This window comes from Microcaecilia unicolor, chromosome 3, assembly GCF_901765095.1.
Source record: "Microcaecilia unicolor chromosome 3, aMicUni1.1, whole genome shotgun sequence".
Taxonomy (NCBI): Eukaryota; Metazoa; Chordata; class Amphibia; order Gymnophiona; family Siphonopidae; genus Microcaecilia; species Microcaecilia unicolor.
In genome coordinates, this window is record NC_044033.1 from 302,157,611 (window position 1) to 302,734,326 (window position 576,716).

The window sequence follows — 576,716 nt, forward strand, 5'->3', positions numbered from 1 at the left end:
CTTCTGTTCCAGTGCAAAATTATGTATATCGGCGATTGGTTCTCTATCCAGTTATCATCTGTGACCTAGGTCTGCTGATCATTGCAACGTACATAGCACATTTCTCCATTTCAACAATACTAGGTTATCTCCTTAACTCCATGTTTGTATTAATGTTATTCTTTACATAAAATGCTATTCTTCCACCTTTTCTTTCTATCTTTTCTGAATATATTATAGCCTGGTATGGCTGTATCCAATTTATGGAACTCACTGAACGTCAGCTCTGTAACCTGCCTACTCCATTAAGAAGACTTGTATGTCTGAAATTTTATATCCTTGGCTATGAGCATTTGTGCTTAGGAGCTAAATATCGCATTCCTTGTCTTTTGCCCTCGTCAATCTTTGTTACTTATAGACAGTCTCGTGTGAGTATCTTGTGCAAATCTCACCAAATATCATTTGAAGTTTTTTTCCCCCTGAGAGTTTCTCTTCAGCTATATCATATCCTGGAAATTAGTGAAAAAAAAGATTTGAAATAACAAGCTATAAGCAGTTTACAGATTTAAATGATCTTTATTTAAATTGCAATTTACTAGCTTAAACCAGACTCCCAGTAAATAAAATGAGCCATCAACTGCAATATAGCCAAACCATCTTAGATTAGACAAACTCACTAAAATCTCCAACAAAACATTACAAAAGGTATCAGTATAAACCACATGTAGAGAACACAATCAAGACAGACAAATTTCTGTATAAATGCTAGTTTACAGCTCCAAGGGAAACGTATAAAATCTTTGAAAATCTTTATAAAATATAAAATGACAATTTCTAATTTTACTCTCTCATGTAAAGAATACAAATTCAAGAAAAACAGTTTTTAATTTGAGTACTGCACTTACTTATGTTCCTGTGAAAAGGAGCAATATCTAGAATCACATACCTTCTTGTTTTTAGGTCCACAGGAGTGGACAACTAGAGTCAGAGTTCCAACCTAGTCAGGTTTTCAAGATTTCCACAACAAATATGCATGAGATTGATTTGAATGTACTGCTTCCACAGTATACAATAGATCTCATGCATATCTATTCTGGAAATTTGGATTGTGGTCCTCGAGGATCATGATTGTCCACCCCTGTTTTAGGAGGTAATTTCATAACAGGGCACCCATGTGAAACATCCAAAGAAGGCACCTATTTTATAAAGGCACCTATAGATCACAAGCTCTCCAAAAAAGGTCCTGTAATACAATAAAAATGAAAACAGAAAGGACCATCAAATGAGGGCAAAAGCCATCCTACAATATATGTAGAAGAAAACAGCTCCTTAAGCCCTAAAATCCTCATTGGTCCAATTGCTGTGCTTATAGTGCCCAAACCCTATTTTGACAAAGTATCCAAATTCAATATAATTTAAGTTTTAAGTCAATTATCTTGTATGTAGAACTCCAACATACTAACCATGATTCAATTATTCTATTTTAATCGAGCGGTGTACAGCAGCATTGTGAATAAGCAGTCATCAAAACTTTGCAGCCAAGTATTTTGAGGTGGATTCCCTGAAGAGCTGTAGCTCGAAACATGGTACTGTGTTAACAGCAGTAGAACTCTTGAGCATTTTGGAATGTGTCATACAAGATAAGTGACTTATTTGGACACTAATAAAATCGAGTTTGGTTCAATTATTGTGCACATAATTGTGTCCAATGAGGATTTTGGGGGGTTGTATTGTAGGGTGGCTCCTGCCCTCATCTGTTGGTCCTCTCTATTTTCAGTTTTATTCTATTAAAGGAATATGAGGGCATGTCATCTGTAGTTTTGTTATATTCCTTACATGCATTTTTGGGACTATTTATTTGCCATATTTTATAAAGGCAACATAGCAGTCTATGTGCTTTCAGGCTTGTACAACGACCCTATACTAGCATACAAATGCTTTCACACAAATTTACACTTGCTCCAAAGGTGTAAATGTGACACAAATTTACACCTGTTCCAAAGGTGTAAATGTGAGTGTGTGCTTTATACATCTACATATGTAAAGTATGAATGCATATATCATAACTCTGTCCCATTTCCACCCAAAAGACACTCTTTGAAACACATTCAGATCACACAAAAGAGTAATCTTGCAGTGTTCTTCTTTTTCTTGTATATGTATACCTGAGCACAATTTTAGAACAATCTTTCCACCAACAGCATAGCTAGAGGTGAATTTCTGGGTGGTCCCTGGGGTGGGCTCAAACATTTCCTTTCTACCCCATGCCCAGCGTTAAAAATATCTCAGTTGGCAGGGATCCCCAAGCCCGCCACCTGAGGATTCCCTCCATAGGATTGAAATGACAGGAGACCCCCCTCCACTGGCCATGTGAATACTGGGGAAGTCGGTGGCATGCTTCCATTCGCTGACACCTGTATCTCCCATGCATAGTCAATTCTTGCACAGTAACTAAGCATGCATGGGAGTTGCAGGCATTGGAGGATGTAGATGTGCTGCTGACTTCTCTAGTTTTGACAAGACCTGGAGCTTCCAGCGGAGGATGTCTTCAACTAGTGAGGCTTGAGGGTCTCTGCCAGCCACACTGAGGATATGTGCCGCCACTAGGTGAGGCTGAACCTAAATTAAGTGGGCTCCTGTCCACCTGGCCCCATCCTGGGCCTACACCACAGTTTTCCACATATAAATATACTTGACACATATAAAATATATGGCAAAAGGAAGCAAGTGCCTATTTTTTTTTTTACTGAAGTACTTGCTTCCTTTTGCCATTACAGGGCAGAACAAATTACAAAATATATTGACTGGGAAAAATACCCCCAAACAAAAACAGAACACTGCTTATCTAATCCTTTTTCACAACTACTTTAAAAAAAACCAGTACAAGAGGATTTATAGTTTGACTATCAAACTGAACTCTAGCACATTAAAAAAAAAAAAAAAAATTCAAAGAGTGGACTGGCTAGAAACATTAGGAAAACTGCAAAGCTGCCCATTTTTTTTTTTAAAGGTATTGCTTTCCTGGCTATGAGTTTACTACCACCAGTGCTTTATAAACCAATTTTGCGTTGATATAAAAAATATAAATGAGTTTTTAATAACATGACTAGAAGCTGGAAATGTATATCCCTTGGTTTCAGATTATATCCATATATGCTTTTGGGTGGGGATTTCAGTGATTGTGCTTTTGTATGGCCCACCATCGATGAGTGCTGAAGTAGTAGTTGTGTTGACTATGCTATTTCAGAAGTACAGAAAATTTTTTTTCCCTCACCCCTCCAGTGTTTGTAAAACAGACGACTCTAGATACGGTTACCATTTAAGTGCTGAATTACTAATTTTATTATTTTATTTAGGCAGGGTAAGACAGATACTGGTACAAATTGCTAACAATTTCCATTCATGACCCACATGATCCCCATTTTATTTTTATCATGCTGCACTGGACATGGCAATTTCCCATGTAGCCACCTCATTTGCTATTAGCAGATTCCCCTATTCTTGTATTGGATTAAAAAAATTCCTACATAAATGTCACCTGTCTGCACAGTTCATAAAAAGGAATAGCCTTGTCATTTCTAAGTCCTGTAACAAGAACCAATTTATTGGTTGATAAATGGATCAAAATTAATTTAAACATGGGGAAAGAAAAAGGGATTAAATTAAATCTGCTATGAGATTGAAGATAGAGCCATATATACAACAAATGCTGGCTGGCATCTGTGCTGGTCCATTTTCTAACAAGAATATCAACACAGGAAACGTCTTTTCATTCAGTGCTTGTGTGCAAGTACTTCTTGATTGCACCGTTAGTATGACCAGCCTCTCAATGCCTAGAGTCTGGACTTTGGCACTGTGAAATCAGAACAGCTTTTGGTGAAGAATCTCCCACACCATCTTCCTCCGAAAGTACGGCATGTGTTGCTAGAAAGAAAATTAAGAAGTGTTAAAATACATGTTCAAAACTGTGGTTATAATGAAATCAGTATACATAATTATACAAAGGTACTTATTTTGTACTCGATCTGCAGCCCCTCCTTACCTCTCTACCCTCATCTCCCTTTACGTTCCTACCCGTAACCTCCGCTCTCAAGACAAATCCCTCCTATCAGTTCATAGGTCACTTTTAGGTTACGTTAATCTAAGAACTAACATGTCAAGTCAAATTAGGAAAATGGTTTCTGGGGGATCCAGTGGATATTCATGCAGGCGTGAGTTTTTCTCAACCACAGATTCTTCGACAGGGTCTTTTTCACTTTCACTTTTGTCTTTTGCCCAGGTTGGTGGCCTCGGCGGTGCTCGTTGCACAGGATGTATATATGGCAATGTATTTAGCACCAACTATTCAGCTTGGAGAAGAGACAGCTGAGGGGAGACATGATAGAGGTATATAAAATAACGAGAAGAGTGGAACAGGTGGATGTGAAGCGTCTGTTCACGCTTTCCAAAAATACTAGGACTAGGGGGCATGCGATGAAACTACAGTGTAGTAAATTTAAAACAAATTGGAGAAAATGTTTCTTCACCCAACGCATAATTAAACTGTGGAATTCGTTGCCGGAGAACGTGGTGAAGGCGGTTAGCTTAGCAGAGTTTAAAAAGGGGTTGGACAGTTTCCTAAAGGACAAGTCCATAAACCGCTACTAAATGGACTTGGGAAAAATCCACAATTCCAGGAATAACATGTATAGAATGTTTGTACGTTTGGGAAGCTTGCCAGGTGCCCTTGGCCTGGATTGGCTGTTGTCATGGACAGGATGCTAGGCTCGATGGACCCTTGGTCTTTTCCCAGTATGGCATTACTTATGTACTTATGTACCCTTCTCCACCACCGCCAACTCCAGGCTCCGCCCTTTCTGCCTCACCTCACCCCATGCTTGGAACAAACTCCCTGAGCCCATACGCCAGGCCCCCTCCCTGCCCATCTTCAAATCATTGCTCAAAGCCCACCTCTTCAATGTCGCCTTCGGCACCTAACCACTACACCTCTACTCAGGAAATCTAGACTGCCCCAACTTGACATTTCGTCCATTAGATTGTAAGCTCCTTTGAGCAGGGACCGTCCTTCTTTGTTAATTTGTACAGCGCTGCGTAACCCTAGTATTTATTTATTTATTGCATTGTATCCCACATTTTCCCACCTATTTGCGGGCTCAGTGTGGCTTACAATACCTTGTGAAGGATGGAAATACATTGTTACAATACGATTATGGGTTACATTGTGAGGAGTTATGGGAAGACAAAGTCAAGTCAAAAATCGTGAGGGCGTGGAAACCATGTGAAGTTACAGTGGGGAAACGATAGGCGATAGAACAATTTAGTAGCGCTCTAGAAATGTTAAGTAGTAGTAGTAGTACCTGGGGCAACGGAGGGTTAAGTGACTTGCCCAGAGTCACAAGGAGCTCCAGTGGGAATCAAACCTGATCCCCCATTGCACTAAACATTAGGCAGCTACTCCACTTTTTGGATGTTCTGGCTTCACATCAGCTGTCCCTCATTCATCATAATACTATTTTTCCAGAACTACTATTTCCTTTATTTATTTTCTCCCCCTCCCCCGCTTCCTCCAATTCCCTCAATTATTACTTCACCTCCATACTGTGGTTTCACTTATTGCCTTTAAGGATGTCTTGCCTTCCCCCACAAGCATGTCGTAGGTCTTGATCTTCCTTCTTTTTGTATCTGGTTCCTCCCACCCCCTTGATCTGCTGCATCTCCCTAGTCCCACTTCAAACTGTGAGCTTAATCTCTCTTTACCTGGGTAAACGTGACAGGTTTATCTTTGGTAATGTAATCAGCATACTTGCAGGCAAACATCCCACAGTCACTTCCATTCATCTGCTGAGGGATTTCCTTTGTAAAAAAACAAAACAAAACCAAAAACAAATGATGCTTTAAAATGCAGTATTAGACATTCAGAAGTCAACTGAAAATGCAGGCTGTTACAATAATAAAACATTAAATGTTAGTCTGCACAAATACAGAATTTTCAAAACTGTTTTTTTTCTATTAATTCTGTACAAATGGGACTTATAGTTCAGCTGCTCTTGTAAGTGTCTGATACAGGACATAATGGATACTCATTACCAAAACCAATACTGTGCCTTTATATTAGCATTTGATGTATTTATACATTATATTTAGGATCCTCTCAGATTTGCACATTATCTCCAGACAGGCATCAACACATTTTAGATCCTTTGACACTACTCACTATGTGCACAGTTGATGCTGCAAGTTGTTAATCCTATATAATTATCACCTCCAACATTCTGTCTTGCTGTGTTCGTGACTTCTTCGGAGTTGGTCTGCTAGGCTCCGTAGCACAGGCTGACGTCAGCAAATGCATTGTGACGTCAACAACAGAACTCAGGGTAAAAAAACAAAACAAAACATGCCTCACAGCTGATCCAACCCCCCCCTCCCCAAACTGCCATACAGCTTGACAGCAACAAAAAAAAAAAAAAAAAAAAAAAAAAAGAAAAAAGGCTTGAGCCTGCCTGACGCCACTGACGTCAGGAAATAACCTGTTCTGGGCAGCGGGAGCAGGGAACCAGCGGAGCCGACACCCCCTCAAGCAGGGTGCACCCGGGTCGGACCGCCCCACCCTTACTATGCCACTGGTCAAGGGGAAGATGCTGGATAGAGGAGTAGAGAGGATAGGGAAGACAGGAGATACTGGATCAAGGAAGGATGGAAAGAAAGGAAATATGCTTGCTCAGGGAGAGAAGGGTTGATAGACATGGTGGGAGTAGGGTGACAGAAGGGAGATGCTGAATTGGGATGGGGAAGAGAGAGTGAGGGAGGAAACGACCCTGAAACTCGGAGGGAGGGAGGAAACGACCCTGAAACTCGGAGGGAGGAAGGGAGGGAGGAAACGACCCTGAAACTCGGAGGGAGGGAGGGAGGGAGGGAGGAAACGACCCTGAAACTCGGAGGGAGGGAGGGAGGGAGGAAACGACCCTGAAACTCGGAGGGAGGGGGGAAATGACCCTGAAACTAGGAGGGAGGGGACGGACCCTGGCACTGGGATGGAGGGGGCGGAACCCTGGAACACCCTCTCATTCTCACACACACACTCGCACCCAGTCTCACTCTCCCTCTATCACACACACACACTCGCACATTCACTCTCTCTCTCACAGAGTCACTCACATACACTCTCTCAAACATACACACTCCGAGGAAAACCTTGCTAGCGCCTGTTTCATTTGTGTCAGAAACGGGCCTTTTTTTACTAGTATAATACAACCTATCCAAAATCTGAACTGCTCAATTGTGATAAACTATTAGAAACCCCATGCAGTACCTGACAATCAGGTGCATGACAAAGGCTTTTCAAAAATATACCTACCGCACTGGGCTGAATAGCAAAATTCAGTCATAGCAGGTATTTTAACAAATAGATTCATGCACTAGCATACACAGAAGAACTCAACTTTTACAGCTTTTCACAGTTTGCAAACCCACTGACAGTTCTCACAAAGTCTTTTACATGTGTTCTTTGAAGACTATGCAAGAGTAGGGAACAGCTTTAACAAACTGCTAGCATCATATGTGAGAACCTACCTGGCTTCTTTTACAGGTCAACAGCCAACCATTAGTGTTGAATTCCTTCCCTTTCTTGTCCAAACTTTCTTGTTTTAAGTATTGCCTGCAACAATGAAGAGTACACAAAATCCATGTTACTCAAAGATCTGCTTTCACCTTTCTCCATATGAAAACTATATTTAAGTTTTATTCTCACTTAAAATGTTTAAAATAGTAATAAAAAAGGTTGATCCCAAAATCATACATATACTTTTGAATTTAAACCACTAAACATGCTGTCTGTGGCTTAAATTCAAAAGTTTATGTACGATTTTGGGATTATTATTTTGGATTCTGAGTGACTTTTCCCTTTGAGGTTAATTATTTATTTAAACAAAACAAAAAAAAAAGGTTAAACAAAAATTCTGTTTATTAAAATTTCCATGGTGCACTACACCTTAAGTACTGTGTGCAGTTCTTAGACACCATCTACTCCCTTGATATGCTGTCCTCACTTGGATTTCAAGGCTCTGTTCTTTCTTGGTTTCCTCTTATCTCTCCCATCACACTTTTAGTGTATGCTCTGGTGGATCCTCCTCCACTTCTATTCCACTGTCAGTTGGTGTGCCTCAAAGGTTGGTGTCCCGCCCTCGTGGAAAGGAAATTACATCAGAGGAAGGCGGGACGCTGAGAGGGCAGGGAAGCGATGAAGGCAGGACGCTGTGCTGAGAGGGCAGGGAAACGACGAGGAGGCGAGCCAGCCAGCCAGCCTGCTTGCTTGCTTGCTTGCTTGCTTGCTTGCTTGTTTGCTTGTTTGCTTGTTACTACCGCCGGTTCGCGCGGTGACTTCGGTAAATATTAGATTTGCAGGGGGCAGAACGGAAAGTTGGTGAGCTGAGGGCGGGCAGGTGGAGGCTGGGGCGAGTCACTGGACATGGCCGGGGGAGGATACGGGGGAAAAGGAGAATTGGAGGGGAGAGAAGAGAGAGGAAGGGAGACAAACATGGATGGAGGGGAGGGAAGAGAGAGGAAAGTGAGACAGACATGGATGGAGGGGAGAGAAGAGAGAGGAAGGGAGACAAACATGGATGGAGGGGAGGGAAGAGAAGAGAGAGGAAGGGAGACGAACATGGATGGAGGGGAGGGAAGAGAGAAGAAGGGAGACGAACATGGATGGAGGGGAGGGAAGAGAGAGGAAGTGAGATGAACATGGATGGATGAGAGGGAAGAGACAGGAAGGACAGGAGGTGCATATGGATCGAGGGGAGGGAAGAATAGGAAGGAGATGCATACTGACGGAGATGAGGGAAAGAGAAAAGAGGAGAAAAACTGCACATGGATGGAGAAAATAGGCAAAAACTGGATCCACTCTATACCTCCTCCAGTCAAGTCTGCGGAGGACCCAGCTTTTACCTATGGATGTAGAGCAAGAAATGAAGAAGAAAGGAGGAAAGTAAAGAAATAAATGGAAAGGAATCCCTGGAAACAGAGTTAAGGGAACAGAAAGAAAGCAGCAGAATCAGAGACTGGGACAGACATGATTAGAAAAACAAAGTCACTAGACAACAAAGGTAGAAAATATAATTTTATTTTCATTTTAGTGTTTGGAATGTCTAATTTGAGAATTTAAATCTGTAATCTTATTTTGCACTGGGTATACTGGAGCTGTAACATCTTACAGAAATTATTTATAATGAAAAAATTCAAGTTATTTTTTTCTCCTATACTGGTATAATATTTTCAATGATATGCGCCATGGTTGGTATAAGGGTGTGGCTACCATAGGGGCAGAGCCATAAGTGGTGGCCCTGCCCGTACACATACAGTACCTTTTTTTCCTACCAAAAAAAGCACTGGAGCTACTTATCTTTCCCGCTAAAACCACCTCTCCTCTTCCCCCATTCTCTATCTCTGTGGATAACTCTCAACCTCCCTGTCTCATCAGCTCGTAACCTTGAGGTCATCTTTGACTCCTCTCTCTTTTTCTGCACATATCCAACAGACTGCTAAAACCTGTCGTGTCGTTTCTTTCTCTATAACTTCACCAAAATTTCATCCCTTACTTTCTTAGCACACTACTAAAACCCTTATCCACACTCTTATCAACTCTCACTTAAGACTACTGTGACTTGCTTTGCACAGGTCTCCCACTAAGCCATCTCTCTCCAATCTGTTCAAAACTTTGCTGCACAACTTATATCCCACTTATATCACTATGCTCATATTAGCCCTCTCAAGTCACTTAATTTGCTCCCTATCCGTTTCCACATACAATTCAAACTTCTCTTATGGACTTAAAAGTGTATTCATTCTGCAGCTCTTAAGTACCTCTCTCCCTTCCACTCTTACCTCTCCTTACACGTCTCCCCCTGAACATTTATTGGTTGAATCTCTCTTATCTGTACCCTTCTCCTCCACTGCTAACTCCAGACTCCTTTCTTTTTATCTTGCTGAATCATATGTCTGGAGCAGACTTCCTGAATAAGCATGTCAAACTCCAGCTCTGGCCATTTTCAGATCTAGGGTAAAAGCTCACCTTTTTTAAGGCTGCTTTTAACTCCTAACTTGTATTCACTTGTATAGTACCCATGTCTGTTTTATAATTCTCATCTTTAGTAATTCCCTTATTTGTCCTGTTTCTGTCTTGATCAGATTGTAAGCTCTGTTGAGCAGGGAATGTCTCTTACACGTTCAGCATACAGTGCTACGTACATCTAGTAGCACTACATAAATAAGTAGTGGCAGTACAGAGTCAGCATGGGTTCACAGCCAAGGGAAGTCTTGCCTCACCAATTTGATTAATTTCTTTGAAGGCATGAATAAACATGTGGATAAAGGTGAGCTGGTTGATGTAGTGTATCTAGATTTTCAGAAAGCTTTTGATAAAGTTCCTCATGAGAGACTCCTGAGAAAATTAAAGAGCTATGGGATAGGAGGCAAGGTTATTGTGTGGATTAGGAATTGGTTATTGGGACAGAAAACAGAGGGTAGGGTTAAATGGTCATTTCTCTCAATGGAGGAGAGTGGACAGTGGCGTGTCGCAGGGATCTGTATTGGGACTGGTGCTATTTAACATTTATAAATTATATGGAAATCAGAACAGCGAGTGAGGTGATTAAAATTGCAGATGATACAAAACTATTCAAGGTTGTTAAAACACGTGCGGACTATGAAATACTGCAGGAAGACCTTAGGAAATTGAAAGACTGGGCATCCAAATGGCAGATGAAATTGAATGTGGATAAATGCGAGATGATGCACATTTGAAAGAATAATCCGATTCACAGCTACTTGATGCTAGGGTCCACCATGGAGATCAGCACTCAAGAAAAACTCAGTGTTTCATGGCAGCCAAAAAAAGCAAACAGGGTGCTAGGAATTATTAGGAAAGGGCAGTGGCGTACCAAGGGGGGGGGGGGGGGGGGGTGCGGGGGTGCACGCCTCTGGAGGGGTGCTGCGCGTCTGTCACCAACGCTCGTTCCCTGCTCCTTCTGCCCCGAACAGGTTACTTCCGGGGCAGAGGGAGCAGGGAACGAGCGATGCCGACAGGCGCGCGACCCCCCCCCCCCCCCCAAAGCAGGTGTGTCCGTCCGCCCTTTCGCCGGGGGGGGGGGGGGGTGGGGGTCACGCTGCACCCAGGGGGGGGGGGCGCACATTGGCGATCCACCCCGGGTGTCAGCCACCCTAGGAACGCCACTGGGAAAGGGATGGTGAATAAGACCGAAAATGCTATAATGCCTCTGTATCGCTCCATGGTGTGACTGCACCTTGAGTATTGCATACAGTTCTGGTCGTTGTATCTCAAAAATGATATAGCAGAATTAGAAAAGGTTCAAAGGAGAGCGACCAAAATGATAAAGGGGATGTAACTCCTCTCATATGAGGAAAGGGTGGGGCTCTTCAGCTTTGGAAAAGAGACGGATGAGGGGAGATATGACTGAGGTCTACAAATCCAGAGTGGTGTAGAATGAGTAGAAGTAAATTGATCTTTTTTTACTCATTCCAAAAGTACAAAGACTAGGGGACACTCAAGTTAGATGGAAATACTTCCTATATAATAATTTGCACCTCCGTCTGGCTGCCTGGGTTCGTAACATCTTTAAGAGGCTGACATCAGCCAGCCTCCAGGGTTAAAGGAAAGGGGAGGGGAAGTAGGTTTCGGTCTCTGAAGTTGAACAAGCAAAGGGGAGGAGGGGAAGATAACAGGTTTAACAGAGCTGTTTTAATAATAGAGATACTGAGAGCAAAGCTTTGATGGTGTCAGAATGGTCCCGTTCCTGCTGTCAGCTACTGTATGAGGCACACACACACTCTCTCTCTCTCTCACTATCACACACACACAGTCTCTCTGTCTCACATACTCTCTCTCCTAACAGTTCCCTTAAAAACATAATTGCCATTACATGATAACCTTGCTAGCACCCGTTTCATTTGTTTGAGAAACGGGTCTTTTTTACTAGTTTAAAATAAATAGGAGGAAATATTTTTTCACTAAACGAATAGTAAAGCTCTGGAACTCTTTGCCAGAGCATGTAGTAACAGCGGTTAGCGTACCTTGGTTTAAAAAAAGGTTTGGACAAATTCTTGGAGAAAAAGTCTACAGTTTGCTATTGAGACAGACATGGGAAAGCAACTGATTGCCCTGGGATTAGTAGCATGGAATGCTGCTGCTGATTGGGTTTCTGCCAGGTACTTGTGACCTGGCTTGGCCACTGTTTGGAAAACAGGATACTGAGCTAGACGGACCATTGGCCTGACTCAGTATGGCTACTCTTATGTTCATCTCAAAGGAAACAGAACTAAAAAGGGATGTAAGAAGAAAACCAACATGATAAAAAGGGAAAAGAACAGATCCTTTAAGGAAAAAGGGTAAACATTTTTAGGGATGATCATCTTGGAAAAATATGATACTGGTTATGAAATTATGAGTGGGGTGAAATAGTAAAATAGGGAACTGTTTCATTTTTCAAGCACTGAAACAAAACACTAACAACCAGCAGACTGAAAACAAATTACAGAAAGTATTTTGTTCATGTAGCCATAATTAAACTGTGGAATCTGTTGCCAAAGGATATAGACAAGGGAACTAAATATTACAGGGTTCAAGAGTTCTGGAGGAAAGGTCTATAAAAAGTTATTAGCCACGTAGACTTGGGAAAGTCATCTCTTAACCCTTAAACTAAGCTATACGTAATTTAATTTTTGGAATCTTCTAAGTACTTGTGACTCAGACTGGCCACAGTTAAAGACAGACTGGGCTTGGACTATTTGTTTAAATATTTATAACCCACCTAACTCCCATAAAGTCCTTGGTCTGACTCGGCACAAAACTTTCTATATTCTTTTCCAAAGTAAATTTCAGGTGAACTATTCTAGGCAGGCCTAGCTGAATTAGACAAACTAGGCAATCACATAAGGTGGCAGCAAATTGCAGCTGCAATCAAAGAAAATAGATCTTCACAGCAACACAAAATCAGGGAATAATTCTGGATCCATAAAACCATTTAGTTAAAAATTATGGGGTGTAGAGAATCAGCATGTACTCTTCACTGATCCTTCTTGCAGAAATAGTGTTGAAGAAACAGGTTTTCTAAGTAAGAAATTTCACTAATCCTTTGCCCATTGGCTCAAAGGAAAGAACATGAGTGTGTGAGGACTATGTAGACATCCCAGGTGGGAGCTGTAGGGCACAGAAAGCAAAGAGTTCATTAACCCCTTCATGAACTCTGCAACCAAATGGATAGCCTGAAATCAACTACCTATGATTATGTTAGGTGGAGCCCAACAGTAGTGGACTAAAATCCAAGAAGTGGAAGAGGTACTGGAAAAGTGTTAGCACAAGAGAAAGGATCATATACTGATGAACATTGCACCAGTGGATAAAATGCCTCCATTTAAAATTATCAGACTTCCTTGTAACAACCTAGCATGCAGCAACTAGGAGGTCCTGAATCTTCTGAGATACCTGAGAAGCTAACATTCACCTTTAAAAAAAAAAAGTATGTTTTTATTTTACAATACAGTCACTACAACATGGAATAGACAATACTCATAAGGAATCCCAGTGAAATTCTGTAGTCATACCGCAGAGATGTATCAAAGTACATGAAAATTACATAAAAATGAAGTGGTTCCATAACAGTATGAAAAATTTGCATTCCAAACTCATAACAATGTTGAACAAAAGAGGAAAAAAAAAAAGAGGGTAAAATAAAAACAAAACAACATCTAGCCGACCGATTGAAACATCTGAAACAGCTATAAATGAATGATAATGGAAAAAAGAACAGGACTAGGCCAATTTGGACTTTAATTATTTTGATTTTCCTCTTCTTTAATCTCCTCATGTTTACTAAACCACTCCCCCAGACTGTCTTTTTGTGGTCTAAGGAAGAGTTAAATTGTTACAACTTGTAATTTTTTTTTCTTATATACTAATTCCTCTACATTGCTTAAACTTTTGTTTGTAAAAATTAAAATTCAATACATAAATTAAAAAAAAAATAAAGGGTAAAATGTACATAAAACACACATGAAATCTTTGAATAAAAACTAGCCTTGACATAGGGAATAGTGGGTAATTGTGAGGGGGAGGGGGGCAAGGGGATGGGATTTGATATACCAACTTAAGCCCCAAGAGACTATAGTGGCCTACCCTGAAATCAGACGAAAAGGATGTGCAGCACACCCCTCTACAACATTATCAAGTACCTGAGCCTTCGCCCAAGAAGTTTAGCAATGGCTGCCAAAGTCTCTTCTATATCTCCAGTTTATTCATTAACATGGTTCTAAACTGCTCACCCTCCACAACTGTTTTCAATATTTTTATCCAGTCTGTAGCAGCAGGGGCAAGCTAGTCTTTCCATCTGGCCAGAATTGTTTTCTGTATTCTAGACTGAAGTAATTTATTCAGCTATCTGGTGCTGAGGTCACATGTAGTATTGCAATAAAGATTTTGTTATTTTGTTTCCTGTGATTTGATTAAGTTCCAAACCTTGTTCCAAAAGTCTTATATAAATTAACAGTCCTAACGGAAGGCAAAAACTATCCACTTTTCTACACTGCCTCCAACATTGATCAGATTGTTTTTTATACATCTTGCAAAGTTTCAATGGAGTGAGATTGACATATTGCAAAGCTTTTAACTGTGAAACTTGATGAAAGTGTAGATGTTGCGAGCTTAGTATAGTTTTGAGTTATTACCTCCTACTGATCTGAGAAAAAAAGCTGTTGCACCTCTTCCTATAAATGTTATAATACTATTATAATGGAGTATGTTTTTCTTTGCTTACAGTAGACTTGACCCTGACGCAATTGCAAAACATGCTGCATGTTGGTTTTTGTCACCATTAACAGTAAACTGCTGTCAAGCTACCATTGAAAGCTAAGTTAAATTAAAAAGATATGTTTTGGGAAAGGTTAATGGTGGGACCAATGAGGAGCCAATGGCGCACTAAGAATTTAGAGCTCATGTCTCTTGACAAATGAACTGCTGCCATTCTACACATTGAGCTACTGAGGTCCGTTAGTGAGTGAAGATTATTGAAGTTATTATACTTGTGGAGAATCTAAAGAATTTCAGAAATATAAAATGTAAGAGGTATAAGGGAAGACATCATATTCTTAATTGATGGCGCTGGGCAAATGCTGTATTGAGTAGATGAGTCTATAAAGCCCCCATCTTTGGATATGAGATTGAAAGCATTTTGAGTCCATACATTTGATGCACCTCTTCCCATTGCAACCTGTAACTATCTCTACATGACCCACTGATGTAAAGAATTCTATAAAAAGTGGCTATAAAGCTCTTTAAGGATTTAACTTTCTGATTGAATGTTTCTACAGGATTCAATTCTCTTAGAAACTCTTTTGTGCGTCTGTACAAAACGAACAGGAGGGTATCAAAAGGGTTTGACAGAAGCTTACACTTCTCCATAATTTGTGCCGTCAAGAACTAAACAAACAAAAAGCACCAAGAGCCTTCAAAAAAAGGGAACAGACCTTTAGTTCATGAACCTGACACGGACCTTTGTTCAGCACACAGGACCGCATCAGGGGTCATTAAAGCAAATGGATGTCAAATTTGCTAAACCTGATTCAGGGTAAATGGCGTCATTTCTTTCGGAGAATGCCGACTTGGTGTTTCAAGGCAGAACATCATTGGGTGCTACAATAGTCATTTACCCTGAATTGGGTTTAGCAAATTTGGCATCTGTTTGCTTTAACAACCCCGATGCAGGCGATGTGTGCAAAACATAGCATGTGTCGGGTTCATGAATTACAGATCTGTTCCTATTTTTGAAGGCTCTTGGTGCTTTTTGTTTGTTGTGCTTTGATACACACTGTTGCTATGCTAGTCAAGAACTAGCCATTTTTTATGAAATCAATAACACTAGGGATATTGTTCCACTGTAGACAGTCAGATCAACTTGGCTCTCAAACCTAGAAGGGAATAATAAGTTACCCAGTATATTTGTTAGGGGAGATAACATTTTATTTAAGGATACAATCATGTTCCATACAAAACATGTTGACTGTGGCACAGGATAACCAGTGGGACAATGTCATACTGGGGAACAAATTATATCGTAGTGATAGGGTGGATCAAACTGGTGGAGGGGTAGCATATATTAACGAGAGCCTTGAATCAAATAGATTGAAAATTCTGCAGGAAACAAAACACATCTTGGAATCACTATGGATTGAAATTCCATGTGTAAAGGGGAAAAGGAAAGTGATAGGAGTGTACTCTACCATCTGCCTGGCCAGGATGAACAGATGGATGCAGAAATGTTAAAGGAAATTAGGGACGCAAACAAACTGGGCAACACAATAATAATGGGTGATTTAAATTACCCTGATACTGACTGGGTAAACGTAACATCGGGGAATGCTAGAGAAGTAAAATTCCTTGACAAAATCAAGGACTGCTTTTATGGAGCAGCTGGTACAGGAGTTACATAAGTACATAAGTAATGCCTTACTGGGAAAAGACCAAGGGTCCATCGAGCCCAGCATCTTGTCCACAACAGCGGCCAATCCAGGCCAAGGGCACCTGGCAAGCTTCCCAAACGTACAAACATTCTATACATGTTATTCCTGGGATTTTGGATTTTTCCAAGTCCGTTTAGTAGCGGTTTATGGACTTGTCCTTTAGGAAACCGTCCAACCCCTTTTTAAACTCTGCTAAGCTAACCGCCTTCACCACATTTTCCGGCAATGAATTCCAGAGTTTAATTACACGTTGGGTGAAGAAAAATTTTCTCTGATTTATTTTAAATTTACTACACTGTAGTTTAATCGCATGCCCCCTAGTCCTAGTATTTTTGGAAAGCGTGAACAGACGCTTCACATCCACCTGTTCCACTCTACTCATTATTTTATATACCTCTATCATGTCTCCCCTCAGCCGTCTCTTCTCCAAGCTGAATAGCCCTAGCCTCCTTAGTCTTTCTTCATAGGGAAGTCGTCCCATCCCCGCTATCATTTTAGTCGCCCTTCGCTGCACCTTTTCCAATTCTACTATATCTTTCTTGAGATGCAGCGACCAGAATTGAACACAATACTCAAGGTGCGGTCACTCCATGGAGCGATACAACGGCATTATAACATCCTCACACCTGTTTTCCATACTTTTCCTAATAATACCCAACATTCTATTCCCAGAGTATTAATAGAACTAAAAAATGAACTTGCGGAGCTACTGTTAGAAATATGCAATCTGTCCCTAAAATCGAGTGTAATACCGGAAGACTGGAGGGTAGCCAATGTTACTCCAATTTTTAAGAAAGGTTCCAGAGGAGATCCGGGAAATTATAGACCGGTGAGTCTGACGTCGGTGCCGGGCAAGATGGTGGAGGCTATTATTAAGAATAAAATTGCAGAGCATATACAAAAACATGGACTGATGAGACAAAGTCAGCACGGATTTAGTGAAGGGAAGTCTTGCCTCACCAATCTAATGCATTTTTTTGAGGGGGTAAGCAAACATGTGGACAATGGGGAGCCGGTTGATATTGTATATCTGGATTTTCAGAAGGCGTTTGACAAAGTGCCGCACGAAAGACTCCTGAAGAAATTGCAGAGTCATGGAATCGGAGGTAGGGTATTATTATGGATTAAGAACTGGTTGAAAGATAGGAAGCAGAGAGTAGGATTGCGTGGCCAGTATTCTCAGTGGAGGAGGGTAGTTAGTGGGGTCCCACAGGGGTCTGTGCTGGGTCCGTTGCTTTTTAATGTATTTATAAATGACCTAGAGATGGGAATAACTAGTGAGGTAATTAAATTCGCCGATGACACAAAATTATTCAGGGTCGTCAAGTCGCAGGAGGAATGTGAACGATTACAGGAGGACCTTGCGAGACTGGGAGAATGGGCGTGCAAGTGGCAGATGAAGTTCAATGTTGACAAGTGCAAAGTGATGCATGTGGGTAAGAGGAACCCGAATTATAGCTACGTCTTGCAAGGTTCCGCGTTAGGAGTTACGGATCAAGAAAGGGATCTGGGTGTCGTCGTCGATGATACGCTGAAACCTTCTGCTCAGTGTGCTGCTGCGGCTAGGAAAGCGAATAGAATGTTGGGTGTTATTAAGAAGGGTATGGAGTCCAGGTGTGCGGATGTTATAATGCCGTTGTATCGCTCCATGGTGCGACCGCACCTGGAGTATTGTGTTCAGTACTGGTCTCCGTATCTCAAAAAAGATATAGTAGAATTGGAAAAGGTACAGCGAAGGGCGACGAAAATGATAGTGGGGATGGGACGACTTTCCTATGAAGAGAGGCTGAGAAGGCTAGGGCTTTTCAGCTTGGAGAAGAGACGGCTGAGGGGAGATATGATAGAAGTGTATAAATAATGAGTGGAATGGATCGGGTGGATGTGAAGCGACTGTTCACGCTATCCAAAAATACTAGGACTAGAGGGCATGAGTTGAAGCTACAGTGTGGTAAATTTAAAACGAATCGGAGAAAATTTTTCTTCACCCAACGTGTAATTAGACTCTGGAATTCATTGCCGGAGAACGTGGTACGGGCGGTTAGCTTGACGGAGTTTAAAAAGGGGTTAGATAGATTCCTAAAGGACAAGTCCATAGACCGCTATTAAATGGACTGGAAAAATTCCTCATTTTTAGGTATAACTTGTCTGGAATGTTTTTACGTTTGGGGAGCGTGCCAGGTGCCCTTGACCTGGATTGGCCACTGTCGGTGACAGGATGCTGGGCTAGATGGACCTTTGGTCTTTCCCAGTATGGCACTACTTATGTACTTATGTACTTTCCTAGCCGCAGCAGCACACTGAGCAGAAGGTTTCAGTGTGTTATCGACGACGACACCCAGATCCCTTTCTTGGTCCGTAACTCCTAACGTGGAACCTTGCATGACGTAGCTATAATTCGGGTTCTTTTTTCCCACATGCATCACCTTGCACTTGCTCACATTAAGCGTCATCTGCCATTTAGCCGCCCAGTCTCCCAGTCTCGTAAGGTCCTCTTGTAATTTTTCATAATCCTGTCGCGAGTTAACGACTTTGAATAACTTTGTCTCATCAGCAAATTTAATTACCTCGCTAGTTACTCCCATCTCTAAATCATTTATAAATATATTAAAAAGCAGCGGTCCTAGCACAGACCCCTGAGGAACCCCACTAACTACCCGTCTCCATTGTGAATACTGCCCATTTAACCCCACTCTCTGTTTCCTATCCTTCAACCAGTTTTTAATCCACAATAGGACATTTCCTCCTATCCCATGACCCTCCAATTTCCTCTATAGCCTTTCATGAGGTACCTTGTCAAACGCCTTTTGAAAATCCAGATACACAATATCAACCGGCTCCCCTTTGTCCACATGTTTGTTTACTCCTTCAAAGAATTGAAGTAAATTGGTCAGGCAAGATTTCCCCACACAACGGTCAGTTGATGAGAGAAGGAAAAATTCTAGACCAAGTCCTTAGTGGAGCGCATGATCTGGTGTGGGAGGTAATGGTGCTGGGGCTGCTTGATAACAGTGATCATAATTTGATCGGATTTGATATTAGCTTTTAAGTAAGTACACATAACATTAGCGTTTTAACTTTAAAAAAAGGAGACTGATAAAATGAGAACAGTGGAAAAAAAAAATCTTAGAGGAGAATCTGCGAGGGTCAAAAATTTACATCAGGCGTGGATGCTGTTCAAAAACACCATCCTGGAAGCCCAAGCCAAATATATTCCGCATATTAAAAAAACAAAGAGGACGGAAGACCAAATGACAGCCGGCATGGTTAAAAAGCGTGAAGGAAGCTATCGGAGCTAAAAGAAAATCCTTCAGAAAATAGGAGGAACAGACTGAAAATACTAAGAAACAGCATAAGGAATGTCAAGTCAAATGCAAAGCGCTGATAAGGAAGGCTAAGGAGGACTTCAAAAGAAATATTGTGTTGCAGGCAAAAACACATAGTAAAAATTTTTTTTAGGTATATTAAAAACAGGAAGCCGGCAAAAGAATCGGTTGGACCGCTAAATGACCAAGGGGTAAAAGGGGCGATCGGGGAAGACAAAGCTATAGCGGTGAGATTAAATCCATTCTTTGCTTTGGTCTTCACCGAGGAAGATTTGGGAGAGATACCGGTGCCGGAAATGGTATTCGAAGCTGATGAGTCGGAAAAACTGAATGAATTCTCTATAAACCTTGTAGAATGTAATGAATTCTCTATAAACCTTGTAGAATGTAATGGGGAGGTTCTACCAATTGAAGAGTAGCAAGTCTCCTGGACCGGATGGTATTCATCCCAGAGTACTGATAGAACTGAAAAATGAGCTTGCGGAGCTATTGTTAGTAATATATAATTTATCCTTAAAAATCCAGCGTGGTACCGGAAGATTGGAGGTTGGCCAATGTAACGCCGATTTTTAAAAAAGGTTCCAGAGGAGATCCGGGAAATTATAGACTGGTGAGTCTGATGTCGGTGCCGGGCAAAATGGTAGAGACAATTATAAAGAATAAAATTACACAGCATATTCAAAAGCATGGATTATGAGACAAAGCCAACATGAATTTAGTGAAGGGAAATCTTGCCTCACCAATCTATTACATTTCTTTGAAGGGGTGAACAAACATGTGGAAAAAGGTGAGCAGATCGATATGTATCTGGATTTTCAGAAGGCGTTTGACAAAGTACCTCATGAAAGACTCCAGAGGAAATTGGAGAGTCATGGAATAGGAGGTAGTGTCCTATTGTGGATTAAAAACTGGTTAAAAGATAGAAAACAGAGTAGGGTTAAATGGTCAGTATTCTCAATGGAGAAGGGTAGTTAGTGGGGTTCCCCAGGGGTCTGTGCTCGGACCGCTGCTTTTTAACATATTTATAAATTACCTAGACATGGGAGTAACTAGAGAGGTGATTAAATTTGCTGACGACACCAATTTATTCAAAGTTGTTAAATCATGGGAGGATTGTGAAAAATTACAAGAGGACCTTACGAGACTGGGTGTCTAAACGGCAGATGATGTTTAAAGTGAGCAAGTGCAAAGTGATGCATGTGGGAAAGAGGAACTCGAATTACAGCTGTGTCATGCAAGGTTCCATGTTAGGAGTCATTGACCAAGAAAGGGATCTAGGTGTCATCGTTGATAGATTGAAACCTTCTGCTCAGTGTGCTGCTGCGGCTAAGAAAGCAAATAGAATGTTAGGTATTATTAGGAAAGGCATGGGAAAACAAAAACGAGGACGTTATAATGCCCTTGTATCACTCCATGGTAAGACTGCACCTCGAATATTGTGTTCAATTCTGATCGCCGCATCTTAAAAAAGATATAGTGGAATTAGAAAAGGTGCAGAGAAGGGCGACGAAAATGATAAAGGGGATGGGACGACTTCCCTATGAGGAAAGGCTAAAGCGGCTAGGGCTCTTTAGCTTAGAGAAAAGGTGGCTGAGGGGAGATATGATAGAGGTCTATAAAATAATGAGTGGAGTTGAATGGGTAGATGTGAAGCGTCTGTTTATGCTTTCCAAAAGTACTAGGACTAGGGGGGGAATGCGATGAAGCTATCAAGTAGTAAATTTAAAACGAATCAGAAAAAAATTTTCTTCACTCAACATGTAATTAAACTCTGGAATTCGTTGCCAGAGAATGTGGTAAAGGTGGTTAGCTTAGCGGAGTTTAAAAAAGGTTTGGATGTCTTCCTAAAGGCATTTAGACCGTTATTAAATTGGACTTGGGGAAAATCCACTATTTCTGGGATAAGCAGTATAAAATGTTTTGTACTTTTTTGGGATCTCGCCAGGTATTTGTGACCTGGATTGGCCACTGTTAGAAACAGGACGCTGGGCTTGATGGACATTTGGACTGTCCCAGTATGGCAATACTTATGTACTTCTGTCAAATCACAATCTGATCAATTATAAATGGGGGCCAAGGTCAACCATTCTAATTCTAGCCAGTGTTAGGATTATTTGTTCTTCAAAAAATAAATGTTGCGAAGGTTAGCTACCCAATAGTATACATATTTTAAGATAGTGATGGCAACCCCACCCCAACTGTATAGCCAGCATTAAGGTCTTCAGCAATATTCGTAGTCTTTTCCCTGCTCAAAGGTATAATGAAAGGGATCTATTAAGCCTTCAAAAACAGCTATCATGGATGACACAGGGGACCTACAAACAAAAATGAGTATAGCCCCAAGATTATTTTAACATTAAATCTAGTGTTAAGGACCTCATTACAAAGCCCAACGTGTACAAAAAATTGAATTCTAGCTAACATTGTGTGGTAAAGTGAAGTTACTCACCTTTAGCAGGTGTTCTGAGGACAGGTATTCTCACAGGCGACATCATCTGATGGAGCCCAGTGCAGATGCTGACGGGCTATGAGTAGAATTTTCTAGCAGCGTCCCACTACGCATGCGTGGGTACCCTTCCTTCTGATACGCGAGCGTAGGCCATTCATTCATGTATATAAGCTATAAAATACAACTCCAAGGGGAGGTGGGAGGGTATGTGAGAATACTTGGCCTGCTGTCCTCAGAGAACACATGCTATAGGTGAGTAATTTCGCTTTCTCCAAGGACAAGTAGGCCTTCGTGTTCTTACAGATGGGAATTCCTAGCTACCAGGCTCACCAAAAACAATGCTAGGACAATAGGGACTCGAAATGTCGAGATCTGGAATTCAATCAACCTGAAACTATTTACATACTAGTTGTGGAGGTGTAGCCTGGAACAGAAAAGAACTAGGCCTAAGAAGTAGAGTTGGATTCTAGACACCAAACAAATTCTGCAGAACGGTCTGACCGAAACGGCTGTCATGTCAGGTATCTTGCTCAAGGCAGTAATGTCATGTGAATGTATGGATAGATGACCACATCACAGCTTTGCAAATTTCCTCTATGAAGGCTGATCTCAAGTGGGCTACCGATGTAGCCATATGAGACCTGACATGACCCTCTAGAGTCAGCCCAGTCTGGACACAATTAAAGGAGATGCAATCTGCTAGCCAACTGGAAATTGTGCGTTTGCCAATGACAACCCCCATCCTGTTTGGATCAAAAAAACAAAAAGCTGGGTGGACTGTCTGGGCTTTCATTCACTCCAAACAGAAGGCTAAGGCTTGTTTGCAGTCCAAGGTATGCACTACTCTCATGCTGGCATGGGCATGCGGTTTTGAAACAAAATGTTGGCAAAACGATTGACTGATTAAGATGGAAATCCAGCACTACCTTAGGAAGAAATTTAGGGTGCATGTGGAGAATTGTGGCGAAAGATGGATCAGCTTCTAGAGCCTGAAGCTCACAAACCCCCATGAGCGCTGAAATCACTGCCGCCAGAAACACAACTTTCCAGGTCAAATACTTCAGAAGACACGAATCAAGTGGCTCAAAAGAAGTTTTTATCAGATGGGTGAGGACAACATTGAGATCCCATAACATGTTTTTTTTTTTTTTTTGGGGGGGGGGGGGGGGGGGGGCGGGGAGGGGAATGGAACTTCACCTTTCTGTGCTTTTTGCAACTACACTGAAAGCAGTTTACATAGTATATACAGGTACTTATTTGTACCTGGGGCAATGGAGGGTTAAATGACTTACCCATAGTCACAAGAAGCTGCAGTAGAAATCTAACCCAGTTCCCCAGGATCAAAGTCCGCTGCACTAACCACCGAGCTACTTGAGGATTGATAGAGGATTTTGTTAATAACAAACTTCACATGAAGCGAAAAACTGGAGACTGTACAGAGGTGGGCTTACCTCCTACACGGTGATAAGCACTAATTGCACTGAACCCTTAAAGAGTTGGTTTTCAACCAGATTCAATGGTGTAAAAGGTATTCAAGCAGTTTTGTGTACGGCAGGTGAAGGGGGGCTAAGGCATTGCCCTCACATCAAACAGCAAACCTCCTCCACTTACGTTTAAACCTGTTTATAAAAGTTTCAAGCCAGTAATCAGATCAAATGAGAAAACACAGAAAAACACAGTATATGAGGCAACTAAACAGAGAGCAAAGGGCCTTGACTTTTATAGCACTTCAAACCTCCTCCACTTAAGAGTAAAACCAGAGGCAAGGAATGTAACACAATCCAAGAGACATCTCCAAAATAATGACAGATCGGTGCAAAGCAGTAAATTATTACTACTAGGAGAATTCATTATCACAGGCATTTAGGAACACAGTTCAAAGGACCCAACCTAGTGAAGTGCCTTCCAGGATCCTCAGCTACCAGAAAAACCAACCAAATACTGAACGTGATCCAAGAGAAGAGTAGGAATTCTAATACTGATGTTTTAATCCACTTGGAGACAAATGACCTAGCCAATAGAAGTTAAGAGCAAGAGGTTTGAAAAGCTTGGGGAAGGACTGAAGTCTTTGGTTCGGAGTGCAGCTTTTTCTGAAATTATTCCTACATGTGGGAAAGAAGAGAAACTACATAAAACAAAGAAATTCAATGAGTGGCTCAAAGCTTGCTGTACAGAATAAGGTTTTAGATAGATAGGAGGATGAGGCAGTAAACGGCAAAAATCACAGGTTATACTGTAATGATAGGCTACACCTTTCTGTGATGGGAAAAAGTATCCTTGGGGAGAAATTCAGTCAGTATATTTCTAGACATTTAAACTAGAGTATGGGGGTGACAAAAGGAAATAAGGGAATTCAGAAAGTCATCCCCAGAAAAAAACATGATGGCGAAGGAAAAGGTCATGTAAATATGGAAAATTATCCTAACTCACTTAGCACATGGAAAGAAATGAGAACAAATACTCAAAGTCTAAGTAAAAATATTCAAGATCTGCAAGCCCTAATGTTTGAGAAAAACTTGGATATTGTTGCTATTACAGAGACATGGTTCAATGATTCCCATGAATGGGATGCAACCATACTGGGCTACAAAAGATAAGGAGGGCTGAAAAGGTGGAGGAGTGGCATATGTGAAAAAACAGTATCAGAGCGGCTGAAATACAGAGTAGCTGAGGAAAGAAAGAAGCTATATGGATTGTCCTGGAAAGAAAGGATGGAATCTGTATCCACAGAGATGTTATCTACAGACCTCGGGCACAAATGGAGAAGCTAGACAAAAATCTAATAGAAGATATTCATAAGCTTGGTATGAAAGGGGAAGCACTATTGTTAGGAAATTTCAACTTGCCTGATGTGGATTGGAACATCCCGTTGGCAGAATCGGAAAGAAGAAGAGAGATTGTGGATGCTTATCAAAGTACCTTGCTCAGACAACTGCTGACAGAACCCACAAGGGAAGGGTCAACATTGGATCTAGTGCTCACAAATGGAGGAAGTGTTTCCCAATGTATGTGTAGGTGCCCACCAAGGTAATAGTGATATCACACAATACGGTTTGATTTAAAAACAAAGACGCACAAAACTCAAAATACTGGACTTCAAACATACTGATTTTGGTAAAATGGGGAAATACCTGAAGCTGATGGCATGGTAGGAACTGGAAGCACAGTGGTACAAGCTGAAAACTGCTATAAATTTGGCAACCAATCTTTACACAAGGAAATTAGACAAAAACCAAGAGAAACAGGAAGCCTATATGACTCTCTAAACAAGTGGCTGAAAACAAAGGCAAAAGTGGCTTTGCCCAGGAAATACAGAAGAACGCAACAACAAGATCATAGAAAAAAAAAAAAAAAGATTGCCGGATTAAACTCAAACAAGTGACAGGGAAATATAGCTAGTGGAAGAAAAAATGGTTGTAGATGTAAAGAGAGGTGGCAAGATCTTTTTTTTTAGATATATTGGGGAAAGGAGAAAAAACAGGAATAGAATTGCAAGACTGAAAGATACCGAGAAAAGCTATGTCAAGAGTGAGGAGGATAAAGCAAATGTGCTTAAATACTTCTCTTCGGTGTTCACGGAAGAAAATCCTGGAGAAGGACCGTGATCTGTTGACGAGGGAATATCTGGAAATGGAGTGGATATTGCGCCACTTATGGATGAAAGCTTTTATAAACAGCCTGAAAATTTAAAAGTAGACAAAAGTTATGGGGCTGGATGGGATACATCCCAGGAAAACTGAGGGACCTCAGAAAGTCCCAATGGGACCTCTTAAGGATTTAATAGATCTTTAGAGATGGGAGAGGTTCCGCAGGATTGGAGATGAATTCATGTGGTCCCTTTCTAAAGCGCTACTAGGATCTGAGGCAATATGGCTTTACCAAAGAAAAATCTTGCCAAATGAATCAGATTGACTTCTTTGACTGGGTGACCAAAGAACTGGATGAAGGACATGCACTAGATGTTATCTACTTGGATTTCAGCAAAGTCTTTCATACTGTCCTCAACAGAAGACTCGTGAATAAGCTGAGAGGGCTAAACTTAAGACCCAAAGTGGTGAGCTGGATTGGAAACTGGTTGACCGACAGACATTGCTGAAGTGTTAGAAGAAAAAATTTGCTGTTTTGTGGTTGACACAAAGAAAGCCAAATGAGTGGATACCCTGGAGGGATTAGAAACCATGAGAAGGAATTTCCAAATGTTGGAAGAATGGTGAAGAGCCTGGCAGTTAAAAACATTAGAACTTGATGCAACTGGTTGGTAGGGATGGAGTAAGGTGCTATGATGTGGGAAATGTGTTACTATATCTACTCAAGACTTCAGTCTTTGTAAAGCACTATAAATAGTGAGAACCCATCACTTTTATATAATTTTTATATATTTTTTAAATTATTTTCTTGTATAGTTTTGTTTGAGGTTTTTCGTTTTTGGCATTTTTGTATTATATAATTATTTTGAGGTTTCTGGAGTAATTTAAAATTTAATGCCATGCAGAGTGATGCACTTGGGGTGCAGAAACCCAAAACAGAGAGATTGATAAGCTCGGCTCAGGAGAGGAACCTTGGGGTGATGGTGTCCCAGGATCTCAAGGTGATGAAAAAATGCAACAAGGTGTTGGCCATGGCCAGAAGGATGCTAAGCTGCATAAAGAGAGGTATAACCTGCAGAAGAAAGGTGTTGATGCCCCTGTACAAGTCATTGGTGAGGCCCCAGTTGGAGTATTGTGTTCAGTTTTTGAGGCCTTATCTTGCTAAGGATGTAAAAAGACTTGAAGTGGTTCAAAGAAAAACGACGAAAATGGTATAAGGTTTATGTAGCAAGACGTATATGGAGAGACTTGCTGACTTAAACATGTATACCCTGGAGGAAAGGAGAAAGAGGTGATATGATACAGAAGTTCAAATATTTGAAAGGCATTAATCTGCAAACTAACATTTTCCAGAGACGGGAAGGCAAAACTAGAGGACATGAATTGAGGTTGAAAGGGGGCAGACTCAGAAATGTTGTCTAGAAGTATTTTTCACCAAGAGGGTGCTAGATATCTGGGAACACCCTTCAGATGCAAACAGTAACAGAATTAAAAAATGCATGGGACAAACACAAAGGATTCCTGTTTAGAAGGAATGGATCCAAAGAAGCTTAGAGGAGATTAGATAGGAAAGCTGGTGCTGGGAAGACTTCTACAATTTGCACCCTGATCGAGGCTGAATAGATTTGGATGGGCTGGAATGGAACTGTTCATGGGCTCTGACTACAACTTCAGAAATTTTAGAACAAGGGCCAGTCAAGATCAGGTATACATATGAGATGATATCGCCCCCGGTTTCTTGAGCACAAGGAAGTACATGGAATAGTATCCCTTCCCTTCTTCCTCCGGTGGCACTGGTTCGACAGCGTTGGCCTATAGAAGGGTGGAGATTTCCTCTACAAGTTAACTGCTTGTGCTGAGAGCTGATAATGCTCTTGGTGGTGGTTGATGCCAATGTTGGGCATAACTGAGATGAAGTACCCATCGATCGGAGGTTACAAGGGGCCACCTTAGATGGAAAAATTTTAGCCTCGCCCCTATCAGTAGGTTGTCTGGAACGGTTACTTGTAAGTCTGTAACCAGTCAAAAGCTCATCCCTTGCTTTGACTGGGGTGCTGGCTAGATCTTTTGGAGACAAGGTTGATGGGCCCAGGGACACTGGCCTTGGGACTATGGGTTATCACCAGGCACCAAGAGGGAAGTGCCAGCGGCATTCCTCGCTGCAGCATGCTGTCAGAGAGCCACCACTCCATACTGAGCAGGGCTGCAGGAAGCCACGCGAGTCTGCGTTGATAATCCTGGGACATTGGAGACCATCGTTGAAGCAGGGCAATCTGCAGAGGTCTCAAGTGCGCTCTCACCCATGGCACTACCTCCAAAGTGGCCGTCATTGACCCCAGCAGCTGGACAAAGTCCCAAGCTCGCGGGCGAGGCATCCGCAGGAGCAGACGGACCTGATTCTGAAGCTTGCACCGCCTTTGGTCGGATAGAAAGACAAACCCCGAGGCCATGTCGAACCAGACCCCCAAATATTCAAGAGACTGAGAGGGCGTCAGGTGACTTTTGGGTATATTGATGACCCAGCCCAGAGATTGCAGTACTGAGACCACTCTGGCTGTGGCCAGATGACTTTCGTCTGCCGAATCCGCTCTGATGAGCTAGCCGTCGAGGTACGGGTGAACCCAGATTGATACCCTGTTGCCTGAGAAAAGCAGCTACTACCACCATAACCTTGGAAAAGGTGCGGGGAGCTGTGGCAAGGCCAAAAGGCAAGGCCCAAAACTTGAAATGTTTTCCCAACACCGCAAACCGGAGAAACCATTGATGCGGGGGCAAATAGGAATGTGCAAGTAAGCTTCTTTTAGATCAAGAAACGTGAGAAATTCTCTTGGCTGTACCACCGCAATGCCGGAGCGCAGGGTTTCCATGCGAAAATGTCGCACTCTTAGAGCCTCGTTGACTGACCTTAAGTCAAGGATCGGTCGGAAAGACCCGCCTTTTCGAGGCACCACAAAGTAAATGGAGTAGCGACCGCAGTCGCGTTCGGCGGGAGGCACAGGGATCACCGCTCCAAGGTGCAACAAGACTTGTAAGGTCTCCTCTACCGCCACCCATTTGACGGCAATACCGCATTGGGACTCCATAAACACGTCTCTCACCGGGGCGCTCAATTCCAATCGGTAACCTTCTCTGATCAGGTCCAGGACCCACTGATCGGAGGTAATCTTGGTCCATTCTTCAAGAAAGAGGGAAAGACGTCCTCCTACTGCAGGAATCGAGGAATGGACCGGCGCCCCGTCATTGAAGGGGCCGTCCCTGAACTCCAGGCCTTGAACCGGGCGCTGCGGAACACTTGTCCGAGCGAAAGCAGTTCCTCTGCTGAAAACGGGCACATTGAGAAACCCCAGCAGAGCGCCCCGGGCGATACCTGCGAGCTTCACGGAAGCGAGGTCTGGAAGAGGAGGGCCACACAGAACCCTTAGAAGAAGGCCTCGGCCTATCCACGGGTAAGCGCTGGAGTTTAGGGTCCCTCAGGTCTTTCACAATCTTCTCCAGCTCCTCTCCAAATAACAGGTGGCCCCGAAAGGGAAGCTTCACCAGCCTGTGCTTAGAGGCCATGTCAGCCGCCCAATGCCATAGCCATAGAAGGTGGCGGGCCGCAATCGCCACAGACATCTGTTTAGCCGAAGCTCTGACCAGATCAAAGAGGGCGTCAGCCAAAAATGACAGGGCCGACTCCATCTGCGGTGCAACCTCAGCGAGGGACTCTGCACCATCGGTGGGCTGTTCCACTGCCTGTTTCAACCAAGAAAGGCAGACCCGGGCAGCATAGGAACTGCATATAGACGCCCTTAAAGCGAGGCCCGAGATTTCAAATGACCGTTTCAACACGGGTTCAAGTCGTCTGTTCTGTATGTCTTTCAGGGCAACCCCTCCCTCTACGGTGAGGGTGGTCCTCTTAGTCACCGCCGTGACCAAGGCGTCCACTTTAGGCATCCCCAAAGGGGCCAAGTGCTCCTCACTTAGAGGGTAAAGCTGACCCATAGCCCTGGCCACTTTCAAAGGCCCTTCGGGTTCAGACCATTGAGCTGAAATAAGCTCTTGGATGGAGTCATGCACAGGAAAGGCTCGAGCAGGCTTCTTAGTACTCGCCATCCTCGGATTACCAGAGGAGGCCTCGCCCTTGGCAGGGTCATCAATTGAGAGGGCCTGCAAGGCGTCCGAAATGAGCGCTGGCAGCTCATTGCGGTGTAAAATCCTCACCGCATTGGGATCATCCAGATCCAGTGGTAACCGGCAGTTTCCTCTGGCTCTTCAGACCAAGAGGCCATGCCAGAACCCTCAGAATCCACACTGCCCGACCACCGGGGGGGGGGGGGGGTGGGGGGTGGATTCAAGTGCGCCACTCTCCGACGGGGAATTTACCAGTCTGTGTTTTGCGTCCTTCCAACGCTCGGGGGAATCAGCCAGCCCCAGGCCATCAACACCCGGGGGGAAACCAGGTAGCAGCACAGTGTCAGACATGTGCAGCAGAGCTCTTTTCAGCATGAAAGCTTTATGCATTAAAAGCACAAACTCCGGGGAGAAACACTCACCCTGACCCTCCGTCTCCGAAGAAACGGGAACGGGAGCTCCTCTGGTAGCCTCTAACCGAGGCGTTCCCCCCCTGCACTCAGACTCCTTTGCAACAGCGAGCGTCGAGGCGTGCGGCGCTTCCAAAATGGCGCCCGCTGCCAGCTCCATTGAGCGGGAAAAATCATCGCTTGCCATGCTCGTACCAGCTCTAGCGTCTAAAGAGCACGTCTTACAGAGCCCCGCTGCTGATCTACGTTTACCACAATGGGAGCAGTGTTTAATTGCTTCAGCAGCCATCGTCCCACCAGACGGAATTATATAAGTAAAATGGCGGCTTTGCACCAAAACTTACCCCGATCGGAACGGCATCCGCAGGACCTCCCTGGAGGAGCTGGGCACCACTCTCACCTCAAAAGACCGAGTCAAACGAGCTCCGGTCAAGCTGGACGTGGAAAATAGTATGCCCTATCAGACTGACTCTACACTTGTCTTTTAGATTGTACACTTGTCTCTAGATTGTACACCTGGCTTTTAGATTGCAAGCTCCTTGAGCAGGGACTGTCCTTCCATGTTAAATTGTACAGCGCTGCGTAACCCTAGTAGCGCTTTAGAAATGTTAAGTAGTAGTAAAATAGCGTCAGAATAGCCACGCAGAACCAATGCGTATTCCTTTTTTTTTTTTTTTTTTTTTTTTTTTAACGCTGTGAGGAAAGTTGGAGGCAGGCAGCAACAGAGGTACTCCGGTAGGCAGGGGGACGGGTAAGGCAGGGAAAGGGCAAACCTATATGCCTTCAAAGTGGGCACCACCAGCCACAACACCCCTGCTTCAACTGGCAAAAGCACAGGAGCCACCCCAGGCAGAATTTTTCCAGGAGCTGATCAAGCTACGTCCACACCTGCTGGGAGATAGAGCAATACTGAAGGCAGATGGAGCTAGCTGTCCATAGAGCACTATGGTTTTTCAGTGTTCTCTATCTCCACCTGCTGGTAGGCGGACATAACCCATCAGTTAATGGATTCATCTGCTGCTGATAAGGAATATACATTTTTAAATTAACAAATAAAATAAACAAAATAAACAAAGTTGTCCCCTCAGCATAGAACATCCACTAGCCTCACCTGAACTGCTGGTTCCAGGTCAGAGACATGAAGCCATAAGAGTCTGCGCATCCCCACACCCATGGCACAGAGTCTGGATGCTATATCAAAGAATCATATGTAGCACTGGCCAGATACTTTCGGCACTCCAGCTGCTTCCTGGACAACTGGCAAAGCTCTGCAGCCTATTCCTGTGGGAGAGAATCCACACGACAGTGTACTGTGGACCAGTGACTAAGTACAGGCTCATGTGCAGCAGGTAGGACTGGATGCAGGCAGTGAGAAGCATCAAGGCCTGATAAGTTTTCCTCCCAAACCAATCTACCTTAGGGAGCCGAGGCATGAGGCCTGGAGCTTCTAGTTCATTTGAGGGTGGATTCAACCACTGTATAATCTGGAAGCCTTCTGCATATGGTATTGCATATCAACCTTCTTTGGTGCCACGTGTACTGAGGGGAGATTCCCAGTTCCTCGTGAGTGCATCTCTAAGGATAGGGTGCAATGGTACCATGACCCCTTCTCCTTAGATAGAGACTCGTAGTCCAGGCAAATCAACATTTCTGCCCTTGGCTCTTCCTCTGTTTTCAACAAAAAGGATGGCCGAAGCCATCTCCCTCACGAAACTGGTGAAAGAAAACCTCAATTGGAGATTTTCATCTCTTTTGAGGTGGGAATGGATCAGAGGGAATTCCACACGACTACTCTTCCGAGAAGTAATATGTATCTTCCAAATCCCGCAAGTGGTCCCATTCAGACTCTTCCCATAATCATAATGTGCTTGATTGTGTCTGGCTCAGCTTAGTGGAAACCTGTCCACACCCCGAACAGTGCCAAGGTACAGCTCTACTCTCTGACTCAGGTGAAGCTTCCTCCCCCAGCTTCAACAGCAATATTGTATGCTTCGACGCTGACACTTTTCAAGGTGCCAGTGTTGAGGATGTCTGGATAGAGATGGGAGGAGTCTCAGGAGGATACTGGGGCTGATCGGCAGCTGGCACCAGCAGCCTCCATGCCTGAGCGGGTTGAAGCTGCAGCATCTGCACCAGCGAGCATGGCTAGGAACTGTGAAAGGGACCACATCAGCTCATCCTCAATCCTGTAGAACCTCTCCCATGGAATCAGGAAAGGTGGGGGAGCCAGTTGAGAGGCAGCCTGAGAAGGTGTCTGTGTTGAACTGGTAGTGGGGACCTGACTGCTTCGAGGCTCGCGCACCTGTACCTCTTCCAAAGGGGGAGAACAGTCCTCTCGGTATGTCCCAGTACTCTCAATACCTTTCGTCAAGGAGCACAGATGCCTGTGCTTCTTGGGCTTCCCCCGATGAACTGCATTGCAATCCTTCAGTGCCTATGAGGATGATGTTGAAGCCAAGCGCACCCTCTGTGTCGGGCCTGATGCGGAAATGTCCTGGGGCCTGCTATCAGCGCCCAATGTTGAGAGAGGTGGAGACCTTCTCGATGCTGCTGCACTCCCAGTGGATGTCGATGCTTCCAGTGCCGATGGACTGGACTTTGGGGAGCCAAAATGTTTCTCCTGCTGGGCCTGCCGCACGCTGTGACTAACTGCATTTTCAAACAAAGAGAGCAAGAATTAGTGTCATGGTTAGGCCCAAGGCACCCGATGCAACATGAGTGCAGGTTCATGACAGAAATCACCCGATTACAGCTGAAGCCACTGGAGGTCTTCTGAAACAGACATTAAAAAAAAAAAAAAGAATCAAGGCCAAATTAAACTCCTCAGTAAGGGGCAGTGGCTAAATCGAGGTCAGGTCTCCTGCCGAAAAAAACAGACCTAAACAGGTTGCAAATAAAATAATGAAAACTTAAGGCCAAAAAAGACTAAGAACTAAAGAGAAAAGCAAGAAACAAAATGAAGAAAATTTAAAAAAATATAAAAAATTATGGAGGGACTGCACGGGAAGGAACAGAAAAAAATAAAGGAATTTGTGCCACATTGAGAAGATAATTTTTTTCTCTGCAGAAAAATTGAGTGGTCTACTCTTGCACACTGGACGGGAAGGCACCCGCGCATGCAAAGTGGGATGCTGCTAGAAAATTCTACTCTTAGCTAGTCAGCGTCAGCACCAGGCTCCATTGGATTACATCACCCATCTATGAGACTATGAAGGCCTGCTTTTCCTCAGAGAATGTATCTAATATAATATGGAAACATGGGGAAAGCATATTTCACCCAAATAATGCACTCCCTGTGGTTGTCAAATAAATTGTAGTTTTAGCTTCAACTGCTATTAGATCAGAGATATTGATTGGCATCATAACTGATTTGGTTTCGATTTCATCTAGCTTATATCCAGAAACATAAATGTATGAATGCTGGGAGTGTTTCAGATCTGTAAGAATTAGAAGGATGTCATTCACAATTTGTGGCAACTGCTTATTGAGGATGCCCATTAACCTGATATCTTGCCTGATAGCACTAGAACCCTTCACTCAGACTATTGCAAATAGTAAATGAGAGAACAGCAACCCTGCCAGGTTCCGTGCTACAGAAGGAATAAATGGTAACCTGATAGTGGAATTCCATCTCTAGCTGTTTGCTTTCAGTAGAGAGACCTAATAACCCACAAAAAATTAAGACCACAATTTATTTGTTCTAGGGCAGACAGCAAAAAGCACCTTTCTACTCTGCCAAACACCTTCTCTATCAAAAGCACAAAAAAAAACTGCCCAAGGCCCCCATTCAGAAATGAAGTATTGTAGCACAATTAGGACATAGCGAATGCTACATACCTGTAGAGGGTATTCTCCGAGGACAGCAGGCTGATTGTTCTCACTGATGGGTGACGTCCACGGCAGCCCCTCCAATCGGAATCTTCACTAGCAAAAGTCTTTGCTAGCCCTCGCGCGCCGATGCGCACCGCGCATGCGCGGCCGTCTTCCCGCCCAAAACCGGCTCGTGCCGGCCAGTCTCATATGTAGCAAGACAAAGACTAGGGAAGACACAACTCCAAAGGGGAGGCGGGCGGGTTTGTGAGAACAATCAGCCTGCTGTCCTCGGAGAATACCCTCTACAGGTATGTAGCATTCGCTTTCTCCGAGGACAAGCAGGCTGCTTGTTCTCACTGATGGGGGTATCCCTAGCCCCCAGGCTCACTCAAAACAACAACCATGGTCAATTGGGCCTCGCAATGGCGAGGACATAACTGAGATTGACCTAAAAAATTTACCAACTAACTGAGAGTGCAGCCTGGAACAGAACAAACATGGGCCTAGGGGGGTGGAGTTGGATTCTAAACCCCGAACAGATTCTGAAGCACTGACTGCCCGAACCGACTGTCGCGTTGGGTATCCTGCTGCAGGCAGTAATGAGATGTGAATGTGAATGTGTGGACAGATGACCACGTCGCAGCTTTGCAAATCTCTTCAATAGTGGCTGACTTCAAGTGGGCTACCGACGCTGCCATGGCTCTAACATTATGAGCCGTGACATGACCCTCAAGAGCCAGCCCAGCCTGGGCGTACGTGAAGGAAATGCAATCTGCTAGCCAATTGGATATGGTGCGTTTTCCCACAGCTACTCCCCTCCTGTTGGGATCAAAAGAAACAAACAATTGGGCGGACTGTCTGTTGGGCTGTGTCCGCTCCAGATAGAAGGCCAATGCTCTCTTGCAGTCCAATGTGTGCAGCTGACGTTCAGCAGGGCAGGAATGAGGACGGGGAAAGAATGTTGGCAAGACAATTGACTGGTTCAGATGGAACTCTGACACAACCTTTGGCAGAAACTTAGGGTGAGTGCGGAGGACTACTCTGTTATGATGAAATTTGGTGTAAGGGGCCTGGGCTACCAGGGCCTGAAGCTCACTGACTCTACGAGCTGAAGTAACTGCCACCAAGAAAATGACCTTCCAGGTCAAGTACTTCAGATGGCAGGAATTCAGAGGCTCAAAAGGAGGTTTCATCAGCTGGGTGAGAACGACATTGAGATCCCATGACACTGTAGGAGGCTTGACAGGGGGCTTTGACAACAGCAAACCTCTCATGAAGCGAACAACTAAAGGCTGTCCTGAGATCGGCTTACCTTCCACACGGTAATGGTATGCACTGATTGCACTAAGGTGAACTCTTACAGAGTTGGTCTTGAGACCAGACTCAGACAAGTGCAGAAGGTATTCAAGCAGGGTCTGTGTAGGACAAGAGCGAGGATCTAGGGCCTTGCTGTCACACCAGACGGCAAACCTCCTCCATAGAAAGAAGTAACTCCTCTTAGTGGAATCTTTCCTGGAAGCAAGCAAGATGCGGGAGATACCCTCTGACAGACCCAAAGAGGCAAAGTCTACGCTCTCAACATCCAGGCCGTGAGAGCCAGGGACCGGAGGTTGGGATGCAGAAGCGCCCCTTCGTCCTGCGTGATGAGGGTCGGAAAACACTCCAATCTCCACGGTTCTTTGGAGGACAACTCCAGAAGAAGAGGGAACCAGATCTGACGCGGCCAAAAAGGAGCAATCAGAATCATGGTGCCTCGGTCTTGCTTGAGTTTCAACAAAGTCTTCCCCACCAGAGGTATGGGAGGATAAGCATACAGCAGACCCTCCCCCCAATCCAGGAGGAAGGCATCCGATGCCAGTCTGCCGTGGGCCTGAAGCCTGGAACAGAACTGAGGGACTTTGTGGTTGGCTCGAGATGCAAAGAGGTCTACCAAGGGGGTGCCCCACACCTGGAAGATCTGTCGCACTACACGGGAATTGAGCGACTACTCGTGAGGTTGCATAATCCTGCTCAACCTGTCGGCCAGACTGTTTACGCCTGCCAGATATGTGGCTTGGAGCACCATGCCGTGACGGCGAGCCCAGAGCCACATGCTGACGGCTTCCTGACACAGGGGGCGAGATCCGGTGCCCCCCTGCTTGTTGACGTAGTACATGGCAACCTGGTTGTCTGTCTGAATTTGGATAATTTGGTGGGACAGCCGATCTCTGAAAGCCTTCAGAGCGTTCCAGATCGCTCGCAACTCCAGAAGATTGATCTGTAGATCGCGTTCCTGGAGGGACCAGCTTCCTTGGGTGTGAAGCCCATCGACATGAGCTCCCCATCCCAGGAGAGACGCGTCCGTGGTCAGCACTTTTTGTGGCTGAGGAATTTGGAAAGGACGTCCTGGAGTCAAATTGAACCAAATCGTCCACCAATACAGGGATTTGAGAAAACTCGTGGACAGGTGGATCACGTCTTCTAGATCCCCCGCAGCCTGAAACCACAGGGAAGCTAGGGTCCATTGGGCAGATCTCATGTGAAGGTGGGCCATGGGAGTCACATGAACTGTGGAGGCCATGTGGCCCAGCAATCTCAACATCTGCCGAGCTGTGATCTGCTGTGACGCTCGCACCCGTGAGACGAGGGACAATAAGTTGTTGGCTCTCGCCTCTGGGAGATAGGCGCGAGCCGTCCGAGAATCCAGCAGAGCTCCTATGAATTCAAGTTTCTGCACTGGGAGAAGATGGGACTTTGGATAATTTATCACAAACCCCAGTAGCTCCAGGAGGCGAATAGTCATCTGCATGGACTGCAGGGCTCCTGCCTCGGATGTGTTCTTCACCAGTCAATCGTCGAGATATGGGAACACGTGCACCCCCAGCCTGCGAAGTGCCGCTGCTACTACAGCCAAGCACTTTGTGAACACCCTGGGCGCAGAGGCGAGCCCAAAGGGTAGCACACAGTACTGGAAGTGACGTGTGCCCAGCTGAAATCGCAGATACTGTCTGTGAGCTGGCAGTATCGGGATGTGTGTGTAGGCATCCTTCAAGTCCAGAGAGCATAGCCAATCGTTTTCCTGAATCATGGGAAGAAGGGTGCCCAGGGAAAGCATCCTGAACTTTTCTTTGACCAGATATTTGTTCAGGGCCCTTAGGTCTAGGATGGGACGCATCCCCCCTGTTTTCTTTTCCACAAGGAAGTACCTGGAATAGAATCCCAGCCCTTCCTGCCCGGATGGCACGGGCTCGACCGCATTGGCGCTGAGAAGGGCGGAGAGTTCCTCTGCAAGTACCTGCTTGTGTTGGAAGCTGTAAGACTGAGCTCCCGGTGGACAATTTGGAGGTTTTGAGGCCAAATTGAGGGTGTATCCTTGCCGGACTATTTGAAGAGCCAACTGGTCGGAGGTTATGAGAGGCCACCTTTGGTGAAAAGCTTTCAACCTCCCTCCGACTGGCAGGTCGCCCGGCACTGACACTTGGATGGCGGCTATGCTCTGCTGGAGCCAGTCAAAAGCTCGTCCCTTGCTTTTGCTGGGGAGCCGAGGGGCCTTGCTGAGGCGCACGCTGCTGACGAGAGCGAGCGCGCTGGGGCTTAGCCTGGGCCGCAGGCTGTCGAGAAGGAGGATTGTACCTACGCTTCCCAGAAGAGTAGGGAACAGTCTTCCTTCCCCCGAAAAATCTTCTACCTGTAGAGGTAGAGGCTGAAGGCTGCCGGCGGGAGAACTTGTCGAATGCGGTGTCCCGCTGGTGGAGCTGCTCTACCACCTGTTCGACTTTCTCTCCAAAAATATTATCCGCACGGCAAGGCGAGTCCGCAATCCGCTGCTGGATTCTATTCTCCAGGTCGGAGGCACGCAGCCATGAGAGTCTGTGCATCACCACACCTTGAGCAGCGGCCCTGGACGCAACATCAAAGGTGTCATACACCCCTCTGGCCAGGAATTTTCTGCACGCCTTCAGCTGCCTGACCACCTCCTGAAAAGGCTTGGCTTGCTCAGGGGGGAGCGCATCCACCAAGCCCGCCAACTGCCGCACATTGTTCCGCATGTGTATGCTCGTGTAGAGCTGGTAGGACTGAATTTTGGCCACGAGCATAGAAGAATGGTAGGCCTTCCTCCCAAAGGAGTCCAAGGTTCTAGAGTCCTTGCCCGGGGGCGCCGAAGCACCGACGCCGGAGACCTCACCCCGGGCGATGGACCAGCCGGCGCCACGCTCGACGGTACCGGAGGGGTAGGGCGCAACAGCTCTCCCAGGATCTCTGGGAGAACGGCCCGGAGGCTCTCGTTCAGAGCGGCTGCAGAAAAAGGCATGGAGGTCGATGCAGGCGTCGATGTCAGAGTCTGTTCCGGGCGTGGAGGCTGTTCCGGGCTGTCCAGAGTGGAGCGCATCGACACCTCTTGGACAGAGGGTGAGCGGTCCTCTCGGTGCCGATGCCTGCTGGGTGCCGACTCCCTCGGCGACCCAGAGCTCTCAGTGCCGACACGGGAAGGGGACCGGTGACGATGCTTCTTCGATTTTTTGGAGCGAAGCACGTCACCGGAGCTTCCCGGCACCGACGAGGAGGACGTAGAATCCAGCCGTCTTTTCCTCGGGGCCGAGGCCGAAGAAGGTCGGTCTCAGGGGGGCTGTACCGCAGGAACCCTCAGGGTAGGGGGAGACCCACCTGAAGGCTCACCGCCACCAGCAGGGGACTGGACAGCCCTCACCTGCACTCCAGACGAAGCACCACCGTCCGACGACATCAGCAGACGAGGTCCCGGTACCACCGACGTCGATACAGTCGTCCGATGTCTCAGCGCCGATGCAGAGGGTCGATGCCTCGATACACTCGATGCACTGGCGGCTGAGGATGAAGGTCTGGATGCTGAAGACGTCGATGCACTCGATACCCCCGGTGCCGATGCCGACGAAGAGCCCGAGAACAAAATGTTCCACTGGGCTAACCTCGCTACCTGAGTCCGCTTTTGCAAAAGGGAACACAGACTACAGGCCTGAGGGCGGTGCCCAGCCCCCAGACACTGAAGACACGACGCGTGCCTGTCAGTGAGTGAGATTACCCGGGCGCACTGGGTGCACTTCTTGAAGCCGCTGGAAGGCTTCGATGTCATGGGCGGAAAAATCACGCCGGCGAGATCAAAACTCGAAATGGCAAAAATTGGCACCTCAAAAATAGGGAGAAGAAAATTTCGACCGAGGCCTAACTAAGGCCTACCCCGACGACGAAAGAAAACTTACCGGGGCGAAAAGCTCGAAATACGGGAAGGGAAAAACCGAAAAGGGTCTTCCCGAAACACTTTCTCACTTCTCAGAAGAAACGAGTCGAAAACGACGCGCGAGGTCAACTTTCCGGGGCACGAACGGCGAAACACGACCGTACCGAGCGCGGACAAAAGAAGACTGGCCGGCACGAGCCGGTTTCGGGCGGGAAGACTGGCCGGCACGAGCCGGTTTCGGGCGGGAAGACGGCCGCGCATGCGCGGTGCGCATCGGCGCGCGAGGGCTAGCAAAGACTTTTGCTAGTGAAGATTCCGATTGGAGGGGCTGCAGTGGACTTCACCCATCAGTGAGAACAAGCAGCCTGCTTGTCCTCGGAGAATGCATATTATAATCAGAAGCTAGCCTGACTCCTGTAAAATCTGTCTGATCTCTAGGTATAACATCTGGCGATATAGGTCCGGTGGCATATTCTTTTGCCAAAATTTTTGCTTCTCTATTTGAGAGAGAAATTGGCCTATAAAACCCACAGAGTGCTTAGTCATTACCAGGATTTGGAAGGATGGTGATAACCAAGTTTGTGTAATAAGGTTCTCAACTCTTATTAACAAAAAAAAAAAAAAAAAAAAAGGAGTGATCAGTGAACTAAAAGTCTCACAATTCTGGTGGAATCCCATAAGGGCCTGCTGCATTGCCTGTAGTCAAAGATTTAATGACAGTTTACACCTCTGACTCAGTTATCTTAGCATCCAGGGCCTCCCTATGCTCCTTTGTAAATCCAGCTGTTAGCATGTGCTGGACATATTGCCATCTCAACACCATCTGCTGTGAGCTCAGAGGAACACAGAGACTGGGCTTCTGTTTCCTGGGAACTGGTAAGAACTGTTCCTGGATATTTTGAATTTGCGTAAAAGTGTCCTATAGATTGATGCAGTTCAGTGGCACATAGTTTGTCTATCGGATCACCCTTTGTGTAAATAACGGGCCGTTTTCCTATATAGAATTTCCAAATTCTCTTCCATGCACGCATTTGTCTTCCATACCTTAAGACCTCATAAGCAGACGCTTCTGTCTGCGCCCTTTATGCCCTTCTTCAGCTTTTAATAACTTAAAATTTTAAAAAAGCTGGGACAATCTGACTTAAGTATGAGCCATATTGAATACATTTATCTTGACTGCTTTCAGTGCCTCCCACATGGTAGAAATACCAAATCACTCATGTCATTAAACTGTAGATATTCCTCTATGACACTGTGCGCCTTACACAAATTTGGCATGCCCCAATACCTAATTGTTCTCTCTCTATAGTTTATGGCCCAAAGTGCCAGAAGCCTCTAATCTGTAGCTGAAGTTGCACTGACACATGGTCAGAACAAGTGATAGAATTTGGTAATGTTACTGAAAGACATTTTTTTTTTTTACTGCTGCGGGGATTGTTTTTATGTACTAGCTACCTTTCTTCTATTTGATCATTCACTGATGCAGGCAAACCCCCAGTGAAGTTAAAAGAAAATAAAAAACCCAAACATCCAGCTCTACGCAACACACAAACACCTCAGAGACCAAACACACATATTCACACGCAAACACCCCCAAAGCCAGAAGCAACTCCCAAAAATGGCCAATCTAAGGGCACGGATATTCTACTATACAATAATGTGGATAATGGGGATACCAGCAGCAATTCCAACCGAATGAAACAAAATACCAGTATGCATCATGAAGACGACCATTCCAACAACTGGAACAGCCCAATTGCCACCTAAACAACGCCGAGGCCAAACAACCAACCAGCAATATGAAACCAAACATGACCAACACCACCCAACAAAACAACAAGAGCAAAACAGGCAGACCACACAGACAACTAAAAACTGTTTAACTCCCCCCCCCCCCCAAAACCCCCCCCCCCAACATTAAACACAACATGTACGTCTAGATACAAATAGGTTACATAAACGTGAGATCAGATTTAAATAAGACAACATTACTAAGAGACTTGATAGAAATGGAACAACTCAGACTACTGCTCATAACTGAAACATGGCTGCACCTCGACCCTACACTAGTAGACCTATGCTTACCAGGTTGATAATACATTTCAACAAAACCAAAGGAGGGAAGGAGGCGTTGCAATAATATACAAATCTTCCTTCACATCAGAACCTGTTGCTAAACATACATCCTCTACATTCGAAATCCTGGCATGCAAAATCACCGACAATACACTAACTGACCAACTATGCATCACATTATTCTACTGCCCTCCAGGAAGCTGGACAAACGCCCAAGATGATTTCACAGACTTCACATCAAACATCTGCACCAATCACCCAAATGTCCTATCAACAGTGACAGAAACCTGCACCTAGAAAAACAAAACAACACAAACACCAGAACACTAATGAACTTCATAAACCATTGGTACTTCACAACAGAACAAGGAGTCTTATTGTACACAAAAGGACACCAGTTACACATACTAGCCCACAGATTCTCAACGAGAAACAACCACATATTAACAAACCACACATGGAAAGAGGTACCATGGTCAACCCACAGCAAGCTCACTTTCACACTACAATGGAAAGAAAGCGGCAAGAAGAGAGAGTCAAGAACCCAACACACATTCACAACCAAAGGAAAAGTAGACAACAGCAATAAATGGACTCAATGACATACCACCTGAGGATAAACACTTCATGAGAAACTAGGACGAAACAAGTGAAAACACATTAAACAAAATAGCACCACTCAAAACAAAAATCACAAAACAACCACGTTCCTGGTTTAATGACAAACTACTACACGTTGTAACCAGGTATCTTTCTGGTGCAGCCAAGGATAGAACAATCTCCCCCAGCCACAGGCTCCCGGTACAATGAAGAAATATATGTCCACCAGTAACTTCAATCTTAAGGACTTTTATTCCATGCAGGTTTCTAGTACACAGTTCCAACAGCAGCATTCACCTTCCATCTTAAGCACATATAAGCCACCTGAAAGTGTGCTGCCAATAGTCCCCTTTAAGCAGCAGGCTATCAGCACATACCAGGATTCAATACAGGCTTACAGTCAGCTCCAGTCTGGGATCTTTATCCAGTGCACAATAAACAGTAGTGCAATTCCCAAGACAAACAATTCTTTCAGTTCATCATCACAATTCAGTCACCAAGCAGCAGTTTCTACCTTCTATCCTCTTTACCTTCAGGAGAGTTCAATACTTTAGGGACTCCCTCTACCCAAGGAATTTCAGCCTGCTTCAGTACTTTAGGGACCTCCCTGCCCAAGGGTTTTCAGCCTGCAAATACTTTAGGGACCTCTCTGCCCAAGGGTTTTCAGCCTGCAACTGCTTCTCTCCTTCTGCTTCTCTCTCCTGAACTGAACTTCCTGAGACTCCTTCCCACCTGCCTAATCAATCCCTGGCTTCAGCTACCACAACCAATCATTCTTCTTCCATTAGCCTCCCCACACCCATACCAGCTGAGTTAAGCATTAGACTAATGAGACCAATGATGAGCTCCTGCACACAGGGTTTCCTAACTCTCTTTCCGCCTAGTGGCAGCCATTTTACACAACCTGCCAGCTTACACCCATGTCTTCCCTGATTGCAGATAGGAGTCCAGTCCGGGTTCTTCATCTCACCCTCTGGCTCCTTGCCTGCAATGCCTTCCAGGACGTGTATTTCAGACAAACTGCATTAACCCAACTATCCTGGAGGTGACTATCACAACGTGAAAAAAAGCCTATAGGAAACTCGAAAGAGCATGGGCCAAAAACAAAACAGACACAAACAAAACTATATGGAGAAACGCCATAAGAACACACACAGACAGCATAAAGAAAGTGAAAGCATCCTCCATATTCGGGACACATGAGCGCATAAAGTAGTCCAAAAGTCCAGAAACGGGGAACAAAGCCAAAACATATGGCCCAAATGAGCCCCCGTCCCCGCACACCTCGGACAATCATCATTAGGATGCAATGTAGCTTTAAAAGCTTTATATGGGGAGATATAAAGTCACATAATAAATTTATATTGTAATTCCCAAAAATCGGCACTCCCCAAAATTTTGTAAGAACTCAAACAGGTCTAGAACTGCATGTCCTGGATTGGGAGCCCCAACTCCAGAGACCACCTCTGTGCCAGTGGCCCATACACCACCGACGGTGTGGCTTCCCTCAGTTGGATGTGATAAACCTTAAGCGGGACCGACAATTGGGCTTCCAAGTCATAAATTTCCACTAATCATTCCCACACCGTCAAAGACAAAGAGTCCCGGGGCAAAGATGCAATGTAATGATTTCACTGATCAGATAGAAAATCTTGACCCGTTAACAACTGCTTGGCCCGAAGGTCTGAAAATGATTTGAGCGATCCATCCTCTTTTAATAACTGAAAAAGAAAAATAGTGCCCTCTCCTTTCCAGTGACAAAAGACCTCTGATGAGCTCCCCACTGGGAAATCTGTGTTCCACGAAACTGGTAGCAATGGAGATACATGGGGATTTAAATTTATAAAGCTTACAAATCCACTGCCATGTCTTCCGCAACTGTAAAAGAGGGGTAAAATGAGCATTTGCCCGCACCACACCTGGTGGAGGCATGTAACCAGTAACTAAAGCGATTAGTCAACACTGCACATTCAGCACGGGGAAAAGAGAAGAATGTCGTGCCCCTAAACCAATCTGTCAGATGGCACACACAGCTGGCTACCAAAACTCTTAATACTGAGAGCCCCAAGGCCACCTTTACACCGAGGTAGGTATATTTGTTCCACAAGAAACCTAGCACAATGGCCATTCCAGAAACATTTCGTCAGCATACAATGTAAACTCAACTCGTCACTATACAAGAGGAAAAGGGAGAGCACCTGAAGCACATATGTCCACTTAGGCACCAAAATCATATTGTAAAGTGCGACCTTACACCACAGTGAAAATGGAAGATTTTGCCACATCCCCAAAGATGTCCATGCTGCACTCCATAGGGGTGTAAGGTTAGCAGTATAGATCTGCATCAACTCCGCTGTGATTTAAATACCAAGGTATTTAATTTGATTACCCTCCCACCGAAGCAGGAATGTACCAACCCAACCCTCTGTAATAAAAGTGAATTTTAAAGATTGTTTTTCAACTCTACCTTGACTGACCAGTGCACTCGGGGTCTATATTTTTGATTAGAAATGGTTCTGTTTGGAAATAATTGTTTAACTTTGATTGTGGGAAAATAAGTTGGAATGTAGAAGACACAGCTCTAATTAATTTGTTATGTGAAGGAAAATATGGGGCCTGTTTTCAAGTTCAGACTGGCCACCTGGACTAGGAAACATGTGACCACATTCCCGCAGTATGGCTTGTTTACCTGAACAGAGAAGCATTCTGTAATTTTCCTTAGCTCGGAACATGAGTTCTAAACCTAATAAAAAAGGAAGGCCTCTGGTAGGGAAGTGGGAGCTCATCTGTGAGTAACGTACAAACTGCACACAGAACCATGTTTCCTGGTCAAAGAAACTCTGGCTTTCGTAGTTAACAGGGCCCCCCCAGCTGGACGATGTAAAGACCAGTGATGATTACTTATAGTGTATTATTGCTTCTTTTCCTGGTCTAGGAACTCTTAGCATTGCTTAGATGTAGAGACCAGCGATTGTTTAGAGATAGGTATTGTTTCTTTTTAGTTATATAGCTAATCATTGTGTGTATATAAGCTTAATCATTGCATATATCTTAATCGCTGTAGATTTTAGCACCACTAATAAAAGTCTCATTTACCTAATACGAATCCAAAAGAATCCATAGTAATTATTGAGTAGTCTGTGTCAGTGAAGCACATTACTTTATCTAAACCGTTAAATGATGGATAGAAAAGTAAGTCCTTATAATGCAGGGGGGATCCCGTCCCCGACCCCCAAACTCAACCGAACATTCCCTTCCAAAAATTCAAGAAAGGTGCGATAAAAGTAACACTTGTACCCCCCCCCCCTAAAAAAAACACCCCATATGTTAACCATGCCCAAGTCTTCAATCAGTTGCAGATGTCCTGACAGTAAACCATAGGCCCCCAATGAGCCGTAAGCCAAGGAGAGACCACACCAATGAATAATCCATTGAGAGATATGCTGTTACTAAGTTAGATATGTTCATTCTGTTCTCCCATACAGTCAACCATTGAAAATGAACTTGGACTTGAACCCACAAAGATCCGGCAAAACTATAACTGAATGATTATGTCACGTCTGTGGCCGTGACCACCCTCATTCTTACCCTGTTTCTGGGAGTCAGTGGCTGTGCTGGCTTCTGCTTGTCTCTGTGTCTGTCTTAGTTTCTCTCTGGCTCTGTGTGCTGATTGCCTTACTGGACCTCACCTGTGTGGGCTATGCCTCTTCCAAGATGGCTGCCGACTCCTCTATGCCAGTATCCAAGATGGCTCCCGCTGTTCCTCCCTGTGGGCTGACTTCTCTGTGTGTCAAGCCTCTGTTTGGAGGCAAGGAGATTGCTGCAGCTGTGCCTCTGGTGTTGAAGGGCTTTATTAATCACTTAGAGACTGCAGCCCTTGCCTTTGCATTTCTTCTAAGGGCCCTGGTATGTAGAGTGCTCTGTACACTGCTACATTGTTTGCTCTGTGTGAGTTTCTAATGTTTGACTAGCTAGCTTGGGCACAGCTTTGCTAGTTCTCCTGTGTTTGCTCTGTGTATGTTTCTAGTATATGACTGGTTAGCTTGGGCATTGCTTTCCTGTTAGCTTGTGTTCAGTTTCCTAGTCTTCTCGTGTTTTGCTTTCTGGTTTTCCCCGTGTGTGTTTTCTTTTGCTTCTGGAGCTTCAGCCCTTGTTTTGGCTGTTGCCAGTACTCTTTGATACTGGAGCAGCTGCCTTAGTCTTGCTCCTTGACCTGCCCAGAGACTTTGCTTAGAACCTGACTACTGCTTTGCTAGCCGCCTGCCCCAGAGACTGTGCTTTGAACCTGACTACTGCTTTGCTAGCCGCCTGCCCCAGAGACTGTGCTTTGAACCTGACTACTGCTTTGCTAGCCGCCTGCCCCAGAGACTGTGCTTTGAACCTGACTACTGCTTTGCTCGCCGCCTGCCCAGAGGCTTTGCTTTGACCCTGACTACTGCTTTGCTAGCTGCCCACCCTGAGACTTGCTTTGAACCTGCCTACTGCTGGGACCCGGACATTCCCTGCCTGTCTGCCTTGCTTTCGCCTAGGTGCCTGGGGGCACTTCTGTATCCTGATTCCTGCTGTTCCTGCTTGCAAGTTCCAGTTCCGGTTTTTCCTGTAAGCTCTGCCGGCTGCCCGAACCTGAGGGCCCAACCCTTGGGGAAAGGTGGCTAAGCGTAGGTGAAGCCTAGGTCCAGTGTGTTCCTGTCCAGCGGGTTCCGGTCCCGTGGGTTCCAGTCCAGTAGGTTCCGCTCCAGTGTGTTCCAGTCCAGCGGGCTTCACTCCTGTATGTTCCAGTCTAGTGGGTCAACTCCAGTGTGTTCCAGTCCAGCGGGCTCCACTCCAGTGCGCACCCGTCCGGTGCGTTCCAGTCCCGTGTATTCCTGTGTAGAACTCCAGTCCGGGGTTCCGGTCCAGTCTTGTCTCATCTCTACCTTGAAGGTGATCTTGCCTGCCACTGCCACTCCACGGTAGTGGCCCAAGGACTCACGAACCCAGTGCTCCCGGGGAAGAAGCCTGACAGTATGCCAAGGTCCTCGGGAACGCGACAGATTAATAGTCCAGGCTGAACCTCTGAAATTCTGACTGCAGCCAGTACCAGCCACTTGGAACAGAACTTTCACCATAGGTCTTATTCATGAAGTTGGATGATTAATCCAAATCCAGTACTGCTTCTGGCGAAGTAAAAGATTTCCAACCACTGCTCGTGAGCACTCTCAAAGTGGCTGGGTACTGCAGGATAAAACTCTGTTTCTCCACCAGACTAGCACAAGCTGGAGAAAACACTCGCTGCGCAGACTGTTAGTGCTGCCCAGTAATCCTGGAAGATTTTAATCAAACCGCCTTCAAATTTTGCATCCTCTCTGCAGCCCCTTGTGGAGACGCAGCACAGATACCTTTTGGGAATAACTATGAAACCTGGCGATTATCACCCGAGGCCTAAGATCTATTTCTGGCCCACGTGGTCTGCTCTATCCAGGCGGATCGCTCCTCCCTCTCCTGCCTCAGGGTATGTCGCCAGGAGTCATGTTTTCAGCATTTGCTTAATATGCCCTTCCGCTATGGACTCTGGAAAGCCCACAAAACTGGTCGCTTCTCCAAATCATCCAATTTCTGCTGATATTCCCTGGTCAGCTTTTCCAAATGCGCCATGCTCTCCGATTGTGCCTGCTGAGTGTCCTCTACCTCCGACACCCGTGCCTCTAACTCCCCAGTGTAGCTTGTCAGCTCTGAGTTTAATGCCTTTAGACCTGAAAGTTATTGAGAAAGTTGAGTAAACCTCAGATCCAAACCGCGCACAATTGACTCCGTCAAGCCCGTGATCGTGGGATAAACTGGAGTCTGAGGCGGGGAGGCCGCCATTTTGTTTTCCATCTTTTGCTGCCGCTTGTCTTTGCGCCTCAAAGCTTTTGGAGACATCGCCATTGCCGAGTACGTAAGATCACAGGAATGCTTTAAAAGTAAAATCCTCTCACTTGTAATCAATGGGAATGCTAAAAAGTGTAGATCAGCAATGGGATCTTGAGCAGCTGGTGCAACAAATCCACCACCACTCACTGCATCATGTGACCTCATCACATACATGTTTGAAAGAGGTCAATTTACAACAGATAAAGGTGACATAGTACTCACATGTATCACCAAAAACACTACAGCAAGATTAGTGATATCACAAATTATAGACCAGTAGCCTCAATACCACTACTGACCAAAACGATGGAAGGCCTTGTAACAGTGTCCGGAATGGAATCTCGTGAGCCTTTGGGTCCAGCTGGAGGGTTGGCAAGAAGGTAGGCACCGGCCCTCCAAAGGACAACCGAACAACCCCAAGTCTTCACCTGCGGCGGCCGCCGTTCCCTGGAAGTTGAGCCTGCAGGTGCAGGCAGCCAACAGGACTTCCGGAACCATGGGGTAGTGCCGGCTGTGGCCGCAGGAGTCGGGTTCAAGGCAAAGTCTCTGGGCAGGCGGCAAGCAAAGCAGTAGTCGGGTTCAAGGCAAAGTCTCTGGGCAGGTGGCAAGCAAAGCAGTAGTCGGGTTCAAGGCAAAGTCTCTGGGCAGGCGGCAAGCAAAGCAGTAGTCGGGTTCAAGGCAAAGTCTCTGGGCAGGCGGCAAGCAAACCAGTAGTCAGGTTCAAGCAAGGTCAGATCAGGTCAGGCGAAGCAGACGAAGGTAAGTCACAATGAAGCACCAGCCCCTTCTATCGAAGTAGAAGCCAAAGCACTGAGCACAGAGGGAGATGCTCCTAAATAGCCCCCACCTTCGGAAGCAACAGGAATCAGCTGGGGAGAGCAACCCATGATTGGCTGGCAGCAAGAGAGGGGGCGGAGCCCAGGTGCAGCGATCCAATCCCTGCTGCCGGAGACGGAGCAAGATCTCCCGCCCTCGAGGCCACCAAGATGGCGCCGCTTTTCTGCGCCGAACCCAGGACGCGCTCAGGAGCGGACTCAGTGGACGCGGGACGCGGTGCAGCGTCTGACGGCGGGAGCGGCGGCCCCGCCACACAGTCTGGTGCCTGATCTTCCCCTCCCGGGGTTTGGCAGCGGTGAAGGGAGTCTGCGAGGGGCGCGAGGCAGAGCGGAGCCTCAGAGGCACGTCGCTGGATAGGTGAGGGACATGACACAAAGCAACAGAATACTTGACAAGATTCTCAATTTTTCATAAATCCCAATCAGGTTTCAGACCACCACACTGAGACGGTCATAACCACCCTGATAACGAAATTCAGAAGCATAATATCCCAAGAACAAAACGTATTACTACTAGCCAAGTGTGTTCGACCTAGTAGACAACGCCACACTAATGACACTGCGTGACAACATACGAATCAGCAATACAGTGGCTTCCTAAAGACCAGATCCTACATTGTAAATAGGTCCAACCATCAGCCTCATGGCTCTCTCTCAGTGCGGGGTACAATCACCAATACTGTTCAATGTAAGGATGGCGCCACTCAGAAAAAAAACTGGAATGGGTTTCAACCCATTTATATATGCAGACGTCACCATCTTCACACCTTTCTAAAACAATATCAGAGGTATAGCAGAGAGGGAACGAAGCACAAACAAAAAGCCAAAGAACAAAACAAAAAGCACCAAGGGCCTTAAAAAAAAGAGAGATGGAACCTTTAATCATATACGTTGGTGAAAACTCTTGAACGGACCAGACACGGTCCGTGTTTCGGCGCTCAATGCCTGCGTCAGGGGTGTTCGTGCAAAATTAAGCAGAGAGATACTCTAGTGAACAAACGCACTCCTTCAATCGCGACTGAAGGAGTGCGTTTGTTCATATCTCCCTGCTTAATTTTGCATGAAGACCCTTGACGCAGGTGGTGAGCGCCGAAATACGGACCGTGTCGGGTCCATTCAAGAACTGTTTCACCAACATATATGATTAAAGGTTCTATCCCCCTTTTTTGAAGGCCCTTGGTGCTTTTTGTTTTCTTCTAACACAATATCAGAAACATAAAGGACAAAATATAAAAAGGATTGGACCTCATGGAAGAATAGGCAACAACTTTCAAACTCAAACTGAACAGAGACAAAACCAAATTCTTAGTACTATCCAGCCCACACAACCCCATATTCTACCAAAAAGTCACAATCAACCAACATACCACACTGAAACAAATTAAAATACTAGGAATCATTCTCGACAAATATCTAACACTAGACAATCAAATATCAGCAGTAACATCAAACTGGTTTAGAACACTATGGAAACTGACAAGAGTATTTCCTAGACAATCTTTCTGGATGCTGGTCCAATCAACGATACTATCACAACTAGACTACTGCAATGCAGCATACGTAGGGTGCAAGGAAAATGCACTAAAATTGCTGCAGTCCAAAACATTGCAGCAAGACTGATTTTCAAGAAATCGAAATACGAAGGAGCAACCCCACTGCTTGGGACACTACATTAGCTACCAGTCAAGACAAGAATATTTTTCAAAGTGAGCACCCTAATCTTCAAGATACTATATGGAATGGCATCTCAATATAGGCTTAACGTGATTGAACTATCCTCAACAAATGCCAGCTCAATAGACAGAAACTACCTACTCCTATATCTACCCAACTGCAAAAACACCATCTATAAAACTATCTACACAGCAGGATTTAGCTACCAGGGTTCCCAAATGATGGAACTCAATAACAAAAAAACTATAAGCAGCATCACAAATCTCCTCCAATTCAGAAAAGAAATGAAAACCTACCTCTTCAAAAAATTATACAGCTAATCATAAAGATATCATCGCCTTCCTTTCAAAAATACCTATCCAAGAATCAGTGGCGTACTTAGGGTAGTTGACACCCAGGGCCGGTCATTTTTTAACAGCCCCCCCCCCCCCCCCCCCCAAATCCAGTACTAGGCATACCGAGAATACAAAACACTTAAGACCTATAGAGCAATTCTACCATACCATAAGCAGTAATTTGTACGAGTCACACAAGGAAAAGGAAAGCATCTTAAACACTACAGTGAGCACTAGAACATCAATTCACCTATTGTAAAACGAAAACAGACAGATTAGTACAGATAGTCGATCCTGCACAATGCCAACCGAAAGCCATGTCTTTTTCACAAACACAGATACACCCTAATCCACTATAGAATAAGTAATCAAACTTTCTATTTAGACAAAAATTAAACTGAACCCCCGATGCCAGACTCTGCATACAATGCAACACCACAGAAACAGAAAATGTCCCCTAGTACTGTGCAAAATATAAAGACAACAGGTGTAAATTTGAAAAAACTAACAAATACCAATCACCACTTTACAAATTAACAAATAGAAATAAAACAAATACAGAAAATAAAATACCATTTTATTGGACTAATACATTTAGCTTCCAGAGGCCAAAAATCTTCTTCCTCAGGTCAATACAGTATAGTGCTGTTACAGTATCCTATCCTGACCTGAGGAAGGGGGTTTTGTTCTCTGAAAGTTAAGTCAAAATGTATTAAAATTAGTCCAATAAAAAGATTACCTTATTTACATGTTCTATTTATAAACATTTATTAACACAGCTACAATACTATATCCTAAAGCAAAAAAATATATATATATATTTTATTTACAATTTGTCGTCTCTGGTTTCTGCTTTCCTCATCTTCTTTTCACTGTCTTCCTTCCATCCAGCATCTGTCTTCGCTCTCTCTCTCTGCCATTCAGTGTCTGCCCTCTCTAATGTCCCTTCCATCCACTGTCTGTCCTCTCTCTCTGCCCCTTCCATCCACTGTCTGCCCTCTCTCTCCCTTCTATTCACATCTGCCCTCTATTTCTGCCCCTTCCATCCATCTGCCCCAGTCTGCCATCTCTCTCTCCCCCTTTCATCAACATCTGCCCTCTATCTCTGCCCCTTCCATCCACCATTTGCCCCAGTCTGCCCTCTTTCTCTCTCCCCCTTCCACCCACCCTTTCTCTCTGCCCCTTCAATCCGTCTGCCCTCCCTCGCCCATCCATCCAGGGTCTGCCCTCCCTCGCCCATCCATCCAGGGTCTGCCCTCCCTCACGCTCCCCCTTCCATCCAGGGTCTGCCCTCCCTCACGCTCCCCCTTCCATCCAGGGTCTGTCCCCTCTCTCTTTGCCCCCTCTTTTCAGCCCCCAGTTCCAGCCCCCTTATTCCACCTGCCCCTAGTTCCAGCCCCAGCCCACATCTCCCACATGCCCCCTTTTCAGCCCCACTATCCCACCAGTCCCGAGCCCCTAGTTTCAGCCCCAGCTCTTTTCTCTCACCAGTCCCGAGCTTCAGCCCCAGCCAGTTCTCCCTGTCCCCTTTAAAGCCCCCAGTTTCAGCTCCCAGTTTCAGCCCCTGCCTCTTTTCAGCCCCCAGTTCCAGTACTAGCCCCCTTATCCCAACTACCCTCCTTTTCAGCCCCCAGTTCCAGCCCCCTTCATCCACCACATGCCTTGCACCCCCCCATTTTCAGCCCCAGACCCATTCTCCCACCTGCCCCAGGCATAGACCCATTCTCCCACCTGCCCAGGCATGGACTCATTTTCCCTCCTGCTCCCTTGTCAGACCCTAGTTCCAGCTTCAGACCCCTTCTCCCATCTGAGCACTCCCCTCCCCAGTCCCCTTCTCCCCTCTGAGCACCCCCACTCCTCCCCAATTCCCTTCTCCCCTCTGAGCACCCCCACCCCTCCCCAATCCCCTTCTCCCCTCTGAGCTCCCCCTCTCCCATCTGAGCCTCCCCGACCTGGTCTCGTCCCCCCTCCATCGAGAGCCGACAGAGCCCTCTTCTCCTGCCACCACCCTGCCTTTTTTAAAAAAATCCATGCAGCGGCGCAGGCAGCGCCTCACGTCTGCCCTGTGTGTGCTGTGAAAGGAGAAAACCACCTCGCTGGCGTCGGGCCTTCCCTCGCTGTGTCCCGCTCTCGAGGAAATAGGAAGTTACCTCAGAAGAGGGCGGGACACAGGGTGGTGGCAGGAGACGAGAGCTGTCGGCTCTCGACGGAGCACCCCCCCAACCGCTGACACCCGGGGCGGACCGCCCCGCCCTTGCTACGTCACTGCCAAAAACTATATGAATAAACACCACCAAAACTCTATAACTGAACACAAAAGCTACCACTACCCTTTTCTCTTCAAAAGCTCTATGAATAACCACACGAACTATAGATGCCCTCTCACAATACTACTGCAACTCCAGCAAAATATAAATTGTAAGCCACTTTGAACCGAAATTTGTTTTTGGATAATAGTAGGATACAAGAATACATAAGTAAATAAATAAATAAAATGCCACAAAACCTAATTATAGATTTCAGGTATTACAAAATATAATAATTCTAGAACAATTCAACCCAGCTGGACATGTATAGTCTCTATAATCAAGGTGAAATACCCTCCAGACATCAGTCAATGAATATTGATCTAATAAATTCAATTTCACACTATGCTGCGTCTGTCTTCCCATTCCACCCATATTTCATGATCTATCTTGCTCTTCTGAGGCCACTAAATTAAGATCTCCCCCAATTAACAGAGGCATAGACATCCAGGTTAAAAGCTGTTTAAATGCCTTATCCAGAAAATCTAATTGTCCTTTATTGGGAGCATAAAATGATGTAAAGCACAGTTCTACTGCCTGTACTCTACCCTACCTTGTCCCTCCAACTGCACAGGAATCCCAGGAAAATTCTTTTGAACAAGATCATAATCCCAGTGATACTAAATAATCCCCCCATCCAAGGCATAAGTACATAAGTACATAAGTAGTGCCATACTGGGAAAGACCAAAGGTCCATCTAGCCCAGAATCCTGTCACCGACAGTGGCCAATCCAGGTCAAGGGCACCTGGCACGCTCCCCAAACGTAAAAACATTCCAGACAAGTTATACCTAAAAATGCGGAATTTTTCCAAGTCCATTTAATAGCGGTCTATGGACTTGTCCTTTAGGAATCTATCTAACCCCTTTTTAAACTCCGTCAAGCTAACCGCCCGTACCACGTTCTCCGGCAACGAATTCCAGAGTCTAATTACACGTTGGGTGAAGAAAAATTTTCTCCGATTCGTTTTAAATTTACCACACTGTAGCTTCAACTCACGCCCTCTAGTCCTAGTATTTTTGGATAGCGTGAACAGTCGCTTCACATCCACCCGATCCATTCCACTCATTATTTTATACACTTCTATCATATCTCCCCTCAGCCGTCTCTTCTCCAAGCTGAAAAGCCCTAGCCTTCTCAGCCTCTCTTCATAGGAAAGTCGTCCCATCCCCACTATCATTTTCGTCGCCCTTCGCTGTACCTTTTCCAATTCTACTATATCTTTTTTGAGATACGGAGACCAGTACTGAACACAATACTCCAGGTGCGGTCGCACCATGGAGCGATACAACGGCATTATAACATCCGCACACCTGGACTCCATACCCTTCCTAATAACACCCAACATTCTATTCGCTTTCCTAGCCGCAGCAGCACACTGAGCAGAAGGTTTCAGCGTATCATCGACGACGACACCCAGATCCCTTTCTTGATCCGTAACTCCTAACGCGGAACCTTGCAAGACGTAGCTATAATTCGGGTTCCTCTTACCCACATGCATCACTTTGCACTTGTCAACATTGAACTTCATCTGCCACTTGCACGCCCATTCTCCCAGTCTCGCAAGGTCCTCCTGTAATCGTTCACATTCCTCCTGCGACTTGACGACCCTGAATAATTTTGTGTCATCGGCGAATTTAATTACCTCACTAGTTATTCCCATCTCTAGGTCATTTATAAATACATTAAAAAGCAACGGACCCAGCACAGACCCCTGCGGGACCCCACTAACTACCCTCCTCCACTGAGAATACTGGCCACGCAATCCTACTCTCTGCTTCCTATCTTTCAACCAGTTCTTAATCCATAATAATACTTCCTTTATCTGAGGCCTTTAAGCGTGCTCCTTGGATAAAATATGGGCTATTCACCATTTGTCCCAATTCCCTCAACATTTTTCCACCTATGGATCCCTCTGCATACCCCTGCACACTAAGTATCAGACATCCTGAAGAATCCTAAGCCACAACATCAAGAAGGTACTATAATTCCTGTCCTTAGAACCCCATACCCATCACTTCAAGCACACACAATGGAAAAATTAAGCAACCACTGAAACAACTAATAAAACAAACTAATTTTATACTGCTTAATCAAGGGTACAGAACCAGTTGGCTCACAGACAGCTGCACTAGAAATTGTCAGTGCCTCTATTGCCTACAATGAGCCTTGACATGGTTTACTGGGTCAGCACAGATCTCAGACTCGGCGCCACCAATAGGAAAGGCAAAACTGAACTACCATTTCTAGGTGAGCAATAACAATGTGGTCACCAAATAAAAACAGCGTGCTGGCAACTAGGAGTCTCTTCCATATCTGATTTCAGATATTTATTTGGATTTTGCTCACATCTTTCTCAATAGAAGATCAAGGTGAGCTACATTCAGGTACACTGGTTATTTCCCTGTCCCTGGAGGGCTTACAATCAAGTTTATACCTGAGTCAATGGAAGGTTAAGTGATTTAACCAAGAACACAAAGAGCAGCAGTGGGATTTGAACTGGCCACCTCTGGATGTCAAGACCGGTGTCCTAACCACTAGGTCACTCCTCCACTTAAAACCAGTAGAACTGGTAACAAGTAAAAAGGGAAAAACGTGCAAGCCTCTTAATATATTCAGCTGCAGATTAGCAGGGCTCTTCTTCTGGGTCATGCTGTTCAAATTTGTCTATAATTTTCTTGACCTTTTCTGTGCAACGACTTATTTTTCACCATTGCCATTTCTTCAGTTGCATTAGACTTTCTGGAGGTGCAATGAAAAGGAGGGTTGACTACATACAAAGTGGAGTTGCAGAAATTTATCTACTTCAGTGACACTTGGGAAAATGGTTCACACCCTTCTATGCCACCCAGACTTTTGCTGGGTACAGTAAAACCATCTGCATGCATGTTAATAAAGATGCTGTTTCACTTCTGTCCACCTCTGAGCTAAATTCAGGGAAGAACATGATTTTTGGCCATGAAACTCCAACGTTTTGTATTTCCTTTCCCATGCCAGTAACAGTTCTTTATATCGAAAGTTAAGGATTTTCACCAAGATGGGTCTCAGTGTTTGGCAATTCCTCTGGCAAGAGAGAGCACATTAAGTTCTTATGCAGCGTCTATGATGAAGTCAGCAGGAAGTTTCTTGGAGAAAACTAAGGTTTTCCAAGAAGTCGTCGACCATGCCACACATCTCTCCACCTTCAGATACACCAATAACCCGAGTATTGGCTCTGTGGAATCTGTTCTCAAAGTCATCAAAGTTCATGGGCAAATCAGCAGTAGTAGTGTTGTACATGTCTCTCTCAACCTGCCAGATCATCCTCTGTTGCTGCAATCCTCTGTTCTGCCAAGTCTAAGGGGCCTGCAATAGCTTGCAGGTTCATGCAAATGTTAGTCAGCTCATTTGAATACGAGGCAACTGTACACTGAAATTTTCCTTGCCCTCCTTTTCAAACTATAAAGGAAGGGCAAGGAAAATTTGAGTGTACAGTTGTCTCATATTCAAAAGATCTGACTAACATCTACACAAACCTGCAAGCTATATAGTCTCTGGGATTGTTCATCTCTAGGCTCCAAGTTGGTGCCAACTGAAGAGTAGTAGTGGTGGTGGTGGGGGGGGGGGGGGGGTGAAGTGTGCACTGAAGTGGTGGTACCATCTTGTTGGGCTACATACTGGGGCACTGTGGTGTGCTGTTTACCTATTACAATCTTCGTAAATGTTTCTTTAGATCAATGAGAGGAGGCATACCTATGCATGTATTTAATGTAAGCAAAGAATTATAAATCAGGGGCCTGAATTATCTAAGAGCCCAATATTTCAGTAGAGCTCCTGCTGTACATCTTCACTCCTCTGCTGCCATCATGTGACCCTCAACATTTGCCCGTTAATCTCCATGCCATCAGAGCAATTGATGCAAGGTCAAGAACATAAGAATAGCCATACTGGGTCAGACCAATGGTCCATCTAGCCAAGTATCCTTTTCCCAACAACAGACAATCTAGGCAGACACCAAAATAGTAGCAACATTCCATACTACGAATCCAAGGGAAAGAAGTGGTTTCCCCATGTCTATTGTTCACTAAGGCTTTTTCTCTAGACTAACCTCTCAATGATTCATAGATACTGTTCTTTCTTACCAAATTAGCTCCTCTTCTGGCCCTCTCCATTTTGTGTGCGCGCTCCTTCCTCCATTCTCCTCTCTTTTCCAGTGCAAGAGTGTTGTTGTTTTCCTATCATATTTTGTAGTTCTTTTCCTTTTTGAAATACTGCTAGTCAGTCCTGGCTGTATAGCAAATCTTAAACTATAACACTATAATAGCAGACTATGGACTTTTCATCCAGGAACTTGTTCACACCTTTTTAAAACCCAGATACATTAACCGCTGTTACTATATCCTCTGGCAAAGAGTTCCAGAGCTTAACTATTTGTTGAGTGAAAAAAAGATTTCCTCCTATTTGTTTTAAAAGTATTTCCATTGAGTGTCCCCTAGTCTTAGTACTTTTTGAAAGTTAAAAAAATATTTAACTTCTATTCATTATACACCACTCAAGATTTTGTAGACCTAAATATCTCCTCTCAGTTGTCTTTTTCAAGGTAAAGATGCCTAATTTCTTTAGCCTTTCCTCATATGAGGAGTTCCATCCCCTTTATCATTTTGGTCGCTCTTCTTTGAGCCTTTTCTAATTCTGCTGTATTTTTGACATATGGCGACCAGAACTAAATGCAATATTCAATGTGAGGTCGCACCATAGGGCGATAGAGGCATTATAATATTCTTGGTCTTATTTATCATCTCTTTCCTAATAATTTCTAGCATCCCGTTTGCTTTTTTGGCCAACATACACTGGGCAGAAGATTTCAGTGTATTGTCTACAACACTACTTAGATCATTTTCTTGTGTGCTGACCCCCAAGATGGGCCCTAACATAAGTTCACCTGCCAATTGGATGCCCAGTCTTCCAATTTCATAAGGTCTTCCTGCAATTTTCACAGTCCGTAATTTTCTGTCATCTGCATATTTAATCACCTCACTCATCATTCCAGATCATTTATAAATATGTTAAATAGCACTGGTCCCAATATAGATCACTGCGGCACTCCACTATTCATCCTCCTCCATTGAAAGAAATGGCCATTTAACCCTACCCTCTGTTTTCTGTTCAATAACCAATTCCTAATCCACAATAGAACATTGCCTCCTATACCATGACTCTAATTTTCTCAGTCTCTCATGAGGAAATTTGTCAAAAGCTTCTGGGAATCTAGATACACTACATCAACCAGCTCAACTTTATCCACATTAGTCTTCAAAGAAATTAAGCAAACTGGTGAGACAAGACTTCCCTTAGCTGAAATCATGTTGACTGTCCCATTAAACCATTTTAAAAAAATGTGTTCCTTAATCTTATTTGTTACATTTGTATCCCACATTTTCTTACCTATTTGTAGGCTCAATGTGGCTTACATAGTACCGGAGAGGCGTTTGCACACTTCAGTGTAAACAATTACAAAGTGATATTGTGGTTAGATAAAGTTCATGTGGCACAGCAACATTATGGAATCGTACAACGGGAAAGTTGCGTTATTTATTTGTTACATTTGTATCCCACATTTTCTCACCTATTTGCAGGCACAATGTGGCTTACACAGTATGTCCATTACGTACTTTAGTTTTGTTGTGTTGCAGAGATCAGGCATTTATGTTGGATTGGTAGCGTATGCCTGTTTAAACAGGTTAGTTTTTAGTTTTTTCCGGAAGTTCAGGTGGTCGTACGTAGTTTTCACAGCTTTTGGTAATGCGTTCCACAGTTGTGTGTTTATTTAGGAGAAACTGGATGCATAAGTTGATTTGTATTTGAGTCCTTTGCCGCTTGGGTAGTGCAGATTTAGGTACATTCGTGTTGATTTGGATGTGTTTCTAGTTGGTAGGTCGATCAAGTCTGTCATGTATCCCAGGGCTTCACTGTAGATAGTTTTGTGAACCAGAGTGCAGATTTGGAAAGCTATGCGTTCTTTGATTGGGAGCCAGTGTAGTTTTTCGCGGAGGGGTTTTATGCTTTCAAATTGCGTTTTTCTGAAGATAAGCCTAGCTGCCGTGTTTTCAGTGGTCTGAAGTTTAAGGTTTGTTCTTTGCATCCCGCATAAATTCCATTGCAGTAGTCTACCTGGCTTAGTACCATTGATTGTATCAGGTTGCGAAATGTTTCTCTCGGGAAGAATAGTTTCTCGCGTTTGAGTTTCTACATTGATTGGAACATTTTCTTTGTTGTGGAGGTCACTTGGCTCTCTAGTGTTAGGTTGCGGTCCAATATAACACTGAGGATTTTCAGGCTGAGATAGGGAGGGTGTAATCTGGCGTGTTGATAATTGTGGGGTTGTCCACGCTGTGTTGGGATGATAAGATAAGACAATGAGTTTTTTCTTTGTTGAGTTTTAGTTGAAATGCATTTCCCCAAGAGTCCATGATGTTCAAGCTGATCTTGATTTCGTTGGTGATTTCTGTCAGTTTAGATTTGTACGGAATGTATATTGTGACATTGTCTGCATAGATGAAGGGGTTAAGGCCTTGGTTGGATAAGGACTTGGCTAGTGGGGTCATCATTAGGTTGAAGAGGATCGGTGATAGCGGTGGTACTCCGCAGTCTGCTTTCCACGGTGATGATATGTTTCAGTTTGATTTTACTTAGTATGTTCTTGTGGTTAGGAAACCCTTGAGCCAGCTTAGTATGTTTCCACCGATTCTGAACTTATTAATATATTGTGGTTTACCATGTTGAATGCACTAGACATGTCGAATTGGAGGAGGATGTTTTTGCCTATTGCTATTTCCTGCTTGAATTTGCCTAGGAGAGTGAGTAGTACTGTTTCTGTGCTGTGGAGGGGGTGAAAACCTGACTGTGATTCATGTAATATTGAGAATTTGTTTATATAATCTGTAAGTTCTTTGGCTACCATGCTTTCCATCAGTTTGACTGACAACGGGATGGATGCTACTGGATGGTAGTTAATGGTTTCATTTGTTTTTTTCTTGGTGTCTTTTGGTATCGGGGTGAGTAGGATATTGCCATTTTTCTTAGGGAAGAGACCTTGCTGTAGCATGTAATTTAGGTGGGATGTGAGGTCTACTATGCAGCGGTCAGGGGCGGCTTTCATTATGTAGTTGGGGCAGGTATCTAGTTTACAGTGAGTGTTGGAGAACCTGTTGATCTCCTGTGCAACTGTATTGACGGTGAGGAGGGCAAAATTTAGCCAAGATCGGTCAGTCGGGTATTCTCCTGTGGTTGGGTCCAACTCGTTAAGGAAGTTTTCAATGTCAGTGTTGTCCTGAGGTAGCGTGTTGCGTAGGTTTACAATTTTTTCATTGAAATATTTGGCAAGTTTATCTGCAGATGGGATGTCTGTATTCGATGTAGTGACCAGGTTGGTGTCTAGGAGTTTGTTCATGAGCATGTATAATTTCTTCGTGTCTTTGTAATCTGTCCCTATTTTAGTTTTATAGTATGATCTTTTGGTCTGTCTTATAGATTGTAAGCTCTTTGGGCAGGGACTGTCTTTCTTCTATGTTTGTGCAGCGCTGCGTAAGCCTTGTAGCGCTATAGAAATGCTAAGTAGTAGTAGTAGTACTTTGTGATTGTTTCCATGTATTGAGTGTGTGTTCATCTTTTGTTTTTTTCCATGCTTGTTCGAGTTTTCTGGATTGTGTTTTTAGCTTTTTCAGTTCATCGTTGAACCATGGTATCAAGTTATGCTTACGTGAAGATCTTGTTCTTAAGGGTGCTATTTCATCTAGTATGCATTTGCATCTTTTATCCCACTCCATGAGGTAGTATATGGAGTCTGTCTGTGCTGTCCATTCATTGTTATATATCTGTTGCCAGAATGTTTTTGTGTCTACTTGACCTCTTGTTCTGTAGGATGTGTGTTCTTGTGTTTGGTGTAATCCCTTCTTCCGCCAGTGTAGGGATAAGTTTAGTTTATAGTGATCAGTCCAGGGTGTTTGTCCATTTAATATCTGTTATTATTAAGTTTTGGTCTGTTGAAAGTTTGTGAGAGATGAGATCAAGTGTGTGCCCTTTGACGTGGGTTGCTTGCATTTGTGGCCATTTTAGATCCCATGATTGGAGGAATTGCTTACATTCTCATGCGTTGATTGAGTTTGGGTCTAAGTGAAAGTTGATGTCTCCTATGACTAGTACATTGGAGTTGGTTACACATGTGTTTGAAATGAAGTCTATGAAGTTAGCCTGGCCTTCGTTCCAATTACCTGGAGGTCTGTAGAACAGGACACAATTCAAATGATCGTGAAGGGCTTTGTTGTGGATTCTAACTGAGGCCATTTCAAGTTGAGGTGTCGTGGACTTGGCAGTGGTTTCGATGGTAAAATGGGATTGATCGATTAATGCTATGCCTCCGCCTCTTTTCCTTTCTGGTCCAGTGTGTGATTTTGTATCCTGGGGGACACAGGTCTAGGATTATGGGGTCCTTTTGGTCATGGATCCAGGTTTCATTGATGAAGAGTAGGTCAAGGTCTTCTGCCATGATCCAGTCTGTTAGTATTGTTGTTTTGTTTACTGCGGATCTGGCATTGATATAGACCACTTGAATTGTTTGGAATGGGTCTTCTACGTTTGGTGTTGTGTGGTCTTTTATTAGTTGTCGTTTCTTTGTTGAGGTGAGTTTGTTTGGATCCTTCTTTGCATTCTGTGGTGGTTGTCCACATGTTGGTGGTCTTCCTTTGTTTAAGTTGTTGTTAGTTTGTTGAGGTGTGGTGTATCTGATCAATCGTTGATGATTGTATAGTATGCGTAAAGTGTTGCTTTGTGCAAGAGGGGTGGTTAGTGTTAGGTGGATCAGTGTTAAGGAGTAGATTATTAGGAGTAGTTTGAAGGTATTCATTTTGGTTTCTATTCACTGTGGGCTACTAATAAGACCGTGTTCTGATGACTGGATGCGTGATGATACTTTGTTCTTTGGAGTGGGGTCTGGTGTTCTGGTCCTGTGTGTTATTTTAGCTTGCCTTTCAAGATGTGGAGGTCAATGCTGGATCAGGTTTCAGTGATAGGTTAATGAACAGAAGAGATGGGGGAGAAGAGTGTTTCTGAGTTCGGGTCCTCCTTTAATCGGTCTCTTAGCAACTAACTGCTTCCCTCCCTCCTTGCCAAAGAATCTTCACGGCTCCTATTTCTGGTTTTGGCTGGAGGCAGAGTGGAGGGGGGAGCTTCAGAGCAACATCAAGGTAATTAGCAAGGGGGTGTCACATATGCAACACAGAGAGCTCAAGTTGGAAGATTCCTACTTCAGAGCACCTTCAGGTAATTAGCAGGGGGGTGTCATACATGCAACACAAGGAACTTAGTTGGAAGATTTCTTCTCACTCTGATATCCTGCTTCAAAGTTTCTGATCAATTCTGCGACAGTCACTTTAAGCTAATTTCATTTCTTAATCTTTCTTATGCTTGCTTAAAATGTTAAAGTGTTCACAGATTTGCCAATACAAAGACAGTTTCTCCTTCTGACTTCTCTGGCTGTCTTTGGTTACTAACAAGTCGTCCCAGGGGGTGGGGTGGCTCTTGATCAGGGAAGTACATAAGTACATAAGTAATGCCATACTGGGAAAAGACCAAGGGTCCATCGAGCCCAGCATCTTGTCCACGACAGCGGCCAATCCAGGCCAAGGGCACCTGGCAAGCTTCCCAAACGTACAAACATTCTATACATGTTATTCCTGGGATTTGGATTTTTCCAAGTCCGTTTAGTAGCGGTTTATGGACTTGTCCTTTAAGAAACCGTCCAACCCTTTTTAAACTCTGCTAAGCTAACCGCCTTCACCACATTTTCCGGCAATGAATTCCAGAGTTTAATTACACGTTGGGTGAAGAAACTTTCTCCGATTTGTTTTAAATTTACTACACTGTAGTTTAATCGCATGCCCCCTAGTCCTAGTATTTTTGGAAAGCGTGAACAGACGCTTCACATCCACCTGTTCCACTCCACTCATTATTTTATATACCTCTATCATGTCTCCCCTCAGCCGTCTCTTCTCCAAGCTGAATAGCCATAGCCTCCTTAGTCTTTCTTCATAGGGAAGTCGTCCCATCCCCGCTATCATTTTAGTCGCCCTTTGCTGCACCTTTTCCAATTCTACTATATCTTTCTTGAGATGCGGCGACCAGAATTGAACACAATACTCAAGGTGCGGTCGCACCATGGAGCGATACAACAGCATTATAACATCCTCACACCTGTTTTCCATACCTTTCCTAATAATACCCAACATTCTATTCGCTTTCCTAGCCGCAGCAGCACACTGAGCAGAAGGCTTCAGTGTGTTATCGACGACGACACCCAGATCCCTTTCTTGGTCCGTAACTCCTAACGTGGAACCTTGCATGACGTAGCTATAATTCGGGTTCTTTTTTCCCACGTGCATCACCTTGCACTTGCTCACATTAAACGTCAGTGCAAGGTGATGCATGTGGGAAAAAAGAACCCGAATTATAGCTACGTCATGCAAGGTTCCACGTTAGGAGTTAGGAAAGGTATTTGAAAGACAATAGGAAGGTACTTGACTCAATTGCTCTTTGGAATGTGGTCTTCGAGGAATGCTAGTACTTGAACACTGGTTTTAAATCTCCACAAAATCCTCTGCATTTTCACAAACCGCTCTTCTAATAAATGTATTAATCAGTACCAAACATGGCTTTTCTTAGCTAAAAAGCTCGCCTGTGTGCAGACCAGTTAGCATCCCGACTGATACAAGCAGAGTTAGATTCACTTTTCCTTTCAGGTTTGATTAACCCAACACAAATCAGCCTCTTCACAGCTTAACTTTTCTGGTTTGATCAAATGTAGTGAGAAGGCTCTTTTAAAGGTACGCTTCTCCTGCTGAAAATGTCTTCAATATTTTAGTTTCCAATATTTTACCCGATATTGTATGAGTAGCATGGGGTTGTCTACCACTAGGGACAAAAGCCATGAGAAAGTGCCATTAGTGTCCTATGAGGATGGATGGCCACCAAATCCTGTACGATTGTTTGAATGAATTTTGCGATATGTATATACAAAGCCTCTAGCAATAGAATCAAAGGCATCTTCTGCTAGACTTATCAAGTTTGATTTTCTGTAGCAGAATTTCTAAGATTTATAATTGCACATGGAAGACTCCATTTACTGAATAGGTGTTGGGCTGCCTTAGGTGAAACCACTTGTGGCGGTCAAGCTTGTGACTGAGATAGTCCAATAGCTGACTCTGGTCTCCTGGGCTTGTAAGGAGACGTGGAGCTCCAGTGCCACGTTCGATACCTGCTCTGCCTTGTTTACACACAACATGGCTACTTAACTTGGTGTGGGATGAAGAGCACCTTGTCTCTGAGCCAGTTCTTGAAGGTTTGAAGAGTATAAAACCATACAAGGCCTGAAGCTCTAAAAGACTGATGTGCTGCTCACACTCAGTGGATGACAACTTGCAGACATGGAGGCGGCAAATGCATCCATGGCAAGGACCGAAGGCTTTCCTAATCTGCAGTGTAACGCAAATTTTCTTTCAACCCAAGGGGTTGATGTTGGTTCCATTGGAACTTTAGGTATAATTGGAGTGGCTGCATCTGAAGTTCTACCATGGGAACAACTATTACCATTACTGCTATGTGGCCTAACAGCTTGAGGATTGATCGTGCAGAGATGGAGCAAGTGAGCTGAGGTCACTTGATTACTCAACTGCTGAATTGTCTGCAGGTGCCCCACTGGCAGGAAGGCCTTAGTTAATGAGGTACAAGGTGTGCTTCCTCAAAGAGGAATCCTAATGCTTGCGGTGTTGTCACTGTGGTGGACAGGGAGAACATGACTTCTGGTTGTGATCTACACGGGCAAGACATCTGTTGAAAAGGAAAGATACCTGATCTTAAATGGGCTGCCACTACAGCCAAGCATTTTGTGAAGATCTTTAGTAGAGAGATGGGGTAGCCGTGTTAGTCCACTTTTAAAGGTAATCAATAGAAATAAAATTTAAAAACGTAGAAAAGAAAATGATACCTTTTTTATTGGACTAAATTAATACAATTTTTGATTAGCTTTCAAAGGTAGCCCTTCTTCATCAGATCAGAAATAAGCAAAAGTTGATAATGTAAGTGAAACATCAAACTATTTCAGAGACAGTCTCACAGGATGAAGGTGGGGTAGGTTAGGTGAGAACTGGGTGGATGAGGGGCAGGGAGATATGCATGGAGACAGGAGGGTGACAAAGCAGAACAATTTTATGGTTTATAATGGGCTAGAAAATCCAGATCTTTGTTAAGTCCTGTCTGGTGGGTGTCAAAATATTTAATCATTCTGACTTCAAAGGTTTTATGTTCCTGTATGGTCTTAAAGTTTTCTTTTAGTATTCTCACCATAAAATCATTGATACAGTGTTCTGAGTTTGTAAAGTGCTGGCCCACAGAGGTGACATCCTGGTTGGCACTAGCATTTTTCATATGTTGTCAATGTAAATTAAATCTCTTCTTTAGCATTGGCTTGTTTCTCCAATATAGCACCCTTCGTCACACTTTTTACATTGAATGATATATACCACATTGGAAGATGAGCATGTGAAAGATTCCTTTGTGTTGAGTATGTTTCCTTTGTGAATGACTGTGGGATCCTGTGAAATGTTTTGGCATATTTTGCAGCTGGATATATTGCAAGGATGTGTGCCTCTCTCTTCTTTTAGTGGTGCATGGTGACATTTGTACACATCTTACAATTCACGAAAGACAACCAGTAAGACTCTCAGGTGAAGAAATCCTTACTTCAATAGGCGGAGTAGGATCAGAGGGAAGCCCACAGGACTCTTCCTCCAAAAAATACCTGGGGTCTTCCTTTTCTCCCCATGAGTGCTCCTCTTCGGTATTGGACAGAAGCTCCATAAGAGCAGCCCGAACCCGAGCCTGCCTCGACTTTGAGGATCGACGACCTCGTGGGGGATGTCGAGAAGTTGACCCCTGCCTGGACTCCGGTGAAGTTTCCTCCACCGACGTCGAGGGAGAGTCAACCCGGGTGGCAAGCGGCACCGAGGGCGGGGACCTCCTCACAGGCAATGGCCCAGATGCCTCCTCTACAGTCGGCGCAAGCACCCCCGACACCGAGGCAGACTGACGAAGCAACCCTTCCAGAAGCCCTGGAAGAAGGGCCTGGAGACGGTCATTGAGAGCTTCCATCGGAAAAGGCAGTGGGGCCAGTACAGGTGTCTGTGCCAGAGCCGGTACCAGGTTGCCAGACAACCGAAGCATCGGCACCTCTTGAATGGAGGGTGAGCGGTCCTCCAGGCGCCGACGCTTCTCGGGTGCCAACTCCCTCGGCTGCCCGGAGCTCTCGGTACCATGAGGAGATCGATGACAGTGCTTGTTCGTCTTCGCTCGACGCCCGTCATCGACACTCCTTGGTACCAATGAGGAGGACGTGGAATCCTTACGCCTCCTTGGGGCCGGGACCGACGAAGATTGGTCCGGGGGGGGGGGGGGGGGGGCTGCGTAGCAGTAGGCCTCAAGACGGGTGGAGACCCACTCGATGCCTTGTTGCTCCCAGCTCCATGCGGTTCTTCGGCAGCCATGACCTGGTCTCTCGGTGTCGCTGCTTCCCTTGAAGTCGATGCCGCTGACCTCAGTACCGATATCGATGCGGACGTCGAAGGACCGGACCGATCAGAAAAATGAAGATACATACCTGTAAGCAGGTATTCTCCGAGGACAGCAGGCTGATTATTCTCACGACTGGGTGACGTCCACAGCAGCCCCCCCCCAAACGGAAATCTTCCTAGCAACAAAGCTTGCTAGAGCCTTCGAGCGCGCGCTGCCATCTTCCCGCCCGTCACGCGAGAGTCCCGACAGTTCGATATCAAAGCAAACAAGGACAGGCACAACTTCAAAGGGGAGGCGGACGGGTATGTGAGAACAATCAGCCTGCTGTCCTCGGAGAATACCTGCTACAGGTATGTATCTTCATTTTCTCTGAGGACAAGCAGGCTGTTTGTTCTCACGACTGGGTATCCCTAGCCCGCAGGCTCACTCAAAACAACAAAGAAAGGTCAACTGGGCCTCGCAACGGTGAGGACATAACAAGGATTGACCTACGAAGAAACATCTGAGAGTGCAGCCTGGAACCGAACAAACATGGGCCTAGGGGGGTGGAGTTGGATTCTAAACCCCCGAACAGATTCTGCAGCACCGATTGTCGCGTCAGCTATCCTGCTAGAGGCAGTAATGATATGTGAGTGTGTGGACTGATGACCACGTTGCAGCCTTGCAAATCTCTTCTATAGTGGCTGACTTCAGGTGGGCCACTGACTCTGTCATGGCTCGAACACTATGAGCCGTGACATGACCCTCAAGAGTCATGTCAGCTTGGGCGTAAGTGAAGGAAATGCAATCTGCTAGCCAATTGGAAATGGTGCGTTTCACGACAGCAACTCCCCTTCTGTTGGGATCAAAACAAATAAACATTTGGGTGGACTGTCTGAAGGGGCTTGTCCGCTCCACATAGAAGGCCAATGCTCTCTTGTAGTCCAATCTATGCAACTGACGTTCAGGAGGGCGGGTATGAGGATGGGGAAAAAATGTTTGCAAGACAATTGACTGGTTCAGATGGAACTCCGACACCATCTTCGGCAAGAACTTAGGGTGCGTACGGAGGACTACCCTGTTATGATGAAATTTAGTATAGGGAGCATGGGCTACCAAGGCTTGAAGCTCACTGACTCTACGAGCTGAAGTAACAGCCACCAAGAAAATGACCTTCCAGGTCAAATACTTCAGATGGCAGGAATCCAGTGACTCAAAAGGAGGCTTCATCAGCTGGGTGAGAACGACGTTCTGATCCCATGACACTGGTGGAGGTTTGACAGGGGGCTATGACAAAAGCAAACCTCTCATGAAAAGAACAACTAAAGGCTGTCCAGAGATAGGCTTACCCTCTACACGATAATGAAAAGCACTAATTGCACTAAGATGAACTCTTACGGAGTTGGTCTTGAGACCAGACTCTAATAAGTGTAGAAGGTATTCAAGCGGGATCTGTGAAGGACAAGAGCGAGGATCTAGGGCCTTGCTGTCACACCAGACGGCAAACCTCCTCCATTTGAAAGAATAACACCTCTTCGTAGAATATTTTCTGGAAGAAAGCAAGACTCAGGAGACACCCTCAGAAAGACCCAAGGAGGCGAAATCTACGCCCTCAACATCCAGGCCGTGAGAGCCAGAGACTGGAGGTTGGGATGCAGAAGTGCCCCCTCGTCCTGAGGGTTGGAAAACAGTCCAATCTCCACAGTTCTTCAGAGGACAACTCCAGAAGAAGAGGGAACCAAATCTAACGTGGCCAAAAGGGCGCAATCAGAATCATAGTTCCGCAGTCTTGCTTGAGTTTCAGTAGTCTTCCCCACCAGAGGTATGGAAGGATATGTATACAGAAGGCCCTACCCCCAATGCAGGAGAAAAGCATCTGACGCTAGTCTGTTGTGGGCCTTAAGTCTGGAACAGAATTGAGGGAGCTTGTGATTGAGCTGAGTGGCAAAAAGATCCACCGAGGGAGTGCCCCACGCTCGGAAGATCTTGCGGACTACGCCCGAGTTGAGCGACCACTCGTGAGGTTGCATTATTCTGCTCAATCTGTCGGCCAGACTGTTGTTTATGCCTGCCAGATACGTGGCTTGGAGAAGCATACTGTACTGGCGCGCCCAAAGCCTCATCTGGATGGCTTCTCGACACAGGAGGCGAGATCCAGTGCCCCCCTACTTGTTGATGTAGTACATGGCAACCTGATTGTCTGTCCGAATTTGAATAATTTGATTGGACAGCCTCTCTCTAAAAGCCTTTAGAGCGTTCCAGACCGCTCGCAACTCCAGGAGATTGATCTAGACCCGATTCCTGGAGGGACCAAGCTCCCTGGGTGTGAAGCCCATCTACATGTGCTTCCCACCCCAGGAGGGATGCATCCGTTGCCAGCACTTTTTGTGGCTGAGGAATTTGAAAAGGACGTCCCAAGGTCAAATTGGATCGAATCGTCCACCACCGAAGGGAATTGTGAAAGTCGGTGGACAGCTGGATCACATCCTCTAGATTCCCTGCAGCTTGATACAACTGAGAAGCTAGGGTCCATTGAGCCAATCTCATATTGAAGGGGGAGACAAACCACTTGTGTTTGTAATTTTTCCAGGTATTGGACCCCTGAATCCAAACCCCTGCACAGTAAATTAAATTCTGACCTTAAAATTCCAAACTTCTCAACTTTCAGGCTAGAGGTGAGATACCTGATTATTCTCTTTAATTTAATGCTTAATTAATTAATTAGCCCTGTGAAACCTTTTCTTTCTTTCTATCTTGTCCTGCCAAGCTCTGATTGATAGAGAGAGAGAGAGAGAGAGAGAGAGGCTGTTAAAACAGCATTAAATTCAAGTGAGATTCAAAAGTAACATTTAAAAACTGCTGTAACTGCTATAATTATTGGGAATATTTAGATTTATATCACCAAGAGGAAAGTTATATTCTTAGACAATTTTAAAGGTTAAATCAATTGAAAATTCTTTGGTCCCACCCAGCTAGAGAATTCCCTTGATAACAGCACTTAGCTGACACTTTGGGACTTATAATCCCACCCACCCTCCCCACAACCCACCCACTCCAGGATTTTCCACTCATTTATAGCCAAACCAAACCTCATTAACTTTACTCCTCAATCGTACTCTTGCAGGCTGTTAACTCCAACATAGTACACCTGTTCATACCCATTTCAACCAATCAGGATGACTTTTATTCTCTGCAATAATTGTGCTGCTTTAGTTTCAAGGCCAATCATCTGGAGACTTAAAGCTTGTCCTATCTGTCTTCAGCTATATACTTTAAAACAAGAGCTCTGTAAAGTAATGCAAGAATTGGATGCAATTAAAGCAACTTCTAGGACTGTACAGAATAACAACTTCTCACCACTGCCTCAAAGAATAAAACCACATAAGAACAGATGGTTCACAGTAGGCTCAGGCAGACTTCGTCATGTGACACAAAAGCATCCGCCCGCACAAGTGTTGCCACTACAAAATTCTTTTGCTCCACTACAGCATTGTGATGTTCCTGAAAATAAAACTGAGGCAGAAGAAAAAGAAAAAGCACGGAAGGTGAAACAAAAAGATGAGAAACTACCCAAAGAGAAAAGACACCCCCAAATCACTAAAACCGAAACACATACTAGGAAATGTAGATGGAAAGCGATGACCACAAATGCTCGCAGTCTAAGCAATAAAATTCATGACCTTCAAGCCCTGATGTTGGAGGCAGACTTGGACATAGTTGCAGTCACAGAGACATGGCTCAATGGTTCCCATGAATGGGATGTAAACATACCAGGCTATAATCTTTTTAGGAAGGATAGAGAGGGGCGTAAAGGTGGAGGAGTAGCTCTGTATGTGAGAAATGATATTGCAGCAACTGAAATGTCAGGGAACTGGGGAAAGGAAGAAGCGATATGGATCACCTTAAAAAGAGAGGATAGAACCTTGGTCCACGTGGGTGTTGTCTACAGACCCCCCGACACAATTGGAGGAACTAGATAAAGATCTGATCGCTGATATTCAAAAGTTGGGGAAGAAAAGAGAGGTGCTGTTGTTGGGAGATTTTAATCTGCCGGATGTAGATTGGAAGGTTCCGTCTGCCAAATCGGAAAGAAGTAGAGAGATTGTGGATGCTTTCCAAAGTGCTCTGCTCAGACAAATTGTGACAGAACCCACGAGGGAGGGAGTGACGTTGGATCTGGTGCTCACAAATGGGAATAGTGTGTCAAATGTCAGAGTGGGTGCACACCTGGAAAGCAGTGACCATCAAACGGTTTGGTTTGATATGACAGCTGAAATGGAGGGCGGCCACTCTAAACTCAAAGTCCTGGATTTCAAGCGTGCTGACTTTAGTAAAATGGGGGAATACCTGAGGAAGGAGCTGATGGGCTGGGAGGACGTACAAAAAGTGGAAGGACAGTGGTCCAGGCTGAAAGAAGTAATAAATAGGGCCACAGACCTTTATGTAAGGAGAGTAAATAAAAGCAAGAGAAAAAGGAAACCGATATGGTTCTCCAAGCAAGTGGCTGAGAAAATAAAGGCTAAAGAGTTGGCGTTCCAGAAATAGAGAAAATCTCAAGAGGAGGAACACGGGCAGGAATACCGGATGAAACTGAAAGAAACCAAGAGAGAGGTAAGTCTGGCGAAGGAGCAAGTGGAAGAACAAATGGCTAGAAATGTAAGGAGGGGAGACAAAAACTTCTTCAGGTATATTAGTGAAAGGAGAAAGACTAAAAACTGAATTGTGAGACTAAAAGATACAGTGAAACACTATGTAGAAAATGATGAAGAAAAAGCCAATTTGCTAAATAGATACTTTTGTTCTGTTTTCACTGAAGAAAATCCTGGAGAAGGACTGCGAGGGACTGGCAAAAGTACACCTGAGAATGGAGTGGATAGAGCACCGTTCACAGCAGAGAGTGTGTATCAACAATTTGGAAAGCTAAAGGTGGACAAAGCCATGGGACCGGACGGGATCCACCCCAGGATATTGAGGGAGCTCAGAGAGGTTCTGGCGGGTCCTCTTAAAGATTTGTTTAATAAATCCTTGGAGACGGGAGAGGTTCCGAGGGACTGGAGAACGACGGAGGTGGTCCCTCTTCACAAAAGTGGGGATAGGGAAGAAGCTGGAAACTACAGGCTGGTAAGCCTCACTTCGGTTATTGGAAAAGTAATGGAAGCGATGCTGAAGGAAAGGATAGTGAATTTCCTGGAAGCAAATAAGTTACAAGATCCGAGACAACATGGTTTCACCAAAGGAAAATCGTGCCAAACAAATCTCATTGAATTCTTTGACTGGGTGACGGGAGAATTAAATCAAGGACGTGCTATGGACGTAATCTATTTAGATTTCAGCAAAGCTTTTGACACGGTTCTCCACAGGAGGCTCTTAAATAAACTGGACAGGCTGAAGATAGGACCCGAAGTGGTGAACTGCATTAGGAACTGGTTGACTGGCAGACGCCAGAGGGTGGTGGTGAATGGAGTTCGCTCGGAGGAGGGAAAGGTGAGTAGTGGAGTGCCTCAGGGATCGGTGCTGGGGCTGATTCTGTTCAATATATTTTTGAGTGACATTGCCGAAGGGTTACAAGGTAAAGTTTGCCTTTTTGCGGATGACACCAAGATTTGCAACAGAGTGGACACCCCGGGGGGAGTGGAAAACATGAAAAAAGATCTGAAGAAGCTAGAAGAATGGTCTAACGTTTGGTAATTAAAATTCAATGCAAAGTGATGCACTTAGGGAGTAGAAATCCAAGGGAGACGTATGTGTTAGGCGGGCAGAGTCTGATTGGCACAGACGGGGAGAGGGATCTTGGGGTGATAGTATCTGAGGACCTGAAGGCGACAAAACAGTGCGACAAGGCGGTGGCCGTAGCTAGAAGACTGCTAGGCTGTATAGGGAGAGGTGTGACCAGCAGAAGAAAGGAGGTTTAATGCCCCTGTATAAGACATTGGTGAGGCCCCACCTGGAGTATTGTGTTCAGTTTTGGAGGCCGTACCTTGCGAAGAATGTCAAAAAAATGGAAGCGGTGCAAAGAAAAGCTACGAGAATAGTATGGGATTTGCGTTCCAAGACGTATGAAGAGAGACTTGCTGACCTGAACTTGTATACCCTGGAGGAAAGGAGGAACAGGGGCGATATGATACAGACATTCAAATATTTGAAAGGTATTAATCCGCAAACGAATCTTTTCCGGAGATGGGAAGGTGGTAGAACGAGGGGACATGAAATGAGATTGAAGGGGGGCAGACTCAGGAAAGACGTCAGGAAGTATTTTTTCACGGAGAGGGTGGTGGATGCTTGGAATGCCCTCCCGCAGGAGGTGGTGGAGATGAAAACGGTAACGGAATTCAAACATGCGTGGGATATGCATAAAGGAATCCTGTGCAGAAGGAATGGATCCTCAGAAGCTTAGCTAAAATTGGGTAGCGGAGCAGGTGGGGGGAAGAGGGGTTGGTGGTTCGGAGGCGAGAATAGGGGAGGGCAGACTTATATGGTCTGTGCCAGAGCCGGTGATGGGAGGCGGGAAAAACTGCTGGGCAGACTTATACGGTCTGTGCCCTGAGAAAGACAGGTACAAATCAAGGTAAGGTATACACATGAGTTTATCTTGGGCAGACTGGATGGACCATGCAGGTCTTTTTCTGCCGTCATCTACTATGTTACATATGAAGACGAGCCATGGGAGCTACATGAACTGTGGAGGCCATGTGACCTAGAAGCCTCAACATCTGCCGAGCTGTGATCTGCTGAGACGCTCTGGCCATGGAAACAAGAGACAGAAGGTTGTGTGCCCTCGCTCCTATGAATTCTAGTTTTTGAACTGGAAGAAGATGGGACTTTGGATAATTTTATAACAAACCCTAGTAGCTCCAGGAGTTGAATAGTCATCTGCATGGACTGTAGAGCTCCTGTCTGAGGTGTTCTTTACCAGCCAATTGTCGAGGTAAGGGAACATATGCACTCCCAGTCTGCGTAGCGACGCTGCCACCACCGCAAGGCATTTTGTAAACACCCTGGGCGCAGATGCGAGTCCAAAGGGCAGCACACAATACTGGAAGTGCTGCGTTCCCAGATGGAATCGAAGATACTGCCTGTCAGCTGGAAGTATCGGGATGCGAGTATAAGTCCAGAGAGCACAGCCAATCGTTTTCCTGAACCATGGGAAGAAGGGTGACCAGGGAAAGCATCCTGAACTTTTCTCTGACCAGATATTTGTTCAGGGCCGTTAGGTCTAAGATGGGACGCATCCTGCCTGTTTTCTTTTGCACAAGGAAGTACCTGGAATAGAATCCCATCCCTTCTTGCCCGGGGGGAACGGGCTCGACCGCATTGGCGCTGAGAAGGGCGGAGAGTTCCTCTGCAAGTACCTGCCTGTGCTGGAAGCTGAAGGACTGAGATCCCGGTGGGCAATTTGGAGGTCTAGAGATCAAATTGAGGGAGTACCCTGATCGGACTATTTGAAGAACCCACCGGTCAGAGGTTAGGAGAGGGCACCTTTGGTGAAAAAATGTTAACCCCCCTCCCCCCGACTGGAAGATCGTCCGGCAAAGGTACTTTTATGGCGGCTATGCTAAGCTGGAGCCAGTCAAAAGCCCGTCCCTTGCTTTTGCTGGGGAGCTGCAGGGACCTGTCTGGGTGCACGCTGTTGACACGAACTTGCGCGCTTGGAGCGTGCTTGGGCTGAGCCTGAGGAGGCTGTCGAGAAGGTGGATTGTACCTACGCTTATTGTAAGCATAGGGAGCAGTCCTCCTTCCCCTAACAAACCTTCTACCTGTTGAGGTAGATGCTGAAGGCGTCCGGTGGGAGAGTTTGTCGAGGGCGGTTTCACGCTAGTGGAGCTGCTCTACCACCTGCTCGACTTTCTCGCCAAAAATATTATCCCCCTGGCAAGGAAGATCCGCAAGCCGCTGCTGGGTTCGACTGTCCAGGTCAGAGGCACGCAGCCATGAGAGTCTGCGCATCACTATACCTTGAGCAGCGGATCTGGATGCAACATCAAAAGTATCGTAAATACCCCTGGACAGGAATTTGCGACATGCCTTTAGCTGCCTGACCACCTCCTGAAAAGGCCTGGTGTGCTCCACAGGGAGCTTATCCACCAAGTCAGCCAGTTGCTTCACATTGTTCCGCATGTGAATGCTAGTGTAGAGCTGGTAAGACTGAATTTTGGACACGAGCATGGAGGACTGATAGGCCTTCCTCCCAAATGAGTCCAGAGTTCTAGATTTTCATCCCGGGGGCGCTGAGGCGAAATCTCTAGAACTCTTAGCTCTCTTGAGAGCGGAATCCACAACCACAGAGTCGTGAGGTAACTGCGTCCTCATCAACTCAGGTTCTCTATGAATCCGATATTGGGACTCAGCTTTTTTGGGAATGGTGGGATTAGATAGTGGTTTCATCCAGTTCCTAAGCAATGCCTCTTTGCATTATGCAAAGGAACAGTGGACGACTCCTTAGGTGGCGAAGGATAGTCAAAGACCTCGAGCATCTCAGTCCTAGGCTCATCCACAGACACCGCAGGGAAGGGAATGCCCACAGACAATTCCAGGACAAATGAATAGAAAGAAAGGCTCTCCAGGGGAGAAAGCTTTCTTTCTGGGGAAGGAGCAGAATCAGAGGGAAGACCACAAGACTCCTCAGAAGAGAAATATCTGGGATCCTCCTCTTCTTCCCACGAGGCATCCTCCTCGGTATCAGACAAGAGTTCTCTGACTGCAGTCTGAAACCAGGTCCGTCTCAACGCCGAGGAACCACGTTCTCGATGACGATGTCGAGAAGTCGACTCCCGTGCTGGCAGCAATGAAGCTCCCTTCAGTGATGTCGACGGGGAGTCAACCTGGGTGGCAGCCGACTCCTATACCGCAAGCGGTACCGGCGTTGGAGACTGCACCACAGGCACAGAGCCAGCCGCTGCTTCCATCAACGGTACCGAGGGTGCAAGCACCCCCGGTACCGGAACAGACTGACACAGCAGCCCTTCCAGGAGATCTGGGAGAATGGCTCGGATGCGCATGTCCAGAGTCTCTGCCGGAAAAGGCTGTGGGGCTGGTGCAGGAGTCGGAGGCAGAATCTGCAAAGGATGAGGAGGCGGTACCGGGTTGTCCCAAGACTGACACCTCTTGAATGGAGGGTGAGCGGTCCTCTTGGCGTTGATGCTTTCTGGGTGCCGAATCCTTCGACGCCCCGGAGCTCCCGGTACCGTGTCGAGATGGAGACCGATGGCGATGCTTTTTAGCCTTCACTTGATGCACGTCATTGGTACTCCTCGGTACCGAGGAGGACGTGGAATCCACACGCCTCCTCGGGATCGGGTCCGAAAGAGGTCGGTCCCGGTGGGCCTGCACAGCAGGAGTCTTTGAGGCAGGTGGAGACCCACTCGATAGCTCACTGCTCCCAGCGTGTGGTGGTGTCCGGACAGGCATTACCTGCGCTCCCGATGTCGATGCCATCTCCGGTGCCGACATCCACGCCGCCGCTGTCGATGTCGACGAACCGGGCAAAGCTCCAAACAGACGGTCCTGTTGAGCTAATCTCGACGCCTGTGTCCGCTTTTTAAGGCTAAGACACAACTTACACGCGTCTGGGCGATGGTCGGGCCCAAGGCACTGGATACACCACGAGTGGGGATCGGTACCTGAGATTGCCCAGTTGCATCGACCACACTTCTTGAAGCTGCTGGGAAACCTCGATGTCATGGACAGAAAAATAGTGGCGGCAAAGTCAAAGTTCTCGATGGTGCCAAAAGAAGGGCACAAAAAGGAGAAACGCATACGTGCGGCCTAAGAGGGCCGCGACAGGAACAAAAGGAAACTTAAGAGGGAAGAACTCTAAGAAATAAGGAATTTTTTTTGTACTTTAAAAGAAACAGCTCCACAGAGCAAAAACGAAATAAAGAAGTGGAAAAAGACTGCGAAACGAAGGCTCTTTTCAGGGGCACATGGAGAAAGACCGCAGGCAGTCTCTCCCTTACCGTGGAAAGAACTGTCAGGACTCTCTCGCGACGGGCGGGAAGATGGCTGCGCTTTCTCGAAGGCTCTAGCAAGCTTTGTTACTAGGAAGATTTCCGTTGGTGGTGGTGGGGGGGGGGGGGGGGGGGGGGCTGCCGCGGACATCACCCAGTCATGAGAACAAGCAGCCTGCTTATCCTCGGAGAAAAAGTCGTTCGCCCTGAGCCTCTGGAGCAACCTGGGTCCTTTTCTTCAATAACTTACACAGTTTACAAGCAGCTAGAAGATGATTGGGCCCAAGACACTGAAGACACCACGTGTGGGGGTCAGTACCCAAGATGGTCCGGTTACAGCGAGTACAGCGTTTGAAGCCGCTGGGAGTCTGATGACATGGGCGGGAAAATAGCGTCTACGAAATCAAACAGCTCAATTGTGCCAAATAAAAAGGCACAAAAAAAAGCGCAAAAAACGTGATCGAGCAGCCTAAGGGCGGGCGCAACGGAAAAAGAAAGGAAACTTTGAACAGGGAAGAAAAACTAAAGAAATAAAGGAAAAAAAAAACTTTTTTAAAAAAATGTTTGAAGTAAAAAGAAAAAAGAAGAAAATGGAGCACGTAAACCGCAGAAAAAAAAACACGGTCTCCTGAGGCAAACAAAGGAGAGCAGCGCTAAGACAACTCTCCTCAAGTGCGGAAGAAAAAGAACTAGTTAGGTCACGCTTGCGTCGCGGGAAGTCACTCGCGCATGCGCGGTGCGCTTGGGCCCGCGCATCGGAGCATTCTACTAACCTAGTTTTTTCTAAAAAAAGTTCTGGTCTCCTGAGGCCGTCGCGGAGGACAACCCCACAAGTAAGAATTTGAGCCTGCTTGTCCTCAGAGAAAAAGGTGCTACAGATATAATTTCCTAATCCATCTCTAATTAGCCAGACATGACAAATGTTCTTTAATATGTAAACAAACTACCTCAAACATAAAAAAAACAGAACAAAACTGTTTACCCCTTTAAACAATAAACCTGTAAGGTAAAATTATGTATAATCATACCTGATAATTTTCTTTCCATTAATCATAGCTGATCAATCCATAGACTGGTGGGTTGTGTCCATCTACCAGCAGGTGGAGATAGAGAGCAAACTTTTGCCTCCCTATATGTGGTCATGTGCTGCCGGAAACTCCTCAGTATGTCGATATCAAAGCTCCATCCGCAGGACTCAGCACTTAGAGAATTACACCCACGAAGGGACACTCTGCCCAGCTCACCACCGCCGAAACGGGGGAGGGGAATTAACCCAGCTCATCCCCACACAAGTGGGGGAGGGGAATCCGTCCAGCTCATCCCCGCGGAGCGGGGGAGGGACACCACACCCGCCGATGCGGGGGATCTGGCTTATCCTGCAACCGCAACCGCGGGAGGAGCTGACTGACCCTAACACCGCCGAAGCGGGAGGGGTACAAAACTGCCCTACAGCCGCACGAAGCGGGAGGGAGTGCCGGCAGAATTTTAAGTCTCAATCCAGCCCCGTAAAACGGAGGGGAGAGGAATGCAGCAGCTCACTGTAACACAAACTCGTCTTAACTCTTGAAGAATCCAAGTGAAAAAACTTGAACACGAAGTCTTTCTGAAGTAACTGAAGACTGAACTTGAACCTGAAATGCAACCAGAATAAAAACAGTACAGATATCTGGGAGGGGCTATGGATTGATCAGCTATGATTAATGGAAAGAAAATTATCAGGTATGATTATACATAATTTTACCTTCCATATCATCAAGCTGATCAATCCATAGACTGGTGGGATGTACCGAAGCAGTACTCACCCAGGGCGGGACATAGAAATCCCTGACCGCAACACTGAAGCTCCAAACCGGGCCTCCGCCCGAGCAGCCACAGTCAAGCGGTAATGCTTGGAGAATGTATGGGCCGAAGCCCAAGTTGCCGCCTTGCATATCTCTTCCAAGGAGACGGAACCGGCCTCTGCCATCGAGGCCGCCTGAGCTCTTGTGGAGTGAGCCTTCAGCTGGATAGGCGGCACCTTCCCCGCGGCCACATAAGCCGCTGCAATGGCTTCCTTGACCCATCTTGCCACTGTAGGCTTAGCAGCCTGCAGACCCCTACGAGGACCTGCATACAGGACAAACAGATGATCCGATTTCCGGAAATCATTGGTCACTTCCAAGTATCTGATGATGACTCGTCTCACATCCAGATATTTAAGAGCAGAGTACTCCTCTGGGTAGTCCTCCCTACGAAAGGAAGGGAGACAGAGCTGCTGATTCACATGGAAGCGAGAAACAATCTTGGGCAGAAAGGAAGGCACTGTGCGAATAGTCACTCCTGCCTCAGTGAACTGTAGAAAAGGCTCTCGACATGAGAGCGCCTGGAGCTCGGAAACTCTTCTGGCTGAAGTGATAGCCACCAAAAAGACTGCTTTCAACGTCAGGTCTTTCAGAGATGCCCTTGACAAGGGTTCAAACGGCGGCTTCTGCAATGCTCTTAGCACCAGGTTGAGATTCCACGCAGGCACCACTGAGTGCAGAGGAGGGCGCAGGTGATTAACTCCCTTGAGAAAGCGCACCACATCTGGCTGCGAAGCCAGGGAAGCACCCTTCAGGCGGCCCCTGAAGCAAGCCAGAGCCGCTACCTGGACTTTAAGGGAACTGAGCGACAGGCCTTTCTCCAGACCTTCTTGCAGGAACGCCAACACTGAAAAAATTGGAGCAGTGAAGGGAGAAAGTGAGCCTGCTTCACACCATGCTGCAAAGATACGCCAAACCCTGGCGTAAGCAGTAGAAGTAGAGCGTTTCCTCGCTCTCAGCATAGTGGCGATGACCTTGTCTGAGAAGCCCTTCTTCCTCAGACGCTGCCGCTCAATAGCCAGGCCGTAAGACCAAAGGGAGAGGGATCCTCCATCACCACGGGACCCTGATGTAACCGGCCCTGCTCCACTGACAGCCGCAGAGGATCGTCGACTGAGAGCCTGATCAAGTCCGCATACCAGGGACGTCTGGGCCAATCCGGACCCACCAGGATTACCCTGCCGGGATGCTTTGCCACCCGGTCTAGCACCCTGCCCAACATGGGCCAGGGCGGGAACACATAGAGGAGCTCTTGTGTCGGCCACTGTTGGAGAAGAGCATCTACTCCCAGGGATCGAGGGTCCCGTCCTCTGCTGAAAAAGCGCGGCACTTGGCAATTGGCCGATGACGCCATCAGATCTAGGCTCGGCTGGCCCCAGCGCTTCGTGATGTCCAAGAACGCCTGAGCAGATAGTTGCCACTCTCCGGGCTCCAAGGTATGGCGACTGAGAAAGTCCGCCTTGACATTCATGACTCCGGCAATGTGGGCCGCTGAAAGCTGCTCCAGGTTCGCTTCCGCCCACTGGCAAAGACTCATAGCCTCCTTGGCTAGAGGGGCGCTCTTGGTACCTCCCTGGCGGTTGATATAGGCCACAGCCGTGGCATTGTCCGACAGGACCCGTACAGGCTACAACACCAGTACCGGGATGAACTCCAATAACACCAACCGAATGGCTCTGAGTTCCAGGAGGTTGATAGACCACTTGCCTCTGCAGGAGACTAGAGCCCCTGCGCTGTCCTTCCCAAGCAGTGGGCTCCCCAGCCCATCAAAGAGGCGTCTGTCGTGACGACAATCCACTCCGGGGTCACCAGAGGCAATCCTGCAGACAACTTGTCTGTCTGCGTCCACCAGCTCAGCGCCTTGCGCACTGCTGGGTCCACGGGAAGGCGCACAGCATAATCCTCCGACATCGGAGTCCAGCGCAGCAGCAGAGATAGCTGTAGTGGTCTCATATGAGCCCTGGCCCAGGGCACTACTTCCATCGTGGCCGTCATAGAGCCCAACAGCTGCACGTAGTCCCAAGCCCGAATAGGAGAGGCTACTAGGAACTAGTCCACCTGAGCCTGAAGCTTGACAATCCGATTGTCTGGCAGGAACACTCTGCCCACTTGGGTGTCGAATCGAACTCCCAGATACTCCAGGGACTGAGTCGGGCGCAGCTGGCTCTTCTTCCAGTTGATGATCCATCCCAGGGAGCTCACAAGAGCAACTACCCGGTCCATAGCTTTGCCGCACTCTGCATAAGAGGGGGCTCGGATCAACCAGTCGTCCAGATAAGGATGGACTTGTACTCCTTCCTTTAGCAGGAAGGCCGCTAAGACCCCCATTACTTTGGAAAAGGTCCGCGGAGCAGTAGCCAACCCGAAAGGGAGGGCTCTGAACTGGAAGTGTCGTCTCAGGACTGAAAAACGCAGAAAGCGTTGGAGAGGAGGCCAGATGGGAATATGCAGGTACGCTTCCTTGATGTCCAAGGAAGCCAAGAACTCTCCTGCCTTCACTGCCGCTATAACAGAGCGGAGAGTCTCCATGCGAAAGTGCCTCACTTTCCAGGCCCGATTGACCCCTTTGAGGTCGAGGATAGGCCGGACAGAACCTCCTTTCTTTGGAACCACAAAGTAAATGGAGTAACGTCCCTTGCCAATCTGATTTTTTGGCACCGGAACGACCGCACCCAGGCGGATCAGGTTGTCCAAGGTCTGCTGCACTGCCACAGCTTGACCGGAGACTTGCAGGGAGAGAGTACAAACCCGTCTCTTAAGGGTTGGCAGAACTCTAGCTTGTAGCCGTCTCTGATGACTTCCAGCACCCACGCGTCTGAAGTTATAGTGGTCCACTCGCCCAGAAACGAGGACAGCCGTCCTCCAATCTGCACTGGGGCGTGGACCAAGGCCCCGTCATTGGGTACGAGACCCTGGGGGAGGACCGGAGGGAGCACCTCCGGGACGGCGGTCTCTGCGAAAGGAATGCTGCTTGGGGGAGAAATTCCTCTTGAAGGAAGAGGGGGCAGAGGAACCCGACTTGCCCGGGCGGTACCGACGGGCTTCCAGCAACCGTCCTCTGGAGGTACCGGGACGAGTACTAGCCCGAGCCCTGACCTCTGGTAATTTCTTGCCCTTAGACGTGCCGAGATCGGACACGATTTTGTCCAGCTCGACCCCAAAGAGCAGCTTGCCTTTAAAAGGCAATCTAGCCAGGCGGGATTTAGAGGCGTGGTCAGCAGACCAATGTTTCAGCCAAAGCCACCGCCGCGCAGAGACTGTCTGAGCCATGCCTTTAGCTGAGGCTCTCAAGACATCATACAGCAAGTCTGCCAAATAGGCTAAGCCCGATTCCAGGGCCGGCCAATCAGCCCACAAGGAAAGATCCGAGGGGGAAGCCCGCTGCACCATAGTCAGGCACGCCCTGGCCACATAGGAGCCGCAAACTGAGGCCTGCAAACTTAAAGCAGCTGCCTCAAAGGACGACCTTAAGGCCGCCTCCAATCTTCTGTCTTGGGCGTCCTTTAGGGCCGTGCCACCTTCCACCGGCAACGCCGTTTTCTTAGTCACCGCAGTGATTAAAGAATCCACGGTAGGCCACAGATAGGCCTCACGTTCACTCACAGCCAAAGGATAGCGGCGGGACATAGCCCTAGCCACTTTAAGGCTCGTTTCCGGGACATCCCATTGAGCCGCAATTAAGGTGTGCATGGCATCATGCACGTGGAAGGATCTAGGCGGGCGCTTCGTCCCCAGCATAATGGCAGAGCCAACAGGGGCTGAGGGAGAGACGTCCTCCGGAGAGGAAATCTTCAAAGTGTCCATGGCCTGTAAAAACAGGTTGGGCAAATCCTCTGGGCTAAAAAGCCGCGCTGCAGAGGGGTCATCCGCTCCATCCGAGCGGGGATCTATCTCCTCCAAGGAATCCGCAAAGGACCGTTGGGAGACCTCAGACACGCTGCCCTCATCTACATCGGAGGAGACAAAGTCCTCCAAGGCCTGGAAATCAACCCGAGGGCGTTTACCTCTGGGAACCTCAACCTCTTTATCAGAAGAGGGAGCAGGGGCAGCGTTTTGCATGAGGAAAGCCTGATGCAGCAGCAAAACAAACTCGGGGAAGAAACCCCCCAGACTGAGCACTTCCGCAGCCTGGGCAACAGCCCTAGACGCACTCTCAACCGGCGCTCGCAATAGCGGGGGAGAGACATGCTGCGCATCCAAAATGGCGTCCGGCGCGAAACTCCGCGAAGGAGCCGCGCGGGAAGAACGGCGCTTAACTTTAGCCGCTTGTGCCGTCGCCCAAATTAAGGGCGTTCATGGCATTAATGTCTCCAACCTCAAGGGCGGCCCACGAAGAAGCCGTCCGAGCCGCGTGGCCGGCCAAGATGGCGGAGGCGAGGAGTGGGGGATGGGCGTTTATGGCGGGAAAAAACCGCCACGCCGGAGGAACGACCGGGACATTCATCGGTCACTAAACTGTCACCCATCAAGGGCGAATCAGGTTGTCAAACCCCCGCATCCCCTCTAGAAGCGCTCCAGCGATCCGGGGAGCGACCCTTTGCGCCCTCGCCCTCCGACGCCATTGCCACGAGGAGAAGAATCGGGGAACCCCCTGCCCGCTATAAAAAGGTAAAATTACCTGCTTGCCGCTCCGAGCTGTAACGAACTGGTGTCCCAGTGAGTAGCTGCAATGAACGTTTAAAGAAACGTCGAATTAAACGCCTTTAAAGACGTTTAAAATTTTTTTTTTTTTTTTTTTTTTTTTAAACGGAGCCAGCGGGAGGGGGGAGAAAAGGAGGGACCTGGCACCAACCGGTTTGCACTTGCTCAAAAGAGCCCTCAACCCCAGGCACTCAACAAAACCTAAAAATTAGGCTTGGAGGCCTAGCCAGAGCTGCTGCTGTGTGTGACCACCACCTGCTGAGATAGAGAACATACTGGGGAGTTTCCGGCAGCACATGACCACATATAGGGAGGCAAAAGTTTGCTCTCTATCTCCACCTGCTGGTAGATGGACACAACCCACCAGTCTATGGATTGATCAGCTTGATGATATGGAATCTTTAATTAAAAAAACAAAAAAAACCACATCATAAAGATTGCAAAATCCAAATAATTATAAAGCTATAAAACGTATACGTTACAGTATAAAAGGTATATTTCCCGGACTATGCAAATTAGACACTGCATGGCTCACGTCCACAAACTACATGCACAAGATAAGGTGGCTCTTTCATATAACCCAATCTTATTTTATATTACAAGTAAACCTTAATCTTTCATGCTTCTGTGCAATTTTATTCTGCAGTTTATGGCAGCTGCTAAGCAAAGCATATTGTAAAAAAAAAAAAAAAAAAAAGGTAAGTCAAATATAAATGTGCTTACAGTAATATCCTGCATGCTTCATTATTTAGTCCACCCATGGAATCATAGTATACGATGGCCTTTTTTCTGAAGTCCACTACCTAGGTGGAAAAGGAAATCAAAGGAACATGTTATTTGGCTAATTCAAAAGATGTCAAACCCGTGCAACTTAAATCTACTTATCACTGTTAGTGTGTACAATTCAAAGGTAGATCAAACAATCTGGAGTCAAGCTGTTATATTTTTTTCAAGCTGTTATATTTTTTTTATTGCATTTGTATCCCACATTTTCCCACCTCTTTGCAGGCTCAATGTGGCTTACAATACATCATGGATAGTGGAAATATAATAGAAAAATAGGCATTTAGTGTTACAGAAAATTTTTGGCAACATGATAATGAAAAGACATGATAGTAGTATGGCAAGCAGATATTATAAGACATTTCTAACTATGTGTGGAGGATTTATGTATGCGTTCTTTGAGTGGGAGCCAGTGTAGTTTTTCTCGTAGGGGCTTGTCACTGTCATATTTTGTTTCACTCATTACTCTTATTTGAATTTTTTATTCTTGTTTTTATGAGGGGAAGTCTCATATACGGTCACAGGGTAATCTTTTACTCACTCACTGGTGAGACCCTTTGTGTGACTTGTTTGTAATCATTGACATAACCCCCTACCTCCATACGTCTGCACACAATCCATGTACTTATTGTATCTAAATTATTTTTTCTTTTTTTAGTAGTGCAGATCTGTTACTATGTTAGGCAATTTTCACCACTATCCTTGCAGATATCTCTCAAAATATAACAGTACTACGTGATGGCAGGCTTGTGGTGGTCACTTATCTGGACACATCATAGTGGAATCTTGACACCCCGACAGGTGCCTGTTTCGCTGTTCTAGCTTTCTCAAGGGGAATGCCTAAACATCGGGTTTCCACTCTGCAGTCGAAAGAAGGCGGCGGCAGAGTGGAGACCCGATGTTTAGGCATTCCCCTTGAGAAAGCTAGAACAGCGAAACAGGCACCTGTCGGGGTGTCAAGATTCCACTATGATGTGTCCAGATAAGTGACCACCACAAGCCTGCCATCACGTAGTAGTTATATTTTGAGAAATATCTGCAAGGATAGTGGCGAAAATTGCCTAACATAATAACAACAGATAGATCTGCACTACTAAAAAAGAAAAAATAATTTAGATACAATAAGTAAATGGATTGTGTGCAGACATATGGAGGTAGGGGGTTATGTCAATGATTACAAACAAGTCACACAAAGGGTCTCACCAGTGAGTGAGTAAAAGATTACCCTGTGACCGTATATGAGACTTCCCCTCATAAAAATAAGAATAAAAAAATTCAAATAAGAGTAATTGAGTGAATATAATAGCTTGACTCCAGATTGTTTGATCTACCTTTGAACTGTACACACTAACAGTAATTCAAAAGATGGCCATGTTAAAATTGCCCTTCTCATACTTAGTGTATAATCTTAAAATATGGCAATAAGTGACTGAAAAAGGAAAAGACCACGCTTTAAACAGTAATTTTACTGCAATTTGTGGTCTTCATTAAGGTGTATAATTTAGTTTCCCTCTAAACTTTTTCCATATTGAGCTGATCAAGCAGCAGCAGGAGTGTGCTGCTCTGTTAGGCTAAGGCAAGATAGTGGATCATGGAGTAGGAACCTAGACTTCCATATCACTTCAAGCAGTGGCGGCCTCGCGAGACTTCTGCAGTCTTGCGAGGCCACCGCTTGAAGTCTCAACAGCCATTTTAAAGAAGCGGTGGCAGCAGGCAGGAAAGAGCGATCTTTCCTGCCCTGAAGAGGCCACTAGACCACCAGGATGCAGTGACATACGTTCGGGGAGGGCACATACATGAGGGGGAAGGGAAAAGGAGAACAAGAGCACAAGGGATAGAAGGGGATGGAGAGGAGAGGGGGACATGCTGCTCATGGATGTTTGCTTTTTTGGAAATGTGTATCTTTTTTAATGCTATATTTAGCAGAGTATGGAACAAAGTGATTTGTTACTTTTACCAGTATTATTTACTGCTTATAGAACCTGGCTTTCTGAGGGAGGGGTCAAGGTGACTGCAGTGCAGCAGGGGCTGGATGGGCCGGGATGGAGATTACTTGCGGAGGGGACGGGTTATATTTCTGTCCCAGTGTAACTCTCTAGTACTGAATACCCAAATGGGAATATAAGCTCGCAACAGCAGTAAAAATGATTTAAGTGACCATCACAGTTCAGCTGCCATCTGAAAACCCTTTTGGTAAAAACTCAACTTAAATCCTAAAATCTTTGTTTGCTCATGTACTCTTCACTTTCTTCAATTACTGCTACACACACTCATTGATCTGTGGTTTTTCTCCTTGCTTCTTAAAAAAAAGATTTTAGGATTTAAGTTGAATTTTTACCAAAACGGTTTTCAGATGGCAGCTGAACTGTGATGGTCACTTAAATCATTTTTACTGCTGTTGCGAGCTTATATTCCCATTTGGGTATTCAGTACTAGAGAGTTACACTAGGACAGAAATATAACAGAGTTACACTGGGACAGAAATATAACCCGTCCCCGCTGCAAGTAATCTCCATCCTGGCCCATCCAGCCCCTGCTGCACTGCAGTCACCTTGAACCCTCCCCTCAGAAAGCCAGGTTCTATGTGTACTTGTGCCATACTTTTCAGAATGTACCACTATGTACCACTATGGTAGCCTTCTCCTGGATTTCTCCTATTTTGCTTACGTGCATCTGGAGATACAGCTTCCAGAACTAGATACAAGCCAAATGAAGCCTCACTAAAGATCTATACACATTTTTCTGTTACTTATCTCTCTGAATTGCCAACTGATGTCCTCCTGTTTAAGATTTATATTTCACCTCTGTAGGGGTGTCGCCAGTGTACCAACATTTGTACAACAGAGGCCTAAACCACACTTTGACTAGGTCAAGTACCAACTGTCATGGTTGCCTGAATGTTCTCCACATTCCTACACTAACTGCCAGCTCAAGGACACACTGGCATCCAAAGAGAATCTGCACTTCATATTTGGGTGTGAATTTGGTAACAAGAAATTTACACCAACACACGTATGAGTGCCGCAGGGATCTGTACTGGGACCGGTGCTATTTAACATATTTATAAATGATATGGATATCAGAACGACGAGTGAGGTGATTAAATTTGCAGATGATACAAAACTATTCAAGATTGTTAAAACATGCGTGGACTGTGAAATATTGCAGGAAGACCTTAGGAAATTGAAAGACTGAGCATCCAAATGCAAATGAGATTTAATATGGACAAATGCAAGGTGATGCACATTGGAAAGAATAATCCGAATCATAGTTACCTGATGCTAGGATTCACCTTGGGGGTCAGTGCTCAAAGAAAATGATCTGGTTGTCGTCGTAGATAATATGCTGAAATCTTCTGTTCAGTGTGCAGTGGCGGCCAAAAAAGCAAACAGGATGCTAGGAATTATTAGGAAAGGGATGGTAAGCCCAAAAATACTATAATGCCTTTGTATTGCTCCATGGTGCGTCCGCACCTCGAGTACTGCGTTCAGTTCTAGTCGCTGTATCTCAAAAAAGATATAGTGTAATTAGAAAAGGTTCAAAGAAGAGTGACCAAAATGATAAAGGGGATGAACTCCTCTTACATGAGGAAAGGCTAGAGAGGTTAGGGCTCTTCAGCTTGGAAAAGAGACGGATGAGGAGAGATATGATTAAGGTCTACAAAAACCTGAGTGGTGTAGAATGAGTAGAAGTAAACCAATTTTTTTTACTCATTCTAAAAGTACAAAGAGACTAGGGAACACTTGAGGAAGTTACATGGAAATACTTTTAAAACAAATAGGAGGAAATATTTTTTCACTCATTGAATAGTTATGCTCTGGAACTCTTTGCCGGAGGATGTGGTAACAGCGGTTAGCATATCTGGGTTTAAAAAAGGTTTGGACAAATTCCTGGAGGAAAAGTCCATAGTCTGGTATTGAGACAGACATGGGAAGCAACTGCTTGCCCTGGGATTTGTAGTATGGAGTGTTGCCATGGTTTGGGTTTCTGCCAGTTACTTGTGACTTGGCTTGGACACTGTTTGGAAAACAGGATACTGTGCTAGACGGACCACTGGTCTGACCCAGTATGCCTACTCTTATATTCTTATGAGAAGACGAGAGCCTTCTTGGTTAGCGCCAATACTCACAGGTAGAGCTGTCTGGAACAACTTGGGCCTCATTGTTCTCTAGGCCTGCATTCTGTCTGCTGGACAGGAAGAATGTGTGATCTGACTGGGCCAAAACAGTCACCTAAAGACAGTGGACATAAGTCTGGTATCAGACTTTGAGAGAAGAGTTTTGGTGAGAGACCAGAGCGGACACAAAGCTGATCGCTCTGGAGAGACTCTCTCTCTATGCCTTCTAAGCACTAAGCCTCTCTGTACAACAGCATTACAGAGACGTGCAAGCTGATAATTATGCTTCCTAATGTTGTACGAGAGACCAGCTACTGATGCTGGCTGGGCTGGTAACTTCCCTCTCCACTAACAAGATGCTTACTGGTCGGCTTGCTTATGGACACAGATGGAGCATAAGGGAAGAATCCGCTTTCATCCAGAGACCCTGATGCTGAGCACATGGCTTGTGATGGTGAGAAATCGGGCTTCATTCTTGTAGTCTGGGGACAGTTAGCTACTATTGCTAGTCTGCCAAAGGCTGTATTAGCTCTCATGGGCATGGTTTATCGGGTGAATATATTTGGCTTCTAGTACTCTCTTCACAGGAATAATTCTTAGTACTCTACAGTATATCTATATATATATATCTATATATATATCTATATGCATTTATCTATTTTTGTGTAATAGAACTTTGGTGTAAACCTAGTAATATTTATTTTGCATGCTTGTTTGCTATTTTGCTTATTCTTCTTCTTCTATAGAGATATCTATTTCCACTGTGACATATTTCTTCATTGGGTACTACCAGAGTGAAACAAAACTTGCTTGGTGTTTTTGTAGTGCTATCCCTATACCTGGGGTTTTCAACCCAGTCCTCAGGGCACATCCACCAGCCAGTTGGGGTTTTCAGGATATACCCACTGAATTCAATGGGGATATCCTGAAAACCCCAACTGGCTTGGAACAAAAGCTAAGTGCTGTTGCTGGATATAGCGAGTTTCATATCAAAACAGAAGTTATGAATTATTGATGCACAGTGAAAGGGAGCACAGGAAAAAAAAAAAAAAAAAAGGGAGTTTTTCAGTCCAATGATAGAAACACAATACAAGCTACAAGACATAGCTGGTTTTATTCCAAGGTATTATCCTATGGGTTTCTGAGGACTCTTTCTCCTTAATACAAGTTCTTATTGTTGATGAACTTGATATTAACTGGTTTAATTGTTGCTGTCAGTATACACATCCTGAAAACCCCAACTGGCTTGGATGTGCCCAAGGATTGGGTTGAAAACCTCTGCGCCCTAGACGCACAAATTCAGAGGATTGCTATGCTGGGTGAATTTATCTTTGGTAGAGTATTAGCAAGTTCTGCAATTGTCTGTTCTTTCTTAAGCACATTACACTACACCCCGAATCACATTGCAAGTGTAAGATTCAACATCAGACTGGTTGCATTAAATCTTAGCTACCAAATTTGACTATTTCAGTGTTTTATTTTTAGATTCCATTTCATTTAGGCTTATTTATTATGGATTGATACAAAACTAATTCATATCTAAATAATACCAGGGATAAGAGCAACAACTCATTATCTCAAAATAACAATACTACAACCTACAGTTTTGGCTGGTACAGTGAAATGAATTTAACAAAATTTGAAATTGAGCTAGGAAATTCTCCATTATCAGTCCCATCTATATTTAGTAATAATATGCTATGAGCACTGCAGCTCTGACCATTTCCCAACCCTATCCTGGGGGAACCCATTGTCCCATTGGGTTTTCAAGATATCCAAAATGAATATGCATGAGATAGATTCGCATGAAACTGAGGCAGTGAATGCAAATGAAAACCATGAATATTCACTGCTGACACCCTAAAACTCCAATGGGACTAGGTGTGCCCCGAGTACTGGGATGGAAATGGCTGTGTCCTAACCAGCCATATTTTCAGGCTTACCACAATGGATATTCATGAGAAATCTGCATGCAAATCTCTCATTAATATTCATTGTAGATAGCCTGAAAATCTGACTGGTGGGGTTCCCCCAGGACAGGTTTGGGAACCACTGTTCCAACCCAATGTAAAGGACATTTTCACACACCATTTTAACCTCACCATGGATCAAGGTGTGCTTCTGCTGCTCTAAAAAGGCATTGCCACAGGGGAATTACAACCACTTAGTTACAAGTGATGGAAAAAGCTTCCTGCTCCTACTCTGCTCCAAGTTCTTCCTCCCTCTATGCTCTTGCTTCAGCTGACTGGAAAGAAGCATCAGAAACCTGGCATTTAACCCACTCCCCAATGCTACTGGTGTCTGTCTCCTGCACTGCTGAAATCATCAGAATCTTCAACTGATGGTTCAAAGAGCACCATATGATTCAAACAAACAATAGTGCTTCAGCAGGAGGTGGTGCAGCTTGGAAGCACCACGCTACTTGTGTCAATCCTGCCAGCTATGACTATGCTACAGGACAGAGATGAAAGGCAAAGGGATGCCCAAAGAGACCGGGGGTGGGGTGTAGAAGAGACTTGGGAAAAGTGAAGCTTCAGAGGTGGGCCAAGACAGCTGAGAAACTGGAGGGATGCAGAAGAAGGTGGGACAGATCAACAGTTAGAGATACCAGAGAACATCTCTAAGAATGGCTGAAATACATATGGAGGGAGGGGGAAATAGGTGTAAGACAAGAGACTGAAGGGTAAAAGGAGAGGGGATCGAATGGGAAAGGGATGAAAGGCAGTAGCAAGAGACTGGAGCCTAAGGAGAAAGTGGAAATGAGTGGAAAAGGAACAGAAAAGTGGATAGGGAAAAAAAAAAAAGAGATGAAGGCAGAGGTTGGTTTGGGACTGATAAGGGGTTGAGAGGCATAGAAACGTAGATGGAAGCTTAGGAAGAGATAAAATACAGGAACAGGAAATTAGGGACTAGGTAGTGGGTTTAAGACAGATGGGGAAACAGGAGGCAAAGAAAAGTAAATGATGGAAGGGCATGGTCAACTGGCAGTCAGATAGAAAATGGAGAGTGAAGACTGGGAAGAACAATGGAAGGTAAGAAGTGGGATGGAGAAATACCAAAGGAGGAAGAGGGCTGAAAGAAGCTGAAAGACATTAACAGAGGTGGAGGATGGCAAAGAAGAAGAGGTATAGCGTTAGAAATGGAGGATGAGAAAGACTGGAGGTGCTGAAGCAAAAGGGATGAGAAGTGAGAAGGGACAATACTAAAGCCCAAAAGGAGGCAGCGGAGGGGAGAATTCATAACTGCAATGTTGGGGATAGGAAGAACCGAAGGATTTTTCATTTCATTTACCTCCAGGGGAGGATAAAAGGATAAGGAACAGTTATTAATTCAGCCAGTCCTGTATAGTGTTTGTTGTTTATTTTTTAGCAACACAAACCACAGGTGCTTGACTCAAAAGTTTTAAATGTGCCATTCCAGATCATGACTGGTTTTGTAAAGCTGTTAATATGCATTAGTTGTACACCTCCCCTTACTGAGTTTGCTTTGTAATGATTTGTGTCATTTAATCAGTCCTTAAGTGTATATTAACTGTAGTTAAATAGAAAGTGTACATTACATATTTTATTGATGAAAAACCAAAAATGTGGGTATAATTATACTTCCTAAGATTATTAGTGAAATTTGGTACTTCTCAATCACAGCTATGTAAAAACTTTGTTCTAAATCACAAAAAATGACCCACAATGGAACATCTTCCATGTCATGACAATGCAACCACTAAACATAACAATTAGCTTTGCATTTCAGCTCCAGATTGTATCCCACATTGAAACTTGCAACTAGCAGTCTAACAGAAGGGTAATTGACTACTTAACTGAAAATGAGACTGGGACGCAAGTAAAGCGTGTGTGGAGGAATCTTTTTTGGTGGAAATAAACCTAATGAAATATTTCTTTCCTACCTGGACAGAGTGTTCCTCCACACACCAGTACCATCAAGCCAAAGTACTGTGAAGAGTGCAGAAAAGGGATGGAGGGCTTTTTATTTTTACTTTTTTGGTTCTGCAACAAAAAGCACAGCAAAACCAAAGATAAGGTACTAAAGCAAAGACTGTTTTAATAAACATTCTGTATTTTGATTTTATAGTTTCAAAACTCACACTAGCATATTCTTCTAGTTTTCTCTGGTACGAATTCTCAGCATATTTTAGCCAGTGTATTACTGACCATGCAGCCATACCATCACAGAATGAAAATTGAACCCAATTTGTGGGTGTGAGCTGTACAGTCAGACTGAATTTTAAATGAGTTTACCTTAACAAGTTAGCCCAAATTTGGTGAATTTTTCAAATGCAAAATAATTGCTCTCTGCAAACAAAAAAAACTGTACATGATGTAAATCTTGAAGTTGAAAAAAATGCAATACTGTTCTCCACTTAATTTTGGAGGTTTGTGCACATTTTTGATTTACTTAAGATTGAAGACCAGAATGAAAATTAATTTCTTGCTTTATCAAGTGCAGCTGGCTGAAGAAAAGAGCTTTAACCACTTTCCTATTTCACCCAAAAGGCAACTAAAATTTGCATGTGACTACTAAAATTGAATTCTCATATTCTAACATTATATGCATCATTGTTAGGGGCATGATTTTGGCACAGAACTTTGAAGTGACTTTCATAGGTCACCTAGAGATAAAATTATTCAATTCCATCCCTTTTATAGCTAATGAAAATCTCAGCTCTTTAGTGTCTCCTGCAAATGTCTTTGGAAACTCCTGCTTTACAAGTCAAATTCTAGCACAGTTGATGCAGTCTCATCATTCTGAGGCAGATCAAATGAGTACCTGCTGTAACTAGGTGACTATATTTGCCTACCATTTCAAAGAACTCTAAAGTACTTAATGGGTATGTTATTCCTTAAATGGGTTAAGATACGTGTTTTACTGAAATTGTCAAAGTTTCATTGCAACATCAATACAGAATCTTTCATAAGAAATCAGCATAATCAAGTCATATACCTCTCCAAAATATAAATACTATGACTATGTAGATCCATTACAAACTTACTTCCTGTCACTAAGTTTTATTTAGCTATATTATACAATCTATAATACTTCTTGCCACAGGGTGGCAATATCTTCTACTACAACATGCAACTTTTGTCTCTCTTAAACATCATATGAATGTAGGAGTCAGGCCAAGATAATTTTCAAATTTATGCTACAAGCTATGAAAACTAAGGAGTCTCTTGCTTTACCTATTGATCACGTTTTATTGGTCCTTCAGCTTCAGGTCTGGAAGTCACCTTTGCCTCTGCAAGCAGTATCTAAGCAATTCTAATCTAAATATAAAAGTTTTTTCTGCTTTTGGTCATAACCATACACAACTCCCTTATCAGTCTGTCTCCTCAGAAGCTGCCATTAAGTACAAAATGGCTATGGCTAGGCCGAATACCAGCATATTTCCTGATAAAAATCATAGGATTGTGGATACTGTTGGTCACAAAGGTTATCATAGTTCCATGCTGACTTAAATACTGGCTCATCAACTCTAGATGCTTTATCACCACTACAACTGGTCAAAATGATTTTTCTCTCTTCCAGAATCAGGTAAGGTGTTGTCCTCTATTACTTCCTTTCAAGAATGTGCCTTCTATCTGCCTGAGTGTTTTCCACATGTTTTAAAGATAAGGCATTCATTAATATCAAAAGCATGGGATAGGAAGTATCCTCTTGCTGATCTGAAGATCTGTTAGTAGGGATATGTGGAAGAATAGAGTATCCTCCCATGCATAAACATTGTGAAACTAAGTTATGATTCATCAGGATCCCTAAGTGTGGCAACCAAATCTGGAGAACAATAATTACCTTTGTAAGAGAAAGAACAGGGATGCTGGTGGTGAACAGGCATCTGAAGAGGAAAATTCTCAAGCAGATATACCAGAAAACCTGGGTTGCTGCTTTGAGGTGCTAGGAACCAAGTCAGCACTTGAAACTAAAAGCAACACTGAACTTACCTTTTAAAACTTTTGTAAGAACAGTAATATGCTATATCTGAATTATCACCAGTATTTGAAGCACTAATTCTCAGATGGAAAAACAGCATCAGGAAGCTGCACAGGCACTGAGTCAGATTAAGGAAGCAATATTGTATTAACTGCTGACAGCCTATTTTTAGAAACCATGGGCTTAAAAAAAAATTAGCTGTATAAAAAAAAAAGGATAAGAACAGAAATAGTATCATATACAATAAAGACTCTTAAAACTTCAAAATAACTATGTGAGAACAGTCTAACTACACATACATTCTCTGTTTCAAACAAATGGAAGAAAAAGTCTCAGCCTGTCCAACAGCATAGTACAAAATTAAGCCAGGAAAAAATACAGGCCAACCAAATCATTGGCACAAAAAAAACCTTCCAATCATTTTATGAAAACTTGTAACTTATAATTGATTACTTATAGCTTATCTGTTCCATAGTGGTCCCATCAACAATGGCCAGCATTTCACTTAGCCCTGCATCAGGATGTACAGGACCAAACTGTAAATTGCACAAACTAGTGCTTAAAAAAAAATCCCTAACCTAGGGGATAGCACAACACATGGAGCCATCAGGAGGATTTCACCATCAAGTTGGACCTGCATATCCTCTGTTGTTGACAGTGAAAGTGAAGTTCTGTTTATGTGCAAGTTCTAAAAGATACGTTAACATATAGCTGTTTATAAAGCAGGTAGCTGAAGTACATTTATTTGTTTCAGATTGTTAAGTAATTTCCATTGGTTCCCTTGTTTGGGATTTTCTGGAATATTGGGAGAACATAGGGATATAAGAATAGCCATACTGAGTCAGATCAATGGTCCATCTAGCCCAGTATCCTGCTTCCAACAGTAGCCAATCTAGGTCACAAGTACCTGGAAGAAACCCAATTAGAAGCAACATTCCATGTTACCAATCTCTGGACAAGCAGTGGCTTCCTCCATGTCCACCTCAACAACAGATTATATACTTTTGAACTTGTCCAAACCTTTTTTTAAACACAGATACGCTAACTGCTGTTACCACATCCTCTGGCAAGGAGTTCCAGAGCTTAAACAATTCTTTGAATAAAAAAATATTTTCTTCTGTTTAAAAAGCATTTCCATGTAATTTCACCAAGTGTCCCCTGGTCTTTGTATTTTTTGAAAAAGCGAAAAATCGATTCACTTTTACCAATTCTACACCATTCAGGATTTTGTAGTCCTCAATCGTATCTCCCCTCATCCTTCTCTTTTCCAAGCTGAAGAGCTCTAACTTCTTTAGCTTTTACTTATATGGGGGGAGTTCCATCCCCTTTATCATGTTGGTCGCTCTTCTTTCAACCGTTTCTAATTCTGATATACCTTTTTTGAGATACAGCGATCAGAACTGAATGCAATACTCAAGGTGAGGTTGCACCATGGAGCAACACAGAGGCATTATAATATTCTTGGTCTTATTTTGCATCCCTTTCCTAATAATTCCTAGCAACCTGTTTGCTTTTTTGGCTACTGCTGCACACTGGACAGAAGATTTCAGCATACTGATTACAATAAGTAGCCTAATGGTTACTGCAGTGGGCTTTGATTCTGGCAACTTGGGTTCAGTTCCCACTGCAGCTCCCTTGACCTTGGGCAATCACTTAGCCCTCCATTGGCCCAGGTACAAACACATTTTTTTTTTAAGAACAGCAATATGCTATATTAGATTGTGAGCCCTCTAGGGACAGAAAAAGTACCTGCATACAACATGTATAGTGCTGTGTATGTCTAGTAGTGTTATAGAAATGATTAGTAGTAATAGTAGTAAGGTAGACCCTAGCATCAGGTAACGGATTCAGATTATTCTTCCCAATGTGCATCACTTTGCCTTTGTCCACATTAAATTTCATCTGATGCCCAGTCTTCAAGTTTCCTAAGGTCTTCCTGCAATTTCTTTTTACAATTCACGTGTTTTTGACAGCTTTGAATAGTTTTGTGTCATCTACAAATGTAATCATCTCACCTGTTCCAATTTCCAGATCATTTATAAAGGTTAAATAGTACCTGCCAAGTACAGGTCCCTGCAGCACTCCACTATTCACCCTTCTCCACTGAGAAAAATGGTCATTTATCCCTACCCTGTTTTCTGTCCAATAAACAATTCCTAATCCACAGGATATTGCTTCCTATACCATGACTTTTTAATTGTCCTCAGGAGACTCTCATGACGAACTCTGTCAAAAGCTTTCTGAACATCTAGATACACTACATCAACTGGCTCACCTCGGCCTATGAGAAATGTGCTCCGTGTTTATATCTGTTCCTGCTAATTTCTATGAGGTAATTTCATTAGCTTCAGTTCCTTTGTTGGGAATCCACTGAAAAGTTGGAAGTCAGGGTCAGTACTATCTAAATTTGTAAGTAGTGTAGCCTTTGGGTTTATTTTTATTCTATGCATGGCTGACCATTGGCTTTATTGATTTTTAGGATAATGAGCCCTAATTCACTGTTATTCCTTTAACATGTTAATGTAATTTTGTATTAGTTAAAAAAAAAAACCGAGGGGCATATTTGAATTGTTAATTCTGGTTTATTGTGTTTATGTTTAAGTCTGTTTATTGACGTATTATATAAAACATGTATACATAATGTTCAAAGAACAGCCTTTCAAATACAACTGATACCTATCAATCAATCCACATACGTCAAAACATTTTCTTCTTTTAGCCCCGAACAACCTCCCTCCCTCCCTCCTCCCTCCCCTCCGTCAGGCAGATTTATGTTACCTCTGTTTCTTAATTCTACCAAGTAAACTGTGAAGTGAACATGGAATTAGACAGTTACAGTATATAAAGACTCCGCAGCAAACTCTTCCATCTGAATTAGAGCAATACTGTATAACGGCAAAGGGCCTTGTCTCTGATGGCCCCGTGCCTACATCTCCACCTTCTGTGGACCTGCTATGAGCATTCCATGATATTGATCGTTAGTGTTACACTCCAGTAACCAGGGCAACAGCTGAACACAAGTCTTTAAGACAAACCGTCATACAGGGTTAAATGTCCGTTCTCCGCCATAGTGCCCCGGAGTATATTGTTAAGATTTACATCAGGTCAAGTTTACAGCACTTTCTCAAGACAATGAAATTATTATTTACCAACCACCATATGCCATGGTTCTGCGCTTCATAGGTTACTAATTTGAACTTGGTGCTTCCCAATCTCCCTTCCCTCTCCCCCCCACCTCCCACCCTCTCCACCCATTCCCAGGCGGGCTTAACTGAAACGGGAGCGACCGCAGTGTTTTAGACTCTATATATGCTAACTGGAATTAACGAGCAGACTTCTCCCATGTGGGCTCAACAATTGTAAATAAGGGGACCAAGTTTGAAGGAAAAGTCGTCTACGTTTGACTGATGTTTTGGATTCTCGTGCTTCCCACGAGGCTAGGAGATGGACCTGATTTCTCCAGTGCCAGTAGGCAGGCGCCTCCGGAGAAATCCAATACTGCAGAATGCATTTGCGAGCCACCAAACACAGCTTCCTACCTAAAAGAGTCGCTGGCGCTCTATTGGGGGCGAAAGCTCTAGGTAGGTCTATCAAAAATTGCTTCTCTGTACCCTGGACTTTAACACCTAGTCGTATCAAAAATCCACGAACGCGGTGCCAAAATGTCCGTACCCTAGGGCATTGCCAAAGGGCATGATAAAACGTGCCTGGTCCCTCCGTGCACTTAGAACAGGTGGGACTCATCGACCTCTGCATATGGGCTAACTGTACTTTAGTCATGTATCCCCGTAGTATAACTCTGTACCCACATTCTCTCAATCTTTCATCTGTAACTAACTGTTTAATCCCTTTCAGCGAGGCCACTACATCCCAGGACGCCAGCGAAGTCCCAAGGTCTTGCTCCCATTTAAGTTTAATTTTGTCATATTGTTGCACCGACCGCTTCCGGGCCAAAGCCCCATCTGGTTTATTGTGTTTAATAGACTGTTTTTTATAAACAAACCTCAGTGGTGTACAATAAGTAAAACAGAGAAATTTGAAAGGAACTACAAGACAGGAAAGACGGTGTTTACGTGCGAGTTCCATCCTCTATCATTTTGGTCGCTTTTCTTTGAACCTTTTCTAATTCTATACGTTTTCTGAGATACAGCGATCAGAATTGAATGCAATATTCACGTTGAGGTTGCACCATGGAGCAATACAGAGGCATTATAATATTCTTGGTCTTATTTTGCATCCCTTTCTAATAATTCCTAGTAACCTGTTTGCTTTTTTGGCTGCTGCCACACACTGGGCAGAAGATTTCAGTGTACTGATTATAATGAGTAGCCTAATGGTTATTGCAGTGGGCTATGATTGTGGCAACCTGTGTTCAATTCCCACTGCAGCTCCCCTAACCAGCTTCTCCATTTGTGCTGGAGGCCTGTACACTCTGTAGATAAACACCCGTGTGGATGAAGGTTCCATCGGCTCTTTCCAGGACGATCCATAAAGCTTCTTCCTTCCCCAGGTTCGCCACATTTCAGCCATTCCGATATTATTTCTCACATACAGCACCACTCATAAGTACATAAGTACATAAGTAATGCCATACTGGGAAAAGACCAAGGGTCCATCGAGCCCAGCATCCTGTCCACGACAGCGGCCAATCCAGGCCAAGGGCACCTGGCAAGCTTCCCAAACGTACAAACATTCTATACATGTTATTCCTGGAATTTTGGAGTTTTCCAAGTCCGTTTAGTAGCGGTTTATGGACTTGTCCTTTAGGAAACCGTCCAACCCCTTTTTAAACTCTGCTAAGCTAACCGCCTTCACCACTTTCTCCGGCAACGAATGCCAGAGTTTAATTACACGTTGGGTGAAGAAAAATTTTCTCCGATTTGTTGTAAATTTACTACACTGTAGTTTCATCGCATGCCCCCTAGTCCTAGTGTTTTTGGAAAGCGTGAACAGACGCTTCACATCCACCTGTTCCACTCCACTCATTATTTTATATACCTCTATCATGTCTCCCCTCAGCCGTCTCTTCTCCAAGCTGTATAGCCCTAGCCTCCTTAGTCTTTCTTCATAGGGAAGTCGTCCCATCCCCGCTATCATTTTAGTCGCCCTTCGCTGCACCTTTTCCAATTCTACTATATCTTTCTTGAGATGCGGCGACCAGAATTGAACACAATACTCAAGGTGCGGTCGCACCATGGAGCGATACAACGGCATTATAACATCCTCACACCTGTTTTCCATACCTTTCCTGATAATACCCAACATTCTATTCGCTTTCTTAGCCGCAGCAGCACACTGAGCAGAAGGTTTCAGTGTGTTATCGACGACGACACCCAGATCCCTTTCTTGGTCCGTAACTCCTAACGTGGAACCTTGCATGACGTAGCTATAATTCGGGTTCTTTTTTCCCACATGCATCACCTTGCACTTGCTCACATTAAACATCATCTGCCATATAGCCGCCCAGTCTCCCAGTCTCGTAAGGTCCTCTTGTAATTTTTCACAATCCTGTCGCGATTTAACGACTTTGAATAACTTTGTGTCATCAGCAAATTTAATTACCTCGCTAGTTACTCCCATCTCTAAATCATCTCTCTATATAAAACGCACCTCCAACGTTCGAATGAAGCCTCTGTTAGCCAAAAGTGAAGGGAGTGAGATCGCATTGTGTCTGCCCCGCCCACGCGTCAAACATGATGACGTCGAGGGCGGAGCAATGACACTCAACCAATCGCAACGCTCGGCAGCGAAGCGTCAGGGAAGGAGGCAGCGCTCTCAACGTCTAGCCTTCCCTTCGCTGTGTTCCGCCTTCTTCTGACGTCAAGGATGACGTCAAAAGAAGGCGGAACACAGCGAAGGGAAACCTAGACGTCGGGAGCACCGCCTCCTTCCCTGACGCTTCGCTGCCGGAACCGCCACGGAGGTACATTTAAAAACAAGAAAAAAAAAAAAAAAACATGTTGGGGGGAGCGAAGAGGGTGGCCACAAAAGAAAAACAATGGGAGCGGGAGGGCAGGGGAGAAACGACACCATGGATGCGAAGGGGGGGGGGGGGTGGGAGAAGAGGGCGGCCCAGGCTGGGAGTGGGACATGGGAGAGAGAGGAGCATGGATGCAAGGGGGGGTCATGGAAGGGAGACAGGGGACTTGCTGGAAAAGGATGAATGGAGGCGGCAGGGGACACAGGAGCATGGATGGGCATGGATTGGGAGGGCAGGGCTCAGGGAGAGAGGGCAATTGCTGGAAAGGGATGAATGGAGGGGGCAGGGGACAGAGGAGCATGGATGGGCATGGATTGGGAGGGCAGGACTCAGGGAGAGAGGGAAATTGCTGGATAGGGATGAATAGAGGGGACAGATGGGCATGGATGGATATGGATTGCAGGGCAGGCCTCAGGGAGAGAGGGCAATTGCTGGATAGGGAAAAATGGAGGGGCCAGGTGACAGATGAGCATGGATGGGCATGGATTGGAAGGGCAGGACTCAGGGAGAGGGGAATTGCTGGATAGGGATGAATGGAGGGCACAGATGGGCATGGATGCATATGGATTGCAGGGCAGGCCTCAGGCAGAGAGGGGAATTGCTGGATAGGGATGAATGGAAAGGCCAGGTGAAAGAGGAGCATGGATTGGAAGGGCAGGACTCAGGGAGAGGGGAATTGCTGGATAGGGATGAATGGAGGGGACAGATGGACATGGATGGATATGGATTGCAGGGCAGGCCTCAGGCAGAGAGGGGAAATGCTGGATAGGGAAAAATGGAGGGGCCAGGTGACAAAGGAGCATGGATGGGCATGGATTGGAAGGGCAGGACTCAGGGAGAGGGGAATTGCTGGATAGGGATGAATGGAGGGGACAGATGGCCATGGATGCATATGCATTGCAGGGCAGGCCTCAGGGAGACAGCGGAATTGCTGGATAGGGATGAATGGAGGGGCCAGGTGACAGAGGAGCATGGATTGGACTCACACTTTCACTCTGACTCTCAAACACAAACTCTCACATACACTCTCCCAAACACACACACTCCGAGGAAAACCTTGCTAGCGCCCGTTTCATTTGTGTCAGAAACGGGCCTTTTTTACTAGTTTATAAATATATTAAAAAGCAGCGGTCCTAGCACGGACCCCTGAGGAACCCCACTAACTACCCTTCTCCATTGTGAATACTGCCCATTTAACCCCACTCTCTGTTTCCTATCCTTCAACCAGTTTTTAATCCACAATAGGACATTTCCTCCTATCCCATGACCCTCCAATTTCCTCTGTAGCCTTTCATGAGGTACCTTGTCCAACGCCTTTTGAAAATCCAGATACACAATATCAACCAACTCCCCTTTGTCCACGTTTGTTCACTCCTTCAAAGAATTGAAGTAAACTGGTCAGGCAAGATTTCCCCACACAAAAGCCATGCTGACTTGGTCTCAGTAATCCATGTCCTCGGATGTGCTCTGTAATTTTGTTTTTGATAATAGCCTCTACCATTTTCCCCGGCACCGACGTCAGACTCACCGGTCTATAAGTTCCCGGATCTCCCCTGGAGCCTTTTTAAAAAATGGGCGTTACATTGGCCACCCTCCAATCTTCCGGTACCACGCTCGATTTTAAGGATAAGTTGCATATCACTAGCAGTAGCTCCGCAAGCTCGTTTTTCAGTTCTACCAGTACTCTAGGATGAATACCATCCGGTCCAGGAGATTTGCTACTCTTCAGTTTGCCGAACTGCCCCATTACGTCCTCCAGGTTTACAGTGAAGTCAGTAAGTTTCTCCGACTCGTCCGCTTGAAATACCATTTCCGACACCGGTATCCCACCCAAATCTTCCTCGGTGAAGACCGAAGCAAAGAATTCATTCAGTCTCTCCGCTACGTCTTTGTCTTCCTTGATCGCCCCTTTTACCTCTTGGTCATCCAGCGGCCCAACCGATTCTTTTGCCGGCTTCCTGCTTTTAATATACCGAAAAAATTTTTTACTATGTTTTTTTGCCTCTAATGCTATCTTTTTTTCATACTCCCTCTTGGCCTTCTTAATCTGCGCCTTGCATTTGCTTTGACACTCCTTATGCTGTTTCTTGTTATTTTCAGACGGTTCCTTCTTCCATTTTCTGAAGGCATTTCTTTTAGCCCTAATAGCTTCCTTCACCTCACTTTTCAACCAGGCCGGGTGTCTTTTGGACTTCCATCTTTCTTTTCTAATTGGCGGAATATGTATGGCCTGGGCCTCCAGGATGGTATTTTTGAACAGCGTCCACGCCTGTTGTACAGTTTTTACTCTCTCAGTTGCCCCCCTAAGTTTTTTTTTTTACCGTTCTCCTCATTTTATCATAGTCTCCTTTTTTAAAGTTAAACACTAACGTATTTGACTTTCTGTGTACAGTTACTTCAAGGTTGATGTCAAAACTGATCATATTATGGTCACTGCTATCAAGCGGCCCCAGTACCATAACGTCCCTCACCAGATCATGCGCTCCACTAAGGACCAAGTCTAGAATTTTTCCTTCTCTCGTCGGCTCCTGCACCAGTTGCTCCATAAAGCTGTCCTTGATTTCATCAAGGAATTGTATCTCTGTAGCGTGTCCCGATGTTACATTTACCCAGTCTATATTTGGATAATTGAAGTCACCCATTATTATCACATTGCCCATTTTGTTTGCGTCTCTGATTTCTTTTATCATTTCTGTGTCTACCTGCTCATCCTGGCGAGGCGGACGGTAGTACACTCCTATCACCATTTATTTCCCTTTTATACATGGAATTTCAACCCACAGTGATTCAAAGGTGTGATTTGTGTCCTGCTGAAGTTGTAATCTATCTGAGTCAAGGCTCTCTTTAATATACAATGCTACCCCTCCACCAGTCCGGTCTACCCTATCATTACGATATACTTTGTACCCCGGTATGACAGTGTCCCACTCCTCCACCTCTTCGTCCCTTCCTAAAAAGATTATAGTCCAGTATGGTCACATCCTAATCATGGGAATCATCGAAGCAAGTCTTTGTTAGCAACAATATCCAAGTTTTCTTCAAACATCAGGGCTTGCAAATCTTGAACATTTTTACTTAAAACTACGAGCATTTGTGCTCATTGCTTTCCATGTGCTAATTGAGTTTGGGTGGTTTTCTATATTTATATTACCTTTCCCTCTGCAATCATGTTTATTCTATTAGCGACTTTCTGAATTACCTTGTTTCCTTTTGTCACCCCCACCCTCTAGTTTAAGTGTCTAGACAGATACCCTCTGAATTTGTCCCCAAGGATCCATTTTCCTGTCACAGAAAAATGTAGCCCATCATTACAGTATAGTCTTATTTTTCCATGTATTACCCCATCCTCCTATGTATGCAAAACCTTCTTTATACCAAGACTCAAGCCACTTATTGAATTCCACTGTTTTACAAAGTCTTTCCTCTCCCTTCCCACATGTAGGAATTACTTCAGAAAAAGCCGAAGTCTGAACCAAAGACTTCAGTCCTTCCCCAAGCTTCTGGAACACTCTTCTGTGTTGTAAACTTGCTATTGTTGGCCAGGTCATTTGTCCCCAGGTGGAATACAACATCAGTATTAGAATCCTTGCTGTCTTCTTGGATCATGTTCAGTATTTGGTCTGTACTTCTTGTAGCTGAGGATCTTGGAAGGCATTTACATAGTAACAAAGTACATGACGGCAGATAAAGACCTATACGGTCCATACAGTCTGCCCAACAAGATAAACCCATTTTACATGGTATGTGATACTTTATATGTATACCCGAGTTTGTTGGAACCCTTGAACTGTGTTCCTAAGTTTCCTAAGTTAATACCTCTGATAATGGAGTCTCCTAGCAGTAAGAAGTTTCTGCTTTGCACCAATCCCCCAATTGTTTGGGGAATGTTTCTTGGATTGTGCTACCATCCTTGCCTCTGGTTCCACCTCTGTACTTCTTTTCTCAGCATCAATACGATCCAATACAGCAAAGGAATTAGACAGGGGCAAAGGTTGGGAGGGTGAATGCTTGTGTCACAGGTCAATCTATTTGAGCATACTGTGAGCCATCTATTCCTCTGTTGTTCATTCTCTGTGGCAGTGGTGGTGGTAAATTGGCTGGGAATTGAGTAATCCTGGATGCTTCTTTAATTGTAGCCAATTCATTCTTGAGGTTGACAACCTCATTTTTCATAGTAGATGTTTGGAGACAGGGCAAATTCTAAATTTCCAGATGGTTCGCTTTAGGATTAAAGCAGAACATGTATTGCATTGAATTAAGGTCACAAATGTAAAAAGGTGAACTGTGTTAAGGAATATGAATGAATTAACAGCATTGACTGATTAGGGTGCACTGAAGATACTTGTTTCTTGATTTACCTTTATAGAGGGAGTTAACCTAGGGATAAGGTGGGAGAGGGGTGGGCATGGAGTTAACCTAGGAGTGGGTGGGAGAGGGATGGGCAGGAAGGGACAATAGAGTCAAACTCCACAAGTGAAAAAGAGAGGTTTCTTTCCACCCCCTCTTTTTTTAATAGGATAGGATAGAAGAAGGTAATGTCAGCAGTTTATCAAGTAGATATTAAGAGAATGATACAGATAAAATCCGAACAGAATCAAACCAAGTCTGGAAATGCACAGATTTGCTCTGAAAGCACTCGGAAGTGGGTTTTTTTTTTTTTTTTTTTTTTTTAACCAGACTGCTCTACACAATTGCCTGTCCTCCAAAGGCACAGTCTATTAATCACCAGATTCAATGCAACCAAACAGATTAGATAAAGCACCAGCACAGAAGGTAGACTATTCTCTATATCTGATTGAGGCCTCAAGATCATAATTCATTGCTATCTTGTTGCTTTAGCAGCTTATGACACGCCTCCTTCTCCATTCTTCAGTTTCCTGCTTCTTAAAAAGTGTCTTGCATCTCAAACATCTTCTGAACAAACATTTGGGATCTCAACATTGAGTTTGTAGCAGTTGAGTAAGCACTCTCTGAAACCAAACCAGGGAAGATAGGGTATCCCGATAGTAAGGTTGCAAAAGAGACAGTAGTAGATCAGATGTCCTTAAATAAAAATCAGACAAAAGATTGCAAATTAATACTGTCAAGTACTAAGCATCATGTAAATAGGAACAACAAACAGTTTGAAATGTCTATATGCGAATGCCAGAAGCCTAAGAAATAACATGGGAGAGTTAGAATATTTTGCACTAAATGAAAAATTTGATATAATAGGCATCTCTGAGACCTGATGGAAGGAGGATAACCAGTGGGACACTGTCATACTGGAGTACAAATAATATCATACTGATAGGGTGGATCGAATTGGTGGAGGGGTAGCATTGTATATTAAGGAGGGCCTTGAATCAAATAGATTGAAAATTCTGCAGGAAACAAAACATCTTGGAATCATTATTGGATTGAAATTCCATGTGTAAAGGGGAAAAGGATAGTGATAGGAGTGTACAACTGTCTGCCTGGCCAGGATGAACAGACAGATATAGAAATGTTATCGGAAATTAAGGAGGCTAACAAATTGTGCAACAGAATAATAATGGGTGATTTCAATTACCCCAATATTGACTGGGTAAATGTAACATCAGGGCATGCTAGGGAAGTAAAATTCCTTGACGAAATCAAGGACTGCTTTATGGAGCAGCTGGTACAGGAGCCCACAAGGTAAAGAAAAATCCTAGACCTAGTCCTTAGTGGAGTGCATGATCTGGTGCAGGAGGTAACAGTGATGGGGCTGCTCGATAATAGTAAGTATAAACAGATTGGGCAGTATGGGAACTTTTGGGGTTTCGTTTAAATCTTTCCAAGTCTCTGGCACTCCCAATAACATAAGGTCAGACGGGAATGGGAGGGTCTTTTTCCCTTTAAGTGGACAGAAGGAAAGCTGAAGTATTTGGGGGTGGAGATGCCGGCTAATTTATCCATGCTATATAAAGAAAATGTACGGCCATTATTAGCAGACACCAGGCTTTTGATAGGCATTTGGGGCTCCTGTCCTCTTTCTCTGGTGGGGCGTATAACCCTCTATAATATGATAATAGCCCCTAAGTGGCTGTATAAGTTTCAATTGCTGCCGTTGCACCTGCAAGGGCGAGAGGAAAGGGAGTTAAAGGCAATACTAAGGAAATTTTTATGGAACGATAAGCACCCTAGACTCCCCCTGGAAGTGCTATATAAACCTAAAACACATGGGGGTATGGGACTGCTCAATATTCGGTACCTTACCATTGCTTGCACCATGAGACACGTTAGGGACTGGCTGGCGGGCAGTCATCAATTCACGAACACTCAGTTGGAAGCCTCGTTCGCGCCCAGAGTGCATTTGAGCTATCTACTACACACCACAAAGAAAAGACCTGCGAGCATGCCCTCCATGAACTGGTTCATCCACTCGGCGAGGGCAATGTGGAGATGGCTGTGCCACAGGCATGGTTTCTCGGCAGCGGCTATCCCCTTTGTCTCATTGAGTTTGAATCCAGATTTTCCAGCTGGGACAACGGGGAAAACATTTGCGCTCTGGAAGCAGAAAGGTATATGCTATTTATATCAGCTGTTGAATGAAGAAGGACAACTCAAGTCCCTAGAGGAGATACAGAGAGAGTATGGCTTACCGATTACAGACTCATGCGTACACCCAGGTAAAACATAATGCACACTCCTTGGGAGCATTTAAGTGAAGATGTACAGGACACGCTCTCGATAGCACTTACACTGGGATCTCAAAATACAGTGCCACTGCGCTTCCATCACAGACACCTATTAGATACTACAGACGACATTGATTATTGTACAATGGCTTAGAGCTGGACGTGGGAGCTCGGGATTGAACTTACAGTAGAGATGCTCCAGAACTTTCTGCTGGCTATCTTGACCAGGGTCCCGTTTTTTAGACAGTGGGAATGGCAGTACAAGTTTGCCATGCGGGCCTATATAGTCCAGTCAGAGCACAGAAAGCGGGCTTTGGAACGGGAGACTGTCTTAAGTGTGGAGCAGACATGGCAACCCTGGGACACATGTATTGGTTATGCCCAGGCATCAGGCAGTTTTGGTCACAAATATTGACAGAAATTGGCCAATGTTGGAAGCAAAAAGTAGCGATCAATCCACTGATTTTGTTTGATGTCTTTACTATGGAGAAGCCTATACCATCAGGATATGTTGGATTTTTACAAAGGGCAACTTTGATTGGGAAGACAGTGATCTTACTCAAATGGAGGGAAGAGCAAGCACCCACAAGAGAACTGTGGAGGTTGAAAATGACAGAGCTACTGCACTTGGAGTTGTGTGGACTTACTGTCTCTGATGGCGGGGGGAAAGATCCGACTGCCTTCAGGAAAGTGTGGGAGAGACATTGGAACTCTCTCCACCCCATGTCTAAGCAACAAATCCTTCATAAGCTGGCTGGGAAAGATGGATGTAAAAATGCACCTTCCACTGAAAAGACAGTAGAAGTTGCCTTGACCACTCAGACATTTAAGAACAAAGGGGGGGAGGGGGGGAGAAAGGGAAGGTAGCAAGAGGGAATGGAGGGAGGAGGAGGGTATTGGGAGTTTGGGGGAGTTGAAGAGGGATTTGTTAATAATCACAGTTGTTGGGGGTGAAGATATTGCTGTTGTGCTGCGAAAAACACAACCAAGAAGATGTTCCACTCAATGTGAAAACTAAAAAGAATACGACCTTTCTTCCCAAGGAGTGTTTTCCGCAACCTGGTACAATCAATGGTGCTCAGTCATCTAGACTATCGCAACGCACTATGTGCCGGATGCAAAGAACAAATAATCAAGAAACTCCAAACAGCCCAAAACACTGCAGCTAGACTTATATTCGGCAAACCAAAATTTGAAAGTGCTAAGCCCTTACGAGAAAAACTACACTGGCTCCCACTTAAGGAACGTATCACTTTCAAGGTTTGCTCATTAGTTCATAAAATTATCCATGGAGACACACCAGCTTACATGTCAGACCTGATTGACTTACCACCTAGGAATACCAAAAGATCCCACACATTCCTTGATCTGCACTTCCCCAGCTGCAAAGGAATGAAATACAAACTAATGCATGTGTCAAACTTCCACCTACCTGAGCACGCAGCTATGGAATGCACTACTGCGCAGCTTGAAACCGGTCTACGAAAGAACGAACTTCCGCTCTTTACTGAAGACCCACCTCTTTAATAAAGCCTATCACAAAGATCAACCAATGTGAATATGTATAAATCGCCTATCTATATTTAGAATTGTCTCTTAATATCTGCTTGTACACTATTATTCTGTATTTAGAATTGTCTCTTAATATCTGCTTGTACACTATGATTCTGTCTTATCATCATACTGACCAAAACCCTGCAATACTAAATGTTTATTAACTAACATTCTTCCACTATTCATGATGTATTGTAAGCCACTTTGAGCCTGCAAAGAGGTGGGATAAGGTGGGATACAAATGCAACAAATAAATAAATAAACATATATGTGCTGACTGTATATAGACAAAGGGGATGTGTGTCAAGAAGGGAAGAAGCGTAAGAGTGGAAAAGGGAAAGAAGTTTATGGGGGAAAAGGCTTGATGACTAATCCCAATGGGGTAACATTTACAAACGGGTGACAATTTTGGAAGCTTTGTATATTTTTATTTGTTTTGCAGTATATTTGTTCTGTTGTCATCAATAAAAACTATTGAAACATAAAAGCAAGAAAACGGCAAAAGAATCAGTTGGACCGCTAGATGACCGAGTGTTAAAACGGGGCAATCAGGGAAGACAAAGCCATAGCGGAGAGATTAAATGAATTCTTTGCTTTGGTCTTCACCGAGGAAGATTTGAGAGAGATACTGGTGCCAGAAATGCATTCAAAGCTGACGAGCTGGAGAAACTGAATGAAATCTCTATAAACCTAGAGGATGTAATGGGGAAATTTGACAAATTGAAGAGTAGCAAATCTTATGGACCAGATGGCATTCGCCCCAGAGTACTGATAGAATTGAAAAATGAACTGGCAGAATTAATGACGCAATATGGGGAAAGGTCGGGCTTCAAAGTAAATATCACTAAAACAGAGCTTCTTAATCTAACGGTGCCCATGCAGGGACTACCACAGCTCCGTGAAGCCTTTCCCTTTACATGGGCAACTAAATCCGTCAAGTATTTAGGGGTACAGATAACGCAAAAAATCGGAGGACCTGTATGTGGCGAATTTTCCAACGAACAGAGTTATTTGCAGAGCTGGACCGATGGGAGGGACTGAATCTCTCATGGATGGGGCGTATTCACGCAGTTAAGATGACGATGCTCCCAAAGCTACTGTATCTCTTTACAGCACTTCCCATCCCGATTCCCAGGAGCTTTTTTTGAACAATTAAATTGAAAACTCTTTGCATATATCTGGAGGAAACGTCCGCCGCGTGTAAGGGGGGTATGAGAGTCCCAAATTTCTATCTATTTTACCAGGCGGCCCAATTGAGAATATTGGCAGACTGGAATCCCCCAGTTAACAAAAAATGGCTACGGGGGAGGAAGTGACGTCATCGAGCGGCATGGTCGCTTGAGAGCTGAGCTCCGCATGACTCGTAGTGACTAAACAATCGAAAGCCCGCTCTGAAAAGTGCACTGATCGCCATCAGAGAGCGGAGATCCGAGTGATAGCGGCTGAAGGCGACTTGGATGCAGGAGACAAGGAAGGTAGATTTTGCCCGCTTTGCATAATCCTCGGTGCTGCAAGGGGAAAAAAACAAAATGGCGGCCGCACAGCAAAACCACCAGGAGCGAGCACAGCCGGCGTCTCCCGTTGAGATAGCACCTCCGATGGAGGCAGATGCCAGCAAAGGACGAGGGCAGCCTGCGGAGGAGATGGGACCCGAATGGCAGCAATGGCTCCAAGAAATAAGAGCAGATCTGAAAGCAATGCGGAATGATCTGGTGACTATGGGAGCGGACTTAAAGAGCGAAATACGGGAGATCGGATCCAGACTTGAGGAGGTGGAAACTAGACTGGACGCCCAGTCAGAGACGATCTAAGTCCTAGATCAACGAACCACTGCAACCGAATTGGCACACCACCAGGTCTTAGACAAGCTGGAGGACTTGGAGAACCGGAGCCGCAGGTGCAATTTGCGCTTCAGAGGGCTACCAGAATCCCCTGCCTACTTAGATTGCGAAACCACGGTTCAAAAACTGGTGAGCGAGCTTCTGGCAGTGGGCGGCACCGTGATGGAACCAGCATCGATCCAACTAGAACGAGCCCATCGAGCAATCGGATCCCCGCGAGCTAACCTTCCAAAGGACATAATAGTCTGCTTTAGAGACTACAAGCTGAAGGAGCAAGTGGCAAAAGCGGCACGGCAGACTCCAAACTTACCTGGGACACATACGCAGTAGAAATATATCAAGATCTAGCGGCCACTACTCTAAAACGCAGAGCAAATCTTAGGCCGGTCACCGTCTGGAACCGCCTTCAGGAACTTGGGATCCGATACAAATGGAGACACCCCTTCGCCTTAGTATTTTATAAGGAGGGAAAGATGCAGCAAATAAGATCACTCTCAAAGGTGAAGGGGATCCTGCCAGAAGAAGGTACGGCTGAGTCATCTAACTTAGGAGCAGCAGCAAAGCAAGGCCCAACGCGGATGATACCACCAAAATGGCAGCGAGTAGGGAATGGCCAGAAACGTCTGAAGCGTCAACAGTCGGTAACCAAAGTCTCCTGAAAGAAGCCGGACTAGGAGAAAGGATATCCTTTCTGTCTGTGTCTTACACAGAGGCTTAAGATCACCAGTGTGCTTGTCGCACTGTTTAGGGGCACAGGTACAGCTCTGGATGACTTTGGGATGCGGGAGGGAGCGATACTTTAATGTGTTGGCACTGAGTTTATCCTGTTCAGTTGTTATAAAGTTAAACTGTTCAATAAGGATGTTATGTGACTTAGAACTTGTATGGGGCTTTGACTGTCTATATAATATGAGCACTAGCGGGGTCTTGACACAACGTACACTTACCTCACATTCCTTCCTTAGATGCCCTTGATGTTCCACAGGGGTAGCTTTAAAAGTCAGGGGGGTGGGCGGGAGGAGGAGTGGGGGCAAGGGGGGGAAAAATGGGAAAGACTACTTCAGAGAAGTTAGGAGACAGACCCAACAGGGATGGCAGAAAATGAGGAGACAGCTAAGATTCCAGAAGGCTATGGAAAGATATGTTAAGATGAAATATGACCGAACTTAATTTATTGCTGCTTAACGCGAGAGGGCTGAATACCCCAAGGAAGTGACAACTCCTGTTTAGAGAAATGCTTCGCCTTCGGGCGGATGTGGCCCTGGTGCAGGAAACCCATTTATTGCCTAAATTTGAACACCTATGTCACCATAAAAAGTTTCCAACTATATACTTTGCGTCTAATGGGGATAATACGAAGAACAAGGGAGTGCTCATAGCATTCGCAGAAGATAAACCATGGAATATTTCAAAGGTGGTCAGAGACAAAAGAGGAAGATACCTCTTAGTGATTTTTTCACTGATGGGGCAGGTCTACACTATAGTGAATGTCTACAGCCCCAATATGCAGTATCAATATATGTCCCATCTACATTGGGCCCTTCAAGATAGAGGCTTTGTCAGCTACAGCTGCCAAGCTTGAGGACCATACATCCTGGGTCCATCTGAAAGATATACGAGCCTATCCGAATATCGAATCAGGCCTCCTTGATGTTTCCAGCTCAGCAGCCATTGGAGAAACCTGTCCCACCACGGACCCCATCTCCACCGCCACTGAGCCCAAGACCACCGACCCCGCACCCAACACTGTTTAACCATCTTGACCAACTCGACCAAAGACTTAATCACTTAATTAACCTAGACCAACCATCTCCCGAATCGCACCTACTTGATCTGGCCGATATCACCATCCAAACGATCACTGAATCACCAGAGTCACCACCTGAACAACCACCAGTACTCGAACCTGCATTTGAGTGGCCATCCTCACCTCCACCTTCCAGTGTTCCAGAATTCCCACTTCCCTACGTTGACCTTCGTATCCGTCTCATCCGCATCCGCAACTTAGCAGGAGAATTGGATCTGGGTGAACCAGTCTGCTGAGTTTGCAACAGTGCAGAATTTGTACAGCAACATCAGTGAGCTGCTCGACATTCTACATTTGTATTTTCCGGATCACGCCAGATAAATGCCACGCCAAGTCCAGCCACAGTCCACTCCAGAAGAAAGTATTCCCTTACAGACAATTCCTTTACAGAAAGTTCCAATCCCCTTACCACCTTCTTCAGCCACTCCAGTTGGTATACTCCTCCGCAGGGAATCAACCCTTCGCAGGGAACCTTACTGCCCTTGTCGACATCAAGGAACCAGATCCACAAAAAACTGAACTTTATCCTGTTGACAAGTGTGATTCTGAGCAGTTATCTGAAACCAATACTCATTGGTCCAACGACTTCGACGGAACTTATCTGGAAGACGACACCATTCCAGAGGACACGGACGCCAACAGCACCGTTGCAAGTGTTGTTTCAGCAGTAGTTACGGTGTTACATCAGTGACACCCCTTCCCATGGGTAACGTCGCTGGGGAGGCATCAGAAGGCTCAGTTCAAATCTTATTCCCATGACCACAGCTTTCTGTCTCTTTGGATCTAAATGAATCTTTGGCCATTTATGTTCCCACATATATTCTATTAAAAGCCAACCCAAATTAGTTCAGAGACTGAGTGTTACTTGTGTGTGGATTACCTTGCAGAACAAATGACAGGCAAAGAATGAATTAGAAATAAAGACAGAGATAGTTTCCAGAAATAAAGTGTTTATGCTTACCAAAATCAAGTCTTCAATTTGGTACAATCATCAGACATATTCTAGGTTCAACTGCACAGAGCTTGTTGCCCTTGGAGAAGAGTTGGGGAATGATCTCAGGATCTGCCAAAATCTCATCTCCTTTATAGGCGCAGGTCTACATGCAAGACACTTTTTTTTCTTAATATTGCACAACCTCTGAATCATACTTTCCTTTCCGGCAGGTGCGCATTTGTACCCTCTTCTTTCCGTTTTAGCTATTGCAAGATTTCCGTTATTGTCAACAACTTGTTTTTCTTGTTACAAAAATATCTGCACATGATTGTGACATTTCCGCTTTTGTCAACACTTGTTTTTCTCTCTCTTGATACAAAAATATCTCTATACTAGCATATCAGTTTCATATCATCTTTCATATCATCTTATGATCTGAGTGCCATCTTATAGAAACACAGACTTCATTTTAAAAAACCTAACTTCATCCATTTTTGTCCATTATTTTTACATCTTAGGTGCTATGTTCAATTTGAGAGTTGTACCAGATTTTGTTAAGACTCATCATGTAGGCCTGCTTTTGCAGGTTCTCATCTATGAGACCATTAGTGGGTTACCAGGCCTAGTCAGGGCTTCTCAGCTGGTTCAAGCCGTGTAACTTGGCCCATCACCATTCCAGTGGACAGGCCTCAAGCTAGAACACATATTAACAGCAGCAAGAGGGATTTTTCTCTGAACTAGATCAGGTAATTCAACAACATATAGAGGGCTCCCTAATTATCGGGGGAGATTTCAATCTTACCTTACAGCCCCACCTCGACAACTCTTCGGGTAACACACGATATGGCCATAGAGATAGAGTACGACTGCATGAATTCATTGCCCATTGGCATTTAATAGACTTGTGGCGTCAGATATATCCACAAGAGCGAACTTATACATATTACTCCACAGTCCACCAGTCATTTTCCAGGATAGATTTTTGGCTAGGGGAGATATCAGTAGCAGGAATGATGGGGACCCACCAGATATTGCCCAGAACCTGGTCAGATCATTCCCCAGTACTGATGCAATAGGTGCTACCTAAGACCCGCAGGGGGAGGAGAGAGTGGCACTTAGATGATGCTCTTTTACAAGACCCGCTTAATGTAGCGAGCATAGAAAAAAATATTACTGAATATATTCAGTTCAATGATAACGGGGTGGTCTCACCCATCACAGTCTGGGAGGGATTTAAAGCAACTATGAGAGGCCACTTAATAGTGCTTAAGGCACACGTTAGGAAGCAGCGAATGTCCAAGGAGGCTACTCTCCAGAGTCAATTAGAGCAGAAAGAATACACACCCCATCGGGGCAGTTTGGGTGACTCGCAGACAATCATGGACGGCATCCGCCGGCTCCGGAATCAAATTTGCGATCTAGAGCTGGCGGATCTAGCTGAGGACCTACAGAGGGCCCAGCAGTCCCATTATGAATTTGGTAATAAGGCTAGCCGCCTCCTAGCTTATAAACTTAAACAGCAAGCAACTCATAATACGATTGCGAGTCAGAGATGAGGAGGGGGAGATCCACACAGACCCTGATTACATAGAAGAGGCATTTACAGATTATTATAGCATACTATATGCCAGAGGGGAAGAAATAGCGGACATAGATATGGAGACTTATTTAGAGGATGTGGAGCTCCCCAAATTGGCAAGTACTGACGCCCAGAGGCTGACACAACCCATTGAGTTGGAAGAAATTACCTGCACTATAAAAGGGCTACGAACAGGAAAAGCTCCGGGCCCCGATGGATTTACCAACAAGTTTTACAAGACATTTGGGAAGCTTTTGGCCCCCTTACTGTTACGGGTGTTTAATTCATTAGAGACCAGCTCAGGGCTTCCGCCAACGTGGAATTTAGCTAACATAACGGTTATTCATAAACCTGGGAAAGACCCCCAACTCTGCGGATCATACAGGCCCATTTCCCTCCTGGGGGTTGACTACAAAATTTTTACTAAAATTTTAGCAACACGGGTGCAGAAATACTTGCCCTCTCTCATTCATGAGGACCAGGCAGGATTTGTGCATGGGAGACAGACATTTGACAACATACGACGAGCCCTACACATGATTTACCATGCACAGGACACACGATCCCTTTTATGCATCTTGTCACTCGACGCCGAAAAGGCGTTTAACAGAGTGAGTTGGGCCTTTCTATTTGGAGTGTTAGCTAAAATGGGATTCTCGGGGCGATTTATTAACTGGCTCCACCTAATCTATAAGACTCCCACAGCTTCAATACGATTAAACAGTAGGCTTAAAGAACCCTTCCTTCTTTACAGAGGGACGAGGCAGGGGTGTGCATTGTCTCCTTTGCTTTTTGCCATTGTGATGGAACCACTTGCGATACGGCTTCGAGCACATCCTGACATTAGAGGCCCACGGCTGGGAGACTTAGAAACATGAACTCTTCTCTTTGCTGATGACATTCTGCTAATGCTGAGAGACCCTGAGACCTCCTTCCCGCGAGTGCTAGAAATATTATATGCTTATGGGAGAGTCTCGGGTTTCAAAATTAATTTAGACAAATCTGAGGCATTAGATATAAATATCTCTACTGAACAGAAATCCCGACTGCAACAAGTAGCCCCATTCCGATGGGCACCGCAATATATTAGTTATCTCGGGGTCAATATGCCGAGAAATATTGATGAGCTCTTTCGGGTTAACTTCCCTGAGACACTACGAAAACTCTTCCAAGATCTACAGAGGTGGGATGGCTTACAATTGTCGTGGGTGGGGAGAATTAGTGCAGTCAAAATGATGATACTCCCGAGGGTGCTCTACCTCTTTATGGCACTACCAATTTCAATCCCTGATAGTTTCCTACGAAACCTCCAGCGAAAGGTGTTTTCCTTCATTTGGAAAAAAAGACCCCCGCGTGTTCGAAGGGAAGTCATGTACCAACCTAAAGAGCGAGGGGGGATCGGGGTCCCTTCTTTTACCCTATATTTCCAAGCAGCACATTTGAGGGCCATAGCCACATGGTTCACGGAGGTGGGGAATATTGGGGTGCAGATAGAACAGGGCTGGATGGGACCCTTTCCGCTTAGGGCCATTCCCTGGCTGGCTAAACAGGAGTTAGAGGAATTAATAAAACGATGCCCACTATTGATGCAGTGGCCTTTGCTTACTTGGAGTAAGGTCCGAGAGCGCTTTTTCCCGGGGCACAGATACTTCCGCCACGTTTCTTAGATTTGCTCATTTTGGGCCAGGCAGGGAGGACACAGCCTATTGCAGTTGGGAGAACATGGGATTATGTACATTAGGACAAATGTGGGAGGAGGGTAGGACGCTGTCTTTTGAAGAGCTTCGTAGAGAGCACGGGCTGTCCCCCCTACAAGCTTTCCAGTATTACCAAGTGCGAGACTTCCTAACCTGACGGGCAAAGGGAGAACTTAGTCTATCAGAAACAAAGGTAGAAAATGGCTTAGTGAAGGGGGGGGCAGGGGTAGCATTTCACGACTTTATGCAGTGCTACTTCTATACTCCAACCCAATAGAACATTATCTAAATAAATGGGGTGATGCCCTGGGGGTGACATATACGTTTCCCCAATGGAAATTAGCATTTAGATCCCTGCTCAAAGTTTCAATCTCCAGTGCTATGGTCGAAAATGGCCATAAAATATTATACTGCTGGTATTATACTCCACACCGCATTGTAAAAATGTTTCGCACTGGCTCAGCTAAATGTTGGCAACAGTGCGACACAACAGGTGATATGTTTCACATCTGGTGGACCTGTAGACATGCCCAGGCCTATTAGGGAGAGATACTGCAATTCCTACATGTCACTGGGGTGAGCTACCCAATGAAAATGGACCACTGTTTATTGCATTTCAAACCTAAAGGAGTCCAAAATTCAATACATCAATTTGCTGGACAAGTGTTTGCGGCCAGCAAGCTGGTCCTGGCAGCAGCTTGGAAGCAGCCCGTGCTACCTGGTCTTCCGAGAGTCCTGCAGAAACTGGACTACATTGGCGTGATGGCTAAACTCACTGCACTGCGAACCGGCCGATTGATGCAGCACCAAAAAATTTGGAAATCTTATGAACAATGGCAATCCTCACAGCACATCCCTGGACAGTGAGTGGAGGAGTGGCCTAGTGGTTAGGGTGGTGGACTTTGGTCCTGGGGAACGGAGTTCAATTCCCAGCACAGGCAGCTCCTTGTGACCCTGGGCAAGTCTCTTTACCCTCCACTGCCTGCCGCATTGAGCCTGCCATGAGTGGGAAAGCGCGGGGTACAAATGTAACAAAAATAAAAATAAAAAAATATAACGCAATGTTGGAATAGATAGAAGTAAGAGAACACTGAAGTGGAGAGGGAGAGAAGGGGGGAGAGGGAGAGAAGGGGGGGGAGGGAGAGGGGAGGTTAAAAGAATAAGTTTGAACGTTACGGGAGGGAAACTGTCATGGAAATTTTTGGTTAGCGATCTTGTTGTATTAGAAACGTTTTCCTTACTGCCGTGTTTGTACATGAAAATAATAAAATAAATGGTTAAAAAAAATGGCTACATTGGGAGAGAGCTTGGTTGGGAACACGCTCATTGGGTGACATACTATGGCTGTCGGGGGGGGGGGGGGGGGGGATTGAGGAACATAGGGTGAAGGGTTCTGATGGGAATAAGTCACCTACTATCCACTTGGTACCAAATTAGGAAGCGTTGGTTTCCAGAGATAAAGTACTTTCTACAGACTGCTATATGCAAGGCCCCGGGGTTTCTACAGGGTGAAACAGAGCTGGTATATCGACAGTGGGCTCAAGCGGGGCTACGCACACTGGGTCAGCTATAGGACAGTGAGAAGGTGGTTAAATTTGAAAACCTCCAGGAGGAATATGGGTTGCCTCCTAGAGATTAGGTGTTCTATTGCTGTGTGCGCAACTATATTCACTCTAGGGCTGGTAGAGACTCTACTGGAAAAAGCATTGCGGGGTGGGAGTGGCAGGGGGAGTGTCTCTCACCTATACCAAGCCTTGCTACAAAAATCAGCCCCCCAAAGGTTCTATGTTGACTGCTGGGAGAAGGTCTTGCAATGCACATTTTCACAGGCCTATTGGAGGAGAGGGTATAGATATTTGTTTAAGCCGTCCATGGCACAATCTATGATCGAGAATAGCTATAAAGTGTATTATTGGTGGTACCATACGCCAGACTACAACGCAAATACCCGGAGTCATCCTCAGAATGCTGGCGGGCATGTGGGGCCAGGGGGACATTCATGTACATATGGTGGGACTGTCCAAAAATACAAGACTACTGGAGGGAAGTGACATCTTTGATAAATCAAATACTTCAACAACCATTCCCCTGTAAAGCGGAAAACTGTCTTCTACACTTTAAACCAGCGACAATGGTAGTGGAGCACCATAGATTGGCAATTCAATACTTGACTGCGGCAAAAATAGCAATAGCAAGAACTTGGAAACAGCACAAACCACCGGGGATGCAGATGATACTTCAAAAAGCTGACTTTCTTTATCAAATGTCAAAATTGATTGCAATAAGGAAAAGTCGTTTGGGACCCTTTAACAAAATTTGGCAGCCATATGAACAGTTACAAAGTCATAAACCAGCACCACCATGATACAGGTTCAGGAGGGAGGGGGGAAATAAGCTTAGCAGTGGAATGTATTAGGTTAGGTTTTGAATTTGTAATTTCTCAAGAAAAATCTTCTAAAAAAAAAAAAAGGAAAAAGGAAAAAATGAACTGGCGGAACTACTGTTAGACATATGTAGTTTATCTTTAAAATTAAGCCTCTCTGAATCACTGCAATGCCAAAGGCCACATCACCCCTGGCATTAATATCAATCTTGCAGTGCTTCACAAAGGAATGCAGCAAAGACCATGTCACCATACTGCAGATGCCTTCTGGTGAGATCTGCCCAGGAAGTTACTCGAGCCCAGATGGAATGAGCCCTCAGGCCCACAGGAACCATCCTATAGCAAATGTTGCCTTGATCCAACACATTATCAAAGATTTTGATGCTGCTTACCTTTTCCACAGCCCCTGAACCAGCATAAAGCCCATCTAACACATGGAAGTAGTTGGTCACCACCACACAATGTAGCAACACTCTTCGGACATCTAGTCTATGGAGCCTCTGACTTCCCATGCTCCAAAAAGGATGTGAGACAAACTACCTGTTTCACATGGAATGGGATGACCATCTTTGGGAGAAACAAAAGCACTGTGCAGAAAACAAACAAAACCAAATCACACACCCCCTTCCCAAAAGACTGCATCAGAGAAACGCAAGCATCCTGCAAGAAAAGGCCTGAAATGTGAATACCCACTTGGCTGAATACCAGACACACTGCCTTCATGGCGAGATCTTCACAGAGAATCTCCTCAGACGTTAAAAAGAGCAGGCCGTAGGACCGATCCCTGCGGTACTCCACTGACGACATCCTTTCCTTCAGAGCAAGCTTCATTTACCACTACCCTCTGTCTCCTACCAGTCAACCAATTTTTAACACAATCCGTTACTCTAGGTCCCACACCGAGGGCACTCAATTTTTTATTTTTGTTACATTTGTATCCCACATTTTCCCACCTATTTGCAGGCTCAATGTGGCTTACATTGTACCGTAGAGGCATTCGCCATCTCCGGTAGGGACAGATATCATCTATGGGAGATCAGTTGTTTTGATATTTTGAGATAGCTTCCTAAAAGAATTGTCACTGGAAGGTATTGCCTAAAACTAACATTTTCTATTTAAACAGGTAAAATTAACATGCATTTCCTATCTTTGACTAGGCTTCCATTTTTGTTTCAGTCCGAGGCTGACCATCTTCCCCCAGCGTCCCTCCCCCTCCTCAAGCTGACCATCTTGCCCTGGCATCCCTCCCCCTCCTCGGGCTGACCATCTTGCCCCGGCATCCCTCCCCCTCCTCATGTTGACCATCTTCCCTCAGCACCCGTTCTCCTCAGTACAATCAAGCAGGGACTTTACCTCATTCAATATATCCCAGCTGGCTATCCCCACAGTTCCCATTCATTCAACACACCCCATTCCCAAGCCACGGCCCCTTTCTCCCAGAGTCTGCCACTGGTTGGACTCTTATATGACCTGTCACTGTGCCTTGTTCTAGAGCTGCTTGGGGCATAGCTTGTCTTCTGGGGGCCTATGTCCAATTCCAAGCCAAGCTTTTTAGCACGCTACTCTGTGGCTGTGGCTTATCTCCTTCGCCTGTGCGGAACCGTGTCAAAGGCTTTGCTGAAATCCAAGTATACCACATCAAGCGCCCCTCCCACATCCAACTGTTTGGTCACCCAGTTGAAGATGTCAGTCAGATTCATCTGACATGACCTGCCACTAGTGAAGCCATGCTGCCTCGGGTCCCGCATTCCGTGTAGTTCAAGAAATGTCACAATCCTCCTTTTCAGAAGCATTTCCATTAGCTTACTCACCACCGAGGTCAGACTGACAGGTCTGTAATTCCCAACCTCCTCACTTCCACTCTTGTGCAGAGGAACCAGTCCGCCGGGACCACTCCAGTATCTAAGGAAGCATTGAAGAGGTCCATCAGCGGAGCCGACAGAACTTCTCCGAGTTCCTTAAGCACCCTCGGGTGTATCCCATCAGGCCCCATCACTCTGTCTACTTTTAGTCTGCCAAACTCCTCATGAACACAGTCCTCCGTAAACGGATCTTGGTCTACCATACATCCATCGCCTTTAGCCTTTGTTTTCTGCAGCCCTACCCCCCCCCCCCCCCCCCCCCCCGTCTTTCATTTGTGAACACAGAGCTGAAATCGTTAAGCAGTTCAGCCTTATCCTTATCTTCCACTTATTTATCTCCCTCAGCTTTGAGCCTCACAATGCTATTATGGTCCTTCCTCTTGTCACTTACATATCTGAAAAAGGTCTTGTCCCCCAATTTTACCGCATTAGCTATCTTTTCCTCCATCTGCCGCTTCGCTTTCCTGATAGCTTTTCCAGCTTCTCTTCGCTTATTTAGGCATTCTCTCCTGTCCTCATCTTTCTGAGACGTCTTGTTACGTGCAAAGGCTTGCCTCCTTCCCCTTATCGTTTAAGCTACTACATTCGAGTACCAGAGAGGCCTTCTTTTCCTCTTACTTTTATGTAAATTTCTAACATAAAGGTTAGTCGCCTTTAATATAGCTCCTTTCAGTCTTGTCCATTGCTGTTCTACATCCTTCAACTGTTCCCATCCCGCTAACTGTTCCTTGAGAAATTTCCCCATCTCGGCAAAGTTAGATCCTTTGAAATCTAGGACCTGCAATATCGAATGAGCCCTCTCTTCTGTTTTAATATTGAACCATACCATACGATGATCATTAGATGCCAAATGGTCCGCCACCTTGATGTGAGAAACGTACTCTCCATTCGTAAGCACCAGGTCCAGAACAGCTCCATCCCGCGTTGGTTCCGTCACCCACTGCCGGAACAATTCTTCCTGTAGGGAATCTAAGATTCTTTGCTTCTAGACGACCCTGCAGCCGGGACACCCCAATCAACATCCAGCATATTGAAGTCACCTATCAGTAGTACTTCCCCTTTCCTAGCTACCTTGCGGATGTCTTCAATTAAGTCCCTGTCCATTTCCTCTGACTGTGAGGGTGGTCTGTTTATCACTTCAATATAGATACACTAGTAAAAAAGGCCCGTTTCCGAAACCAATGAAACGGGCGCTAGCATGTGGTTTTTTTGTGTGTGTGTGTGTGTGTGTGTATGTGTCACAGAGTTATTTTTTGTGTGTGTGTGTGTTTGAGGGTGCGGTGTGTGTGCAGGTTGTTGATGATGGAGGTGGTGCGTCGGTGTGCGGTTGTTTCGTTAGTTTGGCAGCCAGTCTCCAGCGATTCCTAGGCAGGGAAGGAGTACTCCTCCCCCTTTCTTGGTCGCTGTTTGCTGCTGGCTGGGTCGCGGGTAATCCTTCCAGCTGGGCCGCAGCTTGTCCTGTTTGCCCACGTCCCAGATGGTGACGGGCATGTTGTTTTCCGGCTCCTCTGACTCCATGTCAAGCGATCCCAAATATAGTCTGTGCTATAGGCCCTCTGGCACTCTTCAGTACTGGCATTAGGCATTTAAAAATTTCCCCCCCCTCCCCCCCGGTCTATTTTTGCACATACCCACAGCAGGAATATTCTTCTCTCGTTCCAGCGGTGGTTCTGTGCTCTCCGTGCTGCACAGATAATGAGCCATTCTGCTGGAGAATGCTCCTCCCTTATTGTCAGGTAGTTTACTCTGATTGGTCCGTCTTACGTTGCCTAGTGTTGCCTGGGAACGGTGTTGTGATGGTCCTTTGTGTTTCAGAATGCTGAGGGTGTTTTTTCTGATTGGTCAGTCATGCGAGGGCGGGGCAGAGAGATATGGTCAGTGTTCTGGCTTCACCACCATGAATCCATGAACCCCTCAGTGAGTGACTGAGTGACTTCAGAACGTTGAGGGTGAGTTTTATTATAGTAGATTTTCCTTTCCCTCTTTCCAGTTTAACCCACAGCGCTTCTTCCCTACCCCACATGTCCCGCAGTTCCGTCACTTGGATATCATTCTTAGCATATAATGCCACACCTCCACCCTTTTTTTTCTACTCTGTCCTTCCTGAATAGATTATAGCCAGGTATAGCAACATCCCAGTCATGGTTCTCCGTGAACCACGTATCTGTGACTGCCACTAAATCGAAGTCCGCTTCCATCGTTGTACCCTCAAGATCTAGAAGTTTGTTTCCCATACTACGGGCATTGGTATACAAGGCTCTCCAGATTTTACTCTTTTTATTCACTTCTATAGAGATATTAGATGTCCTACCTTCCTTGGGGTTAATTATGGCTTCGTGGCCTTTTACACCCATCCCCATCAATTTTAGTTTAAAGCCCTCTTTAGTACTTTAGCCAGCCTGTTGCTGAAGACACTCCTTCCCTTCCTTGACAGATGGACACCATCATCAATCAGTACATCTTGGAAAATCATCCCATGGTCTACGAAACCAAAGCCCTCTCGTCGGCACCAACCACGGAGCCACAAATCTGTCTCCAAGATGCGAGCTTCTCTCATTCGACCTTTACCTTCGACAGGGAAGATTGATGAGAACACCGCCTGCGCACCTAGATGCTTCACCCTCTGACCCAAAACCACGAAGTCTTGTATGATACATTCAGTAGGATACTTAGCTGCATCATTTGTGCCAACATGGATGAGTAGCATAGGAGCGTGGTCCATAGGCTTGATGGGTCTAGGCAATCTTTCCACAATATCGTGAATCTTGGCAACAGGCAGACAGCACACCTCTCTGGACAACATATCTGGACAGCAGATGGGTGCTTCGGAACCCCTGAGAGGTGAATCTCCAACCACCACTACCTTTCGCTTTCTTTGGGCCAATTTTCTGGCTGTGATGGCAGTTTTGGTCATTGTTTCATCCAGTTTTTTTTATGTTTAAATCTTATTTATTGGTTGACATGTACAGTTAATATGCATTTGTCAATAAAATTACATTACAATGAATATCGTCCAGTGGTATACATTCAACATAATAACATTACATTATTGCTTTTATTTTTTCTCCCCCCAAGATCTCCCACCCTCCCTCCCTCCCTCCTTCTAGTATCCTGCAAGTTCTTCTCGGCCAGAATCATTGTGCATAGACATCAAAACAACATGTGCAAAATGTTTAGCCTATGCTACCTGTGCAGTACTTTCTCCTCTTCCCAATGACTAGCCAATCCTTCCCTCTACCCTTATCTTTGCATTCCCTTGAATTCAACAATAAGTAAGGTTTGGGTCTCTCACATATTTCAGGTAAAAGTGAAGCAGGCCACGACATCTTATCTGTCCAAGTTGTCTATATGTGTGACAAAGGCTGTGCCAGGGCTCTACTTATCAAGGAGTTCTCCTTTTCTAGTAATCGCGTCACCAGTTACCTTGCTTGACGCAAGACAGGAGATGGAGCCAGGCAGAAATCAGAAATTAAGTAGCGCACTTCTCGCTCTAGACGGAAGGGTGACCCACAGTGCTTCCCATTGTGCCTTAAACCTAATGCCCGCTACACTGTCCAAGTCTGTTACTCCACACCTATCAATTCTCATTTGTTTCACTAACTGTGAGCGCCAGATCTGCAATGGTGGCGCTTCTTTCGCTCTCCAAAATTGTAATATGGATGTTATCCCAAAATATATTGCTATCTTTGCGAATGTCCTGAAGCCTTCTGGGGGGTCTGAAGTATAACTAAAGATATTAAATAAAATTTTGGGTTCCCAAACAAGAGTACAGTGCCACATTTGTGCTATCCCCCCTATAACTTGTCTCCAGAACCGACCAATATAGGGGCATCTCCAAAACATATGGCCAAGAGAGGCCGCACTCTGATTACATTTAGGGCATGCCCCTGTTGTGTCGAACCCCGCTTTTTGCGCCCGGTGAGGAGAGATATGTGTTCTAAGTAACCACCGATATAGCCGCTCCCTTTGTGGAATAGAGAGCCGCTGCCTATAGATAGATTTCAAATATGATCTATATGTTTCCTCAGTTATTGTACACCCCAAGTCCTTTGACCATTCTTGCGCTAGTCGTCTAAAGTCTATCTCTTCTGTGGTATCTTTGAGTTGTTGGTGGTGGAATTTTAGTGGTACCTTGAGCTGTGCTCCCAGGGTAAACTCTTCTGAAAGGACTTCCACCACGTCTTCCGTGAGGTCTGTCCACTCTAGTGAAGTTACATAGTGATGCAACTGGTAATATGCAAATTGATGTGTGGAAGGAATTCCATATCGGGACTGGAGCTCCCGGTATGTGAGTATGTGCCCCTCTTCCGTAACAACATGCGCCAGATATATGATCCCCTGTCTTGCCCATTTGTTAAATATACTGGTCTCCTGACCTGGGGGAAACGCTGGGTTATCACATATTGACATCCAGGGGGTTGCTCGGGGGGAGAAACGGTGACGCCTACACACCCACCTCCAAGTTTCCCTAAGGGATTTCAGTAATGGGTGCCTCTGAAATGCTGCAGTAGGCAACGGAGTTCCAGAGTGGAGTAAATGACTAAAGTGAGTTCCTTTAAACATTGAGATCTCCACTGGGGTGACGGAGAAATCCGATGTACCCCGATACCAATCATTTATGTGTCTCATTGAACTCGCCACTGCCAAAAATTTTATATTTAAAAGTCCCATACCGCCCCCCTCTCTCGGGGTTGCTATTTGGTTATATGGTATTCTAGGTTTCTTCCCTTGCCACAAATATGTTTGTATTAAACGCTGCAATTGTTTTTCATCTCTATGTTTCAGGAAAAGAGGTAATTGCTGAAAAATATAAAGCCATCTGGGAGCTATCATCATATTGAACAATGCAATTCTACCCCAAACAGAGAGTGGCAGTTCTCTCCAAATCAACAACTTACTCTTAGTCATCTCCATCAATGGGGCAATGTTCTCTCTATACAATGAGGTTCCTGTATTGGTAATATATACCTCCAAATACTTCATTTTCTTTACCTCCCATCTAAGAGGAGTTTCCCCCTCCCATTGCAGATCGGCTTCAGTGCCCATAGACATCGCACAGGACTTAGAGAGATTGAGGCTAAACCCAGACAACATCCCATATTCCTTTATCAGTGTCAGGGCTGCTTGGAGGGACTCCAGTGGTTTAGTCAGCACAAGGAGGACGTCATCCGCATAAGCCAGAGCACGGATCTCCTGCTCTCCCAATTGCACTCCACTGATTCTGGGGTCATAATTTAAAAGACGTAACAATGGTTCTAGGGTGATATCGAACAGGAGTGGTGATAAGGGACAGCCCTGTCTTGTTCCCCTATCTGGAATCTTGACGAGAGCCCCCCGTTAGCTGTAATATGTGCTTCCATACCTGTGTATAAAGCCCCTATTGCCTGCGTTACTCCAGTAGGGATCCCAATCCACTCTAACATTTGAAATAGAAAGTCCCACCCTACCCTATCGAAAGCCTTGGTAGCATCTAGACTTATCAATACTCCGGGGGTCTTCTCTGTTCGACATTTTGCCATTGCAAGCAAGACTCTCCGGATATGTAACACAGAGTGTCTATTGGGAAGAAATCCCACCTGCGCTGGCCCAATCACATTGGGTATGCACTTATTGAGTCGTGTGGCCAATATCTTCGCTAGGAGCTTGATATCGACGTTAATTAATGATATAGGCCTGTAAGACTCTGGCTCTTCAGCAGCCTTTCCGGGTTTTAACAATAGTGATATGCAAGCAGTATTTTCATGCAATGGGAATCTCCCTTCTTGGATTACCGCTTGGTGATATTCAAAAAGTGGCCGTATCAATTGGGGTTGTAGTATTTTATAAAATTCCCCGGAATACCCATCCATCCCTGGTGCCGAATATGATTTTAACCCTTTTATGGCCACAGAGAGCTCTTTGGGCTGGATGGGGGCCTCTAAGCATGCTATATCGGAATCTCCAAGTTTTGGCATTTGGGCCTTTCTAAGAAAGTCTTTTATATGGGCTTCCCTTATTGACTGTTCAGCGGTGTATAGTTGTGCAAAATGCTTCTGAAATATTTGAAGGATCTTATCTGGGCTATTAGTGAGGTTACCTCTCTTGTCTTTCAGAACCGATATAGTTCTTCCTCCCCCCCTTTTCCGGACCACCCGAGCCAGCATGCTCCCCACTCTATTTCCAAATCTGTGGAACCTGTATTTTAGGAAAGTCCTATTTTTTTCCGCTCTTTCATGTAACAGTGAATTCACAGTTGCCTGAATGGACTGATATGCCTCCCTGTTTACTGTGTTTTGCCTCTCCACGTATCGACGTCTAGCCTTCTGTAGTTGCCTATTCAGGTGAAGGAGTCTTATTGCATTCTTTTTCCGTTTATTCGCTACATAAGCAATTAGATCCCCTCGGAGCACCGCCTTACCAGTACACCAGAACAATTGTGGGTTGGATCCAGTTTTTTTTAAAGATGTTTCTAGCTCTTCTACCTCCAGGGGTGTGAACTGATTCTTTAGCTGAATAGAAGGTGGAGTTGGAGGATTCATCTTCTGGGACTTGGTGACCTGCTTCCAGCTGTGCTGTCTGCCCAAGATCTTCTCTCCCTTTGCTGGAAGTCCTCAATGTTTTGACCTGCGTCTCTGGGTCAAATTTCTGGTTGTCCCAGATGTTTCTTAGTCTTACCACTTCTCTTAGTTCTTGTACTTCTTTCACAAGGGACTCAATGTAAGTACATTTATTACATGAAACCAGAATCTTGCTTTGGTCCAAGGGTTTGGTCTTGACAGTGGTAGAAGCTGTACTGAAAGCAGTAGCTTTAGGGGTTCTTTGTTTCTTTACCATAGTTCCAAATGTAGGGGCTGTTGTACTTCTAATATAATAAAACGCACCCTCAACGTTCTGAAGCCACGTTCTGTGAAGCCAGAAACTTGAAGCCGGAAGCCTCAGTTCTGTGAAGCCGGAAACTTGAAGCCGGAAGCCTGAAGCCTTGAAGCCTGAAGCCTTGAAGCCATCTGACGTCACTCCCAGGCTGAGGCTGAAGGGTTCAGCCTGCCGTCTCTGCCCCGCCCTCGCGAGAAAACAAACAAATCCGGAAGCGAAACGTCAGGGAAGGAGGCGGCGCTCCCGACGTCTAGCCTTCCCTCCTGTGTTCCGCCTTCAAAACAAGGCGGAACACAGCGAAGAGGGAAAGCTAGACGTCGGGAGCGCCGCCTCCTTCCCTGACGCTTCGCTGCACGAACCGCCACGGAGGTAAAGTTAAAAAGAATAACAAAAAAAAACAGGATGCATGGATGCGAAGGGGGGGGGCATGGATGCGAAGGGGGGGGGCATGGATGCGAAGGGGGGGGGGGGGGGGGAGAAGAGGGCGGGCCAGGCTGGGACATGGGAGAGAGCGTAGCATGGATGCGAAGGGGGGGGGGGGGGGAACATGGAAGGGCGAGAGGGGACTTGCTGGAAAAGGATGAATGGAGGCGGCAGGGGATAGAGGAGCATGGATGGGCATGGATTGGGAGGGCAGGACTCAGGGAGAGAGGGAAATTGCTGGATAGGGAAAAATGGAGGGACCAGGTGACAGAGGAGCATGGATGGGCATGGATTGGAAGGGCAGGACTCAGGGAGAGGGGAATTGCTGGATAGGGATGAATGGAGGGGACAGATGGGCATGGATGGATATGGATTGCAGAGCAGGCCTCAGGCAGAGAGGGGAAATGCTGGATAGGGAAAAATGGAGGGGCCAGGTGACAGATGAGCATGGATGGGCATGGATTGCAAGGGCAGGACTCAGGGAGAGGGGAATTGCTGGATAGGGATGAATGGAGGGGACAGATGGGCATGGATGGATATGGATTGCAGAGCAGGCCTCAGGCAGAGAGGGGAAATGCTGGATAGGGAAAAATGGAGGGGCCAGGTGACAGATGGGCATGGATTGCAAGGGCAGGACTCAGGGAGAGGGGAATTGCTGGATAGGGATGAATGGAGGGGACAGATGGGCATGGATGGATATGGATTGCAGAGCAGGCCTCAGGCAGAGAGGGGAAATGCTGGATAGGGAAAAATGGAGGGACCAGGTGACAGAGGAGCATGGATGGGCATGGATTGGAAGGGCAGGACTCAGGGAGAGGGGAATTGCTGGATAGGGATGAATGGAGGGGACAGATGGGCATGGATGGATATGGATTGCAGAGCAGGCCTCAGGCAGAGAGGGGAAATGCTGGATAGGGAAAAATGGAGGGGCCAGGTGACAGATGAGCATGGATGGGCATGGATTGGAAGGGCAGGACTCAGGGAGAGGGGAATTGCTGGATAGGGATGAATGGAGGGGACAGATGGGCATGGATGGATATGGATTGCAGAGCAGGCCTCAGGCAGAGAGGGGAAATGCAGGATAGGGATGAATGGAGTGGGCAGGTGACAGACAAACATGGATGGCCATGGATTGGGAGGGCAGGGCTCAGGGACAGAGGGGAATTGCTGGAAAAGGATGAATGGAGGGGGCAGGGGACAGATGGCCATGGATTGGGAGGGCACGGCTCACACTCTCTCTCTCATATACAATGTCTTTCTGACTCTCACTCTCACACACTCTGTCTCACACTGTATCACATTCACTCTCTATGTGCCACACAGTCACTCACACACTCGCTTGGTCTCATACACTCACTCAAACAGAGAATCTGTGTCTCACACACACTCTCTCTCTCGCCCACACACACACACTCTCACTCACACTGTGTCTCACATATACACTTGCACACACTCTCATTCTCACACACACACTCTCTCACAAACACACTCACACCCAGACTCACGCTCTCTCTCACACAATCACACTTTCACTCTGACTCTCAAACAGACACTCTCACATACACTCTCCCAAACATACACACTCCGAGGAAAACCTTGCTAGCGCCCGTTTCATTTGTGTCAGAAACGGGCCTTTTTTACTAGTGTGATAATAAATTATGTAGCAGCCTGTCACTTAACTACCTGTTATTTTTCCTACTCCTGTTCTATGGGATATAGGGGGTAGGTAGTTAACGTGTAATTTTAGAGTAAGAACTGAGTACCTGTTAAGATTTACTGTGTGGGTGGAATTCAATGTATGTATCTGACTATTTGAAATTCAGTGATTGAGTTTTTTTCCTTCAGGGTATTTATATTTATTTATTTTTCCTCTTCTTTCCCTGATGTACTGGTTGGTTGTAGACCTAATTGAATAGATTAATCTTGCAAAGTAAAGTCCCAGAATAAATCTGATCCTGATCTATGGGTATAGCTGATTAATAATGATTTTTGATTATCCTGCCAATACAGTACTGCCAACAGTGAGAGAAGCTTGATGAACAAGTTTAAGGAAGAGAAGGTAAAATGGTATCCTATGTGATATATAATGAGAATAGCAACCCCGGCTTCCAACTCCTCAGGCAGAGACGGACCTTGTGGTAATCTTCCGCTCTCACAAGCGTAGGCGGTCGGTGGCCCAACTGTTTGGGGAGGCTAAAGGGGGCGGGGTTAGGGGTGGGGCCTTGGGCCAGGCTTACATCCATAATTCTCACAACACAGAAAAAAAAGTAAAAAAAAATAAATAAATCACAATACCTTTTATTAAATTTAGATATTAGATGTGTATCATATGTCAAAGAATAAAATGGTTGCTCAAAGCAAATTCTAACCACAATCACTCAACTACAAAACACTATGCACAACTTCGTGCAAAAACACACTCAGAACCTTACTGTACCATAAATATTACACTGGGCAGACCCTAATACACCAATATACCACCCATATGGAAAATGCAGACCGTCAACAATATAAAACAAGGGATCATAATATCACAATTTTCATGTACAGCCACAAAACACCCTTTTAGGGTGGCTAGTGTTCACAATGAACTCCTTTTATTAACGACCATATGTAGATCCTTCAAGAGTAGTGTATCATGATTTAGGCTCTACACCCTTTCTGATGCTTTGGTGCCACCTCAGTAAGGCCAACACACAATCTCTCCACTGCAAAACACTATAAACTTGTGCAAAAACACACTCATAACCTTACCAAACCATAACAGCACTAATTCCAAGGACAGGACGAGCTACAACCTTATGCACGGAAAGGCAGCACTATAATTACACCGGGCTCTAAAACACCAGTACACAACCTAGTGAAACAAAAACAAAAAGGGCTGCAAATACTACACGCTAGCAGAATACTGCATCTTGACCACACATGAAAAACACATGACAACAGATATGAAGGCAAAATACTGAACTGGAAAGTTACCTCAAGAAGTCCTGGGTTTAAAATTTCCAAGTCATTCCCTCACCAACTTTTCAGTGTTTCTTCCTAGTAGCATCTATGATACTTTCTTATTTGTCCTGTTTGTCATGGATAGATTGTAAGCTCTGTCAAGCAGGGACTGTCTTATGTGAGTATACAGTGTTGTATATGTCTAGCAGCATTATAAAAATAAATTAGTAGTAGACACTGTGCCCCTCTTGTCTCTGCCATCAAGAGGAGGGCAACAACTTTCTTATTTCCTTCACATGTAACTAAGATGCAGACAGCAGTTCAGTCCAATATACTGCACCATTTCTCTACAGAATTTCCCATACAACACAACTCCTTCAAAACAGAAGCAGTACTTGACTCAGTGGAACCATGGCTTTTAATGTACAAGTGACTGTACATTATTATATACAGCCAGGAATAAATGAGGCAGATTTGGACAATGCAAGCAATACAACTTAGCAATTAGAACACAGAACTATGAAACTTTAGGATCCAGGTTCCCCTTGGTACCTCGACCAATACTACTGTATGAGCCTGAATAAAGTCACTGAGGGCCAGAATTAACAGGACATCTGTGAAGAGTCCAAAAAAGCTGCCTAAAAAAAAAAAGTTAACAGGTGCCAATCTGCCACAAATGACCTTTTTTTGGGGTGGGGGGGAGGAGAGAATACAGACACATTAACAACTGCTCCAAATTGTCAGTTTTGATGCAGAGAAGACATTTGATACTCTGTTCTAGTCTTTCCTCTTTGCGGTATTGCGGAAAAGCGAAGATACTTACCTGTAGCAGGTATTCTCCAAGGACAGCAGGCTGATTATTCTCACATGGGTCGTCGTCTGCGTTGGCCCGGGGAAGTAGCATTTCGCAATAGCAAACAAAAGTGTTTTGCCAGAGTCTTCTGGTGCGTGTGCATGCGCGGAGTAACCTCCCACCTGCCGCACGAGCGAGTACCTCAGTTAAATTAAAAAGCATACAATAGCAACTCCAAAAGGGAGGTGGGAGGGATTGTGAGAATTATCAGCCTGCTGTCCTCTGAGAATATGTGCTACAGGTAAGTATCTTCGCATTCTGCGAGGACAAGCAGGCTGCTTATTCTCACATGGGTGGTATCCCTAGCATCCAGGCTCACTCAAAACAAAGAACATTGGTCAATTTGGTCTCGCAATGGTGAGGACATAAAATAGGTTAACCTGAAACTATATACAACTAGCTGAGAATGCAGCCTGGAACAGAATAAAAAAGGGCCTAGGGGGGGGTGGAGTTGGATTCTAAACCCCAGATTCTGCAGCACTGACTGCCAAAACCAGCTGTTGCATAGGGTATCCTGCTGAAGGCAGTAGTGAGATGTGAATGTGTGGACTGATGGCCATGTTGCAGCTTTGCAAATCTCTTCAAAGGAGGTTGACTAAGTGAGCCACTGATGCAGCCATGGCTCTAACATTATGGGCCGTGACGTGGCCATCCAGAGTCAGCCCAGCATGAGCATAAGTGAAGGAAATGCAATCTGCTAGCCAATTGGAGATTGTGTGTTTTCCGATGGTGTCTCCCCTTCTGTTGGGATTGAAAGAAACAAACAACTGGGTAGACTGTCTGAAGGGCTTTGTCCGCTCCACGTAAAAGGCCAATGCTATCTTGCAGTCCAAGGTGTGCAAGCTGCTCTCGCCAGGGTGGGCATGAGATCGGGGAAAAAATGTTGGCAAGACAACTGACTGGTTCAGATGGAACTCCGACACCACCTACGGCAGGAACTTAGGGTGTGTGCGGAGGACTACTCTGTTGTGATGAAATTTAGTATAGGGTGCATACACCACTAAGGCCTAAAGCTCACTGACCCTACGAGCTGAAGTAACAGCCACCAAGAAAATGACCTTCCAGGTCAAGTACTTCAAATGGCAGGAATTCAGTAGCTCAAAAGGAGCTTTCATCAGCTGGGTGAGAATGATGTTGAGATCCCATGACACTGGTGGAGGTTTGACAAAAACAAACCTCTAATGAAGCTAACAACTAAAGGCTGTTCAGAGATAGGCTTACCCCTCTACACGCTGATGATAAGCACTAATTGCACTAAGGTGAACCCTTACTTAGTTGGTTTTGAGACCAGACTTTGACAAGCGTAGAAGGTATTCAAGAAGGGTTTGTGTAGGACAAGAAAGAGGATCTAGGGCTTTGCTGTCACACCAGATGGCAAACCTCCTCCATTTGAAAAAAAAAAGCAACACCTCTTTGTGGAATCTTTCCTGGAAGCAAGCAAGACTCGGGAGACACCCTCTGAAAGACCCAAGGAGGCTAATTCTAATCTCTCAACATCCAGGCTGTGGGAGTGAGAGAATGGAGATTGGGATGTAGAAGCGACCCATCGTTCTGAGTAATAAGAGTTGGAAAACACTCCAATCTCCACGGTCCCTCGGAGGACAACTCCAGAAGAGGAGGGAACCAAATCTGACGCGGCCAGAAGGGTGCGATCAGGATCATGGGTCCGCAGTCTTGTCTGAGTTTCAGCGAAGTCTTCCATATTCAGTGACCACTCGTGAGGTTGCATTATCTTGCTCAGCCTGACGGCCAGACTGTTGTTTACGCCTGCCCGATGGCTTGGAGAAACATGCCAGGACAGCGCGCCTCAGGCCACATCTGGACGGCTTCCTGACACAGAAGGCGAGATCCGGTAACCCTTGCTTGTTGGTGTAGTACATTGCAACCTGATTGTCCGTTTGAATCAAGATAATTTTGGTTGGACAGCCTTCAGAACGTTCCAGATCGCTCTTAGTTCCAGGAGATGGATCTGAAGACCTTTATCCTGAACCAGGCTCCCTGAGTGAATCCCATCTACATGAGCTCCCCACCCTAGCAGGGATGCATCCGTCGTCAGCATTTTTTGTGGCTGAGGAATTTGGAATAGTTGTCCCATGGTCAAATTGGATCAGATTTCCATCACTGAAGCAAATTTCGAAATTCGATGAACAGTTGCATCACATCCTCTAGATTCCTTGTAGCTTGATACCACTGGAAAGCTAGGGTCCATTGAGCTAATCTCATATAAAGACGTGCCATGGGTGTTACATGTACTGTGGAGGCCATGTGCCCCAAGAGTCTCAACATGTCGAGCTGTGATCCTCTGAGATGCTTGAACTGTGGACATCAGGGACAGGAGGTTGACTGCTCTTGTCTCGGGAAGATAAGCCCGAGCTGTCTTCGTGTCCAGCAGTGCTCCAAAGAACTCCAATTTCTGGACAGGAGTGAGAGGGGACTTGGGAGTAATTTATTACAAACCTCAGTAGCTCTAGCACCTGAATAGTCATTCAGGTGCTCTTCACCAGCCAATCATCGAAATAAGGAAACACATGTACTACCAGTCTGTGTAGCGACGCTGCGACTACTGCTAGATGTTACTTGGTAAACACTCTGGGTGCAGACACCAGGCCAAAAGGCAGCACACGGGTACTGAAAGTGCTGTGCTCCCAACAGAAACCGAAGATACCTCCTGTGAGCTGGAAGTATTGGGATGTGAGTGTAAGCATCCTTTAAGTCCAGAAAGCATAGCCAATCGTTCTCCTGAATCATGGGAAGAAGGGTGCCCAGGGAAACCATCCTGAACTTTTCTCGGACCAGCAATTTGTCCAGGGCCCTTAGGTCTTGGATGGGAAGAATCCCCCCTGTTTTCTTTTGCACAAGGAAGTACCTGGAATAGAATCTCAGCCCTTCTTCCCCTGGAGGAACGGATTCGACCGCATGAGTCTTTAGAAGGGCGTAGAGTTCCTCTGCAAGTACCTGCCTGTGCTGGGAGCTTTAAGAATGAGCTCCCGGAGGGCAATTTGGAGGTTTGGATTCCAGATTGAGGATGTATCCTAGCCGGACTATTTGAAGAACCCACTGGTCGAAGGTTACAAGAGGCCACCTTTTGTGAAAAAATATTAACCTCCCTCCAACCAGCAAGTCATCCGGCACGGACACTTTTACTGAGGCTATGCTTAACTGGAGCCAGTCAAAAGCCCGTCCCTTGCTTTAGCTGGGGAGGACAGAGGCCTTAGACGCACGCTGTTAATGAGAACAAGCGTGCTGGGACTGAGCCTGGGTAGGCTGCGAGAAGCAGGAGTGTACTTACGCCTAGCATAGGAATAGGGAGCACTCCCCCCCCCCCCCCTCAAAAAAAAAAATATCTCCTAGATGAAGAGGCTGTAGTAGAAGGCGCCCGGCGGGAGATAGAAGCCATAACATCATTATGCTTCTTGATCTGATCAACAAGATCCTCTACTTTCTCACCAAAAAGACTGTCCCCCTGGCAAGGAACATCCGCCACCCGCTGGACAGAATGATCCAGGTCAGACACGCAGCCACGAGAGTCTGCGCATCACTATACCTTGAGCAGCGATTCTGGACACCACATCAAAAGTCATAAGAGCCCCTGGCCAGGAATTTATGACACGCCTTCCGCTGCCTGACCACCTGGCGAAAAGGCTCGGCCTGCTCCGGAGGGAGGGCATCAACCAAGCTAGACAGCTGCCTCACTGAGTTCCGCAAGTGGACGCTCATGAAGAGCTGGTAGAACTGGATACGGGCAGCGAGCATAACGGCCTAATACGTCTTCCTCCCAAAAGAATCCAAGGTCCTAGCTTCTCTGCCTGGGAGCACTGAGGCACAGTCCCTAGTACTCTTGGCTCTTCTGAGGGCGGAGTCCACCACCACAGAATGTGGGGTAACAGACCTCAACAATCCAGGTTCACTGTGGACCTGATACTGGGAATCAGCTTTGTTTGGGATCACGGGGCCAGTGAACGGCCAAGTTCCACATAAGGACTTCCTTCAGTACCTTATGTAGAGGAGCCATCACAGCCTCCTCTAATGGCAGGAATTCAGTAGCTCAAAAGGAGCTTTCATCAGCTGGGTGAGAATGATGTTGAGATCCCATGACACTGGATGGTCCAGGACCTCAAGCATCTCAGCTGCTAGGAGACCGACGCATCAGCACCTCCTGTATAGAGGGGGAGCTGTCCTCTCAGCGCCAATGCTTCTCTGGTGCCGAATCCCTCGATGCATCAGAGCTCCCGGCACCGTGTGTAGAAGGAGATCGATGACTGTGCTTCTTCGCCTTCGCTCAATGCCCGTTATCGCGACTCCTTGGTACTTATGAGAATGACGTGGAATCCTCGCGTCTCCTCTGGGTTGGATCCCACATGGTCGGTCCCGGGGGGCTAGCAAAGCAGCCGGCCTCGAGACAGGTGGAGACCCACTCGATGCCTCACTGTTTCCAGCGCGACTTGGTCTCTCAGCAGCCATTACTGCTGCTCCTGATGTTGATGCCTCCCTCGATGTCGACGCCCTCGGTACCGATGTTGAAGGACCAGACCAAGTCCCAAAAAGTTTCTCTCATTGGCTTCTTGAGCCACTTGGGTCCGTTTCTTCATATGAAGACACAGACTACAAAGCAGCTGGGCTGTGCTCGGGCCCAAGGTATTGGATACATCAGGAATGGCTATCTGTACCTGAGATGGTCCAGTTGCACCGTTTGAAGCCGCTGGATGTCTTTGATAACATGTAAAGAAAAACGGCCTCAGCGAAATCAAAAGACGCGATTGTCCCAAAATGAAAGGGCACAAAAAGGGGAGAAACCCGACCACTTGGCCTAAAAGTTGGCCACGTCGAAAAGAAAGAAAACTTAAAATTAGGAAAAAATACTAAGAGGGAACTAAAAGGATAAAGTTCATCTTTTTTTTAAACAAACCAACGATGAACAGCAAAAAAAAGTCATGAAAAAATAAGACTCCTTTCCCGGGCCTCAACGAGCAGCACAGCAGGAACCTGCTGCGCCTCGTCGCGGAAAAAGAAAAACAGATGCTTGCGTGGCGGACAGGAAGTTACTGTGTGCACTGCACGCCAGAAGGCTCTGACAACTTTTTTTTTGCTATTGCAAAATGCCGATTCCCGGGCCAACGTGGACATTGACCCATGTGAGAATAAGCAGCCTGCTTGTCCTAGGAGAATATGGGGTTCTTGACTGACACTGTTCATGTCCTTTATTCTGACTCATGGGTGTTTAAGGGGGTCAATGGGGAATGTTCGAGGCTGTTTGGTATTTGTAGGGGTATGTGAAAGGGGTGTCCCCTGTCTCCGCTCCTCTTTGTTTTATCCCTGGATTCCCCTTATTAGGGAGACTAGCTTACATCCAGAAATCATTGGAATTCAACTGGTAAAGCTACCTTTACTATCTTGGCTTTTGCTGACGATTTGCCAGCACTGCTGGAATTATTGCAGGAATTTGGTGATTTTGCTGGGTTTATTTAGATTTATTTACCACCCTTTTGAAGGAATTCACTAAAGGCGGTGTACAGTAAGAATAGATTAAACATGAGCAATAGACAAATACAGCAGTAAAAAATATTCAAATAATACAAAGTATGGCATAGTATACTACTTACGTCAACACAATACGTAATAGAACATTTTAACTGATAGTGAAGGGTATAAGCAAAGATGGAACATTTAGGCAGGTAAGAGAATAAGAAGAGTTAGAAAGTAAGGTGACTAATTTAAAGAAAGTTGCACACGAGGTCAGAGAGATGGTCAATTATCTCAGAAACTACTTGAAATCCCTGGCATTGGCCTCTACGGAGGAGTTACAGAGAGACTGAGGAGCTGGTTTCCCGCTTCAGTGGGCACGGGAATCTTTTCCCTATTTAGGTATACAGCTTTCTATGCAGGTGTCCCATCATGTTGGGATTCCAGCGGCCTTGATATCTGTTCTCCATTGTAGAAATGTCTTTATGGAACCTCTCTCCATGTTCGTCACTTACATGTCCCAAATTGGGTGGGAAAAAGTCAAGATGGGAATGTAAGAAATGCATTTCCAATGACACTCGGCAGCCAAGTTGTTCATATGCTTTAAGCATGTTGTCTACTAGTTCAGCATAGTTTTCAGCTCGTCTGTTCCCAAGGAAGTTCTGCTCTACTAGCACAAATTTATTGATTGCATTTGTATCCCACATTTTTCCACCTATTTGCAGGCCCAATGTGGCTTACATAGTAACCGTGATGGCGATCGCCAGTTCCGGTATTAGCAGATACAGAGTGACAATGCAGAAGGTTCATGTAGGATAAACACATCAGGGAATAAGGAGGAAGGATTGAATTGTGATCAATTCGAGTCTTAGTTTTGTTGTGTTGTGGGATCGAGGCATTTAAGTTGGGTCATCAGGGTATGCCTTTTTGAATAAGTAAGTTTTTAGTGATTTCCGAAAGTTTGATAGGTCATGCGTTCCATAGTTGCGTGCTTATAAAGGAGAAGCTGGATGCATAGGTTGATTTGTATTTAATTCTTTTGCAGCTTGGGTGGTGTAAGTTTAGGTATGTGCGTGTTGATCTTGTGGGTGTCTCTGGCTGGAAGGTCAATGAGATCTGTCATGTATCCCGGGGTATCACCATAGATGACTTTATGCACTAGAGTACAGATTTTGAAGGCAATCCATTCTTTGATCGGGAGCCAATGTAGTTATTCTCGTAGGGGTTTGGCGCTTTCGTATTTCCAAAAATCAGTCTGGTTGCGGTGTTTTCAGCGGTTTGGAGTTTATGATTTTTTTCTTTACATCCCGCGTAGATTGCATTACAATAGTCTAGGTGACTTAGTACCATTGATTGTACCAAATTGCGGAATATTGCCCTTGGGAAGAAAGTTTTATTCGTTTGAGTTTCCACATTAATTGGAACATTTTCCTTGTATTTTTCGATTGGGTTTCTAGCATGAGGTTTCGATCGATGGTAACTCCAAGAATTTTTAGGTTGTCAAAAACAGGGAGGGTGTAGTCTGGGGTGTTAATATTGTTGGGTTTGTTGGTGTAACGGTAACGGAGTTCAAATATGCGTGGGATATGCATAAAGGAATCCTGTGCATAAGGAATGGATCCTCAGAAGCTTAGCTGAAATTGGGTGGCGGAGCAGGTGGGGGGGAAGAGGGGTTGGTGTTGGGAGGTTAGGATAGGGGAGGGCAGACTTATACGGTCTGTACCAGAGCCGATGATGGGAGGCGGGACTGGTGGTTGGGAGGCGGGAAATACTGCTGGACAGACTTATACAGTCTGTGCCCTGAAAAGGACAGGTACAAATTCAAGGTAAGGTATACACATGAGTTTGTCTTGGGCAGACTGGATGGACCATGCAGGTCTTTTTCTGCCGTCATCTACTATGTTACTATATGTTACTATGTTACTTGTAAGCAAGGAGCACTCGCTTTGTCAGATTCTTGTGCTGATCAGTGTATTTGCCACATATGTAGCAGAAATTGTCAGGATCGATAACACATTTGCGTTTATCCATCTTGCCTTACATACTTACTGCTGACATCAGCCAATAGACCTGCCTGAGCGCGTCCGGTCAGGTCCGGGCATGTCCGTTGGAATATTTCCAATATATAATGCATTATTATAACTGAATAGGCTTTGCACGTATAACTTAAAATCTAGATGTGTCAGGCAAATTCAGAGTTCATATTTGGAATCGGCGGGTTCAATTTAGTATAAATCACATGTTTTTCTCTCAGTAGCAAAATCATTGTAGCAAAATCAATGAATCATAACCTTAACAGGTATGAATAGCAAGATCAATAGCAAAATCAATGAATCATCACCCTAACAGGTATGATTCATTAATGAATCATACCTGTTAGGGTGTGGGAGGGTTGGGGAAGGGTGTAGGGGGGCGAACCAAACACAATTTTTCTTACCCTGCTTCCAACATACAAACCCTTAGAGGGTGGGCTCTGTTGCTTGTCTTAGTTCTTTTCAGTATATAGATATATTTGCTGCTCATTAGGCCTCTATTATACTTTGGGCTGGCCTTGGTTGGTTGTGTTTTAGCTGGGATATATGGGCATCTAATAAACTAATAGTCGAGAAGGCTATTTGAGTAGGGATGGGAGGGTGAATACTGTTAAAATATCTTGATGACGGACTATGTTCTTTTTTGGCTATCTGGTAAACATCTTTTTGGTCAATTGCATTTTGGTGTACTTATATTGGTTGCTGTATAGATTTTGATTGGTCATCAATAAGAATGTTGAAACATAACTCCTGCTCTGAAGTTGGCATACATCAGTGGTTCCTGAATTATGTGTCTGGATTTCAGATGGGGTCATCATCAGTAGATAAGGCAACATGAATAGGCCTGCTCCCTCTTTCTGGATCTCATTTGTGACTTATGCCATATAATACCAATCAGTATAGAGCCTGTGAGGCAGTAAACATCCACAGGCTCTGCCTACTCTCTCTCTCTGGGCTTCCTAATGGGCTGTACTGGTACCTGTAAGCACACACTAATGTACTGGTGTCCTGTATTAACTACTGATATTGTTGCCACCATAACTGCTAATACTACCACTGTCATGCTTTGGATAAAAACAGGGGGGGGGGGGGGGGGAGAGTGAATGGGAAGTGGGGTTTTCTTATTTGTTTTTGTCATCCAGGGTCAAGTGAATTTGTAAATGTTATAATGGGGTCATATATTGGATAAAAGTTTGGATGCACTGATGTCAAAATGTTTGCATGTGCTTGGAGGAAAACGTTTGTCACTTTCACACCTATTTGCCAATATATGCATACATAACATCTTTTATAAAGTTATCACCTCATGTAAAAGTATATCCAATGGCAAGATAGTGTGTACTTGTGCATGTATTTAGTACAAAAGTGTTCTGGAGCACAGTTTGGTTAGCGAGCAGACAGAATAGCAATCTATGGTTATACTTTATTATAAAAAACACATACATTTACACCTTCTTTAAGGAATAAATATTAATGGGTGCATTTAATATGCAACTTCTGAGGATTTGTGCTAGAACCTATGTGTCTATGAAATGGGCTACAAGTGTCTATGCCGTCAAATCTATGTACCTGAGCATTTTATACAAGTTGCAAGTGCATCACAACTTTACACATACTACAAGCCCCCAAGAATATCTATGCATAGATCACGTAAAACTAGGTTCATACTTTGTACACAACTTTTATGCAGATATGCAGTCATGCAATTTAGAAATCTCTTGTCTCTCTAAAACAGGCTTTACATGTGGGGAGAAAACCTTCATAAAATTAAATCTGTACTGTAAATTTTGCCCAGTTACCTGGTCATCATTTGATTTAACCGAGAGTGTGTAGTATATGATGCTCAGCAAACAAACTAAACTGAAAATTGGGACTAATTTTCTATGTGGACCACCACGTATTCGTAAATTTAACATAAAAGCAACTTTCGACACTACTGCGTATTAGAACAGTGGTGGCTCATACTGGGGCTAAAAAAATGGGAAAGATACTTGGTATGACCAAATTTAAAAATGAAATATATTACACTTTTTTCCTGTTTTATCTTTTTGGACAGTCCAAGTACTTCAGTGAAGAAAAAGGGGTGTGCAACCCAAAATATTTGAGAAACTATTAGAATTTAAAGTAGCTGAAAACATTTGGCTTATGTTATGGGATATACATATGATTGAAGAACATTTTGTTAGTTGTGGAAACGCAGAACTGAATGATGACCAAGAACTAGTCAAGACTAGTTGCATGCTTTTCTCCAACCCCAGACTACACCCTGCTGCAAACCTGTAAGATATTAAGGAGACAAAATATTGTTGGAAGGTGACCATTTCTGTAAAATAGTTGGTCCACCCAGCAACGGGACAACCTTGCTGTAGCTTGGGGGAGGGGGGGGGGGGAAGACACAATCTCCAAGCCCACCAGCTGAAGAGCACCTCTGAAGGCACCCAAAATTCCCTGCTGCTAGGCTCAGTAGTCAGTGGCAGCATCCCTGAGCAGGCAGTGCCAACAACCCACGCATGCACAAGAAGTGAGCATATGTGAGGTGCTGGCAGCAGCAGCTCAGGAATGCTGTCAACTGCTGAGTTTGGCAGCAGGGAGTTGGTGCCTTTAGAGGTTCTTTTCAACTGGAGGGGTTTAGGGATCCCTGCCAGCCCAGGTATCACTATTCTGAGTTGGGGGTGGGGGTGGAGGAAAGCAGAAAGGACATTTTGTACCCATAGACCTACCCAAAATTTGCTGTTGGAAAGCCTTGGTCAGATAAATCTGAAGAATTCCTGCTGCATTTCTACCTAGCCAGTTGCTACAACTCATGAGCAACACAAGCCTGATAACTTAAATTGAGAATAATTTGGTATTAACACTTTAATACATACTGCTCCTCGAAGACTCGGAGAAATTGCAAAGTGTTATGAATTTATAAAAAGATTTCATATAGCAAAATTCTCACACATTAAATGTTGCTGCAAGTTTATTTAATGTAATTGTGTGCAGATTCTGCAATAAGAAGGACTGGGAAACAAATTGAATTTTATAATGAATAAGGTGCTAAGTCAACAAAATATATTGCCCCTCCAACCACAAAAAAGGCAGTTTTTCACTGCCATTCATATCTGGCACAGGTAATACTCTGTCTTGGTGATACAGTTTGTAATGAATGCAAAGTAGGTGTACGCTAACAAGAAATAATAAACTACTTACTGCTAAGCACCAGTGAACTCCAAGATGAATAGGTACCAAGAGAATATCCACGGAGAAAATATCTATCTTTTTAGTCCATCGTTTTACAGCTTGATAGCCAGCAGTTTTTAATCTACTGAAAAAAAAGGTACTGAATGCGTTGACTTTTGGCAGTCCTTTCCGTTTACTTCTCTCCATCAGCAGGTTCATGTAGAAATTAATTATCTGTCAGAAATAATACAAAATGATTTTAAATTTATTTATTTTTGTTACATTTGTACCCCGCGCTTTCCCCACTCATGGCAGGCTCAATGCGGCTTACATGGGGCAATGGAGGGTTAAGTGACTTGCCCAGTCACAAGGAGCTGCCTGTGCCTGAAGTGGGAATCGAACTCAGTTCCTCAGTTCCCCAGGACCAAAGTCCACCACCCTAACCACTAGGCCACTCCTCCACTCTAAATACTTAGCAGCACTAGTAAAATTAGTCACTTTGGAGGTCTCTTAATAGCCTCTATACTCAAGCTGATAGCCAAAATGGGGGAAAACATTTATCAACCTTCTGTATACCAGGGACCAGCTCAATACCTTCCTTAAACTACATGGAAAGGCTAAGAGTGGAAGGCTGTCCACAACTGAAGACTGAGGTAGGGGGAGGAGCTCTGTAGAGGATAGAGAAAGAGGGAATCCTCCCTCTATTCTCTCCACCTGATTTTCAAGCTTATGGATCAGAAGAGAGCCCAAGAATTATACCATGTTGACACTTAGTGGCCATATTTAGGGCCTGTGCTTGCAGAGTACCAGAAAGATGACTGGGCTAGGTGACGTGAAGCTGGATGCAGTTTTAACATTTATTCTTATAGCCTGCAATATCTCGTGGTTTGATGTGGGTTGCAAAAGAAAAGACTGAACAATTCAAAAAATACATTATACAAATAGCAAAATATACCTGTTTTATATCCTCTAAGTAGTTGATAAAAGGTTCATGGCCCCAATTCCAAATAAGCTAGAAGGCAAAAGTGGCAGAAAGAAAATGGTCTTCCCTCTATCCCCGGCCAAAAGAAAAAAATAAATCTTGCTTTTTTTTTTGTTTACAATCTGACTGCAAACCCTGTCTGCCAAATACTTGATTTTGTGTAGCATTTTAGAACATCTTTATGACGACAATATTTATGACCATCTCTTGATTAGCTTTTTATTCTCTCTGTATGAAAGCTGTTGCTTGAAAAAGGAAGTGACCTTACAGCTTCCTTGCAACAGCAGAACCAACATACAAAATCTGAATCCAACTTAAAGCTAATAGTCACGTAGTAAAGAATCTAAATAATAGTTGCAGATCACCTCAAACTTTCCACCTCAAGGAATCATGATGGGTAGTCATTTTTTCTGTTTGTTTTTTTGAGATAGATCTCAAAGCTCCCATAACTAATTTTAGACTAACGATAACAGGGAGGGTAATTTTGTAATAGACCATCAAAACATGAGCAGCTAACATGCAAGCAAGATAGACCACTTCTTAGAAAATTACCCCAGAAAAACTACACATGCATTTAGACCTATTGAGTACCCCCAAATATTTCAGAAAATTTACTTAGATATTTTTGAAAATCCAGACCCCACTCCAGCTGGACCTCTCAGAATGCCTCCACTTATCATAGGTAAAGGTATATCTGAAATGGCATGAAGTATATTTTTACTTGCATATATTCTGGGAAATTAGGTAACAAACCATTTCTGTGCATAAGGTAAAATTATGTCTTACCTGATAATTTTCTTTCCATTAGTCGCAGCAGATGAATCCAGAAACGGGTGGGTTGCATCCGCCTACCAGCAGGTGGAGATAGAGAACACTGAAGAGTAAGCAGTGACTCTGGATGCCTAGCTCCTTGCTCCTTCAGTGTAGGTTGCATCACAAAGCAGAGAAAGGAAAAGATAACAGGAAAAAAAACACACTCTCCTCACGACAAAACCAAACATTAGAAACGGAAACTTGAGTGAAACGGCACTCAACATCCAAACGAACTGTAAAGTATAGAACACTGTGTTGTGACTGTCGAAGACTTCTTCTTCTGCTGTTCAAAGGTTTGTAAATCCCCAGAAATCAAGGCGAACAAAAGGCTATGGATCCTGGATTCATCTGCTGAGACTAAAGGAAAGAAAATTATCAGGTAAGACAATTTTACCTTCCTTAGCATCAGCAGCAGATGAATCCAGGACCTGGTGGGATGTACCAAAGCAATCCCTAAGTAGGGTGGGAAGCCACCACCCCCCCAAGAGAGCACCGCCACCCCAAAGCAAGCATCCTCCTTTGCCACTACATCAAACCTGTTGTGCTTAACAAAAGAATGGCGAGAAGCCCAGGTAGCCACTTGAAAAATCTCCTCCAAGGAAAGAACTCCCGTTTCTGCCCAAGAAGCCGCCTGCACCAGAGTCGAATGGGCCCACAAGGCCTCCAGAGGAATGGAGCCCTTCACCGGGTAAGCTGAAACAATTGCCTCCTTAAGCCAACGTGCAATCGTCACCTTGGCTGCTGCAAAACCTCATATGGGTCCAGAAAACAAAATAGATGATCTGAACGGAATTCATTTGTCACCTGCAGATAGTGGAGCAGTGCCTGGCGAACATCCAAAAGACACAGCAACGGAAAGCTGTCCGGAAAATCCGCTCTGCGAAAGGAAGGAAGAAAGAGGCTGATTTAAGTGAAAGGCTGACACAACTTTGGGCAAAAAGGAAGGCACCGTTTTCAAAGAAACACCAGATTCTGAGAACTGCAAGAAAGGCTCTCGACACGACAAAGCTTGCAATTCCGAAACCCTGCATGCAGAGGAAATAGCCACTAAAAACACTGTCTTCAAAGTAAGATCTTTAAGGGAAATGGAATACAATGGTTCAATAGGAGGGCCCTGTAATGCACTAAGGACTAAATTCAACTTCCAAGACAGACAAGGACGCCGAAGAGGAAAATGAAGGTGACGAGAACCCTTCATGTCAGGATGAGCAGCCAGAGGAGCACCAGCAATGCTCCCACAGAAATAGGCCAAAGCCGCAACCTGCACCCGGAGTTAAAGGTAATCCCCATTGAAGGCCGTCCTGCAGAAAGGCTAACATCTGTGACACAAATGCTTAGAAAGGAGACCAAGCACGCTCAGCACATCACGCCTCAAACGTACGCCACACCCTGGCATAAGCTGTAGTCATGGAGCATTTGTGAGCTTGAAGAAAAGTGGCAATCACTGAATCCTCATAGCCCTTCTTTCTCAATAGCGCCCTCTCGAGCCAAGCCGTAAGACCAAGGTGGGAGACTTCTTCCATCTGCACCGGACCTTGATGGAGCAGCCGAGAATGATCAAGAGCCTCAGAGGAGACTCCACAAGAAGCTATTCCAAATCTGAATAACACGAACGACGGGGCCAGTCTGGGGCTACAAGCATGACCAGGCCCCGAGGTAGTCTGATCTGATGCAGCAGACGACCTATCAGAGGCCAAGGCAGGAAGACAGAGAAGACCGGCCCCTGGCCAAGGCTGCAGCAAAGCGTCTAAGCCTGCAGAGTCGACCTCCCGTATTTTGCTGAAGAACCTTTGGAATTTTGCCTTTTGTTAGTTAGCCATGAGATCCATAACTGGAGAGCCCCACTTCTGATAAATTAGAAGGAAGGATTCCGTTGCTAGCTCCCACTCCATTGGATCAAGGAGATGGCGGCTGAGGAAGACTGCATGTACATTGCTCTGACCGGCAACGTGAGCCGCTGAGAGGTGGAGAAGATAGGCATCCGACCACGGCAACAGGCTGGTCGCTTCTGAGGCCAAGGCTGTGCTCTGAGTGCCTCCTTGGCGACTGAAGTAAGCCACCGCCAAGGTGTTGTCCAAGAGGACTCGAACCGCTTGACCTTCCAGCTCTCAATTCCAATCGGTTGATGGACCACTTCGCCTCCATCTGAGACCACTCGGTGGAGACAATGATCCCCCAAATCCGAGAGACTGGCATCCGTGACCACAATCACCCAGTGAGGTGACAAGGGCATTCCCTTCTGAAGGTTGGTTGGGCACAGCCACCAGGTCATGCTGTTCCTTGCGATTGGAAGCCATGGCAAAAGACAACGATAATCCTGAGAAAAAGGGGACTGACTGAGCAGCGCGCGTTGCAGGGGACGCATGTGAGCCCTGGCCCATGGAACCACTTCCTGAGTGGCTGTCATAGATCCCAGGTCCTGCACATAATCCCAGGTTTGAGGCTGGGGAGAAGGAAACATGTTGCAAACCTGGGCACAAAGCTTGACTCTTCTGCTTTCTGGTAAAAAGACTCAGCCCTGAGCCATATTGAAGAGAACCCCCAAATATTCCAACGACTGGGATGGAATTAAACGGCTGTTGGAAAAGTTGATCACCCAACCAAGGGACTGAAGGAACTCCAGGACTCGAGAGGTGGCAGCCAGACTGTCCTGTTCCGAATCCGCCCGAATCAACCAATCGTCGAGCTACAGGTGCACTCTGATTCCCTCATTTCAGAGGAAGGCTGCCACAATGACCATAACCTTGGAAAAGGTAAGAGGAGCAGTGGCTAGGTCAATGGGAAGTGTGCAGAACTGAAAGTGCTGACCCAAAACGGCAAAGTGAAGAAATCTCTGGTGAGGCGGCCAAATAGGAATGTGTAAATATGCCTCGTTCAGATCCAAAACTGTTAAGAAACTCTCCTGGCTGAACCGACACAATGACCGAACGGTCGGTCTCCATGCGAAAATAGCGAACTCAAAGGCACTCATTCACTTTCTGGAGGTCGAGAATGGGCCTGAAAGAACTTCCTTTTCGAGGAACCACAAAGTAGATGGAATAACTGCTGGTGCGCCATTTGGCCCAAGGAACAGGAACTATGGCTCCGAGATAAAGCAACGACTGCAATGTAGCTTGGACGGCCTGCCTTCTGGTTGCCATGTCACGAGATTCCAAAAATACGTCTGCGATGGGAAATGCAAATTCTAAAGTTGTAGCCGTCTCTTATAAGATGTAAGACCCACTGGTCTGACGTAATAGTGGTCCATGCCTCATAAAAGAGGGATAATCGACCCCCTACGGGAACCACCAAGGAGTGGACCTGTGCCCCATCATTGGCCAGCCCAACCTGAAGCTTCAGATCTGTTTGGAGCTCCTGACATACGTTTGTCATTTCAAAAAGAAGGCTTCTGCTGGAATCTGGAATGCTGGAAGGAGGAAGCATGGCCAGGCCTATAACGCCGGACATCCCGAAAGAGAGGTCTAGATGAGCTAGACTTAATGCTAGATCTGGGCTTGTCTTCTGGCAGACGCTGGGCTTTTGAATCTCCTAAATCATTGACAATCTTTTCAAGATCCTCACCGAAAAGCAATTTCCCCCGAAAGGGAAGCCTCGTAAGACAATGCTTGGAAGCCATATTGGCCGACCAGTGGCATAACCAAAGCAAACGGTGGGCTGACACTGCCAAAGCCATCTGCTTGTCCAAAGCTCTGACCAAGTCATAGAGGGCATCCGCCAGATAGGCGAGAGCTGACTCCATAGGAGCCCCAACAACTGACACCGAAGCCAAATCCTGCTGAAACCAGGAAAGTCAAACTCTGGCTGAACAGGAGCTACAAATGGAAGCCTGTAAGGCCAACGCCGCCACCTTAAAGGAATGCTTAAGACTTCACCTGTCCTGCATGCCCTTAAGTGCAAACTCTCCTTCCACAGGAAGTGTGGTCTTTTTAGTGACAGCCATAACTAAAGCGACTACCTTAGATAAAGAAAAGGTGTCTAAGGTAGCTGGAGCCACTGGATAAAGACAGCTCATAGCTCTAGCTACCTTGAAAGAACCTTCAGGGTCCGTCCACTGCGCCAAAATTAATTCCTGGATGGACTCATGCTTGGGAAAGGACTTAGATGGTTTCCGCATACTAGCCATCTTTACATTAACAGAAGCAGCAGCCTGATCCTCATGATCTGAGATATTCACCGCCACTAAAGCCTCAGAAATTAGATCAGATAGCTCTTCACGATGAAAAATTTTGTTCCCCAAGAAAAGGCTCCCCATCCTCCAAGTCTTCGATCTTAGCATTAACACTGAGGGTGGAAGAGAAACAGAGGCTACAGACCCTCCGTCAGGAAAGGAAGACAAGCGCCTGTGTTTGACAGCAATATCCTCAGGGACAGGAGAGAAACAATTTCAGCTGGTCCAGAAAAATTTTCCTTGAGTTCTGATGAGGGCTGAAGAGTAGGAGAGGACAAAGCAGGAAAAACCCTTAAGTAAATATGCCTGGAGGATAAAATCCGGAGAGAAACCCACGTCTACAGGAGGAACCACAGCCGCAGCAGGAACCCAAAGCTGTCCCAGCCCTTGTGCCTGCCCCGCCTGAAGAACCAGAAAGACGGGACTGCTCAGAGGAACCAAAAAGCGCAGGATCTAAAAGCGCTTCAGGCACCAGGACAGAAACGCAGGATGCATTCTCCAGAGCGCAGAAAGACTCACCTGCTGTCTCCACAGGCCCCTCGATCACCGGCAGTGCATTGGAAAAGTGTACCATGCAGGATCCTGCTGCGGAACGGCAAGAGCCACAGCGGGAGCATCGTTTAACCACCTCTGCCACCATTACTAAAAATATAGACTGCCGGCACCGCCGCAGCTAACAAGAAACAAAGATATTCACCAGCAGCCGAACAGAACAGAGAAGCAGCGGTAGCTCTCAGAGGGAGCCCAAACAGCGCTCCCGCCCTCCCCACAGTCTGGTAGACTCCCGTTAAAGGGAAAGACAGCCTCAGAAGAGCATAGAACACTAGAAAAACAGCTTTAGGCTATTTAATTTTTCTTTTTTTTCCTGTGAGCTGCAGTTGTGAGGAAGGGATTTTTATTTTTATTTTTTTTTAAAGCAGCCAGAAATGGAAGGCATCAGACAGCCAGGGGAGACCAGGGTAGGACTGGGACCTCCGGAACAAGTATGTCTTCAAGGAAGGTACCATCAGCCAACCGCCCCCCACGCTCAACTGGAGAGATCCGTCCACCATCTGCTGGAGATAGAGATATACTGAAGGAGTAAGAAGCTGGGTATCCAGGGTCACTGCTTACTCTTCAGTGTTCTGTATCTCCACCTGCTGGTAGGCGGATACAACCCACCAGTTCCTGGATTCATCTGCTGTGACACTAAGGAAAGTGCTGTTTTACACATGTAATTTAAGATAATTTATCTCCTTTATAGCTAATCTGAAAGTAAGATGAAAGAATTCAGCCTTCTTTTAACTCTCCACATTCAGACCATTACTTGTTTGTGAAGATCCAAATAAAAGAAAAAGTTTTACAAGAAAAATATACTCCGTAAAGTTCAAATTTCATTCTTGACATCACGACAAATTCATGGATAAGCATATCGTTAGAACTGAATGAAACCTGAATAGCTAATAGTAATACAGAACTCTAAGAGCTCATTTATCTTCATTTAATTTTTTATAACCCAGAAGGTTTTTACTATTCCTCTGTGATTTCAGTTCAATGTGACACAAATTAATTGGGCTACAGGAACATGAATCTTGATTCACAACTATCCTCTACCCAACCTAGCCCAGCCATTGCACACAATCCTTAGCCAGGGGCCACAAACTATGGCTCATTCCAAAACCAATTTAGTTTAGGACCCCCTCCCCCCAAGTCCAACCACTAAGAGGTTGTGTGTACTTGTGAATGCATCTAGTATAGAAGTATTTTGGAGTACAGTATGGTCAGAGAGCAGGCAGAATAGCAATCTGTGGGTATACTTTTTACAACAAAAAAGAACATACATTTACACCTTCTCTAAGGAGTAAATACTAATAGGTGAATTTTATATTTAGTTTAGACCCCCACCCCCCATGACCAACCACTAAGAGGGTAATATAGATATTTTCATACATAAATGACAATGTATGGTGCAAAAATGCCTCTTATAAAATTACCCCCCCCCCCCCCCACCCACGTAAAAAGCACACAAGACAACTCAGGGATAGGCATATTCTAGGATAGGTTTTACATACGTACTTTACAGAATATGTACATGCATTTTATGCACAAACATGTATACCTGCTTCCAAGCACATGTAAATATCTGCAGTTGCTCTTTAGGCTCAATTTCTGCAGGATTTAAACACTGGTGTATATTTACGAAATGAGCACATGTATCGTTATAAAACAGATTACGAACAAGAGGGCATGAAGGCATCTAATCTCAGCAACCTCTTATAAAATTACACTCACCACTGAATGACACTACTCCCTCCCCAATCTCCAAAATGGGCTGTAAATAGTGCCATCACCTACTACCCCACCAACTTGAACAAAAAACCGGGATTCAAACCCAAGTCTTCTGCATGGTAGCATATGTTTCTGGGCCACCTACCTCTTGTTTTGAAAAATGTTTCACTTATTTAAAATAAACTTAACATGAGCAGAATTTCCAGAAAGCTTTCAAGGAGGAGGAGGGGAGTTGGAGATGTTTTATTGTGTTTGCTACAAAATTTAACAAAAGCAGTCTACAGATATTAGAGCTGTCTTGCTTTTGTGCCTGATCACAAAAATACTTTTATTCATTCATCTGGAACAAATGGTAAAGTTTTATATGTTCTATCAATCACTTTCCGGAGGTCAAAGCAAATGACTTCTTTTGGGCTATCCCATGGTAAAACAAAAACTTATGCTTTAAGTCTGTGTGAAAGCTCTTTCCTTTTTCAGGGGACAAGACTCTGGAACACACACTGCCTGTTAAAATTGAACAGGTGCCATTGTATTTTCTCTTTCAGAAATACATTAGATGTATATCCCTCTTTAGTAGAGAGCTTCTTTGGAATGTAAACTGCTATTCACAAATAGAATAGAAATGCATACTGACCTCATCATTAAGCCAGTTCAAGTTGTTGAGAGTCTGAATGTCTTTGCGAGTAATTGTTAACCGAAAACATTCACTAAGAACCTCATCTTGGTTCCCACTGCAGAAAGCTCTTCTTATTTCTTTCTCCATTTCCTAGAGAAAGAAAAAAACTACTCAGTACTGAAACAATTTATATCATGGATCAATCTCATTACCCTCAACATTTAGGCACAAAGGAGTAACATACCAAATGGCTCAACAGCCTTGCAAAATTGATACCTATGACTATTGAAAATACAGTTCAAATTTTGGATTGGCAGGTACACATTTAGAATTCAGACCTACTATTTACACGTTAGCACTTCAACTGACAAATTCAGCTGCTGAATTTTGCCACTAAAGTGCTCAAACCACACTCCTTTTCCTTGGTGATAAATTAGGCTCTTCTACACATAAAAATAAGCATTAATCATTTTAAGGTAGGCACTGTTGCTAACCCCTATAAGTTCTTTGGGGTATTAGGCTTAATGTTTGCCCTGATTTAGGGGGGAATTCATCAAGCAACATTAGCGCCTTAAATTGTGTTTTTTGGGCATTAATGCAACTAACAGCCCTAATGCTGCTTGACCAAAAATACCACAGCAATATTTAAGTCATCGTGGGTTAGGTAGTCATGAAATACAAAATACACAAATGAATGTTTTGTATCTCATTACTATACAAATACCCTAGAACAACATGCAGTGATATTCCAGAAGTTGCGTTAGGGCCCAGAAATCATGGTAAAATAACCCCAGCTTTACGTCTGGAAGCACTGGGCCACAAAGCTGCGGCCCAATGCTCTCAGGCTACCATATTAGGATCCCCTGCTCCCCCACCACAGCCCCAACAAGAACAAATCCCCCATCTGATTGTATCATCGGTGGTCCAGGGGGATTTAGGATAGGAGCAATGCCCAGTTCTGCACTGGCTTCAAAATGGTATGACTACTGCTAGGGGTCATATTTCCATATAAGACTCCCCTCACCCCTCTGGACCACTAGTAATACCAAGAAGTGAGGGAGCGGTGGGAGGGGGAATGGGGGTAGGAAGGTTAAGTTTGGGGGAAACCTGATCTGGTGGCCCAGGAGCAATTAGGCTGCAGCTTACTGTATATGTTAGGAACAAAAATTAAATATAAGCAAGCACAAAGCCTGTGCAATAACTGTTGGTGCTACCATCTGACCTGTAGTTACCACACAGGGCAGACATTTATTATACAGTAAATATATCGGCAAATAGCACTGATGCACTTACCACACTATCTGCCAGTGCAGGTACCATGGCTCCATGTGTTAACAGAAGCATGAACCTCAAGCTTCACCACCCACCCACCGCTCCAGAACTGGCCTGACTCATCACCCCTCTCTTATCCTGACTGTCCGATAGAAAAGTTAGGAAAAGGACTAATTTCTGCTTCTTAAGCCCCTCCAGACAAGTCCAGATACAAGGGTATATACCCTGCTGATAGCAGACGGAGACTGAAAGCCACAAGTTCAAGGCATTTAACCTATGAAGGGTCCTGTGCTGCCCACAACCAGCCTTTATTTCTCAACAATGGAGTAACTAATTCCTCTTATGACTCCAGGACAAGATAACCCTCTATATAATTAAGTCAACCCATATCCTGAAGGAAAGGAAAGAAGACTAGTGATAGTAACGCAGTAAATGACAAAAGATAAAGACCTGAACAGTCCATCTAGTCTGCCCAACAGTCACACATTACCCATTCATGATTAAAACAACAATGAACGTGATATTATATACTTGATGTCAGTCTCTCTTTGATGTTTCTGGGACTTTGACTGTAGAAGTCCACCTCGCTCTGTTCTTATGTTCCAACTACTGAAGTTGCCGTCAAAGCCCACTCCAACCTATCTGAATCCGCCTTGTCATTTTCAGGACCCAGACTGTAAAAAAAAAAAAAGTCTACTCAGCACCGGCCTTGGTTCATCACAGCCGGAACCCAAGCAACACTCAGTCACATACACGCTGCCATTAAAGGGTTTTCTTTTAACACTATCCATTTTCTAAATAAAGATCCTCTGTGCCCATCCCACACCTTCTTGAATTCCATCATTGTTTTGGTCTCTCCACCTCTCTCGGGAGGGCATTCCAGGCGTCAACTACCAGGCAACCTCAGCTCATGTCCCTTAGTTTTACCATTTCCTCTTCTCTAGAAAAGATTTGTTTCTACATTAATACCTTTCAAGTATTTAAACATCTGTATCATATCTCCCTGTCCCTTCTTTCCTCTAGCCCATACATAAGGTATTCCAGTCTCTTCTCATACGTCTTATGGCCCAAACCCCACTCATTTTTGTCGCCTTCCACTGGACCGCTTCTATTCTTTTTACATCCTCAGCAAGATACGGCCTCCAAAACGGAACGGGTGGGGCCTTACCAGCAACTTTTTTCTGCTGGTTACACCTCTCTCAATGCAGCCTAGCATACTAGTGAGATGAAATCCCACTTAACTTCTACCTCTCAACACATTTTTCTCTCTCTGCAGTACTAAACCCTGGATGATTCTGGATTGGTCTGGAAGGACTCAAAAATAACAGATAAGACTCACTTCCTTCCTCATCATCCCGCCAAGCCAGTTTAGATGCATGAGACATATCAAAGCAGTATGTAGTTAGGGAGGGCCCCAGTTAAGCCTGCTGACAAAACACTAGTTCCAAGGGCCGCTTTCCGATGCACTTGTACATCTATTGTACAAATACAGAAATGACTAAATGGCCGATTTGCTAATGTCCTGTGTTCAAATCAGACTATGCTCCATCCAGGACAGCCTGTGCCCTAGCGGAATGTGTATTTAGGGCTGATGGCACCAGGCACCCTGCACAATGTATGACACTATGGTTTCTTTAATCCACTTTACCACTGTTGCTTTAGAGGCCATCTCCATTCCCAACGCCTGCAAACATGAAAATATGGTCTAAATGTCAGATCCTCAGTTCTCTTTGGAAGACATTGTATTGTTATTTGAAGATCCAATTGGTACAAGCATCTTGTCTAACCTCTTGCCTTCTTGAATACTGAAAGTGAAATTACATGGAAGACATCACCTTAGACAAAAAAGGAAGAACTAGACGCAGCACTACCTTTTCACATATGACGTAACCAGGTTGGGCTTCTGATAAGAAAGAGCTTGCAATTAGGGTCAAGATGGTTGCCATAGAATGACACTGGCCTGACAAGCTCCAGCTACTAATATTTAGAGCTTTGCTTTCCCTAATGCTTTTCTTCTTCAACAATGGGTAAAAGGAAAGAAAAAGTTGAGTCTTACCGCGTACCCCAACTGCTGTTCAGACCTTGATAACTCAGTTTACACGGCCCATACACGTCCTGGGAGCAACCAGAGGATTCCTTGCTGGTGTGGTTGGAGAAGGAGATCTCCCCAGCCTAGAGAACATCACACGTTCATCCTTCTGCCTGCCTGAACTCCTCTTAAGCCAGCAGTTTGCTGACATGAGATGAGACAGCATCCGTGTGTGGAAGTACTAGTGGCATCAATTGGTTCAGAGGTCCAAACATGGCCCCATACAGGTAGATAGTTCTGGGGTTACTCCTAGTTCTGGAATCTCCACTAATGCCAGCTTTAGCCTCAGCCCCAGGAAAACTCAGTAGGATGGCTCCTCTAAGTGCCAGAATATCAGAAAATTGAGGTGGAGGCCTCAAACCAATAGTAGCTCTTGAAGTCATAAGGAGATTGATAACTGACTTGAAAAGGATTGAGCACAACAAGTGATCACGTAAAGAAACAACAAGAGCGACTAAAAGTTTCTGAACTACAGATCGACTCAGTGAGGAAAATCGAGTAGCTTCCTCAGGGAAGAGGTTCAATTTCCAGCCACCTGGGAGGTATGCTTTTGCTGGAAATTGAACCTCTTCCCTGAAGAAGATACAAAACCTGGCCATGACAGTAAAGGTTCTCTCAGAATTGAAATCAGCTGCCAGTTAAGCGAAGATACTTACCTGTAGCAGATACTCTCTGAGGTCAGCAGGCTGACTATTCTCACAACTTGGTCGATGTCTGCGTCGGCCTGGGAACCGGCATTTGCCATAGCAAAATGAAAACCTTTTGCTAGAGTCTTCTGGCGCACGTACAGTGTGCACTGCGCGACTGACTTCCCACCCGCCTCGTGAGCACATACTCCAGTTAAGTGTATGCATAAACAAAACTCCAAGGGGAGGTGGGTGGGTTTTTGAGAATAATCAACCTGCTGTCCTCAGAGAACACCTACTACAGGTAAGTATCTTCACTTTCTCCGAGGAAAGCAGAATGTTTATACTCACAGCTGGGGTATCCCTAGCATCCAGGTTCACCCAAAACAAACACTGGTGAACTGAGCCTCGCAACAGCAAGGACATAATGTAGATCTAAAACTATATGTAGCTAGCTGAGAGTGCAGCCTGGAACAGAATAAAAACGAGACATAGGGGGGTGGAGTTGGTATCCTGCTCAAGGCAGTAATGTCATGTGAATGTGTGGACTGAAGACCACGTTGCAGCTATGCAAATCCCTTCAATGGAGGCTAAGTGAGCCACCAACGCAGCCATTGCTCTGACATTATGAGCCGTGACATGACCCTTCAGAGTCAGCCCAGCTTGGGCATAAGTGAAGGATATGCAATCTGTTAACCAATTGGAGATTGTGCGTTTTCCGATGGCGACTCCCCTCCTGTTGGGATCGAAAGCAACAAACAACTGGGCGGACTGTCTGAAGGGCTTTGTCCGCTCCACGTAAAAGGTCAATGCTCTCTTGCTGTCCAAGGTGTGTAAGCTGTTTTCGCCAGGGTGAACATGAGAATGGGGATAAAATGTTGGCAAGACAATTGACTGGTTCAAATGGAACTCTGACACCACCTTCGGCAGAGAACTTAGAGTCCGTGCAGAGGACTACTCTGTTGTGATGAAACTTAGTATAAGGTGCATCCACTACTAGGGCCTGAAGCTCACTGACCCTATGAGCTGAAGTAACAGCCACCAAGAAAATGACCTTCCAAGTCAAGTACTTCAGATGACAGGAATTCAGTGGCTCAAAAGTAGCTTTCATCAGCTGGATGAGAATGACGTTGAGATCCATGACACTGGTGGAGGTCTGACAGGGGCTTTGATAAAAGCAAATCTCTCATGAAGCTAACAACTAAAGGCTGTCCAGAGATAGGCTTACCCTCTACACGCTGATAAGCACTAATTGCACTGAGGTGAACCCTTACTGAGTTGCTCCTGAGACCAGACTCTGACAAGTGTAGAAGGTATTCAAGCAGGGTCTGTGTAGGACAAGAGAGGATCTAGGGCCTTGCTGTCACACCAGATGGCAAACATGCTCCATTTAAAAGAGTAACACCTCTTAGTGGAATCTTTTCTAGAAGCAAGCAAGACCTTGGAGACACTGTACGCTCTCAACCTCCATGCTGTGAGAGCCAGAGACTACAGGTTGGGATGCAGAAGCGACCCCTCGTTCTGAGTGATGAGAGTCAGAAAACACTCCAATCTCCACGGTTCTTCGGAGGACAACTCCAGAAGAAGAAGGAAATCAAATCTGACATGGCCAGAAGGAAGCAATCAGGATCATGGTTCCGCAGTCTTGCTTGAGTTTCAGCTAAGTCTTCTCTACTAGAGATATGGGAGGATACACATACACAAGGCATGTTCCCCAACGTAGGAGAAAAACATTTGATGTTACTCTATCGTGGGCCTGAAGCCTGGAACAGAACTGAGGGACTTTGTGATTGATTTGAGTGGCAAAGAGAGCCACCGAGGGGGTGCCCCACACTTGGAAGATCTTGTGGGTGACTCCCATATTCAGCTACCACTCGTGAGGTTGCATTAGTGTGCTCAGCCTGTTGGCCAGACTGTTTATGCCCGCCAGATAAGAGACTTGGAGAATCATGCCTTGACGGCGGGCCCAAAGCCACATCTGGACGGCTTCCTGACACAGAGGATGAGATCTGGCACCCTCCTGTTTGTTGGTGCAGTATATCATAACCTGTCTGTTTGAATCAAGGTAATTTGGTTGGACAGCCGATCTATGAAAGCCTTCAGAGCGTTCCAGATGGCTCATAGCTCCAGGAGGTTGATCTGAAGACCTGCTTCCTGGGAGGACCAGGCTCCCTGAGTGTGAAGCCCATCTACGTGAGCTCCCGACCCTAGGAGGGATGCATCCATTGTCAGCACTTTCTGCCGCTGAAGAATTTGGAATGGTCGTCCCATGGTCAAATTGGGCCGGATTGTCCACCACTGAAGAGAGTTGCTAAAGTCTGTGGACAGTTGGATAACATCCTCCAGATTCCCCGCAGCTTGATACCACTGGGAAACTAGGGTCCACTGAGCTGATCTCATATGTAGACGTGCCATGGGTGTTACATGAACTGTGGAGGCCATGTGCCCCAGAAGTCTCAACATCTGCCAATCTGTGACCTGCTGAGATGCTCACACTGCGGACACCAGGGACAGGAGGTTGTCTGCCCGCATCTCAGGGAGATAAACCTAAGCTGTCTTTGTGTCCAGCAGTGCTCCAATGAACTCCAATTTTTGAACAGGAGCGAGATGGGACTTCTTGTAATTTATTACAACCCCTAGTCGGCTCTAGCACCTGAATAGTCATTCGCATGGACTCCAGAGCACAGTCCTCCGAGGTGCTCTTCACCAGCCAGTCATCGAGATAAGGGAACACATGCAACCCCACCTGCGTAGCGATGCTGCGACTACTGCTAGAAGACACTTGGTAAACACGCTGGGTGCAGACGCCAGGCCAAAAGGCAGTACGCAGTACTGAAAGTGGTGTGTTCCCAACCAAAATCGAAGATACTTCCTGTGAGCTGGAAGTATAGAGATGTGTAAGCATCCTTTAAGTCCAGAGAGCATAGCCAATTGTTTTCCTGAATCTTGGGAAGAAGGGTGCCCAGGGAAACCATCCTGAACTTTTCTCGGACTAGGAACTTATTCAGGGCCCTTAGGTCTAGGATGGGACGCATCCCCTGTTTTCTTTTGCACAAGGAAGTACCTGGAATAGAATCCCAGCCCTTCTTCCCCTGGTGGAATGGGTTAGACTGCATGGGCCTTGGGCAGATAGTTCCTGCCTGTGCTGGGAGCTGTATGAATGAGCTCCCGGTGGGCAATTTGGAGGTCTGGATTCCAGATTGAGTGTGTATCCTAACCAGACTATCTGAAGAACCCACCAGTCGGAGGTTACGAAAGGCCACCTTTGGTGAAAAAAACAATAACCTCCCTCCAACCGGCCAGTTGTTTGGTACGGATACTTTTACTATGGCTATGCTTTGCTGGAGCCAGTCAAAAGCCCATCCCTTGCTTTTGCTGGGGAGCAGCAGGGGCCTTAAGCGCACACTGTTGACGAGAAAGAGTGCGCTTGGGCTGAGCCTGAACAGGCTGTCTGGACGCCAGAATGTACCTATGCCTAGCATACGAATAGAGAGCACTCTGCGTCCCCCCCCAAAAAATCTCCTGGTTGAGGAGGCTGTAGCAGAAGGCACCTGGCGGGAGACACAAGCCATAGCATTATTGTGCTTTTTGATCTGGTCAATCAGGTCTTCCACTTTCTCTCCCAAAAGATTATTCCCCCCCCTCCCCCCCGGGCAAGGTACATCTGACATGAGAGTCTGTGCATCGCTATACCTTGAGCAGATATTCTGGATGCCACATCAAAGTGTCATAAGCAGCCTTGGCCAGGAATTTACGACATGCCTTCTGCTGCCTGACCATCTGGCGAAAAGGCTCGACCTGCTCCGGAGGGAGGGAAACGACCAAGGTAGCTGCCTCACCGAGTTCTGCAAGTGAACGCTCGTGAAGAGCTGGTAAGATTGAATATGGGCAGCGAGCATAGTGGCCTGATACGTCTTCCTCCCAAAAGAATCCAAGGTCCTAGCTTCTCAGTCTGGGGGCATCGAGGCATAGTCTCTAGTACTCTTGGCTCTCGTAAGGTCGGAGTCCACCACTATGGAGTTGTGGGTTAACTGAGACCTCATCAACCCGAGTTCACCGTGGATTTGACACTGGGAATCGGTCTTCTTAGGGATCACAGGACCAGAGGGAACGATCAATTTCGCATAAGGATTTCCCTGAGTAACTTATGCAAAGGATCTCCAGCATCTCAGCCCTGGGCTAATTCTCCACATCCAAAGGAAAAGTACCTGGGATCTTCCTCTGACTCCCACAAGTGGTCCTCTTCAGTATCGGAAAGCACTTCCCTAAGGGAGCTCTGAGACTGAGCCTGCGTAAACACCGAGAACCGGCATCCTCGATGGCGATGTCGAAGGGCCAACGCCCGCATGGACTGTGGTGAACGTTCCTCCACCGACGTTGATGGGGAGTCAACCTGGGTGGCAGCCGACACCGGAGCCGCAAGTGGCACTGAGGACAGGGACCGCACAGCAGGTGAAGGGCCAGACACAGCTGCAGCACACGACACGGCAGGCGAAAGCACCCCCGATGCCAAAGCAGATTGGCGCAGAAGTTCTGGAAGTAGGGTCCGGATGTGCTCGAGAGCCGCCATCGGAGAAGGTTTGGGGGGGGGGGGCATTGGAGCAACCAATGGCAGAATCGGTTGAGGCTCAGGAGCAGGAACCGGACTGCTAAGAGGCCGACGCATCGGCACCTCCTGTATGGAGGGGGAGCGGTCCTCCCGGCACCAACGCTTCTTGGGTGCCGAATATTTCAACTCCCCGGAGCTCCCGGCACCGCGTGTCGAGGGAGAACAGTGACGATGCTTTTTAGCCTTCGCTCGATTCCCGTCACCGAAGCTCCTTGGTGCCGACGAGGACAACATTGAATCCTCACATCAACTTGGGGTCGGGTCCGACGATGGTCGGTCCCAGGTGACCTGCAAAGCAGGGGGCCTAGAGATAGGTGGAAACTCACTTGATGCCTCACTGCTCCCAGCTTGTCTTGGCCTCTCAGCAGCCATGTGTACTTCTGCTCCCGACGTCGATGTGTCCCTCGATGTCGCCGTCGCCAACCTCTGTACAGATGCTGAAGGTCCGGACTGAGCCCCAAAAAGTTTAACGAGTTGGGCCTCTTGAGAATGTTGGGTCTTTTTCTTCATACGAAGACACAGGGCACAACGAGCTGGGCAATGGTCGAGCCCAAGGCACTGAATACACCAAGAATGGGTATCTGTACCTGAGATGGTCCGGTTGCACCAAGTACAACGTTTGAAGCCGCTGGGTGTCTTTGATAACATGGAAGGAAAAATGGCACCGGCGAAAAAGACTCGATTGTGCCCAAGTAAAAAGGGCGCAAAAAATGGTAGAAACCCGACTGCACAGCCTAAAACCGGCCACTGTCGAAAAAGAAAGAAAACAAACAAGGGAAAAAGGGAATTTGAAAAAATAAAGGACCTTTAAAAAAAAAAAAAAACATGATCTGTAATCTGCTTTGGTCCCAAGGCCAAGGGATTCCCATCAATCCTTGTTGCAGGTGTGGCAAAGGCCACTTGCCAAGATCACCAAGAAGTGGCTGCCATAAGCTGAGCAGCACCAGCTACACTCACCATGAGCAAAAATGCACTCCACTGCTCTCTGCCAAAGCCTCAACCCGACCTTGCCAAGTGATACTATTTTTTTATTAGTCCGGTTTCTGGATCCTGGGTCTAGGCATTCACAGGTCCCTCCCAAAAGTAAGGGGCAGGGGACAAGGCTCCAAAAGTAGACTGGAAGAAAACCTTAAAAGGGGATTGTAATGGAATATAGTCCCATGGGGTGTAGCACCTGCTTGTTCAAGTGTACAGCGCTGCATAGGTCTAGTAGCGCTATAAAAACGATAAGTAGTAGTAGTACTTCTGAGCTATATCTTTTTGTATGTGGAGCCCAAGGCTCACCCAGGAACTACCCAAAAGGAAAGACAACTATAAGTTTTCTCATCACAATCTACCAGACCAGATCTGGAACACACAAGAGCTCACTTACCACCTGCTGCACACTGAGAAATATTGGTTGTTTGTGTGTTGCACAAGACCCTTTAAAGGGTGAAGGCAATAAACCATGGTTTATTTTATTTATTAAATTTATAACCCACCTATTACCTAAGCAGGTTACAAATCTACTATAATAAAGCTCACCTCCAACGTTCTGAGGCTGCCTGGTGGCTTCCGGTGGTGGTGTCCCTCATGGAGTAGATATCTGGTGGTGGTGTCAATCATGTAGATAATTGTGACGTCAGCAAAAGGGGAGGAGCCACGAGTGCCCAATGTGGAGGTGGAGTAGGGAAACGTCAGGGAGAGGGGAGGAGCCGCGATTGTCCAATTTGGAGGGGGAGGAGTAGGGAAACACGCGGTGTGTGTTTCCCTACTCCTCCCCCTGCTCAGGAATCCGAACAGAGCGCCAGGAGGCAGGCGAGGTCTACCGGGCCCAGTACGCCAAACGGCCGAGGTTCCTACGACAAAGTTGTTCTTTGCCCCGCATAAATTCCATTGCAGTAATCTACATGGCTTAGTACCATTGATTGTATCAGGTTGCGAAACGTTTCCCTCAGGAAGAATGGTTTCATGCATTTGAGTTTCCACATTGAGTGGAACATTTTCTTTATTGTAGATTTCACATGGCTCTCTAGTGTAAGGTTGTAGTCGATTGTAACGCAGAGGATTTTCAGGCTGTTTGAGATGGGGAGGATGTAATCTGGGGTGTTTATACAGTGGGGGAAATAAGTATTTGATCCCTTGCTGATTTTGTAAGTTTGCCCACTGACAAAGACATGAGCAGCCCATAATTGAAGGGTAGGTTATTGGTAACAGTGAGAGATAGCACATCACAAATTAAATCCGGAAAATCACATTGTGGAAAGTATATGAATTTATTTGCATTCTGCAGAGGGAAATAAGTATTTGATCCCCCACCAACCAGTAAGAGATCTGGCCCCTACAGACCAGGTAGATGCTCCAAATCAACTCGTTACCTGCATGACAGACAGCTGTCGGCAATGGTCACCTGTATGAAAGACACCTGTCCACAGACTCAGTGAATCAGTCAGACTCTAACCTCTACAAAATGGCCAAGAGCAAGGAGCTGTCTAAGGATGTCAGGGACAAGATCATACACCTGCACAAGGCTGGAATGGGCTACAAAACCATCAGTAAGACGCTGGGCGAGAAGGAGACAACTGTTGGTGCCATAGTAAGAAAATGGAAGAAGTACAAAATGACTGTCAATCGACAAAGATCTGGGGCTCCACGCAAAATCTCACCTCGTGGGGTATCCTTGATCATGAGGAAGGTTAGAAATCAGCCTACAACTACAAGGAGGGAACTTGTCAATGATCTCAAGGCAGCTGGGACCACTGTCACCACGAAAACCATTGGTAACACATTACGACATAACGGACTGCAATCCTGCAGTGCCCGCAAGGTCCCCCTGCTCCGGAAGGCACATGTGACGGCCCGTCTGAAGTTTGCCAGTGAACACCTGGATGATGCCGAGAGTGATTGGGAGAAGGTGCTGTGGTCAGATGAGACAAAAATTGAGCTCTTTGGCATGAACTCAACTCGCCGTGTTTGGAGGAAGAGAAATGCTGCCTATGACCCAAAGAACACCGTCCCCACTGTCAAGCATGGAGGTGGAAATGTTATGTTTTGGGGGTGTTTCTCTGCTAAGGGCACAGGACTACTTCACCGCATCAATGGGAGAATGGATGGGGCCATGTACCGTACAATTCTGAGTGACAACCTCCTTCCCTCCGCCAGGGCCTTAAAAATGGGTCGTGGCTGGGTCTTCCAGCACGACAATGACCCAAAACATACAGCCAAGGCAACAAAGGAGTGGCTCAGGAAGAAGCACATTAGGGTCATGGAGTGGCCTAGCCAGTCACCAGACCTTAATCCCATTGAAAACTTATGGAGGGAGCTGAAGCTGCGAGTTGCCAAGCGACAGCCCAGAACTCTTAATGATTTAGAGATGATCTGCAAAGAGGAGTGGACCAAAATTCCTCCTGACATGTGTGCAAACCTCATCATCAACTACAGAAGACGTCTGACCGCTGTGCTTGCCAACAAGGGTTTTGCCACCAAGTATTAGGTCTTGTTTGCCAGAGGGATTAAATACTTATTTCCCTCTGCAGAATGCAAATAAATTCATATACTTTCCACAATGTGATTTTCCGGATTTAATTTGTGATGTGCTATCTCTCACTGTTACCAATAACCTACCCTTCAATTATGGGCTGCTCATGTCTTTGTCAGTGGGCAAACTTACAAAATCAGCAAGGGATCAAATACTTATTTCCCCCACTGTATTTGTGGGGTTGTTCGCGTTGTATTGGGATGAGTGTGTTTTTTCTGTATTGAGTTTTAGTTGAAATGCATTTGCCCATGAGTCCATGATGTTCAAGCTGAGCTTAATTTCGTTGGCGATTTCTGTCAGATCGTGTTTGTAAGGAATGTATATATTGTGACATCGTCCTCATAGCTGAAAGGGTTAAGACCTTGGTCGGATAAGGACTTGGCTAGTGGGGTCATCATTAGGTTGAAAAGGATCGGTGATAGTGGTGATCCTTCAGGTACTCCGCAGTCTGTTTTCCACGGTGATATGTTTGAATTTGATTTCACTTGATATGTTCTAGTGGTTAGGAAACCCTTGATCCAACTAAGTATATTTCCTCCAATTCTGAAGTAGTCTAGGAGTCTTAGTAGTATATTATGGTTTACCATGTCGAATGCACTAGACATGTCGAACTGGAGAAGTATGCTTTTACCTGTTGTTATTTTTTGCTTGAATTTGGCTAGGAGAGTAATTAGTACTGTTTCAGTGCTATGGAGGGGGCGAAATCCTGTTTGTAATTCATGTAATATTGAGAATTTGTTTATATAATCAGTAAGTTGTTTGGTTACCATGCTTTCCATCAATTTTATTACCAGTGGGATAGATGCTACTGGGTGGTAGTTGGTGATTTCGTTTGTATTTTTCTTGGTATCTTTTGGTATTGGGGTGAGTAGGGTGTTGTCATTTTCCTTAGGGAAGAGATCTTGTTGAAGCATGTAGTTTAGGTGGGATGTGAGGTCTGCTAAGAAGCAGTCAGGGGCGGATTTTATTAGGTAGCTGGGGTAGGTATCCAATTTACAGTGGGTGTTGGAGAATCTTTTGATCATCTGGGTAACTGTTTCGGTGGTGAGGAGAACGAAGTTTGACCAAGTTCGGTCAGCTGGGTATTCTCCAGGGGTTGGATCCAAGCTATTGATGAAGTTTTCAATATCGCTATTGTCCAAAGGTAGCGTGTTGCTTGGGTTTGCAATTTTTTCATTGAAGTATTTAGCAAGTTTGTCTGCAGATGGGATGTCTGTATTGGTTGTAGTGACCGCTGTAATGTCTAATAGTTTGTTCATGATTTGGTATAGTTTCTTCGTGTTTTTGTAATCTGGCCCTATTTTAGTTTTATAGTATGTCCTTTTGATCTTACTGTGTATTTGCATTTTCTTTGTATTTGTTTCCATGCATTGAGTGTGTGTTCATCTTTTATTTTTTTCCATGCTCGAGTTTCCTGGATTGTATTTTTAATGTTTTCAGTTCATCGTTGAACCATGGTATAGAGTTATGCCTACATGAGGTTCTTCTTCATAAGGGTGCTATTTCGACTAGTATGCTTCTGCATCTTTTATCCTATTCTGTGAGGTAGTATGTGGAGTCTGTTTGTGCTGTCCCTTCATTACTGTATATCTGTTGCCAGAATGTTTTCGAGTCTATTTGGCCGCTGGTGCTGTAGGTTGTGTGTTATTGTGTGCGGTATGAACCCTTCTTCTGCCATTTTAGAGATAGGTTTAGTTTGTAGTGATCGGTCCATGGTGTTTCTGTCCATTTAATATCTGTTATTATTAGGTTCTGATCTGTTGACAGTTTGTGTGAGATGAGGTCGAGTGTGTGCCCTTTGACATGGGTTGCTTGCATTTGTGGCCATTTGAGATCCCATAAGTGGAGGAATTCCTTACGTTCTAGTGTGTTAGTAGAGTTTGGGTCTTATAGGTGAAGGTTAATGTCTCCTAATACTAGTATATTGGAGTTGGTTGCATAAGGGTTTGAAATGAAGTCAGAGAAGATTGTCTGGCCTTCGTTCCAATTACCTGGTGGTCTATAAAACAAGACACAGTTCAGGTGATCAAGCAGGATTTTGTTGTGGATTTTGATTGAGGCAATTTCAAGTTGGGTTTTTATGGACTCGGCAGTGGCTTCGGTGGTAAAGTGGTATCGATGGATTAGTGCTATGCCTCCACCTCTCTTTTCCTTTCTGGTCCAGTGAGCGATTTTATATCCTGGAGGGCAGAGGTCTAGGATTATAGGGTCCTTTTGATCATGGATCCAGGTTTCATTGATGAAAAGTAGATCAAGGTTTTTTGACGTGACCCAGTCTGTTACTATTGTTGTTTTGTTTACTACGGATCTGGCATTGATGTAACCCACTTGAATTTTTTGGTGTGAGTCTTCTGTTTGGTGTTGTGTGGATTTTTGTTAGTTGTCGTTTCTTTGTTAACGTGAGTTTGTTATGAGGTTTCTTTCCCTTCTGTTGGGGTTGTCCGCATGTTGGAGTTCTTCCTTTGTTTTGGTTGTTGTCAGTTTGATGAGGTGGGGTGTATCTGGTCAGTCTTTGATGATTATGTAGTCATTAGCCATTGAACAATCATAACCTTCCTTTTTTTCCATTTACTAAAAAGTGAACAGTATTGAACAGTTTCTTTGGTTTAAAGAGCCTTATTTATTTTAGGTTTAAAATAATTCCTCAGTCTCCATTTGCTAGCAGGAGAGCATATACTCACACAGCTGGATTGGTCTGGAACTATGAAAAGGAATGCATGTGTGTGCATTTATCTTTTTTTAAGAGCAAGAAGTATTGCCTGCTGGTAGAATGTCTGCACTTAATGCCACCTCCTCCTGAGGTGTTATGTGCACCTATGCTACTGCAGTGGTGACAAGCTAGTGCATTGTAACTTATGTACTAATGAAAGCAGTATTGACATCAATACCCCGCTCATTCTCCACACCCTTTCTTGCTCCGATAAGCAGTTAATGGGGGAACTGCAGCATGGGACATGCCATGGCTGCATGGTAACTGTTACTGTGTGTTAATTCCTGTGTTTACTAGTTAGTGCACTTTACAATACAAGTCCCTAAATGGCAAGTGCCATGAGAATACAGTAAAAAGCTGAACCAGAATCAACCAAAAAAAAAAGTATCTATTCTAAAAGGTTCCTCACATCTGAAGTGCTTAATCTTAACAGGCACCATCTGGTTTACAAATTGCTCATTTCTGCTATTTCTATTTTATAGTCTTCTATATTTGATCCCTCTATGCCCAGACAGCATATTAGCTCAAGGACTATAAGGATAACAAAGCGGGACACACTTAGGATTGCTCATTAGTTGGGCCCTCCTCTATGGTGTGTCTAGACTCAACCAGTCTTGATTAGTGCAAAGATTTGAACTGGATTTCTTGCACCACACTCAAGCAACAGAGCCAGCCCCCAAAACTGCATTTATTACTTTGTTCTCCAGGACAAGATGAAAACCAGTTAAATCTAGGCTACAATCAGGTTTCGAGGTGGGGTTGGGGAGGATTGAGATATCAACAGCCTACCAAGGTTGTATTTTTGCAATTACAAAATTTACCTCAGTCAGTTCTGGAAATTCTTTTCCTTCATCAGCTTGTGTGTCTTCTTTCTGTTCTTGGGTTATCGTAACAGGAATCTCTTTCTCAAGTGGCACACGGAGATGTAGATCTATAGAGTCTGGCACCGAATGTTCTTGCAACCTCTGAAATTCACACTTTTTTTTTTAATTTGTAGAAAAACATTACAGAACTAACAGTGAATTGTATTCAAAGAGTTTACATAAACAGCTAATTTACAAATAGGTTCACCCAGACCAAAAACACTACTCTAAAACAGTTAGGCATTGGGAGTGATAACTTCTTATGATATAAGATAGCCCATTCTGTTTGGGGAAAAGAGTAGGAAAATTAAGAAGCCCCAAATGTCTCAGAAGACTATGAATGAAAATTTAAGACCTATAGTTTTCCAGTCTAAGTACATATAGTGCTTCCCAAACTTGGCATATATTCATAGTAACATAGCAAATGATGGCCAATAGAAAAATGGCTGTTGTCCTTTCACGCTAGGTACGTGGCTCGCAGAACCATCCCGAGAAAGCGGGCCCACTGCCACATCCTTATTGCTTCCTGACACAAGAGGTAGGAGCCCATACCTCTTTACTTGTTCATATAGTACACTGCAACGTGATTGTCCACTTCGATGAGAATAATTTGGTTCTGTAGCTGATCTCAGAAAGCCTTTAGAGTGTTCCAAACGGTCCTCAGCTTGAGGAGGTTGATATGGAGATCTGATTGAGAAGAGCATGTCCCCTTAGGTGTGTAAGCCCATTGACACACGCTCCCCCATCCTAGGTTGCTGCATCTGTTGTCAACACCTTCTGAGGTGGCAGAATTTGGAATGGTAGTCCCACAGTCAAATCTGACTGAATTATCAACCAGAAAAAGGAGCGACCCAACTCTGGAGAGACAAATTAGGTTCCTACTACTACTTAACATTTGTAGAGCGCTACTAGGGTTACGCAGCACTGTACAAATTAAACGAATAAGGACGGTCCCTGCTCAGAAGAGCTTACAATCTAAAGGATGAAATGTCAAGTTGGGGTAGTTGAGATTTCCCGAGAAGAGGTGTAGTGATTAGGTGCCGAAGGCGACATTGAAGAGGTGGGCTTTGAGCAATGATTTGAAGATGGGTAGGGAGGGGGCCCGGCGTATGGGCTCAGGGAGTTTGTTCCAAGCATGGGGTGAGGCGAGGCAGAAAGGGCGAAGCCTAGAGTTGGCGGTGGTGGAGAAGGGTACTGAAAGGAGGGATTTGTCTTGAGAGCGGAGGTTACGGGTAGGGTCGTAAGAGGAGATGAGGATAGAGAGGTAAGGAGGGGCTGCAGATCGAGTGCATTTGTAGGTGAGTAGGAGAAGCTTGAACTGTATGCGGTATCTGATCGGAAGCCAGTGAAGTGACTTGAGGAGAGGGGTGATATGAGTATATCGGTTAAGGCGGAAGATAAGACGTGCGGCAGAGTTCTGAATGGACTGAAGGGGGGATAAATGGCTAAGTGGGAGGCCGGTGAGGAGTAGGTTGCAGTAGACAAGGCGAGAGGTAATGAGAGAGTGGATGAGAGTTCGGGTGGTGTGCTCAGAGAGGAAGGGGTGAATTTTGCTAATGTTATAGAGGAAGAAGCGACAGGTCTTGGCTATCTGCTGGATATGCGCAGAGAAGGAGAGGGAGGAGTCGAAGATGACACCGAGGTTGCAGGCAGATGAGACGGGGACGATGAGGGTGTTATCAACTGAGATAGAGAGTGAAGGGAGAGGAGAAGTGGGTTTGGGTGGAAAGATAATAAGCTCAGTCTTGGACATGTTCAGTTTCAGGTGGCGGTTGGACATCCAGGCTGCAATGTCGGATAAGCAGGCCGATACCTTGGCCTGGGTTTCCGCAGTGATTTCTGGTGTGGAGAGATAAAGCTGGGTGTCGTCAGCATAAAGATGATAGTGGAACCATGAAAAGAGATCAGGGAGCCTAAGGAAGAGGTGTAGATTGAAAAAAGAAGGAGCCCAAGGACAGATCCCTGAGGAACTCCAACAGAGAGCGGGATAGGGGAGGAGGACGAACCATGAGAGTGTACTCTGAAGGTACGATGGGAGAGATAAAAGGAGAACCAGGAGAGGACAGAGCCCTGGAACCCAAAGGAGGACAGTGTGTCAAGAAGTAGGTTGTGATTGACAGTGTCAAAAGAGGAGTATAGGTTGAGGAGGATGAGGATGGAGTAGTGACCTTTGGATTTGGCGAGGAACAGGTTATTGCAGACCTTAGATAGTGCCGTTTCTGTCGAGTGTAGTGGTCGAAAGCCGGATTGAAGCGGATCGAGGATGGCATGAGTGGAGAGAAAATCAATGCATCGGCTGTGAATGGTGCGTTCAAGTATTTTGGAGAGGAAGGGTAGGAGGGAAATGGGGCGGTAGTTGGAGGGACAGGTAGGGTGAAGTGATGTTTTTTTGAGGAGTGGTGTGACCACAGCATGCTTGAAGGTGGCCCGGACTGTTGCAGTGGAGAGAGAGAGGTTGAGGATATGACAGATGGTGGGGGTGATAGTAGGAGTGATGGTGTTAAGTAAGTTGGTGGGAATGGGGTCTGAGGAACAGGTGGTGGATTTCGAGGAGGAGAGGAGATGGGCGGTTTCCTCTTCGGTGATAGCAGGAAAAGAGGAGAAGGAGGCCTGGGTAGGTTGGTTGAGAAAGTGGGTTATAGGATGAAGAGGTTCCCAGCCACTTGAGACCACAGGGAAGCTAGGGTACACTGGGCCTTGCTCAAATGGAGGCAAGCCATGGGAGTGACATGTGGCCTAAATCTCAGCATCTGCCAAGCCATGATCTGCTTGCTGCTTTGGACTCGTGAGGTGACTGCTACCAAGGCATCTGCTCTCACTTGGGGCAGAAAAGCCTGAGCCTGCACTGTATCAAGGAGAGCTCCAATCTCTGTACTGGGAGAAGGTGGGCCAGGGTTGTTTATGATGAACCCTATTAGCTCCAGCACCCAAATACTTTTCTGCATTGACTTTTGTGCCCCCTCCTGTAAAGTCCTTTTGACCAGCCAACCATCCAGGTAGGGCAACGTATAAACTCCCAGTTTAGGTAGCGACACTGCAACTACTGATAGACATTTGGTGAATACCCTGGGTGCTGACGCAAGACCAAAAGACAGACTGTGATAATGGTAGTGGTGTTTCCCCTACATGGAATCTGAGATACTTCCTGTGACTGGGAAGAATCAATATCTGGGTACAGACATCCTTCAAGTCCAGAGAGCATATCGTTTTCCTGTATCATGGGAAGAAGGGTGCCCAGGGAAAAATCTTTGACTAGGAATCTGTTCACAGCCCTTAGGTCTAGGATAGGACAGAACGCCATATTTTCTTGGGTACAAGTGCCTGGAATAACATTCTCTCCCTTCTTCCCCTGATGGCATTGGCTTGACCGCATTGGCCTGCAGAAGGGTGGAGATTTCTTCTACAAGTACTATGTATGTGCCTGTTACAATATTTAACATTGATAGACATGAAATCATTATGCACTTTGTTTCATAACATAACTCCATATGGACTTTTTATCATTTCCAATTGATTTACACAAATCTATAATGTACTTTCTTTGTATTCACTCCACGGGCATTAGATTACTTTATATACACATGTTCTCTGCATATATAAATATATATATATATACATTTTCTCTTTTTACATAGCAAGTGCTCTTCTATTGTTATTTTATATGTTTCTTAGTATATTTGTTCATACATCATATGCTTTTTCTGTTCTTATATCATTTATCATTCAGCATTTTTTCATTTTTAATTTTTTTTGACTGTCCTTTTAGTATTTATGCCTTATATATATATTATCATTTTAGACTCCTGAAGCAGGCCTATGGCCAAAACGCAGTAGAGTCTCCAACTAATAAACTTATGTTAAGAAGCTTCACGTCACTGACCTTGTCTCTTGAATTCATGGTCAACGTCCCACTGTCTTATGCTCTTGGTGGGCATTTTGATGGTTTCTGACACCAATGAAGCGCGTAAGCAAGACGGACTACTTGAAGAACCCACTGGTCATAGGTTTCAAGGGGCCACCTTTGATGGAAAAAACTGAAGGTCATCTGGGATGGCTACTTAGACTGCAGTTTTGCTCTCTTGAAGCCAGTCAAAAACCCATCCCCTACTTTAACTGGGGAGCCCGCTGGGGCTTCTGAGGGTGGGACCAACAAGGGCAAAAGCACTGGGCCTTAGCTGCTGGGTACAGCAAGGCAGCAGCGGAAATCTATGCCTTTGAGAATAATAGGTCTATTGCCTAGGCCCACTGGAAAATATCCTGGTTGAGGAGGATGAAGCTGGAGAATGCCAAAAGGAGGACGGGTTGGTGTCAGTGTACTTCTTTACGAGGTCAGCGTAAAGAAGTACACCTTCACCTTATCCCCAAAAAGATTGTCTCCTCGGCAAGGTACATCCAACTAATCTCTCCTGAACTGCAGGTTCTAGGTCAGAAACATACAGCCATGAGAGTCTGTGCATCCCCACACCAATGATGGAGAATCTGGATGCAACATCAAACGTGTATAAGTGCCCCGGCCAAATACTTTCTGTACTCCAGCTGCTTAGTGGCCAACTGGTGAAGCTCAGTGGCCTGCTCCTAAGGGAGAGAAGCTAAACGCACTACATAGCAAAGACTTCAAGTAAATGCTCATGTAGAGCTAGTAGGACTGCATGTAAGCAATAAGCATCAAGGACTGATAAACGTTTCTCCCAAATGAGTCTTGTGTCCGAGCCTCTCTACCCGGGGGAGCTGAGGAATGAGTCCTGGAGCTCCTTGCTCGTTGACGGCGGATTCAGCAGCCTTCTGGGTAAGATAATGCATATCCACCTTAATTGCAACCTGTATTGACTGGTGAGATTCCCAGTTCGTCAGTGCATCTTTAGAAATAAGGTGCAATGGAATAATGACCCCCCTTTCTCTGCCTATGCCCTGGATTTTTCCTCCGTCTCCAACTTCAGTGGGATAGCCAGTCACCTCCGTCTCCAACTTCAATGGGATAGCCAAAGCCATTTCCTTCACAAAACCTGTGTAAATGACCCACAGGTAGAGATTTATGTCTCTTGAGGTGAGTAGGGATCAGAAGGGAACCCATAAAACTCCTCCCCCGAGAAGTAATGAGGGTCCTCTTCTGAGTACCAAGAGAAGTCCCAGACTCCTCACAGTACTCAGATTGAACAGAGTCTGTACCTGCTCCAGCTCAGTGGGACCATGCCCACACACCGAAGGGTACCAGGGTATAACCCTACCCACAGACTTCGGGGAAGCTTCCTCCCCCAATGTCAAGAGTAATACTACATGGGTCAATGTTGACACTCATTAGGGTGCTGGTGTCGAAGACCACTCCACAGGCAAGGCAGGAGTCTCAGGAAGAAGCTGGGGTTGAGATATAGCAGATGTAAGCACCCTCTGTGCCTGAGAAATGGTTGCAGCTATAGCGCTTGCACCAGCTCCTCCCTGATCACGGGCTCGATAACGCTCATCGAAGGTAGACATCAACAACGGCTGGGGAGCCAGGACATGGTGCAAAGGAGCAAGTACCAAATGGGAAGTGGGAACCCAGCTGACCGGAGACTGGCGCATCGATACCTGCACCACGGTGCCAGCACATCTCGGGTACCAGCGATGCCAATGCCCTGGTGCTCCCAACACCGTGTGAAGAGGACCAATGTTTGTGCTTCTTGGGCTGAGAATCGCGGTTCTCCAATGCCGATGAGAAGAATGAACTCGTACGTGTCCTCGGTATTGGGTCCAATACTGATAAGATCCCAGGGCCAACTATCAGTGTCTGATGTCGAGGGAGGTGGAGACCCCCTCAATGCTGGTGCTCTCCCAGTGGTAGCTGATGTCTAGACAGCCATCAACGTCGCTGCTTCTGGTGCTTATATCGATGGACCGGCCTTCAAGGAGCCAAAAGTCCCTCCTGATGGATCTGACGTGCCCTCTATGTCCTCAACTGAATTTTCAAACTGAGAAAACACGAGTTAGCGTCATGGTTATGCCCAAGGAACGCGATGCATCAAGAGTGCTGGTCCGTCAACTCAGTTACCCCATTACATTGGGTGCATGTCAAAGCCACTGGGGGGGGGGGGGGGGGGGGGGGTCCTTCTTGCACATTGAGAAAAGAATTGCAGCCAAATTAAATTCCTCAATTTTGGACTAAAAAGGGGCAGAGGCCAAATTGATGTTGGTGCTCATGCCAAGTGGGCCTATCAGGCCGCAAGAAAAAAAAAAAAAAACCAACCTTGAACTAAGAGGAAAAATAAAAACGAAGATCAAAGACAAATGGGAGAAAAATACCTGCATGGGAAGGCACTGCAAAAGCGGAGAAATAAAAGCACCGAGAAGAGACCATGAAGATGCGTCCTCTCTGCACCATGGAAAAACAAAGACTGAGGGACCCACACTCAAGCGTCGGGCAGGAAGGCACCTGTGCATGCATGGTGAGACACTGCTAGAAACATCTATATGTTAGTCAGCGTCCATACCAGGCTCTGTCTGATCACATCACCCACATGTGAGAACACAACTTTGGGCCTCCTTTTCCTCAGCGAACAGCAGTTCAGTCTAAAAATTCAACTTATATTACCCATTTAGTAGCTAAACCATGTCTTCTACATACTTAAAAAAAAAAACCTGCAGATAAATTAAGGATTTGTAAAGGACAAACATCTTAAAGATCCCACCTTTCCCCCACCAAAAATGCCCATGTTAAACTATCACCTGGTTCTGGAGCTTTAAAGTCAAAGCTTTCTGCTCCTCAATTTGACGCCTTTTCTCCCGTGCTCTTGAATCATATAAACTAGTCCTGCAAAAAAAAAAAAAAAATTAAATTCAGAATATAATTGTTTCCACAATTTTCATACTTTTCTTATATCATAACCCACCACTGCTCTTATCTTGCCCTTCAATGGCCAATATGTATGCACTTCTCTAAAATAGAAATTTATTAAATAATGGATAAATATTTTTCAAAGTTACTTGTTATCGGTTGTCATGTACCTTTGTGGCCATTTTACCTGAAACCAATTCCAAAAAGGACCAGGCTTTGATATATGCATATAGAAACGAAGTGCTCTTACGTAGGGCTCCGATGCTCAAAACTCCAGCATTATTCCAACTAGCACTGTAAAAATACCACTTGAACAGTGAAGAACAACGCCCTAATGCTCAACGCTAATGAGATGCAAATATAGGCGAATATTAGGGAGCTCGGTGGGAGGATCGTGCTTTGGCATGGGAGGATTGTTCTTGGAGCATATGCAGACGACTTCCATGGTAAGCTTGGCTCCAGTGCACATCAGCCTGGTAAAACCTGTATGTGAAGCACACATTGGCGTCTAGTTTTCTGCGGCCTAAACATAAGCAGTTTTAATTTTTTTTTTTTTTTTTTTTTTTAAAGCTTGGACACATATTTAGACATAGGAAACAGATGCCAATGTGTGTGTTCACTTTGGGCGTTTATTCTTTTCTTTTAGCATGGATGCTTTAAATTTAGATGCAGGAAACAAATGACAAATGCTTTCGCTTGGGTATGCTGTTTCTCATGACCAGCACTTAAGGGCTTACATGGGCTTCTTTCTGCTTCCAAGAGCAAATCAAAACCTGCAGATTTTGCAGAAAGAATCATGAGAGAAGCACGAGAATCATGGGAAATCCTCTCTTCCAACATCCTAATGCCTGCTCCAACCTAGCATTATTTTTTGCAGCAGTAAGGCAATTTTGTTTTGGGCACTCTTTTCTGAGCATTGGGGAGGAATACAAAATTACCTCGTTTACATGAGCTTGACAACACTTGCATGCTATCTGCACTAGTAGTACCTAACACACATTTCCTGCTCTAGACCCCTCTAAACATTCTGTGCAGGTAAAAGTGAGCGCTAGTACTGTACTAATGCCTTTAGTGCCCATGTTTACTTTTAAGCATCAGGGCCTAAAAGCTGACCTACTTTTTCAGAAAAAAAAGATTCTCTTTTGTGGAGTGGAGGCGTGGCCTAGTGGTTGGGATGGACTTTGGTCCTGGGGAACTGAGTTCGATTCCCACTTCAGGCACAGGCAGCTCCTTGTGACTCTGGGCAAGTCACTTAGCCCTCCATTGCCCCATGTAAGCCGCATTGACTACCATGAGTGGGAAAGTGCGGTGTACACATGTAACAAAAAAAAAAAAAAACCACATTTGCTTCCTGATATGACGAGCCATGCAGTTAAGATATTAAGGCCTTTCTTGAATTAAATGCATTAATATTTGCTTCAGGAGCCTCTTTTTATTTGAGGTTCCCATGTAAGTGGGTAAAAAAATATCAAGAAAATAGGCATATATTTGTTGAATCTTCTCAGCTCAATCAGTTTAGTAATCTCTACAGTACTTGGAGGTTTATAAGCCCAAATTAATACTGGCAGTAAGGTAAATGTCATGGCACCATTAATTTTACTTACTTTCTGGAAACAGTTTCTCTCCTCTCCAATGGGCCCTTTTACTAAGCTGTGGTAAGCATTAGCACATGCTCACTATGGATGCACTCACATATCTTGTGGTAAGTTCCAAATCAGTATGATCTAGAAATTTTTAAAATTTTTGTTGGAGGCTGGAGACTGGGCGTTCCTATGCTACTCAGTGCAGGTACATTACTGCACACTAACAGGCAGATGATCAAAAGCAAACGCCGGCGCTAGAGGCTGTTAGCGCCATACTAGCACAGGAGTTTGCTACCACCCCATGATCAGAGCCCTCAAAGCGCATGAAACAATGCGCTCGAGGGCTCTTAGCACAAGTAGCTTGCAAATGCATGCTAATCAGCGCTTAGCACATTCATCCCCAATGATCAGGGACCAGCACGCCAAAGACTGGGTCGCTGGCCACGACAAACCCTATGCCAGCTCTGAGCTGGCGTTAAGGTTTGCAAATCATTGGGGAGGAATGGTGAGCCCTGTCCAGCATGCATTTGCATGCTGGCAGGCCCCCATTCCTCCCAAATATGCAACCCCCCCCCCAGCAAATGGTCCTTGGTGGTCCAGTGGGCGCCGACCAAGCCCCCCCCTCCAAGCGACAGGGGGGCTGGAGGTCCGCTGGTCCAGCGGACCTCCACCCCCCCCTGTCACTGGGGGGGGGGGGGCTTGGTCAGCACCCACTGGACTACCAGGGACCATTTGCTGGGGGATGGGGGGGCTGGAGACCCACCGGATCTCCAGCCCTCCCTGAACCTGGGGGGGGGGGGGGATCGTCGGGGGGACCGGAAGTCCGCTGGACCTCCAGCCCCCATTGCTCGGAGCAGGGGTAGTCAGGGCCTGGTGGTACCATGGACCTCTCAGCCCCTGTGTTTGACAGCCCAGACCTGTCCAACAAGTGTGGGAGGATTGTGCTGAGCGCATGCTCAGGCACAATTCTCCTGCACTTCTACCCCATGATCTTAGATAATTGCGCTGCTTAAATTTGCATGCATTATCTCTGATCATAAGTCTAATAGCGCCCCGCGCTGTTCCAGCGCTATTTTAGAGCACTATTCGGAACAGCGCAGGGCTTTTGATCATCTGCCTGTAAATGGTTAGTGCAGGATTATTGCGTTAGTTCTTACTGCTTACAAAATAGGTGTTGGTAAGAGCTCACAAGGTAATCCTTTTTAATGGCAGCATGCTAATGTCAACATTAGCACATGGCCATTAATAGGAAAAATAGAAATTTGGCCATTTTCTGGATGTGGTAGAAATGGCCTTAGCACATGGGAAAACCTGTGCAATAGCGTACTAAGACTATTTTTTACTGCAGTTTACTAAAAGGACCCTTAAATGTGGATTTATATGTTTAAATTAAAGAATTTTCCTACTGTACTCTTTTTTTTATGTGACTATAAATCAAATATTGCTTGATGTTTCACTTGTAAAATATTTCTTATGAAGTAAAATTTTAAAAATGAGGTTCTGTGGAATAATTCAGAGTTATCAGTGGAAATCTGTCTTATCTTGCAATAAAGTTCAGATAATTCTAAGGAAATATGTTTTTCAAACATAAAATAACACTGATAAATGCAGGCGAAGTTATTACAGTGCTCATAGTTAAGTTCATCTATTATCAGCTTGACAGATTTACTTTGAAAAATAAGTCAAAAGATATAAAAATAACTAAAGAACTTACAATTCTTTGATCCAAAGCTCTGCCTGGAAGAAAGGGGCACTAGAAAAAAGAAATGTACATTAGCCCTTAATATTTGTTATTCTTAGACAAATGATGACCAGAGAGAGAAAGCATTCAGGAGGACAACTGACTTGGCTGACACTTCTTGTCTAAGATATACATTGAAGAGGCTTCCATTTCTACCACCTTCCCTTAATTCCTCTGCTGCAACTCAAAAATAACCTGGAGTGTCCACTACCAAGTTCACTCCAGGAGGGGGGAACGGAAAGCGAATGATACATACCTGTAGCAGGTGTTCTCTGAGGACAGCGGGCTGATTGTTCTCACGACTGGGTTGACGTCCACGGCAGCCCCCTCCGACCGGAAAAAACTTTGCGGGAGGTCCCGCACGCAGGGCACGCCCACCGTGCATGCGCGGCCGTCTTCCCGCCCGTGCGCGACCGTTCCCGCTCAGTTGAATGACAAGCAAAGGAATGAGGAAAACGCAACTCCAAAGGGGAGGAGGGAGGGTAGGTGAGAACAATCAGCCTGCTGTCCTCGGAGAACACCTGCTACAGGTATGTATCATTCGCTTTCTCCGAGGACAAGCAGGCTGCTTGTTCTCATGACTGGGGTATCCCTAGCTCACAGGCTCACTCAAAACAAGAACCCAGGTCAATAGAACCTTGCAACGGCGAGGGCATAACAGAAATTGATCTACGAAGAAAAACTAACAGAGTGCAGCCTGAACAGAATAAAATCGGGTCCTGGAGGGTGGAGTTGGATTCAAACCCCAAACAGATTCTGCAGCACCGACTGCCCGAACCGACTGTCGCGTCGGGTATCCTGCTGGAGGCAGTAATGTGATGTGAATGTGTGGACAGAAGACCACGTCGCAGCCTTGCAAATCTCTTCAATAGTGGCTGACTTCAAGTGGGCCACTGACGCTGCCATGGCTCTAACACTGAGCCGTGACATGACCCTCAAGAGTCAGCCCAGCCTGGGCGTAAGTGAAGGAAATGCAATCCGCTAGCCAATTGGAGATGGTGCGTTTCCCCGACAGCGACCCCCTTCTTATTGGGGTCGAAAGAAATAAACAATTGGGCGGACTGTCTGTGGGGCTGTGTCCGCTCCAGATAGAAGGCCAACGCTCGCTTGCAGTCCAATGTGTGCAACTGACGTTCAGCAGGGCGGGTATGCGGTCTGGGAAAGAATGTTGGCAAGATGATTGACTGGTTAAGATGGAACTCCGACATCACCTTTGGCAGGAACTTAGTGTGAGTGCGGAGGACTACTCTGTTATGACGAAATTTGATACAAGGAGCATGAGCTACCAGGGCTTGAAGCTCACTGACTCTACGAGCTGAAATAACTGCCACCAAGAAAATGACCTTCCAGGTCAAGTACTTCAGATGGCATGAATTCAGTGGCTCAAAAGGAGGTTTCATCAGCTGGGTGAGGACAACATTGAGATCCCATGACACTGCAGGAGGCTTGACAGGGGGCTTTGACAAAAGAAAACCTCTCATGAATCGAACGACTAACGGCTCTCCTGAGATGGCTTTACACTCTACACGATAATGGTAAGCACTAATTGCACTAAGGTGATTCCTTACTGAGTTGGTCTTGAGACCAGACTCCGATAAGTGCAGAAGGTATTCAAGCAGGTCCTGTGCAGGACAAGAACGAGGTTCTAGGGCCTTGCTCTCACACCAAACGACAATCCTCCACTTGAAAAAGTAACTCCTTTTAGTGGAATCCTTTCTAGAGGCAAGCAAGACACGGGAGACTCCCTCAGACAGAAGCAAAAATCTAAGCCCTCAACATCCAGGCCGTGAGAGCCAGAGACTGAAGGTTGGGGTGCAGAAGCGCTCCGTCGTTCTGCGAAATGAGAGTTCTTCGGAGGACAACTCCTGAAGAAGAGGGAACCAGATCTGACAGGGCCAAAAATGCGCGATCAGAATCATGGTGCCGCGGTCTTGCTTGAGCTTGAGTAAGGTCTTCCCCACCAAAGGTATGGGAGGATATGCATACAGAAGGCCGTTCCCCCAATGGAGGAGAAAGGCATCCAACGCCTGTCTGCCATCAGCCGGAAGTCTGGAACAAAACTGAGGCAGCTTGTGATTGGTCTGGGAGGCGAAAAGGTACACCGAGGGGGTGCCCCACTCTCAGAAGATCTTGCGTACCACTCTGGAATGGAGCGACCACTCGTGCGGTTGCATGACTCTGCTCAGCCTGTCGGCTAGACTGTTTACGCCTGCCAGGTATGTGGCTTGGAGAAGCATGCCAAACTGGTGTGCCCAACGCCACATCCTGACAGCTTCCTGACAGAGGGCGAGATCCGGTGCCCCCCTGCTTGTTGATGTAATACATTGCAACCTGATTGTCTGTCCAAATTTGGATAATTTGGTAGGACAGCCGATCCCTGAAGGCCTTCAGTGCGTTCCAGACCGCTCGGAGCTCCAGGAGGTTGATCTGAAGATCTTGTTCCTGGAGGGACCACACCCCCTGGGTGTGGAGCCCATCAACATGAGCTCCCAACCCTAGACGAGATGCATCCGTCGTGAGCACTTTTGTGGGCTGGGGAATTTGGAATGGGCGTCCCAAGGTCAAATTGGTCCGAATTGTCCACCAGCGCAGCGAATTGCAGCAACTGATGGGCAGGCGGATGACATCTAGATTCTCGGTCGCTTGACACCACCGGGAAGCTAGGGTCCATTGAGCAGATCTCATGTGAAGACGAGCCATGGGAGTCACATGGACCGTAGAAGCTATATGGCCCAGGAGTCTCAACATCTGCCGAGCTGTGATCCGCTGAGACGCTCTGGTCTGGGAAGCGAGGGACAGGAGATTCTGAGCTCTCGCCTCGGGAAGATAGGCCTGAGCCGTCTGTGAATTCAGCAGAGCTCCTATGAATTCCAGAGATTGAACTGGCTGGAGATGGGACTTTGGGTAATTTATCACAAACCCCAGCAGCTCCAGAAGTTGAATAGTGCACTGCACGGACCGAAGAGTTCCTGCCTCGGAGGTGCTCTTCACCAGCCAATCATCGAGATACGGGAACACATGCACCCCCAGCTTGCGCAGGTACGCCGCAAACACCACGAGACACTTCGTGAACACCCGTGGCGCAGAGGCAAGCCCAAAGGGCAGCACACAATACTGAAAGTGACGTGTCCCCAGACGGAATCTGAGATACTGTCTGTGAGCTGGCAGTATCGGGATGTGAGTATAAACATCCTTTAAATCCAGGGAACATAGCCAATCGTCTTTCTGAATCATGGGTAGAAGGGTGCCCAAGGAAAGCATCCTGAACTTTTCTCGCACCAGATACTTGTTCAGGCCTCTCAGGTCTAGGATGGGGCGCATCCCCCCTGTTTTCTTCTGCACAAGGAAGTACCTGGAATAGAATCCCTGCCCTTCCTGCCCGGGTGGCACGGGCTCGACCGCATTGGCGCTGAGAAGGGCGGAGAGTTCCTCTGCAAGTACCTGCTTGTGATAGGAGCTGAAGGATTGAGCTCACGGAGGACAATTTGGTGGGATGGAGACCAAATTCAGGGTGTATCCGCACCGCACTATTTGGAGAACCCACTGGTTGGAGGTTATAAGAGGCCACCTGTGGTGAAAAACTGTCAACCTCCCCCCGACCGGCAGGCCGTCCGGCACAGCTAAAAACAGATCTCCTCCTCAATTGTTCTGCCTCCTGATCTGTTACCGTTATTCCCATGAGCTCAGATTTATCAAAATTCACTCTAAATCCAGACGTTTTCCCAAAGGAATTCAATTCCTGAATAAGCACTGGTAAGGTTGTCAGGGGTGATCCTATGTAAAACAATAAATCATCATCAAATAAGGCAATTTTATGTTCCCTCCCTCCCATTTTAACTTCTTTCACCTCTCCTAGTTCCCTAATTCGCTGTGCTAGGGGTTCAATGGATATGGCAAACAGTAACGGGGACAGGGGACACCCCTGCCTCGTTCCCCGCTGAATATTGAGTGTACTTGACCATCCCCCATTAACCTTAATCCTTGCCACCGGTTTTTCATACAACCCTTTCACCCAACTTATAAAAGGCCGCCCCAGTCCCATTTCCATCATGACTTCCCATAGGTACTCCCATTCCACTCTATCAAACGCCTTTTCAGCGTCTATGGTCAAGAGCATCATAGAGTCCCCCCTTCTCTGGGCTCCCCACATCAGGTTTAAAGTCCGCCTAATATTGTCTGCTACCTGTCTGTTTTGGACAAAGCCCGATTGGTCTTCATGAATGAGTGATGGCAAAATCCCACCTAACTTACCAGCCATAACTTTGGCTAGTATTTTCACATCAACATTCAGCGAAGATATCGGGCGATAAGAGCCACATAAGGTAGGATCTCTCCCCGGTTTTAATAGTACTGAAATCCCTGCTTCCTGCATGCTAGTCGGGAGTCCCCTATCAGCAAAGCAGGCATTACCCAACCTGACCAATAGCGGGCCCAACTCCTGATGGAACATTTTATAATATTTGGCTGTGTAACTATCTAATCCTGGTGATTTCCCCCCTTTCAAGCCTTTGATGACTTCCACTACTTCCTTCAGCGTTATGGGGGCTTCCAATGTCTCCCTCTGGGAGGCAGTAACTCGTTGTAAGCCGAGACTCTGTAAATGTGCCCTAATCTCTTCTATAGGAGCTATTGATTCCCTTTTATACAAGGTCCTATAAAATCTCATAAATTGTTCCCTAATTTCCCCATCTTGATGGAATAACAAATCTATTGGGCCTTTTATTTTGGTAATCATGCTTGCTATCCTTCTTTCTCGAAGGCCCCTAGCCAGTAAATTACCTGCCTTGTTGCTGAACTCAAAAAATTTCTGCTGCATTAATTGCCTATGATACTCCATTGTTTTCATTTAGATCCCTTGTAATTTTGCCCTCCACTGTTTGAGCTCTATTAGTTGTTGCAACTTCCCTTCCCTTTGATGTAATGCTTCTAATCTAGTCAATTGTCTCCACACTTCCAACTCATGAGCTGCCCTCTTCTTTTTCTTATAGGCTCCTTTCCTAATAAGCACCCCCCTCACTACTGCCTTTAAGGCATCCCACAATGTCCCCTCAGCTACATCGCCTGTGTCATTAAAGCGAATGCTACATACCTGTAGAGGGTATTCTCCGAGGACAGCAGGCTGATTGTTCTCACTGATGGGTGACGTCCACGGCAGCCCCTCCAATCGGAAACTTCACTAGCAAAGGCCTTTGCTAGCCCTCGCGCGCCCATGCCCGACCGTCTTCCCGCCCGAACCGGCTCGTGTTCGTCAGTCCCATATACAGCAAGACAAAGACAAGGGAAGGCACAACTCCAAAGGGGAGGCGGGCAGGTATGTGAGAACAATCAGCCTGCTGTCCTCGGAGAATACCCTCTACAGGTATGTAGCATTCGCTTTCTCTGAGGACAAGCAGGCTGCTTGTTCTCACTGATGGGGTATCCCTAGCCCCCAGGCTCACTCAAAACAACAAACATGGTCAATTAGGCATCGCAACGGCGAGGACATAACTGAGATTGACCTAACAACTTATCCAACTAACAGAGTGTAGCCTGGAACAGAATAAACATGGGCCTAGGGGGGTGGAGTTGGATTCTAAACCCCGAACAGATTCTGAAGCACTGACTGCCCGAACCGACTGCCGCGTCGGGTATCCTGCTGCAGGCAGTAATGAGATGTGAATGTGTGGACAGATGACCACGTCGCAGCCTTGCAAATCTCTTCAATAGTGGCTGACTTCAAGTGGGCCACTGACGCTGCCATGGCTCTAACATTATGAGCCATGACATGACCCTCAAGAGCCAGCCCTGGGCGTAAGTGAAGGAAATGCAATCTGCTAGCCAATTGGAAATGGTGCGTTTCCCCACAGCCACTCCCCTCCTGTTGGGATCAAAAGAAACAAACAATTGGGCGGACTGTCTGTTGGGCTGTGTCCGCTCCAGATAGAAGGCCAATGCTCTTTTGCAGTCCAATGTGTGCAGCTGATGTTCAGCAGGGCAGGAATGCGGACGGGGAAAGAATGTTGGCAAGACAATTGACTGGTTCAGATGGAACTCCGACACTACCTCGGCAAGAACTTAGGGTGAGTGCGGAGGACTACTCTATTATGATGAAATCTGGTGTAAGGGGCCTAGGCTACCAGGGCCTGAAGCTCACTGACTCTACGAGCTGAAGTAACTGCCACCAAGAAAATGACCTTCCAGGTCAAGTACTTCAGATGGCAGGAGTTCAGTGGCTCAAAAGGAGGTTTCATCAGCTGGGTGAGAACGACATTGAGATCCCATGACACTGTAGGAGGTTTGACAGGGGGCTTTGACAAAAGCAAACCTCTCATGAAGCGAACAACTAAAGGCTGTCCCGAGATCGGCTTACCTTCCACACGGTAATGGTATGCACTGATTGCGCTAAGGTGAACCCTTACAGAGTTGGTCTTGAGACCAGACTCAGACAAGTGCAGAAGGTATTCAAGCAGGGTCTGTGTAGGACAGGAGCGAGGATGTAAGGCCTTGCTGTCACACCAGACGGCAAACCTCCTCCATAGAAAGAAGTAACTCCTCTTAGTGGAATCTTTTCTGGAAGCAAGCAAGACATGGGAGACACCCTCCGACACACCCAAAGAGGCAAAGTCTACGCTCTCAACATCCAGGCCGTGAGAGCCAGAGACTGGAGGTTGGTATGTAGAAGCGCCCCTTCGTCCTGTGTGATGAGGGTTGGAAAACACTCCAATCTCCACGGTTCTTAGGAGGACAACTCCAGAAGGAGAGGGAACCAGATCTGACGCGGCCAAAAAGGAGCAATCAGAATCATGGTGCCTCGGTCTTGCTTGAGTTTCAACAAAGTCTTCCCCACCAGGGCCGTGCGAACACGGTAAGCAACACAGGGGGGCACCGACCTCTAGAGGGCGCCACTCACTTGCAAAATCTTTTACCTCAAGTTGTGATTCTCCTCTCTCCCCTGCCCTTCCCACATCAGGAAGTGAAGGTAGCCCAGCAGTGCTGAGACAGACACGCTGCTCTGCTAAAGCTGCTTCAAAGAGTACAACCAGCAGCTATTTATGGATTTGGTGTGTGAACAACTTTCATTCAGGGTGAGCTGGAACAACATTCAAATTAAAGAGAACAGGTTTGGAGGCAGGTGTGCAAGTGAGACTGGGGAGAAATAAAAAATAAATAGTGTAATTATCTGTAAGTGGTTCAAAGTTTTTGTTTTTTGAGCATATACACTTAGAGGAGGGCATGACTGCAATGATGTGTACATAATTATCATAGCTACAGCTAAAATCCATTTAATTGGCTGAGGTTCAAAGAGGAAGTTTAGCTGACGTATAGTGTAGAATAGCTGGTAAGTAAAAATCTGATTGCTTTTTTTGTGCGTTTGTTTTTATATAAAACATTCTGCTTGGATAGGGAGAGTTTGTGATATCTGAAAATACATTTTGCTTTAATGAAATTGCTAAACTTTAGAGTCAGAGACTTATCAATGAGGGATACATACAGTGGAAAGGAAGCCCTGGAAACAGAGTTAAGAGGACAGATACCAGCAACAGAATCAGATACTGGGCCAGCATGATCAGAAAAATAAAGTCACCAGCCAACAAAGGTAGAAAAAAATCGTTTTATTTTCATTTTAGTGTTTGGAATATGTCCACTTTGAGAATTTACATCTGCTATCTTATTTTGCAATGTATAGCAGTCTCCAAGATCCCAGTGAGCCAGGGAGGTCAGACTGTGTAAATGAGATGAAGAGACCCCCCCCCCCCCCCCCACTGTAACAAAGACAGGAACATGCATAATCAAAGCTTAGGTCTCTGCAGTTACAAGGGCTGGCCATTCCTAATTATGCTAACAGTTTTTAATACGCTAAGTCCCACTGAAAAGCCTCTTTATAAAGGCAGTGCTTTCTCTGGAGAGCAGTGTTAAGAAACAGCAGGAATTGTGTTTATTTTTTTAAACTGCTTTCCTGTGTAAGCTAATTTACAGTTTTCTAGTATATGCTTGACATTGAAGGGTGTGGTAGACCCTTTTGTCAGGTCTGGCTGGGCCTGTAGTTTTCAGTCTAAAGGAAAGACAGGTAGCAATGGAGAAACATCTAATGAAGAAGCGAGACGGGGGGAGGGGGGGGGAAGGCACCAACTGATAGTCTGCAGGGGGGCACCAGAGACCCTTGGCACGGCCCTGTTCCTCACCAGCGGTATGGGAAGGTAAGCATACAGCAGGCCTTCCCCCCAATCCAGGAGGAAGGCATCCGATGCCAGTCGGCCGTGGGCCTGAAGTCTGGAACAGAACTGAGGGACCTTGTGGTTGGCTCGAGATGCAAAGATCTACCAAGGGGGTGCCCCACACTTGGAAGATTCAGCGCACTACTCTGGAGTTGAGCGACCACTCGTGAGGTTGCATAATCCTGCTCAACCTGTCGGCCAGACTGTTTACGCCTGCCAGATATGTGGCTTGGAGCAACATACCGTAACGGCGAGCCCACAGCCACATGCTGACGGCTTCCTGACACAGGGGGCGAGATCCGGTGCCCCCCTGCTTGTTGATGTAATACATGGCAACTTGGTTGTCTGTCTGAATTTGGATAATTTGGTGGGACAGCCGATCTCTGAAAGCCTTCAGGGCGTTCCAGACCGCTCGTAACTCCAGGAGATTGATTTGCAGATCGCGTTCCTGGAGGGACCAGCTTCACTGGGTGTGAAGCCCATCGACATGAGCTCCCCACCCCAGGAGAGACGCATCCGTAGTCAGCACCTTTTGTGGCTGAGGAATTTGGAAAGGGTGTCCCAGAGTCAAATTGGACCAAATCGTCCACCAGTACAGGGATTTGAGAAAACTCGTGGACAGGTGGATCACGTCCTCTAGATCCCCAGCAGCCTGAAACCACTGGGAAGCTAGGGTCCATTGAGAAGATCGCATGTGAAGACGAGCCATGGGAGTCAGTGGAGGCCATGTGGCCCAGCAATCTCAACATCTGCCGAGCTGTGATCTGCTGGGACGCTCGTACCCGGGAGACGAGGGACAGCAGATTGTTGGCCCTTGTCTCCGGAAGATAGGCACGAGCCGTCCGAGAATCCAGCAGAGCTCCTATGAATTCGAGTCTCTGTACTGGGAGAAGATGGGACTTTGGATAATTTATCACAAACCCCAGTAGCTCCAGGAGTCGAATAGTCATCTGCATGGACTGTACAGCTCCTGCCTCGGAATTGTTCTTCACCAGCCAATCGTCGAGATAAGGGAACACGTGCACTCCCAGCCTGCGAAGCGCTGCTGTTACTACAGCCAGGCACTTCGTGAACACCCTGGGCGCAGAGGCCAGAGGATACAGTACTGGAAGTGACGTGTGCCCAGACGAAATCGCAGATACTGCCTGTGAGCTGGCAATATCGGGATGTGCGTGTAGGCATCCTTCAAGTCCAGAGAGCATAGCCAATCGTTTTCCTGAATCATGGGAAGAAGGGTGCCCAGGGAAAGCATCCTGAACTTTTCCTTGACCAGATATTTGTTCAGGGCCCTTAGGTCTAGGATGGGACGCATCTCCCCTGTTTTCTTTTCCACAAGGAAGTACCTGGAATAGAATCCCAGCCCTTCTTGCCCGGATGGCACGGGCTCAACCGCATTGGCGCTGAAAAGGGCGGAGAGTTCCTCTGCAAGTACCTGCTTGTGCTGGAAGCTGTAGGACTGGGCTCCCGGTGGGCAATTTGGAGGCTTCAAGGCCAAATTGAGGGCGTACCCTTGCCGGACTATTTGAAGAACCCAACAGTCGGAGGTTATAAGAGGCCACCTTTGGTGAAAAACTTTCAACCTCCCCCCGACCGGCAGGTCGCCCGGCACGGATACGTTGATTTCGGCTATGCTCTGCTGAAGCCAGTCAAAAGCTCGTCCCCTGCTTTTGCTGGGGAGCCGTGGGGCCTTGCTGAGGTGCATGCTGCTGACGAGAGCGAGCACGCTGGGGCTTAGCCTGGGCCGCAGGCTGGCGAGAGGGAGGATTGTACCTACGCTTACCAGAAGAGTAGGGAACAGCCCTCCTTCCCCCATAAAAATGTCTACCTGAGGAGGTAGATGCTGAAGGCTGCCAGCGGGAGAATTTGTCGAAAGCGTTATCCCGCTGCTGGAGCTGTTCTACCACCTGTTCGACCTTTTCTCCAAAAATGTTGTCTGCTCGGCAAGGGGAGTCCGCAATCCGCTGCTGGATCCTATTCTCCAGGTCAGAGGCACGCAGCCATGAGAGTCTGCGCATCACCACACTTTGAGCAGCGGCCCTGGACGCAACATCAAAGGTATCATATACCCCTCTGGCCAGGAATTTTCTGCACGCCTTCAGCTGCCTGACCACCTCCTGAAACGGCTTGGCTTGCTCAGAAGGGAGCTTGTCCACCAAGCCCGCCAACTGTCGCACATTGTTCCGCATATGGATGCTCGTGTAGAGCTGGTAGGACTGAATCTTGGCCACGAGCAGAGGAATGATAGGCCTTCCTCCCAAAGGAGTCTAAGGTTCTGGTGTCTCTGCCCGGGGGCGCCGAAGCATGCTCTCTAGAACTCTTAGCCTTCTTTAGGGCCAGATCCACCACACCAGAGTCGTGAGGCAACTGAGTGCGCATCAGCTCTGGGTCCCCATGGATCCGATACTGGGATTCGATCTTCTTGGGAATGTGGGGATTAGTTAATGGCTTGGTCCAATTCGCCAGCAATGTCTTTTTTAGGACATGATGCATGGGTACTGTGGAAGCTTCCTTAGGTGGAGAAGGATAGTCAAAGAGCTCAAACATCTCAGCCCTGGGCTCATCCTCCACGACCACCGGGAAGGGGATGGCCGTAGACATCTCCCGGACAAAGGCCGCGAAAGACAGACTCTCGGGAGGAGAAAGCTGCCTTTCAGGGGAGGGAGTGGGGTCAGAAGGAAGGCCATCAGACTCCTCGTCAGAGAAATATCTGATGTCCTCCTCCTCCTCCCACGAGGCCTCACCATCGGTATCAGACACAAGTTCATGAACCTGCGTCTGAAGCCGTGCCCGACTCGACTCCGTGGAAACACGGCCACGGTAGGAGCGTCGAGAGGTGGACTCCCTCGCCAGCACCGGCGAAGCTCCCTCCGCCGACGTCGTCGGGGAGTCTGCCTGGGAGGCGGCCGTAGCCGGTACCACAAGCAGTACCGATACCGGAGACCTCACCTCGGGCAAGGGGCCAGCCGTCGCCTCACTCGACTGTACCGGAGGCGCAAGCACCCCCGGTACCAGAGGAGAAGGGCGCAACAGCTCTCCCAGAATCTCTGGAAGAACAGCCCGGAGACTCTCGTGTAGAGCGGCAGTGGAGAAAGACTGAGAAGCCGATGCAGGCGTCGAGGTCAGAGTCTGTTCCGGGCGTGGAGGCGGTTTCAGGCTGTCCAAGGGGGAGCGCATCGACACCTCCTGAATAGAGGGTGAGCGGTCCTCCCGATGCCGATGCCTACTGGGTGCCGACTCCCTCGGCGACCCAGAGCTCTCGGTACCGAGACGGAAAGGAGACCAGTGTCGATGCTTCTTCGATTTCTTCGAGCGAAGCATGTCACCGGAGCTTCCTGGTACCGACAGAGGAGGACGTAGAAGCCAACCGTTGCTTCCTCGGGGCCGAGGCCGAAGAAGGTCGATCTCAGGGGGCTGTACCGCAGGAGCCCTCAGGGCAGGAGGAGACCCACCCGAAGGCTCACCGCCACCAGCAGGGGAATGGACAGCCCTCACCTGCACTCCAGACGAAGAACCACCGTCCGACGACATCAGCAATAGCGGAGGTCCCAGTACCACCGACGTCGACGCAGCCTTCCGATGTCTCGGTACCGATGATGATGGAGGTAGAAGCCTCGATGCAGTCGATGCCTATGCAGAGGTCGAAGACTTCGATGCTGTCAACGTCGATGCACTCGAGTCCTGTGCTGTTGTCGTTGAAGAGCCCGAGAACAACACGTTCCACTGGGCCAATCTCGCTACCTGAGTCCTCTTTTTCAAAAGAGCACAAAGACTACAGGCCTGCGGGCGTTGCCCAGCCCCCAGACACTGAAGACACGAAGCGTGTCTATCAGTGAGCGAGATTACCCGGGCGCACTGGGTGCACTTCTTGAAGCCGCTGGAAGACTTCGATGACATGGGCGGAAAAATCACGCCGGCAAAATCAAAATTCGCGATGACGAAAGGCACCAAAAGGAAGGGAGAAAAAAACCCGTACCGAGGCCAAATAGGCCGTTCCCGAAAGCGAAAGGAAACTTACGCGGGGAAAAAACTGGAAACACGGGAAAGGGGTAAAGACCTGAACCGTCTCTTTTTTTTTTTTAAAGCGAAAACCGCGAAGATGCGCGAGGTCAACTTGAGGGGCACGAAACGGCGGCAAAACACGACTGTCCCGAGCGCGGACAAAAGAAGACTGACGAACACGAGCCGGATCGGGCGGGAAGACAGTCGCGCATGCGCGGTGCGCATGGGCGCGCGAGGGCTAGCAAAGGCCTTTGCTAGTGAAGATTCCGATTGGAGGGGGCTGCCATGGACGTCACCCATCAGTGAGAACAAGCAGCCTGCTTGTCCTCGGAGAAATAGGAGATATTGTTTGATAGTGTCCCGCACCTCCTCACAGTCTGCCGTCTCATCTAAAAGCGATTCATTAAGTCTCCACAGGTGCCCCCTCCCTTGTTTACCTAACCCGTCTAAAAGAACCCACACAGCTGCGTGGTCGGAAGCATGAATATTCTCAATTTCTGCCTCTCACATGTCCTCCTACACTCCCTGACTACACCAGATTGCATCAATTCTTGCATATGTTCCCTGTACATGCGCATAGTGTGTATATTGCCTCTGACCTGGATGCTGCATTCGCCATATGTCTATCAAGTCCAGCTCTTGCATCATTCTGAGAAATTATCGCCCACCATATCTATCCCCTCACCCCTGACTTGCTGAATGGTCAAGTGATCCCATCGGTTGGTTGAAGTCGCCCCCCATCATCACCACTCCTTCTACAAAGGGTATTAAACTCTTTCTAGTCGTATCAAAATATTTTTCCTGTCCAGTATTTGGGGCATACACATTTATAAGAGTAATGCTGCGATTATTCATTTGTCCCTTGATTGCAAGACACCTCCCATCTTTATCCTGATACACAGCCGTTTTATGAAACTGCAAGTGTTCTTTCACATATATTACCATCTTTATTCCTCCTGGAGTCGGCCAGTGCGGTCCATTCGCCCAAGCCTTTATTCATGATTAGAGACTCATCCTGTTTTCTAATATGAGTCTCTTGCAGCATAACAATATCACACTTCATTTTACGAATCTCCCGAAATATGATACTCCTTTTACCTGGGTTGTTTAATCCGTTAACATTCCATGACCCAATTCGTAAACCCCCTGCCCCCCTCTTCCCTGGATCCCCCTCCCTCCCACTCTCTTCCCCCCCACTGCTCCCCCCACCAACTGGCTAACTGATTTGCTTGCCAGTTTTGTCCAGAAGGAAGCCTGCCATCCACAGAGCTTCGACATCCCATCGCACAACTGAAAGAACAGAACTCCCCCCCCCATTATCAACTTGAACAACTACATTTACTCCCTTATGCTTGATTTCCCTTTGAGTCATCCCTCTTTTGCACACCAACATATTACCTGCTAAATGCAAAAGATACTCAGGTTAAGTCCATACTCAGTCCCTCACTGCTTCAAGTTCCATCATCCTCTCCCATATCTTCTCTCTGTTCGAGATGAAAGGCGATTTTTCCTCCCTTCTACCGTCTGCCAACCGCTCGTCTCCTTCCTCCGCGAACTGCGCTGGGATTGGTGTTCTACCTCTTCTGCTCTTGGGACATCTGTGCAGCCCATCTCTCTTAGTATTTTCCACAAACCCTGATGTGTTTGAAGGCATCGGGTACTGTTTCCCACTGTAATCTGTAATCCAAACGGGAACAGCCATCGGTAACGCAGTCCCGCTTTCTGAAGATATGCAGTGACTTCTTTAAAGTCTCTCTGTCTTTGCAGCGTTTTCCGTGCTAAATCCTGAAAAATCTTGCTTTTCATCGAATTCCAATTGATCTCTCCCATCTCTCGCGCTCTCTTCCAGACTTTCTCTTTGGTGGAGAATTTATGAAAACAGGCCACTATGTCGCGTGGAAGCCCCCCTTTTTGGCGATCCTAAGCTTCTATGGGCCCGCTCCAGTTCAACCGGGGCCTGCGCCTGGCCTTCTGCTCCATTGGGATCTTGCTGCAGTATAAAAGCACAAATCTCTTTCACTACCTGCCCAGAGTTCTGATATTGTTCTTCCTCTGGAATGCCGCGAAAGCGCAGATTGCACCTTCTCGTGCGGTTCTCCAGGTCCTCCAGCATTAGTTCTAAGTCCGCCTTTGATTGCTGCTCAGCTTTAAAGGAGCCTTGGAGTTCCCGCGGTTCTGATGAGAGCGTCTCTGTCTTCTCTTCGTTCTCCGCTAGCCGGGTGCCTCTCTCTTTGATTTCATCATGCAGTTCTGCTACCGCAGATTGAATACTATGGCGAGTGGACACCATCTCCGCCTTGAGGTCTTTAAACCATCTTACAAAGTCCCTTTTGCTGAGCTCAGTTTCATTTTCCAGTTGCTCCTTAGGTCTAGGTCCAACTCGCTCTCTTCAGCCGCCATCTTTGCTCTGCGTGTCCTGAGACCCGCTCCGGCATTAGCGGTCGTCTTTTCAGCCGCAAATTTAAATTTTGCCAGTTTTTTCTTTGCTGCCATTTTAAGCGCTAGTGTTCTGTTATGTTAGGGAGTGATTTTCGCTCAATTACATGGGGAAAAGCTCGTCTTTGCTCTCGAGATAGCGGAGCTCACCGATTAGGCTGCCATCTCTAAGGATGACGTCACTTCCTCCGCACCTTTTATTTTTAAGAAAAGTTCATCAAGTTATTTCTTAATATTAATGCCATATGCAATATTTTAAACTAGTGAAAAAGGCCCGTTTCTGACAGAAATGAAACGGGTGCTAGCAAGGTTTTCCTCGGAGTGTGTGTGTTTCACAGAGTGTGTGTGAGAGTGAGTGTGTGATAGAAAGAGTGAGACTGGGTGCGAGAGTGTTTGTGTGAGAGAGTGCCCCGCCCCCTCCCTCCCAGTTCCAGGGTTCCCCCCCCCCCTCCCAGTTGCACGGTCCGTCTGCACGCCCCCCCCTCCAAGTTCCAGGGTCAGCCCCCTCCCTCCCTCCCTCCCATTTTCAGGGTCGTTTTCCCCCTCTCTCAAAAAAATTAAAACCCAGCCCCAGATGTGAATGTATGCCGATCTCCTGCAGCTACAATGTGGCACATACACAAAAAGCAAATGTGTCAATCTGAAAAAAAGGTCCCTTTGCCTTTTTGCTTTTTACTTGTCCAAGTGTTGACGGTCTCAGAGTTTTCTTGTGTCTGTAAGCGGATTGCTGAGACTCTTTTCCTCTGCTGTGTGTTGGCAAACGAAGAGCTGAAACCTTCCCTTTGTAGTAGGCAAACAAAACTTTTTTTTTCTGTAGAAATTCTTGTGCTCCTCTTCTCTGCCTCTTGTTCGATTACGACTGCAGGCAAAATTGACAATGTGTTGCAAAGAAGAGGAAGTTTTGAGTGCGCTCTGTTCGAGAGGACGTCAGTCTGCTCAGCTGTGTTTTGTTTCTGTTTTTTTTGTAGTGCACTCTGTGTGGGAGCATCAGTCTCTGGGTTTTTTTTTTTTTGGAGGACGACAGGGTTGTTAGCGCGGCACTCTGGTCTTCTTGTTTTGTTTGTATGGGCAGTGGGGGGGTGCTGAGTTGCATGAATTTGAACTGTGGCACTGTAAAGGTAGTAGTTCTGACTGCTTGGCTGGGCACTGACAGCTGATTCCTAGGCAGGGGGAGGAGTAGTACTCTTCCCCCTTTCCTTGGTTTTTGTTTTTTTGTGGAGCGTCCATGCTGGCGACATCATCTGAGGCTTCACCCAACTCAGCCAATGAGACACGCGACACGGTCTGTCACTGCTCCGCCCGCGACATCATCACGTTTGACGTGTGGGCGGGGCAGTCATGGAGGAAAATTGATCTCTGGCACCTCACATTTAGAACGTTGGGAAAGTGAGGCTTCATTAGAACGTTGGAGGTGTGTTTTATATAGAGAGAGATGTTATGTACTAGAGATCAATTTTATTCAGCGACATTGAATAATAATCAGAAAGACTTTCAAAACTGAAATATAGCAGGATATAACAGACCTTAAAAAAAATAAAAATAAAAATAAAAAAAGACACAGAAAGCAGCAAGTACAAATCAGTGATGTAGCCAGTACATTTAAATTAAGTTTGATTATATGGGATACCTGTCAAAGTTGGAAGCTAGATTTCATATTTTTCATTCCTACCTGGGGAAGACTAAGTTTGATAACTGTAGCATGTGGATAACATTTGATGAACTGTATGATCAAGGAAAATACTGCTGTAACGCTAAGCAACTGCTTGTCCTTTGTAACCATCTGAGAATTCAGATTTTAAAATCCCAGTTACAGCCTAGATGATGTGGCAGAAACCAGTCTAAACTGACTAAAACTGATTGTTACTGGGAGCTAGACATACTATAATACATAAGAAAGTTTTACAGAAGGATGAACAGTGTGGAGTAAGTTAATTTATCCTTTTAGATATTAGGAGACACTCCATAATACTAACTGTTAAGGTAAGTACAAATACTTTTTTCCACTCTGTATATTATTGCTGGAGAATGTAAACAAGGCTAGGAGTGTAGCTAGGTTTAAAAAAGGGTTTTGACAACTTTCTGGAGAATAGGTCCATTAACAATTGCTGGTTTGGCAGACTTAGAAATTGCAACAGGGAATGTATCATGCCAATTTGGATATGGAGTACTTCAGGAGATTTAAATTGGTCCCTTTCAGACCAGCTGCTGTGCTCTAGGACCACTGGTCTAATTCAGCACACGTGTTTATACAGTGCCCCAGATTAACCAGAAAATAATGAACCTGTATTAACATAAAAACCAGACTATTTGAAGATAGTCCTTGCATTTACACCGATATATGCTTAAATTTTATGAAGTTTTCCTGTTCATTTTGATTAGCATAATACAACAGGTTAAAAAAAAGACATGAAAGCAAACAACAAAATCAAAGAGCTATGCAAGCAGATTTTGTTTTCTAAGAAATAGATTTATCATAGATTTCTGGGCAGAATTAAAATTGCCAAAGTAATGTCTAATCTTTCTGAGGGAGAAGGGAAAATTAGGTTCTTACCTTGGTAATTTTCTTTCCTTTAGTCATAGCAGATGAATCCATTACGAGGGGGTGGTGTTCATCAACCAGCAGGGGGAGATAGAGAGCACTGAAAAACCATAGGGCCTCATGGCCAGCTAGCTCCATCTGCCTCTTCAGTATTTGAAACTTCCAAAGCAGTGTTACACCGCAAAGCATAACAACATGGACTTTCCTCACAGCGGATGAACGCCCCAAAACTGCAGCTACAAGTCAAAGGAGGGAATGGACTCATCCTCCTGGAGGGAATGAACTTGTCCTCCTGTAACTGAACAGAAATCCTAAAGACTGTTTTCCAACTTCTTCCAATGAGGGAACATATCTACAGGAAAAACTGAACATAAAATTAACATGAATCACATAATGAACCACAGAGGGAGGGATCATGGATTCATCTGCAATAACTAAAGGAAAGAAAATTACCAAGGTAAGAACCTAATTTTCCCTTCCTTGTCATCAAGCAGATGAATCCGTTACGAGTGGGATGTATCAAAGCAATCCCTAGATAGGGTGGGAACAAGCCACACCACACACTTGTGCTCCAAAATGCGCATCTCTCCTGGCAGCCACATCCAGCCTGTAATGTCGGGCAAACGAGAGCTTAGAAGCCCAAGAAGCTGCACTACATATCTCTTGAAGAGAGAGTGCTCCAGTTTCAGCCCAAGAAGAAGAAATCGCTCTTGTGGAACGTGACTTAAAGGCTTCAGGCAGAGGCCGGCCAGATAGCAGATATGCTGAGAAGATAGCTTCTTTGAGCCAATGGGCTATAGTGGCCTTAGACGCTGGAGACCCTCTGTGCGGACCTGACAAAAGAACAAAAAGATGGTCAGAGGTCCTGAAGGCATTTGACATGCGCAAATATTGCAACAAAGCCCTTCGCACATCCAGAAGGTGCAACTGCCCATAAGCTTCTGGAAACTCCTCTTTAGAAAAGGAGGGCAGGAAAATAGGCTGGTTTAGGCGAAACGCTGAAACCACCTTAGGCATGAAGGAAGGCACCGTACGTACCATTACTCCGGGCTCTGAGAATTGCAGAACTGGGTCTTGACAGGACAGCGCCTGGAGCTCAGATACCCATCTCGTCGATGTCACGGCTACCAAAAAAAAAAAACGTCTTTAAGGTCACATCCTTCTCCAAAGCTCGCCTAAGCGGCGCGAAGGGAAAACACTGAAGGGCCTTTAAAACTAACCCCAGGTTCCAGGCCGGACACGGAGCCCGCACGGGAGGACGGAGACGAAGCACCCCTCTAAGAAACCGTGTCATATCCGGGCAAGCAGCCATAGAGAGGCCAGAGATCTTCCCTCAAAAACATGCTAAGGCTGCCACTTGAACACGCAGGGAATTAATAGGCCAAGCCTTTTTCTAAACCATCCTGCAAAAAGTCAAGTATTGGCGAGACAGAAGCCCCCATGGGTGTGATGGCTTTAGAAGCACACCAAGCCTCAAATTGGCGCCAAATCCTGGCATAAGCCACGGAAGTGGAACGCTTGCGGGCCTGTAGGAAAGTGGAAATGACTTTACTGGAATATCCCTAGTCTCTCAATTGCGCCCTCTCAATAGCCATGCCATAAGACCAAAGTGGCAGGCGTCCTCCATGGTCACCGGGCCCTGTGACAACAGGTTCGGTACCAGAGGTAACGGCAGGGGATCCTCTACCAGCATCCGCCGGAGGTCCGCACACCACGGCCTCCTGGGCCAATCCGGGGTAATGAGAACCACCTCTCCTTGGTGTAGCCGAAACCGCAGGAGTACTCGCCCTATCAAGGGCCATGGAGGGAACACATACAGGAGGCCCTGAGGCCAGGGTTGAGCCAACGCATCCAACCCTGCCGAACGAGGATTTCTCTGTCTGCTGTAGAAGCATGGGACTTTGGCATTTGTGCTTGACGCCATACGATCCATTACGGGCTTGCCCCATTTGGCACATATCTGCAGGAATACTTCATCTGCAAGTTCCCATTCCGCTGGGTCGATTTGATTCCTGCTCAGATAATTAGCTTGCACATTGCTCTGACCTGCAATATGAGCTGCCGACAGAAACTGCAGATGAAGCTCTGCCCAGTGGCAAATCTGTGCGGCCTGTGCGGCTATAGTGCTATGCACTGAGTGCCTCCTTGGCGATTTATGTAGGCCACTGCTGTCGTGTTTCCGACAGAACTCTGACAACCAATCCTTCCAGGGTCAATTGAAAGGCCAGAAGCGCCTCGAAAATCGCTTTCAACTCCAAGCAATTGATGGACCACTCAGACTCCTCGGGTGTCCAAAGACCCTGGGCATGCCTTCCCCGGCAATGTGCACCCCAGCCCTTCAGGCTGGCATCTGTTACCACCAGGCACCAATCGGGAAGCGCTAGCGGCATTCCTCGCCGCAGCATGCTGTCTGAGAGCCACCACTCCATACTAAGCCGGGCCGCAGGGAACCACATGAGTCTGCATTGATAATCCTGAGATATTGGAGACCACCGTTGAAGCAGGGAGCACTGCAGAGGTCTCAGGTGCACTCTCGCCCAAGGCAGCACTTCCAAAGTGGCCGTCATCGACCCCAACAGCTGGACAATGTCCCAAGCTCGCGGACGAGGCATCCTCAGGAGCAGAAGGACCTGGTTCTGAAGCTTGCACCGCCTTTGCTCGGGTTGGGCAGACTTGATGGACCGTGCAGGTCTTTTTCTGCCGTCATCTACTATGTTACTTTGTTACTAGGAAGACCATCCCCGAGGCTGTGTCGAACCGGACCCCCAAATATTCTAGAGATTGCGAGGGGGTCAGGTGACTTTTGGCTATACTGATGACCCAGTCCAGAGATTGCAGTACTGAGACCACTCTGGCTGTAACAGGATGACTCTCTTCTGCAGAGTCTGCTCTGATGAGCCAGTCGTCAAGGTATGGGTGAACCTGGATACCCTCTCGCATGAGAAAAGCAGCTACTACCACCATTACCTTTGAAAAGGTTCGGGGAGCTGTGGTGAGGCCAAAAGGCAAGGCACAAAACTGGAAATGTTTTCCCATCACCGCAAAATGCAGAAACCTCTCCTGGCTGTACCGCCGCTATGACGGAGCGCAGGGTTTCCATGTGAAAATGCCGCAGGTTCAGAGACTTGTTTTAAGTATAGAATAGGCCGAAAAGACCCTCTTTTTCGCGGCACCACAAAGTAAATGGAGTAACGGCCAGGCACGGGGGAAACCGCCCCAATGTAAATTAAACTTTGCAAGGTCTCCTCTACCGCCGCCCGTTTGGTGGCAGAACCGCATCAGGACTCCACAAACACGTCTCTTATCAGGGCATTGAATTCTATTCTGTAGCCTTCTCTGATCAGGTCCAAGACCCACTGATCTGAGGTAACCTTGGCCCACTCCTCAAGAGGGAAAGTCATCCTCCTATCACAGGAATCGAGGAGAGGGCCGGCACACCATCATTGAGAGGGTCACCCATGAACTCCAGGTCTTGAGCCTGCTGCTGCGGAACGTTTGTCCGAGCGAAAGGAGTTCCTCTGCTGAAAACGGCCACACGAAGTGAACCCAGCAGAACGCCCCGGGCAGTACCTTCTAGCTTCACGGAAGCGAGGTCTGTAAGAGGGAACCGCCTGACCCTTGGAAGAAAGCCGCGGCCTATCCTCGGGTAAGCGCCGGGGTTTGGCATCCCCCAGGCCTTTCACAATTTTCTCCAACTCCTCACCAAACAGGAGAAGGCCTTGAAAGGGCAACTTCACCAACCTTTGCTTAGAGGCCATGTAAGCTGCCCAATGCCATAGCCACAGAAGACGGTGAGCCGCCACCGCTACAGCCATCTGTTTAGCTGAAGCTCTGACCAGGTCATAAAGGGCGTCAGCCAAAAATGACAAGGCCGACTGCGTCCACCGTGCCACCTCCGTAAGGGGCTCCGCTCCATCTCCAGGCTGTTCCACTGCCTGCTGTAACCAAGCAAGGCAGGCTCGGGCAGCGTAGCAGCTGCATGCAGACGGCCGTAAGGCCTGAAATTTCAAAGGACCGTTTCATAGCTGCCTCCAGGCGACGGTCCTGCATGTCCTTCAGGGCAACTCCTCCTTCCACAGGGAAGGTAGTTTTCTTTGTCACAGCCGTGACTAGGGCATCCACTTTAGGCACTGCTAGGCGCGCCAAATGCTCCTCACTTAGAGGGTATAATTGCCCCATAGCCCTGGCGACTTTCAAAGGCCCCTCGGGGTAAGCACATTGAGCCGTGATAAGCTCTTGGATGGAGTCATGCAAAGGAAAGGCTTGAGCAGGCTTCTTAGTACTTGCCATCCTCGGATTACCGGAGGAGGTCTCAGTACTCCCAGGATCTTCTATAGAGAGGACCTGCAAGGCATCAGTAATAAGCGCTGGCAGCTCATCGCAGTGGAAAATCCTCAACGCGGAAGGATCATCTGGATCCGGTGGCAATCCTGCACCTTCTTCTGTCTCTCCAGACCACGAAGGCCTGCCAGACCCCTCAGAGTCCTCACATCCCGACCACGGGAGAGGGGGGGGGGGGGGGGGCGCCACTCTCTGAAGGGAACCCACCCTTCTGCGCTTGTCTTGCGGCCAATTGTCAGGGGAAAACACGCCTGACGGTAATCCAAGGCCAGACTCCACTGGAGGGGATACAGAAAGCAGGGCCGCAGAGGACCCCTGCGGAAGAGATCTTTTTAACATGTATGCATTATGCAGCAATAAAACAAATTCAGGGGAAAATGGCTCACCCTGGCCTCCCAGTTCCAGTCCGGGGGAAACAGCTCTTTTATTAGCCTCTACACGAGGCACCCCTCCAGGCTCAAACCCCTCTGCCTCAGCGGGGGTCGCGCCATGCTGTTCCAAAATGGCGCCCGCTGCCAGCTCCACGGAGCGGGAAGGAACATTGCTCGCCATGCTCGGGCCGGCTCTACCGTCTGAAAAGCACGCCTTACAGAGCCCCGCTGCAGATTTCTGCTTGCCACGAACAGAACAGCGCTTTACTTTCTCAGCAGCCATCGCCGAAAGCGGCAGAAATTCAAAATGGCGGATTTGCGCCAAAATCGTCAAGAACGCGGGCCCTCCCCGGAGGAGCTACAAAATGCTCTTACCTCACCAGACCGAGTCTCAGAGGTCTGATCACGCTGCACAAACAGAAGAAAACCTCTTTTCTGGGATCAAAACGCGGTCATGCTGCACAGTCAGGAAAAGCCTCAGGAATAGCAGCGCTGAAAAGCGCATTTTTTTTTTTTTTTAACGCTGTGAGGAAAGTTTGAGGCAACAGCGAAAGAGGCAAATTTCCAACTCCAGAGGATCAGTAGTGTGGGAAAGGCAGGGAAAGAGTGAACCTATGTGCCTGCATCCACAGCGTGGGCAAAGACAGGGACAGGGCTTGCCTATTTGTCTACTTCCACATCGGAGGCTGGGTAAGGCATGGAAAGGGCTAACCTATTTGCCTTTAAAATGGGCACCATCAGCCACAACACCCCTGCTACAACTGGCAAAAGCACAGGAGCCACCCCAGGCAGATTTTCTGAAGGAGCTTGAACAAGCTGCAACCACCCAGTAGAGAATACTGAAGAGACAGATGGAGCTAGCTGGCCATGAGGCACTATGGTTTTTCAGTGCTCTCTATCTCCCCCTGCTGGTTGATGGAGACAACCCACTCGTAATGGATTCATCTGCTTGATGACAAGGAAAAAGTATTTATAAGGGAGTGTTTTTGTGTGCCCATAGCAGTCAACCTTCTAATTTTTTTAAGTTAGCCAAATTTACTTTCTTGCAATCTTTCAAGTGAATTACTAGCCAAATGTATTCCACATTTTAAAAACTAGGGTATTACAGAACATACCAAGGTGCTCTATGAAGAACATGCATTTCAAGATTTGAGTAACATACCCCTTAGTAATCCACCTAGCAGCGAGTTTAACCTGGCACATTTAGACCCATATTTATGCAGATAGAGCTACAGGCATTGCAGCCATTAAGAGACACTGCCAATTAAGCTTACAGAAGAAAGCTAAAGCAATTCAAACTGGTATAGAAACAGGATACTAAAATTAATTTAAAAGCCTTACCTTGGAGTTTCTGGAGCTTTGGAATCTTTCACCCCAAGTAAAACAACAGATTCTATGTAGAACAAAAAAAAATTGAATTACAGAATTTTCTTTCAGAAAGAAACCCTAGCTATTTCCCTCAATATACAGCAAGACGCTTTATAAACAACCCCCCCCCCCCCCCCAAAAAAAAAAAAACCCACAGCCTTAAAAAAAAAAATACAGAAGCTCCCTCGGAATTTGATGTACATAATTCAAGTGCTAGACTCTCACCTTCTGATTGTGTGCATATAGCAGGTACATTATATTGCAGTGGCTGGTGGGCAAAGGAGCTTTCTGATTCACAGGTGATATCATCTCTGGACAAACTTGAAAGAGGATACAAAACCGGATCGCTGTGATTTGACTCCTGCTTGTGTGAAGTCAAACTATTAGATGATTGGGTTGATGGAGCATCTACATCAATACTATAACTTAACAATTTCTTGTGTGAATGTTCAAGTTGTTTTAATGTGTTATTACAGGAACCTGTGCGTCTGTTCCTGTAGGGAGAAAAAAATTGATGTGTTCAGTCACCAAAGAGTTAGCTTTATCAACTGTGTTAATTATGATTTGAAACTTACAGATGGGAGGGAAAGAAGGATGAAGTTTTCAATGTCAAAAATGTTTTGCCAGTGACCATCTGAAGAAGCTGCCTGTATATCTCTTTCTCCTCTTCTCGAACTGTCTACAGAAAACAAGCATTTGAATTTTATAATTTAATAAGCAGACTGAATTCTAGCCTTTAAAATGTGGTTTTAATATTTCACCAAAATGTCAGCTAAAAATACAGAAATATTAAGTTGGATTTAATTTATTTACACATAAATCCACATCTTGAGGAAAGCAGACCACCAAATTAACACATAAATAGTGGAAAACATATTAAGAATCAAGTATCTGAACCCAGGGGAAATATTAGAAGTTCAGTTTGGTTAATCTCAGACCTAATTACAAATGAAACAAAAATACTTGTCATGGTGGATGCAACAACATTTTAGCATTGCTATTGAAAAATCAGTAATTTTATGCAGCTAGGGATTAGAGCTACAATCAAATTACTTAACTGTTCTGTGCGTTATACTTCTGCACTCTAGACTTAGCATTAATCTATTATTTGACAGGATACACAGCCCTGAACAAAACAAGAGCTTACAATGTGTTTCTGACCAATCAATATTCAGCCAGCAGCAGTCAGCAGTTTTTTAAGCAAAGACCGTCTCTGGCTGAATTCGACCTGGATATTCAGAGCAAGACCATGTCTAGGCACTGCCACTGAAAATCTGGGTATGATCAGATATGTCATGGCCACCAGAACTTATACAGGTCCCAGTCAATATTCAGCCAGGACCCACATAAAGAGATCCATTAGATTGTCCAATCCCTCCATTTTGATCTACTGCCCCTCTAAATTAGCATCCTCCCTGATGCTTCTCCCTCCCACGAGACCCCATCCAACGCTCTACCTCCCCCCTCCACGATGGCTGCAAAGCCAACAGATCTCTCCTTCCTTTCCCCATGCACCTGCACCCCCAGGATTTACCTGGGAACCATCCTTGGTGGAATATGGAACACCGACTCATAGTGGTAGCATTGCGAGACTACCACCAGAGATCAGTGGGCATCATTTGGCAGTCACAGCCAGACAGGATTTGGAGCTGAGTGCGGGCTATTCCTGCCTCATCCCACAAGGGATTGCCCCCGGGTAAGTCCCAGGGGGTTCTTAGGAGATCAGGTGGGTGAGGACAGGACGGGCTCTTCGTTTTGAAGACCGGTGAGGGAGGAGGGAAGGGTCATCAGAAAAGTGACCCAGAAGTTATGCAAGTGGCAAGTGCCAGCATTTGCATAGCTATGTGGCTAAAGATAGAAATATAGGGGTCGATATTCAAAACAATTTAACTGGGCAGGAGAGACTCTTGCCCAGTTTAAATATGGTAAAATTATGTATCATACCTGATAATTTTCTTTCCATTAATCATAGCTGATCAATCCATAGACTGGTGGGTTGTGTCCATCTACCAGCAGGTGGAGATAGAGAGCAAACTTTTGCCTCCCTATATGTGGTCATGTGCTGCCGGAAACTCCTCAGTATGTCGATATCAAAGCTCCATCCGCAGGACTCAGCACTTAGAGAATTACACCCACGAAGGGACACTCTGCCCAGCTCACCACCACCGAAACGGGGGAGGGGAATTAACCCAGCTCATCCCCACACAAGTGGGGGAGGGGAATCCGTCCAGCTCATCCCCGCGGAGCGGGGGAGGGACACCACACCCGCCGATGCGGGGGGATCTGGCTTATCCTGCAACCGCAACCGCGGGAGGTGCTGACTGACCCTAACACCGCCGAAGCGGGAGGGGTACAAAGCTGCCCTACAGCCGCACGAAGCGGGAGGGAGTGCCGGCAGAATTTAAATCTCAATCCAGCCCCGTAAAACGGAGGGGAGAGGAATGCAGCAGCTCACTGTAACACAAACTCGTCTCAACTCCTGAAGAATCCAAGTGAAAAAACTTGAACACGAAGTCTTTCTGAAGTAACTGAAGACTAAACTTGAACCTGAAATGCAACCAGAATAAAAACAGTACAGATATCTGGGAGGGGCTATGGATTGATCAGCTATGATTAATGGAAAGAAAATTATCAGGTATGATACATAATTTTACCTTCCATATCATCAAGCTGATCAATCCATAGACTGGTGGGATGTACCGAAGCAGTACTCACCCAGGGCGGGACATAGAAATCCCTGACCTCAACACTGAAGCTCCAAACCGGGCCTCCGCCCGTGCAGCCACAGTCAAGCGGTAATGCTTGGAGAATGTATGAGCCGAAGCCCAAGTTGCCGCCTTGCATATCTCTTCCAAGGAGACGGACCCGGCCTCTGCCATCGAGGCCGCCTGAGCTCTAGTGGAGTGAGCCTTCAGCTGGATAGGCGGCACCTTCCCCGCGGCCACATAAGCCGCTGCAATGGCTTCCTTGACCCATCTTGCCACTGTAGGCTTAGCAGCCTGCAGACCCTTACGAGGACCTGCAAACAGGACAAACAGATGATCCGATTTCCGGAACTCATTGGTCACTTCCAAGTATCTGATGATGACTCGTCTCACATCCAGATATTTAAGAGCAGAGTACTCCTCTGGGTAGTCCTCCCTACGAAAGGAAGGGAGACAGAGCTGCTGATTCACATGGAAGCGAGAAACAATCTTGGGCAGGAAGGAAGGCACTGTGCGAATAGTCACTCCTGCCTCAGTGAACTGCAGAAAGGGCTCTCGACAAGAGAGCGCCTGGAGCTCGGAAACTTTTCTGGCTGAAGTGATAGCCACCAAAAAGACTGCTTTCAACGTCAGGTCTTTCAGAGATGCCCTCGACAAGGGTTCAAAAGGCGGCTTCTGCAATGCTCTTAGCACCAGGTTGAGATTCCACGCAGGCATCACTGAGTGCAGAGGAGGGCGCAGGTGATTAACTCCCTTGAGAAAGCGCACCACATCTGGCTGCGAAGCCAGGGAAGCACCTTTCAGGCGGCCCCTGAAGCAAGCCAGAGCCGCTACCTGGACTTTAAGGGAACTTAGCGACAGGCCTTTCTCCAGACCTTCTTGCAGGAACGCCAGCACTGAAGAAATTGGAGCAGTGAAGGGAGAAAGTGAGCCTGCTTCACACCACGCTGCAAAGGTACGCCAAACCCTGGCGTAAGCAGTAGAAGTAGAGCGCTTCCTCGCTCTCAGCATAGTGGCGATGACCTTGTCTGAGAAGCCCTTCTTTCTCAGACGCTGCCGCTCAATAGCCAGGCCGTAAGACCAAAGGGGGAGGGATCCTCCATCACCACGGGACCCTGATGTAACAGGCCCTGCTCCACTGGCAGCCGCAGAGGATCGTCGACTGAGAGCCTGATCAAGTCCGCATACCAGGGACGTCTGGGCCAATCCGGACCCACCAGGATTACCCTGCCGGGATGCTTTGCCACCCGGTCTAGCACCCTGCCCAACATGGGCCAGGGCGGGAACACATAGAGAAGCTCTTGAGTCGGCCACTGTTGGAGAAGAGCATCTACTCCCAGGGATCGAGGGTCCCGTTCTCTGCTGAAAAAGCACGGCACTTGGCAATTGGCCGATGACGCCATCAGATCTAGGCTCGGCTGGCCCCAGCGCTTCGTGATGTCCAAGAACGCCTGAGCAGATAGCTGCCACTCTCTGGGCTCCAAGGTATGGCGACTGAGAAAGACCGCCTTGACATTCATGACTCCGGCAATGTGGGCCGCTGACAGCTGCTCCAGGTTCGCTTCTGCCCACTGGCATAGATTCATAGCCTCCTTGGCTAGAGGGGCGCTCTTGGTACCTCCCTGGCGGTTGACATAGGCCACAGCCGTGGCATTGTCCGACAGGACCCGTACCGGCTTCAACACCAGTACCGGGATGAACTCCAAAAGCGCCAACCGAATGGCTCTGAGTTCCAGGAGGTTGATAGACCACTTTGCCTCTGCAGGAGACCAGAGCCCCTGCGCTGTCCTTCCCAAGCAGTGGGCTCCCCAGCTCGACAAAGAGGCGTCCGTCGTGACGACAATCCACTCCGGGGTCACCAGAGGCATTCCCGCAGACAACTTGTCTGTCTGCATCCACCAGCTCAGCGCCTTGCGCACTGCTGGGTCCAAGGGAAGGCGCACAGCATAATCCTCCGACATCAGAGTCCAGCGCTGCAGCAGAGATTGTTGTAGTGGTCTCATATGAGCCCTGGCCCAGGGCAGTACTTCCATCGTGGCCGTCATAGAGCCCAACAGCTGCACATAGTCCCAAGCCCGAAGAGGAGAGGCTACTAGGAACTGGTCCACCTGAGCCTGAAGCTTGACAATCCGATTGTCTGGCAGGAACACTCTGCCCACTTGGGTGTCGAATCGAACTCCCAGATACTCCAGGGACTGAGTCGGGCGCAGCTGGCTTTTCTCCCAGTTGATGATCCATCCCAGGGAGCTCAAAAGAGCAACTACCCGGTCCACAGCTTTGCCGCACTCTGCATAAGAGGGGGCTCGGATCAACCAGTCGTCCAGATAAGGATGGACTTGTACTCCTTCCTTTCGCAGGAAGGCCGCGATGACCACCATTACTTTGGAAAAGGTCCGCGGAGCAGTAGCCAACCCGAACGGGAGGGCTCTGAACTGGAAGTGTTGGCCCAGGACTGCAAAACGCAGAAAGCGTTGATGAGGAGGCCAGATGGGAATATGCAAGTACGCTTCCTTGATGTCCAAGGATGCCAGGTACTCCCCTGCCTTCACTGCCGCTATAACAGAGCGGAGAGTCTCCATGCGAAAGTGCCGCACTTTCAAGGCCCGATTGACCCCTTTGAGGTCGAGGATAGGCCGGACAGAACCTCCTTTCTTTGGCACCACAAAGTAAATGGAGTAACGCCCCTTGCCAAGCTGACTTTCTGGCACCGGAACGACCGCACCCAGGCGGATCAGATTGTCCAAAGTCTGCTGCACTGCCACAGCTTTGACCGGAGACTTGCAGGGAGAGAGTACAAACCCGTCTCTTAAGGGTCGGCAGAACTCTAGCTTGTAGCCGTCTCTGATGACTTCCAGCACCCAAGCGTCTGAAGTTATTGTGGTCCACTCGCCCAGAAACGAGGACAGCCGTCCTCCAATCTGCACTGGGGCGTGGACCAAGGCCCCGTCATTGGGTACGAGACCCTGGGGGAGGACCGGGGGGAGGACCTCCGGGACGGCGGTCTCTGCGAAAGGAATGCTGCTTGGGGGAGAAATTCCTCTTAAAGGAAGAGGGGGCAGAGGAACCCGACCTGCCCGGGCGGTACCGACGGGCTTCCTGAAACCGTCCTCTGGAGGTACCGGGACGAGTACTAGCCCGAGCCCTGACCTCTGGTAACTTCTTGCCCTTAGACGTGCCGAGATCGGTCACGATTTTGTCCAGCTCGACCCCAAAGAGCAGCTTGCCTTTGAAAGGCAATCTAGCCAGGCGGGATTTAGAGGCGTGGTCAGCAGACCAATGTTTCAGCCAAAGCCACCGCCGCGCAGAGATTGTCTGAGCCATGCCTTTAGCTGAGGCCCTCAAGACATCATACAGCAAGTCTGCCAAATAGGCTAAGCCCGATTCCAGGGCCGGCCAATCAGCCCTCAAGGAATGATCCGAGGGGGAAGCCCGCTGCACCATAGTCAGGCACGCCCTGGCCACATAGGAGCCGCAAACTGAGGCCTGCAAACTTAAGGCAGCCGCCTCAAAGGACGACCTTAAGGCCGCCTCCAATCTTCTGTCTTGGGCGTCCTTTAGGGCCGTGCCACCTTCCACCGGCAACGCCGTTTTCTTAGTCACCGCAGTGATTAAAGAATCCACGGTAGGCCACAGATAGGCCTCACGCTCACTTTCAGTCAAAGGATAGAGGCGGGACATAGCCCTAGCCACTTTAAGGCTCGCTTCAGGGACATCCCATTGAGCCGAAATTAAGGTGTGCATGGCATCATGCACGTGGAAGGTTCTAGGCGGGCACTTCGTCCCCAGCATAATGGCAGAGCCAACAGGGGCTGAGGGAGAGACGTCCTCCGGAGAGGAAATCTTCAAAGTGTCCATGGCCTGTATCAACAGGTTGGGCAAATCCTCTGAGCTAAAAAGCCGCGCTGCAGAGGGGTCATCCGCTCCATCCGAGCGGGGATCCGTCTCCTCCAAGGAATCCGCAAAGGACCGTTGGGAGAACTCAGATACGCTGCCCTCATCTACATCGGAGGAGACAAAGTCCTCCAAGGCCTGGGAATCAACCCGAGGGCGTTTACCTCTGGAAACCTCAACCTCTTTACCAGACGAGGGAGCAGGGGCAGCGTTTTGCATAAGGAAGGCCTGATGCAGCAGCAAAACAAACTCGGGGGAGAAACCCCCCAGACTGTGCACTTCCGCAGCCTGGGCTACAGCCCTAGACGCACCCTCAACCGGCGCTCGCAAGAGCGGGGGAGAGACATGCTGCGCATCCAAAATGGCGTCCGGCGCGACACTCCGCGAAGGAGCCGCGCGGGAAGAACGGCGCTTAACTTTAGCCGCTTTTGTGCCGTCGCCCAAATTAAGGGCGTTCATGGCATTAATGTCTCCAACCTCAAGGGCGGCCCAAGAAGAAGCCGTCCGAGCCGCGTGGCCGGCCAAGATGGCGGAGGCGAGGAGCGGGAGATGGGCGTTTATGGCGGGAAAAACCGCCACGCCGGAGGAAGGACCGGGACATTCATCGGTCACGAAACTGTCACCCAACAAGGGCGAATCAGGCTTTAAGACCCCCGCATCCCCTCTAGAAGCGCTCAAGCGATCCGGGGAGCGACTCTTTGCGCCCTCGCCCTCCGACGCCATATGCCACGAGGAGAAGAATCGGGGAACCCCCTGCCCGCTATAAAAAGGTAAAAATTACCTGCTTGCCGCTCCGAGCTGTAACGACCTGGTGTCCCAGTGAGTAGCTGCAATAAACGTTTAAATAAACGTCGAAATAAACGCCTTTAAGGACGTTCAAAATTTTTTTTTTTTTTTAACGGAGCCAGCGGGAGGGGGGAGAAAAGGAGGGACCTGGCACCACCAGGTTTGCACTTGCTCAAAAGAGCCCTCAACCCCAGGCACTCAACAAAACCTAAGAATTAGGCTTGGAGGCCTAGCCAGAGCTGCTGCTGTGTGTGACCACCACCTGCTGAGATAGAGAACATACTGAGGAGTTTCCGGCAGCACATGACCACATATAGGGAGGCAAAAGTTTGCTCTCTATCTCCACCTGCTGGTAGATGGACACAACCCACCAGTCTATGGATTGATCAGCTTGATGATATGGAAATATATATATATATATATATATATACACACACACACACACACACTCTGACCCCTATGTTTCCCTCATACAAATAGTAACCCTACGAAGGACCAACAGGCAAAACAGGAAAGTAGGGTAATACAAATAGCCTTCCAAATAGTCCAAAGGACAACTCCAAGGATAGGAACAGATGTCAATCTTTATTGAAGCATCAAGCTAGGTCAAGACTTGACACGGAGCCACGTTTCAGCATGAAATGCCTCCTTCAGGAGTCACAAGAACTACACAAAAGAAAAACCAGATCAAACAAATATAGAAGTGAATATTGTATCAAGTTACAAAATGTCAGGAATATACAAAAATATGTATAAAATAATATATAAAAAGGTAAGTAAAAAAACCGCATATACAATATGACCAGTAGTGAGCACAATTTTTTATTTTTCTTACATTTGTACCCTGCGCTTTCCCACTCATAGCAGGTTAAATGCGGCTTACATACCGTGTTTCCCTGAAAATAGGGCATCCCTATAAAATAAGACCTACCGAGGTTTTTGGTGGCCTTGGAAAATATAAGGCCTCCCCCGAAAGTAAGGCCTAGCAAAGTTTTTCTGTTACCGGTAAGTAGGGTTGCCCCCCCCCCCCCCCCCCCGAGATCGCCGGCCCCCCCTTCCGTCGCTCCGAAACTAACCCCCCACCCGAAGTCGCCGGACCCCACCCCCCTCCGTCGCTCCGAAACTAACCTGAACTTAAGCCTCCTTTCACTTTCCTTCCAGTTCGCAGCAAGCAGCAGCAGGGCAGGCCACTCCTTCCTTCCGTGTCCCGCCCTCGCCTGACGTAACTCGTCAGTCAGTTTTTAAACTTTTTTTCCTTGTACCAGCTAGACGGAGACCACAACTACATGTCTGATCAGCTTCACAATGTCAGGTTTTCAGGGCAGAAACTAGGTTCGTGAGCCCTTGGGCCACTGCCGAGGAGCGGCAGTGGCAGGCAAAACCACCCCACACCAGAGACTAGGCAGAACAGGACTGGAACCCCGGACTGGAGTTGCAGCAGAGGCAAACAAGCTGGGACAGGCAGAGACTTCACCTGCACTTGACCGCCCTTCCCCAGGAGTTGAGCCCCTGGGTGCAGGCGGCCGGCAGGACTTACAGGACTGGGCAGGAATTGGATACCAACTAAGCTGAACAGGGACTGAGGATCAGAGGGGAGAGGAATATACATGGGCAGCAAGGCAGGAAGCTGGGCTAGGACTCGCAGACAGACAATACTACACAAAGCAGGAAATGGAACAAACTAAAGGACAGCAACTGAAAGCTGCCAAGCAGCCACTGAAACAGGGTACAAATACTGACCGACAAGAGACAGGACTGAAAGCTGCAGAGCAGCCACTAAGCAAGAGACACAGACAAACAGAAACTTGACCAAGAATACTAACCAGAAACAAGACTAAGACATAAGCAATAAACCTAAGCTAAACTAGAGGTGATCATAGACAAGGAAACATTCACATACGTGACACACAACCTACTTCCCAACTGCCAACTGTAAAGCTTAGAACTCAGTGACATCTCTTTTCCAACTCGTGCACTAGGCACGAGCCTAAAACACAGTAAAGTCCTCAAAACAAACACAGTAATTTTAAATTAAAACAAACATTTGGCATACATATACCAATAGCCAGCATTTTAAATTTATAAAAATGTTAGTACCTTTTAGTGTTAAAAAGTCTAAAAATCTTCTTTACCCCTCCTGGCACGAGCCTCCTGCCCAGCTCCGTCACGAGCCAGCATCAGGCTCGTGCCTACTTCTGCACCCGGTCCAAACTCCATTTTGGCACATGCAGTGCCAACAGCGTTAACTGGCCCATCATTAAAATAAAACAAAAACGCTGGGAGAGTGCACCGGAACACTTTCTCAGCCTTTCCGGTCCCATGCCGGCTCGTTATTCTCTTCGGAACCGGCTCTGCACCTTTAAAAGAGCTGGTTCCCTTTAAGCCTAGAGAATCCCCGGCCCTGCGTCGAAAACGTGCATCTGACATCATCACATCAATGTCAAGCGCCGACGCAGGGCCAATCGGAGCCCAGAACACTCCCCGTTTTCCCTGGGCTTTCCCTCTCTCCCACGCATCAATACCGCCGCCTCTGCACCACCGAACAGCTGATGCACGCTGTTCCGGTGCCGACACCAACACAGGCCACTGCAGATAACGCGGCCGAAGATCCCCCCCCCCCAGCAGCTGATGTGGACCACTGGACCACCTCCCCTTGCTCCAAGCGGCTGTCACAATGCCGCCAATGTTGCTGATGCTCTCGCGGCGCCTCAGCCCCACACCAGCCTTGCTGAAGGGAACCCCGCCGCCGAAAACAGCCCAGGCTCCGACGCGAAAGCTGTTCCTTCTCCTCCATTCCGAAGCACTGCCCTGAACAGCTGATGCCGTCGATGCCCGCTCACCCTTAAAAAAACAAAACTTGCTGCTGCCGGAGTGCATCTCTCTCCCTCCAGACTGCCTCCTCTCTTCAAAGTAGCGGCCCCACATGAGCGCCTCAAAATGCCCCTCAAATCCCAGGTAAGTTTTTAAACTTTAACCCCCTTAATATAACATCTGAAAGTTAAACATAGCTTAGAGAACTAACCTTTTCACCCACTCCTCTGCATATTGTTCATAGTACAGCACTGCATGTGTCAAAGAAAGCTTGAAAACAAAATATCCAAGGAACTAATCTAATAGTTTGTTCACAAGTTTGAATATTTTTTTTTATAGTCTTCTCTACGGTTTCAACGTATAACCTAAAGTTCTTCCTAATGACTTATCCGTGGACCATTTTAGACTCTTTAACCTTTCCCTTTTTTCTTTTTTTACACCCTGTTCCATCTATCCTATTTAGATTGTATTTGTATAACAACTGATCTGGTGTTAGCCTCATCAGTACATTACATTGTAAGCCACTTTGTGCCTACAAAACTGTGGGAAAAAGTGGGATATAAATGTGCTAAAATAAATAAAATAATAGACCCTTAAAGAACACCAGAGTATAAGATACTACTACTACTTAACATTTCTAGAGCGCTACTAGGGTTACGCAGTGCTGTACAAATGAATAACTAAGGACAGTCCCTGCTCAGAAGAGATTACAATCTAAAGGACGAAATGTCAAGTTGGGGTAGTTGAGATTTCCTGAGTAGAGGTGTTGTGATTAGGTGCCGAAAGCGACATTGAAAAGGTGGGCTTTGAGCAATGATTTGAAGATGGGCAGGGAGGGGGCATGGCATATGGGCTCAGGGAGTTTGTTCCAAGCATGGGGTGAGGTGAGGCAGAAAGGGCGGAGCCTAGAGTTGGCGGAGGTGGAGAAGGGTACTGAAAGGAGGGATTTGTCTTGAGAGCGGAGGTTACAGGCAGGGATGTAAGGGGATGAGGGTAGAGAGATAAGGAGGGGCTGCAGATCGAGTGCATTTGTAGGTTAGTAGGAGAAGCTTGAACTGTAGGCGGTATCTGATCAGAAGCCAGTGAAGTGACTTGAGGAGAGGGGTGATATGAGTATATCGGTCAAGGCGGAAGATAAGCCGTGCGGCAGAGTTCTGGATGGACTGAAGGGGGGATAGGTGGCTAAGTGGAAGGCCGGTGAGGAGTAGGTTGCAGTAGTCAAGGCGAGAGGTAATTAGAGAGTGGATGAGAGTTTGGGTGGTGTGCTCAGAGAGGAAGGGGAGAATTTTGCTAATGTTGTAGAGGAAGAAGCGACAGGTCTTGGCTATCTGCTGGATATGCGCAGAGAAGGAGAGGGAGGAGTCGAAGATGACACCGAGGTTGCGGGCAGATGAGATGGGGATGATGAGGGTGTTATCAACTGAGATAGAGAGTGAAGGGAGAGGAGAAGTGGGTTTCGGTGGGAAAACAATAAGTTCAGTCTTGGCCATGTTCAGTTTCAGGTGGCGGTTGGACATCCAGGCAGCAATGTTGGATAAGCAGGCCGATACTTTGGCCTGGGTTTCTGCGGTGATGTCTGGTGTGGAGAGATACAGCTGGGTGTCGTCAGCATAAAGATGATAGTGGAAACCATGAGATGAGATCAGGGAGCCTAAGGAAGAGGTGTAGATTGAAAAAAGGAGGGGCCCAAGGACAGATCCCTGAGGAACTCCAACAGAGAGCGGGATAGGGGAGGAGGACGAACCATGAGAGTGTACTCTGAAGGTATGATGGGAGAGATAAGAGGAGAACCAGGAGAGGACAGAGCCCTGGAACCCAAAGGAGGACAGTGTGTCAAGAAGTAGGTTGTGATTGACACTGCCAAAAGCGGCGAATAGGTCGAGGAGGATGAGGATGGAGTAGTGACCTTTGGATTTGGCGAGGAACAGGTCATTGCAGACTTTAGATAGTGCCGTTTCTGTCAAGTGTAGGGGGCGAAAGCCGGATTGAAGCGGATCGAGGATGGCATGAGAGAAGAGAAGATCAATGCAGCGGCTGTAATGCTGGAACAATAAATTGTGATTCATATCAGAATTTTTAATTGTAACAAATGCAGAAAGAGGAAATTATAAAATATATAATTGAAGTCACACAGGAAGAGATCAAGAATGATAAAACAAAATTTATGCTAATATTTCTGCACCAAAAGCATCCCTTCATTTTACAAAGAACTTCCTCATGTCCTGTGATCTGAGCAGGATCTATATTTACATCTAACCCTCCTCCTGAACAACAAAGAAAAGCATACAGCAGCCTGCATCAATTGGACCATCCAAGGATATCAGAATCAGAGACTACGAAGTGCATACCTACAAACTGTGAGTTGAAGTTTTATTTTAACTACATAAGTATTTCTAAGATTCTGAATCTGTTACATTCTGTTAAAAAGCGAAGATACATATCTGTAGCAGGTATTCTCCGAGGACAGCAGGCTGATTGTTCTCATGTGAGGTGGACGTCCGCGTTGGCACGGGAACCAGCCATTTTCCAAGCAAAATATAAAAAAAAATCTCACCAGAGTCTTCTGGCGCACACTGCGCATGCACGGATTGGATTCCCACCCACCGCGTGAGCGTTCCCGCTCAGTTAAATCAAAAAGCAAATAATAAACAAACAACAACTCCAAAGGGGAGGTGGGCGGGTTTGTGAGAACAATCAGCCTGCTGTTCTCTTGAGAATACCTGCTACAGGTATGTATCTTTGCTTTCTCCGATAAGCAGGCTGCTTGTTCTCACATGTGGGGTACCCCTAGCAACCAGGCTCACTCGTCAATTGAGCCTCACAACAGCGAGGACATAAAGATTAACTTGAAATCATAAACAACTAACAGAGTGCAGCCTGGAACAGAACAAAAATTGGTCTAGGGGGGTGGAGTTGGATTCTAAATCTCGAACAGATTCTGCAGCACCGACTGCCCAAACTGACTGTCACGTCGGGTATCCTGCTGGAGGCAGTAGTGATATGTGAACGTGTGGACTGATGACCATGTTGCAGCCTTTCAAATCTTCTCAATAGAGGCTGATTTTAAGTGAGCCACTGATGCAGCCATGGCTCTAACATTATGAGCCGTGACATGGCCCTCCAGTCAGCCCAGCTTGGGCAAACGTGAAGGAAATGCAATCTGCTAGCCAATTTAAGATTAGTGCGTTTTCCGATGGCAACTCCCCTCTAGTTTGGATCGAAAGAAAAAACAACTGGGCGGACTGTCTAAAGGGCTTTGTCCGCTCCACGTAAAAGGCCAAAGCTCTCTTGCAGTCCAAGGTGTGCAAACTGCTTTCACCAGGGCGGGTATAAGGACGGGGAAAGAATGTTGGCAAGACAATTGACTGGTTCAGATGGAACTCCAACACCACCTTCGGCAGGAACTTAGGGTGCGTGCGAAGGACTACTCTGTTGTGATGGAACTTGATATAAGGTGCATGCACTACCAAGGCCTGAAGCTCACTGACTCTACAAGCGGAAGTAACAGCCACCAAGAAAACGACCATCCAGGTCAAGTACTTCAGATGGCAGGAATTCAGTGGCTCAAAAGGAGCTTTCATCAGCTGGGTGAGAACGATGTTGAGATCCCATGACACTGGTGGAGGTTCGACAAGAAAGCGGATCTAGGGCCTTGCTGTCACACCAGACGGCAAACCTCCTCCATTTGAAAGAGTAACACCTCTTCGTGGAATCTTTCCTGGAAGCAAGCAAGACTCGGGACAGAAAACACCCTCTGAAAGATCCAAGGAGGCAAATTCTAAGCTCTCAACATCCAGGCCGTGAGAACCAGAGACTGGAGGTTGGGATGCAGAAGTGACCCCTCGTTCTGAGTGATGAGAGTTGGAAAACAGTCCAATCTCCACGGTTCTTCGGAGGACAACTCTAGAAGAAGAGGGAACCAAACCTGACGCAGCAAAAAGGGTGCAATCAGGATCATGGTTCCGTAGTCTCGCTTGAGTTTCAGCAAAGTCTTCCCTACTAGAGGTATGGAAGGATATGCATACAGAAGGCCTGTCCCCCAATGAAGGAGAAAGGCATCTAACGCTAGTCTGTCATGGGCCTGAAGCCTGGAACAGAACTGAGGGACCTTGTGATTGATCTGAGTGGCAAAAAGACCCACCGAGTGCCCCACGCTCAGGAGATCTTGCGGACTAGGCCCATGTTCAGTGACCACTCGTGAGTTTGCATTATCATGCTCAGTCTGTCGGCCAGACTGTTGTTTACACCTGCCAGATAAGTGGCTTAGAAAAACATGCTATCACAGCAAGCCCAAAGCCACATCTGGACGGCTTCCTGACAGAAGGTGAGATCCGGTGCTCCCCTGCTTGTTAGTGTAGTACATGGCAACCTGATTGTCTGTCTGAATAAAGATTATTTGGTTGAACAGCCAATCTCTGAAAGCCTTTAGAGCGTTCCAGATCGCTCTTAATTCCAGGAGGTTGATCTGCAGACCTGTATCCTGAAAGGCCCAGGCTCCCTGAGTGTGGAGTCCATTTACATGAGCTCCCCACCCCAGGAGAGGTGCATCCGTCGTCAGCACTTTCTCTGGCTGAGGAACTTGGAATGGTCGCCCCATGGGCAAATTGGATTGAATCGTCCAGCACTGAAGAGAATTCCGAAAGCTGGTGGACAGTTGGACTACATCTTCTAGATCCCCCGCAGCTTGAAACCACTATGAAGCTAGGGTCCATTGAGCTGATCTCATATGTAGACATGTCATGGGCGTTACATGAACTGTGGAGGCCATGTGCCCCAGAAGTCTCAACATCTGCCGAGCCGTGACCTGCTGAGATGCTCGAAACATGGACACCAGGGACAGAAGGTTATCTGCCCTTGCCTCGGGATGATAAGCTCGAGCTGTCTACGTGTTCAACAGGGCTCCAATGAATTCCAATTTTTGGACTGGGGAGAAATGGGACTTGGAATAATTTATGATGAACCCCAGTAGCTCTAGCACCTGAATAGTCATTCGCATGGACTCCAGAGCACCCTCCTTCGAGGTGCTCTTCACCAGCCAATCGTCGAGATAAGGAAATACGTGCACTCCTAGTCTGCGTAGCGACGCTGCGACTACAGCTAGACATTTGGTAACCACTCTGGGCGCAAACACCAAGCCAAAAGGCAGTACATGGTACTGAAAGTGCTGTGTTCCCAGCAGAAATCGAAGATACTTCCTGTGAGCTGGACGTATCAAGATGTGGGTGTAAGCATCCTTTAAGTCCAGAAAGCATAGCCAATCATTTTTCTGAATCATGGGAAGAAGGGTGCCCAGGGAAACCATCCTGAACTTTTCTCGGACTAAAAATTTGTTCAGGGCCCTTAGGTCTAGGATGGGACGCATTCCCCCTGTTTTCTTTTGCACAAGGAAGTACCTGCAATAGAATTCCGGATTCGACCGCATGAGTCTTTAGAAGGGCGTAGAGTTCCTCTGCAAGTACCTGCTTGTGCTGGGAGCTGTAAGAATGAGCTCCTGGAGGGCAATTTGGAGGTTTGGATTCGAGATTGAGGGTGTATCCTAACCGGACTGTTTGAAGAACCCACCGGTCGGAGGTTACAAGAGGCCACCTTTGGTGAAACAACAACCTCCCCCTGACCGGCAAGTCATCCAGCACGGACACTTTTTCTGAGGTTATGATAAACTGGAGCCAGTCAAAAGCTCGTCCCTTGCTTTTGCTGGGGAGCCGCAGAGGCCTTAGGCGCACGCTGTTGACGAGAACGAGCACGCTGGGGTTGAACCTGGACAGGCTGCCGAGAAGCAGGAGTGTACCTACGCTTAGCATAGGAATAGGGAGCACTACTCTTCCCTCCAAAAAACCTCCTAGATGAGGAAGTAGTAGCAGAAGACGCCCGGCGGGAGAAAGAATCCATAGCATCATTATGCTTTTTCAGCTGGTCAGCCAGATCCTCTACTTTATCATCAAAAAGGTTATCGCCCCCCCCCCCCCCCCCCCCCCCCCCCCCCAGCAAAAAAACATTCACCATCCACTGCTGGACCGAATGATCCAGGTCAGAGAGACGCAACCAAGAGACATCACTATACCTTGGGCAGCGATCCTGGATGCTACATCAAAAGTGTCAAACGTACCCCTGGCCAGGAATTTTTGACACGCCTTCTGCTGCCTGACCACCTGGCGAAAATGCTCAGCCTGCTCCGGAGGGAGCGAATCAACCAAGCTAGACAGTTGTCTCACCGAGTTCCGCAAGTGGATGCTCATGAAGAGCTGGTATGTCTGGATTTTGGCAATGAGCATAGCGGCCTGATACGCCTTCCTCCCAAAAGAGTCCAAGGTTCTAGATTCTCTGCCTGGGGGCGCCAAGGCATAGTCCCTAGTACTCTTGGCTCTTTTGAGAGCGGAGTCCACCACTATGGAATTGTGAGGTAGCTGAGACTTCATCAATCCAGGTTCCCCGTGGATCCGATATTGGGATTCAGTTCTTTTTGGGATCATGGGGTTATACAGAGGAAATAACCAGTTTCGCATAAGGACTTCCTTTGGTGGTGAAGGATAATCCAGGACCTCGAGGATCTCAGCCCTGGGCTCATCCTCAACCTCCATAGGGAAGGGAATAGCCGCAGCCATTTCCCGGACAAAGAAGGTAAAGGATAAACTCTCCGTTGGAGACAGTCACCTTTCTGGTGGAGGGGAAGGTTCAGAAGGAATCCCATAGGACTCATCATATGAAAAGTAACTGGGATCCTCCTCTTCCTACAATCAAACTGAACAACTGCAGTGATCTAGAGCAGAAACAGTAACCTAATACCAAAGAAAAACGCTCTAGTAAAATTAACCAATAGGTGCTAATTTGTTGAAAAATGGAGAAAAGCCCTCAGAAACCGTAGGCTAAATTGCCACTGGGTTTAGAGCGTGGTTGGAGCTTATATTGACTTATAACACACGCTACAGTTTAATCATTGGGCAGAAAAACTCCATTTGAAAAACAAGGCTCATAAAATTTTTTTCGCCCCAAATTATTCTGTGTGAACACACAAGAAAATGTGTGAACACAAAAGAAATTTTCTTTCAATATATGTTTTTTACAAATGTTTTTTCAAAATGTTTTTATCAAAGTGTTAACGCATCAGCATATCAAAAAAAGAAGAACACTTAGCTTTGTAGTGTGTTAAGACCGGGCACTCATCACTATCTGTTCTACGGGAACCCGTTTCGCCTAGAAACGTGGCTTCTTCAGGAACAGAGTGCTATTGACAGGCGAAACGGGTTCCCGTAGAACAGATAGTGATGAGTGCCCGGTCTTAACACACTACAAAGCTAAGTGTTCTTCTTTTTTTGATATGCTGATGCGTTAACACTTTGATAAAAACATTTTGAAAAAACATTTGTAAAAAACATATATTGAAAGAAAATTTCTTTTGTGTTCACACATTTTCTTGTGTGTTCACACAGAATAATTTGGGGCGAAAAAAATTTTATGAGCCTTGTTTTTCAAATGGAGTTTTTCTGCCCAATGATTAAACTGTAGCGTGTGTTATAAGTCAATATAAGCTCCAACCACGCTCTAAACCCAGTGGCAATTTAGCCTACGGTTTCTGAGGGCTTTTCTCCATTTTTCAACAAATTAGCACCTATTGGTTAATTTTACTAGAGCATCCTCCTCTTCCTCCCATGAACGCTCATCTTCAGTATCGGACAAGACATCTCTCAGAGCAGTCCGAAACTGAGCCTGCCTCAACGCCGAGAAACGACGTTCTCGATGGCAGTGGCAAGAACTCAACGCCCGCCTAAACTTTGGTGAAGCATCCTCCACCGACGTCAAAGGGGAGACGACCTGGGAGGCAGCCGACACCGATGCTGCAGGCGGCACAGAAAGCACAAGCACCCCCAACACCAAAGCAGACTGGCGCAGTAACCCTTCCAGAAGCTCTGGAAGCAGGTCCCTGATGCGCTCGTCGAGAACCACCGTCAGACAAGACTGCGGGAGCAGGTATCGAGCTGCTAGACCGACACATCGGCACCTCCTGAATACAGGGAGAGTGAGCCTCTCAGCGCCGACACTTCTTGGGTGCCGAATCCCTCGACGCCCCGGAGCTCCCAGCACCATGTGTCGAAGGAGAATGATGACGGTGCTTCTTTGCCTTCGCTCAACGCCTGTCATCGAGACTCCTTGGTACCGATGAGGAAGACATGGAATCCTCACATTTCCTCGGGGGCGGGTCCGACGAAGGTCGGTCCCAGGGGGCCTGCATAACAGGAGGCCTCGAGACAGGTGGAGACCCACTCGATGCCTCACTGCTCCCAGCACAAGTTGGTCGTTCCGCAGCCATTACCTTCGCTCCCGACGTCGATGTGTCCCTCGACGCCACAGACCTCGGTACCGATGTCGAAGGACCGGACTGAGCCCCAAAAAGCTTCTCACGTTGGGCCTCTCGAGACGCTTGGGTCCGTTTCTTCATGCGAAGACACAGACTGCAAGCGGCTGGGCTATGGTCGGACTGGGTGTCTTCGGTGACATGAAATAAAAAATGGCTTCAGAGAAATCAAAAGACACGATCGTGCTATTAAAAGAAAAAAAGGCACGAAAAGAAAGGAACAACCCGGCCACGTCGAAAAACAAAGGAAACTTTAAAAGGGGCAAAAAAGTAAAGAAAACTACGGGAGTTTTTACAAAAAACTGTAAATCATAGTAACAAAAAAGAAAAAGAAAGAAGCAAAATGACAACGCAGAAAACTTTATCAAGCCTACGAGGAGCGGGTAAAAACTCAACCGCACCTCACCATGGAGAAAAAATAACTGAGCGGTAACGCTCACGCGACGGGCGGGAAGCCGATCAGCACACAAGCGCCAGAAGACTTTGGCAAGAGTTTTTTTTATATTTTGCTTGCAAAATGGCCGGTTCATGGGCCAATGCAGACGTCGACCCCACATGCGAGAACAAGCAGCCTGCTTGTCCTCGGAGAACTAAAAGTACACAACCAACCTCCTATGCCTTAAGTCCCCAAAGAAAGTCATGTAGAATAGCCATTACTTTCTCTATTATATCTAGATTGTAAGCTCTTTGAGCAGAGACTGTCTTTTTTGTGTATGGTGTACAGCTCTGCGTATGCCTTGCAGCACTATAGAAATGTTAAATAGTAGTAATAGTATTATTGGAAGCCTTTGATTTCCCAGGCCTGGTCTGAATTTACAACTTTAAAAAGCAGTTGATTACTTAAAGCCTTAATCCTACATTGCCAACTAGTAAGACTGCTGATCCACAGGGTGGTCTGCAATGCCACCCAGTGAAATTTGAATGTGCTAATCTTCTGACACAAAGAATATGCCTCGGTCCGGCAGACCCAGAGACATCAGAGATCCCACTGGTGTGTGGGAGAGGAAACTATAATCCCCACCAACCAAAGAGAAGGCAAAAAGTGCAAGAGGTCAAACACCTACATAACAGTACTTACAAGATCACCTCATTGCCTAACCAAAGCTACCATCAGCACACACAGACCAGAGGGCGACAAAAATGATAGCGGGGCTGGGACGACTTCCCTATGAAGAAAGACTAAGAAGGCTAGGGCTTTTCAGCTTGGAGAAGAGACGGCTGAGGGGAGACATGATAGAGATATATAAAATAATGAGTGGAGTAGAAAGGAAAATTAGGTTCTTACCTTGGTAATTTTCTTTCCTTTAGTCACAGCAGATGAATCCATTACGAATGGGTTGTGTCCACCTACCAGCAGGGGGAGATAGAGAACACTGAGAACCATAGTGCCTCTAGGACGGCTAGCTCCATCTGCCTCTCGTATTTTGAAGCTTCCAAAGCAGTGTTAAACCGCAAAGTAGCATAACATGAACTTTCCTCACAGCGAACGAACGCCCCAGAACAAGAGCAATAACACAAAGGAGGGACGAACTCAACCTCCTGTAGTAGAACAGAAATCCTGAAGACTGTTTTCCAACTTCTCCCAATGAGGAAACATGTCTGCAGAAAAAACTGAACACAAAACAGAGTCAATCAGGGAGGGATCATGGATTCATCTGCTGTGACTAAAGGAAAGAAAATTACCAAGGTAAGAATCTAATTTTCCCTTCCTTGTCATCAGCAGCAGATAAATCCATTACAAATGGGATGTATCAAAGCAATCCCTAGATAGGGCGGGAACAAGTCACACCGCGCGCAAGCACTTGTGCTCCAAAAAGCATGTCCCTCCTGGCAGCCACATCCAGCCTGTAATGACGGGCAAAAGAGAGCTTAGAAGCCCAAGTAGCTGCACTACATATCTCTTGGAGAGTGCTCCCGTCTCAGGCCAAAAGGAAGAAATCGCTCTTCTGGAATGTGCCTTAAAGGCGTCAGGCGGAGGCCGGCCAAATAGCAGATATGCAGAAAAAATGGCTTCCTTAAGCCAACGGGCTATAGTGGCTTTAGACGCTGGAGACCCTCTGCGAGGACCTGACAACAATACAAAAAGGTGATCAGAGGTCCTGAAAGCATTAGACATCTGCAGATACTGCAACAGAGCCCTGTGCACATCCAGAAGTTGCAACTGCCCAAAAGATTCCGGAAACTCCTCCCTAGTAAAGGAGGGCAGATAAATAGGCTGGTTTAGGTGAAACGCTGAAACCACCTTAGGCAGGAAGGCACAGTACGAACAGTTACTTCGGACTCTGAGAATTGCAGAAATGGGTCTCGACAGGACAGCGCGCCTGGAGCTCAGACACCCGCCTCGCCAATGGAATGGCCACCAAAAAGACAGTCTTTAGGATCACATCCTTCTGCGAAGCTCGCCTCAGCAGCTTGAAGGGCGAACACTGAAGAGCCTTTAATACTAGCTCCAGGTTCCAAGCCGGACAAGGGGCCCGCACGGGAGGCTGGAGCCGAAGCACCCCTCTAAGAAACCGTGCAATGTCCGGATGCGTAGCCAGGGAGAGGCCAGCAACCTTCCCCCAAAAACATGCCAAGGCTGCCACTTGAACACGCAGGGAATTATAGGCCAAGCCTTTTTGTATACCATCCTGCAAAAAGTCAAGTATCGGCGAGACAGAAGCCCGCATGGGTGTCATCGCTTTAGAAACACACCAAGCCTCAAACTGGTACCAGATCCAAGCATAGGCAACGGAAGTAGAACACCTGAGGGCCTGCAAGAGAGTGGAGATGACCTTGTTAGAATAGCCCTTGTCTCTCAATTGCGCCCTCTCAATAGCCATGCCATAAGACCAAAGCGGCATGGAGCGTCAAGAGGTTCGGTACCAGAGCCAAAGGAAGGGGAGCCTCCACCAGCATCCGCCGGAGGTCCGTATACCACGGCCGCCTGGACCAATCCGGGGCAATGAGGATCGCCACTCCTTGATGCAGCCAAATTCGCAGGAGTCGCCACCCTATTAAGGGCCAAGGAGGGAACACATACCGGAGGCCCGAGGGCCAGGGTTGCGCCAAGGCATCCAACACCGCTGGGCGAGGATCTCTCCGTCTGCTGAAAAAGGACGGGACTGGCATTTGTGCTTGAGGCCATAAGATCTGCTATGGGTGTACCCCAGCTTGAGGCCATAAGATCCGCTACGGGCATTCCCCATTTGGCACAGATCTGAAGGAACACAGTCTGCCAGGTCCCACTCCACAGGGTCGATTTGATACCTGCTTAGAAAGTCGGCTTGCACGTTGCTCTGACCTGCTATATGAGCAGCTGACAGAAGCTGCAGATGTAGCTCGGCCCCAGTGGCATATCTGAGCGGCCTCTGCGGCCAGTGTTTGACACCGAGTGCCGCCTTGTCGATTTATGTAGGCCACTGCTGTCGCGTTTTCCCGACAGAACTCTGACAGCCAGTTCCTCCAGGGTCGTGTGAAAGGCCAGAAGCGCCTGGAATATTGCTTTTAGCTCCAAGCAATTGATGGACCACTCCAACTTCTCGGATGTCCAGAGACCCTGGGCATGCCTTCCCTGGCAATTTGCTCCCCAGCCCTTCAGTCTGGCATCTGTTACCACCAGGCACCAATCGGGAAGCGCTAGCGGCATTCTTCGCCGCAGTATGCTGTCAGAGCCATAACTCCATACTGAGTCGTGCCGCAGGGGGCCACGTGAGTCTGCATTGATTATCCTGGGTCATAGGAGACCATCGTTGAAGCAGGACAATCTGCTCTTGCCCATGGGACACCGCAAAACGAAGGAACCGTTGGTGCGGGGGCCATATAGGAATGCGCAAGTAAGCTTCTTTTAGGTCCAGAGACGTGAGGAATTCTCCTGGCTGTACCGCCGCAATGATGGAGCGCAGGGTTTCCATGTGAAAATGCCGCACTCTTAGTGACTCGTTCACTTTCTTTAAGTCGAGAATGGGCCAAAAAGACCCGGCTTTTCACGGCATCACAAAAATGGAGTAACGACCGCAGCAGTGTTCGGTGGGAGGCACGGGGATCACCACTCCAAGGTGCAACAAGACTTGTAAGGTCTCCTCTACCGCTGCCCATTTGACGGCAGTACCGCATCGGGACTCCACAAACACGTCTCTCATCGGGGCACCGAATTCCAATTGGTAACCTTCTCTGATCAGGTCCAGGACCCACTGATCTGACGTAATCTTGGTCCACTCCTCGAGAAAAAGGGAAAGGCGTCCTCCTACAGCTGTAAAGGAGGAGTGGACTGGCGTCCCATCATTGTGGAGGACGGCCCTGAACTCCTGGGCTTGAGCCTGCCGCTGCGGAGCGTTTGTCCGAGCGAAAGGAGTTCCTCTGCTGAAGCGGGCACATTGAGTAAACCTAGCAGAGTGCCCCGGGCAATACCTTCTAGCTTCACGGAAGCGAGGTCTGGAGGAGGAGGGAACCACTTGGGTCGCAAGAATCCGAGGAAACGGTACAGTATAGGGGGTGAAGTGCTTCAGTGTGCGAAGGAAGAGCGAAACTTGGAGGTGATTGTGTCTGATGACCTAAAAGCTTTCAAACAGGTAGAAAAAGTGACGGTCAAAGCCAGAAGGATGCTTGGATGCATAAAGAGAGGCATGACCAGCAGGAAAAACGAGGTGATAGTGCCGTTGTATAAGTCTCTAGTGAGATCTCATTTGGAGTACTGCTTGCAGATCTGGAGACTGCACCTACGGAAAGATATAAACAGGATTGAGTCGGTCCAGAGGGCGGCTACAAATTTAGTAAGCGGTCTTGAACGGAAAAATTATAGGGACAGGCTTATGAACCTCAACATGTATACGCTGGAAGGGAGGAGGGAGAGAGGAGACATGATAGAGACGTTTAAGTATCTCAAGGGCATTTATGTACAGGAAGAGAGCCTTTTTCAAATGAAAGAGTGCTCTGGAATGAGGGGGCATATGACGAAGTTAAGAGGGAATAGATTTAGGAGTAATCTAAGGAAGTACTATTTCACAGAAAGGGTGGTGGAGGCATGGAATGGCCTCCCGGTGGAGGTTGTGGAGTCAAGGACTGTTCCAGAATTTAAAAAGGCATGGGATAAGAATGTGGGATCGTTAGGAACAGGAAGAATTAGGGGGTTACAGACGATGGCCAGACTGGATTGGTTCATATGGCCTTTATCTGCCGTCTTGTTTCTATGTTTCTAGATGATCTGCACAGAAACCTAGATAGGGGATTTGCCTCAGTGTTAGTACTGCTAGACTTCTCAGCAGCTTTTGACACTGTGGATCATGATATCATACACTAGCACAACTGGCAGAAACAGGTATCAATGGAACAGTACTTGCATGGCTGATACCCTATTTAACAGACCGGCAACAATCCATAATGTTTGGGAGTACCTCATCGCCACCATGGGCACTGACCTGTGGGGTACCACAAGGATCGATACTGTCATCTATTCTGTTCAATATCTACCTCAAGCCACTAGCTGAGCTGATTCGGTCAATGCACACTCAGTTCTACATCTATGCGGATAATGTGCAGCTACTCATACCCACTGAACCTGATTTACCTACAGCCCTAAATAAACTAACTACCTAACATCAATTTAAGAATAGGCTAAGCACAACAAACTTTGCCTGAACCCAAGTAAAACCGAGCTTCTCTGGGCCCTTAACATAAGTGGGCACGTACCCGACATCAAAATCTCTTCTGGGAAGTATGAACTTCCCCTCAAATCACAACTCAGGCACCTTGGAATACAGTTAGATTCAACACTTACTCTGATTCCCAAAATCCAAGTAACTTTCAAGAGCTGCATCCACTATTTACAACTACACCGCCTCTCTCCTTACGTCGAGAAGGAAATCTTATCCCAGTTGTGCATGCCATGATAACATCAAGACTGGATTACTGTAATGCACTCTACAATGGTCTGACTACAAAGGGTCTGCACCAGTTCCAATTGATTCAGAATGCTGCAGCAAAGACTCATAGAAGGTTGCATGCAACGTGACCACATCACATCATTTTTGCAAAAAATTCACTGACTACCAATACAACACAGGGCTAAATTTAAAACTATGTCTGATCTTCAAGGCTCTTAAAGGAAATGGCCCCGAGTACTTGAAGAACAGAATGACCCGCTACACATCTCCAAGGACACTAAGGCCCTCCAAAGGGGGATCCCTAACCACACCCTCGCCAAAAGACATTGCATGATGTGATGCCCGCAAGCAAGCCTTCTCCGGAGTAGACCCCACACTTTGGAATGCACTCCCTGAAAGGCTACGCTTAACACAAGACTATCTCTACTTCAGGAAGCAGGTGAAAGCTTGGCTCTTCAACCAGGCCTTTAATGGAAGTAGAAACTAATTTATTAGAATCACACAGACGGCGTGACACAGGCTGCATATACTGCAGCAGTGCATGTTTATCCACTCCTACCCTAGCTGAGTACATTTAATCATCTCTCCGACTTTCTTTACATTAGTCACCTTATTTTCTAACTTCTCTTACTCTCTTACCTATATGTTCCATCTTTGCTTATACCCTACACTATTAAAATGTTCTATTACATATTGTGTTGACATTGTAAGTACTATACTATGTCATACTTTATACCGCTATTTGAATATTTTTATGCAAGTCAGTTCGGTGTAATTGTCTATTGCTTATATTTGATTTATTCTTACTGTACACAACTTAGAATGAATTCTTTCAAAAAGGAGGTAAATACTAATATATAAATATAAAGGTAAACAAATACACAAACTTATATGGTGTCTTATAGAGTGCTATGTACAGCTGAATGTACTGTTCTGTATAATCACCAGAGAACGCTATGTATAGAAACCAACTGGAAGAAAATTTTGAAAAGCTGGTATCTTACCTTCTAATGTTATAAACAAAAAGTAGTGGTGTCTGATCGAGTCAGCACAGGAAAAAGTAATGCCCACGCCATGAATCGTCTTACAGTAACCAGGGCAGAGACTCGTTCTCAGAAAAAACATGATGTAAAGAAATTTAAAGGCCATTGAGGAGTAGTTTAGTGGTTAGTGCAGCAGACTTTGATCCTGGGGAACTGGGTTCAATTCCCACTGCAGCTCCTTGTGACTCTGGGCAAGTCAGTTAACCCTCCATTGCCCCAGGTACAAATAAGTACCTGTATATACTATGTAAACCACTTTGAATGTAGCTGCAAAACCACAGAAAAGCGATATATCAAGTCCCATTTCCCTTTCTCTAATACTAAAAAAAGTTTCTTCCAGTTGGTCTCTATGCATAGCATGCTCTGGTGATTGCATGACAGTCCATTCAGCTCTAACTTTGAATTATCTCAGTCCATCAGTTTTAGAATTGTTTTATTATTCTTGTGTCCAGCTAAATAACCCCTTTGTCTAAAAATCTGGTGCCTTCTGTATGTTTTGCATAATCTAAATTTGCACTCTACAGAAGCTTCACATATCTGTTAAGTATGAATTTTGTGTTTAATAGTCTGAGTTTGATGCTGTTTTGTTCCATTTATTATTATTTTTTTTTTTACTATACCATTTTGTGGTCTGATAATAAAATGCTTTAGTTATAAGTGCTTCTTTCTATAAAAACCTTCCTAAAAAAGAACATATTTGGAGAGTGTCATGCCATAAAGTTTATGTTCTACACAGCACTTTCTATAAGATACTATATAAGTTTGTGCACTTGTTTACCTTGGAATGTATTTAACCTTTATATTGATGCTGTTGGTACAGAAATATTAGCACAAATTTATGTGTTTTAATCATCATCCTTAAGAGACTCTTACTAAACCACACTAGCGATTCCTGCACAACAATGCTGACAAAGCCCATTCAAAATTAATGGGCTCTGTTAGCATTGCCGCACCAGGAATGGCTAACGTGGTTTGGTAAAAGAGGACCATTGCCTCTTCCCATATGATTTTAATTAAATACTGTATAAGTGTTCCTCTTTTTGCATTTGTTACAATTAAGTATTCCAATATTAATCACAATTTGTTGTTTCAGCATTACTTTCTAATGGTATGCTCCGGTATTCTTTAACAGTGTCTTAGATGTCTTTGGATGTCTTACAAGCATTCTTTGATATATGCATTGCTCTACTATGAGCAATATGCAGAGGAATGTGTGGAAAAGTTAGTTCTCTAATTAAGCCATGTTTAACTGTTTTAGATTTTATATTAATTTATAATTTATAACATATTTGGTATTACTTACCACACATGTAATTTTTATATTTTAATATATGAATTTATGTTATATGTCTATTTGTGCATTAGAATTTATTATAGCTGTGCTCAATACTGGTCATATTGTATATACATGTTTAACTTACATTTTTATATATTATTTTATGTTTTAAAAATATTCTTAATGTTTAAGATCATGATGTTCACTTCCGGACTACAAAAACACAAAGAAACTAAACCATTTTGTGAACTACTAGACACAACGCCGGTCACCACAACCAACACTGACATTCCATCTGCAGACAACCTTGCTAAATATGTCAATGAAAAAATCATAAACCTACAAAAACACTACCTCAGAGCAACATGGACATAGAAAACTTCATTAATGGTCTAGACCCAACCCCTGATGAATATCCTGCTGAACGAATACGGTCCAATTTTGCTCTCCTCAGCACTGAAAGTTACCCAGGCGATAAAACAATACTCCAACAGCCACTGTCAACTGGACACCTGTCCCAGCTACCTAATACGATCTGCCCCCCACCGCTTCATAATAGATCTTACATCTCAAACTTCATGCTTCAACAGGGTATCTACCCTAAAGAAAAAGGCAACATCCCGCTTACCCCAATACCAAAAGACACCAAGAAAAAAAACGAACGACATTACCAACTACCGCTCAGTAGCAACTATCCTATTAGTAGTCAAACTAATGGAAGGACTGGTGATCAAACAACTCAATGACTACATACACAAATTCACTATACTACATGAGTCACAATCAGTATTTCAACCCCTACACAGCACTGAAACAGTACTACTCATTCTCCTAAACAAATTCAAGCAGGAAATAGCAATAGGCAAGAGCATTCTCCTCCTCCAATTTGACATGTCAAATGCGTTCGACATGGTTAACCATAACATATTGCTAAGACTCCTAGATTACTTCGGAATCAGTGGTGGCACTCTCAACTGGATTAAGGGTTTTCTAACCACAAGAACATATCAACTGAAATCAAAAGCAAACATATCGTCACCATGGAAACCAGGCTGCGGAGTACCACAAGGATCACCACTATCACCGATCCTTTTCAACCTCAGGATGACTCCACTAGCCAAGACCTTATCCACCCAAGGCCTTAACCCATTTATCTATGCTGATGTCACATTATACATCCCCTTCAAACATGATCTGGTGGAAACCACCAACGAAATCAAGCTAAGCTTAAACATCATGAGCTCATGGGCAAATGCATTCCAACTAAAACGCAATACTGAAAAAACACAGTCTCATCATCTCATCCCAATACATACAAGCCCACAAATATTAAAACCCCAGGATACACCCTCCCTATCTCAGACAGTCTGAAAATTCTCGGAGTAACAATCGACTGTAACCTATCACTAGAGACCCATGCGAATTCCACCATAAAGAAAATGTTTTTCTCAATGTGTAAACTCAAACGCGTGAAACCATTCTTTCCAAGGGAAATATTTCGTAACATGGTACAGTCAATGGTACTAAGCCACGCAGATTACTGTAATGGAATCTATGCGGGATGCAAGGAACAAATCATAAAGAAACTTCAGACCGCCCAAAACACCGCAGCCAGGCCTGTATTTGGAAAAACACGTTTTGACAGCACCAAACCACTCCGAGAAAAACTGCATTGGCTACCAATCAAAGAATGTATCACTTTCAAAATCTGCACAACTGTCCATTAAATTATTTACGGCGAGGCACCGGGATACATCACAGACCTTAACGACCTGCCAACCAGAAACACCACAAAATCTGCATGACTAAACCTAAACCTCCACTACCCAAGCAGCAAAGGACTCAAATACAAATCCACCTATGCATCCAGCTTTTCCTACCTAAGCGCACAACTATGGAACGCATTACCAAAAGCAGTAAAAACCACGCTCAACCACCTAAATTTTTGGAAAGCACTAAAGACAGACCTGTTCAGAAGAGCATACCCCACTGACCCAAGATAAAAATACCTGGACACTTGCGACACAATGTAACCAAAGACCGTAACGAACATTACCTGACTCTTCTTCCCCCTTTCCCTCCCTAAGTTCCCCCCAATTGTTCCTACCATACATGTACCTCATTCTACCACAATATCACTTTGTATTCATTCATACTATGTATTTGTTCAGACTGGAATCGGCTAATGCCATTAACGGTTATATGCAAGTCACACTGAGCCTGCAAAAAGGTGGGAAAACGTAGGATACAAATGTAACAAATAATAATAATTCTATATACATTTGATATGTTTTTTTGTGTACTTCTTGTGACTCCTGAAGTAGGCATTTCACGCCGAAACATGGCTCCATGTTGAGTCTTGACTTAGTTTGATGCTTCAATAAAGCTTGACCTCTATTCCCATCCTTGGAGTCATCTTTTGGACTTTACTTGGAAGGCTATTTGTATTACCATACTTTGCTGTTTTGCCTGTGTCTCTCTGATACATACCTATACTCAAATGAGCTGTTTAGGGGGAGAGCTTAGAAAGAAAGGCAATCATCTGTGGGAACACCTATCAAGGAATAAATCTTGATCACAGAAGAAATCTCGTTGTAGGTAATGGGAAAAGCAAAAGCTAAGAGGACAGACTTAATACACTATAATATCTAATCAAGACTGTGATACCTGATTAGATAAAGCCAAAATAAAAAGTCACTGACCAAGACATAAGGAGGGAAAAAAGCAGTAAATAATTACTCCTATTGCTTTCTGATTTTACTATAAAATACCATCCTCTGGGGAGGGCCATTCATTAACATAATGACTGGAAAAAACAAATAGTCTACTCTCTCACTGGGACAGCTTTATCATCTCTATTACTCAAGAACAAAATAAGTTTAGGTAGCTTTTCATACCTCTTCTACTGTACTAGAAAATCTTCTCTGGGATTTTTTGGGGCTTAGCAAGCTTCGACGACATGAATTGCTTCTTGATGGACTTGTAACAGGTTTAGTAGGAAAGGATTTTTCATATACCGATACATGGGTATGATGATTTGGCTTCCCCACAACTGCATTCAATGTTCCACTGTGGAAACAAAAAGTTTACAGAATGGTTACTAAATCATATCCTTATTTGTGTATTCAGGATACCTACAATGAATTAGTATGCGAGACAGTTGGGTGATTTTACAGGAGGCACTTATGTATCTTTATAAAACAGGCCCCCCAGAACCAGCCATAGTAGCACACAAATTAAAACCTGCTCTGAAGAAGGTATAAATATGTGTATACACGCTGTACATCTATTCGTATTTTATAGCAAGTACATCAGAACGTCACCTCTGGGATAAAATACGCACGTACATCAGAACTTCATCTCTGGGAACATCTGTTAACTTGATCAAGAACCTCTCACAATAAACCCATCAAGGCTGTGTGCAACTAACACTAAAGCACATAAAATCCCAGAACACAAAATAAAAACAAATCAAAATTGAATCTATAAAATATCTAAAAATAAAAAAAGTGAGTGTGTAAATCTTTCTTTACAAGTGGCCACTTTGCAAAATGTCCTCCATTGGAAAGAAAGAACTAAGGAAAAACTGTCATGTATTCCACACCAGAGGAAGCTTATAGTAGAGTGGGCATGAAAGCCCTCTGGAACCCATAATTGCTTAAAGATATATGCCAATTTCATCTTTTCCCTGATCTAATAACTGAAGTTTACAAAGCTGCCTCATCCTTGCAGTAGCCACTGAAAAAGACAACCAGCCTACCCAACTTCCTAAACAGATTGGTCCAAATCACATCTAAAAAATGAATCTTCCTTTCCCCACCACTAAATTCAATATTCCAAAAGGCTGGTAAAGAAATTGGATAGATAAAAGGACTCAACCACTGCTGGCAGAAATTAAGGAGAGGATGGAGGAGTGGATTGGATTTATTAACTTGATATACCACTTAATACTGAAGTTTTAAAGCAGTATATAAAGAAAACATTTTAAACATAAAACCAAGATACAAACACAACTCCTCTAAACATACAAATTACAGTAGAACAATATCAGACAGAACAAAAATCTCAACAGAAATTAGAAACAAAAATCCAGGTTTTCAATGCTTTATGAAAGCCTAGATAACTTGTCATGCTAGTAACAAACATGAAATGAGTTCCATAAAGAAGATCCCATATAAGTTCTTTTCTTTGTAGAAATTGTTTCCTCAGTTTAAAAAACAAAAACAAAACAAAAAAACCAAGACAGATCACCTACAGAAAAAGGCATGCAACTCTGAAATGTGTCTAGCTGAACTATAGCTAGCAGGAGGGCTTCCCTAATGAAGAGACCCTTCAGGGGCATTATTATGTAGGCTTGAAAGGAAGAGCCACTAAGGCTTCAAGAATCAGACTGAAGTCCCATTACCACTCAGACAGGAAGACAAAATATATTTTACAACCAAGAAAAATGCAAAATATCTAAATGGGAAACTAAGCACCCTAGTCTGTGTTCCCTGTAGCATGAAAAGGCTGCCACCTGAACCTTCAAAGAATGAGCTCTTTTCCAACTCCCTTTGAAAGAAAACTATAATGGCAGAACTGCCCCTCAAGAAAATCCAAATTCGTCCTGGCTCCAAATCTTAAATAACTGCTAGATCTGAACATATGCTAAAAATGTAGTCTCTCTTATGTGTCTTTATAAAAGATAACCATCATTAAGAGTGGCCTTTCATGATGCTGTATAAAGCAGGAAAAGCCAAGGCTTAACACAAAAATTAAGTCAGATCTTCCATGAGAACCAGATCTTAGGAGTAACAATCCGTGGAAGTTAGGATCTCCCACCTGGATGCTCATAACACAACTTTCTAGGTCAACCCAGGGTAGCCACAACAACTACAATCAAATGGTCTTCTAGCCTCATCATGATCTGTTCTGTCTGCAATTGGGCAAGTTACTTAAACCTCTATTGCTCCAAGTACAAAAAAAAAAAAAAAAAAAACTTAGTGAGCCAACTAGGGATAGAGAAAGTAGCTGTATATAATATGTAAACTGCTTTGGTTCTACCACAGAAAGGTGGTATATTGAATCCATAATCCATTATTTTCCTATGTGTATAAAGTAGCTGCTCTGTCATCCAGAGTTATACCAGGACCAGTTAAGTTCTGTTCTCTCTTGCAGCTGAAGAACCTGGCCAATTTGGAGTCCCTTTAAGTCACATTGAGGTCATGCATGGCCCATTCCACCTATTTATCAACAACTGAAAAACTCTTATGCCTAGGTCTTACTCTATGGGGAATGAGAAAATCCACCTGCATATTTTCTGTGCCCAAAACATGTGCTGCAGAAATAGCCAAGATGTTCCTTTATGCTCAGTAGAACAGCATTTCTGGTTCCTGAACCACCATCAAGCTCCTGGTAGCTCAGTACCTGTCCATACATGCAACCACCACCACACTGTCCAAAAGAAACCAGACTGTTGCACCTACTCCTATTGCTTCAGATGCTTCAGTGCTAGATGGGAGGCCCTCTTGGCTAGCTGGATGACCACAACCCATTTGGGAGGCTCCAAATCTACCTCCAAAAGACTGTCTGTGGTAAATCACCATACCAGGCTCTCTAACCAATTTCAGGGCAAAGAAATCCAGCTTGAAATCTTGTGATCAGGGAAACCAACATAAGAGCAGTGATCTCTGGCCAGATATGGGCTCTCACCCAGAGAATCAGGTCTAACGTCACATACCTGGAGGTAATTTCACATCTGTGTTGCTCTTCTGGCAAGCAACCCCTAACAGCAGCTACCCAATACTCTTGGAGTCAGGAAAACCTGGCCCAGGGAGCAAGATGTAGCTATGCTAGTGCATTGAGCAACTTGTGCATTTGTCTTACACTGTTTCTGAAGCAATGGTGAAGAGAAACAGCAGGCCTTGGGCTTAGGAAAGGCAGACATCCACTCTCCCAACAAGCAGCATGATTGATCAATTTGTTTGCTAGGGCCTCAAAGTTGGTATAACTCCTGCTGGGCAGCCATTGGGGAGTACGTCACATGGACGAGTGTCAGCATCTCCCTAAGCAAAAGAAACATCCTGGAGTTCTGAAGAGTGCAGATGACCCTCCCTGAAAGTTACAAAGAGATTCTAGGCTCTGTGTGTAACTCATACTTCTATGGTCACACTCGCCTGTTATTTCCTGACAGATAGGGAGTACAGAGTCTTGCTGAGAGGGAAATTATTCTCCCCTCAGGTTTTCACATATAATATTTAATACATCTTTAAAGGTGTTTTTCCTTTTTTCCCCTGCTCTTTAGCTCACTATTCTCCCTAAATGTGGAATTTTAATGCTTCAGAGAGAATGTTAAAATAGTCTGCAAAAAAGGAAAAATATTTTTGTTTTTTCTTGGATTATTTCATGTATCCTTGTCAAGTTCCTACTTGTATATCATGCTGAAAGCTGCATTTTAAAAACCCACAAAAAACACCATGCTCACCATGGTGTCAAAACAGCAGCCCAAGTAGTCCAAGGACTAGGAGTCCAAAGACTCCAGAACCTGGATCAGATTGTAGATGGCCTTCAGACTTTGAGTCTGATCCAGCTGTGGTCCACATTCAAATGAACCAGGTTTGTTCCCTGCATAAGCAGGGAACCACTGGCATACATTCTGATCAAAATATGTGCGTAACATAAGCCATGTTGACTCAGACCAATGTTTATCAAACCCAGCATCTCGTCGCACACAGAGGCCACTGTCATTGATTCAATACTTATAGATTTCTTAGATCAACACTGTTTATGTTGTGTCAGTTATAAAAGACAGAACAGTGCTGATATTTTTTTTTGGCCAGATATTACAACACATTTAAGAGGTAATAGCTACCTTCACAGCTTTGTTTGCCTTAACCTCTCTTTATTAATCTATTTACATATTTCTATGCTCAAATGGTAGCGTGTGTACCATACCAATTCATATGTAGAAAAGATTATAAATGACTTTTTTAAATTAATGTTTATGTTGTGTTGTGTATTTTACAGGAATTTTATTGAATGCCTTGTGACAATTATACAAGGAAGTAGACACTATACAGTACCTGTGATTGATAAATATATACATTTTTAAAACATGTCCAAAAGCTTATATTTTTTTTAATTAAAGTTATGGGGGGTGGGGGTTAATGAACATACAGACCCCCAGACACATGCATTTAGCTGAAGCATGGGCTATGTCGGATTCATTAATAAATTGTGCTTCCTTCAGTATTGTTGCTTAGTTTGTGCTAATTCCCTATTGTTTGTCGTTCAAACAAAGACCAGACCAAGTCACAAGTACCCATCAGATCTGAAAAAGTAAGTCAGTTTTTCATGGCTCATTTCCAGTGACAAGTGATAGCTACCCCAAATCTACTTAGCTAATAATTTATAGACATTCAACCACATTCTCTGGCAAGAGATTCTACAGCTTGTGTGCTGCTTTAAAAAAAATTAATATACAATATAATATATCCCACACACACTTTCTACTGCTAGTTTTCAATATGCTGGCTGTTAGTTTCATGGCATGCCCTCATTTTGGTATTTAAAATGTTGAATGAAACAGTCCTATTTAACTAACCCACTCCATGATTTTATTAACTTCTAGCATATCTTCTCTGTTATTTCTCTTCTGTTGAAGAACCCTAACCTGCTTAGCCTTTCTTAATAAAAAGGTGTTCCATCCTTTATCACTATTGCTGCCCTTCCCTGAACATTATCTACTCTTATAATATCCTTTTTGATATAAGATCAGTGTGGCATACAACAAGGTGTGGTTATACCATGAAGTTACACAGAGGAATTAATAAAAAGTCAGGTATTTTTTACCTCCCCCCCCCCCCCCCAAATAATCCCTAAAACACTATTTGCTTGTTGGCAACTGCCTTACATTGGGTTGCACATTTCAACTTGTTAAGGACTCCAAGAACTTTCTTCAAGATAATTACATTTAACACTGAACCCAGCACTGTGCACTTGTAAACGGGGGATTATTTTCTCCAATTAGCACTTGTCCATATTAAACTGTATCTTCTAGTCTCAAGTTCCTTTTGCAGTTCCTCACAATCCAACAACAATTTAGCAACATTGAATAATTTCTCACTTTGAAAATGGATCCTTTTTTCTAAATTATTTTTGAATACGTTAAACAGCACAGATCCTTGGGGCATTATACCGACAGTATCAATCCACAACAGGACAAAGACTTCAATCCCACAACTTATTTCCTGAGACATCCCATGAAGCAGTTTCGTCAAATGCTTTCTAAAAACCTAAATACATTATGTCAACTGACTCACCTTTAGCCACATACTGGTTTACAACTAAAGAAAATTACTGAGGCAATTTTCCTTTGCTAAACCCATGAACTTATTCCTATTAAATATGTACTTGACTTCTGCAAGTCCAAATGTGGGAGTAACTCCCTTTTCCTTACTGCTTCAACCACCAATCACAAGGTATTCATGAGGAAACTGAGACCTAGAGGCAACTGCTGTCCCTTTGAGATAAACAATAAGTCAAAACACTATCTTTCCTTCAGCACCACAAAGCAAACAGAATACAAGCCCCGACACCTCACTGGGAACGAGACTACTGCCTCCAAATGCAGTAGTCTTGGTAATGTACCCTCTACAATTATTCTTTTAGCCGTCAATGCACAAGATGACCCCATAAAGGACAATGAAAAAGCAGTGGCCAATTTCAAGTAATACCTATTTTGTACTACAGTAGTATGCAAAAGTCTAGAATAGACAGCTCTTAATGCTGTTCTGAAGCATCACTATGGAGAAATTAGACCTTACCAGCTAATTTGCTTTCCTTGAGACTCTCCAGACCATTCCCAACAAATGGGTAATATGCCTTCCTACCAACAGAGAGAGAATTATTGAGTAGTGACACCTGTATAAGGGGCTGTGCAACTCTGACCTGCTCAATATTTCGAATAACCAAGCACCATTGAAAAATCACAAAAACCCAGAAACAGAAAACATAACTAAACTCCCTTCAGGAACCCCTGGAAGGAAGAGAGCACCAGACATCCAACCAAATGACACTGCGACATCACAGTAGCCGCTTGCAGACCCAGAAGCATCAGGCACCCCACCAAAGTGACACACTCCTCCCGAGCAAGGTTTGGGAATGGTCTTCAGAGCAAATTAGCAGGTAAGATATAATTTCTCCTTCCTTATCATTTGCTCCAGACCACTCCCGATGAGTGGGAAGTACCAAAGCAATACTCACTGAGGATGGGAAATTCCCCGAACAACACATAAGTCCCAAAAGAAGCGTCCTGCCGGGACTGAACATTCAACTGGTAATGCCCGACAAAGGAATGAAGATAGGACCAAGTTGTAACATGGCAAATGTCTGGCGGAGGAATAAGAGTATGTTCCGTCCAAGAGGAGGCCTGAGCCCGCATAGAATGTGTTTTAAAGAACAAGGCCAGTGCTGGGCAGACTTCTACAGCCTGTGTCCTGATCATGGCTTAATAGATTTGAATGGGCTGAAATGGAGCTTTTCAGAGCTTTGACATTAACTTCAGAAATTTTAGAACAAGGACAGTGCTGGACAGATTTCTACAATCTATGCCCTGAAAATGGCAAGGACAAGTCAAGACCTGGTATATATATATATATATCTAAATATATAGGAAGTATCACATACCATATGTAATGAGTTTATCTTGTTGGGCAGACTAGATGGACCATACAGGTCTTTGTCGACATCTACAATGTTACTATGAATAAATAAGTATGTGTTTTTGTTCCTAATCATGAATCGAAATGTTATATAATCCTTTCAAAAAAGCCAGTTAATCATTTAACTCATAAGTGGAACATAACCACAGAGGCATGGCATGGTCGCATTTTCAATTTGGTCCTACTACAGCCCAGCTAAGGAACAGGTTATTTTGAGTTAGCCTTCACTGGACCAAACTTGCTTTCCCTGTGTCATCACCATCCAGCTGGATGGCAGTGTCTGAAAAGGTGGAGGATGAAGGAATTTTTTTTTTTTTTATATACCACATTATCCGAAGCAAACTCGGGTTCCTTGTGCCTTACATTTGAAATACAGTGATACAGAATAATAGAATTCAGTTATATCATGGAAGCAAGTAGATGGATATGTCTGAAACATTTAACAAAGTTGAGATTAGCATATATAGCCAACTGCGCATTTAAAAGTCCTTTCATACACACACTGCAAAAGTAAATAATGTCTTCAGAACACATCCAAAACAATTATTTTCTCATTTCCATCTTACAAAACTCTAGATAGCAGATGTAAAGATCAGTAGGACCCACCCAAAGTAGTCCAAAATAAGTAAAGTCAGAAACAACACAGTTTATACTAAATTGTTCAACCACCCTTAGAATTCACCTTTGGGATTAAAAGCAAAACCATGTGCATGTAACGACTGGATAAATGAATTAAAACAAAGTTTAAAGTAAATGCCCTTGCTCACAAAGAGTCTGTGTATCGCACACATACTCACACTCACTCTCTCTCACACACACTGTATCTCTGTGAAACACACTCTCTCTCACACTCACTGTGTCTCACATACGCACTCGCACACACTGTCATTCTCACACGCTCTCTCTCACAGACACACTCGAACCCCGTCTCACTCTCTGTCACACACACACACTCACACAGTCACTCTCTCTCTCACACACAGTCACTCTCACACACACACTCTAAAACATACACACTCCGAGGAAAACCTTGCTAGGGCCTGTTTCATTTGTGTCAGAAACGGGCCTTTTTTTACTAGTAATATATAATACTTAGTAGCAATAATGAAACAGTGATGGAATATTCACATAGCAAGCATCCTAAGCCAACAGATCTATTTTCCATTGAAAATAATTAACTTTAAATGAACTTGGAGGCTAACAGAGTGCTGAACTACACAATGATGGCACATTTAGACTGACTGGACAGAACATCTGCATGAAGGAAGCCTTCTTTCATTCAATACTCCCCTGTAAAATAGTAGTAATAAAAACCGGTAACTGTATTTTTATTATATACTACTGTATTCCACAAGACAAAAGGAGCAAGTTCCCACATGCCATCTTTGTCTTTTGATGTAGGCACAAGAAAAAAAGATGTTAAATGCTCCCAGGTTTCAACCTAATTAAAGCTTTTTTAAAAATTGTACTTATGTAAACCTTATTGTTAAGCACCAGATCACAGTTGGCTTCCGAGGGAACATCTGGGAATGGAGTGGATATTGCGTCATTTACAGAAGAAAGTTTATAAACAGCTTGAGAATCTGAAGGTGGACAAAGCTATGGGGCAGGATGGGATACATCCCAGGATACTGAGGGAGCTCAGAGAGGTCCTGGTGAGACCTCAAAGATTTATTTAATAGATCTTTAGAGACAGGAGAGATACCAAGAGATTGGAGACGAGCGTATGTGGTCCCTCTCCACAAAAGTGGAGACAGGGAGGAAGTGGGAAATTACAAACCGGTAAGTTTCACATCGGTGGTAGGAAAAATAATGGAGTCGCTGCTGAAAGAAAGGATAGTTAAACTTTCTAGACACCAACGGGTTACAGGACTCGAGGCAACACAGCTTTACCAAAGGAAAATCCTGCCAATTGAATCTTTTTGAGTTCTTTGACTGGGTGACCAAAGAACTGGATGAAGGACGTGCGCTAGATGTAATCTACTTGGATTTCAGCAAAGCCTTTGATATGGTCCCCCACAGAAGACTAAGCTGAAAGGGTTGAACTTAGAACCTAAAGTGGTGAACTGGATAGGAAACTGGTTGAATGACAGGTGGCAGAGAGTGGTGGTAAATGGAATCTGCTCGGAGGAAAGGAAGGTGAGCAGTGGACTTCCTCAGGGGTTGCTGCTGGGGCCTATTCTGTTTAATATATTTGTGAGAGATATTGCTGAAGGGTTGGAGGGAAAGGTTTGACTTTTTGCAGATGACACGAAAATAGCCAATACAGTGGATACCCTGGAGGGAGTAGAAACGATGAGAAGGGATCTCTGAACGTTGGAAGAATGGTCAAGGGTCTTCTGGCAGTTAAAATTTAATGTTATTAATTTCACTGGGGTATGAATCTTCGTTCGGTTTTACTTTTATTATTTAATTGCTATCCTAAAAACCCAAAAGCCTCCTAAACCATTTGAAAAAAACAAAAAACTTATATTGTGCAAATGTAGTGCATCATTTTTTCCTTTTTTTGTTATGCTTGTGGTGCTCAGTGACTGGGTGTATCCCACTGGACTTACTCACAGTGAACCACTGCTTCATTCACCTGCTCTTACATCATAGCACCCCTGCCTCCTCCTACTTGTATTCTTGTGCCTAATATTTATACTTGTCATATTATATAAATTTCCTTGTGTCACTATAATCTCAATGGCACTTATCTTGATATGGGGTGGTGGTGATGGTGGTCGGGAGTAGTCCTGCTGGAATCCCAGCGCTTTGACGTGTAATAAAATGGCTGTGGTGCTCAAGTGGTTCCCTGTTCAAGCTTCAATATCCAAGACCTTAAATCCTTTCTAGTTCCCTACATGCGAGCATGTTTCATTTCTTAGCGTCTTCAGGGGAACGGAATGCTAGAACAAATATAATGTGAAATTAATAGCACGTCAAGTTAGCGTATGTCTGACAACATTAAATGCATCTATCTAGGCAACTATATCACAAAAATCATATAAAGATCCTCAAAATTGAGTTAACACTAAATCATGTTTGGCTAACTTGTGGCGGGAACAGCACAGCCTCAACTTTCAACCGGACGAGACGCCGGCGCATGCGCAATGCCCCATCATCTGTCTACTCCCCTTCCTTTTAAACTTGAGGGGGGGGGTGTCTACACCCACCAATCAATCTCCTCATTCAAACCCTGCGGGACCACTGTTTGCCATTGATAGATCAATCACTGTTCCTTCCGAAGCAATTTTGATACTATATCTCCCGTGGTATGTGCTGGTAATTGCTGTAACACTACAAATAAAAAAATCTTTTTCTGATGTCCCACTTTCATAGTAACATAGTAGATGACGGCAGAAAAAGACCCGCACGGTCCATCCAGTCTGCCCAACAAGACAACTCATATGTGCTACTTTTTGTGTATACCCTACTTTGATTTGTACCTGTGCTCTTCAGGGCACAGACCGTGTAAGTCTGCGCAGCACTATCCCTGCCTCCCACCACCAGCTCTGGCACAGACCGTATAAGTCTGCCCAGCACTATCCCCGCCTCCCAACCACCAGCCCCGCCTCCCGATCTCGACTAAGCTCCTGAGGATCCATTCCTTCTGCACAGGATTCCTTTATGCTTTTCCCACGCATGTTTGAATTCCGTTACCGTTTTCATTTCCACCACCTCCCGCGGGAGGGCATTCCAAGCATCCACCACTCTCTCCATGAAAAAACACTTCCTGACATTCTTCTTGAGTCTGCCCCCTTCAATCTCATTTCATGTCCTCTCGTTCTACTGCCTTCGCATCTCCGGAAAAGGTTCGTTTGCGGATTAATACCTTTCAAATATTTGAACATCTGTATCATATCACCCGTTTCTCCTTTCCTCCAGAGTATACATGTTTAGTTCAGCAAGTCTCTCCTCATACGTCTTGTAATGCAAATCCCATACCATTCTCGTAGCTTTTCTTTGCACCACTTCAATTCTTTTTTCATCCTTAGCAAGATATGGCCTCCAAAACGGAATACAATACTCCAGGTGGGGCCTCACCAACGACTTATACAGGGGCATTAACACCCCCTTTCTTCTGCTGGTCACACCTCTCTCTATACAGCCTAACAACCTTCTAGCTACGGCCACCGCCTTGTCACACTGTTTCGTCGCCTTCAAATCCTCAGATACTATCACCCCAAGAGCCCTCTCCCCGTCCGTACCTATCAGACTCTCCCCGCCTAACACATACGTCTCCCGTGGATTTCTATTCCCTAAGTGCATCACTTCGCATTTCTTCGCATTGAATTTTAATTGCCAAACCTTAGACCATTCTTCTAGCTTCCTCAGATCCTTCTTCATGTTTTTCACTCCCTCCCGGGTGTCCACTCTGTATCCAATATACTACTAAAAGGTGCATCCTTCTTCAGAGTCCTCAGATTACTTAAATGTTCCACTATGCGGTCTTTAATTCTATGTTTTGTTAGCCCGATGTACCATTGGTGCAGGGGCATCTGACCCCATATATCCCTCTAGATGATTCATAGTCAGTGTTATTCCTCAGTGTATAATCCCATCCTGTGACCGAATGTTTGATCACCAAGGTGCACCATGCATACGCACCGATGGCACTTGCCGTGATCCCCTATATTTGCCAAAGTCTGTTCGCCTCTCTTACTAAATAATTCTTCCAAATTACGGGCTCTCTTGTATGCGAAGCAGACATCGGGGGGATATCATGCAGTTGTAACACCGTTTGATGATATTCTTAATGTGTTTCGCTTGCGATGAAAAAGGCAAGACACAGACCATTTGATTTCGTTGGTTCCGAGCTGATGTTCGAGGTTGTAGTAGCCATTGGCGATGTGCATTCCTGGCCCTCTTATGTGCCTTCTTCAATACCCTCGTGGGGTATCCTCGCTGTTTTAATCTGCGGTGTAAATCAGCGGCATGTGAATCATACAGTTGTGTATTCTGGCATAATCTTCTTAAACGGAGAATTGACTCGTGGTGATGCCTTCTTTTTGTGACCGCGCATGGAAGCTATTATAGTGTAAGATCAAATTAGTATCAGTTGGTTTACGGTAAATCTGCGTATAATATCTACCTAGATGTGTTCCAATACTTATATCCAGGAAACTGATGTTGTCATGTGTAACCGGGATTTCAAAGGAAATATTTGAATCACAGGAATTAAGGTGTAGAAAGAACTGTTGTAACTCTTCATCATCACCAGTCCAAATTAGAAACACATCGATGAATCGTTTCCACAGAACTACATCTTTAACAAATCTGGATAAATATACAAATAATTGTTCAAACCGCGCTTGGAGCTACCTTGGCCCCCATACCTACGCCACATATTTGCAAAAAATAATGATCTTCAAATTGAAAATAATTCCTCAGAATTACTTGTTGAGCCATTCGATTCAGTAATGATATTTTTCCACTCGAGAATTCACTTGTTTACAACTGAGTTTCAATTAGCTGCAAAGCATGTTGTTGAGGTATCATCGTGTAGAGAGACTTCACGTCCATAGTAACCAAGGTTATTGGTTTCTCAATTACGGGTAAATCTTCTAATATCCTGATAAGATGCGTCGAATTCCTAGTATAAGATGGAATAGCTGATACCAATAGTTGCAGATGGAAATCCAAGTATTGTGAAAGCAGCTCATTTAAAGATCCATTGCTGGCAACTCTGGGTCTCCCTGGGGGTTCGCACAGTGTATTATGTATTTTTGGTACAAACCGTATTTGGGGTATTCTCTTTTCCGGAACCTTATTAGCTTCCTTGCACCTACCGTTACTCTATTTTTCACTCTGTATATATTCCCAGAGTTGGTACTCTCCTCTCCGGAATTTGTAAGCCACATTGAGCCTACTACTATGCGTGAAAATGTGGGATACAAATGTAATAAATAAAATAAATAAATAACTAACGTCAAGTCAAATGCAAAGCGCTGATAAGGAAGGAAAGAGGGAATTCGAAAGAAAGATTACGCTGGAGGCAAAAACACATAGTAAAAAAATTTTTTTAGGTATATTAAAAGCAGAAAGCCGGCAAAACAATCGGTCGGACTGCTAGATGACCGAGTAAAAGGGGCGATCAGGGAAGACAAAGACATAGCGGACAGATTAAATGAATTCTTTGCTTCGGTCTTCACCGAGGAAGATTTGGGAGAGATACCAATGCCAAAAATGGTATTCGAAGCTGAGTCGGAGAAACTGAATGAATTCTCTATAAACCTGGAGGATGTAATGGGGCAGTTCTACAAAGTGAAGAGTAGCAAATCTCTTGGAACGGATGGTATTCATCCCAGAGTACTGATATCTCCGCAAGTTCACTTTTTCAGTTCTATTGTTAGTAATATGTAATTTATCCTTAAAATCGAGCGTACCGGAAGATTGGAGGGTGGCCAATGTAACGATGATTTTTTTAAAAGGCTCCAAAGGAGATCTGGGAAATTATGGACCGGTGAGTCATCAGACCGGTGCCAGGCAAAATGGTAGAGACTATTATAAAGGACAAATTTACACAGAATATTCAAAATTATGGATTAATAAAACAAAGCCAACATGGATTTAGTGACGGGAAATCTTGCCTCACCAATCTATTACATTTCTTTGAAGGGGTGAACAAACATGTGGATAAAGGGAAACGGGACTTGATATACCGGCTTTCTGAGGTTTTTTGCAACTATAGTCACAGTGGTTTACATATATGCAGGTACTTATTTTTGTACCAAGGGCAATGGGATGTTAAGTGACTTGCCCAGAGTCACAAGGAGCTGCAGTGGGAATCGAACTCAGTTCCCCAGGATCAAAGTCCACTACACTAACCACTAGGCTACTCCTCCAGTTGATATTAAGTACCTCATGAAAGACTCCAGAGGAAACTGGAGAGTCATGGGATAGGAGGTAGTTTCTATTGTGGATTAAAAACTGGTTAAAAGATAGAAAACAGAGAGTAGGGTTAAATGGTCAGTATTCTCACTGGAGAAGGGTAGTTAGTGGAGTTCCCCAGGGGTCTGTGCTGGGACTGCTGCTTTTTAACATATTTATAAATGACCTAGAGATGGGAGTAACTAGTGAGGTAATTAAATTTGCTGAAGACAAAGTTATTGAAAGTCGTTAAATCGCGGGAGGATTGTGAAAAATTACAAGAGGACCTTACGAGACTGGGCGTCTAAATGGCAGATGAAATTTAATGTGAGCAAGTGCAAAGTGATGCCCAAGAAAGGGATCTAGGTGTCATCATCAATGATACGTTGAAACCTTCTGCTCAGTGCACTGCTGCGGCTAAGAAAGCAAATAGAATGTTAGGTATTATTAGGAAAGGAATGGAAAACAAAAATGAGGACGTCATAATGCATTATCACTCCATGGTGCGACCGCACCTCAAATACTGTGTTCAATTCTGGTCGCTGCATCTCAAAAAAGATATGGTGGAATTAGAAAAGGAAGCCAAACCACCACAAGGGTGGAGGTACACAAATTCCTACGAAAAGTAGAATCTGAGGAAAGGGGGAGTAGGCTCTTGAACAACACTAGTAGGCGACGTAGATTAGGAACAATCTCTATTTAAATATACACTCGACTCAACACAGCCGTGTTTCGGCGCTACAGACGCCTTCTTCAGGAGTCTTGTGATATATAAATATACGAATATACTTCTGTGAAGTGCAATTGAATACGCTGAGCTTTTTCCTACATCGGCAGTGGATTACAATTGTAGCAGAAGCCTTGCTTTCATTCTCTTTGAGCTTAATATTCGTATATTTATATATCACAAGACTCCTGAAGAAGGCGTCTGTAGCGCCGAAACACGGCTGTGTTGAGTCGAGTGTATATTTAAATAAAGAGATTGTTCCTAATCTACGTCGCCTACTAGTGTTGTTCAAGAGCCTACTCCTCCTACTCCCCCTTTCCTCGGAATTAGAAAAGGTGCAAAGAAGGGCGACAAAAATTAGAAAGGGGATGTGGGATGACTTCCCTATGAGGAAAGGCTAAAGTGGCTAGGGCTCTTCAGCTTGGAGAAAAGGCGGCTGAGGGGAGATATGATAGAGGTCTATAAAATATGAGTGGAGCTGAATGGGTAGACGTGAAGCGCCTGTTTACGTTTTCCAAAAATACTAGGACTAGGGGGCATGCGAAGAAGCTACAAAGTAGTAAATTTAAAACAAATCTGAGAAAATGTTTCTTCACTCAACGTATAATTAAACTCTGGAATTTGTTGCCAGAGAATGTGGTAAAGGCAGTTAGATTAGCAGAGTTAAAAAAAGAAAAAAAAAAAAAAGTTTGGATGGCTTCCTAAAGGAAAAGTCCATAGACCATTAGTAAATGGACTTGGGGAAAATGCACTATTTCAGGGATAAGCAGTATAGAATGTTTTGTACTTTTTTGGGATCTTGCCAGGTATTTGTGATGCTGGGCTTGATGGACATTTGCTCTGTCCCAGTATGGCAATACTTATGTACTTATGTCACAAGGCTGGTTTCAGAACCACTGCCTTACACTTTAGCTGAAGGAGATTTTTCTCTCTCGTCTCTCCAGACTAGTCCAGCCACATGGGTACACCCTTTTCCTACAGGCAGATGGAGACTGAGAACTACTGGTTCAATGAATTTCACCCTATAAAGGGATCCAGTGCAGGCAAAAACTTGCGAATGGAGAAATTGGGTCTTACCTGATAATTTTCTTTCCATTAGTCTTTCCCTCTATTCCAGAACCTATGGGATAGTTGAGTCCATCAACAAGAAGGTGGACATAGAGAACTGAAAACTGAGCTGAGACATGTCTCTTGGAATCCAGTCTAGCTCCTTAGTATTTACATAAACAGTAAGGAGAAACTCAGAACAAACACAACAACCTTAAACAACTTATCAACTTAACACTAACCTGATGAACAAACATGTGTGGAGCTCTCATCTCTGGACAACCTGTACAGAACAAGAGATATGCAGAAAGTACTATGTAAGGTGACAGTTGGTATCTGACACATTACTTCTCAGCGATTAAACATCTCAAACCTCAGGCGGGTCTCTTGAATAGAGCAAAGGACTCATGGCAAGAAAATTATCAGGTATGACCCAGTTTCTCCTTCCATTATGTACCTTCCCACTACTCCAGGACCTGTGAATTGTTCAAAAGCAATCCCTAGAGTGGGTGGTATACTAGCGCTGCCATCCTGAGGACTGACGTCCAAAAACTGGCGTCCAAGCATGCCGTAACATCCACCCTGTAGTGCTTGACAAAGGTATGCAGCGTCAAACACGTAGCCACCTTGCAAATATCCACTGAAGGCAATGCCTCATACAATGAGCCCACAAGGGTTGAGGAGCCTGCTTCCCTGCAAGAAGATAAGCTGACGCAATTTTCTCCTTCAGCCATCTAGTAATTGTGGGCTTGGAAGCCATGAGGCCAAGCCGCTGTTTACCAAAAAGCAGTCTGTCTCATTTACAACATTCAATCATGACTTCCAGATAGCTAATGAGGACTCTACACATATCGAAAAGCTTCAAGAATACTAAGCCTCTCTATAGAGTGGAGGAGTAGCCTAGTGGTTAGAGCACCGGTCTTGCAATCCAGAGGTGGCTGGTTCAAATCCCGCTGCTGCTCCTTGTGATCTTGGGCAAGTCACTTAACCCTCCATTGCCTCAGGTACAAACTTAGATTGTGAGCCCTCCTGGGACAGAGAAATATTCAGAGTACCTGAATGTAACTCACCTTGAGCTACTACTGAAAAAGGTGTGAGCAAAATCTAAATAAATAAATATAGATGGAAGCTCCACAGACTGGCTGAGATGAAATGCCAATACCGCTTTCGGTAGAAAGGAAGGAACACTGCATAGGGAGATCCCCACTTCTGAAAAGCGAAGAAAAGGATCCCAACAAGAGAGCTTGAAGCTACAAAACCCTACATGCTCACACAACAGTCACCAAGAACGCTGTCTTTAGCATAAGATCTTTCAAGGAGACCTTCCAAGTGGCTCAAAAAGAGGCTTCCACTAAGGTTCCACTCTGGACGTGGCATATGAAAAGGAGACAGCAAGCAGCCCGCTTCCTGCAATAATCTAATTATACCCGGGTGTGCTGCAAGAGACGCCTTCTGTAGTCAGTCCCTAAAACAGGCCAAAACCACAAGCTGAAGTTTTAGAGAACCCAATGCAAACCCTTTATGAACACCTACTTGGAGAATTTTAGGATTTGCATGATCTGAGCAGAGAAAGGAGAAAGTCCACGCTCAGACCACCACCCCTCAAATGTCCTCCACACCCTCATATATGCCATGCAAGTAAAGTGTTTCCAAGCCTGAAACAATCAGCAATGACAGAATCAGAATAACCTCTATCTCAACCAACCCTGGTCAATGTCCAAACCATATTACCAAAGGGGCAGGATCTTCCATGAGCACTGGACTTTGCTTCAGTAGGCCATGTACCTGCAGAAGATGGAGAAGACCCCCCCATCTGAAACAAACACAAGGAGGGGTCCTCTCAAGTCTCAAAAGAGAGTCCAAAAGCAACGACAGGGGATGAAAGTGAGATGAGTTCCAAATGACTAAGGCAAAAGAGCAGTAAAAACATCAGAGTTTATTTGCCGAGAAACTGACTCAAAGACTCTACACGGACCGTGTTTTAGCACAGAGCCTTCCTCGGGGGCCTAAACAGGCACTGACATAATAAAAACATAAAAATACAAATATTAAAACAATGGCATGAATCATGTCATAATGAGACTAAATAAAACAACATAACTTAAATAGAACTTGCAAATCAGATTAGGTGAATAAGCAGGGGGGAGGTGTATTAAAAAGTGGTGATGTGGATGAAAAAACATGAGAAGGTAAAAATGAAACTAAAAGAGCAGATCAAGTGACTGGAATGGTGTGATATATGGAAGTAAAGAGTGAAAATTAGAACACCAATGCACATGGTGTTACTATACAAGTAGAGGTAAAAGGGAGTGATGGACAGTAATATGTGCAGAAAATAGAGAGAAATTTTTAAAAATGTGCCTAAAAAGAGCACATACCGTAGCAGTTCAGAGCAAATCGGCTTCACAGAGTTACAAATTGAAAAAATACGCAGAAGCAGTATGCACTACAAAGAAAAAGTAAGTATCAGTTGTATACAACAGGGGGTGTAAAGCCACCTCATTTAGCCATGGGGGCATGAAAGCCCAACCTGTCGTGGCCAGATAATGTGAACGGAGCAGGCAGTGAAGTGCATAAAACATCTGTCCTGGGTAAAAATACTGCATGGGGGACTAAGCAATATGTAGACAACACAGACTAAAAAACTGCCATATACTCTGTACAAAAATCTATTAGAGGAAGTACTGCTGAGAGAGCCAGTGATACAAACGGAAGCTGGAGAAGGTTATATCAATGAATCTATAAGGCATAAAAGCGTAGCATCACAATTAGTTTGAAGGATACAGTATGTGTCATCGCTGTAATTATTTTGCAGGGTATTTTCATATATTGAGATGTTTGCCATCATTGTAGACTGGTCAAGTTTAAGTTATGGGCTAATGTAACTATTGTAAAATGTCAGTGTTTCCATTAAGTATGTATGTGGTTTATGTTGATGCAGGACAGCTGTTGGGCAGATTATTTATTTAGACATCGGTCATCAAGCGCACTCTAAGGCATTATTTAGTACTATCCCAAGAAACACTACTCATAGCTATATACAGACCCCCGATATTCAGTGTTAAACCCAGATTTTCAATTCCAGCCGTTTCCAGCGACTAGCATAGAATATGCAGTTTTATTTTTTGACTGCAGCAACTTAACCAGTTAAGGCAATATTCAGTGCTAACCCATTAAGTGCTTAGCAATTAAAGACAGGCCTTCTATTTATGCAGCCTAATTTAACTACTAAACATAGTGGTTTGGCATTGAATACCTGTGCCTAGCCAGCTATGTTGCACGATATACCCAGTTATCGGCTAGCCACTAACCATGGATATTCACAGGAGGTTCTCTCCTGCTGAATATCCACGGTTATGTGCTAAAATGCTAGTTTAACTGGTCAGGAGCTGTTCCTGGCTATTTAAATAATTTTCAGTATCAGGCCCATAGTGTCCACCCATATTAGTTGTGGACCCACCCAAAATCTCAGGTCTGGCAATGCCATTGGTGTCGGGACTAGTTTGGTGAGATGAGAAGGAATGGAAGTTATTGGCACATAAATGAGGCAACAAACTAAGTCTGGGAACTGCCATACTAATCAGTCCTAGCAGTGAAATTGAACGCTGAAATGGCTCAAAATTCCTTTCTTGTCCCTTTTAGAGCAGGGGTGATGCTCATAAGCATAGGTGGATTACTTAACACTGCTGCTCAAGTTCACTCTATAACTGATGTGAGGTCCCCCAACCTGAAACCTTACTTTTCTGACCGTAGGAGTACATAAAATATACCAATAAAATTTACATACCTTGTTTTCTTCCAGGCCTCATGATGCAGGTTTCTACCAGGCCTAGGTTTCTGTAATGTTGCACATACAGTAGGAACCAGATTCCTAGCATGTCCATTGAAGCCTTGTTTTTCAGACACAATCTTTTTTGGCTGCCTAAATGTTATATGATCTGCTGAAGGAAAACATTTTAAAATAAATTATATAGGAGAAAAAAAAATGAAAGATGACCTAAAATTACTGCAATTATATCTAATTGAACTCTTCAAGGTTTCAGTCAATGACTAACCCATTAGAAAAGCAAATATGGCTTTAAAAAAAAAAGTGGGCTGAATTTGTGGATTATAGCAACTGTTAAAATAAGCAAGCAGGAACCTGGCGAGTAAGACATCTAAGGAATATACCAACACTTGGAGGAGATGCTTGGAGTGCATTCCAAGTCGCCCTATCCACAGTACTTTTAGCGCTGGGTCTGTGTCGGGGCCAAGTAATTCTGTTACGTAAAGCAAGTCCTAGACAGGGAGTGGGGGGGGGGGGGGAATGGGGGGGTGTACCTTAGAAAATTAACGAGCAAGAGCGAATAGAATATTAAGATTGTTTAGATCTGTTTAATGAGACTACAAGGAGCATATAACTTGTATAAATGAATAATCTGTAATGAGTAACTAGATGTTGATAATAAGCTAATGCTATAGTTTGAATTTTACGTATATTGGTCAAGTGTTTGTATTAATCTGCTCTGCTTGTTATTAATAAAAAGATTACTTAAAAAAAAAAAAAAAAAGCAAGCAGCCAAATAAGAATTTTCAGGAAGATCAAATGCTTTTTGAATCATCACCAATGATTTTTCTTTAAATCACTAAAACTAGGACAAAAACTACTAAGACCGTTATTTCAACCATGATTTTACGAAGGTGCAATACAAAAATCTAAAATATTTTCCAGTGGCAAACAGATAAGGCTCTATTATATTTAACTAATCTAATTACTCAGTGTCATTAACCATCTTCAAATGTATTCTCAGAGGACAGAATAATACTCTTACTTTTGGGTGATGTCATCCAATAGAACTCATGTGGGAAAGCTCCTCAGCATCAACTGTGGAAGCTTTTGGAAGTGCCTCATTTTCTGCATGCACACACCTTCCCGCTTGTTGCTGTTACGTGTCTTCAGTGTTTCTCCGTGGAGCGGGTCAGACGTCTTTCAGTCCTCCACAGCTCACATCAAAACACTTATTACTGAAGATTTTTTCCCCTTCAGTTATATCGCACAGGCCTCTCCCCAGTAATCTCCCTTATATAACTGTTCAATACTTTTTAAGTTTCCATATTTTTCTACAGCCTACTAGGCTCTTAGGCCTTGAACGGCAGCAGAACAGAGAGGTTGTGTCAAAAAACTGAGCCGTTTGACTTTGCCATTGCTATCACCCCTCCAACATGTCCCACAGAGCTCTCAGCAGATTTAAAAAGTTTTCCAGTTGTAACAGGACCATATCCACCACAGATGCCTGCAATGCCTGGGGCACTCTCATGAACCCTCTTTCTGGTAATTACTCTTCATAGATGTCAAGGAGAAGTATCAAGGGTCATGAGAAGCAGTCCAAGAAACGTTTTGTCACTCAAGTTCAGTCCAACGTTAGCATTGGTCTCCGTAGCTGTGGAAGCCGATGATCAAGATGAAATTTATGAGAAAAGAATCCCCATGATCCAGGAGAAGCATCAGGTGTTAATGGTTTGGACAGAAAAAGAGTAAAAAAAAAAAATAAAAACCATGTGAATATATTTAAGCGAAAAAGCACATCCTATACAGATGTCAGGGACAAGAATACAAAACAAAGTTGTCTTTATATTTTTTACTTTGAACTGTTATGACACCGATTACATAAGCAGTATTCTGTTTCTTGTTGATGCTTTGACTGCCCTAACAAAAATATTGCTGAGATGTGAAATTATCTGAAACAGATGTCAAAAATATGACAATAAAAGGAGAAAGGGATAAACAGCAAGTTAACACACTCGGGTGGTCACCAATTGAGTGACTGCTGTGTCTCCCAAAAGCTTTTACATTGAAACTGTATTGACTCTGCACAATTTCATTCTCTTGCCCTCACTCAGAGACAAGAGGTAAAGTGGAATTACAGGGCAAACATCAAACACTGGGAATGCACTGACACTGAGTATCAGCAAAGACCATAGGATCGGGTGTCATCTGATTTCCACCTCCACAACCCCCCCCCCCCCCCCCCCGTCTCATTCTGCACTGAGGTATTCAGGTGTGATGCATCAGGCCTAAGTCAAGAAGTATCAACATTAATCCCTCTCAAAGCATGGCGTCGAAAGCATCAAGATCAGTGTCCTTGAAGTTCGCCCAAATGAAGGTAGCTCACCCTACAAGACACTGGAGGTGTACCAATCATCAAGGAACCGAGACTCAGCCACCAATACATTCTGGTGTGTCTGAGGATTGAGAGTCCATACCTTTGTTGAGGACAGTCCTCAAGGAGTGGCTCATGGGCCTGTCCCAACAGATGAAGTGCTTGTTTGCACAACAAGAGACTATCTCATTAAAGCCAAGGCTGAAAGTAGTTCACCCATCCTGAAGGCCCATGCCAGTGCTCTGGCAGAGACCTCTAAGGACTCCAGAGTCAGAGCACCCATACAGATGTCCATCTCCACCCTCTGAGGAGGAAATTTCCCTAGCACATTGGAGATCCCCAATGCCTTGATGCTCCAGGTCTACTCCTGAACACAAGGTCAGTCAATTAAGGTGGGCAGGGACTCGGACATCTTTAGTGTCTATTTTTATGAGTCAAATTGAGTGTTCTTTGATCAGAGGAAGCACTAAAAAGTCTTCTGAGGAGGAGCAATCCCTTGGTCCTTCAGATCTATCCCCATCACATGAACATGGAGGAGGTGGAGGAGTGGCCTAGTGGTTAGGGTGGTGGACTTTGGTCCTGGGGAACTGAAGAACTGAGTTCGATTCCCACTTCAGGCACAGGCAGCGCCTTGTGACTCTGGGCAAGTAACTTAACCCTCCATTGCCCCATATAAGCCGCATTGAGTCTGCCATGAGTGGGAAAGTGCGGGGTATAAATGTAACAAAAAAAAATTCTTTGATTTTGTAAAGAAGACAGCTAAATCCAACTCATTTGTGTTAGAAACTGAGGATGAGCCAAAGGCTGAGACTGGACATCAGCCAATTAGATGGAATGCTAAGTAGTAGTAGTAGTAAATCCGTGGTTCACTCCCCCCCCCCCACCCCACTGAACTTAAGATTCCAAAGATGAATATGTGAGAGAGCCCCATCTCTGTACAGATTAATAAAAAGGATGACTTGGTATATCAACTACAAAAGGTTTTGGGATTTAAGAGGCTCCATCTTCCTCACCATTCCATGGTGATCAAACTTGCTTTCAAAAGCATCAAAAGTATGAAGACTCACTCCTCAGTGCTCCCTGGGAAATGGACGAGGACCACATTCTTTTAGGAAAAAGGTTTTCGAGAACACTATGCTAACAGCCTGCATAGCTTCTTACCAGCTCTTAATGAGCATACACCTGTGGAATGTGATGCACAGTGCGTCAGCACTTCAGCTAGTAGCCAAACAGCAAAGTGCAGAAAATACATGGTTTGGGTAACCTATGAAAAGAACATAACCACCATACTGGATCAGACCAGTGGTCCATCTAGCCCAGTATCCTGCTTCCAACCGTGCAAATCCAGGTCACAAGTACCTAGCAGAAACCCAAACAGTAGCAATAGCAGCTACATATCATGAAGCCAATCCCAGGGCAAGATTTGGAGTGGAGGAGTAGCCTAATGGTTAGTGCAGTGGGGCTTGATCCTGGCAAACCAGTAACATAGTAAATGACGGCAGATACAGACCTGTTTGGTCCATCCAGTCTGCCCAACAAGATAAACTCATTTTACATGGTATGTGATACTTTATACCAGAGTTTGATTTGTCCTTGCCATTCTCTGGGCACAGACTGTACAAGTCTGCCCAGCACTGTTCTTGGATTAAGTTCTGAAGCTAACGTTGAAACCGCTTAAAATTTACACTCCAGCCCATCCCTTATCTATTCAGTCACAATCAGGACGTAGACCGTAGAAGACTGCCCAGAACCGGTTATGCTTCCAAATTACCGGTGTCGATACCTAATTCCGCTAAGATTCCGTAGATCCGTTCCTTCTAAACAGGATTCATTTGTGTTTATCCCACGCACGTTTGAATTCCATTACTGTTTTCATCTCCATCACCTCCCACAGGAGGGCGTTCCACATATCCACCACCCTCTCTGTGAAAAAATACTTCCTGACATTACTCCTGAGTCTGCCCCCCTTCAACCTCAATTCATGTCCTCTAGTTCTACCGCCTTCCCGTCTCCAGAAAAGGTTTGTTTGTGGATTAACACCTTTCAACTATTTGAACGTCTGTATCACGTCACTCATGTTTCTCCTTTCCTCCAAGGTATATATGTTCAGGTCAGCAAATCTCTCCTAGTACAGTTTGCAACGCAAATTCCATACCATTTTGGTAGCTTTTCGTTGCACCTCTTCCACCTTTTTTATATCTTTAAGATATGGCCTCCAAAACTAAACACAATACTCAAAGTGCGGCCTTGCCAATGACTTGTAGAGGGGCATCACAACACCTCCTTTCTACTGCTGGTTATACCCCTCTCTATGCAGCCCTAGCATCCTTCTGGCCACGGCTGTCGCCTTGTCGCATTGTTTCTTCACCTTTAGATCCCAAGACACCAACACCCCAAGGTCTCTCTCCTGAGTCAAGCTTACTAATCTCTCTCCTCCTATCCGGTATCTCTCTGCACCCCAAGTGTATCACTCTACACTTCTTGGCATTAAATTTTAACTTAATAACTAAACAACAAGACCCCGCTTATATCTTTTACTTCAAATAAAGACCATTTATTTTCTTAACCCCACACATTCATTTTCTTATATATTTGTTGTATACAGTGTCAACAAAAAGTTTCTACATACTTAATACATCATAGTGCTAACTCTCTAATAATCCACCTTAGAGTCCATTGTGTAATGTTTTCTTTTCACTCCTTATCCTATTAGTGTTAATAGTCCTTTGTTGAGTCTCACTATGATGATCTTATTCCCTTGCTTGAATCCTTATCTTCATAGGTTAAGCACAAATATAAAACATAGTTCCATAACCTCTTGAATCAACCACAAATGAAACACTCCTCCTTCCATTGTTTTCAAAGGATAATTTCTCTTTCACACCAATGTCTTTTTCATACCACAGATCTTGTCTTCGTACAATACAACATACGTAGATTTTCTTTCGTTTTGGCACCATTACTTTTTTTTTCAATAAAACTTCCTTTGCTTCTCTATGTGGAACCACATTTCGATTGCTATCTTCTTCAGGAGAAGCATCTTATACCTTTAATCAAATGCATAACCACAGTCAGACACTCACAAATCACTAAACCCAAAACACATACTAGGAAATGTAGTTGGAAAGCAATGACCACAAATGCTCACAGTCTAAGCAATAAAATTCATGACCTTCAAGCCCTGATGTTGGAGACTGACTTGGACATAGTTGCAGCCACAGAGACATGGCTCAATGGTTCCCATGAATGGGATGTAAACATACCAGGCTATAATCTTTTTAGGAAGGATAGAGAGGGACGTAAAGGTGGAAGAGTAGCTCTGTATGTGAGAAATGATATCGCAGCAACTGAAAAGACAGGGAAGTGGGGAAAGGAAGAAGCGATATGGATCACCTTAAAAAGAGAGGATAGAACCTTGGTCCACGTGGGTGTTGTCTACAGATGCCCGACACAATTGGAGGAACTGGATAAAGATCTGATCGCTGATATTCAAAAGTTGGGGAAGAAAAAAAGAGAGGTGCTGTTGTTGGGAGATTTTAATCTGCCGGATGTAGATTGGAAGGTTCCTTCTGCGAAATCGGAAAGAAGTAGAGAGATTGTGGATGCTTTCCAAACTGCTCTGCTCAGACAAATGGTGACGGAACCCACAAGGGAGGGAGCGACGCTGGATCTGGTGCTCACGAATGGGGATAGTGTGTCAAATGTCCGAGTGGCTGCGCACCTGGGAAGCAGTGACCAAACGGTTTGTTTTGATATAACGGCTCATGTGGTTAGCGGCCACTCTAAACTCAAAGTCCTGGACTTCAAGTGAACTGACTTTAAACAAAATGGGGGAATACCTGAGGAAGGAGCTGATGGGCTGCGAGAACACACAACACGTGGAAGGACAGTGGTCCAAGCTGAAAGAAGTAATAAACAGGGTCACAGACCTTTATGTAAGGAGAGTAAATAAAAGCAAGAGAAAAAGGAAACCGATATGGTTTTCAAAGCAAGTGGCTGAGAAAATAAAGGCTAAAGAGCTAGCATTCCAGAAATACAAAAAATCTCAAGTAGAGGAACACGGGGAGGAATACCGGATGAAACTGAAAGAAGCCAAGAGAGAGATACGTCTGGCGAAGGCGCAAGCGGAAGAACAAATGGCTAGAAATGTACGGAGGGGAGACAAAAACTTATTCAGGTATATTAGTGAAAGGAGAAAGACTAAAAAGGGGATTGTGAGACTAAAAGATACAGCAAAACGCTATGTAGAAAATGATGAAGAAAAAGCCAATTTGCTAAATAAATACTTTTGTTCTGTTTTTACTGAAGAAAATCCTGGGGAAGGACCGAGAGGGACTGGCAAAAGTACACCTGAGAATGAAGTGGATAGAGCACCGTTCACGGAAGAGAGTGTGTATGAACAACTTGGAAAGCTAAAGGTGGACAAAGCCATGGGGCCGGACGGGATCCACCCCAGAATACTGAGGGAGCTCAGAGAGGTTCTGGCGGGTCCTCTTAAAGATTTGTTTAATAAATCCTTGGAGACGGGAGAGGTTCCGAGGGATTGGAGAACGGCGGAGGTGGTCCCTCTTCACAAAAGTGGTGATGGGGAAGAAGCTGGAAACTACAGGCCGGTAAGCCTCACTTTGGTTATTGGAAAAGTAATGGAAGCGATGCTGAAGGAAAGGATAGTGAATTTCCTGGAAGCAAATAAGTTGCAAGATCCGAGACAACATGGTTTCACCAAGGGAAATCGTGCCAAACGAATCTCATTGAATTCTTTGACTGGGTGACAGGAGAATTAAATCAAGGACGTGCTATGGAAGTCATCTACTTAGATTTCAGCAAGGTTTTTGACACAGTTCCCCACAGGAGGCTCTTGAATAAACTAGAAGGGCTGAAGATAGGACCCGAAGTGGTGAACTGGATTAGGAACTGGTTGACGGGCAGACGCCAGAGGGTGGTGGTAAATGGAGTTCGCTCGGAGGAGGGAAAGGTGAGTAGTGGAGTGCCTCAGGGATCGGTGCTGGGGCCCATTCTGTTCAATATATTTGTGAGTGACATTGCCGAAGGGTTACAAGGTAAAGTTTGCCTTTTTGCGGATGACACCAAGATTTCCAACAGAGTGGACACCCCGGAGGGAGTGGAAAACATGAAAAAAGATCTGAAGAAGCTGGAAGAATGGTCTAACATTTGGCAATTAAAATTCAATGTGAAGAAATGCAAAGTGATGCACTTAGGGAGTAGAAATCCAAGGGAGGCGTATGTGTTAGGTGGGGAGAGCCTGATAGACACGGACGGGGAGAGGGATCTTGGGGTGATAGTATCTGAGGACCTGAAGGCGATGAAACAGTGCGACAAGGCAGTGGCCGTAGCGAGAAGGTTGCTAGGCTGTATAGAGAGAGGTGTGACCAGCAGAAGAAAGGAGGTCTTAATGCCCCTGTATAAGACGTTGGTGAGGCCCCACCTGGAGTATTGTGTTCAGTTTTGGAGGCCGTACCTTGCGAAGGATGTTAAAAAAATGGAAGCGGTGCACAGAAAAGCTACGAGGATGGTATGGGAGTTGCGTTCCAAGACGTATGAAGAGAGACTTGCTGACCTGAACATGTATACTCTGGAGGAAAGGAGGAACAGGGGTGATATGATACAGACGTTCAAATATTTGAAAGGTATTAATCCGCAAACGAATCTTTTCCGGAGATGGGAAGGCGGTAGAACGAGAGGACATGAAATGAGATTGAAGGGGGGCAGACGCAGGAAAGATGTCAGGAAGTATTTCTTCACAGAGAGGGTGGTGAACGCTTGGAATGCCCTCCCGCGGGAGGTGGTGGAGATGAAAACGGTAACGGAATTCAAACAAGCGTGGGATAGGCATAAAGGAATCCTGTGCAGAAGGAATGGATCCACAGAAGCTTAACTGAAATTGGGTGGCGGGGGGAAGAGGGGTTGATGGTTGAGAGGCTAGGATAGGGGAGGGCAGACTTATACGGGGTCTGTGCCAGAGCCAGTGATGGGAGGCAGGACTGGTGGTTGGGAGGCGGGAAATACTGCTGGACAGACTTATACGGTCTGTGCCCTGAAAAAGATAGGTAAAATCAAGGTAAGGTATACACATATGAGTTTATCGTGGGCAGACTGGATGGACCGTGCAGGTCTTTTTCTGCCGTCATCTACTATATTACTATATTACTATGTAACCCATACATCTTTTGTTGCAACAAACTATCATTTTAACTCATGTTTAATACAAAAAATGGCTGCTTACCAGAAGTGCTACTGTCCACTAGGCATCTACGCCATCAATCTTTCAGAGCGGATACCCTGTCAGCTATGCTGAACTCTTTAAATATCAATGTAATCACAACACGTGGTGTAAGAAGTGGACAATCACCACTCTACTTCTAAATTCAACCCGTCCGGAATGACTGCACCACAAAAAAAATGAATCTTTGCTCTATGTTATGTAATACTTGTTTAAATGTCCCCTCCTCAATCTCACCTGGCATATAGCTGCAAATCTGATCTACTCTACTGTGTGACTTTTTAGCCCCAATGACACACCAGAGGGGCCGCCTCCTTACGTGAATTCTTGATATTACTAATATGCTCTGCGACACTAATTTTCAATTTCCTTTTCGTGTGCCCTATACAATAAAGGCCACATGGGCATATTATGCAATATACAAGTTGTGACGAATCATATGTGGTATCCTCTTTCAGATAGAATTTATCATCAGTCCCAAGTACTTTAATGTGATCAGTGTGTACTGAAAATCGACAATGTTTTGTATTAAACATGAGTTAAAATGATATCTAGTTAGTTTGTTGCAACAAAAGATCTATGGGTTAAGATATGACGGTGGTTATGCATTTGATTAAACGTATAGGAACCAGGCAAGGATGCCCTTTGTCACCGATGTTTGTATTGTCTTTGGACTTGTTACTTAGGGAGGAGATACAGAGTAACGCAGGGATTAGGGGAGTGAAGATTGGAGAGCAGACTTTCAAATCAGCAGCATTTGCAGATGATCTTTTACTGCTTATTTTGGATCCGGAGTTCTAATGGAAAGCTTGGAGGAATATGGTGACTTCTCTGGCTTCAAGATTAACCTAGCCAAGTCAGAGGCACAGGCCAGTTCAGAGAAAGTCAGGCGACTCTGTGGTAACACCTTCCCATTGAGATGGGCCCAAGACTCGTTCAGATATTTGGGAATACAGCTTTCAATGAATCCCAAGCATCTATAAGACCTTAATATTACCAAATTACTGGAGGATACTAGGCAGAGGCTGGCTCTTTTGACGACGCTTCCCCTGACCCTCATGGGCAGGTTTCAGCTCTATCGCATAATAATCTTCCCCAGATGGCTGTATGTGCTACAGTCTCTCCCTATTCACATTTTGCGTCAGGATTTGAAGTCCCTACGGAAAATACTGTTGAAATTTTGCTGGGGGGGGGGGGGGGGGGGGGCAAAATGCAGATTCTTAGTGGGTCCGCAGACTCAAGGAGGATTGGGTATCCCAGATATGGGTAAATACAACCAGACTTGTCTATTGAGGCACCTGCGAGACTGGCTCTTGGGAACTAACACATACACAGATGTGGACCTAGAGAGAGCATACTTCCACCTCTGGCATTTGAATTATCTGCTCCATACCCCTCGTGGGAGCCTGCCCAGGGAGGCTCGGGGAGCATACTGTTGAGGCCATTGTGGTCTCTTTGGCGTTCAGTACTTGACTTGTGGAGGCAGGAGCCCACTAGTCCTGTATTTTTGCCATGGGGGGGCGCAGAGTTCTTGCCAGGTAGTGAGAGCCATATTCAGCGAAACTTGAAAGCAAAAGAGGTGCTATTGCTAGAAGACGTAATTAGGGAGGATGGGATCCTGAAATCTGCCCAAAAACTTTCTCCTCTGGAGGAGAGGGGTCCTGTGGTGGTTCTGGCCTATCTTCAACTATCGCATTACGTGAGAGCCTTTACCAGCCGACAGCCTGTCAGCAGGTTTCGGCCAGCAGCTGCAAGAGGTCTTGGAGGGGGATGCACAGGGTCAGGTTTTGGCATCTTGGTTTTGTAAAGAATTGGGAAATTGTTAGTCTACGATGAGTTTGCAAAAGGTGGCTGACCGGTGGGAGAGGGATGTGGGCAGGTCAATTGAGGCAAAGCTATTGTTGGCAACTCTCAAAGGGGGCCCACGAATGGTGCATAGCGCAGAACTGCAAGAGTGTCAGTTTCATACACTACATAGAGCATACTTCTCCCCTCAGTAGGCTAGCCATGCGGGGATAGTGGATACGGAACAATGTCGGAAATGTGGGACAATAGGGGCTTCTTTATATCATGGATTGTGGGAGTGTAGATACATAAGAACATTTTTGTCAGCTATAGCGGGATTCTTCTCTTTGGTATTTGGACATAGGGTGTCCCTCACATTTGAAAAAGCGATTGTCTGTACATTAGGCTGGTGGGGGTCGGGAAAGTTGGATGATAAGTTATATTTAGGCAAAGTTTGTATTCTAGGAAAGAAATGTATTCTTAACCATTGGATTCAGGATCATCCCCCCTCTGTATGGTATTGGAGGAATAAATTACATCAACTCATGATATGGGAGTCAGAGGGTACCCACTTGTCTCCGAAGAGGCAGCAGAGGTTTCTGGCGAACTGGGGGGGCTTATTTGACTAGAGTTTCTCCTGCAGCTCAGAGTCAAATTTTGAACAGATTTTCGCTGGGCCATTGAGGGCGACTGGGTGGGGGGGACAAGGCATCACAGGGATGGGTTAGGGGGTTGGGGATTAGGGGATAGATAATATATTACTTAGTCGGACTAGAAGGGCAAAGGTCAGGCCTATACATGTGGAACCACTGTTCTTGGGTGGGGTTAGTGGGAGGAGGGATAGGGAGGGACGTGAGGACATGGAGGTATAATGGTCTTTTGGAGGTAGTTGTTGCTATGTTGGGATGATTAGATCTGTTTTCAAAGTCTATGCAGGAGCATGTTCAACCTTGAGAAGCTTTCCAATTAGACTGTTTCTAGTTAAACACACAGAATGTAACACAAAGGGACAGAAGCTTTATGTAGTAGGAGACTAAAGAAAGATTAAAGTTCCTTAAATAAGTTCACTGTAGCTGGGAATTGATGAGGGTCTGTATTTAATGTTATACATAAAATACAGGTGCCGGGGGGGGGGGGGGGGGGGGGGGGATGCACTGCTTAAAAAAAGAAAGTTGAAGGAATGTAATAGCTTGCCCACACTACGTACTTCTTGCTATTTCAGTCTGTATGCAATTCTACTATGGATGTGTCTCTTCTGTACTGACCTCAATAAAAACTGTTAGAAACATAGAAACATGACGGCAGATAAAGGCCATATGAACCAATCCAGTCTGCCCATCCTCTGTAACCCCTAATTCTTCCTGTTCCTAAGCGATCCCACATGCTTATCCCATGCCTTTTTAAATTCTGGAACAGTCCTAGACTCCACCACCTCCACCGGGAGGCCATTCCACGCCTTCACCACCCTTTCTGTGAAATACTACTTCCTTAGGTTACTCCTAAGCCTATTCCCTCTCATCTTTGTCATATGCCCCCTCATTCCAGAGCTCTCCTTCATTTGAAAAAGGCTATCTTCCTATACATAAATGCCCTTGAGATAAATGTTTCTATCATGTCTCCTCTCTCCTTTCTCTCTTCCAGCGTACACATGTTGAGGTTCATAAGCCTGTCCCTATAATTTTTGCATTCAAGACCGTTTACTAATTTCGTAGCCACACTCTGGACTGACTCCATCCTGTTTATATCTTTCCGTAGGTGCGGTCTCCAGAACTGCACGCAGTCCTCCAAATGAGGCCTCACCAGAGACTTATACAACGGCAATATCACCTCGTTTTTCCTGCTGGTCATGCCTCTCTTTATGCACTCAAGCATCCTTCTGGCTTTGGCCATCACTGTTTCTACCTGTTTGAAAGCTTTAAGGTCGTCAGACACAATCACCCCAAGTCATGCTCTTCCTTTGCGCACTGAAGCACTACACCCCCTATACTGTACCGTTCCCTCGGATTTTTGCAACCCAAGTGCATGACCCTGCATTTTTTGAGATTAAACCTTAGTTGCCAAATATCGGTCCATTCCTCTAGCTTCGCTAGGTCCTTCCTCATGTCATTCACACCCTCCAGGGTGTCCACCCTGTTGCAGAGTTTAGTATCATCCGCAAAGAGACAAACCTTACCAGACATCCCTTCCGCAATATATCACTCACAAAGACGTTAAAAAGAGCTGACCCTAGGACCGATCCCTGCAGTACTCCACTGACGACCTCCTTTTCTTCAGAACAAGCTTCATTTATCACCACCCCTGTCTCCTACCATTCAACCAATTTTTTACTCAATCAGTTACTCTAGGTCCCGCACAGAGGGAACTCAATTTATCAGTCGCCTGTGCGGAACCATGTCAAAAGCTTTGCTGAAATCCAAGTATACCACATCAAGCGTCCCTCCCACATCCAACTCTTTGGTCAGCCAGTCGAAGAAGACAGTCAGATTAGTCTGACACGACCTGCCACTAGTGAAGCCATGCTGCCTTGGGTCTCGCATTCCATGTAGTTCAAGAAATGTCATAATCCTCCTTTTCAGAAATGTTTCCATTAGCTTACTCGCCACCGAGGTCAGACTGAAAGGTCTGTAATTCCCAACCTCTTCCTTACTTCCACTCTTGTGCAAAGGAACCACATCCCCCCTTCTCCAGTCCACCGGACCACTCCAATTTCTAAGGAAGCATTGAAGAGGTCCGTCAGCGGAGCAGACAGAACTTCTCCTAGTTTCTTAAGCACCCTCGGGTGTATCCCACCAGGCCCCATCGCTCTGCAAATAGGTGTGAAAATGTGGGATACAAATGCAGCTCTGGCTACTTTTAGTTTGGCAAGCTCCTCACGAACACAGTCCTCCATAAACGGGTCTTTGTCTACCATACATCAATCCCCTTTAGCCTTTGTTTTCTGCAGCCCTACCCCCGGTCTTTCATTCGTGAACACAGAGCTAAAATAATCGTTAAGCAGTTCAGCTTTTCTTGAATACAGCAATCGAAATGTGGTTTCACATAGAGAAGCAAAGGAAGTTTTATTGAAAAAATTAACGGAGGCAAAATGAAAGAAAACCTACTTAGGTTGTATTGTATGAATACAAGATCTGAGGTATGAAAAAGACATGGATGTGAAAGAGAAATTATCCTTTGAAAACAACGGAAGAATTGTTTCATTTGTGCTTGATTCAAGAGGTTATGGAACTAAGTTTTATATTTGTTCTTAACCTATGACGATAAGGATTCAAGCAAGGGAATAAGATCATCATAGTGGGACTCAACAAAGGACTAAGGAGTGAAAATAAAACAACATTACACAATGGACTAAGGTGGATTATGGTAAAATAATGTCTTACCTGATAATTTTCTTTCCTTTAACGCAGCAGATGAATCCAGGAACTAGTGGGTTAAGTTCGCCTACCAGCAGGTGGAGAAAGAGATAAACAAACTAAAGGAAGTGATGCCAGACAGACAGCTCCTTCCTTAGTTAGTATGTCATTCGTAAGCATTTGCCAAGGTCAAAAAATATGAAGAAAACAACAACCAGAAAACATCCTCACTATGAAAAACATAGAACCAAATAAGAACTTCTGAATAACTGCAACTTGATCAAGAAATCGGAATCCTTTCCATGTTCCCATATCTGTGTCAACTCTGGAAAAGAGAACCCGGAAGGAAAAAATAGCCACACTGCGCGGAAAATGAAAAACCGTCGGCTGAACTAGGGAGGGATCCTGGATTCAAATGCTGCGTTAAAGGAAAGAAAATTATTAGGTAAGACAATTTTACCTTCCTTGCCACTTGCAGCAGATGAATCCAGGAACTAGTGGGATGTACCGAAGTATTCCTTAAGTAGGGTGGGAAGCCAACACTCCCGCCCCAAAACTCACATTCTCCCGAGCAGACACATCTAGCTTGTAATGCTTCGCAAAAGTATGACGGGACACCCAAGTAGCCACCCGACAAATCTCTTTCAGAGATAAGGCCGACGCCTCCGCCCAAGAAGCCGCCTGTGCCCGAGTAGAATGCTCCTTCAGGGCCACTTGAGACGCCTGCCCTTGTAGCAGATATGCCGCTCCAATAGCTTCCCTAATCCAGCAAGCAATGGAAGCCTTAGAAGCTGCCTCACCTCTTTTTGATCCCGACAAGAGCACAAAGAGATGATCCGATAATCAAAACTAGTTAGAGATCTGCAAGTACCGAAACAAGGTTCTCCGCACGTCCATGAAACGTAGCGAGGCAAACTCCCCCGGATTATCCTCTCTTCGAAAAGACAAAAGATAAACCGCCTGACATGGAAAGCCGAAACCACAGCACCGTCCGGATCGACACCCCTGCTTCAGAAAACTGCAAAAAAGGATCTCTGCAAGACAAAGCCTGAATTTCAGAAATCCTCCTAGCCGAAACAATGGCCACCAAAAACACTGTCTTAAGTGTTAGATAATTCTCAGAAACCTTATTCAACAGCTCAAACGGTGGGGCTTGGAGGGCTCGCAGAGGAGGCCGAAGCCGAAGAGCCCCGCGTAGGAAACAGACCACATCAGAGTGAGCTGCTAAAGAGGAACCGTCCAGTTTGCCGCTAAAACAAGCTAGAGCCGCCACCTGCACTCGAAGGGAATTATATGCCAATCCCTTTTAAAGACCATAGTGAAGGAACTCCAGAATAACCGGAATGCCCGCCCGAAAAGGCGATTCAGCACACCACGCCGCGAAAGCTTTCCACACTCGCGCGTACGTTGCTGAAGTAGACTGCTTCCATGCCCCCAAAAGAGTGGCAATGACTGTCCTGAAAATCCCTTCTATCACAACTGCCGCCTCTCAACAGCCTGACCATAAGACCAAAGCGGAAGGGATTTTCCATCTGAACTGGCCCTTGATGCAGCAGATCGGGAGTCACCAGAAGTCGCAATGGTGGCTCAGACTGCTCAAACAAGATCCGCATACCACGGCCATCGGGGCCAGTCTGGGGCCACTAGAATGACCGGCCTCTGATGCCCCCCTATGCGGCAAAGAACTCTCCCTATCAGAGGCCACGGAGGAAAAACACAGTAGCTTTTGTTCCGGCCATGACTGCAGAAGAGCGTCCAACCCTGCGGATCCTGGCTGCAGTTTGCGGCTGAAGAACTGGGGAACTTTGGCATTGCAAGCCATGGCCATGAGATCCATTACTGGTCTTCCCCAACGTTGAAAGATCAGCCAAAAAGCCGAGTCTGACAACGTCCATTTCGCTGCGTCCAAGAGTCCGGCTGAGAAAATCCGCTTGAACATTGTCTTGACCCGCAATGTGCGCTGCCAACAGACTCTGAACATGCGCTTCCGCCCATACTAGAAGATGAGACTCTTCCACTGCCAAGGGAAGACTGCGAGTGCCCCCCTGCCGATTGATGTAGGCCACCACTGTGGTATTGTCGGAACATACACAAACAGCCTGCCCCTGCAGAAGGTCCTGAAAACTCTGCAGCGCATTCACGACTGCTCGCAACTCCAGACGATTTATCGGCCAAGTCGCTTCAAGAGGGGTCCACGATCCCTGGGCTACTCGATGAAGACAATGGGCTCCCCAGCCCGCAAGTCTTGCATCCATCACGACTACCATCCAATTGGGAGACGCCAGAGAAACACCGTTCTGCAAAGAGGCTGACCGGAGCCTCCAAGTGAGACTGTCCCTGGCCTGGCTGTACCAAGTAAGGCGTCGTTGATAATCCAGCAACGTCGGCGACCATCTGCTCAAAAGGAAATTATGAAGAGGCCGCATGTGAGCCCTTGCCCATGGAATGACCTCCAAGGTCACCGTCATGGAACTGAGGAGCTGAACATAGTCCCACACTCAGGGAACACGACGACTCAATAAGGTCCATACCTGAGAAAGCAATTTGATCCTTCGCCCCTCGGGGAGAAACACCTTCCCCTGCTTCGTATCGAATTGCACTCCAAGATACTCCAGACTCTGAGTAGGAACCAGATGACTTGTCCATATTGACCACCCAACCAAAGGACTGCAACACCGCAATCACTCGGTCTGTGACCACTCGACTCTCCTCTGCTGTCGTCACCCGAATCAGCCAGTCGTGATATGGATGCACTCGAAACCCCTCCTTCCGCAGGAACGCCGCCGCCACCACCACCATGACCTTGGAAAAAGTGAGTGGGGCAGTGGCCATTCTGAAAGGAAGGGCCCGAAACTGGAAGTGCTGACCCAGCACCGCAAATCTGAGAAATCTCTGATGGGGCTGCCAAATGGGAATGTGCAAGTAAGCTTCCCTCAAATCGCGAGCAGTCAAAAACTCGCCTGGTTGAACAGCAGCAATAACTGCCCTTAATGTCTCCATGTGGAAGTGACGAATCCGCAAAAACGGGTTTACTTGTCTGAGATCGAGAATAGGCCGAATAGCCCCTCCCTTCTTTGGAACCACAAAGAAGATGGAGTACCGACTTGTGCGCCTTTCGAGAGGAGGAACAGGCACGATAGCCCCTATACTTAGCAGGTTTCACAAACACTGCAGAACTGCTGTCCTCTTGGCCCGTAATACACAGCGGGACTCCAGAAAAAAGTCTGTGTTGGAGAGAATTCTAGCTTGTAACCTTCTCGCACCACACTGAGGACCCACTGGTCCAAAGTAATTCTGGCCCACTCTGAAAGAAACAGAGAAAGCCGACCACCGATCTGCTCTCCTCCCAAGTAGACCTATGCCCCATCATTGGGAGGCCCGAGAAGAAGCCCCCTGACAAGAGGGGGGTCCAGCCAGATGCTTCCCGTTGCAAAAGGAAGAACGCTGCCCAAAATGAGGACGCTGAAAGGCTGCGTTGGACCACCCAGGGCGATACCGTCGCGTCTCTCTGAAGCGTGACCTCAAGGCTCCCTACCTAGAAGTAGGCTTCGGTCTATCCTTCGGAAGATGCTGAGATTATAGAAGTAGGCTTCGGTCTATCCTTCGGAAGATGCTGAGATTTGGAATACCCCAAATCTTTCCTAGGTCTTCCCCAAAAAGCAATTTCCCTCAGAAAGGCAATTTAATGAGCCGCTGCTTAGAGGCCATATCTGCGGCCCAATGATTGAGCCACAGCAGACGCCGAGAGGAAACGGTCAAGGCCACGAGTTTGGCCGAAGCAGACCAAATCATACAAGGCATCCGCCAAGTACGCCAGCCCAATATCCATCAGCGACATCTGAGGAGTTCCCGGCATACCAGACTCCGAAATCGAATCCATGACAGAATGTAGCAACATAGACAAGCTCTAGACGCATAAGAACTACAAACAGAAGCTTGAAGTGTCAAAGCGGCCACCTCAAAGGCACGTTTTGAAGAGGCCTCTAGCCGTCTGTCTTGCATATCCTTAAGTGCCACACCACCTTCCACTGGAAGAGTAGTCTTCTTAGTGACCGCCGTCACCAGGGCATCCACCCTAGGCAGAGCAAATTGCTCTAAACGGTCCGCTGAAACCGGATACAGCCTGGCCACAGCCCTGGCTACTTTCAGCCCCCCATCCGGATCTGCCCACTGGACTGAAATCAACTCTTCAATAGCTTCATGTACTGGAAAGGCCTTATAAGGTTGTCTAGTACTAGCTATCTTGGGGTTGACCACCTGAGAAGCCGCAACCTCAAAGTCCTCTATATTCAGGGCTTCCAGCGCCTGAGAGATAAAAGAGGACAACTCCTCCTTATGGAAAATCCTCACGGCAGAAGAGTCCTCCAGTTGCTCAGTGAAGACACCGTCCTCTACTCCCGTCTGCTCCGAGAGAGCCACCACAGAGGGAGTTGCAGGCAATTGTATGCAGGACCCCTCCTCAGACCCACAAAAAAGCCTAGGCTTTTTACGGGAGGAGAAATTCTCTGGGGAAAACCCTCAAATCTCTTGGTAACCCCAAGACCCCCTCAAAGGATCAAAGGCCGAAGCTGTCGCAGCCACGTGAGGGGGGGGAGGGCAAGGCCCTTTTCAACAAAATAGCCTGGAGTAGCAAAATAAACTGACGAAAACCCCTCCCCCGCAACAGAGGTTGCAGCCATGGCACCTGCACCACTGACCACAATGCCTGACGGGGCCCCCCCCCCCCCCCCACGACTCCCTTACCAGAGGAGAAGCTTTGCCCAAAACCGCTACCGGAGCCGGCTCCGCAACCGATCGCAAAATGGCACGAGAATCGCCAGGCTCTGGGTGGAAAAGCACGCTCTCGGGGAGGGGGGGCCACCGCTCCGTCGAATCTCGTCAAAATCAGTGCACCCTGCGCTGCAAAGGCCTGCCGCCGAACGCCGTTTCCTGCATCGGGAACAGCGTTTTACCGCCTCCGCCCGTCCCCGAATAGGAACCCAGCAGGACTTACCCCGGACCGGGAAAGCGCGGGAACTGACAGCTAAGCCGAAGAAAAAAAAAAACTCTCCGATTCCACTTTGAGGCAGGCTCAGACAAGCAGGAAACAGAAAACAGGACTCAGACAGCAGTAACACAAACCTGCTCTCAGCAAAAACACACTTCCCTGTGCTTCTTTGTTTCTGTTTTAAATAAATTCTATAGTTTTTTTGTTTTGTTTTGTTTTTTTTATTTTTTTTAGTGAGGAGGCAGAAATAATCAGTGAAGGAAAGGAACAGCAAAAGCCCATTCAGAGGGAATTTGAGGTGCAGCAGGAACCCAGCAAGTGAGTATGCTGCCAAAGGGGACACCACCAGTCCGCCACTCCCGGCTCAAACTGGCCACTGGCCCAGGATCACCCTCAGAGGCCTTGGGCCCAGGAGCTGGAGAAAAGCCATCCACCACATGATGAGCTACAGACATACTAACTGAGGAAGGAGCTGGTCGTCTGCCATCATTGCCTTTAGTTTATCTCTATCTCCACCTGCTGATAGGTGGACTTAACCCACTAGGTTCCTGGATTCATCTGCTGCAAGTGACAAGGAATAGAGAATTAGCACTAGGATGTATTAAGAAGGGAGACACTTTTTGTTGACATTGTATACAACAAATATATAAGAAAACGAATATGTGGGGATTAAGTAAATATATGGTCTTTATTTGACCTAAAATATATAAGCGGGGTCTTGTTGTTTAGTTATTAAGTGATATAATTGACCTTGCAGAAACGTATTGGTCTCCACAAATAGCTAGTAATTAAATTTCTGCCAGAAGACCCTCAACCATTCTTCTAACGTTCGGAGATCCCTTCTCATCATTCCTACTCCCTCCAGGGTATTCACTCTTTTGGCTATTTTCGTGTCATCCGCAAAAAGGCAAACCTTTCCCTCCAACCCTTCAGCGATGTCTCCCACAAATATATTAAACAAAATAGGCCCCAGCACCAACCCCTGAGGAACTCCACTGCTCACCTTCCTTTCCTCCAAGCGGAATCCATTTACCACCACTCTCTGCCACCTGTCGTTCAACCAGTTTCCTATCTAGGTCATCATTTTCGGTATTAAGTTCAACCCTTTTAGCTTATTCATGAGTCTTCTATGGGGGGCCGTATCAAAGGATTTGCTGAAATCCAAGTAGATTATATCTAGCGCACGTCCTTCATCCAGTTCTTTGGTCACCCAGTCAAAGAACTCAAAAAGATTCGTTTGGCAGGATTTTCCTTTGGTAAAGCCGTGTTGTCTCGGGTCCTGTAACCAGTTTGCTTCTAGAAACTTTAACTATCCTTTCTTTCAGCAGCGACTCCATTATTTTTCCTACCACCGATGTGAGACTTACCGGTCTATAGTTTCCCACTTCTTCCCTGTCTCCACTTTTGTGGAGAGGGACCACATCCGATCATCTCCAATCTCGCGGTACCTCTCCCGTCTCTAAAGATCGCTTAAATAAATCTTTAAGAAGTCCCGTCGGGACCTCTCTGAGCTCCCTCAGTATCCTGGGATGTATCCCATCTGGCCCCATAGCTTTGTCCACCTTCAGATTCTCAAGCTGTTTATAAACTTTCGTCTGTAAATGGCGCAATATCCACTCCATTCCCAAATGTTCCCTCGGAAGCCAACCGCAGCTTTCTCCGGGATTTTCCTCTATGAACACAGAAGAGAAATTATTGTTTAGAACGTTCGCTTTATCTTCATCACTCTCCACATTGCCACTCTCATTATCTTTCAGTCTCGCAATTCCATTCCTATTTCCTATCTTTTTTTTTCCTTTCTCCAAAATATCTGAAAAAGGTCTTATCACCTCTCTTTACATCTTTAGCCATTTTTTCTTCTGCTCGCGCTTTCAATAGCCGTATTTCCCTCTTCGCGTCTTTCAGTTTAATCTGATAATCTTTTCCATGATCCTCTCGTTGTGTTCTTTTGTGTTTCTTGAACAAAGCCTCTTTTGCTCTAATTTTTTCAGCTACTTGTTTGGAGAACTGTATGGGCTTCCTGCTTCTCTTGTTTTTGTTTACTTTCTTCGCATAAAGATCAGTCGCCATATTTTATAGCAGCCTTTAGCTTGGACCACTGTTTTTCCACATTTCCTACACCTTCCCACGCTAACAGCTCCTTCTCCAGGTATTTCTCCATTTTATCAAAATCAGTATGTCTGAAGTTTTGTGCATCCGCACTCCGCCTTTGTCCTTATATCAAACCATATGGTGTGATGATCACTATTACATAGGTGGGCACCCACTCGGATATTGGAAACACTTCCTCAAATTGTGAGCACTAGATCCAGCATCGACCCTCCCCTCGTGGGTTTCGTCACCATTTGTCTGAGCAAGGCACTTTGACAGGCATCCACAATCTCTCTACTTCTTTCCGATTCCGCAGACGGGATGTTCCAATCCACGTCAGACAAACTGAACACTCCCAACAATAGCACCCCCCCTTTCATACCAATCTTTTGAATATCTTCTATCAGATCCTTGTCTAACGTCTCAGTTTCTGCAGGAGGTCTGTAGATAACCCCCGTATGGAGACAGGTTCCGTCTTCTCTTTCCAGGATGATCCATAAAGCTTCTTCCTTTCCCCAGGTTTCCCGCATTTCAGCCGCTCTGATATTGTCTCTTGCATACAGCGCCACTCTTCCACCTCTTCGGCCCTCTCTATCTGTCCTAAAAAAAATTATAGCCCAGTACATCCCATTCATGAGAATCATTGAACCACATCTCCGTAACAGAAACAATATTCAAGTTTTCTTCAAACATCAGGGCTTGCAAGTCTTGAACCTTTTTACTTAGAATACGAGCATTTGTGCACATAGCTTTCCATGTGCTTAGCAAGTTTAGGTAGTTTTCTATATTTACATGACCTTTCCCCTCTGCCATCATATTTATTTTGGGGGTGACTTTCTGAAATCCCTGGTTTGTCACCCCCACCCTCTAGATTAAATATCTAGAAACATACTGTCTCCCTAAGGATCCTTTTTCCCATCACAGAAAGATGTAGCCTATCATTACAGAACAGCCTGTTATTTTTCCACTTATTACCCCAAGCTCCTATGTATCTAAACCTTCTTCTTTACACCAAGACTCAAGCCACTTATTGAATTCCACTGTTTTGTGTAGTCTTTCCTCTCCCTTCCCCCATGTAGGAATTACTTCAGAAAAGCCACAGTCCGAACCAAAAATTTCAGTCCCTCCCTAAGCTTCTGGAACGCTCTCTGTGCTGTAAACTTGCTATTGTTGGCCAGGTCATTTGTTCAGGACACAGGAGTCTCAGTTTACAATCAATTCAAGTCTGAAATTGCCCAACTTAGCTCAGACACCTCTCCAGGTAAACCCAAGTTCTATTTTTGTCTTTTACCACACAGCAGTATACAATCGCCCTTACTCCAGTCTGAGTCACCAGATGCTATGTAACCAAATCGACTGAATTAAGTCTCTGGCAGTGTAGATTCAAACCACAATTTTAATAAATGCACCTTTAAAACAGACACCGGAGTCACAAAATATACTTTGCAACTCTGGTCCCAGGTACAATATATTTTGTGACTCTGGTCCCAGGTACAAAAAATAGATTGTGAGCCCTCTAGGGACAGAGAATGTACCTGAATAAAAATATTATAGCACTTTGTATTTCTAGTAGCGCTATAATTAGTAGTAGCTTCCCCATGTCTATCTCAATAGCAAACTATGAACTTTTCCTCCAGTGGCAACGGTGGTGGACCTCACGCGTCACCTAGATAGGATTTTAGATAGTGCTGGAGAGGAGCCGGCGGTCTTGGTACATGTGGGTACCAATGACATAGGAAAATGTGGGAGAGAGGTTCTGGAAGCCAAATTTAGGCTCTTACGTAGAAAGCTCAAATCCAGATCTTCTAGGGTAGCATTTTCTGAAATGCTACCCGTTCCACACACAGGGCCCAAGATACAGAGCTCCTGAGTCTCAATGCGTGGATGACACGATGGTGCAGGAAGGAGGATTTAGGTTTGTTAGCAACTGGGCAATATTCTGGGGAAGGGAGAGCCTATTCCGAAAGAATGGGCTCCACCTTAACCAGGGTGGGACCAGGCTGCTGGCATTTAAAAAGGAGATACAGCAGCTTTTAAACTAGAAACCGGGGGGGGGGGGGGGGGGGGGGGAAGGAGGCCGACAGTCGCTCAAAAGCACATGGTTCGAAATAAGGTATCTTTCGAAGATCACCAAAACAGGGAAGATAGTGTATCCTGATAGTGAGGTTGCAAAAGAGACCATAGTAGATCAGGTGTCCTTAAATAAAAATAAAAATCAGACAAAAGATTGCAAATTAATACTGTCAAGTACTAAGCATGATGTAAATAGGAACAACAAACAGTTTGAGATGTCTATATGCGAATGCCAGGAGCCTAAGAAATAAGATGGGAGAGTTAGAATATATAGCACTAAATGAAAATTTAGATATAATAGTCATCTCTGAGACCTGGTGGAAGGAGGATAACCAGTGGGATACGTATACCAGGGAACAAACTATATCGTAGTGATAGGGTGGATCGAATTGGTGGAGGGGTAGCATTGTATATTAACGAGAGCCTTGAATCAAATAGATTGAAAATTCTGCAGGAAACAAAACACTTCTTGGAATCACTGTGGATTGAAATTCCATGTATAAAGGGGAAAAGAATAGTGATAGGAGTGTACTACTGTCCGCCTGGTCAGGATGAACAGACGGATGCAGAAATGTTAAAGGAAATTAGGGACACAAACAAACTGGGCAACACAATAATAATGGGTGATTTCAATTACCCCGATATTGACTAGGTAAATATAACATTGGGGCACGCTAGGGAGGTAAAATTCCTTGATGAAATCAAGGACAGCTTTTATGGAGCAGCTGGTACAGGAGCAGACGAGAGTAAGAAAAATTCTAGAGCTAGTCCTTAGTGGAGCGCATGATCTGGTGCGGGAAGTAATGGTGCTGGGGCCACTTGATAACAGTGATCATAATATGATCGGATTTGATATTAGCATTGAAGTAAATATATATAGGAAATCAAATACATCAGCATTTAACTTTAAAAAAGAAGACTATGATAAAATGAGAAGAACAGTGAAAAAAAAAAAAAAAAACTTAGAAGAGCAACTGCGAGGGTCAAAAATTTACATTAGGTGTGGATGCTGTTCAAAAACACCATCCTCGAAGCCCAGGCCAAATATATTACGCGTATTAAAAAAGGAGGACGGGCCGGTGTGGCTAAAAAGTGAGGTGAAGGAAGCTATTAGAGCTAAAAGAAACTCCTTCAGAAAATGGAAGAAACCGACTGAAAATAATAAGAAACAGCATAAGGAACGTCAAGTCAAATGCAAAGCGCTGATAAGGAAGCTTAAGAGGGACTTCGAAAAAAAGATTGTGTTGGAGGCAAAAACACACAATAAAAAATTTTTTTTAGGTATATTAAAAGCAGGAGCCGGCAAAAGAATCGGTTGGACTGCTAGACGACCAAATAAAAGGGGCGATGAGGGAAGACAAGGCCGTAGTGGAGAGATTAAATTAATTCTTTGCTTCGGTCTTCACCGAGGAAGATTTGGGTGGGATACCGGTGCCGGAAATGGTATTTGAAGCTGACGAGTCGGTGAAACTTAATGAATTCTCTGTAAACCTGGAGGATGTAATGGGGCAGTTCTACAAACTGAAGAGTAGCAAATCTCCTGGACCGGATGATATTCATCCCAGAGTACTGATAGAACTGAAAAATGAGCTTTCGGAGCTATTGTTAGTAATATGTAATTTATCCTTAAAATCGAGCGTGGCACAGGAAGATTGAAGGGTGGCCAATATAACGACGATTTTTAAAAAAGGTTCCAGAGGAGATCTGGGAAATTAGACTGGTGAGTCTGACATCGGTGCCGGGCAAAATTGTACAGACTATTATTAAGAACAAAATTACTGAACATATTCAAAAGCATGAATTAATGAGACAAAGTCAACATGGAATTAGTGAAGGGAAATCTTGCCTCCCCAATCTACTACATTTCTTTGAAGGGGTGAACAAACATGTGGATAAAGGTGAGCCGGTTGATAGTGTATCTGGATTTTGAGAAGGCATTTGACAAAGTACCTCATGAAAGACTCCAAAGAAAATTGGAGAGTCATGGGATAGGGGGTAGTGTTCTATTGTGGATTAAAAACTGGTTAAAAGATAGAAAACAGAGAATAGGGTTAAATGGTCAGTATTCTCAATGGAGAAGGGTAGTAAGTGGAGTTCCCCAGGGGTCTGTGCTGGGACCGCTGCTTTTAATATATTTATAAATGATCTAGAGATGGGAGTAACTAGTGAGGGTAATTAAATTTGCTGATGACACAAAGTTATTCAAAGTCGATAAATCGCGGGAGGATTGTGAAAAATTACAAGAGGACCTTACGAGACTGGGCGTCTAAATGGCAGATGACATTTAATGTGAGGAAGTGCAAAGTGATGCATGTTGGAAAGAGGAACCCGAACTATAGCTATGTCATGCGAGGTTCCACGTTAGGAGTCACGGACCAAGAAAGGGATCTAGGTGTCGTCGTTGATAATACGTTGAAACTTTCTGCTCAGTGTGCTGCTGCGGCTAAAAAAGCAAATAGAATGTTAGGTATTATTAGGAAAGGAAAACAAAAATGAGGCTGTTATAATGCCTTTGTATCGCTCCATGGTGCGACCGCAGCACCTCGAATATCGTGTGCAATTCTGGTTGCTGCATCTCAAAAAAGATATAGTGGAATTAGAAAAGGTGCAGAGAAGGGCGAAGAAAATGATAAAGGGATTGGGACGACTCCCTATGAGGAAAGGCTAAAGTGGCTAGGGGTCTTCAGCTTGGAGAAAAGGCGGCTGAGGGGAGATATGATAGAGGTCTATAAAATAATGAGTGGAGTTGAACAGGTAGATGTGAAGCGTCTGTTTACGCTTTCCAAAAATACTAGGACTAGGGGGCAGGCGAAGAAACTACAATGTAGTAAATTTAAAACTAATCGGAGAAAATATTTCATCACTCAACGTGTAATTAAATTCAATTTCGTTGCCAGAGAGTGTGGTAAATGCGGTTAGCTTAGCGAAGTTTAAAAAAGGTTTAGACTTGGGGAAAATCCACTATTTCTAGGATAAGCAGTATAAAATGTTTTGTACTTTTTGGGGATCTTGCCAGGTATTTGTGACCTGGACTTCAAATCTAGCCTGGAGGTACTGTTTTTTGCCCCCCCCCCGTCTCAGTCTGGGAGCACAGAGGTAAACATCTCTGTGCCGAGATCCTGTTCAAGGCTTGTGGTCAGATAATTTCCTGAAACTACTCAGGTGCTACCCAGGTAGTAACAAAATGTTTAAATGGTTTTATAATTGATCCATATTCAGTTACCTGTTATTGTTTGCTGATTTCATCTTTCCTGTTCACTGTTCAAATTTTTCATACCATTTGGATAAACAAGTAGAAGGGATTACAGATACTGCTGTAATTTGAATAAAGAACTCATTTCATCCTGTTGGATGTTGCGTTTTGTGGCATCCTCCATATGCGGACAGCGGGGATGATGATCTTACATAAAGAGAAAGTTAACACTCCGTGAGCTATGTTGGTCCATATCTCTGCTGGGGACAGGCCCAAAACTCACTCCTGGATTAGGATCTTAGTTGATTGGCTGATGAAGTATTTCCCACTTCCTCCTCTAGACTGATTAGAGTGATTGATTCTCTCTCTCTCTCCCATCCATATTGCAGCAAAGGAGGATCGTCAGTCGGTCCTTCAACATTTTACCTCCAGTAGTTTCGGCATGTTTGAATTCAAGTGTTCCATCAGGAATCGCTCGCCAGTAGAGTCCATTTTCATCAGCACTGAAAATGTCACGAGGTGCAAACTCGTTCAAATTGGTAGGAAGAACTGAAACAACCCAATTTTCAGCACCAAAGTCATCAGCGTCTAGTTTCTCACCATGCTGTTTCTTGAATTTTATGTTGTTCCTCTCCTTCCATCTTTCCAACCATCCAACAGTGGCTTTGAATACAGTTAATCCAAGACTTTCAGCTAGCTGGTTAGCTTTCTCCATAAGCAGTGGACCACTGACAGGAAACTACCTGCTCCTGACTCGAGAAAACCACCGAAGAGCATCTTCTACCTCCTCAGCTTTTCCCGCCCGTTTTCGTTGTGGATTTGTATTGTTTTGTCAGTCTTCCAGAAGCTGGTCTTTCTGTTTCAAGACACGTGAAATTTGACTGGGATTGACACCACATTCTTTAGCAATAGATGCTTGACTTTGTTTTCTAATTTTTTAAAGAACTTCTATTCGTTTAGCCAGTGTTAAAGTCTTAAAGTTCCGCCTCGACGACAACCCCAGTATAACAGCATTCTTTCGCTTATTCTGCCTGTGGCAGTTAAAGGGTCAGTAAATTTGAAATCTCGTTGGTTGCCACGCGCCAATCGGCTTCCACATTCAATGCGTGCGCTTATGCGGAGTCTTTCCTGCAGAGGAGCGGTCTTAAACCATGCATATAAGTGAATCTTGCACTTATCAGTGGTGCACTAAACTGAAGTTTGTCCCCATAGAAACTGATTGTGCCAAAAACGGGACCGAAATATGGCATGCAGTTAAACAGAGCATGTGCTTATCCGATGTGCACTTAAATGGAGTGCAGTGTACTTGCTTGCCACTGAGGTTTAAATCTCTGCAGCCCTTTGGGGGTGGTGTTTGGAGTTGGGGAGAGGATTTCCTGGGGGAGTTTCATTAACTTAGCTTTCTGCTCCTGACACTAAGCCCAATGAAGGAGGCCATCAACTTTCCTCAGGTAGAGAAGTTTTAGTCTTACTTGGCTGCTCCCCATTATAGCAGGTGTCTTAAACTGCCTCCTCTTATCCAATTTTAATGGAATTTCCTTTTAATTGTCCAAAGTGATAACAGAGAATGCGTTACTGAAGGGGGGGGGGGGGGGGGAGGAGGAAGAGGAACTCAGCCTCACGCCCTATAAAGTCACTATTTAATTTTTCCTTTTTTGGGGGGGGGGGGGGTGGAGAGGAAAGAACTCGCTCCTTGCTCTACTGGATGCTAGTTCTCCAATTGCCTTACTAAACCATCCAGGAGCAGCACAATCTATCCAACACCATCTACTGGACACAGAGAAATACTGAGGAGTTTCAGCAGCACTGTGCCCTTATGGGGCAGAGAACTAATCTGTATTCTCTATCCGCTGGTCAATGGGCACAAGCCACAGGTTCTGGACTGGTCTGGTAAGGGATTTCCTCTACAACACTTTCAGACTGTAGTTAAGGGCAATTCGTCAAAATATTTCTACTCTTAGGCTACCTTTCTCTCCCATTGCAGTAGTTTCTGAAAATATCACAGTATACTGTAAAAAACTCACTGGTGGGTCACTGAAGCAAAATATGGAGTGAGCAGATCAAGCATGAAGAGAAGCAGAAATCAAAGACAAATACCATATCTCAAATTTGACCCTTTAATCTTCATCTTGTATTTTCTTAGTGTACTGAAATAAGTCTATCTTAAATCAATAATAATAAAAAAAACCCACAAACTGTACTTACCCGAGCGGAAATCAGGTGTACACAATGGATTCACAACTGGACATGTGAAAGGGCTATCCAAGCCGAAAGGCCGGTTAAGTGAAAACTGTAAACAAATTAAAAAAGAGATTAAAAGGAGATATAGGGAAGAGAGATGTATAGGCTACAGTGCTCTGATAATTCACTACATCTCAGTTAAAGTGAATGCCATTTTATATAATGATCAAGAGAGGAATTAGGACATTCGAGGTGCTCAATTTCACCAGTATTTGATAAAAGGCTCTACTTGTTCTGCCCCCATATTCTGCCTAAGCAACTAATTTTCTTTTATTCTGAGCAGTACAATAAAGACTTGCTTACGAATTGAGAGTCTACTGGTAAAGCTACTTGGGGATGGTTTAAGCTGGCTGTTGAAGCTACTCTATACTTTGCCTAGAACAGTACACTACTAAATGCAGATTTATAAAACATGTCTAAGGAAGTATGTGTGTAATGCATTTGCTGGCATATACAGCAGTGCAGTCATTTCAGAAAAACAGCAACAGTACTCTGAACTTGACATGTAAGAGCTGATCTCAAAGCAAACATATGTATTTGTTAGTACTTATGCATTTATGTGCCAGATTTTACTAAGCTATGCATATAACAGGAGCCAAGTAAGGCGCTGAACAAGACATTTTCTCGTAACAACCTTTTGAGGTGGTATTAGACACAATTGCCACCTCATCACTAGTGGGACCAGAGGTCCAAATGAGCAGATAGCTAGCACTTGTGCATTATGTTTTGCACTTTCAGGTGCACACATTTAAAAAAACAAAAACAAACTAAAACCTCGCTCCATCATGAAATGGGAAGTATACATTTTTATGGCCACCACAAGTCTCACCTGCCTGAAATGTCTGCAAACTAGGTAACTGACATGTAAATAGAGGATTTTTGAAGCATCCGTTTACTTGTGTGTAATCTACATGTTATCGCTATTACTTAGAAATGTAGATGCTTCTAAAATGATCTACTTGTTTTATAATTTGATTACCAAGGGCAAAAATTCAATGAGCAGTAGCAAACAACTGCCGAAATTGTTTGAGAGCATCAACTATATGCATGAAAATCTTACCTACAATAAATGCTGCAGCATTCAGTATGTTTCTATTGCTAGAACATAGCAACATAAGTGTTGCCTTACTGGGAAAGACCAAAGGTCAATCAAGCCCATTATCCCATTTCAGACAGTGTCCAATCCAAGTCACAAGTATCTGGCAAGATCCCAGAACAGTAAAACAGACTTTATACTGCTTATCATAGAAATATGGCTTGGCACTCACTGGACCTCCACGGTCCTCCTGGGCTCCCAGGTTGGTTGCTTTTTTTTTTTCTTCCACTCCCAGTCCCAGCCTTAAATAAGGCTTTTTAAAAAATTGCTATTACCAGCAGGGATACTCAGAACCTCCAACTTTTTTTTTTTGTGTGTGGGGACCAAGACTACCATCTGCCGGGGACAGAGAAATACTCAGCGTTCCAAGAAAGCACCAGTCGCTGTGATATCACTTGAAGTCTCAGCTCTCTACCTTCATCTGCTGGTGGGAAAGGGAACACACTGGTGGAGCCAGGATGCCTAGGAAAGGCAGTTTGAAAAAGTTCAATTCCTTAACCAGTGTTACAATGAATCAGTGTATGCACATTGCAGTTTTTAGTGCTGTTTCTCCTATAGAAAAGTATTGTGGCATTTTTTTTGGAGGTTCATATATATGCTGCTTCCCAACACATGCAGAAACTTCACTTCTCCAAATCATTTCTTCTCTTCCTATAACCAGAGCTATCTTCCTTGTCCTCTGCATTCACTGCCTTACCATTGGCTGGATCCTACTTATAGTCTCTGCAGCTAGTTACAATGGACACAAACAGGGTACACAGGCCGAAATAGAAATTAAAAAAAGCATCCATATTACTGATCCTATTTTCTGGACATTGCCGACTTCTTGGGGGGGGGGGGGGGGGGGGGGGGGAGAGCCAGCTCCATCCTCCTCAGTCCTAAGCACATCTCACATGGTCTCCCTAAATTTGCAGACATACATAAGTGCAAGTTTTGTCAATAGTTTTATCTGTCCCACCGATAGGAACAGAATGTTACTTGGCAACACAACTAGAAGCTGACCAAATTTCAATTTTGGCACCAAAACCCATATTTGGCCTTGTTTCAGCTTTGGCTGAAAATGCTGGTGCAGTTTCAGCTGAAAGTAAAAGCTTTGTGCAGTGTCCCATAGCACTCCTCAAACAGAATTGCCCCCCCCCCCCCCCCCCCCCCCCATCTCTCACGAGTATCACTGCAGGTTGTGACAGCTATTTTGAGACTGGAAACGGCATGGTCAGAAGCGAATGGGGTCACTCCTGTCTCAACTAGCCACTAACCCACGAGAGTGTGTACAGTAGGTATCAGGGGGATTCCCTTCTTCTGTTTGGGAAGGGGGAATGGAATGAGAACAGTTATCACTTGTTTCAGTTTTGCCTTTGCGACAAACTCGCTGCTCAGTTTCAGCCAGATTCGGTTTTGGTAAAGATCACTTTTCTTAGTGGTTAAGTAGCTTTTAGGGAACATAAAAAAAATAAAAAATTGATTAGTTTTTCCCTACCTCTCATATAGTGAAGTTACTTACCTGTAGCAGGTATTCTCCGAGGACAGCAGGCTGATTATTCTCACATATGGGGTGATGTCCACGGCAGCCCCCAGGTCCGGAAAATCTTCCTAGCAACAAAGGTTGCTAAAGCCTTCGAGCGCGCGGGTGCGCACTCCGCACATGCGTGGCCATCTTCCCGCTTCAGTCAACTTATGAAGCAAAACCAAAGAAATGAACAGCAGCAAAGGGGAGGCAGGCGGGTTGGTGAGAACAATCAGCCTGCTGTCCTCGGAGAATACCTGCTACAAGTAACTGCGAGGACAAGCAGGCTGCTTGTTCTCACATACTACTACTACTTAACATTTGTAAAGCGCTACTAGGGTTACGCAGCGCTGTACAATTTAACATGGAAGTACAGTCCCTGCTCAAGGAGCTTACAATCTAAGAGACAGGTGTACAATCTAAAGCTTACAATCTAAGAGACAGGTGTACAATCTAAAGACAATCTAAACAATCTAAAGACAAGTGTAGAGTCCGTCTGATAGGGCATACTATATTTCACGAAAGGTTAGGTGCCGAAAGCAGCACTGAAGAGGTGAGTTTTAAGCAGAGATTTGAAGATGGGTAGGGAGGGGGCTTGGCGTAGGGGTTGAGGAAGATTGTTCCAAGCATAGGGTGAGGCAAGGCAGAATGAGCGGAGCCTGGAGTTGGCAGTGGTGGAGAAGGGGACTGAAAGGAGGGATTTGTCCTGTGAGCGGAGGTTACGGGCGGAAACATAGGGGGAGATGAGGGTAGAGAGATAGTAAGGAGCCGCAGACCGGGTGCATTTGTAGGTAAAGAGGAGAATCTTGAATTGTATGCGGTATCTGATCGGAAGCCAGTGAAGTGTCTTGAGGAGAGGGGTGATATGAGTATATCGGTTCTGGCGGAATATAAGACGTGCGGTAGCGTTCTGAACGGATTGAAGGGGGGATAGATGGCTAAGTGGGAGGCCGGTGAGGAGTAAGTTGCAGTAGTCAAGGTGAGAGGTAATGAGAGCGTGGACGAGAGTTCGTGTGGTGTGCTCAGATAGGAAAGGGCGAATTTTGCTGATGTTGAAGAGGAAGAAGCGACAGGTCTTGGCAGTCTGTTGGATATGCGCAGAGAAGGAGAGGCAGGAATCGAAGATGACTCCGAGGTTGCGGGCAGATGGGACGGGGTGGATGAGGGTGCTCTTTGAGCAGGGACTGTCTTTCTTCTATGTTTGTGCAGCGCTGCGTACGCCTTGTAGCGCTATAGAAATGCTAAATAGTAGTAGTAGTAGTAAAAGAGAGTGGAGGAAGAGGAGAGGTGGGTTTAGGTGGAAAGACGAGGAGCTCGATTTTGGACATGTTCAGCTTCAGGTGGCGGCTGGACATCCAGGCAGCAATGTCGGATAAGCAGGCCGATATCTTGACCTGGGTCTCCGCGGTGATGTCTGGTGTGGAGAGATATAGCTGGGTGTCATCAGCATAAAGATGATACTGAAAACCATGAGATGAGATCAGTGAGCCTAGGGAAGAGGTGTAGATTGAGATGAGAAGGGGTCCAAGGACAGATCCCTGGGGAACTCCAACAGATAGTGGGATGGGAGTGGAGGAAGATCCATGAGAGTGTACTCTGAAGGTGCGGTGGGAGAGATAAGAGGAGAACCAGGAAAGGCCAGAGCCTCGGAACCCAAAAGAGGACAGTGTGGCAAGAAGTAAATCATGATTGACAGTGTCAAACGCAGTGGATAGATCGAGGAGGATGAGGATGGAATAGTGGCCTCTGGATTTGGCCATGAGCAGGTCGTTGCAGACTTTAGAGAGTGCTGTTTCTGTCGAGTGTAGAGGGCGAAAATCAGATTGAAGTGGATCTAGGATGGCATGAGAGGAGAGAAAATCAAGGCAGCGACTGTGAACAGCGTGCTCAAGTATTTTGGAGAGGAAGGGGAGGAGAGAGATGGGGCGGTAGTTGGAGGGGCAGGTAGGGTCAAGTGATGGTTTTTTTAGGAGAGGGTATGGGTATCCCTAGCCCCAGGCTCACTCAAAACAACAAACAGGGTCAATTGGGTCTCGCAACGGAGAGAACATAAAAATTGACCTACGAAGAAACATCTGAGAGTGCAGCCTGGAACAGAATAAAAATGGGCCTAAGGGGTGGAGTTGGATTCTAAACCCCAAACAGATTCTGCAACACCGACTGCCCAAACCGACTGTTGAGTCGGCTATCCTGCTGAAGGCAGTAATGAGATGTGAATGTGTGGACTGATGACCACGTCGCAGCCTTGCAAATCTCTTCGACAGTGGCTGACTTCAAGTGGGCCACTGATGCTGCCATGGCTCTAACACTACGAGCCGTGACCCTCAAGAGTCAGCCCAGCTTGGGTGTAAGTGAAGGAAATGCAATCTGCTAGCCAACTGGAAATGGTGCGTTTCCCGACAGCCACTCTCCTTCTGTTGGGGTCGACAGAAACAAACATTTGGGCGGACTGTCTGAAGGGGCTTGTCCACTCCAAATAGAAAGCAATGCTCTCTTGCAGTCCAATGTATGCAACTGACGTTCAGCAGGGCGGGAATGTGGTCGGGAGAAAAATGTTGGCAAGACAATTGACTGGTTCAGATGGAACTCTGACATCACCTTTGGCAAAAACTTAGGATGAGTGCGGAAGACTACCCTGTTATGATGAAATTTGAGATAAGGAGCATGAACCACCAGGGCTTGGAGTTCACTGACCCTACAAGCTGAAGTAACAGCCACTCAGAAAATGACCTTCCAGGTCAAGTACTTCAGATGACAGGAATTCAGTGGATCAAAAGGAGGTTTCATCAGCTGGGTGAGAACGACATTGAGATCCCATGACACTGTAGAAGATTTGACAGGGGGCTTTGACAAAAGCAAACCTCTCATAAAACGAACCACTAAAGGCTGTCCAGAGATAGGCTGACCCTCTACACGATGATGATAAGCACTAATTGCACTAAGATGAACCCTTACTGAGTTGGTTTTAAGACCAGACTCTGACAAGTATAGAAGATATTCAAGCAGGGTCCGTGTAGGACAAGAGAAAGGATCTAGGGCCCTGCTGTCAAACCTCCTCCATTTAAAACCGTAACTCCTTTTCGTGGAATCTTTCCTGGAAGCAAGACCCGGGAGACACCCTCGGAGAGACCCAAGGAGGCAACTTCTAAGCTCTCAACATCCAGGCCGTGAGAGCCAGAGACCGGAGGTTGGGATGCAGAAGTGACCCCTGATTCTGAGTGATGAGGGTCGGAAAACACTCCAATCTCCACGGTTCTTCTGAAGACAAGCCCAGAAGAAGAGGGAACCAAATCTGACGAGGCCAGTAGGGTGCTATCAGGATCATGGTTCCTCGGTCTTGCTGGAGTTTCAGCAAAGTCTTCCTAACTAGAGGAATGGGAGAATATGTATACAGAAGGCCTGTCCCCCAATGTAGAAGAAAAGCATCTGATGCTAGTCTGTCGTGGGCCTGAAGTCTGGAACAGAACTGAGGAACTTTGTGATTGTATTGAGTGGCAAAAAGATCCACCGAGGGGGTGCCCCACGCTCGGAAGATCTTGCGGACAACCATGTTCAGGGACCTCTCGTGAAGTTGCATTATACTGCTCAACCTGTCGGCCAGACTGTTGTTTACACCTGCCAGATATGTGGCTTGGAGAATCATTCCGTGCTGATGAGCCCAAAGCCACATCCTGACGGCTTCCTGACACAGAGGGCGTGATCCGGTGCCCCCCTGCTTGTTCGTGTAATACACGGCAACCTGATTGTCTGTCTGAATTAGCACAATGTGATTGGACAGCCGGTCTCTGAAAGTCTTTAGTACATTCCAGATCGCTCGTAATTCCAAGAGGTTGATCTGAAGATGCGTCTCTTGGACAGACCAAACTCCTTGAGTGTGGAGCCCATCCACATGAGGCTCCCACCCTAGAAGGGATGCATCCATCGTCAGCACTTTTTGTGGCTGAGGAATTTGGAATGGGCGTCCCAAGACCAGATTGGATCGAATGGTCCACCAATGAAGGGAATTGCGAAATTCGGTGGAGAGACGGATGACATCCTCCAGATCCCCCGTAGCCTGACACCACTGGGAAGCAGGATCCATTGAGCTGATCTCATGTGTAGACGTGCCATGAGAGTCACATGGACTGTGGAGGCCATATGGCCGAGAAGTCGCAACATCTGCTGAGCTGTGATCTGTTGAGACGCTCAAGTCAAGGAGACGAGGGACAGAAGGTTGTCTGCCCTAGCCTGGGGTAAGTAGGCTCGAGACGTCTGTGTGTTCAAGAGAGCTCCTATGAAGTCCAATTTTTGAACAGGAACTAGATGGGACTTGGGATAATTGATTACAAACCCCAATAGCTCGAGCAGCTGGATAGTAATCCGCATGGATTTCAGAGCTCCTGCCTCCGAGGTGTTCTTCACCAGCCAATCGTCGAGATAAGGGAACACATGCACTCCCAGTTTGCGTAGCGACGCTGCGACCACTGCCAAACATTTTGTGAACACTCTGGGCGCAGAGGCGAGACCAAAGGGCAATATGCAATACTGAAAGTGCTGAGTTCCCAGACGAAATCGAAGGTACTGCCTGTGACTTGGGAGCACCGAGATGTGAGTATAGGCATCCTTTAAGTCCAGAAAGTATAGCCAATCGTTTTCCTGAATCATGGGAAGAAGGGTGCCCAGGGAAAGCATCCTGAACTTTTCTCGAACCAGATATTTATTCAGGCCCCTTAGGTCTAGGATGGGACGCATCCCCCCTGTTTTCTTTTCCACAAGAAAGTACCTGGAATAGAATCCCAGCCCTTCCTGCCCTGGTGGAACGGGCTCGACCGCATTGGCGCTGAGAAGGACGGAGAGTTCCTCTGCAAGTACCTGCTTGTGATGGGAGCTGAAGGATTGAACTCCCGGTGGACAATTTGGAGGCAAAGATTCCAGATTGAGGGCGTATCCGGACCAGACTATTTGCAAAACCCACCTGTCGGAGGTTACAAGAGGCCACCTTTGGTGAAAAAATGTAAGCCTCCCCCCAACAGGAAGATCGCCCGGCACAGACACTTTGATGTCAGCTATGCTGCTCCGGAGCCAGTCAAAAGCCCGTCCCTTGCTTTTGCTGGGGAGCCGGAGGGGCCCAAGGCGCACGCTGCTGACGAGAGCGAGCATGCTGGGGCCGAGCCTGAACCGGCTGCCGAGAAGCAGGAGTGTACCTACGCCTACTAGAGGAGTAGGGAGCACTCCGTCTTCCTCCAAAAAACCTCCTAGATGAGGAGGTAGTAGCAGAAGGCGTCCGGCGGGCGAGAGAATCCATAGCATCATGATGCTTTTTGAGGGAATCAACCATGTCCTCAACCTTCTCTCCAAAAAGATTGTCCCCACGGCAAGGAACATCTGCCATACGGTGCTGGGTCTTCTGATCCAGGTCCAAAACACGCAGCCATGAGAGTCTGCGCATCATAATACCCTGAGCAGCCGCCCGGGATGCAGCATCAAAAGAATCAAAAGCTCCCCTGGCCAGAAATTTTCTGCACGCCTTCTGCTGCCTGACCACCTGATGAAAAGGCTCAGCAAACTCAGGGGGAAGAGCTTCAACCAAGCTGGACAGTTGCTTTATCAAGTTCCGTAAGTGGATGCTGGTGTACAGCTGGTATGTCTGGATTTTGGCCGCGAGCATTCCGGCCTGATACGTACACCTCCCAAAAGAATCCAAGGTTCTAGACTCTCTGCCTGGGGGTGCCGAGACATAGTCTCTAGTACTCCTGGATCTTCTGAGAGCAGAGTCCACCACCATGGAGTCATGAGGAAGCCGGGCCTTCACCATCACAGGTTCACCATGGACTCTGTACTGGGATTCGGACTTCTTGTTGACCACTGGATTAGAGAGGACAAGACCAGTTCCGCAACATCACTTCCCTGAGTGTATTGTGCAGGGGGGCCGTTGCAACCTCTTTAGGTGGAGAAGGATATTCCAGGACCTCGAACATCTCGGCCCTGGGTTCATCCGCATCCTCCATGGGAAAAGGAATTTCCCGCACAAAAGATGAAAAGGAGAGACTCTCCGGTGGAGATTGTCTAACCTCAATAGGAGGAGTGGGATCAGACGGAAGCCCCTGAGAATCTTCCTCCGAAAAATACCTGGGGTCTTCCTCTTCACTCCATGAGTGCTCCTGCTCGGTATCGGACAAGAGCTCCCGAAGAGCAGCCCGAACCCGATCCTGTCTCGACCTCGAGGCCCGATATCCTCGTGCGGGGGGGGGGGGGGGGCCAGAAGTGGACCGGTGCCTGGATTCCGGTGAAGCTTCCTCCACCGACGTCGAGGGAGAGTCCACCCGGGTGTCAGCCGACTCAGGCACCACACACGGTACCGAGGGCGGAGACGTCCACACAGGAGATGGACCAGACGCAGTCTCAACAGTGGGTACCGAAGGCGTAAGCACCTGCGGTACTGATGCCGATGGACGCATCATCCCTTCCAGAAGGCTTGGAAGTATGGCCCGGAGACACTCATCGAGGGCTGCCATCGGAAAAAGCGGTGGGGCCGGTGCAGGAGCCGGTGCTAGAGTCTGCAGGGGTTCGAGAGCCGGTACCTGGCTGCCAGACGGCAGACGCATCGGCACCTCCTGAATGGAAGGTGAGAGATCCTCCCGGTGCCGACTCCCTCGGCTCCCCGGAGCTCTCGGTACCGTAACGGGAAGGAGACCAATGACGGCGCTTCTTAGCCTTCGCTCGACGCCCGTCATCGACACTCCTCGGTACCGATGAAGAGGACGCGGAATCCTCGCGCCTCTTCAGGGCCGGGTCCGACAGAGCGGTCCCGGGAGGCCTGCATAGCAGTAGGCCTCGAGACAGGTGGAGACTCGCTCAATACCTCGCTGCTCCCAGCGGCTGCCTCTCAGCAGCCATTTCCTGGACTCTCGATTATGCTTCCCTCGACGCCGACGTCGGTGCCGTCAACCTCAGTACCGATGCTGACGACGAAGGTTCGGACGGATCCGAAAAAAGTCTCACACGCCGAGCTTCTCGAGACAACTGGGTCCGTTTTTTCATCAATTTACACAACTTACAAGCAGCTGGTAAACGATCAGGACCCAGGCACTGGATACACCAAGTGTGAGGATCGGTCGACGAGATGGTCCGATTGCAGCGGGAACAGCGTTTGAAGCCGCTGGGAGTCCTCAATGACATCGGAGGAAAAATAGCGGCCGAAAAATCAAAGGGCTCGATGGTGCCAATCGAAAGGCACAAAAAAAGAATTTGCCATGTGACCTAAGCGGTCGCGAACGGAAACGAAAGAAAACTTAAAATCGAAAAATAAACTAGAAAATAAAGGGAAAAAAATTCTCTGTCTTTTTTTTTTTTTAAACAAAAAGAAAATAAAACGGAGCGCGTAAATGCGAGGTCAAAAAACGAAACCTACCTCCTGGGCCAAAAAACACACAGAGAAGTCAAAGTCACCTCTCTTCGCGAACGCGGAAAAAAGGAAACTGAGGGAGGCGTGCGGGCGGGAAGTCACTCGCGCATGCACAGTGCGTTGTCCCCGTGCCAGTCGCGCACCTTCTAGAACTTTTGATTTTCCGGAGCTCCTGGGCCGTCGCGGACAACGACCCATGTGTGGTGAGCTCCAACCTGCTTGTCCTCGGAGAAAAAGTGGCTACACTAAAAGGGCATGCACAAAACCGATAATGCCTTCACAAAACTGAAGTGAAGGAACCTCCGATACCCCTGCCAGCTCAGGATACAAAGGTAAGCTTCCATTAGATCCAAAGAGTTGAGGAATTCTCTGGGCTTCATAGCAACTGACCAGAGTACAAAGTCTCCATATGAGGAGGACACCGAGGGCTCAGTTGACTCCCTTCAGATCCAGGATGAGCCTGAAAGAGCCCTCCTTCTTTGGAACAAATTAAACTGAATATTACCTATACTCGTCTCGTTCCGGGGAATCAGAAACAATGCTCATAAACAGATTACCTTCACCAGAGTCTCCCCAATGGCATCTGGCAGAGGACACTTGTATAGGAATTCCAGAGCATTCTATACTATACTACATACAGGCTTGTATTAATTTCAAACAATTCCAAGAAGATAACACCAAGATAACCTCTTCAATCGAGGGAAGACACCATAGTTGTCACGTCTGTGGTCGTGACCACCCTCAGACTTACCCTATTTCTGGGAATCAGTGTCTGTGCTGGGTTCTGTCTACTTCTGAGTTGGCTCTGTTTCTGTCTCTGGGTGCTGGCCACTTCCAGCATGGCGCTGATTGCCTCAGTATACTGCACCTGTGTGGGTTTAACCTCTCTGTGCTTCAGTATACTGTTCCTGAGTTAGTTAGCTCTCTGTCTCTGTGGGCTGGCTGCTCTAATTGCTTCACTACTCTACACTTGTGTGTATTGGGCCTCTCTGTACTTCAGTGGGCTGTTCCTGAGGTAGCTCTGTCTCAGGCTGGGTGGGCTGGCTGCTTCCAGCCTGACACTAATTACCTCACTAGACTACACCTGTGTGGGTTAGGTCTCTCTGGGCTTCTGTATGCTCCCTGCCTGTGGCCTGAAGGGGTGACCTCATCTGGCAGTGCCTTCTTAAGGAACTGGTGTTCTAGTCTTCAGTGCCTTTGCATTGCCAATGCCTCCACAGTGCCTTAGGTCCCGAGGTTAGTGTGCTGTTTGCACAGTTAGCTTTCCTTGTCGGCTTCCAGCCCTTCTGCTTTGCTACTATACTATCACCTGTGGGCCTTGCCTTCTGGCTCAGGGTATTATTGCTCGTAGGCTTTCTGCCTAGTCTACTACTTACCTGTGGCCTTCTTGCTTTCCTGCTCAGGGTATTATTGCTCTGTGGGCTTTCAGCCCTTCTATGTCTATTGTTCTGTGGGCTTCCAGCCCTTCTGTGTCCTTTGTTCTGAGGGCCTCCAGTCTATCTGTGTATATCACTCTTATCTGTGGGCTTCTAGGCCTTCTGGGTGTATTACTGCGGTCTGGGGGTTTCCAGCCCTTCTGTGGGCTTCCAGCCTTTCTGGGTGTATCTCTCTGACTTGTAGGCTTTCAGCCTTTCTGTGTATATTATTCTCGGTGGGCTTCTAGTCTTTCTGTTATCCCTGTTCAGTGGCTCTGCTCCCTGTCTGAGGTTGGTTAGCAGCTGATGCTGCAGCCATTTCTCTCCTTTCTATCTGTTAGCTACTGTAGCTCCAGTCTAACCCTTCCTCTGGCAAGCGTATCTGTCATTCCCATTCCCTTCAGCTTAGCTTGTATTTAAGCTCCTGTGTCCTCTTTCCTGCCAAGCTAGGCTTACATGGACACCCTGCCTGCCTAGTGTTTGGGTGAACCCGGATCCAGTCTAGCGGTGCCAGTTTCCCGAATACTGTGGGAGAAGCCTGTATTGAGTATCCTGTATCCTGCTTCTCAAGCCTGAACCCTGCTGTAGGATGTTGTTCCTGGATTCCTTGTTGCTTTCCTCTTCAGCTCCAGCCAGTCACTCCAGTCCCGTCTACTTCAGCCCGTCTTAGGGTTGCCTGTTTCCTGTTGGGTGGTTTTGCCTGCTGCTGCCACCTCCGTGACAGCGGCCCAAGGGCTCACATTTCCCCGAGAGACCTGACAATAGTATATAAACAATGAAATTACATTACTCAGCCAAATTATGTCTGGAAAAACAAATATGTTTTTAAAGCTTTGCAAAAAAAGATAGTAAGATGGCAACGTTCTGATCTGAAACAGAAGATTATTCCAAATTTACACCGTAGAAAGGAAACAATGGTTCTAAATGCTTTATACTCAATATCCTTCACTGCTGGATAGTTAAGTATGACCTACAGAACCCACTGATCTTCAGTAATTTGTATCTACCCCTGAAAAAAGATACACACTTGGAATATTGTACCCACAGCCACCAGAGGGTGGACCCCAACACATTCATTGGAATGAACCCCTTGGCAAGGTGGAAGATGGGCTAGAATCCCAGCCCACAAGAAAGGGCTGAGCACACTGAAAAAAATCTATTGTGCTGGCCGACACAGGCTCTGCCCGACCTATACCTCTGATAATCCTGGGAGAGTGCCCTCTACCAGAAGTACCTCTGCCAGTCACTTTCCATCTGTCCTCTGTTAGCTTGAGAACCTTAGTAGGCCCTAGACTCTCAACAAGCTTGTCTAGCTCTTCAGAGAGCCCTTAAAGCTTCAATTTGGAGGTCACATCTCCTGGCTGTCACACTAAGCCACTGACTTAGCCAATACCTTAAGGTGGTCATACAAGCTATCACACAAAAAGAAGGCCCTCATCTCAATATTTGCCACCGCTTGATCCACCAAGGCAAGATCAATGGACCTATTCCACACACACAATTTAAAACATGCCCATGCCACCAGAGCACCATAGATAGCTGCCTGAACAGCCAGTATGGAAACATCAAAATTCTGCTTGAACAGGGCCTCCATCCTACGGTACTAAGGATCCCTCAAGGCCATCCCGCCATCCACCAGAACCATATTTTTCTTAGTGGCAGCAGAAACTACCACATCTACCACTGGAGGACAGAGGAACTCTATTTCTATCCCTGTTTCGGGATAGAATACATACGGATCATAGATGATACCACAACAAAAGGGACATCCAGGCAGTTTCATTGGATCTTAACATCTGATATCCCGATGCATAGGAAAGGATCACGAGGACTTATAAAATCTACTTCAGCAAAAAGATCTAAAGTGCATGAAGAGGATTTAGTGTTCTCCTCAAACCTCAAAACCAAACACCTGGCTGATGCTTTGGAACACTTGCACCACAGAAGAACCCTCCCTAGAGATAAATCCTCCATCCAAGCATCCTCCTCTCCACCTCCAAGCTGTCCAGCAAATCCTTGTCAGAAGAAGGATTTGCTTCTCCCAAGATCCCCTCCTAAGAGGGGAGACCCTGTATCCAAGAACTCTTCCTCCCAATCCAGCCTCTGATGCTTAGGAGGTGGCTCCTGAGGCCCCACTCTCCCCCATCCCCCGGAGATCTATACAGCCTAGCATCCCTTCTGCCTCATGCAGAAAGCATTATACCTTGCCAGATGAACTCTAGTAAAAAATCAACTCCAAGAACTCTCTGGCCAAGACTGCCCTCTGGCTGACCTAGCACTAGAGACAAGATGGCAGTGGTTTCTGCCAAAGCTGGAACAGCTGCTGCCTCCTGCGTGCCTGAAAAACTCACTTCAGCATTGTCTTTGCAGGGCTCCAACTGCCTTCACAGTCCAGAGTTACCCACTAGCCCCAAGTCAGCTCCCCAGTGGGAGACAAAACAAAAGGGGGAACCCCCCCTCTAAACCACCATACCTTATAGACCCCCGCTGCTGCATCCACCTCACAGCAGGAATAGGCGGAACACTAATTTCTCCAAATTCATAACAGTGGCCTCCCACTGTGGTCAAGAGGTTCGACCAGCAACACAAGCCACCTCTGAGACCCAAATTGTCCAGAGAAGGAAACCTTGACGGCACACCTGAGCTGCAATGGGTAGACAGATTCCAAGGTGTTTATTTTACATTACCTAGTTCTTTTTTTTTTGTGGGGGGGGGGGATTTAAAGTATTTTTATTCAACTTACAAATATTGGTAAGATGTATGAAACCGTTTAAATGCACGTGGTATAACTTCAATTTCAATAACATACCAATAAAACATCTGTAATACTATCTCCATTGTTTCCCCCCCCCCCTTTCCCTCCCATTCCCTTTCTTAATTCCCCCATCCTTTCCCTCCCACTTGGGTATCTCCTCACTCTGTCCACTCTCATTGACCATTATGCATTATACTCTCTAAATGTGTCCATTCTGCCGCTGCTGGGTTGTATCTCCCCATTCTCCAGTCTGTTAATTTTTCAAGCTCTGCCAACACCTGAAGTTTCAGTGTCCACTGTCTTATGGTGGGTCCTACATTCTGCTTCCAATGAGAGGCAATCAGGGTTTTAGCTGCCGCGAGACAAAGTCTTTTAAGGTGCTTCTGCCACTTCTGACCCCTTCGGTTTTCCCAGCCTAAAAGGCACCATTTCGGGTCCATGGGGAACTTAGTTTCCAAGATTACTGCTAGCTTCTGGGAGACTCCTTCCCAGAATACCTTAAGAGATGGGCAAGTCCACCAAATATGGAATAGGAGCCAACCTCCTGCTTACATCTCCAACATTGATCTGTAGTATTGGGATACATACATTTCACCCTATTTGGCGGCATATAATACCATCTACTTAAAACCTTGTAAGCATTTTCTTTTATCATAACGCACACAGATGCTTTTTTCACTTCCATAAGTAGAGGAGTGTGGTAGCCGTGTTAGTCCACTCTTAAGGTTATCAATAGAAATCAAACAAAATAAAACATGGAAAAGAAAATAAGATGATACCTTTTTTTATTGGACATAACTTAATACATTTCTTGATTAGCTTTCGAAGGTTGCCCTTCTTCGTCAGATCGGAAATAAGCAAATGTGCTAGCTGACAGTGTATATAAGTGAAAACATTCAAGCATTACTATGACAGTCTACAGGGTGGAAGGATGGGGGTGGGTAGGAGGTATGCATGGGGACATCAAAGCATATCATTGATATTCTAACAGGATAGGTGAGGGGAGGGTGATCAACAGAGAAATACAGCTTTATGGTTTATAATGGGCTAGGAACCCCAGATCCTTGTTAAGTCCTTTCTGTTGGGTGTTAAAATATTCAATCATTCTGACTTCAAAGGTCTTACGTTCTTGTATGGTTTTAAAGTTACCTTTCAGGATTCTCACTGTGAAGTCACTGGTACAGTGTCCTGGTCCTGTAAAATGCTGACCAACAGGGGTGGGAGACCTACTGGCACCAGTATTGTTCATGTGATGTCTATGTAAATTGAATCTTGTCTTAAGCATCTGGCCTGTTTCTCCAATATATTTCCGATCTGACGAAGAAGGGCAAACTTCGAAAGCTAATCAAGAAATGTATTAAGTTATGTCCAATAAAAAAATATATCATCTTATTTTCTTTTCCATGTTTCATTTTGTTTGATTCACTTCCATACAAACCGCTTCCCATTCATTTGCACTCAATTCACTTTGTAAATCTTTTTCCCACGCTCTCATATACGATAGTTTAACCAGTTTCGCTCCCCTAATTAGTCGATAAAGCCTTGATATACCCTTTCCCATCCCTTCCAAGGATTCCCACAGATTTTCCAGCCCCTCGGTCTCCCTAGGGTCTGCCTTTAGCCAGCCTTGCCCTTTTATAAAGTGTCTAATCTGAAGTATGCATAAGTCTGTAGCTGATAATTCATATGTCCTCTGTAGTTCTCTAAACTCCCTCATTTTTCCATCCTCCAGAAAGTCCCGAAACTTCCCTAGCCCTTTCTGTCTCCATTCCTTAAAATACTCCCCTCTCTCTGCCTATTTGGAATGCAGGCTCATAAGTAATCGGAGCCATCGTAGATGTTCCCCTTGCCCCCTTGAGTTTATACTTCATCTTGCCCCACATTCTCTCCAGGTGGGATACAAAGGGGTTGCGTGCCGATTGTTTATGATCAGGCAATTTCTGGAAGTCCATAAAATTCCCCCCAGACTTCATTCTGGAACGAAGTGCTGCTCTAATTTTGTCACCTGGGATCTGTTCCCTTTACTCCATTCCGCAAGTTGCTTCAATTGTGTAGCCTTATAGTACCAGATGTTGGGCATTCCCCTCCCTCCTTGTTCTACCCCCCCCCCCCCCCACCACATGACTCTTTTCGTTAACCTAGCCTGTTTCCCACCCCATGTAAACTTCAATATGTCTGATTGTAATCTATCCAAGTCTCTTTTGAGAATCTCCACAGGGAGGGTCTGAAAGAGGAACAGCAATCTAGGTAAGATATTCATTTTGATCACCGCTATTCTGCCCCACCATGACAGCCACCCATTCTTCCATCTACTCATGTCTTTACAAATATCTTGAAACAGGGAGTCATAGTTCAGTGCATATATTTGGATAAGATCCCCAGATATTTAAAACTTTTTCCTGCTTTTTTAAAATAAAATGACTAACATGCTCTCTAAATCTGCATCCGATATCGTGATCCCCAGTATCTCAGACTTATCATAATTTACCTTGAAGCCCGCCAGCTCCCCATAGATATTTAGCTCGCTGCATATAATGGGCAACGTCATCCGTGGGTCTCTTACATAAAAGAGTAAATAGTACCTGCAAATAGCGCTCTCTTATGCCCCCTGCCCCCTATTTGTATCCCTTTAATATCAGGCACTTTTCTAATTCTCTCCGCTAATGGTTCTATTGAGATAGCAAATAAAAATGGTGAGAGGGGGCACCCTTGTCTAGTACCTCTTTGAATGCAAAACTGCTTTGAATAACCCCCGTTTACTTTAATTCTTGCTACTGGCTCAGCATACAAACCCTTCAACCATCCTATAATTCCCTCCCCAAACCCCATACCCCCCATAACCTCCCAGAGGTATTCCCACTCCACCCTATCAAATGCCTTCTCTGCATCTGTTAATAAAGCGAAGGAGTCTCCTTGTTTTTGAGCTCCCCAACTCACATTTAGGGATCTTCTAATGTTATCAGCTACTTGTCTGTGGGAGATAAATCCTGACTGATCTACGTGAATTATTCAGGGTAGGACCTTGCTCACTCGGTCTGCCATTATCTTGGCCAGGATTTTGACGTCCACATTAAGTAAGGATATTGGTTGGTACGAGCCGCACACTGTTGGATTCCGACCCAGCTTCAAGATAACAGATATGCCCACCGCATGCATACTTGTTGGCAACTTTCCTATTCTAAAACATTCGTTACCAACCCTTTGCAGCAGTGGAGTCGATTCCATTGCCAGCAGTTTGTAAAATTTGGCTGTATACCTGCCCAATCCTGGTGCTTTGCCTCCCTTTAAGCCCTTTATAACCTGTATTACTTCATCCGAGGTAATAGGCATGTCTAACCCCTTCCTTTGAGCTCCCGTTAAGTCTAAGTCCCTTATATATTTTTGAATCTCTACTCTTGGAACCCCTGTCCCCCTCGAGTATAACGCAGAGTAGTATTGAACAAACTGCTCCCATATATCTCCGTCTTGATGAAATATCTTATCTCCAGGCCCTTTTATCCTCGTAATAGTACCATTGGTTCGCCTTTGGTGGAGGCTACGGGCCAACATTGTACCTGCCTTGTTACTGAACTCAAACTTCTGTTTTGCCATTTTCCTACTAAATTCCATTTGTTCTATCTGTATTTTCTGTAATTCCGTTCTACATTCAAGGTGTTTCCCCATATATCTCTGAGTCTGCACCCCCCTGGTGTACGGCCTATAGATATGCTAGTCGCTGTCATACTCCTACTTCATATTCCTGTTTCTCTTTCTTTCGCTGCGCCCCCCCCATTTCATCAGGTACCCCCTAATTACCGCTTTTAACGCATCCCAAAGTGTCCCATCTAATACATCCCCTTTATCGTTGAAAATCAAATAGTCTTTTAAGACCTTGCGAAGCACCTCACATGCTTGTACCTCATCCAACAATGACTCACCTCCAGACTGTGACGCTCTGCTCCTTTTCAATGCCGCGTAATTCTATCCACACCGGGGCGTGGTCTGATACATGTATATTCCCTATTTCTGAGCTCTTTACCTCCCCCCATATCCCTCTGGAACACCAAACTGCGTCTAACCTAGTTTATGTTTGTTGTGCGTGCGAATAGGAGTATGTTTTTTGCCCTGGATGTTGCAGCCTCCAAATATCTATTAAGTCTAAATCCTTGAACATGCGCATAAGCTTCACCTTGTTTGTCTGTCCACTCCCACAACACCCCCCCCTTTGAGTGATCCATGTTTGTCGTTGTTATAATTTGAAGTCTACCCCCATGACTACCTTCCCTGCAATAAAGATCAGAAATTCTATCCGCAGTGCCTCAAAAAATGCTCCCTGTACTCCGTTGGGAGCATATATATTAACAAAAGTAATTGGCCTGTTATGTATCTTCCCTTTGATCGCCATACATCTCCCATTTCTTTCCATGTATACTTGCTCCTGATGACACAAAGTTATTCAAAGTCGTTAACTTGCGACAGGATTGTGAAAAATTACAGAAGGACCTTACGAGACTGGGAGGCTAAATGGCAGATGACGTTTAATGTGAGCAAGTGCAAGGTGATGCATGTGGGAAAAAAACAACCCAAATTATGTCATGCAAGGTTCCACACTAGGAGTTACAGACCAAGAAAGGGATCTGGGTGTCGTCGTCGATAATACACTGAGACCTTCTGCTCACTGTGCTGCTGAGGCTCGGAAAGCGAATAGAATGTTGGGTATTATTAGGAAAGGTATGGAGAATAGGTGTGAGGATGTTATAATGCCGTTATATTGCTCCAAGGTGCGACCGCACCTTGAGTATTGTGTTCAATTCTGGTCGCCGCAACTCAAGAAAGATATAGTGGAATTGGAAAAGGATCAGCCAAGGGCGACTAAAATGATAGCGGGGATGGGACGACTTCCCTATGAAGAAAGACTAAGGAGGCTAGGGCTTTTCAGCTTGGAAAAGAGACGGCTGAGGGGAGACATGATAGAGGTATATAAAATAATGAGTGGAGTGGAACAGGTGGATGTGAAGCATCTGTTCACGCTTTCAAAAAATACTAGGACTAGGGGGCATGCCATGAAACTACAGTGAAGTAAATTTAAAACAAATCGTAGAAAGTTTTTCTTCACCCAATGCATAATTAAGCTCTGGAATTCGTTGACGGAGAACGTGGTGAAGGAGGTTAGCTTAGCAGAGTTTAAAAAGGGGTTAGACGATTTCCTAAAGTACAAGTCCATAAACCGCTACTAAATGGATTTGGGAAAAATCCACAATTCCAGGAATAACATGTATAGAATGTTTGTACGTTTGGGAAGCTTGCCAGGTGCCCTTGGCCTGGATTGGCCGCTGTCGTGGTCAGGATGCTAGGCTCGATGGACCCTTGGTCTTTTCCCAGTGTGGCATTACTTATGTACTTAAGATGAACCCCCTCTTTAATATAAATTAACAGTCCCCCCCCTTTTTCCCTCTCCTAGGGTCTTGCTAATATGAACTTTCCCCCTAGTCCTTTATATTGTAGCAGTTGTACATCTTTCTTCTGAATATGTGTTTCCTGTAATATTACCAAATCCCATTTCATTCTATGAACCTCTCTAAAAATGACACTTCTCTTCTCCGGGCTATTTAGTCCATTGACGTTCTAGGACCCTACCTGTATCCCTCCCTGAACCTCCCCCCCCCCTTTCCCTCCCTTGCCCTACCCCTGTGTCCCATTAACTGACTGTTCGTTGCCTCAGCCAGTTGATTCCCAAAGGAAGTGATATCTCACCAGAAGCCAGCCACACAACCATGCACTCAGATATATCTTTCTCACTTTTCGAGACAACATTCATTCCCTCCCCCACTCATTTCTACTTATTACTATGCATATTCACTCTTTCTTGCTAGTCAGTTTGTATTCCAATATTGAGCCCTTTCTGTCTCTTTTCAAGTTATTTCTCCTCTCTCCAATCCTGTTGTCTCTCCTGAGGGAGATGACTCCTCTCCCTTCGCACTCTAGTCCATCCATTTTGCTTTTTGTTTGGTGTACTTGTATTTTTCCGTGAGTTTGAAAGTCCTTTGGTAAGTCTGTGCATCCCATTGCCGCCAGGATCCTCCACGCTCCCTCCGGTTGTTGCAGTTTCTGAAACTTGCTTCCCACCGTTACTTGCATGCCACTCTGGAATAGCCACTTATATTTCAGTCCCATTCTTTGCAGATACGTCCTTATTTCCTTGAATTCTCTCCGTTTTTGGAGGGTTCTCTTGGCCAAGTCTTAGAACACTTGAACTTTGGCATTTCTCCATGTGATCTCGCCGTTCGCTCGTGCTTTCCGCCATATTGACTCCTTAATCTAATACTCATGAAAACACGCTATAATGTCTGAGAGTTTCCCCTCGTTGAACTTCCTGAGCCCCTATGTCTTGCCCCATCCTTAACCACCTTTAAATCTAGATTGAAAGCCCACCTCTTTAACATTGCTTTTGACTCGTAACCACCTGTCACCTCTCACTTCTACCTACCCTCCTCTTTCCTCTACACATTAATTGATTTGTTTGCTTTATTTTTGTCTATTAGATTGTAAGCTCTTTGAGCAGGGACTGTCTTTCTTCTATTTTTGTGCAGTGCTGCGTACGCTTTGTAGTGCTATATAAGTGCCAAATAGTAGTAGTAGTTTTACTACTACTACTATTTAGCATTTCTATAGCGCTACAAGGCGTACGCAGTGCTGCACAAACATAGAAGAAAGACAGTCCCTGCTCAAAGAGCTTACAATCTAACAGACAAAAAATAAAGTAAGCAAATCAAATCAATTAATGTGAACGGTAAGGAAGAGAGGAGGGTAGGTGGAGGCGAGTGGTTACGAGTCAAAAGCAATGTTAAAGAGGTGGGCTTTCAATCTAGATTTAAAGATGGTTAAGGATGGGTCAAGACATAGGGGCTCAGGAAGTTTATTCCAGGCGTAGGGTGCAGCGAGACAGAAGGCGCGAAGTCTGGAGTTGGCAGTAGTGGAGAAGGGAACAGATAAGAAGGATTTATCCATGGAGCGGAGTGCACGGGAAGGGGTGTAGGGAAGGACGAGTGTGGAGAGATACTGGGGAGCAGCAGAGTGAGTACATTTATAGGTTAGTAGAAGAAGTTTGAACAGGATGCGAAAACGGATAGGGAGCCAGTGAAGGGTCTTGATGAGAGGGGTAGTATGAGTAAAGCGACCCTGGCGGAAGACGAGACGGGCAGCAGAGTTTTGAACCGACTGGAGAGGGGAGAGGTGACTAAGTGGGAGGCCAGCAAGAAGCAGATTGCAGTAGTTTAAACGAGAGGTGACAAGGGTGTGGATGAGGGTTTTGGTAGAGTGCTAGGAAAGAAAGGGGCGGATTTCACGGATGTTGTAAAGAATGAAACGACAGGTCTTGGCAATCTGCTGGATATGAGCAGAGAAGGAGAGAGAAGAGTCAAAGATGACCCCAAGGTTTCGAGCTGAGGAGACAGGGAGAATGAGAGAGCCATCAACAGAAATAGAAAACGGGGGGAGCGGGGAGGTGGGTTTGGGGGGGGGGGGGGAATGAGAAGCTCGGTTTTGGTCATATTTAATTTCAGGTGGCGTTGAGACATCCAGACAGCAATGTCAGACAAGCACGCTGAAACTTTGGTTTGGATGCAAGGTGAGATATCAGGGGTAGAAAGGTAGATTTGGGAGTCATCAGCATAGAGCTGGTAGGAAAAGCCATGGGATGAGATTAATGAACCAAGGGAAGAAGTGTACATAGAAAAGAGGAGGGGACCAAGAACAGAACCCTGAGGTACGCCGACAGGCAGAGGGATAGAAGTAGAAGAGGATCCACCAGAGTGAACACTAAAGGTGCGGAGGGAAAGGTAGGAAGGGAACCAGGAAAGGACAGAGCCCTGGAATCCAAGTGAGGACAGGGTATCGAGAAGTATGCTGTGATCGACAGTGTCAAAAGCAGCGGAAAGATCAAGAAGAATGAGGATGGAATATTGACCTCTGGATTTAGCCAGTAATAGGTCATTGGAGACTTTAGTAAGCGCAGTTTCGGTTGAGTGGAGAGGGCGAAAACCAGATTGTAGTGGGTCAAGAACAGCATGTGAGGAGAGAAAATCAAGGCAGCGGCGGTGAACAGCACGCTCAAGTAATTTGGAGAGAAAAGGAAGGAGGGAGATGGGTCGGTAATTAGAGGGACAAGTAGGGTCGAGTGAAGGCTTCTTAAGGAGAGGTCTGACTACAGCATGTTTAAAGGCAGCAGGGACAGTCGCAGTGAAAAGTGAGAGGTTGAGAATGTGACAGATAAAAGGAATAAGAGCAGGAGAGATGGCATTAAGAAGGTGGGTGGGAATGGGATCAGAGGAACAGGTGGTACATTTTGAGGAAGAAAGGAGAAGTGTAGTTTCCTCAATAGAAACTTCAGGAAAGGAGGAAAGGGAATGAGGGGAAGGAGAGAGAGGGGAACGGACTAGTGGAGGGAGAGGTGGTGAGGTAGAGAAAGCAAGGTTTATTTTTTGAACCTTGTTGTGAAAGAATTCAGCAAGGGTCTGAGGAGATAATGAAGGGGGAGTTGGGGGAGGGGGCACCTTGAGGAGAGAGTTCAATGTGGTGAAGAGAAGTCGAGGATTAGAGCCAAGAGAGTTGGTCAGTTGGATATAATAATCCTGTTTGGCACGTAAAAGAGCAGATTGGAAGGAGGTCAGCATGAACTTAAAGTGTAAGAAATCAGCAAGGGCCCGAGATTTCCACCAGAGGTGTTCGGCGGAGCGGGTACAGGAACGTAGTAGTAGTTGAGGGCCGAGGCTGCGGTGCACTCTCTCTACCTTCACTCTCGTTTCTTCCTGGGATTCCTGCGCTTCGTTTCCTAATTGTAGGATAAATATGCTTAACTCTTGCACCACCTTCCTTGTATCCTTGTATTGATCCTCCAGGTATTCCCTTGAAACATAGGTTGCACTGCCTTGAGCGATTCTCAAGGTCCTCCACCTGCTGTTCCAGCTCAGCTCTGCCTTTCGTTGTTGAGGCCCTCGCCCAACCCCTTAACCTCCTCCTCTATATTCTCCACTCTCTCCTCTGTCTCCCCGACTCGGTTGCCAATTTCCTTCATCTCACCACGGAGTTCCGCCACTGCTGTTTGTATACTCTTTCTAGTGGCTATCATTTCTGATTTAAGCTCTGAACTAGCGTGCAATATCACTTTTCTGTGTTTCTTCTTCTCCCGCACACGTCTCGGGATAAGGTATCTTTCAAGGATACCTCACAAACAGGGAAGATAGGGTTTCTGGATAGTGAGGTTGCACAACAGACCATGGTAGGCCAGGTGCCCTTAAATACAACCAAAGATCAGACAAAAGATGGCAAATCATTAGTGTCAAGTACTAAGCATTATGCAATTAGGAACAAACAACATACTCTGAAATGTCTATATGCAAATGCTAGGAGTCTAAGAAATAAGATGGGAGAGTTGGAATATATTGCACTAAATGAAAAATTGGATATAATAGGCATTACTGAGACCTGGTGGAAGGAGGATAACCAGTGGGACCACTGTCATACTGGGGTACAAAGTATATCGTAGTGATAGGGTGGACCGGAATGGTGGAGGGGTAGCATTGTATATTAACGAGAGCCTTGACTCAGAGATTACACATTCAGCAGGACACAAATCACACCTTTGAATCATTGTGGGTTGAAATTCCATGCAGAAAAGGGAAAAGGACGGTGATAGGAGTGTACTACCGTCCGCCTCGCCAGGATGAGCAGATAGACGCAGAAATGATAAAAGAAATCAGAGACGCAAACAAAATAACGAAATAACCAACGAGATTAACTAGAGCTTCCAGATCATGCACTCATGGGCGGACACATTCCAGTTAAAACTTAACGCAGAAAAAACTCAATGTCTAGTTCTCACTTCCCAATACAACACAAACAACTACCCCACTATAACTATACCCTACTGCACACTTCCCATCTCAGAAAATCTGAAAATTCTTGGAGTCACCATTGATCGAAACCTCACACTCGTTACCCACATGAAGAATACAACGAAAAAAATGTTCCAATCGAAGTGGAAACTCAAAAGAATAAAACCTTTTTTCCCCAAGGAACATCTTCCGCACCCTAGTACAGTCATTAGTAATAAGCCACTTGGACTACTGTAACGCTCTGTACGCAGGCTGTAAAGAACAGACCATTAAAAAACTCCAAACAGCCCAGAACACCGCAGCCAGACTCATTTTTGGAAAACCTAAATATGAAAGTGCAAAGCCCCTAAGAGAGAAACTGCACTGGCTTCCGCTCAAGGAACGAATTGAGTTCAAGATGTGCAAGACCATACACAAAATCATTCACGCAGATGCCCCACTCTATATGTTAAACCTAGTGGACCTATGCCCAGAAACGCCAAAAGAGCGGCCCGCAAATTCCTCAATCTGAACTTCCCCAGCTGTAAAGGAATGAAATACTAACAGGCTTATGCTACTACCTTTGCGTACAAAAGCACACAGTTTTGGAACGCTTTACCCATGGCCCTGAAAACCATGAACAATCTAACCAGCTTCCGCAAAGCTTTGAAAACACATCTCTTCAACAAAGCCTACAAAAGTCATCCTCAATGAAACAAATCATTCCTTAAACCACCCAAGTACACCAAAAAACACCTCTCACACGACCTTACCTAACACCTTTCCATCTAAATCCTCTTATACCTCAGCTTATGATCAACTGTATTTAAATCATGTAACGACTTTATCATAACAATACTCTGTAAGCCACATTGAGCCTGCAAAAAGGTGGGAAAATGTGGGGTACAAATGCAATAAATAAATAAATAAATGAATAAATAAATAAAATGTGATAATAATGGGCAACTTCAATTATCCAAATATAGACTGGGTAAATGTAACATCGGGACACGCTAGAGAGATACAATTCCTTGATGAAAACAAGGACAGCTTTATGGAGCAGCTGGTGCAGGAGCTGACGAGAGAAGGAAAAATTCTAGACTTGGTCCTTAGTGGAGCGCATGATCTGGTGAGGGACGTTATGGTACTGGGGCCGCTTGATAACAGTGACCATAATATGATCAGTTTTGATATCAACCTTGAAGTAACTATACACAGGAAGTCAAATACGTTAGCGTTTAACTTTAAAAAAGGAGACTATGATAAAATGAGAATAATGGTGGGGGGGGAAAAAAAAAAAAAAAAAAAAAAAAAAAAACTTAGGGGGGCAACTGAGAGGGTAAAAACTGTACAACAGGCATGGACGCTGTTCAAAAATACCATCCTGGAGGCCCAGGCCAAACATATTCCGCGAATTAGAAAAGAAAGACTGAACTCCAAAAAACAGCCAGCGTGGTTGAAAAGTGAGGTGAAGGACGCTATTAGGGCTAAAAGAAATGTCTTCAGAAAATGGAAAAATGAACCGTCTGAAAATAACAAGCAGCAGCATAAGGAGTGTCAAAAGCAAATGCAAGGCGCAGATAAAGAAGGCCAAGAGGGATTACGAAAAAAAATAGCATTAGAGGCAAAAACATAGCAAAACTTTTTTTCGGTATATTAAAAGCAGGAAGACGGCAAAGGAATCAGTTGGACCGCTGGATGACCGAGGGGTAAAGGGGGCAATCAAGGAAAATAAAGACGTAGCGGAGAGACTGAATGAATTCTTTGCTTTGGTCTTCACCAAGGAAAATTTGGGTGGGATACTGGTGTCAGATATGGTATTTCAAGCGGACGAGTTGGAGAAACTTCCTGACTTCACAGTAAACCTGGAGGACGTAATGGGGCAGTTCAGCAAACTGAAGAGTAGCAAATCTCCTGAACCGGATGGTATTATTTTTATTTGATTTATTTTTGTTACATTTGTACCCTGCGCTTTTCCCACTCATGTCAGGCTCAATGCTGCTTACATATTGTATACAGGTACTTATTTGTACCTGGGGCAATGGAGGGTTAAGTGACTTGCCCAGAGTCACAAGGAGCTGCCTGTGCCTGAAGTGGGAATTGAACTCAGTTCCTCAGTTCCCCAGGACCAAAGTCCACCACCCTAACCACTAGGCCACTCCTCCACTCTCTGGTATTCATCCTAGAGTACTGATAGAACTGAAAAATGAGCTTGCGGAGCTATTGTTAGTAATATGCAATTTATCCTTATAATCGAGCGTTGTACCGGAAGATTGGAGGGTGGCCAATATAACGCCAATTTTTAAAAAAGGTTCCAGGGGAGATCTGGGAAATTATAGACCGGTGAGTCTGTCGTCGGTGCTGGGCAAAATGGTAGAGGCTATTATTAAAAACAATATTACAGAGCACATCCGAGGACATGGATTACTGAGACCAAGTCAGCACGGCTTTTCTGTGGGGAAATCTTGCCTGACCAATTTACTTCAATTCTTTGAAGGAGTAAACAAACGTGGACAAAGGGGAGCCAGTTGATATTGTGTATCTGGATTTTCAATAGGCATTTGACAAGGTATCTCATCAAAGGCTACAGAGGAAATTGGAGGGTCATGGGATAGGAGGAAATGTCCTATTGTGGATTAAAAACTGGTTAAAGGATAGGAAACAGAGTGGGGTTAAATGGGCAGTATTCACAATGGAGAAGGGTAACTAGTGGGGTTCCTCAGGGGTCTCTGTGCTAGGACCACTGCTTTTTAATATATTTATAAATGATTTAGAGATGGGAGTAACTAGCGAGGTAATTAAATTTGCTGATGACCCAAAGTTATTCAAGGTCTAACTCGCGACAGGATTGTGAAAAATTACATAAGGACCTTACGAGACTGGGCGACTAAATGGCAGATGACATTTAATGTGACTAAGTGCAAGGTGATGCACGTGAGAAAAAAGAACCCGAATTATAGCTACGTCATGCAAGGTTCCATGTTAGGAGTTACAGACCAAGAAAGGGATCTGGGTGTCGTCGTCGTCGATAATACACAAACCTTCTGCTCAGTGTGCGAATAGAATGTTGGGTATTATTAGGAAAGGTATGGAGAACAGGTGTGAGGATGTTATAATGCCGTTGTATCGCTCCATGGTGCGACCGCACCTTGAGTATTGTGTTCAATTCTGGTCGCCGCATCTCAAGAAAGATATAGTAGAATTGGAAAAGGTGCAGCGAAGGGCAACTAAAATGATAGCGGGGATGGGACGACTTCCCTATGAAGAAAGACTAAGGAGGCTAGGGCTTTTCAGTTTGGAGAAGAGATGGCTGAGGGGAGACATGATAGAGGTATATAAAATAATGAGTGGAGTGGAACAGGAGAATGTGAAGCCTCTGTTCACGCTTTCCAAAAATACTAGGACTAGGGGGCATGCCATGAAACTACAGTGTAGCAAATTTAAAACAAATCGGAGAAATTTTTCTTCACCCAACGCATAATTAAGCTCTGGAATTCGTTGCCGGAGAACATGGTGAAGGCGGTTAGCTTAGCAGAGTTTAAAAAGGGGTTAGACGGTTTTCTAAAGGGCAAGTCCATAAGCCACTACCAAATGGATTTGGGAAAAATCCACAATGCCAGGAATAACATGTATAGAATGTTTGTACGTTTGGGAAGCTTGCCAGGTGCCCTTGGCCTGGATTGGCAGCTGTCATGGACAGGATGGTGGGCTCGATGGACCCTTGGTCTTTTCCCAGTGTGGCATTACTTATGTCTCATCTAGATCATTCTCTGATTCTGCTTCTGCCGGTGCCATTTTGGCCCCTCTCATCGACACCCTCGTGTCCAATCCATTCGCTTTTCCAGCTTTATCATCAATATATTTGAATCTCGCCAGTTTTTTTCCGGGCTGCCACAGATTTCAGAGTGGGTTTACTTTCTTTTGTGGGAGTTCTCAACGCCTGTTCCCGGATTTTTCCCCGCTTAATGTTTTTGCTCCCGCAGAGCTCCGTTATTAGGCAGCAATCTTCCAGCGGTGAGGTCACTTCCTCTCTACATTACCTAGCTCTTATATTCCAGCTACACTAATTTCTAGCTTGAAGTGGATCATATATTATACGAGTACTAGCAATAAAGTAAAAGGAGTACAACCAAAATTTGTATTAAATCAACCATTAAAAGTAGACCGACTGAAGCCATCGATGTTCGTTGTAGGAAAGTTAGTACATATTTCTTAACTAAAGAAGTCTTGACTTACAAAAAGAAAAATAATGAATCAAATGAATTACAGATGTAGGTAAATAGATTTCAGATTTCTTTTTTTAATAATTCATTTTTTATTAAATTTTTCCACAACAAAAGAACAATGAGAACACAACAAACTCAAAAGCTTAGAGAAACAGCATAGTAACATAGTAGATGACGGCAGAAAAAGATCTGCACGGTCCATCCAGTCTGCCCAACAAGATAAACTCATGTGTATACTTTACCTTGAATTGTACCTGTCTTTTTCAGGGCACAGACCGTATAAGTCTGCCCAGCACTATCCACTCCTCCCAACCACCAGCCCCGCCTCCCACCGTATAAGTCTGCCCAGCACTATTCCGTGCCTCCCAACCACCAGTCCCGCCTCCCACCATTGGCTCTGGCACAGACCGTATAAATCTGCCTACCACTATCCTCGCCTCCCAACCACCAACCACTCTTCCCCCCACCGGCTCCGCCACCCAATTTCGGCTAAGCTCCTGAGGATCCATTCCTTCTGCACAGGATTCCTTTATGTATATCCCACACATGTTTGAATTCCGTTACCGTTTTCATCTCCACCACCTCCCGCGGGAGGGCATTCCAAGCATCCACCACTCTCTCTGTGAAAAAATACTTCCTGACATCTTTCCTGAGTCTGCCCCCCTTCAATCTCATTTCATGTCCTCTCGTTCTACCACCTTCCCATCTCTGGAAAAGATTTGTTTGCGGATTAATGCCTTTCAAATATTTGAACGTCTGTATCATATCAACCCTGTTCCTCCTTTCCTCCAGGGTATACATGTTCAGGTCAGCAAGTCTCTCCTCATACGTCTTGGAACGCAAATCTCATACCATTCTCGTAGCTTTTCTTTGCACCGCTTCAATTTTTTTTTACATCCTTCGCAAGGTACAGCCTCCAAAACTGAACACAATACTCCAGGTGGTGACTCACCAACGACTTGTACAGGGACATCAACACTTCCTTTCTTCTGCTGGTCACACCTCTCTCTATACAGCCTAGCAACCTTCTCGCTACAGCCACCGCCTTGTCACTATTTCGTCGCCTTCAGATCCTCGGATACTATCACCCCAAGATCCCTCTCCCCCTCAGTACATATCAGACTCTCACCGCCTAACACACAAGTCTCTTGTGGGTTTCTACTCCCTAAATGCATCTTAAGCCCTTTACCCACTGTAAATGATAGCCTTTAAAAAATGTGGTCCCAACTCTCGAATGCAGAGCTTTAATCAGTGTGAATAAACAATTTAAAAATGATCCTAGCCGCCACATGGAACCAATGAAGTTGAATGTAGTAAGGTGTGATTCTGTCAAACTTCTTCAATGAGCAAATCAGCTGTATATTGTAGCTTCCTTAAACGCAAGATAAATTATATTGCAATAATCTAGTTTAGGTATCAAAGCTTACATTACTAATCTAGACTTATCCTATGTTAGATATTTTTAATTTCATCTGACACTATGTATCAATCAGAAACATCACCTAATAAGCACACTTATTTGGGTTTCCAAAGTTAAATTTTGATTATCACTACCTGGGATACTCAGCAAGGACTCTAACTTATAAATCATGTTATTTACTGTAAAGAAGTAATCCTGGGGAGCTATCCCTTTCTGGCCAACCAAGAGAAATTACAGTTTAATTTTAGCCGATTAGCCATCCAGATAACAGAGAAAACTTCTAGTTTAGATTTAATCATGTAAATATCGAACTCAAAATTATCACTGTGATATCAGCATACATAAAAACCCCAAAACCTGTCTCTAATACAAACCCCAGCAAGAACCTAAGCAAATTAAACAGGATGGGGGAACAGCGGCAGCTGAGGCACACAGAAACTTGCCCTAAAGGGACATGCCTCAGCCACCTGAGTGTGACACCCCTGGGGCGAAAGAGACCCCCCCCCCCATGGGCTTCATCCTCTATTCAACATTAACAATACTAAGCCCTGAGAGAAAATACCAAGAGACACACAAAAAAAGGGTTAAGTGTAGAACCTGTCCCTAACAGGCTTAATACCCCAATACTTGTCCAGCACTGCACAGCTTAGCACGTCCATCACCTGCTGGAGACTAAAAGCTACTTGGCTTTCTGGGGACTGCACAGCATGGTTATAGCCAAAAACTCAGAAATCAGTTCTCAGACTCCACGTGCTGATCAGGTGTAGACCGGTGCTGTACCAGTATGAAGGAATGCTATGGAACAAAATTTCAAAGCCTCATCCCTAAAATTGAAGCCTAATGAAAACCCAAGCTGGTATAAAAATCATGGACAATATACATCAAACTTTTCGTAACACTGTTACAAGGGGTGGGGGTGTATATACAGCCTCCCACCCTCACACACACATCCAGAAGTGGGTTCCTTCTATATCTCAAAAGAGTTCTTCCCACTAGTATATAGCAGGGGTTCACAAACCCGGTCCTGGAGGCACTCCAGCCAGTTAGGTTTTCAGGATATCCACAATGAATATTCATAAGAGGGATTTGCAGGAAGGAGGCAGTGCATTCAAGTCCTATGAATATTCATTGTGAATATCCTGAAAACCTGACTGGATGGGGAGCCTCCAGGGCCCAGCTTGGGAATCCATGGTATTTAGCAACATTTAAATGTTTACCTAATGATTTTTGGAAAATTAGGTTCCTACCTTGGTAATTTTCTTTCCTTTAGTCATAGCAGATGAAGCCATTACGTATGAGTTGTGTCCATCAACCAGCGGGGGAGATAGAGAGCACTCAACTTTTCACAGTGCCTCATGGCCAGCCAGCTCCACTGCCTCTTCAGTATTTGAAGCTTCCAAAGCAGTATGGCAAACCGCAATGGGAATAACATGAACTTTCCTCACAGCGAACAATGGCTCCTTAACAAGGGCATGAACTCAAAAGGAGGGAATGAACACATCCTCCTGGAGGGAATAAACTTGTCCTCCTTATTGTATAACTGGAGGGGATACACGCAACCTCCTGGAGGGAATAAACTCATCCTCCCAAAACATAAACTGGAGGGAATGGACTCATCCTCTTATAAGTGAACATGAATCCTGAAGACTGTTTTCCAACTTTCTCCCAAGGAAGGAACTTCAGGAAACAAGAACAGAACCTGAAACAGATTCACAGCATACAGACAATCATACAGGGAGGGTTCATGGCTTCATCTGCTATGACTAAAGGAAAGAAAATTACCAAGGTAAGAACCTAATTTTCCCTTCCTTGTCATCAAGCAGATGAAGCCATAACGTATGGGATGTAACAAAGCAATCACTATATAGGGTGGGAACAGGTCACACCACGCGCTAGCACTTGTGCTCCAAAACGCGCATCCCTCCTAGCAGCCACATCCAGCCTGTAATGTCGGGCAAAGGAGAGCTTAGAAGCCCATGTTGCTGCACTGCATATCTCTTGACGAGAGGGTGCTCCAGTTTCAGCCCAAGAGGAAGAAATTGCTTTGGTAGAATGCGCCTTAAAGGCTACAGGAGGAGACTGGCCGGCAAGCAGATAAGCTGAAAAGATAGTTTCTTTCAGCCAGCGGGCAATAGTGGCTTTAGACGCTGGAGACCCTCTGCAAGGACCTGATAGCAAAACAAACAGATGATCATAAATCCTGAAAGAGATAGTAATTCGCAGATACTGCAGCAGAGTCCTGCGCACATCTAACAGGTGCAACTGCCCAAAAGATTCTGGAAACTCCTCCTTATCAAAGGAGGGCAAGAAAATAGGCTGGTTTAGGTGAAACGCTGAAACCACCTTAGGCATGAAGGAAGGCACGGTCCGAACCGTGACCCCGGACTCTGAGAATTGCAGAAATGGGTCTCTACAGGACAGCGCCTGGAGCTCTGACACCCGTCTCGCCGAAGTAATGGCCACCAGAAAAACGGCCTTTAGTGTCAAATCTTTCTCCGATGCTCGCCGAAGCAGCTCAAAAGGAGAAGCCTGCAGGGCCTTCAAAACTAGCCCCAGGTTGAAAGCTGGACAGGGTGCTCGCACGGAAGGCCGGAGCCGAAGCACCCCAATAAGAAACCGTGCCACATCTGGATGAGCAGCTAAAGACACGCCTTCAACCTTACCACGAAGGGAGGCCAACGCTGCCACTTGCACCTGCAGGGAATTATAGGCCAAGCCTATTTGTACACCATCCTGCAAAAAGTCCAGAATCGGCGAGACAGGAGCCCGCATGGGTGTGATCGCTTTTGAAGCACACCAAGACTCAAACTGGCGCAAGCCACGGAAGTGGAACGCTTGCGGGCCTGCAGGAGAGTGGAAATGACTGTTTGAATAGCCTTTGTCCCTCAATTGCGCCCTCTCAATCGCCATGCCATAAGACCAAAGCGGCAGGCGTCCTCCATGGCTACCGGGCCCTGTGACAACAGGTTCGGTACCACAGGTAAAGGAAGGGGAGCCTCCACTAGCATCTGTCAGAGGTCCGCATACCAAGGCCTCCTGGGCCAATCCGGGGCGATGAGCACCACTTCTCCTGGGTGCAGCCGAATCCGCAGGAGCAAGCACCCTATCAAGGGCCACGGAGGGAACACATATAGTAGGCCTGGAGGCCAGGGCTGAGTCAAGGCATCCAACCCTGCCGAGCGAGGATCTCTCCGTCTGCTGAAGAAGCACGGGACTTTGGCATTTGAACTTGTCGCCATAAGATCCATCACGGGCTTGACCCATTTGACACATATCTGCAGGAATACTTCGTCTGCTAGTTCCCATTCTGCTGGATCGATCTGATGCCTGCTTAGATAATCGGCTTGCACGTTGCTCTGACCTGCAATGTGAGCTGCCGACAGAAACTGAAGATGCAGCTCGGCCCAGTGGCAAAGCTGTTTGGCCTGCGCGGCCAGTGCTCTGCACTGAGTGCCGCCTTGTCGATTTATGTAGGCCACTGCTGTCGTGTTGTCCGACATCACTCTGACAGCCAATCCTTCCAGGTTCACTTGAAAGGCCAGAAGCGCCTGAAACACCGCTTTCAACTCCAGGCGGTTGATGGACCACTCCGACTCCTCGGGTGTCCATAGACCCTTGCAATGTGCGCCCCAGCCCTTCAGGCTGGCATCTGTCACTACTAGACACCAATCGGGGGCCGCCAGCGGCATTCCTCACCGCAGCATGTGTGCCTGAGAGCCACCCCTCCGTGCTGAGTCGGGCCGCAGGGAGCCAAGGAAGTCTGCATTGATAATCCTGGGAAACTGGAGACCATCTTTGAAGTAGGGAATACTGTAGAAGCCTCAGGTGCGCTCTTGCCCAGGGCACCACTTCCAATATGGCTGTCATCGATCCCAGCAGCTGGACAATGTCCCAAGCTCGCAGGCGGGGCATCCTCAGGAGCAGACGGACCTGATTCTGAAGCTCGCACCGCCTTAGCTCGGGTAGGTATACATAGCCCGAGTCTGTGTCGAACCTGGCCCCCAAATATTCTAGAGATTGTGAGGGGATCAGGTGACTTTTGGCCATATTGACGACCCAGCCTAGAGATTGAAGTACTGAAACCACTCTGGCTGTAGCTTGATAGCTCTCTGTTACAGAGTCTGCTCTGATGAACCAGTCGTCTAGATACGGGTGAACCCTGATACCTTCTCGCCTGAGCAAAGCAGCTACTACCACCATTACCTTCGAAAAGGTTCGGGGAGCTGTGGCAAGGCCAAAAGGCAAGGCCCGGAACTGAAAATGTTTTCCCAACGCCGCAAACCTCAGAAACTTCTGGTGCGGGGGCCAAATTGGTATGTGCAAGTAAGCTTCTTTCAGGTCTAGAGACGTGAGAAACTCTCCTGGCTGTACCGCAGCAATGACGGAGCGCAGGGTTTCCATGTGGAAATGCCGCACTCTCAGGGACTTGTTTAATTCAATTTTAAGTCCAGAATAGAGCGAAAAGACCCACCTTTTCGCAGCACCACAAAGTAGATGGAGTATCGGCCGTAGCCGTGTTCAGTGGGAGGTACCGGGGACACGGCCCCTAACTGAATCAGACCTTGCAAAGTCTCCTCTACCGCCGCCGGTTTGGCGGCAGAACCGCATCGGGACTCCACAAACACGTCTCTTACTGGGGCGTTGAATTCTATTCTGTAGCCATCTCTGATCAGGTCCAGAACCCACTGATCTGAGGAAATATTGGCCCACTCCTTCTAGCTTCACGGAAGCGAGGTCTTTAAGAGGAGTGGACCACCTGGCCCTTGGAGGAAGGCCTCGGTCTATCTTCGGGCAAGCGCTGAGGTTTAGGATCTCCCAGGCCTTTAACAATTTTTTTTTCCCAACTCCTCACCAAATAGGAGAAGGCCTTGAAAGGGCAACTTCACCAACCTTTGCTTAGAGGCCATGTCCGCTGCCCAATGTCGTAGCCAAATAAGACGGCGAGCCGCCACTGCTACTGTCATTTGTTTAGCCGAAGCTCTGACAATATCCTAAAGGACATCAGCCAAAAAGGACAAGGCCTACTCCAGCCGCGGAGCCACATCCGAGAAAGGCTCCGCTCCATCTCCGGGCTGTTCCACTGCCTGTTGCAACCACGCCAGGCAGGCTCTAGCCGCATAACAACTGCATGCAGACGCCCGAACAGTAAGACCTGCAATTTCAAAGGACCGTTTAAGTGCTGCTTCCAGCCTACGGTCTTGTATATCCTTCAGGGCAACTCCTCCTTCCACAGGGAGGGTAGGTCTCTGTCACCGCAGTGACTAGGGCATCTACTTTAGGCACTGCAAAGCGAGCCAAATGCTCCTCACGCAGAGGGTATAATTGCCCCATAGCCCTGGAAGCTTTCAAAGGTCCCTCGGGGTCAGCCCACTGAGCGGAAATAAGCTCTTGGATGGAGTCATGCAAAGGAAAGGCTCGAGCAGGCTATTTGGTACTAGCCATCCTAGGAGTCACAGAGGAGGTCGTGCCACTGTCAGGCTCTTCAATAGAAAGGACCTGTAGGGCATCTGAAATAAGCGCTAGCAGCTCATCACGGTGGAAAATCCTCACAGCGGAGGAATTATCCAGATCCTGTGGTAATTCTGCACCTGACTCTGGCTCCTCAGACCACGAAGGCCTGCCAGAACTCTCCAAATCCTCACAGCCCGACCACGGGGGGGGGGGGGGGGGGGGGGGGTGCACCACAATCTGAAGGGGACAATAGAAGGGGCCTCAGACGACCCTTGAGGGAGAGCTCTTTTCAGCATGTATGTTTTATGCAATAACACAAAATCAGGGGAGAAAAAAAACTTGCCCTGGGCACCCAGACCCCGTCCGGGGCTAGCCGCTCCCTGAATAGCCTCAATTCGAGGTCCCCCACCCTCACCCCGGGCTCTCCGTCTCTACGGAGGCCGCGCCATGCGGAGAATTCAAAATGGCGTCCGCTGCCAGCTCTGAGCGGGAAGAATCATCGCTCACCATGCTCGGGCTGGCTTACACCTGTACAGCACGATTTACAGAGCCCCGCTGCTGATTTGCGCTTCCCACACCGGGAACAGCGCTTTACAATCTCTGCAACCATCGCCGAAAACGGCGGGAAAACTAAAAAAAAAACGCCCCGATCGTGGGGCCACCCCGGAGGAGTTAGAAAACACTCTTACCTCACCGGACCGAGTATCACAGCTCCGGTCCCATAGAAGAATCAAAGAAAAACCTCTGTTCCACTTTTTTTTTTTTTTTTTTTTTTTTTAACGCTGTGAGGAAAGCAGAGGTAATAAGAACTCCGGAGGCTCAGCTGAGTGGGAAAGGCAGGGAAAGGCGAACCAATGTGCCTGTATCCACTGAGTGGGAAAGGACAGGGAAAAGCAAGCTAATATGTCCACATCCACGGGGGCATGGGTAAGGCAGGGAAAGGGCTAACCTATGTGCCTTCAAAGTGAAGCTGCTATAGCCTCTAACACCCCGGCTAACAACTGGCAAGCCAGGAGCCACCCCCAGGCAGATTTTTGATGGAGCTCGAAGACGCTGCAGCCACCCTGCTTGGGGAGATAGAGAATACTGAAGAGGGAGTGGAGCTGGCTGGCCATGAGGCACTGTGAAAAGTTGAGTGCTCTCTATCTCCCCCTGCTGGTTGATGGACACAACCCATACGTAATGGCTTCATCTGCTTGATGACAAGGAAATACCCCATCCTTAAAATGTAGGTATGACTTACTTGAAATTCTGTGTAATATTTATATTAATACATCTTTCAGATGTCACATACAATTTTCTTTAAATTAATCTCATTTCCAAGTCCTGTAGCATACCATGCCATACTATGTACTGTTATCAGAATATTTTTCCTGCTGTAATTGTCTGCTGCATATGTTTGATTTATTCTTGCAGAACACTACCTTGGGGGGGGGGGGGGGGTCTCCAGAGAGGCAGTAAATACATCCATAAATCAATAAATAAAATCTAATCCAAACCTGATTGCCAGATGAATGGAGCTGATCAGTAGTATTATCAATCTGTTGTATAGGATGTACTTTGAATATTGATGTGTAACTCAGGCCACAGTTCCTACTATTAGGCCATGTCATCATCTCTTTGACGTCTCCAGGTGTCATTTTTGAAGCATCCACAGTCTCATCTTAAAAATATTAAGATATATATATATATCAAATATAAAATAATTCTTGACAGGTAACATTTTCATTACATCTGGGCTTATATCCCGCAACTATATTTCAGTTCTAAGCAGTTACAAACATCAGAAAAAAAGAAACTACTACTACTAAACCAGAATGAACCTTTAATAATTGCAATAATCAATGCAATTACCAAGACCTAGTTAATACATATTTCTTAAATAAGTTTATCTTCTTCCTAAACAGAGGTAAGGCTGTGAAAAAGAAAACATATCAGCAATATCTTTCCGTTATCGAGCTGCTTGCACGGCCAAATATTTATCAAAAAGCACCAACCTCCTTTTATCCTTAGCTGAAGGTAAAGTGAAAAAGTTATCAGTGTCTCATCTCCTAAGCATAGTCCCAAAGATTGGAGGGTGGCCAATAACATCAATTTTTAGAAAGGGTTCCAGAGGGGACCTGGGAAATTATTGACTGGTGAACCTGACATCAGGACACCAGGCAAAATAGTAGAGACTATTAAAGAATATAATTACTGAACATATACATAGACATGGATTAATGAGAAACTCAAACAGATTAAGTCAAGGTAAAATCCTGCCTGACCAATCTACATTTCTTTGGAGGGGTGAATAAACATGGATAAAGGTGAGCTGGTTGATACTGTGTATCTGTCAAAAATGCCTTATGAAAAACCAAAGTACTTCATGAAAGACTGAAAGAATTAGAAAATCGGATAGGAGTCAGTGTCCTATTGTGGTTAACGAAAATTTGTCTTACCTGATCATTTTCTTTCCTTTAATCACAGCAGATGAATCCAGATCCTTGTAGGTTATTGACCATCTACAAGCAGGTGGAGATAGAGAGTGCTGAACTGCACTGCCATACAGGATAGAATGCTTCCTGGTCAGTCAGTATTTCTCAAAACAAAGCAGAAGGAAACAATCACATTTCTCCTTCCCCACAGGGAACCTTGATAAACCAGAAACTATCAAGATGAAATCCAAGCACAACAGTCCATCTAAAACATAAAAATGCATATATCCTGCCCAAGAGAAAGAAACGAGAGGAACCCCTGAAAGAAGCTAGGGTAGGGCTCTGGATTCATCTGCTGCAACTAAAGGAAAGAAAATTAATCAGGTAAGACATAATTTCTCAGATGAATCCAGATACTTGTGGGATGTACCACCCGAAGTAGGGTGTGAACCTGAAGCCCCCTAAAAAGCAACAAAACTCCATAAAATGAAGGCGACCGCACATAATCTTCTTAAAGGGAATGCCTGCAGAAAGCAAGCAAAAGACTATGTTGCCCAACATAAGTCCTCCCTGGAGAAAACAAACGGACCAATCCCGAAAGAAGCTACAGCTCGGACAGCAGACGCCTGGAGACTATACAAATGAGCTGTATCTGCTAGAAAATACGTTAACACAGAAGTGTCCATGAGCGAGCATGCAAGGCTAAGGAAGCTAACGTCCCCGTGAAGCACCGAGCAAGGCAGGAACCAAAGAACTAATCAGTGGAGCTCATGGATCATGTCCAAAAGAGGAGACGCGTAGAAGAATGTGGAGCTCACAGGAAGAATAAGAGTAAGTGAGAAGAAAGGCAGAAATCCAATCTCACAACAAAAGGGGTGACAAAATGGGCCTGCACGCCAGCAAGAGGATTCAGAGGAGCTTGACCGGCTTAAGTCTGGAATTCTAAAAACCTGCATGGACAGACACCCAGAACTGAAACTACAACAGGGGTGCCCCCGGTATCACTAAACGAAAGGTGAGCATGAACTACCCAGCAAGAAGGACCAGACCTACCCTCAGGAAGATGCTGAGACCAGGAGGAACCTCGATTGGGCACCAAAAATGCTAAGCCCACACTTGGATGTCCACAAACAGGATCTTAACCAACTAAAGCACTATGCCTGACCGGTCACCCAGAGATGCAAGCACAGCAAAACACAGGCTGGGACCGCCAAAAGACACCGGCTCAGGAGACACCTGAATGCAGATAGTGCAGGAATCTGCCCAACAAGCCAGCCTCAACTCTCCATATGACAGAACCGGAAGATGGAAAGAGTGGTGGACTCCAGGAATAAACCTGAACTCTGATATAGTCAGCTAAAGCAAGCCGGAGCCGCCTAGCACCTGTAGAAAGCCACCTACCAATAGAGCTGAAAAGGCTGACAAGAGCCATTCTGGAGCCTCCGGAATTGGTGGAGCTGACTTGGAAAGCCAAGAGAAATGACAACCAACAGAAGAGAAGGAACCACCAAAGTGGTCAAAAGTGGAACGGGGCACATGGCAAAACGCCCAAGATAGATGCCAGAGCACCCAGATCTGGAACACAGAAAAGCAGTCCCAGAGATGGGAGTAATCCTGAGCTGAAGAGCAACAGGAAGGATGCCATTCTTAAAAATATGTCGAAGAACACTCCACAATGTTCCAAGATTAGCACTGGAAACAACAGACTCTCGAGAAATTAGAATACCAATCCTAAAATGACTGAAGAACAGCCATTCTGGAAGAAACTGTCAGACTCCCGTACTGGAGGAGACAAAAATCAGCCAAACACAAGGTATGGAAAATCTGCAATCCATTCCTGAGAAGGAAAATGTCCTTGGAGATGTGGAAAGGCTGAATGACACTGCCAGACCAAATAATAAATGCCAAGGAAAGGAACTGAGAAATAGTCTGTGGAAAAGTGGAAGGGAACTAGAAAACACATGTCCTTGAGAGCCAAAGAGGTTGAAACTCTTCAGTCCGACTAAAACTATTATAGACTGCAAGGATCCCTCCACCTCCCCCCCCCCCCAAAAAAAAAAAGTACTCTTGAAAAGTCCCAGGAAAGGTGTAGGGAAATTCCATGTAGTGCAACCACAAAGGAAATAGAAATACGCCTTTGCCTCAAAGGCAACTGGGGTCAGCCACCAACCTCGCCGAAAAGAATGAGGACACCAGAAGGCGCAAACTGCCTGATATTTGGCCTGGAGCCTGCATGAAGAGAATATATGCAGAGGCCTGGGGGGGGGGGGGGGGGGGGAAAGACTTGCTGGTAACTATGCAGAAGCATGGTGAAGCCACATCAGAAATCGGAAGAGGTGACCTCAGACTCGAGAACCCTCCACCGAAAAGCAAGGGAAAACCAGGGGAGGCCTGGAGTTGAAGCTGAATCTTTGTAGACTGCAGTATGCTGCAGAATAAGCAGAAACCATGCAGCTGAGATGCCTGGCCTGTAGCACCTGGCCCCTCAACATCAGAGGGCTAAAAAGAGGCAACAGAATCTGAAGCGTGCTGCTCACACAACCTCAGACGCTTGACAAGTCTAGGTCAGAAACAACTGCACTTGACAGAGAACGAAACAAGCTATCCCTGAAGAGGAAGCTTGTCAAAGGATACCTAGGCAAAACTCTCTGCCAGCTGAGAGTGTAAAGAAGTGTCCAAGGAGGAAGAGCACCAGAACTTTCTGGTATGACTGTGCACTGCCGTAACCCAATGAGGGAGATAGCCACAGCTTAATGATGCAAAAGAATCAGGATGTCGGTGCCATAGGAACTATTGAAGGTAAACTGGAAAGAGAATTGCACCAGAAAACTCTGGACCTCTGAGACTCCCAGATACTCGAAACAAGACGCCTACTCTTCTCTCAGCGAGGGAGTTCGGCACAACAGCTAGCCACTAAAGTGTTAACTGTATCCACAACACTCAGTTCCAAGGTATGTACTCGGCCAGGGCTCTACACCAACACTGGGAAAAAGTGGCAAAGGTGCCAGCCGAGGCACGATGGCACTGTGCTAGAGACACCACTGAAACAGAGGAAACTGGAAGAGGTATGCACAAGCTTCACCTAGTGCCAGAGTCGAATACCAGAGAACAGAACTGATGGAGAAAGACAAGGCAAAACTGTAGGCCAGGAGCAAAGAGGATGCCATCCTAGCCACACAAATCGGATGGTCAAGGCCATCAAGAAAGGAAAGGAAAAACCTTTCCCTTGGGACAAAGAAGAGGACCCCAGCTTGGAAGAAAATTGGACCACCAGTATGGAACCTACAAGGTGAAGGACAGCCATCTTCCAAATCACCCACTGTAACTACCAGCACTGTGGTGAACCTAAAACATACAGGGACTGAGTGTTATCCGGGGAAAAGGAAGGATAAGAACTGGCTAGAGCCACCCAACTAGAGTGGAACCCAAATGCACTTCTTCAGTTGCCTAGAATTTTGCCTGAAACAAAGGCAAATCCATGAGTGAAAAAAATTATGCTGCAAATTTCCATCTAGCCCTGAACCTGGAGAAGCGCAGGAGGTCTGAAAGAGACCTGTGTGCCCAAGAAAGGCAGCTGAAGACCAACTTTCCCTTGGAAATAAACAGCTACCCTGCTACAGGACAGCGAGACCCAACAAAGAAGAATTTTCCACCAAAGTCAAGGACCAGTGCCAGGGTGGCTTTTTAAATTTTTTTTAAAGAAAAATAAAACGGGCACAGTAAATAAGGCCTGACAGAAGACCTCACACTCATGGACAACAGCCTGAAAACTACTCACGGGTCCCACACAGGAACTGCCCTTAACCCACAGTGGAATGAAAGCAAAGGTAATCTACTACAGAAAACTGAGAAAGCAGCGACCCCATCGTGCAGCCAGTTTGGGAAGCGACTAGAGAGAACTGGGAACCACATATGTGGTCTGCAGCAACCCGGGCCCTTAAAAGGGACTAGGCAATGCCTAGTGCACACTAACAAAGCGCCCTAAAAAAGAAAAAATATCAGGGCATTGTCCCCTTATATAAGGCTATGCCGCTGGAGCGCAATAAGGTTCTCTAACAAGAGCTCGCAAGCTCACCATTCAAGTCCTCTTGCCCCTTAACAACAGGCAGTTCACAAGACCCGTGCAGAAAAGTTGGAGAAATAGGGGACAGGAACATCTCTCTGTAGCCTGAAGTAACTCTTCACCTACGTACACAGCAAGGTTTGAAAGTAGAGACTAAATCCAGGGAACAGGATGCAAAGAACAGGGGCTGCCAAAAGCCGGATCCAAAGAGCTTCCCTGTGTCCTTCCATTTTGTTTGTTTTTAAAAGGCTACACAACTCTGAGGAGAATGGCACCTAGAAGGCCCCGTAAGAGATGATGGCAGGGAACAAAACCTGGTGTCGAGAGGCAAACGCCGGCAGTGTTACCCTCCTGAAGAGCATCAACAAATGGTCGACGGCACCCTCAAAGAGAAATGAGTCTGCGCTTTTGTCACAAGCAAAGCTCACTCAGAAGCTGTACCCATACACTCAGAGAGGCCCATAGAGGCGGCAGGCCAACCCAGATGCTGTGCACTGTGACAGCTGACCTCAAAACCACTGCCTGAATAAACTAGGGCAGTAAACAGAAAGGAAGTGAGGAAATAGCGCAGGTACTTACCTGCAGCAAGTGTTCTCAGAGGACACCAGGCTCTATATTCTCACAAATGGGTGATGCCGACCTGCGTTGCCCAGTCTGGAATTTACAAAAGTCAAATGAGAGCTTTGTGGAGCACGAGACATGCCCCACTGCACATGCACGAGTGCCTTCATGCCTGCCGCAAGAACACAGTCGCCTCAGTTTAATACTACAGCAAAAAAAGTAAAGAATTATGAAGGAGACAACTCCAAGGGGAGGTGGGAGGGACTGAGAGAGTATAAAGCCTGCTGTCCTCGGAGAACACCTGCTACAGGTAAGTACCTGTGCTTTCTCCAACAACAAGCAGGCTTATAATTCTCACAAGTGGGGAATCCCAAGCATCCAGGCTCACCAAAATCAACACACACTGGTCAATTGGGCCTCGCAAAGGCGAGACTATAACAGATTAATCTGAAACTATATATACAATCTGAATAAGCGTGCAGCCTGGAACAGAATAAAACAAGCCTAGGAAGTTGGATTCTAGACTCCCAAACACATTTATTTATGCATTTATACCCCAAATTATCCCCACAAACATGCAGGCTCAATGTGGCTTACATAAACCGGAGAGAGAGAGAGAACTCCGGGTGATATCAGATACATATGAGAATAGTAGAGTAGAAGGGTAAGAAAGAAAGGATGCTTTACATATAACAGTACAAAAGAATTGGACTAAACAGGATTCACATATGCCAGCTGGCAAAGGCTATAGTCCTACATTGTTCCTGGAGAAAATGCTTTGGTAAACAGATGTGTTTTTAGTGCCTTGTGAAAGGTAAGGTAGTCTCTCTGCAACACTGTCTGTTGAGTCAGGTATCCTGTTCTAGGCAGTAGAGCGATGTGAATGTGTGGACTGAAGACCACGTCGCAGCCTTGCAAATTTCTTCAAATGGAGGCTGACCTCAAGCCGGCTATCAACACAACCATGGGTCTGACATTATGTGCCGTGACATGACCCTCTAGGGACAGGCCAGCCCAGCCTGGGCATAAGTGAAGGAAATGCAATCTCCTAGCCAATTCCAAATGGTGTGTTTCCCGATGGCGACTCCCATCCTGTTGGGATCAAAAGAAACAAAAAGCTGGGTGGACTGTGTGGGGCCTCGTCCGCTCCATGTAGTAGGCCAGTGTTCTCTTGCAATCTAAGGTGTGTACAGTGCTTTCGACAGGATGGGCATGAGGTTGGGGAAAGAATACTGGCAAAACAACTGACTGGTTCAGATTTATTTGTTGCATTTGTATCCCACATTTTCCCACCTTTTTGCAGGCTCAATGTGGCTTACAGTATGCCGTAGTGGCGATCGCCATTTCCGGATTGAGAAATACAGAGTGGTATTGCATTAAGGTCATAAATGGTAGAGTAAATTAGATAGTCAGTTCATTTCTGACGTGAGAAATAAGGTGGTAGTGCGTTAACGTTCGTTAGTGACAGGGTGGTTGAAGCAGTCAGGTATAGGGGAGTTCGGTTTTGTCTAATTATGGAAGAGTTTCATTGTCTGGTGTTTAGGATGGATCATAGTGGTATGCCTTTTCGAACAGATTGGCTTTTAGTAATTTTCGGAAGATTGTAGGTCGTGTATTGTTTTTATGGCATTTGGTAGTGCGTTCCATAGTTGCGTGCTAATGTAGGAAAAGCTGGAGGCATATGTTGATTTATATTTAAGTCCTTTGCGACTGGGGTAGTGGAGATTCAGGAATGTGTATGCTGACCTTTTTGTGTCCTGGTTGGTAAGTCTATGAGGTCTGACATATATGGAACTCAGACACCACCTTCAGCAGGAACTTAGGGTGTGTGCGGAGGACTACTCTGTTGTGATGACACTTAGTATAAGGTGCATCCATTATTAAGACCTGAAGCTCACTGATTCTATGAGCTGAAATAACAGACACCAAGAAAACAACCTTCCAGGTCAAATACTTCAGATGGTAGGAATTCAGTGGCTCAAAAGGAGCTTTTATCAGCTGGGCGAGAACGACGTTGAGATCCCATGACAATGGTGGAGGTTTGACAGGGGGCTTTGACAAGAGCAAACCTCTCATGAAGCGAACAACTAGAGGCTGTCCAGAGATAGGCTTACCTTCTACACGTTGATAAGCACTAATTACACTGAGGTGAACCCTTACAGAGTTGTTCTTGAGACCAGACTCTGATAAGTGTGGAAAGTATTCAAGTAGGTTCTGTGTTGGACAAGAAAGGGGATCTATGATCTTGCTGTCACACCTGCTCCATTTAAAAGAATACCACCACTTAGTGGAACCTTTCCTGGAAGCCAGCAAGACCCAAGAGACACCCCTCCCCCCCGAAAGACCTAAGGAAGCGAATTCTAAGCTCTCAACATCCAGGCCGCGAGAGCTAAAGACTGGAGGTTGGGATGTAGAATCGACCCCTCGTTCTGAGTGATGAGGGTTGGAAAACACTCCAATCTCCACGGCTCTTCGGAGGACAACTCCAGAAGAAGAGGGAACCAAATCTGACGTGGCCAGTAGGATGCAGTCAGAATCATGGCCCTGCGGGCTTGCTTGAGTTTCAACAAAGTCTTCCCCACTAGAGGTATGGGAGGATATGCATACAGAAGGCCTGTTCCCCAATGCAGGAAAAAGGCATCCGACGCTAGTCTGAAGCTTGGAACAGAACTGAAAGGCCTTGTGGTTTAGCTGAGTGGCAAAGAGATCCACCGAGGGGATGCCCCGTGCTCGGAAGATCTTGCAGGCTACACCCATATTCAGCAATCACTCGTGAAGTTGCATTACCTTGCTCAGCCTGTTGGCCAGACTATTTTTTTAACGCCTGCCAGATAAGTGGCTTGGAGAAACTTGCCGTGACAGCACGCCCAAAGACACATCTGGATGGCTACCTGATACAGACGGCAAGATCCGGTTCCCCCCTGCTTGTTGGTGTAATACATCGCAACCTGTCTGTTTGAATTAAAACAATTTGGTTGGACAGCCGATCTCTGAAAGCCTTTAGAGTGTTCCAGATTGCTCAGAGCTCCAGGAGGTTGATCTGAAGATCTGTTTCCTGGGGGAGACCAGGCTCCCATCAATATGAGCCCCCCCCCCCCCCCCCCCCCAGGAGAGATGCATCCATCGTCAGCACTTTCTGCAGCTGAGGAATTTGGAATGGACGTCCTATGGTCAAATTGGATCGCATCATCCGCCATTGAAGAGAATGTGCAAAGTCAGTGGCCACATGGGTGACATCTTCTAGATTCTCCGTTGCCTCATGCCACTGAGAAGCTAGGGTCCATTGAGTAGATCTCACGTTCAGACATGCCATGGGCGTATCAAGTGGTGAAGGCGGTTAGCTTGGCAGAGTTTAAAAAGGGGTTAGACGGTTTAAAGGACATGTCCATAAACCGCTACTAAATGGACTTGGGAAAAATCCACAATTCCAGAAACAACATATATAGAACGTTTGTACGTTTGGGAAGCTTGCCAGGTGCCCTTGGCCTGGATTGGCCGCTGTCGTGGATAGGATGCTGGGCTCTATGGACCCTTGGCCTTTTCCCAGTGTGGCATTACTTATGTACTTATATATATGTACTTATGTACCGTGGAGGCCATGTGCCCCAAGAGTCTCAACATCTGCCAAGCTGTGACTTACTGTGACGGTCGAACCTTGGACACTAGGGATAGAAGGTTGTATACCCGCGCCTCGGAAAGATAGGTTCAAACCCTTCTCGTATCGAGCAATGCTCCAATGAATTCCAATTTCTGAACCAGAGTGAGATGGGAGTTGGGGTAATTTATTACGAACCCTAGTAGTTCCAGCACCTGAATAGTCTTTTGCATGGACTCCTCAGAGGTGCTCCACCAGCCAATCGGCGAGATAAGGAAACACAATAACTCCTAGCCTGCATAGCGACATTGCAACTACTGCCAGGCATTTTGTAAACACTCTGGGAGCTGACACTTGGACAAAGGGCAGCACGTGGTACTGGAAGTGCTGCATTCCCAGCCAAAATCAAAGATACTTGATGTGAGCTGGAAGTATTGGGATGCATATATATGCATCCTTCAAGTCCAGAGAGCATAGCCAATCATTTTCCTGAATCATGGGAAGAAGGATACCCAGGGAAACCATTATGAACTTTTAACGGACCAGGAATTTGTTCAGGGCCCTTAGGTCCAAGATGGGATGCATCCCCCTTGTTTTCTTTTGTACAAGGAAGTATCTGGAATAGAATCCCAGCCCTTCTTCCTCTGGTGGAATGGGTTCGACCTCTTGGGCCTTTGGAAGGGCAGAAAGTTCCTCTGCAAGTACTTGCTTGTGCTGAAAGCTGAATGTATGAGCTCTCGGCGGGCAATTTGGAGGTTTGGATTTCAAATTGAGGGTGTATCCTAACTGGTCAGAGGTGATGAGAGGCCACCTTTAGTTAAAAAACAAATAACCTCTCCCCAACCGGCAAGTCGTCCGGCACGGACACTTATTTCGGATATGCTCTCCTGGAGCCAGTCAAAAGCCCATCCCTTGCTTTTGCTGGGGAGCAGTAGGGACCTTGGGCGCATGCTGTTGATGGGAATGAGCTTGCTGGGGCTGAGCCTGAGTAGGCTGGCGAGACGCCAGTGTACCTGCACCTAGAATAGGAATAGAGAGCACTCCGTGACTCACCAAAAAACCTCCTAGTTGAGGAGATGGCAGCAGAAGGCACCCGGCGGAAGACAGAAGCCATAGCATCTGTGTGCTTCTTGATCTGATCAACCAGATCTTCCACCTTCACTCCAAAAAGATTATCCCTCTGGCAATCAACATCTGTGATCCTCTACTCAACCAAATGGTTCAGGTCAGAAACACGCAGCCATGAGAGTCTGCGCATTGCTATACCTTGGGCAGAGATCCTGGATGCTACATCAAAGGTGGCGTATGTGCTCCTGGCCAAAAATTTGCGACATGCCTTCCTGCTGTTTGACCAGCTGACGAAAAGGTTTGGCATGCTCCAAACATGACAGCTGCCTCGCAGAGTTCCGCAAGTGAATGCTCGTGAAGAGCTGGTATGACTGCATACAGACAGTGAGCATGGCTGTCTGATACATTTTCCTCCCAAAAGAGTATAAGGTCCTAGCTTTTCTGCCTGGGGGAACCAAAACAGTCTCTAGAACTCTTGGCCCTTTTGAGGGCGGAGTCCACCACCATGGAGTTGTGGGGTAACAGACCTCATCAACCCAGGCTCCCCATAGATCCGATACTGTGAATCAGTCTTTTTCGGGACTATGGGGAATCGACAGAGGGAATGCCCAGTTTTGCATAAGGATTTCCCTGAGTACCTTATGCAAAGGAGCAGACACTGCCTCTGTAGGTGGAGAAGTGTAATCCAGGACCTCGAGCATCTCAGCCCTGGACTCATCCTCGTCTACAGGGAACGGAATGGCCAGAGTCATTTCCCGTACAAAAGATAAGGAGAGGCTCTCAGTGGGCGACAGTCTGCTTTCAGGTGGAGGGGAAGGTTCAGAGGGAATCCCAAAAGACTCATCTGAGAAGTACCTGGAATCTTCCTCTCCCACAAGCGTTCTTCCTCGGTGTCAGAGAGCACTTCTCTCAGTGACTTCTGAGACCAAACCCGCCTCGATGCCAGAGACCCATGGTCTCGATGGCAATGTCGAGGAGCCGACTCCCACACGGACTGTGACGAAGCTTCTTCCATCAACATCGATGGGGAGTTGACCTGCGTGGCAGCCAATACCAGAGCCATAAGCAGTGCAGAGCTCAAAACCTCACGCTGCAGCCGACAGCAAGCTAGTCGCAAGCACAACCGACGCCGATGCAGTTTGGTGCAGCAGTCCCTCCAGAAGCAAGGCCCAAAGCCGCTCGTCGAGAGGCACCACTGGAAAAGGCTGCGGGGCCAGTGGAGCAGTCAGTGGCAGAGCTGCCTGGGGTTCGGGAGCAGGAGCTGAATTGCTGGGAGACCGATGCAACAGCACCTCTTGTATGGAGGAAGAGTGATCCTCCTGGTGTCGACGCCCCTGAGCTTCCAGCACCACATGTATCAAGGGAGAACGGTGTCAGTGCTTCTTAGCCTTTGCTCAATGCACCTCACTGAGGCTCTTCGGTGCTGAAGACGTCGAATCCCCACGTCTCCTCTGGGTCGGGTCCGAAGATGGACAGTCCAGGGGGGCCTGCATAGCAGGAGGCCTCGAGGCAGGTGGAGACCCACTCGATGCCTCGATGCTCCCGGTGTGTCGTCATCTCAGCAGCCATGCCTATCACCATTTCCAACATCAATGCCTCCGATGCCGATGACCTCAATGCCGATGTCAAAGGACTGGACCGAGCCCCAAAATGTTTCTCTCTCTGGGCTTCTCGAGCCAGTTGAGTCCTTTTCTTCAGTTGAAGACAGAGTACAACTAGCTGGGCTATGGTCGGGCCCACGAAAGGGTATCAGTGCCCAAGATGGTCTGGTTGCACCAAGAACAGCGTTTGAAGCCACTAGGAGTCTTCGATGACATGGAAGGGAAGACTGCCCTAGCTAAATCAAAAAATGCGATTGTGCTGAAAAGTAAAGCACAAAAAAAGAGAAGACCTGGCCGAGCAGGTCTAAGGACGGACGCGACTAAAAATTAAAGGACACGACGCTGGTCAAACGAAGAAACTAAGAAAATAAAAGGAAACTTTTTTTTTTATTTATGCTTTTAACAAATATTTAACAAGTATAAACCTTGTAAGAGAAATACAGGCAAAAAGTAAATACGACATAGTAATGTTCCAATCATACTAACAAAATATTTTAACACTCTTAAAGAAAATGGCTATTTGGAGCATTTATACAAAATAATATTTTACAGCCTTAGACCACAGTAATAGGTACGGGGGAGAAAAGAGTTAGAGAAGATCAAATAATAAGTAATCTCATAAGTATAGGCTGCATTACCCAGTGCTTCATTACTTTTCACTTCACTTTCTTCATCTCTAAAAACAAACACTTTTAGCTGTTCCGGTGAAAAGAATGTATACTTTGTTTGAGCCAGCTTTACTACACACTTGCACGGATATGCAAGAAAAAAGGAAGCACCAACTTCAATTGTATTTTGTTTTAAAGAAAGAAATTGCTTCCTTTTTTGCTGGGTTGACGATAAAAGGAAACGTTTTCTTCCTTTTTTAAAACACTGAAAAGAAAAAAAAATAACGGCTAAACACCGCAAAAAACAAGCACTGAAGGCTCTCCCGGGCAAAAAAGCAGAGCCAGAAAAACAACTGCCACTGCTGACAAGGAAAAAAGTAACTGAGGAGTGCAGGAAGGCACTTGGCGCGTGCGCAGTCGGATGCACTGTGCGCTCGGCTCTATCAAACATTTTGCTTTTTTAAATGCCTGTTCCCGGGTTGGCACAGAACACCGGCCTACTTGTGAAGGTTATTTCAGCCTGCTTGTCCTTGGAGAATAAAAATCATCACTATTACATTTTACATAACAGAAAATTTTAACAAGACAGCCCCACTGTCAAGACCCTTGGGCAGAATCCCAAAGTCGTCCTTGCGGTGCTCTGGGTTCAAAGAAAGATCAATATCAAGAAAAAACAAACATTAGAATCCAACAATTGTTCACATATACATTTGAAGTAATTACATAACACCAAATTTCTGTCCAGTTCCAGGCAAAGGTTACTAACAGGGTGGTCTAAAAACCCTGTATTTCCACTTTGGTCTGGATATCACCAGACTTCTTCAAAAATATCTTCACTGTTTGCTATAAAATACTGAAATATTTTTAACTTAATGACACCTTTAGCTATAAAATACTGAGAATACTAAATACACTAAAAACACAAGTTAGGAGACTCGAACGAGCATGGAAAAAAATGAAAGATGAACACACACTTAACGCATGGAATCTAATGCAAAGAAAATATAAATATACAGTAAGACAAACCAAAAGAACATACTACAAAACCAAAATAGGGCCAGACTACAAAGACGCACATAAACTTTACCAACTTGTGAATAAACTACTAGACACCACACCGGTTACCACAACCAGCACAGACACCCCATCAGCAGACAACCTTGCCAAATACTTTAATGAGAAAATTATAAAACTACGATCCACGCTACCACTAAATATCACCGATCACGAAAAATTAATTGACTGCCTGGACCCAACGCCCGATGAATACCCAGCAGATCGAACCTGGACAATCTTCTAACTGAAGAAACCATCACTCAAGCAATCAGCAAATTCGCCAAATCCCACTGCAAACTGGATATATGTCCCAACAACCTAATAAAATTCGTCCCCCAACATTTCATAACAGACCTCACGTCACACCTGAACTACATGCTACAACATGGACTTTTCCCCAAGGACAAAGGAAATATACTACTTACCCCTATACCCAAAGATTTAAAGAAAAAAAACAAATGACACAATTACCGCCCAGTAGCATCCATCCCTCTGGCAGTCAAACTTATGGAAAGTATGGTAACCAAACAACTTACTGAATACTTAAACAAATTCACAATACTACATGGATCACAGTCAGGATTTCGATCCACACACAGCACCGAAACAGTGCTAATCACTCTCCTAACCAAATTCAAACAAATAATTGCAACCGGCAATAATGTACTTCTCCTACAATTTGACATGTCCAGCCACCAAATACTATCGAACATCCTAGAGTACTTCGGGATTGGAGGAAACATACTTATACGGTTTAATGGCTTTCTAACCGCAAGAACATATCAAGTGATATCAAATTCAAAATCACCACCACGGAAGCCTGAATGCGGAGTACCCCAAGGCTCACCGCTCTCACCGGCCCTTTTTTTTTTTTTTAATTTGCATGAAGTCTTTATTGTCAAATTAAAGAATCAGTACAGAATGCAACAGGAAAGCATTATACACAAGTACATAATTCAAAGCACTACAAGAAACGTCAAGAAATAAGATTCCAAACTGCAAAGAACAACACAATAGAACTTCATTATTTTATAAACTTTCAGATTTTCCCCCCAAGATCCCCCAACTCCCCCCTCCCACCTTCCCCCCAGCCTATTCAAACCACCCAACCACCTTGTTACCAGTCTCTGTCCTCAGTTATACTAAACATTTTTTAGGAAAGGCTCCCAGATCGCATGCCACCTGCAGGTTTGGTTACGCCGCTCCGCTAGAAGCCTCTCCATCTCACAAACATACCTTAATTTAGAAAACCATCTCGCTATTGGAGGAGTCTTAGACATTTTCCAACAAGAAGCGATTACAATCCTAGCTGCACTTGTTGCATACCTCGTCAATATCTGCTGGTCATGTGAAAGGCTTGCCTCCTTAACCGAGAACAAGAAAAAGGCAGGGTTCCAAGGAATAGGGCATCCCATCCATTTCTGTAATCGATTCTGAATGGATTTCCAGAATGCCCGTATCTTTGCACACGCCCACCACATATGCCCCATAGTGCCCTTAACCCCACAACCCCTCCAGCACTCACCAGACAAGGTGGGGTATATGCGCCGGAGACGCTCCGGCGTCAAATACCACCGGAACAGCACCTTGATAGCATTTTCCTTGAAGGGTACATGAGTGGACACTCTCGCCGCTGCCCGTTCTATCCTCTCCCACTCAGCCTCCGAGATCTCCATGCCCAGCTCCCTCCGCCATCCCCCTCTGTGAAGTGTGTATCGTGGCGCCTGCAGTCTAATACAACTGTATAAGCGAGATATTAAACCACTCGTCGCTGCGTGCCCTTCACATATTGCTTCCAGAGGCAACTTTTCCCTGGCTACCACCTCCCTGATTGCCCGTGTGGTGAGGAAGTGGGTTACTTGTCGATATGCATATTCGTCCCTTCCCACTACCGGGAATCGGGCCACAGCTTCATCGAAAGACAACAATGAATTGCCCTCAAACAACTGTCCCCAGGTTCTCAAACCCTCTCCATACCATCTGGTGAACACTCCTGTTTCAGTCCCAGGGTAGAACATTGGGTTAAATGCTATCGGGGACAGACGTGATAGCATACATTTTTTCCGGGGAAAGATACTATCCCAGTATGAGAGCGTTACCTGAATGGCTGGACATGCCCCCTCCCCAATTGATCTAAACGGGCTAGGAAGCCACATTAGTGTCCCAAGTGGTCTCGGGCCCGCAGACTGCTGCTCTATGTGTACCCATTGTCTATCGGGATACCCCTGGAACCATTCAATGGCTGCGCGTGCTTGGGCTGCTCGGTAGTACCAGGCCAGGTTAGGTACCCCCAACCCTCCCCATCTTTTATCCTGATATAAAAGAGAACGTGATAGACGCGGCCTCTTCCCTGCCCAAATAAAACGTACAATACGATCTTGCAGGGTTGCAAGGAACCTTCTAGGTAGCACTATCGGGAGGACTTGGAATAGGTATAGTAAGCGTGGCAACACATTCATCTTAACAGTAGCTATTCTGCCAAACCATGATAACTCCAAGTCCCCCCATCTGTCCAAGTCGGCCGAAAGAACTCTAGCCAACCCTTTGTAGTTTGCTGTGAAAAGGTCAGATAGATTAGCTGTTAAATTCACTCCCAAGTAACGGATTCCTTTCGGGGCCCATCGAAAAGCGTAGGACGATTGTAGGGATTCCACCAACCCTTCAGGTAGTGTTACATTCAGTGCCTCTGATTTCGTCATATTTACCTTAAAGCCAGAGACCTCCGAATATTCACTAATGGCTCTCATAAGATTCGGGAAGGCATCCTGAGGCCGTGTGACAAAAAGCAGCACGTCGTCTGCGAACAAAGCCATTTTATGTTCTCTCCCTGCCACGTTGACCCCAGGAATGCCCTGATTTATTCTGACTCTAGAAGCAAAAGGCTCCATGACCATGGCGAACAGCATTGGAGATAAGGGGCAGCCTTGTCGCGTGCCTCTGTGGAGCGTGATCATATCAGAATTGCCCCCGTTTATCCTCACACATGCTTTAGGGGATTCATAAAAAGCTTGGATCCAGCCTCTAAACCGCGGCCCAATCCCAAATGTTTCCATTACCTTATACATAAACGGCCAATGTACTCTGTCAAAGGCCTTCTCAGCATCTAAGCTGAGAAGGCTCAGAGGCCTCTGATTTCGCTTGGCCAGGTACATTATATCTATCACACGCCGTATGTTGTCCATTGCCTTCCTGTACGCGACAAACCCCACCTGGTCTGGATGTATTATTGCCGGTAGTAAGGGCGCTAATCGATTAGCCAACACTTTGGCTAAAATTTTTACATCGGCGTTTAATACTGAAATTGGGCGATAGGAGCCACACTCTGTGGGATCCTTATCTGGCTTTGGCAGTACAGCTATCCATGCCTCCATCATAGACGGTGGCAATGGTTCACCCCTGCCAATCTGATTAAACAGGTCCGCCAGAAGAGGCGCCAATTCCAGAGCAAATTTCTTGTAAAATTCATTAGGAAGACCATCCAGCCCCGGAGATTTACAGGAAGGCAGGCCTTGAATAGCTTTTTGAATCTCAATTGGGGTCACTGGTTCTTCCAGCATGGCGCATTGCTGACTTGTCAGTGAGGGTAACTCACTGCCCTCCAAGTACTCATTAATAGCCTTTTCAGAAGGGTTAATATCTTGCGCGTACAAAGCTTGGTAGAACTCCCCAAAACGCCTACGTATGCTTTCTGAGGTGGATAGCATATCACCCTTCCCATCACGCACGTGTGTGATAGCACGATCCATTTTACGCCTCCGTAGCTGCATAGCAAGGAGACGGCCTGCCTTGTTGGTGAACTCATACGAGCTAACTTGCCTCCGCGATTGTAGAAAGCTAAGATGTTCGGAATATAAAGCATCCAGTTGCATTCTCGCTCCGCGTAATTCCTCCAAAACTATTGGGGAGCCTCTAGCCTTATGCCGCTGCTCCAAATGCTTAATTTTCTCCAGACAACTTGCCAACTGCAACCGTCGAACCTTCGCTCGTTTACTAGCTGTTTGCAAGAAAAAACCCCTCGAGACCGCCTTCATAGCATCCCAGACTATGTTTAATGGTGGTCCCGATTCAATGTTAAGTTCCAAATATTCCTTCAACACATGCCTACAGCCCTCTACCACCTCCGCGTCTAGCAATACATTTGCATTTAATGTCCACCTCTTATCCTTAACCTCAGCCTGAACGCCCGGCACCACCACCCATACCGGTGCGTGGTCCGATATAGTCATACTGCCTATACCCGCCTTTGGGCCTCTCTCAACCAAAGCGAGGTCTAGGAATATACAGTCAATTCGAGAGTAGGAGGCATGAACCGGCGAATAATATGTATAATCCCTTTCCGTTACGTGGTTCAACCGCCACACGTCCAACACACCCAGGGAGTACGCTAATGAGCCCAATGCTAATGACTCCTTGTTTTCTCTCTGTTGGCCATTTCCTGATCTATCTAGGGTTGGGTTCATGACAGCGTTAAAGTCACCTCCCAGAATTAATGAACCTTGTATGAATGTGGCGAGAGCATTTTTGATCTTAGTGAAGAAGGGCCCCTGATGATCATTTGGCGCATATACAGAGGCCAGAGTCAAATCCACCTGATCCAAAACTATGTGTAAAAACAAAAAACGCCCACCCGGGTCTCGCTTAATCCGCTTTACTTGGACTGCAAGCGACGAGTGGATCAACACTGCCACTCCACGTTTTTTGGAGCCGTCAGAGGACGAGGCAAAGAACGCTGTCGGATAGCTAGAGTGAGAGAGGAGTTTTTCATGTACCCTGCGGAGATGTGTCTCCTGCACTAATACTATCTGTGGTTGGAGCTGTGATAACTCCTTAAAAAACTTCTGCCTTTTCTGAGGCATGTTCAAGCCTTTGACATTATAAGATATAATTTTTAAATCAACACTCATATTTAGGTATGCATCCAAGTTGCGCCTAAAGGAGGTTCAGCAGATCTGGCCTCTTCAGTGGTAGGAGCTTCCTCCTGTACACAGCAAATCTTCCCCCCACCCCCCTCCCTCCCTCCCCCCAACCTCCCCCCGTCCCCCCTAGCCCTCCCTGACCCCTAACTTGAACACCAGCCAGAGGATCTATGTCCCCTGAATGGGATATGAGAAAGTGACCCACCAGTTCCCCAGCAACCCAGCCCAGCTGTCCCCCCACCCGTCCCGCACCCCTCTTTTATCTGCAGCTCTTTCCCTCCTCCTTACGTCCTGTCTCCTTTACAGCCCCATGTTTAACAATGAGCATTTATTAAATTATCCTATTCAGCTCTTCCATCTATTTCTCCACACATATCTTCCCCTTATTTCTACCTGCCTTATGACCTTATCCCCCCACAATTCCACTACACCCTCCCCCTTCCCTCTCTTTTGAGCTACACAATTAGCATGATATACATTAACCTTAACTTAAATACTGACTTTAGAGTCCATTTTGGCACGCTATAGTTATACCACAGTTGTCCAGCATATCCCATAGATCACCTCAGGATGACATGTCTGGCGCCAGCCGATCTCTCTGATCCTCCTAGCGTTCATTCAGGTCTCGGATGCCTCTCCTTTTCTTTTTGAGTTGCTCCGTTTGGTGGTCTCAGGAATCCGCTGCCATTTTTGTAATTTTTCTTTCGTCGCTGGCGCCAGCTCCCCCGGGGGCGCTCTCGTTGCAACTAGCCCCGCCGCATGCAGGATTTCCCAAGCCTCCGAAAGCAATTGGACTCTGTGTTTAGTTCCCTTCAGTTCAAAATTCAGTGAAAACGGGAATCCCCATCTGTATGACGAATGATGTTTAGTTAACACTTCCAATGCAGGTTTCATCTGGCGTCTCTGTTGTAACGTATACTGAGACAAGTCCTGGTACACCGAGATCTTGGCTCCATTGTATTCTAATTCCTGCACCTTCCGTGCACGGTTGATGATCTGCTCTTTGACCTCATACTTATGGAATCGGGCGATAATATCCCGTGATCTGCGTTCTTGTCTTTGGCCTAGGGCTCTGTGCGCTCTGTCCAATTCAATCATTATCGCCTCTGCATCGGGTCCCAGCAGGGTGGCGCACAGTGATTTTACTATCTGTGGAACATCTTCTATGTCTCCCCCTTCCGGGACTCCGCGAAAACGGAGGTTATTTCTCCTACCTCTGTTTTCAATATCGTCCAATTTATATGCTAATTCAGCATTCTTTACTTCCAAGGCCCTGAGTTGGGTTTCGTGCTGCTGTAGGGATTCAGAGTGATCCTCAAGCTTCTGCTCGGCTTCTTCAACTCTGCCCCCCAGTTCCCGAAGGTCCACGCTCATCACCTCCATGCGTTCCAGGATTTCTTCCTTGGACGCTTTGATGTCATCTTGTATGCTTGTTAAAAGCTGGCGAAGTTCGTTCGAAATGCCTTTTTTCGCCGGGGGCTGCCTGGACTCTGCTAAGGAGAGCGCGGAGTCTGAGTCCGACGGCGAGGCTCGTGCCCGAGACTCGTGGCGTTTCGGCGTTTTACTAGGCCCGCCGTTCGCTTGTCGCTCAGTCTCTTTATTCCGCGATTGACTCGCCTTACTCATATTTATCTGCTGTGGGAAGTTGATTCCATCCACTTTAGGTCGCCGATATAGCCGCTTGCCGATTTTATTTGCCGTTTATGGGCGCTATGAGCGGGAGCTCTAGAGCTAGGCTGCCGACATGGAAGGTGACGTCACTTCCTCCCTCACCGGCCCTTTTTAACTTAATGATGACACCTTTAGCCAAATCGCTATCCAACCAAGGACTCAACCCGTACATCTATGCAGACAATGTCACGATCTAAACGAAATCACTAATGAAATTAAACTGTCTCCAAATAACGAATTCATGGGCGGATGCATTCCAACTAAAGCTAAACACAGAAAAAACACAATGTCTCATTCCCTCCTCACAATACAACATGAACAAACCCACCACCATAAACACCCCAGACTACACCCTTTCCATCTCAGCCTGAAATTCTTGGAGTTACAATTGACCAAAATCTCACACTTGAAAGCCATGCGAGAAACACAGCAAAGAAAATGTTCCACTCAATCCGGAAACTCAAAAGAATCAAACCTTTCTTCCCAAGGGAAATATTCCGCAGCCTGGTACAATCTATGGTGCTAAGCCACCTAGACTACTGCAATGCCATCTATGCCGGATGCAAAGAACAAATCATTAAGAAACTTCAAATTGCCCAAAATACAGCAGACTCATATTTGGTAAAACAAAATACGAGAGTGCGAAATCCCTAAGAGAAAAACTACACTGGCTCCCACTAAAAGAACCAATTGCGTTCAAAGTTTGTACCCTGGTCCACAAAATCGTTCATGGTGAAGCCCCGATCTATATGTCAGACCTCATAGATCTGCCAACTAGGAACACAAAAAGATCAGCACGCACATTCTTGAATCTCCACTACCCCAGCTGCAAAGGACTTAAATATAAATCCACATATGCATCCAGCTCCTCCTACATAAGGGCGCAACTATAGAACGCACTACCAAAGGCCATAAAAACAATGCACGACCTATCTTCCGAAAACTACTGAAAAATGACCTATTCAAGAAGGCATACCGTAACGATGTATCCTAAATACTAGACAACTAGACTTTACATGAACTAGACTTTACATGAACTAGACAAAACCGAACTCTTCGTCCTTGACTGAAAACCTTGCTGCTATTAATGAAAGTTACGCAATACGCACTATCAATTTATCTCTCATGTCGGAAATGAACTTTCTATAGCTGACCATCTAACATGTTATAATTTACTCTTTCACTCAGGAACTTCTATGCACTACCACTTTGTTTTCTACTTTCCAATGTATGCGCCTTAATACAATAACATTTGTAATTCTCTACCTGGAAATGGCGATCGCCATTACGGCATAATGTAAGCCACATTGGGCCTGCAAATTGGTGGGAAAATGTGGGATACAAATTGCTACAAATAATAATAGGGAAAAGTCCAGCATCTTGATGGGTTTCCATATGGCATCAGTCAACTACCGCTGGCTTCGGTAATCCTTCTATGAAGCTAACTTCTCCTGCCCCTTCACAGACAGTGCTGAAGCCAACAAACTGCTTCCCAATCTCAGTAGCACCAATCTATATCTGCAGTAAAGGTACTATATTGAAGAGAGGGGCTATGGCAGGTTTGGGAGAAAACAGGTCAGTATTTGAGGAGCTGTTCATTAAGCAGACTAGCACAAAGGGGTTGCTTAGCACTGAGGAAGACGACAGTCCCCTAACTCCCAAAAAAGATGTGAAGACATGGAGCTGGACCCGAGTAGAGTATGGTCTGAAAAAGACTGATCTGTGAAAGGTTGAACCATGTACCTCTATACACTGCATTCAAAGAAGTAACAAAAATATTGTTCAGAATGTGCTCTACTCATTTGAGGAGTATATTCTATGCTGGAACAAGCTCAAGGTGTTGTGAGGGGTGCACACAAACTATAAGTTTCTTACAGATGTGGTAGAAGTGCCTGAGGCTGCACAAATTTTGAGAAGAGGTCAGAGAGATGATTAGAGACATTACTGGGTAGAACGTGATAGAGCCTAAATGCTACCTACTGAAAGCAATACCATCAGGGATTAGAGAAAAGGAGAGTCGTTTGACTATCACTTCTCACAGCCACTAGAGACATTTCCTATTGGGAGGAATGGGGAGCTATTGACAGGGATTGGAACCTGTGACAATATTTCAGCTGTGCAATAGCAGAAAATAACCTAAAGAAAAAATGAGTAGGCCCTTCCAAGTACGATACAAAGTAGAAAGGTACATGAAAAAGTCAAGAAAGGCCAATGAATAGATACGCTAATAATGCTGGATGAAGAGGGGGAAGGTGGAGGGGGTATCAGGCGAGTTCCCACGCAGACAGTTTCCCCTGAGACAATTCCCACCTAGAACTCCCCCCCCTCTTCCCGGACATTTCCCACCCTCCCTAGCCTGTAGCTTCTTTCTTTTATCGGGTCCCATAAGTCCTGGCTTTTTTTTTTTTGCTTTTTTTTTTTTTTTTTTAACAGCGTCTGAAACGAGGAGATTAGAGCAGCATACGGATGTACACAGAGGACGTATAATAATGGAATAACTTTTCATAGGTAGAGTAGTAATTTGTTATAAATATTTATTTATTGCATTTGTATCCCACATTTTCCCACCTATCTGCAGGCTCAAAGTGGCTTTCATAGTTTTGTTAACATTGTCATTACAGGATATTAGATACAGTTGATGTTGTGCAGAGATTAAGCGAGGGAAGAGTGAAGAGGGAAGGGAGTGATTAGGGTAGATGTGTAAGGTGGGCTTTTAAACTAATTGGATTGCTGAGGTGGATTAGTGAGGTTATTGGTTCTCATTGTAGGCTTTGTTAAAGAAATATGTTTTCAGAGATTTGCGAAAGATAGTTATTTCGTCGCTTGTTTTCAGATCTGTAGGTAGTGCATTCCATAGCTGCGTGTTCATGTAAGAGAAGGTAGTAGCATGCATCAGCTTGTATTTTACAGCTTTACAGCTGGGGAAGTGCAGGTTGAGAAATTTGCGGGATGATCTTGTGGCATTTCTGGGAGGTAGGTCCACGAGGTTTAGCATATAGATTGGGGCGTCTGCGTGAATGATTTTGTGTACAATTGTGCAGACCTTGAACGCAATGTGTTCCTTAAGTGGGAGCCAGTGAAGTTTCTCTCTTAAGGGTTTTGCACTTTCATATTTGGTTTTTCCAAATACGAATCTGGCGGCAGTATTTTGGGCAGTTTGGAGTTTTTTTGATAGTCTGTTCTTTGCAGCCAGCGTACAGTGCATTGCAGTAGTCCAGATGACTTATTACCACTGACTGTACTGGAGTGCGGAAGATGTATCTCGGGAAGAACGGTTTCACTCTTGAGTTTCCACATGGAGTAGAACATCTTTTTCGTTGTGTTTTTCACGTGGTCATCAAGAGTGAGGTTTCGATCAATGGTGACTCCAAGAATTTTCAAGTTTCCTGAGACAGGAAGAGAACAGTATGGTGTGGTTATGGTGGAGAAAGTTTTTGTGTTATGTTGTGAGGTGAATACAAGACATTGTTTTTTTTCTGCGTTCAGTTTTAATTGGAATGCATCTACCCATGTGTGCATTGTTTGTAGGCTTTCGTTGAGCTCATTGGTGATTTCATTTAGATCTTGTTTGAATGGGATGCAGATTGTGATGTCATAAGCATATATGTAGGGGTTGAGGTTTTGATTGGCTAGAAGTTTGGCTAAAGGTATCATCATTAGGTTGAATAAGGTTGGTGAGAGGGGGGATCCTTGAGGGGCTCCACATTCAGGTATCCATGGGGGTGATCTATCCACATTCGTTGTTACTTGGTATGATCTTGTCAGGAATCCTTTGAACCATTTGAGAACTACGCCTCCTACTCCGAAGTATTCTAGAATATGTAGTAGTATTTCATGATTAACCATGTCGAAGGCACTGGACATGTCGGACATGTCGAATTGTAAGAGGAGTATGTTACCAGTTGCATTTGTTTGAATGAGTTCATTGCTGACACTAGGACAGTTTCGGTACTGTGATTCGATCGAAATCCCGATTGAGCTTCATGCAGAATTGAGTGTTTATTTAGGTATTCAGTAAGTTGTTTCGTCACTATGCCTTCCATAAGTTTGGTTATAAGTGGAATGGACGCTACTGGGCGATAGTTGGTTAGGTCCATGGTGCTTTTCTTAGAATCTTTCGGTAGCGAAGTAGGATGTTTCCTTTATCCGTGGGAAAGAGCCCATTTTGAAGCCTGTGATTTACGTGGTTCATGAGGTATGTTTTGAATTGTTTGGGTGCGGATCTTATTAGACTATTAGGGCAAATGTCTAATTTGCATTGCGATTTGGCGTATTTTCTGAGCCAGTGTGAGATTTCATTTCGTGAGAGCGAGTCAAAGTTGGTCCATGATCGATCTGCTGGGTATTCACCGGGTTTTGAGTCTAGACATTCAAGGATGTTTGTGTAGTCCGTTATATTGGTAGGTATCATGTGTCGGAGCTTTATGATTTTTTTCCTTGAAGTAATTTGCAAGATTGATTGCTGATGGGGTATCTGTGTTGTTGGTGGTAACCGTAGTGGTATTTAGGAGATTGTTTACGAGTGAGAAGAGTTTGTGTGTATCCTTGTAGTTTGGTCCTATTTTGGTTTTGTAATAAGTCCTTTTGGTTTGTCTGATGGTGTATTTGTATTTTCTTTGTAGTTGTTTCCAGTCTTTGAATGTGTGTTTGTCTTTTTTCTTTCTCCATGCTCTCTCTCGTCTTCTGACTTGTGTTTTTAGTTCTTTCAATTCTTCGTTAAACCATGGTATTGAGTTTTTTCTATGTGATGTTCTGGTTTGAAGTGGCGCTATTTTGTCTAGTATTGTTCTTCATCTGTTATCCCATTCTTGAAGAAATTGGGGTGAGTCTGTAGGTGTTGTCCATTCGTCAGTGTAGAATTGTTGCCAGAATATTAGTGGGTCTATTTTGCCTCTCGTAATATAGGTTTGTTGTGTCTTTTTTATTCTCCAGTGGAGGGAAAGGTTTGCACTATAGTGATCGGACCATGGCCTGGTTGTCCATTTTGTGTCTATTAGTGTAAAATTTGGTTCTGATGAGAATTTGTGGGTGATGATGTCTAGTGTATGTCCTTTGTTATGGGTGGGTTGTGTGTTTGGCCATTGGAGTTCCCATAGTTGGAGGAAGTCTCTGTATTCGCGTGCATTGTTTGAGTTAGTATCTTCAAGATAAAGGTTGATGTCTCCTGCTATGAGAAGATTCTGGGTGGAAACACAAGTATTCGATATGAAGTCCAGAAGGTGCATTTGTAGGTCTTGCCAATTACCCGGGGGTCTGTAAAATAAGATTAGATTTAGGTGATCACGTAAGTTGGAATGGTTGATTCTGACTGAGGCTATTTCAAGTTGGGGAAGAATAGATTCTGTTGTTGTTGCGACTATGAATTGAGATTTATAAATTATTGCTATGCCTCCTCCTCTTTTTCCTTCTCTTGTCCAGTGTGTAATTTTGTATCCTGGAGGACAGAGCTCTAGGATTATTGGATCTTTGGGGTCATGGATCCAAGTTTCGCTGATAAGTAGGAAATCGAGATGGTCAGCTGTAATCCAGTCGGTTAGTATTGTGGTTTTATTGACTGCCGATCTGGCATTGATGTATCCTATTTGTATTTTGTTGGTGGTGTTCAGTTGGGTTATCAGTGTGTCATTTTAAGAGGCTGAATTAGGTTGAAAGCTAGTTTGGGGGTGTGTATGGGGGGGGGGGGCATTGTCCTCCCACATGAACTGCACTTTGTATTTATCTATTTATGCCATTTAGATCCCAGATTAAACATGAATTAGGTTGAAACCTAGTTTAGGGGGGGGGGCTCCCCACATAAATTGAATGTCTGGAAGGGGAAAGGGATGTATAAAAGATAAAGTTTTGGGGAGAGGTGTGAGGGGTAACTGGCCAACCAATGTGGAAGAGAAAAGGGAGGGAGATTATTTGTCCTAGTGTTTTTTGTGTTATGGGTGGGAATTGCCCTCCCTGATGTGGTGGGAATTGTCCTGGTGGGAACTGACCTAGAACCGTGGAGGAATATACGGAAGTGGGAATTTTCAAAGAAAATATGGACAAAGGCTATGGTATTCAAAATACCTTTGAGTTGACTTCTTAAAAACTTTAGTCTTCAAGATATGCTGAGATATTAAAATGTATTGAAAAATGTGAAATACTGTCTGTCAAAACACATAAAAGTGAACCCAAACCAAAGAAACAAGAATTTACAGGAAACCCAATAAGAAAAAAAATACAGATAGCAAAAATTAGTCCACAAACCCAAGGATAGAGAGAAGATATAGAAATCAGTTGGGAGTTATACAGGAAAAGGAAACTGTCAGCATTGGCCTAACTGAGGCTTCATGGCCTACTCTGTCAACTAAAGAACTCTGGGAGAGCAGCTCTGACATTCTCCCCCTCCCTTCCTAATCTGATCCCTGGGAATGTCAGTGAAAGACATGATGTCTACTAACACCTGTGCTTCCGAGAAATAAAACCAGAACCAATGCTCAGGAAAAAGAATTTAAAAAACCACTGGATCCATAAACTGTGCCTTCACAGGAATTCACATTTCCTGCTGAATCAGGAGACATTGGATCAAAACAAACCAAATTACATCACAGGCCAGTACCTGGGAAAAAGTTCAGTTATATAAACTCAGAGAGGAACAAAGAGAAGGTCTCACACACACACACACCTTCAGACACCCATCCAACACACCCCTTCCCACCTACAGCCATTCCACACATCCCCCTGCTCAACACAGACATTCATTCACTGACAGACATCAGGCAGACCCCGCAACACACAGAAGCAGTGCTGTACTATCTTTCTGCCCTAAGTGCTGTAAGCCCATTTCTAGATAAAATACCTTTTGGGTCAAACCACCCATGGGTGTTGTATTATTGTACTACAAAACCCACTGCCCCTAAGAAGTGGACCTGGGACCAACAGAAAGGCACTGAGAACCAGACAATGCCAAAGGCTGACATCCGACCTCTGGGGCTATAACTAACAGAAACCATATTCTTTCTGCTGCTTGACCAAATTTACATACCTTTCCAATCAGACTTAAAAAAAAAAAAAAAAAAAAGATAAAAAATGCTTCACCTGCCACTACAATTTAACTTGAACACAGTGTAAGGTATAAAATAAATAACTGATTAACCAAAGAGCAGCATATGGTTCAGATCATCAACTGAAAACAGTGAAAAGTTTATTTAAAGAAAACAAAACAATTATTATATTGCATTAATTGCCGAACATAAAAATCACACACCAACATACAAGTTATTGATGCATTATAGAATTTTGCACAATACATATAATATGGAAATAGGGTGAGAAATCTTACCCATATCAAGCCCTTTTACATTGCTAGTATTAACCAAGTTCAAGATTCTAGAAAAAGAAAAGAAAAAAAAAGAAATATTTCTTAACATTAGATGTGTATGTTGCAGTGAATACAGACTGTCTAACCTCCAAGAGAGGTTCCTCTCAGGGCTTTGGTGTCGGAAGCAATTTTGGGTGGAGTCAAAGTCAATAAAAACGTACCAACTCCAGCTTCAAAACAAAAAAAATGTTTATCATTTTATACTTATATATCTTTGTCCTGGAACTAAAGTTCTATTTACCAGTACTTCAGATTCAGGAAAAAAAAAATTTTAAGCCTAATATCAGACAGAGTCAGAGTTGAAGATTTGGTGTTTTGGTTACTTTATTATCCACTATTTGCATTCTACCAGACCATCCAAGCTATTAAAGGCTACCATCCAAACTCTGTAAAAATGTTGCCTGAACATCAAGCCTCCTCAGCTTCAACAGAATGGAACAATTTACCCACATCTGTCAACTAGGACTTTGAGGCCCTTTTACCAAAGCTTAATTTGTACTAACAGATAATAGCATGCGCCAAGTAGTCAATAGTTATAAAACTGGACAATATATAGCATGCACTAATACCCATTAGCACATGCTAAACTTTATTATTATTATTACTACATTTGTATCCCACATTTTCCCACCTTTTTGCAGGCTCAATGTGGCTTACACAGTACCGTAAACTGCGTTAGCCGATTCCGGTATGAACAAATACAGGATTGAACAATACAAGGTGAAATTGTGGTAGAATGGGTTGCATGCATGGTAAATACAATTGGGGGAACTAGAGAGGGCGAGGAAGACTGGGTATGTCCATTACAGTCTTTGGTTATGTGGTGTCACAGGTATCCAGGTTTTTTTTATGTTGGGTCAGTGGGGTATGCTTTTCTGAACAGGTCTGTCTTTAGTAGTTTCCGGAAATTTAGGTGATCGAACGTAGTTTTTACTACTTTTGGTAGTGTGTTCCATAGTTGTGCGCTTAAGTAGGAAAAGCTAGATGCATTAAGTGGATTTGAATTTGAGTCCTTTGATGCTTGGGTAGTGGAGGTTTAGGTATGATCGTGCTGATTTTATGGTGTTTCTGGTTAGCAGGTCGATCAGGTCTGTCATGTACCCAGATACTTCGCCATAGATGATTTTGTCGACTGTTGTGCAGATTTTGAAAGCGATACGTTCCTGAATTGGAAGCCAGTGCAATTTTCTCGCAGTGGTTTGTCGCTGTCAAAATGCGTTTTTCCAAATTTGGGCCCTTTCACCTTCATTGTGGCACCTGCTGGGGGGAGGCTGCCCCTGCCTCCCAGCTCCCTCTGTGCACCACTTGTCATGGTACCACTGAGACTCCCGGAACCTGCCTTCCACTGAACCTCAATCATGAGCTTGTCCTCCAACAACCTAGGGATCTTGGCTCCCTAAACCTTTCACCAACTTATCAAGCTCCCTGAAAGGGAAGCCTGCTCAGCTTAGACTTGGATGCCATTTCTGCAGACCAGTTCCACAACCAGAAGTGCAATCTCCTTTGCTGCAGCTCAGACTACACTCCTAAGCATACTCACATTCAGGTCACATAAAGAAGTACATGCCTACCTGTCACCAAGTATTGAGTGGGGTCGTTTTATAGAAGTTCTTCTGGACAGACAAAAAAAAAAAAAAAAAAAAAGGTTTACCAATGGAAAATCTTTATAAAGTTACCCCTTTTGCATCTACTGAGGGGGGGGGGTGGGGTGGAGAACAGTAAGCTGGTCCCAAATTTGTAATCTAAGCAATGAAAACAACTTGTCCAAGATTACACAAGTAGTGTCTGTAGAATTCTAACCCTGTTTTCCCTGGTTCTCAGCCTGCTGCTTTAAACATAAGGCACAATTTCTGTACTCCAATACTCTGTATGAGCTCCCATTTCAAAATTAATTTCTGCAAACATCAGATTTAAGACTCCGCTCTCCATTACTGTCCTTTATACAAAATGAAAACAAAAAGAAAGAGCCTTAGAATAAAAAGCAAATTTAACTACTGTAGATACGTGCAATCACTAGTGTTAAGTCATTTGGACCACTGCAACTCCATCTATGCCGGATGTAAAGCCCAAATTATTAAAAAGCTCCAGACAGCCCAAAATACTGCAGCCAGATTCATATTTGGAAAAGCAAAATATGAAAGCGCCAAACCCCTTAGAGAAAAACTACACTGGCTCCCACTAAAAGATCTGCAACCTGGTTCATAAAATCATTCACAGAGAGGCCCCAATATGTATGTCAGACCTCATAGACCTACCTGCAAAAAACACAAATAGTTCTTCATGCACTTTCTTAAACCTCCATTACCCCAACTGTAGAGGACAAATACAAATCATTATATGCATCCAGCTTCTCCTACATGCTGACCTGTGTCTGTACCTGAACCAAACTCCTGCAAAAGTAAAGCAAATTCTGACCTTTTAAATTCTAAACTTCTCAATTTTCTGGCTATAGGTGAGATACCTGATATTCTCTTTAATTTAATGCTTATTGCTTAATTTGCCCTGTGAAACCTCTTATTTTCTCTCTCTTCCTGCCAAGCTCTGATAGAGAGGGAGGCTGCATTGCATTGTATTGAGGCTCTAAAGTGCATTTTACATTGTTGAAACTGATATAATTATTGGGAATATCTGGATTTATATTACAACAAGGAAAGTTTTATAGTCTAGGGCAATTTTGAAAGTTACATCATTTGAAAATTCTTTGACCAGACTGTACCATTTCTGGTCCCATCCAGAGAATTGCCTTGATAACAGCATTTAGCTGACCCATTGCTCCATTACAGCACTGTGATGCTCCTAAAAATAAAACTGAGGCAGAGGAAAAAGCAATAAAGTTGGAACAAAAAGATATGAAGGTACCCAAAGTGGAAAGACACCCCCAAATCACTAATGTTGAAACACATACCAGGAAATATAGATGGAAAGCGATGGCCACAAATGCTCGTAGTCTAAGCAATAAAGTTCATGACCTTCAAGCCCTGATGTTGGAGGCAGACTTATACGTTGCTGCAATCACGGAGACATGGCTCAATGGTTCCCATGAATGGGATGCAAACATACCAGGCTATAATCTATTTAGGAAGGATAGAGAGGGTCGAAAAGGTGGAGGAGTAGATCTGTATGTAAAGAATGATATCATGGCGACTGAAATGACAGGGACCTGGGGAAAAGAAGAAGCGATATGGATCACCTTAAAAAGAAAGGATAGAACATCTGTCCATGTTGGTGTTGTCTACAGACCCCCGACACAATTAGAGGAACTAGATAAAGATCTGATTGCAGATATTCAAAAATTAGGAAAGAAAAAAGAGGTTCTGTTGATGGGAGATTTCAATCTGCCGGATGTAGATTGGAAGGTTCCGTCTGCAAAATCGGAAAGAAGTAGAGAGATTGTGGATGCTTTCCAAAGTGCTCTGCTCAGACAAATGGTGACGGAACCCACGAGGGAGGGAGCGACGTTGGATCTGGTGCTCACAAATGGGGATAGTGTGTCAAATGTCCGAGTGGGTGCACACCTGGGAAGCAGTGACCATTAAACGGTTTGGTTTGATATGACGGCTGAATTGGAGGGCAGTCACTCTAAACTCAAAGTCCTGGATTTCAAGCGTGCTGACTTTAGTAAAATGGGGGAATACCTGAGGAAGGAGCTGATGGGCTGGGAGGATGTACAAGAAGTGGAAGGACAGTGGTCCAGGCTGAAGGAAGTAATAAATAGGGCCACAGACCTTTATGTAAGGAGGGTAAATAAAAGCAAGAGAAAAAGGAAACCGATATGGTTCTCCAAGAAAGTGGCTGAGAAAATAAAGGCTAAAGAGTTAGCGTTCCAGAAATGTAGAAAATCTGAAGAAGAGGAACACGGGGAAGAATACCGGGTGAAACTGAAAGAAGCCAAGAGAGAGATATGTCTGGCGAAGACGCAAGCGGAAGAACAAATGGCTAGAAATGTAAGGAGAGGAGACAAAAATTTCTTCAGGTATATTAGTGAAAGGAGAATGACTAAAAAGGGAATTGTGAGACTAAAAGATACAGCGAAACGCTATGTAGATAATGAGGAAGAAAAAGCCAATTTGCTAAATAGATACTTTTGTTCTGTTTTCACTGAAGAAAATCCTGGAGAAGGACCGAGAGGTACTGGCAAAAGTACACCTGAGAATGGAGTGAATAGAGCACCGTTCACGGAAGAGAGTGTGTATCAACAACTTGGAAAGCTAAAGGTGGACAAAGCCATGGGACCGGACGGGATCCACCCCAGAAAATTGAGGGAGCTCAGAGAGGTTCTGGCAGGTCCTCTTAAAGATTTGTTTAATAAATCCTTGGAGACGGGAGAGGTTCCGAGGGATTGGAGAACGGCGGATGTGGTCCCTCTTCACAAAAGTGGTGATAGGGAAGAAGCTGGAAACTACAGGCCGGTAAGCCTCACTTCAGTTATTGGAAAAGTAATGGAAGCCATGCTGAAGGAAAGGATAGTGAATTTCCTGGAAGCCAATAAGTTGCAAGATCTGAGACAGCATGGTTTTACCAGAGGGAAATCGTGCCAAACGAATCTCACTGAATTCTTTGATTGGGTAACTGGAGAATTAAATCATCAATGTGCTATAGACGTAATCTACTTAGATTTTAGCAAAGTTTTTGACACGGTTCCCCACAGGAGGCTCTTAAATAAACTCAATGGGCTGAAGATAGGTCCCGAAGTGGTGAACTGGATTAGGAACTGGTTGACGGACAGACGACAGAGGGTGGTGGTAAATGGAGTTCGCTCGGAGGAGGGAAAGGTGAGTAGTGGAGTGCGTCAGGGATCGGTGCTGGGGCCGATTTTGTTCAATATATTTGTGAGTGACATTGCCGTAGGGTTAGAAGGTAAAGTTTGCCTATTTGCGGATGATACTAAGATTTGTAACAGAGTGGACACCCGGGAGGGAGTGGAAAGCATGAAAAAGGATCTGAGGAAGCTAGAAGAATGGTCTAAAGTTTGGCAATTAAAATTCAATGCGAAGAAATGCTAAGTGATGCACTTAGGGAGTAGAAACCCAAGAGAGACTAATGTTTTAGGCGGTGAGAGTCTGATAGGTACTGAGGGGGAGAGGGATCCTGGGGTGATAGTATCCGAGGATCTGAAGGCGACGAAACAGTGTGACAAGGCTGTGGCTGTAGCGAGAAGGTTGCTAGGCTGTATAGAGAGAGGTGTGATCAGCAGAAGAAAGGAAGTGTTGATGCCCCTGTACAAGTCGTTGGTCAGGCCCCACCTGGAGTATTGTGTTCAGTTTTGGAGGCCGTACCTTGCGAAGGATGTTAAAAAAATGGAAGCGGTGCAAAGAAAAGCTACGAGAATGGTACGGGATTTGCGTACCAAGACGTATGAGGAGAGACTTGTTGACCTGAACATGAATACCCTGGAGGAAAGGAGGAACAGGGGTGATATGATACAGACGTTCAAATATTTGAAAGGTATTAATCCGCAAACAAATCTTTTCCGAAGATGGGAAGGCGGTAGAATGAGAGGACATGAAATGAGGTTGAAGGGGGGCAGCCTCAGGAAAGATGTCAGGAAGTATTTTTTCACAGAGAGGGTGGTGGATGCTTGGAATGCCCTCCCGCAGGAGGTGGTGGAGATGGTATCGGAATTCAAACATGCATGGGATATGCATAAAGGAATCCTGTGCAGAAGGAATGGATCCTCAGAAGCTTAGCCGAAATTGGGTGGCGGAGCAGGTGGGGGGAAGAGGGGTTGGTGGTTGGGAGGCGAGGATTGTGGAGAGCAGACTGATACGGTCTGTGCCACAGCCGGTGATGGGAGGTGGGACTGGTGGTTGGGAGGCAGGAAGTACTGCTGCGCAGACTTGTACGGTCTGTGCCCTGAATAAGGCAGGTACAAATCAAGGTAAGGTTTACAGATATGTTGTCTTGTTGGGCAGACTGGATGGACCGTGCAGGTCTTTTTCTGCTGTCATCTACTATGTTACTATGTACGCAACTGTGGAACGCACTACCAAATGCCTTAAAAACGCATGATTTGACTGCCTTCCGGAAGTCACTGAAGACTAACTTGTTCAATGAGACTTATAAAAAGAATCCTTCATAAAAGACTTACCATCAAATCTGTACTAGAACTAATCAAAACTGAACTCTTTAATTTGGTTACTTTAATCACACTATTATCTAACGTTATACTTTATTCTCTATCTTACATATCTGTTATGAATTACTTATTTCTTTACTTCTAATTTTCTTGATATCCTATGTACCTTAATTGTAATAATACTCTGTTCTTCTCAATCCGTTAATGGTGATTGTCATTGAGGCATAATGTAAGCCACATTGAGCCTGCAAAGAGGTGGGAAAATGTGGGATACAAATGCAGCAAATAAATAAAGCCCATCACCCTCATATTACAAAAAAGGAAAGAAAAAAAAAAGAAAACACTAAAAAACAAAGTAACACAACCCTAATGGTCTAATGTAGAGCTAAAATACCTTTTAAACTTATATCATGTAGAGATAGTATGAATAGAAGTTCCCAAACTTTGTCCTGACTCCTGGAGGCACCCCAGCCAGTCAGATTTTCAGGATACCCACAAAGAATATTCACTGAATATTCATGAGAGAGATTTTCATGCACTGCCTCCACTGTTGCAAATGTATCTCATGAATATTCACTGTGGATATACTGAAAACCCGACTGGCTGCAGGTTTACAAAACACTGGTAGCCAAACATTACTAGTTTGTCCCTTACCACATCTTTAAATGTTTCAAGACTTAGACTTGTGAAAGAAGAGCGGGAAAACAGAGAAAGTGCTACAAACAGACTTACCCAAAATTGGAAGGCAGCAAAGGCAGAAAGAAGAAGCTAAACAGAAAATAAAAGGGTCTTATCCAACCGAGTTACCACACTGTCAGTAAACCAACTGGGAACAGACACATTAACGCCAAAACCTAAGCGAACCCGTACCCTAGCTTTTAAAAAGAATTCACACCCCGGGAGCCTACCCAATTACACGCGCACATAATTTACAAACGTCCGCACCGGTCCTGGAAAGAACGGTTAGCTCACGAAAGGCTTCGGCGGCCTTCAGGTAACCTGTGCTGTGACGTTACCTGCTTCATGCGCATGCGCGAAGCACCCACAGCCCGCCGTTCCTTTCAGATCACTAATGGACTCACGGAAATTTGATTGAGAACAGAAGGCGGCATGACGTCAAAACGTTGAAGCCACTTGGGTTAGTCTCTATGTTTACCCCTCCTCGCGAAGCCGTCCTTCTGCGTACACTCAAAACAAACAAACAAACCTATGAGGTGCTGCATTCTTGTTGTTGCTCTTTATTGTTGGCAGCATTTTTATTTAATCTCACTTATATTTTCAATCATTCCAGTTTGTGCAGCATAGGGATGTACAAAGAGGAAGTATAATAACAGAATAACTTTCATGGGTATAATAGTAATTTGTTTATAAATCGTAATCAGTGCTATAGAAATGCTAAATAGTAGTAGTAGTGTGACATTTGGAGGGGCCGGTTATAGTCGACACCCTAGGATGCGTTATATTCGTGCAGAGATTTTTTTTTTCTCCTGGTAAAGGTCCACTACATCATGTTTTGAAAATCAGGTGCTCAACATTCAGAGTTTCTATTTATGTATGTATGTAGTTATTTATGGCAGTTATATCCCATATTAAACATGAATTAGGTTGAAACCTGGGAGCATTTAAAATCTTTTTTTCTCCTGTGCCTAAATCAAAAGAGAAAGATAGTTTGTGGCAGGGCTTTTTTTGAGGGGGTACTGAGTACCGGCACCTTTTTCATTGTCTGCTAAAATTGACTCATGGTCCCTAAGTTATAGTAAAAGAGCTCAGGCTCTACACACCAATTCTGCCTTTTCATAGATTCTGTGACTGGTTGCAGGGGGCCTGGCTATTGTGGGGTGGGTCCCTCAGTGATCACCCCCCTGAAGGATGGCCTGGCATTTGAGTACGGGCACCTTTTTTGCTAGAAAACACACACTGGTTTGTGGGAACTTGGTCCTTGTATTTTGTGGAGTGCAGTGGTATATTATAAAAATGCACTTAATATTGTTTATTGCTGTTTAAAAGAAATATGTTAAATAATGAGGGCAGAGCTACCTTCATGCAATAGTCCAGAGTCAGTAAATGTGCCAACATTTTCCAGTCTGTGATATATATTTATTTCTTCTTCAAGTCAATTTTCAATAGCATTTTCTCAGTTATTACCCAATACAATTATAATGCTAATTAATAAGTTTTGGATGTTACTGAATTCTTACTCTGTATTTCCAGTTTTGAGCACAGTATAAGTAACCAAAAGGACATAAGTAAAACAAAACCAATGGACTGCATCGGGGGCTTAAAGGCAATTTAGCTATATTCAAACAAATGAGAGATCTGCATGAAACAAAATATGTATTTTTATTATTTTGGTTTATGAAAACCACTTGTCCCTGAAGCATGCTAAAAAAAACCAGAACAATCCATTTGTTAAAAAAAAGAGACGAGGTGAAGATGTGGTTCCATGTGCCCCAAAGCAGTCAATAGAAATAGAATAAAATATAGAAAAGAAAATAAGATACCTTTTTTATTGGACTAACTTAATACATTTTTGATTAGCTTTTGAAGGTAGCCCTTCTTTGTCAGATCAGAAATAAGCAAAATTTTTAAGTACCAGCACATATAAGTGAAACATCAAAGGTGTTGCACTTTTATATGCTGTTACTTATCAAAATTTGCTTAGTTCTGATCTGACGAAAAAGGGCTACCTTCGAAAGCTAATCAAAAATGTATTAAGTTAGTCCAATAAAAAAGGTTATCATCTTCTTTTCTATGTAATAATTTATTCTATTTCTATTGACTGCTTTTAGAAGTGGACTAACAGGCAGTGGCGTAGCCACAGGTGGGCCGGGGCCCATCCACTTAGGGCTCAGGCCCACCCAACAGCAGCACATATTTAGTGTTAGCTAGTGGGGATCCTAGGCTTGCTTCACCAGCTGAAGACCTCCCCCTGATGGTGCTGAAAACACTGCTTTCAGCAGTCTAAGCTTCCTAAGCTGCTGATACTGGCCTCATCACATGGGGGAGGGGGCGAACACTTGGTGCCCACCCACTTCTTGACTAGGCCCACCCAAAATATGCTGTCTGGCTACACCCCTACTAACAGGGCTACCACATCTCTCTAATCATGTGCCCCAAAGAAAGGAGAGTTTAAGTTTACTTCCCATCTTTATAATACGAGGTTTCCCAAGGCAGATTGCAACAACAGTTAAGATGAACCCATCAGTACACAGGATATCCTTTCTGAACTACAGAAGAGTAGAAAAACGAGCACAACATACAGCCTTTATTAGTGCCGTTTCCACTGGCTACAATAGTTTTTGAAGCTGTTTTAGTGATATTCAGTTTTGATTTCATGATATTTATCTACAGATGGGACGCTTCCAAAAATAAAGCACTGCTTATCCAACTGGCACAGCTTTTGACTTTTTACAGACGCATAGGCAGTCCATTATTGCTAATAATCTTTTACTATTGCTTTCTGTAGTGACTCCGCCTATTGGCTTCAAACTAGATAGCCTCGTACCGTGTCCTGTTTTTTGTTTTTTTTTTCAATCTAACTTCCGTGGACCCAACACAGGCTACAGTGTTGTAAAAAAAAACTCCCCGTCCGTCCCTCCCCGCCCTTTACATACGAATTGTTCAGCCAGTGGCGTACCGAGGGGATTATGGTCCTTAGACGCTAGAAACTCAGGGTCCAGGCAGATCTGTACGAAATTTAAAGCTCATTTGGATATCTCTCTTCGTTCTCCCCGTCACGGCCCTCTTTACATTTCCGGGCCGGTAACAGCCAAAGTGATAGGCAGCAATAACATGAGGTAAACGTTTACGGAATTACGGCAAAACCCTTCACGCTGTCTCACCTGCCCCCTCAGAGAATTTGCCGGGTCCCGCCCTAACCTAACGGGAAGTAGCATTGCAAAGAGCAGCACCCGTTCCGTCCCCGGCGGCAAAATGTCTTAGAAGGGGGAAAGGAGTGGGTGAAAGTTGTGCGGCACGCGTTTACTTGCTATCATTTCCCTTACCACCGCCTTGCTGCTTGGCACTGTGAAGGAGCCGAGGAGGGAGTGAGTGGTAGGGGTTTCAGTTTTATGTGGGTTTGGTTCCTGGTGCCCAATGCATAATTAAACTCTGGAATTCGTTGCCGGAGAACGTGGTGAAGGCGGTTAGCTTAGCAGAGTTTAAAAAGGGGTTAGACGGTTTCCTAAAGGACAAGTCCATAAACCACTACTAAATGGACTTGGGAAAAATCCACAATTCCAGGAATAACATGTATAGAATGTTTGTACGTTTGGGAAGCTTGCCAGGTGCACTTGGCCTGGATTGGCCGCTGTCGTGGACAGGATGCTGGGCTCGATGGACCCTTGGTCTTTTCCCAGTGTGGCATTATTTATGTGCTGGGTCTCCAACGACTGAGAACTGTTTTAATTTCCCTCAAGTTTAACTGAATTGGTCTTCTTGTTCCTTTTCTAGCAAGGTGCCTATTGGGCACAGTTGACGCAGATAAAGAATTCACTCAACATATGCTTCAACTCTCTGATTTCTCAACTGGAGTCAATCAGAGAACAGGTTCTAGATTGGGTAGGAAGGGATAATAATCGTATACTTAACCATGAAAGGTGGCCAGACTAGCTTTCTGTCGCAAGGAGGTGAGTCAGGCCTGGGTTAGCTTTTGGGTTGAGTTTTGTTAAGAAACTATTGAAATGGTTTCCAAACCTGTCCCAGCCGAACAGGTTTTCGGGACTTATCCGCAATGAACATGTATGTGAGAAATGTTTATGTAATGCATTCAAATTTATCATATGAATATTCACTGTAGCTATTATGAAAACCCGACAGGATCCCCCAAGTCAGATTTGGGGAACTATTTTTCTGGAGGTTTTAAGTAGAGGAGTGTGGTAGCCGTGTTAGTCCACTCTTAAGGTTATCAATAGAAATCAAACAAAATAAAACATGGAAAAGAAAATAAGATGATACCTTTTTTATTGGACATAACTTAATACATTTCTTGATTAGCTTTCGAAGGTTGCCCTTCTTCGTCAGATCGGAAATAAGCAAATGTGCTAGCTGACAGTGTATATAAGTGAAAACATTCAAGCATTACTATGACAGTCTGGAGGTTTTGAAACACAAACTGGTCTCCTACGACTGGCGAGCTTTTGTAACCTGGTGCCTATCGCAGCTAAGAAAAGCCTACAAGCTTTCACACACTGTTGATTTTAAATAATACAAGCAAAGACTACAAACGCTACAATTTAATAAGTAAATGTAAAAGCCTGGTGTAAATAGCTTTTTAGGAGGCTAGGGCTCTTCAACTTGGAGAGGAGACAGCAGAGGGGAGATATGACAAAGGTGTGTAAAGTATTAAGTGGAGTAGAACGGGATTAGACGTAAATCATTTGTTTACTCTTTCCAAACATACAAGGACTAGGGGGTACCAATGAACCTTCAAAGTACTAAGTTTAAAACAAATTGGAGAAAATATTTATTCACTCAGTGTGCAATTAAATTTGAATTTGTTACCAGTGAATGTGGTAAAAGCAGTTAGTTTAGTAGGGTTTAAAAATAAAAGTTTTGGACAGTTTCCTAAAAGAAAATCCATAAACTGTTGTTAAGATGGACTCTGGAGAATCCTCTGCTTATTCTGAGATAAACATCATAATATCTATTTCACTTTTTTTTTATTTTTTTTAAATCTTGCTTGGTACTTGTGACCTGGATTGACTCACTATTCGAAACAGGATGCTGGGCTTGATGGACCTTCAGTTTGTCAGAGTATGGCAGTACTTATGTAATTACTAGTAAAAAAAAGGCCCGTTTCTGACACAAATGAAACGGGCGCTAGCAAGGTTTTCCTCATTTAGCAGTTGCCTGTGAGGTGCGATGCCCCCCCTCCCGGCGCCATCCCACCCACGGCGATGCATTAGCCGCAGCGATCCGACCCACCGTGCCCATCGCACCCACCTTCGCGTTGGTTTGGCGGCGGGGGACCCGGAACCCCGCCACCACAAGTCCTGTGTGCTGACTACGGCGTCATCGTCGGCGTTGGTAGCTGTGCAGGGCGGAGTTCTGTGCGTCTGACGTCATGCACGTGCACGTGCACGTGCAGGACGTCAGACGCACAGAAGCCCTGCCTCCACAGGCTAGGAACGCCGAAGATGATGCCGTAGTGAGCAGACAGGGCTTGTGCTCGCGGGGTTTCGGATGACGTTTGACGCGAGGGCGGGGCACGGGTCAGTGGGGTGGCTTCACCACCATGAATCCACGAACCGTTCTGGGAGACTGACTGACTTCAGTGATGTCAGTGTCCTCAGAACATTGAGGTTGCTTTTTATTATAGTAGATGCCCAGGGTGGCCAACAGCCTCTTCTTAAACTGGGTAACTTGGCAGTTCTGGATCTGTGACACTGCAACTGAAGAAAGTACATTAGATAGATAAGGTTCATGGGCGTTTTTAAATATTAACATAGTCTGTATTCCAGGCATGGGCAGCAAGTCACTGGGTTTTATTTTTTTTTTTTTGTTACATTTGTACCCCGTGCTTTCCCACTCATGGCAGGCTCAATGCGGCTTACATGGGGCAATGGAGGGTTAAGTGACTTGCCCAGAGTCCCAAGGAGCTGCCTGTGCCTGAAGTGGGAATCGAACTCAGTTCCCCAGGACCAAAGTCCACCACTCTAACCACTAGGCCATCGCCCCCACCAAACCTTTGCCCAACTTAGCATCAGGAGAACTTGACAGCAGGGCTAGATATTGCATTGTTTGGCCCTCTAAGCAATACAGTGTTGTGCTGCTCTTAGTTCCATGTTATTCCAACTAGACTGCTGCATTCATGATGGAGTTCTAATTTTTGTATGAAGAAAAGTTATGCTTGGTCTTGGCTCCCAAGCCTCAAGGTCACAAAAGGGTTAAGCTTTCAGGATTCCCTAATGACTATGTGTGTGAGAGATTTGCATACAATTAAGGTAGTACACATGCAAATCTCTCTCATGCATAGTCATTAGGGGTATCCTGAAAACCTGTTGGCGCGCCCCCCCCCCCCCCCCCCCTCTCGTTACCACTGGAGTAGATATCACAAAAGCAAAACCAGGGCTGGATTGGCCTGTTCAGGTTGACTTGGGATCAGGTGGCAATACAGGAAAAACAAGGTATTATGAAAGAAAAATAAGCAAGATGAATAACAAAACAGCAATATTGTTGTTTATGCCAGTCAACTAACTTTTGATCCTAATTTTTCTTTTCTTTACATTTGTCTCAGTTTTAACATTTGCTGGGGGATGTAGTCCAGCAACAGATCCTAATATTAAAAGTCATTCATTGCTTGTAGAGGAACACTGTGAGAGCCTTTGCATTGGTTTAATACCTAGCGGATCTGTGTGTGCTGCCAGCTAGTGCTTTTCTATTTATGTGAGCTGACAAAGCAATTTAAATAAGACCTTTCTAATATAAGGTCAGGCTTCCACATTAGCCAATGGGAGACATTGGTATAAGAGGCAGCTGCTCCTATGCTAAAATAATATTCTATAAATATCAGAAAGGAAAGACAGCAAGTTTTGGTAATGTGGGCTTGGTTGGATCTCCCTATTGTTGTGAACAAACTTTTGATTCCAGTGGTTTTTACTGTGGTTTTCTTTACTCTTTTCACTTTTTTCCAGCTCCAGAAGAAAGAAAAAGAAGCTACAGGTGAGTAATGTCTGGGGTGGTCCTTTTTAAATGGGAGGTTGTCTTGGCCAGTTGCCAATCTTTCCCTGTCAATGTATATGTATTACAGAAATGTACTGCATAACACTTGATTGTCTGCAATAAAGATAGAAGAGGCAGTACTGTTCTTCATTCCTTTGAGCTAAATATTATTTTATACCATAATTAAGGTTTCTTTGCCCTTTGACAGGTGTCCATACAGCAGATCTGAAAAAAAGTTTTCACTTTTTAGGTGATTTTGTGCCCATTCAAATTCCTGTCGTCGCCTTAGACTTTCATCAGAACACTGCATAAAAATGTGTCTTACGATCATCAGTTCTGCAAATTCTTCTGGTTTCATAAAAACAAGTTTGCAAATGTATCCTCAGAAAAAAAATTCTATTGAAAGAAGGAGTGGGTAGGGAAAAGGGGTTAGTTCTATTTTACTTTTATAGATATAACGTTTCATTTTGTATAAGCTATTTATATACATTGTTCAGTTTAGTTATTCATTGTTTGTACGTTTATTTTCAATAAAAATCATTTGGAAAAAAATCTAAGTTCTGTGGAAAGAAAATCTGCAAAACATTAAATTCTTTATTTCTTGTAGTAATTTTTCTGCAAAAGTAAAATGCTTGGGGGTTTTTTTTGTAGAGCATTTCTTGTTTGACATCTCTAATTTGGACTATCTCTAATTTGGACATAAGTAGGGGAAAGAGGGATAACTTTAGCTCCGTGGCTAGAGGGAGTGGCCAAGACAGTATTGATTTGACTCTAAAGTTTTTTAGATTCATGGTCTTTTACTAAGCTACGTTAAGCAACTAACGTAGGATTTACTGTGGAGAAGATTGTAACGCCGACTTGTGCAACTATTTCCTATGTTTAAAAGGCAGCAGTAAAACCCATCGTTGGCTGTCTAACATGGGAGAGGATGGGGTCAGGGTGTGCATGGGTGGGTGGAGGAGTTGCTGGCTGTGACAGCTAGTGCACAGGTTTTTACTGTGTGCTAGCTGTCAGGGATGCCAGTAGTGCTGCTGAACTTATTGCCACTTCAACTGGGGGGGGGGGGGGGGGGGTGAATGAAGGGGGTTGCTGGGTTGTGCTGGCAGGGAGCAGGGTTGGCCTGAGGGGTGAGGTCAGTGTTGGAGGCTGGGGTGAGGGACTTTGATGCGTTGCTCAAGGGGATGCAGGTACTTCATATTGATCAGGTGCTGTGGATAAGTGCACTAATGGTGATTGAGGCTGTGGATGGGTGCATTAATAGTGGTCGGGGCTGCAAATGGGTGTAATAAAAGTTATCAGGTCTGTGGGATGGGTGCATTAATGGTGATCGAGGCTGTGGGGGGAGGGGTGTATTAATGGTGATCAGCACTGCAGGGTAGTAATAGGATGCTTTGGGGGCAATAGAATGTATGTTTGGGTGAATCAATGGGTTGGATGTGGAGCAGGAAGATCACTACTGCACCAGGCCCTGTTGTTTATTTCTGTCCCGCTGGTCCTGCTTCACATTACATTCAGGGGCAGGTAACTTGATTGCGTCTGTGCTGTTTTAAAGTGCATGTATAGCAGTGCTTCCTGCATTTAATGCATCCGATTTGCAGTTAAGTGAGGTTAATTTTCACATTAAACGAGCAGTGACTGCAAGACCTGCCACACTTTAGTAAAAGGGCCCCTCAGTTTCTTAAGGAATAAGGACCACACAATCATGCATTCCCAGGTGGAAAACAAGGACTGGTACAGATTCTCACTTCAATTGTAGGATTCTATATCAACTCTAGAAAAGAGAGCAAGTCTTTTTGTGGTTGCTTAGTTAGGAGCAGCCAAAAATAGACAGCAAGCTGTCAGTGATTGGAAAAGCACTTCTGTGGGGTTTTTGTTTTGTTTTGTTTTTTAATGTAGTTAACATCTAATTAACATCTGTTGAAGTAGTTGTAAACACTGATAGTTACTAGATATTTCCGGGTCATGAAGGACATACGCAGGGCCCTGTTTACTAAGGTGCGCTAGCTTTTTTAGCGTGTGCTAAAAACGCTAGCGCAACTTAGTAAACAGGGCCCTCAATCAGTTCTGGTTTTGTATCTGTGGACTTGTAATTACAAATTTCCCTTTTTTTTGACTGATGAGGTATGTAATATAGATATTCATTATGTATAATTGTTTAACCTGTAGTAATTTGACAACTATAGTTAACAAACTAAAGGCCCTGTTTACTAAGGTGCGTTAGCATTTTTAACATGCCTACAATTAGTGCGCACACTACACTAGTAGGCGCATACACTGTTAACGCATGTTAAAAATGCTAACGCGCCTATAATGCAGCTTAGTAAACAGGACCCTAATAATTATTTTCCATTATTGAAATAGTACAAACCAGTTTTGAAATTTGAATTTGACAGTGAAGTCAATTCATCTGACCACATATAATCTGTAACTATTTATTACTTTACCTCTTCCATACAGTGCCCACCACAAAGAACTGTTGTGCGGTACTGAAAATCCCTTTGTACAATATCACTCAGCAGAGCAGAATTTGAGCCCTTGCAGTGAATTTGGTGCTTATTGTTCTACATTTACATTGCCTATAAAGCTTCTCTAACTTTTCCAGAACTGAGTTCAGTAAGCTTATGTGTAGGTATTAGCACCGTGCACAACTAGGTTTGTTTCAAAAAGGTACAAGTAAAGAGTCTTAAATCCAGAAGTTATGGGATGTGAAAACCGGGGCAACCTATCTAATACGCCCAGATGGCTTATGGTTTTTCAGGAAAAGAACTGGGAGCCCTGCTGAGAAATGTTTGGTAACATCCTGAAGGAAAACGTTACTACAGGCCCACAGATGCAAAATGTTAAAGCTAGGACTGACCTTTGAGAACTTCAGAGCCCAGTTTCTCTTTTTTGAGTTGTCTTGCCTCCAACCATTGACTAAGGAACTAGGACGTGCTAGGGCAGTAACCCCACAGCCTGCTAAGATTTCAGGATATCCATGAGATGCATTGGGTCTTCAGTGCATGCACATTTATCTTGTATGTATGTATCCAGCTCAGGTGTAGAGTATTGGAGGCATAATGACTTAAGAGCTGGAGGAAGATGGAAACTGAGGGCCCACCAGCATTGTCTTAAGACTCAGTAAATATCTTTTTTTTTTTTTCTAGCAGCTTTCCTGTTTTGTACTGCTGAATGAACCAGTCTCTCTGGAGGGAAATTTTGGGTCTGGCTTTGCCTTTTTTTTTTTTTAACTTCCCTTCACCCCTCTTGTGATGCATTCTGGTATCTGTGTTGCTGATTCTAACTGAGAGAAGCAGGGACTACATCTACCACTATGCACTGGAACTGGAAGTTCCAACATCTTTGTGCAGAATCTAGGTCACTCTATAGCTAAGCCACTTATAAATGGTGAGGCGAGAAGGGATTATCAGCCACTGTTGTAAAATGGTGAGGAGAGAAGGGATTGTGGCCAAAAGACTGAGAAGATTCCATAAGTCTAGGCCCAAAGTATGAACCATAGGTGACTTTTTGCTTACCTTTGAGAACCAGTACAATGGGAGCTAGTGTCCTACTACCTGATTCCACTAGGAAAATTACTAAAGCTGAAAAAATTAAACCTTCTCCAAAAACAAACAGCAAGGTGGGGTTAATGCCTCTGATTACAAAGCAGAAGGGTTAAACCTCTTTTGTCAAAACAAACAACAACAAAAACCCAAAAAGCTTTCCTTCTCGTAGGAAAGTTTTAAAGTTCCGTTTTGAACAGGAGGCACAGATATTCAGACACCGTGAAGAGCACTAAGTTATGATGCAGATCTGACATTTTTAATTATTGTCAGAGTTCTAGGATAAAAGTTTAGTGTTTTTTTTTTTTGGGGGGGGGGGTTCAATTGGAAGATAAAAACATTGATTTGATTGCCCTTGAATAAACGATCATGTTATGTTTTTACCATGCTGATACTTACTATAGCACAAGCAGGATCTTTTGGTCTCCTCCTGTCTGTCTTTCCCAGGGGATTACATTTCTTTTGCCATTGCTTTACATTTCTGTTACACTTCCTTCTCTAGACTAAAAGATATAACTGAAGTGGGGAACTAGGTGGTTGTACGCTGTGCTCTGCCCTTCCCATACATAAGTCTTGGGTACATATTGTCAGGGAGGTGTTAGGGAGGAGGTTAAAAGGATTGCTATAAGAACAATTTTCAAATCCTGCCAGTCTCCATCCAAGGAACTTGATATAGAAAGCAAACGCAGGCCTTTTGCTGAGCACTTAAAAACAAACATTGATCTGGGCAGTACTGAGTATAGTGGGAAGGCTATGGGAATGAAATCTATGAATTTCCTTTGTACATTTTCAACTCTGTGTAATATAGGGCACATTCTAATTGCAGCTAATTATGTTGCAGGTGCTATGTAAAGGAGGATGAGTAGCTATCATAGCTTGCTCAGGTAGAACAGTTTCTCCCCCCCCCCCCCCCCCCATTTTTTAAGAGAAAAATACCCCCTTCCAAAGGTGTCACAAGTTGCTGCTCTCTTAGGTGTTTATATCTGCAAAGCTCAGGCACAGGTAATGAGGCCCATCCTGTACCTGCTGCTAGTGCAGGGACACATCTGCATTCTCTGGGGGCCCTTCTCACGCTCTGCTTTTCCATTGCCTGTGATTCATATCTTGAGATTGCAGTCTAAGACTGATGATTCTTAACCAAGGTAAGGCTCAATTTACAGTCATGGGTTGCTTTTGTTATTAGGCCAGAGCCGTACCTTTTCAGCCTGCTTTGAATTCTAGTTTGGATCAAAGGGAGTTGCTATAGCAGCTTAGCTTCCACATTCCTATGTAGTTTAGTTTTTGCCATGAGACAGATTTGTACCGCTTTGTTCAAACATTGTGCTGGTTAATGGGATTTTGGAATGAGAGGTGAGGCGATGAGCATTTACCACTGGGTTGCACTGACACGGAAAGTCTGAATAAATAATTTACATTAGGAGATCCAGTATTTACACATTTCCTTCATACCACATTAGATTTTCTGAATTTTATATCATGTTTTCAAAGCCAGGAATGTTACAAAACAGTGTAACAGGGCAGAGGTTAGAATTGGAAGGATGCTGTAGTTTATAGGGAAGATAGATAACTTGAGGAAGAAAAAAAGGAAGCAATAGTGCCTCTGTGCTAATCAGTGATCAGATCTGTCTCATTATGGAGGTGGCATCTCTCTGAAGATGTGCTCAGAGAAGAGCTGTCAAAGTAGTGCAGTCTGTACCCAGAATTTTATAAGGTGAGACTGTATATAATCCTAGAGGAGAGGCTGGGCAAATATAGAAGACTTTAAAATACCTCAAGGGCATAGGGCCTGATTCAGTAAATGGCACCGCAAAGTAGGCACCTGTAAAAATCCACGCCTGATACTATTCTATAAAGAGCGCTTGAGGCTGATAGCACTTAGTACAGATTCTTGTGCTCAAATTTGGGCACAAGGACTTAATCCATCTGAAACCTTGTGTAAATCCCGGTATGCAAGTTGGACGTGGAGGAGTGGCCTAGTGGTTAGGGTGGTGGACTTTGGTCCCAGGGAACTGAGGAACTGAGTTCGATTCCCGGCACAGGCAGCTCCTTGTGACTCTGGGCAAATCACTTAACCCTCCATTGCCTGCCGCATTGAGCCTGCCATGAGTGGGAAAGCGCGGGGTACAAATGTAATAAAATAAATAAATTCAGTAACACTGCGTATAACTTTCTGGAACACCTCCTGACCTGCTCATGCCCCTCCCATGGCCACACACCCCTTTTGGGTTGTGCGCAAGAAGATGGAGTGGAGAAGTGGCCTAGTGGTTAGGGTGGTGGACTTTGGTCCTGGGGAACTGAGTTCAATTCCCACTTCAGGCACAGGCAGCTCCTCGTGACTCTGGGCAAGTCACTTAACCCTCCATTGCCCCAGGTTCAAATAAGTACCTGTATACAATATGTAAGCCGCATTGAGCCTGCCATGAGTCGGAAAGCATGGGGTACAAATGTAACAAAAAAAAAAGATGTAGACACAGTTCTTTATAGAACTGTACATAGAAAGTTGCGCAACCAGATCCAAATTAGTGCCAGTTAATGCCAATAATTGTTGGCCAGTTATTGAGTGTTCATTAACTAATTTAGTTGCATGTGCAACTTGGGATTGTGCCTAAATTTGGAATCCAGGGGAATGGTTGACAAGAAACAGACATTTTCCAAAGGAACAGAAGCTCTAAATCAAGCAGTCACAGTAGATTTGTGAGTAATGTAAGATATAGCCTCCCCAGGGAAGTGTGGCAGCAAAAACAGTAACAGAATTTAAGAATATGAAATTGGCACAGAGCATTGTGTTTTCATAGGACTTCATGTATCTGGTGAAATTAAGTCTACCTCCTGAAAATTCATGCCTCAGTCTATTGATTGTAAGGTATCACCAGCTTTTGCCATTTTTGCTATTTCTTTTAACAGTGCTAAAACCTCTAAATGCTTTACAGGTGTAAAGCTGTCCCAGCAGTGTCTCTACTGACACACAGTGATAAAATCAGAGAGGTATGTGTGTAATGGTATCAGGATTAAGTAGATATTGTGGTATAGGATTGATAGGAATAATTATTTTCTTTTTGTGTATTATTATGATAATCGCATACATATGCCTTTCTTATTTCTAATGATAACAGTAGTATAGCAGTTCCATATTACCATTCTTGTTTCTGTATTAGAACTATCTGTCCTTCTATTATTGCTAATGATGTACTATTCATAGTAAGTGATTTTAGTAATTACAGACCAATGCTGCAGTATGTTTCCAATGATTTATCCATACACACTCCTGAACTACCACCAATTCCCTTAGATGTTATTGCTATTAATACATCAGTTAGCCTCTGAAATAGACAATATAGGGAAACATTCACAGAGTATTTTTCCTTGGAATGTCAAACGCAGAGAATAGTGACTGAATAGATTGTTCCACCCCATTGCAGTGGTATAAATTGGTCAATTGCGCGCACTCATGCTATTGATTTGGCTAGCATACTGGGTAAGATATCATATGGCATCAACCTACGCCCAAGCAGGTGACACAAAAAGAGGTGGTTTCTGGAAATAGAGCAAAATGGCACTTGTGTGACTGAAGTCATATAAAGTGTACTTGCAAGCCTATTTTAAACCAGAGCAAAAGCCAGACTCTGCCACCTGACTGAATGGAAGTCTAATGAAACTGATGATAGATGACCACAGAAAACTTAACCCTAGCAGCCTAAATGTAAGTCATGAGTAAACAAAGTTACTAATAATGAGTCTTTTTGCTTATAACAGTCATATTCCAGCTAAGGACATACTCCAAGATTCATAGTGACGTGACATAGTAGATGACGGCAGGAGAATACCTGCGCAGTCCATCCAGTCTGTTCACTGTCCACTATTAAAAGATTCACCTATCTCAATGTACACACCAATGTAAATAGTCCAACATCTTTGCTATTGTTCTTTTGAAATTATGCTACTGTATTAGGTTAGAGTTAAGGGGTTTTTTTGTAGCCTTTATAGTTTATTTTTATGGTTCTTCGCTCCAAATTTTATGTTAATATTTGTCACTTAGAACCAAGAGAGGGAGTGTAATGGTATCAGTTTATTATTGAAATATGTAGCATGATATTTTGCTGGATCATATATAGCAATACAAACATACAGCTTTAAAAATACAGTTTTAAACTACAGCAGAGAAAATAGTTTCATTTCAAGCCCCTCTCTCCCCCTCCCTTTCTCCTGGGGACTTTTGATAGCAGGGATAGTCAATTACAAACACTTAACAAAGACAAAAGAGAGATATATAGCTTCCTCTGCCCTCCCACCTAACAAAAGCTTGACTAAGGTGGGTACCTGAATGCACCGTCCAGACATCTCCGAAAAGTAAAGACCCAAGAGACAGAAAGTCTGGAGACCCCATTGAAAACCAAGAACTCAGAGGAAAAGCATAAACAAAACATTTGCCTGTCATCAGAGGTATACCTGCCCCCTCCCATCATCTATCAGACAAATGGTCGCCAGGACATCTGCAGAAAGGAGAGACTTATAATGTGACCATGTGAACAGACTACAATAACCATAATGCCTTGCAAAATATCCAGGACATGCACACACCATGCTTCTCTGCTAACATTATAAAAGGCCTGGAAACAGCCCAGCTCTCTCTCTCTTGGAACCTGCCTCCCGTTGGGACCTGCTGCTCTCTTTGGGGTCTGCTGATGCCTTGCTCCTGACCATGTGCTCATCAATCAGCTGGATCACAGCATGCTTGTAACAAGGACTGTAAGTTAACCTACCTGTTACTTTGTTCTATTTTATGCACAAATTCTCTGTTCTAAGATCCTTTTAAAAGCTATCTCTCGTTTGCAATATTATTTGTATATTAAATGAACCCTTTTGAAGCTAAAAATATAGTCTCTTTGTGTTCTGAGTATATGGTATCTGTTAAGGTTAATCTTGCAGTACAGAATACTGCATTTCAACAGAGATAATATTTAATTTATTGCAATTATCACCTTTGATGATTGGTGGAGAAATTAATATCCTAAAACTTATAAATACAGCGCCTGCTCTTAAATTATAAACAGTAGCGAGTGCTCTAGAGCTCTTTCCCCCAGATAAATCATTTCTTGTAACATGTGTAGTACGAGGTGAATGACTTGGTTCTCAAGGGTTATAAACTGGTTAGTTTTTTGGTGATACCCTAGTAGATATGTAGGAAATAGATTAGCATGCCATTGAGGCAATATATATGGAAAACTCCTGTATAAATTCACTATGAGTATATTAAAAACTTGACTAGTTTTTGACCCTCAATAACTGGAGTTGCCCATCCCTGCTGTAGTGTCTCAGGCACTACCCATTAGGAGGGGTCATCAAATGTTTTTATAAAAGTAAAAGTCATGAGCCTACCACTCCGGGTCTAAATCTTAGAGGGAGGGCCCTGAGGTTCCAGGGAGGAGTTCTCTCGCATCCAGAAGTGGGAGTGCCCTCAAGTGCCAAGGGATAGTAAGGTTTTTCCGGGGGGGAGGGGAGTTGATGGTGCTAGGTGGTAAAGGGGAATGGGCACGAGTCCAATGTCAGGTCCTTGCCAAACTATAAAAACGGTTATGTGACCGTTTTATTATGACACTTTGCAGGAGACTTGTGCTTCATACCTAAGCCTTATTTAGAAGGGGGTCCTCTTATCTAATTCTCTAGAAAAATATACATTTCTCTACTTGTCTACTAAAAATTATGTTACCTCTGTGCTTTTCAGTGGGAATTAAGGGGGTCTATTTACTAACTGGTAACATGCACTATGAAATCACCAACAGTAGCTGTTTGCGCCTTTTCGTGCTGCGTCCCAGAGCCCAAACAGAACCAGCACTACTTGTGCAGACAAAACCTCCAACTGGTATCTTAGAAACCAGGACAGCTGGTAAAGTCTACTAAACAAAACAAAAAGAAGAACAAAGAACCAAAAGAAGCTTCTTGGGGTTAACACAGGTTTATTCAAAATTTGGACAAAAAATAAGAAATAGTATAGAGAACAGGACAGAATGTAGAGCATTTACAGAAGTGGAAATACAGTGGAAAAGGGGTCAGGACATTCTTTCAGACTCCCTGGCTTGGGGCCAAAAGAGATGTATGCTGCACATCTTTCCTGCCTTACAAAAGAGTTTAAATAGGGTTTCTTCTTTTACAGTACAAAGGAGTAAGAGGGAGGGGAGGTTCTCTCCCCCCTAGTTAACATCTTGTAAATACAGTCAGGATCTTTGTGTTTATAGTGTCAACAAAGAAATACATGGCATATGTTTACATTTCCTTAGAGGAATCATTTGTTCTGTTGTCAGAAAAGTGATAAAAATGTTTTGGATCATTCTCTCTTCTGGTCATATTTACAGCTTTCCCACAAAATAATATATTGTCAGAACTTCTGATCTTTTGTCTTAGTATTTTCCCTATTCTAAAGAGAGGAGACAAGATTTTAACTGCTTCCTTTAGAAGGTGTTATATTTCTCTCCTGCCAGCTCAGACCCTGTATTCTGGAGACAGATACTCTTGTGTTCAAGGAAATACATAATAAAGCTTATTTTACCTGACTCCAGAGATCTATTTCACAGAGGGAGGTTTCTTCCCTTTCTGTGAGATACAGTATTTGATCTGTTGTTCTAGGCAGAAAAAGAAGTCTTCTGCAAGTGTTATTCCTCTCATGGTTACAGGAAAGTCATTCTCTTTTGCTTTGAAGTGTGCCCTTAGAAAAGACATGAAAAAAGAACTTGTCTTGTCTTTTTGTTGGTGAGTCCTTAGGTCCCCTAAGGCCTCGAAAGACCTTAGAGGACAGCCTTGCAACCCCGAATCTTCACCCGCGGCGGCCGCCATTCACCAAGGGTTGAGCCCTCAGCTGCAGGCGGCCAGCAGGACTGCTGGAACCGCGGGGTTGACGGTTGGCCTGGCTGGTAGTCAGCAAACTCAGTCTATGGGTAACGGCTAGCAAGGCGGCTAGCAGTCTGTGGGAACCTCAGCACAGTCTCTGGATAGCAGCTAGCAAGGGCGGCTAGCAGTCTGTGGGAACCTCAGCACAGTCTCTGGATAGCAGCTAGCAAGGCGGCTAGCAGTCTGTGGGAACCTCAGCGCAGTCTCTGTATAGCAGCTAGCAAGGGCGGCTAGCAGTCTGTGGGAATCGACTTCACTGGACCTGCATCAGAACAGAACCGGAAGCAAAGAGGTCTTGGGTTCCCGGGTTTAAATCCGGCGCCAACCCGCCCCTGTGAGGAAGACCCACCAATCCAGCCCCAAGGAATCGGCAGAGCTCCGGGATTGACTCCGCCCATCACCCGAGTCCGCCAATCCCGGGCGAGGTGGGAGGAGCTCCGGCACCCCTCCGCTCTGACGCCCCAGCGACGTCTGCTCCAGCACCGCCATCTTGGCTGGCGCGAACCTCCTTCTGACCTCCCCTCTTCCCGAGGCCAGCGTTCGTCCTAGCGGGCCGCCGGTCTCGACCGGACCCGCGGCAGTGCCGGCTCCTCCAGGGACCCTCTCCTGCCGTCCTCGATTGCCGGGGAGGCCGCTGGCTCCCGCTGCCCACGGCGGGAGCGCAGGTAGGGGCACGGAACGTGACAGAACATTCCCTGAGGCCTGTCCACACTTATGGGAGAGATCATGGGCAGTCAGGTTTACAATTACCTGGCTGAGCAGGAGGTGGGGTGGAGTGGAGTGAATTGCTTTCAGCAATAGCTGTTCTCAGATCAGAAGGGGAGAGATCTTCATTTCTCCCTGTCTAAAAATTAAAAATTAATTCTGTGCATGGAATATTGGAGGCCTTCTCTGAGCCTCCTCCACCATAGCTGAATATACACTGTTTCAATAGCCTTCGGGCTTGTGGGTGATATATAAGAAATAATAAATAAAATATTGTCAAGGAATAGAAGCTGTGGTAACACCTTATTACATAGTAACATAGTAGATAACTGTCCTGTTTCGGTTATTGGTGAGCCCTTAGGTTCCCGGAGGCCTGGTAAGATCTCCGAGGACCGCCGCGCACCCCGAATCTTCACCCGCGGCGACCGCCGTTCACCGAGGGTTGAGCCCCCAGCTGCAGGCGGCCAGCAGGACTGCTGGAACCGCGGGGTGACGGTCGGCCTGGTAGATAGTCAGCAACTCAGTCTCTAAAGGGCCGCTAGCAAGGACGGCTAGCGCAAAAAGGAACACAGCCTCTGAAGGTGGCTAGCGAGGAGGGCTAGCTGAAGAGGACACAGTCTCGGGAGGTGGCTAGCAAGGACGGCTAGCTGAAGAGAACACAATCTCTGGAGGTGGCTAGCAAGGAGGGCTAGCTGCAGAGGACACAATCTTTGGAGGTGGCTAGCAAGGACGGCTAGCTGAAGAAAACACAGTCTCAGGAGGTGGCTAGCAAGGACGGCTAGCTGCAGAGGACACAATCTTTGAAGGTGGCTAGCAAGGACGACTAGCTGAAGAAAACACAGTCTCTGGAGGTGGCTAGCAAGGACGGCTAGCTGAAGAGGACACAGTCTCTGGAGGTGGCTAGCAAGGACGGCTAGCTGAAGAGGACACAGTCTCTGGGGGTGGCTAGCAAGGACGGCTAGCTGAAGAGGACACAGTCTCGGGAGGTGGCTAGCAAGGGCGGCTAGCGAAGAGGGCACAATCTCTGGAGGTGGCGATTCCGATCCACTGCGTGGGCGTCTGACAAACGAAACGGAAGCACTGACTCTTCCTGTTTCGGGGTTTAAATCTCCCGCTTGTTCCTCCCTTTCTAGCAGAGGAACCAATCCCCTCGGCTCTGGCAGGCAAGGCGCGCCTGGATAGGCCAGGCCACCTTGCAGGCGGAGTCCTTCGCTGCATTGCGCCAATCCGGCGCGAGTAGGCGGAGCTGGCTCACTGGTCTGCGCTGAGCCAGGAAGACGCCGACGACGCCATCTTGGCCGGCGTGTTCCCTTCTCCGAGGCCGGCATTCGCTCCAGCGGTTTGCCGGCCTCGGAGCGGCTCGCGGCAGCGCCAGCCCCGTCGGTGACTCGTCCCTGCCGCCCTGGATCCCGCGGCCTCCACCGATCTTCGCCCCCTGCGTTGGGAGCCACGGTAAGGACCCGGGACGGGACAGTATCCTCCCCGGATGCCCCCTTCTTCCTGGGCCCGGGTTTGGAAGGATACCAGGCGTGGAAGGCTTTGACCAACTCTGGAGCATGGACGTTTGCCGCGGGCTCCCAGGAGTTGTCTTCGGGGCCAAAATTCTTCCAGGACAATAAGTAATATAGTTTTCCTCGCTGTCTTTTTGCATCCAGGACCTCGTCCACTTCAAACTCTGGATCGGGATCTGCTTCTAGATCTTCGGTCTCTTGCCGTTGCGGATGCCATTGAGACCCTCGAAAACGCTTCAATAAGGAAATATGGAAGGCGTTATGCACCCGCAGAGTACTAGGTAGCCGCAATCGATATGTCACAGCCCCCAGTCGAGATTGGATTGCAAAAGGTCCAATGTATCGCGGTCCCAATCTCCGGGAGAGCACCCGAAGCCGAAGGTATTTCGTGCTTAACCATACCTTCTGCCCTGGTTGCAAGACGGGAGCGGTTTTCCGATGTCGATCTGCGAAGACCTTGTATTTGGTGGCTGCCTTCTGCAATTGTTCTCGGGCCATTTCCCAGACTCTTTGCAAATCTGCCAGCGTTACATTAACCATGGGGGTCGGAGATCCAGACGGGAAAGGTGCTGGAAGTCGAGGATGTCGTCCATACACCAAGAAAAATGGAGAGTCTCCCGAAGCCGAGTGGACACTGTGATTATAAGCAAACTCGGCCCAAGGAAGTAGGGAGACCCAGTTATCTTGGCGCTTGTTGACAAATGCTCGTAGGAACCCTTTTAACGTTTGATTCGTCCTCTCGACCATGCCATTGGTTTGGGGATGGTATGCTGATGAGAAGTCGGTCTTCACCCCCAATGCTGTACACAAGGCCCTCCAGAACCGCGAGGTGAATTGCGGGCCTCGGTCACTAATAATCCGAAGAGGTAGCCCATGAAGTCGAAAAATGTGTTGAATGAAAAGTTGGGCTAATACAACCGCCGAAGGAAGTCCCAGCAAGGGAACGAAATGGGCCATTCGGGGAAAAACGGTCAATTACCACCCAAATCACCGTATGTCCCCGGGAACTGGGGAGGTCGGTGATAAAGTCCATGGAAAGTTCCGTCCAGGGACCTGTCGGTACAGACAGTGGTTGTAGCTTCCCCATGGGGGTCCCGACCACCGGTTTGGTCCGGGCGCACACCGGACAGGTGGTAACAAATTGCAGAATGTCCCGCCTCATCTGAGGCCATTGATACTGTCGGGAAATGAGACGCAGAGTCTTTTGATACCCAAAATGTCCCGCCCATCTGGACGAATGCCCCCATTGCATTACTTTTGCTCGTTCGGCGGCCGGCACCAGTTCTTTCGCCTGAGCAACCACCCCCGCGGCCGCGCTGAGGCATGCCGGATCCAACATGGAATGGGTCTTCTTAGTCTCCTCTGGAATCTCAAATGCTCTGGAGAGGGAGTCCGCAGGGGTATTTTGAGCGGCCGCCCGAAAAACCAACTGAAAATGAAATCTGGCGTAAAACAATGACCACCGGGCTTGTCGGGGGTTGAGCCGTTGGGCCTCTTGTACATATAGTAGATTCTTGTGGTCCGTGATCACCGTGAATCGATGTTCCGCTCCTTCCAGCAGATGTCTCCATTCCTGCAGAGCTAATTTCAATGCTAAGAGCTCTCTGTCCCCGACTGTATAATTACATTCCGCCGGGGAGAATTTACGAGAGAAGAAAGAGCAAGGCTGGCGCCGGCCCTTGGAATTCACTTGCGAGAGGACCGCCCCGGCTCCCAACGCGGACGCGTCCACTTCCACAATAAAGGGTTTTTCTGGATCCGGGGCTAACAAAATGGATGCCGAGTTGAACGCCTCCTTTACCTGGCGAAAGGCCACCTGCGCCTCGGGCGGCCAGTCCCGGACCTTCGCGCCTTTGCGAGTGAGCGCCGTCAATGGCGCCGTCAGTTGTGAATACTGGGGAATAAACTGGCGATAGTAGTTCGCGAATCCTAAAAAACGTTGCAGTGCTTTCAATCCCAGCGGTTGTGGCCATTCTCGAATCACCCGGAGTTTGTCCGGCTCCATCTGTAGTCCTCCGGGCAACAGGATGTGTCCCAAAAATGGTAACGACCTCTGATGAAAAGCGCACTTGCTGAGCTTAGCAAACAGGCGGTATTGTCGTAACCGCTGCAGTACTGCGCGAACATGACCCACATGTTCCGCGGGGTTTTGGGAAAACACCAAGATGTCGTCCAGATAAACAATCACCGTGGAGTTCAGCAAATCCTTGAGTACAAAATTAATAAGTCGCTGAAACACCGCAGGGGCATTACATAGGCCGAATGGCATCACCCGATACTCGAAATGCCCCTCGTGGGTGTTAAAAGCCGTCTTCCATTCGTCCCCTCGCCGGATTCGCACTAAGTTGTAGGCCCCCCGTAAGTCCAACTTGGTAAACAGCTGGGCTCCTTGCAGTCTATCAAAGAGTTCGGGAATGAGAAGTAGAGGAAAGCGATCCTTGACCGTGATGGCATTTAACCCCCGATAATCAATACAGGGCCTCAAGGAGCCATCCTTCTTAGTAACAAAAAAGAATCCGGCCCCGGCCGGGGACGTAGAGGGCCGGATGAAGCCTCTACGCAGATTCTCCCGGATGTACTCCTGCATTGCCTTGGACTCCCCGCGGGACAGGGCGTACAGTCGGCCCCGCGGCGGCATGGTATCGGCCATCAAGTTAATGGCACAGTCGAAGGATCGATGAGGCGGCAGAACTTCCGCCTCCATTGGACAAAACACATCTGCAAAGTCCCGATAGTCCAGGGGCAAGGAACCCAGCTCTATCCGCGGCCTCCCGGTCATACTATTAAATGCCGGGCAGCTGCCGGTCCGGCCCTTACAACAGTTCTCCCGACAGGAACTACCCCAAGCTTGAATACTTCCCTCGGTCCAGTCAATAACAGGACTATGACTCCGTAGCCAGGGCAATCCTAGAACCACTGGATGGATGGTCCGGGATAGTACCAGGAATTGGACGTCTTCCCGGTGATCCTCCCCCACCTGCAATTCCAAAAAGGAGGAGCTCTCCATCACCGGCTGCGGTAATGTAGTTCCCTGGATGGTGGTTATTTGCAGCGCCGGCCGCCGCGGGAGCGTAGGCCAGCCCATCTGTTGTAGCAGTTCGCGCCCGATGAAGTTGCCCCCTGATCCAGAGTCCACTAGGGCCCGGGTCTGGATCGCCGTCTCGTGCCACCGTAGTGTAACTGGCAGGGTGATCAGGGAATCCGGTAGGGGAGCGGAATGCCCCAAGACCCCTCCCCTCAAGGTGTCTTGGGGGAGACGTTTCCCGCCCGGGAGGGACAGGCTCGAATAAAATGTCCGGCCTCCCCACAGTAGAGGCACAGTCCGTCCCACAAGCATTTTTTCCTGTCAGAAGGGGCCAGCCGTTGACGGCCCATGACCATCGGCTCCTCCCCAGTCTCCTTGGAATCTTGGTTCCCACGGCGAGGAGACGGCCCCTTCGTAGTCCGGGACATTCCCCGTACCCACTTCTGCCGTTCCGCCCGGGCTCTCGCTCGCTCCTGGAACCGGGTATCTACTCGAAATCAGGGCATCCAATTGGCCTGGGACCTCTCGCCCTGCCAATTCGTCCTTGATTCGTTCTTGTAACCCCTCCGTAAAGATAGCCATCAAGGACTCCGGGTTCCAACGGAGCTCCGTGGCTAAAGTCCTGAAACGAATGGCGTAATCGGCCACCGTTCCCTCACCTTGATGAATTCACAGCAGTTCCGAGGCCACGGAAGATGGTCTCCCAGGAAGGTCGAACACCATACGGAACCGTCGCTGAAATTCATTATAGTCATCCAAAATGGGGTCCTGTTGCTCGTGAAGTGGAGCCACCCAGGCCAGGGCCTTCCCTTCGCATAGGCCCATTATATATCCCACTTTGCTTTGGTCTGAGGCAAATGTCTCCGGTTGCATCCGGAAGGCCAAGTTGCACTGATTGAGGAACCCCCGGCAACCTCCGGGGGCCCCATTATATCGTGCCGGCTCAGGGAACCGAGGTCCCGTGCGGAACCCTCCCAGACGGGGAGCCGCTGCGGCCCCCTGGACCGCAGCGGCCTGGTTCTGTACCTGGAGCGTAGAAAGTTGGGAGCAAACATTCTGGAGCGCCCCCGACAGGGCGTTCAGCTGCTCCTGCTGCTGCTGAAGTACCTTGGCCAGGTCCCATAGATCGGGCTGCGTAGGCGAGCTCATGGCTTCCGTTTCCTGTCCTGTTTCGGTTATTGGCGAGCCTTTAGGTTCCCGGAGGCCCGGTAAGATCTCCGAGGACCGCCGCGCACCCCGAATCTTCACCCGCGGCGACCGCCGTTCACCGAGGGTTGAGCCCCCAGCTGCAGGCGGCCAGCAGGACTGCTGGAACCGCGGGGTGACGGTCGGCCTGGCAGATAGTCAGCAACTCAGTCTCTAAAGGGCCGCTAGCAAGGACGGCTAGCGCAAAAAGGAACACAGCCTCTGAAGGTGGCTAGCGAGGAGGGCTAGCTGAAGAGGACACAGTCTCGGGAGGTGGCTAGCAAGGACGGCTAGCTGAAGAGAACACAATCTCTGGAGGTGGCTAGCAAGGAGGGCTAGCTGCAGAGGACACAATCTTTGGAGGTGGCTAGCAAGGACGGCTAGCTGAAGAAAACACAGTCTCAGGAGGTGGCTAGCAAGGACGGCTAGCTGGAGAGAACACACTCTCTGTAGGTGGCTAGCAAGGACGGCTAGCTGCAGAGGACACAATCTTTGAAGGTGGCTAGCAAGGACGACTAGCTGAAGAAAACACAGTCTCTGTAGGTGGCTAGCAAGGACGGCTAGCTGAAAAGGACACAGTCTCTGGAGGTGGCTAGCAAGGACGGCTAGCTGAAGAGGACACAGTCTCTGGGGGTGGCTAGCAAGGACGGCTAGCTGAAGAGGACACAGTCTCTGGAGGTGGCTAGCAAGGATGGCTAGCTGAAGAGGACACAGTCTTTGGAGGTGGCTAGCAAGGACGGCTAGCTGAAGAGGACACAGTCTCTGGAGGTGGCTAGCAAGGACGGCTAGCTGAAGAGGACACAGTCTCTGGGGGTGGCTAGCAAGGACAGCTAGCTGAAGAGGACACAGTCTCGGGAGGTGGCTAGCAAGGGCGGCTAGCGAAGAGGGCACAATCTCTGGAGGTGGCGATTCTGATCCACTGCGTGGGCGTCTGACAAACGAAACGGAAGCACTGACTCTTCCTGTTTCGGGGTTTAAATCTCCCGCTTGTTCCTCCCTTTCTAGCAGAGGAACCAATCCCCTCGGCTCTGGCAGGCAAGGCGCGCCTGGATAGGCCAGGCCACCTTGCAGGCGGAGTCCTTCGCTGCATTGCGCCAATCCGGCGCGAGTAGGCGGAGCTGGCTCACTGGTCTGCGCTGAGCCAGGAAGACGACGACGACGCCATCTTGGCCGGCGTGTTCCCTTCTCCGAGGCCGGCGTTCGCTCCAGCGGTTTGCCGGCCTCGGAGCGGCTCGCGGCAGCGCCAGCCCCGTCGGTGACTCGTCCCTGCCGCCCTGGATCCCGCGGCCTCCGCCGATCTTCGCCCCCCGCATTGGGAGCCACGGTAAGGACCCGGGACGGGACAATAACGGCAGAAAAAGACCTGCATGGTCCATCCAGTCTGCCCAACAAGATAAACTCATATGTGCTGCTTTTTGTGTATACTTGACCTTGATTTGTTTCTGTTATCAAAAACAGCGAAGATGACGCAAAAAATAAAAAAAAATAAAAAAATGAAGAAAAAATAAAAAGTAAAAAGAAGAAACAACAAAAAACAAGCAGATAAAAAGTAAAATAAAAAAAAGACGACACAAAAATAATGATAAAACTATGAATTTATTAAGGTGATATGACTCGACACAGCTGTGTTTCGGCCCAACTGGCCTGCGTCAGGAGTCTGTTACACCATGTATCTGTTCTTTGGTTGTATCAATATTTTTGTGAAGAGTGTTCTGTCAAACGCTACCTTATTCTAAACACTCTACCTTAAAAAAGGCTGTGTGCGCAATCTGGCAACAATCGCTATGGAGAGCTATAGCTAAAAATGTCTCACTGGAGTAGCTGCAAATAAGCTTCACATTCACTGACAATCTAAATTGAGGCCGAGAGAAGTGTTTCAACCCAAGGGGAATTTGGTTGGTTACTATTGATGATATTTTTGTGTGTTTGTGTGTGATGAATGTATAATTGGAAAGGTTTAACTTTAGATGGTTTCAAATCATACATCTGTTCAGGTGGACAGTTTGAGGTATACTGTATATCCAGTTATGTTTTGTTACACTTGCTATGTGTACAGGACACTTAAAGGCATATTTTCAAAGCACTTAGACTTACAAAGTTATAGTAACCTATGGATGGGATAGGAGGCAATGTACTCCAGTGGATTAGAAATTGGTTATTGGACAGAAAACAGAGGGTAGGGTTAAATGGCCATTTTTCTTAATGGAGAAGGGTGAATAGTGGAGTGCCGCAGGGATCTTTACTGGGACCGGTGTTATTTAACATATTTATAAATGATCTGGAAATCGGAATGATGAGTGATGTGATTAAATTGCAGATAACATAAAACTATTCAAAGTTGTCAAAAGACATGTGAATTGTGAAAAATTGCATGAAGATCTTACGAAATTGGAAGTCTGGACATCCAAATGGCAGATGAAATTTAATATGGACAAATGCAACGTGATTCACATTGGGAAGAATAAACTGAATCATAGTTATTTGATGCTAGGGTCCATCTTAGGAGTCAGCATTCAAGAAAAAGATCTAGGTGTCTCTTCTGCCCAGTGTATGACAGTGGCCAAAAAAGCAAACAGGATGCTAGGAATTATTAGGAAAGGGATGCAAAATAAGACCAAGACTATTATAATGCCTCTCTATTGATCCATTGTGAGACCTCGCCTTGAGTACTGTGATACTGGTTGCAGTATCACAAAAATATAGCAGAATTGGAAAAGGTTCAAAGAAGAGTGGCCAAAATGATAAAGGGGATGGACCTCCTCCCATATGAGGAAAGTCTAAAGAGGTTAGGGCTCTTCTGCTTGGAAAAGAGACTTATGAGGGGGGATATGAGTGAGATCTACAAAATTCTGAATGGTGTAGAATGGGTGAAAGTTAATCGATTTTTCACTTTTACAAAAAGTACAAAGACCAGGGGACACTCAATGAAATTAAATGGAAATACTTTTACAACAAATAGGAGGAAATATTTTTTCACTCAAAGAATAGTTAAGCTCTGGAACTCACTTCTGGAGGATATAGTAACAACAGTTAGAGTATCTGGGTTAAAAAAAAAAGGTTTGGTCAAGTTCCTGGAGGAAAAGTCCATAGTCTGTTATTGAGATGGACAAGGGGAAGCCACTGCTTGCCCTGGGATTGGTAGCATGGAATGTTGCTACTATTGGGGTTTTTGCCAGATACTTGTGACCTGGATTGGCCACTATTGGAAGCAGGATACTGGGCTAGATGGACCATTGGTCTGACTTAGTCTGTTTATTCTTATGCTCTTTGAAAATGAGCCCCTCTGTCATATAACTTATACATTTATCCCTTTATTCTATAATCTCAACCACAAATTGATGTGCCTTAGGCATAGGTTACTAAATAGTAGCAGTTACATGCATGTTAATTGCTTAATTAGGTGCCAGTTGGCACTAAATTGTAGATATGTGCATGACTGCACCTGAGTATTCTAGAATGTTAGCGCTCAGATTCTATAGTGCATAACTGCAAGAGGGACACAGCAGGAAGAGCATACCAAGCACTTACGCACTAACAGGCAGATGATCAGAAGCCCTGTGCTGTTCCAAACAGTGCTTTAAAAATAGCACTGGAACAGCACGAGGCTATACCGCCCCTATGATCAGAGTTAATGGCATGCAAATATAGGCACGCTATTAGCTCTGATCATAGGGGAAAAGTGCAGGAGGATTATGCCTGAACGCAATCCTCCTGCAGTACAGGTCTGAGCTGTCAAGAGCCCGGACCTGTCAAATGAGAAAATGGAGGTCCTTGGGGTCCCCATACCTCTGCCATCTGCCACTCCGAGCCCCCCCACCCAGACAACGACATGGGTGCAGGAGGTCCAGCAGACCTGATGGCCTAGCGGAGTAGTTCCCCCCACCGTACTTCGTAGATGGAGGAGGGAGTAGCACACTCCTTCCTCATTCAGCGCCGCCTTGAAATTGGTGCCCTTTCCTGTGCATCCTTATATGGTAGGGAAGCCCCGCCCAGCACATCCCAGGATTCACTTGGCTGGGTGCTGCCATTTTGAAGGCAGTGCTGGACGAGGAGGGAGTGTGCTACTCCTTCTCCATCTACGAGGTTATGGAGGAGAATCAGAGTTGGGTGACAGCCCAATTGGGCCACCAGGGATTATTTTTGGTTGTTGGGGGGGGGGGGGAGGAATTTAGGAGCTGGAGGTCCACTTAACCTCCTGCCCCCTGTGTCGCTGACCCAGGGGGGGACACTAGCCAAAAGGGCCTGGATTACTTGTGGTAGAGGGTTTTGGGGGGGGGGGGGCTGCAGCATCCTGGACAAAGTTCCCATTCCTCCCCAATGCTCCACAACCTAATGCCAGCTCTAAGCTGGCATAGGGTCTGCTGGTGGGAGGCAGCACCGATGTTTGGTGCGCTGCCCGCTGAGCTTTGAAGAGGATAGCAAATTCCTGTTTAGCATGCACTTGCACGCTCATGCGTTTACAGCTGATGATGCGTTACACGCACTCGCCAGCTCTGATCATCGGACAAGCGCAAACATGGGCACTAGTACGGTGCTTTTGGCTTCTAGAACCAGCGTTAGCTTCTGATCATCGGGACCCCAGCTTTTAGAATACATTGTTAGGCACAATCCTGACACCTGCCATAGAGTAGCATAAGTGGTCGCATCTAAAGCACACTGTAATGTGGCCACCCTAGTATTCTGTAATGGTAATTGCTGTTACAGAATTCATGCTTAGCTCACAAAATGTCGGTGCCTAACTTTAGTCGAATTGACCCTGTGTGCAGTGAGCATAGCAAGGCAGAAAAGGCGGCTGAGGGGATATATGTAGAGGTCTATAAAATAATGAGTGAGTGGAACGGGTAATGTGAAGCGTCTGTCCAGCTTTCCAAAATATATTAGGACTAGGGGGGCATGCGATGAAGCTACAATTAGTAAATTTAAAACGAATCAGAGAAAATGTTTCTTCACTCAACGTGTGATTAAACTCTGGAATTCACTGCCAGAGAATGTGGTAAAGGCGGTTAGCTTAGCAGAGTTTAAAAAAGTTTGGACAGTTCCTAAAGGAAAAGTCCATAGACCGTTATTAAATGAACTTGGGGAAAATCCACTATTTCTGGGATAAGCAGTATAAAATGTTTTGTACATTTTTGGGATCTTGTATTTGTGACCTGGATTGACCACTGTTCGAAACAGGATGCTGGGCTTGATGGACCTTTGGTCTTTCCCAGTATGGCAATACTTATGTACTTATGTAAGGAGGGGGGCCTTGGCCTCTGGTGTTGGCTAGAGGGGGCTGCCAAAAGAGCAATCAAGACTCCACAAGGGACAGCAGTACAACAAAGTAAGTGCAGGGTCTTTGAGCTCATGAGCGTGCTCAAGGACTTGCTGTATCCTTGCTCCCTTGAAAACAGGAAGCCTGTGGCAGGAATTCACGATAGGGCCTTCAACATGTGTGGGCTTGAAGGCCCTACAGTTTTTCTTTGCATGCACAGGTAATGGAGATGTGGCGAGAATTATAGGGGAGATGCTGTACCATGGAAGGGAGGAGAGAAGATGATGCAGGACATTTGGTTAGGGGGAAATATAGAGAGAGGGGAAATGGTGGACGCGAGGGGAGCATACAGAGGGAAAGTAAAAAGAGGAAGATTGAGAACTGAATAGTGAGAAGGAGGGGTGAAACGAAAAGTTCGATGTCAGGTAAATATAAAAGAGGACGTGAATAAGACAAGAGGAGATAAGAAATGGAAAATGGTCCGGAGATCCTGGAAAGAGTATTAAGAGGAAAATGAGACTAGAACCAACATGATTTTTAAAATATCAAAATAGAAAACAATGTTTTATTTTGAATGCATTCATTGAATGCCTTGGGGAATGTGCATCTTTTGTATTTTGCTATGTGCTAGAGGAAATGCATTTCTGTTGCTCTTTCTCCAGTGTTGCACTGCATGCAGAGTCTGGCTTCTTGGAGTTTCCAGTTCAGTTTTTCCATGAATATTTGTTTATAATTTGTGATCCCTTATTCTGCATTTGCAGAGGTCTATTTGTGCTTTTTGTGAGTGACTAAGAAGTGGCATTATGCTATTGTTACTTTCTGTGTAGGAATCTGTAGCAATCTGGTTTGTTGTTTTTTTTCCCCCCCAGTAAAAGATGTATTGGGGTTCTAGTGCTTGGTGTAGTATTAGCAATATTGCCTTTTCATTGATTTATATTTTGTTAATTTTTTTCTATACTGTCTAACAGGTGAGCACACAAGACGGTGTATAGACTAAAACAAGGTAGAAAAGGAGCATCAATTTTAAAAGGATAGGAAAGAAGGTTGGTGCTGTTTGGGTCCTGGCAGTTAATACTAAAATAATGAAGGCAGATAAGACGTGCATGGTTCATCCAATATGTCCATGATTCATGATTAAATCAACAATCCAACAATGTTATTAACTAAAAATATTTTACTCACTGCTATTAAGATATGGCAAGTTTGTTACAGATTCTTGGTGCACTTTTTGTAGGGTTTTTTTAGTACTTAATGTACGCAGATGATGTTACGATTTACATTCCATTCAAATATGATCTAAACGAAATAACCAACGAGATCAACCAAAGCCTCCAAATCATGCACTCCTGGGCGGATGCATTCCAGCTAAAACTCAATGCAGAAAAAACACAATGTCTTGTACTCACCTCACAACACAACAAAAACTACTCCACCATAACCACACCATACTGTTCTCTCCCTGTCGCACAAAATCTAAAACTTCTTGGAGTCACACTCGATGCTCACGTGAAGAACACAACAAAAAAGATGTTCCACTCCATGTGGAAACTCAAAGAGTAAAACCTTTCTTCCCGAGATATATCTTCCGTACCCTGATACAGTCAATGGTAATAAGTCATCTGGACTACTGTAACGCATTGTATGCTGGCTGCAAAGAGCAGACCATCAAAAAACTCCTAACAGCCCAGAATACCGCCGCCAGACTCATATTTGGAAAAACTAAATATGAAAATGCTAAACCCCTTAGAGAGAAACTTCACTGGCTCCCACTCAAGGAATGCATTGCGTTCAAGGTCTGCACGATTGTACACAAAATCATTCATGCAGACGCCCCAATCTACATGCTAAACTTGTGATTCTTGCCTCCCAGAATGCCAAAAGGTCATCCCGCAAATTTCTCAATTTGCACTTCCCTAGCTGTAAAGGACTGAAATACAAGCTGATACACGCCACCACCTTTTCCTACATGAGTACGCAGTTGTGGAATGTATTACCTACAGCCCTGAAAGCGATTGATGAAATAACTAACTTCTGCAAATCTTTGAAGACACATCTCTTCAACAAGGCCTACAAAGAGAACCCATAACCTTACACAACTACCTCACCAAGCCACCCAATCATTAAAGTCCACCTTCTATCCTGCCTAACACCTTCCCTCTCTCTTCCCTTACTCAATCTTTGTACATCACCAATTGTATCTGATATCATTGAATGATTATGACATAATCAAACTCTGTAAGCCACATTGAGCCTGCAAATAGGTGGGAAAATGTGGGATACAAATGTAATAAATAAATAAATATGCCTGGCAGTGGGAGGAAACTGTTCTGCTCTTAATGATGTGTGGTGTCCTATTTTCTCTTGTTACAGGGTCATTCTTGAGAGGCGAAGGGGGTGTGAACAGTATTTAGTAATCAAAAATTTGTGTGGGGGTTCTGTGGGCCTCAGTCCTATTTTTTTTTTTCTTTTAATTACCCAGCAATTTATCTGCTCCCAGCTCATAAATACCATCAGTTGCGAACTCTCTCCATTTCACTGTCTCTCTCCTTGCTCTTAGGGCTTAATTCTAGCTGACAGCAGGAGCGTTGAGTTAGGCACCGCTCTAACCTGCTGTTCCTTCTGCCAGCTCTTCAGCCTCATTCAAAGCTCCTCTGAATTACATGAAATGCTCTGGGGTCAAACAACTGATCTGAGCTGTAAACCACATGTTAAGAGAGGCACCATAGTCTGGAAGAGTAAATTAGAGATGAGCTGGCCTGCTGTGATGCCAGCCACTCCCTCCTGCAGTCGGCTAGGATTGGGTGGTTGCAGAAGGAGGAGAGGAGAAGGGGCGTAAGTATATATAGATAGGCCCTATGCACTGGAGACCCTCACTACTCAACTGGTTTAGTGGCTGAATATCACCACATAAATGTACGTTAGCCACCTGGATCCCTTTATAGCAAGTTATAAGTCTGCACTTAATATGGCCAAACAGGTAGAAAAGGTGACAGCAAAAGCCAGAAGGATACATAGGGTGAGGAATGACCAGGAGGAAAAAGGAGGTGATAGTACTTCTGTCCAAGTCTATGATGATCCCTCATTTAGGGGTCCTTTTCCAAAGGTGCACTATTGTTTTTAGTGCATGCTAAAAATAAGCGTATGCTAAGTGCTAGAGATGCCCATATATTCCTGTGGACATCTCTAGTGTTTAGGTGTGCTATCACTCTAGTGCGCCTTAGTAAAAGACCCCTTTATTGTACAATTCTGGAAACTACACCTTCAAAAAGATAGAAACAGGATGGAGTCAGTCCAGAGGGCAGTTGCTAAAATGGTCAGTGGCCTTCATCATAAAGTGTAAGGGGACAGACTTAAAAATCTCAATATGTATACCTTGGAAGAAAGGTGGGAGAAGGGAAATATCCATGTTTATTCAGGGCTTTTATTACCCTGCCCATCAAACATATTATCTAGGTGGAAATAAGTTTTTCTCTGAAAGAATAGTTAAGCTGTGGAACTTGTTGCCAAAGGATGTGGTAACAGCGGTTAGTGTATCTGGGTTTTAAAAAGGTTTGGACAAGTTCTGGAGGAAAAGTCCATACTGTTTTATTGAGATGGACATGGGGAAGCCACTGCTTGCTGTGGGATCGGTAGCATGGAATGTTGCTACTATTTGGGTTTCTTCCAGGTACTTGTCACCTGGTGTATTGCTCTAAAAGTACAGCCTGCTTACTTTATCACTACAGGCTGCTCAGAGACTAAATTACTGCAGATTATTTTGGATTCGTATTGGGTAAATGAGACTTTTTATTAGAGAGAGATTCACTTCAAAACAGAGAGTGTATAAGTCATTATTGACTGAGATACACAGTGATTAAGATATATACACAATGGTTAAGCTATATAACTGAAGAGAACTGAAAGGAAACAATAATACTTATCTATAGTTAAAAAGGAAACAATCATATTACATCACTGGTCCCTACATCCAAGCAAAGCAAGGAGTCTCTTGACCAGGAAAATAAAGAAAGATAACATACATACATATACGTACATAAGCCATATCTATCTATAGTTAAAAAGAAACAATCGTTACATCACTGATCCCTACATCCAAGCAAAGCAAGGAGTCTCTTGACCAGGAAAATAAAGAAAGATAACATACATACATATACGTACATAAGCCATATCTATCTATAGTTAAAAAGAAACAATCATTACATCACTGATCCCTACATCCAAGCAAAGCAAGGAGTCTCTTGACCAGGAAAATAAAGAAAGATAATATACATACATAAACAATACCTATCTATAGTTAAAAAGAAACATTCATTACATCACTGGTCATTAATTACTGCATCCAGGCTTTTTACATCAGCTGAGAGAAGCCCCTTTTTCAGCGAAGCCAGAATCTCGTGACCAGGAAAAGGTCCTTCTATGCGATACGTCTATCCATAGATGAGCTTCTGGCATCACTGTTCAAAGCTCTCCTTTTTATTAGGTTTTTTCAGAGCCATGGAAAATTATAAAGATATGCAAGAGAATGTAATCACATGCTCTTGGTTTCAAATAAACAAGCCACTGGCCAGATGGCTTATCTCTTGACCCTTAAACATGCTCCACTTCCCTTTTGCACCAAATAAATCAGAGACATTACTTAATCTTGTTTTGCAAGAAAAAATTAGTTTTGGTTAGAGCAAAGTTGAAAAACAATCTTTAAAATCTTCCATTACACCTGGATTGGCCACTGTTGGAAGCAGGCTACTGGGCTGGATGGACCATTGCTCTGACCTAGTATGGCTATTCTCATGTTCTTATGTTTATAAGGGAAGTAGGAGAGAGAGATCAAAGATCGTAGGTTAGACAGAGAGGGAGAAGAGGCCAACTACAATCGGTGACAGTAAAGCTTGGGGGGGGGGGGAGAAGTACATGAGGAGGGGGAACATGATAGAGACATTTAAATACTTTGGTGGCATAAAGGCACAGGAGTCAAATTTCTTTCAATTGAAAGGAAGAGCTCTGGAATGAGGGGGCATTGGGTGAAGATGAAAGAGAATAGACTTAGGAGTAATCTAAGGAAATACTTCAAAGAAATAGTGGTGGAGACAAAGATTGTATGTGAATTCAAGAAAGCATGGGACAAGCAAAGAGGATCTCTGAGAGGAAAGAATAGTAAATGGTGGGGGGGGGGGGGGGGTCACATGATGCTGTCTGCCTAGGCGGATGTGTGAGAGTGGAGCTCCGGCGTTAGCCATCCAAAACCCATGTTGTTATACCCTGTTAAATCTGTGGCTACCACTATTCTACAGATCAGGAGGTCCCGACTACAGTTCATACCTAGGATTAAGGATCTGGAATATATCAGGCAGCTTGATGCCGGCAAAAACCGTCTGGGCACTGCACGATAACCCAAAACCCAGTCTTTCTGAAATGGCGGATTTCCAGCCAATGTTTACCGGCGGGAGACTGGGTGCAACAGATCTCCCTTTTGGTGGTGGCGGTCCTTGAAGATTGTCTTAATAAATTGCAATCAGGTGTGGAGGAGCTGCAGGAGCACCATGATGCCCAGGGCCACAGAATTACCGAGGGGGAGCGGAGGGTATCGGATTGGGAGGCCCAGTTGGTGCAGCAAGTAGAGACACTACAGGCAATGAGCAGAGCTCTTCAAGATCTGGTTGAGGAACTTGATAATTGCAGCAGGCGCAACAATTTGAGGATCGTGGGCCTTCCTGAATCGATCTCCAATGCTGATTTGTACAATGTTTACAGTCACTGGCTACCCAAAAAATTTGATTTAGAACACTGAGGAGTACAGTATTATTGCGAGCGTGCACATCGCATTGGAGCCAAGAACCAGGGTGAGCACAGGCTACAGACAGTGATCGCAAGACACGTTAGTTGGAGGGAAGAAGAGATTCTCCATGCCTACAGACGAGGAGGTTACCTAGAATGTGAAGGTGCATGCCTGCCTGTGTTTTAACGATTTCTCGATCAAAGTGGCGGTCCAGTGTAAAACTATGAACCCATTCTGCACCATACTCCCATCAGAAGGGAATCCAGTTTGCCTTAATATACCCAGTGAAGCTGCAAGTGTGGCATGGGGGCAAGACAGTACTGCTCTGCACAGCGGAGGAGGTGAAGGCTTTTGTGGAGGGCCTTAACAGACCTACTTGATTCCCTTATGCACTCATATCCATGGACTGGTTTATTGAAATGCACTCATGGAAGTATTGACTTCCACTTTTGACTCTCCTGCATGGCTATATATTTTTTACCCGGGAACACATGCGGAGGGTCAGCTGAGAGTGGAGGGTTGGCATGTACTTTACTGGAGGTGCGAGATACACCTCAGTTATCGCTACAATTTCCACAGCAGCTTAGCTGAAATTGGGTGGCGGGGGGAAGAGGGGTTGGTGGTTGAGAGGCTAGGATAGGGGAGGGCAGACTTATACGGGGTCTGTGCCAGAGCCGGTGATGGGAGGCGGGACTGGTGGTTGGGAAGCGGGAAATACTGCTGGACAGACTTATACGGTCTGTGCCCTGAAAAAGACAGGTACAAATCAAGGTAAGGTATACACATATGAGTTTATCGTGGGCAGACTACATGGACCGTGCAGGTCTTTTTCTGCTGTCATCTACTATGTTACTATGTTAGGAGACAAAGGACATAATTTCATGCTTCTTATGTCCCATGCCTAACACTCTGCTTGTAGATTTGAGAGTTTGGAGCCCAGGCGCTCGGGGCTTTTGGGGGGGGGGGGGGCACAATGAAATACTTTGCCGGAGTTCCCAGAGGCCTATGGCATTACTGCACTATAGGATTTGCTGTTATCAGCTCAGGCATGTTATTTTTGCGTTCACCTCTGCATCTGTTCTGTAGGGATAGTCTTTGCAGATTTACTGTCAGAAGGGGGGGGAGTGTTGGAGCTCTGCATCATGTGGTGGGAGGAGGGAGAACCCTAGAGGGTGGGCACTCTGTTAGAGGGAGAGAGTGTATTTGAAAGAGGGTGGAGGAAGGACGGGTGAAGTTTACTGGGTTGAGGGCTCGGGGAGTTTGGATGCATGTAGGATTGGTGGGTGTGTCTGGTTGGTGTAACACTGATTGTGTGAAGGGGAGAGATGAGCAGAGGGGGGGATAGATTGGGGAGGTCCTCATTATTTGTTTTCTTCTGTGTGGGGTTTGGGAAAATGTTGTGGCTTCTCCTGGGAGGAAGACGGAGGCCCAAGTAATGCAACAGGGGTCTGAGTTGGGCAGCTCCCTTGTGGACCTACATTGGTTAATTTCTGTGGGTTATGCTCCGGGACTCTTGGGACATGACTGATTTGAAGCTAATCACGTTGAATGTAGTTGGTATCCATTCTCCCATTAAATGCACCAAGATCTTTAACTATTTGAAAAAATTGAATGTGGATGTGGCATACCTGCAGGAGACTCACCTTACTAGTGTAGAGCATGAAAAATTGTGCAGGGGTAGGGGAGGTGTACTACTCTGCTTTCAATGAGCGCCAGAGGGGAGTGTGGTTGTTCTAATAAACAGATACCTTTCCAGCTACATAAACAACTGCAAGACAGATATGGCAGATATATTGTGGACTTTTGGGAAGTGTGGGGAATTAAGTTGCTGCTTTGCAATATATATGCTCATAATGTGTACAATCACTATTTTCTTCACAGCTGCTGTCTCTATTAACCTGGTACCCTGACTATAAAATCATAATTGGGGGAGGGGGATTTTAATATACTGCAGATCCATCAGTTCATTGCAAACCACCTAGAACACCTGGGAGGGACCATGAAGACGGGGTGAATTTTATGCTTCAGCATCTTGACCTTTTGGATGTCTGACGTCTGTACCATCCCTTTGATCTCGATTACACATTTTACTCCCACCCTCATGACGTTTATGCTTGCCTAGATTACTTTCTACTGGTGTCTGGCGTCATCCTTATCTTCTCAACTTCAGGATATATAGATTCATACCCAGCTGGTGTCAGATCGTGCAACAGTGGTATTGCATCTGGCTTTCTCGGCCTCTAACAGGGAGTGCTCTTGGAGACTGGCATCTTACCTGTATCATGACTCTGAGTTTCATATCTACTTGAGATCTAAGTGGGTGGAGTACCAATGATTTAACGATATACCAGATGTACGGCAGTAGTTTTTTGGGAGGCCTCGAAGGCAGTTATGCGGGGCCATATTATTTCCTACTTGACACATAAAAGGAAAGAGAGAGAGAAGGAACTGATAAGTCTTACATGGGAATATCAATTGATGAGGCGCCGACATATTCTTCATTTGAACCCCTCAGCAAGGGTGTAGTTGGGAGAGATTAGGCGTAGGATAGATGCAATCTTCCAACAGAAAGTAGAACAAACGTTATCAGCTTTTTAGGCTTCCAGATGGGGAGGGGAGGCAAGGCAGGCAAGATGCTAGCTGTTTTAGTAGAGACTCCCAGGAAGTGACAGGTTAAACAGTCTATAAGGGACACTGGAGGGAATCTATATACTCAGGAGAATCAAATCGCTGAGCAATTTGTTTTGTATTATAGGAATCTGTATGGGAAGTGAGATTTGGACATGGATGCGCTGGATCAGTTTTTTTCGGGGGCTGCCATTGCCACAGTTCACCACAAATCAGTTGCAAGATCTGAACAGCCCAGTGACCAAGCCTGAGAGAGAATACTCTGACACCTTAAATTGACCAAGGCACCAGGGCCAGATGGTTTTGAGCCTGACCATTACCATATATTATAGGTAATTGTGTCAGGCCTGCTGGGAGACATGTGTAATGTGATTGCCTCGGATAATCACCAGGTTCACAACAATATGACATGTAGTCCTACTTCCTAAGCTGGGCAAGGGTCGGACGCAGGTAGGCTCCTATAGACCTATTTCACTCCTTAATCAAGATATTAAGATTTTAGCGGCTGTCCTGGCGATGTGCCTGAATACTTATCTGCCAGCTCTCTTACACCCTGATCAAGTGGGCTTTGTCCCTGGCCACTATGCTTCCCTGAGCGTCTTAAAGGTTTTATCTGTCATTCATGATCACCGAGGGCTAGGTAGCATCTCTGCCATAGTGGGCCTTGACATGGAGATGGCTTTTGACAGTATATCCTGGGAGTATCTGTTTTGGGTTCTTGAATGCTATGGCCTGCAGGGGTTGTTTTTGGGTTGGGTAAATGCCTTGTATACCTGCAAAGAGGTGGGATAACGTTGGATACAAATGCAACAAATAAATAAATAAATAAATAATAAATACTAAAGACATGCCTGCTGGTAAATGGGAGCTTATCCACCCCGTTCCCCTTACAAAGGGGTACTAGACAGGGTTACCCCCTTTCCCCTCTTCTATTCCTGATGGCTATTGAGCCACTGGCCATTAAGATCAGGTAGACCACCCTGGTTTGAGTCATTAGGCTGGGAGGCAAGGAGTGCAGGATTAGTTTGTGTGCAGATGACATCCTCCTATATCTTGATCAGGCTCTGTGGCATCTTGACTCAGTCCTGGATATTGTCCAAGCTTTTGGAAGGTTATCAGGTTTGCAGGTCAATTGCTCTAAGTCCGAGCTGCTGACGCTTGCAGGAGCATTGGATGCTCCATAGCAGCGTGGCTTAATATCCCTCCCACTGCACAACCAACCACTGTCAGGCTTCTTCCCTGGAAGCACTGGGTTTGTGAGCCCTTGGACCACTACCGTGGAGCGGCAGTGGCAGGCAAGGTCACCTTCAAAGCAGAGACGAGGCAAGGCTGGACTGGAACCCCGGACTGGAGTTCTGTACTGGAATACACAGGACTGGAATGCACCGGACGGGTGCGCACTGGACTGGAGCCCACTGGACTGGTACACACTGGAGTGGAGCCCACTGGACTGGAACACATGGGACCGGAACCCGCTGGACAGGAACACACTGGACCTAGGCTTCACTTACGCATAGCCACCATTCCCTGAGGGTTGAGCCCTCAGGTTCGGGCAGCCGGCAGGGCTTACAGGAGAACTGGAACTAGCAAGCAGGAACAACAAGAATCAGGATACAGAAGTGCCCCCAGGCACCTAGGTGAAAGCAAGGCAGACAGCCAGTATCAGGGTTCAGGCAGTAGTCGGGTCAGGCAGTAGGCAGCAAGACTATGGCTGGAGCTCCAGTAGGAAGGAGTACTGGCAGCGGACAGGACTAGGGCTGAAGCTCCAGAAGCAAAGGAAAACCCACACGGGAAAACCAGAAAACTAAACACAAGAAAACTAGTAAAGCTGTACACAAGCTAACAAGAAAGCTATGCCCAAGCTAACTAGTCACAAGCTAGAAACTCACACTAAGCAAAACACAGGAGAACTAGTAAAGCTGTACACAAGCTAACAAGCAAAGCTATGCCCAAGCTAACTATTTACATGCTAGGAACTCACACTAAGCAAAACACAGGAGAACTAGTAAAGCTGTACACAAGCTAACAAGAAAGCTATGCCCAAGCTAACTAGTCACAAGCTAGAAACTCACACTAAGCAAAACACAGGAGAACTAGTAAAGCTGTACACAAGCTAACAAGAAAGCTATGCCCAAGCTAACTAGTCACAAGCTAGAAACTCACACTAAGCAAAACACAGGAGAACTAGTAAAGCTGTAAACAAGCCAACAAGAAAAGCTATGCCCAAGCTATTAGTAACAAGCTAGAAACTCACACTGAACTGGACAAGGTAGCAGTGCACAGAGCACTCTAACAAACCAGGGACCTTAGACGATGCAAAGGCTGCAGTCTCTAAGTGATTAATAAAGCCCTTCAACACCTGAGGAGCAGCTGCAGCCATCAGTAAGCAACTACGGAAGCTCTCCAGGCACGAACAAGAGAGACAAGTCCGGCAGCCTGGAAGAACCGGACCGGACTGGGCTAAAGTCTGGAACGGGTAGGAACAGCAAGACAAACTATGGCAGCCACTGGCTCTGGCCACCAGCGGCTGAGAGGAGCACAAACCAATGAGCAGACAGAGCGCACACAGAACATAGAGAGACTTAGAGTACCTAGGTACAGCACAGAGGAGCAAACAGAGCCAAGCTGGAGACAGAGGTAGAGCTAACTCGGGCAGCACCCCCAGGTGCAGTAGAGTGGAGTAATTAGAGCCATGCTGGAAGCAGCCAGCACACAGAAGGAAAACTACTCCAGAAAGGATAGGCAGAAGCCAGCTTAGAAGCTGACCCCCAGAAATAAGGTAAGTCTGAGGGTGGCCATGGCCACAGACGTGACAACCATTGGGCATCTTCTTGAGCACTAATCCGGTGATCATGTACTCTGCTAATGTAAGAAGGCACCTGAATGCTATCTGCTCAAAATGGCGAGATCTCCCTTTCTCTGATGGGAAAAGTGGCCTTGGTAAAGATGATTATGCTTCCGAAATTATTATACCCCTTGCAGACCATGCCACTCTGGCTAAAACAAAGGGATGAGACCCTTTTCCGCTCCACTATCACCAAGTTTATGTGGTGAGGAAAGGCCCTTAGAATTAGCTTGGCCAAATTTGTTCTAGATTGTCCGAGGGAGAGTTAAATGTGCCGCACATTCGTCTGTATAATGTGGCTGCACTTGTGCGCTGACTGCATGAGGCCTTTACTGGAATAGAAAAATATTTCCCTAGGGGATGGGTGACAAGTTGGGGGATCCTCATTTCAGCTTTTCAATCTTATTCACAGTCATGGAGACTGCACACCCCTTTCTAGGCACAGATCTTGGTTTCTGGCGCCCATGAGGCAGGCATGGCGCTGGTGGAGACGCCGACAGGGGAAGTGCCCGGGGGCCTCTCCTTTCTTATCTTTGAAGGGTAATGTAGAGTTCCCAACCGGGAGAGAACACTCCATATTTCAGGATTGGTTGAACAAGAGATGAAATACACTGTTGGATCTTTTTGAAGTGGGGGAGAGGACCTTTCCAGTCATTGCCCAGATTCAGGCCAAGTGGCACATTCCTCATAAATGTTACTTTTCATACTTGCAAGTGCAACATTATTGGGGGTACTTTATATAATACGCATCAAGACACTCTGGGGTATGTGGTACTTGACAAAACTTTTTGCCAGACTCCTGCTTCTCTAAACTCTTTATCTTTTTGATATAAAACCTTCAAGACCTCTCTCCACATGGACAGTATCGCCACACTGCAGGAGGCTGGGAGTCAGGAGCTAGGAATGAATTTCACCACCCAACAATTTCAGGACATTTTCTCTACACTGACTGACTTTAGCAAGTACAATATAAAATCCTCCTTAGAGCCTATATTTGAAGGGTTCGAGGGGCAGTGTGGCTTATGGGAGGATGTGACCTGCATCAAATGTAAGCATTGCCCAGGCTCCTTTGTTCACTTATTTTGGAAGCGACACATTATATATCTGGACTTCTGCATACCCCTGATAGCTCAGGTTGTTCAGGGATCTCCTGACCTGGGATTTATAGTGCCTTGCTCCTAGGTTCTCAAGACACTCTGATGGGGAAGGGCTTCTCGGTCCATAACGTCACTCCCTCTATAATGCTCTTTTACTAGTCAAGAAATTGATCTTATCCTATGGGTGTCCAAGGATCCATCCACCCCGCAGCAATGGGTAGCTCGCATGAGGGAACTGGCTCAGTTTGAAATTGGTACTACCAACCTTTATCATATTTATAAGAGATGCTACGTGGCTGTGTGGAAAAAGTTATTGAAACTTTCCCTCGCAACACACAAAATATAAGAAATCCTTTGTAATCTGTTGGACTGGGAGGGGCGGGGGATGGGGGAGAGGGAGATGGTGGGTTTGGGATGTGGGTGCTAGTGTTAAAGGGATGGGTGAGGGTGCTAGGAGTGTCTGATTTTTGAGTGATGGGGTAAACAACCATTTCAGTGATCAATTAAAGGAGGCTTTAGCATCATGGTTAATATATTTGTTCTTTTTGCTAATATACTGGTTGTTGGGCGAAGTTATGGCTCATTGTATGCTTTGTCATGTACTGGTCCACCGTACATTTTTCCTGTTTGACCTTGTTTGAAAATAAAATTATTAAAAAAAATAGTAGATGGTATGGTTGGGCAGACTGGATGGCCCGTTTGGTCTCAATCTGGCATTTTCTATGTTTGAATTAAATTAGTTCTATAGCTAAGTGGCGCTGTCTCCTAGAATGCCTAAAGTCCTTTCTTCTTTTTGTGGATTTTAAAACTTAAGCTTTTGGTCATGCTACTGACCACCTCCATATTTTAAAACCCTCTCTACTCAGTAGTGTTTAAATTAGGATTAAATTTTGCAAGAGATGTGGCATTGCAAGATAGGGTGCACTGGCTAGCATGATTGGGAATATTGCTGAGATGCTGTTTATAAAGGGGATAGAAGGGGTCCAGGAGTCATGCTGCATGGCGAGACTCCTTTTGTGGTAAGAATGGAATACAGTACTGGAAGTGGCAGTAATACAAAGCAGCAAATGATGGTGAAGATAAGGTGCCACCTGAGCACCCAGGTCCTAAATCTTGAGAAAGGTCATCCTAGCTTTTGAACCCATATAACAATACATTGTGCTAGCTGAACGTTTTTGGTTTTTTGGAGGGGGGTGGGTGGGGGTGAGGTGCTTCCAATTTGATATCGGAACAGCAGTTCCCACAGCTCCTCAGGATGGGAGTGTTCAACAACAGGACTGCTCTACCAGAAAACTGGGTCACTTGACAGCTGAACTATAAGATGCTGAGGAAACTTTGTACCAAGACTAGAACTATCAGTTGTACTGATCAGCAGAGGAAAGTAGGTTCACTTTAACAGCTCTGTTAGTTTTGCTTTTATATAATACCACTTACACAGAGGACAACAATGAGCCCCAGAGAACTAACAAACCAAGTACTCTGTTAATGCGACTTAAATTCATCAAACATATAAATGGCAAGTGACCGACTCACCTGCAACTGCGCAGTAGAGACTTCCCTCTCTGTCCCACCCCCGCATCAAGACGTGATGACGGAGCAGAGAGGGAAACTGCGCTGAGGAGTGCACCACACAGAAGGGGAGGGAGGGAACCACCGAGGTCACTACCGCTCCCCCCCCACCCCCGAGGTCGCCGCCGGCCCCCCTCCACCCGGGCTGGACCTTCTCTTCTCCATTGAACTTACATTGCCAAAACCGCAGCAGGCAGATCAGCTCCCGTCGGCCTTCCTTCCCTGCCTGTGTCCCGCCCTCGCCAACGTTACGTCACACGAGGGCGGGACACAGGCAGGAAAGGAAGGCCGACGGGAGGTGATCTGCCTGCTGCAGTTTCGGAGGTGAGGCGCTGTACGTTTAATGGAGAGGAGAGGGCCCGGCCCGGGTGGAGGGGAGGGGGGGCCACGGGAGCGGGAGCGGCGACCTCGGGGGGGGGGGAAGGGGCGGCTGTGACCTCGGGGGGAGAGGGAGGGGAGGGCAGGAGAAATGCTGGACATGGGAGATCTCAAAAGGAGGGGGGCCTTGGAGCTGGGAGGGATGGACGGAGGGGGGCCTTGGAGCTGGCTGGGAGGGAGGAGGGGTCTTGGAGCTGGGAGGGGAGGGGGGAGGGAAGGGAGCCTTGGAGCTGGGAGGAGGGATGGCCTTGGAGCTGGGAGGGAGGGACAGAGGGCCTTGGAGCTGGCAGGGAAGGAGGGAGGATGCTGGACATGGGAGGTCAGAAGGAGGGGGGCATTGGAGCTGGGAGGGATAGACAGAGGGGGGCTTTGGAGCTGGCTGGGAGGGGGGGCCCTTGGAGCTGGGAGGGAATGGGGCCTTGGAGCTAGGAGGGAGGGATGAGGGGGGGCCTTGGAGCTGGCAGGGAAGGAGGGAGGGCAGGGGGCCTTGCAGCTGGGAGGGGAGGGGGGAGGGAATGGGGACGGAGCTGGGAGGGAGGGAGTTAGACATCAAAATAGAACATACAAATACTCGCCCGTTTAACGGGCTTAACGGCTAGTATTAAATAACGCACACCATGTTCAAAGGGGCCTATTTACTAACTGTACACCAGAGCTGATCATAGGGAGAAGAGCTAGGATGTACCATAACTACCACCAGTGCTTCTGACTGGAGCACGGTCTTTGCTTCCATCTCCTCACCATACACCATGACCTGCAGGAGCACCTCCAGCTGGAACACAGCAAGAAGTACTTTCCTACTGCTGCAGTCTCCTCCTCTGCTGGCTTCTTTTTGTAGACAGATTATGCAGTGTTTTGTCATCTGAGACCCACCAGTCCTGTGTAATTCAGGCTGCAGAACAGGAGGTGGCGCTGGGAGAGTGGTAGATTGTCCCAGCTGAATGTGTGGAGGGGGTTAGAAAGTAAAATGTGTCATGGGGCAGGAGAAAGGGAAAAGAAGAGAAGAGGATCGTTTCAAGGGGTTGGAGGTATGGAGGGAAGGGGATTTTTTTTTTTTTGGGGGGGGGGGGAGAGAATAGGGGTGTGGTCAGTAGGTAATTCTAGGGATAGGAAGAGGGTGGGGGAAGGTGGTGATGCCAAAGGGGTGGGGGAAAAGGATAGGTTCTGGTGTGCCACAATAAAGTGAATCCATTGCTAGGAACTGCTGTCCTAGATAATGCCAGTTGCTGAATTGAAATCAGATCTGCAGACAGACCCAGTCTGTGCACATAGGATTAGTTGTGGCTGACTCTGCATGAAACGTAACCTAAAATGACATTTTGGCTTGTCATTGCCAAAGGGGCTGGTACTATGTATAGCAATAGTGCCTCTCATGAAGGAGGCTTGTGGTGCCACTTCTGCTGGGGAAGTGATCAAGGGAGCAACGTAGGAGAGAGAGGACGCAGACAATACTATTTCTCTTACTTGATATATTTTACTTTCCAGCAAAGAAAATGTCTCACCTGTCAGGCAAAACCCATGAAGCCCAAATTCTCGGTGTTGGAAAAGCTATTGCAGTTCTGACCTCTGGCGGAGATGCACAAGGTAGGTCCTCCAATAATCTGAACATTGACTTTTTTAGTGTGGGGAAAGCTAGTTATCTATCTGTGCTACATGTGATACAGCCATTTATTTGTAGACTGAATTATCATAAATGTCAGACCTGGAATCATGGGAGCCAACTTTTCAAAATGATTGGGTGTGCTAAACCCAATGGAAATTACACCCCCACCCCCTGGACACAGACAAAGAGTTTGCTCAACATTAGGGTTGCTCAAGCACTCAAAAAGCTGGCTCCTAGGCCTAGAACTGCTTGACATTTGAACTTGTCAGAACTGTCAGAGTCTCCAGGATTACTTGAGAAGGGTTGAAAAATTATGAAATTAGCTAATGCAGTTACAGCATTAATTTAGGCCACTTAATTAATAGAACTGAAGATCATCAAATACATCACAAATGGAGCCTTTTTTTTTTGTTGTTGGCATAGCTTAATGTGTTTATGACTAGTTTTGGAACTTTGTATTGTAAAGATATATATTGACATTGAGTGATCTAATAACACTTGACATGTTTTGCTATCAGAAATCAAAGGTTGATGTTGAACAAATATAACCAGAGTTCTACAGTTTATGCGAAAATAATACAAAAAGTTGTGTTCTAGAGAGAAATAGGGCTGCATTTTGAATAACATTTTTAATCATGATTAACCATGGGGAATAGCCAGCAGTCCGTTGAGGGGGCACAGGAATGGACTGGGGGCACACAGTTCCTCTCCTCCCCACCCCCTCCCACATTAGATATCATGTCTTTGCTGGTGGGGATGCTGAGGTCAGTTAAAATAATCCACTGCAAAAGCGTCCCCCTTTCTTCTTGTGCTGCCTTAGGAGCGAGGAAGTCTGCAGGGGTGCTTCCAGCTTCCTATGCCAGCACTTCCTGAGCACCCCGCTGACTTCCTCGCTTCTGATGGAGGCATTACGAGGAGGAAGGGAGTGACTCAGCGAATTTCTTCAGCTGGCAGGGCTTCAGTTATCCCACCAGCTACTGAACAGGTACTGCAGCTTGGGAGGGGGCCTAAGCCCATTATCTCTCTCATATGTACTCCCCCCCCCCCCCCCCCTGTGCCTTCACCCATTCTCTCTCTCTTGCTGTGTCATGTGTCCCCCGTACCTTCACCCATTCATTCTCTCTCGTGTGCCCCCCCCCCCCCCGTGCCTTCACCCATTTTCTCTCTCTCATATATGGCTGAGCCCCCCTCCCTCAATGGCTTATGCCACTAATTGTGAGGGAAGCAATGGGTAGAGCCCCCATCAAAATACATAGACTAGATCTGTAATTCTGTATAGTACGTAGTGTTGTCTTATGCCAGAGATCAATGTGCAGGGTCCATTGGTCAGTACTGGTCCTAGAGAAAATGGCATTCTTTCAGGTTATTTAAAACAAAGGAAAGGAAAAAACCCTAGGTGAAGAACGTCCAAAATCAGGGTAGGGTGGACCCAGTGGTGTGCTGGTAAATGTTTAACAACATGCTCTCTCCCCGGTCCCCCTCTGCGCCCCCCCCCCCCCCCAATTGCAGAGCTGGCTATAGCCGGGGAGAGAGCCGGGGGGGGTGGGGGGGTGGCAATGCATTACTCCAGGAAAAATAATTAAATGATCCCAGGTTCCAATCTAATTCATGTTTAATGTGCGATAAAATGCCATAAATAAGTAAATAAATATAAACTTTTAATGTTGAGCACCTGATTCTCAGTGAACATATTCACTATAATGAAAATAAAATGATTTTTTTCTACCTTTGTTGTCTGGTGACTGTTTTTCTGATCATGCTGGCCCAGTATCCAATTCTGCTGCTACCTGTCCTCTTAACTCCGTTTCCAGGGCTTCCTTTCCTCCTTTCTTCTTCATTTCTGGTCCTCCGCAGACTTGACTGTCCAGTGGATCCAGCTTCTGCCTATTTTCTTCATCCATGTGCAGTTTTTCTCCTCTCTTCCTTTTCCCTCATCTCATCTCCTTCCTCACTCTTCCCTCCCCTCCATCCATGTCTAGCATTTCTTCTCTCTCCCCTCCTCTCCCCTGCTCTCCATCCACCCATGTCCAGCGACCCTTCTCTCCCCCTGCCCTGCATGCACCCATGTTCAGTGACCCTTCGCTCCCCCTGCCCTGCATGCACCCATGTCCAGCGACCCTCCTCTCCCCTGCCCTCCATCCACCCATGTCCAGCGACCCTCCTCTCCCCTGCCCTGCCCTGTCCTCCATGCACCCATACCCAGCGACCCTCCTCTCCCCTGCCCTGCCCTCCATCCACCCATGTCCAGCAACCCTCCTCTCCCCTGCCCTGCATGCACACATACCCAGCGACCCTTCTCTCCCCTCCATCCACCCATGCCCAGTGACTCCCTTCTCCCTCCCTCCGGATCCGGTCCCTCACCGACCTGACTCTGAGTCACCCTGCCTTGTCCATCGAATTCTTCGGGGCAGGCAGTCTTGCCTGCCCACTGCCAGCGCTGACTCTCCTCCGCTGCTGGATCACGCTTCAAAATGGTCACCAAGACTTACAAGGGCGGCCTCAAAGACTTCAGCAGAAGTCTCGCGAGGCTGGCTCTGGAAGTCTCGGCGGCCATTTTTAAAGAGCGAACCGGCAGCGGGGGAGGGTCAGCGCCGGCAGCAGGCAGGCAAGACTGCCTGCCCCAAAGAATTCGATGGACAAGGCAGGGTGACTCAGTCAGGTCGGTGAGGGACCGGATCCGGAGGGAGGGAGGAGAGCCAGCTCGCGCTTATTAACAACCGGCTCGCAAGTCGGAACAAAATTTAACAACTGGCTCTTGCGAGCTGGCTCCAGCACACCCCACTGGGTGGACCAAATAAAGCTTCCAGCAAACGATGACAAGAAATACACTTTATGGTTTCGCTCCTGATGTGAGAAACTGAATGATTTATATTGATATTTTTCCAGTTCATCTTCACTGGATCTGTAACTTATTTCATCACTTCTCCATGATCCATTGATCCATAATACATTGTGACAGAGCATTTGTGACCCCTGAAGCAGGCAGTACTCCACCGAAATCCGGCCCCGTGTCGTGTTCTTTTATTTTATTATGCTTTTATATGTCTATACATCATTCGTTGGATTCTTTTAGGTTGTGCAATACCATTTAGTTGGACTGAGCAGGGACTTTTTCAAAGATGAAGTACATGAGCTTTGAAGATCACAAGTCCCTTCTTTTTTGGAATATTTATTGTGAAAATCCTGAAAACCAAACCTCTTTTGGCTTCGTGAGGGCCAGGTTTGGAAACCACTGCACAAGGCAGAGAATGGAAGGGAAGTCCTTGGGGTTTTCACACCTTAAGTCCTCATGCTGTCGCCACACAGTGGTTGAACCTTAAACTATTCATCCACCACCTGAAAGCTTAGCTGCCACTCTGTGCATCCCCATCTCATCCTCTGATGGATGCTGGGTTATTGTTACTGGAGCAGAGTATGCAGTGCAGAATTGATGTGTGCTGGTGGAAAGATTACATTGTTTAGTGGAGGAGACTGCCAGGCTGTAAAACGTTTCCCCATTTGTGGCAGCCAAATTTTATTCTTCATAATCTCCACCTCACAAACTTCCTGGACCATTCACATTTCAGCTTTAATATACTGCAAATCATAAGATTTCTAAGTAGTTCACAAAATTTTTTCGGTTTGTCTTTTTGGTTTATTAATTGAAATTGTAAATTTCACTTTTGCTACTTCTGCCCTATATATGGACATGAGTTTGTTGTGTATAAATTGGGCAGGGGGAGAGTGGTCTGCAATATGCTCTTTTCCATTGTAGCACCTGGATAAGTTTGTTATAATTTGTTCTCTATTTTGAATCCATCTGTATTTGATATTCACTGAAATAAATATGATTTTTCCATTAAATTTGTCATGGGAAGAAAAGAAGAAACACAAAAAGAACTTAAGTAACAATCATACTTAAAAATTATTAGGATAAGGGAGAGGAATAGTTAATAAAGATAAATGTATGGAGATACTTGCCCCACAGCAGTTGTCTCGTCTCTTTGACGAAGGTATGCAGACCAGCTCATGGAAGGCTTCCACCTGGTGCATTATGTATCTGTATACCTCTGAAGATCATGTGGCGTTCAGAGCCTGCACGCTGACAGCCACCTCTCTTCTAGTTACAAAACAGGCCCTGAACAAGCATGGAATAGGAATTCATTTGTTTTTTCGTAAGATTTCCCCAGGAATTTGGTTGTAAGCCAGTATATCTCAACTTTGTCCATTTTGTGTTTATATATGAGTGTTCTTACTCCTGACTCAGCTCATTAAACGTGGTAATTTATAAGCAGAGAGGAAGATGTACCCATGGATTCCATATATTTTTAAGCTGCTGCTTACCGAGGACAATTTTACAAATTGTCCCATCTCATATCCTTATCAGGTACAAACCTCTGAAAAATACCTTCCCCAGGTAAATTATTGCAGTGGAGCATCAAGCTGTGTCTAATGCTAGCATTGCCGTTGAGTTAATGTCCTGAGTTACCTCCAGTTCAGTTTATAGAATTTTTCACCCAGGTCTTACTTTGAACATTGCCTAGGTCCTTGATCTTATTTCTGATGCTTTGACATTTACTCCTCTGTAATATCTATCATCCCCTCTGCAATGTGACACTGAGTGAAAATATATTACTAAAAATATCCAGACGTGGTCGAAAACGTAATACAACTCCCTTGGAATTCCCTGTGAGCCCAAACCAAGCTGTGTGACTTGCCCCAGAAATACTCTTTAACTAAGTAACTTGTGGGCATGGCTGGCTGAATAGAAATCTTACCGATGGGCTAAGGTTATGGAAAGAGCACACAAACTGTTCTTTAAGCAGTGGCTCACTCATAAGAACATAAGGGCTGCCATACTGGGACAGACTGAAGGTCCATCAAGCCCAGTTTCCTGTTTCCAACAGTGGCTAATCCAGGGTCACAAGTACCTGGCAAGATCCCAGAACAGTAGAACAGATTTTACGCTGCTTATCCTAGAAATAAGCAGTGGATTTTACCAAGTTCATCTTAATAATGGCTTATGGACTTGTCGTTTAGGAAATTATCCAAACCTTTTTTAAACTCTGCTGAGCTAACTGCTTTTACCATATTCTCTGGCAATGACTACCAGAGTTTAATTACAAGTTGAGTAAAGAAATATTTTCTCCCATTTGTTTTAAATGTACTAGTTAGAAGCTTCATTGCGTGCCCCCTAGTCCTAGTATATTTGGAAAGAGTAAACAAGCGATTCACGTCAACCTGTTCCACTCCACTAGTATTTTATAGACTTCTATCATATCTCCCCTCAGCCGTCTCTTCTACAAGCTGAAAAGCCCAAGCCACTTTAGCCTTTCCTCATAGGGAAGTCATCTCATCCCCTTTATCATTTTCGTCTCCCCTTCTCTGTACCTTTTTTTAATTCTGCAATATCTTTTTTGAGATGCAGTGACCAGAATTGCACACAATATTTGAGATGCAGTCGCACCATGAAGCGATACAAGGGCATTATAACATTCTCATTTTTGTTTTTCATTCCTTTCCTAATAATTCCTAGCATTCTATTTGCTTTCTTAGATGCTGCTACACACTGAGCAGAGGGTTTCAAGATATCAACAATGACACCTAGATTCTTTTCCTGGGTGATAACTCCTAATGTGGAATCTTGTAGCTATAGTTTGGGTTCCTCTTTCCCACATGCATCACTTTGCACTGGTTCACATTAAACATTATCTGCCATTTGGATGCCCAGTCTCCCAGTCTCGTAAGGTCCTTTTGTAATTTTTCACAATTCTCTTGCTATTTTAACAACTTTGACTTTGTATCATCAGCAAATTTAACTACCTCACTAGTTATTGCCATCTCTAGATCATTTATAAATTTGTTAAAAAGCAGCGGTCCCGCACAGACCCCTGGGGAACCCCACTATCTACCCTTCTCCATTGAGAATACTGACCATTTAACCCTACTCTCTGTTTTCTATCTTTTAACCAGTTTTTAATCTACAATAGGACAGTGCCTCCTATCCCATGACTTTTTAATTTCTTCTGGAGTTTTTCATGAGGTGCTTTGTCAAATCCCTTTTGAAAATCCAGATACATATATATCAACTGGCTCACCTTTATCCACATGTTTATTTACCCCTTCAAAGAAATGTAGTAGATTGGTGAGGTAAGATTTCCCTTCACTAAATCCATGTTGACTTCGTCTCATTAATGCATGCTTATGTATATGCTTTGTAATTTTGTTCTTTATAATAGTCTCTAACATTTTGCCCGGCACCAACGTCAGGCTCACAGGTCTATAATTTCCCCAATCACCTCTGGAACCCTTATTAAAAATTGGCCACCTTCCAATCTTCAGTTACCATGCTTGATTTTAAACATAAATTACATATTACTAACAATACATAGTAACATAGTAAGTGACGACAGATAGAGACCTGAATGGTTCATCCAGTCTTCCCAACAATCACATTCATTATCAATTCAAGATTGAATCAACAATGAACATGATATTATATACTTGATCGTGGTCTTTCTTTGGTGTTTCTGGGACATAGACTGTAGAAGTCTGCCCGGCTGTGTCCTTATGTTGTAGCTACTGGAGTTGCCGTCAAAGCCCACTCCAACCTATCCAAATCTGTCCTGTCATTTCCTGGACACAGACTGTACAAGTCTGCCTGGCACTGTCCTCACATTCCAAATTACTGGAGTTACCGTCGAAGCTCTATCCAGCCCGTTCTAAACCAAATTACTATATGTGGGATTCGGATCATACAAGCCAGCCCAGCACCAGCCTTAGTTGATACAGCCAGAGTTGCCATTTAAGCACCATTTGACATGCAATCACAAATGAAACCCTTTTAAGTTTTGTTGTTTATGCCATTCATTTTCTAATTAGAGATCATCTGTGCTCATCCCACACCTTCCTTGATGAGAATCAAAGCAAAGAATTCATTTAATCTCTTCTGTGGCTTTGTCTTCCCTGAGTGCCCCTTTTACCCCCTGATCATCTAGCAGTCCAACTGATTCTTTCACCAGCTTCCTGTTTCTAATATACCTAAAAAAAAAAAAAGTTTGTCTCGCTTTGCATTTGACTTGCCATTCCTTTTGCTGTTTCCTATTATTTTCAGCCGGATCCTTCTTCCATTTTCTGAAGGATTTTCTTTTAGCTCAAATAGCTTCCTTCACCTCACTTTTCAACCATGCTGGCTGTCTTTTGGCCTTCCTTCCTCCTTTTTTTTTTTTTTTATATCAATTTTTATTGATAACTCTCAAACACAATACAGCAAATAAAGTGAACAGCACATAAGAGATGTCATCAGGCTTATACATTTTCTCCCCTCTTCCCCTAACTCCCCCCCCTCTCCATCCCCACCCTCAACTCTACCCCCCCCCTACTGGTCCTATTAACAGTTCAATATCCTGCTTCTCGCAACAGGTGTCAGAGTGTCCCAAAATGGAAGCCAGACTTTACAGAACTGGTCTCCTTTTTTCGAGGCCAAGTCTCCCACTTTTTTTTTTCCCAACATGCAGCATTGCATCATGGCTCCTCGCCATTGTGGTATTCCAGGTGGTTCTGATTGCAGCCACAGTTGTAGTATAGTACGTTTGCCCATCAGGACCACTCTTTTCAAAAACGATTTGAGTCCTTCTGGTGACTTGCCACGAACATTATAGACATCAAACAGTTGTCCCGGCGTTGGTTGCCAGTGTATGTTCCACATTTGTGATATTTGTTGTCCCAGTTTCGTCCAGAAAGGGGTCACTTTTGTGCAATACCAAAACATATGCCCTAGAGAAGCTCCCACAATTCCATATTTTGGGCAGTCGTCTGTTGTTCTCAGGGTCGCCTTATAAGCCCTGTGTGGTGATATATACAGCCTCATAATAAATTTGTATTGCATTTCCTGCCATGCCACATTCTCTGTCACCCGATACACATTCCTCAAGCATAGTTTGATCTGTTCTGGGTCAGGTTTCCACCGCAACTCTTGGTGCCATTGTTGCGACACTTATGTGTAGTCCAGTGTCCCCTGTAAGTCTCTGAGGTGATGGTGGAAGTACTTAAGCGGTACTTTCAATTGTGCTTCTAGACCCAGCATATCGCTCATGGATTCCCATATCTGCTGAGCAAGATCCGATGCAGGCAATGTTCGTAGGTAGTGCTTGAGTTGCATAGATTGAAATAGTCTTTCTATCCAAGCCCAAATTCTGCACACAGGGCTGGAATGTTTTAATGGTCCCTGTCTCAGATACTACTTGAAATAAGTATTTAATACCACAAATCTCCCATTTCCTAAACAAAGCAGATTTTCCTCCCTCTGAGAATGCTAGGTTACCTTTAATGGGCAGTAGTGGGGACGCTACACTGTTCCAATTATTTTTCCTGCTCAACCATTTCCATGCTTTCCGCAAGGGGTTCAAAAGAGACCTATAAGGGCCCAGGGTTGGGAGTTCTTCAGATGAGGCATGAAGCCAGTAAGCAAACTTCCTCCTTTTTTTAATACATGGAATATATCTGGTCTGCATGTTAAGGATGGTATTTTTGAACAGCATCTACACCTGATATAAATTTTTGACCTTTGCAGCTGCTCCTCTGTTTTGTTTTGTTTAACCAAACTTATTCTCCTCATTTTATCATTGTCTCCTTTTTGGAAGTTAAATGCTAACGTATTGGATTTCCCATGTGTACTTCAGAGATTATATGAAATCTGATCATGTTATGATCACTGTTATCAACTGGCCCCAGCACTATTGCCTCCTACAGCTGATCATTTGCTCCACTAAGGGCTAGGTCTAGAATTGTTCCTCCTCTTGTTGGTCCTGAAACCTGCTGCTCCATAAAGCAGTCCTTGATTTCGTCAAGGAGTTTTACCTCCCTAGCATGCGCTGATGTTAAATTTACCCAGTCAATATCGGGATAATTGAAATCACCCATTATTATTGTGTTCCCCGGGAGGGGGGGGTTATTAACCTTTGTTAAAGAATAACATAGTAACGTAGTATATGGCAGCAAATAAAGACCTACATGGTCCTTCCAGTCTGCTCAACAAGATAAACTCATAGCATATGGTATGATGTGATACAACATATTGCTTAATTGAACTTGATTTGTCCTTGCCATTTTTGGTGGAACAAAAGAAAAGAAGCAGACATTATTGAAAAAAGCTGTTTTTAATGAGTTCACAAACAGATGCCCGATATGGCCATGTTTTACCAAGAGTACAGGCGTTAAGAACTGGAAACTGACCCAGGAACACACACATTTACCAGTGTTGTTGGAGGTTTTATTTATTTATTTAAAAATATTATACACAAGCAAATACATTTGTGGAAAGAAAAACAGAGCACAGAGGAAAAAATAGAACATATAGTTCTAAATCCAAATATTCAAAACTTTAAAATTAGGAAAAAAGCTCTTTATCAGCCCACTAATTGTGGGCAGAGTAAACAAATATAGGAGAAACATAGAAGAATAAACAAATAAGTAGAATAGGCCATACATGAAATCCTACCACTACTATAATTAAATCTTCACTTGGTCTTATCCTGGACTATGGAGATCCATTTCATATAAAAAAAAAAAGATTCCAACTGAGATGGTTCATAAAATACATATTACCAAAATATTTTATCAAATGCTTGCAAGGATATGATAATAAAATGAAGCACCAATATCCTTAACTTGTTGTCTTAAGTACCAAAAAACCTTTATGCCTTTCTTGTGTCTTTTTAGCAACATCAGGGTACATCCATATATTCTGACCCCCTCCCCCCCCAAAAAAAAGAAGATCCTTAGATTTCTTTAAAATATAGCTGCATCAGGGCCTGCAAGTCCTGTTCAAATACAAACACCACTAACAAAGTTGACCTATCAGTCACTTCATTTGTTGTTTGTTTAATAAAAGCAGTCAGATCATTGAAATCGGGAACCATTTCTTCTGCTCCCACATTATTCGAGGCATCATTCTGAACCAGATTAACCTTACCTTCCTCATTCAAGGTTCCATTACCTGGGTTATTTTTAGGGAAATATTTAAAAACTTTACACAGATATTTTTTGAAGGCATCTCCCGGAGGTAAGACCCAAAAACTTTGGAAAGTTCAGAATACGCAAGTTAACCTGCAATTTAAAGTTTTTTTTAAATATTCCAGTCTTCTATGAATTAACAAATTGTCTTGAATCAATGTAGAAATAACTTCCTGAACTGTTTTTACTTCTCCTTTAATATGTTGAATCTGTGTTGAAAAATCCATATTCTCCAATAAGGTGTCAATTTTACTTACAAGTGATGACAATTCAGTTGTAGTCTTGGACATCAAGGACTCCATTTTCATCAGAACCCTCCATACGCCTTCCAGTGTTACTCATTCAAGGGCACCGGAGACCCAGCACCACTATCAAATGGAGCTCAGGTGGATACAACAATCTGGTTTCTTCTGTCGGTGGGGTGACAACCCCTTCCGTAGATGCCTTCACCGCAATCACACTCTTCACCTGCCAGGCAGGGGGGAGGGAGCAAACCTGAGGAGACAACAATAGATCCAGGCCCAAGCCTTCCAGCGCTCCTCTGCTAAGAGGGCTAACGGGGCTGTCCAACTCCAGTCCCATGAACTTGGCTTCACCACTCCCTTACGCTTGGTATGAGGCGCATTGGTCAACAAGGAACAAAGCAGCAGCAGTCCAAACTCAAGAGAGAACGTGTTCATTCATGCGGCTATCTTGACTCCACCCCGATTGGTGGAGTTTTTAGGTTTGCACCAGCTGATTCTTAATGCTCCTGGCGCAGCCTGTACTCTTGGTGAAACATGGCCATGTCAGGCATCTGTTTGTAAACCCTGGGCGCATCAATACAACTCATTAAAGACTGTGTTTTTTTCAATAAGGTCTGCTTATTTTCTTTTGTTCCACAATGGATATTGTAGACTGATAGCCTTCTTGTTTCCTTACCATTTTTGGGGCACAGACTGTAGAAGGCTGCCTGCCACTGGTCTTATTTCCCAACTACTGGAGTTGCTGTTGAAGTCCACCCCAGCCCATTCAGATCTGTCTAGCCATAATCAGAACACTGACTTTAGATGTCTGGCCTTATTTCCCAATTGCTGGAGTTGCCTTCTAAATGCAGCTGTTTGTTTTGCTTCTATTTTCTTTTCGTATAGGAATCCTTTGTGTTTAACCCATGCATGTTTGAATTTCATTACCGTTTTCGTTTCCAGTACCTCCAGTGGGAGGCCATTCTAGGCACCAACCATCCTATATTTGCACCTTAATTTGTGTTAAACAGCAAAATTGTGTGTTATTTTACTGTGAGACATGTTAGTACAAGACAGTATGGGCTACATAATAATGAGATGCAGATGCATACAAAGCACCTCTTATTATGCAAATCAAATAACAGGACTTCCACTGAACTTTGCAAGCTGTGTTAATCCTAGAAAACATAACGCCAGCTTTGAGCTGGAATTAATTTTCCTGCCCAGGAGCATCAGGCTGCTAGCACTGCCTAGTGCTCCCAGGTAACCTTCTTAAAGGGGCCAGTGCATTAGGTAGAGGAGATAGGAATCCCCCTCCCCCCTCACTCCCTTCTCTCCTCAGTGAGACCTCTCCCCCTTGAAGACAGTTTAAAGACCTGTTCAGGATCCCATCCAAGCAACATCCCTGGGGCCTACCTCACTAATCTCTGGTGACTAGTGGAAAGGGGAGGAGCAATCCCCTGTCACTCCTACCCTCTTTGGCTCTGAATTCAAAGTAGTGCCTTTCAGCCCCTAGCAGTAATCTTGTGGTGCTACCACTATGTGTCAAGCTACCATATAAGGGCCTTTTATATGGCAGACTACCACAAGATAATCAAGAATATTTAGTTTATTACTTACAAACTGTAAAGAGAGGTTCACTCAACTTATTGAATACACCACTATAATCTTAAAAAGATGTTCTTCAGAGGGTAATCAATAAACTGTATTCTCAAATGTAAAAGACAAACCTATTTGAAAAAAAACCCTAAACAGCTACAGATACCGTAAATACCATGTTTGTACCATGAGGAGATATTTAAAATGTTAGAAAAAATGTATTATATTTCTGATACTTTATCATGTTAGCCATATTACTAGGTTTCCAATTTGCCATTTCCAAGTTTACCTCATTTATTGTATTTATGTTGATATTATTGTTATGCTGTTAACTAAATTACAACTTTTATGTTAAACTATACCTGCTGTACACCACCTTGGGTGAATCTTTTCATGAAGGCAGTTAGTAAATGCCAATAAAGAAATTGAAAAAAAATTAAATAAAAATATATCATCCATGATACCCGACCAGAATAATTTTTAATGCTAATAATTCAATTCAGAAGATCCTCAGAGCAACCAGGAACAAGTAAAAAAAAAACCAATTTGTTTTTAAAAGAATATATAAATAAGCTGTTAACATGCGGCCTGATACTCCAGGCACCTTCTTAAAGGGGCCAGTGCAGGATAATAGAAGTGGCTCCCACTCCCCCTTCCTCCCAGAAATACCTCTATACTCCCAACCCTCCCTAAGATACATTAATGCTGCCAGCCATCATAGTTACTGATGCTAGGGTCCCACTTGGAGGTCAGCACCTAAGAAACTCTAGGTGGTTTTGTAGACAATATGCTGAAATCTTCTGCCCAGTGTGTGGCGGTATCCAAAACAAGCAATGGGATGCTAGGAATTATTAGGGAAAGTTCAACATGATGTGGATCTGAAACGTGTAAAACCATATTCCCCCCCCCCCCACCCCCTGAAAACATTCCGTAACTTGGTGCAATCCACAGTACTTACCCATGCCGACTACTGCAACAGTATTTTCTTAGGCTGCAAGAACCACATCCCTGAAAAAACTTCAGACTGCCCAAAATACAGCAGCTAGACTCATTTTTGGCAAACCACGATTTGAAAGTGCAACACCTCTTCGAAAAAAACTTCATTGGCTCCCTATCAAAGAATGAATCAATTTCAAGTCCACACACTAATCCACAAGATTATCCACGGTGAATCTCCAGGACTATATGCTCGACCTGATCGACCTTCCCACCAGGAGCATGTCTACAACTTCACGAACTTACCTCAACCTACACTACCCCAATTGCAAAGGACTCAAGTACAAAACCTATTATGGATCCAACTTCTCCTTCTTAGGCAGCCAACTCTGGAATGCCCTCCCCAGACCAATCCAATCACTCAGTGACCATCTGCCCTTTCGGAAATCACTAAAAACCCATCTGTTCAGGCAAGCCTACCCAAATGATCCAGATTAATTCCCACAAACCCATCTATTCATCACATATCCAGGATCAATGACAACGACCTAGACTACATCTCCCGCCTCATTTTCCCCTGCTTATCCCCTGTTCTATCCCCTTTTGCCTCATTGACCCCTCCCCCAATGCTCACCTACCCTTACTCACACCTCTCCTACTCCCTTGCCCATTCCCCTCCGCCTCTTCTACCCTCCAATTGCTCACTTACCCTTGCTCATACTTCTCCTACTCCCCTCATCCCTGCATTTCTACATTCCCATTTCTTTTATTACTCCGATAATACTCAACTTATTTCTCTCCACCAATACTTTGTAATCCCAATTACTATGTAAGCCGCATTGAACCTGCTTTGAGTTGGAAAGCGCGGGGTACAAATGTAATAAAAAATAAGACCAACAATACTATTATGTGTCTGTATCGCTCCATAGTGCGACCTCACCTTGAGTATTGCGTTCAGTTCTGATTGCACTATCTCAAAAAGATATAGCAGAATTTGAAAAGGTTCAAAGAAGAGCGACCAAAATGATAAAGGGGATGGAACTCCTCTGGTATGAGGAAAGGCTAAAGAGGTTAGGGCTCTTCATCTTGGAAAAGAGATGGCTGAGGGGAGACATGATTGATTGTCTATAAAATCCTGAGTGGTGTAGAGCAAATAGAAGTGAATCAATATTTTACTCTTTCAAAAAGTACAAAGACTAGGGGACACTAAATGAAATTACATGAAAATATTTTTAAAACTAATGGGAGGAAATATTTTTCTCAACAAATAGTTAAGCTCTGGAACTCTTTGCCGGAGGATGTGGTAACAGCGATTAGCGTGTCTGGGTTTAAAAAAACGTTTGGACAATTTCCTGGAGGAAAAGTCCATAGTCTCCTATGAGACAGATATGGGGAAGCCACTGCTCACCCTGGGATTGGTAGCATGGAATGCTGCTACTATTTGGGTTTCTGCCAGGTACTTGTGACCAGATTGGCCAATATTGGAAACAGTGAACTGGGCTAGATGGACCATTGGTCTGACCCAGTATGGCTGCTATTATATTCCTATGTTCAAAACTGCTACCCCTCCTGTAGACCCCCTCCCCCTCCCTACAAGCCTATGTAAGGGATCCCTGGTGATCGTTTATCCTGTATTTCACATACTCTGTTCTTTTCCTTTTGGGAGGAGAAAAAGGTATTAATGTTCTCCGAGGACAAGCAGGCCTATTCTCATAAGTGGGTGACACCGACCGCATAAGTATAAGTAGAGCTTGTGAGAACGCGGTGAGCTCAGTTCTTTTTAGAACGCGGTGAGGAGAGGGTGTGGGGTTTTTACTGTCTCCTCACATCGCTCGGTCGAAAGAACTTATTTTTGTGCCTTCGACATCTTTTTTGACCTTTATTGTGCTCCCATTTATGGAACCCCCCTCTTATTTTGTTCCTTTATTTTCTTAGTTTCTTTATTTCCCTGGTTTTACGGTTCCTTGTTTTTCCCGTCGTGTCACAGCTGTTTTTAGGCCTTGACTTCAACCGGGTTCTTCCTCTTTATTTTTCTGGTGCCTTGCCCCTTTTTCAGGCATCATCGCTTCGTTTGATTTCGCCGTGGAAGTTTTTCTGTCCATACCCTCGAAGGTTCCCAGTGGCTTCAAGTGCTGTACCCAGTGCAATCAGACAATCTCTGGGAGAGATACCCATTCTCAGTGTCTTGGGCCCAACCACAGCCCGGCTAACTATCTTTGTATTTCCAGAGGTTTCCAGAGAGGATCAATGTGAGAGGAATTTTGGAGCCAAGTCTGGTTCCTTGACATCGGCATCGAGGTAATTGATTTTGAGCAGCGCACCTTCTTCATGAGTATCGGTAAGCATGACTACTGCTAGACCCTTAGACAGTGGGAGCAGTGATGTGTCGAGTGGGTCTGCACCTGCCTTGAGACCTCCTCCTGTGCAGAGCCCCCGGGACCATCTACAGTCAGACCTGACCCCAAGGCAATGTGTGTCGTTTTCTTCGGCACCAAGGAGCTTTGATGACAAACTTTGGGCTAAGGCCAAGAAGCATCATCATTGAGCACCCTCGATGCATGGTGTACGCAGTTCTGGGGAGTCGAGGAATTTGGCACCCAAGAAGCGTCTGCACTGGGAGGACCACTCCCACTCCATACAGGAGGTGCTGATGCATCAGTCTCCTAACAGCCAAGACCCAGTTCTCATATCGACCCCAGTGGTTCTGCAACCTGCTCCTGAACCAGCACCCTGTTTTTCCCGGTGTCGGCCTCGATGAGTGCATCTGGGCCTTGCTTCCTGAGCTGCTGGATGGCCTTTTGCAACGGTATGCATTGGCATCGGGGTGCTTGTGCCTACCCTGCCTCCCACTGCAGCCCCGCTTGGCCCTCAGCCTACAGTTCGGCCTCTGACACCAACACTGCATGCGGCCCTAATGTCAACTGCCACCCAAGCCAGGACTCCCTCAGTGTCGGTGGAGGAAGCTTCACCAGAGTCGAGGCAGGAAATGGCTTCTCGAACCCATTCTAGAGGACATGGCTCTTCCATGTTGAGGCGGGTTGTCTCAGCACTCCCACCTTGAGGTATTGTCTGACACCGAAGAAGAGCGCTTACGAGATTCAGAGAAAGATCCAAGGTACTTTCCTCAGATGAGTCCTATGGAATTTCCTGTGAGCCCTCCCCTCCACTTGAAAGGAGAAAGTCTCCCCCAGAGAGTCTTTCATTCTCTCCTTTTGTCAAGAAAATGGCTGCAGCCATTCCATTTCCTTTGGAAGTGGAGGATGAGCCCAGGGCCAAGATCCACAGCACACCTGGATTGGTAAGCCTCGGTTGCCTCACAATTCCATGGTAGTGGAATCTGCCCTCAAAAGAGCCAGAAGTTCTAGGGACTATGCCTCAGCTCCCCCATGCAGAGAAGCTAGGACCTTGGACTCTTTTGTGAGGAAGATGTTCCAGGCCTCTATGCTCGTGTCACATATCCAGTCTTACCAGCTCTTCACAAGCATTTACTTGCAAGACTCGGTTTGCAAGATGCTGGACTTAGCTGACATGCTCCCACTGGAGCAAGCTGAGTCACTTCATCAGTTGACCAAGCAGCAGAAGGTGTGTCAAAAGTTCTTGGCCAGGTGTGCTTATGACACTTATGTTGTGGCGTCCAGGATCTCTGCCCAAAGTATAGCAAAGCACAGACTCTCAAGGCTTGTCCTGGTTTATTACTTATGTTTTATTTATGTTTAATTTTAATGTCTACTATTTGTGTGATTATAAAATGCCTCTTATGGTTACGGCTGAAATTGGTGGTATTTAAGCTTTTCTAAATAAATGTTAAAAATTATAATTTACTTTTTACATCTAACCTGCCAGTGCTTGTGCTCAGCCCTGTTTTCTTTTTTAGGGTCTGCTTTCCATTTTCTGAAAGATACTCTCTTGGCTTTTGCTGGCTCTTCCCCCTCACAGTTATGCCATCTGGCTGTCATATTGGTTTCTTTTGACCTTTTTTAATGTGTAGAAAATGGACCTTTTAAAAAGTGCTCATGCCTCTTGCAAACATTTTATCCTTTTTGTTATTTTCTAACTAGCCTATCCAATTTCTGTTAGCATTTTACTGTCTGTCACGTCATCCTGTCCAGGTGGGCAGGAGTATAACCTCACCAATATGGTCCTGCCCATCAGAGATGGACTTTCTGTCCATAAAGATTCCACACTGCATTCAGTTTTCTGCAACATTTTTTATCGGGTTTGATTCTGTGTCATTCTTAATATAAAGTGCCGTCTCTCCACCAGTTTTGATACACTTGTTTCACTATAATTTGGAGTCTAATATTCTCATTGTTTGTCCTCCTTCCACCGGTCTCTGCGATGGAAGTAAATAAACTATATGGCTATGTCCAACTCTTCAATTCCCCTGTCTTATTTTTGAGTCTTCTGGCATTCAGATATAGACAATTTCAAGAATGTTTTTTACTTGTATTTACAACCTGCTTAGCATTTGATGCAGGTAATTTGGAATCATCTCCATCTGTTCTTTATTTAAATAGCCCTTGGCTACTTCAGCTTTTTTATAACCTCTCTATCAGGGTATTCTAACTTCTGCATTTTGCCAGTATCTATTAAAGATACCTTTCCCTGAACCATATATTCCTGAGTGACTGTCGATTTCCCACAGGTTCTAGTTTGAAAGCTGCTGTATCTTCTTTCTCAAAGTTAGAGCCAGCAGCCTGGTTCCCCCCTGGTTAGGATGGAGCCCATCCTTTCAGAATAGACTCCCCCTTCCCCAGAATGTTGTCTAATTCCTCATGAGTCTTGACTCTGAATTCTTCCTGCCACTATCTCATCTACACATTGAGCTCTGCCTGCCTTTGGGTCCAGAACACAGAATGGGGAGAATTCTGAGAATGCTACCCTGGAGCTTATAGTATACAAATTTCTACATAAAAATCTTGAGTAAAATGCTTTGGTAGCCATGTTAGTCCACTTTTAAAGGTAATATATAGAAATAAAACAAAACATAAAGAAAATAAGATGATATCTTTTTTTTTTATTGGACTAACAATACATTTTTGATTAGATTTCAAAGGTAACCCTTCTTCAGATCAGAAATGAGCAAATGTTGACATATCAGAATATATGTGAAACACAAAAGCATTCCAGTGACAGTCTCACAGGAAGAGAGTATGGTGGGTTAGGTGCGAAACAGGGAAAGCTGGGTGGGTGAGAGGGAGAGATGGATGCTTAATAAGAGGGTGACAAAGCAGTATAATTTTATGGTTTGTAGTGTGATAGAAAACCCAGATTTTGTTAAGCTCTGTCTGTTGTGTGTCTAAATATTTCATCATTTTGATTTTAAGGTCTTAATTTCCTGGATTGTTTTAAAATTTCCTTTTAGTATTCTCACAATAAAATCATTGATGCAGTGTTCTGGTTTTGCCATCCCACAGAGGTGACATCCTGGTTAGCATTTGTAATGTTTTAATGTATCTGTGTAAATTGATTCTTGTCTAGCATCTGGCTTGTCTCTCCAATATAGCACCATTCTTCATACTTTTTGTACTGAATGATATACCACATTGGAAGATGAGCATGTGTAAGATCCCCTTATGCTGAATGTTTTTCTCATGCGAGTGACTGTGGTATCCTGTGAAATTTGTTGGCACAATTTGGAGCTTGGTGTATTGCAGGGGCATGTGCCATTCTCTTATTTTTGAGCTTCTATTGGAGATTGCTTTTCACTAATTTTTGTTTCAAGCGATCTGATCTGACCCAAGAGACAGAGATAAACAGTTCAAAATCTTGACTGAATCCTTCATACAAAGAGGCTACAACCCCAAAATAATCTCCAAGAATGCATCGTCCCTTAAAACACCCAGAGAAAACCTATTGAAGTAAAAAGAAAAGAAAACAACAGAGACAGTCCTTGAAGTGACACACAATGCAGAGCTGGAAGAACTGAGAAGAATAATAAAAGATCTACAACTACTACTGAAAGAGATATTCCCAACTCCACTTATGCTGGCCTTCCGACAACCACCTAATTTGAAACAAAATTATTGAAAAGCAAGCTCCCAATACAATCTCTACCTTGTATACATGTCCTCGAAGCATGAAGTGCTTTTCACTGTTTCTGGTTTCCTTTATTGTAGTCGCAAGAATTTAATGAAACTAAAGAACTGTCAAAACTAGTTCAAGACCAAAGATCCATTCTAGCCAAGCATCCTGTTTCTGATGAACAGTTTTGTTTTGTTTTTTTTAATCTAGGAGCATGATATCCCATCTGATGGGTCAGTGTCTCCAAGAAAGTAATTTTGCATAGGATGCTTAGACTTATATAAAATAGCTTCCCTGAAAGTTTATGCACGGTTAGACCTTCTTGAAGTAACTTCATGCATGTACATGCTGGTAGAAACTGCTGCTTAAGTGCCATTTCCAGCCTGCTCCATCCATTCTCTGCCTCCAGAATGTCATTGTGTATATTGCGTAGAAGCAGGCACGTGCAGGGCAATTCTGTAAACTAGGCACTAACATTTGCACACATGTTAGATGCATAAATGTGTGGAATGCTAGCATATAGGTATGTATATGGTAATAATGGATGGGTTTGGGGAGAGATGTGTGAGTTATGGGAGAGGGTAAATGGCTTCTGTAGTTTTATTGGGACTGATACTCAACGTTTTGCTGACTGCCGCTGGTGTTATCCCCAGAAATTCAATGCTGATCCATGTCCAGGCTCTGGTATTGCATTTCTGGATATACAGGGGTACCAAAAACATAGCTGGCTAAGGGGTCCTTTTACCAAGCTGCGGTTAAAATGGCCCTGCAGTAGTGGCAGCAGCTGTTTTTGCTGCACGCCAGGGCCCTTTATACTAAACACGTGGCCATGCAGTAAGCTTGCACTTACCTCTACCCATTAAGATGGCGGACCCCCCCCCCCCCCCCCCCCGCATTGTCTTTTTTTTTTTTTTTTTTTTAATCCAGCAGCACCAGAAATGGTGCGCTGGAGGCTGAACTACCACCGGCAGCCATGTTGTGCCAGCGGTAGTTCTAGGTTACCGCGCAGTAAACCTTTAGAAAAAGGGCCCCTCAGTGTGGTATTCAGCACTTAACCGGCTATGGGGTACCACATAAAGATAGGACTGACTTTTGTGTAATCCAATTAATGCATTTACCTTGGCCGATTAAGTGCTGACTCTGCCCACGGAACACCCTCAAAATAGCTGGTTTCGGCTGGGGCGCTAACCGGGCATTTTCAGCAGCACTATCTGGTTAAGTGTTGCTGAATATGCCTGGTTAGCTCCAGAGCTTCTCCTGGCTGTTTTAAATGGTTTTAAATATTGGGTCCATCGTTTCTCTGTATTGTATGTTATGATGTGATTCACTGCCTTGATAGTTTTTAATAACTTGTAAGCAGTATACAAATAATAAATATGTATGTATGGATATGCCAGCATGCTTCCTAAGTACTGTTCTGCAAATACCTCCTTACCTTATGTGGCATGTATTAGCAAGGAGGGCATATACAAGGGAGGGAGCCTGGATATCGCTTCACTTGCACTCATAACTTACCCACTTAACTTACTAGGTGGCCATAGAGCTGGTGTGTTAGCGCCTAATTGCTCACTCTTAAATGTTGAATGTGTATATCAGGGTTGTCAAGTCAGTACACCAAACCTTCTACTCCAGCTCCCACTCCAACTCCTGCCGATATTAGGCTTTAATTTTTTTGTTCTGGATCACTGGAGTAACCTAATGGTTAGGTCAGAAGCCTGAGAACCAGGGGAACTGTTTTGATTCCCACTGTTGCTCCTTGTTACTCTGGGCAAGTCACTCCATCACCCCAGGCACAAAGATTGTGAGCCCTCTAGGGACAGAGAAAGTACCTGCATATAATTAATGTAAACCACTTTGGTTGCACCGCAGAAAGACAGTATATCAAATGACACTTTTTGATCTGTTCCTTTATTGTTTGACATAATTGTGCTGATCTTAGTTTCTCTTTTTTTGGATATACAAATAAACAGAAGACCACAGTGACAAAAATACACATGTAGACATACTGAGCAGTAGAGCTAATGTTACAACATCAGTTAGTTATCTCCTCTAAGTGCAGGTTGCTGTCACTGCGTTACAGTGTGGACTTGCATTTCACCATGGTGCGTGTTTTCCTGTGTCTGATTGTTGCTGTGCTTCTGATGCAGGAATGAATGCAGCTGTTCGAGCAGTGGTGCGAGTTGGAATCTACACCGGTGCCAGAGTGTTCTTTGTTCATGAGGTCTGTAGCTGATTAAGTGTCTGCTTTGGCGTGCGTACCCTTGCCAAACAATGCAAATACCTTTCCCAAATATTTCTTTTTCATGAATGGGAAAGCTCTGGTTTCATCCCGGAAACAGATGGGAATTCAGTGATGGCGAAAGGCATGTGGTTCCATCTGCTGCTGCTGCTTCCCCTGCTTCTGAGCTTACCTTGTTCTATTTTTTTTTTTCAGTTCCAGATTCACCCCGCTGTACACTAGAATGTGAAGTTCTGCTTTTCCCTCTGAAATACAAGACCAGCCCAAGAGTATCTGAGGCCCTAGGCCAGTGATGGACAGCCACGGTCCTCAAGGGCCACAAACCAGTCTAGTTTTCAATATTTTCCACAATGAATATGCTTGAGATCTATTTGCTTGCAATGGAAGCAGTATATGTAATCAATCCCATGCATTTTATTATGGAAATCTTGAAAACACAACTGGGTTGTGGCCTTTGAGGACTGTGGTTATCTATCCTTGCCCTAGACGAATCTTCAGCCATTCATTTCCTACCCCTTCCATTGGACAGCTAGCAGCCAAGGTCCTCCTCCTTCCCACTCTTCCCCAGTGTCCAGTATCTCTTCCTTTCCCTACTTCCCTCTCTCCTTGGTCTCCAGCATTTCCCACATGTCCACCCTCAGTCCTCTGGTGTCCAGGGTTTCTCTTGTTCATTCCTTCTTTCCTTCCCTCCCTTCCCTTTTCTCGCCAGGTGTTCAGACCTTACCTTATCTTTCTTTTTCTGGGGCAGTGACACAGCAGTCAGCAGCTAAAGAAGATGAGTTTTGGTCAGTGCTGGACCTTGAGTATCCACACCGTGCTTAAGCCCCACCAGCTTCCGCCCCCTTTGAACTTGCTGTTTCAAAGAGCATGGGAGCGGGAGTCCTTGAGCATGCGTGGATGCACAAGGACCCACGCCAACCACCATACATTTTCTATAGCTGCCAACCACTGATGTCACCACCCTGGTAAAAGGAGGTAAGGCCCGAACACCTTGTAGGACAGAGGGGGGAGGTGGAGGGAGGAAGAGGTAACTGATGTCAATGCGATTCCACTGCCTAAATTGTACTACCGTAGGCAGACACCTAGTCTGCCTAGTGGTCAGGCTAGCACAGTACATGCTTGGAATGGGGTAAAACCACAGCTGAGTTATCAGGTTCTGAAAAGATGACACTAATTGGTAACCCAAAATAATGGGGGTTGAAATGCAGTGAGACATTGACTGGTTAAAGTTATCTGGATAAATTTTAACCAGATAATCTAGCAGTGTTTACCGAGTAAACCCTACCGCTGAATATCACTAGTTAAAGTTAGCCAAATGAACATATCTGGATAAGTTTAGGCCTGTTATTTGTGTGGCCCTACTCATCTGGTTAGCTTTAACTATACAATACTAAATAGCAGCACAGTTTAGATAAGCTGAAACCATGCACACCTCTATATGGATACATTTTTTTTTTCATGCCAACAAGTTGGCGATTCTTACAACCTTTATGTGGTCTGTGGGAAAGCAGGTTTAAAAAACAGGATTTGTCTGAGTAGCTACCAGCATTCTCTGGGCTATGCAGACGCCACTACTCGCCTTGTTACTGTCAGATGGTGCACCAGTATCCGTGGTTTAAATCACTCATTGCAGGGAGGTCTCCTTGAAGTCACACAGAGCTCACGTGCCTTGTGCATTTCAAACCACAGTATTGCCGTACCACCCCCAGTGGTAGGAATGCAAGTGGCAGACTCCCACACACCTTGAAGGGAACATTTCATTTCATTTTCATATTTCTTACATTGGTATTACAATCGAAGTATCCAGTGGGAGTTCCCAAAATTATCTGAGCAAATCTTCTGAATATTGAGCCCAGGGGAAATAAAATATCAAATTTCTAGTATTGGTATCTGGGAAAGCCCTTTCCTTTTTCTTTTCCCTCCAGAAATGTGCACTTTACATTTCCTTCCAATAACAAGTGTACAGGTGGTAGTATGACCACAACCCTTGTTTTTATACATCGTTCTCCTTTGGACTGTTCTGGTGGTTTTTTTGAAGTGGTTTTGGTAGCCCCAGAGATACAGATAAGTGCAAAGGGTATCGGGGCCGCCGAGGGGGGGGGGCAGGGGGGACAAAATTCCCCGGACCCGAGCCTCCAATGGGGGCCCGGCGCCAGGGTCAGGCCGCCGACGCTGCAGTTCCCGATCTCACCTGCCTGCCTCCTCAGCTCCGGGCCCCCTGCATTCAAAGCGGCAGTCGCAGATCACCTCTCTTCGGACTTCCCTCCCTGTGTCCCGCCCTCGTCTGATGTAACTTCCGGTTTCCGCAACGACGGGACACAGGGAGGGAAGGCCCGAAGAGAGGCGATCTGCAACTGCCGCCTTGAATGCCCAGAGCCGTGGAGGCAGGCAGGTGAGACCACTGACTGCAGCGGTGGGGGGAGCAACGGGGGGCGGCGGAGGCGGGCCAGCCTTGCCCCGGGCCTGACCTAGTTTCTTGGCGGCCCTGAAGGGAATGGTCCAAATTGGGAACCCCAAGCATCATGTCCTCTCTGAAGTGATGTACTTGATATATAGTAGCTGGATTAGGCCAGTTTTCTCTGTATGACAATACTTGTCTGAAATTTATGTTTAATAAAGGCAGACAACCAAAAGAAGCACAAGGAGCCTTCAAGATATGGGGCGTCTCAACTGTACTTTCTTACTCATACCCAACACGGTCTGTGTTTCGGCTAGAAACGCCTGCGTTTCAGCCCGGGTTTAAACTCGATCTGCAGCCCCTCTTTACCTCTCTACCCTCATCTCCCCTTACGTTCCTACCCATAACCTCCACTCTCAAGACAAATCCCTCCTTTCAGTACCCTTCTCCACCACCACCAACTCCAGGCTCCGCCCTTTCTGCCTTGCCTCACCCCATGCCTGGAATAAACTCCCTGAGCCCATACACCAAGCCCCCTCCCTATCCATCTTCAAATCCTTGTTCAAAGCCCACCTCTTCAATGTCGCCTTCGGCACCTAACCACCGTTCCTCTATTCAGGAAATCTAGACTGCCCCGACTTGACATTTCGCCTGTTAGATTGTAAGTTCTTTTGAGCAGGGACTGTCCTTTTTGTTAAACTGTACAGCGCTGCGAAACCCTAGTAGCGCTCTAGAAATGTTTAGTAGTAGTAGTAGTAGTAGGTATCAGTAGCCAAAAAAAGCAGTCGTCCAGTGGGTGTGAACACCTTTTGTCTTGAAAAAGACAAAACTGGGCAAGAGATGCCAAAAAAAAAGACGTAGGAACTAAACAAAATTTTGAAAAGCTTCCCATATTGAGAGACACCTATGGCGTCTCTCAGTGTTGGAAGCTTTTCAAAGTTTTGTTTAGTTCCTGTGTCTTTTATTTTGGCATCTCTTGCCCAGTTTTGTCTCTTTCAAGACAAAAGGTGTTTACCCCCACTGGAAGACTGTTTTCTTTGGATACCGATATTACCATTAGACCCCTGAAGCAGGCATTTCTAGCCGAAACACGGACTGTGTCGAGTCAGAGTAATAAAGTACAGTTGAGACACCCCATATCTTTAAGGCTCCTTTTGCTTCGTTTGGTTGTTTGCCTTCATTCTTGTGCCTTTGGATTCCTTCTCTTCTGTGTTCTATAATAAAGTCAGAACAGCTGCTGAGAGTGCTTGTAACTTGATAACCCACCTCTTGATGATGATTGAATTGTCATTGCAGGGGTATCAAGGCCTGGTGGATGGTGGTGACTATATTAAGGAAGCAACATGGGAGAGTGTCTCGATGATGCTACAGCTGGTAGGTTGTGAAAGAAGTCATCCAGTCAAATCTGACTTTGAGGTGGTGGAGGGGGGATGCACTGATAATCGTAGTCTATGGAGAGAAATATTCCTGGAACGTGATCCTGGTACTCTGGACTGTGACGTCTGATGAAAAAAATAAGACATTTAAAATTGAAGTTATATTTTTCCCCTAGATTCTTACTGCTTTATTTTCTCTGTACGCTTCCTGTGTCAGGAAGGAATTTAGGCTCTGGTGGGTAATGTAAGGCTTTTTCCTGATCTAATGGTGTATTAAATCACTTTGGATTGCTTTCTATAATTGGTTTGAGGGGCCAGAGTTCACAGCATCAGCAGCTCAGGAACATTGCTGCTGATTTCCAAGGTTGGCTGAGGGGAGTTATGGAAGGCTTCAGATGGCTCCAACTTGTGTGGCTTAAGGATCTTCCCCACTAGCTACACCAAGAGTGTGCCACTGCTGAGTGGTCCCGAACCAAAAGTGGATGGGCCCAGGCTCTTCTAGGCAAACCCATGGCTACGTCCCTGGTTTTGTCCCATTGTTTAGTTTAGTTTGGTTTAGTTTATTGAGTATGAGAATCAAAGCGGTTTACAAAAATTAAAATACAGGAAATCCAGGAAAAGAACTACAATGTAAAATAGAATGGGAGAGAAAAGGAAAAAAATTAATTATACTACTGAGTGCTAGCCCTGGTGACCTTAAGGTACAATGTGGAAAGCTAGTGTAAAAAAAAACTGGGTTTTCAAAGAGTCTCAGAACCAAATGTAGCTCAGGTCTCGCCCCTTGGCTAGGCTCAGTTCACTCGGACCCGGGGTCACGGGGACAATTCCACCACCTCTCACACTTGGTCACACCACTCTTCTCGTGATTCAGTCCACATCAATGACTACTTGGGAGTGGGTTGAAGGTCCAGAATTGAAATTTGAGGGTTTGGGAGACACTCGATCCGTCTTGGGCCTCAATAAGTACACTTCAGGCAACAGTCTATGCAAAACTCAAACCTTTATTCTCCAATTCTGAGACAGCAGCAGCTCCTTATGATCCAACTCCAGGTAAACCCAAACTGCATTCCAATTCTCCTGTTGTTCCTTTGAGGAATTCCCATACCACTTGGTCCTCTCAAGTTTGTTTACAAGGGTAGATTTCAAATAGAGATTATGCACATATATACAGTTCTGTTCATGCCTACCTTGTAGGACAGTGTTATTTCCATTGTCTGTCACTCCTTTTCCCAGTGCAGGCTCAATTTCCTGCAGGCTCAGACCCTTCTCTGGTCTGGTTCGCTTTCAACGGTGACCCCACTCTGGATCCACCCTGGTCTTGGGACCGAGCTGTCCCTGGCTCCAGTTCACTTCAGGAGCTACAACCCTCCTGTTTACAGCCAGTGATCACTCTTCTCAACTCAGGATTCCCCTTTCCTCCTCCAGGTCTCTTGGCAGGAGACGGTCAGGCAACCAGAGACACCCCCCCCCCCCCTTTGGGCATAATTCCAGCTTTTATTCCCCTGATAACTCCTCCCTCCTTTTCATTCTCTCCCAGGGTAACTCTTTCCCCCTTCATTGTATTTCAAAACCACTCCCCATAGGCTGGGCCTTCTCCCCCTCAAGGACCTCTCAGTCACTCACCCCCCCCCCCCCCATTGACTCTCAAGGGGACTTTCTCTCTCATTAATCTCCATATATTGGGGGATTACACAAATATAGGAATGTTTGGCCTTACTATTAGGAGGGAGGGAGTTCCAGAGGGAGGAAGCAGAGTAGAAAAATGCAGAATGACGGATTCAGGTCTACAGCATTGGACTGAAGGAATAGTTAGCTGAAGGATGAAGGGTGCATGCGAGCCTATGAGGAATAATGAGAGATGAAAGGTAAGGGGGAATTCCTGAATAGAAGACTTTGTGTGAGTGTTAGGACCTTGTGTTGATTTGTAGACGAAATCGTGAGCAAGTGGTGAAGCTTCAGAAGAGAGGTGACATTGCATGAATGGATTTGTAGTTCCTAATTTTCTTTGGGAAATCATAACCACATCAATATGAACATAAAGGGGTCTATATTCAGCCCACAGCAGTAAGTGATTAATAAACTGCTTCTGGCCACAGGCTGCCCTCACCCTGGATATTCATTGTCAGGGCACGAACGACTCCCAGCATTGAATATCTGGGTATGTCTGCCAACTCAGAAGTTAATTGGGCACCGGCCAATATTCAAACCAGTGGCTGGTTAACGTGCCACACAGAGTTAGGACAGCTGTTTTGCTGTCCTGACTTTATGCAGTTACTTAGCCAAATGGTGGACTGAAAATCGTCATCAACCAGCTAAGCTGATGCTCAGCCCTAACTCTGCCCCCAGCCTATCCCTAACCTAGCCAGTTACAGGATGGCTGGTTAGCAGATATATTCAGCGGCACTAACCATTTAAGTGCCAGTGAATATCAGGTGCTGGCTTGCTCAGCAGGGTTTAACCAGGCAGGAGCCCCTCCTGCGTGGTTAAACCCTTTTGACTATTGATTCCAAAAAATATCATGCTAGCTCAAACATATGATCCATTGAGCCCATCAAACAGTAGGCAATCTAGTTTACTTGGAAGTATCCAACAGATCCTAGTGGGTAGCTCTGTTTCATTCCATGCTCATACCCAACTCCGGGCACTAAGAGGTGGCAATCTCCAAATCTTCCCAGTTCATGATTGTAAATGGATCTGTCAACCAGAAATGTATTCTAAACTTTTTTTTAAACCCAGCTATACTACTGGTGACAAATTACATAGCTTAGGTATGTGTAAACTGAAAAAATACTGTCATTTCAAAATAAATGTAAAACAGATCTTTGCTAGTGAAATTTGATTTTATTAGAGTACTGTCAAGTGAGAGAAAAAATGCAGAGCACACAATAGAATTGCAGTTCTCTCTCTGATTAGATAGTGGACAGTGTTCATTTTTATAGCATTTCAGATAACAAAGCTTTAGGAACTGGTTGAGTGGAAGACAACAGAGTAGTGGTAAATGGGGCTCACATATAAGTACATAAGTGTTGCCATACTGGGACAGACTGAAGGTCCATCAAGCTCAGTATCCTGTTTTAAACAATGGCCAATCCAGGTCACATGTAACTAGCAAGGTTTGCCTCTTTGCAGATGGTATCAAAATCTGCAGTAGGGTACACACTTATGATGGTGTGGATAATATGAAGAAGGACCCAGAGAAGCCTGAAAAATGGTCTGGAATTTGGCAGTTAAGATTTCATGCTAAAAAATGCAGGGTCGTGCATTTGAGCTGTAAAAATCCAAGGGAATTTTACAGATCAGAGAGTGAAGAACTTTTGTACATGAAAGAGGAGCGGGACTTGGGTGTCGTCGTAGGTGATGATGCTAAGGTGGCCAAACAGGTAGAAAAGTTGACAGCGAAAGCTAGAAGGGTGCTTGGGTGCATAGGGAGAGAAATGGCTAGTAGGAAAAAGGAGGTGATGATGCCCCCTATATAAAATTCTGTTGAGACCTCATTTAGAATATTGTGTACAATTCTGGAGGCTGCACCTTCAAAAAGATATAAACAGGATGGAGTCAGTCCAGAAAGCAGCTACTAAAATGGTCAGTGGTCTTCGTCATAAAGCATATAGGGACAGACTTAAAGATTTCAGTGTATACTTTGGAAGAAAGGTGGGAGAGGGGAGATATGATAGTTTTAATACCTTGGTGCCATAAATGCACAGGAGGCAAGTCTCTTGTAATTGAAAGGAAGCTCTGGAATGAGGGTGCATAGGATGAAGGTGAAAGGGGATAGACTCGGAAATAAGCTGAGGAAATACTTCACGGAAAGGGTGGTGAATTTGTTGAACAGCCTCCTGGTAGAGGTAGTGGAGATGACAACAGTATCTGAATTGAAGACAGCTTGGAACAAGGGAGTGATAGGGAGAGTAGATTGCATGGATGGGTAGACTGGGTAAGCCATGTAGTCTTTATCTGTCTTCATTTTTCTCTGTTTCTATGAGATTCAGCTAATTAAAGCAAATTCCCATCTTATTCCCTTACTTTCAAGGTTAAACAGAAACCAAAACACATTCTAGGCACATACATTGTTCCTCTCTACATCTGCCCTGTCCTTTACTAGGTACACAGACTGCCTCTGCTGAGGAAAGGAAAACTGTGATTCCTCTTAGTTTTTCTTACATTTTTTTCATTAACTCTTCTATTACCAATTTTGAAATTGGCAATCAATATACAGTGGGGGAAATAAGTATTTGATCCCTTGCTGATTTTGTAAGTTTGCCCACTGACAAAGACATGAGCAGCCCATAATTGAAGGGTAGGTTATTGGTAACAGTGAGAGATAGCACATCACAAATTAAATCCGGAAAATCACATTGTGGAAAGTATATGAATTTATTTGCATTCTGCAGAGGGAAATAAGTATTTGATCCCTCTGGCAAACAAGACCTAATACTTGGTGGCAAAACCCTTGTTGGCAAGCACAGCGGTCAGACGTCTTCTGTAGTTGATGATGAGGTTTGCACACATGTCAGGAGGAATTTTGGTCCACTCCTCTTTGCAGATCATCTCTAAATCATTAAGAGTTCTGGGCTGTCGCTTGGCAACTCGCAGCTTCAGCTCCCTCCATAAGTTTTCAATGGGATTAAGGTCTGGTGACTGGCTAGGCCACTCCATGACCCTAATGTGCTCCTTCCTGAGCCACTCCTTTGTTGCCTTGGCTGTATGTTTTGGGTCACTGTCGTGCTGGAAGACCCAGCCACGACCCATTTTTAAGGCCCTGGCGGAGGGAAGGAGGTTGTCACTCAGAATTGTACGGTACATGGCCCCATCCATTCTCCCATTGATGCGGTGAAGTAGTCCTGTGCCCTTAGCAGAGAAACACCCCCAAAACATAACATTTCCACCTCCATGCTTGACAGTGGGGACGGTGTTCTTTGGGTCATAGGCAGCATTTCTCTTCCTCCAAACACGGCGAGTTGAGTTCATGCCAAAGAGCTCAATTTTTGTCTCATCTGACCACAGCACCTTCTCCCAATCACTCTCGGCATCATCCAGGTGTTCACTGGCAAACTTCAGACGGGCCGTCACATGTGCCTTCCGGAGCAGGGGGACCTTGCGGGCACTGCAGGATTGCAATCCGTTATGTCGTAATGTGTTACCAATGGTTTTCGTGGTGACAGTGGTCCCAGCTGCCTTGAGATCATTGACAAGTTCCCCCCTTGTAGTTGTAGGCTGATTTCTAACCTTCCTCATGATCAAGGATACCCCACGAGGTGAGATTTTGCGTGGAGCCCCAGATCTTTGTCGATTGACAGTCATTTTGTACTTCTTCCATTTCTTACTATGGCACCAACAGTTGTCTCCTTCTCGCCCAGCGTCTTACTGATGGTTTTGTAGCCCATTCCAGCCTTGTGCAGGTGTATGATCTTGTCCCTGACATCCTTAGACAGCTCCTTGCTCTTGGCCATTTTGTAGAGGTTAGAGTCTGACTGATTCACTGAGTCTGTGGACAGGTGTCTTTCATACAGGTGACCATTGCCGACAGCTGTCTGTCATGCAGGTAACGAGTTGATTTGGAGCATCTACCTGGTCTGTAGGGGCCAGATCTCTTACTGGTTGGTGGGGGATCAAATACTTATTTCCCTCTGCAGAATGCAAATAAATTCATATACTTTCCACAATGTGATTTTCCGGATTTAATTTGTGATGTGCTATCTCTCACTGTTACCAATAACCTACCCTTCAATTATGGGCTGCTCATGTCTTTGTCAGTGGGCAAACTTACAAAATCAGCAAGGGATCAAATACTTATTTCCCCCACTGTACATATATATAAATAAATAGATATAAATTGAGTAATTTATAGATATACTTTCTTTAAATATGTTCTAAATCTGCTAGTAGTTGCTTTCATTCAGTGTCCTGTCATGTTAACACTATTTAAATGGGGAAATAGTTGTTGCCTACTTACTGTTTCCATGCATGGATTTGGATCAGTGTGTTCCGTTATCTTGGAGTGAGCCGACAACCCTAATTGAAACATAGAAAATGATAGCAGATAAAGACTGTATGGCAGAGGGGGCTGACAGTGATATGGGCCCCTGAGTCATGGGCCCTTAAACACCTATCAACAATGGTTAAACTACAAGGAAGCTAGGGGAGATTAGGCCCCCTAATATTGTGGACCCTTGGGTCAGTGCCAGTGATCAGTCTGCCCCTGCTATATGGGTTATCCAGTCTGCCCATCCATACCAATCACTAATCTCTACTATCGTTTTCTTTCCCTTAGAGATCCTACATGCTTGTCCCATACGGTCTTCGTCTCTACTACCTCCACCGATAAGCCATTCCATTTTCCAAAAAGAAGTGTTTCCTTAGATTACTCCTGAGTTTATCCCCTTTCTGTTTTATCCAGTGCCCAGGATCCAGATCCTCCTTTCAACTGAAAGAGACTCGCCTCATGTGCATTTATGCCACAGAGATATTTAGAAGTCTTCTTCCAAAGTATGCTTGTTCCCACTTTATGATGAAGACCATTGACCATTTTAACATTTATTTATTTGGATTTTGCTCACACCTTATTCAGTAGTAGCTCAACGTGAGTTACATTCAGGTACATTGCGTATTTCCCTGTCCCTGGAGGGCTCACAATCTAAGTTTGTACCTGAGGCAATGGAGGGTTAAGTGACTTGCCCAAGATCACAAGGAACAGCAGGGAAGATTTAAAATGGGCACCTCTGGAGGTCAGGACCGGTGCTGTAACCACTAGGCCACTCCTCCACTCCAGTAGCCGCCGCCTGGACTGACTACATCCTGTTTATATCTTTTTTAAGGTGCGGTCTCCAGAATTGTACACAGTACTCTAAATTAAGTCTCACCAAAGACATACTGAGGTACTACTGTCTCCTTTTTATTTTTGGCCATTCATCTACCTGTGCACCCAAGCATCCTTCCATGGTGTTTGATTATTTATTTATTTTTATTTCAGAGGCCTTTAAATAAGGGTTTTATTTTTTTGAATAATACAAAAATCTTCAACTGGATGACTCCAAGTTATTAAGGATAGGGGGAGTCCACTTCTGTATATACTCTAAGGCAGTGGCTCCTAAACCTGATCCTAGAGGCACCTCAGCCAGTCAGGTTTTCAGGATACCCACCATGAATATTCATGAGAGAGATTTGCTGGCTGGGGTGCCTCCAGAACCAAGATTGGGAACCACTGCTCTAAGGAAATATAAGACCATAGATGCAACAGGTAAAAACCATGATCACCTGACTCTTTCCGCCATGACCTGGAAAACACCTATTTTGACCATAACTGGGTGTGTTGACACCCCTAACCTTGCCATTGATTCTTATTGACCTAAACGTGCACTGGGAGTCATATTCTAGCCCTGTTGAGAATCATACCAGATATTTCTACCCAGTAATAAGATGCTATTGGGACATTTTGTTTCTCCAGTTCTATAACATAGGAGTAAAGACATTTCTCCTACAATGCACTACACAAAAAGAAATATTCAAACTTTGTGAAGTAAGAAAAGACCTTGGAAAAAATACTAAGAGCATACATAGCAAACTTACTGTATTATATCCACCATAGTGCACCGTGTCCTAGAGCACTAATATAAAGTAGGGTATACACAAAAGGTAGCACATATGAGTTTATCTTGTTGGGCAGACTGGATGGATCGTGTAGGTCTTTTTCTGCCGTCATCTACTATGTTACTATATCTCCTGTTGGGAAAAAGGGAAACAAATGCATTTTCTCCTTTACTTTGCAAAATACAATAGGAAAGCTGACATAATTTTAATTAATTATTGTTCTTTTCTACCTTTGCCGACTGGGTGTTTTATTTTTCTCAGGTGGTGCCGGTCTCCTACTTTCCTTGTGTTGATCTTCTTTCTAAGTTCTTTCCCGGGATCTCTTTTCTATTTCTTCTCTCTTCTCCTGTGTTTTCCTTTTTCTTCTCTACATATGTCTTGATTTTTCCCTTTCATTTTTTTTCTGCTTCTGTACTTAATAGTTAGAATTCACACTGCATTCTTTTTTCTTGCCATCCAATTCCCAGTCTCCCTCTTTTCACATTTCACTTACCTACTAGCTGTCACCCATTCTCACCCCTTTCCCTGCCATCCTAGTGCCTGCTTCTGTCTTTTTCTCCTTTCCTGGCCTTCTATTACCCCTATGTCCTTTCACCTACTCCCTAGTCTCCCATTTCCATCTTCTGTACTCACCCTTCAGAAGTACTCAGCGGACTCATTCTCTCAGCAGCCCAGAATCAACCTTGTCCCATAACCCCTCCTGGGATCCAGCCTCTTTCTTCTTTTTTAGCCCTTATCCAGCTTTCTGTTCTTATTCCTTCAATTCACCCCCAGTATCATTTTCACATTCTCTCACCCCTTGCACAATCCCCTGTCTTTTTACATTGTTTTCTTTTTCCTAGACCCTTTAGATCCTTCACACTGTCTTCCTACCCTACTACTACTACTACTAACTAACATTTCTAAAGCGCTACTAGGGTTACGCAGCGCTGTACAATTTAAACATAGAAGGACAGTCCCTGCTCAAAGAGCTTACAATCTCCTCCAGACACATTTCCCACATGCTCCTTCCATCTCCTAAGGATCTTTCCCCATCACACATGCACATTCAAGGCAATGTTTCTCCCTTCCCGCCATCTCCTTCCAGACACTTTTCCCCCACCCCCTTTGCACTTGCTGCCTTCCTTCCTATCTCCAAATACTCCTCCCTTCGGCACTATTCTCCATCACCCCTTTTTTCACTCTTCTTATCACCTCTCCTTTTATTCAGCCTCTCTTCCTCCCTCCTTTCCTCATTCTCTTCTCCTTCCTCACCTCTCCTTCCAGAAGATATTGTTTCATTCCTTCTTGTCTCATGAAATTTACCACACTATACTCTCTCCCAACCCTTTCCTATGACACACATACGTCCTTTTTCAACTGTCATATGGAGCAATTGAACCCCCTTCCTCCCTCATACATCCTTGTCTCAGTCATCTGCTCTTCTCACATACATATAAATCCCTTTTCTCTGTCATTTCTCTCTTCTGCTACAATTCCTTATTTATTCATGACATTTATATTCCGCATTATCACAAACACATTTGGGTTCAATGTGGCTAACAATAAACATTTGCAAAAAGAACAATACAATTATGCTAATTAGCATTAGCATATGTAGTAATAATGCATTTACCGAGGACAAGCAGGCTTCTATATTCTCACGTGGGTGACACCGATCGTGTCGCCTGGTCCAGCATTTTGCTATAGCTTAGAGCTTTGTGAAGCGTGAGCCTCGCTTCATCACACATGTGATAGTGCCTTCCTGCTAGTCGCACGAACCTTGTCTCGGTTCTTCTTTTTCCGTGTGAAGTGTTTTTTCTTGTCCTCTTCTCATTCGCTTAGTCTTAGAGAGCTGTTTTTTGTGTCTTCCAGCAATTTTTTCCGTCTTCATAATAAGGCTTCATCGTCAGACCCGACCCCAAAGTGATTTGAGGATTCAATGTCATCCTCAGCACCGAGGAGTCTGAGTGACATGCTTCGGGTGAAGGCCAAGAAGCATTGTCATCGGTTACCCTCAACACATGATACCAAGAGCTCCGGCGTATCTAAGGATTCGGCACCTGAGAAGTGTCTGCACCAGGAGGACCACACCCATTCCATACAGGAGGTACCGATGTGCCTGTCTCCTGGCAGCCGAGATCCTGCTCCTGCGTTGACCCCAGCGGTTTTGCAACCTACACCTCAGCCAGCACCCCAGCTTTTCCCGGTGTCAACCCTTGATGAGAGCATCCAGGCCTTGCTCTCTGAACTGCTGGATGGCCTTATGCAACGGTGTGCATCGGTATCAAGGGTTCTTGCGCCTATCCTGCCTCCCATTGAGGCCCCACTTGGCCCTCAGCCTATGATGCAGCCTCCAACGCCAGAGCCACTTGCAACCCCAGTGCCAACTGCCACCCAAAGCTGACACTCCCTTGACGTCCGTGGCAGAAGCTTCGCTGGAGTCAAGGAGGGCAGGTATGGTCTCGGCAATCCCATAGGGAGATACTGTCCGACACCAAAGAGGAGCGCTTATCGGATTCAGAGGAGGATCTCAGGTACTTTTCCTTCGATGAGTCTTTTGGGATTTCCTCTGAATTCTCCCCTCCACCTGAAAGGAGAAGGTCTCTGCTGGAGAGCCCTTCATTTCCATCTTTTGTAAAGGAAATGGCCAAGGCCAAGATGCTCAAGGTCCTGGATTATACATCTCCTCTGAAGGAAGCTGTAACTGCACCTCTCCACAAGGTACTCAACAAAGTCCTCGTCAGGAACTGGGAGTCCCCTCTGTCGATCCCTGTAATTCCCAAGAAGATTGACACCCAGAATCAGGTAGATAGTACACCTGGTTTTGATAGGCGTCAGTTGCCTCACAGTTTTATGGTGGTTGAATCAGCTGTCAAGCCAGGAGTTCTAGGGATTATGCCTTGGTGCCCACAGGTAGAGAAGCTAGAACCCTGGATACTTTTGGGAGGAAGATATACCAGGCTTCAATGCTCATCTCCCAAATACAATCCTACCAGCTCTTCACAAGCATCTACTTGAGAAACTCAGTGCGACAGCTGTCAAACTTGGTTGACACGCTCCCTCAGCAGCACACCAAGCCTTTTCGCTGGTTGGTCAAGCATGTCGAAAGTTCTTGGCCAGGGGCACTTAAAACAATTTTGATGTGGGATCCAGGATCTCTTCTCAAAGTATAGCAATGCTCAGACTCTCGTGGCTGCATGTTTCTGACTTGGAACATTCTGTTCAGCAGCGATTGGCAGATGTCCCTTCCTAGGGGGATAACCTTTTTGGAGAGAAGGTTGTGGAGGTTGCAGACCAAATCAAGAAACACACTGATAGAATCTCTTCTGTCTCCCGCTGGGCACCTTCTGTGTCAACCTCCTCAGCTAGGAGGTCTTTTCGTAAGCCAAGGAATTCCTATTGCAATCCTAGGCGTAGGTATAACCCTTTGGCTTGCCAGCCTACTTATGCTCAGCCCCAGTGTGCTCTTTCACATCAACAGTGTGCACCTAAGGCCCCTGCTGCTCCCCAGTCAAAGCAAGGGACGAGCTTTTAACTGGCTCCAGCAGAGCATAGCCGCAGTAAAAGTGTCCATCCCAGATGACTTGCCGGTGTTGGGGAGGCTGAAATTTTTTCACCAAAGTTGGCCCCTTTTTAACCTTCGACCGGTGGGTTCTTCAAATAATCCGTCTCAGATACGCCCTCAATTGGCATCTCAAACTTCAAAATTGCCCACTGAGAGCTCATTCATCCAACTCTCAGCACAGGCAGGTACTTGTAGAGGAACTCTTCACCCTTCTAAAGGACATGCAGTCAAACCCGTTCCACCAGGGGAAAAATGGCAGAAGAAGATAGGGGGATGCATCCCATCCTAGACCTAAGGGCCCTGAACTAATTCCTGGTCCGAGAAAAGTTCAGGACAGTTTCCCTGGGCACCCTTTTCCCAATGATTCAGAAAAATGATTGCCTATGCTCTCTGGACTTAAAGGATGCATGTACTCACATCCTAATACTTCCAGCGCACCATAAGTATCTTCAATTTCGTCAAGGAACACATCTTTTTCAGTACCGCGTGTTGCCTTTTGGCCTCGCGTCATCTCCCAGGGTCTTCACCAAGTGTCTAGTGATAGTTGCAGCATCACTACACAGTGTGGGAGTCCATGTGTTCCCGAATCTCAACGATTGGCTGGTAAAGAGCACCTGGGATCAGCTCAGTGGACCCTAGCTTCTAAGTGGTATCATGCCACGGGGAGTCTAGAAGATGTCATCCAAGAGTCCCCAAAGCTTGAATGCTCTCTTCAGTGGTGGACAATTTGAACCAATTTGAGTTTGAGACTTCCATTCCAAATTCCTCAGACACAAAAAGTGCTGATGACGGATGCATCCTCCTGGGATGGGGAGCTCATGTAAATGGGCTTCACATTGAAAGTGTTTGGTCCTCCCAGGAAATGAATCTTCAGATCAATCTCCTGGAACTTCGGGTGATCTGGAATGGTGTAAAGGCTTTCAGAAATTGGCTATCTCACCAGATTGTTCTCATCCAAACAGACGATCAGGTTGCAATGTATTACACCAACAAGCAGGGGGGCACCAGATCATGCCCTCTATGTCAGGAAGCTGTCTGGATGTGGCATTGGGCTCACCAACATGGCATGTTCCTTCCAGCCACTTATCTAGCAGGTACAAGCAATACCCTGGCCGACAGGCTGAGTAGGATAGTGCAACTGCATGAGTGGTCTCTGTATGGGCATAGTCCACAAGACTTTCTGAGCGTGGAGCACCTCCTCGTTGGATCTTTTTGCCTCTCAGCTCAACCACAAGGTCCCTCAGTTCTGTTCCAGGCTTCAGGCCCATGATAGACTAGCGTCAGATGCCTTCCTCCTTTATTGGGGGACAGATCTTCTGCATACGTATCCTCCAATACCTCTCATGGGAAAAACTTTGTTGAAACTCGAGCAAGACTGCAGAACCGTGATTCTGATCGCACTGTGCTGGCCATGGAAGATATGGTTCCCTCTTCTTCTGGAGCTGTCCTCCAAAGAACCATGGAGATTGCCCTCATTCCTCAGAACAAGGGGTCACTTCTACATCCCAACCTCCAGTCTCTAGCTCTCACAGCTTGGATGTTGAGAGCTTAGAATTTGCTTCCTTGGGTCTCTCAGAGGGTGTCTTGCTAGCTTCTAGGAAAGATTCCACTAAGAGGTGTTACTCTTTTAAATGGAGGAGGTTTGCCGTCTGGTGTGAGAGCAAGGCCCTAGATCCCCTTACTTGCCCTACACAGACTCTGCTTGAGTACCTCTATGCCTATCAGAGTCTTGTCTCAAGACCAACTCCATAAGGATTCTTCTTAGTGCAATTAGTGGTTTTCATCAGCGTGTAGAAGGTAAGCCCCTTTCTGGACAGCCTCTAGTTGTTTGCTTCATGAGAGGTTTGCTTTTCTTAAAAGCCCCTGTCAAATCTCCACTAGTGTCATGGAATCTTAATGTCATTCTCACCCAGCTGATGAAAGCTCATTTTGAGCCACTGAATTCCTGGAGGTCATTTTTTTTGGTGGCTGTTACTTCAGCTCATAGGGTCAGTGAGCTTCAGGCCTTAGTGGTGGATGCATCTTATACTAAGTTTCATCACAACAGTGTAGTCCTCTGCACGCACCCTAAGTTTCTGCCAAACGTTTTGTCGGGAGTTCCATGTGATCCAGTTGATTGTCTTGCCAACATTCTTTCCCCGACCTCATGCCTATCTTGGCAAAAGCAACTTGCACAGCTTGGATTGCAAGAGAGCATTGGCCTACTACATGGAGCAGACAAGGCCTCACAGACAGTCTGCCCAGCTTTTTATTTCTTTTGATCCCAACAGGATGAGGGTCACCATCGTGAAACACACCATTTCAATTTGGCTAGCAGATTGCATTTCTTTCACTTATGCCCATGATGGGCTAGCCTTGGAGGGTTATGTCACGGCTAATGTCAGAGCCATGGCTGTGTCGGTAGCCCACTTGAGGTCATACTCCATTGAAGAAATTTGCAAGGTTGCAATGTGGTCTGAAGTCCACACATTCACATCATACTAGTGTCTTGACCAGGATACCCAGCGCAACAGTCGGTTCGAGCAGACAGTGTTGCAAAATCTGTTTGGGGTCTAGAATCCAACTCCACCCTCCTAGGACCATTTTGTTCTGTTCCAGGCTTCACTCTCATTCAGATTGTATATAGTTTCAGGTTAATCTATGTTTTATCCTCACCGTTGCGGGGCCCAATTCACCAATATTTGTTTTTTTTTTTTTTTTAGTGAGCCTGGATGCTAGGGATTCCCCACTTCTGAGAATCTGGAAGCCTGCTTGTCCTCTGAGAAAGCGAAGATACTTACCTGTAGCAGATATTCTCCGAGGACAACAGACTTTATATTCTCACAGTCCGTCACACCTCCCCCTGGAGTGTGTCCTTTGTTCTTTTTACTTTATTTTTTGCTATAGTGTAAAACTAAGGAGACTGCGTTCGCGCGACGGATGAGAAGGCACTCAGGCATGCATGGTGAAACATGGCTTGCGCTTCACAAAGCTCTCTTTTAGCTATGGGAAAATGCCAGACCCGGGCAACGTGGATTAGCGTCACCCATTTGTGAGAATATAAAGCCTGCTGTCCTCAGAGAATACCTGCTACAGGTAAGTATCTTCATTATACACAAACTTCACTACTGTTGAATAACAGGAACAGGGTTCCAAACATTCCCAAGAGCTAATATTTACAAGCTTGAGTAAGGGATTTACTAATGTTTCAGGTGATAAGTTTACAGGAAGTGAAGCCCAGGATTTTCATTGTGTTTGCAGCACTAGCAGAAGCCAGAGAAGCTGCGGGAACAGCAGGGCAGACAGACTGACTCTCTGGCTCCTCCTCTTATGGTTAGATTTGGGCCGCTGAAGCTGTGCACGTGTGTGCACCTAGGAAGGAAGGAACTTCTGCAAAGCCAGCGGGGAATCAGGACTTCAGCAGAATGAAAGAGGGCTGGTATGCACCAGATCAGATTCGGCAGAGGTCGACTTACCCCGAGTGATTCAATGTTTTAAGCTGGGGTGGCCAGCCATTTTTGGGGGGTGGCACTTGCCACCCTGTAGTGACGCCTATCACTACAGAGCCACTAGATAAACTCATATCTAATTCGCATCTCAGCCTAAGCATTATGGCAGTGTTTCTTGATCAGAAGCCACAAACTACATCTTTCTTTAAAACTTGCCTAACATGAATCCTGCATCTGGCCATTGAGTAATGGCTAAGATTCTCAGCCGTGGTCAAACCTGAGAGCAGAAATCTAGTCCATGAATAAAATAGAGGTCCTTCTTCTTTTTTGTAAGTATTTTTTTTTTCAGGGTGAGAATATTTCTGAGAATGGGGAGATTTCATGGTATCAAACTGGAAGTGGGCAATGTCTGAAGAGGATGAAGCATTCTGGAACCATGAACTCTCTTCAGGCTCTGCCCTGTATAACTGACAGTCCTTGCTCAATGCCTGGAGCATTATTTTATAACATGCAAGAGCCTATCCCTTCTCTCCACTCGTTCTCTTTCTTTATTTTTATTCCCTCTTCCTTCTTTCCTTGTCCTTAGAAGTACTGGTTCTTGAAGATGTAGCTGAGATTTTTAAAGGGCATCTTATCACGCTAGATTTATTAAAACAGCTTGACCTTTTCCTGGAGGTCAGTGGTACATAAATGGACATTCCTCTGTAACAGCATCCAGTCTGCTTTGGGGAGTGTGGGATGGGGAGAATCCTAATACCCATCTAAGGCCTAAAATAGCTTGAAATTGTAGCTGAAGGATTTCAGACAGTCATGAGGGGTTGGTCAACATTCCAAATCTGGATTACATTTCAAGGATCAGAACCACACTGGGGTCTTGTGATCCTGAGCCTTCTGTTTCTTGGAGTTTGTGCATGGGAAGATCTTTTTCAAGGAGACTTATGAGCATATCACTACAAAACTTAATACATCCATAAAAAAGGGTAGCAAAAGGGTACTGTATTTCAGGACCAATTTCCTTATATTTGAAACATGATGCCCACAGATGGCTACTAGATGCTCCATTAGAAAGCTGTGATTCTTGATTTTTTTCAGTGATATCGGACTGTACAGAGTTTTGTGAATGGATGGAAAGAACTAATCATGGAGTTATTTTTTTTTTTACTATATAAGCATTTCTATTTTTATACAAGACATTACATTACTTGTACAGAAAAGATTGGTTACCTTAGAAAATTAAGCTAAGGGGGAAAAAAAAGGGAAAGAAATTATCTTTAACCAATCTCAAGTCCACAATAGGAGTCCAAGATTCCTAAACAATGGAGATTTAGGAAATTTTTTAACACATTTATAATCTGACGTGAACCAATTCCTTATTACATTAGAGCTTTTTGATGTTATAAAAGCTGCAAGCTGAGAGGGTTCATAATAACATATTTAAAAGATTGGTATTTGACCATTCATTTGCAGGGGTATCATAGGAAAAAAAGTAGCTCCCAACTGGAGCACTTCAGTTTTCATCTGGAGGAATTGTTGCCGTCTTTTCTGGGTATCTCTTGATATGTCCGGGAATATTTGAATTTTTAGACCTTTAAAAGTCTTTCCTTTATTTTTAAAGAACATCTTCATTATCCAGTTTTTATCAGGAGCCAACACCACTGTAGCCAACGAAGTGGCTGCTGTGACTTGCTCTGTATCTGAAGATTCTAGAAGCACAGATACATCTAGTGACTGATTTACTTGAGTTTGTTGGTTACTATCTTTTTTAACAGGAAGGTAATACACTTGTGTGAAGGGAGGAATACTCTCTTCCGGAACCTCCAGTATTTCTTTAATATAATTCTTTAACATTTCACGAGGGGAAACGACAAATTGTTGAGGAAAATTCAAAAATCGCAAGTTATTACTTCTTGAGTAATTTTCAAGAAATTCTGTTTTCCTCAGAATAGTTAAATCTTTCACCATATTACTTTGAAGCAATTGCATATGTTGGAGGTTTTTCTCTTGTGATTGAACATTTAAGGTCAGAGATTTTAAACCTTCTTCCGTTTCTTTAGTTTTTACTTCCAAAACAGTCATATCTTGGCTTATTTTCTGTACCTGAGGGCATAATGTTTTACCCAGGTCAGCTATCAAGCGCCATAAACTATCTAAAGTGACTTCTAAGGGTTTAACAAGAGAAACTGAAAATTGGGTGTTTGTTACCTCCGAACCCTGAGTAGGAAATTCTCCCAAAGTAATTATACTTGCAGCTTCTATGTCCCCTGTTGCTGTAATCGCCGTTTCAGATCTTATTTGAAGAGTTTGAAATCCTAAACTCCCCTCTGCTTCGCGCAGATCACATTCTGCCTCTCATCGCACTAGTCCTGACGTTCCTTCCATATGCAGGGCTAGGGACACCGATGTGGGGGAGGTTCTTCCACTCGGCTGTGGGGGAGGAGCTCTAACATCGGGGCTGAGGGTAACCTCTAGCCCAGAGTTCTGCCGGGGGCCTCCATCAACCTCTGGCAGAGCTAGCGGGCTGCTCACTGACGCCACTGGAATCGGGGCTCGCTGGATAAAAGATTCAATGGAGCTGAATTGAGCCACAGGGCTCCGCCGCTGAGAGAACACGGCAGCAGGTCGGCCTCGTCTCTTAGGCATAGTCAAGGTCAAAAATCCCAGGAGTTCACACTCGCGTCTGATTCAATCAGCGGCCATCTTGGACTCCCCCATCATGGAGTTATTTTTTTCTTAATATTTTTTTAACATTGCATAAGCAATAAATAAAACAAACACAGAAGAACCCCAGAGCTCTGCTGTAGTACATAGGAGAAGAAATGGATTATACAGATATATGTATAGATTATAGATAGATTTGTAGTTATATACACACTGATTATTAAAATGAATTTGTGTACCTGTGGAAAAGCACTTAGGCTCCATACTAGGAATGATCTGTCAAGTAGAGAATGACAAGGGGACAAAGTTTGTCCCCGTCCCTGTGGGTTCTGTCTCCGTCCCCGCCCCATCTCCATGGGCTCTGTCTTCATCTGCAGAAGCCTTGAACAATTATGATTTTATATTTAAATCTTTTTATTAAAGTATAAAAAGGAACAATATGCTGTGCAACTGTTCTGTATAAATTACAAATAGCAAGCAGTTATAATAACCTTCCTCACCACCACCCTCTACTCTTCCAACCCCAACAATAGCTCATTTCTACTACCCCAAGGAATCCTAATCACTGGTAGTGTCCTGGTCCTGTCAACTGCTGACCAACAGGGGTGGGAGCCCTACTGGCCCCAGTATTGTTCATGTGATGCTTAAGACTGGGGCCAGTAGGGCTCCCACCCCTGTTGGTCAGCACTTGACAGGACCAGGACACTGTACCAGTGATTTCACAGTGAGAATCCTGAAAGGTAACTTTAAAACAATACAGGAACGTAAGACCTTTGAAGTCAGAATGATTGACTATTTTGACACCCAACAGACAGGACTTAACAAGGATCTGGGTTTTCTAGCCCATTATAAACCATAAAGTTGTATTTCTCTGTTTATCACCCTCCCCTCAACTATCCACACCCATCCTGTTAGACTATCAATTGAATGCTTTGATGTCCCCATGCATACCTCCCACCCACCCTGTTAGACTGTCAATGAAAGGCTTGGATGCTTCACTTATATATACTGTCAGCTAGCACATTTGCTTATTTCCGATCTGACAAAGAAGGGCAACCTTCGAAAGCTAATCAAGAAATGTATTAAGTTATGTCCAATAAAAAGGTATCATCTTACTTTATTTTCCATGTTTTATTTTGTTTGATTTCTATTGATTACCTTTAAGAGTGAACTAACATGGCTACCACACCTCTCTACTACAGAATATAACACAAATTACAATAACTTTGTGAAGCAAATTAATACATGTGCAGTACGTAACCAGGGATTTAGACTATCTCAAGGACAAATAATTAAGGGTGGATGGGTGAGAGCATAAGTAGGCAGGACTAGATGGGAAATGAGATTAAGAAAATATGTAAAAATAGTTCTCCCTGCAGCAGGTGGAGATCACTAGCTTCTTGTCAGCCATTTCACAGGGTGATTCAGCTGGCCCGATTGTGAGGGAGAGCTTGGGCCTAGGGAGTGAGGCGTCACTCAGCCCAGTGGGACCAGTTCCTCCACATCCACTGCGAGATGCGGCAACAGTGGGGTTACTCCCACCGACAGAAGCAGCGTCACAGGGAGAATCCGTAAGCAAGCCTCTGTTGCTGAATTCTTCGCAGAGAGAGTCAGGCTTGGTAGACCTGACTGAGAGATCTGGTGTAGGAGAACCTTCACAAAGGGATGGATATGGAGGGGCTGTCCCCACGGTACCATCTATCCCCCCTCTTCTGAAGCCTGCATCAAGTGGGTCTCTATCTGCCTTGACCAGGCGCTGGTAGAAAGCCCCGAGACCGGTCAGCATTAGACCCAACATCAGCATCGAGGACCCACATGGATTCAGCAGCATCCTCGTCGGCATCAGGGGATGAGGCTCTATGCATCGGGTGAAGCCCAAGAAGCATAATCATCGATCTTCCTCAATGCATGGTGCCAGGAGCACTGGGACATTGGTACCTCTGATACCCAAGAAGCGCCGGGAGGAGTGCTCCTCCTCCTTGGAAGAGATTCTGATGCAAATGTCACCGAGCGGCCCAGTCCCTGCCACCGGTTCAGCACCAACATCTTGGTATCGAGGGCGCTTGTGCCACTGGTTGATCTGCCCCAGGCCCTCTCCGAATCTCTATCGATGCCGGTTCCCAGATTTTGATGCCAGCACCTCGCCAGGTGTCGATGTCGATATCCGAGCAAACAGTACCGCCTTCGATGTCAGGGGAAAAAGCTTCCCTGGAGTCTGAGGGTTGGGTTGCATGTCGTAGTTCCTTAGAACGTTGACAGCATTCCACTAGGCCGAGGCCGGTATAGACTCATTCACCTACACCTGAGTGTGGTGAAGAGTGTGATTGGGACCACTTATGGTAGTCAGATGAAGATCCACATTACTTCTTGGAGAAGGGTCATGTGGAATTCTATCTGATCCCTCTCCTCCTCAAAAGAGATGAAAATCCCCACCACAGGCACTCACTTTCATCAGTTTTGTGAGGGAGATGGTTGCAGCCATCCAGTTTAAGTTGGAGATGGAAGAGGAGCCCAGAGCAGAGATTTTGTCTGTTCTAGGCTATAAGTCTTCTCCCAAGGAGGGGGTCACAGTACCATTACACCCTATCCTTAAGGACACACTGTTGAAGAACGGGGTTTTCCCCTTATAGTTTAGATCACACCTAAGAAGGTGTATCAGTGGCATAGCTAGGTGGGGGCATGGGCCCCCCAAATTTCATCTGGGCCGCTGATTTTGCTGGTGGGGGTTCCCAACCCCTGCCAGCTGAAGCCGTGTCCAGCGCTGGTCTGGGGCACCACCACGTTCCTTGCCCTGCTGTCTTCCTCTTGAGTCCTGATGTCCTGTATGCTCCTTTCAATGAAATTGAGCATGCTCAGTTTCACTTAAAGGAGTGTGCAGGATGTCAGTAAGAAAAGAGAGCAGGGCAGGGAATGCAGTGGCGCCCCAGACCGGCGCTGGAGAAGGCTTCAACTGGCGGGTGTTGGGGACCCCTGCCAGCCAAGGTATTTGTTGCTGTGGGGTGTGGCAGGGGGCTGCGGCGGCGGGGCAGCAGACTAAAATGGTCCCTTCCCACCGCGAGGTCTGGCTACACCCCTGAGGTGGATATGCAGGGTGCCCCCAGGATAAGAGGCTAGGACTTTGGATTCATTTGGGAGAAGTTTCCATTTCTTGTGCATGTTGCCCACATCCAGTCTTACCACCTCTACATGAGCCTTTACTTGGAGTCTCTGGTGAACAGTACACTGACTCTGGTGGACTCTGTCCCTTTGGAGCAGGCTGCAGAGCTTTGTCAGCTGGCCAGTAAGCAGATGGGAGTGTAGGCACTATCTGGACAGGGGCGCCTAGGATACTTTTGATGTCACGTCCAGACTCTCTGGCATGGGTGTGGGACTGCACAGACTCTCAAGGCTGCATGTCTCTGACCTCAAACCAGAGATTCAGGAGAGGGAACAACTGTTTGGAGAGAACGTGGAAGAGGTCGCTGATCTCATTAAGAAACATACAGATACTATCCATACTCACTCTCTGCGTACTCCATCTGCATCACCTTCAACAAGAAGATTTTTGACCAGGTCTAGGCAGCATTCCCACTACTCTTAAAGGCATACATTCTCGCTTTCTGCTCATTCCACTCAGACGACTCAAGCCCAGCATCTTAGGCCTCACCAACCCCATCCTCAGAAGTCCCAGCCAGCTCCCAGTCAAAGCAGGGCACAGACTTTTGACTGGCTCCAGCAGAGCATAGCCGCACAAAAAGTATCCGTCCTGGACGACCTTCCAGTCAGAGGGAGGTTCATTTTTTACTAACACAGATGGCCCCTTGTAACCTCAGACTGGTGGGTTCTTCAAGTAGTCCATCTTAGGTATACACTAGACTGGTGTCAGAGACCTCCAAATTGCCCACAGAGTGCATCTTTCATCAGTTCTCAGCAGAAGCAGGTATTTGCAGAGGATATCTCCGCCCTTCTACAGACCCAAGTGGTTGAGCCTGTACCACCAGGGGAAGAAGGGAAAGGATTCTACTCCAGGTATTTCTTGTGACCAAAAAAATTGGGGAGATACCAGCCCATCCTAGACCTAAGGTCCCTGAACAAAGAAAAGTTCAGGATACCTTCCCTGGGCACCCTTCTTCCTCTAATTCAGGAAAATGATTGACTATGGTCTGTGGACTTGAAGGATGCCTATACCCACATTTTGATACTTCCAAATCACAGGAAGTATCTCAGGAAATATTACTAGTATCACGTTTTGCCTTTTGACCTGGTGTCTGCACCCAGAGTTTTCACCAAGTGTCTGGGTTAGTCACAGCATATCTACGCAGACTGGGAGTGTATGTGTTTCCTTACTGGACAATTGGCTGGCACATTTCAAGAAGCTGCCAAGGAGTTAATGAGGATGACAATTTAGGTGTTGAACCTACTGGGGTTTGTCATCAATTACCCCAAGTCCCACCTGCAACCAGTTCATCAGTTGGAGTACATAGGAGCCCTTCTAGATATAGCGCTGGCTCAGGCCTTTCTTTCTCAAGTGAGAGTAGATAACTTAGTTACGCTTGCCTCACAAGTCACCAGCAGGTTTCACCTCATCAAATTTTGAGATGCATGGACCACATGGCCTCCACCATGCATGTCAGTCCTATGCCTTGGCTCCACTGAGAGTGGCCCAGTAGATCTTAGCTTCCCAGTAGTCTCGGAACCTAATGGATGTCATTCGCATACCACCAGAGCTGGCACACACTCTTCTCTGGTGGACAGTTTGGTCCAGTTTAACTCTGGGACTTCTATTCCAAATTCCCACCACCTTGGAAGGGATGTATCCCATACCCCCCTGCTTGCACCTACACAGCTAATATGTATATAGTTTAAGGTTGATTGAACTTTGTCTTGATGTTTCGAGACTCACTTATCCTAGCTTTCTGGATTTTGGTGAGCCTGGTAGCTAGAGATTCCCAAATGTGAGAATATGAAGGCCTACTTGTCCTCGGAGAAAGCAAAGATATTTACCTGTAGCTGGTGTTCTCTGAGAACAGTAGGCCAGTTATTCTCACATACCCTCCCACCTCCCCTAGGAGTTGAATTTAGTTGTAGGCTTTTTACTTTTTCACCTGACTCGAGAACGGGCGCTCTCGCATCAGGCAGGAAGGCACCAGTACATGCACTTTGGGATGCTGCTAGAATTTTCTATTTGCTAGTCAGCATCTGCACTGGGCTTCAATGGAATGACGTCACCCAGATGTAGGAATAATAAGCCTGCTGTTCTCGGAGAACACCAGCTACAGATAAGTATCTTTTCTTTATTCTATTTTAATGTAATTGATATCTACTGCTTTGTAACTCAATTTGTTGTGTGTTATATGTGTGTATGTGTGTATATATATATATATATATGATATCAAATGTCATTAAATTTAGGCTGTTTTTTTGTTGGTTAGTAGGTATGGGAGCATTTGAATATCACATTATTAGGATTAAATGAATGAGACAGATTAACGAGTCTGCCTTGAAACCACCAGGTCACCAGTTTATTGGCATGTATACAGTGCACTCCATTTAAGTGCATGTCGGATAAGCACATGCTCTGTTTAACTGCATGCCATACTTCGGTCCCGTTTTTGGCACCATCAATTTCTATGGGGACAAACTTCGGTTTAGCACACCACTGATAAGTGCAAGATTCGCTTATATGCATGGTTTAAAACCGCTCTTCTGCAGGAAAGACTACGCATAAGCGCGCACAGAATATGGAGGCCAATTGGCGCATGGCAACCAATGAGATTTCAAATTTACCGCCCCTTTAACTTCCACAGGCAGAATAAGCGAAAGAATGTTGTTAGAGTGTGCACTGGAGTCGTCGTCGCGCAACTGTAAGACTTTAACACTGGCTGAACGAATAGAAGTTCTTAAGAAATTAGAAAACAAACAAAATCAAGCATCTATTGCTAAAGAATATGGTGTCAATACCAGTCAAATTTCACGTGTCTTGAAGCAGAAAGACCAGCTTCTGGAAGACTGGCAAAACAATACAAATCCACACCAGAATCGAAAACGGGCGGGAAAAGCTGAGGAGGTAGAAGATAATCTTCGGTGGTTTTCTCGAGTCAGGAGCAGACAGTTTTTTGTCAGTGGTCCACTGCTTATGGAGAAAGCTAATCAGCTAGCTGAAAGTCTTGGACTAACTGAATTCAAAGCCACTGTTGGATGGTTGGAAAGATGGAAGGAGAGCAACAACATAAAATTCAAGAAACAGCATGGTGAGAAACAAGACGCTGATGACTTTGGTGCTGAAAATTGGGTTGTTTCAGTTCTTCCTACCATCTTGAACGAGTTTGCACCTCGTGACATTTTCAATGCTGATGAAAACGGTCTTTACTGGCAAGCGATTCCCATGGAACACTTGCATTCAAACATGCCGAAACTACTGGAGGTAAAACATCAAAGGACCGACTGACAATCCTCCTTTGCTGCAATGTGGATGGGAGTGAGAAGTTGGAACCCCTCATCACTGGAAAGAGCAAACAGCCCCGTTCTTCAAGAAAGTTAAGTGACTTCCTGTGTCATACGAGGCTAACGCAAATTCATGGATGACTGGGGAAATTTGGAAGCAGTGGCTAAAGAAGTTAGACACTAGAATGCGGGCACAAAAGCGTCAGATTTTGTTGCTTTGTGATAATTGTGCTGCACACAGGGATGATGTCAGACTGTCTAAAGTCAAGGTGGTCTTCCTGCCACCAAACACTACCTCTCTGATCCAACCTATGGATCAGGGCATAATAGCCAATTTCAAACAACATTATCGGCTCTTGTGCTACGTCATCTGATGAGCATTATGGATGACCAGACTGGCAAGGATAAACGTGCTGTTGAACTGGCTCATAATCTATCACTGTTGGATTCCCTACATATGCAGAAAGAAGCCTGGAATCATGTTACACAGGCAACCATTGTGAACTGCTACAAGCGGGCAAGCTTTGTTAAGGATGTGGAGAGGGACAAAACAGATGCAGCTGTTGCAAATGCGTCAGATGAACAAGTTGACATCCTAGCCGGTGTTACTGAAGAGGAGTTTCGTCGCTATGTAGCTGTTGATTACAATCTACAAACAGCTGGTGACAGCACTGATGTTGAGATATGCACCTACATGCAGGCAACAATGACTGATGATGAAACAGATGATGAAATGAGCAGCGAGGCACATGCTGACGAAATTCAACAACCTCCTGTCACTTTTGCAAGAGCGCTGGAGAGTCTCAACACCGTGTGGGCCTATCTGGAGGCCACTGGATGTCAGTGCTATGACAGTTTTTACCATCTGGCAGACGTAGTCTATGGAACTCACAGACCCAATAGTGTACAGAGGACTATAACTGATTATTTCAAGTAAGCCTGACGTCAGTTAACGGAGACTGTATACTGTACATATAATAATAAACAGTACTGTACATATGTTTATCAGATGTCAAGCTTCTTTGGGTCACAACGGTTAAGTGGACGCACCGGTTAACTGCATGCATTTCTTTGGTCCCAGACCCTTGCACTTAAGCGGATTGTACTGTATATATATAAAAAATGTTTACTGCTTGACGTAAGTTGTAGTTTTTTACACTTCATTTGTCATTGCCTAATATTTTTGATGTTTGTATTTTATTAAGTTGTTTAAACAGTTTCTGAGGGTGCTTGTGTGTGGTTTTTTTTTTTATTTCGTTAGTTTAATGCAGTACAATAAGAGAATTTCTATTCCACTACTTTCCTTTAGGCTTAGTGTGGATTACAAAAGATTTATTTAAAAAAGGGAACAAAACATCCCCGAGTACAATCAATAATAAAAGCAAATTTACCCTTCTTAAACCAAATGCTTAATATATTTTCTCAAAAGATAGGATTTCAAAAGTTTCCTAAATCAAAGGTAAGATGGTTCAGTCCTCATTATAAAAAGTAACAAATTCCAACATTTAACTGCTTGATAGGAAAAGGAATCCACAAAGGATCACTCAAAGCAGGACCGTTGACTCTTGAGTAACTCTATCTTAGGACAATAACTTGGGGCCATACTATGAATTATTCTAAATACTGTAGTGCATAATTTAAATTTCAGCACGAATGAATGGGAAGCCAGTGAAGTTTACCTAGAAGAAGAGTAACACTTTCTTGATGATACAAACCAAAAATCATTCTAGCCGCAGCTTTTTGTAGAAGCTGTAGACATTCAAACAATTATTCCATCATGCAATATAGGGAAGGGAAAGGGAAATGGGACTTGATATACCGCCTTTCTGAGGTTTTTGCAACTACATTCAAAGCGGTTTACATATATTGCAGTACTATTTTGTACCTGGGGCCAATGGCGTAGCAAGGGCGGGGCGGTGGGGGCGGTCTGCCCCGGTTGTCATCGGGTGGGGGGGGGTGCTCCGCTCCCGCTGCTCCGCCTTAAAAAATTTTTTTTTCGAAGCGCTGGAAAGTGGCAGGCAGCGCGCCTCGCGTCTGCCCTGCTAGTAAAGAAGATCTCGCTGATGTCGTCGCCCTTCCCACATTGAGTCCCGCCCGCCCTCGCAGTAATAGGAAGTTGCCTCAGAGCGGGGCGGTACTCAATGTGGGAAGGGCGACGACGTCAGCGAGATTTTCTTTACTAGCAGGGCAGACACAAGGCGCGCTGCCTGCCACTTTCCGGCGCTTCAAAAACAATTTTTTAAAGCAGGACAGGGTAGGAGAATGGATCTCGGGTCGGGTCGGGGACTCAGAGGGGAGAAGGGGATTGGGGGGGTGGGGCACTCAGAGGGGTGCTTAAAGGGGATTAGGGAGGGTGGGAGAGCATCAAGGAGGGGAGAAGGGGATTGGGGAAGGGTGGGGGAGCTCAGAGGGGTGCTTAAAGGGGATTAGGGAGGGTGGGGAGCTCAGAGAGGAGAGAAGGGGATTGGGGAGGGGTGGGGGAGCTCAGAGGGGTGCTTAAAGGGGATTAGGGAGGGTGGGAGAGCATCAAGGAGGGGAGAAGGGGATTGGGGAGGGGTGGGGGAGCTCAGAGGGGTGCCTAAAGGGGATTAGGGAGGGTGGGAGAGCATCAAGGAGGGGAGAAGGGGATTGGGGAGGGGTGGGGGAGCTCAGAGGGGTGCTTAAAGGGGATTAGGGAGGGTGGGAGAGCATCAAGGAGAGGAGAAGGGGATTGGGGAGGGGTGGGGGACCTCAGAGGGGTGCTTAAAGGGGATTGGGGGAGGGTGGGGGAGCTACTACTACTACTACTACTATTTAGCTCAGATGGGTGCTCAGAGAGGGGAGAAGGGGATTGGGGGGGAGGGGAGTGCTCAGATGGGAGAAGGGGTCTGAAGCTGGAACTGGGGTCTGACATGGGGGCAGGAGGGAAAATGAGTCCATGCCTGGGGCAGGTGGGAGAATGGGTCTGGGGCTGAAAGGGGGGGATGCAAGGCATGTGGTGGATGAAGGGGGCTGAAAAGTGGGGGCAGAGAGAGAGGGGTCAGATCCTGGATGGAAGGGGGGCACGTGAGGGAGGGCAGACCCTGGACGGATGGGAGAGGGAGGGCAGACGGATTGAAGGGGCAGAGAGAAAGGGCAGATGGTGGGTGGAAGGGGAGAGAGAAAGAGGGCAGACTGGGGCAAATGGTGGATGGAAGGGGCAGAGATAGAGGCCAGATGTTGATGGAAGGGGGAGAGAGAGATGGCAGACAGGGGCAGATGGTGCATGGAAGGGGCAGAAGTGGATGGAAGGGAGAGAGGGCAGACAGTGGATGGAAGGGGCAGAGAGAGAGCGAAGACAGATGCTGGATAGAAGGAAGACAGTGAAAAGATGAGGAAAGCAGAAACCAGAGACAACGAACTGTAAATATATATTTTTATTTTTTTGCTTTAGGATAAAGTAGTATTGTAGCTGTGTTAATAAATGTTTATAATAGAGCATGTAAATAAGGTAATCTTTTTATTGGACTAATTTTAATACATTTTACTTTCGGAGAACAAAACCCCCTTCCTCAGGTCAGGATAGGACACTGTAACAGTACTATACTGAATTGACCTGAGGAAGGAGGTTTTGGCCTCTGAAAGCTAAATGTATTAGTCCAATAAAATGATATTATTTGTTTTATTTCTGTTTGTTAATTTGTAAAGTGGTGATTGGTATTTGTTAGTTTTTTCAAATTTACATCTGCTGTCTTTATATTTTGCACAGTACTAGAGGACATTTTCTGTTTCTGTGGTGTTGCATTGTATGCAGAGTCTGACATCGGGGGTTCAGTTTAATTTTTGTCTAAATAGAAAGTTTATGATTACTTATCCTATAGTGGATTAGGGTGTATCTATTTGTGAAAAAGGCATGGCTTTCGGTTGGCATTGACTGTGCAGGATCGACGATCTGTACTAATCTGTCTGTTTTCGTTTTACAATAGGTGAATTGATGTTCTAGTGCTCACTGTAGCGTTTAAGATGCATTCCTTTTCCTTGTGTGACTCGTACAAATTACTGCTTATGGTATGGTAGAATTGCTCTATAGGTCCTGAGTGTTTTGTATTCTCGGTATGCCTAGTACTGGATTTCGGGGGGGGGGGGGGGGGTGGTTTAAAAAATGACCGGCCCCGGGTGTCAACTACCCTAGCTACGCCACTGGATATTCTGAAAACCTGATTGGCTGGAGTTCCTTCAGGACAGGTTTGGGAATCACTGATCATACAGTGCATTAAGGTATGACAGACATATTTGTTCCTTCCATTCTATTGTTCCTCTTTGGGCCAGAAATTGTATTTCTCTTTTTTATTTTTATTTCTATTTTTAAGTTGATCATTCTTTTGAAATTGTTTATTTCTGTTGGTACTGTATTTATTGCCTTTATTATGCACTTCTTTAAATTCCGTAAGGCCAGCTGTTGTCACTACAATCTCCAGCAACGAGTTCCAGAGTCTAACTACACGCTGAGTAAAGAAAAACTTTCTCCTATTTGTTTTAAATCTACCATATTCTAGCTTCATCTTGTGTCCCCTGGTTTTGTTGTTGTTTGAAAGTGTAAACAAACGCTTCATATCTGTCCGCTGTACTCTGCTCATTATCTTGTAGACTTCTATCATATCACCCCTCAGCCGCCTTTTCTCCAAGCTGGAGCCCTAACCTTCTCAGCTTTTCCTCATAGGGAAGTCATTCCATTCCCTTTATCATTTTCGTCGCCCTTCTCTGCACCTTTTCTAATTCCTTTATATCTTTTTTGAGATGTGGCGACCAGAATTGGACACAATACTCGAGGTGCGGTCGCACCATGGAGCGATTCAAAAGCATTATAACATCCTCATGTTTGTTTTCCATCCCTTTCCTAATAATACTCAACATTCTGTGTGCTTTCTTAGCCGCAGCAGCACACTGGGCAGACGTTTTTAACATCTTATCAACTATGACTCCCAGATCCCTTTCTAGGTCCATAACTCCTAACGCGGAACCTTGCATGACATAGCTGTAATTCAGGTTCCTCTTGCCCATATGCATCACTTTGCACTTGTCAACATTGAACTTCATCTGCCACTTGGATGCCCAATCCCCCAGTCTTGCGAGGTCCTCCTGTAATGTATGTATATGTGTGTATGTATGTGTATATATGTATGAACGTGTATGTGTGTGTGTATATATGTATACACACTCCTGCGACATCCTTATCTCCTTTTGGCTGTCTCTGCTTTTTTTTTTTTTTCTTCTCCATAATCAATAATTACACATTTATACTTATAGGTAACAATCATGCAGACTACCTCTTAATTGTGTGTGTGCACATGTTAAAGTATATATATGAACCATGATTCCCATCCAGCCACAGAGGAACCTTCTAGCTACTTTGGTTTTCAGTGTATCCACAATGAGGATGGATAAGAGACATGCTGCTATATCTCATAAATATTCATTATGCATATCCTGAAAATTAAACTGTCTGTGGGCTCCTGTAGAACCAAGTTGAAGATCTCTAGACCATCTACAAAGGTCTAAGATTTTAAGTTTAAGATCAAGGCTTTAAAAAGGCAACAAATCTTGACTTTGCCATATAGACTTCATTTGTTCAATCTAATTTGGTGGATCACTGGTTGTTCTGTGTTCCATGCGGAGGATAGCCATGTTCAGTTCTCGTGTAGGGTTTTTTTATTCTTGGAATGGATTGAGGATGCTGCAGGGGAGCTCTCTTAGCCATTGGGGAGAGAGTCCAAGTCATCACTCAATAGTGGTATCTACTGGGGGTCTCAAGGTGCCTGTGTAGTAAGTTCTAGAGCAGGGATTGGCAACCTTTATACACAGAGGGCTGCATGAATGTCAGTACTGTTCCTAGCGAGCTGCAAAATTATGTAATGTTGGAACTGGAAATGCACAGAGCTCCATAGACCACCTGTGATAGATAAATAGGTAAAAATTTAATTAAAAATGATGGAAATAAACTGCTAGAGTAGCCATTCTGAAAATATTGGTGAAATACAGTTTAAAATCATCAAACCTCTGGTTAATGATGTTTTCTGTGTATTCTTCCCATGGTCTTGCAGGCTGCAGGTTGCCCACACCTGCTGTAGAGAGAACTGCAGTTTGTGACCACCAGCCAAGGACCATCACTGCAGTGACTGGGCTAGGCGGATGGTTTGTAAACTAGAGGAAAGAATTCCAAGTAGTTGCAAATGAATGCCAATATGGGGCAACTCTCTAACCTAGGCGCTCATGTTCACATGTGCATGATGCACCTAAATGTTTAGAATAAACCTATGTGTGCAAATGCTAGTATGGCAGTTAAGTTGACCTACAGAGTGTGTATATTTGCAAGAGGGGTGGATCATAGGCAGGGCCCTAATTACAAGTTACACATGTCTAGGGTTACCATATTTTGTCCTCTGAAAAAGAGGACACTTGTCATGCCCCTGCCCCACCCACACCACACACACCCCTGCCCCGCCCACATCACTTCCCTTTCGGATCCTCGCCCCACTCTTTCTTGCTCTCACTCCACCCCCTGTCACATATTCCCCTCCCCCCGGGTCACATATTCCCTTTCCCTCTCCTTACTTACTATCTACTGCCCTGGTGCTCTAGTGACCTCTTCAGGGCAGGAAAGAGCCCCCTCTTTCCTGCCCGGAGTGCTGCCTGCCCTTGTCCTGCATCTTTCTCAGTCTCGGCTCGGGATTCAAAATGGCCGCCAAGAGTGTCTCGCAAGGTTGCTTGAACTCTCGGCGGCCATTTTGAATCCTGAGCCAAGACTGAGAAGGATGCAGGGCAAGGGCAGGCAGCACTCCGGGCAGGAAAGAGGGGGCTCTTTCCTGCCCCAAAGAGGTCACTAGACCACCAAGGCAGATAGTAAGTAAGGGGAGGGGAGGGGAGACCCACGGTGCTGCCCGCCCGTTTGTCCAGAAATCCGGACAAACAGGCGGGCGGGGAAAACCCGCCAGACGCCCCGGACATGTCCTCTGTGGTCCCGCCCTTGCGGAAACCGGAAATGAGGCCGGGACCAGAGCTTGAGAGACAGAAGGGAAGGCTGAAGGCGTGCCGAGTCAGCACGCTTTTCACTACTGCTGCTGCTGCCGACGCCACCTTAACCCCGACCAGGTATGACTTTTATTCGGAGGTGAGCCATGGTGCTTGGAGGGCGGGGCGGCTGGAACTGGCTGAGGCAACGGCGCGCGTGCCAACAGAGAGGGCTCTGCGTGCCCTTTCTGGCACGCTTGCCATAGGTTCGCCATCACTGCCATAGGTTAACAACTTGCAGTTTCTGCATTTGTTTTGATTATTGATGTGGTAAAGCCTGGCTTTGAATTTCCTAGTTCTGAATGTTCAATAATGTAAGTGCTTGACTACAGTTCAACCTGATATAGCAACTCATACTCAGGGAGGATACAGAACCAGACTCATCTGAGAGGTGGATTCTGTCAATAGAAATAAGGAGGTTCACATTAAAAAATATCTTTTGAATTATTAGGAAAGGGGTGAAAAATAAGACCAAGAATATTATAATGTGTCTGTCGCTCCATGGTGTGGCATCACCTTGAGTGCTGTGTTCAGTTCTGGTTGCCATATCTCAAAAAGGATGTGGTGGAATTGGAAAAGGTTCAAAGAAATGCAATCGGGGTGAAGAAGGGGATGGAACTCCTCTCGTGTGGAGAGGCTAAAAAAGTTTGGCCTCTTCAGCTTAGAAGGGAGACAGCTGAGTTGGGGATGTGATTGAGGTTTACAAAATACTGAGCGGAGTAGGACGGTTTAAAAGTGAATCAATTTTTCACTCCTTCAGGGAGTGCAAAGACTAGAAAACGCTCAGTGGGGTTGTATTGAGGTACTTTTGAGGCAGATGGGAGGAGATGTTTTTTCACCCAGGGAGTGGTTGGGCTCTGGAGTCTGGAGCTTGTTGCAGGAGGATGTGGTGCCACAGTTGGCATGTCTGGGTTTGAAGGGGGTTTGGACAGGTTCCTGGAATAGTCCATGGTCTGTTGTTGGGTTGGACGTGGGGGAGGCTGCTGCTTGCCCCAGGATTGGTGGCATGAAGTGTTGCTGCTGGTTAGGTTTCTGCCAGTTACTTGTGACCTGTATTGGCCACTGTTGGAGGCAGGATACTGAGCTGGATGGCTATTCTTATGTTATGACCGGCGAAGTAATCTGAATAACTTTATCTAGATATTCAGCTGCTCTTATCTTCCTAAATGTGCCACTTATTATAGCCAGATAAAGTTACCCAGCTATATCTCAGCTCATTTCTGAGTAACTTTAGCCAGTTGGTGCTAGGTATGAGCAGAAGCCAAGAACACTCCCAGAACTCCCTCTTATTTATCTGGGTAAATACTTTGTGGGCATTAATTTGCCAGGAGAGAAGTTAGCTAGTGAGCAAGGGGGAAGGGGACATTTTAAATGCTAAAAATTAGCCAGACAAATGCTTTATCAACATCGAAAAGAATAAGGTAAAGCATGTTTATGGACAGGCATTATGAGTTGCTTACCCATAACCTCCGATCACAGGACAAATTCCTCCTTTCAGTACCCTTCTCCACCACCGCCAACTCCAGGCTCCACCCTTTCTGCCTCGCCTCACCCTATGCCTGGAATAAACTCCCTGAGCCCATACGCCAAGCCCCCTCCCTATCCATCTTCAAATCCTTACTCAAAGCCCACCTCTTCAATGTCGCTTTCGGCACCTAACCATTGTACCTCTACCCAAGAAATCTAGACTGTCCCAATTTTTGATTGACTGCACTTTTTGTCCTTCTTGTCCTTTAGATTGTAAGCTCCTTAGAGCAGGGACTGTCCTTCTTTGTTTTTTGTACAGCGCTGCATAACCCTGGTAGCACTCTAGAAATGTTAAATAGTAGTAGTAGTTGCTTCGGTGAGTTGCTTTCCACTGTACCAATAGAACTGATACCCGTGACCTGTGATCATCTATCTTTTGAAGGCAGCAGTGTCTCCAAATGGCTTCTCTGAAGAGCTGGTGCTTTGTACCTCATCTTCCTCCTTTATGGTTGTCTTCACTTTGGCAGTTTGAACATGGGGGGGGGGGGGGGGGGAAGTCATAGAACTTGTGGACATTTCCTGTTCAAACTGCAGACTGAAGCCAGCCAGCAGAGTAGAAACATATACAATGAAGTCCTGATCTCCTCCCGTTGATCCCATGGGAGAAAATTGTGTGGGCAGAGTTTGGGTGGTCTGGGGGAGAGAGAGGATTGTGCTGGGTGTAGTGCAGTTGGGGGGAGAGATTGCACAGGGTATGAGGATGAAGGTGGGTGGGAGAAAAAAAAGATTGCAGGGGGAGAGAAGATCAAGTGGTAGGGGATGAGAGAGAAAAGTCCAAATAGGAGGGGGAGAGGGAGGGAGCATTATGGGAGAAAAATCCTTAATATTACAGCCAGCCCCAAAATAAGATCTAGTGTATATAACCTACCTAGTATTAGAAATGAGATTGAATTTAAATTGCTTAACCAAATACAAAGAACAGCCAGGCTGCAGCAAATAGTACACAGGGACTTTAAGAGGGTAATTGTATAAAGTTCGGCTATATCATATGGCAGACACAGGAGCCAACTTTTCAAAATGATTGGGGATGCTAAAACCTATGGAAATCCCCCCCCCCCCCCCCCCAAGAACACAGTCAAGGAATTTGCTCATTACTGGGAGTGTTCGAGCACCCACACAGCTGGCTCCTATGTTGACAGATATGTGCATGTCACACGTATTTTGTAAATGTAATTTATGCACATCTGCTTTGATAAAATAACTGCCTGGGAAAGTTCCACACAAACTAACAACTGCTCTCAAGCACACATAGATTTACCATTTTTTAAATAGTTATATGTGCATTTTATGAAATACATAAACAAATACAAACCCAGCCCTTGGGTATGCTTCTTTATTATGTCAGATAAATTTAAGCATATACGGGTTATGTACACATTAAAATACTGGGGAACATTATAAGCATCAGTGTAGTTTGCCTGCATAGTTGTGGGGGGAGGGGGAAGAGTAGGTAGATATTAGCGATGGGGGAGCCAGTTCTGCACCAACACCTGAAGCATGGATGTGGGGGGGGGGGGGTGGGGAGGCCAGCATTCCCATGTTTATAAATGTTTCTGCACATAAACATTGTTTAGATAGGACCACTGGCTATATTACTCCTACCAGAATTCTGCACCCCCCAAAAAAAATCAAAATTATGCACAAATTGAACTCCACCCTTTCACCACCTTGGAATCCTGTTTGTGGAGTACCACAAGGATCACCTTTATCTCCGACACTCTTCAACATTATGATGATTCCTCTCGCAACTGCATTATCCAAGCATGGCCTTACTCCATTTATTTACACAGATGATGTAACCATCTCCATCCCTTTCAAGTCTACACTGTCTGAAATTACTGGCACAATCCAAGCTAGCTTTTCCATTATGGAATCCTGGGCTAATGCGTTTAAATTTAAACTTAATAAGGATATAATACTCATTGTATTGTGTTTTCTTCACAACATAACAAATCCATTCCCAAAGCTCTGGTTACTCCTGATACTACCCTCCCGATCTTAAACAGCTTGAAAATTCTTGGGGTCACGCTGGACAGCCATCTGTCCCTTGATAGTCACGTTAAGCAAATAACGAAGAAAATGTTCTTGACTTTGTGGAAGCTTAAACGCATCAAACAGCTCCTGCCAAAAGATATTTTTCGAACCCTGATTCATTCTCTTGTCTTAAGCCACATTGACTACTGCAGTGGCATTTTCGCTGGTTGTACACACTATATTCTGAAGAAGCTCCAGACGGTTCAAAACACCACAGCCAGACTGTTCTTTGGTAAATCACACTTTGACAGTGCACAGCCTCTTCGTGTGAGACTTCATTGGCTTCCCATTAAGGACTGCATTGATTTTAAGATCTGTGCCTTAACTCACAAGATCATTTACGGTGATGCACCAGTGTACATGTATGATTTGATTGATTTACTTGCAAGAAATTCCATGGTGTCATCTAGATCTTATCTTAATCTGCACTATCCTTCATGCAGGAATTTGAAATACAAGATGATCTACGCTTCTTCCTTCTCATTCATCAGCCCACGAACCTGGAATGGCAACGACATTGGGAGCGCAGGTAATGGCTGTCTAAACTTCACCTTTAGCTGGGAGTAATGAGCCGTCGAGTGGGTCTCCACCTGTCTCAAAGGCTCCTGCTGTGCAGGCCCACTGGAACCGACCGATGTCGGACCCGGCCCTGAGGAGGCGTGGGATTCCACGTCCTCATCGGTACCGAGGAGTACTGGTGACGTGTTTCAAGCGAAGGCGAAGAAGCATCGGCACCGGTCTCCCTCGAGACATGGTACCGGGAGCTCTGGGGCATCGAAGAATTCAGCACCCGGAAAGCGTCAACACCGGGAGGAGCGCTCACCCTCCACACAAGAGGTGTCGCTGCGTTGATCTTCGGACAGCCCGGTACCACCTCCCAGACCTTCACAGATTCTGACTTCGACTCTGGTACCGGCCCCGCAGCCTTCCTCGACCGCGACTCTAGAGGAGAGCATTCAAGCCATTCTTCCAGGTCTTCTGGAAGGGCTGCTGCATCAGTCTGTTCCAGTACCGGGGGGTGCTTGCGCCCTCGGTGCCATCAATAGAAGCAGTGGCTGGCTCTGGGCCTTTGGTGAGGTCCCCGATGCCGGTACCGCTTGCGGCATCGGCCTCGGCTGCCACCCAGGTCGACTCCCCGTCGACGTCGTTGGAGGGGAGCTTCATCGCCGCTGGCATGGGAGTCGACTTCTCGTCATCGCCATAGGGGACATGGTTCTTTGGCGTCGAGACGGGCCCAGTTTCGGACTGTAGTTTGAGAACTCTTGTCCGATACCAAGGAGGATTCCTCCTGGGATGAAGGGGAAGACCCCAGATATTTCTCTTCAGAGGAGTCTTGTTGTCTTCCTTCTGATCCTACTCCTTCACCTGAGAGAAAGCTTTCTCTGCCGGAGAGTCTTTTCTTCTCCTCCTTTGTCCAGGAAATCTGTGGGCATTCCCTTCCCTGTGATAACGGAGGATGAGCCCAGGACTGAGATGCTCGAGGTCCTTGACTATCCTTCGCCATCTAAGGAGTCATCCACTGCCCCTCTGCATATTGTCCTTAAGGAGACCTTGCTGAGGAATTGGATGAAACCGTTATCTAATCCCACCATCCCCAAGACAGCAGAGTCCCAGTATCGGATCCATGGAGAACCTGAGTTGATGAGGTCGCAGTTACCTCACGACTCTTCAGTTGTGGATTCCACTCTCAAGAGAGCCAGAAGTACTAGAGATTTCGCCTCGGTGCCCCCGGGGCGAGAAGCTAGGACTTTAGACTCTTTTGGGAGGAAGGCCTACCAGTCCTCTATGCTCATGTCCAAAATTCAGTCTTACCAGCTCTACACGAGCATTCACATGCGGAACAATGTTAAGCAACTGGCGGACTTGGTGGACAAGCTCCCTCCGGAGCACACCAGGCCTTTTCAGGAGGTGGTCAGGCAGCTGAAGGCGTGTCGCAAATTCCTGTCCAAGGGTGCTTATGACACTTTTGATGTTGCATCAAGATCCACTGCTCAAGGTATAGTGATGTGCAGACTCTCATGGCTGCATGCCTCTGACCTGGACAATCGAACCCAGCAGCGGCTTGCGGATGGTCCTTGCCGGGGGGATAATATTTTTGGCGAGGAAGTCGAGCAGGTGGTAGAGCAGCTCCACCAGCGGGAAACCGCCCTCGACAAGCTCTCCCACTGTGCACCTTCAGCATCTACCTCATCAGGTAGACGGTTTTTCCTGGGAAGGAGGACTGCTCCCTAAGCTTACAATAAGCGTAGGTACAATCCACCTTCCTGACAGCTTTCTCAGGCTCAGCCCCAGCGTGCTCGTTCGCGTCAACAGCATGCGCCCAGACAGGCCCCTGCAGCTCCCCAGCAAAAGCAAGGGACGGGCTTTTGACTGGCTCCAGCTGAGCATAGCCACTCTAAAAGTACCTGTGCCAGACAATCTACCGGTCGGGGGGAGGCAAAAATTTTTTCACCAAAGGTGGCCTCTCTTAACGTCCGATCGGTGAGTTCTTCCAGTAGTCCGGTTAGGGTACTTCCTCAATTTGGTCTCCAGACCTCCAAATTGCCCATCGGGAGCTCAATCCTTCAGCTTCCAGCACAGGCAGGTACTTGCCGAGGAACTCTCCGCCTTTTTCAGCGCCAATGCGGTCGAGCCCGTTCCACCCGGGCAAGAAGGGCTGGGATTCTATTCCATGTACTTCCTTGTGCAAAAGAAAACAAGGGGGATGCGTCCCATCCTAGACCTAAGGGCCCTGAACAAATTCCTGGTTCGAGAAAAGTTCAGGATGCTTTCCATGGGCACCCTTCTTCCCATGATTCAGAAATACGATTGGCTATGCTCTCTGGACTTAAAGGATGCTTATACTCACATCCCGATACTGCCAGCTCACAGGCAGTATCTTCGATTCCATCTGGGGACACAGCGCTACCAGGATTGTGTGCTGCCCTTTGGTCTCGCGTCTGCGCCCAGGGTGTTTACAAAATGCCTGGCAGTGGTTGCAGCGTCGCTACGCAGACTGGGGGTGCATGCGTTCCCTTACCTCGACGATTGGCTGGTAAAGAACACCTCCGAAACAGGAGCTCTTCAGTCTATGCAGATGACTATTCAACTCCTGGAGCTACTAGGGTTTGTTCTAAATTATCCAAAGTCCCATCTTCTTCCAGTTCAAAAACTAGAATTCATAGGAGCTCTGCTGGACTCACAGGCGGCTCATGCCTATCTCCCCGAGGCGAGGGCAGACAACCTTCTGTCTCTTGTTTCCATGGCCAGAGCGTCTCAGCAGATCACAGCTCGGCAGATGTTGAGGCTTCTAGGCCATATGGCTTCCACAGTTCATGTAACTCCCATGGCTTGTCTTCATATGAGATCGGCTCAATGGATCCTAGCTTCCCAGTGGTATCAAGCTGCAGGAAATCTAGAGGATGTGATCTAGCTGTCCACTGACTTTCACAATTCCCTTCGGTGGTGGACGATTCGATCCAGTTTGACCTTGGGACGTCCCTTCCAAATTCCTCAGCCTCTCAAAGTGCTGACAATGGATGCATCCCTCCTGAGTTGGGGAGTACATGTAGATGGGCTTCACACCCAGGGAGCTTGGTCCCTCCAGGAATCGGTTCTTCAGATCAATCTCCTGGAGTTGCGAGTGGTCTGGAACACTCTAAAGGCTTTCAGAGATCGGCTGTCCAATCAAATTATTCAAATTCAGACAGACAATCAGGTTGCCATGTACTACATCAAGCAGGGGGGCACCAGATCTCACCCCCTGTGTCAGGAAGCCGTCCAGATGTGGCTTTGGGCTCGCCGTCACGGCATGTTTCTCCAAGCCACGTATCTGGCAGGCGTAAACAACAGTCTGGCCGACAGATTGAGCAGGATAATACAACCTCACGAGTAGTTGCTCAACTCGGGCGTAGTCCACAAGATCTTCCGAGCGTGGAGCACCCTTCGGTGGATATTTTTGCCACTCAGCTCAATCACAAGGTCCCTCAGTTCTGTTCCAGACTTCAGGCCCCCGACAGACTAGCATCAGATGCCTTTCTCCTACATTGGGAGACAGGCCTTCTGTATGCATATCCTCCCATACCTTTAGTAGGGAAGACTTTGCTGAAACTCAAGCAAGACTGCGGAACCATGATTCTGATTGCGCCTTTTTGGCCGCATCAGATTTGGTTCCCTCTTCTTCTGGAGTTGTCCTCTGAAGAACCGTGGAGATTGGAGTGTTTTCCAACCCTTATCTCTCAGAACGAGGGGGCGCTTCTGCATCCCAACCTCCAGTCTCTGGCTCTCACGGCCTGGATATTGAGGGCATAGACTTCTCCTTCTTGGGTCTTTCTGAGGGTGTCTCCCGAGTCTTGCTTGCTTCCAGAAAAGATTCCATGAAGAGATGTTACTCTTTTAAATGGAGGAGGTTTGCCGTCTGGTGTGATAGCAAGGCCCTAGATCCTCGCTCTTGTCCACTCAGACCCTGCTTGAATACCTTCTACACTTGTCAGTCACATTTATTGACACCTTCAAATAAATGAAGCAAATTGGTGAGGCAAGACCTCCCTTGGCTGAATTCATGCTGGCTCTATCCATTAAACCATTTTTATCTATGTGTACCATAATTTTATTCTTTATTATAGTTTGCACTATTTCGCTCGGCACTGAAGTTAGGCTTACTAGTTTGTAATTTCCCTGATCATCCCTGGAACCCTTTTTAAAAATCGGCATCATATTGGCCACCCTCCAATCTTCAGGTACTAAGCACAATTTTAATGACAGGTTACAAATTTGTAACAGCAGATCAGCAATTTCATGTTTGAGTTTGTTCAGTACCCTAGGGTGCATACCATCTGGTCCAGATGATTTACTACTCTTTAATTTGTCGATTTGGCTCGGTACGTCTTCCAGGTTCACTGAGATTTCTTTCAGTTCCTGCACACTGTCGCTCTTAAAAAACATTTCTGGTACAGATAGATCTCTTACATCTTCTTCCATAAAGACCGAAGCAAAGAATTCATTGTCACTCGGCTATGGCCTTGTCTTTCCTGAGTGTCCCTGTACTCCTTCATGAGCCAACGTCCCATGGATTCCTTCACTGGCTTCTGATGTACCTGAAAAAGTTGTTACTGTGAGTTTTTGCCTCTATGGCAAGTTTCTCTTCATATTATTTTATTTATTTATTTATTTTTATTCGTTACATTTGTATCCCACATTTTCCCACATATTTTCAGGCTCAATGTGGCTTACATGGTACCATAAAGGCGATCGCCAGTTTCGGTATTAACAAATACAAAGTTATGTAGTGGTAGAATAAAGTTCATGTGTGACAGACACATTAGGGAATCATATTTTTAGCCTTCGTTATCAGTATTTGCATCTAACATGATGGTGCTTATGTTGCTTCTTCATTTCTTCATGTGTCCTTCACAGTAGACAGAATAACTGACTAGACCCGGGTGCTCTCTTTATATTACCATTTACTATTTTACTGTGCCATTCTCATTTTCCACCTTGGCTTTTTAACCTCCATATACCAACATTATCATCTTCCTCTTTTAGTTTTCTACCTGTCTCTTTCCTCCCACCCCCTTCCTACTAAAGAACAAAGATTAAGTTGCATTGCTGGGACAGTGTGGCAAGGTTTGTCCCTCATCTATTTGTAGTGCAATTACAATGTTTATAAGCAGAGGGCATTAATGTGTGATGCACCAACACTATAACCTTAATCTTGATAACCAAGCAAAATTAAATCTTATTAGCTAAATTTTATAGATAGTTTTATAGTTAGGCTGAAAGAAGACCAGAAGTTTGTAGATTACAACCCAGTAAGTCTGGTGTATTTGCATATATTGGTGTAAGGACTGGATTATTTTGTGTAATTTGTTTACCGGGTAACCACGTCCATTAGTTGATCTTGAGGACCAGATTTGTCCCTCGGTTTGCTTTGCGGGTAGACTGAGAAAAACAGTCTGCATTTGTAGTCAGACCTACAGCACAGAGGGATCAGCTGCAATCTTTCAATAACCCTTTCCCTGGAATGCAGCTACCCTCATCTCATTTCCTGAATTCTGCTCTTTTTCTCTTATGAAGACTTACACAGTTTACTTTTAACATTCTTCCTCACTCTAGGGTGGCACAGTGATCGGAAGTGCCAGGTGCCAGGATTTTCGCACACGAGAAGGTCGCCTGAAAGCAGCATGCAATTTGGTGAAGAGGGGAATCACCAACCTGTGTGTGATTGGCGGGGATGGCAGTTTAACTGGAGCTGACACTTTCCGGGCAGAGTGGAGTGGCTTGTTAGCAGATTTACTGAAAGCAGGTAATGTGTTGGCAAAGATCATACCAACTCATCGTTACATTCTGTGAATTGTCCTTGTACTTTTGCACAGCCTTAGTGCTCTATAACCCTGCAGCTTGGAATCTTCTGAAATCTGAGAAGGGTACTCATTCATTCAGCCAGTAAGCTACTATTACAAAGCATGGTTTTTTGTTTTTTTTTAAATTTCTAAATATTTTTTCTCCTCCAGCCTCATGGGTTATTCATAGAGACACCTGGGCCATGCCATGTGAGGATAGGAGATTGCAGCACAAAAAAAAGGAGGGCGGGGTGAGACAAACCTTTCCCTAAAAATGTTTCCTAGAATGTGTTTTGTGATCTGCTCATTTGCATCATCAGTCCATTATGTTTAACTGTTTTATTGAATAACCAGTATTTTTCCTTATAAGCCCATCCTCCCTCCCCCATGTCCTAAAGTCCATAAACAACCACTACCACCCCAGTCCCAAACACTAATAAAACCCTCCCCAGTTTTTTATTCCACACAAAGAAAACTGTAGGGCTCTGAACTTCCCATAAAACTACGCAAGAAAACTTAAACTCCCCTTCCCTCCCTTCCCCCCTCCCCCAATCACCATCACAGAAGTATCACAAAACTAGTTATCTGAGGTTTATAGAATGTTCAAAATTAAACTTCTCCTAGTGGGCGACACATGTTGAAGATAATCCCAAATCTCCCAAAACTTTTGTCTATGTTTGGGAGACGCCATGCCTCCCTAGTAAGTAAATAATACAGTTGATTCTTCCATTTCCAGTAGGCAGAGGGGCTTTTCTGCTATCCAAGATTGTAGTATGCATTTGTGTGCCACCAAATGCATCTCATGAAACAGAAGTGTCCCCCCTTTGGCTTTCCCACAAAAGGACCCTGTTTTATCTAGAAGTAATTGTTCAGGAGAACCTATCACACTTAACCTCCAGTATAGAGGTAGTATGAATCCATTAAACAAACTACTGTTTAATAAGGAGAGTGCCCTGTAAAGCATCTACAAACCATCCAAAACACAGCAGCAAAACTGATCTTCAGAAAGTCAAAATATGAAAAAGTCACCCCATTACTCAAATCACTACACTGGCTACCAATCAAAGCAATACTAATCTTTAAAACCAGCACCCTCATTTTCAAAATACTGTTCGCAATGACACCAGAATGCATGCAAGACATGATAGAGTGGAGGAGTGGCCTAGTGGTTAGGGTGGTGGACTTTGGTCCTGGGGAACTGAGTTCGATTCCCGGCACAGGCAGCTCCTTGTGACTCTGGGCAAGTCACTTAACCCTCCATTGCCTGCCGCATTGAGCCTGCCATGAGTAGGAAAGCGCGGAGTACAAATGTAAAAAAAAACAAAAATAAAACTATCACCAAGAAACTCAAGTCCAGAAACCAGAAGCTACCTACTTCTTCACCTACCCAGTTGCAGAAACATAACTTACAAAACCACCTACATAGCAGGATTCAGCTACCTGGGATCAAAATGGTGGAACTTGTTACCAAAAGCCATAAGGAGCATCTATAACTACTTTCAGTTCAGAAACGAACTCAAAACACACCTTTTCAAAACATTCTACAGCAAACCACACAAGCCACACACGTTCTCTTTAAGTGAAACTGTAGAGAGGTGTGGTAGCCATGTTAGCCCACTTTTAAAGGTAATCAATAGAAATAAAACAAAACATGGAAAAGAAAATAAGATGATGCCCTTTTTATTGGACGTAACTTAATACATTTCTTGATTAGCTTTCGAAGGTTGCCCTTCATCAGATCGGAAATAAGCAAATGTTGGTAGATGACAGTATATATAAGTGAAACATCAAAGCATTCCAGTGACAGTATAACAGAATGGGGGTGGATAGGTGAGAGACAGGAAGAGTCGGGTGGATGAGGGACAGGGAGATATGCATGGAGACAAAAAGGTGACAAAGCAGTACAATTTTATGGTTTATAATGGGCTAGAAAACCCAGATCTTTAAGTCCTGTCTGGTGGGTGTCAAAATATTTAATCATTCTGACGTCAAAGGTCTTACGTTCCTGTATTGTTTTAAAGTTCCCTTTAAGGATTCTTACCATGAAATCACTGGTACAGAAACACAGTGTTCTGGTTTGGTAAAGTGCTGCCCCACAGCCGTGACATCTTTATTGGTACTAGCATTTTTCATATGGTGTCTATATGTAAATTAAATCTCTTCTTTAGCATCTGACTTGTTTCTCCAATGTAGCAGCTTTCGTTGCATTTTTTACACTGAATGATGTATACCACATTGAAAGATTCCGTAATGTTGAGTATTTTTCCTTTGTGGATGACCGTGGGGTCCTGTGAAATGTTTTGGCATAGTTTGCAGCTGGATATATTGCAAGGATGTGTGCCATTCTTTTCTTTTTGAGTCTGTGTTGGGAGCTTACTTCTAATTAGCTTGTGTTTTAAGTTGGGTGGCTGTCGGAAGGCCAGCACTGGTGGGGATGGGAATATCTCTTTCAGTAATTCATCCTCCTGGAGTAGAGGCTGAAGATCTTTTATGATTTTTCTTAATTTTTCCAGCTCTGGGTTGTATATCACTATAAGGGGGATTCTGTCTGAGGCTTTTTTTCTTTCTACTGTAGCAGATTTTCCCTGGGTGTTTTAAGGGAAGAGGCAATATTCTTAGAGATTATTTTGGGGTTGTGGCCTTTCTATTTGAAGGATGCAGTCAGGATTTCAAGGTGTCTGTCCCCTGGGTCAGAGCAGATACAGTGGTATCTTGTGGCTTGGCTGTAAATAGTAGTAGTTTTTTGGGGTTTTTTTTAGTTCCATGGAGCACATAACTAAGCTGTAGAGTCTTTTTCCAGGAGATGTGGTTAAGACAACTAATGTTGCAGGATTCACAAGACGTTTGGATAAGTTCTGTAGAAAAGCCAATAAAAAAATATTAGCCAGGTAAATCTGGGACCACTGTTGTTCATCCCTGGAAATGAGCTATGAGAAATAGATCTACCTTTTGGTATCTGTAGGGTACTTGTAATTTGGTCTGGCTACGGTAGGAGACAGGATGCTGGCCTTGATGGACCTTGGTTTGGCTCAGCATGGCTTGTCATAGATTTTTTTGTTTAAAAGTTTCTCAAAAATGCTTTTTATGGAAAACCCAATATATTTTATCAAACACATAGGTTTCACCCACACCCCCGAAGTCTGCAGTTCCTCAGCATTAACATAAAGAACATAAGAAATGCTGCATTGGTCAAACCAAAGATCTATTGAGCCCAGTATCCTGTTTCCAACAATGGCCAATCCAGGTCAAAAGTACCTGGCGGGATCCGTAGAAGCAGATCCATTCTTGTTGCTTACACCAGGAATTAGTCTGTCTGGCTAATAACCGCTGAAACATCCACAAGTATGTTTGCACTCTTGGATTCTGTAGCTAGTTTACAAAGAGAAAATGTTCCCTTTGAAAATTGCCTGTAAGGTCACTGGTAAGTCTGCATCTCCTGTTAATACAGTGCATATATTTGAAAATCATTCTCACCCAATCTAGGCATAACCCAGGAATGTTTTTTTTTAATCATCCTAAAATTACATGTGCTGAGAAATCCCACACATATGTACTGGAGGAGGGGGGAGGGCATTTTCACTCAGGAGAATATAGCTGAATAAAGACTTGTTTGCTGCGTAAATTATTGTGATAATTCTCTGTATCGGAGGTTTGCAACCCTACCCTGAAATTACTCCCTAGACAACTGGGTTTTTAAGATAATCGACAGTGAATATGCATGAGATATCCTGAAAACCCAACTGGCTAGGGGTAACTTCAGAGAGGGGTTGAAAACCCCTGCTCTTTATATAGAGGTTGAAGTAATTAAGTTGTTAAAATACATCGGCCATACTGAGCAAACAGTTTGCCCCAGATTCTTTTTGCTACATCTATGAATTTGATATTGTAAATGTAAATTTTATACTGCATCATTTAAACCATATATGAAACATCTCAATAGGCAAGATCACCAGTGAAGAAGCCAAGTCGTCTAGCTTCCTGAACATTGTTGGAATGGTTGGCTCTATTGATAATGATTTCTGTGGCACTGATATGACCATTGGTACAGATTCAGCTCTTCACAGGATAATGGAGATAGTAGACGCCATAACAACCACAGCTCAAAGGTATGTGATCTTTATTTATTCATTCTACTTGATATACCACTCTTCTGGAAACAAGAGGAGCAGTTTACAGTAATTTCAGCATTAAAAGAATAACATAACTACACATGTCAACATAGCTGAAATTGGGTGGCGGAGCAGTTGGGGGGAAGAGGGGGTGGTGGTTGGGAGGCGAGGATAGGGAGGGCAGACTTATACGGTCTGTACCAGAAGCCGGTGATGGGGAGGCGGGACTGGTGGTGGGGAGGCGGGAAATACTGCTGGGCAGACTTATATGGTCTGTGCCCTGAAAAGGACAGGTACGAATTCAAGATAAGGTATACAATACTGCTGGGCAGACTTATATGGTCTGTGCCCTGAAAAGGACAGGTACGAATTCAAGATAAGGTATACACATATGAGTTTGTCATGGGCAGACTGGATGGACCATGCAGGTCTTTATCTGCCGTCATCTACTATGTTACTATGTTACTATGAATAGGGAGAAACAAATAGAGATCATCCTGAATAGGTGTCTGAATTAATGACTGTGCTAGCGGCCTATGAAGGCTAATGGGAAAAATTCTGAGATTCTTTTTGAAGCTAGCTAAGTTGGGTTTCAGACATATGTGAAGCGTTTGTTTACGCTTTCTAACAATAATAGAACCAGGGGACACAAGATGAAATTAGAATGTGGTAGGTTTAAAACAAATCGGTAAAAGGTTTTCTTTACTAAGCGCGTAGTTAGACTCTGGACTCATTGCCGGAGAAGGTAGTGACAGCAGCTGACGCTTGCTGAGTTTAAAGGGGGTCTGGACATATTTCTGAAGGAAAGTCCATTGATCGTTGTTAAATTTTGGGTTTTTTGCCAGGTTCTTGGGGCCTGGATTGGCCGCTGTCAGAGACAGAGTGCTGGGCTTGATGGACCTTTGGTCTTTTCCCAGCGTGGCAGTGCTTATGTGCTAGGGCAAGGAGTTCCACGTAGCTGGAGCTTGGTAAAAAAAAAAAAAAAAAAAAGGGTGACTCGCTTGTTTGAATCCAGTTTTTGTTCGGGACAGGGAGGTATAACAATTTGATTCTGTGTCAGAGATCTCAGGGTATAAGTGAAGCAATAAGAAATCAATAGATTGTCCTATTGCTTTGGAAGGCCAGTGTGAAATGCTGTATAGGTCAAGAGTAACATCTTGTACTTTGCTCGATAAAGACACAGTAACCAGTGTACTTCTTTTGAAAGTGGTGTAACAGGATCAAATCGCTTGGCCCCTGCAATAGCAATAATTTTAATTGCTATGTTTGGTAAGAGATTAATGGAATAGTTGGATAAACCAACAAATAAAGAATTTCCATAATTGAACCCATTTAAGACCAGCGGGTGAACCAGTTTATAAGGTGATGGATTGGCATCAGAGGTTTGCAATGATCTATAAAGTCGTAAGGCACAAAAGCATTTCCGGACTATAGAAGACATATATGGCTCAAATTATAATATAGAGTCTATGGTAATTTCAAGGATCTTAATAGTTGAGTCTGTGGTCATGGTATGGCCTAATAACTGCGGTGCCACATCCGAGTTAGATAGGTTACCAGTTATCCAAATACCTTTGGATTTGAGGGATTCAGTTTTAGGTGATGATTCTCCAGCTGGTCAGCAATCTTATCTAACTGTGTATTAAATGATCACAAGGTGAATTGGATCCGTGTAGGAAATTAGCTGTATATCCTCTGCAAAGAAATGTTCCAAAATATCAAGTGTTTGGGTAAGAAGGGCTAGTGGAGCTAAATTGACTAACAGGGAAGATAAGACTGATCCTCATGGAACTCCACACGGTAGTGGTTAAAGATTAGAGTTGTTTGAATTGTGTAAGACATAAAAAGAATGATTGGAAAGAAATGACTTGATCAATCCAGGATAATGCCCTTGAGGCCAGTCTTTTTCAAAAGTGTGAAAGCAATAATTTATGGTGCACAAGGTCAAAAGCAGCCAACAAATCTAAGGATACTAATAAAGCTACTTGGCCCTTATCTAAATATTCATACTTATTTATGTATTTGCTGCATTTGTATCCCACATTTTCCCACCTATTTGCAGGCTCAATGTGGCTTACATTATGCTGCTATGGCGATCACCATTAACGGAATGAAAAGTACAAAGAAGTGTTACAGTTAAGATACATAAAAATATCAAGTAAATTAGAAGTAAATAAATAATTCATATCAGGTATATGAGATCAAGGACAAGATATAACGTTCGATAATAACAATGTGATTAAAGTAACCAAATTAAAAGAGTTCAATGTTGTACTAACTATTTGTACTATTTGTACTAACTAGAGTTATCTGTGGATATTCAGGGGCGCACCACACGAATAATGCCACTGAATATCCTTCCAGACCACCTCAGCACTGTCCGCGTAGTACCGGGGTGTTATGGGGGTGCAGAAACACAGAGCAAGGAGTTATTTGCAGATCGGCAATATACCGGATAAAGTTTGGTCAGAAAAATCACTTTCCTAACTTTATTCAGATAACCACCAAGTGGAGGGTAATACTATCTGCGCTAACACTCACCAATTATGCGTGCAAATCATTGGAATAATGGCAAATAAGTGCATATGTGTGTACATTCATGTGTACATGCCACAAATTCTGCCTAAGCACTGTTCTGTAACTATGAGCATGTCTTACATGGCCTGTATTTCACAGGTAGATATACACACAGGTGGAAACTGGGTGGAACATGGGCGGGACTTGCATTTATGCCCATCATTTTAAATTTGGCTGGAAACTTATGTACACGTGCGTAGTGTCAGCTCTGTGACTGACATAATTGGTCATGCCTAACTTATAAGCATGTATTTATATATAGATAGATATATATATAGAGAGAGATATTTTATATATATATATATATAGAGAGAGAGAGAGGCAGACAGACAGACAGACCAATGCAGTTTTGGTACTATGCCAGTGGTTCCCAAACCTGGTCCTGGAGGCACCCCAGCCACTCAATTTTTCAGTATATCCACAGTGAATATTCATGATATATATTTGCATGCAGTGGAGGCAGTGCATGCAAATTATTCATTGTGGGTATCCTGAAAACCTGACTGGCTGTGTTACCTCCAGGATCAGGTTTGGGAACTGCTGTACTATGCAATTGATGGAAGCCTGCTTGAGATGGTTGTAGTAAATTGTTTTTCAACAAAATCTAAAACTGCCTTCTCAATCCAAAAGCCAATTGCCCAAATGCCTAGCAAGACAGCCCGATTGTTTTACATTATATAGACCTAACCTTGCCGTTTCCAAAGATTCATTAAATAAGACAATTTTAGCCTAGACTTCCTCCCTCCCCAGCAAGAGCAGGGCAAACATCTATGAAGATTATGAAGATCCTTCTGTCAAAGCTTGAGGGGAAGCATCTGTAGCGTATACAATCATTTGGGAAATTCTATCATTTTAAATAAATGAATTTGCCCATGAAGTCCTAGGGGTAATGCTTGCCAACTGGTCAATAGAACTGAAGTGGAATCCATTAAACGGGAAATATTAAGGCCATATAAATCCAAAGGTCACATAGAGAGATGAATCCCAAGATAGCAAAACGAATGGGTTGCCCATCGCAAAGGAAACACTCCCTCCCAGTTCCATTGAATATTGTCTAATGATGCAAGGGCCAAAGATTTTTGAAGGTTAAGACAAAAACCTGAAAAATCCCCATATTCCTGAAATAATTCACGTAACGCCTCTAGCGAGTGCTAAGGGTCAATTAGATGGACTTGTTACAAGAAATGATTTATCTTGGGGGAAAGAGCTCTAGAGCACTCGCTACTGTTTATAATTTAAGAGCAGGCACTGTATTTATAAGTTTTAGGATATTAATTTCTCCACCAATCACCAAAGGTGATAATTGCAATAAATTAAATAAATTAAGTATATATAAAAGATACCATATACTCAGAACACAAAGAGACCGTATTTTTAGCTTCAAAAGGTTGATTTAATATACAATTGCACACGAGAGGTAGGTTTTTAAAAGGATCTTAGAACAGAGAATTTGTGCATAAAATAAGTAGCAGGTAGGTTAACTCACAGTCCTTGTTACAAGCATGCTATGGTTCAGCTGATTGATGAGCACATGTTCAGGAGCAAGGCATCAGCAGACCCCAAAGAGAGCAGCAGGTTCCAAGAGGAGGCAGGTTCCAAGAGAGCGAGCTGGGCTGTTTCCAGGCCTTTTATAATGTTAGCAGAGAAGCATGGTGTGTGCTGTCCTGGATATTTTGCAAGACATTATGGTTAATGTAGTCTGTTCACATGACCACATTATAAGTCCTTCTTTCTGCAGATGTCCTGGCGTCCATTTGTCTAATAGATGATGGGAGGGGCAGGTATACCTCTGATGACAGGCAAATGTTCTGTTTATGCTTTTCCTCTGAGTTCTTTGTTTTCAATGGGGTATTCAGGTGCCCACCTTAGTCAAGCTTTTGTTAGGTGGGAGGGCAGAGGAAGCTATATATCTCTCTTTTGTCTTTAAGTGTTTGTAATTGACTATCCCTGCTATCAGAAGTTCCCAGAAAAAGGGATAGGGAGAGAGGGGCTTGAAATGAAACTATTTTCTCTGCTGCCGTGTCAAAAATATATTTTTAAAAGCTGCACAAATATATTGGTGTATATATATGTATCTGATCCAACACAACATCATGCTACACATTTAATTCTGATGATTGGTTTATACCATAACAGACTAATGCTTCATCCTCAAAAGCCAAACTTTTAAAGGTTAAAGTTGTATAGTTCAACTCTTGAATCTCTGGATGAGCCAAGAGGTCCCAAATAAGTGGATCCAGCACTAAGACAAAAGAAGGTGGGAGAGGAGACAACCCTGGTGTGTGCCCCAATGAATCTGAAATGGTCTGGAAGTAACACCTTAAATAAGAAGGACCAGTAGACCTGATCAGTGGCTTTCTCTACATCGAACTTAACAAGAAGAGAAGGAATTTTTCAAATATGGGCTAATTCCAAGGAGGCCAAAATCTTATGCAAATTTTGGGTTGCTGACCGGCCCCATAGAAAGCCAACTTGAGAATCCTCCACTAAATGCGGAAGAATCTATGCCAGGCAATTCACCAGCAGTTTGGCAAAGAACTTTAGTTCAAAGTTTATCAAAGAGATGAGCCTATACGAAGCGGAAGAGCAAGGGTCTTTTTCCGGCTTTAGAAGCACAATTATTTGTGCTATGTGAAACGAATCTGGTAACGCCTGTTGTACCAAATATGTAAACATCTATAATAATGAGAGGCCAATATAATCCAGCAAGATCTTAAAATTCGGCTCTAAAGCCATCTGGTCTCGGTGTAGAGTACAATCCCCCAGGGCCAAAGTCAGTTCATCACCCATGAAAGGAGCATTCACAATCTCCTTCTTAGATGGAGTGACTCTGGGTAACTGTATATTGTCCAAATAAAGTGATCCATCCAGCTGGTGCCTCACAAAACTTTTCATAAAAACTTTTAAATAAAGCATTAATATTTTCATCAGAAGTCGTCTTACTCCCCATAGCATCAGTCAGCAGCAGCACCCTGGAGGGACCCCCTATATGTTGCTATCAAATGGGAAAGCATTTTACCACTCTTGCTACAATGCATGTATAACTGATATTTATAATAGGCTAAAGTCTTAACAACCCTCTGATGCAATAATGTATTTAGAGCCACCGGCGATGCTATAAGGCCCCCTCTAGCTGCAGATGTTCTCAGAGTTCCCAAGGCTATCCTCTCGCAAATTATCTGTTTTGTAGGTGTAATATTTCTTTGTTTTGCATAGCCTTCCGGTGAGCTACATAAGCAATGATTTTCCCTCCGAGCACAGCCTTAGCCGCATCCCAATAAAGAAGGGGTTGTGTCGCATGGGCTGCATTGTGTTGAGCATAGTCTTTCCATTTGTCTATCAAAAAGGAATGAAATGTGGGGTCCCAATAAAGTTCAGTTGGAAAACGCCACTGCCGCAGCACCCTGACTCCGGCAGTCAATTGAACATCACCCATATCAAAGCCTGATCTGATATACCATAAGGGATATTTCAGAGGTAGACAAATATTTGGAAAAAAGAGCGAGACACCAGTAGATAGTCAATTCTCAATTGTGTGGCTTGGGCTGTAGAGATGAGTGTAATCATGCTCTCCAGCGTCAAATAATCAATATGAATCCACCGTATTCAGGTTATCACAGAGCAGAGGTAAACCCAGGGATGGATGAATTCTCTGGTCTCCAGTGGGATGGGGAGTGATCCTGGGCAGGGTCAAAAACCAAATTGAAATCCCCATCCACAATAATATCTTGGTTAACATAAGGTAATAAAACATTAATCAGACTGGAAAAAAAAGACTTTTGTCACACGAGTTGGGTGCATACACATTACAGAGAATCATTGGATGTTGAGAATCACTTGGCCTACCACAAAGTGGCCCACAAGCCCCTGAGTAACGGAGTGTATTTGCAGATCCAGTAACTTACTAAACAAAGTAAGAACTGCAGCCTTCCTCTGGAAAGCCACATACTCATCCAAGGAACCCACCTACCATTTCCGAAACTTTTGATGTTCCAAGAATGACAGGTGGGTTTCCTGTAAAAAAAAGCTACATCAATTTTGTGACGATAAAGGAATTGTAAATTTTTTGCCTCATAATTGGAGAGGTCACCCCTCCCCCCTACGTTCCATGATGAAATTTTTAAAAGACTCACTTAACCATACTCTTAGTAGGTTCACAAAGATAACAAAACATTCCTCTGTGAAGTGACCCCCCCCCCCACCGGCCCAGGTTGCCCCACTACTACTAAGAAGATATTGGGCCCGACATCCCAAGAGGCAAAAGAAAAAAAAAAACCTCTCCCAAACCTCCCCAGCAAACCCACCCTTGTCCCCCACCTTAACACCCCACAACTTCTAAAGAAGAAGGACCACCCACTTGGTGCCCAGAAGGTGGGAGCTGCAACACCCCTGCAAAGCAAGTGTACAAAAATTATCCCAATCTCCACTTCTTCCCACAGTCATCACCTACTACTACTACTTAACATTTCTAAAGCGCTACTAGGGTTACACAGCGCTGTACAATTTCACAAAGAAGGACAGTCCCTGCTCAAAGGAGCTTACAATCTAAAGGACAAAAAATGTGCAATCAATCAATTTGGGGCAGTCTAGATTTCTTGAATAGAGGTATAATGGTTAGGTGCCGAAAGCGACATTGAAGAGGTGGGCTTTGAGTAAGGATTTGAAGATGGGCAGGGAGGGGGCTTGGCGTATGGGCTCAGGAAGTTTATTCTAAGCATAGGGTGAGGCGAGGCAGAAAGGGCGGAGCCTGGAGTTGGCGGTGATGGAGAAGGGTACTGAGAGGAGGGATTTGTCCTGTGAGCGGAGGTTTCGGGTAGGGGCGTAAGGGGAGATGAGGGTAGAGAGGTAATGAGGTGCTGCAGATTGGGTGCATTTGTAGGTTAGTAAGAGAAGCTTGAACTGTTCACCTCTGTTGAACATTGAACCATGGGGAAACTATACAGTCACCATAAACCCCTTGTGTCAGCAATACAAAATGCATACCAAGCTTAAGGGAATAGATATGTTTTAAGCACAAAAAGATAGCAGAGACATGTAAAACATTAAATTCAGTCCAGAATGCATTCCTTGTGCCGATCAACACATAACAGGAATCTTAGTATTAGTAGTTATGGCGGGTAACTTCTTCAATCGCCTACTGTAGTGCCTTCCCTTCAGGAGAGTCCAACTTCTCAATAGCAGAAATAGTACCTTGTGCAGGTTCAACGAGGGGAAAAAGATGGCAGGCTAGTCACGAAGTTTGAGGCTTCTGCAGCAGAGTTAAATGCATGTGTTGCCCCATTATGAAAAATCCGCAGCTTGGCTGGAAAAGCCAAAGTGAATCGAATATGGCTCTTAACTAAATCCGTGCAGAGGGGGGCAAAGGCTTTCCTTGCTGCAGAGATATCCACCAAGTAATCCTGAAAACAGAGAATAGTTTTGTCTCTAAAACTTAACTGCTTTCCACCATGCAGCGCCCGGAGAATATCCAATTTGTGAACATAATTTTGCAGTTTGATGACTCACGGCCGTGCTTAAGGTTCACTCTGCTGTCCCAGCCAATGGGGCCCGTTCAATGAGCAGGGGGCATTAGTATATAGCAAAGAAAGAGTGTCCATGAGCCATTTCTCCAGAAATATGCGTAAATCCGAATCCGGGAGCAGCTCCAGGAGTCCTACGAAGCGAACTTTATTCCTTCGCAAACAATTTTACAGCTCATCTAGTTTAGTCTCAAGGCTGCAGAGCTGAGTATCCACTTGAGGGCAACGATCATCCAGAACCCACAGTGAATCTTCGACATTGTTCACTCATTGCTGCAGCACCTGCACATCTTTAGAGAGGTTAGTAAAATTAGTTTCCGTGCTGTAAAATTTATCCAAGATGCTTTGGAATTGTTTGTCCATAGAAGATTCCATGGCCACGCTCACCTCTGATATAATCTCTGTAGCCCACACGGAGCTTGGAGAGGGAGACTGAGGTGTGCTCTTGTCCGCCATTTTCGCTTTGAGTGCACGGCTTTTCTCTTGGTCTCTTTTCGCAGCTCTGGAGGCCATCCTGCTTCAGAAATCTCTCCAAGACCAAGTATGGGAAGTGACGGTATAAAGATATTTTAAGCTAAAAAAAACAAAACAAAAGGGAGAACTGGAGCGGAGAATCAGGGGCAGATTAGTGCAGGTTAAGCTGGAGCTCTTAGACCTCCATCCTCACTCCTTCATTACCAAACTGGAAATCCCCAGTTCATTTCTATCTTAAATCTCCTCTATTTGCAGCCAGAACAAAGGTACTTGTCAATCTCCTCTATTTGTTGCTAGGTATCAGCATATGGTAATCTCTGCACTGATCCCTTTCAGTCCTCAGTCATCTTCACATAATCTCCTCAGTTTCTCTCTGTCCCATCCCAGAACAGGGTCCATTTACCAGCACAATGAAAGTCCTGCCAGAAGTGAGGCATTCCCTTTCCCACTTCTCCTACTTGGAACGGTTATCACCAAGCACTCCTACTTTGTTCCCAAGTCAGGAACACTTCTACAGGCACCTATGCCTGTGCAGAGGCTTCCAAACACCACACTTGCAAACTTTTCCTGCCTTGATACCCACGACTTCCCCCTCGGTGCTGTGGGTCTCGGCAGGAGTGAGCTACCAAAGACCAGAATTTTCTCCAAGCAATCTCTTATTAACTTCTGTGCCCTGCTCCCATGGGCTAGGCTTTACTCTGATTTTCTCCCCAGGCTGTCAATACTAGCTCAGTGGTCTTAATAACCACTCTGAAAAGCTTTCCTCCCACCCTTCAGGCATGAGCATTTTCAGGGAGGGAGGGTCACATTTAGGATCATTGTCCTGCTCAAAGGTAAATTATTTCCCTAGTCCCAAGGTTGGGTTTCCTCCAGGATCTGCCTGTGGCAATGCATCCCTATAACATACTGCTGCCACCCCCATGTTTTACTGTAGGGATGGTGTTAGCAGGGTGATGTGCTGTGTTCGTTTTACACCTGATATATTGCTTTGCTTTGAGAACAAAAAGTTCCACTTTGGTCTCATCATGTGTACAGTTTTCCTTAAGTGTTTCTTTCTATATTTTATTTATGCATTTATTTGTTACATTTATATCCCATATTTTCCCACCTATTTGTAGGCTCAATGTGGCTTACTTAGTACCGGAGAGCCATTTGCAGACTCCGGTGTAAACAAATACAAAGTGATGTTGTGGTAAGATAAAGTTCATGTGGCACAGCCACATTTGAGAATCGTACAACGGAAGAGTTGTGTTATGTCCATTACGTTCTTTAGTTTTGTTGTTTTGCAGAGATCAGGCATTTATGATGGATTGGTAGGGTATGCCTTTTTAAACAGGCTAGTTTTTAGTTTTTTTCCGTAAGTTTAGGTGGTCGTACGTGGTTTTCAAGGCTTTTGGTAATGCGTTCCACAGTTGTGTGCTTATGTAGGAGAAATTGGATGCGTAAGTTGATTTGTATTTGAGTCCTTTGCAGCTTGGTTAGAGGAGATTTAGGTACGTTCGTGTTGATTCGGATGTGTTTCTAGTTGGTAGGTCGATCAAGTCTGTCATGTATCCTGGGGCTTCACCTTAGATAATTTTGTGGACCAGAGTGCAGATTTTGAAAGCAATGTGTTCTTTGATTGGAAGCCAGTGTAGTTTTTCGCAGAGGGATTTTGTGCTTTTTCCGAACATAAGCCTAGCTGCCATGTTTTGAGCGGTCTGAAGTTTCTTTAAGGTTTGTTCTTTGCATCCCGCATAAATTCCATTGCAGTAGACTACATGGCTTAGTACCATTGATTGTATCAGGTTGCGAAATGTTTCCCTTGGGAAGAATTGTTTAACGTGTTTGAGTTTCCACATTGAATGGAACATTTTCTTTGTTGTGGATGTCACTTGGCTCTCTAGTGTTAGGTTGTGGTCCAATGTAACGCCGAGGATTTTCAGGCTGTCTGAGATAGGGAGGGTGTAGTCTGGGGTGTTGATAATTGTGGGGTTGTCCGCGCTATGTTGGGATGAGAGGATAAGACAGTGTGTTTTTTCCTTTGTTGAGTTTTAGTTGAAATGCATTTGCCCAAGAGTCCATGATGTTCAAGCTGATCGTGATTCATTGGTGTTTTCGTTCAGTTTAGATTTGTAGGGAATGTAAATTGTGACATCGTCTGCATAGATGATGGGATTAAGGCCTTGGTTGGATAAGGACTTGGCTAGAGGGGTCATCATTAGGTTGAAGAGGATCGGTGATAGCGGTGATCCTTGTGGTACTCCACAGTCTGCTTTCCATGGTGATAATATGTTTGAGTTTGATTTTACTTGGTATGTTCTTGTGGTTAGGAAACCCTTGATCCAGCTAAGTATGTTTCCACCAATCCCGAACTTATTAATATATTGTGGTTTACCATGTCAAATGCGCTAGACATGTCGAATTGGAGGAGGAGGATGTTTTTGCCTATTGCTATTTCCTGCTTGAATTTGGCTAGGAGAGTGAGTAGTACTGTTTCTATGCTATGGAGGGGGCGGAAACCTGACTGTGATTCGTGTAATATTGAGAATTTATTTATCTAATCTGTAAGTTGTTTGGCTTCCATGCTTTCCATCAGTTTGACTGACAACGGGGATGGATGCTACTGGACGGTAGTTAGTGATTTCATTTGTTTTTTTCTTGGTGTCTTTTGGTATCGGAGTGAGTAGTATATTGCCATTTTCCTCAGGGAAGAGACCTTGCTGTAGCATGTAATTTAGGTGGGATGTGAGATCTGCTATGAAGCGGTCAGGGGTGGATTTCATTAGGTAGTTGGGGCAGGTATCTAGTTTACAGTGAGTTTTGGAGAACTTGCTGATAGCCCGTGCAACTGTATCGACGGTGAGGAAGGCAAAATTTAACCAGGTTCAGTCAGCCGGGTATTCTCCTGTGGTTGGGTCCAACTCATTAAGGAAGTTTGTTATGTGCTCTATTGTATGGATTTGAATTTGCAGTGTTTTTCTTCTTGCCATTCTCCCCCTCCCCCCATAAAGGCCATATTTGTCAAATAATCTTTAAATTGTTTGAACAGTCAACACTTTCCCCAGTCAGAACCAGAGACCACTGTAGTTCTTTTTTAAATTAATTTTAGCCCCCTACAATGGCCTTCCTTAGCAGTTTCCTTAGCCCACTGCTACTGACTTTGAAGAAATGGCCTGATCAATGCAGTGTCTTGATGGAAACATTTTGGCACCACTTTACTGAGATAGACCTCACCGTGCCCCGAAGGACAGTCAGAAACATCCAGTTTTTCCTATAACCTTCACCCAATCTGTACCTTTAAAGAACTTTATCTTAGAAGCTCTGTGTACAGTGTATGTACAGCTTTACTTCAAATTCACTTCGTACAACAGAAATAGCTTAATTTTTCATCCAATAATATTTCAGTCAATTCAGCTGCTGTCTTTGGACGTAGGTCATTTCTCTATAATTATTACGGGCCTGGTTAAATCAATATGTGAAACAGAGCTAATTTGGGTTTATGATAAAAGGTGTGAGGTTTCTCGGGCTACAAACCCCTGGCCCTCTGTACCAGAAATTGAAGACGTATGCTGAGCCGTAGAGGCCACTGAGCGGCAACCCAAGTTCAAAGAAACATGAGCTCCAGTGGTAGGTAGAAAGGCTGCCCCCCTGCAGGAGTCCATTTGATCAGCTAATCCGTAATCATATATAAGGAGAGCCAAGTAGACATACCTTTGTTGGTACAACAATTCTTGGTGAGCCTGCCCTGTGGTTACTGCCTCACAACTCCTCTTTACCTCATTGTAGAGAGTTCTAACGTACTGTGCTCCATGCCTGGTTCCTGTACAATGGCTGTTCTACTCTACCATGCACTTCACCTATAGTCCTGCCCAGGGTCAGTTTTAGACATACTGGGGCCCAGGACAGAAATTAAGGAGAGGGCCCCTCCCCCAGTCTCCCCACCCACCATTACTACCACACGTAAAGCAATTTTAAATGACTTTTTCACACACATAAAAACACAGGCCTTCACCAAATACAGAACAAGGGTTTAGAAATAGAAATATGAATGCCAAAATTGAACTGGGAACCCCCAACAAGTTAAACTTGGCAAGTACTGCAACACTGAAGAAGTAAAAACAGAAATGCATTTCCTTTGTATTGAACACAATCTGTGGCCTAGCCACAGGGGGCCTGGGCCTGGCCTCCCCTCGTCCCCCCCCCCCCCCCCCCCCCCACACACACACTTTGGGCTCAGACTCTCCAAAATTAGCCATCATTCTTGCTATGGCTGGCAGGGATCCCCAATCTGTGCCAGCTGAAGACCACCTCTTCTGGTCCGGCAGCCAGAGCTGTCCAAGCTGTGCAGCTGGCGACTGTGTCCTCAAGCTACTGCCGCCACTGCTGAGTCCCCCCATGCATGCTTAGTTTTCACACATGGAGAAAAACCAAGCATTCACAGGGATGGGTCAGCGGTGGTGGCAGCAGTTCGGGGACTCTGCCGCTGGCTACTGAGCTTGGAAAGTTCTGGCTGTTGGAGCGGCATGGGAAGAGGAAGTCTTCACCTGAAGGAACCTGGAGATCCCTGCCAGTTCAGGTATTTATATTTTGCATTCAGGTAGGGAGCAGGGTGAAAATATGCCACTGAACACAATACAAAGACATCTGTGATACACGTATCTCAAAGTTAATATATTCCAGTTAATAAATTCAAAATAAAACACTTTTTTTTCTACTTTTGATGTCTAGACATTTTATTTTTCCGTCACATTGGTCCCAGTTTCTCTGTCTTCTGCTAATTCTCTTTCCAGCGACTGTTGTCCATTTGTCTTTTCTTCTTTTTCCTATTTCTTCACTACACCTCTCTGATATATTGATCCTTTATAACTCTTTCCTCCCTTTTTTTTTTCTTTTCTGCCTCTCTGTCCACTCAGATTTCACCTTCTTTCTCACCTACCTATTAACTTTCTATATTCTTCTCTCATTCCCTAGCTCTCCCAAATGTAATCTCTCTCCTTCCCCAACCTGCTATTCCCTTCCATCTATAGTGTACCCTTCATTCTCTGAGGACAAACAGGGCATTAATTCTCAAAATTGGGTAACACGGAGTTGCTTCTGGCTTTATAAGAAGCCATAAGAGGTTTGTGAAGTGTGAGACATGCTCCACCACGCATGCGCAAGTGCCTTCCTGCCCACCATGAGGGCGCAGTGAACACAGTACTTTTTTTTTTTTTAACCGCAGTGAGGAGAAGACGTGTGGCTTCTCTTCACGCTCTGGTCTGAAGAGCTTCTTTTTTGGTGCCTTTCAGCATCTTTTTCACTGTACCTTTTCTGGAATTTGTTCCCCTCTCATTCCGTATCATGTTAGTTTATTTTTGCCAAGTTTTAAGTTTCCTTTGTTTTCTATCAACTGGGCTGCATTTAGGCCTGGTTTGCGATCGGATCTTTCCTGTATTTTTTTTCTGGGGCCTCGCCCCTTTTTTTCAGACATCATCGCATCTTTTGATTTGGTGTCAGAATTTTTCCATCCAAGTGCTCTAAAGCTCCCAGTGGCTTTAAGTGCTGTACCCAGTGCAATCAGACAATCTCTGGCACAGACACCCATTCTTGGTGTCTCCAGTGTCCAGGGCCCGACCATAGCCCTACTAACTATGTTCTTTGTCTTCATATGAAGAAGAGGACCCAGGTGTCCAGAGAGGCTCAAAGAGAAAAGATGTTTGGAGCCAAGGGCATCAGCATCAAGGTCGTCGACGTAGAAGACAGCATCGGCATTGGGAGCATCGGTCCCTATGGCTGCCTTGAGGCCCAGAGACACTGGGAGCAGCAGTTTGTCAAGTGGGTCTCCACTTGTCTCAATGCAGGCTGCTGAACAGGGCCCCCCGGGACTGGCCAGTGTTGGACCCGACCCCAAGGCGACGTGAGGATTCAACGTCATCTTCATCATCACTGAGGAGTCTAGACACCGAGCTTCGTGCGAAGGCCACAAATCGTCAACATCAGTCATCCTTGATGCATGGTGCCGGGAGCAACAGGGCGTAGAGGGATTCAGCACCCGAGAAGCATTATCACCGGGAGGATTGCTTCCCCTCTATCCAGGAGGTGCTGGTGTGCCTGTCTCCAGGCAGCCAGGACCTGAATCCCTTCTCAACCCCCATCAGTTCTGCAGCCTGTCTCGGAGCTGATGCCCAGTCTTTCCCAGTGGCAGCCCTCGATGAGCGTATCTAGGCCTTGCTCCCTGAGCTTCTGGATGCCATTTTGCAGCATATGTGTATCAGTGTCAGAGGTGCTTGCACCTACCATCCAGCCCACTGCAGCCCCGCCTGGCCTTTAGCCTGTGATGCGGCCTCCGACAACAGCGTAGCGTGTGGCCCTGGTGTCGACATCCACCCAAGCCGATGGCCCTTCAGCGTTGTTGGAGGAAGCTTCACCAGAGTCAATGCAATTCCTTTCTGACCCTCTTGAGGACAATGGCTCCTCCAAGTCGAGGCAGGCTTGTTCTCAGCCCTCCCACGAGGAGTTTCTGACTGACACTGATGACCAGTGCTCATGGAAGTCAAGAGGAAGATCCAGGGTACTTTTCGGAGGATGAGTCCTATGGTATTCCCCTCTGAACCCTCCCCATCACTTGAAAGGAGAAAGTCTGCTCTGGAGAGTCTTTCATTTCCCTCTTTCTCAAAGGAAATAGCTGATGCTATTCCATTTCATTTGGAAGTGGAGGACGAGCCCAGAGCTAAGATGCTTAAGGTCCTGGACTACGAGTCCCCTCCTAGGGAGGCTGTGATTGTCCCTCTCCACATGGTACTCAAGGAAGTCCTTGATAGGAACTGGGAGGCCCATCTGTCGGTCCCTGTCTTTCCCAAGAAGATTGTAAGTTAATGAGGACTGACCAGAGGTGGACTTCCTTGAGAAAAATTTCTCTTATTAGTGGGAAGTAAGTTCCATAACTAGTTCTTCATTGGTCCCAGTGTTTACTAAGATTTTTCTTTTTTTGTTTTTTTATTATGTTTTCTGTATTTTGTTGTTTACTCTTAAAGTCTTAAGCTAAATGTTGTACTTAGGCAGTGGAAATTCTGTGCACTGTGTTGCTCAGTCTCCTGTCATTTTAGGGGAGATTATTGTGCCGACACGTGTTTTGCCAAGCTGTATCAAGGCTTCCCCTTACTTCAGTACTTGCTGACTTGACGTCCTGCTGCTGCAAGTAGTGAAGTAAGGGGAAGCCTTGATACAGCTTGGTGAAACACGTGTCGGCACAATAATCTTCCCTACAATGACAGAATAGGAGACTGAGCAACACAGTGCACAGAATTTCCACTGCCTAAGATAAGTACAACATTTCGTTTAATACTTTAAGAGTAAAGAACAAAATATAGAAAACATAATAAAAATACAAAAAAAAAAGAAAAATCTTATTAAACACTGGGACCAATGAAGAACTAGGTATGAAACCTACTTCCCGCTCATGAGAGAAGATTCTCTCAAGGAAGTCCACTTCTGATGGTCCTCATTAACTTACAATTCTGAGTTAAGTTAAATAGAAGAAACTACAGACTATATATGCAATTGAACTGACAAACTTAGAACTGTAGTTTTAGATCATATACATAGGAGTATCAGCTTGACAGTGTTCCCCAAGAAGATTGACACCCAGTATCAGATCCACAGTACCCCCGGTTTTGATAGGCCTCAGCTGCCTCACAATTCCATGGTGGAGTCTGCTCTCAAGACAGCCAGGAGTACTAGAGACTATGCCTCAGCACCCCAGGCAGGGAAGCTAAGACCTTACACTGTTTTGGGAGGAAGATGTTCCAGACCTCAGTGCTTGTGTCCCATATACAATCATACCAGCTGTTTACAGGCGTCTACTTGCGGGACTCGGTGCAAGCTAATGGACTTGGCATACTCTCTTCTACCTGAGCAGTCTGAGTCAGTGCGCCAGTTGGCCAAGCAGCAGAAGGCATGTTGAAAATTCTTGGCCAGGGGTACCTATGACACTTCTGACGTGGCTTCTAGGATCTTCTAAAATTATAGCAGTGCACAGATTCTCATGGCTGCATGTTTCGGACTTGGAACAGTCGGTTCAGCAGAGTTTGGCGGATGCCCCATGCCGGGGGATAACCTTTGTGGAGGGAAGGTTGAAGAGGTCTCTGAAGGAGGGAGGAGGCTGAAGTTTTTCTACGAAAGGTGGCCCCTTATAACCTCAGACCGGTGGGTTCTTCAAATAGTCCTTCTCAGATATACACTGAATTAGCTTTGAAAACTTCCAAATTGTCCACCGAGAGCTCATTACTTCAGCTCTAAGCATGAGCAGGTACTCGCAGAGGAGCTCTCTGCCCTTCTACAGACCCATGTGGTCAAGCCCATTCCACCAGGGGAAGAAGGGCAGGAATTCTGTTGCAGGTACTTCCTCATGCAAAAGAAAACAGAGTGGATGCATCCTATCCTAGACCTAAGGGCCTTGAGTAAATTCCTGGTCAAAGAAGAGTTCAGGATGGTTTCCCTGGGCACACTTTTCTCCCCATGATTAAGAAAGCGATTGACTGTGCTCTCTGGATTTAAAGCATATACTTTCATTCCGATATTTCCAGCCCACCGGAAGTATCTTCGATTTTGGCTCAGAACACATCACTACCAGAACCGCATATTGCCTTTTCGCCTAATGTTAGCTCCCAGGGTATTCACCAAATGTCTATCAGTAGTCCGCTCCTAGGGTATTCAACAAATGTCTAATGGTAGTTGCAGCATCACTCCACAGACTGGAAGTCCATGTGTTCCCTTACGTCGACGATTGGCTGGTGAAGAGCATGTCTGAGGATGGTGCTTGGAAGTCCATTAGGAGAACTATTCGGGTGCTAGAACTACTAGGATTCGTTACTCCAAATCCCATCTTCACCTTGCACAACAGGTGGAATTCATTGGAGCCCTGCTCGATGCGCAGAAGGTTTGAGGCTTCTTTCCAGGACCGAGGACGGACATTCTAGTAGCACTGGCCTCTCAAGTTCAAGCCTTTCAGCTGGTCACGGCTCGGCAGATGTTGGGGTTGTTAGGCCACATGGCTTCCACAGTTTATGTGACACTCATGACATGCCTTCACATGAGATCAGCCCAATGGACCCTAGCCTCCCAGTGGTACTGTCACAGTCTCAGGCTCTAAACAAACAATCACAGACTCTGGAACAACGAGTGGCAGCAGCAGGAAAAACCTTCCAACCAGGACTAGACTAAACAAGCAAGACTGGAACAACAGGACTGGAGCTGAAGCTGTAGGCAGGCAGGGCTGGAATAGACAGGACTGGAGCTGAAGCTGTAGGCAGACAGGGCTGAAACAGACAGGACTGGAACAACAGGACTGCAGCTGAAGCTGTAGGCAGACAGGACTGAAGCTGAAGGCAGACAGGACTGGAACAAACTCTAGGCAAGGCAGACCAAGACAGAAGTGCTAACACAAACACACTCAAGGTCGTGCCACACGGCACTCAAGGATAAAGGGAAGCCACTCATAGACAAGCTGGAGAACTAAGCAGAAGAGCTAAGCCTAGACACAGACAAACAGGAAAACCAAAGCAGAAGTGCTAACTCTAGCACACAGACAAACAGGAAAACCAAAGCAGAAGTGCTAACTCTAGCACCCAGACAAACAGGAAAACCAAAGCAGAAGTGCTAACCCTAGCACACAGACAAACAGAAGGAAGTGCCACACAGGCACACTACCTAGGAAACAGGACAGAAGTGCTAAACAAGCACACCAACTGGGAAACAGGGCAGAAGTGCCAACAAGCACACAGACAAACCTGGAGACCTTTGGCTTTGCAAAGGCCCTGAATGAATGTCCACCACTTTCTTATAAAGGCCCTCACTAATGATGTCACAACTACAGGACAGAGGCAGGAAACACACTGAACACCAAAGTGAGACTTGGAGCACACAGGTAGTGGAAGCACCCCAGGAAAAAGGCTTGAAACACTACAGGAAAGAAACAGCAATGCAAGGGGAAAGAACAGACAGGAGACAGCTCAGAAGCTGACCATCGGGAAATAAGGTGAGTCAAAGAGGGGTCACGACCACAGTCGTGACAGGTACCAGGATACGGGAGAGCTGGAAAATTACATCCGAGTGTCTCCAGACCTTGTTCACTCTCTGCTCTGGTGGACTGTTCGATCCAATTTGACTCTGAGACTTCCATTCCAAATTCCTCATCCTCGGAAAGTGCTTACAAAAGATGCATCTTTCCTCCATTAGGGAGCTCATGTAGCTGGGCTTCACACTCAGGGAGCATGGTCCCTCCAGGAAACAGGTCTTCAGATCAACCTTCTGGTGTTCTGGGCCATCTGGAATGTTCTAAAGGCTTTCAGAGCGGCTGTCCAACTAAATTATGCTCATTCAAACAGACAACAAGGTTGCAATGTATTACATCATCAAGCAGGGGGGCACCAGATCATGCCTTCTGTGTCAAGAGGCCATCTGGATGTGGAACTGTGCTCATCATCACAGCATGTTCCTTCGGGCCACTTACCTGGCAGGCAAAAACAACAATCTGGCCAACAGACTGAGCAGGGTCATTCAACCGCACGAGTGGTCTCTCAGTATGGGCATTGCCCGTGAGATCTTCTGAGCATGGGGCACTCCAGTGGATCTCTTTGCCACTCTGCTGAATCACAAAGTCCCTTAGTTCTGCTCCAGGCTTCATGCCCACGACAGGCTAGCATCAGATGCCTTCCTCCTGAATTGTGTGACAGGTCTGCTCTATGCGTATCCACCCATTCCTTTTGTGGGGAAGACTCTGCTGAAACTCAAGCAAGGCCACGGGACCATGATCTTTATTGCGTCTTACTGGCCTCAACAGATCTGGTTTCCTCCTCTTCTGCAGTTATCCTCCGAAGAACCATGGATATTGGAGTGGTTTTCTACCCTCATCATGCAGAACGAGGAATCTCTTCTACATCTCAACCTTCAGTCTCTGGCCCTCATGGCCTGGATGTTGAGAGCCTAGAATTTGTTTCTCTCTGTCTGTCAGAGGGTGTCTCCCGATTCTTGCTGCCTTCCAGAAAAGATTCCACTAAGAGGTGTTATTCTTTCAAATGGAGGAGGTTTGCCGTCTGGTGTGAGAGCTGGGCCCTAAATCCTGTTCATTGTCCTACACAGTCCCTTCTTGAATACTTTCTGCATTTTTCCGAGTCTGGTTTCAAGACCAACTCCATAAGGGTTTACCTCAGTGCAATTAATGCTTATCACCATGTAGAGAGTAAGTCCATCTCTGGACAACCTTTAGTTGTTTGGTTCATGAGAAGTTTGCTTTTGTCAAAGCCCCCTGTCAAACCTCTGCCTGTGACTTCAATGTCGTTCTCACCCAGCTGATGAGAGCTCCTTTCAAGCCACTGAATTCCTGCTGTCTGAAGTACTTTATCTGGAAGGTAATTTTCTTTGTGGCTGTTACTTCAGCTCGTAGAGTCAGTGAGCTTTAAGCTCTAGTAGTGGGTACTTTAGGTTTGTGGTGAGTTTTGGAGGGCTCATGGATTCCACCACAAGTGTAGCAGTAGTCCTCAGCATGCACCCTAAGTTCCTACCAAAGATTGTGTTGGAGTTCCATCTGAACCAGTTGATTGTCTTGCCAATATTCTTTTCCCAACCTCATGCCCATCCTGTCAAGAGCACCTTGCACACCTTGGACTGGAAGCGAGCATTGGCCTACTATTTGGAGCAGACAAGGCCCACAGACAGTCCACCCAACGTTTTGTTTTTTTTCATCCCAACAGGATGGGGGTCGCCATCGCACAATCTCTAATTGGCTGTCAGATTGCATTTCTTTCACTTATGCCCAGCCTGGGCTGACACTGGAGGGTCATGTCAAGGCTCATAATGTTAGATCCATACCTGCGTCGGAAGCCCACTTGCAGTCAGCCTCCATTGAAGAAATTTGCAAGGCTAGGACATGGTCTAAAGTCCACACATTCACATCTCATTATTGCCTCGAGCAGGATACTCTATGAAATAGTCGGTTCAGGCAGACAGTGTTGCAGAATCTGTTTGGGTTCCAGGGCTCTGTCCTCTCCTGGTTCTCCGCTTATCTCTCCCACCGTACCTTCAGAGTACACTCTCATGGTTCTTCCTCCACCCCCATCCCGCTGTTTGTTGGAGTTCCTCAGGGATCTGTCCTTGGACCCCTTCTTTTTTCAATCTACACCTCTTCCCTGGGCTCACTGATCTCATCTCATGGTTTCCAATATCATCTTTATGCTGACGACACCCAGCTTTATCTCTCCACACCAGACATCACTGCCAAAACCCAAGCCAAAGTATCAGCTTGCTTATCCGACATTGCTGCCTGGATGTACAACCGCCACCTGAAACTGAACATGGCCAAGACCGAGCTTATTGTCTTCCCACCCAAACCCACTTCCCCTCTCCCTCCACTCTCTATCTCAGTTGATAACACCCTCATCGTCCCCGTCTCATCTGCCCGCAACCTCGGAGTCATCTTCGACTCCTCCCTCTCCTTCTCTGCGAATATCCAGCAGATAGCCAAGACCTTCCTCTATAACATTAGCAAAATTCGCCCTTTCCTCTCTGAGCACACCACCCGAACTCTTGTCCACTCTCTCATTACCTCTCGCCTTGACTACTGCAACCTACTCCTCACTAGCCTCCCACTTAGCCATCTATCCCCCCTTCAGTCCGTTCAGAACTCTGCTGCAAGTCTTATCTTCCGCCTGGACCGATATACTCATATCACCCCTCTCCTCAAGTCACTTCACTGGCTTCTGATCAGGTACCGCATACAGTTCAAGCTTCTCCTACTAACCTACAAATGCACTCGATCTGCAGCCCCTCCTTACCTCTCTACCCTCATCTCCTCTTACGTTCCTATCCGTAACCTCCGCTCTCAAGACAAATCCCTCTCAGTACCCTTCTCCACCACCGCCAACTCCAGGCTCCACCCTTTCTGCCTCGCCTCACCCCATGCTTGGAATAAACTCCCTGAGCCCATATGCCAGGCCCCCTCCCTGCCCATCTTCAAATCCCTGCTCAAAGCCCACCTCTTCAATGTCGCCTTCGGCACCTAACCACTACACCTCTATTCAGGAAATCTTGACTGCCCCAACTTGACATTTCGTCCTTTAGATTGTAAGCTCCTTCGAGCAGGGACTGTCCTTCTTTGTTAAACTGTACAGTGCTGCGTAACCCTAGTAGCGCTCTAGAAATGTTAAGTAGTAGTAGTAGTAATCCAACTCCACCCTCCTAGGCCCGTTTTATTCTGTTCCAGGCTGCACTCTGTTTGTATGTAGTTTCAGGTTAATCTGTGTGGTCCACGACCAATGTTCTTTTCTGTGAGCCTGGATGCTAAGGATACCCCAATTGTGAGAATTAATGCCCTGCTTGTCCTCGGAGAAAGCGAAGATACTTACCTGTAGCAGGTATTCTTTGAGGACAGAAGGGCTTATATTCTCACAAACCCTCCCACCTCCCCTAGGAGTTGTCTCCTATTTTTATTTTTCACTTTTCTTGTTGTAGTATTTAGCTGAGGTTACCATGTCCTCGCGGTGGGTGGAAAGGCACCCACGCATGTGCAGTGGAACTTATATCACGCTCCACAAAGCTCTTATGGCTTTTTATAAAGTCCGTACTGGAACAACATGGCACCACGTTACCCAAATGTGAGAATATAAGCCCTGCTGTCTGCGGAGAATACCTGTTACAGATAAGTATCTTCACTTTACTACCTTTGTATTCACTTTCCTCCCCTCACTCATTATCTTGCCACCCCTTCTTGAACTATCCCACGTGGATCTGTCATTTCCACTATTTCCCCTCTCTCTCCCTCCCTCCACTCTTGTAGCTCAGTATCTCCTCTCCTCTCCCTCCTTCCCCCAACAATGGCCTGACATCTCCCTGTTCCTTTTCTTGCCCCTACCCCATCATCTTCCTGCCCCATCCCTCCTGCCTCCCTCCCCTCTCCATGGTCCAGCATTGCTCCCTCTCTTTCCTACTGCTTTCTCTCCCTCCACTCTGACCCACATGAGCCAGCATCTCTCCCTCTCATCCCTCCCTTTCTTGGGTTCAACATCTTTCTCTTTGTTCCTAACTACCTTCCCCTCTATCATCTCTCCCTCCCTCCCCGCAACCCCCGGGTCCAATATCTTTCTTTCTCTCTTCCTTCCCTCCACCCCATTTCCACTATCCCTCCCCTCCGTTCCTGGGCCCATCATTTCTTCCTCCATCCCCTCCCCCCACTCCCAGTATGGTATGTCCCCCTGTCTCTCAATCCCCCCCCCCCCGGTCTACTTTAAAACAGCTCCAGGGGAGCCCCTTTGGTCTGCCATCCCTTCCCCTTCTTGCTACCCTATTTAAGATCTCCTTCCCTTCCTCTCACCTTCCCTGTCTAACTTAAATCACATTTTTATTCACAGGAAGTTGCCATTCAGCAGTGATTTTGGTACACTGTCTGCATCTGCCCCAGTGCTGTTTCTTTGCCGCGCTGGGGCAGATGCAGGCAGGATCCCAGAATCGCTGCCATGCTGGTGACCTCCTGTGACCAAAAAAAGCGATTTAAATTAGACAAACAAGGTGAGGGGAAGGGAAGTAGACCTTAGATAGGGTAGCATAATAATAGGAAGAAATGGACTGTGGGGACCCCCTGGAGCTGTGGGATCCAGGGCAGTTGACCTTTTTGCCCCCCCCCCCCTAAATTTTAATATTTATCAGATATTGTACTTTCCTAGGAATGCCTAGTTATTTGTTGTAAACCAGATAGAACTCTGAGGGGTAAATCAGAATAGGAATGGCTATTGTATTGTATAGACCTTCACTTTTTTATTTTAAACAGAGTTTTACCCGTAAATTTAGATTTTTTTGAAAAGTAAGACACCTGCTCTTATTTAAACTGATTGTCAGCCAAATATTAGCACCTACAGTAGTTGCCTTTTAAAATTTTTGATCGCAGCCACAATCATGACAACATATGTGCTCTTGCACTCTGGCAGAGAAAGTGCAGCATTTTGGGGCAGGGCAGAGACTGCTGGCTCTCAGCCCTCTTAGACACTTTGAGCAAGGTGCTACCCATAATTTCATTCTTTTTTCCCAGGGGTTAGGCAGAACCATGGGATAGTCAGCAGTGATTCCAAACATCTAGGAGCCAGTCAGTAATGAGTGTGAATTGATTTACAATCATAGATGCATATTTTTTCACCCATCTCTATTAACAAACAATATTTTAACTTTTAAGACTCATTACATATGAAACCAGCCTGAGAATAAGATAGCTTGGCTAATTTTTAAATATTTCAGAACATCAGCGAGGTAATTTTATAAGGTTACTGGCTTTTATTAATTATTTACATGTGAAGGGCAGTTCATTAGATCATGCCGAAATTTACGCATGCATTGAAATTGGCTAACAAGCGAATTAATGCCAGTAATAGGGCACTAACAATTATTGGCATTAATTGGCAACAATTTGGATTTGTGTGTGCATCTTGCTAATCACTATTCTAGAAAGATCCATGTGCAAATCTCACAAAGGGGGATTGCCATGGGAGGGGCAGGGGCATTCATTAAAGATGCACGCAATATAACTGAGTACCGGGGATCCTCACCTAACTTGTGTCAGGATTTACACAAGGTTTCAGCTGGTGTAAATCCTTGTGCCCAAAGTTTGGCACGGAAATTGGCTCTAGACACTATTCCATAAACGGTGCACAACTTGGAGCACCATTTATAGAGTAGCACTCCGTGTTGTTTTTTTTCAGTGCCATTTCTTGAGCGCCATTTACTGAATCTAGTCCATGTTCACATCTAATTTTATACAGCCTGAGTGTAGGTGTTTTCTGGTGTGGAATACAGTTGGTTTTTCAAAGTATGTTCATACATTTATACCAACTCCCAAGCAGGTATAAATGTATGTGAGTGTGTTTTACCCACAATTGTTGTTTTTGTGAGGCTTTTTTAGCAATGCTCTGCTGTGTTTTTAATAAGCCCCAAAATAGGAGCCTACTTGGCCTTCACTCATAAGCAAATCATTATAAAATTGTCCTTCACATAACCAGGATAATATTTCACCAAGGAGAAACATTTTATATTAAGTGAGTAAAAGGTAATTTTAAAAAAGGAGCTTCAAATAGTTGTATTTTTTTTTAATAACTAGCAAATGCAGCAAATAACTTTTAAAAGTAACTTTGACATTAACTGTACGACTAGTCTTTGCCATTGCTAGCAGAACATTGTGTATATTAATTCTGTATCTTAACTTATACGTTGTCCTATCATTACAGCCACCAGAGGACCTTTGTATTGGAAGTGATGGGTCGGCATTGCGGGTAGGTAATTTTTCTCTTATTAGACTGCACAATGGGTGTATCACTGATGACTATAACATTCTCTATGCTGCCCATCATTGAGTAACTGATCCAGGAAGAAGACAAAATGTGTCTTGGAATGTCAAATGGTTCACTGGATGTAATTGCATTCTTTGGCCTCAAGGAGATCATTGAAGTTCATTCATGGATCAACCAGAACATGACAAATCTATCCAGTGGCCAAGAGGCATATTTTCAAAGCACTTTGGGAGGCTAAGTTCCATAGGTTTCTATGGAACTTTGGGAGGCTAAGTGCTTTGAAAATATGCCTCCAAGTGTCTTAGAGGGGCATTGTCGATATGACATCTAAGTCCAATTTTGTTTAATTCAAGTGGGGAATATACCCATTTTCAGAACAGAAAAACATCTATCTTTTTTTTTTTTTTTTTTTTCGAAAATGGCTATTTGCTTGATGTTTTTGTGCTCTGTGCGCTTATCTTTTTGATCTATTTTGGGAAAAAAAAGGTCCAAGTGAAAAATGCACAAAATCAAGCCATTGGTATGTAGGAGGAGCCAGCATTTTTAGTAGACTGGCCATACAGACAACCCAGGAAAGAAATGGGGCACCCTAGGTGGCATTGCACTGGACTTCAAATAAATGCTCCCAGGTACACATCTCACCGTTGCTCCCTTATCTTGTCTTCCAGCCCCCCCCCCAAAAAAAAAACCCACTACCCTCAACTGTACACCACTACAATATCCCTTATGGGTGAAAGGGCACCTATATGTGGGTACTGTAGGTTTGTGGTGAGTTTTGGAGGGCTCATGGATTCCACCACAAGTGTAGCAGGTAGGGGGAGGTATGGGCCTGGGTCCACCTGTCTGCAGTGCGCTGCACCCACCACTAGACTAGTCCAGGGACCTGCATGCTGCCCTAATAGACCTGATTATTACAACTACGGCTAACATAGAGAGGCTGGTAAGTAATGTTTTTAATCACATTTTTTTTTTGGGGGGGGGGGGGTTAGTGACCACTGGGGGAGTAAGGGGAGGTCATCCCTGATTCCCTCCAGTGGTCATCTGATCATTTAAGACACCTTTTTGTACCTTATTTGTTATAAAAGCAGGTCTAGCTCAAAACATCTTAATTTTAGTCCTGGACGGTTTTGTTTTGTTCCATTATGGCTGAAAAAAGTCCAAGTGTTAGGAATGCCCAGATCCCACTCTTAACACGCTCCTGACATGCCCACCTGTGATTTGAACGTAGTTCTGACTGACTTCATAGAAACATCTAAAAATTGGTTCCAAAAATACCAATTTGGACGTTTTTGTGAGTAAAACATCCAAATGCAGATTTATGCCACTTTTTGGATGTTTTTCTCTTTTGAAAATGAGCCCCTTAGTGAAAGTCCTGAATTTAATTCCTAGGCCAAAACTATGCATTCTGAACCAGCTGGGGATACTGTGGGAGCAGTATTCACAACCCCTTATGAGAAGGGGTCCCAGTTATCCCACAATGGTGACACCAGTGGTCAGGATGAGGCTTATGGTTGCAGAGTTTCAGATTAAACCCTAGTGTATGGCCTCCTAGCTGAGGACAGTTGCTGGGATGGCTGAGCTAAGTGAGTTGGGTGGGCGTATAAAACAGGAAAAATTCTTAAATGGCAAGAAATGAGCATTCATGGCATTGTAGACCAATGGTGGCCAGCTCCAATGGAGCAAAAGGAAACCATCAATCAAAAAATAACCACCATCATGTCACAACTTTAACCTTTGGGAGTTCACCCTACATAATTCCAGTCATGTCAGTAATCATTTTTTAAATCATCTCAGCCAGCAATATATGTTCAAAGTTGATTTTTAAGAGTCATGTTCAGGACTGGTCCAACCATTAGGCAAGACCAGGCAGTCACCTAGGGTGACAGCTTCTCATGGACAGCAGCTGCAGTGAAAGCAAAGCAGTAAAGTGCTATCAGCCACACAAACTCAAAGAAAAACATGAACATGTTCTTAAACCTTCATTTTTATAGGATTTTTATGTGATTGTTGAATTTAATTATCCTTTATTCAATGACCCAACATGGGCCGTGTAATGCGTCATTTTGGCAATTGCATTTCTGAAGCACTGTGAAGTGATTCATGCTGATTAGACCTGGATTGTGGTCTTATGGCATCATTTGGAACTTTGTCTTTTATATGTGATCCCTGGTGATGGCGTTATTATTATTATTATTTATTTAGATTTTGCTCACACCTTTTTCAGTAGTAGCTCAAGGTGAGTTACATTCAGGTACTCTGGATATTTCTCTGTCCCAGGAGGGCTCACAATCTAAGTTTGTACCTGAGGCAATAGAGGGTTAAGTGACTTGCCCAAGATCACAAGGAGCAGCAGTGGGATTTGAACCGGCAACCTCTGGATTGCAAGACCAGTGCTCTAACCACTGGGCCACTCCTCCACTCCATTGTAAAACATGGTCTGTGTCGGGTCTTTTAATATAGAATCATTGTCTACCTCAGTCTTGAAGGCCCATTGTGCTGTTTTTCTTATGCTGTATTCTGTGTACTCTTTGTGTTGCCGAGTTTAATTATCAACATCTTGGGGTACTGCAGAGGCGAGGCCTGAATCTAATGTGGGTGGGGGAATGTGTAAGGCTAAAGGTTTGCCTAGGGTCCCCACTACCCTTTCACTAGGTCTGACCATATCATTTGTACAAATTGGCTTTGATTTCAGGAGGGACACTTAATACTATACCCATTGGACAGTAAATATTTCCATTGGTCCATCTAAGAAAAAAGAAATCAGTCTGTGCTTATAACTAGAGTCATTCTTGTTGCTGGAGTGTGGACAGGATTAGTATCGTCCTGAAGTTCTCATCTGGAGGAGCTTGTTGTAAACCGAATGACTCTTTCCTCCATTAGATACCTGGCTCTGGTGACAGCTCTCGCCTGTGGAGCAGACTGGGTCTTCATTCCAGAATCCCCTCCGGAGGAGGAGTGGCAAGAGCACTTATGCAGAAGGTTACGTGAGGTACTGCAGAAGCAGAAGTTTCATGAATCCCAGGGCCATGTTTGGTTTCTACCAATCTAAAAATATAAATGGTTGTCAATTATATAAAAAGTGTGTTTTCAAAGATATTTTTACCTGGGTAGAATAGCTTGACTAAACATTGCTGAAAAGGGACATTTGTTTAGAGCAGGCTTGTCCAGGTTCAGTCCACAAGGGCTGCAAACAGGCCAATTCTTCAGGATATCTGTAGTGAATATGTGTGAGAGAGATTTGCATGCCCACTACTTCTGTTGTCTGCAAATCTCTCTCATTCATATTAATTATATAAAAAACCAGGGTAAATATATTTCAATATAGTTGTAGCAATTGTTCCAAAACAGCTATGATTCATCACAAATAATGTTATTATCACTCATATTGAATTTTCCAAAATATTTTAATATTAAAAACCAATACTGATAAATAACACCAACAAATAAATCAATATGAGTGATAAAAATATTTATGATGAATCATAGTTGTAATTGATATAGTGTTATGCATATTCATTAGGGATATTTTGACAGCCATGTTCTATGAAGTAGCATCTAAGTCAGTGGTTCTCAAACCTGGTCCTGGAAGCACCCCAGCCAGTTAAGCTTTCAGGATATCTGTAATGAATATGTATGAGAGAGATTTGCAAGCATTAGAGGCAGTGCATGCAAATATCTCTCATCAATATTTATTACAGATATCCTGAAAACCTGTCTGGCTGGGGTGCCTCCAGAACCAGCTTTGGGAACCACTGGCCTGCTATAGTGCGTAACTGTAAGATGGGGGGATACGTGGAAGAGTGTACAAGCCATGGGCATGGCGTCACCTGTGTAAGTTAGGGGGTCTTTCACTAAGCCGTGGTAGAAATAAGTTGGCGGGAAATGCCAAGTGGTCATGGGTGTCTCAGTGTTTACTGCCAGCTGATTTCTATTGTGAGCTAAAAACGCTACTGTGTCTTAGTAAAAGACCCTCTTATAGAGTTACAGCAGCCATTGACAATGGCATAAGTGTTTGCGCCTAAGGTAAGGCACATCAATGCCGACTTGTGCTACTATTCTGCAACAGCACCTAAAATGAAACACCAAATTATAAAATCACCTTCAAAATATTGTTTTATTCATGCAGAAAGTTAATACAATTTACCTCTTCAGTGACTGCTGCTGATTGTATGGATACTAAAAATTCAAACTGATACAGCACGGTCCAGAATGGAACACGCAACTGTTCAGGTAGTGAGGATATTCACTTGATATCTCTACAGCTTTGAGATTTAATTAGGCTGAAATATATAATATATTGTTGGTGCTGCCACCTATCCATGTAGTGACACTGTACATTCATATATTTTTTAATGCTGTGGCTGGTTTAAAATACTGCTGTTAACCACCACTATTGAATATTGACCAGGTAGCCTGTAGGTGGTTTTTAGAGTGTATCTCTTGTAGGTTTTCAGAAAGTTATATCTGTGTCCCAGGGGCGTATCTGGACTCCGGCGGTAGGGGGGGCCAGAGCCAGAGGGAGGGGGCACATTTTAGCCCCCCCCCCCCCCCCCGCCGCCGCCGCCCCCCCCACCGCCGAGCCCCCACCGCCACCAATGTGACTCTCTCCACCCCCCTCCCGCCGCCAACCCTCCCCCGCTGCCGTTCTTACTTTTGCTGGCGGGGGACCCCAACCCCCGCCAGCCGAGGTGTGCTTCCACCTGCCGCTGCCGTAAAAACATCTTCTTCAGCCGGCGGGGGACCCCAAACCCCCGCCAGCCGCCCTGCGGTGTTTGAAATTCATCTTCGGCCTCCGTGGCCGTGCTGCTGTGATAGGCGCTGTTGAAATCCACTTTGGAGTCTGACGTCGCAGCACGTACAACGTAAAACGACGTCAGACTCCGAAGTGGATTTCAACAGCGCCTATCACAGCAGCACGGCCACGGAGGCCGAAGATGAATTTCAAACACCGCGGGGCGGCTGGCGGGGGTTTGGGGTCCCCCGCCGACTGAAGAAGATGTTTTTACGGCAGCGGCAGGTGGAAGCACACCTCGGCTGGCGGGGGTTGGGGTCCCCCGCCAGCAAAAGTAAGAACGGCAGCGGGGGAGAGTTGATGGCGGTAGGGGGGTCCAGGGCAAAATCTGCGGGGGCCCAGGCCCCTGAGGCCCCACGCAGATACGCCCCTGCTGTGTCCAATCATCTTTATTAATAAAGGAACATTTTAACTATACGGACTTAACAGAACTGTGTTCTACGAGTGACATAAACATACTGAGAGTAATCTCCAAGATGGGTACAACTTTTTATCTGCATAAATCAGCAGTCTAAAAATTACCCACCCTGAATGCAGATGAAAATGTAAGCACAGTGCAAGAACATGTGTACTTTTATCTGCACTAGGGGGAGGGTGTTTCTGTGCACAGTTGGAGCATCTTTAATAGTGCGCATAATTTCATATTCATTTATTTTTAGTCCAAATGAATGAGTATCCACACACATGTTATTCTTAGACACCCTTAACTGTAAACAGTGCCTGTCTACTTTGCAGCTATGCAGGCAGTAGAAAATTACCCCCAAGAAGTAAATACATTTATTTGTGCACAATATTTGGATGTGTGCAAACATGTTTCTAGCTTCCCAAGGCTTTGCAGATGAGTAAAATCTCCTGTAGAATTTAATCAAAATCTCTTCTTATGCCCATGGTGATTAGAATTAAACACATGTTTTTGCATAATTTCCAACTGAAACGCCTTTTCCCGTTTTTGTTTTTTGTTTGTTTTGTTGGTGGTGGTGGTTTCATTTTTCAGACCAGAGACAGAGGATCCAGACTGAATATTATCATTGTTGCAGAAGGAGCCATTGACCTGCAGGGTAATCCCATCTCTTCTGAGGATGTGAAGAATGTAAGCTCTGGGGTTAATGTAAAAATAATCTAAAATCTGCATATTCTCAAGGGAACTGACAGTTTATGGCATTACTGTGTGAACCTGCTATTCCATTACAAGCCATCAGAGGCCACTTAAGGCTTGTCTTATTGAAATGTTCTCTGTTCATTAACTTTTGGTATTCTGGGGATAGAATTCCTTCAGTTTTTATGTTTTGATGCCAGACTGCAGTACTCAAATGCTGAGGGACAGGAGTTAAAATGCAGGTCCAACTCAGTGCTGCAGACAGCTTGGCAGTTTGGGATACTCTGAATATTCCTTAGAAACTGGCTGCTTTACCCTTTCTTTTCATTTATTAGTGAAATTATTCCTTTTGTTTCCCTTTGGTCAACAACCTTTTGTTTTTGTATACCTTAATTCATAGGCGGTCGGTGGCCCAACTGTTTAGGGAGGCGAAAGGGGGCGGGGTTAGGGGTGGGGCCAGGGGTGGAGCTTAAATCCATAATTGTCTGATAACACGCAGAATAAATAAATAAAAATAAAAGTCACAATTAATACCTTTTATTAAATTTAGATATAAGATATGTATCATATGTCAAAGAATAAAGTGGTTGCTCAAAGCATATTCTAACCACAATCGCTCAACTGCAAAACACTATGCACAACTTTGTGCAAAAACACACTCAGAACCTTACTGTACCATAAATATTACACTGGGCAGAACCTAATACACCAACATACCATGACCCATACAGAAAATGCAGACCGTCAACAATATGAAACAAGGGATTATATCACAATTCTCATGTAGAGCCACAAAACATCCTAATTCATGTTTAATGTGGGATAAAATGCCATACATAAGTAAATAAATATAAACTTTTAATGTTGAGCACCTGATTCTCAAAGTGAACATATTCCAAACACTATAATGAAAATAAAATGATCTTTCAAATACTTTTAAAACTTATTTTTAGCACTTTTAAAATTGCAGGGGTCAGTGCAACTCTCTTTGGTATGAAGTGCTCATGTGCAGGAATTCAGCCTAGTTAAATATCTCCATGACAACCCAGGACAAGTCCAGCCAACCCCACCCTGCTCTGCTCTCCCAGCAGGTAATCAAATTACAACTGGTTACAGAAAGCTACAGAGGGCTTTCACTGCAGCTGCTGCTATTTAAGATTGGACTCACCAGAGAACTACTACTACTACTATTTAGCATTTCTATAGAAACAACTGATCCAAGCCTCTTATACCGGGCGCCTATGCCTTAATTTATTGCAGAATTTGGGCAGGTAAATTAGCTATATTAATCATTCCTTGCCTTATTCTCCTCTTGTATAACTATTTTTTTAAAATTTTATATATCTTTTCCTCTGACACCCCCACACCCCTATTATATTATTTTAATTTGAGATACTGTAAACTGCTTAGATTTTTAAAATTTAGATGGGATACCAAATAAACGGAACCTGAATAAATGTGTTAGAGACCACAAGAATACACTGTAGGATAACTTGCCAGGAGTTTGATTCCCTCCCAGAGGTTTCGGCCTCTAGGAACCACTGTGCTCAAATTTTGGGTTTTCACAAATTTTTACTATTGTAAATGTGCTGCTGTTTGGAATCACTTCAAACGTTATGATGTTTGTCATGCATAGGAGATGGAGCTTGTCTGTGCATCACATTATCAGGCTTTGTCCTTACTTCAGACACCCAGATTTTATTCACCTGCCTGAAGCTTCTACCCCAAATATACTCCTACTCAGAGCAAGAATCAGTCGGGGCAGCCTTCCTTTCACCCATGTAGCTCCCATTATTTCCTATGGGAAGAAAAAGATAGGTGTTTTCCCCTCTCATGGAACTTTGGGAAATAGGCCTTGTGCCTCCCTTTTTCTTTTTTATTCTTATCAAATTCCATTTGAATGGAATAAAAAAAATGAGGAATGAGTTGCAAAAACATTCTGTTTTGCCAATGTCTTTAAAGCAGACAGCACCATGATCACTGTACTTACTACATTGTGGCCCTTGGCTGTTGAAAAGTGGCTTTAATAGACCCTACCTAATGCACAAACCTCTGCACTTGTACCCTTGCCCCTGCACCCCACCATGTATTCAGGCACACACATTAGGCCTACCAAAAAAAAAAAAAACCTTTGGGATTTTAAATGTAAACAAGAAGGTTTTATCTTTCATAATGAAAGTATATTTGATTTAAAATTATCTTCCCTTTCTGAGAAAACAGGTAGGTATAAAGGTGTCGGGTTCAGGCACCTGTGAATAGAGCAAAAGCAGCAGCATGTCTGAACAAAGCTGAAATAAAGACAATAGGACAGATACTCAGAATGACTGACTTATACAAGAGAGAAAGCAAAAAATGCAGAGCAGGAAAGAAGGCAACGCCTATAACTACATCTCCCTACCTTCAGGGAAGGCAGGCATGTTTTCACTGGTAGCAAGCTTAGACTGTAGGGCACTAGTCCCATTAGAGAAGCTACAGCATGCTTTGGGTAATGAGGGGGGAAAGGAAGAAAGTTTGATGGAAGGGGATAACAGACTAAGAAAGGGCTGGCTTGGTTCAGGAGAGGTGCCATGTGGAAGACTTGGGTTCAGGTCCTAGGTAAGGGTGTTCTGCTTGGGATGCTGTGGAGGCAGTGTTCACAGACCTTGGAGCCAGTGATGGGTGAGGAGAGGAGGAAGGAATCTTATCAGTTCTAGCCATTTGTCAATGGTGCCACCTACTGGCTGAAATTAGGGTGCACATGTACAGGATTCCATAGGAATTGTGCTCTGTGGCTCTTAGCCAAGGGCATTATGCAATAGCTGGGCTAATGAAGATTACAAATATAAGATATTTACCCCATGTAGTTGTAAATGAAGTCCCAATGGTGCTGTTGCCCAATAGCTGCCCTTTTTTATTTACACTAGAAGCCCAAAAGAGCAGAATGAAACCACCAGCACAAAAATACATTTAAAAAAAAAAGCATTAGCAAAGCATGCAAAGGCAGGATGCACGAAGGAAAAAGAAACAGTAAGGGCAATTTTCACAGGCATTCCCGAGGTAAAACTTTGTTTTATGCTTGGGATTTCATGAAGGGAAGGAGGGGAGGAATGGGAGGACATTATGGCCCAGATGCATCAACCAATCGTAAAAGCCATTACCGAATTTAAAAAAACGAACAATGCTCCAAAAAAACAAGTTGCACAAGTTCGGTGCGGTATTGTAAAGAACCATACATCAGTCCCCGTTGGTAATCGGCTCCTAAAGCATGCGCAGAGCAGCCAAGCATTATGCGTTATCTATAACTGATGTCAGAGGAGGGCGGGCACAGGAAGAAGGAGAGAGACGTCGGAGGAGACAGAAGCGATCGAGAACAGCTGATCCAACCCGTGCAGCGTCTTCACACACAGGTGAGAGGCGCTGCACCGGCCATTATGGCAGAGAGGGGGGGGCGGTGGAGGGGGGGAGCGGCGGAGGCGGAGGATGGCGGGAGGCGGAGCATTGCCGACAGTAGCAGAAGAGAGAGACAGGAAGGGGGGGGGGCCCGGCGATGCAGAAGTTAAGATTTTTAACATTTTGTATTTCATGAACAGAGAAGCGGGGAGCAGCGGCGATCTCGGGCGAGGGCGGGGGGGGCAAGGCCGTCCACACAGGACGCTCCTGATGAGCGCCTTTGCCCCCTCCCGATCCTTTGATAACGTTTTTGGAGACATTTTTTTATGCAGGGGAAAGCGGGGAGCTCACTTTTCTTTTTATGCTACTACTACACATGATTTTTATGGTGCAGGGGGCAGCGGGGAGATGACAGCTCAGGCCTTAATGACAGGTCTGAGCTGACGTTAAATTTCTGACGGTAAATGGTTCGTTGCAGTCGTCGGTATGGTTAGTGCATTCCGAATTGACCACATTTCAATGGTAGTTTTCTCGTTTGCATTCCGTTTTCGTTAGCTGCTAGCCTTGTCAGAAAATGGCCTTTAATGCATGCTACGGTTTAAAATTTCCTCGTTAAAGGGTCGTTAAAGTTTTGTGCATCTGGGCCTATATTAGGTTTTAATGCATTTAACTTGTTTTTGTCATTAGGGCAAAGCCATCACTGTTATTTCACATGGAGGCATATTTTCAAAGCACAGAGATTTACAAAGTTCCATAGTAACCTATGATGAGAATAAGCCCCATGGTCTACTAGTGGTTCTGAATGGACTTGGGTGAAGTCTGGGCACCCAAGTCTAATTGATATTTATACTGTTTCATGGTTGCGGACCCTTGTAGAACACTGGGCATATGGCTAAAATGATTTGAAAATAGTATCCTGGAACATTGCAGGTACTTCATCCTCTGTAAAATGGTCCAAGTTATTAACCAGTTTAAATAGATATCACACTGATACAACAAGTTTGCAAGAAACACATCTGATTCAGAACATCTCAAATTAAACAGAGAATGGGTTGGAGAAGTAATTTTTGCCTCTTCCAGAGAAAGAAAAGGGAGTGTAGCTATCCTTTTACATAAGAAATTACCTTATACAATTCCTTAATAAGATTAGTGATGTTAATGATAGATATATGCTGTTGAATTTAAAATTGTTTGATCAAGAAAATAATTTGGTAAATGCTCCTAATTCATATGATCACAGTTTTGTTTTGGTTTTTTTTAGAAAATAGTACAGCTGCATTCCATTTTCATGATGCACAATTGTGCCTCTTAAAAGATCTCAATCAGGTTATGGATGAGCAGATAGATAAAACACCACTTAACTCTTCCTGATGCACAAACGTAGAGATTTGCCTTTTATTGGCTTAGCACTGGATGTGGTTGATGCATGGTGCCTACTGCACTCTAATGAAAAGATTACACATACATGTCTAAGGCTCATGAATTCATTACATTCTGGTCACATGAAACTTATTTGCCAAGGTATGAATGAGTGATCATACACCGATCTGGATTTGCATTGAAGGAATGACATGTTAACCCATACTTTGTAGATGATGTTTTCCTTCTTATATATATGGTAATGGGACTTTTCACAAATATCTCTTGGATAAATAGGGCAACGATGTCAAGTTTAATAATTTTCACATTGATAACCTCATAGTATTTTGGGAAGCTGCTAAGGCCGTATTATGAGGAGACATTATTGCTTACCTGGGCTTGATGGTATACACTCCAGGGTACTGAAAGAACTCAAAACATGAAACTGCTCATCTGCTGTTAGTGATCTGTAACCTGTCGTTAAAATCGTCTGTAGTACCTGAAGATTGAAGGGTTGCCAATGTAACACCAATTTTTAGAAAGGGTTCCAAGGGTGATGAAATTACAGACCAGTAAACCTGACTTCAGTGCCGGGCAAAATAGTGGAAACTGTTATAAAGAATACAATTACGGAACACAGAGACAAACATGATTTAATGGGACAGAGTCAGCATAGGTTCAGCCAAGGGAAGTCTTGCCTCACCAATTTGCTTCATTTCTTTGAAGGCGTGAATAAACATGGATAAATGTGAGTCGATTGATGTAGTGTATCTAGATTTTCAGAAAGCTTTTGACAAAGTTCCTCATGAGAGATTCCTGAGAAAATTAAGGAGTCATGGGATAGGAGGCAATGTCCTTCTGTGGATTAGGAATTGGTTATTGGACAGAAACAGAGGGTAGGGTTAAATGGCCATTTTTCTCAGTGTTGGAGAGTGAATTAACATTAACAATATTGCTTATATTCCGCTAATACCTTGCGGTTCTAAATGGATCACAGTTTAGGCTGGACATTTCAAGGAAATACAAAATAAGAACAAGGATACTGATACCGCAGCTAGATTCATATTTGGGAAAACAAAATACGAAAGTGCAAAACCCTTAAGAAAGAAATTACACTGGCTCCCACTTAAAGAATGTACCACGTTCAAGATCTGCACGATTGTTCATAAAATCATTCAGGGAGATGCCCCGACCTACATGCTAGACCTAGTGGAGCTACCACCCAGAAACGCAGAAAAATCTTCCCGCACCTTTCTCAACCTACACTTCCCCAGTTGTAAGGGACTAAAATACAAACTAACTCAAGCGACCAGCTTTTCTTATATGAGCACACAGCTATGGAACGCACTCCCAACCCACCTGAGAACGATCTACGAATTAACTAACTTCCACAAATCTCTGAAGACTTACCTCTTTGACAAAGCCTACCATGAGAACCCATAACCAACCATAACACAACACCCTTCCAACTTTAGGCAGAATGTATCTTTCTACAACTACTTGATCAAATCCTCTTGTCTTCCTTGACTTCTTTGTAACTCCAAATACATACTTCTTTGTAACTCCAAATGTATACTTCATCCTGTATGGCAATGCCACAACAGGTCTTTGTAAGCCACATTGAGCCTGCAAATAGGTGGGAAAATGTGGGATACAAGTGAAATAAATAATAATAATAAATATCTATCAGAATATAACACAGATCTCCTAAATAAGAAAGTTTTAATGTGTTTTTGAAATTGAAAATAAGTAGATGTAGACATTGAGAGGTTCTCTAACTCTTTGTTGAGGCATGCCACCTGAAACGAAAGGAAGTTATCTGAAAGCCTTGGTCTTGTAATAGTGGAGTGCTGCAGGGATCTGTACTGGGACTGGTGCTATTTATAAATGATCTGGAAATTGGAACAACTAGTGAGGTGATTACATTTTCAGATAACACAAAACTATTCAAAGTTGTCAAAACACATGCAGCCTGTGAAAAATTACATGAAGACCTTAGGAATCTAGAAGACTGGGCATCCAAATGGCAGATGAAACTTAATGTGGACAAATGCGAAGTGATTCACATTGGAAAGAATAATCTGAATATTGGTTACCTGATGCTAGGGTCCACTTTAAGAGTCGGCACTCAAGAAAAAGATCTAGGTGTCATTGTAGACAATACGCTGAAATCTTCTGCCCAGTGTGTAGCGGTGGCCCAAAAAGCAAACAGGATGCTAGGAATTATTATGAAAAGGATGCTAAATAAGACCAAGAATGTTAGAATGCTTCTCTATTGCTTCATGGTGCAACCTCACCTTGAGTATTGCATTCAATTCTGGTAGCCGTATCTCAAAAAAGATATAGCAGAATTAGAAAGGGTTCAAAGAAGGACAACTAAAATGATAGAGGATGGAACTCCTCTCATATGAGGAAAGGCTAAACGAGATTAGGGCTCTTCAGCTTGGAAAAGAGACAGCAATATTGTTGAGGTCTACAAAATCCTAAGTGGTGTAAAAGTTAATCAATTTTTCCACTCTTTCAAAAAGTACAAAGAGCAGGGGACACTCAATGAAATTACATAGAAATACTTTAAACACAAATAGGAGGAAATTATTTTTTCACTCAAAGAATAGTTAAACTCTGGAACTCGTTTCCCAAGGATGTGGTAACGGCAGTTAGCGTATGTGGGTTTAATGAAGGTTTAGACAAATTCCTGGAGATAGAGTCCATAGTCTGTTATTGTGATAGCGCTACTACTACTTATCATTTCTATCATTTCTTATAATTTCTAATTCCATGAAGGTGCTCTGAAGCTGCAATCTTCTAACCCAAGTTCCTCTGGGTTGCATATGTGACACCCCACTGCTAATTACCTGAAGGAGCTCTGAAGTCCTTCTCCTCCCCTCCACTTCTAGCCAAAGCCAGGAACAAGAGCCCAGAAAATTCTCTGGACAAGCAGGGAGGGAAACTTAAAGTTGCTAAGAGACAGAGTAAAAGTGAACATTAATCCTGTATGTCCCTTATCCCCCCCCCCCCCCCCCCCCCCGCTCATTAACAAATTACTGTCATCTAATTATTGTTGTAAAACTGATGCAATGGGTCCGTAGCTGGCTGCCTGCCTGCCTGTTTGCTCACAAACCCATCTTTGAAACCTAACCCAGCACTGACCTCATTAGCTAGAAAGGCAAGCCCCATAACTAACCCACAGTGAAAAGAAACCAAAATGAACACCCTCAAACTACTTCTAATAATCCACTCCTTATCATTGATCCACTTTACACTAACCGCCCCTCTTGCAGACAGTAACATCATACATATAGTGTACAATCGTCAAAGATTGATCAGACACAACACACCTCATCAAACAGACAACAACATAAACAAAGGAAAAACACCTACATGTAGACATTCAACTCAAAATGCAAAGAGGGGCCCAAACAAACTCACCGCAACTAAGAAACGACAACTAATAAAAGTCCACACAACACCAAACGGAGAAGACCCATACCAAACAATCCAAGTGGGCTACATCAATTCCAGATCCGCAGTAAACAAAACAGCAATTATAACAAACTGGATCATGGCAGAAGACCTTGACCTACTCTTCATTAGTGAAACCTGGATCCATGACCAAAAAGACCCCATAATCCTAGACCTGTGCCCTCCAGGATACAAAATCACACACTAGACCAGAAAGGAAAAAAGAGGCGGAGGTATAGCACTAATATACCGATCTCATTTTACCACCGAAACCATTGCCGAGTCCATGACACCCCAACTTGAAATCGCTTCAGTCAAAATCCACAACAAAACCCTACATGATCACTTAAACTGTGTTCTGTTCTACAGACCTCCAGGTAACTGGAACGAAGGCCAGACTAACTTCATGGACTTCATTTCAAACAAAATGTGTATCCAACTCCAATGTACTAGTACTAGGAGACATCAACCTTAACTTAGAAGACCCAAACTCAATCAACGCACGAGAATGTAAGGAATTCCTCCACCTATGTGATCTCAAATGACAACAAATGCAAGCAACCCACGTCAAAAGGCACACGCTCGACCTCATCTCACACAAACTTTCAACAGACCAGAATTTAACAATAACAGTTACTAAATGGACAGAAATACCCTGTTCTGATCACTACAAACTAAACTTATCCCTACACTGGTGGAAGAAGGGATTACACCAAATCCAAGAACACAAATCATGCACAACAAGAGGTCATGTAGACACAAAAACATTCTGGCAATTGGTATACAACAATGACTGGACAGCACAAACAGAATCCATAGACTACCTCTTGGAATGGGATAAAAGATGTAAATGCATACTAGATGAAATAGCACCCTTATGAACAAAAACCTCACGCAGACATAGCTCGATACCATGGTTCAACAATGAACTAAAAAAGCTAAAAACACAATCCAGGAAATTCGAACCTGCATGGAAAAAAACCAAAAGATTAACATTCACTCAACGCATGGAAACAAGCACAAAGAAAATAGAAATACGCAATAAGACAGACCAAAAGATCAAACATATAAATGGCAAGTGACCGACTCACCTGCAAATGCGCAGTAGAGACCTCCCTCTCTGTCCCACCCTCGCGTCAAGACGTGATGACGTCAGAGGGCGGAACAGAGAGGGAAATGGAGTTGGACTGTCGGACGCTGCCGCTTGGGCCTGGAAACGAACATCGCGCGCACCAACCTCCACCCTCCCCTCCCAACCCCGCCGCCGCTCCCGCATCGGGCCCCCTGCACTGACCTGACAGCGCCTCTCACCTCCGTGTGGAAGCGCTGCAGGCAGCAGCAGAGCATTCTGCTGCTGCCTGCAGCGCTTTCACACGGAGGTGAGAGGCGCTGTCAGGTCAGTGCAGGGGGCCCGGCACAGAGTGGGGAGGGAGCGGCGGCGAGAAGAGTAGCTGGAAATCTCACCTGTTTTAACAGGCTTAACAGCTAGTCATATTATAAAACTAAAATAGGAACAGATTACAAAAACACGAAGAAATTATACCAACTCGTGAACAAACTCCTAGATACCAACCTGGTCACTGCATCGAACACAGACATCCCATCTGCAGACAAACTGGCTAAGTATTTCAACAAAAAAAATTGTTAACCTACGCAACACGCTACCCCAAGACAACACTGACATCGAAAACTTCCTAAACGAGCTGGACCCAACCACTGGAGAATACCCGGCTGACCGCACTTGGCTAAACTTCGCACTTCTTACCATCAATACAGTAGCACGGGCGCTCAAGAGGCTCGCTGACACTCACTGCAAACTAGATACCTGCCCCAACTACCTACTGAAATCCACCCCTGACCGCTTCATAGCAGATCTCACATCCCACCTAAACTACATGCTTCAGCAAGGTCTCTTCCCGAAGCAAAAAGGCAATATTCTACTCACCCCAATACCAAAAGACACCATGAAAAAAGCAAATGAACTCACCAACTACCGACCAGTAGCATCCATCCTGTTGTTAGTCAAACTGATGGACAGCATGGTAGCCAAACAACTAACAGACTACATAAACAAATTCTCAATATTTCACAAATCACAATCTGGTTTTCGCCCGTTACACAGCACAAAAACAGTATTACTCACTGTCCTAGCCAAATTCAAGCAGGAAATAGCAATAGGTAACAACATCCTCCTCCTCCAATTCGACATGTCTAGTGCATTCGACATGGTAAAACTATAATATATTAATAAGATTACTCGACAAATTTGGGATTGCTGGCAACATACTTAGCTGGCTCAAGGGTTTCCTAACCACAAGAACATATCAAGTAAAATCAAAATCAAACATATCATCACCGTGGAAAGCAGACTGCGGAGTACCACAAGGATCACCGCTATCGCCAATCCTAGTCAACCTAATAATGACCCCACTAGCCAAGGCCTTAACTCTTTCATCTATGCAGGCGATGTCACCATATACATCCCTTACAGATCCACACTGACAGAAATTGCTAACGAAATCAAGATCGGCTTGAACACCATGGACTCTTGGGCAAATGCATTTCAACTAAAACTCAACAAAGAAAAAACACACTGTCTCATCCTTTCATCCGAACACATCACGGACAACCCCACAACTATCAACACCCCAGACCACACTCTCCCCGTCTCAGACAGCCTGAAAATCCTCGGCGTTACGTTAGACCGTAACATAACATTAGAGAGCCAAGTAAAATCCACAACAAAGAAAATGTTCTACTTAATGTGGAAACTCAAACGCATGAAACTATTCTTCCCGAGGGAAACATTTCGCAACCTGATACAATCAATGGTACTAAGCCACGCAGACTACTGCAATGGAATTTATGCGGGATGCAAAGAACAAACCTTAAAGAAACTTCAGACGGCACAAAACACGGCAGCAAGACTCATCTTCAGAAAAAACCCCAATTTGAAAGCGCTAAACCCCTCCGCGAAAAACTACATGCTCCGGTGATGTCATTTCCTCCATGAAATGACATTTTCTTATAGAGAAGTGATGTCAAATTAGTGACTTTACATTTAGACAAGGGACAATCAGGATCATGAGTAAAGAAGTAAGGAAGCTAAGGCATTTTGTGGTGTGGAGCAGGGCAAGCCCAAATGCTGTGTTATTGTTAGGCTGAGGCTCTTCCATGATAAGTCACATTCCATTCTGAGTGTCCAGCAGAACTGGCTTACACTTGGAGTAATCAGCAAAATTGCAGAACTTTCTTCTAGATTTGGAATTCTCTGGGTTTTCCAATATGCCCTCTAACCCAGTTGTGTAACTATGGGGGGCATGGGCCCGCCACTTTTAGGCTCAGACCCCCTCAAAACCTTCAGCATCTGTTAAACAGCTGGTGAGAATGTCGAAGCCCTATCAGCCAAAGAAATTCGCTGCTAAGCCACTCCCCTCCTCCTCTAGCTACTGCAGGAAACAAGAAGTCAACAGCATTCCTCCAGCTGCCAACGCTCAGGGCTCCTTGCACATGCTCAATTTGCACAAGAAGTGGGAGACTGGATATTTTCATGCTTATGTTCTCTCAAAAAGAGGGGGTGGTTTGGAGGAAGGGGGATGATGGCTTTATATGTGGTTGTTTGGTCTAACCTTAGTTTGATATGGGGGGTGGGACTTTGGGTATTTTGGTCTATGATCTTTTTGCAGGGTGGGAGGGGGAGAAAATAGAGTTTCATACCTGTAACGGATGTTCTCCATAGACAGTGGGATTTTTCAGCTACACAAGTGGTGACATCAGTGGGTGATGGTGCCAAAACTGGAGAGAAATTCAAAGCTGGAATTCTCTAGAGAGACTTTTAAAACGCATGAGTGGAAATTCCCTCCTAAAGTGGGTAGTATAAATTGTCTCCACAGTGCATTCCAAAGGCAGTTCATACCTATTATGCTTCAGTTCAGGGATGGGGAGGGTGGGATTTTGTGGCTGAAATATCCCACTGTCCACGGAGAACACCCGTTACAGGAATGCAGCTATATTTTCTCCCCAGACAGTGGTGATATTTCAGCCTCACAATTGGTGACTCCCCGAGCTATAGGTTGCGATAATGTATAATAAAAATAAGTATGAAAGTGTCAACCCAAAGGTGTATGTGTGTGTGTGTGTGTGTATATATATATATATACACACACACACACACACACACAACTATGGGTATATAAAGTTACCCAAAAAAATAAGGAGGAGATGGTGAGTTGAATCATCCCAAAGAAGAATTTAATACTGAATGTGCAGAATCAGAAAAAACAGGGTAACAGGGTGGACCAAACAATGTTTAGTAAATGTGTGGATTGTGGACCGAGAAGCCGCCTTGCAAATGTCCTGAGTAGAGGTTCTGCAGAGATGCGCTCTAGTAGTCATCATAGCTATCAAGTAATGAGCTATGACTCTTGGTATTGGAGTGTTATTAGCCTGTTTATAGCACAAACATAGTAACATAGTAAATGATGGCAGATAAAGACCTGAACAGTCCATCCAGTCTGCCCAACAAGATAAACTCATTTTACATGGTATGTGATACTTTATATGTATACCCGAGGTTGATTTTGTCCTTGCCATTCTCAGGGCACAGACCGTTGAAGTCTGCCCAGCACTGGTTTTGCTTCCCAATTCCTTTCATTGCCACCCAATCTCCTCTAAGATTCTGAAGATCCATTCCTATGGATATAGAAAGATATATAATCTGAAAGATATACAGTGTGCAATCCAGGATGATAACTTTCTCTTTGATAACGGATTGTTCTTGTTTAAGATTAGTTAGATTTTCAAGTTAAAATGTAATGCCAAGAAGTGCAGAGTGATGCATCCTTTTGATACTGGGCAAGTGACTTATCCCTCCATTGCCTCAGCTGCAAACTTAGACTGGAAGCTTTCCAGGGGCATGAAAATACCTAGTGTACTTGAAAATTGCTTAATTTGAACTATGACTGAAAAGGGCATGAACTAAATATACATAATACAAATAAGCTTTTTTTGGATTTAGTTTAACATCTAATGGGTAACAATAATCTATTTTTCAGTGAATTTTTAACCATGAAGAGTAAGCCATGTTGGTTTGATGAGTGCTGCTTTTGTGTATTTTTGGCAGCTGGTGGTAAAAAGTCTTGGGTATGATACAAGAGTTACTGTACTTGGTCATGTGCAGCGCGGTGGGACACCATCAGCCTTTGACCGAATCCTGGTAAGGAGCAATCCATACACTCAGCAGCTCAGGACTGAAGAGTGACTGAAAATGTGGTAGTGGAATTATTATCAAATTTGTTCTCTCTTAGAAGTTTAGTGTATTCTTTCTAGGCCAAAACAACATGTTCCAGGATTTTGGAGTAGTTAAGTGACCTATGTAGTGAGAACATTTGAATTTGTTTATTTAGTTTTATTTCAGGGACTTCAGGTTTTGTAATATGTAAAATACAACAGAGCTAAATTATTATAGATTTGATCTAGCAATAAGGAACTGTTGCAGTATATAAGTCCAATGGTGTGGGGAATGAGGGATGAATGTGGGGCCAGCTGTGGGAGGAATGAGTGCAACTCATTAAGAGTGTTTCCCTCTGTATGAAAAATACAACAGTAATGGGAATCGTTAACACCACACATGAATTGTTTCTAGGGAAGCAGAATGGGTGTTGAAGCTGTCATGGCTTTATTGGAAGGGACTCCCGACACCCCAGCGTGTGTTGTCAGCCTATCTGGAAACCAGGCAATCCGGTTACCACTCATGGAATGTGTGCAAGTGGTAAGTCTTTCCTGTAGACTTATATAGCAAAACCCTACTGCTGTGATCATTTCTCACAGGCTGGGGAAGATGGCATAAGTAGATAATTCCACCATTAGAATTTGTGGCCCAAATACAAATGGGAGCTCTTCTGTCAGTCTTGTACTCCTGGCTTTCATAAAAGCCAAAAATTTGAATAGAAGTAACCTTGAAAACTAAAAATGGTTAATGCTAGCAACCCTTCCCATCTCCCTGAGGGTGTGTATTGAGTTTTTCAGTTCTGGAAACACAGCTCCAAACATTCCTAACCAATGAAGGAGGTTAGAGCCCAAAATTCCGAGAGTCATATTTCAGCTAGCATTGGCACATTCAGTGCCACTATCCTTTTAAGCCAGGAGTGGGCAACCTCGGTCCTTGAGAGCTGTAACCCAGTCAGGGTTTCAGGATTTCCACAATGAATATGCATGAGATCTATTTGGGTGCACCACCTCCATTGTATACAAATAGATCTCATGCATATTCATTGGGGAAATCCTGAAAACTCTACTGGGTTACGTCTCTTGAGGACCTAGATTGCCCACTCCTGTTTTATCAGTGGTGCTGAATATATGTATTAAGCGGTGCCTGTACCAGCACTATCCAGATGGATTTCGGCCTGCCATTTAGTCTCAATGTATCTGGATAAATTCTGCATTTCTGCTGAATGCCGCCTGTAAATGCATAATTTAAGGCGCCACCTCCATCCCTCCCTTCCTTTTATTATCCGGATCAAATCTGGCCAATTAGCAATTTTAAATTGTCTGATTTTATCTGTATAATCTTTTTCAAATATCTGGATAGAGAAGTTTGTGTTTTCCAAGCACCAGCAAATATATAATGTGCTGAAAATCAGACCCTTTGTTTTTATTTATTACTTAGATATATTTATCACCACTGCCCAACAGGACCCAAGGTAATTTACAATATACATAACAAAACAGTCAAGTCAATAGTTAAAAACAGTTCCATATTTAGCACCATTTCCAAATGCATTGATGCTTTTAAAAAATTGAGACAATTGCACATAAAATTTTGGACATATACATCATTAGACATCCAGAATTATATAAGTGAAAGGGGGGTGAGGTTTGGGGCATTATGGGGCAGTGCCAGTTACACATATGGAAGGTCATTTTATAACAGGGCACGTATGTTAGTAGGACAGGCGCTAACCTATTTTCAGCCAATTTTATAAAGATACAGAAATATTTGTTTTCATACAATACTTGAACAAATCCTGTAGAAGCAACATCTAAATTTGGAGAGGCATAAAAGTTAGTGCTTAAAGAATGCACATAAATTGCAACTGTGCCCAAACTTCTCCCCTCAGTAGGCCTATTCTATAAGTCAGTCATCATTCCAACCCTGTCTTGGGGGAATCAGGATATCCACAATGAATAACAGGAAACAAAAGAAGCAGTGATCCACAGTGAATAAGGTATAAATATAGAGCAGCGGATGCAAAAAAGTAAAAATCAAAATATATTTGAACTTTTTTTAATCAAACAAGATACCTCAACTTGGCCATGTTTTGAAATATATCTTCTTCAGGGGTAAAAAATTAAATATTAAACACTAAGGCTGTGGTGAAGGAGGTGAAGGAAGCTATTAGGGCTAAAAGAAATGCCTTCAGAACAGGGGCGTAGCCAGACCTCGCCAGGAGGGGTGGCCAGAGCCCGAGGTGGGGGGGGGGCACTGTTTAGCCGCCCCCCCCCCGAGCCGCTGCCGCTGCCACCACATCGGACCCCCCCTACCAGCCTGCTCACAATCCCCTTCAACCCCCTTCCCGCCACCAACTCTCCCGCGCCGTTGCCGCCCGCCCCGTCGCCGCAAATGATACCTTTCTTGAAGAGAGAGTTCCTTCCGCGCTCGAGTAGAGCCTTTCTTCAACGAAGTTCCGGCGATCAGCTGTTTCGACGCCGGGAGGGGGTCTGAGACCAGATGGGTGGCTGCAGGGGGGGCAGGGGAGACAGGAAGGATGCTGCAGGGGGGGATTACCTTGCTAGCACCCGTTTCATTGCCTACCGAAACGGGCCTTTTATACTAGTTTCAGAATAAATCTCACCATCCTGTGCTACAGAGACATTATCACCTTGATACCATTCCAGTGACAGTAGTTTAATGTTGATTTGGTGATGTTTTCTGATTTATTGATAACAGACTAAGGACGTCACAAAAGCAATGAATGAGAGGAGGTTCCAAGAAGCCTTGAAGTTGAGAGGAAGGTGAGTATGCAGAAGGCACGTGCTGTGAAGACAGCAGTAGAACAGGTGGCAAACTGCAATTAGACTGTTTTTTGCTTTTCTGATATTTTAATTTTTTTAAATAACCTGACTTAACCTGCAGTTCTGTCCACTTAGAAGTGGTGACAGGCAGGAAATATTTCAGGGCTCCCCATTGCTTAACAGTTTAAGCCATTCCAGATTTTTACTTTGAATTTGCTTTTTAGCTCCCATTACTTCCCTCACCCGTAACTGTTGTCTGTCTGTATTATTTAGATTGTAAGCTCTTTTGAGCAGGGACTGTCTCTTTGTATCAGGTGTTCAGCACTGCATGCATCTGGTAGTGCCATACAAATGCTAATAATAATAATAATTTCTTCAACATCCTGCATTTTTTTTAGTTTAGTAAAAAAAAAAGATTGGTATTAATCACTTAGAAAGTTGTGTATGGGGGAGAGGAAGTGACATCACCGAACGCGATTGCTGCCTAGGCAGAGAGCTCCGGCTAGCCTTTGAGCAAAAACAAGCACCATTGCGGCTGTTGCACTCAGATAATATCTGAACAAACATAGAAGCGTAACAGAAATGCTCCCTAATCATAATCAGCTGAGTTCCCAGGCATCGACGCCAGATTTGTCTGGGTTCGCATACCCCATTCTCTTTAGGTCGAGGAACGCAGCAGGGCTGTGTGCTCTCTCCTCTGTTATTTGCACTGACGAGCCTTTGGCTCAGGCTTTTCGAACACACCCAGAAATACAGGGACAGACACTGGGTACAGAGACGCACAAAGTTATGTTATTTGCTGATTATATTTATTGACTCTTATGGAGCTGTTGCAATCACTGCAAGCAACAATGCGGATCATACTGAACAATGGGAGAGTTTCAGGTTTTTGGATTAATATGGATAAATCTGAGGCCTTGGGCCTCCATATGCCATCAGCGGTACAAAACTCCATTTGTCAATTATACCCTTTTTGATGGCGAACTAAATCATTGCGTTATTTGGGTATTAGTCTTACACCATCGCTTCATACCCTCTATGAGGATAATTTTCTCCCAAAGAATGAAGGAAATATTTCAGGATTTAGATAAATGGGAGGGTTTCAAACTCACTTGGTTGGATAGAATATCGACTATACAAATGATGGTTTTGCCAAAGCTGCTATATTTATTTTTAGTATTGCCATTACCATTACCCAAACACTTTTTTTGCCAGGTCAGTCGTAAGATTTTTGCATAAATTTGGAGGCATAAACCACCAAGGGTGTGAGCGGAGATCCTATATCAGCTAAAGCAGCGGTGAGGTATGGGGGTCCCCAACTTTTTTTTTTGTATTTCCAAGCGGTGCAACTGCGCCTATTGGCGGAGTGGGTCGCTGGAACTACCAAGTCTTGGGTCCAAATTGAGAGACACTGGCTAGGCATATATCAGTTGGGATCTATAGTGTGGTTTCCCCATCGACAACTACTACATCATATTGATGCCCCCCGCTATACGTTTTCCTCTACAAACCTGGTATGATATACCCCGAAGGCTCTTTCCCAACAGGACATACTTTAGACAGACGGCCATACGGGCCGCCCCAGGTTTTCCTCTCAGAACAGAGGAGGCAGTCTATAAAAACTGGGAACGAAAGCTCTTAACATGACTGGGACAAATTTGGATGGAAGGGCAAGTGGTGCCATTTCTAGAACTCCAGGAAGAGTATGGTTTACTAACCCACCATATATTTAACTATAGGTAGATACAAGACTGTATACTCCGTAGAGCTAAAGATGAATTGACTTTAGATGACACGGTGATTGAGGCTTCACTCCAGGGTGGGAACGTCAAGGGCTATACATTGCGGTTATATGCAGTGTTCCTGGCCCGGCGTACCCCTATCTTGAGGTACACACAGAGATGGGAGCAAGATACGGGAAATAAATATGATTTACGAAAATAGGAGAAGGCCTTTGGATATATGCTGAAAGCTTTTGTCTCTTGCTCATTGATTGAAAATGGATACAAAATGCTTTATCGCTGGTATTTCACCCTGCACAGAATAGCAAATACAGTGGTGGAAATAAGTATTTGATCCCTTGCTGATTTTGTAAGTTTGCCCACTGACAAAGACATGAGCAGCCCATAATTGAAGGGTAGGTTATTGGTAACAGTGAGAGATAGCACATCACAAATTAAATCCGGAAAATCACATTGTGGAAAGTATATGAATTTATTTGCATTCTGCAGAGGGAAATAAGTATTTGATCCCCCACCAACCAGTAAGAGATCTGGCCCCTACAGACCAGGTAGATGCTCCAAATCAACTCGTTACCTGCATGACAGACAGCTGTCGGCAATGGTCACCTGTATGAAAGACACCTGTCCACAGACTCAGTGAATCAGTCAGACTCTAACCTCTACAAAATGGCCAAGAGCAAGGAGCTGTCTAAGGATGTCAGGGACAAGATCATACACCTGCACAAGGCTGGAATGGGCTACAAAACCATCAGTAAGACGCTGGGCGAGAAGGAGACAACTGTTGGTGCCATAGTAAGAAAATGGAAGAAGTACAAAATGACTGTCAATCGACAAAGATCTGGGGCTCCACGCAAAATCTCACCTCGTGGGGTATCCTTGATCATGAGGAAGGTTAGAAATCAGCCTACAACTACAAGGGGGGAACTTGTCAACGATCTCAAGGCAGCTGGGACCACTGTCACCACGAAAACCATTGGTAACACATTACGACATAACGGATTGCAATCCTGCAGTGCCCGCAAGGTCCCCCTGCTCCGGAAGGCACATGTGACGGCCCGTCTGAAGTTTGCCAGTGAACACCTGGATGATGCCGAGAGTGATTGGGAGAAGGTGCTGTGGTCAGATGAGACAAAAATTGAGCTCTTTGGCATGAACTCAACTCGCCGTGTTTGGAGGAAGAGAAATGCTGCCTATGACCCAAAGAACACCGTCCCCACTGTCAAGCATGGAGGTGGAAATGTTATGTTTTGGGGGTGTTTCTCTGCTAAGGGCACAGGACTACTTCACCGCATCAATGGGAGAATGGATGGGGCCATGTACCGTACAATTCTGAGTGACAACCTCCTTCCCTCCACCAGGGCCTTAAAAATGGGTCGTGGCTGGGTCTTCCAGCACGACAATGACCCAAAACATACAGCCAAGGCAACAAAGGAGTGGCTCAGGAAGAAGCACATTAGGGTCATGGAGTGGCCTAGCCAGTCACCAGACCTTAATCCCATTGAAAACTTATGGAGGGAGCTGAAGCTGCGAGTTGCCAAGCGACAGCCCAGAACTCTTAATGATTTAGAGATGATCTGCAAAGAGGAGTGGACCAAAATTCCTCCTGACAGGTGTGCAAACCTCATCATCAACTACAGAAGACGTCTGACCGCTGTGCTTGCCAACAAGGGTTTTGCCACCAAGTATTAGGTCTTGTTTGCCAGAGGGATTAAATACTTATTTCCCTCTGCAGAATGCAAATAAATTCATATACTTTCCACAATGTGATTTTCCGGATTTAATTTGTGATGTGCTATCTCTCACTGTTACCAATAACCTACCCTTCAATTATGGGCTGCTCATGTCTTTGTCAGTGGGCAAACTTACAAAATCAGCAAGGGATCAAATACTTATTTCCACCACTGTATGTATAAACAAAGAATGGGCTATTGTTGGAGGGGATGTTTTGAGAAGGGTGACATGCTCCACATATGGTGGACTTGTTCAAAGATAAAGCCCTATTGGTCCGAGGTGGTCCACTTGCTGGCTCAAATTGCAGGTGTACAGTATCCGTTGACAATGGAATCTTGTCTTCTGCACTTTCGCCCACCAGGGGTTCAGCTGGAGACACATCGTTTGGCATCGATCATGCTGGTAACGGGAAAAATTGTATTGGCAGTGGCTTGGAGAAACCCGCTGCCACCTCCAGTGTTGAAAGTAACTTACAAAATGGATTATCTATATCAGATATCTATACTGACAGCACTCCGAACGGGACAAATCATGCAGTTCCATAAACAATGGGACAAATATGCCACATGGAGATCCCATTCTGGGATAGATCTTGATGCACCAAGACTGATGGTGCCATCTAGTTGATACTTCAAGACACTGGGCGATTTTCCAACTACAGAGGACTGACCATCTAGTGGAGTAATGTTTTGGGAATGAGGGTGGGGGGGTAGGGGGAGGGGAGGAGGGAGATGATGGTTTACATTGTTACCAATATCATTGCAATTTGTATCATTCTGATTTCTAGCTGTTTTTGCTTATTGATGTGGTTTCAAAACTTTCAATAAAAAAATATTTAAAAAAAAAAGTTGTGTATGTAAATTCTAATTAGTGCCAATTAGTGCTGATAATTGCTTGTTGGCCAGTTATTGGCGCTGTTTGGCTTATTACACAATGAAGTTGTGCTCGCAGGGGCTCGTGATGCTGTGATCAGAGTAGGACGCATTCCTGACCAGCTTCGAGGCCCAAATTCCATCAATCTACTTACATCGTGATTTTCTTGAGATCCATTAACATTTATATTGTCTCTCCTGCACTTGGAGTGCATTGACAGATTTTTGACCCAATCCAAAGAAGGGATGTCCGCTTAATCTTCAAAAAAACATAAAGACAGAGTTAGGCCTGCTGATCCCAAGATGGTGACGGAGGGCTCAGCTGGAGAGGTTAGCCAGTTTACAGAGGGAGTTTTATCGGAGCTTACTACAGCGATGGTATGGGCACTTGAACCACGTTTTCTCCAGCTCTCAACTCAGATTTCTCATTTGGAACAACTTTTGGCAGAGATCACACAGAGGGTCATAATCAAACGGGGCACCCAAGTTTTCTTGAGGGCGTCCTCGCAGGACGGCCCCGCGAAGGGGCGGGGAAACTCGTATTATTTAAACAAGATGGGCGTCCATCTTTCATTTCGATAATACGGTCGGAGAGGCCCAAATCTCAACATTTAGGTCGACCTGAGAGATAGTTGACCTAAATGTTGAGATGGTCAACCTTAGAGATGGTCATCCCTGGTTTTCGGCCATAATGGAAACAGAGGACGCCCATCTCAAAAACGACCAAATCCAAGCCCTTTGGTCATGGGAGGAGCCAGAATTCATAGTGCACTGGTCCCCCTCACATGCCAGGACACCAACCGGGCGCCCTAAGGGGCACGTCAGTGGACTTCAGAAATTGCTCCCAGGTGCATAGCTCCCTTACCTTGTGTGCTGAGCCCCAAAACCTGCTCCCCACAACTGTACACCACTACCATAGCCCTAAGGGGTGAAGGGGGACACCTACTTGTTGGTACAATGGGTTTCTGGTGGGTTTTGGAGGGCTCACATTTACTACCACAAGTGTAACAGGTGGGGGGGTGGGCCTGGGTCCGCCTGGCTGAAGTGCACTGCACCCACTAAAACTGCTCCAGTGACCTGCATATTGCTGTCATGGAACTGGGTATGACATTTGAGGCTGGCATAGAGTTTGGCAAAAAAAAAAAAAATTTAATTTTTTTTTAGGATGGGAAGGGGGTTGGTGACCACTGGGGGAGTAAGGGGAGGTCATCCCCGATTCCCTTTGGTGGTCATCTGGTCAGTTTGGGCACCTTTTTGAGGCTTGGTCGCAAAAAAAAGTGGACCAAGTAAAGCCAGCAAAGTGCTCATCAGGGACGCCCTTCTTTTTTCCATTATCATCTGAGGACGCCCATCTCTTAATCACACCCCAGTCCCACCTTCGCTACAGTGCCGACACCCCCCGTGAACTTTGGTCACCCCCTTGACGGAAAGCAGTTGAGGACGCCCAAAATCGGCTTTCGATTATGCCGATTTGGGTGACCCTGAGAGAAGGACGCCCATCTCCTGATTTGTGTCGGAAGATGGGCGCCCTTCTCTTTTGAAAATAAGCCTGACAGCGGACCACAGAGCTGGAGCAGCAGGTATCTGGTGTTGAAGATGGCGCTCGCTCCAATTTGGATGTTTTGCAGGCTTTGGTGCCCATTCATATCAATAAATTGGAGGACCTGGAAAACCACTCCAGAAGGGGTAATGTGCGGTTTCTGGACATCTCATAAACTATTTCTGATCTGCAATTAATCCCTGTTTTGGAGCAATAGTGGCTTCTGAGCTGCCTTTGAAGGATGGCATGGGCCCAGTGAAAAGGGTACATTGGGCAAGAAAGTGGCTGGAGATACCCACCCTCAGATAGTGAATGCTAAATTTCACAATTATATCAATAAAGTTAAAATCCTTAAACTTTATAAATTTAAGAGAAACCGTTTCACATGTGAAGGCATCCCTATCCGTATTTTTCAGGATTTTTCAGTGGCACTTACTGAAAAGTGTAATCTGTAGCACCCTTTATGTAACATGCTGGCAGACCATAAGATGTGATTCATGTTTCTTTACCCTGCTCTTTTCTTGGAGATCCATTGACAAGCTGGTGGATGTTAAGGAGTTTGTACATTGTGTCCTTCAGAATCATCTTGAGTTTCCAAATTGCCAGCTTCTGCGGCATGGCTCATCTTTGACTCTTTGTGTGGGAAGTTTTTGAGTGACACTTTTTCACATTAATACCATCATTGTTTTTGTTTGCTAAGCTTACAGGTTGATGGATCCTCCTTTAGTCCAGGACTCTCTCACTTTCAGTTGGGATGGATCAGGTTACCTCAAAGCACGGATGCATAATCTTTGAACCCTGTTTGGAGATATTTGTTGCTTTGCAGAGTTTGTTGTTGTTTATGGGAGGGGGGATTAAAGCTCCAATCAGGTTATGGAAATAGGAACTGGCAATTCAGAGAAGCCAGATGACCATCTACCCAGGAAGCAGAGGGGAATGTTGGAGAAAGAAAAGGGAAAAAGTTTCTGTCTTAGGAAAAAGACGGATTAAGAGAGAAAGCCCTGAGGTTTGTTAAGCAGGTCTCTGTAACCTCGGGGGGGGGGGGGGGGGGATGATTACAGGTAGGCAGGAGGCAAGCACCTGGAGAGAGGAGAAGTCGAGCACTCCATGGGGCCCAGCCAGTGCTCACTCGAGCTTCAAAGAGGAAAAGGGGGAAGCCTTAGCCCAAAAAGAGAGAAACCTGGAGAAGAAGGTGACAGAGGAAGATTCCCCAGCCAAAGAAAAGCAGAGACTGCATTGCCTGAGCAACTCCAGCCGGGAAAGTCTGCAGTGGAACAAATTGACAAGGTACTTACTTTGAAAGTGGGGAGAGGTTCCCTTGTAAGTTATCTTTATACTGTGATGATTTTCTTTTGAACTAACAGCTGGGGATGAAGGACAAGACCATAAGGTCAAGTTGAGTGTTGTCTGGGAAGTGGTGGCTGTTCAACCTGCTACTCATTAAAAAGGACTTGGTACCAATGTTTTTGCTACTTTCCAAAGACGTGCTGTGAAGAGAGAATTACCCCCATGGAACTGGTTAGAGGAAGCTAAAGGAGCCTAATCTGCATAACGTTTGGTTATGGAGAGAGCCTAATTTGTATATTGCCCCAAGCTCTAAGCAAGTTTGTTCCTTTTTGAAGTAGAGGAGCTGGAAGGCTCTACAAGTGAGAAAACTTGTTTTACCCAAGGAAAGAAGGTGCTAGATGGAGAGAAGTCCAGCTGAAGACATTGGGAAAGTCACCCTGGGTGTACAGGGAGCTAGCAAGGAGGACTGCTGCTGTTAACCAGAAGGTAGAAAGTTGAATGCATCTGAGTCTTTATTAGAGGCAAAGTCCCTCACTGTTGCTCTGAAGGACTGCTGGATGGGGCCTTTATTCAGTTTGGTGTCAGTGATTGCTGTTGGCCAAAGAACCTTATCACAAGTGCTATAAATGGCACACGCAACTATAATGGAATCTTGGCGCCCAGATGCCGTTACAAAATTAGCACTCGGTACGCTGCCTCTGGGTGTCTAAATGTAGGGCTGAAAAGAAATTTTTAAAGAATAAAAGCTACAACAGTCAACAGTATCCTCTCACAATAAATTCCTCACACAACCATGTTTTAAACTTTTTTCTAAAGAGAGGGTAATTCTGTTCCTGTTGCAGTTCTCTAAGGCATTCCGCTAATTTGGGGTAATATCTGAGATCACCCAGTCCCAGGTTCCACTCAACCTCAACATCTTTATGAATGGAATTGCCATCAAATCTAATTTTGAGAGTGCAAGGACCAATGTTCTCTCTAATGTTTGCTGGTCCATGTGCGAATGAAAAACATTTCGTGCACAAGTTACATAACAGCTTAAAAACACATTTCCAGATCAATTGGCAGCCAATGTAATTTTAGTTACAGTGGGATCACCTAGTCCCTATCTCCTTTTTTAATGAAGAATCTATTTTGTAGTAGTAGATGGAAGGAACTGCAACCTGGACCTCAATTTTGTTGGTTGCCCAATATACAACAAGTTCCAGTAATCAAGATGTGTTAAGACAACTGCCTGAACTTCTTGGCTGGAATCAGCCTTCTTGAAATAAGAGTGAATTGTTTCAGAAAACATAATAAAACAGAAGACTTCTGAGACTTTCTAAAGCGCTACTAGACGTATGCAGTGCTGTACACTTGAACATGAAGAGACAGTCCCTGCTCGACAGAGCTTAAAATCTAATTAATAGTAGCAACTCCTAAAATACGTTCCTCAAATGCCAGAGAGGAATTGATCTACTCCCCCAGACTTTTAATTTTACTCACCACCTGCAGCCTGATCCCATCAACATCTAGAGAAGTAAAAGAAAGAGTTTTTGCCTTGACTATCAGTCCACAAAAGTGTTTTCTTAGGTTCAGTTTTAACAAATTATATATATTTTCCAATTTATAATATCCTGAAAACATGCTCCTAGAACTTGTATGGCATTTTCCTAGGAGTCATCCATTAGCAAGAAAAATTATCTGCATAAAACACTATACCTTGGTTCAATGACAAACTAAAAAAAACTCAAAACACAATCTAGAAAACTTGAACGAGTATGGAGAAAGACAAAAGATGAACACACACTCAACGCATGGAAACAAATACATAGAAAATACAAATACGCAATAAAACAAACCAAAAGGTCCTACTACAAAACCAAATTAGGACCGGACTACAAAGATATGAAGAAACTATTCCAACTCGTAAATAAGTTACTAGACACCACCCCTATCACCACAACCAACACAGACATCCCACCCGCAGACAAACTTGCTAACTAACGAAAAAATAATAAAACTACGCAGCACACTTCCTCATCACAATACAGGCATCGAAATCTTCTTCAACGATCTGGACCCATCCTCCAAAGGATACCCAGCTGACCGCATTTGGACAACATTTAATCTCCTCAGCACCGAATCAATTACACAGGTGACTCACAGGTTCGCCAAGACCCACTGCAAACTGGATACATATCCCAGTCATCTACTCAAGTCTGCCCCAGACTGCTTCATAGCAGACCTTACATCCCATCTAAACTTCATGTTACAACAAGGTCTCTTCCCTGAGGAACTTGGCAACATCCTACTCACCCCAATACCAAAAGACGCCAAGAAAAGCACAAACAATATCACCAATTACCGCCCAGTTGCATCTATCCCATTAGTAGTAAAAATGATGGAGAGCTTCGTGACTAAACAGCTTACAGAATACCTGGACAAGTTCTCAATACTACATAATTCACAATCAGAATTCCGATCCCACCATAGCACCGAAACTGGCCTAGTCACCATCCTGGCCAAGTTCAAGCAGGAGATTGCCACAGGCAAAAGCATACTCCTCCTCCAGTTGGACATGTCGAGTGCATTCAACATGGTAAACCACAACATACTACTAAGAATACTAGGCCACTTCGGGATTGAAGGAAACGTACTTAACTGGATCAAAGGCTTTCTAACCACCAGAACTTATCAAGTAAAATCAAAGTCAAACATATCACCATCGTGGAAAGCAGTCTGCGGAGTACCTCAAGGATCACCATTATCACCAATACTCTTCAACATGATGATGATTCCACTGGCACAGTCCTTATCCAACCGAGGCCTTAACCCATTCATTTATGCAGATGATGTTACAATATACATCCCCTTCAGACATGATCTGACAGAAATAACCAACAACATCAACAATAGTCTGAACATCATAGACTCCTGGGCAAACTCCTTCCAACTGAAACTGAACACCGAAAAAACACATTGCCTCATCCACTCCTCTCCATATAACAAATACAAACCCACAACCATAAATACTCCAGGACATACCCTCCCTACCTCGGACAGTTTGAAAATACTCGGTGTCACACTCGATCGCAACCTTACCCTCGAGAGCCAAGTAAACTCTGTAACAAAGAAATGTTCTATTCAATGTGGAAGCTCAAACGATTAAAACCTTTCTTCCCAAGAGCAACTTTTCGATACTTAATACAATCAATAGTCATAAGCAATGCAGATTATTGCAACGGAATCTACGCGGGCTGCAAAGAACAGCTCATAAAAAAAAACTCCAGACCACCCAAAATACAGCAGCCAGGCTGATATTCAGCAAAACACGCTTCGAAAGTGCCAAACCCCTCCGAGAAATGTTGCATTGGTTCCCAATCAAAGAATGGATCATCTTCAAAATCTGCACCTTAGTCCCAGGATACATGACAGACCTTATAGACTTACCAATAAGAAACAAAGTCAGATCGTCAAGATCCTACCTAAACCTACACTACCCAAATTGCAAAGGACTGAAATACAAAACAACTTACGCAGCCAGCTTCTCCTACATAAGTGCACAACTATGGAATGGGCTCCCAAAAGCTGTGAAAACAATCCACGACCACTTGAACTTCAGGAAATCACTAAAAACCTACCTCTTCAAAAAGGCCTACCCCAACGACCCCACGTAACCCTCTTCACCTACCAACACAGCATGACTATGATCAAACAGGACATCATGCAATCTTCATCCATTCCAACCCTCCACTTATACCTCATATGATCACTATACAACTTTGTATTTGTTATCCACCGACTGGGCAAACACCTGTGACGGTACTATGTAAGCCACATTGAGCCTGCAAATAGGTGGGAAAATGTGGGGTACAAATGCAACAAATAATAAATAAGAAAAATACTGAAATTTGTGGATCCTAATAATCTGATCATGCATAAGGTATTAAATAATGTGAAAGTGGAGACCCCTGAGGAACTTCACATGTCAATTCCCAATGTGTAGAATAATCATTATTGAACTTAACCCAAAGAAGCTACCCTTCCATTGATTCCCAGGCTTTATAGTTTAGCAATAATGAGTGCTCCACGGCAGTAAAATAATGTGGTTATATTTACATGTGTAAGCAATGATTTTGTGTCATATGTGTGTAAGTATTAATTTCACAGAAGTGGACATCCAAGGGTTGTCAGTTCAGGAGCTACAAATTTCCTTTTGCATTTCTGAGATGGTGTTTAATGCCTGAGAATTTATTATAATTCCCCTCAACCTCCATCCCTCGCATCATTCTTCCTAACCCGAGATCCAAACAAGTATTTAGTGGACACTATTGCATGCCTCTGAGCAGGTATAAATGCTGATGTCTAGATTTTATGAGCTATTTCTGTTGCTAAACTGTAAAGTAGTATATACTTCTCAGGCCCACCCAGTACAACACACCTCTTTAAAAATTGCGCAGGCTGCAGACATGCATGTATGATTAATGGCTTTTCTAAAATCACTACTTAGACACATGAGGAGTAGCCTAACTGCAGCTCATTGTGACTCGGGATAAGTCATTTAACCCTCCATTGGCCCTGGTGCAAAACTTAGATTGTAAGCCCAGTAGGGACAGAGAAAATACCTGCATGAATACCTTACCCTCCTCTCTCTATCACCTGTCTCTACCTACCTACCCATCCATTTACTACCCATCCATCCTTCTATTATGTTATACTTAATTTCCTACTTTACATAACAAAATTCTGTTTTACCTATTACTATGTAAGCCGCATTGAGCCTGCTTTTAGTGGGAAAGTGTGGGATACAAATATAATAAATAAATAAATAAGCAAACTGCTTTGGTTGGACCACAGAAAGGCAGTATATCAAGTCCATGACCCTTTAGCAGGAGCTAACATTTACATGCCAGTTATGCATCTAGATGTTTAGAATACTAGCATATACGTGCATATGTGTGCAAATACATGCATATATGCCAGAAGTGCACCTAAGCACTGCGCTATAACTGCACACATCTTCGATAACACATACCCCCAGATTCCATAAATGGCATCTTAAATGGCATCCAAATTTGCATTCAATCCTGAGATCTGTGCACAAATAAACTAGTTAATGAGCCATTAATCAATAATTGGCTGTTAACAATGTTATTGTCGTGAATTGGCTCTATTTTGGATTTGCACGCGAATCTGACTGCACATGATTCTAGAAAGATCCATGTCCAAATCCTCTTGCGCATAACTCCAAAGGGGGCTTGGATATAGGAGGGGTATGAGCGGATCAAGGGCATTCCAAAGTAGTACATGCAGTGTTACAGAATTTGGGGGCTGTGCACCCATGTTACGCACCAGGATTTACACCAAGGTTCACTAGATGTTAAGTCCATTTGCTCAAAGTTGGATGCTGGAATATGCGCTAAACACTATTCCATAAAGAACTCTCAGCCCGAAGCGCTTTTTATAGAATAGCGCCGAGTGCAAATTTTTTCTACTGCCTATTTTTTGATGCCTTTTACTGAATCTGTCCAATAGTTTGCAGGTGAAGGTACACATGGAGTGCTTCTGGCCTCATAGCTACACGTGTAACTTATAGAGAACTATAAGTAATGCATGTATCTCCCAAAACTACTAGGTGTGAGTATTTACAGCAGCTCATAACTGGTATAAGTGCTGATGCCTAAGTTCATATGTGTGTATATACCCCTGTATGTAGGTACACAGTTACAGAATTACCCCCTGAAGGTGCACTTATTTTAAGCCTATTCTACAAAGAAAGGTAGATGCCTCTTTTTCTGTATGAACTGCTAGCATAAGTATTTATTTATTTATTACATTTGTATCCCGCACTTTCCCACTAAAAGCAGGCTCAATGCGGCTTACATAGTAATAGGTAACACAGAAGTTTGTTATGTAAAGTAGGAAATTAAGTATAACATAATAGAAGGATGGATGGGTAGTAAATGGATGGGTAGGTAGGTAGGTAGAGACAGGTGAAAACACACTTAAATTTTAGGCAGGATCATTTATATATTTTTCCTGGGGTTTGTCCAACCTCTTGAAGCTACATAGAATTCATATGGGACTTTGGGCCCCAATGCTCAGAAGCACTAGAGGCCATTAGCACTGGACTAGTGCCCATGGGTGTTGGTGCTAAATGCTCAGTGCAGACGAGCGCGTGAAACAACGAGGGCATGATGCTCATAAGCTAATGCGGTTGCTAGAGGCCATTGGCGCCAGACTAGTGCCCACATTTACTAGCACCGAATGCTCAACGGCGACAAGCTCATGAAAAAGAGGGCCTGATGCTCAGAAGCAAACGTAGGAGCTAGAGGCCATTAGCATTTGCCGACACACAATGTTAAGAGGTTTGTTCCACAGGGAATAGCAAGCTCGCCCTGGATCAGTGCAGATACCATGCTAATGTATGTGAAAGCATGCAAGTGTGCTCGTTTCCTATTCCCTCCTGATGCTCGGACAACAGCACCCTTAGCGTAGTAAACCCTACGTCAGCTCAGAGCTGGTGTTAGGGTATCTGGAGAGGCAGTCTTCTGGATTCCTGGAGCTGCCGCAGGATTTGGAGGAGAGACACGACAGGGTTGGAAGTGGAGAAAAGAAGAGCTCAGCCGCCACTTGTTCAGAGGGTAACCGGCACCCCAGATTTGTTAATGCAAGAGCAGAGGGACAAATGCTTGTTATGTCTTCCTCCTTCCCTCCCATCTGCTGGGGCTCTCTATCCTGCTGCTTGCACTCTTAGGACCTCTGCTCCGAAGGGATATCTCAGTGACGAATCCTTAACCGCCGCCATGCTGGTGCCTCCTTCCCCTGGCTATGCAAACGCGGCATGTGCTGGGCACATCACCCCCTCCTTACATCCCAATCTTCAGCACTAACACAACACAAAATTTGAATGCCATTAGCGTTGAGCATTGGGGAGGAACTTTGCAGCATTGTTTGGGTGGTGTTTTCTGGCGCTGTTTTGAGCATTGGGACCCACAATGAGCATGCAAATACATGCTAAAGAAGTCATCCCTCCCCAATGGTCAGTGGGCAGCGCGCCAAATAAGGATGCTCCTCTCACAACAAACCTTACTCCAGCTCGGAGCTGGTGTTAGGGTTGCGCCAGGCCGTGGGGAGGGATTGATGTCTTCAGCATGCATTTGCATGTTCCATTGTGCTTAGACCTAAAGCCCTGGTGGTCTGGTGGACCCCCCCCCCCCCCAGAAAGGCTTAAGGCCTGGGTGGACCACAGAACCCCCCCCCCCCAATACCAAATCCCTGGTGTTCCAGTGAGACCCCTGGCCAGGATCGTGCCCAAGACTACCCCAGTGGCCTAGCGGTGGCCCCCCTCATACCTTCAAGAAGGAGGAGGGCAGGAGTCCTTACTCCTCCTGGACACTTCATAAAAATGGAGGCGCATTGCCATTTTGATGACACGCCCAGGAGGAAGGAGTAGGACTCCTTCCCACCTCCTCCACCACTAAGCAGTGCATTGCCGGTTCACAAATAGCATAAACATATCTTCTAAAGTGTTTCATTTTCTCTTCTCCAACAAGAGGCTACGTTTCGCTATTTTCATTGCTGCTTCAGGAAGAATAAAGGATGTTTACACTATCATCACTGTCTCAAAAATGGCACCGTTTGTGAACCAGCAGTGCACTGCTTAGTGGTGGAGGAGGTGACTCATTCTGAGTTGAATGGAGGGATGTTTATTCATCAAAGGAGCAGCAAAGTCCAGCTAAGTGACTCTGTTAGGTTGTAGGGAACGTTTTTGCTTTGCTCATTGTTGGTATGTGTGCTATCCCTCTCATTATTGCTTTAAAAAAACTTTTTTCTGACACTATTGGCAGTAAGCTTACTTGCGGGGGTGGTGTTTCACAACAGGCATGACTGTAATATTTTAGATGTATCTTTATACATCATTTTTATATATATTTACATTAAAATTTTTGTATGTTCATTCACTTCATTCTATTTTGTGGATGGAAGGTTTTTTTGGACTCTAGTTTTTCTCCAATGTTTTAGGAGTTTTTTTATACTGATTCTTAACCTTCCATTACCCCAGGTATAAAATAATTACTTGTGTCCCACTTTAATTGTAGAAATGTGATACATCAAATCCCATCCCTTTATATTACTTAAGTGATAACGCTCCTCAACTTTTCTCCTGTTCACAAATCTCACTTCCTTGTCATCAACAGCAGATGGGTTGTATCCGCCTACCAGCAGGTGGAGATAGAGAACACTGAAAGCACATAGTGTTCCTGGACACCCAGCCCCCTCTGCCTTCAGTATATCTCTATCTCCCAGCAGCAGGGGCGTAGCCACGGGTGGGCCTGGGTGGGCCCAGGCCCACCCAGTTTTGGTTCAGGCCCACCCAGCAGTGGAGGCAGCGGAGCGGAGGGAGCAGGCTGAGCTCCGATCCTGCATCTGCCTCCCCAGCCCGCCACTCCCCCGCCGCCGCCCACCGTACCTTAAAATATTACAGTTTTGCTGGAGTCGCGGGCAGCCGGCATTGAAGACATCGGCAGGCTTACGCCGGTTCCAGCAGCCTTCCCTTCCCTCGTTGCAAGTCGGATGATGGCTCCGCCCTCTTCTGACGTATTTCCTGTTTCTACGAGGGCGGAGCCATCATCCGACTTGCAACGAGGGAAGGGAAGGCTGCTGGAACCGGCGTAAGCCTGCCGATGTCTTCAATGCCGGCTGCCCGCGACTCCAGCAAAACTAAAATATTTAAAGGTACGGCGGGGGGGGGGAAGGAAACAGGGCAGACAGGAGAGGAGGGTTGCTGCACATGGTGGAAGAAGAGGAGAGGGCAGGGGAGAGGAGGGTTGCTGGATGAAGGGAAGGGGAGAGGAGGGTTGCTGGATGGAGGGAAGGGGAGAGGAGGGTTGCTGGACATGGTGGAAGAAGGGGAGAGGAGGGTTGCTGCACATGGTGGAAGAAGGGGAGAGGAGGGTTGCTGGATGGAGGGAAGGGGAGAGGAGGGTTGCTGGATGGAGGGAAGGGGAGAGGAGGGTTGCTGCACATGGTGGAAGAAGGGGAGAGGAGGGTTGCTGGACGGAGGGAAGGGGAGAGGAGGGTTGCTGGACATGGTGGAAGAAGGGGAGAGGAGGGTTGCTGCACATGGTGGAAGAAGGGGAGAGGAGGGTTGCTGAATGGAGGGAAGGGGAGAGGAGGGTTGCTGGATGGAGGGCAGGGGAGAGGAGGGTTGCTGGATGAAGGGAAGGGGAGAGGAGGGTTGCTGGATATGGTGGAAGAAGGGGAGAGGAGGGTTGCTGGATGGAGGGAAGGGGAGAGGAGGGTTGCTGGACATGGTGGAAGAAGGGGAGAGGAGGGTTGCGGGATGGAGGGAAGGGGAGAGGAGGGTTGCTGGACATGGTGGAAGAAGGGGAGAGGAGAGGGCAGGGGAGAGGAGGGTTGCTGGATGAAGGGAAGGGGAGAGGAGGGTTGATGGACATGGTGGAAGAAGGAGAGAGGAGGGTTGCTGGATGGAGGAAAGGGGAGAGGAGGGTTGCTGGACATGGTGGAAGAAGGGGAGAGGAGAGGGCAGGGGAGAGGAGGGTTGCTGGATGAAGGGAAGGGGAGAGGAGGGTTGCTGGACATGGTGGAAGAAGGGGAGAGGAGAGGGCAGGGGAGAGGAGGGTTGCTGGATGAAGGGAAGGGGAGAGGAGGGTTGCTGGACATGGTGGAAGAAGGAGAGAGGAGGGTTGCTGGATGGAGGAAAGGGGAGAGGAGGGTTGCTTGACATGGTGGAAGAAGGGGAGAGGAGAGGGCAGGGGAGAGGAGGGTTGCTGGATGAAGGGAAGGGGAGAGGAGGGTTGCTGGACATGGTGGAAGAAGGGGAGAGGAGGGTTGCTGGATGGAGGGAAGGGGAGAGGAGGGTTGCTGGACATGGATGGAAGAGAGGGAAGGAAGAGAGAAGAAATGCTGGACATGGATGGAGGGGATGGAAGAATGAGGAAGGAGATGAGATGAGGGAAAAGGAAGAGAGGAGAAAAACTGCACATGGATGAAGAAAATAGGCAGAAGCTGGATCCACTAGACAGTCAAGTCTGCAGAGGACCCAGCTTTTACTTATGGATATAGAGCAAGAAATGAAGAAGAAAGGAGGAAAGTAAAGAAATAAATGGAAAGGAAGCCCTGGAAACGGAGTTAAGAGGACAGATAGCAGCAGAATCGGATACTGGGCCAGCATGATCAGAAAAACAGTCACCAGACAACAAAGGTAGAAAAAAATCATTTTATTTTCATTATAGTGTTTGGAATATGTCCACTTTGAGAATCAGGTGCTCAACATTAAAAGTTTATATTTATTTACTTATTTATGGCATTTTATCCCACATTAAACATGAATTAAATTGGAACCTGGGATCATTTAATTTTTTTTTCCTGGAGACAGTAATGCATTGCCCCCCCCCCCCAGGCTCTCTCCCCGGCTATAGCCAGCTCTGCAATTTTGAGGGGAGGTGGACGAGGGGGGGGGAGAGGTGGACGGGCGCAGAGGTGGACCGGGGAGAGAGCCTGTTGTTAAACATTTACCAGCACACCACTGTCTAGTGCCCACCCATCCAACCTGTTGGCCCACCCAAAAATTGACTTCTGGCTACGCCACTGCCCAGCAGGTGTGGAGGTCGCTTTCTCAGCTCCTGGATTTCTGCCTGGGGTGGCTCCTGTGCTTTGCCAGTAGAGCAGGGGGGGTGTTGTGGCTGGTGGTTCCCACTTTAAAGGCATACTTGGTTTTCCCTGTCCCTGCCTTATCCCATTCCCCCTCCTCCCGGATTTCCTCTGTGGCTGACTGCCTCTTACTTTCCTCACAGTAAAAAAAAAAGAAAAGAGAGAGGCTCGCTTTCTCAGCATGGCGATTTCTGAGGCTTTCTCCAGAGCTCCTGGTTCGGTACAGCTTGACCGAAGCTCGTTTGACTCGGTCTCCTGAGGTGAGAGTGGTGCCCAGCTCCTCCGGGGAGGTTCCCACGGACAGCGCTCTGAGCAGGCTAACTTTTGTATCTGATGGCTACTGAAGGGGTTAAGCGCTGCTCCCATTGTGGGAAACGCAGAGCAGCAGCGGGGCTTTGCAGCTCATGCTGCCTAGATGCTAATGCTGGCACGAGCATGGCGGGTGGTGAGTCTTCCCTGTTGCGGAGGGGTCTGAGTGCAGGGGACGCCTCGTTTCGAGGTTTATAGAGGAGCTATTGCTTCCGCTTCCCCCAATGTGGGGGGCGGAGGTACAGGGTGAGTTTTTCTCCCCTGAATTTGTGCTGCTGATGCATAAGGCTTTTATGTTATGTTTAAATCTTTTTTTATTAGCAGAAATATAACAACAATTCAATACGGTATACAATACAATAGTTCCTACCAGTGACTAAGAATCATTAAACAGTTATAATTTTTCTCCCCCTCCCTTCCCCTTGCTGCCCAGCTTACATCCCGTATCAGTTCTATATTTGCCAAACATTTTAAGTGATAACAAAACAAAATATACTGCAGAGCAAATAGAAATACAACTTCCTCATCGTAATCACTTTCTAGAAAAATTCCTCTACTGAGATTAAGCATCCCACCCTGCTAAGGCTTTTATGTTAAAAAGAGCACTGCATATGAGGCTCCTGACAATTCCTTTTGGACTGGGTTGCTTCCAGTTCTTGATAGCCCAGCATCTGCTGGAGACTTTATTTCTTCCCCCGAGCCTTTGGCTGACGCTAAGCGTAAACGAGTGAATACCCCATCTGAAGGGGACTCTTCACCCTGTTCTCCCCCGTGGTCTAGTTTTGGGGAGTCTGAGAGGTCGGGCAGGCCATCATGGACTGATGATCCAGACGAGGGTGGATGCTTGCCACAGGAGTTGGATGACCCTAAAGCGGTTCGGATTTTCCACCACGACGAGCTGCCAGCTCTCATTTCTGATGCCTTACAGGCCCTTTGTATTGAAGATCCTGACGAGGGCACTGCCTCTTCTATTAATCCTAGGATGGCTAGTACTAAGAAGCCTTCTCGGGCTTTTCCTGTGCATGCTTCCATCCAAGAGCTTATTTCAGCTCAATGGTCTGACCCTGATGGTCCCTTGAAGGTGACCAAGGCTATGTGTCACCTTTACCCTCTGAGTGAAAGTCAGTTGGCCCTCTTTGGGATGCCTAAAGTGGATGCGTTAGTCACGGCTGTGACTAAAAAGACTACTCTCCCGGTGGAGGGAGGGGTTGCTTTGAATGATATGCAGGACCGGCGGCTGGAATCCGCGCTGAAGTGGTCCTTTGAAATCTCGGGCCTGTCCTTTCTGGCGGTTATTTGCAGTTCCTATGCAGCCAGGGCCTGCCTTTCCTGGTTGCAGCAGGCGGTTGAGCAGCTCGCTGATGGAGCGGGTTCCCTCTCTGAGGTCGGCCCGCGTATGGAGTCTGCACTGTCTTTTTTGGCTGATGCCCTTTATGCTGGTCAGAGCTTCGGCTAAGCAGATGTCGGTGGCGGTTGCTGCCTGCCGCCTTCTTTGGCTCCGGCATTAGGCGGCTGACATGGCCTCTAAACAAAGGCTGGTGAGGTTACCCTTTCGGGGCCTTCTTTTATTTGGGGAGGATTTGGAGATGATTGTTAAGGATCTAGGGGACTCTTAAGTCCCAACGGTTGCCTGAGGATAGGTCGAGGTCTTCTTCCTAAAGTTCTTCTTTTCCCTCCTTTTCCAGGCCACGTTTTCGCAAAGCTCGCAGGTTTCGCCCGGGGCACTCTGCGGGGTTTGGTCAATGTACCTGTTTCCAGCAGAGGAATTCCTTTGTTCAGACAAACGCACCGCAGCGTCCGGGCAACGCCCAGGAGTTCAGGGGCGTCCTCCACAATGATGGGGCACCGGTCCACTCGTCGGTTCCCGCAGTAGGGGGTCGTCTCTTCCTCTTTCTCGAGGAGTGGACCAAGATTACTTCGGATCAGTGGGTCCTGGACCTGATCAGAGAAGGTTACCGACTAGAATTTGCTGCCTCGGTGTGAGATGTTTTTGGAGTCCCGATGCGGCACTGCCGTCAAGAGGACGGCGGTAAACGAGACCTTGCAGGTGTTGCTGAAGCTCGGAACGGTGGTTCCGGTTCCTCCTGCCGAACGCGGCTGCGGTCGCTACTCCATCTATTTTGTGGTGCCTCGAAAAGGCGGGTCATTCAGACCTATCCTCAACTTACATAGAGTCAACGAGGCCTTAGGAGTGCGACACTTCTGCATGGAAACCCTGCGCTCCGTCATTGCGGCAGTACAGCCAGGAGAGTTTCTCATGTCGTTGGACCTCAAGGAAGTGTATTTCCATATTCCCATCTGGCTGCCGCATCAGCGGTATTGAGTACCAGTTTGCGGTATTGAGCCAACATTTCCAGTTTCGCGCCTTGCCTTTCGGTCTGGCAACTGCCCCTCGGACTTTTGCCAAGGTGATGGTAGTGGTGGCTGCCTTTCTCAGGCGACAGGGTATCAGAGTTCACCCTTATCTCGATGACTGGCTCATCAGAGCGGATTCGGCAGACAAAAGCCGACTTGCCACAGTCAGAGTTGTTACAGTTCTTCAGACTCTGGGCTGGGTAGTCAATATCCCCAAAAGTCACCTGACCCCCCTCTCAGTCTCTCGAGTATTTGGGGGTCTGGTTCGACATGACTTCGGGGTTCGTTTTTCTTCCCAACAGGCGTCTCAAGCTTCAGAATCAGGTCCGCCTGCTCCGGCGGATGCCTCGCCCTCGAGCTTGGGACTTTGTTCAGCTCCTGGGATTGATGACAGCCCCCTGGGCGAGAGCTCACATTAGGCCCCTGCAGCTTGCTCTGCTTCAGCAATGGTCCCCGTTTTCCCAGGGGTACCAACGCAGACTAAGGTGGCTTCCTGCGGCCCAGTGCAGTATGGATTGGTGGCTTTCCGACAGCATGCTGCGGCAGGGGATGCCACTGGCTCTTCCATTTTGGTGTCTGGTGATAACGGATGCCAGCCTTTTGGGCTGGGGAGCTCTTTGCTGAGGACGCTATGCTCAGGGTCTGTGGTCCACCGCGGAAGCGGGATGGTCCATCAATCGCTTGGAGCTGAGAGCGATATTCCAGGCTCTTCTGGCCTTCCACAGGACGCTGAAGGGTCTTCCTGTCTGAGTTCTGTCGGACAACACGACAGCAGTGGCCTACATCAATCATCAGGGCGGCACTCAGTGCAGGGCACTGGCTGCCTAGGCGTCTCAGATCTGCGACTGGGCCAAACGCCACCTAGAGTTGCTGTCCGCGACTCACGGTCAGAGCAACGTACAAGCTGATTTCCTCAGCAGACATCAAATCGACCCGGCGGAATGGGAACTGGCGGAAGTTTTTCTTCAGATTTGTGCCAATTGGGGGCTCCAGACTTGAACCTCATGATGTCCAGCGTAAACGCCAAAGTCCCTCGCTTTTTCAGCAGAAAGAGAGATCCTCGCTCGGCGGGGTTGGATGCCCTGGCTCAACCTTGGCCCTCGGGCATCCTGTATGTGTTCCCTCCTTGGCTCTTAATAGGGCAAGTGCTTCTTCAGATTCACCTGCACCGAGGATTGATGATTCTCATTGCCCCGGATTGGCCAAGGCGTCCGTGGTACGCGGATCTCCGGCGGATGCTGGTGGACGTGCCTCTTCCTTTGCCTTGGGTTCTGAACTTGTTAGTTCAGGGTCCATTGACTATGGAAGATCCTTGCCACTTTGGTCTTACGGCCTGGCTCTTGAGAGGGCGCAATTGAGGGACAAGGGCTATTCTAATAAGGTTATTGCCACGCTCTTGCAGGCTCGCGTGTGACTTATGCTTGGATCTGGCGCACTTTTGAGGCATGGTGTACTCCAATGGCTATCTCGCTGACTCTGGCGACAGTCTAGCTTTTGCTAAACTTTTTGCAGGACGGTCTACAAAAGGGCCTGGCTTACAATTCCCTTCGAGTTCAAGTAGCAGCATTGGCCTGCTTCCGGGGGAAAGTCTTCGGCTTGTCCCTTGCTGCTCATCCGGATATTGTCCGATTTCTCAGAGGGGTGCTTCGTCTCCATCCTCCTTTGCGGCCGTCCTGTCCAGCTTGGAACCTGGGGCTCGTGTTGAAGATGCTCCAGTGATCTCAGTTTGAGCCTCTTAAACAAGCTTCTGAGAAGGATGTGACTCTCAAGATAGTTTTTTTTAGTGGCAATTGTGACAAGGCTACATCCCAGATGTATAGAATGAAGCAGCAAAACCTAAACTACATCTCCCAGAATGCATTTCCAGTCCCAGCAGTGATAGCCCAGGGGATAGGCAAGCTGGCCATATACCGTCTCTGACCACAAGAGGGAGGGAGAATGAAGGAGCCCAGTTCCCCTGGACCCGCAGTCAGTCTATCATGCTGCCCACCTGTAATAGGGAGGGGCGGGGTGAGAAGCAGGAGGAGGATTGGATGGATTGGATGGAAGCGGGGGTTAATCAGGCTGAGCAGGGAGAAGAAACCAGAAGGGAATGGGAGCTTGAGAGCCTGGGGAGAGCAGCACCTGAAGGTTTGAAAATCCATATCGTTTTGAAAGTTATTTTGATTGAAACCTGCTTAAAGAGAGAAGCCTGTTTTCTTGTGGGTTAGACCTGTTTGCTGTTGGGAAACCGTGACTGTTGGGGGAGGTTGCTAGAAGAATTACAAACCTGGTTCCCCAAAAGCTTACCCTGATTATGTTGGGAAAACTCTGTGGAATTTGAAAGACTTGTTTGGAGAGGGGGAGAAAATCCTGCTGAGAGGCAAGTACTGATCTTGCTACTGACTTGAAAAGGAAGGATTTTCAAAAGACTATTGCAGCCCTGCAGGACAGGGGGCCGAGACTTTGTGTTTGGGGGCTTGTACACTAAGGTGGCTGTTTGATACTGAGACCCAGGTCTCCCCAAATAAGGGGGCTCAGTGGAGCAGCACAAGTTAAAGGATGAGTGTGAAAGAACTTGTTCCCAACAGGACTGAACTAATAAAGTGAATTTGCATATGATGACTGCGTTATTTGCATATTTGTGAAGTCTGGGAAAATCCTAGTTAGAGTCCCTGGAAAAGTGCAGTGGGTCACTGCCTGTGAACTAGAGGAGTGGACCAGGGCACACTGGACATAACAGGGAAGGATCTTCAGCAGGAGGAAGGCAGGGCCAAGCAGTCACCCTGAGTATGGAAGGACCCCAGGATATAGAGGTTGGTGCGTGGTAGTGAGTGGGAAGAGGATCAGCCAGAATCCTGCTCAGGAGCCTAGGGGCCAGTGTGGCTGGGCAGAGAGTAGGAAGTGCATGCGTCTATACAAGCTGCCCAGAAGTCAAGGACCAGTGAGGACGGAGGGAGAGCCTGGACAGGAGCCACTAGAGGCCCTGGACAGGAGCCACTAGAGGGCCTCAGCACACACCAGCACCCCCTGGGGGTTTACACAATGATGTCGGCAAGAAGAGTGTCTGAGCTTCAGGCTCTTTCCTGTTGGGATCCTTTTCTACAGTTCTCGGAATCCGGGGTAACTGTTTGTACTGTGCCTTCTTTTTTGCCTAAGGTGGTTTCAGCTTTTCACCTGAACCAGCCCATTTTTCTTCCTTCCTTTTGTAAGGAGTTTCCAGACTCCTTTGGACAATTGCGCCTTTTGGATGTCCGCAGGGCTCTGTGGCAGTTTCTGCAGATGTCAAATGAGTTTAGGAATTCTGATCATTTATTTGTTCTGTTGGCAGGTCCCCGCTGGCTTAAGGAACTAATTTTTTCTGCTTATCTGCTTTCAGGGCGATCGCCGCCTGAAGCGTTTAAAGCGCACTCTACGAGGGCAATGTCCTCTTTGTGGCCTGAAACGTGTGTCTTTTCTCTTGAAGAGATATGTCATGCGGCTACCTGGGCTTCTCAGCTCTCTTTTGTGCGGCATTACAGGCTGGATGTGGCAGCGCAGCAGGATGCGCATTTTGGAGCGCAAGTGCTTGCTCACAGAGTTTTCTGTTCCCACCCTACTTAGGGAGTGCTTTGGTACATCCCATCAGTTAATGGATTCATCTGCTGTTGATGACAAGGAAGGGAAAATTAGGTTCTTACCTTGATAATTTTCTTTCTTTTAGTCACAGCAGGAGTACTTGAAGACAAGCTATCAGAGTTACTACATGCTGTTTTTATTGCAGGAGGTTGATAACGTCCCTCCTTTGTTTGGTTATTGCTCCGGTTCAGGGGCGTTTGTTCTCTGTGAGGAAAGTTTGTTATTTTGCCTTTCTTATTCACTCTGCTTTGGAAATTTCATATACTGAAGGCAGAGGGGGCTGGGCATCCAGGAACACCATGTGTTTTCAGTGTTCTGTATCTCCACCTGCTGGTAGGCAGATACAACCCATCAGCTAATGGATTCATCTGCTGTGACTAAAGGAAAGAAAATTATCAAGGTAAGAACCTAATTTTCCCATAGTCCTATGTTTCTTTGGTACCTGTGGACATTTTGTTTTTCTTACAGGATTGTAGGGTCACTCCAGGAGGTTTCAGAAAATGCTGTCACATGTTTCATTTCTTTTGAGCACCTACCAGGGACAGGACTCCTCTCAGTTTGTGCTTGTAGCAGGGACTCTTGGTTCTTGAGACGCTGGCCTTTTGCAAGAACATGAGCATGCTTTCAGTTTTCTAGTAAAGTTTATCCATTTACAGGCTTCTCATTCTTGCAGGAGCTTTGAGAATAACTGGAATGTTTACAAAGTGCTGGCCCACGTACGTCCATCCCCCACAAAGGTATGAATATAAAACATTCAGGTAACATGCAATTACATCTGGGGCATTGTCCCTTTCAATTAATATTTCAAGGAAAATTTCATTCTATAGTGGGGTTCTCAACCCCAGTCCTTGGCCAGCCAGTTGAGTTTTCAGGATATCCACGATGAATATACATGAGATAGATTTGCATGTACTGTTTCCATAATATGTAGATTTATCTCATGCAGATTCATTGTGTATATCCTGGAAGCCAAAGTGGTTTGATTTCCAGGGATATCCAAGGACTGGCTTCAGAACCACTAATCTATAAGAGACAAAGAATCACTATTTTGCAAGGGATGTGAAAAGTAAGTCATGGTAGCTGCAAGATGAAACCTAGAAGCAACTTGGGAGGTGTGCAGCACAGCAGGTGGGAACATTTACCATGGTGCTATAACCAAAAGCAAATTAAGGCCTGGTTTTACCAAGGATTCTCAATCAGTTTATCTTGAGAAAATGGTTTCAACTTGTAACCCTTCAACTTGTAGAAGCTGGAGTAAGAAGCATAGGTTACCAGATGGCTCCAGGTCATCAGAAATTGCTGATCCATTTCTGGTTTTCCCTATTACATGCATGAACTTGCAGTTCTGATTCCTTAAGGAAATCAATAGGAAACTGAAATTACAAGTCCATATATTGAACAGAGCAAAACAATGATTGACTCAGCCTGTTCTAAAGACCTGGAGCTGTCTGATACGGCTCCATTTGTACTTTGATAGTTTGAGTTTTAGATTTTTGGGTCCGTAGTGTCTCGATTTTACAGCACAGTCCTTACTGTTTCCAGTAGATATATCAATACATAGGCATGATGGGGAGAAACTTACTGTTGCACAACACAGTAGATGAGGCAGGTACCAAGATATGAAGATGTGAGTAGACTAGCACAACACAGCCTGACTAAAATCTTTGTTCAAAAATTAACGGATGAACTTTACTCGCATAACAGACTACACAGCCAAAGAGACGATTCTAATAGCTATAGACCAAAGCCATAATTTGATGTGCCTTCAAATGAGTAACTGTTTAGAGAAATTGTTAATATCATTAAATATTGAGCTGTGGGGTGAACTGTTGCTGCTTGATAAAATCATTAGCCAAAATACTTGTGAGAAATTAGTGGAGAGGAGAGAACTGGGAATTGATAGACATGCTTAGATGCACATTATCTTTCTATAATTTGTAAAAGAACTACTCTTGTTTTACCAGAGTGGCTATAACCTGGCAATCCTAAACGTCGGAGCACCAGCAGCTGGGATGAATGCTGCTGTGAGGGCTGCAGTAAGGATTGGGATCATCCACGGACACCAGATGTTGGCAGTGCACGATGGCTTTGAGGGTCTGGCAAAGGGACAGGTATATCACCCACCTACTGTCTGATGATGATAAGCACACAAAGAGAAATTCACCAGAATTTGAAAGATGGAAGTGATATGGGCGTAAACAAATTGATTGCAGATAAAGACTGCAAGGCCCATCCAGGCATTGTTTTAATACCCCAGATACAACTTGTTCTTAGGCTTAACCCTTTCTTTTCCCATTGCTGTGGATCTTCTGAACTTATCCCAGGCTTTCTTAGAAGCATAATCAGCAGAAAGGAGGAGCTGATAAAGCCCCTGTATGTTGTTAAGGCCTCACTTGCAGTATTGTATGCATTTTTGGAGGCCGTACCTCAGTAACAATATAAAGGGACTCAGTGGTCCAGAGGAAAGTGATCAAAATAGTAAGAGGTCTGCATCAGAACAGAAGAAATCAGAGGTCCCAAATATATATACCCTAGAAGAGAGGAAGGACAGATATTAAAGTAATTGAAAAGTATTATTGAAAGGAGGGGAAGCTGTAGAACTAGAGGATGTGATATGAAGGTACAAGGAGGGAAAGTCAACAACAACAATGGGAAGTATTTTTTTTTTTTTACAGAAAGGGTGGTGGTTGCCTGGTGTGCCCTCCTAGAAGAGGTGGTGGTAGAGGCAAAAATGATGGTAGAATTCAAAATATTACACACAAGATCCCTAAATAGCAGGAAGATGGAAACCAAGCACTGAGCACTTAAGCTCAAAACAGCAGATAAATGACTTTTTTGGCACTTTTAAGAAGGCACTGGTGGGTTACAACCCTTCCACACCCAGCAAATAAGGCTGTCAGTACAATTTGTATGGAATCTTTCACAGCCTGCTATTAACCATCAGATACTCAAGCTATCAGATTTTTGAGTCAGAAGTGTGACAGCATTCTCCTCTTTCCTTATTCCCTCAGATTGAAGAGATTGGATGGGGTGGTGTAGGTGGCTGGACAGGACAGGGTGGATCTCGCCTTGGAACAAAGAGGTAACAGGGTAACAGTGAATTTCACTGCCTGATACTTTGTACAGAATACTTTGCAATGTGCAGGGTTTATCACACATACGACTTAGCCAGAGATGTCCATAACATTAACACAAAAAATACTGCTCAAACACTGTTAACTTAAACATACAGAATCTATATGGTTCATGTGCACCTGACAACTCTATGACTGTGGCCTGGACAGTGTGGAGGCAGTGTTATATCAGACAGTTTAAAATAAAAAATAAAAAAGCAGTACCTCTTGCACGCCTATTTTATAAAAACAGAATAACTGCCTGGATGTCTTTATAAAAATGTTGATGTTACTATAAGAATCAAGTCATCTTGCCTGGGTTTTAGTTAAGATACAGAAGTAGATCACTAAAATAACAAGTGTGTAATGCTTTATTGAGTAGAACATGTTTGTACAATGCTGCTCTGTGTGGTTCTTCTGTTAGTGATTCTGCATATTCCTTTCTATGTTAACCTAGTAAAACAGATTTAAACTAAAAATGTTGGCGTTATAAAATAGGCTCCTATAATGACACCTGGTAACACAGAAATTTACATTATCTTCAAAGATGTAAGACTGTGTGTATGCATATTTTTAAAAAAACAGATACACACACATCGCAACTCTGCCCCAGCTCCACGCAGCTTGTGCTCCTAGCAACTCCTGTGCTCAGATTGCATAAAATTAAGTGCCATCTTTTGGTTCACTTTTTTACACCAGTGTTCACTGGCACAGTTTTATAAGATATATTGTACAATCAGGGACTCAAATATACTACCGGAGCCTTCGTGTTATAAATTACAAATTTGCTCCAGACTGTTGAAATACAAAACTCTTTATTGAACACATGCGCTTCAAAACCTGCTCATGTGCATTTTAAAATCTGTAAATACACACACAACTCTCTTCTGTCTTTCATACCCATTCACTCCTGTATCGTGTCTGCTTAGTGACTCTATAAGCGTTTAAAGTTTTATACAACTTGCTGTTTTAAATGTTATTGCACTGCACATTATATTTCACATTTTACATTCCTCAAATAAATATCACAGTGTTACACAAAATTAAAGGCAAACATCCTTTGTAATTCTGCTGTCTTTGATCTTCCAGTTTCCCTTTCTTACAATGTCTATTTTGAGGGTTTGCAAAAAGTCTCCAGTGCTTTCCTCAATAAATAAATGAGTCTGCTTTCAATACTCTTCAGGCACTACGTTGGAGGAATGAGTTACTCATGATAAAATTTGCTGTGGTCCTTAACCAACGTTTGGTTAAGGACCACAGCAAATTTTATCATGAGTAACTCATTCCTCCAACGTAGTGCCTGAAGAGTATTGAAAGCAGACTCATTTATTTATTGAGGAAAGCACTGGAGACTTTTTGCAAACCCTCAAAATAGACATTGTAAGAAAGGGAAACTGGAAGATCAAAGACAGCAGAATTACAAAGGATGTTTGCCTTTAATTTTGTGTAACACTGTGATATTTATTTGAGGAATGTAAAATGTGAAATATAATGTGCAGTGCAATAACATTTAAAACAGCAAGTTGTATAAAACTTTAAACGCTTATAGAGTCACTAAGCAGACACGATACAGGAGTGAATGGGTATGAAAGACAGAAGAGAGTTGTGTGTGTATTTACAGATTTTAAAATGCACATGAGCAGGTTTTGAAGCGCATGTGTTCAATAAAGAGTTTTGTATTTCAACAGTCTGGAGCAAATTTGTAATTTATAACAGTTTTATAAGAGCCACTTTCCCCATGTAAAATATGATTTGTATACTGAAAAGTTTTATAAAATTCCCCCTTAGTTTCTTTGCGCATTCAGCATCCATTCTAATCCCAGTTCACTACCGATTCTCTTTCTCTGTGTAACCTTAAGAAGAGACACTCTAACTCCTGTGTTTCAGTTTACCACATTGCAGTTGAGCTGTCATTAAGTTATGCTTTTTCTCATCTCTTTCGGACGTTTTCATGTATATCAGATACCAGAATTAGCATTGCAGGCTGTATACATGTGTCAGTAATTAGTTGTAATGCACAGTGGAATCCTGACCTGGATAAAAGTCACAATTTAAATGTAAACTGGTTGTTGTTACTGCTCGCTTAAAATAATTGTTTTGAACCAGCCTGTTAGCAAGTCACTGGCTTGCAGAAGACCTGAATTTGGACCTGGCTTCTGCTTCCTGGGTTGGTCAGTACTGGGAATGCTACAGACTATATCTCCATGACATCACCTAGAGATAAAACACAACAGTCTGGTCAACGTGGATGAAAGCTCATGGTGTCATAGCCCAGGGCCGCCGAGAGACAGAGCTGGGCCCAGGGTAGGGCCGCTGCCCCTCCACATGGACTGCAACCACTGCCACCCCCCACCCCCTGCCTTCCTGCAATTGCTCCTCCCTCAGTCTCACTCTCCTGTTCCTGTGTGCTTGGACCTGGGTTATCGCATTAACGCAATCACCCGGATCCTGACACACAGGAGCAGGACAAAGACAGACAGAGGGAGCAGAACCTTCTGCTTACCTCTGGAAGCCTTACTGGCGCTGGCCTCCCTTTGGAGACCAGGCCCGGGGAATCTTCCCCCCTCCCCCCAGGCGGACAGGGCCGGTGCTAGGGTTTCTGGCACCCTCCTGCAGCCTATTAGTCGGTGCCCCTACCCATCCAGGGGTGGGATCACTATGGCTCCGCCCCTACAGTAGTCACACCCCTTTTATCAGCCATGGCACATCATTGAAACAGGCATCATTGAAAATATTGCACCAGTATAGGAGAAGAAAAATAACTTGCGTTTTAAAAACAGAAAGAAACACATTGCTATACTTTGCTATACATTGCAAAATAAGACAGCAGATGTAAATTCTCTAAGTGGACATATTCCAAACACTAAAATGATTTTTTTCTACCTTTGTTGTCTGGTGACTTTGTTTTTCTGATCATGCTGGTCCCAGTATCTAAGTCTGCTGCTCTCTATCTGTTCTCCTAACTCCGTTTCCAGGGCTTCCTTTCCATTTATTTCTTTACTTTCCTCCTTTCTTCTTCATTTCTTGCCCTACATCCATAAGTAAAAGCTGGGTCCTCCACAGACTTGACTTGAGGAGGTATAGAGTGGATCCAGCTTCTGACTATTTTCTCCATCCACGTGCAGTTTTTCTCCTCTCTTCCTTTTCCCTGATCTCCATCAGTATGCATCTCCTTCCTCCTTCTTCCGTCCCCTCCATCCTTATGCATCTCCTTCCTCTCTCTTCCATGCCCAGCATTTATTTATTTATTTGTAACATTTGTATCCCAGATTTTCCCACCCATTAGCAGGCTCAATGTGGCTTACAATAATACCTCTCCCCCCTCCATCCATGTCCAGCATTTCTCCTCTCTCCCCTCCATTCATGTTCATCTCACTTCCTCTCTCTTCCCTCCCCACCATCCATGTCCAGCATTTCTCCTCTCTTCCCTCCTCGCTATCCATGTCCAGCATTTCTCCTCTCTCCTCTTCCCGCCATCCATGTCCAGCATTTCTCCTCTCTCCCCTCCATCCATGTCCAGCATTTCTTATCTCTCCCTTCCCCTCCATCCATGTGCATCTCCTTCCTCAGTCTTTCCTTCCCCCCATCCCTGTCCAACATTTCTCCTCTGTCCTCCGCACCATCCATGTCCAGCATTTCTCCTCTCTCCCTTCCCCTCCATGTGCATCTCCTTCTTGTCTTCCCTCCCCTCCATCCATCTATCCATCCATATCCAGCAACTCTCCTCTCTCCCCTGCCCTCTCCTCCATTCATCCATATCAAGCAATTCTCCTCTCTCCCCTGCCCCCTCCATCCATCCGTGCCCAGCAATTCTCCTTTCTCCCCTGCCGTCCCATCCATGTCCAGCGATTCTCCTTTGCCTCTATCATCCCCTCCCATCCGAGCCCAGCATCCTGTCCACGACAGCGGCCAATCCAGGCCAAGGGCACCTGGCAAGCTTCCCAAACGTACAAACATTCTATACATGTTATTCCTGGAATTGTGGATTTTTCCCAAGTCCATTTAGTAGCGGTTTATGGACTTGTCCTTTAGGAAATCGTCCAACCCCTTTTTAAACTCTGCTAAGCTAACCGCCTTCACCACTTTCTCCGGCAACGAATTCCAGAGTTTAATTATACATTGGGTGAAGAAAACTTTTCTCCGATTTGTTTTAAATTTACTACACTGTAGTTTCATCGCATGCCCCCTAGTCCTAGTATTTTTGGAAAGCGTGAACAGATGCTTCACATCCACCTGTTCCACTCCACTCATTATTTTATATACCTCTATCATGTCTCCCCTCAGCCGTCTCTTCTCCAAGCTGAATAGCCCTAGCCTCCTTAATCTTTCTTCATAGGGAAGTCGTCCCATCCCTGCTATCATTTTAGTCGCCCTTCGCTGCACCTTTTCCAATTCTACTATATCTTTCTTGAGATGCGGCGACCAGAATTGAACACAATACTCAAGGTGAGGTCGCACCATGGAGCGATACAACGGCATTATAACATCCTCACACCTGTTTTCCATACCTTTCCTAATAATACCCAACATTCTATTCGCTTTCCTAGTCGCAGCAGCACACTGAGCAGAAGGTTTCAGCGTATTATCGACGACGACACCCAGATCCCTTTCTTGGTCCGTAACTCCTAACGTGGAACCTTGCATGACGTAGCTATAATTCGGGTTCTTTTTTCCCACATGCACCACCTTGCACTTGCTCACATTAAACGTCATCTGCCATTTAGCTGTCTCCTAGTCTCGTAAGGTCCTCTTGTAATTTTTCACAATCCTGTCGCGATTTAACAACTTTGAATAACTTTGTGTCATCAGCAGGCATCTCTGAGACCTGGTGGAAGGAAGATGCCCAGTGGGACACTGTCATACCAGGGCACAAATTATAACGGAATGATAGAATGGAGCAAATTGGTGGAGGGGGTAGCATTATATGTTAGGGAGGGCCTTTAATCAAATAGACTAAAAAATATCCAGCACACGAAACACATCTTAGAATCCCTATGGATAGAAATTCCACGTGCAAAAGGGAAAAGAATAGTGATAGAAGTGTACTACCATCCACCTGGTCAGGATGAACAGACAGATGTAGAAATGTTAGCAGAAATTAGGCAGGCTAACAAACTGAGCAACACAATAATAATGGGTGATTTCAATTACCCCGATATTGACTGGGTAAATGTAACATCAGTGCATGTTAGGGAGGTGAACTTCCTTGATGAAATCAAGGACTGCTTTATGGAGCAACTTGTTCAGGAACCAACAAGAGGGGAAAAAATTCTAGTCCTAGTCCTTAGTGGAGCACATGATCTGGTGCGAGAGGTAATGGTGATGGGGCCGCTTGATAACAGTGATCATAATATGATCAGATTTGATATTAGCTTTAGAGTAAGTATAAACAGGAAATCCAATAGGTTAGTGTTTAACTTTCAAAATGGAGACTATGATAAAATGAGAAGAACAGTGAAAAAAAAGCATAGAGGAGCAGCTGCGAGGGTCAAAAATTTACATCAGGTAAAACACAGTAACATAGTAGATGACGGCAGAGAAAGACCTGCATGGTCCATCCAGTCTGCCCAACAAGATAAGCTCATATGTGCTACTTTTTGTGTATACCTGACCTTGATTTTGTATCTGCCATTTCCATATCATCATGCTGATCAATCCATAGACTGGTGGGTTGTGTCCATCTACCAGCAGGTGGAGATAGAGAGCAATCCTTTTGCCTCCCTATATGTGGTCATGTGCTGCCGGAAACTCCTCAGTATGTTCTCTATCTCAGCAGGTGGTGGTCACACACAGCAGCAGCAGCTCTGGCTAGGTCTCCAAGCCTAATTTTTAGGTTTTGTTGAGTACCTGGGGTTGAGGGCTCTTCTTGAGCATGTGCAAACCTGGTGGCGCCAGGTCCCTCCTTTTCTCCCCCCTCCCGCTGGCTCTGTTAAAAAAAAAAAAAATTTGGACGTCCTTAAGGGCGTTTATTTCAACGTTTATTTAAACGTTTATTGCAGCTACTCACTGAGACACCAGTTCGTTACAGCTCGGAGCGAGAAGCAGGTAATTCTTACCTTTTTATAGCGGGCAGGGGGTTCCCCGATCGATCTCCACGTGGCCTATGGCGTCGGAGGGCGAGGGCGCGAAGAATCGCTCCCTGGACCGCGTGTGCGCTTCTAGTGGGGATGCGGGGGTCTTAAAGTCTGATTCGCCCTTGTTGGGTGTCAGTTTGGAGGCCGGTCAGTGTCCCGGTTCTTCCTCCGGTGTGGCGGTTTTTCCCGCCATAAACGCCCATCCCCCGCTGCTCGCCTCCGCCATCTTGGCCAGCCACTCTGCTCGGACGGCTTCTTCTTGGGCCGCCCTTGAGCTGGGAGACGTTAATGCCATAGCCGCCCTTGATTTGGGCGACGGCAAAAAAGCGGCTAAAGTTAAGCACCGTTCTTCCCGCGCAGCTCCTTCGTGGAGTGTCGCGCCGGACGCCATCTTGGATGCGCAGCATGTTTCTCCCCCGCTCTTGCGAGCGCCGGTTGAGGGTGCGTCTAGGGCTGTGGCCCAGGCTGCTGAAGTGCACAGTCTGGGGGGTTTCTCCCTCGAGTTTATTTTGCTGCTGCATCAGGCCTTCCTTATGCAAAACGCTGCCCCTACTCCCTTGGCCGATAAAGGGGTTGAGGCCCCCGGAAGTAAACGCCCTCAGGTGGATTCCCAGGCCTTAGAGGACTCTGTCTCCTCTGATGTAGATGAGGGCAGCGTATCTGAGTTCTCCCAACGGTCCTTTGGGGATTCCTTGGAGGAGACGGATTCCCGCTCGGATGGAGCGGATGACCCCTCTGCAGCGCGGATCTTTCGCTCAGAGGATTTGCCCAACCTGTTATTGCAGGCCATGAGCATTTTGAAGATTTCCTCTCCAGAGGACGTCTCTCCCTCAGCCCCTGTTGGCTCCGCCATTATGCTGGGGACGAAGCGCCCGCCTAGAACTTTCCACGTGCATGATGCCATGCGCACCTTAATTTCGGCTCAATGGGATGTCCCGGAAGCGAGCCTCAAAGTGGCTAGGGCTATGTCCCGCCTCTATCCTTTGCCTGAAAGTGAACGAGAGGCCTTTCTTTGGCCTACCGTGGATTCTTTAATCACTGCGGTGACTAAGAAAACGGCGTTGCCAGTGGAAGGTGGCACGGCCCTAAAGGACGCCCAAGACAGAAGATTGGAGGCGGCCTTAAGGTCGTCCTTCGAGGCGGCTGCCTTAAGTTTGCAGGCCTCAGTTTGCGGCTCCTATGTGGCCAGGGCGTGCCTGACGATTGTGCAGCGGGCTTCCCCCTCGGATCCTTCCTTGAGGGCTGATTGGCCGGCCCTGGAATAGGGCTTGGCTTATTTGGCAGACTTACTGTATGATGTCTTGAGAGTCTCAGCTAAAGGTATGGCTCAGACAGTCTCTGCGCGGCGGTGGCTTTGGCTGAAGCATTGGTCTGCTGACCACGCCTCTAAGTCCCGCCTGGCTAAGTTGCCTTTTAAAGGCAAGCTGCTCTTTGGGGTCGAGCTGGACAAAATTGTGACCGATCTCGGCACGTCTAAGGGCAAGAGGTTACCAGAGGTCAGGGCTCGGGCCAGTGCTCGCCCCGGTAACTCCAGAGGACGGTTTCAGGAAGCCCGTCGGTACCGCCCGGGCAAGTCGGGCTCCTCTGCCCCCTCTTCCTTCAAGAGGAACTTCTCCCCCAAGCAGCATTCCTTTCGCAGAGACCGCCGTCCCGGAGGTGCGCCCTCCGGTCCTCCCCCAGGGTCTCGTACCCAATGACGGGGTCCTGGTCCATGGCCCAGTGCAGATTGGAGGACGCCTGTCCTCGTTTCTGGGCGAGTGGACCAGGGTAACTTCAGACGCTTGGGTGCTGGAAGTCATCAGAGACGGCTACAAGCTAGAGTTCTGCCGACCCTTAAGAGACGGGTTTGTACTCTCTCCCTGCAAGTCTCCGGTCAAAGCTGTGGCAGTGCAGCAGACCTTGGACAATCTGATCCGCCTGGGTGCGGTCGTTCCGGTGCCAGAAAATCAGCTTGGCAAGGGACGTTACTCCATTTACTTTGTGGTACCAAAGAAAGGAGGTTCTGTACAGCCTATCCTCGACCTCAAAGGGGTCAATCGGGCCTTGAAAGTTCGGCACTTTCGCATGGAGACTCTCCGCTCTGTTATAGTGGCAGTGAAGGCAGGGGAGTTCCTGGCATCCTTGGACAAACAGGAAGCGTACTTGCATATTCCCATCTGGCCTCCTCATCAACGCTTTATGCGTTTTGCAGTCCTGGGCCGACACTTCCAGTTCAGAGCCCTCCCGTTCGGGTTGGCTACTGCTCCGCGGACCTTCTCCAAAGTAATGGTGGTCATCGTGGCCTTCCTGCGAAAGGAAGGAGTACAAGTCCATCCTTATCTGGACGACTGGTTGATCCGAGCCCCCTCTTATGCAGAGTGCGGCAAAGCTGTGGACCGGGTGGTTGCTCTTTTGAGCTCCCTGGGGTGGATCATCAACTGGGAGAAAAGCCAGCTGCGCCCGACTCAGTCCCTGGAGTATCTGGGAGTTCGATTCGACACCCAAATGGGCAGAGTGTTCCTGCCGGACAATCGGATTGTCAAACTTCAGGCTCAGGTGGACCAGTTCCTAGTAGCCTCTCCGCTTCGGGCTTGGGACTATGTGCAGCTGTTGGGCTCTATGACGGCCACGATGGAAGTAGTGCCCTGGGCCAGGGCTCATATGAGACCACTACAACACTCTCTGCTGCAGCGCTGGACTCCGGTGTCGGAGGATTATGCTGTGCGCCTTCCCTTGGACCCAGCAGTGCGCAAGGCGCTGAGCTGGTGGCTGAAGACAGACAAGTTGTCTGCAGGGATGCCTCTTGTGACCCCGGAGTGGATTGTCGTCACGACGGACGCCTCTTTGACGGGCTGGGGAGCCCACTGTTTGGGAAGGACAGCGCAGGGGCTCTAGTCTCCTGCAGAGGCAAAATGGTCTATCAACCTCCTGGAACTCAGAGCCATTCGGTTGGCGCTATTGCAGTTCCTCCCGATACTGGCGTTGAAGCCAGTACGGGTCCTGTCGGACAATGCCACGGCTGTGGCCTATGTCAACCGCCAGGGAGGTACCAAGAGCACCCCTCTAGCCAAAGAGGCCATGAATCTATGCCAGTGGGCGGAAGCGAGCCTGGAGCAGCTGTCAGCGGCCCACATTGCCGGAGTCATGAATGTCAAGGCGGACTTTCTCAGTCGCCATACCTTGGATCCCGGAGAGTGGCAGTTATTGGCTCAGGCGTTCTTGGACATCACGAAGCGCTGGGGCCAGCCGAGCCTAGATCTGATGGCGTCATCGGCCAATTGCCAAGTGCCGCTCTTTTTCAGCAGAGGAAGGGACCCTCGATCCCTGGGAGTAGATGCTCTTCTCCAACAGTGGCCGACACAGGAGCTTCTCTATGTGTTCCCGCCCTGGCCCATGTTGGGCAGGGTGCTAGACCGGGTGGCAAAGCATCCGGGCCGGATAATCCTGGTGGGTCCGGACTGGCCCAGACGTCCCTAGTATGCGGACTTGATCAGGCTCTCAGTGGACAACCCTCTGCGACTGCCAGTGGAGCGGGGCCTGTTGCATCAGGGTCCCGTGGTGATGGAGGATCCCTCCCCCTTTGGTCTTACGGCCTGGCTATTGAGCGGCAGCGTCTGAGGAAGAAGGGCTTCTCAGACAAGGTCATCGCCACTATGCTGAGAGCGAGGAAGCGCTCTACTTCTACTGCTTACACCAGGGTTTGGCGTACCTTTGCAGCGTGGTGTGAAGCAGGCTCACTTTCTCCCTTCACTGCTCCAATTTCTTCAGTGTTGGCGTTCCTGCAAGAAGGTCTGGAGAAAGGCCTGTCGCTCAGTTCCCTTAAAGTCCAGGTAGCGGCTCTGGCTTGCTTCAGGGGCCGCCTAAAGGGTGCTTCCCTGGCTTCGCAGCCAGATGTGGTGCGTTTTCTCAAGGGACTTAATCACCTGCGCCCTCCTCTGCACTCAGTGGTGCCTGCGTGGAATCTCAACCTGGTGCTAAGAGCCTTGCAGAAGCCGCCTTTTGAACCCTTGTCGAGGGCATCTCTAAAAGACCTGACGTTGAAAGCAGTCTTTTTGGTGGCTATCACTTCAGCCAGAAGAGTTTCCGAGCTCCAGGCACTCTCATGTCGAGAGCCTTTTCTGCAGTTCACTGAGGCAGGAGTGACTATTCGCACAGTGCCTTCCTTCCTGCCCAAGATTGTTTCTCGCTTCCATGTGAATCAGCAGCTCTGTCTCCCTTCCTTTCGTAGGGAGGACTACCCAGAGGAATACTCTGCTCTCAAATATCTGGATGTGAGACGAGTCATCATCAGATACTTGGAAGTGACCAATGATTTCCGGAAGTCGGATCATCTGTTTGTCCTGTTTGCAGGTCCTCGTAAGGGTCTGCAGGCTGCTAAGCCTACAGTGGCAAGATGGGTCAAGGAAGCCATTGCAGCGGCTTATGTGGCCGCGGGGAAGGTGCCGCCTATCCGGCTGAAGGCTCACTCCACTAGAGCTCAGGCGGCCTCGATGGCAGAGGCCGGGTCCGTCTCCTTGGAAGAGATTTGCAAGGCGGCAACTTGGGCATCAGCCCATACCTTCTCCAGGCATTACCGTTTGACTGTGGCTGCTCGGGCGGAGGCCCGGTTTGGAGCTTCAGTGTTGCGGTCAGGGATTTCAATGTCCCCGCCCTGGGTGAGTACTGCTTCGGTACATCCCACCAGTCTATGGATTGATCAGCATGATAATATGGAAGGTAAAATTATGTATCATACCTGATAATTTTCTTTCCATTAATCATAGCTGATCAATCCATAGCCCCTCCCAGATATCTGTACTGTTTATATTCTGGTTGCATTTCAGGTTCAAGTTTAGTCTTCAGTTCCTGTTCAGGAGGACTTCGTGTTCAAGTTTTTTCAATTGGATTCTTCAAGAGTTGAGACGAGTTTGTGTTACAGTGAGCTGCTGCATTCCTCTTCCCTCCGTTTTACGGGGCTGGATTGAGACATAAATTCTGCCGGCGCTCCCTCCCGCTTCGGCGGTGTTAGGGTCAGTCAGCTCCTCCCGCATCGGCGGGGTGGTGTCCCTCCCACGCTCCGCGGGGATGAGCTGGACGGATTCCCCTCCCCCACTTGTGTGGGGATGAGCTGGGTTAATTCCCCTCCCCCGTTTCGGCGGTGGTGAGCTGGGCAGAGTGTCCCTTTGTGGGTGTAATTCTCTAAGTGCTGAGTCCTGTGGATGGAGCTTGGATATCGACATACTGAGGAGTTTCCGGCAGCACATGACCACATATAGGGAGGCAAAAGGATTGCTCTCTATCTCCACCTGCTGGTAGATGGACACAACCCACCAGTCTATGGATTGATCAGCTATGATTAATGGAAAGAAAATTATCAGGTATGATACATAATTTTACCTTTCAGGGCACAGACCGTAGAAGTCTGCCTAGCACTAGTCGTGCCTCCCAACCACTAGCCCCGCCTCCCACCACCGGCTCTGCCACCCAATCTCCGCTAAGCTTCTGAGGATCCATTCCTTCTGAACAGAATTCTTTTATGTTTATCCCACGCATTTTTGAATTCCGTTACCGTTTTCATCACCACCTCCCGCGGGAGGGCATTCCAAGTATCTACCACTCTCTCCGTGAAAAAATACTTCCTGACATTTTTCTTGAGTCTGCTGTTCAAAAATACCATCCTGGAAGCCCAGGCCAAATATATTCCGTGTATTAAAAAAGGAGGTAGTAAGACCAAATGACAGCCAGCATGGTTAAAAAGTGAGGGTGAAGGAAGCTATAAAAGAAAATCCTTCATAAAATGGAAGAAGGAATCGACTGAAAATAGTAAGAAACAGCATAAGGAATGTAAAGTCAAATGCAAAGTGCTGATAAGGAAGGCAAAGAGGGACTTTGAAAAAAAGATTGTGTTGGAGGCAAAAACACATAGTAAACTTATTTTTAGGTATATTAAAAGCAAGAAGCTGACAAAAGAATCGGTTGGACCGCTAGATTACTTAGGGGTAAAAGGGGCGATCAGGGAAGACAAAGCCATAGCGGAGAGATTAAATGAATTCTTTGCATCAGTCCTCACTGAGGAAGATGTGGGAGAGATACTGGTGCCAGAAATGCTAACTAGTCAGAGAAACTGAAACAAATTTCTGTAAATATGGAAGACGTAATGGATTAATTTGACAAATTGAAGAGTAGCAAATCACCTGGACCAGATAGCATACATCCAAGAGTACTGATAGAATTAAAAAATGAACTTGCAGAGTTATTGTTAGTAATATAGAAACATGACTACTACTACTACTAATCATTTCTATAGCACTACTAGGCATATGCAGCGCTGTACACATAAGCAGGTACTTTCTCTGACCCTAGAGGGCTCACAATCTAAGTTTTTGCACCTGGGGCAATGGAGGGTTAGGAGGCTTGCCCAGGGTCACAAGGAGTTGCAGTGGGAATTGAACCCAGGTTGCCAGGATCAAAGCCTGCTGCACTAACCATTAGGCTACTTCAAGGCCCAAATGGCCCATCCATTCTGCCCATCCTCAGTATCCATTAACTCCTCCTTTTCCCAAGGGATCCCACGTGCTTGTCCCATGCTTTTTTCAATTTTAACACAGTCTTTGTCTCCAAGACCTCCACCGGGAGGCCATTTCACGGCATCCACCACCCTTTCCGTGAAAGAGCATTTTCTTAGATTCCTCCTCAGCCTATTTCCTCTTAACTTCATCCTATGCCCTCTCATTCCAGAGTTTTCCTTCAACTAGAAAAGTCTCTCCTCCTGTGCATTAATGGCACTGATGTATTTCAATGTCTCTATCATATCCCCTCTCTCCCACCTCTCTTCCAGCGTATGCATTTTAAGGTTCATAAGCCTTTCCTTATATGTTTTATGATGGAGACGGCTTATCAGTTTTGTAGCCGCCCTCTGGACCAACTCCATCCTGTTTATATCTTTCTGTAGATGTGGTCTCCAGAATTCCACGCAATATTCTAAAGGGGGCCTCACTAGGTACTTATACAAAGGCACTATCTCCTCTTTTTTCCTGCTGGCCATCCCTCTTCTTATGCATCCAAGCATCCTTCTGGCTTTGGCTGTCGCCTTATCCACCTGTTTGGCGGCTTTAAGGTCATCGGACACAATCACGCCCTCCTCATTCTTCTTCCATACACAGAAGCAATGTAAATAATTGGATCTGCCACATCCGTTTGGGCAACGGAAGCCATGGGCTTTCTAGTATCCCGAAAAGGATTGCATGTTCCCTCTAAATACGTAATCACTCTCCCCTTGTATCTGCTCATGATGGTTTTAAACAGTCTGGCCAGTAGCAAGCTCCACAATTAGAAAGAAACCCAATAGTCAGTAGATATACGGGCTCATTTTCAAAGCACTTAGCCTTCCAAAGTTCCATAGGTTTCTATGGAACTTTGGAAGGCTAAGTGCTTTGAAAATATGCCTAACATAGTAACATAACATACATAGTAACATAGTAGATGACGGCAGAAAAAGACCTGCACGGTCCATCCAGTCTGCCCAAGATAAACTCATGTGTATACCTTACCTTGATTTGTACCTGTCTTTCTCAGGGCACAGACTGTATAAGTCTGCCCAGCAGTTTTTCCTGCCTCCCAACCACCTGTCCCGCCTTCCATCACCGGCTCTGGCACAGACCGTATAAGTCTGCCCTCCCCTATCCTCGCGTCCCAACCACCAACCCCTCTTCCCACCACCTGCTCTGCCACCCAATTGTAGCTAAGCTTCTGAGGATCCATTCCTTCTGCACAGGATTCCTTTATGCACATCCCACGCATGTTTGAATTCCGTTACCGTTTTCATCGCCACCACCTCCCGCGGGAGGGCATTCCAAGCATCCACCACCCTCTCCGTGAAAAAATACTTCCTGACATCTTTCCTGAGTCTGCCCCCCTTCAATCTCATTTCATGTCCATTCGTTCTACCGCCTTCCCAGCTCCGGAAAAGATTCGTTTGCGGATTAATACCTTTCAAATATTTGAATGTCTGTATCATATCACCCCTGTTCCTCCTTTCCTCCAGGGTATACATGTTCAGGTCAGCAAGTCTCTCTTCATACGTTTTGGAACGCAAATCCCATACCATCCTCGTAGCTTTTCTTTGCACCGCTTCCATTTTTTTGACATCCTTCGCAAGGTATGGCCTCCAAAACTGAACACAGTACTCCAGGTGGGGCCTCACCAACGTCTTATACAGGGGCATTAAAACCTCCCTTCTTCTGCTGGTCACACCTCTCCCTATACAGCCTAGCAATCTTCTAGCTACGGCCACCGCCTTGTCACACTGTTTCGTCGCCTTCAGGTCCTCGGATACTATCACCCCAAGATCCCTCTCCCCGTCCGTGCCAATCAGACTCTCCCCGCCTAACACATACGTCTCCCTTGGATTTCTACTCCCTAAGTGCATCACTTTGCATTTCTTCGCATTGAATTTTAATTGCCAAACGTTAGACCATTCTTCTAGCTTCTTCAGATCTTTTTTCATGTTTTCCACTCCCTCCGGGGTGTCCACTCTGTTGCAAATCTTGGTGTCATCCGCAAAAAGGCAAACTTTACCTCGTAACCCTTCGGCAATGTCACTCACAAATATATTGAACAGAATCGGCCCCAGCACCGATCCCTGAGGCACTCCACTACTCACCTTTCCCTCCTCCGAGCAAACTCCATTCACCACCACCCTCTGGCGTCTGCCCGTCAACCAGTTCCTAATCCAGTTCACCACTTCGGATCCTATCTTCAGCCCATCTAGTTTATTTAAGAGCCTCCTGTGGGGAACCGTGTCGAAAGCTTTGCTGAAATCTAAATAGATTAAGTCCATAGCACGTCCTTGATTTAATTCTCCTGTCACCTGGAGTATTGTGTTCAGTACTGGTCTCCGTATCTCAAAAAAGATATAGTAGAATTGGAAAAGGTACAGCGAAGGGCGACGAAAATGATAGTGGGGATGGGACGACTTTCCTACGAAGAGAGGCTGAGAAGGCTAGGGCTTTTCAGCTTGGAGAAGAGACGGCTGAGGGGAGATATGATAGAAGTGTATAAAATAATGAGTGGAATGGATCGGGTGGATGTGAAGCGACTGTTCACGCTATCCAAAAATACTAGGACTAGAGGGCATGAATTGAAGCTACAGTGTGGTAAATTTAAAACGAATCGGAGAAAATTTTTCTTCACCCAACGTGTAATTAGACTCTGGAATTCGTTGCCGGAGAACGTGGTACGGGCGGTTAGCTTGACGGAGTTTAAAAACGGGTTAGATAGATTCCTAAAGGACAAGTCCATAGACCGCTATTAAATGGACTTGGAAAAATTCCGCATTTTTAGGTATAACTTGTCTGGAATGTTTTTACGTTTGGGGAGCGTGCCGGGTGCCCTTGACCTGGATTGGCCACTGTCGGTGACAGGATGCTGGGCTAGATGGACCTTTGGTCTTTCCCAGTATGGCACTACTTATGTACTTATGTACTTATGTACTTATGAGATTCGTTTGGCACGATTTCCCTTTGGTGAAACCATGTTGTCTCGGATCTTGCAACTTATTTGCTTCCAGGAAATTCACTATCCTTTCCTTCAGCATCGCTTCCATTACTTTACCAATAACCGAAGTGAGGCTTACCGGCCTGTAGTTTCCAGCCTCTTCCCTATCACCACTTTTGTGAAGAGGGACCACCTCCGCCGTTCTCCAGTCCCTCGGAACCTCTCCCGTCTCCAAGGATTTATTAAACAAATCTTTAAGAGGACCCGCCAGAACCTCTCTGAGCTCCCTCAATATCCTGGGGTGGATCCCGTCCGGTCCCATGGCTTTGTCCACCTTTAGCTTTCCAAGTTGTTGATAAACACTCTCTTCTGTGAACGGTGCTCTATCCACTCCATTCTCAGGTGTACTTTTGCCAGTCCCTAGCGGTCCTTCTCCAGGATTTTCTTCTGTGAAAACAGAGCAAAAGTATCTATTTAGCAAATTGGCTTTTTCTTCATCATTTTCTACATAGCGTTTTGTTGTATCTTTTAGTCTCACAATTCCGTTTTTAGTCTTTCTCCTTTCACTAATATACCTGAAGAAGTTTTTGTCTCCCCTTCTTACATTTCTAGCCATTTGTTCTTCCGCTTGCGCCTTCGCCAGACGTACCTCTCTCTTGGCTTCTTTCAGTTTCATCCAGTATTCCTCCCCGTGTTCCTGCTCTTGAGATTTTCTATATTTCTGGAACGCCAACTCTTTAGCCTTTATTTTCTCAGCCACTTGCTTGGAGAACCATATCGGTTTTCTTTTTCTTTTGCTTTTAGTTACTCTCCTTACATAAAGATCTGTGGCCCTATTTATTACTTCTTTCAGCCTGGACCACTGTCCTTCCACTTCTCGTACGTCCTCCCAGCCCATCAGCTTCTTCCTCAGGTATTCCGCCATTTTACTAAAGTCAGCACGCTTGAAATCCAGGACTTTGAGTTTAGAGTGTCCGCCCTGCACTTCAGCCGTCATATCAAACCAAACCGTTTGATGGTCACTGCTTTCCAGGTGTGCACCCACTCTGACATTTGACACACTATTCCCATTTGTGAGCACCAGATCCAACGTTGCTCCCTCCCTCGTGGGTTCCGTCACCATTTGTCTGAGCAGAGCACTTTGGAAAGCATCCACAATCTCTCTACTTCTTTCAGATTTGGCAGACGGAACCTTCCAATCTACATCTGGCAGATTAAAATCTCCCAACAACAGCACCTCTCTTTTCTTCGCCAACTTAATATCAGCGATCAGATCTTTATCTAGTTCCTCCAATTGTGTCGGGGGTCTGTAGACAACGCCCATGTGGACAGAGGTTCCATCCTCTCTTTTTAAGGTGATCCATATCACTTCTTCCTTTCCCCAGTTTCCTGTCATTTCAGTCGCTGCGATATCATTTCTCACATACAGAGCTACTCCTCCACCTTTACGCCCCTCTCTATCCTTCCTAAAAAGATTATAGCCTGGTATATTAGGTATGCCTAATAGTGATATAGTTTATTAGCATTAGCATCAGTATCTTACCCAAAGGCAGTTCAGGCTATAAGGCATTCATATCTGGAATAAGAGGGAGCAACGCTCCGCGACAAGCAGCAGGTGTTGTCTCTCTCTCTCCTTCTCCACTCTTCTCCCCTCTTCTCTGATACCCTTCAGACTGCCCTTTTTATACCATTTTGACTCTATTCATTCCAATGGACCCTAACTTTCTACCACCTGTTTCTGCATATTATTGATTGATAATTATATTTCCACTTTCTAAGTATCAACATCCTCGCTAACAATGAGTTCACATGTCTATAACTTCCAAGTCTCAACATCTGTGACAATAATGAGCTCATACATTAATATCTTCTGAACATCAACATCTTTTGATCGCAATGAGTTCCCATATCTCCAAGTCTCCCTTTAGCCCCCCCCCCCCCCCCCCCCCCCCCCCCCGGATGTTCCGGTTTTATGTCAGTCTGACCCACTATGGTCTGCCTAAGCCAAAACATCTTTGCTCCCAACTTTTTATTACCATCCTGTTAATTTCCTTATCAGGGCCGTGCCAAGGGTCTCTGGCGCCCCCCTGCAGACTATCAGTTGGCGCCCCCCCCCCCCCCCCCCCCCCCCCGGTGAAATGATTGCTCACCACTTACCACACTGACAGGAATTGTCAGCAATATTCTTAGAAACAAATTGCTATACATTGCAAAATAAGATAGCAGATGTAAATTCTCAAAGTGGACATATTCCAAACGCTAAAATGAAAATAAAATGATTTTTTTCTACCTTTGTTGTCTGGTGACTTTCTTTTTCTGATCATGCTGGCCCAGTATCTGATTCTGCGGCTATCTGTCCTCTTAACTCCGTTTCCAGGGCTTCCTTTTCATTTATTTCTTTCCTTTCCTCCTTTCTTCTTCATTTCTGGTCCTCAGCTTCTGCCTATTTTCTTCATCCATGTGCAATTTTTCTCCTCTTTTCCTTTTCCCTCATTTCATCTCCTTCATCTCTCTTCCCTCCCCTTTATGTCCAGCAGTTTCTCCTCTCTCCCTGAGCCCTGCCCTGCAATCCATATCCATCCATGCCCCTATGTCCCCTGCCCCCTTCATTCATCCCTATCCAACAATTCCCCTCTCTTCCTGAGCCCTACCCTCCCATCAATCCATGTCCATCTGTCCCTTGCCCCCTCCATTCATCTCTGACCCTATCCAGCAATTTCCCTCTCTCCCTGAGCCCTGCCCTCCCAATCCATGCCCATCCATGCTCCTCTGTCCCCTGCCCCCTCCAATCACCCTATCCAGCAATTTCCCTATCTCCCTGAGCCCTACCCTCCCATCAATCCATGCCCATCTGTCCCTTGCCCCCTCCATTCATCTCTGACCCTATCCAGCAATTTCCCTCTCTCCCTGAGCCCTGCCCTCCCAATCCATGCCCATCCATGCTCCTCTGTCCCCTGCCCCCTCCATTCACCCTATCCAGCAATTCCCCTCTCTCCCTGAGCCCTACCCTCCCATCAATCCATGCCCATCTGTCCCTTGCCCCCTCCATTCATCCCTGACCCTATCCAGCAATTCCTCTCTCTCCCTTCCATGAACCTTGCCCTTGCATGCTCCTCTCTCTCCCCTGCTCTCCGGCAACTACTCCCTTTCTTTTTTTTTTTTTTCTTTTAATTTTACCTCCGTGACCACCCGGCAGCGCAGCGTCAGTGCAGGAGGCGGCGCTCCCGACGTGTCTAGCCTTCCCCTTCGTTCATGTTCCGCCTTCTTCTGACATCAAGGAAATGACGTCAGAAGAAGGCGGAACATGAGCGAAGGGGAAGGCTAGACCGGGAGCGCCGCCTCCTGCACTGACGCTGTGCTGCCGGACGGAGGTAAAATTAAAAGTATTAAAAAAAGAAAAAGGGATTTGCGGCAGGAGAGAAGAGAGCGCGGGCAGTTGGGCAATGGGAGTGGGAGGGCGAGGAGGTAAGCATGGTGCGGCGGCGCCCCCCAAATGACGGCGCCCCCCTGCCATGCTTACCTCGCTTACCGTATTGGCATGGCCCTGTTCCTTTTGCACCTGCTGTTCTGAGAACAGAGAACAGATTCCGGCCCCCTGTTGGCTTAATTCAGCTGCAGTGACCTAATTCATGCGAGAGATGGTTTTTTATTTTTTTCTTTGAGGCCTAGCTCTTAGCTGTAAGCCTGAGTCCTCGACCTATACTTCACTGAAAGCAAGTGACAGCATATTTCTACAGCACTTCACCCCCTATATTGTACCTTTCCCTTGGATTCTTGTGACCCAAATGCATGACCCTGCATATCTTAGCATTAAATCTTAGTTGCCAATTATCGGACCATTCTTCAAGCTTCGCCAGATCCTTCCTTATGCTATCTATACCAAGGGCACACAATTTGTTTATCAGTCTCCTATGCAGAACCGTGTCAAAGGCTTTGCTAAAATCCAAGTACACCACATCTAATTTATCTTTAAAATCAAGCATGGTACCGGAAGATTGGAAGGTGGCCAGTGTAACGCCAGTTTTTTAAAAAGTTCCAGAAGTGATCCGGGAAATTATAGACCTGTGAGCCTGACGTTGGTGCTGAGCAAAATGGTAAAGACTATTATAAAGAACAAAACTACAGAGCATATACATAAGCATAGATTAATGAGACAAAGCCCAACATGAAGGGAAATCTTGCCTCACCAATATACTACATTTCTTTGATGGAGTGAATAAGCATGCGTATAAAGGTGAGCCGGTCAATATTGTGTATCTGGATTTTCAAAAGGCATTTGACAAAGTACCTCATTAAAGACTCCTGAGGAAATTAGAAAGTCATGGGACAGGAGGCAATGTCCTATTGAGGATTAAAAACTGCTTAAAATATTTAAAAAACAGAGTAGGGTTAAATGGTCAGTGTTCTCAATGGAGAAGGGTAGATAGTGGGGTTCCCCAGGGGGTCTGTGCTGGGACCGCTGCTTTTGAAGAAAAGGTTAGACGAATTTCATATTCAATATAAAAAGTTTATTTACAATTGTACTGGATACCTTTTAATGAGGTATGCAGGAAGCATATCTAGACAAAGTAGAATGCTTACTACACAGATCTCTCATTGGTCTTATATAGCATTTTTCTTTGGCATCTGACTATACAACATCCCTGTGCAAGTCTCTGAATACCACAAGCTGTTAATCATAGAACATGCCGCATCTGCTTTCCCTTATCCCACAGACTTTCTGGAGCCGTGCCTTTAGCCGATGTTTTAATGCCCTTTTCTCATGCCTCAGGAGATTTAGTGTTGAAACAGCTTGTTGTAATCATGGAGCTTTCCACTCCCCTTCTTTCATGCTTTTATTCAACATCCTCCCTTTGAGGCCTGGTATTCCAGGACTCAAACATCTGTTTCAGCTCCAGTCTGTTTCCTTACCTCCCTTCTAAATCTCCTCCCCCCTGTTTGTGGCATTCAGTTTCTGCACGCTTTTTCAATATTTTTGGCTGACAGATTAAAGTTCTATTCATTCTTGATTTCAGTTACCATTATCATTTTAAAAGCAGCATCCTGGCACATCTTTGCAAACATGCTAATACACATGTTACACAGCATTAAACAGATTCAATTGTACTAGGGTACAAAATTTATATCTCTTGAGGTATATAATTTATAGGACAGTGAGCTTCATCAAAGGGGAATACACTGTCATTCATTCTTACTTTTCATTAGCTGATGTGGCATTAAAAATTACACAAATTAAAAGCATATTCCAAGGTGTTAACATTCATCAGTTGTTACATATCATTGAGTTAAAGTCTTATTGCAGCTTGTTTTATTGCCACACTTTTCTTTGGTGGCTGTGACCTTTATAATCACTGTACTTCTTCCTATAGACCAATAACCTGTTACAACATTGTGTGTGTAATTGCACTTTATCGTGGGAATGTTTCCAGTTGTCATACTATTATTCAGACACCAAAATGATGTCGTCCGTAAGCAAGGCTTGCTTATAAATAGTCTCATTTGTCCAATGAAGGTTTCCACCACAGGTATCATTGGGATAACGGTGCCCACCCAATTTTATCATTGTAGTCCCATACATCATAGCTGGCAAGGACAAGGATGTGGGCACATATGATACAATCAGTCAAATTCAACATCTTGGCCGCTGTAACAAGTCTATATGTGTTCATTGTCCATTAACAAACAACAACATCCCAATACCATCATGTTTAGGGACATGATGTTTGTTTATTCTTTGTCCATTTCAATATTATTAGTTCGTCGAATATCTGATAAATGTATCCAAGAAGTATGACCTTCCAGACGGGCAGCGGTCTGAGTAAGGGCCGTGATAGCAAAAGGCCCTACATACACAGGATCCTTCCATGTTTTATGTGTAAAGTTCTTTCGTAGTACTAAATCACCTACTTTAAAAGCACAAACATCGGAGGGTCACGTGATGCGTTGCGAGTGAAGGGTGCAGTGCTGTTTCGCTCCGAGGTCCCCGCTCCGTTTACTGCTAATTGTGACTGATTGCTGCCTGTAGCGAAGCAGTTTTTCTTCCGATGCGCTGTGGGAACAGCGTATGGACAAATATATGATATCGATGCCTGCAGGGAGCTCAAAAAAGACTGTGAAAGCGGAGAGGGAGAAGATCGCGTTGGCGGGAGGAGAATCCAAGATGGCGAGCGGCGCCGCGTGTGCGGGAGATGAATTCTCGGCTAAACAAATGGAGCAGATTACAGCTGCAATGGGAGCAGCGCTGGAGCCGAGATTTACAGAGCTGAATGGACGATTTGAAAAGCTGGATACCATGCTGCTAGAATCTAACAAGCGGCTGGCAGAGGTGGAGCAGAGAGTCTCTGACATGGAAGACACCTGGACCTGCGTGGCGCCGGAACTCGTCCAATTGAAAGAGAAACTGCAGACACAGCAAGACAAGATAGAGGATTTAGAGAACCGTACTCGCAGGAGTAATTTAAGAATTGTGGGTTTGCCAGAAAAGCTACCAGAGAAGAACTTAAGTTTCCTGTTAGAGCAGTGGCTCATTAAAGAATTTGCCCTGTCAGACAGTTACGGTCCACTGTGCATTGAGAGAGCGCACAGGCTGGGCCGACTGAAGCAGGAGAGTCCAAAGCCACGCGTTGTGATTATTAAGATTCATAACTACTCCCACAAAGAAGAGATATTGCTTGGATACAGGGCTAAAAGAGACACACTGAGGTACGATGGTGTGCAGATCCGTATTTTTCAGGACTACTCAGCGGGGGTGCAGGAGAGGAGACGCCGCTTCCACCCTCTCTGCACCTCTCTGGTGGAAAAGAAAATCAGATTTATGCTGCTTTACCCTGCCACATTAAAGGTGCTGCATGAAGGCACGTGGTCCTCATTTGACTCGGTGCAGGGAGCAACGGAGTTTCTCAATCGTACTGGGAAGGTGGCTGCACCGGAGGATGCAATTAAGAGATGAACTGGGAGTGCCTTGACAATTTTGGCAGTAATGTGCACGAACGATAAGTATTTGCAACTAATGGGAGCTCACCTGCATGAACTATGAACAGTTCTTGAGCGAACGGGGATCTGAAGGATCTAGTATGGCGGGGGATGGGGCGGGGACTTCAGCATTTTGTGACTCTTCTGGATGAGTATCTCATTCCAGTTATGGGTGGTAGTCATGGGGGTTTGGGGGGAGGAGGGAGGGTGGGAGGAGGGGGGAGGGGGCATGGGAAGGATGTTGCTGGGTGGGGGGGTTGGCTGGAGGGGGGGCCACGGGGATGAATGTAAAGGTATTACTGTACTATGGATGTGGGGAGTCATTTTGTGGGGGTTGGGGGTGGGTACAGGAACATGTGTGTGTTGTGCTTCTAAGGGGGAAGTTGTACAGGCTGGCCGTTGTGTCAGTTTTAGGTTACCAACAGGCTTGAATATGTTCTTTGGATGGGATCCGGGGGGAGGCTGGGCCCCTGGATTCACCGTAATGAATGGTTGTGGCTATCTAGCACTTTATGGGCTGGGATGTCTAACTGTAAAATAGTCACCTGGAATGTGGGGGGCATCACATCTCCGACCAAAAGAACTAAAATACTGTCTCATTTAAAGCGCCTTAAGGCAGACATAGCCTGTCTTCAAGAAACCAGACTGTCTAGGGAAGAACATGCCAAGCTGTGCAGATCCTGGGTGGGACAAGTTCACTCTGTATCATCGGGAGGTAGAAGGAGCGGTGTGGCTATCTTATTTCACAAGAAGTTGGTAGTAACATCGGAGGTATTATTGCAGGATCCCATGGGTAGATATATTTTACTAAAGTTGTGGTTGCAAGGCAGGGAAGTGTATCTACTGACCATATATGCCCCAACCCCCTATGATAAGAAATTCTTCCCGGAGTTATTAAGGGCCCTGCTACCATATCAGGGTAAAAACCTTGTCCTTACGGGGGACATGAATACCCTGCTTGATCCCGAACTGGACTGTACGGGTGCTCGCAGCTCCGGGAATGTGGGAGGACCGGAGCGGGGGGTATTGCAGGAGTTTGCGGCTACACTAGATTTAGTGGATGCCTGGAGGGTCCTACATCCTGGGGAGCGAGACTTCTCTCACAGGTCTCGGGCTCATGGATCTTGGGCAAGACTGGATTATATTTTTACATCGTCATCGCTTTTTCCCTTTGTTTTGGAATCTCACTTGGAGGAAGTGGTGGTTGCAGATCATGCCCCTGTTTGGGTAGAATTGGAATCGCCTGGTAACTTTAGACCTGTTCTGAACTGGCGATTCCCGGGTTACCTGGTTAGGGACACAGAGTTTCAGGAGTTTGTGAGGGGGCGGTGGGGGGAGTACGTTTCCCACAATGAGCAGCACAAAACTAACCCTCAATTGTTTTGGTGCGCGGCCAAGGCTGTTTTGCGAGGCGAGATAATATCCTATATGGCTGCTCGGCGTAAGAAGGTCACAGCTAGCCTCATAAATTTACAGGGGCAATTGAGAAAGGCCAAGCTTTTAAGTCTTCATTTTCCGACTCAAGCTAACAAAGACGCATATGTGGCACTGCAGGTGTCTATTAATACTTTACTGCATGAGCACACACAGCGTGGATGGCTATATCAAAAGTATCGTTTCCACAGATTTGGGAATCGCACAGGTGGATTGCTGGCACGCTTGGTTAAGACCAAGGGGGGCTCCCGGACTATCACGGCCCTGAGAGATGCCACGGGAGTGGTGGTAAACCGACCTGAGCGATTACTTCAGATATTGCAGGAACATTTTCAGACTGTCTATAAGGAGGGAGAGCCGGTAGATAAAGATAAAGTGAAGGAATTCTTGGCTCGGGCGGGGATGCCCCAATTGTCAGCGCAGACGGTGGCAGAGTTGGATATGCCGTTTCAGATGAGAGAGCTGCAGAGAGCAATTAAGGGATTGCGACCTCATACTGCGCCTGGAGAAGATGGTTTTTCGGGAGAATTCTTCAAACTGATGCAGGCTCATGTTGGAGGCGCGTTGCTTGATTACTTACAGGCGATTATACAGGCGGGTGCAATTCCAGGTAGGGAAAACACGGCTCTTATCTCGCTTATTCTAAAGCCGGGCAGACCCTCAGATGATCCAGCCTCGTATAGACCGATCTCTCTGATCAATGTGGACATTAAACTCCTCTCGAAGATGATGGCCACTAGATTGGCTAAGTTGATCACAGAGGTGGTTGGTGCCGCGCAGGTGGGGTTTATTCCTCGTAGGCAGTCAGTTATACACGTCCGTAGAATTTTACTGGCTATGGCACATAGCAAGTATACTCAGTCACCTTTGTTAGTGGCCAGTTTGGACGCTGCTAAAGCTTTCGATCAGGTAGACTGGGGGTACTTGTTTCATGTCTTAGAATGGGTGGGATTCCCTAAAGGGTTTCTGAGGGCTATACAGGCGCTTTACTCTGGCATGAGGGCGCAGGTTGTGGCAAATGGGAGTCGGTCAGCATCGTTTGCAGTGCAACGTGGCACACGGCAGGGTTGCCCCTTATCACCACTTTTATTTGACCTTTCCTTGGAACCCTTGTTGCTCCTCATCAACAAGATACCAGAGATCCAGGGTGTTAATGTTGGCGGGGAGGAGCTTAGAGCACTGGCGTATGCGGATGACATTATGCTGCTGCTTGCGGAGCCTCAGTCTTCCTTAGAGCATGTTTTAACGGAGATGGCGCAATATGGTGCATTGTCTGGGTTCTCACTTAATCTTCAAAAATCGTGTGCGCTGGCGTTGGAGGACGAGGTGATGCAGGCATGGGACGGTCAATTTCCGCTCCGATGGGAAGCTGAAGCGTTAAAATATTTGGGGATATTTATCCCTAGAGACTTAGCTTCACTATACGAACGTAATGTTAAGGTGCTCTTGGAGATGACGGAAAAGCAGTTGACGGTGTGGCAAGCGTTGCCTTTATCGCTATGGGGAAGGATAGCGCTGTTCAATATGATGGTTGTACCGAAGTGGGTATACGTTTTTCAACAACTCCCTCTGTTTCTTAAAAGGAGGGATGAGAGGAGGCTGGGGAAGATGTTGCAAACATACCTGTGGAGAGGGAAACGCCCAAGGCTCAAGCTGTCGATGATCTCCACCCCTAGAGAATATGGTGGTATGGGACTTTTAGATCTTCGGTCGTTAACAGCGGCGTGTTCCATGAGGCACATAAACGACTGGTTCAGAGGCTCCTCGGACTTCTCTTTGACAGCCGTGGAGACTTCACTTTTCCCGGGGATCCACTTTAGCCATTTGTTGCACACAGGGGGTAGACTGCCGAGGGATGCTTTGAAACGCCATCCGTTGCTGGGCTCTTTAAGGGCGACTTGGAGATGGTTGTGCCGTCGTCATCAGTTATCCGCTAAAGTCACGCCGTATCTTTCTATTTGTAATAATCCGGATTTCCCACCGGGCCAGGGAGTTAGCGTATTCAAGTTATGGGAAAAGAGGGGTATTATATACTTGGTGCATGTCATAAATGAGGAAGGACAGGTCCGCCCCTTTGTTCATTTGCAACAACAGTATGGGATTCCAGCGGGACAATTTTTTGCTTACCTCCAATTAAGGCATTATGTCAAGACTCTAACCTGGACGGACTTGACAGAGGATGTCACTGATATTCTTTCTGAGGCTTATACGTTGGGAGCTCAGCTGTGTGTGCCTTTAAAATTTCATCATCAGCAGTTAAAGGATACGACCACGGAGCTCCACTGTGCGTCTTTGGCAGCAGACTGGTCAAAAGATTTAAACTGTGAGGTAACAGAGGAGGTGTGTAAAGCATACCTAAAAGGTTTATATAAACGGCGTTTGTCGGTAATACAGCGTGAAAAACTATATAGATTCCTATTAAGATTACACATCTCTCCACGTCGCGCGTGTAACGCAAAGATTTCTAGCTCAGGAGCATGCCCAAAGTGTGGAGGGGCTATGGCTACCTTAGGGCATATGTTTTGGCTCTGCCCGCAAGTGATGAGCTTCTGGATGGTAGTGCTTAGGACTATAGACTCGTGGTGGGGATGTACTCTGATCTGTGACCCCTTGATGTTATTTAATAGTCTTAAATTTACGACACGACCTCCAGTGGGATTTAAGAGATTTATGCCTTTGGCCATTTATTTTGGGATCAACACTATCTTGACTTCCTGGCTAACGTCACAGGGCCCTAATATTCTGCTGTGGAGAACGCAGTTAATCCAACAAATGAGACTAGATAGGTGTGGAGTTCAGAAAATGGACAGTATCCCGGGAACCAGGTTTCGTGAAATGTGGGAGCCATTGTGGATGACATTGCCCCCGAAAGGAAGAAGTTACATTTTGAACATTTAGTTATCACACATGTAGGGTAGGGAGGGGGGGTTGGGTAGTACGAGATAGGGTGGGTGAGGCATAGTGGTATATTTGTTTAGAGGGGGGGGCTTCGGAGGGGGAGGGGAGGGATAGGTTGGGTTTAGGGAATATTGGGCTCTGGGCTCTCTCTAGAGCACTTGGTTGACACTGGGTGCCCTCGGTATTGGGGATAGAAGTATGTCGCGGGTTTTAGTCATTAGGAACCAGCCATTCATGGTCGGTGATCTGGAGGGCAGGCTGGAGGTTATAAGAGACAAGGCTTCTGGCCTGGCCGGGAATATGATAGGATGGGGGGGCTCCTATATCGGGTACAATATACATGATATATAGACCAATGGGTCTCTGCCATAGAGTCCAAATATTTTTCATGTTTCAGATTGTGTTATCTTCTGGTTTACTGACTGTTGAGGACCTCTTGGAAGTTGGAGAGGACAGAGGGGGGGAATTAGGGAGGGACTGGCGGTTTTGCTATTGTGTAGGTTATTTGTTGAAAAAGTTCTATTTAATTAACTAATTTGATAATCATTACAGCATCAGAACACAATGGATAGTATTGGGACGCAGAGGGGAGAAGGGGAAGAATTTTATATAACTGTGCTGTTTACACGATGTTAGCCTCTTGAAGGGCATATGGTTTTGTAATTCATGATGAGCACTGTATCTAAGTATTTCTTATGCCGTTTCTCAATAAAAAAGATTTAAACATAAAAGCACAAACATCATTAGTAATCCCTGCCTGTGATGCTACATTTGTTCGGATCATATCACTTGTCAGGTTCAACATCGGTTGTAGCTTTTGCCAGTACTGAGCTGTGCTATCAGTACTTGCTGTCTGCATCGGGAAGAAATGACGTCCTGTCTGAATTTGGAATGGGGACAATTTTGTACGCCCATTAGGTTGGGCCCTTATTGTCATTAATGCTAATGGCAATACATCAAGCCATGTATATAATTTTCCCACCATTTCTTTATTGAGAGATTTTAATAAGACTCTCAATTTTGTTTTTAAAATGCCATTGTAGCGCTCCACCAAACCATTGGAGGTGGGGCGATACACTGATACTTTCCTGTGTGTTAAACCCATAATCGTTTCCATTTCTTTCAAAACACTGTTATTAAAATGTGTCCCGTTATCAGAAATTATTCTAGACGGACACCCATGTCTTGGCATAATATGAGTTACCAGGCATTGTACCACCTCATGTGCTGTCTCCCTTTTACATGGAAATGCTTCTATCCACCTTGAAAAAGCATCCACCCAAACTAACAAATATCTTTTTCCCTGCACTGGAACAATCATATCAGTGAAATCAATATACCATTCTTTTGCTGGGCCTTCTGGTATTGGAAGTGTCCCAGGCCATATTTTAGGACCTCTTTTAGGTATGTTAATATTACATACCATGCAATTCTGCACAACCTGTTGAATCAGGTTATCAATTTTTAAAGTCCAAAATCTTTGCTCAAATTGTTGTTTCATTGTTTCCTTATTCCAATGCATGGTTGCATGCCACTCAGTTAATACCTTAATCACCTGACTCATTGGCATACAAGGTAATCCTTCTTCTGCATTAAACCATTCACTTCCCAATTTCATACATCCTCTCTTCAACCATTTTTCACTTTCCTGTCCCTCTGGCTGCCACATTTCAATCTTATCTACATTCGTAAGTGGCCCTTCCTGTGTCTGTCTAGTATTATACAAAATCTTTTCACTTTGCTTAACCACCTCCATTGCTGCTGCATCAGCCATTGCATTACCTTGTGCCTCAAAGGTTGGCCTTTCAGTGTGGGCCGGGGTCCACACAACTGCAGTTTTTCTACCTTCACGTTCTCTTCTTGCCAAAATTTCAAACAGCAATTTCCAATATGTGTAATGTTGTAAATTTTTATCTGCACTGGTTATCATCCCCCTACGCTGCCATTTTGATATATGATACTGTAGTGAACTTGCAACGTAACCACTATCAGTATATATAGTGACATTTTGAGTCATATCAGTGTGTTGTAAGGCCGTAATAACGGCCAAAAGTTCAGCATGCTGTGCAGTATGGTCAGGAGGGGTTTTATATTGTACTTGCATTATGTTTCTTAGATTCTCATCCACTTGCACGCAGGCAAAGCCTGCAACAGTCCTTTCACAAGCTCCATCTGTAAACCATATCAACCCATCAGATAAGGGTTCAAAAGTAAGACAGTGAAATGTAGGGATTTCTATAGTATCGATCTCACCCTCTTGATCGACAGGAAAAAGCAGATCTATCTTATTTCTCTGTTCTTTAGTTAATGGTATTATTCTTATATCTTGTCCTAAAAGTACTGCTTGATATTTTCCAAATCTAGTGGCTGTCAATGCCGTCTGGCTAGGGCTCAACAGCGTTTTAATCGTGTGGTTGGTATGTATTACAATAGGAACAAAAGGCATTTGTGCTCTCCATTTGCCTACTGCTGCCACAATAGCTGTCAATAACTTTGGTATTTCTTTCATTCCCTTTTCCACATGATTAAAAGAGCCTGACAAAAAAGCTACTGGTGTATTTACTTCATTATTTTGATTAATCATAGCTGCCCAACTGTTTCCCATGTCTTTTACCCACAGATGCACAGGTAATTGTATATCTATTACTGCTAAGGGTCCTGGGGATAACAGATCCCTCACAATCTTAGCCAGTACCATCTTATCCTGCTCTTCCAACACAATTAGTGTATTCTTTGGTGTGGCTGCAGGCAGTTTCAAATGTTTATAAAGTCTCATTACTTTTTGTGTATAATTTGGTATCCATTGTCTGCAGTAATTTAACATTCCCAAAACAGCACGTAACTGGGTAACTGTTTGCGGTACCGGAGTCTCATTTAAAATAGATATAACTTCCGGTATAATGACCTTATGTGCTGCTGACACATTTTGTCCTAAAAAGGTGACAGTAGACTGGGCTATAACACATTTTTCCTTATTACATTTATATCCTAACTCTCCTAATAACAAAAATAATTTTCTAGTCCATTCTAGGCATTCTGCTTCAGTCTCAGCAGACAGTAGAATATCATCTACATAGACAAACAATGACACCGTGTCAGGCAATTGACTCCTGAAATCTTTTAAATCCATCATTAGTTGTTTTGAGAATACCGATGGACTATCAGTAAAGCCTTGCGGCATCCTAGTCCACCGATATGCCTCATTCTATACATCCTCAAGTGATGTAGGTCCTCCCTTGTCACGGGGGAAGGGGAGATGTTTAACTTCCAACAGGTTTTTAGTAACTCCCCACATTTGATTTTATCCATTCTCACAAGCTCTGCAGCTACATGGGTTTCCCTAAAAATTGCCTTTGACGGTCTGGGTGTCAATTTGAACAGGATTACCTTTGGTTTTTGTTGAGGTCTCGGGACTAACCCGTAGCCGTCCCTCAGCCTCAAATTATGTTGACAAATCATATTGTTCAGAGGTTATTAGAGATTTTAAATCACCTCTTTCACCTATTAGCCCTACACACAAAACTAGCTAGGACTGTGACTAATTCAAACCAGATGATCTCTTAACACTGCAGGAATCTCACTTAAAAAAGGGTCAAAGTTAAATTGCAAAGACATTCCACATAGAGAACTAGAACTTATTAATTAAACAGAATAACACATATTTTAAAATAAACAGAGATCAGAATTCCCTATAAGACAAAGAACTTATTTAAATCTAATCTAAAACAATCTTTTAAAAGGAACAAAACAAATTTCAGTTCTTCCTGACCTTTCTAACCTGTAGCCTAAACCAGACACCCGAGAAATCAAAACCAGATGACATTCCTCAACCTTCAGGCTGAACCAAAGGCTGCTTTTCCTGTTCTTGCTGTATTTTTTCAAACGATCCATACTGAGACCAGCTCAAAAAAGAATCCTTTGCATCATATTTGATCCATTTCTCATGTGTTTTTCCAATCTGTTTTTTTTCTAACGGGAATAATTCTATGACATGCTGCAAAGGGGTGCATTTTTTTGAACTATCTAAATCTAAATACAAAGTATATACAGGGGGCTTTTCTTTCTTATCTGCCCCTTTCCCTTCCATTTTATTCTGACTATTACAATTTCTCCTATATAGCCACAACCTACAAAAATATACTAATGCACCTAAACAAAGAAAATATACAAAAAAGAAAACTACAAAGCTAAACAAATATACCACTAATAAGTCCACAATGTAAGCTTACTCACGCGTCTTCTTATTTCTCTTTAGCAAGCCCAGGAGTCGTCACCCGTATGTCCACTTCAGTAGGTTGATCACTCCTACCTCCGTGGTGCACAGAAATCAGGCTTAAACAACGCTTGCTCTCAAAATCCAATCCTGTAAAAACTTTCATTAACAACAAACACTTAATTTGTCATTCGTCTCGCCTTCTCTTTTCCGTGTGTGGCATAAATCTTCTGTCCTGCCGCGGTCGCCACTTTGAAGAAAAGGTTAGACGAATTTCATATTCAATATAAAAAGTTTATTTACAATTGTACTGGATACCTTTTAATGAGGTATGCAGGAAGCATATCTAGACAAAGTAGAATGCTTACTACACAGATCTCTCATTGGTCTTATATAGCATTTTTCTTTGGCATCTGACTATACAACATCCCTGTGCAAGTCTCTGACTACCACAAGCTGTTAATCATAGAACATGCCGCATCTGCTTTCCCTTATCCCACAGACTTTCTGGAGCCGTGCCTTTGGCCGATGTTTTAATGCCCTTTTCTCATGCCTCAGGAGATTTAGTGTTGAAACAGCTTGTTGTAATCATGGAGCTTTCCACTCCCCTTCTTTCATGCTTTTATTCAACACTTTTTAACATATTTACAAATGATCTAGAGATGGGAATAACTAGTGAAATAATTACATTTGCTGATGACACAAAGTTATTCAAAGTTGTTAAATCACAAGAGGATTGTGAAAAATTGCAAGAGGACCTTACTAGACTGGAAGACTTGGTATCCAAATGGCTGTTGGCTTTTAATGTGAGCAAGTGCAAAGTGATGCATGTGGAAAAAGGAACCCAAACCACCATAGCTATGTGATGCAAGGTTCCACATTAGGAGTCTCTGCCCAGGAAAAGGATCTAGGTGTCATTGTTGAAGATCCATTGAAACCTTCTGCTCAGTGTGCGGCAGCAGCGGCTAAGAAAGCAATTAGAATGTTAGGAATTATTAGGAATGGAAAGTAAAACAGAGAATGTTATAATGCCTTTGTATCGCTCCATGGTGCGACCGCACTTCGAATACTGTGTGCAGTTCTGGTCACCGCATCTCAAATAAGATATAGTGAAATTAGAAAAGGTACATGGAAGGGCGACGAAAATGATAAAGGGGATGGGATGACTTCCCTATGAGGAAAAGCTAAAGCAGCTAGGGCTCTTCAGTTTGGAGAAGAGACCACTGAAGGGAGATTTGATAGAGATATATAAAATACTGAGTGGAGTGAAATGGGTAGACATGAATCACTTGTTTATTCTTTTCAAAAATACTAGGACTAGGGGGCACACAAAGAAGCTACTAAGTGGGAAATTTAAAGTGAATCTGAGAAAATATTTCTTCACTCAACGAGTGATTAAACTCTGGAATTCATTGCCAGAGAATGTGGTAAAAGCAGTTAGCTTAGCAGGGTTTTTTAAAGTTTGGATAATTTCCTAAAAGAAATAAGCCATTATTAAGATGGGAAAATCCACTGCGTATTCTAGAATAAGCAGCATAGAATCTGTTTTACTGTTGTAGGATCTTGCCAGGTATTTGTGACCTGGATTGGCCACTGTTGGAAACAGGATACTGGGCTTGATGGACCTTCAGTCTGTCCCAATATGGCAGTGCTTTTGTTATTAACTGTTGCACTTCGAAAGATTTCTCTTTCCAATACCAATAGGTTCACAAAGCTAAGCAGTGGCAGTGTGAGGATGTGTCCAATCAGCTAAACATCTACCCTCTTTTAATTTTATCCCTTATGGGTTCTATATCATGTAACTCTTCTTTTTATGATTTTTTTTTTAGAGTCTTACCCAAGAAGTACTTTGAAGAAATCAGTGCAACAATCAGTGATTATAACATACATGGCCTAATTATCATTGGGGGCTTTGAGGTGAGTTGCTGTATGGAAAGAAAAAAATAGTTAGACTTTGAACTTCTTCAGATGAACAAAAGAAATTTGCCTTGGTCACCAAAACATTACTAAACATGTTAATTTTGTTGTGTCTTGGTTTAGGTGGGGATTCATCAAGCAGCGTTTAGGCCTTAAATTGCATTATTTAGGCCTTAACGCAACTTAAAAGACCCTAACACTGCCTGACCTAAAATACTGCTGTGATATTTAAGTTGCCAGTTGTTAGGTAGTACTGAGATGCAAAATGTGCAAATTCATGTTTTGCCTATCATTACTATGCAAATGCCCTAACGTGACTTGCAGTGATATACCACAAGTCACATTAAGGCCCAAAAATCTGGAGCTTCTGGCCACAAGGATTGGGTCCCCCCCAGTCCTACTTACACCTCCATGACTAAACCACCCCCTTACAAGTACTGCACATCCCCCAGGAGCTACCTGTTAAAGAACAATGGTGGTCTGGGAGGGATCCGGGTGTCTTGAGAGGTCATCTTGGGGGGGGGGGGGGGGAGGGGGAGGGGGAACAAGGCTCAGTCACTTCTGCCCAGTATGGCGCCTTCCTCAAAATGGCACCCCTAGCAGTAGTCTCACACAATACCATTAGGGGGTCTTTTTTTTTTTTTTTTTTTGGTTTTATGTTTCAACGTTTTATTAATGACATTCAAATAGAAATCACAATCCACATTCTGAATATGCAAAGATACATTCTGGGTCTAATAAACAAATGATTCAGTGTGTTACTAACAGTCATCAAATTTTTATCATTTTTATCTCCCCCTCCCTCTATATGTTCTACATCTGTAACTAAATTAAACAAATTTATTGAACTTATATTAAAACAATGCAACCATTGATTCATATCAAGTAATCAATCCCCCCTCCCCCCCTTGATTCTCCGCTCATGTCTGATTCCAAACTAATCAATTTTCAGCAGTTACAGTGTGTTAAGGACCAAACTTCTCCCCCTGTGAGTCAAAGAGTCTATATATCTGCCCCACAGTTTAAAAAATGCAAGTTTACGTTTTGGTCCACGTTTAGCTTCTCTTGCTTCCCACATCATCAACTGATGCACCATGTTTCTCCAATGCCAAAACTCAGGTCCCATATCAGATGTCCAATACTGCAAGATACATTTCTTTGCCAGCAAGGTAAGTTTACAAAATAGGTGTGTCCCATGAAGTGTCCCCGTCCCAACCGATCCCGGCAGATTCAACAACAACTGTTGAGGTGATCCCACTATCCTATATCCAAATAATGTGGTCAGGTAGTTAGTAACTCTCCCCCAGAATGCTTTAATTTTCCTACAACCCCAGAAACCATGATAAAAGGTATTTTCCGCATTCCCACAGCGCCTACACATCGATGTCTGTGTTCCTCCAAACTTTGCTAATTGTACTTGAGACATATAGGCGCGATGTATGAAACGAAAGGCACATTCCCTGTATTGTGCACTACCAATCACTTTTGGTATTCCTTTCAATTGCTTATTAATATCCCATGTCGTTAAACTAATGCCTAAATCTTTTTCCCAGCGTTCTTTCAATTGTGTCAGGTTCCTGGGGCCTGCATTCTCCCACAACGCCTTATGTAGTCCAGTAATGGAGGGACCTTCCATAGATATTTTTTCAAAAAAATATTTCACCTTAGCTCCTAAATTCTGCGCAAGTCTTTCCTTGTTCAATGATTGAATAAAATGTTGCAATTGACAGTGTGCAAATATGTCCCTCCACTGCCTATTCTCAGTGCCTAACAATTGTTCCCTAGTTTTAATCTCTCCATTTTCGTTCAAGACATCTCCTAAGGAGACCAATCCTCGAACTTCCCAGCTACGAAATACCTGGTTTGTTATACCTGCCTCAAACAACGGGTTCCCTCTAATACTTAAAAGCTCCGTTATGCCATGTCCTAATCTCAATTTATTCTCCAAAAACCTCCATGCCTTCCTCAAGGGGTACAACAACAAATTTTTTTGGCATCTATCAGGTATCTGAGATCTCTCCAATTGTAGCAAGGTGAGCGGCTGAAAAGGTTCAAAGAGTGCCTCTTCTATTTCAATTGGAGTATAATAACTGGATCGAAAAATCCAGTCTCTAATATGCCGTAGCAAGCAAGCCATGTTATATAACTGCAAGTCCGGCAATCCTAGCCCTCCCTGTTCCCAGCCCCCTAACAACCATTGATATTTCACCTTTGCCTTTTTATTTGCCCAACAAAATTTCACCACCAATTTGTAAAAGGCATTAATATCTTTACGCGATAAGCATATTGGAATAGTTTGCAGCACGTACAGCCACCGGGGTAGTATAACCATACGAATTAAACATATGCGCCCTATTAACGGCAGCTGCAGAATGCTCCAACTCTCCAATTGTTGTCTAGTCTGGGCCAGTAGTAACTTAATATTAGCAGAATAAAGATCCACAGTCTTGGGGGTTAGCTGTACTCCTAAATATCGAAATGCGCCCATCGCCCATCTAAGAGGGAATCTACCATGCCAGGCCTCTCTGATGTTGACATTACTGGCCAGAGCTTCCGATTTTTCTAAATTTAATTTAAACCCTGAATAAGTTCCAAATTCTTCAAATATTTCCAACAGGGCATGTAGTGAGTCTACTGGGTTCGTAATCATGACTAGTAAATCATCTGCGAAAGCAGCCAACTTAAATTCTTGATTATTAATTTTTACCCCCCGCACTGCAGGCATGGAGCATATATCTCTAATCAGGGGGTCTAAATAGAGAGCAAATAATAAAGGTGACAGTGGGCATCCCTGCCTGGTACCTCGCTCTATAGCAAACTCCTCTGAGCAACTATCATTGACCACAATGCGTGCTGTCGGCTGGGCATATAAAGTTGTTACCGCCTCTACAAACCACCCTGTGAACCCATATGCTTTCAATGTCTCAAACAAATAACCCCACTGCACTCGATCAAAAGCCTTTTCTGCATCGAAACTGACCATTATTGCCGGTTCTGCTTCCATCCCTATTTTCTCCAAAGCTGCCAAGATCTTACGTAAATTTTTTGAAACTGATCTCTCTTTAACAAATCCTACTTGCACATCCTGCACAAGATTCGGTAAAATTTTCCCCATTCGTTTGGCTAATATCTTAGCAAATAATTTCATTTCACAGTTCAACAATGATATTGGTCGGTATGACTCTGGCAAGGTCACATCTCTTTTAGGTTTAGGGATTAAAATAATTTGTGCCGTGTTTAGTTGCCCAGGCAAATTACCCTCTTCCACCCATTCCGTAAATACTTCCACCAAAATCGGTTCTATCTCTGCTCCCATCAGCTTATAAAACTCAACTCGCATTCCATTGGGTCCCGGTGCTTTCCCCATTTTGCTATTGGCAATTGCCCAATGTACCTCCTCCACTGTAATAGGGGCATTTAAATCATTTCTTTCTTTATCCGAGAGTATTGGGTGTTTCACACCGTCCAGGTATAGACTACTCGGTAGACCTGAGTCTTCCTCTGCTCTATATAGCTTTTGATAAAATATTTTGAATATATCTCGAATCTCCTTATCTGTATGACATATTTTACCATTTCCATCTTTTAGGGAAGTAACTGCTCTCGAAGCCCGCTTACGAGCAATCAGTCTGGCCAACATCTTCCCTCCCTTACTACCATGTCTGTACAACTGAAATCTGTAGTAATCCTGGGATTTCTTCTCCCTCTCGTGAATGAGTGAATTTAGTGCTACTTGAGTTGACACAAGGTCTGTTTTCAGCTGCACCGTAGGCCTCTCCCCATATTTTTTCCTCAATATCCTGATTTGTTTCTCTAGTCTCAATATTTCTTTATCTCTTGTCTTTTTAAAATGGCTGACAAAACTAATGATCTCTCCCCTTATCACTGCCTTGGCAGCTTCCCAAAACATCATGGAATTCGATGCAGTATGCTCATTGAAACGTTTATACTCCTCCCAACTTTTCATCACATGTTCACGAAAACCACTATGATTGGTCAAGTAGCTGGGAAATGTCCACATCCTGTTCTTAGTTCCCTCTCCACCTGGGTTCCATGTCGCCCAGACCTCTGCATGGTCTGAAATGGCATATGGCCCGATCTGAGTATCTTGTATTTCTCCCATTAGTGAATGAGACATCAACAAATAGTCTATCCTGGACTGCGTGTCATGAGCCCTGGACATGTGTGTATAATCTCTTTCTTGTGGATGAAGGACCCTCCAGACATCTAACAGATCCAAAAGAGAGCAAAGATTTGGAAGGCCCTTCGACATCCAGCGAGACGGCGTGGGAGTAACAAGTGATTTATCTACCTGTGGGTTCCAGACCATATTAAAATCCCCCCCCAGGATCAGTGGGACAGAGCCTTCCTTTGACAAGTGGCCCAGCAGCTGCTGGTAGAAATTATTATCTAATTGGTTCGGAGCATAGATACTTCCTAGTAAAATTTGCCTTCTAGCCAACTCCACCTTGCAAAAAATGTATCTTCCTTCTGGATCTTTAACAATATTACTAATATTCTCCACCACTCCTTTCCGGAACAAAATAGCCACTCCTCCCTTCCTCCCCTTTGCCGATGACTCAATGCAATCCCCCACCCACCATTTTTTGAGCTTAGCATGTTCTATGGTATTCAAATGTGTCTCCTGTAAAAAAACCACATCTGCTCGAATCCTCTGCAAATATCGTAAAATTTTAGATCTCTTCACAGGGGATCCTATTCCTCCCACGTTCCATGTTACTATTTTAATCACAGCTGTCAAAGTTTTTGTTACCAATCCACTGTACTATAATTTTATCTCCAGGGAAATGCCACCCCAGCCCATGGCCCTCCCCTTTTCCTCTATAACATTGTATGAATTTTCCAGCATCAGCATGAGCGAGTATATCTCCTCCCCCCTCCCTCCCTTCCCTCTTCATCCCTAAACCCCCTATTTTACCCATCCCTATGGACCGAGTCACTTTAACGCTTCCTCCAGCATTCCCCTATATTCAATAATTATATAGTCATTACCCCTCAAGGATATCTTATGGTTTGCCCAGTTTATCTCCCCTTTGGGCTACTTCCACTGCAGCTTACTTTTCCTCTTTCAACTGTCAGATATATTAAACACTTATTTATACAAATCCCCTTTATATCAGCCTTCATATATAGAATTCAAGGCTCTCCTGCAGCATGTATTATAAACAGTTACCGTATTATAACATATCTATGGATCAGTAGTTGTTTATCCCTGCAGATCGAAACAGTAATCATCAGCAAAATTCCCCTGTGAAACACCATAATCATTCTCAACCCACCAATCTTTATTCACTTATATTTCTTATCCCGAATTTACTACCATGGGGTTTAGCCGGGCAATTTTAACCTTTAACCCGATTATTAGTATCCAGATCTCTCAATATCTTCTTGTGATAAACTACAAGGAGAACTTTCTTTTCTGTCAATTATGTCTGATCATATGTAGCACTCCATACGCGTTGAAATGTCTCTGGTAGCTCCTGTTATATATTCTGTCTCCCAATATGTATCAATCACAGGGTCTGTCCCATTTCAATACAAAGCTGCCCCATTGATTTAAACTTGATCAGGCAATTCCAAAAAGTCAACTCTCCTCACTCAATTCTCCGAATGATGAGCAAGCTGGTTTACCACATTAGCATATTAATAGCCATCCATCAACTTGACCCCCTTACCAATTAACATTGTACCTGTAGTCGTACATAATCTGATCTGCTACAAAAACAGGGCCGTATTGTAGTTGGCTCGGACGGCAATCAGCAGCAGTATCATAGTGTAGTTTGGGGCTAAATCGCCTTTCACTTCAGGTGTTATCCTCATATTACATTGTCAGGGATATCCATCGCTTTAACTTTGCCACTCCACATATATCTCCTCAGACCACTTGTGAATTCTTATAAAAAAAAAAACTGAACAACAATTGTAATCCAAAACGAAACACCAATTGAAATCTTATTCTCCTTATCTGCCATAAGTGGATCCAGTAGTCAAATGTTCATTCGTCTCCACTGCTTAGTATTTGTTTAACAAACTGCTGGGCTTCCTGAACCGAGTTACATATTTTTATATTAGATTTGTGAAAAATCTTTAGCCGTGCAGGATATAACAAAGCAAATTTGATTTTGCGCTGTATGAGCTGGGAGCACACCGGGGCAAAGTTCTTTCTCTGTGCCGCTACCGCCATAGAGTAATCCTGGAAACATAGGATTTTGTGATTATTGTAGTTTAACCCCATTCCTCCTCGTATGGCTTGCATTATTGCAGTTTTCTGCACAAAATTAAGTATTTGGCAAATGACGACCCGGGGCCTATTAGAATTTTGTCGCAGCGGTCCCACACGGTGTGCCCTCTCAATTATTAATGGCCCCATCTCTGTTGTTAATTTGAGTTCCTTTACCAGCCAGGATTCCAAAAACGAACGAAGTTCTTTGTCTCCTAGTTCCTCCGGGAGACCAACAAAGCGCAGATTATTGCGTCGTGACCGATTTTCAAGGTCTTCAATCTTTTCTGCCTGTGTCTCCACCATTTTTATTAGCTTAGAGTACTGTTGTTCCATGTTAGATACCTGATCTTCCAGGGCTCCTGTACGCTGTTGAAACAATATCATGTCCTGGCTTATTTGCGACATATCTTTTTTAAGCCCTTCCAGCTTTACATCCAGGCCCTGCAATTTTTTGTCCAATATTGCTTCTAGGGCAGTAGTCACTTCGCCAATAATTTCGGCAGCCCACGCCGAGCTAACCGATGTTCCCGGCGGGCTCGCCGGTGCCGCCATCTTGTCGTCTCCTGCCTTGCTCTTCTCCTTGTCTCTACGCAGTGTTTTGGTCACCATCGACGCTCCTAAGCTCCCAGCTCCGTTTGAATTTGAATCTAGTCAAGTTTATTAACCAGATCGAAGCTTTAATCTTTAGCTTGAGAGGTTTTATCAGCAGAAAATGTGGAAGAAGCACGGAGCAGCTCGTTCAGCAGCTGCTCGTGTGCATCGCGTCACGTGACTCGGGGGTCATTTATTTATCTATAGAGAAGCATGACCCTCAGCTATAGTTGCGCCATTTTCAGGAAGATGCTGCACTAGGCAGGAGCAACTGGGTCTCGCTTCCCCCCCCCCCCCCCCCCCCCCATTGAGGACCATTAATGCTCTTTAACAGGGGGGATTAGTCGAGAGGAGCTTGTACTGGAGGTATGCAGGTAGGTCTGAGGAGGACCCTCTCCTTGTGGCCCAGAAACACTGGGCCATGGGAATAATGCTGCTTGCGAGGTGGCTCACGAGTAGCATTATTCTTATAAGGCAGAATTCTTTTTTTTTTTTTTTATGGAAACGTTTTTATTAAAGTTTGAAAACCAGAATACAATCAAGAACA

At 45.3% G+C, this 576,716-nt stretch overlaps 2 protein-coding genes across 17 annotated transcripts in view; one reads left to right on the forward strand and one right to left on the reverse strand.

Moving 5' to 3' along the window:
* Positions 1-559: 559 nt before the first annotated feature.
* On the reverse strand, positions 560-348,118 carry SENP1 (SUMO specific peptidase 1). 16 transcript variants are annotated; one of them, XM_030198240.1, is made up of 20 exons: positions 347,850-348,116; positions 343,297-343,351; positions 342,613-342,654; positions 341,003-341,049; positions 313,634-313,797; positions 276,997-277,081; positions 248,719-248,872; positions 229,502-229,673; positions 200,457-200,560; positions 200,107-200,375; positions 199,855-199,906; positions 176,606-176,644; positions 173,200-173,284; positions 166,459-166,614; positions 150,833-150,964; positions 141,998-142,201; positions 83,838-83,917; positions 7,549-7,633; positions 5,737-5,832; positions 560-3,903 (listed from the first exon to the last, which is right to left on the reverse strand). In XM_030198240.1, exons 4-20 carry the CDS (start codon positions 341,004-341,006, stop codon positions 3,841-3,843), a joined length of 1,944 nt encoding a protein of 647 aa, XP_030054100.1. In that variant the 5' UTR covers positions 341,007-341,049; positions 342,613-342,654; positions 343,297-343,351; positions 347,850-348,116; the 3' UTR covers positions 560-3,840. The 16 variants fall into 16 exon arrangements, with proteins under 16 accessions (XP_030054100.1, XP_030054106.1, XP_030054109.1 ...); XM_030198246.1 differs by lacking the exons at positions 342,613-342,654; positions 343,297-343,351 and adding an exon at positions 314,576-314,715; XM_030198249.1 differs by lacking the exon at positions 341,003-341,049.
* A 44,427-nt stretch (positions 348,119-392,545) lies between these two features.
* LOC115466761 (ATP-dependent 6-phosphofructokinase, muscle type-like) overlaps positions 392,546-576,716 on the forward strand; it is a 243,842-nt gene continuing 59,671 nt past the window's right edge. The window contains 15 exon segments of the mRNA XM_030198256.1: positions 392,546-392,757; positions 413,700-413,773; positions 417,486-417,563; positions 457,889-458,078; positions 462,056-462,221; positions 487,018-487,062; positions 489,961-490,069; positions 492,867-492,962; positions 506,281-506,373; positions 506,803-506,928; positions 509,107-509,171; positions 533,934-533,997; positions 535,225-535,371; positions 536,272-536,342; positions 569,247-569,334. Of these exon segments, the coding sequence (XP_030054116.1) occupies positions 392,667-392,757; positions 413,700-413,773; positions 417,486-417,563; positions 457,889-458,078; positions 462,056-462,221; positions 487,018-487,062; positions 489,961-490,069; positions 492,867-492,962; positions 506,281-506,373; positions 506,803-506,928; positions 509,107-509,171; positions 533,934-533,997; positions 535,225-535,371; positions 536,272-536,342; positions 569,247-569,334 (1,503 nt within the window). The 5' untranslated portion in view covers positions 392,546-392,666.

Coding starts and splice junctions, on each gene's coding strand:
- SENP1 (XM_030198243.1), bottom strand. Junction 199,907..200,106: donor TATATGCACACAATCAGAAG/GTGAGAGTCTAG, acceptor TGTTCTACATAG/AATCTGTTGTTTTACTTGGG. Junction 150,965..166,458: donor AATTTCCAGAACTGACTGAG/GTAAATTTTGTA, acceptor TTCTTTCTCTAG/GAAATGGAGAAAGAAATAAG.